This window comes from Callorhinchus milii, unplaced genomic scaffold (genome assembly GCF_018977255.1).
Source record: "Callorhinchus milii isolate IMCB2004 unplaced genomic scaffold, IMCB_Cmil_1.0 Scaffold12, whole genome shotgun sequence".
Taxonomy (NCBI): Eukaryota; Metazoa; Chordata; class Chondrichthyes; order Chimaeriformes; family Callorhinchidae; genus Callorhinchus; species Callorhinchus milii.
In genome coordinates, this window is record NW_024704753.1 from 1763862 (window position 1) to 2205644 (window position 441783).

At 48.1% G+C, this 441783-nt stretch overlaps 7 protein-coding genes across 9 annotated transcripts; 3 read left to right on the forward strand and 4 right to left on the reverse strand.

Moving 5' to 3' along the window:
• Positions 1-9542: 9542 nt before the first annotated feature.
• Positions 9543-52841, reverse strand: zgc:171572 (protein bicaudal D homolog 2). Of its 2 annotated transcripts, XM_042339563.1 has the most exons (8): positions 52545-52841; positions 35331-35543; positions 25945-26097; positions 23449-23898; positions 22040-23062; positions 21520-21671; positions 14759-14969; positions 9543-11653 (listed from the first exon to the last, which is right to left on the reverse strand). In XM_042339563.1, the coding sequence occupies exons 1-8, from the start codon at positions 52833-52835 to the stop codon at positions 11648-11650; spliced, it is 2499 nt and encodes an 832-aa protein (XP_042195497.1). In that variant the 5' UTR covers positions 52836-52841; the 3' UTR covers positions 9543-11647. The 2 variants fall into 2 exon arrangements, with proteins under 2 accessions (XP_042195497.1, XP_042195496.1); XM_042339562.1 differs by having other exon boundaries at positions 9543-14969.
• Positions 52842-67494: 14653 nt separating this feature from the next.
• LOC103185044 (transketolase) lies at positions 67495-87819 on the reverse strand. The gene is made up of 14 exons (XM_007903374.2): positions 87611-87819; positions 78237-78354; positions 77523-77636; positions 77057-77154; positions 75424-75615; positions 74848-74975; positions 74128-74321; positions 73352-73516; positions 72282-72438; positions 71840-71970; positions 70323-70406; positions 69601-69697; positions 68466-68588; positions 67495-67844 (listed from the first exon to the last, which is right to left on the reverse strand). The coding sequence occupies exons 1-14, from the start codon at positions 87715-87717 to the stop codon at positions 67678-67680; spliced, it is 1875 nt and encodes a 624-aa protein (XP_007901565.1). The 5' UTR covers positions 87718-87819; the 3' UTR covers positions 67495-67677.
• A 1327-nt stretch (positions 87820-89146) lies between these two features.
• dcp1a (decapping mRNA 1A) lies at positions 89147-104955 on the reverse strand. Of its 2 annotated transcripts, XM_007903376.2 has the most exons (9): positions 104946-104955; positions 103946-103986; positions 103325-103447; positions 98149-98215; positions 96297-96426; positions 94458-94580; positions 93304-94017; positions 92400-92600; positions 89147-91400 (listed from the first exon to the last, which is right to left on the reverse strand). In XM_007903376.2, exons 3-9 carry the CDS (start codon positions 103419-103421, stop codon positions 91320-91322), a joined length of 1413 nt encoding a protein of 470 aa, XP_007901567.1. In that variant the 5' UTR covers positions 103422-103447; positions 103946-103986; positions 104946-104955; the 3' UTR covers positions 89147-91319. The 2 variants fall into 2 exon arrangements, with proteins under 2 accessions (XP_007901567.1, XP_042195732.1); XM_042339798.1 differs by lacking the exons at positions 103946-103986; positions 104946-104955 and having other exon boundaries at positions 103325-103888.
• Positions 104956-112770: 7815 nt separating this feature from the next.
• LOC103185068 (voltage-dependent L-type calcium channel subunit alpha-1D) lies at positions 112771-246272 on the forward strand. Its single transcript, XM_042339410.1, has 47 exons — positions 112771-113303; positions 116708-117026; positions 119283-119388; positions 163878-164017; positions 168724-168866; positions 170914-171066; positions 172484-172680; positions 173518-173621; positions 180945-181114; positions 186202-186292; positions 186694-186720; positions 187998-188158; positions 191065-191290; positions 191781-191988; positions 192441-192561; positions 193307-193421; positions 193711-193798; positions 194585-194642; positions 194987-195122; positions 195294-195423; positions 196726-196785; positions 199623-199729; positions 200208-200295; positions 200419-200526; positions 200654-200706; positions 201310-201456; positions 202031-202232; positions 203554-203712; positions 204769-204879; positions 207616-207699; positions 217195-217323; positions 217566-217631; positions 218000-218091; positions 218757-218916; positions 219508-219635; positions 219943-220039; positions 220710-220812; positions 221478-221579; positions 225430-225560; positions 239626-239742; positions 240934-241319; positions 242335-242361; positions 242666-242815; positions 243771-243937; positions 244389-244510; positions 244925-245245; positions 245865-246272. Exons 1-47 carry the CDS (start codon positions 113276-113278, stop codon positions 246147-246149), a joined length of 6423 nt encoding a protein of 2140 aa, XP_042195344.1. The 5' UTR covers positions 112771-113275; the 3' UTR covers positions 246150-246272.
• A 3745-nt stretch (positions 246273-250017) lies between these two features.
• Positions 250018-258325, reverse strand: chdh (choline dehydrogenase). Its single transcript, XM_007903403.2, has 7 exons — positions 257578-258325; positions 256133-256284; positions 255175-255322; positions 254336-254470; positions 253668-253810; positions 251802-251904; positions 250018-250819 (listed from the first exon to the last, which is right to left on the reverse strand). The coding sequence occupies exons 1-7, from the start codon at positions 258323-258325 to the stop codon at positions 250401-250403; spliced, it is 1848 nt and encodes a 615-aa protein (XP_007901594.1). The 3' UTR covers positions 250018-250400.
• A 6416-nt stretch (positions 258326-264741) lies between these two features.
• Positions 264742-281333, forward strand: LOC103185070 (interleukin-17 receptor B). The gene is made up of 13 exons (XM_042339682.1): positions 264742-264833; positions 267287-267311; positions 268355-268492; positions 268908-269023; positions 269483-269609; positions 270066-270107; positions 270388-270548; positions 271325-271387; positions 272087-272156; positions 273202-273243; positions 276080-276166; positions 276875-277532; positions 281099-281333. The coding sequence occupies exons 1-13, from the start codon at positions 264753-264755 to the stop codon at positions 281331-281333; spliced, it is 1845 nt and encodes a 614-aa protein (XP_042195616.1). The 5' UTR covers positions 264742-264752.
• Positions 281334-292363: 11030 nt separating this feature from the next.
• LOC103185046 (metabotropic glutamate receptor 7) lies at positions 292364-375895 on the forward strand. The gene is made up of 12 exons (XM_042339587.1): positions 292364-292930; positions 325634-325850; positions 340158-340293; positions 340590-340744; positions 345652-345789; positions 350061-350261; positions 352925-353064; positions 357024-357959; positions 368992-369238; positions 373121-373189; positions 375019-375199; positions 375656-375895. The coding sequence occupies exons 1-11, from the start codon at positions 292430-292432 to the stop codon at positions 375066-375068; spliced, it is 2790 nt and encodes a 929-aa protein (XP_042195521.1). The 5' UTR covers positions 292364-292429; the 3' UTR covers positions 375069-375199; positions 375656-375895.
• The last annotated feature ends 65888 nt before the right edge of the window (positions 375896-441783 follow it).

Below are 441783 nucleotides of genomic sequence, written 5' to 3' on the forward strand. Positions count from 1 at the left end.
ACCTGCAAACTCAGAAAAGGGAGAGGTGGGGGGGGGGGGGGGGTGGGGGGCAGTGGATGTTGCTATTCGGAAAGGTCCCCGAGTCTCCAGGCCATCTGTTCCACCCGAAGGAGATTTACAGACACCGACTCGGTCCTCCGCTGGAGGCTAAACAGCTGTTCTCTGGGAGAAAGAAATCAATGAGAGTTAAAACCAATTTGTCAGAAACGCGATAGCAAAAGGGGAAACGATTTCACAGATTGTGGAGTTTCCTGAAATCGATACGCAAGTATTAAAGCATAAAAACAGGACGAGACGAGACGCTAAACCGAGGCCCCGACTGCTTATTCGGGTGGATGTTGAAGATGGCTCGGTGCCCCTCTTCAAAAAGAGGAGTCTCTCTTTCTCTCTCTCTCTCTCTCTCTCCCGACCGACAATATCCCCCAAATAACATGGGTCGCTCACTTCATGGCTGTTTGTGGGAAACAGCCGTGTGCAAAGTGGCTGCCGCTTTTGCTCGCAAAATACAGTCACTGCACTTTACAATATATTTCTGTGAAGACCCCTCAACGCTGCGCTAAGGCGCTCTATCAAATACAAGGAAGTATGATTATTATTATTAATATTACAGTATATCCCTCTAAGTGCTTTGGATGTCCTCCCGAAGTGAAAGGCGCTTAAAACGTAAGTATTAGGGAGGGTTAAAAGGTAAATCCTAACAATAATCCTGGCATTTGATAGAGCGCCTTATCATGTTGTCGAGGCATTTCAAAGCGCTTCACAGGACTCTCATGTATAGTGGAGTGACTGTGTGTTTTGTGGGAATCGGTTTTGTTTATTCTGAGCATCAATGTATACAATACGTTTGCATTATTAATATTGTCTTAATCACATTTTGGTGGGTTGGAAATTGAACCTTTTTTTTAAAAAAAAAACCCGGTTCACTGGTGCCCCTCCCCTCCTCCGCGCCCCCTCTTCTGATTCTCGAAAAGGTCACTGGAGATGGGAGGCATTAAGTGAATAGATTCTGGAGCAAAATTGCAATTTCAGTTCAATTCACTTATTTTTAGCCCCGAAAACAGTCTTCCTCACGGAACATAAAGACTAGACTTTAGGATTGGCTGAAGGTTTCGGTGCAAAACTCGCCCACAAAATACCCAGTTAATTCACTTTACAGTATGTTCTGCAAAGTACTTTGAGACACCTCAACAATGTGATAAGGAGCTATATCAAATGCAAGGTTCATTTATTATTATTATTATTATTGTTATAAGACTCAAATCAGGATGCAGTTTATAATAAAAAAGGGTTTTAAATTCCCAAACCAATTTATGTTTTTGCGGAGAGGCTCACGGATTTGCCTCAAAGATAGTTATTTTCCAAGTCTGTTATGTCATTTGCTTAATAACCCTCATATGCTCATCATATGATCCAACCGTTCAAAGTCTCCTTTATAGTCAGTCAATTCACCACAGTGCGTTCTGCGTCCAAACCATTTGGTAAGGCAGAAAGAGACGCAATTTTTAAACTTTTTTTTTCCCCCATCTCCCACCCCCTCGACAAATTTCTCTGGCTTTCACGACTCAAGTTGACAAGATAATAATAATAATAATCCTTCCATTTGATACAGCGCCTGATCCCGCCTTCGAGACGTCTCAAAGCGCTTCGCGGGATATACTGTCAAGTGAATTGACTGCGTATTTTGTGGGCAAAACCCAATAATCCAAATTATTTTTATTTATTTTGAAGGAATTATTAAGATGGGTGAGAGTGAGTCTTACCAACTGAGCCAGGCTGACACACACACACAAACACACTGGGCTGGGGAGGGTGTCCACTCTTACCAGCCTATTTCTTCCCCTTCTGCAGTCTGGTCAATGGATTCATCAAAACCATTAAAACATGGCTTTGGGCAACCGCTGATAAGATTTTTCCGGCTCTCTAATCACGGTGGGTGTAAATTAACAGTGAATCGACTTTACAATATATTCTGTCAAGTGTTTAGAGACATCTCAACGACGTGATGGGGCGCTACGTCAAATGCAAGGATTATTATTATTATTATTATTAAGGTACAAAAGCACTTCTCACACCCAGGGTCTCTCTCGCTCTCCCCCTTCCCGTGTCCACCTCTCAATGAAGTCAAGCCCTGACGTGTTGTATTCCAGGTCTGCCCCCCACCCCCTCTCTTGACCTTCATTACTTTATGCAGATTGAAGCTAATTTACCAACAGATTAAACAAAGGCGTCTCCAAAGGGGTGTTCGCAGGGCCGAAGGCACTTTGCTGTGCTCACAGCGGCAATTCCTTGTATTTCTTTCATGTGCTGATTGGGTTTAGTGAAGATTTATGGTGTGTGAAATTTGCGCATTCGCTCGTGCAGCTATAAACAGCTGCCTTGCCCCTCTCCCCCTCCACCCCTCCTCTGTTCCGGGACTCAATGCAACACACAGTGAGCTGAACCGGTCCCAGAAATGTATTATTTTATATCAAACCAAAACATTGTCAACACATAGATTGAGCAATATTTCGGGACAATGTGTTGTAAGATATTATGATACTACAGGCACCACTGAGTGAAATTTAATGTTGTTTTTAACAACAGCTGGGCTTCATTTAAGATGATCATTGGTAGACAACTTAACATTTGTGAAATAAAATATTGATAGCTGTCTTTGCGAACAGAAGTTGTTTTCTCTAATTTCTTCCAGTGACCAAAGAACAGTGCAACGCTAAACACTTCGCTGTTTTTTTTTTTCTGTGTGTGTGTTTTAATCGGTGATACGAATTTAGGAATCGCTCGGTGAAAAAAGGCCAAGGTCCATCTAGTTCACCTTCTACCATCAATAATAATAACTACAATAATAATCAAAATAATAACAGTAAACAATAATAAGAAAGGCCGCATCTTTGGAATAATCGGAACTGAAACAGCGAAAGCAGGAAAGGCACAGAAATCTATAAGAGAAAGATCCTTAAACTGAAACATCGATCGGCATAACTTGACCGTTTCTGTTTTGAGCAGTTAATTACAACATATTTTGTAGGAGAGAGGGCGGATTTGCATCAAGTGACCGGAGCCTCAATTCCTGACTGACCGATGGATGCTTTTAAGAGCACCAGAGACGAGCGTTGGCTTATCTTCAAACCTGGACGTGTCTGATTTAGATTGAACCTGATATTATCTCCCAGCAACTGACTTGCCCGGATACAACAACAACAGAAGCGCCTTTCATGTCGGGAGGACGTCCCAAGGCGCTGGAAGGTTTGGAGTGCAAAGTGTGTTGCGCTTATACAGTGCAAGTTGTCGTCTCGAGGTACAATCTTCCTGTGTAATTACTGACTTTCCTGCGATAAGTAGAGAGAGAGAGAGAGAGATGAGCATCAGTTGGGAGTAAGTGTTTGGATATCTAATCTCTCCAAGATTAGCCGACCCCGCACAGCCTAGACAGAGTTCAAAGTCCCAACCATGTGTGTGTGTGAGTGTGTTGAGCACATAACCGTCCAACTCAAGAGGTGAGAGTGCTTACCAACCGAGCCAGGCCTGCAAACGTACGGTGAAAACCCATGTTACTTTCAAAGAGGTGAAAGCACAAGCAAAAGGAACTCATACTGTGACAACAAGCTCCCTCCCTATTAGCGCAAATCAGACGAACTATTTACAGAAACGCATTTACACAAAAAAAATTGGTGGTTTTTAAATTAAAAACAAATGGATGGCCTGCTCGTTAATCTCTGTTCACAGGCTCCACATGCAAGAGGCACGTAAAATGGATCGTAATTAGCTTTTAACGGTTTAGGCTGCTGCCTGTTGATCGGAGGTAATTTGTCTGGCAACAAGGCCAGGGTACACCACTAATCCTATTAGATGAAATATCCTTTACAAGATAATTAAGATCACCATCTGGCAAGTTCCAAGTTGATATTACAGGGCTCTCCTCTCAACAGCCCTCTTCAACAACATTCCCCCCTCAATACCCACACCCCCACCTCCCCACCCACCACCGCCGAATGCTGGGAGACAATATCAGGTTCAATCCAAATCAGACACGTCCAGGTTTGAAGATAAGCCAACACTCGTCTCTGGTGCTCTTAAAAGCATCCATCAGTCAGTTTGGAAGATGACACCTGCTGATCTTAATTTAGAATTACCGCCGTTGTAATCCTGCTGAAAGTGCCAATCACAAGCCAATCTCACCCGAGACAGGGTGGAAGTCAGCGTCTAACAACGTCAAACTGTATGGAGAGACGCTCATTTATTTCTGAAACAAAAACAGAGAGAGCTGGGAAAACTCAGCAGGTCAGGCAGCATCTATGGAGAAAGGAAAGTGAGTCAACGTTTCGGGTCGTAGGTGCTGCCTTTTGGACGAGATGTTCACAACTACCTGCTAAAGATCCCACGACATTGTTCGGAAAGAGTGTCTCCTGGCATCCTGACCAACAACTATACCCAGGTAAGATCGGGTCACTCACTTCATGGCGGTTTGCGGGACACTGCTGTGTGCAAAATGGCTGCCACGCTTGCTTACAAAATGCAGACGATAGTATTTGTACAGAAAACTCTTAAAACGCTTTGAGATGCCTTAATGCGATAATGCACCGCATCAAACGCGAGGATTATTCAATTTATTGAAAGAATATTTGTGATGCAGTATCAAACACGGCAGACGAAGGAAAAGCCACTCATTACGGGATGAATTCAGACGCGCCCAAGGAATAAAAAATTCAGCAAAAAAAAGTCAGCTCTACCTTTGAAAGCTTCGAGTCTTCCCTAGTTGTTGGATTTCTGTATTTATATGTAGTCAGCGCTCTCTCCATAATTGGTCATTGAAGCTCAAGACTTGGAGTGGAGTATGTGTGTGCAACGCAATGTGACAAATCATCTGGCAGTCTGCCACGAACAAAACCACTACAAGAGTGCATTGGCAGGACAGTGAAGGAAATGTGCTTAACGCTGACTCTCTCGGCTCAGTTTGGAAGTTCTGAGGGGAGCCAAGTGCAGAATTGTGTCATTTGAAGAGTGGCCTGGGTACGTATGCCTTTCTCTGTCTGAGTTCAATGTTCCCGACTGGCATTTAATCCGTGCAATTCATGATGGTTGAAGTCCAAACCAAACTCTGCACTGTGGACCCACTCTTGGTGAAGTTCTGCCACACCACCCTGCGTGTGGGTTGCAACATAAATGCAAGTTGTTGTCGCTGAAGTTCACTCAAACCCTCGAAAACTAATGGACCTAACGAGGTGGGAGCAGAGGATCCTGCAGCTAAGACAACCTGGCCCTAGCTAACCGGGTCCTGGATTGAGTTGGGGTCTGCATTGGTGCTTGAAAGGGAAGAAACTGCTTAGGGCAGACGTAGCTTGAGCACTGAACCCATCAAGTAAGATTTACGGTCAGGACCTGACGTGAAGCGAACGTTTCTGAAGGCTTCCGAGAGTTGACGTGAATCAGACAAGACAAGAAGTGCCCGAACATGTTGGTTGAAGCTTAGGACACTGTGGAGGGTTCAGCTGAGCTGGTGCTGAAAGCCTTTCAAGTATTGTTGCTGAAGCCAACAATTCTATCAGGCTTCACCAGTCGGGTCAAGACAGCTGCTGTATGGAGGGGACGGGGGGGGGTGGGGTGTGGTGTCCGAGTCAGCCACTAATTAGAGCTGCAGATGCTTATCCTTTTTGTAATAAGCCACCTTCACCCTTCACCCCCCACCCTCCCAACTGCTACCTCACCTGCTGTCAAGACATTTAAGGCAGGAAACATCGACAATGTCATTAGGGAGAAAGTCAGTAGCTAATTTTCTGACAATTCTGATTTGAAAGTAGCAGAGAGAAAAGAACACGGATCGACAATAAAAGTGATGAATCGGGGGGGGGGGGGGGGGGAGAGGGGAGGGAAGAACTGGATTTCCGTCCACTCACCTTGGCTCAGGGCCTAAACTAAGGATGGTTTTCCCAGTTTTGCCGTGGGGGAGGGAGAGGCTATATGTGGTCTTTTCCTGGATCAATGATCTGGTTATTCATAAACCACAGCTGCGGTCCTGGCATTACATCTGGGATAGTTGAACCATTTACCCTGTTATTTATACAGATGTGCCTACGCTTGTATTTTCCACTCCACTCCCACTCTTATCCTTACTCTCTTTAACTACCACACACTTTGCGCCTTGAAAGTAGTTAGTGTCTGCTGCTCACCTCAATCGTTCAATGCGCAGGTCAGGTCTCTGGTGTCTGTTCCTCTGTCCACTGTTTGTTTGCGATCAAGATGTGGACGGGTTTGTGTTATCCTGTAACCTAGTTTTGTCTCCCCCGACGTTTCAAAGATTTTGAAAGGAAACCGTACTCGCTCATATATGGTATCCTTGAAACATTTGCAAACGAGATTGGAAATGTTAATGTTGAGGTACCTTTTCCTCGGGGGGGGGGGGGGGGGGGAGAGGAAGGGACACATTGCTTATTTTAACAGGCATGTATATAAAAAGGAGAGAGTATGCAGGATTTTGCAGGAGTATCGCTAGAAAGAAAGTCAATCACATCTCACTTTGGGGCTGAAGCTGGAATTCAAACATAACTCTTCAAAACCTATTTTTTTTAAAAAAAAAGAATCTGCAGACACCATTGAATGATTCTGCATGGATGGTATGGACAGAATGCAGTCAACTCCTGATAACTCAACCCTGTCTTAACTTGTCTCTACCACTTAAGTTGTCATGCTGTCATTATCCCAGCTGCAGTTCTTTATGCATTTATAAATATGCCCAACTTGCCACTCTGGATAACTAGTCACTGAGCCCCTTTCCCTTGGAGTGATGAGCTATCAGGAGTTTACTGCAGATATATATATTATAATAATAATAATAATCCTTGCATTTGATATAGCGCTTTTCACGTCGGGAGGACGTCCCAAAGCGCTTCACAGAACACACTGTAAAGTGAATTGACTGTATATTTGTGGGCGAACGCGGCAGCCAATTGCGCACAGCAATGTCCCACAAACAGTCGTGGATTGAAAATGACCAATTTATTATTGTTTTTGGTTTTGGAGGGATTATTATTATTAGGCTCTGTGTGGAGTAAGGAAATTATATATTTTTATGTATAAAACGTTCTCTTTACCATGATTATTGGCTGCAAGAGTGAATGATTTTTAATGGGCAATGCAACAGATAGATAGGGCCTCTAAAACTGTGAGTAATCAGGAGAATTTGTGATTCGCCAGCATCGTGTGAAAAAGCAGGTTGCTGCCAAATACACTCGCAGTAATTCAGCCAATATCAATCACACTGCGAACCCAACGTGAAAAACATTAGATAGCGGAGAGAGCAAAGACTAAACAAGGCTAGGAATTCTACGAATCAAGAGGGTTATTAACATCTTCTTTTTATTCCAGCGGTTTTAATGTGGCTTTCAACGGGGAGGGTAGAAGGAAAAGGATGAAAATATGTTATGCATCATTTAACAGAACGGTAAATGTACAATAATCTTTTTCCTAGAAATACAGTCGCTCCATTTCACAGTAAACCGTGAAATGTCCTTCAGACACGATGAAGCACGACACCAAGTACAAGGATTATTATTATTATTAATCTAACAAATATACAATATTTTAAATACTTTAACCTCTTGCTGTGGTAATTGTTCGGTGCTTCTCATCCTCGTGAGGCTTATTTTCCAATACATTTCTGACATTCTTTATACGTTACAATGATATTTGACATGGTGCCATTCATATTGGGAGGACGTCACAAAAACACTGCATAGGATTTACTGTGAAGTGCAGTAACTGTGTATTTCCTAGGCAGCTATCACAGGATTTCTAACAGCATCTGTGAATCTGTACATCTGCGTAAGCCATCTGAGGTTACTGGGGGAAAAAAAAACTCAAAACGTTGATTGCATAGGAAAATATACATCACCATTCGTTCCGTGATGCCATGTGGATGGTTTGCTATCTTTTCAGTGAGTCGTCGACAGTTGTGCAGCACCACCTGCTGGAAAGCTTCAAGAGTATATAAAAAAAAATGATCTTTTCCTTTGCTCCCAAAGAAAAACTTAGCCACCTCGCATCTAAAACGTGTTTTTTTTTAATGCTAAAGGAGGCTTTCAACAAGATGATCAAGAAATGCTGCTGTAAGGTCCCTGATTTTTAAAAAGGTTTCAAAGGTTTCTTGTTTTGTTTTGGTCAGATACGCGCGGAAACCCATCACCGTCGCTTAAGAGTTTCCAAACCAAGCTGAGGTTTTCATGCCTCCCACCGACACGTGGGAATTCCAGAGATAGTTTGTTGGAATGGAATGCGCTCTCTCTACCTGGAGGGACACATTCCCGGCTTACCTAATACCGGAAAGTATTAGGCGCAGGTTGGCAAGAGCCAAGGCTTGGGGGAGCCCAGAGTGTGCGTTGGGGTAACTGCTGGAGTCTAACCAACTAAAACCACATAGCTCGCCATTGATGCACTACTGTATATGGCAATGCCACTGTTATCACATCTGCTGATATATTCCAAGCAATGACTGCTGGGGAGTTTTGCTTTCGTCACTCACATAAGTGAAAGAATCTTTCGCCACCTCGCTAGCTCTTTCCCCCAGGCTAAATATAATTGGGGGTACATTGGATTTCACAAATTATTTCAAGCTGCCGCATGCAGAGACTAATCATATACAAAACCTCCACAGCTTCACCCCGAATTCCCTCAGTTCGTGAATAAAACTCCAGGGTAGAAATCTGATATTAAAACATTCAGCATTAACAAGTTACCTACCACCGAAGCCACTACAGAAGTGATCCCATCCACCCTACTGTTCCACTGAGTAGATGTTTGCTTATTTCAGTACTCGGGCTTGATAACCTTCGCTCTCAGTTAAGTTACCAGGATCTATTTTTGTGTCTTCTTAAAAACAACCTTTAAGCATCTTGTGAACACATATAACCTCACTCGCTCGGTTTCTCTTGCACCCAAATAAATGCATAGCACTGGCTGCTCAGAAATATCTTCCGCACAATGGGAAAAATGCAATGAAAGGGGCTAATTTTATTTTAGTTTATGTTAGTGAAACTGTGGTGTTGTTATTTAATTGCTGGGGGGAAAAAAATCCAAAATGATAGGAGAAGCAACGAGAGGAATTTTATCACTGATACAAAGCAACAGGACAGTCTTGGCTGATCGCCATTTAGATCTGGTGCTCCTGCAGAGACTTGGTGTTGCATCTCTCACAGGCTTACGCTTGTGTTCTTTGATTTAAGAATGAATATTTTGTAACTTGTGGTGTGAATCTATATGAATTAATTGCATCGTCCATACTTTAGTCTACAATTCAGTTCAGTTGAGAGCTGTTTATACTTAGAATATTTATGTTAAGACAATGATCAGCCAAGATACATATTAATGCTTTTAAAATTCTGCAATAAATGGAATACTGTGAAGTTTATTGGACATTATTTAATGACTAGCCTTTCAACCATGTCCTGAATAGTTTTAAATCAATGAATTTAAACTGTGAGGAGTGACATTTTCCATTTGGCCTTTGCAAAAAAACAAACAAAATCAATTCACAAAACACACACAACTCACCGTTTTCTCCATAGTCACATTTATTGACATAGCCAATATGATTACCTTTGCACAGATAGTCCTGGGACAATAAACCTTTCTTTAGTTTTCAATTATTTCCACGTTATATGCCAACTCTTTAACCTAAAGTTAACATTTTCTGAAACTTTTTTTTTAAAAAAACACTTTAATCTTCAATTTAATTGAAAAATAATCTGTGTAAAGGTCTCTAGGCTGGCACACATGCATATGACATTAAGTTTAGGCCAACCTGCCACTAAATGATAATGCACATAAAAAATAATACAGTACTGTGAAATTGCTTCAAATAAATACCCACATGAAGTACATAAATTTTTTTAAATGTAACAATTGAGCGTATGATCAATACTGCAATAAAAGGAAAATAGAAAGTCTGCACAGGTAAGAATCACACCACCATTATTTCAGTGAACAGAAAATATCTTTCTCAACAACGCTAGGATTCATCATCAGAATTGCACTTAATTTAAACACGCGTCTCAATTTGAACCAATTTATCCGGACTGGGCCTCGACAAACACCACCCGAGTGATCGGGTGTCTGGATTTGTTGATGCCGTGTTTATTTTCTGTTTGCTGAATTTACACAATGATTACATACATGGCTGGTAAGAAAAATTATTAATGTCTCACGTTTCCACACCTGCCGACAATACCAGTTACTGTGACCATCACCATATGAATGAAGCTAAGATACATTTAATATAGACCTCTGTACTGCAACCACACATGTGTTAATACAGTTTAATTAATTTTTCTGTTAGGAGTCCCAAATCACTAGGTTTGGTTCCTAAAAGTACGATAATTAGCATCCCCTGAATTTTGCATGAATCTGCATCTCAAAAAGCATCGTCGAACTAACAGAATTTCAGACAATTTCTTCGTAAAATTAAGACTATGGTCGATCGAAATTCTGTGCAAGGAGTCGGTTCTCAATTGCACTTATTGCTCTGAACATTTTTTTTTAGAAATTTGAATAAAATTTTTGTTTTGTGTTCAATAAATTAAATTAGAGGCTCGAGCACTCTCTCCGGAAATTATCAAAGGCACTAACTGGCAAAATTAACAAAAAACAAGGCAATGGAAACGGAACACCCCGCAACAGACAATCTTCAGCTTTTTTTTTAATCTGCTATGTGTACCAAGTTTTGGCACAGCGACAAAACAAGAAAATAATGTTCGCAATTCCAATTTGGAATTTATTTGGCGTACTCGTATAAAATTCTGTTAAATCGATGATACTTTAGTCTTTTTTAATAAAAAAAACACAGAAATCCTGGCATCTGTAGGTAATGCTACTTTTCAAGTGCCCCATTACCGGTTACCAGAACAAAGTCAAGTTTTCTTCCTTGTTACAATTGAACTATTCCTAAGAATAATAGACATGAAAACCCCAGAATTTGATCACCCTGGATTTTAGAACATGGCAGTTAAACATCAGTAAATAAAACAAGAGCTTAAATTTGAATGGAGAAAATGCTGAAGCACAACGGAGAGTTTACAACAGAACCCCCAGGTTGTGTAGAAATTCAATTCAAATACAGGTTATTAAAACAAAATACACCCACTACAAACATGCTGGTGCAGGGGAGCAAGCCACCAGAACAAAATAACCAGGGAGAGGAAGGGGTTTATTTCTACATACCACAGCATTTTCTACCCTTCGTAAGAATTTTAAAAAAAAATATCAAAAGTGCACGGGTATAACATCTGATTAAAAACACTGAATAATTGCAACACAAAAAACATAATGATTACCATAACACGCGTCTCCGACTCCTGTAATATTCTACTATAAAGCAACAGGTTATTCAAATCATTGAAGATTTCTTCAATACTTGTGAGTTCTCTTCCTGCAGCAGCAATTAGCAATGCATTTTTGTTCATACTTGCAATGTTATATTGTGATAGAAAAACACAAGGCATTAGACTTTATTATTACTATGGTTCAATAGTGTTTTCTTCACTACCAGTTCAGTTTGTGCCACAAGCTACTCTGCGTTAATAATCTCTAGCAATTTTGTTTTTAAAACGGGGGGAATGCAATAAACTGCACTCTCAGTCGGAAAGTCCATCTCCTGGGACTATTATCGCTGAAAAAGGGAAAAACAAAATAAAATTAGCCCAAAAAAATTTATCGGAAAAACAAACACCTTCTTCACATGATGTAGTTCATGAAGAATGAATGCATAGCATAAAGGGTTTGCCAAGCCAGATTAGTCTGTTAATGAGAACAGTGGGACTGTTAGAGGTCAGAGAAGGCAGCCATTCTGAAGTGCTTCTGAACATATCAAGCATCAGGGAAGGGAAGGTTCAATATGATATAAGCAACAAGTCGAGAGCCATTTGCAGGAAGCTTTGCCTCACAAGTATTGAGTGACCTTACACGGTCATGCAGGGAGAACAGTTTATCAAACTAACTGCTTTTTGGAGCCATTAGCATTACACGGAGACATGCAGGCCATTACATGCAGGCTGGTGTAAGGAATAGCAGATCCAGCCAGAGCCATAGGGCAAGCCTGTGAGCGGAGGTAGGCAATAACATTGGTGTCCCAGCAGCTGTTAAGAGAACACTAGATATACAGAGTGAGCATTCCAAAAGGGTTTGGGAAACTTGTGCGGGATGGATGCCATTATCAAAGAACCAGCTTATACTTTTAAAATACATTTGAACAGTTGCTCGAAGTCACTCTACAAAATGTTTTTCTTTTTTTTTTGCCAGTAATCAAATTTGCTGCTTGTTTTTTTTTTTGACATACACACACACTACCGTTAGAGAGAAACAATTGTTCCTTTAAAAAGCTTCCGGAAACATTGGAAGCAAACATACATATGCTTCAAATAGAGCAACAGTGTTTAAGTTCACATTTTGAAATGCCAGTGTCATTAAAACCACTGGTATTTATTTCTCAGTAATCCACAATGCAATTAAGTACCAGCAGAATAAAGGCCTTTGAAGGGTTGTGCAGCATAAAAGATTAAAACAGGGTTGAACACTAACAGATACTCTTACATACACAGAATTCCAATGACGCTATAGATGGGGAACAATGACAATTAAATTAAAAGGAGCAAGACTCTTAATTCATTTCAAAGTTCTGCTTCGTAAAGAGTTCTTTTGGGGGGGAAAGAGTTCTGCCATTCAACTCTGCTTCAAGTCATTTTGAAGCTCACAGCCAGGAGAATACTACACATCAATTCACTGTGAGAAGCTGAACGACATAAACGAGTCCAGTTTCCTTTTGTGACCGTGAGATCATACCCTGCTAATCTAGGCCAAGAGCCACCCAAAAGAGAGAGGGAAAATCCACAATCACAGCTGTCTGTTATATGTGCAGGTTCATATTTAATACTCGATTACCAAACTCCGAACAGTATGCGCTTTTTACTATAGCTTTCTCCATATCGGTAGTGGACATGCTATATATTAATTTGCATGGTCTTGGTTACGGACCATAATTAATTGCAAACTTTACCCTCTTGTCAACAGAACAAGATTAACTGCATTAAAGATGCAGCAATTCAGAAGCTGCAGTTTGTAATCTAAGTAATGATACAAATCCAATGCATTTCATTGAGAGGCACAGCACAAACTAAACAAAATCCTTATAGGGACATTGCTCCGGGCTTTTTTCTAATAAAAAAAAGTTACACAATTCAACCGAACCGTTTGGCAAAATATTGAATTTTGTATTTCACAAATTGGGGATTTTCCACGTTGCGATAATATTTAGAAAAAAACCTCAGCACTCTCTTTTTTGGGGACGGACAACAAGGCGATTAATGCACAAGTCGATTACCTTGTGCTTTTAAAGTGATTTTTCCTGACTACTTTAAGGCTGCGCAGCGATATGGAAGGAGCATGCTGCTTATAATCTATGAGAAATGGTAGTTAGGTGAAGAAGATCGAGCAGCAGTACAGGAGGATTAACAGTTTTAGAGAAAAATGTTCATTCCGCATTTCATTCCATTTCAGGCAGGTTGTACATTTCCCCTAGGATTCACGTAGGATTCACGATTACACAAAGCAAATGGTTAGTGACAGACAATCCAACACAGGGCTTTACATTAACAAACCACATTTTTTCTTTGCAATCATGACATCCCCTGCATTTTACAAAATTTCTCATCCTGCAAATAGGATATGCATTCGATTTACTATTTGCAGCCAGGATGTTTGCATACTGTTAAATTTCAGTAGTTTTGATTCACAAGTTGCAGAGCATATATTAATTAGCACGAGCACTTCAACTCATCAATTTTTTTTTGCATTCAACATTTGTGTTCTTTTCCTAAGACCTGACCAGTGGGCACTTAATGCAGAGCCCTGCCATCAGAGTTTTTGGAGACATCTTTGAAATGATTAGAATACATGAACAAACAGCATTTAACCATAAACACAGAGAAGCATTGCATTTTCTTGGAATTCTAGTGTGTGCATACTGGAGCCGAAATATCAAATTGAAGCTGAGAGTATCTCTCGGATACCGAATAACCTTCACCCACTTTCAAGTTTTAAGAACAGCGTTAGTAAATGGTAAACTCCGAGAACCGTTACGATAGGAAAGCACAATTACAAATGTTCTCATTAAAACATTTAGAAAACTGCATCTCAACGTGAGCATCATTTTGGTTAAAAAAAAAGTTAATCGTTGAAACGCAGTTGGAATTGGGATGGCGTGAATTTGCATATATCAATACTGTAAACATGTGCAACATTGTTAAAATCTTAACACCCCCCCTTCGTCTACAAAGTGAAGTGCAAACTAAAGCCGGGAGGAAATAAAAGCACATTTGTGCTGTGCAGACTTCAGACAGTGGTACTGTAGCAGGCTGACAAGATGAACGACACCTCAGAGATACCCATGCTACCCATATATATGCATGGGTACGAACAGTTAAAGCCCCCACATCACAAAGTATTTACGTTAACGAATGCAGCTACTTTCATCTCCATACATTATGTACTGGTTAACATACAACCCAATACAGATCAACTCACTGCAATGCTAAAAATAGGGGCGTTAACGCTGCACTGAACACCAAAGTGTTACACCTAGACTTTACTACCAGACTTCTTGTGAGCCTCTAGGTACCACCGGTCAGTCACAGTAGATTTTATACTTTTCACTGCAAAACACCTGGTTATTGACAACGATTCCCTCTTGTCTGACAGCACAAGAGCGCATGTGACTTACACTGGGATTGTTAACTCTGGGTTTTGTCCCCGATTTGGTTCGGCCACGCCTGTTCTGCTCGTGGTCGAACTCCAGGTCCTCGAGCCGCTGTGTCAGTGCCAGTTTCTGCTGAATGGCCATGCGAAGCAGAGAGTTCAACGTCTTCTTCTCATCCTCAGCAGCAGACAGCTGACGCTGCATATCATCCAGCTGTGTCACGTATTCATCACATCTGGAATACAAAATCATTCGGCTGGCTTAATTTCTGAGTGGCAACTGACTTTTTCTCATAATCATTCCAGTTCAGCCAGTTTACTCCACTGATAAATTGGCACTGCATTTTGCCCACAAAAATACAGTCAATTCATTCACAGTATATTCTGGTGAAGCGCTTTGAGACGTCTCAAAGATTACTATTAATATTATTGTAAAATTTTCTGGTTTGGTCTATGTCATTTAAGACCTGTTGGCCAATTAATACATAAACGACTACATTTCGCAGTCAAGAAATCAAGAATTTTTTTTTGCATTATTTAAAACATCTCGATGTAAATTTAAAACCAATACATGCACCTACAAGACAGATACAGTATAGCATTTTAATCCTACAACACAAACCTGCGAGATCAACACTTATGCAGTTCAGATCATTTGCAGACGACTTCTGCTATGATCAGAAATGATTGGTGGAGAAACAGTGCTTTTGTTTTCTATCCACAGTAGCCCTGTTTACTACATAAACTATTGCCAAACAAAAACCAAGCAAAAGCATATGAGCCAAGGATACATACACTGTAAATAGTAACACATTTCCGTTCCAACAATGATCCACATTCTATGTACGTGAAGGCTATGGTTCTAAGCTGGAAGCAATGCTTTCAATGATTATGTTCAGGAACAACAATGTTATCAGTAGTGTAAACAAGCAGAGATGTGGAAATATCCAAACACACTGAAAATAGCCGCACTTAAGGAAGAAGCATCAACATCTACACTGAAAGGGCACATGACAATAAGAGACCGTATGTGCTGAATAAAATGTTGCAGCGTTTAAAGAGGTATGAATCGGTGTCAGGAATAAAACAGTGAAACAGACCCGACTCCAGTTCAGAGGTTCACCTGCTGCTTCCACCAGGGAACTGCACGCTCCACAGCTAAACAATGGGAGAGGAAAGCGAGGTTTACTGACAAGGCTCACAATTCTCTCCCTCTGGAAATCTGCCCTCCTTAAAACGGGAACTCAACAACATGGTCCTTGCGAAGAGGTGTCGGCAAAAAAAAAACGTTAAGCAATTGCACTTTGTCGAAGGGTTTCGTTTTCTGAAGTAGGTTTCAACGTGCAATAATAATAAATAATAATAATAATAATAATCCTTGCATTTGATATAGCGCTTTTCACGTCAGGAGGACGTCCCAAAGCGCTTCACAGAACACACTGTAAAGTGAAGTGACTGTATATTTGTGGGCGAACGCGGCAGCCAATTGCGCACAGCAATGTCCCACAAACAGTCGTGGATTGAAAATGACCAATTTATTATTGTTTTTGGTTTTGGAGGGATTATTATTATTAGGCTCTGTGTGGAGTAAGAAAACTTGCCCAAGGTTTCGCCCTGACCTATTATTTATTGTTTATTATTTACATGAGAAATTATTTACATGAGAAATTTGGATACACACAATGTTTCCAAATTGGAAAACATACAGGATATACTGGCTTATAACTTTAGAGACCACTTAATGCCATCAATAAATATCCACAGTACAACTCCGGGTTAGCGACGCACCCTTAATTTATTTATTTATTTATAACGATTAATTGTCATCGTTTCACGCGATAAAAACACTTGTGGCCGTCTTGATAATGAAATGCTAATGCCGTGAGGAACGACGGACATGTTCCTGCGTTGCGCGATTACCGGTCAGTGGGTTTTCATAACTAAAATGGTTAAGCCCCCACAACCACCCCCCCTCCCCACACAATAAAAAACCCTAACCCTGCCACAAGATCAACGGTTTGGAGAGTCGCTCCACAGCACCGGAATGCAAGCGTCACTTGCACGGTTTAAACGGTAGGTGGCGCTACTGCATAACCCACCGCCGCCGCCAATCGCCACCGCCACCGCCACGGCTGCTGTGGCACCGAACGGCCAATCTGCTCGGTCGCAACGTGCGGCGCAGCGCGCAGGCAGCTGTGTCACACAAGGCAGCTGAGGAAGCCGCACACACACACACACACACACACACACACAAAAAACATTCAATGAAAATACACGCATCCTTCAGCAAGCTCCTGCGCTCTCTCTCTCTCTCTCTCTCTCGCACAGTTACTGCGTAAGCCGCCGCGAATCGTGAAAGAGAGATTTGAACGCCATCCGCTGGCTTGCCCGCTGACCGCTAACGATGTGTCTGATACAAAAAAACACACACTGGCTGGAGAGACTGCATAATGGAATTCAAATCGTAAAAAAGCACCCACGTCAAGCTACTAAAATCTGATATGCAATACAAATTCACATTTGTATAGAAATAATAGCTCGTGTCGGGAAGACGTGATATATTGTATACAAAAGTAGAGTAAAAGTCTAAATGTTATATTCGATATTGTTTTATGCTACATGTTTAAAGTCAAAAGCAACGTTTATAAAAATAATAATCCTTGCATTTGATATAGAGCTTTTCACGTCTTCTCGACGTCCCAAAGCGCTTCACAGAACACACTGTAAAGTGAATTGACTGTATATTTGTGGGCGAACGCGGCAGCCAATTGCGCACAGCAATGTCCCACAAACAGTCGTAGATTGAAAATGACCAATTTATTATTGTTTTTGGTTTTGGAGGGATTATTATTAGGCTCTATGTGGAGTAAGGAAACTTGCCCGAGGTTTCACCCTCTGCCTGGAATTGAACTCAGGTCTCTCACTTGCAAAGCGAGTGCTCTAACCACTGAGCTACAGGAACCTGACTAGAGCTTACTTGGTTTCCCGAAAATATTACATTTTACAGCAGCACAGCTAGGTCCCAATTGCCATTCCGAAATTCTTATATGAATATCAGGTGAAAACTGCGTCAGGCTCATTCGTGTTGGCTGCAAGGCGAAATAGCCCCCTGACATTTGCTGTAGCTTTTGGAAAAGGTCCAGCGGTGCTAAATTCTCTGGGTCAACCCTCAGTCTAGCAATACACGCACTGCATCTTGAAAGACGTTGCATTACTTTTAAATAAAATGCATTCATATCTACAAAATCTTTGGGCTTCACTTGACTGGTAAGAATGCGATGGCTTAACTTTATTCCAGATGAAAGCTTAATACGAACTGACTGCAGGTACCAGTATAACTGGGACTATTGAGCACTGATTTGTTCACCTGTTCATTAATGGCATTAAAGCTAAAATAGTGTACCCTCTCGAGTCTTTCATGTCTTATCTGACAAAGCACTTGCTCTTACAGGATATACTGTCAGGAAACTTGATGCTACGCCTGGCAGACATTTTGCCCAATTCAAGAACACTTGGACTGTTAAACTTGCTGACCCGTCAATATAAATAGGAAAACTACAATTCGCTTTCCGAACACTAGAAGTTTAGACTGAGTACCGAGTTTTCGCTTTAATTCTTCGCTGATGCATCCTCACTGATTTAATTTCTCTGAAAACACCACCCCCTCCCCATGACTCATGAGAAACTGCTGCTGGAATGAAAACAAAAGCACAATGGAAGAAACAGCTATTTGGTTTTCCAGCCACACAAAGCTACCCATTCTGGACTTCAGCTCACTCCCTGCCTGCCAAAACAAAGTGTTGTACAGGCACTGAACTCTAACAGCGCTGAAGAATAGAGTCATAGAATGTTACAGCGCAGAAGGAGCCCATCCAGCCCATCGTGCCTGTGCCGGGATCTTTGAAAGAGCCATCCAACTAGTCCTGCTCTTACCCCACAGCCCTGCAAATGTTTCCTCTTCAACAACCTACCCAATTCCCTTTTGAAAGCTGCTTTTGAATCTGCTTCCAAATAAACTCAGATTATATATTCGTCTCGCTGTTCATCTCCACTGTACAACTTTTCCTCAACAGGTACTTCCTTTGCAGCAACACAAACAATTCAGTTCCTCGGAGAATGTCAATCTCAGTCTGTATAATCCTTATTTCTTCCTTCAGCATTCTTTTCCAGCAATGATTCCAGGTGTATGAAGGTGTTAATTGAGAGTATCAACTGATTTTGACAGGAGGCGGTTACACATATGAGCAACTTTTAGGGGGAAACCAAATCCTAATCTCTATTCCTGATCGAAACTTTAATTTTAGGTTCTGGTTCTCCTCTCATGATCCAAGACAATTAATGTGTTTCTATCTACCTCATCTACTTCCTGCTTCTATAAAAGCACGGGGTCAGTCCTTCACATCAATTCCCCCCCCACGAAAACAAAAAGATGTCATGACAACCCAGCCAGCCTAAATCAGTGAGCGCAAAACATTTTAAATTGCAGAATAAAAACAGAAGGCGTCATAATTGAAGCATTGAAGAGTGAAATCAACACCATAAAAGGAATCGTGAACTGTTTTAAGTTTTAGGCTTCCATCAAAATATCCAAATTCACTCAAAGGCTGAGTAAAATGGCTTAAAATATTCTGTTGGTTTGAAAAAACGCAAATATTGGTTGATGGGCTTGATGAATGATACTTATAATTAATGAGACCGGATGGTGTGTACTTAGTTAGCTCTTTTGAACACATACACTTCCTGTTGGTAATCGCTTGATTGATGAAGACATTTCGTAGCCTTATTAAATCGGTGAAGCTTCAAGGAGGCACTTAGAACAAACATTGTGTGTTTCGGATAGGAATCCTGCTGGTTTCATCTTTGAAGAAAATAATTTTAGGCACTGACACAACTCACATGAATCACACTTCCTGTTGACTGTGGAGGAGCATGATGCACCACTAAAAANTTGAGTTACAATTCCCCTCCCTCCCACCACCATTCTGGTAGGTTCAACTTGAGGCTCAAGACTACACAGGCAAGGAAGGTTGCAGGTTTGATTCCCTTTCTGTGCTTCAGCTGATCTCGGCCATGGTACAGCTTGGAGCACGCCAGTGTCACCCTTTGACTTACCTGAGCTGAGGAGGAGAAAAGAGTGACGGATTCTGTTCCTTATCACTATCCTGCTGGAAAGTGTGCGAAATCTAGGTTTGGTTATCGCAGCCTGCTGACATTCACCTCACTCACCTTCTAGGTTCACACGCAGAGGATATATTCCAATACACGGTCCCGTCATGCCCCCTCAAATGATCGCTACAAATGACGAGATGCCCAGTGGTTTCGTAGGAAAAGTATATTAGCCTTTCTCTCCATTATTTTCCCCCCTCTCTCATTTTGATCTTTAGGTCAAATTTGGAACAAAGAGACAATTGAAGGAACCTACTCTTAGACCTTTGCTATATTCTCATCAAGTCATTTGCTCAGAGATGTGTCAGATGAGCTTGCCAGACTTTCTCTCCCTCAGATTTTCCCTTTTCTCTAGTTTACATTTGGGGCAATACGGCAGGATCAGAGCCCCCCCCCCCCACCCCATAATGCATTGATGTTCCTCAACAGATCTTGTACTCTGTAACTTCTCATTTCAGTAAGTTTTGCCTGCTGGCTGGCCTGATGGTAAGGAAAGTAAGAAGCAAGTGCTAAATGAGGGCAGTGCTCTCTCTACCTTTCGAAGAAAAAAGTAGATCTTGGTAGACAGTAGATAGTTAACTCAATTAAATCACAGGTGCCATTTTATGAACACTGATGCAGATATTTTCTTACTCGGACATAAGTTGAGAAGCTGACTCCTTAACACATTAATCATTTATTGCTATGAAAGATATGGGGGCAAGACTTTCAATCCCACAAACTCGAAAAATGCTCCAGCAAAATTAAATTGTTTAATTTAAGGACTAATTCCTGAAGGGTGACAAGTTTAAGCTAAGCATCAGACTTCATCATCTTATAGATTATATAGGAATTTTAATTGCAATTTGAATAATATATTTGGCATGTTGACTGTGCATGCACACCGGGGGCAAAATGGCTCCAAAGTTCGCTATATATTGGTGCAATCGAACAGCGAGGAGATAACAATAGTCAGCAACATCAAAAACTGCTTTACTTTTTAATTAAAGGCACCATCAAGAGACAAAAAATTATATACTTTAGTTTTTAATTCCATCCTCTCACCATGAATCAATCACCTGAGATTTTCAGGGTGGGGAGAAGAGAGAGAGAAAATTTCACCGTCTACTTCACTGGATTATTTTCCCTCCTCTATGACTAGCCTTCAGCTATGAGGTGAGTGTTGGCAGGCTATTCACAATGCTGGTTATAAATTTGTAATGAAGATACTGTAAAGCTAAGCGTTTCAAAGCTCGGGAGGTAATCAGTCAGGGTTTATCAACAGACTGCAGCGAGTCGTGGCAGAACATGGATTTATAAAGAGAGTTCACAATTTTAAGTCACGTTTTTAAAGGTAAGCCACATGGCCAGAGGGAAAGGGGAAAGTGTATAAAAATTGGAATGGAAGTCGATGCTCCTCCATACACCCAGCTGCCACTTACCCATACCCAGATGTAGGAGAAAGTTGCCTGCCTATTCCCCTTCAGTTGAAGAACACCTCAAGTTGCCTGCCCTCGCACCAGTTGAAGGATATGTAATCATAAGAGACTTAGTGGTAAATGAAATGAAAAGGATCGAGCGAAAATTGAACCCATGCGTTTCACCAAAATTAATTAGATTCTAAGATAACCGTGCCTTTACCTTGTAGCGAACATTGCCCTCAGAGATGAGAAGGTAGCAGCATCTTCTTTCAAAGCCTTGAGCTCATTGCGTAGTTTCATCATGGTCTCGGTCACCATAGCCTTCTCGTTTTCATATTTGCTCTTCAGATTTGCAAGGGCGACCTCTGCAGTCTAAAAGAACAGAGATTTTTCTAAAAAAAGTCTTTCACTGTCAATTAATACCACGTACATTTTGAATCATATTCCAGCAAGATATCATTAGCTGTTCCCAAAGCTAGTTTATTAAGCTACGTATGACTATCACTTGGACAGCTCAAAATTGGCTAAGATTCAATTGTTTTTAACAAATTAAAAGATTTTATTAGATGAATAATATTAATCCTTGCATTTGATTTAGCGCCTTATCACGTCTTCGAGACGTCTCAAAGGGTGTCACAGAATATACTGTAAAGTGTAGTGACGGTGTGTTTTTATGGACAAAACTACTAACACTAAGCTTTACCCATTCTTCTCGAGCACATAGAAGTGTTCCCCCGTACCTGCTTGTTCGCTTTGAGTACAGTCCTTAGTGTTGCTATTTGTTCTCTCTTGGTACTCAGCAGGGACTTGAGTTTCAGAATCTCTTCCATAAACACTTCTTTGTCCTTGTCCGCCACTGGCCCCAGTTCATGGGTTGCAACTCGCTGCCTGGACAGTTCTGTTGATCGATCCACTGCTTTCTGCAAGTGGCTGATCTGGTCACGGATGATGGCAACCAGGTTGTAAATGTTCATGGGCTCCTTGCGTGGATCGCTGGAGACTGGCGACGCCAAGGGTGAAACTGGGGAGGCTGAATGATCACCGTGACCATTCTCAATTTTTCCCATCTCTGCTGGGAAAATTCCCTTAGTCAGCAGAACTGGCGACCTTCTCCCTCTCGCCTCTGGGCTACTGCGAACACCTTTGCCTTCCTTGTAATAGTCCAGGATCACCCTGTTGGGCGTCTCATTGTTGCACATACACACATGGTTGTACAGGTTAGCGAGTTCCTCACTGAAAGTGACCAGCTCATCTTGAGCCACAGTTAGGCTCCCTTGTGTTCCTTCGGCCACTTCGCTTACTTTCTTCAGCTCCTTTTCCAGGCAGACAACCTGATCTCGATCTTGCTTGTTGGCTTTCTCCAATATCCCTAGTTTTTCTGTCAAGATTTGCGACTCGTTTTCGTGCTTGGCCTTCTCTGCCTCATATTTGTCCTCGGATTCGGAATACTTGGTCTTCAGGTTTTTCAGTTCTTCCTTAAGGTCAGTGACTTCAGCGACTGCTACTTTGTACTTGCACTCCAGGATCTCAGGGCCATTGATGTCCACCTCATAGTAATCCCCTTCTTCGTGACTGTCTCGCTCTTTTTCATTGTCGAGTGCGGTCTGACGTTCTTTGCTAGCCTGGAGTTTCTTCATGGCGGTGACATGTTCCGTGAGTCTACCAACCTTTTCATGCTGTTCTGACAAAGCTCCCCGTGTATGTTCCAGCTGCTTTTGAGATTCCTGGAGATTGGTGAGCAGTGAATTCTTATCTCTTTCCATCTGAAATGCATCGTTTGAAAAGAACAGATCTTAAAACTTCTGGTGCTTTGCAGAAAACTAAACTTCAATAAATACAGAGCATTTTGAAGCAGTATTAGAGTATTAAGGCTGCAGAAACTCGACAATAAATCTAAGGAACAATGTGAATAAAAAATGTCAACCTTTAAAAAAAAAGAACTGCTTTGGCCAATTATGCCAACTAAAAATGGAATACATTATAAATATTTCAATCAATATCAAAAATAGCTTCCATTTTTCTTACACCAATAGTTAAGGTAAAGTTAAGCAATCAAGTTTGCTCGTCTTAACTTCTGAATGATGCATTGTGCCGAGAGCACTAACAGATTGTTGGAGAGCAACTGATTTAACATTGTTTGTCACCGTACCTGCATAAGCTGCTGTTTCAGCTTCTGTATTTCAGAAATGTTCAGTTCACTAAGCAGATCGGACACCAAGCTTGGTGCTGGCTTGAACGTATCATTTTTCTTGGGTGTGGACATCTTGTTGTCACCGTTCATTTTGCTGAAGCTATTGTGATCATAACCATTGACCATTTCGTCATTGTTTGGTTCATTGCAGTCGTCACTGAACTTCAACCCGTCCAGCGAGATGTTCAGTTGGCTGTTGTACATGGAGTCGCTGATGTTCATGTAGTGGGACAGCTCCTTGCGCAGGCTGTTCTTCTGCTCACGCTCAGTCTTCAGGGTCTCCAAGGATTCCTCGAGCTGTCGTTCTGCTATCTCTTTCAGCCTGATGGCATCTTCCAATTGGCTGTTGAGGAACTCCGTTTCCTCCTCGAGTCGCTTAATTTCATGCTTGAGCCCTTCAAATTCAACCTACAACAAACCAAAGTTACAAATCAATTCCATAATATTGGAACTGCATTTTCTGTGCATGACAAGCGAGGTATTTTAACCTATTAGATAAAGTTAATGGCAGAAAGCAAGCTCCGGAAAAGCCCCACTAGCATCACAGCAGCATTTTCCTATGCAATAAGGAACAACTTCAGACTTAAAAATAGGTAGTGGAAATAGCTGAAAATCTCTAACAAACTATTACAAATTGTGCACACCGTGAAACGAATGTGATGCTTTCAACTTCAGTCAGTGTTTTGTAGTTATTTCTTTACCTATTAAGGTTGTGTTATTTGGTTTAAGGGAGCAGTTTAAGGACTCCAATGACACTGCTTTACAGGTTGACAAAAAGCACGACTCGTTCACCCTTTGCTGTCTCCCCCTCTATTTGACCTGGCATTATTCTTCAACAAGCTCAAAGTCTAGGTCTCTGTACTCAGAATTGAGGGAGGCTGTAAACATTGAACAGACTGAAAGTTATTATACTGTGCCATTTCTATCCCTGTTTGAATTGTAGCAAATACAAGGATTATTATTATAGTCCTTTCATTTCATGTGGAGGTTAGATTTACAACTCAGACATACAATTTAATGTACATCTGCTGTGCAGGCAGAATGGTTAACAAATAATAAAATACTGCTCTTTTAACCTGCACATTTACGGAATTATTTTGAAGTCGATGTTACAGTCTAGTACAAAGAGATTCTGTACACATAGCCAAGAATTAAGAATATTTTTGTACAAGATGAGAGACAGGATTTTCTGAAATTTAGATCAATTTGGTGGTCATTTCTGTGCCACCTTCAATCAGTGTCACTATATTGCAGAGGAGAAACCATAGTTAACAGCCAGTCTGATGTACGGACACACCTGCATGTTTTCCTGACCTGCAATTTGTTGTTGTTGATCTATTAACTTGCAGTATTTTAACGAGCATTTCCTCTTGAGAGAAGGATAGCTATTTTTATAACAGTATTTGTATATGAGGTTTTAATTTACTTTGTTTAGACTGTAAATTAAATTGTGTAGAACAAAAAATCTGGCAACTCTTCAAAAGGTAATTGTCTACACATTTCAAATCCATCCTCAGCAAAACTGATTTCCACTCAGTGAAAAACAACTTAAAATGACCCTCGATTTAATACTTTAGCAGGGGAAACCTGAACCTCAATAATCCAGATTCAAGTTGCAGTTTATTCGTAATATTTACTTCCAGCTGAAAGGATCAAGTGATTGACTAATGGTTTCAAAAGGGAAAAGGCAAAGAAAATAATCACAAGTCAGGGCGGCCTCAGGCCTTTGATCTCTGTGGGGAACATACATCCTGTTCAAAAACACCAACACCACCAAGGTTTGTAATTGGTATTTTGCGACGCCTGTGATTGCGGAGAACATTTAAAACTGGCATTAAAAATGAAGGTAGAGCAAAGCTGGAAACCTTTCTCTCTTCAATTATTTTTTATTGATATTCTGGTAAATATCAGCTTCGTTGCAACTTCTAACAATACCTAGTTGACACTGAACATTTCCAATGGTCGTATGGCTTCAAATTGACTCCCAGGGCCAAACAAACCGCCCACTCCAATTAAACTTAATGGAGTCGCTATGGATGTGAACAGCTACTCATGTAAACTGAGATGGGTCTCAGAACTGTATCAAAAGCAAAGATATTTTTTGAAAAGGGGAAGTAATGATTTGGAATCATTTTCCTTTTTGAAGGAAAAGCACCTTCTGCACTTGTATGCCCCTTCGAAAACTTGTCTGCCTCCACTTTTCCATTACGCTACCTACAGTGTTAAATATGGGAAGGATGACTTACTATTGATGCCTGTTCGGACTTTGTAGAAGAAAAACAAATTAAAAGAACTACATTAAAAAAATGTGATATTCCATTCCCCCTGTGTACGCATATATATATATACATGTACGCCAATTCCCAATGCCATTCACTCCCGTTTATGCATCACTTTATGCTGAGAGTAGGTAAAATTCTGAATGCATAATACAGGGATAACCTTATTCCTCACCTGGCTTTGTTTAAGGACTGATACTTGTTTCTGGAGGCAGATGTTTTCCTCTTCGAGTTCAGTGTAATCTTGCAGAAGCCGTGTCTCACGGAATTTGTATTCTTTAATATCATCACGAAGACGATTTCTCTGCAGCTCCACAACCTGATTGTTCTGGAACAAAAAAATAAAAACACATTAGTTCGGATGCAATTTCTTATTTGTTGACAACAGTAGCTGTAGGTGTGCATGTGTGTCCGTTTTTATTATGGTCATCATGCACAAGGCGTTTACAATAATGAGAATTCACAAACTAGACAATTCCCTCCAACAGAAGAAATATGCGGAATTACTGCAGCCACAAATAAAAGCTAAAACTGAAAGGTAAATTACCCAATTTATTTCACCATAGACGTATTGCGGGCAGCCACTTAATTTCCAGTCCAAAAAATACCCAGTCAATTTGTGCATCCATTTTACTTTTAACAATGCTGTACACAAGGAACCAACTACAACTGCGGTTCATCAGATTAGAATAAATATATCTGCTTAGGTGAGCAGCGAGAACAGTAATTTGGGAGCAGACTGGTACAATAGTCTACAGTAAGAGCACACCTCCCTGGTGGCTGTATTATTGTATTGTGTTACCGCAGCGAAACAAAAGGGAACAATGAAACAGCAGAGCCGAAACCTTATCTGACAAACTTCCTCCTACATCAGAAGCCGCAGTCAATGAGCGCTTACAATTTTCTAACAGAGCTGCAGTTGCATGCTATTAGCAAGGTGACAGAACACGAGACAAATGTCTTTTCCTGTAGGGTCTGCCTGGCTAGTGATTTATTTCCCCTCAATTGCATTAAAATGGCCGTGTGCCGTCAAGGATTTGCAGCGGTAGTATGTGACTGCAGCTGCGAGCAGCCCGAGTGATCAGAGGCTTAATTTGATTCTACGTCAGACATGTGCAATTTTTTTTCCCAGTATCACTAAAATCATTGACCATTTCTACTCTCGACAGCAGCTGCCTTCAAACAGATAAAGATATTCTGTATTTTACTTTACAAAATCAAGCAAATTTTCCGGAGAAGAAAGATCACGAGGGGGCTCGGTTTTCCCGTTAAAGGTTAAACGAATGATTAAACGGATCACGTGGAACAACACACAGCCCGTTATAACAACAGCCGAGCTGCATCCACCTGGCTATTTTGTAAGAATAATCCGCTAGTGTGTAAAACGTGAGGGTTTTACAGAGAGATGCAGGATACGCAGCTCAACGATGCTTAAGCAGAGTTGTCCAAAAATGAAGAATGCTTCGGCAAGCCTGAACAAGTGAGCACCAAAACATTTCAACCGTGGTTTTCATTGTCGACTCTGTCTAACAAGCCTTGCCGTGGAGTCTGCCAGGAGACGTCAACAGCAAATTGTAATTATATAGCGCCTTTCATGTCGGGAGGACGGGAGATGGGAAACTGGGTTTGGTCGTGATGCCTACATATTGCACAGCGTCTGGCACTGGAATGAACAATGCCAAATTAATGGAGGATTAGAATCCCCGTAACTGGGCCTGAACATGAACTAAACCCTCCTGAAGAGGTAAGTGGGTGGGGTGGCGAAGGGAGGGTGGAAAAAAAAACGATTGTAAAGAAAGGTTTGGAGGTGATGCAGCTCAGTGGAGAGCTGAGCATCGAGAAGCGAGTCCCAGTTCGTATTCAGCTGAGTTGCCAAATGTGACTGCAAGATTTCAGCAGGCGGAGACGAGGTGTGTCCCATATTAATGGAAAGCCAATATCAGCAGTACCACTGGAGACTTACCCATTACAAATAATCACACACGTCAGAAAATACAAGCTTCAAATAAATTAGGTACAATGGGATTTTCTTGCCCTTATTTTAGAGAGGGAATGATGTACAACGGTGAGCTTAGTGGTATTATCTTCATTTCAAACGGCATTTTATTTTTGCTAACGTATTGATATTCCGCTTAGGATTGAAAAGCAAGACTGAATAAATATATCATTAAATTTTCCAACTGGCAGTAATACCACAACCCTGAAAAATTCCAAAATTCAAATAATTCCACACTAATTCTGTGCAGCAGGTTTACTAAGCAATGTGAGAGATTACAAAACGTGGTCCTTTTGGTAATCAATTTATTCAGACAGACAGGGCAAGATTCACAACGTTTTTATGCAGAGGAAATACTTCATTTAAGACTGCATTGCTGCAATTTTCCATATGGGATCAACGAGGCTGCTTCTAAACAAGATCCCGTACTCGGATGTTTTCATGTGAACATTTAGTTCAGGATTACATACATGTTGAAACGTATTCATTTAAGAAGCTGCATCTCAAAGTACAGTACATTGAAACATAAAATTTGAAATACATGGTCACTGCAAGTTTTTTTTGTGTGTGGGGGGAGAAGAAAGAAGATTATTGCTTTTTCAAAATTATTCCAAGCAATTCTCTCTGCGTGCAAACAGATGTAGTTGCAAAACATCAATCAGTGAAATCTGATTTTCTACAATCAACTTATAATTGAGCAAACAAAAGCGATACCAGTTAAGATAATGCAATTAACCAATGAAGTATCTTCAAACATTAACACAAGCTACTTCGTAACTAGTACCAAAGAAAACTGATTCAGCCAAAGTATTGGTTTGATTCATAAATCCAGCCTTTGCATTACAATGTGATGCCTCAGATTTTCATTTAAAGCAGCCTGACATTTAGCAATCAACATGAAAGGTAATGTCTGTGCTTTAATCTCCTTTGAAGTAGGTGTGCCAACTGTTCCACAATTTCTCAGCATTCTGAATTAATGTTCCAGCACTTAGACAAGGTGTGGTGTCCAGTCGATCACACGCAAACACAGTTACTAAATATTTAGACTAATTACATCCACTCTTTCAAGTAACTTCTTTTGATAGATAATCAGCAAAGTCAGCATTTATGGTGACTGTAATGGTAAATTGTGATTAAAGCATGCGTCAACACGCAAGGACTCTTTCTCCCAGGCTACGTTGCACCAGATTCATTTTGGTTTGATCGGTTTTATTAAAGCATTTAGGTTTTATTGCTCTGAACGCCAGAGGAAAACATTCTGAATGAGAACACTAATGGTTCCTTTTCACACTGGGAATGTGGAATAAACTGCACGATTTATGAAGCTAATAAATGTTGAAAGAAGAACTAGCTGCCGAAGTGTGCCCTGTAATTATTTGATTTGCAACACTGTGCCTTCCCTGAAAATTGTATGCCCCGTGCAACATTTTGCCAATAAAGCCCATCAACTGGCAAATATGAACAAAAATTGGTTATTTTCCTTTTTTTTTAAACAGAAAAGGGATATTTTCCTCACTACTCTTGAAAAGTGAAAATGGAAGAAACCAAGTCAGCACATTTTTTTCTTGTAGAAAATGTCAACAATGGATGTTTGTATTGCAACCACATAAACCACAGTCAAACCCTTTTGACTGCTATCAAATTTCTAAATCGAATTAAAAATCATACTGAATAAATTCCACCTGTTTGGTAGGCAATCCGAAATGCAGCATTCACATCGCTTACTCTTCAAACACTGAATTAAATCCGTAGTGGTTTAAAAATACGTCTAACCTCATCTTACTTGCTAATGAAACACTTCGAAATATAGCTAGCTACCTGGGAATATAGTTCTCGTTATACGGTTGATTGCTCTTTGCTCTTCCTAACAGTAGACTGTAATTATTTAATAGCACATTTGCTAACTTTACTGCTCCCCCACCGAAGAAAGACTGAGGAATCCTACACCCTGTGTAACCTCTACCAAGAAAGATAAGACATTCGATCGCCGCCCAAATCTAAAGCAATAGCTTTTCTCCACATCTGATGTACAGAGACAACACTTTAATTCTGTGTAGAAAAAAAAGCTGGTGGCAAGGGAGGAGGCAAGCAGGCCGCAGTTATTTTTGCTCTCCTGCTGGAGAAAGTGTTCCCGGCACCACCTAAATAGTTACGCCCGATTTTATTTCATCAGTTGCTTATGGCAGTGCTCCGTCCGGTGTGAATATGTAGCATTGAACCTGGAATCAATTTGATTGCATGTACACTGCATGTTTTTCTACATCTCCATACAACAGGAGTGGGGGGGGGGGGGGGGAGAAACACAGCTTGCCATCAGAAAAGTGTTCTTTTAAGCTTGCGGCCTTCAAAACTATTTTCTCGTTCCTAAATCTCAGACTTTTACAGACAGATGGTGGCCATTTGCTGTCACAGCTGCAACATATCAAACTTGATACCAAGGCTTTGAACACATTTTCACATACAGAGTAATTGAATCGGGGCTCCAGAATGAGCTGAGATCTCTAGAACAAGGCCTTAATACCAAAGTCTTGAAGTGTAACTGAGTTGTGAAGATTAATGATTGAATTGTATGCAAAATGCTGTCAATCTATTAATAGTGAGCTTGCCAGTAACTGACTTAAGTCGCTGATCAATTGGTGGAATCAATTGTAATTTTATATTAAAAAGAATTGAGAGTTTAAGCATGAAAGCGATTTGGAATCCAGCTAATTAAATGTGGAGAATAGTTTAAAATGAGTCTAACCAAAAACAATTAAAAAATTATCAAGATTTACACATGTTCAGAGAGCACAATGAACATGTACAAAACATTGTGTGTGTCTGCCCTTCCTGAGGTGTTGATCAAAAGCTTTCTGAACAGATTAAGGTAATTCATGGCTGCATTGAATTTCTGGCCAAAAAAACTAACACATTTTTCAAGGTCAGGCCAAATCCTCACACAATCACTTGTTCACTCCATATAAAAGGCACTGCACAATACACATTCTTCTTGAAATGACTTGTTCATTACATATAAAAAGATACTGGACAATACATATTCTTCTTGAAACTGCTCACATGACGCGCCCTTCAATATAAAGTGAAAATGACACTTTTTTTTCCTGCTTGCAACAGAAAATATGACAAATTTGGCAAACCATGAAAAACAGCCAGGCTCCACCCATTTCAAAATCCTCCAAGAATGTTTCTAATCTGGTGATTTCATTGCCAGGTTTTCTTTCTAATTAAAAGAACGAATGTGCAATTGTTTTAGTGATAAAAATGACCGACTTCAGTAATTGGATTCATTTTTCTACTGTGATTTTCTTTTGAACACAGATACTTGCCACATCTGAAACAACTTCAAGATGGTCTTAGTGAATCATATATCCCAATGGATATCGGTCTCCTTCCCCCAACCCCCCCGACGGTTCCATAACATTAGAAACATATCAAGACCTACCCCAGATTTGAGCCCACACAGCACTCTATTTAATCATGGGGGCATTAGAACAGCGATTGATCCATTCTCATCTTGTATCCACACATGGTATATTCCAGCAAGGGTCATTGGGTGATTTATTTTTGTTCCCCAGCTTGGCCTTCCTTAATCTGCGTGGCTCAGTGCCACACATGCAATTCATTTACCCATCAGGGAGTTAGTTATCCACATGAATTTTTAATCTCTTGAGAAGCAGCAACGCCTGTTAATGAATCCACCTCTGAATAGGTCTAATCACAGTCTGTTGGACACTCACCAAAAGAAGGAAAAAATAACTTGAATAATTAAAATGAAACATGTGCTATATCATTTGAGGCTGTGAGAAAATAATGCTGGGGAACAACGATCAACTTATATAGCTGGTCACCTTATCAGGATTTTAATATTTCATCAGATTCCACTCACAAAGTGAAAAAGCTAACGGTGTTATACCAGGGACCGGAATGGCTTGGGGCATCCTCCGAGCAGGAAAGGCCCACAGCAAGCTAAAGCACAACACGCTGCCAAGCTAATTGGCTCTTGCATATGGCAGTGATATCCTGCGAATAATTCCCTCAAAAAATATTAATTCTGGTTGAATGTTTTAAAACTTTACAATGCACTTTAACTTACAAAATACATTCAGTACACTTTACAGTAAAATCCTGTGAAGTGCACCGAGACATATTCTCAACAGCTATCAGTCACCGATTTTATTTGGTGGATTGTTGGCCAGGACACTTCATTTTGAACAGTGACATGGGATTCAATGTCCAATCGAACAGGCAGACGGGATCTCGGTTTAACGACTCACCCGAAGGACAGAACCTCCGACATACAACGCCCCCCACACAGCACTGCATTGGAGCATCAGTTTAGATTGTGTTCTTTCAAGTCCCGACGCGGGGCTTCAACCCACAACCTTCTGAGAGTGCTACATCTAGGTCAGGCTAACACAATGAATATCAAAAAGAACATGGCAAATTATGTGAATCATTACCATTTTCATATATGAATTGTTCAAAATCTGACAAAAAAAACATTCCTGGTTACCCAACTTGATTAATAGGAATTATTTCAAGAAAATCTCAGTACTTAAATCGTATTCACTCATAAGATAAACAATAATAATAATCCTTGCGTTTGATATTATAATAGTGAACCATTAGTTCAGGACTATATCCCTTGGTCCCTTCGTTCCATAGCTATAGATTTCTGCTGAGAAATCTAACCTTGCATCAGTTACCATGGTTCTCAAATTGAAATGGGATTTTCAAGAAACACAGCATTTCTTCCAGTAAAATCTATAGTCAATAAATGGTTTGTGCCCCGAGACATTCCCATCAATTATCTGCCAGACTGTTCAAAACATCCAAATGAAGAACATGAAATAGGATAACCTCCCCACCCTTAGGGAGCTTCAGTAAAACAGGGAGGTGTGCCCATGGCCGACAGCTCAAAGCTAACAAGGATCCCACGAAAAGGCCAACTTTTCACTGAAATAAAAGGTTGCAAGCTTATCAACCTACCGCAATAAACGAGCAACAAAACTATTCCGTTCATATAAACAAGCCGAAGGTAAGAAAATGACACAGTCAACCAGCAATATGTCCGTATAGAAACTGATCCATTTACATTGGAGTAGATGGAAATTGTAAAAAGATAAGACAGCCTAGTCATCCACAGCTGAAACTGAAATTCATGACCTCGTTTCTTGCCAGTACCTTCCCCAATGGCCAGGAAAGTCTCTATTCGGGGTTTTCTGCAAACAATTAACTGATAAAGGAAGCAAAATTCGAGTCAAATGGCAAAATGCCATCTTCTGAAGAAACAACCTGTCCAGACATATCCCTGCAGCATTTCTAACACGCTTTTTGCATTATTGCTTGTTGGGCTGAACAGAAAGCAAGCTGCAGCTGTGCTCATTTGTCCAGACATCTTTTCAAAGGTCTAACCAGAAATACTTCATCAACCTGGATTCACCAGCAATTCTTTAAATGCACGGGGATAGGTCAAATGGAAGGGGCAAAGCTTCGGAGAGCAGAGCTTCTAAACGAAAACCCACAGATTGCACAGATGTAGTTACCCAACCATGTAAACAAAGAACTGACAAGTATTGCCTGGAGTAAAATGAAACACTCAGCTTTTATTAGTCTAAAAAGCTGAGATGCATAAAATGATAATTTTCAGAATATTCAGCAAATATGCCAGAGTTTGGGCTGACAGAACCAGATTCTGTGTAACTTCTAAGACAAAACATAACTGCAAACGGAGCATCACCTCCTCGATGGTTCATTTCTCATGTTACTTCACTATACAGATTGGGGAGGGGGGAAAGTTAGAAATTATAACAACCAAAGTTAGGTAGACAGCAGGTTCAGGCAAACATTACACAAGCTATAATAATTTTCATATTAATCCTTGCACTTGAATGTAGCACATATCACATTGGGAGGATATCTCAAAGAGCTTCACAGGATTTACTATAAAGTGTTTTGACTGTGTATTTTGCAGGTGTACGTGGCAGTCAATTTGCACGTGGCAATACAGCCGAACAGTGAAATGACCAATTTTATCTGGAGGATCGTTGGTCAGGACACGCGGAGAAATTCCCTTCACTAGAAGAGATAGTGAGTTGGAGAATGATTAATGAGATAATATGGGGTACGGTGTGTAAATACTCCAGTACAGATGCAAACAAGAAACTTGAACCCACTAATTTATTGGGTCTTGGTTATCATTTTCTTCTATTAAAATCGACAAATGTTACAGACATTTGGTCTACTTTTGGTTTTGAGGTCTCTGCCTTAAATAAAGACTGTTTCTCCCATGGAGCGATTTAATGCTATCTCAAAAAGGCCCGACTGTATTGACCATTTTATAGTGTTAAAGAACCATTGTTAATGAGTCGCCAGCCTTGCGCAAATGATTGAGAGGCCGCAATGTTGAACGGATTGATGTCCAGACTGAAAAAAATGGAAGAATCAAAGGTCTTGAACAGATGGGAGAGAAAGAGGAGCTGGTAAAAGACACTAAACTAATGTACTTTAATGCATGTAAAGCAACACTCGAAATGTCTTCTGGAAAAGCTTTATCTTTTTTTTAAATGCCAAAGAGCATAGAGGAAACCAGTAATGGCATCAGATTGGCATTATCGTTCAGATTATATTTTAGTGAAATCTATCAGTCAGCTTTCGTGAACTTTGCCTCCATGCTTTATAACATTATAAATTGCTGGTTGAATTACCTTGTTAATCAATACATAAAGGGCACATACATACATACACACAGACAATCATCCCCCAGCTCCACAATACTTTGTGAATACAGTAATTAAACCCAAATTCATATTTTTTTAAAAAAATGGATGATTCACCATCCACCTAGTAACAATCAAAACACACTAAACTAAACACCACTTTGGCGTGTTTTAAGCGTTTGGAAGGAGATGCGTCACTAATGTAGCTTTCTAACCCTAATCCAATCCCAATGAAGAGAGAGGCCAGGAAGCTGATTACTAACTTGCCTCTCAGTGGGAGGCTGGCACTTAGTGCAGCGAGACCAAAAGGGGATACAATTATTCCTGTATTATGGTCCGATTAAATTTGCTGCTCTTTTGTGCTCAAGTGTTTCTGAAATTGGTGGGCCACATAGTGTTAAAATCAGGCGATTTGTTAAGAGCAGATTTAGAACACAACAATATTGTTTTTATTTAGTCGGGTAGAGCAATTGTCATAACTTTGACTGTTTGCGATGCTTCATTATTATTTGCCTCCAACGTTATACAGCTTTCTCAAGCAACGGAAACCATCTGTATTGGATTCTATTACGCATGCAAAAAGAATGTTCTGTTAAATCAGTGGGTGTGTTCCTGTGCTGCTTTTGGACGATTATGGCTACCCTCACTTTTTCCACAGCAAATTCACATACGTCTTTCTCTTTGGGAAACCCAATTCTGACTTTTAATTAACATCAAAAAAAGGAAATAATCAATTGACTTGAAAGCAAACCTCATAGGAAAGTTGCACGCAAACTTACAATATTCATTCAAATAAATAATGCAAAAGAAATGTTTTTAATTAATAGAACTAAGAGTTTATTTTACCTCCTTCAGCTCCTGTGTGATAGAAGAGAGACGTTCATTCTCGGAATGAGCATTCGTGAGCACATTCTTCATCTGTTTCACCTCCGTTTGCAACTCTAGGATCTTCCCCATGTAATACGCTTCCTTCGAAGCCGACTCCTGAATCAGTGACTCTTCACGGCTCTCTCCATCGGCTGCTACCTTCTTGTGGTTGCTGTAAGCCTGGCCGAAGGCCTAAAACAATGACAAAATTCAAGGCAGTGAGTGTCGGGACTGAATGGTCAATGGTAAATCAGGTAATCTTACATACCGTACATTTCATATGGCTAATCATTCCAATGGCTACTAACTGCATCATGAAAAATAATTCAAAATCGGTATTCCTCAAAACTACAGCCTACAATCAAAGTATACTTATCTACAACAACAAATTTCATTTATCTAGCTCCTTTCATGCCTAACCTCTTTACCAGCAAAACATAAGTTTCCTTCATTTCACTAATATTGATGGTGGCAGTTTTATCGAGGCCGTCTCAAATTGCTTATCTATGCAATTCATGGACAGACACTGTAGGGAGCACAGTTTGAGCCTTTCATGTCAGGAGGACATCCCAGAGTAGGGCAAGGAATCACGATTAAGATTATTGAAAGGACATACTTGCAAGTTAATGACCAGCTTGATGCATTCAGCTTCCTCGCACAAAATAACACAAGAATTCCTCTTAAAGCCAAACCATATGATTCACAAACATCTACTTGCAGCATTTTAGAAATTTTAAAAAAATTACCCTACCAGTAAGAAAATAAACTGTACTTAAATTATTGCGATTTATAAATTGATTCCAGTTGGATATTTTGACTAATTGACAGCCATTTCCAACAGAAATTACTGTCAGGATTGACAGTGGCTGAAATCTCATAGTTTTAAAGCTGAAGTAAAGAAATTCAGATTCCTTTCATAGCCAGTAACATTGTAGAAATACCACTGATAAATGATTGAGTGCCCATCTGTGTATCACCCAATCAGGACAGATGTTCAATCCTTATCAGATCACAATCTCCATACAAAGACTATCCGACAATCATGGGGCCAACATCAATCACAAAACTCAGGCTGATTCCAAAGATGGACTCATGGGAAATTAAACCTAATCACGTTTCAGACAAAAGTAGACTGCCATCTGTCCAAATTGGGAAATCTTCCAATCCCACAGGACATATTATACTTGAAAGCCCGATATTTGAACTCTCAAAATTAGTCAGGAGAGGTTTCTAAACATGAATTAGTTTTTTTGATCATTTTACAATGAATTTTGAGAATCTAAAAATGTTACAGGTTATAAAATACTTGGTATATTCCAACAAGTTGATGTTTAGTCTCCAAGATAACGCAGTCATAAGAGTGTGCGGTGCAGCATGAAAGATTTGAGACATTATTTTCTACACGTTCCCTAGTGGGGAAGGGAGAGAAGGGAAGGGATCTCTACTCAAGCATTAACACTGCCTTAAGGCACAGGATGGAAACCTAGTCCCAAGCCTCTACCACTGCTGCCAACCATAAATTCCATTAACCTAGAAACCCCCCCCCCTCCATCCCCCACTACCCCTGGGATAAATGGAATTTCCATACACTGTATACCCAAGCATTCGTGGCTTAGAAAACACATCGATTTTATAATCAAATAAGAAATCTCCTTCATTTTAGCACAAGCTGGAGTCAAATCCTCAAGCGAAGGAAAAATACCAAAAATATTTTCAGATCCTCAGAGAATGTAGTTTTGTTTTAAAAATATACTATAAAGAGACCGCATGAATTATTCTTTTGAAGACATGATAAGGCGCTACATCAGATGCAAGGATTATTATCATTATCAACCAACTGCAAAACCCAATTCTTACTTTTCTAATCGCTTTAGTTTACATTTGCACTAAATAATCTACAATCATGTGACCAACTTGCAACTGACAACACACTTCAACAGAGGTACAGTTCCCAACATTTGTCTGAGACATTTGCTTATGCTGTGCCTTTGGCAGCCGATTGCTGCAAAAATTGCAGAAATGTTTTGCCAAATGTCTGCTCTCAACAGACCTAAGTAACCCATTTGAAACTCACTGACTTCTCCAAGAACTTCACACAATGAGTCACTCGGAAGCGAAGTAGCAGTTGTGTGTCCAAACGTGGCAAATAATCAGAACCAGCAGTAAATGAATTCCAAATTCACACAAAAAGTAATGAATTCCAAATTTCAATCGGTTTGGGTGAGTTTGCATGAGACCAGGGTATTGATTGAAGAACTCGCTCTTCAAAATGGACATCTTTAATGTCAATCTGAATCGTCAGAACGGGCAAAGCAGGACTCCGGCATCTCTACCAATGGTGTGTTGCACTGGAGTATCAGACTACTTTATGAGCTCTGTAGGGGGCACGAACTCACAACCTTCTGCCCCTGAGGCAAACGTGCTGCCAACTGACCTAAATTGACAGCTGCTATCAGTCTGACTACTTCTAACGGCTTCTTGGACTCCAAAAAGGCTTTTTGTGAAAATTCCACTTTTTTTTTTCGCAAACATCACAGTGCCAAGTCTGTACTTATAAATGTTCAGAGATCCATAAAAAAAATTCTCAGCATGCTTACTTTCAAAGGCAATTTGGAGTCTGATGAAAAAAGGCCACTTATAATAAATTCCGAGTGACCATTTTGGTTAACCAAAGGCCACCTCGTCCCGACTTTTACCTACAGTGAATGGTTCACGCAAAACCAAAGCCCTATGGTACTGCTGCAAATAATAAAAGGATTTAACCTAGCCATTCAGTTTGGGTACTGATATGGTTTTCATTATAAGAATAGTATTGAAGTTGAAGGCAACAAAGGCAAACCAGATCTCAACATATCCATTTCATGAAATACATATGAAATCTGATGGAAGAGATTTCTGGAAGTTTTACAAAATTCAATGTTTTTTGGATTACTCAGACACACCTGTGGTTTACATGCACATTTTACAGATTAATTACGGATGTCAATTATGCAACCGAGAATCGGATAACGCATCTGCAAATTGCTCAGTTGACGAGTTCTAATTCGTTAACAAGAAGAAACTCACCTAGGATTAAAGAGAATGTGCCAGTACTTTACAGCACAATTAATTAAAAAGACAGGGAAAGATGGATTGCTAGATTTTAGGAACTCAATACTGCATTTGCAATGAAACTTTATTTCGATGAGCTCTGACAGTCTCAGCAAGCTCCCGGACAAAGACACAACGGGTCACTTTCCACAACACTTGCGTAACACTTACACTTCTTGGCAATCTGATTTAGGAGCTGCATTGATCAGAGCTATGGAGATATCCACAAGACAAACCATTCAAATTTCCTGACTATCAGCATTGTGAATATGAGTAATAATGTAGGAGAGAATTAGAAGCTCTGGCACAAAATTGCCTTCAGAAACACACCCACGTCTAATTATCAATAAGATTTACACCTCAAAGTTTTATTAATCTTGAAGAACACAGAGATCACAAGGATTGAAACTGGAAACAATTACCTAAGATTTATATGTATTAATACTCCCATTTTATTTCATTACACTGTTTGAAATATGCTATTATATACTTTTCATATGCTACTATATACTTGCTGACATTTAACCCGGTTTCTCCCCCCCCCAGCTAACAGGTGATTCTAATCAGGCATTTTTAAACCACCTAATGCAAACCATCAGTTTTACAACCAACACCAGCTTTGCAACCTAAACACCAGTCTAAACATGAAGAAACTATGTAAAGCTCAGAATAACTTTACACACACACACCCTGCTTTCCCTTGGATTTGCTTCAAATTTCAAGCTCCTGCGTAGAGGCAAAAAAATAAGTAAATGTGGCAGATATTAAAGGCCCATTTTCATCTATTGATATAAAATGATACAGATGCTGTTCTATACCTGCACTTCAATGTACAACACCGTGGCATTTTACTCAACTTTGAGAAGTATCAAATTACCTCTCAGTTATTGGCATTTCAGCTTTCTATGTCATTTAAACTTCACCTAGAAACGAGGAGTTCCAAACAAAATGAACATACACATTCATTCAAAGTAGTCACTTAGAGACGGTTATTATCCGAGTCAAGAGGTGAATGGCAGTGTTTTAGGCCACAATGAATGGTCCAACTGTACTATCCAATTAATTTACAATAGCTCCAGTATAAGTAAGCTGCTGGCTGCATGGTTCAAAGTAAAAGAATGCATAAATCATGGATCACAGATTTGGTCAGTTTAATATCTGAGCTTGAAAACATACTATAAAGGTATTCGGTTACAGAACAGTAAGAGCTGCAGTGCCCCACAGTTGCATTTTAAACTAATACAAAGCAAAAATGAGTCTTAGTGAGTAGTGAATGAAAATAAACATTGACTGAAAAGATAGTAGAGCTAGGTTTATGAATGCTAAGGTAAGAGACAGCAAACAAAGTTATTTTCTCTCTCTCAAGACAGCACAGGGCATTAACAGATAAAGTCTCAGACAAAATTTGAATTTCAAATCAGAAGAGGAAGTTATTTAAAGCATTACTAGTTTCAATAGTTTAAAGCAAATCTATTTTACAAACATCTCATCTTATGTCATACAATTCTCCACACAAATGACCAGTGTCCTTCCCGTCTCATTCCAGTCTGTTATTTGTGTAAAAATAATCCACAAGATTTTTGTGGCAGGCTGAGAGAAGGGAAGTGTGGGGCGAACAGAAAGACGGGCACTGTGAGGGGAGCGATAGGACCTGCACTGTCTGCGTGGCTGAGGGAGAGCAGCTAATACTGCGAGGAGAGAGATTGTACTGACATTGTCTCCTCATACAAGGAACTAAAACATTACTGTTCCTGAAAAAGCTCCAGTCCAACATGAAACACTGCCGTCAGGAGAAGAGAGAGAAAATTAAGGGAGAGAGAGAAAGCAGTCCTTTCTCGACTTCAGCTGACACGGATCCCTAATGGTATACAATGCTTTACATTGGAACGCTCGGCAATGTGAGCAGGAACAAGGTTAACAAAGCCAAAGCAGTCCTTTTCTGGACAAAAAAAACTGAACCCAAAGGAACTAAGCGCACAGAATCAAAACAACGAGAGGTCAATGTCATTTCCTGTATCCATGCATCAGCTGCATTGTACAGTCAGGGACAAATTAACCTGGGTTACATCAAATGGAGCTGTTACAAGCGAGCGGACTCAGGTTTAATTCCCGGGCGTGGCGAAATGTTAGGCAGGTTTCCTTACTCCACACGCCTACATGGGAGTAAGCAGGAACCCGCTTATTAGGCGATTACCGGATCATTTCTCCGGGGGTAATAATCCCTTCAAAGAAATATATAATAATAAATTGGTCACTCAATTCACGACGGTTTGTGGGACGCTACTGTGCGTAATTGTTTGCCACGTTTCACCCATATCAATTCAATACAATCAATTCACTTTAGAGTATATTCTGTGAAGCGCTTTAGACACCACCAAGACTTGATAAGGTGCTATATTATTATTAGAACGTGATAATAATCAGTCAAATGTGGAATTTTAGGTATCAATTTACATAAATGTACTGCTGAACTGATGCTGAATTTCAATTTTCTGACCAAATAAAGTATCATAGGCTCAAAAGATTGCAAATAACTTCAACCACCAATAGCAAATTGACAATTTGTGACTACTGGAGTGTTCCTATTTCGGGAGAATTTTCAGCGTTATAATTTATATGACAAGTTCACTGTGATGTAACACCGTGCAGTTCTACCTGCTCTGCGTTCTCCAGTATGTAATGACCCGCTTACAAGTGCCGTTTACTTCATGAGGACAGTACTTGCTTTCAACAGTTAGCATTCTGCTCCGAACAGAATACTTCCTTCCAGTTTAATGAAGAATTGCACAGTTCTGTAAAGTAGTTGTCAGCATTTCAAGTTTGTATCCTTGTGTCTTCAAAGTAATTAGGCTGACGGTGCTGTAGTAGGATCTGCAATGAATGGACCAATACTGGTTCTCACAAGAACATGAGCTATTGTGGAAAACTTCCACTGTAATCCCCAAATTTCTGGCAGAAACTCAAAAACTCTGCAGATTACCAAAGCAACTGAAGATGCAAATAATGACATAAGAAATACCCTTTACAATAAGCACTTGTTTCAAGTTTGAAACAGTTTGAATTATATTCATTTATACTGGGCATTTTCACAGTGGTGGGTGGTGGGGCAGATTCAGTTCATTATACAGTGCTACCTGTATTCGCCCACAAATTCACATTACAGTATATTCTGTGAGGCGTTTTGAGATGCCTTGAAGATGTGATAAAGCGCTGTATCAAATGCAAGATTATTATTATTACCTGCTGGAAGGCGCACGTCTGTAAAAATGTTGAGTAACGATAGATCTGGGTCAGATTCCATTCCTGTGCTCTTGTAAACGCAAGTTATTCTTAATATTTATATAGAGCCACTCATTCAGGGTAGCGTCACAGAGTGCCATACCATCTCATTGTCTCCCAATACTACCTGAACCCACAGATGAACAATCGTCACATTTTATAACACTGAAGAAGGATAATCAGTGTTTGTATTCAACTGTGAGGTGGACTTTCAGGACAGAAAATTGGAGGAGAAAAAATTTGTGCAATTTCCATAGTATCAATTTTCACTGGATTATGAACTTGCATTTTCCTCTACCCTGAAAATTCAAGGCTTTTTGTGCCCAAGGCTTAGCAAAAAAGCTAGTTCTACAGAATCAAACCAGCCAACTCAGTAGCCCATTCAGCAGCTTATAATTTGCTAACTTCCTACTACCCCTCCACCAAGTTAGAAAGTTTCAAACAGAGGTTCTGTCATAGTACCTTCCACATGGATAACAATCAAGCTAGCATATTGTATCAGCAGAAATACATAGGGAAAAATAAACCCACGTTTTTGTTCAAATGTTTAAGGGTAGAGAAAAACTAGTTATGTCTATTACATTTTTAATGCAATTACTTCTGAACATACTCATTTAGCATATGGAAACCGGTTGACATGCTCTGTTTTACACCGTCAAGCTCAAGTTAGTCTTTCAAAACAATACACCTCACATTTTACTGCCTGAATTCTCAGCCCTCGCTGTACAAAACAGAAACAACATAGGAAATGGAGACTCTTTAGAACATCCCATGAGTCACGACCACGTTTCAATTAGACAAAATATGCAGAATCTGTACTGCTCCAAGGTCTCATGACAGTCCTGAAATACTGAAAAATAAATTAACAGTACTATAAAGTCAATCTGCCCCCACTGCCCTACGGGGTAGTTTAAGTCATTTCTCATTACATGCATGAATAGCTATAAAATAAAAGCTCAGCAGCTCTCCCTCTCTAGCGCTGTGCTAGGTACATTTCACTAAACATTAATATTCTTTCAAAGAGAGAAAAATGTTTAGACAATACAATCTGGTCATCCAACTGTGGTCAAATTTGTCGAACTATTAGATCAGTCAACATGGATTTTTGTTTCGAATATACGTAGTTTAATAGTAATAATAATAAGAATAATGAGAATAATCCTTGCATTTGATATAGCACTTATCAAGTCATTGAGATGGCTCAACGACTTGATACGTTATGTATACTGCAATCTGCTTGACAGACAAAGTGTGTTGGGTTTCCACCTACATTTCCAGAGGTAAACCAAATACAGTATATTCAGTCAGAAAGTGAGGTAGATACAGGAACAGATGGGTGCTTTACAGTCAGTTAGGTGGTTTCCAAATTCGAACAAAAATCATTGCACCTCTGCTCTGTGGCAATCCACACAAAATACTGCAAAGGCCCTTTTCAATAATATGGTTATCCTAGTGTGTATTCCACATTTACCAGTCCAAATTCTAGGCCATTGTAGCCACTAATGAATTCACTATCCTCACAAACAGTGATCAGGACAGTAAACAATGATGATTCTTCTGTATGTGGTTTTCCAATTGTAAAGAAATTTAAAACAATCTTCGGAAATTGCCTGTTGATCGTGAAAGTCATATCCCAACACTATGTTATAATATTACCTTCTGTCAACGTCAGCAGCGAAATTGAAACCTATAGTCTATTCAGCATCAGCAAATATTACCTGAATAAAGCTACGTGCCGATGCATAAAAGATCTTTCAGAAATACTGAATTAAAAATGTAGACTATTACAATGCAATCATTTTATAAATTTAATGGAACAGTTACATGTATAAAAGCCCCTCTTCATTAGGACACTAGACCTTTGCTTGCACTTTATTTCTAGATTACATTTTTGTTCAGTAGTACATTTATACTGAAGCACGGGCCTCACTGCAACACAGAAGCCCCAATTCAATATTACGTACAGTCAGAGCAAGACTCTTTTAGAAAATGCCCATCTTAAAGCACTCTCTTGCCCACTTTAGAAACCTCTTTCAAAGATTGCTACAGACAAACACATCATAAAGGATTGTTTTCTGCCTCCAACACTCAGACCCTGGTGTGGCATTGAACAGATGTGGTAAGATACAATCTGAGCTTCACAAAGCCCAGACTGTGCTTTACACAGGGCAATCCAGTGACAAAGGAAATTTATGGATTGAGTCTGATGAGCTCAGTGCCCAGATTTAGCCGAGAGGAAGTTGTGAGATGCACAAGCCTTCCTTCAAAACACAACCAATGGCATATTTCCCAAACCATTACATCACCACCAAGGCCTCTTTATTTTATTGTGACAAAGCACATTAGTGAAACAGTGAATAATCAACGCAAATAATCAGAAAAATAAAATCACTCTCTTTTGCAGAACAATTACAAACTATACGGAGATGTGAAAAAATAAGCTGAGCTGTAACTACCCTCCACATAATTTGCAGGCTTTGAAAGTCGATAGGAAATGTCAAGCCCGCGCTGTCAGTATATCTGCAGTAAACTGTGAGTCCCTGCCGAGACCAGCCCTGCCCTCACATCTCTCTCTAACGATCCTGATCTCAAAGCAGCTTGGCTCGTCCCTAAAGAAGCACAAAGCCATAAAAAGTCTGCCAAAAGGGTTAGAAACCCTGGACCATACTCAGCAGGTTTCCAATAATAATAGTAGTAGTAGTAGTAGTCAAAAGGAATTCTCAAATTATCTACCAATTAACATTTACTTTTACTGACTAATCTAAACTGTATGTTATAAGCCGTTAACACTACAAATTGTAGCTCCTGAGAGCGTTAAACGTGATGAGTCCTTTTACACATACAAAAAGGATTGTTTTTAGAAGAGAAATCAGAAAACACAACAATTCATAAAACCCTCTATTTGTTTGGACACATTCCCGAGTAGCAAATCGTTTCAGTAAAATGGGGATTCATTCTTCTACAGTGGAATCAGTAAAGGATTTGGCTCTCATTCACTCCCTTTTTAAAAAACAGATTAACAGTTAATTGTGGGGAACAAAAAGCTGAAAAGCTTTTCCAAAAAAAAGGACAGACACTTTGGCACAACTGCACGTTTCATATCAGAAAGGCACCAGCTGAAACAACCACCTATCAGACAGTCAGGTCACAATTTCTGCTCACAGAAGGTTTCATCACAGGCACGTAGATGGTAATTATTCATATTCAGGCTTCATCAACCCAGCTGCTACCTCTTTTGCATCTCCTACACAACAGCCAGTGAAAGCTACAAAACCTCATTCATCAATATGCAGATCAGAAAGCTGTCTATGTCAGTACATTATAACATGCAAAACACTAAGCACTGCAGAATCTGGTCGTAGGATTCAATATACTTGCACTCAAAAAAATGTCGTTATCAATAATGTAGAAAATCATTTTCACTGAATTGTACTTTAAAGTAGATTTTCAATACTAGAAATAATAATAATCCTTGCATTTGATATAGTACCTTATCATGTCGTTGAGACATCTCAAAGCGCTTCACAGAATATCCTGTAGAGTGGATTGACTATATTTTGTGGGCAAAACCATTTAGTGTATTAAATTTACTGATTACAACTAAATACAGCTTTTACAACGTTTCCACCCATTGCATCGGTTTCCTCTGAACAATTGGTTATTATCACAAAGGACCAAAACGGAACAATTTAAATAATTCGGAGTGCAAAAAATACAATGCGAGTAAAACGTACATGAGCTGTGTACAATTCAAAATGACGACATCTTGCTGCAACGGAATCCATATTGACATTCACACGCATAGTTGTCAATAAAGTAGCCAAGAATCAATGTTTCACTGTGTTATGCGGAGATATGAAAATATTAGCTGAGCTGTAGGTACCCTCCACATAATTTTGCAGACTTCAAAGGTCAGTAGGAAATGTATAGAGGCAAAATGTATAGAGGCAAAATTCGGAAGCTTTAAAAGGACTATTGTCATATAAACCAGATCTGGGTCTTGCACAACCTAGAAACCAGAGACTTGACATATCCAGAACTGGCTCATTGGTACAGTTACTTTAGTAAATTTTGCTTTTTTAAAAAAAATGTTCCCCCGGCCTATCCCACCGTTGTCCTCAGCCTCTCTGCCTCCACCCTCTGGAACTCCATCCCACATTCCCTTCGCCTCACTCCCTCCCTTGCCTCCTTCAAGCACGCCTCATACCCTTCTCTTCAACCGTGCTTTCGGCCACCCTCCTACTTCCCTGATGCCAACCCTTGCCCCCCCCCACTCTCCTCGCTCGGGTCCTAATCCTGTCTGTTTAGCACCTCGGGACGTCCTCCTGACGTGAAAGGCCTTTTACAAATGTAATTTTGTATTATATAAACCGATCCAAAAAATTAGTATTTTATTTGTCGTGAGAAAAGGATATTAGCATTACAACACGATAGGGAAGATAAAATGCATGATAATTCCCTGTCCTAACAGGAAAGGTATTTAACTGAGATAATAAAATCCCGAGAAATAGCCTCTAATAACCCTTGGTATATAACAGTCTTAGGTTGGGAGCACAATGAAAATTTGTTTCTGATTAAGTCTCAGGCTCATTGTACAGAGATAAGGTCAACAACCACCACTAAAGTCAAGGATTATACTGAGCGAGACACAAGACTGAATGAAGCCAGCTAGACACACCTCAATCACTGAGTCAATATGCCTACTGGAGTAGGTGGGACATCAAGTTTGGATAACAGAAAGGGAAAAATGCCAGGGAGAAAGAAGCATAAAACCCCCAAATGCTAAAACAAATAAAAAGTGAGGGCATTCAGCCACCTGCTCAGAATTCCAACAGTAAACAGGATAATTCGGGATTCCATGGCTTAGATTAATATAACGTGTTAACTCTTTGTTGTAGTTTTAATTGGCAATATGGTTCATGAACATCCAATAAAAGGAAGTGAGCTTCCTTGTCTCATGAAACTTTAGGCACAGAATTGTGTGTATTTACAATGTACCCCACATGCACAATATTCTAGTCTGTTCCGTTTTGAAAAACAAGATACTTGAGAAGCTTTCTATAGCTCTATTCGCACCGCCCTCTCACCACACTAAATTTTAAGTGCATCAGAATTCAAGTGTTCAGCTCTATAAAATACACTAGTGAAAACAAACTACCATAAACCATTTTGAGAGACACGTATAACATAACCAACAATAATCTGCAGTCTCTACACACGCTTACTCAAAATGTAAAGGGAATCTATTGCTTAGACTCTCTTGAAAAATAATTGCATTGTACACAGGCATTATTGTTAGCTAACTTAACAGCTAACTGCCTTCCAGCTGTCACATAATATGAAACATGCTCCGAGGTCTTGACCTAGAATTTTTTAAATCCTTGTGAATAGAGAGGCCTAATTAACCCACACATGGAAGAGAAGCTGTGTGAAGCTCCCAGGCAACTTTCACTCACATTGACCAGATTCTCCATGTAACTGAGCGAACTCACAGTCTTGCTGCAAATGTAATTTTGTTGTCTCACCTGAACAAAAAGAACATCTGTCTCACGAATTATGACGAAAGCATCAGTAAACTGTGTTGATCCTTGGAATGGGCTAAGTTAGTAGTTAAAGCAAATACAGTAGTTTATGCACTTAATTTTAATAATGTATTTCTGTCCCAGACAGAATTCCTGATTTTTTTTAAAAGAAAAGAACACAATCTCTAAATTATAAGTGGCACAGTTTTCCTTTCTCAAACATTTGTTAAATTGCTGACAATAAATTAAACAAAAGCATTTGTGGAATGTTTATTAACATAACAAATCTTAATTATACTGCAAAAACATAAACCTGTGATTTTTTTTTCCATCTCATCTAATTTGTGAAATTTACTGACAACCTACACCACAGATCTATACTTAGTTCAGTCTCAATATTAAATTCCTTTAAAATCCTTCCTGAATCAGACTACCTTAATCCACAGACAGAAGTACTGTACATGAATGAGCTTTAGTGTGGATTATATAGTCTGCCACTGAATCATCTTCCATGAAGGCCGATAATTCTTTTCCAATCAACTCACACAACACACTACCTAAAGCAACGCATAGACAGGCATCAATTTAGCTTCAGCTTCAAAGCTTTAAATAACACACTACGTAGGATGCGTTTGAAGATTGAAAGCTACCAGAAACAAACGATACTTGCTTCAAAATAATCAAGAATTCCTCGATAGTATTTTTGCTGAATTGAAGCACTAGCTAGGTTTGTCCTCTACTTAGCATTCATGTCATACCCTCAGATAACCTCAAATGTGTAACCTCAGGCTCCACTTCAAGCCAACGTAGACAGCTGGATACCCAGCGAAATCTCAAATCATTGTAGGGATCAAGTGCAGGCATTTTCTGGAATATTTTAAATAGCTTGGTTGTTAGTATGTGGTAGAGAAATAAATAGAAGGAATAGATTTTTCTTAAAAAAGGCTATATCTGATTTTATGAATATTCAAGAATTTCACTCCATAGGTAAGAATGTCAGTTTTTTTTAATATGGGTAACAGTTTGTTAAGAAAATGTATGTGGGTCTCTGACAGCTCTGGCAAATACACACAGGAAAGAAAATAGGGAGGGGGGGGAGAAAGAGAAAACAGATAGGTACAGACTGGCAAACCCAAGCCTTGGCTATCATTGGGTTTGCACTGGAGTACAGTACTCCTGTAATTTAACCAGCTAAAGCCCCGATTTGCTCAGTCCCATTCACACTACCTGTTAATCCACTTTAATAAGCTAATTTATGCATTTTAAAGCCAAATGACGGCAGAATTTGCATCAATCCTAAATACCAGCTAAAGTAAGCCTCTTTGCCAAAGCATACGAGTGTCCCAATATATTACTAAAGGTGCAGTAATATGCTTCATTATTCACATGGCTTACTTGAGACCATTGGATCCAGTCTGACAGCAAGCAGCCTGTGATCGCAGGCACACCCGGATAGATGCCTGACAGCCCAGGCACAAAGAAACTCCGCATTGCTGGATCAGCAATTACCTTGGATTAACAGGAGTGTTTATAAGTCTTCCAGAAGTAACGATTATATAATATTTTGCAGGTTGTACACTTTCTTGCGTAACACAATGATATGCAAAAAAAAAAGTGCATCAAGACAACACCGAAATGATCTATCCCTTGGTTGTCCCTCCACGAAGAGGCTTTACGTAGCCTGGAAAACAAAAATATTCAGGAGCCAAATCTTTGATTTATTTATTTTTGATATCTCATTGTGCAAAGCAGTTGCAGCACAATGTTATTTCTGAATAGACCTCGAGCAGCCAGTTCTACCCCACAGCACAATCAACGCAAACAGCACTGCTGATCGCCATTGTTCACGGTCTCGTGCCTTTTTCCCCAGCGAGTTCTCATGGTAACCCAAGACCCAGGAATGTCGCCACATTTCCCACCGAGGCTCAGCTGTAGCTGACTTTCCCTTTAAAGCTTAAAGAGCCACACATTGCGGCTTTAAAGCACCTACAATGGACGAGAACAAAATGCACCCACAGAATTGAATCACTCCACTCTATTTGGACCTGTCCTAATTAAATCATATTCAAAATGTCTCTGATCTTTTCTCTAAATATGAAGAGGAACTTGAATTGTTCATATATATGACACAATATATATATATTGTATATATAATATATATATATTCTGTCAATTAAATTAAATTAACACCCACCTTTTCGTACCTTACAAAATAGAGATCACACAGATTCTACATGACAAAGGAGTTTCACAGAAGGACTCCACTTCTAAACCCTTCTGTCCTTAAACTAATGTTTGGTCCCTTAACTATTAATATGACTTATTTAATGAGAATAATTCTTGCATTGGATATAGTGCTTCATCGCATCATCAAAATGTCTCAAAGGGCTTCACAGGATTTACCATAAAGTATAGTGATAGTATTTCCAGTCAAACTATTTAGTGATTAGTGAGAAATTACTTATTGTGGATATTGCATAACCAAAATATGATGAATGCAGAAGCAATCTTGCATCTGAGCAAATGCAATCTGTTCAAATACTGCAAGTAAAGAGCATTTTTGCTAACACTGGGTTATTTAGAAATGCAAGAAATTTGATTTACAGTAGTTGTCACATCAAAGTATTTCAAAAGATGAAAGGGAAAGTAGTTCACGGGATACGACTGAACATTTAACTCAAACCAAAACTGGTTGTACCAACATAATTACAAGCAGCCCCGCATACTGAACAATCTGCCATTTGTTACTCTCTCCCTATATATTTTGAACTGCTGTAACATTGTACCACTAAATGCTTTCGCCATCAAATATCCACCCATTTACCCGCTACTTTCTCCAGGAGGGAAGAAACCCAACAAACGTTCTTGGCATTCCAACATTTCAAATACAATGGTCGACTGTAATTCCTCAGTCTGACCAGTCACTGTGGGAGGGGACAGGTGGATTCACCATTTGTTAGTTCAAATATTAAGTGACAAATAGCTTGGGGATATTAAGTGATACTGTATAAATTAGTTAACCATGCAATCAAAGCTGTGGTTGAACGTCAGCCCATCTGTGCCAATTCTGATTAAAGTGTAATCAATTTATAGCAAAGCGGTGATAAACTGTGTAGACATTTCAAATATGTAAATATGAGAAAACAGTTTTAAAGTATAAAGTGAACTGTTGCTGAGAGTTCAAAAGGTTTGTGGAAATAGAGGTAACATGCTCAGTGGATTGACTTCTTCTGCAGTGCATTAAAATGCTGTGACACTAAGTATTTGGAAGCCAGCTCAGGCCCATGATCTTCCACACAATGATCTAATCTGAACCATCCTGCTTGGGAAGGATGCCAAATAGGGGCCCGGGACTTTCCAAACGGGGGGAACTCGCAAAAATTCTCAATGTCAGAAGACAAATCATCCAATAACACGTGTCAGTTACAGTGCTGGACAGCTTGGGGCAAGTCCCCTGCTTTCTTGACCCCATACGGAGTGGGAACGTACCCTAAAGAAGCTTTGTATAATGTTTCGGGGCGGGAGAGAAGCGTGGGGAGAGAAGAAATGAGAACACATGTACACATTTGCAGAACATCTCACTCAACAAGCTCACAACCCCCATATTCGAAATGTATAACCCACCCAACTACCCAGATTAGACACTGCTCATGAGAAATTCATTGCAAGTGGGGGACTGTGAATCCAAACCATGACAATGTACGAGGGAAAGCAATCCATGATCGAGAGCTGGGGGTTGGGGGGGTGGGGGGGGGTGGGGGGAGAGTGGTAGCAGGAAAATGTCCAGGACACGCATGAAGGATGGGTTTGAGGGGCTTCAGGTTTGAGGGTGGGGCGATCATTGCTTTCAGAAAGGGGGTGGGTAGTCCAGTAGAATGTGAAAGCACACAATTATTGTAATTTCAAAGGTTTTTTAAGCCCAGGAATAAGAGGAGACAATCAATCTCGGCAGAGATTTTTATGCATAGGCACACAATAGACAGGAAAATTTTACGCACAGCCTGAAAACACAGTGCAGGTGAAGATTTTTTTAAACACACACACACACACACATATACAGGCCGAGTGATGCTAGACAATAAGTAGGGAGATTCTTGTGTATGTACTGAAAGGAAGACAATGATATGTAAAGAATGTTTATGCACAGCTGAGTTAATATAGGTGAAGATCTTACACCCAGAATGAAAGGAATACAATTATCTGTAAAGGAGTCATTAGATAGGAAGAATTCTGTTTCCCAAGGCTCAAAGGAGACAGGAGAGGTATTTTTTTTCACAGCTTAAAGGAGACAAAGGAATATTTTTATGCCAAGGCTGAATGAGACATGAGAGGCATATTTCTGTGCCCAAGTTGAAAGGAGACGTGAGAGAATAATATTTTTTTCACAGCTTAAAGGAGACAGAAGAATATTTTTGTGCCCAGGCTGAAAGGAGACACGGAGAGGAATACTTCTTTATTCATCTTCACGAGATGAATACAGGGAGAGACAGAAGAATGTCGTTATTTATTTATTTGTTTTATTTTGACAGTCAGAGGCCAAAAAGCAGACTCGTGAAGTGATGAAATAATCGCACGGTTTAAAAAAAAAGGGCAGCTTTAAAAGGGGAGACATTGGGAGAGGAATATTTTGGGGTCGAAAGGAGACGTGAGAGAGAGAGACAGAGAGAGAGGGGAATATTTTTGATGGCTTAAAAAAGAAAGGGGGGGCGGATGATGAATGAATGTGTGTATGTGCTTTTTTTTTCGCGGTCAAGACTTGAGAAGGAGACATCAGAGAAGGGAAGAATTCTTTTTACAGCCGAAAGGAGACAGTGGTGGTGGTGGTGGGAGTGGTGGGGGGGGTGACATGTTTGTGCTCAGGCTGTGGGGGCTGGATGTCCAGGGTGGAGGGGGGGGATAGGGTAGGGTATAAGGGGGGGTAGGGTATGGGGGGGTAGGGTATAAGCGGGGTGGGTATAAGGGGGTAGGGTATAAGGGGGGGAGGGTATAAGGGGGTGGGTGGGGAGGGGGGTATAAGGGGGATAGGGTATAAGGGGCGGGTGGGGAGGGGGGTTGGGTATAAGGGGGGGTGGGGAGGAGTAGGGTATGGGGGGGTGGGGAGGGGTAGGGTATGGGGGGTGGGGAGGGGTTGGGTATGGGGGTGTGTGGAGGGGTAGGGTATGGGGGGGGTGGGGAGGGTATAAGGGTGTGGGGGGATGTGGGGGGGGGGGGGGGGTGGGGAGGGTATAAGGGGTGTGGGGATGTGGGGGGGGGTGGGGAGGGTATAAGGGGTGCGGGGGGGGGGGTGGGGGTTGCCCCTCACCTCTCTCAGCTGCTCCAGCTCCTGTTTGACCGTCTCGCACTCGCCCTCCAGCTCCTCGTACTGCAGTTTGAGCGTCTGCTTCTCCTCCAGCACCGCCAGCCCGTACTCGGCCGCCTGGATCTTCTCCCGGGTCGTCTGGCTCAGCTCCCGGCTCAGCCGCTCCAGCTGCCCGCGCAGGCACTCCCCGCCCCCGCCCCCGGCCCCGGCCTCAGCCTCAGCCCCACCGGCACCGGCACCGGCGTCGACGTCCACGGCCACGGCCACCCCGGCCGGCGCCGGCATCGCGTCCATTCGGGTGTCGGGGGCGAACTCGGGAGAGAGAGAGAGGAGTGGAAGGAGTGAGAGGGCAGTGAGTGAGGGAGTGAGTGAGAGAGAGAGAGGGGAAGGTGTGCAGTGTCACCTCAGCAGTCGGTTAGAGCTGCTCGAGGCCGCGCATCGCTCCCCCTCTCTCTCCCCCGCCCTCAGGCACAGGGCGGCGACGGGAGGAACCGACTGCTTCTCCCCCTCTCTCTCTCTCTCTCTCCCCTCTCGTCGTCGTCGTCGTCTTCTCCTCTCTCCTTCTCTCTTCTCCTTCACCGCTTCCTTCCTTCCTTCCCTCTCTCTCTCTCCCTCTCTCCCCCCCTCTCCCTGTCCTTATTTCTCTTCACTTCTTTAATCTTTTTCTTTCGCTCCTTCCTTCTATTCTTTGCTCTGTATTTTTTTTTGGGGGGGGGTTGTTGTTTCTCCTCTCTCTCTCTTATTTACCCTCTGTTACACTCTGTCTCTCTCTCTCTTCTCTCTGTGTCTGTCTGTCAGACGGGCGGCGGTGTCTCCGACCCTCTCACGGCGCCGCCATTGTCCAACCGCCACCCGGCTTGACGTCACCAGCCGCCGCGTGCCGGCAGCGGACCACGCCCACCCGGCCACAGGCCACGCCCACCCGGCCACAGGCCACGCCCACCCGGCCACAGACCACGCCCGCCCGGCCACAGACAACGCCCACTTAGCCACAGACCACGCCCACTCAACCACAGGCCGCGCCCGCCCAGCCACAGGCCACGCCCACTCAGCCACAGGCCACGCCCACCCGGCCACGGGCCACGCCCGCTCAGCCACGGGCCACGCCCACCCGGTCACGGACCACGCCGACCCAGCCACAGGCCGCGCCCGCTCAGCCACAGGCCACGCCCACCCGGCCACGGGCCACGCCCGCTCAGCCACAGGCCGCGCCCACCTGGTCACGGACCACGCCGACCCAGCCACAGGCCGCGCCCGCTCAGCCACAGGCCACGCCCACCCGGTCACGGACCACGCCGACCCAGCCACGGGCCTCGCCCGCTCAGCCACAGGCCGCGCCCACCCGGTCACGGACCACGCCCGCCCCCACCCGTCCACGGACGGCACCCGCCGACCGCCCTCATACAGCCGCCAACGATCCTGAGATTCCCCACACTACTCCCCCTGTCACAGAGCTCTGCCGACAAATTCAACCCCGGCCACGCAGCCCGATGGCGATGGCGATGGCGGTCCTATAGGCGGAAAAGAAATACACGTATCATTCACTGCATCTTATCTCTGGGCCGCCCTGCTTTTGTGCGTTGATTTAATATTCAAACATCTGAGATTCTTCAAAAGGAAAGAAAGTGAACCTTTTGCATAGCATAATTATCCGTGGATGTGCATTCCAGTGAGCTATCACCCGTCTCAGTCCCTCACCTTTGTCAGATGCCTTGGAATAATTAATACTGTGCTCGTGTATTTTTGCATTCAGCTTCAATTGCTTGATGGAAGCAATCATATGGTAAATTTGATGCAAGTGCCAGATTTCTTCCTTATATAGTCAGTTTCTCAGCGGTGTTGTCAGTGAGTGGTTTATATAAAAGTTGTGTCTGCGCTTCGGAAGAGAATGGGGGTGGGGAGGGGAGAGCGCAAGAGAAAGGGTTAGATGGAGTATGTTGGAAACGGTTCAGATCATCGCAGCCTGGAAATTTCGACGTGGAAAAGCACTCAAAGAAAGCTGTGAACGAACAAGGGACGCAAAAATATTTTTTTAATATGTGAAATTTAAAAAAAAAAAACCCGAATTGCTGAATTTAGCCAGAAAATCACAGTTTAATGAGTCAACGCTTTCTTCCAAAAAGTATACATCATCTTAGTCGATCACGATAGGATATGACTCACTTGAAATGCCTGGACTGCAATACAATAAGCAGTTGTAGCTTTCAAATCAAAATTACTGCCATCATTGTTATTCGAGGTTTACTAATCCTAAGCGCTCTGAGACGCCGTCCGGCGTGGAGGGCGCTATATAAATCCAAGTTGTTGTTGTTTACACGTGTCTGTGTGGTGGGGGTGGGGGTGGGGGTGGAGTGAGGTGTTTCAGTATTGCTTTGGTCATAATCCCTTCAACGATTACAAATAAAGAAATAATTTGGCCGCTCATTTCCACGACTGTTTGTGGGACGCAATTGGCTGCCGCGTTTCGCCCACAAAGTATAGTCAATTCACTTTACAGTATATTCTACGAAGCGCATTCAAACAGCTCAACGAGGCGATAAGGCGCTGTATCAGAGAGACAAAAAAGTGTTCTGAAATGTGGCTTTCTGTGGCTGTTGTCAGTTCTCACCGAGTTTCCTAAGCCTTGAATTGATCCAACGTTAGGTCAAGTTTTTTTTTGTTAAACAAGTCAAGTGGGCAAGGTTTTTGGGTGGTCTTTGTGCCAGTCCATGTCATGGAAAACCGCAAGTCCCAGAATACTTTTATGCTCCCTCCCCTCACGCGCACACATTAAGGATTTTCTGACTCCAGCATTTCCATTGGTTGCTATTATTTCGAAAGTTTCCGGACAGAAAACACCGCGTTTCCCTGTTTGTTGCCTTCTTTGAAAAAGCTGTTTCCTTAGCAACAATCAGCCTCCGGGTAGATATTTATTTTGGCTGCTGTGCAGCCCTGATTCCCATCGCATCCCATCCCATCTCTCCCAATGCTCGTCCCTGACTGTTGTCTCTTACTTTCTTCCACAAACTGGCAAGAAAATTCTGAACCAATCGATGAATAAAATACCGGTTACTCCTAAAAACAAATCAATAAAATAATAATAATTTGGTCACTCAATCCACCACTGTTTGTGGGACACCGCTGTGTGCAATTGGCTGCCTCCTTTCGCCCACAAAATACACGGTCGCCGCACTTTGCAGTATATCCCGTGAAGCATTTTGAGACGTCTCAACGACATGATAAGGCGCTCTATCAAATGCAACGATTATTACTCCTAAAGGTGGTTCAAGGGCAGTTGATAAAAATGCATTGAGCCACAGTCGCTGGAGGGAAAATCGTATCAATTACAGGCAAGAAGGGAGTATCGATCCATCCGGTCTGCTCGGTGAATCTCCAACAAAGATCTCGTCCAGATAAGATCGATCTGAAACCTCTTTCGCTGGCAGGAATGTGTCTGTCGTTGGCTTTTTAAACCCCGTTCCTCGGCTAATGTTTACGCCTTACACTCGCCAGGTGTCGGCTTACCCAGCGTTAGCCAGGAAACTGAGTGGAGGAACAGAAGCCTCTTCGCCGAGGGAGAGCTAGAATGCGCAGGGCTTCACTCCAACCAGTTGCTCTTTGCACGACGTTAGTTAAGGGGGAGCGTGAAGGTATTCGTAGCTGCCAGGCCACACAGGTAACTGGAGTCTCACACTGCACCATTACGTTTAAAGGGACAAATATGTTATTAAACAATGTAATGATAAAGCCTGGCTAATCAAACTCAATCGCATTCAAAATCAATCCCCCCCCCCCCCCCGACACACACACACACACACAATTTTTTTTATCAGGCCACAATGTGACTTAGCTTCAACAAGGATCAACTCAGAGTCCTGTGGTTCAGTGTTTCGAGTGCTCACCTCGCAGGCGAGAGGACCCAGGTTCGATTCCCGGGGCAGAGCGAAACCTTAGGCATTTTCTTTACTCCACACGCCTCTGTTTAGCGAGCAGTAAGTAGGAATCCAGTTGTTAGTTGACTGACGGATCACTTTCCGGGGGTAATAATACCTCCCAGAAAAAATATTGGGTTAACCCAATCCACGACTGTTTGTGGGACACTGCTGTGCGCAATTGGCTGCTGCATTTTGCCCAGAAAATATACAGTCAATTGATTTTACAATATATTCTGTGAAGCGCTTTGGGACGTCTCAACGACACGATAAGGCGCTCTATGAAATGCAAGGATTATTATTATTATTAACTTCATTAAGATCAAATCCCATCGATAGTGAAACAACTGTTAGGCGTAAATTTTCAGCCGATGTCATTTCAGTTCAAGCCCCGTTACCATTCGACTCTTTGCTGCGATCACTATTTTTTGTTGTTAAATATCATATCATGAGCAGAATGGTTGTGCAAAACTGTGCGAAAGCACAATGGAACCTGTTGATCTGTTCCCTCCACCCCCACTTTCCCACTTGCATTGACCTCCCCCCTCTCCGCCCCCCCCCCCACCCCCACCACTCTCCCCCCACACTGCGGCATTGGGGATAGAGAGACTCAACATCCCCAGGGTGTGCAGAGTGGAACAAGCGAGCTGTTTGTTCCAGAGCCGCACACTGAAATCATTCAGCCTCACAGTTGTGACGCACGTTTTGCTTTTGACAAATAACAATACTGTAAATCCCACAAAAGATAGACGTCGGAAAAAGCTCCGCAAACTAAAACCGTTCAGGTTAAAAGTGAACGCGTTTAGATGGGCAAACGCGGCAGCTAATCCGTGCCCTAGAAGCAACAATGAGACCAGAAGCCGACAAATCTCCAACAATCCCCCAAATAAAACTGGTCACTCGTTTGGGGCTGTTGGGTGGGACATCGCTCTACGCATTTGCCGACGAATACACAGTCGCCACATTTTTACAGTAAATCCTTTTGAAGCGCTTTGAGACGTTATTTTGACGTGATAAGGCACTATACCAAAATGCAGGGATTATTATTATTATTATGTTCCTAAAAATTTGAACTCGGGGGTAAATTTTGATGAGATTATAAATCAGGAAAACCGGGAAAATACACGTATACACACACGCGCGCGCGTATAGTTAACCGCAGAGGTAAAGCGTGTACATTTTCAATGACAATAACGGACGATCCTGAACGCTCTGAGTTGGCGAGAGTTAGTGAAATCCGGTTGACGGACTGAGTGAGCCCTTTTTCCCTTCCTGTGCCCCGGGTTCGGGATCTTGCTTTTAATGATTCCAGCGAACAATGTGAGCACCCGCTATGGGGGCTGAGCAGCAAAGCTGATGTGTATCCGAAATGTTGCTTGTTAATTTCCAAGGGAAACGACGTCCCAAGGTAATCAATGTGCCTGTGGCCTCGAAATTCCACCTCGCCTTAGCCCGCGAGACTATTTTATCTTGAAGACGTACGTTAAACATGCGCAGAATTGTGGAAAAGTCTTAGAATGTCATTTTCTTTGTGACCAGGAAACAAGAGTTTGTAAATGAAGGAATTTGTGCCCGATCCTGCGATTTCTTAGACCCTCAAGACACATTTTCTGCTTTGCCAGATCAGGTCAGGCTGAGACTGGGTTCAATTTCCAGCCTCTCACGACTCATGAGTGGCGGACGAGTGGAGTGAGTTATCCAGCACAGATAGCAGTGTGTCGGCCCCTAGGATCTGGTCACTCTCACACTGATATTCCGCAGGTTTGTTCAAAAGCGACCAGTTCCCAAATTGGCAGCCGATTTGTAGGAACTTTCCACATTTCTGCACATCTCAAATTGTAGCCCATGAAGACAATACGTACTACGTGCGGTCAGACAGAGAGAAAGGGGAATGGTGATGGGAGTGAGAGACGGTTAGAGGGATGGAGAGAAGGTTAGAGGGATGGAGTGAAGGTTAGAGGGATGGAGTGAAGGCTAGAGGGATGGAGAGAAGGTTAGAGGGATTGAGAGAAGGTTAGAGGGATGGAGAGAAGGTTAGAGGGATGGAGAGAAGGTTAGAGGGATGGAGTGAAGGTGAGAAGGAGGGAGTGAAGTTTAGAGGGATGGAGTGAAGGTTAGAGAGGGATGGAGAGAAGGTTAGAGGGATGAAGAGAAGGTTAGAGGGATGGAGTGAAGGTGAGAAGGAGGGAGTGAAGTTTAGAGGGATGGAGTGAAGGTTAGAGAGGGATGGAGTGAAGGTTAGAGGGATGGAGAGAAGGTTAGAGGGATTGAGAGAAGGTTAGAGGGATGGAGAGAAGGTTAGAGGGATGGAGAGAAGGTTAGAGGGATGGAGTGAAGGTGAGAAGGAGGGAGTGAAGTTTAGAGGGATGGAGTGAAGGTTAGAGAGGGATGGAGTGAAGGTTAGAGGGATGGAGAGAAGGTTAGAGGGATGGAGAGAAGGTTAGAGGGATGGAGTGAAGGTTAGAGGGATGGAGAGAAGGTTAGAGGGATGGAGAGAAGGTTAGAGGGATGGAGAGAAGGTTAGAGGGATGGAGTGAAGGTTAGAGGGATGGAGTGAAGATTAGAGGGATGGAGAGAAGGTTAGAGGGATGGAAAGGTGAATGAGATTTCCGAAATCCGAATGATTCCCTATTGTTTAATAATTTTGGCATTTGATACAGCGCCTCATCGCGTCGTCGAGATGTCTCAAAGCGCTTCAGAGGACGCAGATGGTAAAGTGAATTGACTTGTGTATTTTGTGGGCGAAACGACTGTTTTGCAGAGGCTGTGAGTGTAGCTGCTGAGCTAACCTTTCTGACGTTAGTCACCACAGTAACGGAGAGATGGGGGACTGGGGGACGGGACGGATGGAGGGGTGGAGAAGAGAGAGAGAGAAACAAGCCGTGAGTAAAAGAACCAATTAGCTCTGCAAAAACCCGTCTGCAATCAGCGTATCACAGCCCACGCGCGTGAGTCAGTTAACGTTCCCGTCCTGTGACAGTTTGTTAGCATACGTGTAACCTGCTCGTGTGACCGGTGTCGGCAAACATGCTTAACCGACGTGGCTTTGTCACTGGGCCGGCTTAAGCAAGTGCCGTCAAACAACAAGAACCTGCATTTATTTAACGCCCTTCACGCAGGGTAGAGTCCTGGAGCGCTTGACAGCGGCGGAGTCTGACAGCGAGCCAGGGGGAGAGGGGTGGACGGGGTGGATCAAAAAGGAAGGTATTTAGGTAGGAATCGAAGGCGGGGAGGGAGGGAGGGAGCAAGGCGGAGGGATTGAGGGATTAAAACATCGATGCTCTCACTTCACCTGCGCTGAGTCTCAATGGAAAAGACCAGAAAATACGTCAATAAAATACAAGCCTCCCTCCCCATGGAGTGACTGTAAAGTCAGCAGTCTTCGCTCTCCAGCATTCATCTAAACTCCGACTGCAGATAACACCAGTGGTTTCTTATTGCAGCTTAGCTCTCTCATTACTCCACTCTGATCTCTTATTACTCGGGCTGTGTGCCTTGTAAATCTATTTGGGGATTTTTTTTTCGTCTCTCCCTTGTGTGTGGTTGGTTTTTTTTTTTCGTTTTGCGTTGCCAGCGAATCTCGTTCGACAGCAATAACAATTAATCCTTGCATTTGATACAGCGCCTTATCACGTCGCTAAGAGGTCTCAAGTCGCTCTTGATAATGTTCACACCAGGTCTGTGATTTATAATAATGGTAATAATCCGTACATTTGATATAGGGGCTTTCGCTCCGAGTCTGTGCCTTGATGTGCTTCACCGAATATACCGTAAAGTGCGGCAACTGTGCACTTTTGGTCGATGAACGCAGCAGCGGATTTGTGTAGAGCAATGTCCCACAAACAGCCATGAAATAAATAAATGACCAATTTTCCCAAGGGGGGAGGGTGGGGGGCAGGGGCGAGCAATTGTTGGGTAGGGACACTGGGAAAGAGAAGCTCCCTTCTCTTTCCCAATAGTGGCATCGAATGGGACTTTACCATCGGTGGCCGGGCTTTCAGCCTCTCTGCCTCCACACTCGGGAACTCCATCTTACAGTCCCTTCGCCTCGCTTCCTCCCTCGCATCCTTCAAGGCCGGTCTCAAGACCCTTCTCTTCGACCGTGCCTTTGGTCTCCCTCCCACCTCTCTGCCTTCCCTCACCCCTACACCACCCCTCCCCACTGCTCGGGCCCCGACAGCTGACTGTTCATCGCTTCGGGACGTCCTCCCAACGTGAAAGGCGCTCTACAAATGTAATTTTGTTGTTGTTTTAACGACCATTTTAACAGGCACAGGCAGGACCTTGGTTTAACATCTCATCTGAAACATGGCACCTCTGACAATGCAGCGCCCCCCCCCCCCCCCCCCCCCAGCCCCCCAAGCAATCCTCTCGAAGGGCTTAGTCTAGCCTGTGAGAGTTCAAAATGGATTAAACCCACAACACTATGACTCTACCACTGAGCCAGGCTGACACGCGAAATTTCGTAGCAGAAAAGAAGTCTCCTGGAAACAAGACAGTGGTTTTGCTTTCTGGAGAATCGATAGGGTTGCGTTAGTAACGGACCACTGAAATGTCCTTCCTCTCGGCAGACAGCTCCGCGGCAAAGTATTGACTCTCATTCTATTTCTGTTCAGTAAAATGTCATCCTGTGATATGCCTCACAGTGTATCATTTTGCAGCCACAGACGTCTGCTGGGCACTTAAAGCCGCACAGATTACACAGCCCGGCTGTTTTTTGTCGTCCAGAAAAGAAACGAGTCTGCAGACGACTGCATCGAGAATACTTTACCAACCGAGCCAAGGCCAAGCCCAAAGCTTGGCTACCTTTGGTAGCTCTCTGGTTGCTGGTACTGGAAGGTTGTGAGCTCACCGTCAAAGGTCGACTCTCCAGTGCAGTGCTGCCCCGTTCCTTCGGATGAGACATTAAATATTAATAATAATCCTTGCCTTTGATATAGCGTCTTATCATGTCGTTGAGATATCTCAAACGCTTCGCAGGATATACTGTAAAGTGAATTGACTGTAATATTTTGAGAGCGAAATGCGGCAGCCAATTGCGCACAGCGGTGTCCCGCATACAGTCGTGGATTGAGTGACTAAATTTTTTTTTTTTTTTTGAAGGGTTTACCACCTCCAGAAAACGTTTTGCCAATCGAATAACATCCAACTTATAGCTAGGTAATCAGGGGCGTGGTGTGGAGTAAGAACGCTTACCTAAGGTTTCACCCTGTCTGGGAATCGAAACCGAGTCCTGTCCTCTCGCTTGCGAGGCAAGGGCTCTAACCACTGAGCTACAGGACTCTACAAACCAAGGTTCCTGCCTGTGCCTGTGCAGCTGGATGTGAATGATCTCATGACACTATTGAAAAAGAGAAGGGAGTTTCTCCCCTGATGTGCTGATCGTCAAGATATGTGTCTACAAAATTTGCAGCCGTTGCACTTGACATCAATTATCTGTGAAGCTTCGAGGCATTGTGACATTACCAATGTTGGATCAAAGGTGAAGGTTATTTTTTCGTTACTCACAACGGCTAACAGAACATTCAGACCCTAGTCAGCCTGATTTCAAGTGAACATAGGTAGACGGTGCATTGGACTGACTGGCCTTGTGGAGACATTGACAGAATAAAAACAAGACATCCCTGGGAACGCCCAACAGGTCGATCGCCACCTGAAGGGGTTAATGTTTTCAGGTGTGACCCGAACTCCAGCAGCTCTGAAAGGTTTACACTGAAAGGTTCACTGCCAAACATTGACCGTCCACACCTTGGGACGTGCTCCCGAGGCGAAAGGCACCGTACACGTCATGTTGGTGGCGTCGTTGTTTAGGCTGGAAAGACGTTGCTGTGTGATGAAGGAGGAGAAGGGCAAGGAAGGAAAGTCTTGGGGTTGGGGGGCGGGGGTTGGACATTTGACACCGCTAACCATGACTGCACGCATGAGAAAGCACCAACGGGTTGTTTACAGATTATGAACCTTGTTGGAGTGCAGTACATCAGACAACATATCAGATGGGAACCAGATGTACGGGCAAGCCTCAACATGCTGGGCTTCTGCTGCCTGTCTCATGTCTGAGCTCCGCTGAAAGGCTCCTATCTCAGCTTACCTTGCTCTAGTGTGCAGTCACCTCAACGCCCATTTTAGAAACAAAGGAACCAGAGGAGGCCATTCAGCCCCTCGAGCCTCACCTGCCGTTCCATTAGATCATTTTACAGCCTTTCGCAGATCATCTCAGACACATAAACTGCCTCGTGTATGCACGTGCACGTGTTTGGTGGCGGTGGGCGGTGAGCGAGAGGTTAGAAGCGGAGTGAGCGAGGAGTAATTGATGGGGTGGAGAAGGAAGTGAGGGAAGGAGGGAGGGATAAAGAGTTGAGTGAGAGGGTGAGTGACTGAGTGGTGGAGGGAGGGAGGGAGGGAGGGAGGGGGAAAAAGAAAGTTTGCGCCAATTCCCCTGACATTGTGCCCATGTTTACGCACAGCGACTTGGTTGGTTGCTAACCTTCTCAAGGCTCAGACATTCCGCAGCTCTTTCTGGCAGCTCGTTCGTGATTTAATTTAAGACGGGGCCAGCTGTTTCACAGGCTCGCTGGTGGTTGACTCTTGTGTTGCATGGTAACTGTGGGGGGAAGCGGGTCATTTCCTTTCCTGAAGTTTTTACGAAGGTCGTTAGGATGATCAATGGTCTCATAATTCACGGGCGAGTGAGGCACGACTGGCTGTGATGCGGGACAATTGTGTTCAGCCACAAACGCCGTGTGTGTGTGTGTTCGTGTGAAACAAGAGTCGCGCTGTGTTTTTATTTGGGTGGGGCGGGGGGTGGTGGAGAGGTGGGTAAGGCCTTGCACTTCACAAGAAGCCATGTGGTCTGGTAACAGAGGTTTCATTTTAATTGCTCCCCAAAAGAAACCGGTTCATTGGGTTTCTTTCTCCCCCTCCATCCGACTCGCCCGCCCCGTTGTGCCCTTCGAGGTCTGCACGAGGAGAACTGCTTTCACTCGGAAGGCGCTCTGGCGGGGCTTTGCCACGCGTAAGCCTGCGTTTGCCGACAAATACACAGCCACTACACGTGACTGCAATTCCCTGTGAAACACGTAATGTGAAAGGTGCTCCATCAACTGTAAGGATTAGTATTATTAATAAGAGCTTCGAGATGGTTCAATGCTATAGACAATGTCCCAGAGGCAAGAATTACTCTTCTTCTTGTACGATAATGGACAAAGTCCCATGTAGATGCGCCTGAAATTTTCCATGGTTACACTGCATGACCGAACGGAATTTAGGGATGTCCTTCGGTTAAGGGATTTTAAGAACCGCAAACAACTCCGAGCTTCCAAACTAAGCCCAGGTTTGACCAATTTTACAGAATTCCACACCAGCTTCAATTTTATGACGAAACAGGCTGAAGGCTGAGACCATGGGAAAGTTTGGGGGCTCCGATTTCTAAACTGCAATGAAATTGCAAACGTCCCTTCAGTCTTGGCCCACACAACTTGCTTGATTTATTTGCTTTCCGAAGACGGGAGAGGACTTGGGAGGAAAAGACTCTGTAAATGTGGTTTCTTCCAAGGTTTTCGTGAACCCGAGGAGTAAATATTGTTCTTTTAGCCCCGTGTGCTTTGGTTTGGGAAATGGCCGTACTTGCGTACACCGGATCTTTTTGTGTGTGTGTGTGTGCAGGGGTGGGGGGGTTTAGTATTAGTGCTGACTGGTTGCGATGCAGGACAATTGTCAAACACTCTGTCCGAAGGAAGAAAAAGTCGCCTTAGTGGTGCTTTTATCTCGATCAATACACAACTGATGAGCTGGCCTAGAGGTACACACGGAAGCCTTGATCGCGGCACTAATTGGGGGCCAGTCCTGCGCCCAATAGGAAATGCCGTGGACCAGTTTGGCCGAATTTCTCTGTAAATTTGACGAAACAAAAATTTGTCGTCATCTTTGGGCTGGGCTGCGTTTATAGCCAGCCGTCACACGCGCGTCACTGCGCACGCTTCACGCCTGACAAACAAGCATATGCTCAACCCGCTGCTGGATTCACAGACCCTAAAACAGCAGGACTCTTGCTGTGTGACAGAGAAGGGCTCCGTAATTACCACCGAGGGGCAAGTTAGCCGCAGAATGATTTAATGCCTCTTTGCAAGTCGCACAATGCAGTGCCATCTGGCGATCAAACATAGGGATGTCAATTTCCCAGCAAATGTGCATTTATTGTTTCTGTTAATCTGGGTCCAGTTTTAGTCTTGATTTTTAAATCACTGAATTCCGTTTCGTCACCACGGGCAAGCAGGATGCATCCCTCCAGAGACGAGAGAGCGAGAGCAAGCGAGAGAGAGAGAGAGAGCGTTCCATTCCAACAATCTATCGCTGGAATTTCCATGCGTCAGTCAGGTAGGAAGCACGGAAATCTCAAGCTTGGTTTTTGGAGACTCTTAAGCGACGGTGGTGGGTTTCCGCACGCGTCAGCACCCACCCGGCTGGTCCAAACAATGCCTAATGTTTTCAGTAGCTGAGCGGCGTGACGTTCATTTCTTTCCAACCTTCCACATCTGTTTTAATAATAATAATCTTCGCTCGTGATACAGCGCCTTATACCGGAGCGCTTCACCGAGGTTCTGCGCAGTGGAGTGACTATATTCGTAGGCAAACGCGGCAGCCAGTCTACGCCTCCGCAAACAGCCATGAAGTCTTTTGTTACCACCCAACCCCCCCCCCCCCTTACCCACCCCCCCAACAAAAGATTTCTTAACAACACTTCAACCCAAGAACATTCAAGCCCAAACTAGCAGCTCCCTCTGCCGGCCGCCCTGCTTTACTACACCAGTCCATTCACACATTAATAATAATAATAATCCTCGCATTTGATATAGCGCTTTTCACGTCTTCTCGATGTCCCAAAGCGCTTCACAGAATATGCTGTAAAGTGAATTGACCGTATATTTGTGGGCGAAACGCGGCGGCCGATTGCGCACAGCAGCGTCTGTCCCACAAACAGTCGTGGATTGAAAATGATCAATTTATTATTGTTTTTTTGGGGGAGGATTATTAGGGACTCATTAAGGACTCCCCCAGCTGTTTGCATTGATAACGGTGTTAGCTGGTGACAGTTTGCCAATTTTCCATTTAATCTTGAATTTTGGGCCTTGAATAAATTTACGGTTTATGCGCTCAGGTCCCCTTTTTCAGCCCCACACACAGTTTGGCTCAGTATCTACACTCGGTAACTGCTCCTCGCTGTCCTGAGCACATCCAGATGTCCCAATGCCTCTTCCTACAATCTCCTTAAAACATCTAATAACATTAACATATCAATCAGCCTAATTGCAATTAAGCTTCCGGACACTCTGGTCATTAACACAACTACTCACAGCAACACATTAGGCCAATCAGTAATCCTCTTCATTGTTTGGTGACCTCTTCCTCTCCTTTGGCTTTCCATCAGAGTTCAGTGTCACCTCCACCTGATGTTGGGGTGTCACCTGGCAATTTATTAGAGAGAATGAGAACGGGCCATAACTTTGTGCCTCTCGCGTTTCTTTTACGGAAGATCAAAACAGTTAAAAAATTGTGATGGAAGACACTGACGGTGGCAGAGAAAAAGAAATTCTATTGGAAAACCCATGGACTATTGATTGGACTTAGTGATCGCTTAGAAATTCTCATAGTCCTGGCCAAATCTGACCACCTGGTCCCAAACTAGGGCAGGCAATGATCTTCCCTGCGGCTCCCATCTCCAGAAGCAACTTGATGGTTGTCAAAGAGTTGGGTGTTCTACGGTGAGTGCTGATTGGAAACACACCGTGGTCAAAGCCACCAACTACACTTATTGTCGAGACAGAGTCACCAACACTCGCTCTGGAAAAAGTGACCTTGCGCTAATGAACAAAGTGACCGACCTACTGGAGGTACAATAAAAGGAAACTTGGTGGCACTGTTGGAAGTCATCCTGTTCACGTGGGTTTGTAGAGCATAAAGAGTTTTCTTTGAAACATAATTGTCTCTAAAACCAGAGCACGTATGGTCGTAGCAATAAGGTACATTGTGGGGTGTGATTTCACTCCAATTTCACCCTTGATTTCTCGCTATCTTCTGCCACAAAGTGATCCAGGAGACAACCTCATCATAGACTAGACTATTGGATCAAGGCAGATCTTTTAATCCTACTCCCCACTTTTTCTCAATACCCCTCAATGCTCTTTATTTCGCACGTGTCTATACGTCTCCTTTTAAACAACCCGCACAAGAGTACCAACGCAGGACACTGCTGAGCCTGCAACCTCCTCTCTTCAACGCTGCAATTCTCTTTGGTTGACCTTACATAGTCACTTTACTGTAAAATCCTGTGAAGCGCTTTGAGACATCTCGACATGATAAGGCACTGCATCACACAAAAGGATTATTGAGACGAAGGCGCTGTATGTACAAGTGCGAAGTGTTGAAACAACATGCCTTGTGTGTTGATAAATTTACAAGCCTTTGCGTGTGTAAACACGATGGCTTAGCTGAGACTTTGTAGCTGAGTTTGGTTGAGATAAGGTTGCAGACGGGTTCCGTAATCTGTCTACGCTGCAGCTCGGTTACTATTTCAGTCACCCGAGTTTGTATCAGACATCAACACGCAGGCTGATAAACCACCCGGCTCACCGGCTCAAAAATAAAACCCAGGGTTTAAACAGCGGTGGATCTCAGGGTTGGGAAATATCTGTGGTGCTCTTTGCTCCACCGAACAGGGAATCACTGCAACTTCCGCCCGCACTTCCTTAGCGCCTTTCAATTCATTAGGACGGGCAACGTGAGGCATTTCACGCAGCACGACGGGAGCGGGTGGTGGGGGAGAAGAGAGAAGAAGGGATTACCAAGCAGGGAGGTGAGGAGGAAATAGATGCATCGTGGAAAATCCAGCAAGTTAATTTACAAACCGTTAAACCGTTAGCCCGTTGACGCGGGCTGATGACTCGTCACCCCCTTGTCCGCAAAAATTCTACTCCGCCTCGGCGAAACCTCCGCCGGTTTGAGTCGCGGTAAAAGCCACCCACAGACCACACCACGTTTCGGGGGGATGTTTTGCCACAGAGCGTTTCACCTTTATTGGAATCTCACACGTTAAGAGAGGCGGAAACGACGCGGTTTCCGAAGGCCGGCTGACCCCGGTCCGCGTCACCCGTACAATTCCGTGACGCCGGCCGGGACCGGATCTGAGCCGGAGCTGCCAGCACGGACGCCAGCGCAGCAGGTGCTCGGGCTCACTTCCCGCACCTCACGGCTTTGACGATAGCCTTGGCGTTGATGCCGAACTTCTCCAGCAGCTCGGAGGACTTGCCGCTGCGTGGCACGCCCTGCACCGCCAGCCGCTGCACCAGGATACCGGGCTCCATGGCCACCGCGGCACAGACCGCCTCCCCCAGTCCGCCTGCAGACAAGCACAAGTCAGAGGTCAGAACACCGGACACACCTCGCAACAGCAAGCCGACCGGACCAGGACCGTAGTCCGATGGGAGTACGATTTACAAAGGCTTTTTTAAAAAAAAATCCACAAACTTCCTCTGTTAATTTTAACTGATTTAACTGGAGAACTCTGTGATTGTTGAGTCGCAAATCTCAAGTTGGCCAAGTCTGGGGTGGGGTGGGGTGGGGGAAGAGAGGGGGGAAAATGGGGAACCAGGTTGGCCGCTATTGTGTTAAGAGCCAGAAAGGTCAGGGCGTATGGGTTCCAGTTACGAGCTTTGTTCTGCCATCCGCAATCCTGCCTCTCCATCAGAGACATGGCGGCTCGAGCCGCACTCATAACCTAGACTGAGGCTCCAGTGCAGTGGCAGCTCCATCATAATCCCACGTGCCATCCTTTGAATGAGACGTTAAAACAAGGTCCCGTCTGTCTACCTATTACAGTGGTTCAAGTGCACCCTATCGGAGTTGATGGAACCACATACACAGCCCCCCACACTCACCAACAAACACACCCACACACCCCCAACCTCACACACCCCAACAAACACACCCACACACGCCGAGGACGCTCTCTAAACCTTACCCTCGTGATAGTGATCCTCCACAGTGATGATGCGCTTTGTTGTGGTGTCCTTCGCACACTCGATGATGGTTTTGGCATCGATTGGCTTGATGGTGAAGAGATCAATCACTTTGATGTTCATTCCTGCAACGGTCAGGTTACATTTGCTGGTCACAATCCTCACAGGGACAGTTGTTTTTTTTAAAAAAAAACAATATAAATCAACCGGGCAATTTGGAACTTTAAACCGAGAACTTTAAACATGTGTCGAATGAATCAGAAGATAAATAGAATACAGGATACCAATAAAAGGACTGAAACTCGCTGCTGTCATTTAATTTCAATGCCCTCTTGTGCAGTATTGAGCGCTACGAAATGCCAACCTCCATGAAGGGCGCTGTATAAATGCAAGCTGTTGTTGTACAACAACAAAATTAAATATGTAAAGTGCCTTTCACGTCGGGAGAAACGTCCCGAAGCTCTGAACAGTCGGGGATCAGGACCCGAGAGGTAGGAGGGCGGCTGAAGGCACGGCCGAGGAAAAGGGTCTTGAGTCGTGCCTTGGAGAAGGCAAGGGAGGGAGGGAAGTGAAGGGATTGTGGGATGAAATTACAAAGGGTGGGGGCAGAGAGACTGAAAGCCCGGCCGCAGATGGTAGGGCTGGAGCAGGCCAGAGACTGCTGAGCAGAGGGAACGGACAGGCTGATGGGGGCTGAGGGGGCGTCAGCAGGTCAGAGATGTAGGAGGGGGCAATGGTGTGGATGGCCTTGAAGGTGAGGATTTTGAAGTTTATTATTGTATTAACCTGCCCTTGTATTACTCTAAGGGCAATGTTGCTCACCCTCCTTCACTGCTCTCCGATCAGAATGGGAGGAGAACATGACTTGTTCGGAGCTGCAGTCGGTGCTCGGTTTGGATCTCGTCACGTACTGCAAATCCCTAGACCAGCCCTGTCATATTCAATCTTAACGGGGGTCTGAGAACAGCGATTAACTTGATGTTACCAAAAGCCCCATTTTGTCTGCTTTGTTAAATTAAAAAGAGAAGGGGACGGGGGTTGGGGAGATCGAGAGAGAGAACACAATCACACACACGGTCGACACGGATTAACCCTTCACACACATGCCACGAGTCAATCCGTTAAGACTACACGTACCCTCATTGGCCAGTTGGGTGGCTGCAGTTAACGCTTCGTGCAGGGTCACTCCAGCAGCGACAACGGTAGCGTGGTCCTTCTTACTCTGACGCAAGACCTGTCAGGAACAAAGCGACTTGTTCTTGATGATCTCCCTCAAGCAAGCATCGCTTTTAAATCCCAGCCGTTTGAATCGAACCCCGTTTGCAGAGTGTCGGTACGCATTTTAATGGCAGGTTATTACAAAGACATAAGCAGCAGCAGCTTTTAGGTCAGCGTGCGCAGCCCGCCAGTACTCGTGCAAGAGAGAGAGAAAGACAGACAGGATAGGATGTACGTATATGAATGATGGGAGTGCGAAAAAGACACTGAAATATACGTGTAACACAATGCAACACTGAAAAGCGCTCGGCTTTCTGCTTGGCAGAGGATTGGGGGCCTTGGGCCGCCTGATAGCCCTGAACAAACTGAATGCAGTAGATAAGGCAGCAGTCCGCGGCTGTCTGTCTGCAGGGATTTGGAGTAAAAACACAGACAGACACAGGCTGATGTGCCCTGAGGTAACAGCATTCCTGCCTCTTGTGCCTGCCTTGGTTGCCAGATACAGCACAGGCGTGTGCGTGTGTGATGTGTTTGGTGTGTATGTGTGTGGCGTGCGTGTGTATATACTGCGTGTGTGTGTACATATAGTTTGTGTATGTGTACAACTCAAGCCATGGCTTCTCGCCCCCCACGTTACCCACCTTGGCCTTTCCAATCTGAAACACTTCACTGTTATCGTAGATGACGGCATTTTCCGGCCGGCTGGTGCGGATGAAGCAGACTCCCTACGGACAGAACAGATTCGTGGAACCTTCAGCCAAAGTTACGGATCGGTAGCAAAGATCGTTAGCGAAAGTCTTCAAAAATTGAATAAAATAAAAAAGGAGAAACTGGACAAAGCGACAGTTATTACTGACTGGGTTAAGGGGAAGTGGTATTCATTCAATTGCTGGTTACAGCCGGGGCGGGCAGGGGGGGAAAGAGAGCCACTTCTCCAATTCAGCGCATCATTTCGTTTGGGGAATGATGGTTTCCGGGGAGTGGGGGGGAAAGAGAGAAGGGGGTTGTATTTCTATTTGTAACTTGGGGAGGGGAAGGTGGGGGGTCAATCAGCACTGCCCTCACTGTAATTGCCTTGTACTTCCTCCTAAGCATCCCTGGCACTCTTGAGCTACAGCGGTACTATACGTAAATTAAATTAAATTAAATTAATTTTTAATTATCCGTTTTGCTTTGATTTGCAGTTTCCTGGATTTGCAACAGCCCTGAAACTGGCTGCTCTTTCGTTTCCCCTAATTGATTTTGGCCCCAAACCATCCCCAGTATAAATCTCCTGCTGATCCCGAATCCCCTGCGGGTAACGCCAGGCGTTTTATAGCGCTCCTCTGGAATCAGTACAACATCGAACAGTTCAGTTCCTGCAACTATTAACTGACCTAAATCACGCCTTAGGATGTTTTGACTGCGACATCCAAGCAGAGGTGTTTTTTCCTGCAACTTTGCTGCTCTGTTAAGATAAATTACATCTGCGTTTGCCTGTTGCCTGTCGTAACCACTGATACAAAATTCAAAAAAAAGTCAATTCAAAATATTTTGTGAAACTTTTTGTTTTGGGCCAATTTCCTCCCCTTCCCCCCCCCACACCTCCCTCTGCTTCCCCAGATAGCTGGGCTAGGATGCTATGTAGGATTGGCTGAATGCAAGCTATAAAATCTGTATATCTACAGAACAGGCAGCTGAGGGAAGACGGTAGAAGCAGAAAGTGTTGATTCTTTCAAATCCAAATTAGAGAGATTTCTTTCAGGAAATAATATTTGGGGGATACAGTACATGTGTAGTTCAGGACACAACACGTGAAAGCGATTGCTAGGATGGTGGAAAGTGGACGTGATGGACCCTGGTGTTTTTTTTCATCTAACAATTCCTATATGTTCCTGAGTGCTGCACTGAGCAGCTTTGGGTCCGGTTGTGCACCAGGTTACTGGAATTTATTTACAAGGCTTGCCAGTGTAATGTACCTGGGCTGCACCCAGTGAGAAGCAACTCCTTGAAATGAGGATTAAAAAAAGGCTTACATAACTTCAAACCATGACGACTCACGTTAAAAAGAAACTCTCAAAGCTAACCAAGGATAAAGGACTGCAAAGTGTAGTGACTGGGACAGAAGGGAGAGAGTGTGTGTGTGTGTGTGTGCGCGTTGGAGGCTCATGTCCCAGACCTTTGTGTTCGCCGCTAACTCCACTGCCCGCTCGGCTGACACCCCGTCACTGGGATAGAAGACCGTGGCTGTGGGGATGGCGCGGAACATGGCCAAGTCCTCCAGGCCCATTTGGGAGGGTCCGTCCTCACCTAAAGATGAATTCACAGAGTCAGGAATGCCCGTGCCTTCACGTCCCATGGGACTGACTTGCGCACACCCATAGAGAAAGGCACCAAGTTCAATTTCTATTCTCCACTGAGACAGGTGGTCTCAGTTTAGTGATGTTATAATAATATTAATAATCCTTGCATTTGATTATAGTACCTTACCACGTCATTCAGACGTCTCAAAGCGCTTCACAGATTATACCGTAAAGTGAACTGATGATTGCGCACAGCAGCGTCCCCCACAAACAAACGAATGGCTGCGGTGACAGGAAGGGCCCCGGTTGCTGACTCACCGATGGAGACTCCGCAGTGAGAGCCGCTGAGGTTGACGTTGCTCTCGGAGATGGCTGCCATGCGGATCTGGTCGTACGCTCGCGAGAAAAAGGTGGCGAAGGTGCTGGCGAACGCAACCGTCCTGTCCCGTGTGCAGCAGCCGATGGCAATGCTCACCTGTGAGATAATTATAATATTATTGCAATAATAACCTTGCATTGGATGCAGCAACTTATCACGTCAAAGCGCTTCATAGGATATAATGTAAAGTGGGTTGAGACGTGGACAATGTTGCTAGTTTTAAGCGCTGTAATCAAACATTGAGAAGGAGGGCGCAGATGCCAATAATAATAATAATGTCACATTGGCTCTGCCTCAATCTACCTGCACTTTTATAAGAATAATAATCCTTTCATGTGATAGGGCGCCTTATCAGGTCTTCGAGACATCTCAAAGCGCTTCACAGAATATATCGTAAAGTGGAACGACTACGTATTTTGTATAGACGGAACACGACAGCCAATTACGCACAGAATACCTTGCGCGTTTCCGTGATCAGTTTTAAGTGCTCGTCCCGTAAACACCGTGCAGCACGCAAATCAACTAACTGGGAGCCTTTCTTTCACTTTGCTAATCTCTGCCATTGTTACATGCCGTGCAATGTCAAAACATGTGAATTCTACATTTCACACGGAGCCCAAGGTATGTCGAGGTGTTAATTCAGTTTATGATGCAGCTTTCAGCACAGTTAACGGGTAGAGTATACACACACACGCACACAAAATTCCCCCCTCCCTGTCCTCAAAAGCTGCTCATGGTGACTTTGCTCGAGAGCCACGTATCTCAGACACTTTAATCAGAGAGAATGACCAATGCAAAGATGCTCCCTTCGAAAAGCTTTCTGGATCAATTCGCTAATCCGTAAATTTTTTAAATACCATTGAGCAGCAGAAGAGGGTGAACTTTGCTCTTTCTAAGGAAGTTGAACGAAAGACATCACCAGAACCGCCCTTGACAGATTCTCTCGAGTCTTAAAGGTTAGCAACCCTCCACGTGATCGTTGTGAACTAAAGAATGTGAAAGGATTTACCATGTTCTGCTCCGCGATGTAGCACTCGATGAAGCGCTCAGGGTGCTCTTTCCTGAACAGGTCGGAGAAGGTGGAGTTCTTTGTGTCGCCGTCCAACGCAACCACGCGGGGGTTGTCGTGGCCCAACTTGGCCAGGGCTACCCCATAAGCTTTCCTTGTGGCCATCTAGTGCAGGACAGAGGATTCCAGCTATCAAATACCTGAATATAGCTCACTGGTTTTAAAACTAACAATAATCCTTGCATTTGATACAGAGCCTTATCATGTCGTTGAGACATCTCATAGTGCTTCAGAGAACATACTGTAAAGTGAATTGTCTATCTTTGGGCGAAGCGGCAGTCAATTGCGCACAGCAGTGTTCCGTAAACAGTCGTGGATTGAGTGATCACAACTTTTTTTGTGGGGAGGGGTTATAACCACGGGAAAGTGATCTGTGGTCTGCACGGAAAGTGAGCCAATCGACTTAACAACCAGTTTCCTACTTCCTGCTAGGTAAACAAAGAAGTGTGGAGTAAGGAAACGTGCCAAAGATTTCGCCCCGCCCGGGAATCAAACCAGGGTCCTCTTGCTTGTGAGGTGAGCGCACTAACCACTCCTACAGGACTCCTCATTGGTTTGCAGAATGAATTAGACGGGTCCACAAGTGTGCGCGTGTCTGTGGGGTGGTGGGGGGGGCTTGGTAAATAAAATCTCCTTGGAAATCAAAGTACATGATATTGTTTAACCGATCTGAGGGCAGTGTTAGAGAGCTCAGCAATGATTATCCCATCCTTTACCTTGTCACCCAGTTTATAATTGGGTGGGGAGGAGAGCTTGATATTTTTAATGGAGATGTCTGGTGCATCCTCCACTGGCTGCTCTGGACTCAGTTTCTTGTTGTTCTCGATCCTGCCTTGAATCTCCTTAATAATCTCTTCCATTTTATCTTTAGGTATGGGCTTGCCGTGCCAATTTTCCATATCCTCCACACCTGCACATGTAGGTAAAGCATTAACGGTGGCTTTCCAGGGACGTTTCAGAGACACACGATTCAGTGAGAGAAGGGTTAGGTGTCTCACCTACAGCACGTCCAGGCCAAACAAAGCACATTCAGACGTGTGTGACACATAACGTGTTCCATCAGAAACACTTGCCATGCATAAAGCTTCCAAACCAGACACTGCGCACGCACAGGATTCAGGCTGCACGCATCAAACAAACACAACACACTTGGCTTGACATTTTGTCCAGTCATCACTCCAACACACATTGCCCCGTACTGACCCAGGGGCTGAGTTATTCCTAATGTTTCTGTGGCTCAAAAATACAGATCTCTTCCCGTGAACGTACCCAGACTAAACAGGGAGAACGGCTTTCATGATAAACGCCAGCAAGCTCAGACATCGAGCCGTGAGCCAACAAATGACTTGGGACACAATGACACCATCTCTCGCGTCTATGATACTGACCAGTAATTAATCTCCACTTGTACTGTTGTCACAAGCAGTGACACGTACCTGAAATGCCTTTTCCTTTCAAGGTCTTTGCAATGATCGCAGTTGGTTTATCTTTGACCTGGCTGGCCTGCCACAAAGCTTTGCAGAGCTCCTCCACGCTGTGTCCATCCACCACTTCCGCGTTCCAACTGAAGGATGCAGAGAGTTCAGAAATGGCCACAGTCAACAGACTCCGCACGCCAATACATCAAGAGACAAACAAAGATTCGGTTGACTATTCATGGGACCAAATTTGGGTGCCAAGATTCCATTTCCATCAGAGAATATTGGAGGCCCATCAAACCTGGGTCTGATCTCTCGGAGCTATCCATTTAGTCTCCCTCTCCGACCCTTACACTTTCACATTTTATACAATAATCCAATTCCCTTTTACTACTCATTATATATTCTGCTTTGACTATGGTTTTTGTTGAAGCATTCCACACCCCAGTAGTTAACCTCTCTCTCTGGTTATTTTTTGGAAGGTGATGTTAAATTTATACCTTTCAGCGTGTGTTCCTGAGACACATCCAAGCATTTAAACTACGCTCTCGGTTCGCTCTCCCATTGCCCCAGAGCCGCGAGTTCGAAGCTTACCCGAAGGCCTCACAGCGCTTGCGGTAGATCTCCACGTTGTGCTGCAGTGGGGCTGGGTCGCTCTGCCCAAGACGGTTCACGTCAAAGATGGCCACCAGGTTATCCAGTTTGTAGAAAGAGGCGAATGCCATCGCCTCCCAGACCGAGCCTTCTGACGATTCTCCATCTCCCAACAGGCAGAACACACGGTAACTGGGGGGGGGGAGAAAGACTCAGTCATTCCATCAACATGAACGATCAATTAACCTTTGACAGTCTCAAACACTCCTCTCATACTAAGCGACGGCGAGTTGAGTCAAGGTGCTTAACAATTAGGGAAAGTACAAGCCTTTACATGAACACAAATTTGAGAGTAGTGCGCTGAATTTTAAGCATTTGCCAGAACTAAAAAGGAACTAATTTAACTGATTTAACGAAAATGGCTCCATTGTACATCAACTTTTTGCTCTTATCAACCAACTTCACATTTAAACAGATGGAAAGGTATAACTCACTGTGAAGATGTTGAAACTCTAGCGACGACTAAACCCCAAGCACTTTATAATAAGATTTTACAGTGGATTCTGCCACTGGATTCTCTCATGCACAATATGCAAACACTTGACCGTAAAATACAATACAGTATTGAAGAATCAAACTAAGACAGAGCTATTTTTGTCTTGCAATATTTTGAAAGAAAGCCAATTGTTCTGCACTGGTGAAATTAGTGCTGGAGAGTGCATCAACGGTGTAATTCAGTTTAGAAAATTGCAGTTAAAAGTATTCAAAGTGAACATCAATTCTTCTGTGCCCCACAATAGCAGCAATAATTTAAGGTCATGACTTGCAAAGTTTTTTTTATTTAAAAGCTTCAGATTTGCATAATTGCTGTTAGAATGGAAGCATTTTGCCTCCAGTCAGGGTGACTTAGCAGTTTCTCAATGCTGGGTTGCATTTCCTTATCAGCACTCCTCCAATTAGGATTACATCTCACTTCCTTCTACCTGTCTTGCTTCATCTAACTCTGCGCTCGCTTTCAAGTCTGACTTCTACACCCACTCTTCAAATTTCACAGCTCTCTAAGGGAATACAAGGGAGGTATTTATCCCACGGTTATCAAACTGGTTGGGCAATACACAGAATGATAAAACAACAAATTGTTCCAGGCTTGAGTAAAGTGCTTGCTTTGTGCAGTTTCCAATTCACTGTAAAGGCCTGAACAACCTGATTTTCCCACACCTTGTCTCGCAATCCCAGGACGCTCACTCCATACTGTGATGCCACAAGTGTGATACCTCTTAAGGTCAGAAATCATTGGGTTAAGTCTCTTCACTGCTTCGCAAATCTACTTTGTTTTTTTGTATTTGAAAAAAGAAGCAAAACTAAAGACATCTAGGTTTGTTGAAAGGACATTGTCTGAAGAGGTTTTATTGGGAAAATGGTCCTGTCTCTAACATAGCTTCCAGATTCTCAACAAGAAATCAGTTCAACAACAGGGCTTCAGTGTTCGAGGGAAGGGAATCTTGGAAAATATCGACTTGTGGATTGAATACCATCTGATAACAGGCAAAGATTTGCTGTTCAAAGTGATGAGCAGTTCTCTGACAATCAATGGAAAGCAGGGAGTGGAGGGGTGGGGTGGGTAAGCTGTTACCTGGCTTTATCGAAGTGCTTCCCGGTGTACGCCATGCCAGCAGAGGCTCCCAGACCCTGCCCCAAGGAGCCAGTCGCGACATCGACAAACACTTGTTTCTGCAAAGACAAAACCAAAGAGTCAAGTGCTGATATAATAAACAGACGTTCTGCTATCTGAGAAAAGCAGGACACAAGTGATCGGCTTTTGTTTATTATTTTTATAAGAGAGAGTCAGTGCCAAAGTGTGTGCAAAAGCTCAGCCTCAAGCACCATCAGCACTGAGATTAGGAGGTAGGTTGGGGATATCAACAGCCTAGTGATTTTAGGCAGGTCGATATGGCTGATTTTATACATCTCAGAGGAGGTGTGTGGGGTGCGTGTGAGCTCACGTGGGGAAGTATTCTAAAATGAAAACGTTTCTGAAAGCCAAGGGTATTGTAGCAGACGCTTCCCAAAAGCCACACGAGTTTTGCCGGAAAACTCACGGGAACGGGGTGTCCTTCCAGAATGGAGTTGATCTTCCTCAGGTTCAGTAACTCTTTGGAATCCAGGTACCCGGCTTCAGCCCAGGCAGCATACAGCACTGGCGCTGCATGACCCTGAAACCAAGCAATCATTGCTTACTCGACAAACCGCACCCATTAGTAGTTTAGTTTTAACGTGCGACTTATAACAATAATAACACCACCAAATTACATTTATAGAGCGCCTTTCATGAAATACGTAATACGCCTTTCGAGTAATAATAATATGTAATAGTTAATGGATATGGGGCGCGAGTGTTTCACCGCCCGCAAACATTGTAAAGCAACAGCAGAGAATTCAGGGATCGGCTTTCTTTTGGTATCGATTTGATTTGAACTACGTAAAACGATGGACTTCAAAGTCGTAAGGCTCCCACTGCCTGTGACTGCACCTGCCTGCTAGATCCAGGCCATGCTCTAATGTCACTTCCTTTGCAAGCTCAAAATAGCGAAAACCAATTGCTCCATGTGCTTCATATAAGTAACCTGTGGTACGACATAATGTGTACCTCTAGTCCAGCAACGAGGATTATTTGGTGTTATCCATGGGGAAAAACACTGTACTTAACGCTATAATTGTAGCTGACATGTACACGCAAACATAAGTATTTTTTGAAAAAGAAGCAACCTTTACAATCTCGCAGTGCGGAAGCGCTGACAAGTTTCAGCCCTTACCTTGGACAGTATAAACCTATCGTTGCTGGGGTTGCTGGGGTCCTGAGCTTTGTATTTCATGGTGTGGAAGAACAATGTGGATATAATCTCCGCTGCACTGCAGCACGATGTAGGGTGTCTGTGAAGGCAAACGGACAGAGCACACTCACTCCTCACGCGCTGCATGCTTCAGTTTTCAGTTATTGATGCACAAGTTCATCCTCCCAGCGTTTCCTTACTCGGGACTTTCTCAAATCAGACTATTTCTCCCGCAGGATGTCAGTGCAGAAATGGGAGCAACATAACACGGTGATATCACTAACCGCAGATATTCACCAAAGGTATCGTTTTGACAAGTCAGATATTTAGAGATTTTTTTAAAGCAATAATCAAACACTGAACTCGCTCTCCTCAAAGCCGCACAATTAATTTACAAGCCAAGTGCGGAACTTTCTCAAAGATATTTACTCTGTATCCCTTCCAATTTTTTTTCCCTTTATAAAAAAAATTACTACAGAAATACCGTTGCTCTTCTGCATTAGAACAAAGTGAATTAAGTGTAAATTTGATTCTTTAAACGTTGAGGGGAAATTGGAGAGTTTCAATCCAATAAAATAAAGTTTGCTCTCCATTGAGGAGCGATAGAACGCATGCGATTAGACTAACACAGCAAAACTCTGTATCTGGAAAGGAAACGCTGGGATATTCACACAACAGATCATTCTCTAGTGAGGCACAGGACTTTCAATTGTTAGACAGAGATAGGACAGTACTTGCCTTATATTGAGCGCATATACAATTTAAAACACGTCACTGGATTAATAATGCACAACCACACAGCGTGATTTTCATTTATTTTAGTAAATATTTCCCATGCAAGTTAGAGAACGTTGCACTCTCTTCTCACGTTCAGTCCCACCAGGTACAGCAAGGTAGGAATGGAACTGAAGTACCGACATAACCACACGTGTTAAATATTAATGGAATACATGCTCCAATCCTGAGCAATCCTTTCATGCTATACTTAACCATAACTTCCATCAAATCCTGCATCTTGTTATACTGCCTTAAACCTGCAACAATGAGTGCGTAGGCCATAAGAATAAAATGAATTAAAAATATACACACGAGCAATCATTTCTCTGGTACATACCCCGTTGGACTTGTAAAATTACATTCTCCGGTGATCTTCAAGCAATGGCTTAAATACCGTTATTTTTGCGTGGTAAAAATACTCACAAACCTAAGTTACTTTACAACTGACCCATCAAACCTTCCACATAAAATCGCGAAAAAAAAAATACAGGGGAGTCAAATCCACCTTTCTAAAATAAAAAGCTACAATTGTAAAATAAGAATGCATCTTAAACTCCGTTTTGCCCTATAATCCTCAACTCACGTTCCTGTAATGATGGGTTTCTAAACCCTGATCCTCCGGCAAAGGTGAGACAGACAAACAGGACAGAGGCGTATTGTTGGGAGCATTTTTACTCGTGCAGTGTGGGTGTGAGCTCCCACCAGCTTCTGCTGCAAATCCCACATCCTTGAGACAATCCTCGCAAAGATCAGGTGTATCCCACGTAATAATCCTAACAATAATCCTTGCATTTGACATAGCGCCTTATCGTGCCGTCGAGACGTCTCAAAGCGCCTCACAGGATACACAGTAAGGCGGGCGCTCCACAAAATGTCATGGGGGTAAGTGACCAATTTTATTTGAGGGATTGTTGGTCAAGACACCGGGAGAGAGAAGCTCATTTCTCTTTTTGAATAGTGCCACAGGGAGGTACATTGAAATGCGAGCCCCACTTCCCTCCGTCAGGACTGTCTTGGAGGGTCATCTTAAGCAATACCATTAACAAGATAATGCGTTGGTAGAAATCTAAGCTTTTTACAACACAAGTCCACAAACAGCGTACAGCGCAATAAATCACCGTTTGTGTCCAACATCCGACCCCCCTCCACTGCCATCCTTTCATCATGTACCCGAGATTTCAAAGGAGCTACAACTCCAGCCAACATTTTCCTCCAATCGCAGACGAGTGGTCAGATTTATGGACCTCTTATCTCCTGTGAGCCATTGCAGAAACACTCATTATTATTCTTGTCCTGAAACGAGATTCCACAGTGGTTCGCCTTAACCCTCGCCTCTCCCTGCAGGTTCTGCACACTTTATTACTGAGCTGTAACGATATGCTGCATTACACTGGCTGGCAGACGGGAGCTGGCGAGAGGATCAAGAATACTTGCACGGTTGGGTTTGGCCAAGAACGATTCAGAATTCCCAATGACCAAAAAAATTTGCCCCCACGCACTGAAGCCCGGCCCAAGTCACCGACATGTACGGTATATCGCTGAAGAGACACGATAGATTAAAGGACAGTCAATGAATCTTTAAAATCGTTTGCATCGAAGACAAACTCTTCCAATAAATAGCTGATGGAATTGTTTTGCCTGCTATAGAAACTCCTATTTTAACGTGACTGCTTCAATGAAAGCAGTTACTGAGAGCAATACTGTAGCTGCCTTTTGCCACTGGAATGAGGTGTCACACTGCTTCTTATGTTATAAGATTCATCATCCTGAACATCATGTTTGTTCTTCCACAGCACAGAAATGTCAGCAACTTGACCACAAGAGAAACTCAGCCTTCTGGTACCCGCCCTACCATCGTTAACATCTTTGAGACGTTTCTTAAAAGCCCACCCATCCACTTTCTGGCTTCAACTCTGTTGGTAACCCATTCCTGCTATAGAGAGACCGCTCTCGGTGCATAGGTGAATCTGCCTGATAAAAGCATCAACAGGAAGATTGCGAACGCCAGCGAATGACCACTCTCTTCCAGGATTTCCATCAGACCACTCAATTGCCATTAAAGCACGAAGAAGCTTTGCGCTGTTAATCACCAATAAAAAATACTTTCCGCTGTGTTGCAAAATCTTTGTGTTAAGCAGCAAGACCCAGGTCGATGCTTCGATCCCCTGTGTACTGCAGCCAGCGGCAGCCTGGCTTATACCACACGATGACTATGTTTCTCCAAAGCTCTCATCAAGTTTGAAATTCATTTTGAAACGTGCTTGTCCTGCTTAGAATAAAGGCAGTGAGCCAATTCCCTCCAGGAGCTACAGATCGGAGGAGTGTTTTATGATTTACAAAATTTGGCTGAGGAAATGGCATTGACCCTTGAACAAATAGCTTTTAACGGGGGTAAAACCCAAGCTGGTAGAGTATACAGAGTAGGTTCTCTACACGCAATGGAAACAGGACTACAGCCAGTTCAAATGAGTTCTTCTGCACTTTGGCACTTTAATCAAAACGGCAAGAGAATAAAAAAAAACAGACTTTATTTCATCCTCACTTCTCCCAACTGAACACCATGTTCCAGATGAATTGATTGGCAAGGGCCCTTCCTTAACGTAATGAGACACATTGGCAATCTGCCAGCTCCAGTCGGCTTAATGTTCAAGAAGGACATCCAATCTCCTTTGGCACCTCCCTCAGATAGTTTCGATTGCCCGAAGAATGGTGGATATGAACTTGCTGGTCAGGGGCACGGAGCCAGAGGATGCACATCCAACCGAGGTAAACTTACAAAGTGCAACGGTTCAATCAGATAAAGGGGATTTCCACACCAGTAACTGTTTAGCATCAACCTCCCAGCACTCCCTCCAACCCCCGAGTAACATTCTTTTATTTCCACACTCGAAGGACGCAACTACTCTCTCACAAAGCCGGCGCATGGGGACGCACTTACGTCCCTCTAAAGCCCTATATTAGGAAGCTCACCGCCCCCTCTGCCAATTAAGTCAATTGTTCACTTTATTTATGTCCATGCAGCACATTGTTTTTGATCGCGCCACAAAGTAGTCGGTAAATTGATGCTCTCAGAGGCTTCAGAATTGAAGCTAAGTAGCGTCTACGCTGCAAATATCTAGCATTCTCCCCGTAGAGAAAAGGAGTGACTCTTGTACATCTCTTAGCAGCTGTCTCAGATCTGGGCACAGGTACTGACTGGTTATTTATTACCTGCACTTCTCAAACAGGAGAAACCTGCCTTACAGCTATTCAATTACACAGAAATCTAGACAACGCCCCAGTTTGTGTGTGCACCAGTGCACTGACTATACATATACACTTCCAATCAATGAATGGAGCAGAAGCTCAGTCACAGCTGTCTTCCCGCAAGGCTCTTAGTATTTTCAGTGCTTATCCCTTTGCTTTACACTAGACTGAAGCTGTCCAGTGCAATCAGCGATGCGCCAGGACAATGTTATTTTTAACACGCCTGTTCCTATGCCTTTCTTCCCTTCAGGCACGAAACGAGTACTTTATTTATTTATCCCATCACAGATGCAACCATTTTTGCCTTCGTATTTTACTGGCTGTTGAAGCTGCACGTATCTCTGGACTACTTTAACCTTGGATCAAAAGTGAAGTTGTACAAAAAAAAATCTACACTGGGTTTTAATTTTGGCCAAATCTTCCTTTTACGGTCACAATTCGGATTCACCTGGAATGTTGGTTCCAATGGGAAATTATCTTCTCTCTTTCTCTGTGCTGTTCAAGAATTATGAGAGTTTTCATAAAGCTAACAGGGAGAAACTATTTGTCTTGTTCGAAATGTCAGTAACTGCAGGGCATGAATTTAAGAATATTACCAAAAAAAACAAAGGATGAGGTTTCAATTGTTTTTATACACAAAGAGCTATTGGGACATGGAATACCCTAACAAATAGTTGAAGCAAAATCCACAACAGCTTTAAACAGAGAATAAAAACATTTTCTTGTCAATTTTTTTTTAATTCCCCTTTTTAAAGCGATTATGGATTCTGCAGGGAAAATGCAGGGGAATGTGACTGAATGGATAGCTCTTTCGGAGAGCTGGTACAGGCACAACAGACGGAACTGGCTCCTTTTGTGCTGTGAACCTCTGTGATTCCGTGAGAATGTAATGCTGAATTTCATTTCATTTTCCCCCAAACGTAGAGAAGCTTTGACAGGGAGAGAAATGCCCACAGGCACCAAACCAATCATCCAACAGGAATCAGCTGGATGGACATAATCAGTTGCTCTTAGCACCACATCTATTTATATTCTTCAAATTCTGGACAAAATGGAGCAGGGTGCTTTTATTTTTTTTAAAAAATAAAATCAGTTTTCTAAGGATCAAGATTCATTGCCTGCCAAAGTAAAAACGCTCAAATACGATTCCGCGCCATGTGTTTAGAACCGGCTCTGAGAGACGATCCAATTGTGGTTTGTACTTTTCCACGCGGGAGGTGACATTTTGCTCAGCCGTTGATGTGATTGTCGACGGGCTTCCCATTAAACACAGCTCCAGATGGGACACAATAGCCGGAAAGCATTGCACACGGTTTCAATAACCCATTACTCTGGGTAGGCATTTTGCAACTCAGACCAGGAGTACTGGTTCACTGGTGATCACTGTCAAGGCGTTGTGCTTTCTTTCACGTGAACCATTCAAAGCTTCACATTGATTTATCCGACAGCAGCAACCTCAGTCATGTGGACAAGCAATCAGAGTTGATAAGATCCCTGAACATCGTAGTTGGGTTACCAAGCTCCACTGTATATTGAATCCCATATACTCTATAAGAAATAGATTTGACCATTCACCTTCCTTTAGGATCCTATCATTTGACAATGGCTATAATAATCCTTGCATTTTGATACTGCACCTCATCACGTCTTCGAGAAATCTTAATATACTGTAAAGTGGAATGGCGTCCAAAGTTTCCAGTGTTAAGCTGTCCCAGGCGGCCACAAGTGAGAATTTGCACACTATTTGAACACAAGGGCACCACAGCCGAGCCCAATCTTGCCCATCTCTCACGTTTGTACTCGCATACCTTCTGGCAAACAGTGCTCAACAGTTGACTTGGCTTTTTTCTCTCCCATGCCCTTGGGATGTCAAGATCAATTGCACAGCCCTCACTGGCTGAGTATTAAACTGGGAAAAGCCTTTAGCACCTCAACCTCTGGTCAAACTGTGGATTTTTATTATTATTATTTGAAGAGAAATACAACGACAAACAAGAAAAATTACATTTGGATAGCGCCTTTCACATCCAGAGGACATCCCAAGCCACTGGAAAATCAGGGTTTCGGACCCGAGCTGGGGGTCGGGATCGGGGAGGGTGGGGAAGGAGGGTGACCGAATGCACGGTCGAAGAGGAGGATCTTGAGATGGGTCTTGAAGGAGGCATGGAAGGCAAGGCAAGGCAAGGCAAGGGAGACAACTAAAGGGAACTGCTTTGCATCCAGGCACGCACTGCAGGTAATTTTGCTTAAAGACCGATTGTACCTCGACAGAATTTTACCTCTTTGGTTCAGAATGATCAGAGTCCACTCCATAAAAAACATTCCAGTTGAGCGCAGACTGTTTGCGCAAGTGAACGTTGCACCATTTAGGAAGAGGAACGGCCAAGTGTTGCGAAGCCTTTCGCAAGGAATCAATTGTGACATTCACCACACTTAGCTTTCCATTTTTGCAATGACTCTACTTTCAAATGAAAGAAAAAGGTTCCAACCTGCTATACTCTCACTCGGGAAAAGTCGAAACATACAACGCCGAAAGCCAAAACAACACTTTTCTGACAGTCCAAAGCAATGAAGCTAATATTTAGCATTTACTGAAATTAAAATACTGTTGATTCTTCTCCTCCCCTTTTCCTTCCCGCCACAATTCTTGTTGTCGCTTGAGGTTTCACCACAATGCAGGCAATTATGCAACTCCGTGCTACAATATCCTACCACATAACCAGCTCAATGAATTCTGCAGGATTCGAGTATTGACATTTAGGGCTTTTGTATGTCACCAAGACTGAAAGTGAGATAGTGGAATTAAAAAAATAGTCCCTTTCCTTCTCAAATCTGGCACAATCTCACTCCTAACGACATCCCTCCCTCCCCCAGACTGGAGGGAGGGAAGGGAGAGACAACATCAGACAGTTGCTCTGTAAAAATTATTAGTACTGTACAGTCCGCTGAGTGAGCTTCAGTCGCTCACTACTACAAGTCATTAAGTGATACCGAAGAATGAATGAAATTGAAATTCAACCACGAAGAGCAGTTATCCTGGAAAACAGCTACACGGTCCGAAGTGCAACATATCAAAGTACTCGCTTATTCCCACCAAAGCCGTTTATCAACATTAACAGGGTAGTTTCTCACTGTAAACTGCACTGCACTAACAAGAGTTCCAGGTGAAATACTAAGCCACTTTAGCTTACGAAAATTTTAGTTGAGGGATCACTGTCAATTTTCCTTTCATTCCCATTCCTCTTCCCTCACTGGAGGCATTGCCTTGTACAGAGGTATTGTTTCCCTGGTAATTGGCGACTCTTCGCGAGCGCTGGTTAACTATAGAATACACAGCACCGGAGTAAGTCACAGCACCGTCACGTTCTCGCTCACGTACCATCACTCGCTATCTCTCACCCATCCCCACCCTGATCCCATTCATTCTCAAAGACCTCTGACACTGGGGACATGGCTGCCAGGGCCAATCCCGTCCTCACAACGTTTGCCAGGTTGACTTCAACCTCTCCTCCCAGGTGACACAGCGAAATGCATCCTCATACGTTCAACTACCTTTCTCCATTCCACCCCAACCCTAAGGGCAGCTAACTCAGAGCAGGTCATCATTCCCCGGGACTTTCCTCTCCCGTCCGACCCAGTGATACTCGGCAGGAGGGTGCATTTCCTGAGGAAGCCATAAAGATGATAACTCACGTTACAACGACGGGGAGGGCGAGGAGAACGGGCAGTGTTGCAGTCAGCGCACGCACACGCACACACACACACACACACACGGCACCGAGCTGAATCCCTCTCCCCAGTGCCCTTGGGCTTTGATAGAGGGAGGGGATAATGAATGAGCAATAAGAGATTAGCAGTAACCAGAGCTGACCTCGTTAAGCAAACTCAGCTTCAGAAGAGAAGGGAGGGAGAAGGCAAACCGACCCAACACTAACATCATCCAGGAGCCTGACTCCCCCTCGGGGTGGAGAACGTTCGTGATGAATAATAATTAAAATCATCAAATAATACAATTAATGACACGACTCCCAATAATCATTGCCCAATAAATAAAAAAAACGAATCAACCGAAGGAGTTACCGGTTTAAGGAGCTGCGATTTACCGCAACCCCAAGCATAAAGCAACTGATCGGCAAGAAAACTTAAAATTGTGATTAAAAGTACCGCGACAACGGCCCTGAAAGAGTAAGCGCAACAATCGCGAAAAGAACACAAATCAAAAGTCATCGCTAAACGATGAGTGAAACCGAGTCGCGGACTGTAATTAATGACCAAATAATGTAATTAATGACCAATAATGGAACGGCGGAAAGATGTATCACCATCAATCACGAAACAGAAGATACGGGTGGTTTACGCTTAATCGAATATTGCAAAATCTTCCAACGCGGCGCAAGCGATACCATCGCTCGGCTGAACCGAAGGCGGACAAATAACAGCGGCGCTATCGTCGACAGCGAAAAAGAAAAGTATTATCCCATCGGGTGAGAACCAACTGAAGGGACAAATAGCATCGACGTTACCAATCGGGACAGGGAATATCTTTCTTTATAATCCAGAAGGTGAACTGAAGGGGGGAGTGGGGTGGGGGGAGGGTGTGGGGTGGGGGGGATGTGGGGTGGGGGGGATAAATAAATATTTTTGATTTTAATAATTATTAAATGCAGGTGGCGGTGGTGGGGGGCGATTAATATTCCTTAAATGTATGATTTTTTTGGGGGGAGGGGTTTGGGGGGTAATTATTAATCCCTTAGTGCATGATTTTTTTTTGGGGGGTGTGTGTATGTGAGGGTGTGTGTGTGGGTGTGTGTGTGTGTGTGTGGGTGTGTGTGGGTGTGTGTGGGGGTGTGTGTGTGTGGGGGGTGTGTGTGTGTGGGAGTGTGTGTGTGTGGGAGTGTGTGTGTGGGTGTGTATGTGTGTGGGGGGGTGTGGGTGTGTGTGGGTGTGTGTGTGGGGGTGGGTGTGTGTGTGGGTGTGTGTGGGGGGGGGTGTGTGGGGGGGGGTGTGTGTGTGGGGGTGTGTGTGTGGGTGTGTGTGTGGGGGTGTGTGTGTGTGTGTGTGGGTGTGTGTGTGGGGGTGTGTGTGGGAGTGTGTGTGGGGGGGTGTGTGGGAGTGTGTGTGTGTGTGTGGGTGTGTGTGGGGGTGTGTGTGTGTGTGGGGGTGTGTGTGGGTGTGTGTGTGTGTGGGGGGGGAGAGTCCCGCTCACGGTCGCGGCCGAGCAGCGAGGCCGTGTCTCTGAAGTGGAGGGGGAGGGGGGGAGAGAGCGTCTTTGGCGCAGGAGGCCCGAGGCCCGGGGTGGGGGGGGGGAGAGGGAGAGCCTCGGCCTCACGTACCCGGATCCGGCCGCGCTGGTGGCTCTGATGGAGTGGATCCTCAAACGGTTGGCCACGTCCTTCAGGGCCTGCAGGGTGTTGGCGTCGGGTCTGTGGTAGTCGGCCATGGCTGGTGTCGGTGCTGCTGCTGCTGCTGCGGATGCCGGCGAGTGAGGGCGGGAACGGGAGTGACGAGCCTCACCTCCTCCTCCACCACCACCACCACCACGCGCCGCGCCCGCCTCCTCCTCCTCCTCCTCCCGCCCCCTCCGCCGCTCGCCAGTGGTCACTCCCTCCAGACTGACAGCGGCCTTGCACCAATCACCGCTCCCCTTCCCCGCCCACCGGCCCTCTATTGGTCAGCTGTCAAAGCTGACAGCTCGGCGGGGGCCAATCACTACCTCCGCTCGCTCCGGCACGGCTCCGCCCCCTCCCCCCCATTGGTCTAGTCCCCCCCACGGCCCCGCCCCCGCCAGACTTGACAGACAGGAAGCTTCGAACCAATCACGGCTCTCCTCCCAGCCGAGGCGTGGCGTCGGTCGCGCCGCGGGGCGGATCGACAGCCTCGGCAGCCAATCATCTTTCCGGCTGGTGCCTGGCGGCCCGCCCCCCCCCCCGCCCGCCCCGGGAGACGGACAGCTGTCCTGACCACTCACAAGTCCCGTGTGTCAGGCAGCGCCCCGCCCCCTGCCCGGTGTCTGGTCTCTCCATCACCTGATCCAGGGGTTGGAAGGGAAGAGACCCAACCAACACATGGTGTCCCAATGCCTCCCACTGTCACCCTCTGCCTCTCCACATGTGGCAACAGCAGCCGTCATCAATATATATACACACACACACGTGTATATATATATATACCTTATGTGATAATAATCCTCGCCTTTGCCGTTGCCCCTTATCACGGCGTTGAGAGGCGGCGCTCGTCGCGGAGCACCGCAGCCCACGGCACACGCGGCGACGTCCCGCACATTAAATGTTAACCTACAGACCGACCCACCGAACGGTTAATAATAATAATAATCCTTGCATTTGATATAGCGCTTTTCACGTCAGGAGGACGTCCCAAAGCGCTTCACAGAACACACTGCTGCCGATGCAGCCGAGCAATTCGCATCCGACCGCAAATACGCAGTCACTTCACTTTTACAGTGTGTTCCGTGAAGCGCTTTGGGACGTCCTCCCGACGTGAAAAGCGCTATATCAAATGCGAGGATTGTTATTATTATTATTATTATTAAAGGCTCTCTATTGAGTGCGTTGCAGCTGATTGCCGGCTCGGCACTCGCTTCACGTTGTGGCGCTTTGCCGTATGCAAATCGGCCACTGCACAAATACAGCCACTACGTGGCACAGTAAAATTCTGTGAAGCACTTTAGGGTGTCTCGTCTGCATGATAAGGGGTCAAAGAAATTGCATACAATGTGTGTATCTCTTCCCTCCTGCTTAATAATAGACTTTTTTTTTAATGAACTACCCCCCCACCCACCCAACTGAATGCAATGCATAATAGCAGAATCAGATCCAATATTTAATCACAAAAAAATCAGGAATCGACAGTTTTGTTGCAGGTGTTGAAAAACACCCTTTTTTTTGAATTTTTATTACAAAAATATACTTGCGAAAGTACAAAACAAAACTTGACACATTGAAAATGACTATTAATTCACAGAATAACTATTTTTTTTCTTTTTTTTTAATTAATTAAATTAAAAAAACACAGAACATTGACAATGCGCAACAGGGCCTACATTCCACACACACACACACACACATCAAAGCACGGGCCAATAATAAAGATGTTAAAAGCATTAATATTCCCGATCTCAGCCTGATCGCAAGGGGTAAAGGAGCCAAGGAACATGGGATTGCAGGGTGGGAGATTTTCTTTTTTTTTTTAAAAAAGGAATATACTTTGGACTATGAATAGTATGCAAGTGCTCACTTGCTCACTTACTATGGTAATGTAACTTGGGAGCAAATTGCTTGTCCTTTCTGACTAGCTCATGTGGAGGGGAGGAAGAAGATCAATTCTAAAGGTGGACAGCTTTCCATTAAAAAAAAAGAAATGTTGCTTAAAGAAAGTCTTCTCAAAACCAAATAAAACCAAGTAAAATTGGGCTGAATGGGTCAAGATAATATAGGAGGGCAATTAAAAATAACCTGATATTTAAGACTGATCTGCCAACTCAAAATCAAACACAAAATTCATAAATAATGCATCTTAAAAATGATGCAATGCTAAACAAGAGTCCTTTGGATCCAGTACGATGAATGAAAGTTGACGTTGTGCTAACTTATGTTTATTAATTGAGAAACTGGCACCCATGTGGGTAAATACGTGTTGAGCCTTGCTCATATCAGTTCATAATCAACTGAGTTGCAGTTGTATCATGTGATTCCAAACATTCAATTATGCCAGTAATTGAAAGGACAATTTGGGTACAAAAAAGGCTCTCGACAATAACAAATATTATTAATCTAGTGCTAAATCTTCCTATGTCTACAGCTCCCATGAGGTGAAACTTCTCAGTTGCAGAATCAGAAAATTAAAGTGAGAAGCAACAAAGCAGTAAATAAAATGGAATACGAAACACTGTGTGGTTAGAAGTCTATATTCCGGGGGTTATCATGCTTTGTGGGAAATCTTTTTGGCATTTGGCTACTGCAACTTGCATTTCCACATCCTGAGAGAGAAATTGGTGATACTGGCTTGGGGACTGAATTGATCTATTTGATGAATCAACAAGACAAGAACGCAGGGAAACATGAGCTTTGACACAATTCACTTTACTCTGACGCAAATCTGCACGACCCTAGGATATTCAGAAGTACAAATGAACAATTGAGTGTGGCATATAGTTAAACTTGGCTTCCCTTTTTTTTAAAAAACATAATTGCGCTTCACAATGCAAAAAAAAAACACTGTCTGAAATCAGGGAGAAGTCTCCCTAGTTTGTAAAGGAATACCTGCATGCTTATTATTGATCCTTTTGTATCTAGGAGTGCTTTCCCTTACAAATGTCAGCTGTACGATTAATATTTCCTCATAAAGGCAAAAGGAAATCAGAAATAATTTCTATACAAATATGTATAGTAGAGGTTAACTTAATGCGGGGGAGGAACCACATTAAAAATGCTGATTAAAATGCCTTCCTCTGCACCGAAACAGTAAAACTAAACTCTTAAAACTCCAGAAAAGGACAATTCAGGGTTATTATTTTTTTTTAAATGTTGCTTTGTGGCATTGAAGATTGAATGAAATGAATGAGGATTCTTCCTAACAAGGAACAAACACCAACAATTAGTGTCCAGCAGATTCCTCCCACCTTCCCCCCACCCCCACCACCAATCTTTGCACAAATAAAACCCCGTCCGAACAGGAGAGACGAAAGTGTTCTATTGCTCAACGATTACATTACGCCCGTAAAAGGCAAAATGCATAAAGGTATTAACTGAGAAACTCTGGGATATGCCAAATACATACCCAGTAATGCCTGAGACATTTACGCTGGAAAATACTTTGTAAACGGAGAAACTGCTGGGCCAGTGATGAGTTGCAGCAATCACAGAACGCGAATGCTAAAACACTTTTTTGACAATTAACTTGACAAAGGTGACTAATATCACGATATTGCATTGCTGAGTACAGACTGTTTTCTGAAGTGTTTGTTTGTACTTGTACAGAGGCAGGTTCCCTTGTGCTGCAGTTCAATGTGCTTTTTTCTCCCTCTCACAGCTTGAGGTTACCTATATTCTTGGTGAGGATCTGTAGATACGCCTCATGGATTGTGCTCAGAAATTCAGAGTCGTTCTGTGAAAAATGAAATGACATTTTAAAAAAAAATTCAATCCCTGCAGACAAACTTGCTGAGCCTGATGATTAGATTAGTCAGGCTGAAACAAAGCCTCCCTATTCTTCTCGTTGGTAGTTCAGCCTCCACATGCCTTGTGCATTGTTCTGCTGCGAGAGAAATGGTGCTACAGATGCTTATCTCAGGAAAGATAAACTCAAAATATTTGAGAATCCTGTGATCGCCCCCAAAATTACACTGTAGAGCAGCCCGGCTGGCAAACTACTACTCAGCTCGTTGACAAATATAGCTTTCAGTGTAGGCTAGAGTTAAATATCAGGGACTGATCATGCAACAATGGCTAAAACAGCAATCTTTTCAATCCATAACATGATTCCACATTATCAAACAAGTTGAATTGGATGTACTTTTTTTTAGCAATTGTCATGTACACCCCAGAGATGATTAAAGAAACTGTGAAACAAGACAACGTCTGTGCTCATGACACAAAGAACAATCACAAACACATGGCTTGGCTGTTCCTCTCTCTCACCCTCGCTCCCTCCTTCTCTTATTCAAGCACAGAGCCGATCACAATCCAACCAGGCTGAGATCAACAAAACAAAAGACCACAAATTGAATAAGAACATAAGACTTTGCTAGGCGAAAGAAGACCAAGGTCCGTCTAGTTCGCCTTCCACCACCCTGAAAGTCAGTCGCTTGATACGTTGTGTTCCAATCTATATACTGGATATCCTGAGATTTTATTTTCTAGCAGAAATCAATCTAATTTGTTCTTGAAACAATGAAACCTTACAGCCCGTAATGGTTTGGCGTTGCCTTCACCCATCAAAAGCTCTTTAATCTCAGATTCCCTCTTTCCCCGTTAGATAGGTCAGCTTAATAAATAAAATAATCCTTGCATTTGATATAGGGCCTTATCACGTCTTCGAGACCGTACCTATGTTATGCATTGTAAAACTACCTAGGAAGGTAAATTCTATATGAAGGACCATTACCTTTATTAGATGGGTTAGAGTATCCTGGAGTTGGGTCTTACTGAGGACAGTTGGCAGTGGTGAACATCGAGGGTCTGATGCTAATGTTAAAGGGGAGGCTGAAAGGCACTTGCTCTCAGCTTCTGATGCCCTCCCTGCTGATGGCTTGAAAACGCTGGGAGACAGGAGCATGGACGAGTTAGTGACCGGTGTGAGAATGACCTACAAAAAGGAGACATGGATTTAAAGCGGAAATTGAATGCTTGTAGAATCATAGAATCTTACAGCACAGAAGGAGGCCATACAAATTAGTCCCCCTCATCCGCTCTTTCCCCAATAGCCTTGTAAATTTTTCCCAATGAAATTTATTATAGAATCTGCTTCCACCACCCTTTCGGGCAGTGCATTCCAGATCATAACAACCTGCTGCGTAAACTAATTTCTCCTCACCTCCCCTCTGGTTCTTTTGCTGCTTCAGTGACTAACGAGAGAGTTCTCGTTATACATTCTCTGGGTATGAATGTAAACAACGGAAACCGGGGGAAAAATAGTCTGCACCAAGGGATGCGAAAACAATCATGCTGATAATCAGAATAATACCAGACACGTAAAGATCGAATTTAAACCATCCCTTCATTTCCCCCTCACAAATGAACTCTTGGGTGGGTTGAAATTCCAATCATTACGCTTCTGGCGATTTTGGTGATGAGAAATCCCATTAGCAGCTGATGTCGCTACATACAACACCATTCAGCCCATTGTGGTTTGGGGATACCTTCCTTCAAACACACACACACAAACTGCTGAAACTCTGACCAAACACGAGATTTGCTGTAAGCATAAATCGTGTCTCGTTATCCAACAACAACTTGCCTTTATATAGCTCCCCTCACACAGGGTATCATCCAAGAGCACTTATCCGTACCTGCATTGAAGCATCCGCGGATTTTGTGTTGGATTCTTTGAAGCTCTCTGGAGTGACGAGCAATGGGGTGAAATTGGCCGCGAGGCAGGGCTTGCCGACAGTCTGGTGCTGCTGCTCGTGCTGCTGTGTCAACTTGAGTTTCTGAAGCAGCTCGTGACCCTGGAAGCCAAAACCCCCAGTGGCTCTCGCTCCGGGGCCGCCTTGTGCCGTTAGAATCTGATTGTTTCCCGGAGTCAGGTTCTGAGGCGTACGGCTCAGCTCAGAGGAGAGTGGGCACATCATCAAGGGCGAGACTGCTTTCATGTCGTGTTGCAGGCTCTGACCCAAATCACTGATACCGATGGCGAGTGTGGCTGGATTCGTCAGAGCCTCAGAGTTTAGAGCGGGTTTAAAGAGAGGGCTGGTGCGAATGTTGTGTTTGGCACTGCATTTATCGGACTGCTGGATTGCGGCTGGTGACATCAGCACTTGCGCCTTGGCGTCCTGCAGGGTCAGTTTAGGAAAATCAGCCTTGTGTTTCGGACTCTCTGGTTGCTTTGCCGTGGTTGACCCCTCGTAAGTGAAAGGCAGCAGCAGGTTTTGCCTTCTCCCCGTGGCTTCTTGTTGGGACATCATTAACATCTCCTGGCTGGGGTGCAAGAACGGAGCCTGCTCTTTTGGAACGGAGGTTCCAAATAATTCCTCCACGGTCAAGTGACGAGGGGTTGAGACGTGCTGCAGAGAGGGTTTAAAAAAAACAAAGAATCACCTGTTTGTATAACTAACAACAGCAACAACTTGAATTTACGTTGTGCCCTTCGTAGGTCAGGGGTAGCGCATCGGATTGTTGACTCATGCCGAGCTGGGAAGAAAGGCGGTGACCGTAAGCGTGGCCGAAGAGAAAAGTCTTCAAGTGTAATCTGAAGATGGGTAAAGAGGGGGCAAGCCTGTCTGTGGGATATTGCTGTGTGCAATTGTGCGCAGCTGCGTTTCGCCCACAAACTACGCAGTCAATTTCACTTCACAGTGTATCCTGTGAAGTGCTTTGAGACGTCTCGAAGATGTGATGAGGCGCTGTATCAAATGCAAGGATTATTATTAAAACGGAGCGATTGAGGCAGAGAGACCCAGAGGAACTCATTGCAGTGCATTCAATTATCACTCAGTCAAAGTACCTGATCCTGCTGCTGCGCTGACAAATGTTCAAAGGCTTCGATTGAGGTCGATTTGACGAGGCCGACATTGTTCTGTAAGCTGGGGGAACTCGATAAAATGCTCGAGTCATCCGGGTAATATCCCTGAAAATAATTTTTTTATTTTTGAAACAGTCAAATGCAATTAAAGCGAAGAAAAATCTAACCCTCACTCATTGACTTCTCTGGTTGCTTTGCTGTTAATTAGAAAATATAGGCAAGTCAACAGTCAAACTGAAATCTTTACTTGAACACAACTGTCTCCTCTTCTCTTCCCCCCCCCCCCCCCCCACACACACACACAGTAATTAACAGCTGGAACAACAACAAATTACATTTGTATAGCTCCTTTCACGTCAGGATGTCCCAAGGTGCTGGTCAGTCGGGGATTTTGACTGGATTGCTAAGAAAGATGGTTGTGGCCAGGACCCTGGGGTAATTAAAGATGAGCTGTGATAGGGAGGCAGCAAGGCTAGTATTCTGGAATGACGAGATAAAATAGGCCAGGAGGTTTTCTTCCTCCAAGCCTCTTGTGACCTCAGTGCAGTAGATATCACACAACCACTAGATGGCTACTGAGTTCCTTAAATAGGTGCGCTGCGTTTCTAGGAACATTTATACTCTTATCAAAACCAGGATGACAAGGAATTTTGTTCAGTTCTGATTCAGGCTAAAATTGACTTTCTTCTGCACTGTGAACGGGCCTGACCATCCAGAATAAATTGCATGTGTTTAGTTGTATCCAATTAGCCAAAGGAACCGGAAACCAGTGAGGTCTCCAGTCAAACAAACTGCACAAGCCTGATTTAATCAAACAAAATCTTAATGATAATAAAATAATTATGCATCAACTGTAGATAAATCAGAGCTGTCAGTTACCACCTTGCAGTGTTTCACTTTGACTGGAAAGCCTGGGGGACAACTGTTTTACTTCCTGGCTCAAGAGAGATAGAACGTGAAATGTGGAGCATAAATGTCAATGTCAGGATAGGTGAGGCTTCATGTCCATGTCCCAAATTGAGTTCAGGCAGGGAAGGTGTTCGCTCATAGGTGAGAAGATGGCAAATCACACTGCCATACTGTCGCACTTCTCAGGAGGCAACTCATGTGGTCCATAGCAGCTCAAGAGGATGTTCGCCCACAAAATACACAGTCAATTCACTTTATCACTTTCAGTTTATTCTGTGAAGCACTCTGTGACGTCTCGAAGACTTGATAAGGTGCTGTATCAAATGCAAGGATTATTTTTATTATTGTGCCACCCACTCGATCTCAGTTCAGATCCTGCACCATTTGTGGAGCCTAAAAGACCAGAAACTGCAAACTTATCCCAGTAGAATGTATTTGACCAACACGCTATTTGTTTGGCATTATCTAATGCGGACAGAACATCACTGAGGATGCAAATTTTTGCTTCCAGTTTCATGCTGTCACGCTATCCTTCAATGAATATTTCATAAGTGGATTCCTTTCTGCCTTATGACTGACTGGAAAATTGAGCCTTTGTCACTTGAACTGTCTTGCAAACTAGCTTTTAATTCTGATAGTGAGGTGTTGCAGAGTTATAGATCCAGAAACAACAGTGAAAAGGTGGGAATAAACAGTACAAAGGCAGGGGTAGTGGTTAAGGGTTTTGTTGGGACTGTATCTCACAGCTTCAGGCGAGAGAACTACATTAAACACGAGTTGCTATTCAGTGTTTAATCCTTACAGTTAATACACCAAACGTCTAAAGTGCTTCACAGGTAATTGAAGTCAAGCGCAGCGACTATCATTTGTAGACAAACCCGGCGTTTATATTTAACCTGCTTTAATCCTTACTCGTTCATACTCTTCCTTGGCTTTGCTGAGCATGTCCAGGATGTCGATAGTATTTTCTTCGTCAAAGCCATTGGTCTTGTTGGGAGAGGTTCCCTCAGGTGATTCCTGCTGAGCTTCCAGATGCACTACCCTGAGAAGCCAACAGTGCAGCCATTACAGCAGTTACCAGAAGCAGTAAATACAGTCAAGATTCTTCGATGTCAAAGGCGCTTTGTAAATGCAAGTTGTGATTCTAATTCTCAACCCACGCATGTTAAATGTCAAATGGCCAATGAGGTTTCTCAATCTACTTTAAATCCGATGCCTCGCTATGTTTTGTTCTGAGCTGCGCATGAAAGCTAACCAAAGGCAGATTGCTGACCTTCACCCCACATAGTACCCTGACAGGAGATAAATGAACGACAGCCATCAGCTGTCATAAAAACAGGTGTATCAATGCTGCTGCTGCCGCCACCTCAAAACGTGCTATACCATCACAGTCAAACTCAATGGGCTCCAGTATTCCCACATCCTTGTTACATAAAATCTCACTTTAATCTAATCTGTCCCACTACATTTATGAAACTGATAAAGAGATATTCTTGGGAGTAATGTGGAGAACTCAAACAAATCGGGATTGAATTCTGCAGCGAGGTCTCACTTCACAGATAAATTCTTTACTCAAATACTGGATATAATATTCTGTTTTGGTTCAGAGTTCATTTCATCAAAAGAGTTATTTATAACTTCACCAACTAAACAGCACCAAGCAGCTTTGAGCTGTGTGAATGGGGTCTTTGCCTCTTCAGAACAGCGGGTTGCTCAAGAGGAGAAAGACCGTGAACACCTGGCTATCACCTGGCTATTAGTGGAGTCCTGTAGCTCGGTGGTTAGAGCACTCGCTTTGCAAGCGAGAGACCTGAGTTCAATTCCAGGCATGTCAGGGCGAAACCTTGGCCAAGTTTCCTTACTCCACACAGAGCCTAATAATAATTCCTCCAAAACCAAAAACAATAATAAATTGGTCATTTTCCATCTACGACTGTCTGTGGGACATTGCTGTGCGCAATTGGCTGCTGCGTTCGCCCACAAATATACAGTCAATTCACTTTACAGTGTGTTCTCTGAAGTGCTTTGGGACATCCTCCCGACGTGAAAAGCGCTATATCAAATGCAAGGATTATTATTATTATCAGAAGCCTCCGCTTTATTAGCCGGCCATGCTGAATGCGAGATCCCAGCAGGACCCACGAAGGGGGATAGGAAAGCCACCACAGGTGAGATGACCCTGTTCTTGCCGGACATTGGCAGAGAGGAGCTGTTAACAATCAGCAATTGGGACATTAACTGATTAACCTTACCCACCCCCCACCCCACCCCCCCCAAACCGAGGGGTATTGAGACCAACGATAGCACCTTTAAGTATTGTAACGCTGCCTAACTCAGCAAAGACTAAGAATCCAGCCTGCGACCTGACTGGCAGGGCTGAACGCTGCACCAACTTTGTGGTGTCTCTAACCACTAAATAGGGGTGGGAGGGAAATTACACTGAACTGTAGTTCAATATGCCTCCCTCATCTGCCTCCTTTCGGTGCAGGAATACTAACTATCCACTCTTTACAAAAACAAAGCGGGATAATGAAAGGAGAATTGTGTTACTAGATTAATATTCCTCATTTTATTTGCAGCTTTTAATACTTTTCGGAGTAACTGAAATTATATATCTATATATATATAAAAAATATAAATTAAAACTGTAATTTGCTTTTTGAAATGGGAATTTAAGATTATCATCCTGCCACCCACAATGTTTTTATAGCAAGCTGATTTAATAGCAAGCAATCACAGCAATATCAGCAAATACAGTACTTACTTCGACATAAGTTGTGCGATTCTGTGACAGTCATTCTTGTCATAAAACCAGATGCTGTAAATGGACACTAAGAACAAATGGGAGAAAAATGAGTCAAAAGTATTCCCTCACCTCCCTACTTATCACAAACTCAAACTTCCTTCACCCTTGACAACTCTAAGATCACACCGTTAGCCTGTACCCCACCCCCTCCACACACACACACACACACACACACACACACACACAGCCAACAAATCATTGGCCCACGACAGGTTGATTGGCCACATTTTGTGCTCTAAAATTCTATCATTTTAGTCTCTCAGTTATTCATTAAATGTATGAGTCTCATTCAACCAATGAATAATAGAATGTGAGTTTCCATTTCTCCATTTTGGGAAGAAAGAGACGAAGTGCATTCGAGAGACCTACAAGATTAGGACATTCATTAAATATTTAGTGACGTTTTTGCACCACCCAAGCCACTTTGGTGTGGAGACCGCGCTCCTAATAGCCCCAAACAATTATTTTCTGTGCCACACGTATGTCAATAAAGAGATATGGAATCAACAGATGACAGCTTAATGGACAACTGAGGAAGATATGAATTCATTAGCTCCGGACACAAGGTGACAGGGAAGCACTAACTGTGCTTTCAGTATCGTCAGTCTGTTAGCACATCTGATGATTCACATTCTGCTTCTGGCAACCAGTCCCAAAAAGTCCCCATTAGATTATCAGTGTCATTCAAGAGCCTAAACAAATTTGGAGTCATATTACAGGCTTGAATTTATACTGGACTCTGTTCTGCATTTATTTACTCTGAATCTAGGAAAATACCAAAGACAAAAAAAACTGTTTAATTCATTTCAGCTTTGCAATCAAATCTACTACTTTAACGGTGAGGGGGAGTAATGGGAGAATAAAAAGATGTCAATAATGTGATTCTAATTTCAGATGAGCTGAAAATTCCTATACTGTACTTGAACACATTTAATCTAAAGTACAACTGTGGCCTCTAATATTAAAGCAATTGGGCCTAGTCATTATTTTTCACCCACAAAATATAGTCAATCCACTTTACACTTTGAAGCGCCTTTAGAGAAGTCTCAAAAATACGCTAAATCAAATGCAAGGATTATTATTTTGTTTTCAGAGCATTTTTCCAGTTCGCAAATTTAACCGGTTTCCAGTTATGTCCGGTGGAGTGCGCGGTGAAGGGGAGGTTTTAGAGGTTAAAGGTTCCCACAAAAGCAGAGCAAAGTTTTACCAGCATACAACTAATCGTCTGATGGAACATTTCAGTCTCCCCGGATTGAACAGTTTTGAAAGTTGTTAAGTTCACAGGACACGACAGTACAGAAGGGGAAAGAACTGGGCTCTATTTTCCGCCCGACCCTTCACCACCCACCCCCAGTGCTGCCTTAAGAGACAATCAATGTCAGGACAGTGTCTACCGGTGTGGGCTCCGAATGCCTCACATAACTGCTGTGACTGATCAGCTCAGCTGCCACCAGGTTTCTCAAACTTGGGCAGCATCACGTCACCTCGAGCTCTGCCCCTCCTCGGCCACAGATGCAAGCGTGCTCGCTCCTTTGTTCTTTCCAACTTGATGGAAGACAGGACTGGACTGAACCAATTCCCGTGGTTCTCTGGACTCTGCAAACGCGCTTTGAATGAACACACAGGAGTGACAGGCTGCTGATATCGTTGAAATCACTCGCTGATTCGAGGTGGTTTGTATCTGGGGGACACAAGCACATGAGCGGCTGCACTTGGTGTTCCTACAGGGCGTTTGAACTGGTTGGCAGCTCGAGGTGCGTGCCGAGTTCCCTGCCTGAAATTCTCCAGTCGTCAGGCGAAGTACAGTCTTCACTCAGCTGATGCGGCAAACCCCTGACATCGCACCCTCATCGAAGCCAGCATGAACATCCAAGCGGTTTCAAAGGAGCTATTTTTTAAAAAGAAGCGATCTCACCCCGAACTCAAATACAAAGGGAAAATTATAAGCGAATCGCACCTCGAGCCATATTTCTTTAAAGCCCGGCGAGGTAAGTCTGTGCTTTGTAGTTCTATTTTGGCTCGGGTATATAAGTTTAGCTAAAAGGCAACTGGTGCACTGCGCTGTTTTTTCCATCACTTTCCATTCAATTCAAAAGGCGACTGTGCATATTGGACATTGGTGAATAATTCAGCAAAACATCTCTGCGATTTGGGTGAGTTTTTAGTAGCACGGATAAACAGTGCCTCCAAAATGCATGCTAAGTACTGTGACTTTTGAACAGAACCCCCAAAAGGGTCGGAACAGATTACAACTGACAGGAACTCTGTTAAATTTACATTATTCTGAAAAGGAAAACTTTGGAACAGCAACCAAATCGAGGCCTGTGTTCAAAGTAGATAATAATATAATAATAATAATCCGTGCATTTGATATAGCGTCTTATCACATCTTCGAGACGTCTCAAAGCGCTTCACAGAATATACTGTAAAGTGTAGTGCCCGTGTTTTGGGTGCGAAATGCGGCAGATGTTTTAAAAACTCACGAAAGATGCAAATTAGCATTCCAAAAATAAAACGCGTCAATTTTAAGGCCGGCAAATTTTCTAAAAAGCCTAAAAAAGGGTGAGATTACTGCATTATTTGGAGCCTTCAGGGTAAGAACTTCTGGAATGTGCCATCTGTTTCTAACAAATTGGGGTGAAAAAAAAAGTTTGGTTGCAATATTTATAGTACCACTTAGGAGCAGGAACAAGGCCATTAGCTTGAAAACTGGGACATTATCTTATCAACCCCAACTCGTGTGGTTGAAATGAGCATAAAAGGGAATGGATGTTGCAGTTCTTAACATCAGTTTAAGCCCTAATGGATAACACACCTCTATTGAAAAAAAGTAAATGGAGAGCTCAGTGTGTATGTACTAAATCGATTCGCTTTATAATTGGTAATCCATAAAAACTTGACTCAATTTTTTTAAGCCTACTTTGGAAGCAATACTATCCCACAGCTCATCAGGAGCATGTTATTTTGAACCAGATGAACAATATTGCATCTTTCTGCAGTTCTGCCCATCAGCACGACACAGAATCATAATAGTTCTTGCATTTGATATAGGGCCTTATGTCTTCAAGACGTCTCAAAGCACTTCATAGAATATAATGTAAAGTGAATTAACTGTATACTTTTTGGGTGAAACGTAGCAGCCAATTGTGCGCAGCAATTGTGGATTGAGTGACCAAATTATTATTATTTTCTTGAAGGGATTATGGGGTGTGAGTGAACAGTCAGCCATTAGGGACATTCAAGGGATACTGCTGATAGTTTTACTCGGTGAAGAGAAACCTAAAATAGTGGAATGTGAACAGCGTCTGTTGGGTGTTTGCTCACGAGTTAAATCAGTTGCTGCCATCAGTGTTTACACAGGCAGTGACAGGTGCTAGACATTTAGTGGCGATAAGGAATACACACTACCAGTGATATCCTGTAACCCCACTGTGCCCACTTTAATCAAGATTACCCCTGAGCCGCTGAAACTAAATGTAGACAATCCCTTTTGTATAAATTATACTCCCAATAAACAAAATTGACAATTAGATTCTCTTTCCGTCACATTTGCTTACAAACAGTCACTACAATTGACACCTTGGCACCTATCAAGTGCTTTGAAATGTTGCAATGTTAAGTCGAATGCAAGGGATAACTAGATTACAGCACTGAGACGCAACTTCTCTCTCACTTGCGCGCGCACACACACACACAAAAAAGCAGAGCAGCACCTCTTGATTTGTTTCACGAAGTTATAACACTTATAATAATAATAATACTTGCATTTGACATTTTTATCAACTGCCATTGAACCACATTTAGGAGTAATAATCCTTGCCTTTGATACAGCGCCTTATCACGTCGCGAATATACTGTAAAGTGAATTGACTGTATTTTGTGAGTATTTATATGTATTTTGCACTTATAATAATAATCCTTGCGTTTGATATAGCGCCTTATAAGTGCAGGCTTATATTTGTGATACAAAAAATGAAAGGAGACACTTCAATATTACGTTAGCTAGAGCACAAAGGTACACTCAAAGATCATCCTTCCAATAGAACTCGGCTCAGTTCATAGACAGTTAACCGATCCAGTGTTTTATGCACATTTTGTCAACTCAGCAATTCAATTCAACAGAAAATGGCAATATACACAGTGTTTTGCCTCGGTAGTTTTTTTCTGTGCCAAAATCAACACAAAGTATTAGCAAAACATACAAAATTAAATTGCTGAGTCTGCAGGACAGTGGAACTCACATAAATTGTACCAGTCGGGACCATAACATCTAATATGACTTGCGTGAAGTCTGAGTTACAGGCAAACTTGTGTAATTCGTATAAAATCTGATTTAATCAACAATCTGCACTGCGTACACATAATTCAATGCAGCCGATAAATGTGCATGCGGTGACGCGTCAAGTCTACATTTCCCACGATTCAATGTGTCTATCCATTGCGGTATGTGAACTTACTGGCTGCAGAGATAAAGTAACTCACCCACTTACCAGCTGAATCATAGGAAATTTCGTTTTTATCTGTCACCACATAAGCATTTACCGGTAACCGTTGGAATCGCGGGAAATGAAGTTCTTCTGCGTATGTGGCGATGAGCCTAGACTACATTTCCCTGGATTCAACGCAGCTGGTAAGTGCGGGAGTAATGGAAGATAGGGGAGCGGAGTTATGAGTTAGGAATGGATTTGCTTATAAAATACGACTAGTGCAAAGAAATCTAAGTGGTTTTGATAGGAAACTACATGGGACTTGAGCGCATGTACGACTTAGGTGATTATACAATTTATAAAGACTTATGCGAGTTTTACTGTACTCTTAAACTCTATCCATGTGGCTATCATCCAATAAGAAATACAAGAGTTCGACTGTAAATCACCCCACATTAAACATGCTGAGTCTTGAAGAACTACTGGGGTACCTGTACTTACTGTATTATTTTAAGTGTAGTTTGTACCTATAGGCAAATGCAGCAGCTATTTTGCACCAGCAAGTTCCCACAAACGCTGAGGTGAAAGACCAATTAATCAGGAGGACTGTGAGCTAGGAGAAACTCTTTTGAAATAGTTGTGGGATCTCTTAACATCTGCCTGAAGAGTTTGATATTTCACAGAAACAAAAAGATGCGAGCACTTACGGTTTGAATTTCGGTAGAGAAGAAACGGATCTTGGAGCTGAAACTCTAAGTCTTTGTTGATGGGTTCAACTAAATTTTTCATGCTCAGTCGATTCATGATTGTAAAGCCATGGTGAGGAGAAGCTGTCCTGGGGGAAAGGGAAACCATTCTTTTTGTCATCAGTTACAACAGCAAAGTAGCAACTCTGCACCAAAATCCCCCCCACACGCACCCAACCACCAAAAACTTGGAAGGGTTAAAGTTAAATAAACAAACTTTTGTGGAAGAGAAGAGCCAATAAGCTTCAGCTTGGATTTCTATTTCTTTAGCTCTACCACTCCACTCCTCAGTCTTAAAAGAAATGTAGGAATTCAAATCAACTCTCCTCCCCCTCCCCCATCTTCAATACATCCGTCTGCAAAACATAGTGATTTTAGGCATATGGAAGAGAGGGGCTTGAAGGAGTACGGACATAAGGCAGTGGGGCTGAATATATGGTTTGCTCCGAGAGCCAGTGCAGACTCAAGGGTCTGAATGGCCTCCTTCTGCGAAGTACAATTGCTTTGCAGCTGAAATCCCCTGCTGCGGGCAGACAGACAACACCAGGAACACTATGTTTAAAATCAACAATTCTAACATACCTGGTGTACACAAACAGGGTACCTTCAATATCAGTCTTCTCCTGTAAAGGGAGGAAAAACGTTGAACCGTAAGTCAGAGAAACGCAGTTCCTACCCGTTCTTCTGATCAGACCAACATTAAATACAGTCGATTCACTTTACAGTCTATTCCGGGAAGCGCTTTGAGACGTCTCGAAGGCGCGATAAGGCGCCGTATCAAATGCGAGGATTATTATTGTTGTTAAATCTTCCAACACTGAGGTCATTACCATCAATCAATTATCCATTCCCACCTAAAAAAGAAAGTTACTTTCCCCCCTGTACTACTCCCTGACCTGCCTTGTGGGTTACAATAAAATTAGGGTTCAAGTAGAGATTCAAATAATTTTCCAGGGTGGGGGGGGGAGGGAGACAGAGAGAAGGGGGGAGACAGAGAGGGGGGGAGGGAGGGGGAAGAGAGAGGCGGGAAGAGAGGGAGGGAGGAAGGGGGAGAGAGGGAGGAGGGAAGAGAGGGAGGGGGAAGGGGAAAGAGGAGGGGGAAGAGAGGGGGGAAAGAGGGAGGGGGAAGAGAGGGGGGAAAGAGAGGGGGGAGGGAGGGGAAAGAGAGAGAGAGGGGAAGGGGGGGGGAGGGGGAAGAGAGAGAGGGGGAAGAGGGAGAGAGGGGAGGGGGGGAGAGAGAGAGGGGGAGGGGGGGAGAGAGGGGGAGGGAGAGAGGGGGGAGAGAGAGGAAGGGAGAGGGGGAGGGAGAGAGAGGGGGAGGGGGGGGGGGGGGAGGGAGGGAGATGGAAGATGGGGGGGGAGATCAGAGAGAAGTGGGGGGGGGGGGGAGAGAGAGATAGGGGGAAAGAGTGAAAAAGAGAGAGAAATGTGGTGGGGGAGAGAGGGTTTGGAAGAGTCGGGGGCGGCGGTGGTGTCGAGGCAGGAAGTTGTGGGGTGGTGTGGGGGGTGTTGTCGTGTCGAGGCCTAGGCCGAGGCCTGTGGCGGGAAGCCTGGGGCTCGGGTGGTGTCGGCGCCTCCTCACCCACTCGCCGGCCTGCGGGTTGTAGGTGTAAAGCGCCACCTGGCTGGTCACGTCCACGATGTGGGCGATGAAGGGGTCGCTCTGGCGCAGGGCGGAGAGGCTGATGTCGCGGTCGCGGCCTCGGCTCGGGGGCTCCATGGCGGCGGCGGCGGCGTCTCTCTCTGTGTCTCTGACACACGAACGCTGACGGCTACCGGAAGTGTGTCACGCAGAGCGCGTCCCCGGCCGGACCCACTTCCGGCGGCGCCCGAGAGCAAAGGGGCCGGAGAGCAACTCAGCTGCAACTGATCCTCCTGTCCCCCCTCACCCCCACACCCCCCCCACACACACACCCCCCCACACACCCCCCCCACCCCCCCCACCCACACACACCCCACACCCCCCCCACCCCCCCCACACACCACCCCACACACACCCCCCCGTACACACCGCCACACCCCCATACACCCCCCCCCCACACACACTCACCCCACCCCCCCCACACACCCCCCCCCCCCCATACACACACCCCCCCCCACACACACCCCCCCCCATACCCCCATACACCCCCCCCACACACACACACACCCACACACACCCCCATACACACCATACACACACCCTACACCCCCCCACACACCCCCATACACACACCCCCCCCACACACCCCCACACACCCCCCCCCCCCCCCACACACCCCCCCCCCCACACACACACACCCCCCCCCACATACACACACACACCCCCCACACACACACCCATACACACCCCCCCTCACCCCCCCCCACACACACCCCCACACACACACACTACACCCCCCCCCCCCCCCCCCCACACACACACACCCTCTCTCTCTCTGGGTCTGTGGGGGTGGGGAATGTGATGATAATAATAACAACCTTATAATAATCATTGATAGTATAATAATACTTCGTGGAGCTTTTTCGAAATTACGGAAGGGTCCGTCGATAAGGTGACGAAGGAGAGACTACTTCCACGGGCGGGCGGGCGGGCGGGTCGGTAACCAGAGGACGCAGATTGTTTTCACGCAGCGAGTTGTTGGGATCTGGAATGCATTGCCCGAAAGGCCGGTGGAAGCCGATTCGATAACAACTCTCAAGAGAGAAGCAGATAGATGTTTGTGAAGGACGAATTTGCAGGGCTATGGGGAGAGAGCGGGGGAGTGGGATTAATTTGGACAGCTCTTTCACGACACGACGGGCCGAATGGCCTCCTTCTTGTGCTGTATATTCTATGATTCTACAATGATATCCCCATTCTGTCACTTAGGATAATCCCCCGTCCCATTCTGCCACTAATACTTTCCAATATTGTTGTTGTAACCTTTGATTGGGATCGGCCAGATGGAAAACAATGGTCTTTTCTCGTCCAGCATTCTATAGAAATTTCCGTGGAGATCCGTAGCGTAGTGGATAGAGCACTCGTCTTGCGAACGAGAGGACCCGGGCAAAAACATAGGCAAGTTTCCACTGTTTATTTAGCAGTATGTAGGAACCGGGTTGTAAATCAATTGGTGGTTCGCTTGTCCGGGGGTAATAATCCCTTCCAAAAAAAAGTAATAATGATAGAGGACAGAGGGATTAAGGGATATGGGGATAAGGCGGGCAGATGGAGTTAGGTTAGAAGATCACCCATGATCTTATTGAATGGCGGGGCAGGCTAAGGGGCCGAATGGTCTACTCCTAATTCCTATGTTCCTAATTTGGTCATTCAATACACGACAGTTTGTGGGACACTCCTGTGCGCAATTGACTGCTGTATTTCGCCCACATAATATACAGTCAGTTCACTTGATAGTATATTCCGTGAAGCGCTTTGAGACGTCTCAAAGACATGATAAGGCGCTGTATCAAATGCAAGGCTTATTATTAGTATTTCCAAATGTGCTCCAATTCATGCCCGATGCTGTTTACGTCAATTGTTTGAATTAAACTGGAACAATGTCTCCAGTCCCCCTCTGCTCTTCAATTTATTTTTTTATCCAGTTACAGTGTTTTTAGTAGGATACATTTCCCAATGTAAACTAATGGTGTTCGGTAAAGCAAACAGTGTGACAAGAATTAATGCTTATTCTGCAATCAACGGTAAATAAATCATAATATCTAATTAATATTTAACAAGCACCGGACTCCATGCATCTCAATCCTCCAATGCATAATTTAAGTATGTATAGCAAATATATATATATATTCTATATATATATATTGTGTTGATTCCTTCAAACACAGATTAGATAGTTTTCTTTTAGGAAATAACATTACGGGATACAGTGCATAGGTAGTAGAGGACATATGTGCATGCGACCGCCAGGAAGGTGGAAGGCGAACTGGATGGACGTTGGTCTTTTATTCATCTAGCATTTCTTATGTTTATATATATATATATACATTTATGGATATACATGGCTACCTTTTCCTATTAATATTCCTTGTTTGCTGGTTGCTGTTAAAATGCTGATGTGAGTTGTTCTCTTGCAGTTGTGTATCACAAGAGGGTGAAATAGGTCAGTGAGAGCCACCCCATGTTTAGCTCAAGCACATTATGAGGATTAATAATTCATGGATTATCTCCTAGAAACAATGATTCGCTGCACCGTAGTAATGCAATATGCCTGACTCATGTAACGCACAGGGCTACTTTAGTTTAGGCTTGTAGTTTATACTCCATGTAGTCAGCCTTGTAGGAAGGTAAGGGTGTGTGTGTTATTCTGAAACCATGATAGATTGCAGCGTTTTCCCTGCATGTGGAGCTCTGAAATATGGCTCTTTCTGACACCGGATTAGACAGGTGAGACAATGTGTGTTATGTCTAGTTCAGTCTCGACTCATTCCAGTGTCTCTTCACCCTAAAGTCCCAGTCTTTGTTCTCAGTTGACATTTCCCCCTGACTGATACCGTTGTTTTAATATCTGTTCTTTTTTGCTCCTTAAAATAGCAGTTCTTGTTATTAATCAACTCAATTATCATAGTATTAATGTCTCCTTGTATTTGGGGAAAAATGTGTGGGATCTGGGATTGAGTGTTTACCAATTTTCACTGGCAAACAGAACACCCTCTCCTTGACTTCAATGTTGGTGGAGGCACAGTCAGTGTGATGTATTGTGTTAGCAAAAGACCATATAGGCTGGACCTTTAATATGGTGGCCATGTGTTTTAATCAGGAGAGTGAAATACAAGTGTTATTGCAATGTCTTCCCAAAAATTAAATGTTCTAAGAGTGTGCAGCGCACATTAATGTGGGCTGGGTAGGTGGGTGGGTGGTGAAGTAATTCGGATTTTGCTTTTTGTAAGTCGTAGTCTGATGATTTCTGAATGAATGAAAGAAAGAAAAAAAAGAGGGAGAGAGAAAAAGGCAGAGAGAAAGAAGGAGAGAGAAAGAGGGAGAATGAGACAAATGCCAGCAGTGAATGGAGTACTTGACTTCTCAATCAAATACAAAAGATATAATTAGTTCGCACCCTTACAGTCTCAGGCACAGTACAAAATGCTGTGCACAAAGGCAGACTGAATAGGGTAAAAGTGCCTTAACTTTCGATTGAACGCTCTTCTGCAGAGGTTAAAAGAACAATACTGTATCGCGAGGAAGCGACCCTTTGGTGTTGACTCTATAGTAAGAAACTGCTTTTCCCTTTCATTTTAAAAGCGTTAAATTGGCAAAAATGTCAATGAGATTCTGATTGTTTCCATAAAAAACAACTGATATTAAAATCTTATACCCTTTGGGCATTAAATATAAGATTTGTTTGAAATTCTGATTTAAAAAAAGGTTATATATATGTGCGTGTATATATGTATATGGGTAATCTATAAATATATATGCAATATATTTAATATATATATATATACACACGCGTGTATATATATGTGTTTTTTTATTTGTTTAAATTTTTTTTTGAATATTCAGCAATAATTTAATTTAACAGGTATATTGTGACAAAAATCAAATGTGGGTTAATATGGTAATTGCTTATTTGTGGACGCTTAGTGATTAAGACTGTGCGATTTTAGGCAGAAACAAGGGGGTTTTTTTTGCCTTAAAAACAAAATAGCACCTTATCACATCTCCTGGGCATTTCAAAGCGCTTCACAGAGAGAGTAAGTACACTGTAAAGTGAATTGACTCTATATTCTCTGGACTTCATTCGACTCCCAAGTTTTACCCAGTTGCTACACTGGCATTGTATGTGTGTGCGTGTGTGTGTTTTTTTTTAAAATATTGATCTCCGCACTCACGTTCCTGCGGTTGGATAGCCCTATTATTGCTGCACTTTTGAGCTGGGTACCAGGTACAGGGTATCAATTAAATTCCATCACTTGTAGCTTACCCAAACCCCCACCAGGAGGCGCTTTACGCTCCTTCTCATTTGCTCTTGGAAACATTACAGTGCTGACAGCAGCCATCAATAATCCATTACACTTACATATTCCATCATTCCTCTTAACACATTCCCGCAATTATGATTAAAAAAAAATGTAGCCTGAAAACGTGCCTTCGTGCGTTTAACCGCTCCACCGTCGTGTTGGGACCACCGGGCATCTGATTCACTGTTCATCTGCTAAATCCATTCTTTCATCATAAATTAAGAGTGGATTTTTCGCAACTACTTTGTCGCGTAAAGTCACACGTATTTCTTCCCAAGGTGTCTAATCTTTTTGTAATAGACATTTTTTTGTTTTTATACTGGCTGCCGCATTTCGCCCGCAGGACCCACAGTCGCTATATTTTACAGTCTATTCTGTGAAGTGCTTCGCGGCGGCTCAATGATGTGATGAGGTGCTATACGAAATGCAAGGATTATTATTTATTTCTAATCGTCAGTTACAGAAAATAATCCTGACAAATTGGACACTATCACAAGACACATTTCCTACAGTAGCTATCAGCATTACATAAAATATAATAATCCTTGCATTTGACGTAGCGCCTTATCACCTCTTCGAGACGTCTCAAAGGGCTTCACAGAATATACTGTAAAGTGAATTCACTGTGTATTTTGTGGGCGAAACGCGGCAGCCAATTCGATGTAATGAGGCGCTATATCGAATGCAAAGATTATTTTATTTGTTACCTGTTACAAATGAGATGGTCAAACTAGAAATAAAAATAAATTTATATTCGATAACCAAAAATAAATGTTTGGACGCCGTGCACTCGAGTGCCCAACTTACTCCCATTGTCGGTCTGGCCCAGTTGGTAGCACTCTCACTTCTGGGTGAAAAGGTTGTGGGTTGTCCAAACCCCAAGCTGGACCTTGAGCTTTTAGTCCAGGCTGACACTCCAGTGCAGCTCAATTTTTTGTGGGTCAGCCGGGTGTCCGACACACGCGGAAACCCATCACCGTTGCTTAAGAGTCTCCAAACCAAGCTGAGAATTCCATGCTTCCCACCTACACGTGGAAATGTCGGAGATAGATTGTTGGAAAGGAATGCGTTCTCTCTCTCTCTCTCTCTACCTGGAGGGACACATTCCCGGCTTACCTAATTCCGGAAAGTATTAGGCGCAGGTTGGCAAGAGCCAAGGCTTGGGGGAGCCCAGAGTGTGCGTTGGGGTCGCTGCTGGAGTCTAACCAACTAAAACCACATTAACTTGCATTGAGAGCACAGCTCTGACGTGTTGAATTCTCGAAAGAGCGAAACAATAGGTTATGATATGGGGGAGAAAGGCATTTGCTCTTCCCTGATTCAGGATTACAGTTTATGGTAATGTCTAAGTCTGTGGATACGCCACATGTATTCCTGAACGTTTCTCTGGCATAATAATGTTAATTTCAAGCGGGAGTAATTGATCCGTGGAGCGAACCATCAAATTTTCCCACACAAATTACTTTGATGTGCCTATCTTTACATCTAATAACCCTGAATCCTTTTAGTTGACAGAAATTTGACTTGTTCCTTTCAAAAACCCTTTGTAGTTTCTTGTTTCATCGGAAAAAAAAATCAGCATTTCCTAACTTCCTATGTGGTTGTCTCCCTTTCTATTGAATTTTGTCCTGTACCTTATCGGTTAGAGCGCTCACCTCGCAAGCGAGAGGACCCGGGTTCGATTCCCGGGCAGGTCATGGCGAAATGTTAGCCAAGTTTCCTTACTCCACACGCACGCCTCTGGTTACCCAGCAGTAAGCAGGAACCCGGTTGTTAGTCGATTGGCGGATCGCTTTCCCAAGGGTAATGATCACTCCCAGGTAAATAAATGAATCATAATAATAATTCGGTCACTTAATCTACCACTGTTTGTGGGACACCGCTGTGCACACAATTGACTGATGCGTTTCGCCCACGAAATAGGTAACAAGTCACATCTATGAGGTCTGATGTGTGGGATCTTCTAACGGGATTCACTTAACGTGATCGCTTCACAGTCGGATGCCCTGGTCTGTGCCCTCCTCTCCCATCCCCATTACTCTTGTCATGTTCTCACCCGCCCCCCCCACCCCCCCCACCCCCTTGTCTCGCTCACATGCTCACACTCAACCTCACTCTCATGCACTCCTTCCATCTTTTGCACCACTATTCTCTCTCTCCCGCCCTCTCTCTCGCACTGTTTTGCTCTCGCGCACCAATTATTTATTTTATCTATCGGATATCTCAGACGCTATTTCTCCCGCGTGGACTTTCTCCCTCTTCCTCTCGAGTAACCTCCCCAGTGTACTATTTCTCTCTCTTGCACGCTCATCTTTTGTGCACTATTCTCTCTTATGGACCATGTCTCTCTCTCTCTCTTTTGCACCATTTTCCTCACGTGCTATCTATCTATCTATCTATCTATCTATCTATCTATCTATCTATCTATCTATCTATCTATCTATCTATCTATCTATCTATCTATCTATCTATCTATCTATCTATCTATCTATCTATCTATCTATCTATCTATCTATCTATCTATCTATCTATCTATCTATCTATCTATCTATCTATCTATCTATCTATCTATCTATCTATCTATCTATCTATCTATCTATCTATCTATCTATCTATCTATCTATCTATCTATCTATCTATCTATCTATCTATCTATCTATCTATCTATCTATCTATCTATCTATCTATCTATCTATCTATTATCTATCTATCTATCTATCTATCTATCTATCTATCTATCTATCTATCTATCTATCTATCTATCTATCTATCTTCTATCTATCTATCTATCTATCTATCTATCTATCTATCTATCTATCTATCTATCTATCTATCTATCTATCTATCTATCTATCTATCTATCTATCTATCTATCTATCTATCTATCTATCTATCTATCTATCTATCTATCTCATGCACTCTCCTCATGCACCATCTCTCCCTCTCGCACCATTTATTTATCTATCTATCTATCTCTTTAGTGCACTCTTTCTCACTCTATCTCTCTCGTGCACTCCCTCTATCTCTCACGTGCACTCTTTCTCTCTCTCTCTCATGTGCACTATTTCTCTCTCCATCTCTTTCTTTCTCCATCTCTCCCTCTCGTGCACTCTCTCATTCTCTCTCGTGCACTATTTCTCTCTCCATCTCTTTCTTTCTCCATCTCTCTCCCTCTCGTGCACTCTTTCTCTCTCTCTCTCATTCTCTCTCTCTCTCTCGTGCACTCTTTCTCTCTCTCTCTCTCTCGTGCACTCTCTCCTCTCCTCTCCAGGTGCGCGCTCCATCCATCCATCCCTCCCTCCCTCTCTGTGAGTGAGTGAGAGAGAGAGAGAGAGAGTAAGAGAGAGAAAAAGAGAGAGAGAGTGACTCAGAGCTGAAGCACAGACGGCAGCAGCTGCAACGAGAGGAGAAGAGAAAGAAGAGCCACAGAGAGAGAGAGAGAGAAAGAAAGAAAGAAAGAAAGAGAGGAGAGAAAGAGAGAAGGAGATAGGAGCCAAGAAAACAGCAGCAACACAAACCAGGACCACATACAGGTGCCAACAGAGGGGACTGGGAGAAGCCAAGACCCTGGGCTTGGTGTGATAGCCCCAGAGAGAGAGAGAGAGAGGGAGAGAAAGAGAGAAAAAAAAGAAAGAAAGCCCCTCAAGAGGAACCCAGGGAGCAGGAGGCTTGGATATGACCATGATGTTGGATACAAATTGGATGGAGGACATCTGAGAGGCCAGTCTGTCTGTCGGTGTGGTGTCTGCAGCCAGAGAGACAGACAGAGAGACACAGACAGAGAGAGACACAGACACAGACAGAGAGAGGGAGAGAGAGAGAGAGAGAGACAGAAGGATGGAGATCTGGGGCCAAGTGTCGCCTGTGCCTCTGCCTCTGCTCTGAAGCCAATTTTCCACTGCAAAAAAAAATATTATAATCATAATAGAATAATAATATTCATAATAATAAGCACCGAAAGGGGCCGGAATGTATGAGCTGAAGGAACACGGTGAAGGTAACATTAACTGTACGAGAGAAGGGAGAGAGAGACATCACCAGAGCCTCATTGGGGGGGTGTGGGGGGGGTGGGGGGCAGGTTGGGCGGGTTCACGCCCAATTGGGCTGTTTTTTTTTATTGTGAGTGTGTGTGTGTGGGGGGTGGGGGGTGATGTGGGGGGGGGGGGGGGTTGGGGGGGGTGGGATGTTGGGTGGCATCTTTGGGCTGGTACCTCATTTTATCATATAATAATATATTTATAATATATAAGTGTAGTTGCAATGTGTGGTGTAGTCACAGACTATAATATATGTCTATATCTGTGCTATAGTCCTAATCTAATCTATAAATACTGTTCTCTCTTCTTCTAACGTTACACTATTATTATCGTTATCATTATATTATTACCTGTTTTTTTTTTACATTTTTAAATTGAAGCTGCAAAACGTTTTTTTCCCTCTCGCTCTCCCCTCTTCCTCCATCTCTTCCTTCCTCTCTCTCTTCCTCCCCTTTTCTCTCCTTTCCTCTCTCTCTTCCTCCCCCTCTCTCTCCCTCCCTTCATCTCTTCCTTCCTCTCTCTCTTCCTCCCCTTCACTCTCCTTTCCTCTCTCTCTTTCTCCCCCCTCCCTCCCTCCCTCCATCTCTTCCTCCCCTCTCCCTCCCTCCCTCCCTTCCTCTCTCTCTTCCTCCCTCCTCCCTCCCCTCTCTTCCTCCCCCTCTCCCTTCCTCCCCCTCCTTCCCTCCTCCCTCTCCCTCAGCCCCCTCTCTCCTTCTCCCCTCTCTCATCCTCCTTCTCCCTCACCATTCCTCCCCCTCTACTCTCTTCACCCCCCTCTCTCTTCCTACATCTCTCCTCCTCACTGTACCTTCTCTCTCCATCCATCCCTCTACCTTCCTCCCACTCCCCCTCTCTGTCTCCCTCTGGTCCTCCCCTCCTCTCTCTTCCTCCCTCTCCCATTGAGGACCTTATTTTGCACAGTTTCACCAGCACTAACCTAAATGAGCCACTCTGGCTACAACGCAGAATATTGGGCTACTTTGGGGGGGGCTCGAATCTGGTTGATGTGGGGCTACAAACCTATTTTAATTTCTGGCCAAATTCCTGATGAGTTTGCAAGGTCCAATTTTTTTTTTTTTTTTTTTGCATCCGCTGATGGCAAATGTTATTTAATGTTATTTAAAAAACATTTAATGTTTTGATTAAAAAAAAATCAGCCCTTGAAGCTGAGGTTTCTGTCCTTCCTCATGGGCTGAGGATTAAGGGGGTTGGTGGGAGAACATGTTCAGTTTGCAAAATTATTTATTTTCACCCCCTCTCTCACTTAAAAAGTCTTTGAATTGGTGATTTATTTGGGAGTGTGTGGTTCAGTGATGGTTTGGGATTGCCATTAACCCAGGAGTTTGGGGTTTAATGTTGCTAAACTGTTCACAATTTATCTTAAACTCCCCCTTTTTTTTAATTGAAATTGAATTTTAAAAAAAAATTGCACTCTCTTTCAGCAACTTTCCCTTCTGCTTTGATCACTTCACTTGCCCTGTATTTATTTATTTGCGAGGTATCCAGATGGATTTGTTTTTTGTTTTAATTGTAAACCGATAATTAAAACAAATATATTTTATTTATAAACACAGACTCAGACACACACACACACACACACCACAGTACAGAGTTGTGCAGGTTTTTATTTCCAATGAAATAAGGATTTAATGGGGGGGGGGAACAGCACAGAAGAGGATTTTACACATATATCAGCCACTGTACAAATACAGAGAGCAATTGATTTCATGTTGGTGTAATAATGGTGGTTCCAAATGTAAATTGTGTAAAAGATGCTTATAATCTGAAACTTGTGTGTGTGTGTGTGTGTGTGAGACTGTGTGGGTTTGTGTGTGGCTGTATGTTTGTACGTGGAATTGTGTGTGTGTGTAGAGGGGGTCTGTTTGTGGGTTTGTGTTTGTGTGTGTGGGGGGGGGGGGTGCAGGGGGCTGTGTGTTTGTGTGTGTGTGTGTGTGGGAAGGGAAGAGGGGGTGTATGTGTGTGTACGTGTCTGGTGAGGGGGAGCTGTGTGTTTGTGTTTGTGTGTGATGGGGGGGTACTTATGTTTGCAGTGTATGTGGGGTGGTTGTGAGTTTGTGTGTGTGTGGGTGTGGGTGGGGGGTATGTGGGGTGGCTGTGTGTTTGTGCATTGGGGGTTTGTGGGATGGGATTTGTTCCTGTGGGAGGGATGTGTTTGTATGTAGGTCTGTGTATGTAGCAGAGTGTGTTTTTGTGTGTGTGTGTGGGGGGGGGGGCGCGGAAAGGGTTGTGTATGTGTACTGTATGTTTATGGGGGGGAGGGGTGTATGTGTGTAGTGTATGCACGTGGGGGGATTGGGTTGTGTATGTGTGTGGGGGAGGGAGAGGGGGTCTTGTATGTAAGTGTGTGGTGGGGGGGATGTGTGTGCATGTGTGTGTGCATGTGTATTGCATGTATATGGGGTGAGGGGTGTATATGAATGTGGGCGGGAGGCGTCGTGTGTGTGTGTGTACGTGTATAATATGTTGTGAGTGTTTGCATCCTTTACCATCAGTGCCAGCTGTTGAGGTGTGTGGGGGATATGATACCAACACGACTTTATAAGCTTTGACAGGGTTTGCTGTGCCTTTGCTATCTCTAAATATCCCTCCTCCCCCTCTTTCTTCCACCTCCCACACACACGCGCAACCCACTTTCTCTCATTTTTACTTTCATCCCCTGATCTCGAAGACAAACTCTCCCAATTCATTGATATATTGACATTTTTAACCTTTTTTTTTTCCAAAGGTCGGTCACTCAATCCACCCACGACTGTTTGTGGGACGTTGCCGTGCGCGATTGGCTGCGGCGTTTCGCTCACATAATACAAAATCGGTTCACTTTGCGATACATCTTGTGATGCGCTTTGAGACGGCTCAATTAATTGATAAAGACGCTATACGAAATGCAAAGATTTTGTAAAAAAAAATGATCTCATCATTACGTTTTCCTTTCTTTTTTTAAAAACAAATCCACTGATGATGATGATGATAATAATAATAATCGTTGCACATGATATAGCGCCTTATCGTGTGGTCAAGACGTCTCAAAGTGCTTCACAGGATATAATTTGTGGGCAAAACTCGGGCGGCAGCCAATTGCGCACAGGATTTGGTCACTCGATTGAGTGTCCAAATTATTATTATTATGGGATTTTTTTTTAAAAAGGGATTGTTACCCCCGGAAAGCGATTTGCCAATCGACTATCAACCGGGTTCCTACTTACTGCTGGGTAAACAGAGGCGTGTGTGTGGGGAAAGGAAAGGAAACTTGCCTAAGGTTTCACCCTATATATATATATTGTATAGCATATGTATTTGAATGTACAGTATGTGTGTGTGTGTATATATCTGTGTGATATCGCAGGGGCAAATTATGCCAGCGACAGACTGCCAATACCCAGCGTCGGACCTGATCTGGACCCGCACAGCGAACAGCCGAAGCAAACGGCGCTGTCCTGGCAGAGTGCGATCGACGCAGCCCGACAGGCCAAAGCCGCGGCGGCAGTGATGAACTCCTCCGAGCCGGCGCTCAACAGCACGGCAGCAACCCAAAGAAAACGCCAGCAATACGCCAAAAGCAAGAAGCAGGGCAGCACTGTCAACAACCGTCCGCCCCGCGCCCTCTTCTGCTTGTCTCTTAACAACCCCATCAGAAGAGCCTGCATAAGCATAGTAGAATGGAAGTATCCTTTTACGCTCTTCGGACACTCGCTACGGTCCGGAATGCGCTGCTTGAACGAACGAGAAAGGTCGACGGGCGGCAGATTCGGTCGGAGTTTTCCGCAGGGAGTTGGACAGGTACTTGAAAAGGAAACATTTGGGGTAAGAGCGAGGGATCGGGACGGATCGGGTGGCTCTTTCAACAACAACAACAACAAGATTCCATTTATAGAGCGCCTTTCACGTCGGGAGGGCGTCCCGAGGCGCTGTACAGTTGGGTCAGGACCCGAGCCTTGGGGGGAAATGGTCAGGGTGAGGGGAGGGAAGGGAGGGAGCGAGGAGGGCGTAGAGAGGCGAGAGGGGAGCTGAAGGCACGGTCAAAGAGAAAGGTCTTGAGACCGGCCTCGAAGGAGGAAAGGGAGGAGGCGGCGAAGGCACCGGGGGATAGAGTTTCAAAGAGTCGGCACAGACAGGAGGGGCTTCCTTTCTTGGCTGTAAGATTCTATGATCCTCTCTCCTGTGTTCCGACGGTTTTTGTGTTCTCCTGACGCGTATTCTTTTTTTTTTAACGCAGGAGTCTTTTTTTGGGGGGGGGGAGGGGAGAGAGAGAGAGAGAGAGAGAGAGAGAGAGAGAGATCCGAGAGTTTGTTTTCTACCAGAGAATTAAAAAAAAGAATTAGAAAAAGAATTTGAAAAAAATGGCTAATTCCGCGTTCCACTTTTTTTGGGTACATTCCTGGCAAGGTCACCGCAAGCATTGTTGCTTGTTTTAAGCTCAGTGCAGTATTTCGATGCTACAGCCACAGGCAATAAAAATCACAGCAGCGATCCACACACATCCATATATATATATATATATATATATACACACACACGCACACACAACACACACCCACCAGCACCACACGCGCACACACACACACACACACACTCTCACACGTGTGAACGCACGCAAAACCTTCAGTGGAACTAAACGTGTCACTTGGAATTAAGCTTGCACGCAGCTCCTCAGCAATACGTCCCTCGCAATCTAATGTTCTCCTTTAAAACCAGGAGCCTGACTCTCTCAAAGATGCGCTCCTCCTCCCCTACCCCACGCTCTTTCTCTCCCTCCCTCGCCCCCCCCCACACACTCCCTCCCTCCCTCCCCAACGCGCTCTCCCTCCCTCCCCCCCACTCCCGCTCCCTCCCCCCCACCCCCCCCTCGCTCTTCTTTCTCTCCAACTTGGAGCAACATTGAGCAAAAACGAGGATGAAATTGTGCAGAGCTGGCTTTTCTGTCCCTGCCCCCACCCCCACACACATGCACACGGGGTACTGTGTTTTAACGTGCAGTATTTCAGGTGTATCAGGTGTGATTTGCACATGTAAACCCGAAGACCTTCCTCTTCGACTGTGCTTACCGTCACTGTTCAGCGCTCTCGGCCGCTGCCTTCCTGTGAAGGGCGCTGTATAAATGCAAGTTACTGTCGTTGCTGGTTTGCTGAACAATTCATCCTCACCAGGTGTTGAAGGTGCTGCAATCCCCCCCCTCCGCCCACACCCACGCGACAGCTTCGCTTCCACAAAGGATCTCAGACTATCTCCCCCCCCCCCCCTCTCCCCCACCCAACAAAAAAGCATCACGTACCGACTACATGCCTAAAATTTGCTCGCTTGTGCCACTTAACAAGCTCTGTTTCCTGAGACAGAACCTTGTAATTATCTTGCGCCTCTCACCTACTTGCAAGACCAGCTATTTTCATGTGTTGGAATTTACCAAAACATTACATGACAATTCCTTTTAGATTTATCCACTGTACAGCGCCTTTCAGGTCGGGAAGACGTGTCAAAGTGCTCGACAGAATAGTAAAATAACGCATTTTATTAGCGCAAACCTCCTCCTCTCCACTTCCCACCTCCCCCCCACCCAACTGCACTGAGTTTAAAACAAGCAACAATTGATAATCTTTTGCAATCATGTCCCATCGTTCTTCTTAGACTGTAACCTTTAAACAATACAAATCTTGACATGAAAACGCTTGTCAGTCTGGTTTATGTTCACCAGTGGGCAATTGGATACGTCAGGCTCAACAGATATGCAGAGCTCAGTAGACTACGAACCCGCGTTGTGTCCTATGAAGGATTTTTTAATTGAAAAACACAAGCGCTTATTGATTTGCAGCAAAAAAAAGGCTGTAAAGGCGTAATTCCTCCCTTTCGCCGTTTGATAGATGTGCACATGTATTTATTGGTTAGTGTTTTATTATAACAATATTTTCCTTAACCAGACCGCCCAGGCCATTTGATATCTTTATATTGATTTCTATTTTTGCCAACTGTGTGGCCTTAGCTGTTTACATCCCCTTCCCAGAAGATGACTCCAATTCAACTAATCATGACCTGGTAAGTGTTAATGGTTGAGCTGCTAAAATAATTGCTGTCTGTCTTGTTTTGCGTGTCTTAGCACAGAAATGTAACCTCGGAAGCAATATTTTGTAAAAGCCACAGCATGAATGTCTGCCTTATATTGAAAGATGCAAGTGCTGCGAAAGAAGTTGTGTGATGGAATCGCTCCGTCATATGTAAGGGAGCTATTTGTCAACATGTATGTCAAAATACTCGCTCAGTTATTCCATCAAATGGACCCAAGTTCCATCTTGCCTCGTTGATGATCTGTGGATTTGGTGTTGGTTTTGCTGAGGAGATTTACATCTTCTGTCACTGTAACACAGTTTTTTTTTTCCTCCCCTCAATTTATAAGTGAAGCGAAAAGTTCATATCCTGCACAATGGACACATGCTTTTTCTTTGGGCGTTTGGCTGGATCTGTGCGTTTTGTGCAAATGAATTTCTCGTCGGTGATAAAATGAGTCGTCGCCTCTGGTAGCGCTTTTGCATTGGGAGCAGTTAATGCTGTAGTGTTTCATGAGCGTCCCAGAGATAAGTGCAGCGAAACAGTTATTTATGTGGCAAATTTTCATTGCAGTTTGTTTGTATGGCTGAGGCAGAGGGTGAGTTAGCCCTGGTTTAATACTTCCTCAGGTATCATTAATATAATGAGAGCTGTCCCTCTTTAAAACTGGTCGTCACGTGCACGGTGCTGGAATGCAAGTGTTGAGTAATAAGCGTGCTGGGTGCTTTCATGAGCTTATTGACTGAGCGGCTCCTGGTTATGGCGTTAGATTGAAAAAAATTATGAACTAAACGTGGTGCGTTTTGAACATCGAGTTTGATTTTTTTTTTAAACGAGGCGGAGTTTGCGTTTATTGGAATTCTCTTTGAATAGAGCTTTGGTTTGATGTTTGCTTTTATATATCTGACTGTGTAATTCAAAGAGCATATTCTCTACTCAACGTTTCACATGGGTCTGATCACTGGGTGTGCGTTTCTACGGTGTGAATCAGAAGTCCTTAATCGTAGAGTTTTTAATTATTAATTATGTTTTTCTTTAAGAGGACATTAGAAGAGGGTGTGCAGCTATTACAGGCGATGTCTTTCATCGTGTTTGTGAAGGTTTACGTCGCCGAGTTGATATGTGTAAACGTCCACATGGCATGTGTGAAGGGTGCTATATAAATGCAAGTTGTTGTTGTATCTCATACAGACCTATGAGTAGGGCTTTTGATTCTCTCTGTACAAAGAATGCATCTTTGTAGACCTGTTCACTTTCTAATGCACAGCAAATAACCACAAATTACATTTGGATTGCGCCTTTCACGTCAGGAGGACGTTCCAAGGCGCTGGACAGTCAGGGATCCATCCACACCCCAATTTCATGTTTATACCTCCTGTTTTAATCGCCACGTCTGTCAGTCTATCAGCCTGGCTGAGTTGGTAGTGCTCTTTCTCTATAGTTGTACGTCTTCAGCGATTTGTTGCCTAGGGCAGAATGGTAGTTGAGGTAGAGACAATTTCTATCTTCCATCACAGAGAACAATATGACAAAATGCAAGTACTGTAGCAAATTGGGCAATGGATTGGCAGTTTCAATGCTCACATTCTTGTCAGCTGGCTTATCTGCTTCCCTGCGATATGAATAATAATAATAATCCTTGCATTTGATATAGCCCCTTATCACGTCATTGAGACATCTCAAAGCACTTCAGGGAATATATTGCAAAGTGAATCGGCTGTATGATTTGTGGGCGAAACCTAGCAGCCAGTTGCGCACAGCAGTGTCCCACAAACAGTCGGGGATTGAGTGGGAAAATTATTATTATTTTCAGGGGGAGGGATTATTACCCCCGGAAAGTGATCCGCCAATTAACTCACAACTGCTTACTGCTAGGTAAACAGAAGCGTGTGGGCAAGGAAACTTGCATATGGTGTTGCCCTGGCCGGGAATCGAACCCGGGTCCTCTCGCTTGTGAATCGAGAGCTGTAACCCCTGCCACTATTTCTCAGTCATGGAGGGTTAACGTGTAACCGAGTGGAAATCCAAGATAACATATGGATGTCACGACTGGTGGATGTCAAGGTTGCTTGTGAGATGGAGTGTTTACAGGGTCATTTGTCCATTGAGACGTGTAATACAATTACGGGGCTTTGACGGTCCATCGCTGTGGTTGGAAAGCAAAAGGGTTGAAAAAGAATCGCTGTGTCATGGGACGTACTCAGCAGAAATTACAACGCTGTGCCTGATCAGTCCGTAAATTTACTGTTGGTCAGGGAATCATCCATCCCACTGGTGTTTTATTAGAAAGGGAGAATGTGCTTTAATGTGCACTGGTGTGTGTCAGCCTGGCTCAGTTGGTAGCACTCTTGTCTCTTGAGTCAGAAGGTTGTGGGTTCAAGTACCACGTCAGGATTTGGAACCCATGTGGTCTCTCCTATAATAATATAATAATAATAATTCTTTCATTTGATATAGCGCCTTATCACGTCTTTGAGATGTCTCAAAGCGCTTCACAGAATGTAGTGTAAAGTGGATTTACTGTGTATTTTGTGGGCAACACATGGCAGCCAGTTGCGTCCAAACAGTCGTGGATTGAGTGACCAAATGTCACTGCCACTTTCTTGTTGGAGGTCCAGTCATTCGAATGAGACGTTAAACCGAGCTCCGGTCTCCATTTCTTCCAATACGTTAAAGATCCCATGGGATTTTCTCTCCCTTCTCCATCTTACTGCCAATCATGACTTGAGTATTAGGCAGGACAAGGCGAGTATTAGTAAGGAGCAACTCCCTACTCTCTCTCTCTTCGAATACTGTCATGGGAATCACTGTTTATGCTGGTCAACAAAACCCCATATGAAAAATTAGTCTAATTTTGTGACTTCATGGCTGTTTGTGGGACACAAATTGCCGCTCGCAAATTGGCAGCTGCGTTCACCCACAATATGCACGGTAAAGCTCTTTGAGATGTTCCTCCTGACGTGAAAGGTACTACATCAAATGCAAGGATCACTATGCGCTATCGCTTTGTGACACACTATTTACTCTGTTTCGTTCTACGTCTTTAAGTGCAACAGGAGACACCGATGCGTGTGATAATGGCTAGAGTCAACGGGGATATTTTAGAATAGCTTTTACACTGAGTACAAAGGGTGTCTCGTTTTATATTGGTTTGGTCAAGATCAAATAGCAACAATAAAACTATAGGAAAGTCAACTTGACTAAACGCTGTAGCTTTGAACATTCTTGGCCGTTCCATCAAGGGACCCAATCTATTGGTCTGCTATTCATTCCCATTAACCCACAATTCCCCAGAAGAGCACGGTTAAATCCTGGATGTCAGCTGCATTACACTGATTGCACAAGTTAATGAAAGAGGTCACGGCGGGTGCGATCATGGCTCCGGGTTAAAGGTACAGGACTCGGGGAGAGTATTTGTTTGGAGCCTCGCTTTAAATTTATGTTGGTAGAAAGTGCTACGTTAAATTGTGTATCGATTTACCTATGTTTGAGATTTTAATTGTGAAAATAGCTGCATTAATCATCCGGCCAAAGTCACTGGATGTGAAAGCTGTTATGGATCCGTCTACGTGAAATCTAATTATGTATTATTTGACGCAACGCATGAAGCCAGAAGCCTTCGAAATTAAATGGTGGGACGAGAGGCACTGGCGACAACACGATAATTCCAAACAGAACGGCAGAGACATGATTACAACAGGACCGTGCAGGTGGACCCAACTTGGAGAGTTTCAGGGCCCTCAGGAAGGATCATGACCTTTGCATCGGACGCAGCACCTGTTCACGTCACAAACGATTCAAAAGAGTTTTCTGTGAAGTGTAGCGACCGTGTGTTTGTAGGTTTGATTCCCACACGGGGCGAAAGCTTAGGCAAGTTTCCTTGCTCCACACACGCGCCTCAGTAAGTAGGAACCCGGTTGTTAGTCAATTGGCGGATTGCTTTCTGGGGGAAATAATCCCTTCCCCGAAAACAAATTCGATCAATCAATCCACAACTATTTGTGGGACACTGCCGTGCGTAATTGGCTGCTGCGTTTCACCGATAAATCATGGTCAATCCACTTTACAATATATTCCGTGAAGCGCTTTGAGACGTCTCAATAACGTGATAAGTCACTGCATCCAATGCAAGGGTTATTATCTTTCCTGAATGCCCTGAAACTCTCCAAGTTGGGTCCACCTGCACGGTCCTGATGTAATCATGTCTCTGCCGTTCTGTTTGGAATTACCGTGTTGTCGCCAGTGCCTCTCGTCCCACCATTTAATTTCGAAGGTTTCTGGCTTCACGGGTTGCGTCAAATAATATATAATTAGATTTCACGTAGACTGATCCATACCAGCTTTCACATCCACAGTGTTTTGGCCGGATGATTAATGCAGCTATTTTCACAATTAATATCTCAAACGTAGGGATTTCTTGGGAGCGCCAGGGAGTTGAGCCAGCACTATAGTCAGATGCGGCAGCCAATTGCGCACAGCGGTGTCCCAGAAATAGTCGTGGATCGAGTGATCAAATTATTATTATTTTATTGATTTTTTGGTGCGATTATTATCCCCGGAAAGCGTTCCACCAATCGACTAACAACTGGGTTCCTATTTACTGCTCGGTAAGCAGAGGCTTGCGGAGTGAGGAAACTTGCCTAATGTTGGGCCCTGCCCGGGAATCGAACCCCAGTCCTCTCGCTTGCGAGGCGAGTGCTGTAACCACTATGTTACTGGGATTCCAGATCTTGCCTAACCAACCTGTAGAACTTCTAAAAATGTGGCATCTCAAGTTGATTGTGGAAATAATGATCCTTGGTTTGATACCCATAACTGTCGAAACATCTCAAGCATTTTACATTCAAGTGTGTGTCTGCAGGCAAATGCAGTGGAAAGTGTGCGCACAGCAGCCATTAAGTAAATGGCCAATTTATCTGGAAGATTTGTTGGCTAGGACATCGGGACAGAGAAAGTCCCTTCCACTTTTCAAATAGCTTAACAGAATCATTACCATCCATCTGGACAGACAGATGGAACCCCGGTTTAACGTCGCGTCTCTAGCGGTGTGGCGCTCCCCCCAATATCACGCTGGAGTGCGTTCTCAGAGTACTGACATTATTATTATTCAACCTGCAGCCTTCTGTATAAGAGACTAGAGTACGAACAAGGTGGTTGGGCCTTCAGCCGTTCTGCCTCAACCTTTTGGATCTCCATTCCACAGTCCCTTCGCCTCACCTCCTCTTTTTGCCTCCTTTGAGGCCCCTCTCAAGACCCTCCTCTTCGACTGTGCCTTCCCAGTCACCCTCCTACCCCTACCCTTCCGTGCCCTCCACCCCTCCTGATCCCAACTCGGATGCAAATTCCTTGACTGTCCAGCGCCTTGGGATGTCCTCCCAAGAGCCAAGGCTTGGGGGACCCCAGAGTGGAGTTTAACCAGCTAGAACCGCATAACTCGCCATTGAGCGTGCTGTCTGGGCAAGCTTTCCCGCTGCTTGTCCAGCGAGGACCACCCAATGCAAGCCCAAGGTGCGAGGAACAAGATTCTTTGGGAGCACATTCCCCAAGTCACCCTTGTACAACCAGGGATGCTCTGCTAGAAGCCTAGCAGTGCCTCCTCGAAATCTGTTTATCTAAATTCTAAATGGATGATTTTGATTTGCATAGATGTCTCGAAGGCAAAAAATAAAATAAAATAAAATCTAGTCGTTTGATTGAACCCTTTGAAGTTGTGTGACAGAAAGAGAGAGAGAGAGATAAAGGGGGAGATTCTTCGGGCTGGGTTTGAGCAGTCAAAGAGGGTAAGCAATCAGTCAAAGTCACTGCTTCCCCACTGATAGAGTATAACATTAAGTGGCTCGATTCCAGACCTAAGTAATTGTCCAACCTCCTCGTATTCCTACTGCCTTCCTCCTCCCCTGCACACCCACCCACCCACCCACCCACCTACCAATCTCGCAGGAGGAACAAAGTACTGACTAAGTGGGGTTATACTCTCCAATTTTCTCTTTCCTCCTTTTCTAATCATTCCCCCGCCCCACACAACTCCCCTCCCCAGCTCCCCACTTCAACTGACTCCATGAACTGGGGGGGGGTGAGGGGCGGGGGCAGAGGGGTCATCCCTCGCTCCACTCTCTCTCGCTCACTCTGCTATTGGCACCAAGTTGTAGTGGTCTAACCCTCATCAGTGCCCTTGAAGAGTTTTTGGAATGTTTCTGTCTCAGCAGAAGTTAATAATAATAATAATTATCATAATAATATTTACATTTGGTATAGCACCTTCCAGGTCGGGAAGACATCCCAAAGCATACACACAGGGTACGCTGCAAAGTGCAGTGACTGTGTATTCTGCAGGCAGATGCGGCAGCCAATTTTGCACACAGCAATGTCCCGCCAACAGCCTTGAAGTGAATGATCAATGTTACTTGGGGGGATTGTTAGCCGGGACACGGTGACACGGTGACACGGTGAGAGAAACTCCCTTCTCGTTTTGAATAGTCCTCGTGGGATCTTTAACGTCCACCTGAACAGGGAGACAGGACCGTTGGTTAAGGTCTCACCTGAAGGACGGCCCCTCCAACAATGTAACGTTTCCCCCTCAGCACTGTCCTGGAGATGGCATTGAATCGGGAATATTTGCTGTAATGCGCTCTTGAACTGAATAGGGAGAGGGACACTCAATTAACATGGGTAACTGCGATCATTAACATTGCGTACCTTAGTGATCCTGTTATGTTGACTTTGTGCTATTTTGGCTCTCTCTCACTGTCAACCTGTTCCAGATGTTAATTGCCCTCTGTCTACAGAAATCCTTTCCTTAGTGTAGAACAACGAAGGTTGAGGAGTGACCCTACAAAGGCCTTTAAAATTGTGAGGGATTTTTGAAAGCGTCAGTCGAGAGAAATTATTTCCACTCATTGGTGACTTTCGAGGGCATTAATTTAAGATAGTTAGTTAGCAAACAAGCAAATGTGTTTAGGAGAATTTTATTTCACACACAGATTGGTTATGATGTGGAATGCCCTGCTGGGGGGTGAGCCAGAATACACATTAGCTTTCTAAAGGGAACTAGATAACAACAACAACAACAACAAGTTGGGGTTGGAATCTGTGAAGTGCTTTGAGGCATCTTAACAACTTGATAAGGCGCTGTATCAAATGCAAGCATTATTATTGTTATTAATAATTGGAAAAAGCCACACCAAACTTGCTTTAGTGTAATTATTGATTCAGTGGTATTTGGGTGAGGATTAGATCAGATGGACCAAAGTGCCTTCTTCATCCGAACCGATCTTGTGAGATACAATTTGCTCATCTTGGTCCAAACAAATCCGAGCTGTTTAGACGTTTGAAAATCTACAGAGAAACTATTTCCTCTGGTGGGTGGGGGAATCCAGAACAAGAGGGCATAGTCTTCAAATTAAATCAGGAGACATTTTTTCACACAAACTCTCTCCCCCAAAAGGCTGTGGATGCTGAATCATTCAAATGTTCAAGACTGAGGTGGATAGATGTTAGTTAGGTCAGGGTGTCAAGGGACATGGGGCAAGGGCAGGTAATTGGAGTTGAGATACAGATCAGCCATAATCTTAAAGAATGATGGAACAGGCTTAATGGGCTGAATGACCTCCTCCTGTCCCTGTGTTCCTAAACACTTCGGTGACAGGATCTAACTTTAAAAATGTCAGTGTGTCACCGGTAATTAAAATGTACATCACAACTCGAAATCGGCAGCTTAGCAACACTGAGAGCAAACATTTACCTCGTAGCAAAAGAACCATTAAGATTAAGTTAACGTGCGACAGGAGAATTGTAATTCTATTCGCTTTGCAGAATCTACTTTAATTGCTCTAAGACGCTGGTGTTTGGGGGGCCCTCGGGCTGTCGGGGGCCAGTTTTGTTTTACTGCGCTGTGTAAAATCAAGGTACATTATTAATTATCTGAAGTTAGTGACTCGTCTTTGCAGGTTCCTTTCTGCTGTCTTAGGATAAAACAGACAATATGCAACATAAGCTCATTTATATGTTGCGTTGAAACCCTTTAAAGGCAATTGAAATTGGGTAACACACTGCTGTTTCCAAAACGTACTTTAAATTGCGCTTACACTACAGTACAATCTAATCCTTGCATTTGATATAGGGCCCTTATCACGTCGTTGAGACGTATCAAAGCGCTTCATAGAATAGATTGTAAAGTGGAGTGACTGTGCATTTTGCGGGCGAAACGCGGCAGCCAATTTGCACCCAGCAGTGTCCCACAAACAGTTGTGGATTAACTGACCACATTTTGTGATGGGGGTGGGAGGGATTATTACCCCTGGAAAGCGATCCACCAATCGACCTACTTCTAGGTAAACAGAGGCGTGTGGAGTAAGGAAACTTGCCCAATGTTATGCCCAGCTTGGGAATCGAACCTAGGTTCTCTCGCTTGTGAGGCGAGTGTTCTAGCTGCTGAACTACAGGGACTCCACAATGTCCTGGCCTCAACCACGTGCTGGAGCCGTCGATAAACCCTCTATGTTAAGAGATAAGCATCTGTCCTAAACTTCCAAGTCCTGGCCTCCAGTCTTGCCGTTCTTGCTGTGTCTTTGTTTACTTTCTCTATCTCGTTAAGCGTCTTATGGAACTCGATCAGGTCTCCTCCGAAACATCCCTCTTTGACACCAAAGAGCCCTTTAAGCTTATCTGGGTGTTAACTGTAGCTCATCCCTCTCGCACAGGGGATCAGCCACGATGCTCTTCTCTGTGCAGCTACTAGGATCTGGGTTTCTCCTTATATGACGGTGATCAGAAAACTGTACCTCATGCTCAACATGACCACACAGGGGGCGTGGATGACTTCTGGGGACTTGAGCTGGACTGATTTAATGATAATAATAATCATAATCCTTGCATTTGATTTAGAGCCTTATCACGTCATTGAACCGTCTGACAGGATATATTGTAATGTGGATTGACCGTGCATTTTGTGGGCGAAACGCAGCAGCCAATTGCGCACGGCAGTGTCCCACAAACAGCCGTGGATTGAGTGACCACATTCTTCTTATTTTTTTATGGATTATTACCCCAAGTTAGTGATCCGCCAAACAACTAACCACCGGGTTGCTACTTAGTGCTGGGTACACAGGGGGGTGTGGAGTAAGGAAATTGCCTAAGGTTTCACCCTGTGCGGGAATCAAACCCGTGTCCTATTGCTTGCAAGGTGAGTGCTCTGCCCACTACGTTATAGGACTTCACAATTTGACAGTGTAGCCTAGCATCCTGTTTGCCTTATTTATTGCTGTCTCATACTATTTAAACAGTGGTCACTGAGTCAACAGGCAAAGGGCTTCTTTCGACTTTCCTCCCCCCCGGCGAGTTCCGCTCCTTCCGCAGACCTCGCGTGCAATCTGTTTTCACTTCCTACACCAAAGTTGCATTGCTGTGCAAGTACGAGTTACTAATATAATAATCATAATAATAATCCTCGCATTTGATACAGCGCCTTATCAGGCCGTTGAGACGTCTCAAAGCGCTTCACATAATATACTGTAAAGTGGTTTGACTGTGTATTTCTTTGGGTGAAATGTGGCAGCCAATTGCACACAGAAGTGTCCCACAAACAGTCGTGGGGTGAGTGACCAAATTATTTTTTTTTGAGGGATTAGTAGGTTGGGAGAAAGGAGGGCACAGGGAAACCGACTTGAGGAGAGGAAAGAATTGTAAGGAGAATAAATGATAAGCACTGGGTGCAAAAAAAGAAAAATGACCAAATTGGCTCCTTTTTAAACAGTTTTTTAAAAAAAAGCAATAAAAAAAGGAGTCGACTGATAGAGGTTGAAGATGATTAATTGTTTTTCACTCTTAAAAAATTGATAGTTCAGGAAAGAAACTGGGCTTTAATGGCGTCTATTGGCAATGTCTCAGAGCGTTCCCCAGTAAATGGTGTTATATAAATGCGGCAGCCATTTTTGCACACAGCGAAGTCGTTCTTCCCCTCTTTTCAACCCCCCCAAAAAGCCAACTGTGAAGTGAATGACCAATTGACCTGGAGGATTGTCGGCTAGGACATTGGGCGAAATCATGGGGTACGACCCAACGAGTCGGAACATTTCAATTTCGGTCACAAAATACACACGACACACTACACTTCACAGCATATTCTGTGAAACTCTTTGAGACATTTCAACGGTGGGATAAGGCGCTCTATCAAACGCGAGGTTTATTATCATTACCGTTATTACCATCCGAAAGCAAAAACAAAATGGCCCTTTGGGTATAAAAGGTTGAAACCTTGCCTGTTCGAGTATCAGGTGTAGAAACTGAATTCATTTGACATTTGCGCTGCTCCTGAGAGCGAGGCTCTCTCTCTCTGAGCTGCCTGTTTGTATTCGGCTTTGGGTTTGGTATCGAGTAAAAATACTGTCAGCAGCAGGAGGAGGCAAGGGAGGGAGCGAGGCGGAGGGACTGTGGGATGGCGTTCCAAAGGGTGGGGGCAGAGAGGCTGAACGCCGATGGTGGGTGGGCCGGGCGGGGGATGCGGAGCAGGATGGAGTCTGCTGAGCAGAGGGAGCGGACAGGCCAATATGGAGTTAGTGGGTCACAAGGCAGTGGTGGGCGAGGACGAGGAGTTTGAGCTCTATCCTCCAGGGGTGTGTTGGGGAGTCAGTGGAGCCGGGCGAGGGTGGGGGTGAGACGGTCACGGAGCTTGGTGTGTGGGAGAGGACTCGAGCTGTAGATAACCAGCCCCAACGAGAGACCGAAAGCCAGAAATAACCTTCAAGCCGGTACCTTCTCTGTGAGAGAGCGAGCGAGCGAGAGAGAGAGCGAGCGTTCCCTAGCCAGCCAAGTGACAGAAATGTGGCTGGATGCGGTGGAGATGACCTGAGGAGTGAGCCTGAATAATGGATGAGCCCCCAGTCAGGCCCACATTGATTTTCATTTGCTGCGCTTTCTTGTGAGGTGGAGGAGGATTTAATACGCTTGTCCTTTGGGAAAATTTGAAACAATCATTTCCTCGGAACGTTGTGACGTTATTCATCACTGAGAACGTGACAGATGTGTGTACTTTAATGGTTTGAAATCGATACTCGTGAAGCTCGTTTGAAATACAGTGCATCTCCTTTGGACCCCTTCATAGTGTTGGTATAGGCTGTCTCGGGGCGAGAGTGGGGGGAGCTTTCAGCTAATTTATTTTAAGTGTTTCTGACTTAGACACCGATTGTAGGCATTTGGTCGTCCTTATATAAACCCCACCATAATAATAATAATAATAACAATCCTCGCATTTGATACAGCGCCTTATCAGATCTTCGAGACGTCTCAAAGCCCTTCACAGAACATACTGTAAAGTGAATTCCCGTATATAACTTGTGGGCGAAACACGGCAGCCAATTGCACACAGCAGCGTCCCCACAAACGGTCTTGGGTGGATCGAGTGACCGAATTATTGAAGTTTTATTATTGCCTGCAACTTTCTTTCTGTTAACTTCAACACTTTTGAGTTGATGAGAGTGCCTGCTTGAGCTGTTGTTTGAGTGACCGTTTTTCTAGGCCAGTGAAAGCAGACAATTTTGCGCACTGCAATGTCCCACAAATAGCTTTTTGAAGTGAGTGACCGATTTATACAGAAATATACAGGAATACACTTTACGGTATATTCTGCGAAGCACTTTGAGACGTCTCGAAGACCTGACCGATTTTATTTGGAGGATTCTCGACTTGGACACCGAGAGACTGAGAGAAACTCCCTTTTCTTTTAAACTAGGCGGACGTTAAAGCTCCCGCGGCACTATTATTCGAAGAGAGAAAGGATTTTCTCACGATATCCTGTCCAACAGTTTCCCCCCCAGTTCCCCCCTCCCCCCCCCCACTCCCCCAGATAAAATTAGTCAACAACAAAAACAACTTGCATTTATATACACACAGGGTAGCGTCTCAGAACGCTTGACAGCGGTGGAGTCTGATGCCAAGCCAGGGGGTGGGGAGGTGACTGGAAGCACAGTCGAAGAAGAAGGTCTTCAGATGGGACCAGAAGACGGGGAAACAGGGGGCGAAGCGGAGGGATTGATGGGGAGTGTTCCAGTTTCGAGGCATAGTGGCTGAACGCGAGGCATTATCTTCAGCCTGTATTTGGGACATTGCCGTGTGTAAATTGACAGCTGCGTTTGCCCACAAATGCACTGTCACTACACTTCACAGTAAGATCCTGCGAAGCACGTTTTGAATGAGACGTCCTCCCCACGTGAAAGGCGCTGCATCAAATGCAAGGATTATTATAGCTACAAGATACAAGACACAAGGCAGCTAAACAAGGCCCAGGTTGATAAAAAGCAAAGGACGTGCAGCTGATTCAGTTGGGCCAATGCGTTTTTGTTTAAAAATAAAATAAAATTGAAGAAAAAAACACATCAAGCAGGATTATGAACCGAGAACTCGAGTGGAAATAGCCGAAGGGTGTATTCAGAGATGAGGAACACAAACTGGAAAAGCATTGCAGTGACAACTCAGCGTGTGTACGCCAATATATTTATGTAATAATAGGATGAGACAAGGAGTGGTGCTGTTAGGGGGTGGGGACGGAGATGTGGACAGCGTCGCTGGTTTTAAGCACTGTAATCAAGCAGTGAGAGGGTGGGTACAGATGCCAATGTCACATTGACTCGGCCTCAGTCTAACTAGACTTTGGTGTGTGAAATTCCATTAACTTCCTGGATGTCAGGGGGAGCGTGGAACTCACATAGTCCAGGCTTGACGCTCCAGTGCGGTGCTGGGGGGGGGGGGGAGCGTTGCATGGTTGAAGATGCCATCCTTCGGATGCGACGTAAACCGAGGTCCCGTCTGCCTGTTCGGGTGGATGTTAAAGACCCCGTGGCGCTATAGGAAAAGATAAGGACTGTCTGTGGGGGGGACGTGGGGGCCTTGAATGCACAACCTTCTGACTAAAGAGGCAAGAGCGCTGCCGACTGAGCCAGGCTGCCACACACACGTGAAGCGGTTAGTTAGTGTAAAGGTGGAGAAATGGGAGTAGAAAATATGAAGAGCCGTCAGGAACTCATAAAACGACGGAGCGGACTCGATAAGATGATTCTCCGCCCACTGTTCCTATTATCCTTCCGGTGACGAAGCCTGGGAGCACCCTGCACGGAGCCAGTGTCCGAGACTGGGGTTGTTCTGGCGGTCGCTGGGACCTTTTCTCAAGCTTCTGGCTTTCAGGCATTTCCGAGCGGAAAAAATTCCATCCCAAATCGAGACGACTCATAAAACCGGGATGGAAAGAACCCACTGCCTGAAAGGGTGGTGGAAGCAGATTCACTCGTAGCTCTCGAAGGGGAATTGGATAGGTACTTGGGGTTAGAGTGGGAGAGTGGGACTAGTTGGTAGCCCTTCCACTGGCACGATGGGCCCCCTTCTGCGCTGTAAGGTTCTATGGTTCTAAGGTGAGCGGCGAAACGTGAGCAAACCTCTGCTGGAAACTGTGTTGCAACGTCAGCAATTGAGAAGAAATGCGCGAGTCGGACACTGAGGGTGAAAGGCGACGAGGGAGATGGGGACATCTCTGCTAACACATCCCACAGGGCCCAGGCAGGGCCAGACTCAGACTCTTAGACTCTTGCAGCTGAAGTCTCCAAACTGGCTCTGATGTGCTCCCAGCAGTGCTTCTCACGTGGGCGTCGGAGAAAATAGCAAATCCTCGTGTTCCCAACACACCAAGAGCCCATCTTGCGTGACAGTGGAGGGAGGGAAGTGTGTCCAGTTTATGGTATTTCTTGCTCGTCAGCCCGGCTCAGTGGGTAGCGCTCTCGTCTCTCGAGTCAGGTGTTTGCTAATCCCCACCCTCTGGAACTCCATCCACGAGATCAAATGGGCTGAAGCGTCTTCTTCGTCCGAAACTCTCTTGTGAAAGTCTGTCCTTTACTTCCACGTATTAAATGGAGTTTTGTTTTTTTAATGGATTGCTGGTTTAAAAATAGCAGGCAGTGCGAAAGATTTAACAAGATCTTTATGCCGGGCTAATCTTTGAGCTGCCTTGGTTGACTGTTCCATTGAGAGAGTAGTTTTTCCAACCCCCCCCACACTCCCCCCTCCCCATCCTCTTTAGCGTGTTAGTGTCTGCGATGCTGATTTAAATGGTGTCGCATGCAGATTGTATTTTAATCAGGTTCTCGGAAATACAACAGTAGCAGCATCATCATCATAATAATAATAATCCTCGCATTTGATACAGCGCCTTATCACGTCTTCGAGACGTCTCAAAGCGCTTCACAGGATACACTGTGAAGTGAATTGACTGTGTATTTCATGGGCGAAATACAGCAGTGTCCCACAAACAGTCGTGGATTGAGTGACTGTTTTCTTGTGGTGGTGCTTTATATATAGTGTATATACTGTATTTTTTTAACAGGGCTATATTTAAAATAAAGATTAAAAATAGTGCAGGACGTCACAATGAGATCCAACGCATCCGGGTTGGTATTTTTTGATGATCTGCGTAAATAAGCATAAGAGAGTGCGCATTCCATCCCATTCCAACAATTATCTCTGGGATTCCCACGTGTAGGTGGGACGCATGGAATTCTCAGCTTGGTTTGGATGCTGTTAAGCACGGCGATGGGTTTCCGCGTGTGTCAGACCCCCGGCTGACCCCGAAAAGTACTAGCGTACAGATTACAGCCCCTGTGTCCTCCCTCGTTCACGTCTCAGTTGCTTTGTGAAGCAACAATAAACAGAGTGATCTCAACAAGGCCTTTATTTGGGGGTTTTGGATGCCAGGCTTGTGTAGCCAGATGTCTGTCTTGCCGTGTCAAGGTCCATTAGACCTAGAGTAATAAGGAGATGAGCCGGTCTCCTATTTTGTGCCTCTTATTTACTCTCGCAGCGTGTGCCTGCTAGATATTCTTTCCTTTTTTTTTGTGGGTCATTTTTCTCTGCAGTTGCTTTCCTCTGACAGCATTGGGTTTAATCGACCGTGTTGCAGTGAATGTACTGGCCCACCAGCCCTTAACAAAAACTAGAACAAGACGACGGGAGATATTAAGACGGAGAAAGGGTTTATTGCCTTGCAGTTTTGTGGACACAGCAGGACCGGTCTCCGCTCAGGACACCTCAGCGATAGCAGGGATGGTGAAAGGGTCACGGTTAACACAGCTTAACAACTCCCGTCTGCATGTTCAGGTGGACATTAAAGATCCCGCGGCGCTATCCGAAAAGAGAAGAGAGTTTCCCTCTCCCGATGTCATGGCCAACAATCCCCCAAGTAAAATCAGTCCCTGAATCCATGGCTTTTGTTCGTGGGACACCGCTGTGCGCCACTGGCTGCTGCGTTTCGCCCACAAAATATACAGTCATTTCACTTTACGGCACAAGATATTCTGCGAAGCGCTTTGAGACGTCTCAATGAAGTGATACGGCGCTCTATCAAATGCAAGGATTATTATTATAATTATCAACCAAAAATGCAGTCCAAAGCAGTCAATACTTATCACTGACCTGCAGATTGTGGGGGTGGGACAGCGCAGGAGGGGGTGGGTGAGGGGTGGGCGGGGGGGCAAGGAGGGTGAAGGAGGGTTCGAGTTTGCGCTATGATAAAGAGCCAAAACGAACATGAATGGTACACCCTCCGATATTCACCAACGAGCTCCCACTGCACTGCACCTCACTGCAGAGATTTTCAAAAGCAAACTCTCTGGAAAGATAATTGTAGTGAACGTTCGCCAGCTTATCACTGGGAGGCAATCAGCTAACTAGGCTGCCTGCTTTGTATAGTTAAAAAAAAATCTGTCTGTTTGCATAATAATGATGACAATAATAAATTTGATGCATTGTTACTGCATAAATACATAAATATTCAACGTCATAATATAATCCTCGCTCCTTTGGGGATGAAATGCCACCTGGGCTTCTCGATGTGTTCTAGATTTTCTCTAGACTTGGTCCAGAATCGTTCTATTTTATGCAGCATTTCAGCGGCCGATTTGGCAAATTCTTGGATTCAGTGGCAGCTCCGTGGTTTCTTGAAATAAAACTTTGGAGGAAATCGACTTCAAGGATATACCCGGGTCTTGACAGTAATTACCATGAGAGGTTCTAGATGTGATGATATTGATCCAGTGTCAAAAAGCAACAATTATTATGACCTTTTTGTGAAGTATTTGGGCTAGTGTTCCTGCTGCCGTGCCATAACATCCCTGAAAATCTAGAAATGGCGGTCATTAGGATATTTACTTATGCTCTGTCTATTCCTCTTATGTAACCTAAAGGATGTCATCCCACTGCAATGTTACATTAGCACAGTTGTTAGATAGAGGCAGCCTTTAGCACTTGCTTGCCAACAGGGTGCTGCTCACTGGATGCCACTGCGAGGGCACAGACTTTTGAGACGCAGACGGTCAGCGAGAGGATTCGAGTGAGCTTTCTTACCACCGAAACCCAGGCTGGCGCTGGGGACGGGTTAACAGGCAGGGTGGCCGTGCAGTAATAATAACCCTTTGATACAGCACCTTATCCCGTCATTGAGACGTCTCAAAGCGCTTCACAGGATAGAATGCAAAACGAATGGACTGCGCGTGTTTTGCGGGCAGCCAATTCCGCACAGCAGCGTCCCACAAACAGCCGCGGTTTGGACGACCAATTTGTTTTTCGGAGGCAATATTATCCATGGAAAGGTGATCCGCCAATCGATTTAATAACTGGGCTCCTACTTTCTGCTCGTATGGCACGTGGAGTGAAGAAACCTGCCTAAGGTTTCGCCCTGCCCGGGAATTGAACCCGGATCCTCTTGCTTGCGGGGCGAACGCTCTAACCACTGAGCTACGTTTTCAGCCGACCAGCGATGGCAATAGCAACTCCGAGAACAAAGTGAATCGTGTCTCTCAGGCCAAGACGAGTTGGAATGGCTTTTGTAACATCAATCGTACGAATCGTACGTATCATGTGATTTCTGTATCTTCCGTTCGCTGATGTCACAAGATATTACAAGAGTGATAACCTTCGTTCACTGATGTTATTTGACAATGTTGCACAGCTTGAGGGTAGAATGTCCATTTAAGCGCAAGAAATTGATTTTTTTTTAATAAAAATAAATTCTCGTGCGCTGTGAAATAAGCCAGGGCAGCAACTGCGTCGGAGGCTCGAGAGGAACAGAAGGAATTGCTAGGCGAAAGAATAATAATAATAATAATAATCCTTTCACTTGATACGGCGACTTATCACGTCTTCGAGACCTCTCAAAGCGCTTCACAGAATATACTGTGAAGTGAATTGACTGTGTGTCTTGTGGACGAAACGCGGCAGCCAATTGTGGACAGCAGCGTTCCCCACAAACAGTGACTATATTATTATTATTATTTTGAGACCAGGCTCCATCCAGTTTGAATTCCACCATCCTGGCAATCGCTTGACATGTCGTGTCCCAAACTATATATTGTATCCCGGGATATTATTTTCTAACAGAAACAAAGCTACTCGGATAAGGCACTGACTGACTGTGCTGCGTATTGGTTCCTAATCAGTTATCAGAAAGGATCAAATACTCAATTAAACGCCATTGCTGACCGGAAAAGATTCCCAGTTGGCAGTGAGCACATTTTTGTAAAAATCGCGGGTTCATCGTCCGGTGGAACTCGAGCACGGAGGGAGAGAGACAGAGAGAGAGAGAGAAAAAAATCTCAAATCAAACATATTGGAATTCATTGATTAGTTAACAGAACTGATTGGTTTAAGAGTTGGAACTGATGCTGAGCTTTCCGAGGTTTTGTTGCCCACAAAATATACGGGCAATTCAATTTACAATATATCCTGGGAAGCGCTTTGAGACGTCTTTTGAGATGTGATATGGCGCTATATCAAATGCGAGGATTATTCTTATTATCATTGGGGGGAAACAAAAACAGCGCTGCATTCTGCACAGGAGCATCGGAAAGTAGGAGCCAGGAGGAGGCCATTCAGCCCACCCAGCCAGGTTATCCCGAATCCCGCCAGTTTTTGTGAAGATTTGCCAGAAAAGATGCCGAGTGCAGCAGATCGGGACCAGAATCCACCAGGAATTCTAACAGGATTACTAATTAAGCAAGAAATATCGCAAATTAGACCCTCGTTGATGGAAAGTCATTTGGCTCTGAGGATGTGGCGGAGCTAAATTTAACTATTGATTTCTGACTGAGGCGAGCCAAATCTTCACAAAATACACCGACGCACAGTTTCTGAGGGATGGCTGCAACCATGTCTGCCAGATAAATGCCATCTCATTTATTAAATCCCTCTCCGCTACTGGAGCAGAGCTCCCGTCTCACACACAGCGCACCTCGGCTCTGATGTCACTTTGAAAGCCACACTCGTCCTGTAGCTCAGTGGTTAGAGCGCTCGCCTCACCAGCGAGAGGACCTGGGTTTGATTCCTCGGCAGGGCGACACCTCAGGCAACTTTCCTTACTCCACACACCTATGTTTTCCTAGCAGTAAGCAGGAACTGGTTGTTAATCAATGGACGGATCGCTTTTCTGGGGGTGATAACCCCTTCAAAATAAATAATAATTTGGTCACTCAATCCGCGACTGTTTGCGGGGACACTGCTGTGCGCAATTTGCTGCAGCGTTTCGCCCACAAAATGTACAGTCAACTGAATTTACAGCATATTCTGTGAAGCTCTTCGAGACGTCGCGAAGACGTGATAAGGCGCTGGATCAAATGCCAGGTTTATTATTATAAAACGATTCCCCTCCGAACACAGCAGTGGACATAAGGAACAGCGACTGAAATACAGTACCTCGAGATGCCTAAAGATCAGCTCGTCGAGGCAATAGAAGCCAATTAGGCTCCTTCCCTCACCTCGATCAAGCTCCGTCTCAAGACAATCTGCCTTTCAGTCAGAAGGCTGTGGGTTCAACCTTCTCTCCCCCCCCCCACCCCCCGCCCCCCGCCCCACACACATGCACAGTTGTTGCAATAACTATCGGACTTTCTGCTAAGTTGACCCCCAAATGATTGTGTTGCTGTGAGGGTGTTATCCAGCTGCATTTGATCCACTCAAAGGAAGCTCCCGTCTCCCCAGCCCCTTCCTGACTCCCACAGAACCGTGTCAACAATAACAACAACTCGCATTTCTACGGCGCCCTTCGCGTGGGGTAGCGTCTCGGAGAGCTTATCGGTGGCGCAGTTTGACCCTGAGCCGGGGAGCATCACTTGGTGCAGTTGCGTTAAGGTTTCCACATGTCTCTTTCCTGACGTGTGTCCCCCCCCCCCCCCCACCCCCCGGTTTTGTGTGTGTGATGTTTCTACCTGTGTTTTACCACCAGTGGGTGGGTCATGTCTACAGGAGGAAACCGGTTCCCCCAGTTCAATGCGAATTGGAGTCGATACATGAGACCGGGCCAACGACTGCTGCTTTTGTCTGGTGTAAGATGACCTCGCGTGAGGTCTCCCCTGGGGAGATCGCTGCCCTCGGTGGCCTCTAACGTTCGACTGACGAACGAGATTCTTCCCACTCGGCTTCTGTTTAAACCCTGCGGGCCAAAGCCCGAACAGTGAGGGTGGTCCTGGCCGGACAAGCGGTGGCAGCGAGGCCAGCCAGACGCTGCTGTATAATAATCCTTGCGTCTGATACGGCGCCTTATCTCGTCTTCGTGACGTCTCGAAATGCTTCACAGAATAAATAGACTGTAAAGTGAATTGATTGTGTAGTTTGCGGGCGAAACGCGGCAGCCAATCGAGCACAGCAGCGCCTAAAGTAGGCGTAGCGTAGCGTAGCGCAGCTCAATCATTTTCTTTCGCACGTTGGACGTTTACTCCAGGAAGCGAACTTTCAACTTTTTTTTTTTACGCCTTGCAACACGACAATGTGCTTTTTGTTTTCCCCCCTCAAGGCCCTCCCTGTAATTTAAGCCGATACGTTTGGTGAACCACCGCTTTGTGTTGTTTGTCTGTCCTGTTTTTTGGGGGGACAGTGTGTTCTAAAGAGCTGCGTCAGAAAGCTGTGCGTGTGTGTGTGCGTGTGTGTGTGCGCGCGCGGGCGTGTATCACCACACAACTGTTCAAAATAACTGCAATGACATGGTCTGCGGAGTTTAGCTTCGAACCTGCTATTTAGCTTAGAATCGGATAAACACCAGCAAACCCAACAATATTATCGCGGCAGCTTCGCAAAGGCCGACTCCGTCTTTGACAGTATTGAACTTATTTCATTGTTATTAATTATTTCATCATTATCAGTCGTGTTAAGTCGCTATATCAAGTACAAGGATTCTTATCATTATTATTATTATTAAAGGTTAAACCGCTTGGGCGGACTTAGATAGCACGTTGCATTTATACAGCGCCCTTCACATGGCGTAGCTTCTCGGAGCGCTTAACAGTGGCGGAGACTGACACCGGGGGAGAGGGGGCAAGTGACCGTAAGAGGAAGAAAAGAAACAGAACGTTAAAATAGCCGCCCTACTCAAAAAGGAGAAGGGAATTTCTCTCTCCCGGTGTCCCCTGGCTGACAATCCTCAACCAGATAAAAGAAAATGGTCATCCACTTCATGGCGGCTTGTGGCACACTGCCTTCCTTACAAGATACACAGTCACTACGCTTTACAGTCAATCCTTTCAGACGTCCTCCTGTCATTAAAGGAGCTGTATCAGCTGCAAGGAATATTATTATTGTTGTTATTATTATGTATGGAGTAACCAAATAATTTGGTCACTTAATCCACGACTGTTTGTGGGGACGCTGCCGTGCGCAATTGGCTGCCGCGTTTCGCCCAAAAATACACAGTCAATTCGCGTCGCGGTATATTCTGCGAAGCGCTTTGAGCCGTCTCAACGACGTGATAAGGCGCTGTATCAAATGCAAGGATTATTATTATTATTATAATATTATGAGGGACATTTTAAACTGCGCGGAAAGTTTACTGTGTGCAGTGGAATCTCCACTGCGTTTAATTTGTTCAGGGTATCGGTCACAGACTTTATTCTCTTTTTTTCAAAAAAAATATATCTGGTCAGGCCACGAGTTTAAATTGCCCGAGTGATGAGGTACTGTGTTCAGGGTGCAGCATTAACCACGCTACTGAGGATTAGAGCATCTCAATCCGAGTTGAAAGGAATAGGAGATTTATTCTCACCGCAGGGAGGCTGGCTGCTTGGATCACTAAATCCCTCTGTCACTGCGACTCAGTCCTGAGATGAGTCAGCTGTGTACATCTCCCTCTGTTCAGGGCTAAATGGAAGGAACGACACTCTCTCATTACCGGGACAGTCGTGCTCCCGACTGAATGCATTTTACTGTCTGACTTTCAACGCACGTGTGAGATAGGATACGAGGCACAACCAGCACCACCGCCACCAGCAACTTGTGTTCACATAGCGCCCTTCGCCCAGGATAGCGTCCCGGAGCACTTGGCAGTGCCGGAGTCTGACCCCGAGCCAGGGGGAGACGGAGAGGGGAGGTGACCATAAGCACAGTCAAAAAGGAAGGTCTTTAGGTGGGATTTGAAGTGGTGGGGGGGGGGAGGGATTGAGAGAGAGCGTTCCAGAGTTTAAACCAGGAGAGGTTTTAAAAAAAACAGTTTCTACATTAATATTATGGCACATTCGGGGGATAATAATATAATGATAATCCTCTCTTTTGATGCAGCGCATTATCACGTCTTCGAGACGTCTCAAAGCACTTCACAGAATATACTGTAAAGTGAAGTGACTGAGTATTTTGTGGGCGAAGCGCGGCAGCCGATTGCGCACAGCCGCGTCCCCACAAACGGTCGTGCATTGGATGAATGGAAGTGCCGGCATAACTGCAACAACAACAGTTTACGTTAATATAGCACCCTTTACAGAATGCACAGCCTACATCAAAGGATATGGGGCAACGGTGGGTAAACAGAGTTGAGGTACAACAACAACAAGATTTCATTTATAGAGCGCCTTTCACGCCGGGAGGACGTCCCAAGGCGCTGGACAGTTGGGTCAGGTCCATGATCTAATAGAATGGCGGAACAGGCTGGATGGGCTGAATGGCCTATTCCTGCTCCTATGAGGATGCATCTTAATTACCAGGGGCTTTCAGGCACAGGTTGGCAAGGGAACAAGCCTTGGGGGACCCCAGAGTGTGCGTTGGGGATAACTGCTGGAGTTTGTCCAACTCGGACCACCTTTCCCGTAAGGGCGTTGGGTTTGCACGGTTAACAGGAGCTTAAATATCAATTAAAAGCAGCCGGGTTCAATGGTCAGCTGCACTGATAATTGATACAAGGACAGTCGGACTGGGAGCTGGTGTCGAGTGTAAGTGCTCTCTCTGTCTCTGCACGTCTCGGTATTGCTTTCATTGGAACACGTCTCCCACTGAATTGCTGACTCAGTTCTCTCTAACCCGCTGACGGTATGGGTTTACAGTGTGGGAATGCTTGTCAGTGTTTTCCCTTGGTCAGCCGGGTGTCTGACACACACGGAAGCCCATCACTGTTGCTTAAGAGCATCCAAACCCAACTGAGATTTCCACGCATCCCATCTGCACACGGAAATTATATTATCTTTGTATTTGATACAGCGCCTTATCAGATCATCGAGACGTCTCGAAGCGCTTCACAGAATGCACTGTGAATGAGATTGACTGGTATTTCGTGGGTGGCAGCCAATCGTGCACAGCAGCGTCCCACAAACAGTCGTGGATTGAGCGATCGCTTTTTTGATGGGGGGATTATTACCCCCGGAAAGTGATCCACCATCGAACAACAACCAGGTTCCTGGTTACTGCTGGGAAAACAGAGGAGTGTGGAGTAAGGAAACTTGACAATACAGGACTCCACAATACACTCCAAAAATGCCTCCAATAGCGCACCGGTAGTGCATCCGATTAGGATCTTCCACGCCATCTTGATGTCCCGCGAATCGTCCCGCAGGCTGAGAGGAGGCGGAATTTGGCGTCGCGGTGCTCCCACTCTGCTCCCGCTAAAGGGAACCAACACCACCTGCTGCCCTGCGCTTGCTCTCACCGTGACCAGCCATCGCTGTGCGTCTCTCTCTCTCTCTCTCTCTCTCTCCTCCGCGGGGCCAGCCTGACGCACGTGACTGTCACAAAGCCGTCGCTGCTGCCGGCAGGCTTTTCCCTAATTAATTAACAGCTGCTGTTAGGATGGCCTGGGTGGGAAGCACTTGAAGGTCATTCCGGCTTCTTGTTTTTTTCTTGCGCTGCCTGGCTCGGTTGCAGACTCTGCGTCCCCTGCGGAACACAAGTTACACAGGAGAGTTACTTTAGAGCGATACCAAAACGGGCCATTCGGCCCAACCGTTCTGCATTGGCGTATATGCTCCACGCAAGCCCCCCCCCCCCCACCCACCCATCCCACCTCTCCTATCCCCCTTAGCCTGGATCCTTCTCGCCTCTGAGTCAGAAGATTGCGGGTTCAAGCCCCCACGTCGAGACTTGGAATCGCTTAGTCTAAGCTGACGCTCCAATGCAGCGCTGGGGGGGTCTTGCATTGCCGGAGGTGCCGTCCCTCTGGAAGAGTTAAACCATCTGCCGGTTCAGGCGGATTTTAAAGATCCTGCGGCGCTATTCGAAAAGAGAAGGGAGTTTCTCTCTCTCCCGGAGTCCCGGCCAACGATCCCCTCCAATAAAATTGGTCACTCGCTCCACGGCTGTTTGTGGGAGACCGCTCCAAGATTCAGTTGCCGCTTCCCGTGTCCGTGCTGTGCTCGTCACCTCTCCCCTCCCTCTGGCTGGGGTGGGAGGGTCAGACTCCGCCACTGTCAAGCGCTCTGGAACGCTACCCCCAAAGGGAGTTACTGTCTCCTCTACTCACCCCCCACTCTTTCTTTCCCGAATAATATCGATCATTCTCTTCGTGGCTGTTTGTGGGGGACGTCGCTGTGTGCAAATGGAGCCCCGCGTTCGCCCGTGAAACACACGGTCACCACACGTTACGGCAAAATCGTGTGAAGCGCTTTGATTGATTGGTTTACTGACGGAATATCCGCGGGATCCTTAATGTCCGCACAGACAGACGCAGATGGGGAGCTCGGCTCTTAGCGTCCCATCCGAAAGGCGCTATCTGTAACGAGAAAGAAAAATGCTCAAAGGAAGAAAAATGTTTTCAAGGAATTTAACAAGTTTCCACCTTGAAGGTTCCTGATGTTTTCTCTCTCAGGAACGGACGGAACGATTCTGCGATACGAGCGACAATTTGTAACGTTGACGTGTGCCAGATACTGCATGTGATGCTGAAACGGTTTGCCAATGAGGTCAATCTGGGAGATTTTACTTCCAATGTTACTCTCGCTGCACACATCTTAGGCTCTTCAAGCTTCGCTGGTGGGCTGTCACCTCGCTCACTCACTCCCGTCGGCATCACGGGCTGACAATGTAAAGCCAGCCGCCGGCGGGGAAAGTCTACATGAAATGCTCGAAATTGAAGGCTCTTTTCGATCAATTGATCGATCGATCAACCAATCGATCAATCGATCAACCAACCAATCAACCGACCAAAAATCAATGAATCAATGAATCAATGAATCAATGAATCAATGAATCAATGAATCAACCAACCAGTCAGTCAGTCAGTCAGTCAGTCAGTCAGTCAGTCAGTCAGTCAGTCCCTCCCTCCCTCCCTCCCTCCCTCCCTCCCTCCCTCAATCAATCAATCAATCAATCAATCAATCAATCAATCAATCAATCAATCAATCAATCAACCAACCAACCAACCAACCAACCAACCAATCAATCAATCAATCAATCAATCAATGCAGCGATGGTGTAACAGTTGGAAGGGTCTTCCAGACCATTACAATCCTCGGGTTTTTCATGTAGGGCGGGAACGCCTCAAACTGCTTCACAGCGTTCAGTCAAAGTGAAGTTAGTCGACTGCATTTTGCGGGTAAACACGTCTAAAGGTTGGTGTTAGTGGTGGGGGGGGAGGGTGCGGGAAGCGAAGCAAACTGTTTGCGCTCTGTAAATGGCCCGCGTTCACTACCGGGACTCGTGACACCCCGTCTGTCGCTGTGAGCGTGACTGTAACAGACTCCGCACTCTGCACTCTGCTGCCGGTGTGATATTCACAGTTACTAAGCTGCTCCAGAGTGCTGCTGTCTCCTCATCTCTCACTTTAATGAGCGTCAATAAAGGTGCTGCTGGAAATGCATAAAAAACATGGTTATCAGTCACGCACATGGTTAATCTCAAGGGGCGTAATGACTTGTAGCAGAGCCCACTCCCCCCCCCCCCCCCCACTTTGTTTGCTGGGCTCTACGGAGATGGAGGTTAAGGTTGAGATAACAGCCTGTGCCTCTCGTGATTCCCAAAGGCTTCGCCTTCATATATACCTTATCACCACGTCTTCTAGACGTCTCAAAGTGCCTCATAAACGTAAATAATTAATATTAATAAAATATCAATAAAAAATAAATAATAATTTGGTCGTTTGGACCGTTTGTGTGGGGACGCTGCTGTGCACAATTGGCTGCTGCGTTTCGCCCACAAACTATACAGTCAATTCACTTTACAGTGTATCCTGTGAAGCGCTTTGAGACGTCTCGAAGACACTTCAGTGCAGTGCTGGTGTGTAGTCATCAGGCACTGTCCTTTGGATGAGACGTTAGACCAAGGTCCCGGCTGCCTGATCGGGTGCGTGGACGTTAAAGATACCGCGGTACTATTCGAAACGAGAAGGGGGTTACTCCCCCTGATACCAGGGGCAACAAGGCCACCTCACCTCCCCCCCCCACACCCCCCACCTCCCCCTCCAGATAAATATTCTGACGCACAGCGAGACTGAGCCAGGCTGACACACGCACACACGCACACACGCGCGTGACTTCCCTGTTGAGCTGTTTCTTAAAAAAAACGAGTCCCAGCTAACCTGCCCGCACGCGCGCCTCGCTTGCTGGTAAACAACAACCACAGCAACTTGCACTTACATAGCGCCCGTCGGGCGGGGCAGCATCTCGGAGTGCTTAACGGTGGCGGAGGAAGGGAAGGGAAGGGAAGGTAAGAACAGTCGAAGAGGAAGGTCTTCAAACCATTCCCCTCGAGCTGCTAATTAGCCACCGCGTAAAGCGACAGATACGTTGACGGCCGCCACATCGGGTTCTGCAATCGCGGCGCTGTGAGGCGCTGGCTTCCGCTCAGGGCTACTCGTTCAGTTGCGTGGCTGATGTGCCTTTACGTAGGTTTTGCAGGCAGTGTGTTGGATGCTCAGTGACTGGCGCGCAACGATTGTATCAGCATCATTGCCGTCCCCTGATAGTTCGGTCCAATCTGTTCCATTATTGCTTTTAGTGCTATTTTTTTTACACACACAAACCCAGTCCTGGTAACGGTGACCAGCCAGCACGAAAACACCTCAGCAGCCGTGCAGCCAGCCAGCAGCGAAACCATCGACAACACAAACCTGCAGAGAACCTTAACGCTGCAGAATCCCACACGACCTGATCGTGCGCTTTATTTATATATCAATCCATGGGCTGTGGGTGGGACACTGCTGCCCGCAAATGGCAGCTGCGTTTCGCCCACGGGAATACGCAGTCGATCCATTTTACAGTACATCCTGTGCCGTTGCGGGAGCCCAATTGCGCACGGAGGTGTCCCACGAACGGTCGTGGATCGAGTGACCAAATGGGCCGGTTCTTCAACCGAATTGAGCTTGAACGAGCGGGGAATAGACTTAGAAGCCATCGAGTCATTCCTCCCACCCACCCACCCACCCATCCACCCATCAAACCCCACCTCTGCTGAAAGTGTTGTAAAAAGGGCAGGCCGTGCGATGTTTAACAAGCGACTGTGAAGGCCTATTTGCCAGTCCCGCAATCTTCCTTTGCACAGCTCAGAAGTCACTGTTCTCGCTGGCATTAATGGGGAAAATCAGATTTGCCGTTTGCTCTTATTTTTACGACCCAGCCAAATAACATTAGCAACACACGTGACGCGCTCGAACCTTTTAGCGGTGACGTAAAGAGAATGAAATATTTAGGAAGTGAAAACACTGCCCTCCGATCTCATCTTTCAGTTTAAAAAAAAAAACCCTTACGCCGTATAAATATATTATTCAGCCACGCACATCCTGGATCCTGGAGGCTTGAAATTCCACCTGGTCTTAGCCTGCGAGACTCCTCGTTGTCTCGAAATTTAAGACAGTGACTATGTATTTTGTGGCCCACATAACGCACAGCATTTCTATTCACAGTATATCCTGCGAAATGCTTTGAGGCGTCTCGACGACGTGATAAGGCGCTATATCAAATGCCAGGAATTGTCATTATTATTACTGTAGCTGTACCACATTCCCTCATGTACGTGCTCGCTACACTTTACAGTAAAATCCTGTGCGACGCTTTGAGTGCTTGGAGACTCTTTAATAATAATTACAATCCTGGCATTTGATACGGCGCCTTATCAAGTCGTCGAGATGCCTCGTAGCGCTTCACAGGATGTACTGCAAAGTGCTTCGAATGTGTATTCTGTGAGCGAAACTCAGCAGCCAGTACGCACGCAGCAATGTCCCACACACAGCCACGAAACCAGCGGCCAATTTTGTGTCATTTATTATTTATTTATTTCTATTTATTATCTAAAAACGCAGGTTGTTGTGGTGGGGATAAGGCAACCTGATGAGGCGCTATATCAGTCATAATAATAACAACAATAATCCTCGCATTTGGTACAGCGCCTTTCACATTGGGGAGACGTGCCAAAGGGCTTCGCAGGATTCAGTGTAACGCTGGAGCGACTGTGTCTTTGTAGGCGAACGCAGCAGCCAATTTTGCACGCAGCAACTTTTCCTCAAACAGCCAAGAAGTGAGTGACCAGTTCTATTTGGGGGTGGGGAAGGGGAATTGATGGTCAGGAGAGAGATTCTTCCTATTATTGCACTTCGCCCACAAAGTACACAGTCAGTACCTTTCACAGTATATTCTGCGAAGCGCCTTGAGACGGCTCGATGAGGTGACGAGACGCTCTTATCAAAAGCAAGGATTATTATTAGTATTCTTCTTATTATTATTATTACACGCACCAGAATAGGCGCAGGCGGGAGGAAGGTTTGACGCACCATCCTAGGTAAAAAAAAAAAACGCTCCAAAGGTTTGTTTAAAGGGAAGGATCGGATCGCGAGCGAGCAAGGAAGGAAGCAAGTGTCACCTCGGAAAGCAAATAACGCTGGATGTTTTGTGTGCTTTGTGCTGCAGCTTTGGCTTAGCTTCTCCTGACGCCGAGACGAATAGTGTTTTATTCTCCCACTGCTGTCAGCTCTCGCTTTGATCAGCCCTTCCCTTTGATCTGTGCTCTGTGCTCTGTGTGTGTGTGTGTGTGTGTGTGTATTTAAAAAAAATGGTAATATAAACACTTTAATTATTCATTTCTTTTGGTTCGAACGAGACATTTATGACACAAACTTGCTCCTACACTGGCCGTAATCATTTAACGACATCCAGCAAAATAACAGACTCCATTTTATTAACTTCACAGCAAAGTTAACCCGTGGCAAGTATTTATTCCGAGGAAGCCTTTTGAGCCGTAAATTGACGTAAAGATTGTCCTATTATTTCGGAGTCAGATAAATAACATCCTTGAGAAAACCCTTTGCCCTCTTAATTCCCCTTTTATACCCAGTTTTTTAAAAAAAAATAGATTGGCTTGCCACTAATCTTAAATAATGGATTACGCTGTAGCAGTTGCCACAGCAACCAAGATCCATTAATAGAGTAATATTCTGTGAAAATGTTCTGAGTTGGCCGGATTATTTGGATTTTTATTTGCTCAGTGAAGCAGAAACCCCCTTTCCCCCCCCCCCCCCACTCCCAAATCTCATCCAGGGTTGTGCTGTTCAAATATGCTCGTTCAGGGCTCGAGGGAAGAGGAGATAATAATAATACAACAACAATAAATGACCCTTGTTTCGCGCCCTTCATGACGGAAAGCCGTCCCGGGGCGCTGGACAATCAGGGGTTTTGATAACCTTAATAATAATAACATATGATAATAATAATCCTCGCATTTGATACGGCGCCTCATCACATTGTCGGGACGTCTCAAAGCACTTCACAGGATATACTGTAAAGTGGATTGACTGCGTATTTTGTGGGCGAAACGCGGCAGCCAATTGCGCACAGCAGCGTCCCCACAAGCGGTCGTGGATTGAGTGGCCAGATTATTTGAAGGCACTATTTCCCCCGGAAAGCGATCCGCCAATCGACTAGCAACCAGGTTCCCGATTCCTTCTAGGTAATAATAATAATAATAATCCTTGCATTTGATATAGCGCCTTATCTCTCTCTCTCTCTCTCTCTCTCGCTCTCTCTCTCCCTGGAGGGACAGATCCTGCTTCCCTGATTCCGGAAAGTATTAGGCACAGATTGGCGAGAGCCAAGGCTTGGGGACCCCAGAGTGTGCGTTGGGGTCGCTGCTGGAGTCTAAACAGTTGAAACCACGTAGCTCGCCATTGATATTGCTGTCTGGCAAACTTTCCCGCTGCTTGTCCAGCGAGGACCACCCTACACGTCAGTTAGGGCTTTGGCTTGCAGGGTTTAACAGGAGCTGAGTGAGATAACTCCATGCCCCCAATGACTGGTCTGCCCTTCCAGGTCCTGGTGGTGAGCCAGGCTGGGCTGTGCCGTCATCAGCAGTGAGTGCCCTGGAATACTGCGGACACATCTGGCTCAGCAACCAGACGACCGAGACCGTCACAGAGGGCTGTCTGGATTCCGACATTGCACCGTCAGGCAGGTCAGCTCGGAGACAGCTCCGCTCCAAGGAGACCCCGATTAAAAGGGGTGAAGGGAGGTGCAGTACGTGAAGAAAAATGTTAAGAATATAGAGTCAATCCAGACCTCCTGATGGAAAGTCCACCCAGAGTATTTGCTAACTGCGTGCTCAGCAGTGCAAGGCTGCTGCTTGTTTCAGGGTGATGTCTGTGCCGCAGAGCTTTGTATGTAATAATAATAATAATAATAATAATAATAATAATAATCCTTGCATTCGATACAGCGCCTTATCACGTCTTCGAGACGTCCCAAAGATCCTCACAGAACACACTGTAAAGGGAATTGACTGTGTATCTTGTGGGCGAAACATTTCCTGCACACAATATAACTGTAGGGTCTTCATAATCCTTAATATGGATTGATATCTGAAACTCCCTGCCAAGCAGTGAAGGAGCCACTGTCCTCTGCCAGAGCCAGACTGGTGCTTATCATCAAACTCCGAGATTAAAGATGGTATCACAGCGGGGAGATGAAGCGTGCATTCAACACGGCGATTGTTTCTGCGTCTGACTTATCTTTTTTGAATACGTCGACCGAAAACTGCAGCTTTGTTCGAGGAGTAGGCTCCAGGCAGTGGTTTAGACGAGCCAAATCATTTCGCGTCCTCGCGACGTCTCGAAGCGCTTCACAGAATAGACTGTCGGGTGAATTGACTGCATATTTTGTGGGCGGAACATGGCAGCCACTCGCGGATCGAGTGACCAAATTATTACTATTTTTTTTAAGGGATTATGGCCTCCGGAAACCGATCCGCCAATCGACTAACAACCGGGTTCCTGCTTACTGCTGTGTAAGCAGAGGCGCGCATGTGGAATAAGGAAACTGGCCTAAGGTTTCGCCCTGACCTACCCGGGAATCGAATCCTGGTCCTCTCGCTCGCGGGGCGAGTGCTCTAACCGATACTCTAGCACGATTTCCCGCTGCTTGTCCAGCGAGGACCTGTTAGGGGCTTTGGCTTGCAGGGTTAACGGGAGCTGAGTGGGAATGCAACTCAAACCGCAGCCTCTAAACTGTCACCGACACACACGAGGCAGCTCGGCAGCTCGGCACTCAATACATAATTCACGCTGACTTGGAAGAGAAGAGAAGATTACAGTTTACGTGGAAGCCCTGTAATATTATTTACCACTTCCACTGCAATTCATTAGAATGGGGAATGATCTCGGCAGCAGCACCTATAATTTACATTATTTATGAGCCATAATTGTTACAACGGGCCACGGAGGGGGAGGGAGTGGGAGTGGGGATGGGGGGAGGACTGGGTATGTGGGATGCACACTGAGCTTGTTCTCCAAAATTATGCCCGAACGGCCTTTAGATCGCGAATTGTTATGCAGTTTCCCTTCCTCCCTCCTCTTCCTCCTCCCCCGCCATCTCCCCGTTGAACAAGGAGCAATGCTACCCCGCGTGGGGAGCGCTGTGTAAGTGCAAGTTGTCGTTGTTGTGCTTAAGAAGCCCTTTTCAGCCGCATTGACGGCCCGCGGCTGCCTAAAGCAACGTAGGTAAACTGGAGGCCAGGTGAAGCTGCTGTCCTCGAAATAAACATTTCAGACACAATTCTTTTTTGGAGGCGGGGGGAGTGGGGGGGAAGGCAGTTTTGTGGGGACATCGCTGACCACCTTTTGCCCACAAAATACATGCACCGTCTCTTGACTTTCCAGTAGTGGTCCTGCGGAAAGCTTTCAGACGTCTCCCTGACGTGACGGAGGCTCGGGGAAGAGGGAGGGAAGAGTGGGAGGAAGCACTGTATTGTTGGAAGTGCTGGTGTTTGGATAAGATGTTAAATCCGAGGGCTCATCTGCCGTACAATAAAGACCCCCTGGCACTATTTCATCGTCCTCCCGGGAGCTCTCTGAGTGTAAATTGATGTTTACCCAGAATCGGTCACTACATTTGACTATAATTACTGTAAAGGGCTTTGAGGCAGTTCTCACTGGGCTAAGATGTCATAAAAGAGCAGGTTCATTCTCTTTCTTGTTTACTCACTGTTCCCAGCCAGGGTTACAATTACACTGAGCATAAGGCCACAAATTGACGTACAATATTTTGACATGAGCAGAGAGAGAGAGACACACACGCAAACACGTACACACAGGCAGGCGGAGAGGGAGACACACACACACACACACACAGACACACAGACACACACAGGCAGGCAGAGAGGGAGACACACACACACACACACACACACACGGACACACACAGGCAGTCAGAGAGAGAGACACACACACACACAGACACACACAGGCAGTCAGAGAGGGAGACACACACACACACACGGACACACACAGGCAGTCAGAGAGGGAGACACACACACGTACACACAAGCAGTCAGAGAGAGAGAGACACACGTACACATAGACAGTCACAGAGAGAGACGTGCACACACACACACACGTACACACAGACAGTCAGAGAGAGAGACACGCACACACACACACATGTACACACAGGCAGTCAGAGAGGGAGACACACACACAGGCAGTCAGAGAGAGAGACACACACACACACACACACACATGTACACACAGACAGTCAGAGAGAGAGAGAGACACACACACACAGACAATCAGAGAGAGAGACAGACACACACATAAGCAGTCAGAGAGAGAGAGAGACACACGTACACATAGACAGTCACAGAGAGAGACGCGCACACACACACACGTACACACAGACAGTCACAGAGAGAGACGCGCACACACACACACACGTACACACAGACAGTCACAGAGAGAGACACGCACACCGTGTGTTTATTCACTTTGTGCCCGTTTCGTGGGCCGTCGCTGTGCGCAAATTGGCTGCCGTGTTTCGTCTACAGAGAGAACACATTTAGTTAACTTACAGTGTGTCCTGTGAAGCACTTTGAGACGTTCTGCATCAATTGATCTACAAGGATTATTATTCAATTGTTAATTTTGAACAGGACAATGTTGCCTTCACAACAAGAGAAATCGGAGTGGGTTGAGCAGTGGGACGTTCCCCCCTCCCTCCCCCCCTTTACCCCCCTTCCCCTCCACCCCCAGGGAGGAGTAGGGTCACTTGCAGTGACCCCGGTTGGCTTGTAGATATGATCTCTTGTAAAGGGGTGCGTGGGCCAATCTCAATCCCGTTCAGTTACCGTGACCTACGCTCACCTGAGTCAGTGTCTGTGGTTGTGTCTCATGCTCTGGGTCAGGGGAGGAATTACATGGAGATCGATACCAATTTGATTGCACACGCAGAAAGAATATTCCGGGTGACGTGCGCTCGCAAGCGTCTAACCTTCTTCCCCGGGGTCAGTCGCCCCCACTCCACCCTGCTCAGCACATGGGGGCTTCGACCCACAACCTTCCGACTCGGAGGCGAGAGCCCTACCGACCGAGCCAGGCCGACACACAAACCTGACGTACCGACGCCACGCAATACGTGTCACGACCGTACCGGTTCGCACAGTTTACATTAGTTTACAGGGGTGTAAGCATTCAGTACCTTTAAGTCAAACCGAATACAATGAGCTCCTGGTAACTCGACCCTGGCTTAACTTGTCGCTATCACTTACACACACGTATAGGAACAGGAGGAGGCCTTTCAGCCCCGAGAGCATGTTCCGCCGTTCTGTAAGATCACAGCTGATCTGCAGCTCAACTCCAATTACGTGCCTTCGCCCCGTCTCCCTTGATACCCCGACCGAACAGCAATCTATCCACCTCAGCCTTGAAAATTTGAATGGATCCAAGCGTAATCCACAGCCGTTCGGTCCAGTGAGAGACAGATTTACACTGATTAATATTAATATCCAGGACACATGTGTTCATGTAACTCGACACTGTTGATAACTCGTCACCGATACACCCTTTTCTCTTGGAGCGACGAGTTATAACGACGACAAGAATAATCCTTGCATTTGATATATCACGTCTTCGAGACGTCTCAAAGGGCTGCTTCACAGAATATGCCGTAAAGTGAAGTGACTGTAGATTCTGCAGGCGAGTTATCCAGAGCTTACTGTAATCCGTGCCGTAAACTTCTGGTAATCTGTTTACTGGTGAATCAGACGGCTGTGAAACGGTTGGCGTTTTCCAGTTTCCTATCATTTTGCGTGTGTTTTTTTTTTAATCGCGTAAAACAAAATCCTAGCGCTGGACGTTTCTTTTGTTGGGTTTGAGTAATCCTCACCCCGCGCTGAACGTAATACTCAGAGACAGGTTGCGGTTGAGTTAATTGGGCCGACACTTAGCCTTTTAACTGATGTCCGTCACTGTGCCACTTACAGAGAGCGAGAGAGAGAGAGAGAGAGAGAGCGATGGTCACGATTCCAATTTGCGATGGTTTTTAGGAAACGTATCAGGGATCAAATCGCTGTCTGCCCGAAAAAGCTCTTCCATTCTCGTCATATTCTCGTCCCCACGTTTTGGGCGGGATTCGAGTTCGGGGCTCTGGCCATTTAACGACCACGACGACGACAACAACTTGCGCTTACATACAGCCGCCTTCGCGCGGGGTTTGCGTCCCGTAGCGCTGTAAATGACGTGCGATCAAACTGATGGGTTGTGAAAGATTCTCTCTGCTTAGCTCCGGTTCGTCCCGTAAGCTAATGGGCTAATGGGCTAAAGGGGTAGAGGAGGGGGTTCCGAACTGGATGAGCGGCGGGAAACTCGCGAGGCAACGGCAAGCGAATAATAATAATAATAATAATCATAATAATCATAATCCACGCATTTTGATAAAAGCGCCTTATCAAGTCGGTGAGACGTCTCAAAGCGCTTCACAAGACATACTGTAACGTGTAGCGGCTGTGTGTTTTCTGGCAGCCAGTGAGGGACAGATGTCGTGGCGTTTTATGATGAAAGGGAACGCACCTATTCCTGAATATTTAATTAATCTCCACAATAATCAATACGCTATTTAATAAAGATACAACTCCAGTTTGAAAAAAAAAGGCCTTATTATTTGGCTGGGAGGCAGAGCATTTATTATTCACAGTCAATTCCCCTGTTCATCAAGTACTCTCAACCTTCTCGTTAATGCTATACAATGAGAGAAGATAATAAGGTGAATTTTTTTTGAAGATGACTAGAAACGGGCTTGGGTTAATATAAGATAATATATAATCTAAGTTAATACAAGGTGATATAAGACTGCCACGCTGCTGCCCGTTGGATTTAATTTCAGGAGTGTGACAAACAAAATCACTGCATCTCACTGGCCTTCTCAGGTCTTCGAGATGTCTCGAACGCGCTTCGCAGGATATACTGTAAAGTGCGGTGACTGTGTATTTTGTGAGCGACACGTGGCAGCCAGTTCCGCACAGCAACATTACTACAAACAGTCGTGGAACGAGTGACTAATTTTATTTGGGGGGTTTGTTGGCCAGGACACCGGGAGAGGGAGAATAGCGCTACGGGATGGTTAACATCCACCTGAACAGGCAGACGGGGAGCTCAGTTTCACGTCTCATCTGAAGGACGCGGGATTCGAAGACAAATTGGTCTCACAGGCTAAGAGTAGATGGAATTCCTAGCCTCGGGCGATGTGAAATGTCTACCTGTGTTGGCACTGGACCAAAAGGGAGGATTGTTGGGCCGGGACAAACTCCCTTTTCAGGCAGTGTCATGGGATCTTTAACGTCCGCCTTGTTTAACGTCTCATCCGAGATGACAGCACCTCCAGCAAAGCAGCGCTCCCCCAGGGCCTCGGCCAGATTGGCAGTCTGGACCCTGACCCCAAGTCCCAATGCGGGGGCGTAAACCCACCGCATTCTTACCAATTCAGAGGCAAAGAGTGCAACCAACAGAGCCAAGCTAACACCTTCCCTGCTGCTACACCACGGAGCCCCCTCGTTTGATACCGTTCAAGGATTAATTGGGCAGGAATGCGTTCTCATTGCAGTGTTGTTAAATGGGGTGTGTCGTCAGGCTCATTAAACCCCCCCACCCCCCACCCCTGACACACGCCTCTCCCCTCTCATCTTCCCCCCCCTCCCCACCTCCAACCCCCTCACCTCCCACTTCAACGAAACACAGAATTTTCATGTTATGTCACGACGGGGACAGGTCGAGATAAATCCCCATTACCTGAGCGACTGAAGCCCGTCAGTTACACGTGAGCGCTATTGGATAGAAAACAGCACTTGGCCCCGAGCCAAGAAATGGCCTGAGGCCTCGCTGCATATTACACCAAGTTCTTGTTGCTGTGTTTGTGTGGGTGTGCGTGTATGTATCTGTGTGTGTGTGTACCTATGTGTGTGTGTTTGGTGTGTATATATTCTATATATGTGTATAATCTCTATATATGTGTGTGTTGGGGGGTAGGGGGAAGATATTTGGTGAAATAATTCTCAGAATGTGGCCACACATCCCAGTCACCCCTGAACCTAACCTATATACAGTGGTTTGACGGTGTATAAGTCCAACAAAATATACAGTGAACTCACTTATTGAGTGTGCAGTATATCCTGTGAAGCGCTTTCAGACGTCTAGAAGACGTGATAAGGCGCTACATCGGATGCAAGGATTACCATTATTTATTTTGAAAGGCGAATCCTGTCCGAGAGGGTCTGGTTGGAGCCCTGTGTGTGTGTGTGTGTGTGTGGGTGGGTGGGTGGGTGGGAGGGGCGAGAGTGGGGGTGGTGTTAATGTGCTTAACAACCTGCTTCTGAGCCCCCGCAGGAGTAAGACCCTGCCCTTTTGGGAGTGACGGTGGATGGGGGGGGAGGAGGGAGGAAGAGAGCGGGAGAGATATGCGATGGGACAGCAGCGACTTAGCCTGACTGCGCAGCTCGATTTTTCCGAGCCGGGGATTTTCACGGAGGGAGCAGAAGAAGAAAAAAAAAACATTCGAAAGTTGCCCGGCAGAAACGTCAGCCTTTCGCTTGAGCAACAACGAAGATACAATCTCCGCTCGCTGGCTGCTAAGTGCTTCAGTAAAACACCGGGAAATCGCTGCCCACAGCACTAAACTGAAACAGTTCCGCAAATCGGACCCTATTGACAACCAAGCGAGCAGGAAAAACATTTTTTTCTTGTGGGGCTAAATGCCTCCTCTTAGCCCCGCGGTTCCCTTTCTTCTTCATCACCCGCTTGAGGTCCAAGGTCCTCCGCACCCCGGGCAGCCCTTTTAAGTTAATGATAGACGTACCAGCCCTACGGGGGGACCTGTTTCAGGGGTTGGACGCTTTCAAGATTTGTTGCTGTCTCACTGTCCGTCTTGACCCGTGTATTTGCCTGCTTCAAGCTCGGCTCCGATGGGAGATTCGGACTTCTCCCGTTCCGTCGGTGCCTCGAATGGTTCGGGTAAAGAAGCTCCTGATAAAGAGGCGTCTGATCTCATCTCTCCCGCTCTCTTCCTCCCTCCTCCCCCCCCCCTTCCTGTCGTGGCATCCAGGCCTCAGATTTTTTTAAATGATAATAATAATAATAATCCTTGTGTTTGATATAGCGCCTTATCACGGCGTTGTACACGCGCACTCACGCACACACACCACGCACGCACGCACGCGTGCACACACACACACGCAGGGTACATACACGCAAAAGAGCTTCGCGGAGTATGTTGTAAAGTGGAGCGACTGTGTATTTAATCCCTTTCGTCTCCCTCCGACGCTCGTCAAACTCACGGGAGGGGGGAGATTTGAGCCTCGATCCCGGGATTTCGCCCTCGTTCAAGGTATCGTCGCTCTGTGCCGCCATTCTCTAGGCATGTAAAGTGGTTACGTTCCCCTGCAAGATGCACAGTCACTACACTTTTACAATGAATCCTGTGAAAGCGCTTTGAATTGAAGGGTAATTTCAGGACCGACACCAGGACGTTTTTTTCCTTTACTCCGAGGGTAATTATAATAATATTACGCACTTTTTCTCTCTCTCACTCTCTCTCTCTCTCTCTATTTCTCTTTTTCTATTTTAAAAAAACACAGTAATTCCTGCCAAACGAAGCTCTGAGTGTAACGATCTCTTGCTGTTGCTGATTGGTAACGGGCTGCGGAGCAGACCTATTGATCATTAATCTCCTCTCTTTAAAACCATTGACAAGGTTCCTGGAGGTGCTTAGCGCACAGTGTATATTCCCCGTTGACACAGCAAGCGCAGCATTGACATGCTTCACCGAACTTATTGTCGGGGGTAGTGACTGTGTGTTTGTCAAATCCCAGCACTCCGAGGTGCTATCCTATGTGCTCTGTAGCGTAGCTCACTGGTTAGATCACTCCGCCTCGCAACTGAGAGGACCCGGTTGTTAGTCGATTGGCGAATCGTTTCTTCGGGCATAATAATTGCTTAAAAGATAATAATCACAATAATTTGGTCACTCAGTCCACGCCTGTGTGCGGGGACGCTGCTGTGCGCAATTGGCTGCCGCGTTTCGCCCACAAAATACGCCGTCAATTCACTTGACAGTCTGTCCCGTGAAGCGCTTTGAGACGTCTCGAAGACGTGATGAGGCGCTGTATCAAACGCAAGGATTATTACTATTATCCTATGCGAAGGGAGCGGTATAAATGCAAAATGTTGTCGCTGTTGTTAAGGACAAATCACAAATGTGATAGTCACTTTGCTGACAATGTCCACGTAATGAACGGCCGATTTAATCTAAAAGATTTCGAGCCAGGAGAGAGGGAGAGACGCCTTCCCTTTTCTGATAGTGCCGCGGTATCTTTAACACTCACCTGAACAGCCGGACTTCATCTTATACATCTGGAAATACAGTCACTGCACTTTCAACAGCACTTTGAGACGTTTCAACGTTATAGCCAACGCAAGGGTTCCTTATGACTGTTATTACCAGTAATAAAGTAGGGAAGGGGGAAATTAATAATAATATAATAATTCTCGCATTTGACACAGCACCTTATCATGTCAAAGAGGGGCCTCAAAGCAGTTCGCGGGGTTTTACTGTGAAGTGCAGTTTGCAGCGTCACTCTGAAGTGGAGTGGCTGTGTATTTTGTAGGTGGACGTGGCAGCCAATTTGCGCACAGCAACGTACCACAAACAGCCACAAAGTGATTGACCGCGTTAGTTAGTAACACAGGAACAGAAGGAGACCATTCAGCCCCTCCAGCTTGTTCCGCCATTCTATAAGATTATGGCTGATCTGTATCTCAACCCCAATTACCCGCCCTTGCTCCATATCCCTTATTTACCATTTATTGTGGGGCGGTGGGGGGTGGGGGGGGAGAATCGTCGGCCAGGGACACCGGTTCACACTGCTCAGTAATTGGTGTCACATATGTGAAGTTAAATTATTAGTCGATTGGCAGATTGTCACTCAACCCACGGCTGTTTGTGGGGACGCTGCCGTGCGCAATTGGCTGCCGCGTTTCGCCCACAAAATACACAGTCACTACGCTCCACAGTGTATTCCGTGAAGCCCTTTGAGACGTCTCGACAACGTGATAAGGCGCTGTATCAAGTGCAAGGATTACCAATAGGAGTAGTATTATTCCTCTTGGCATCCATCGCAAACCCAGGACCATTTTTACATCTACAATATATATATATATATATATCTCCCTTTGTAATTGATAGTTCATGTAGCGAACATATGGCCAACTGATTTTTTTTACCCACGTCAGCCAGTTGCGCGGGTGAAAAATGTAGGCATTCAGTATATTTTTTGCTGCTGAAGCTGAATTGTAAGCAGGTTCAGGATGAGCTTGTCTGGCATAGCATTTTGTGTTCCTGAACGCCAAGTGGTCCAAAACCTTGCGCTTTACAGATGAAAACGGCTAAAGTGTAGCCCTCCCACCCTCTCGCCCCCCTCTCCCACCGTAACTTCGAGCACCGATGAAAGAGGTTGAGACACATTTTTTTTTCCCTAAACGATCCAACGCCACTGTTTTCATCCGGGTGGCAATAAAAGGAGCCATAAAGTTGATGTACAAGTGCACTTAGGAGCTATCATATTCGGTGTTAAAGAGGCAGAAATCACTGCGGAAAAGACTGAGTGGAGATGTGACCTAGAAATCCTGTCCTGCGCTCGTTTCCCACGTCAGGTGCTGGTTTGTCGCTGCAACTGATTGCTGACGGCTTTGTGTTTGTTCGCCGCTCAACGACTCTCCAACCGTGTGTTAACCAAAGTGTTCGGCCAAGCCCGGCTCAGTCGGTAGCACTCTCAACAACCACCACCACCACCGCCACCACAACAAATTACCAAATGCACTGGGCCTTTCGCGTCAGAAGGACGTCCCAAGGCGCTGGACAGTTAAGAGTCTGCACCCGAGCTGGGGGTTGGAATCAAGGGGGGGTGGAGGGTAGAGGGGGGCGGTGGGGGAGAGTGTGGCCCAAGGCACGGTCAGAGAGGAAGGTTTGTGTGCGCAGACTGACTTGTCGTGTTTCCCTGAGAAGCGCTTTGATACGCTTCGACGATGTGAGAAGGCGCTGTCTCAAACGTGAGGATCGCACGGAGGTGGACGACGCACATTTTGGCTGTAAACCAGCGTTCGTTTTGGCAAATTAATGTTTCGGAGTGAACTATTTTCACTATGATCGAACGCCCACCTCTCCACGCGCGCACACGCGCACACACTACACACGCGCACACGCAAAAACAGACACGCTACAGACTCACTACCCACAACACACACACAAACAAACACAGAAGCAAGCAACACACACACTCAGACGCACACAAACACACTACACACACAAATGCACTCACACACACTACACACACTACACTACACACGCACACACACACACACAGGCCGCTACATTAACACACGCGTGAAAGGAATCCGTATAAGCGCAAAAGGCTTCCACCCGAGAGTTGGGTTTCAGCTCTACAGTGAAACCTAATGGTGAAACGCTTGACTTGATGGTATTTTTACATGGCCCGTTGTTGGTGGCTGAGTGGGGGTGGGGGGGTGGGTGGGGTGGAGGCGTTTAATGGGTGGATGGCGTGTGTGGGGGGGGGGGGGTTGTCAGTCACCTGTCCCTGTCACAGGAGAGGCAGTAAGGGGGAACGTACTCCTCTGCACCGAATCCGCCAGTTAATCTCCGAACGAGCAAAGGACACGCAGACTTTCAGGCGACTTTCCTCTTCGGAGGGTTCTCTGTTCTCTGGCTGTGGGTCTGGATGTGACGCCGACACAGATTATTCCCCAGCGCGTGGCCAACAAAGGCAGAGAAATCTTGGACGCTCTCCACTCGCTCTCTCACCAATTAATATATCAAACTCATTCCTTTTTTTTTAAAAGGTGACCAAGTAGCCCAGTGTATTACTTCTCTGACGCACTGCACCAGGATATGGGAATGCGTCTTGTTTCTCTCCCCCTCCTCCCCCCTCCCCACCACCCAAGACAGTACTTGATTGTATCTGGGTCATCAGGAGAGCAAAAGAGGAGTGGGGGCGGGAGGTGTAATTCAGTTTACACCTGCCTTTACTTGTGCCGTTCCTACATACTGACATTGCATTCAATTACCAAACCCCCTCCCACACCCCCCCCCCCCCCCCACCACCGTGTCGTCACAACATGCAATGGCAAGGATAGTGGGGGATGGTGAGGGGGCTATAAGGGATAGCGTTGACTCTGTATTTAAGGCACAGCCTGGCTCGGGTAGGTTTCGCTCTGGCTGCGCGTGGGGTTGGGTACAACCTCCCCCTCACGTTGGGACTTTGCACTTGTATTGTATTGGCTGCCGTCCCATCGCAGTGATGCTGTGGGGGGTGGGGATGGAGGGATGGATGGAGGGAGGGAGGGAGGCATTGGCGAAGGCGTGGAACTCTCTCCCCCCTTCCCCCCTCTCTCCCCACTTTGAAGACCTTCCTCTTCGACCTGCGGCGGCGCTCACAGTCACCTTCCTCCCCCAACCCACCCCCCCACACCCCTCTGCCCCCCCCCCCCACTCGGCTCAGGAGCGGGCTCCGCCGCAGTTAAACTCTCCGAGAGGCGTGAAGGGCGGGGTTTAAACGCAAGTTGTTGCTGTTGTCTTCGTCATTGTCGTTGCTGGCGGAGGTATAAAACTCCCGCGGCGCTATTCAAGAAGAGAAGGAGAGTTTCTCTCTCTCTCTCTCTCTCTCGCTCTCTCCCGGTTGCTTTTGAAGCGCACGGGAGCTGGCCGGGCAGAGCAGTTGCGGACTGCGACAACCAGCCTCTGCCCGCCCCTTCCCTCCCCCCCCCCCACCCACTCCCCCCACCACCCCGCGTTGGTTGGCATTTCACAGACCCAAATACTGTACTGTGTTACAACACGGCTCCAGTCATGTGCCTGAGAGAGTGACTGACGTAGCTTTAAAAATAGAGTTCTCTGTTGAACCGAGTGCGGAGAGAGAGAGAGAGAGAGAGAGGGAAGGAGAGAGAGAGACACACAGAGAGAGAGAGAGAAATATCCTACCTCTGGCAGAAATATGCCATTATATAATCTTCCTCATTATGTCAAGTGCCAAGAAGATTGGCAGAGTAGTTGCTTGGCACAGAGTACTGCTTCCCTGAGGGAAGGGAGGGAGCGAGGGAGGGAGGGAGGGAGGGAGGGAGTGGGGGAGGAGGGTGGAGAAGGAAAGGAAGTTAGAGAAGATCTCGTGACGCCTCTCGAAATGGCAGGTGCTTGACCTGAAAACCAAACGATCTTCCTCGCTCCTCAACTAAATACGTTGCTTTCCATGTTTACCGTGATCTCCGGGCTGCAAACCTTTCCCGATGACACCTATTCGCCCGTCGCGATCGCGGCCACGATTTCTGAGCAAGAACAATCACGAGAGCAATACAAATTGCGGTCGCTCGGTCCCACCGCATCGGCTGCCGCGTTTCGGCCACAGAAACACGCGGTCAATTCACTTTACGCCACCGCGCTTTGAGGCGTCTCGAAGACGCGATAAGGCGCTATGTCAAACGCAAGGGTTGTTATTGTTTGAACCGGAGCGCGGGTGGCAGATTGACAGCGAGTTCCTCTTTAAAGACAAAGCGCGCACACACACACACACACGCACTCTCGCCCGCTCACACACACGCACGCACGCGCACGCACACACGCACAAGTGGCCCATGTTGCAAACCATCCCTCCTTTAGCTCAGAGTGACGAGTCCTCAGCTCCTGGCACAGCAACTCGCCCGTCACAGTGATGGGTGAAACAAAAAGAAAAACAACATTAAAACATGTTGACAAGGAGATGCGAGCAGCCGTGGCCGTTCGCTTCAACTCTTTGGCTCTCGCTGGTGTCAGGCGTACCGGTGGGGGGGGCGGTGGGGGGGTGGGGGGGAGAATGGCACTTTTGTTCTCTTGCCTGGGAACGGTAGCCACACGTCAGGGCTCGATACCCAAACAATGCTTACCCCCTTCTCTCCCCCTCCCCGCCCAACCCATCCGCTGGGATAAACAGGGCATCTAGTGCGTCGTCCACCCTGCCCACCATCGATTCGCACCCCCGCCCCCCCCCATATCGGGCAGGGCACATATCAACCCGTTTTACCTGGGGCATTGCTAGTCAGCAGACCAGGTCCGCGCACCAGGTCAGCACTGTATTGAGACCTGCAGCTCAGTGGATAGATTACTTGCATCGCAAGCGAGAGACCAGGGCGAGATGTTCGGCAAGTTTCCTTGCTCCACACGCTTCGGTTTACATAGCAGTAAGTGGGAACCCAGTTGTTGGTTGATCGGCGGAAGTCAATTCGCTTTGCAGTATATTCTGCGAAGCGTTTTGAGACGTCGCGAAGACGTGATAAGGCGCCGTATCAAATACAAGGATTTATTATTACCAGCCTAGACTGCCGCGACGTGGGGCTCGGACCCACAATCTTCTTCACTCAGAAGCGAGAGTGCTGCTGACTGACTGAGCCCGGCTGACTCACAACCCGGACGTATCATAGTACCAATCCTTGCATTTGATGTGGAGCCTTTATCACACGGTTGAGATGTCTCAAAGCGCTTCGCAGAATATACTGTAGAGATGAATTGACCGTGTGTTTCGCGGGCGAAACACTGCAGCCAATTGCGCACCGCAGCATTCCGCAAACGCCGGTGGATTGAGCCTTCTTTCAGCAATTCCACCCCCCCCTGAAAGGCGCCATATAAGTGCAAATGCAATTTGCTGTTGTGCCACCTCACCTTAAATTTTAAGTCATAAAAATCGCTCTCGTGGGCTGAGAGGCGCTGGAACGCGGATGGTGGCGGGATGGATATCCGTGCACATTTTAGATCGAAATCGCCTTTCACACAGTTAAACATCTGAGAGAGTGTTACAGGGCGGAATGGGAGTCCGAGCGAGGTGGGAGATACATTGACAGCTTCAGAAAGGGCTGACTCCGGCAGCGCATCCGCAATAAAAAATTTTTTGCAGCACTCGTCAGCTGAAATACTGTGGCAATTTCAACAAACGCTGCAAATTCTGCAAGCCTCTGATTCTGCAGCGCCTTCTAAAGTGTTTAACTCGTTGCTAACGTTGGGAAAGCAGCGTACACGCGGGAAGCGGTTTACACATGGAGTACGTTCAGGACGTGATTGCGGAGTCCTGTAGCGTAGTGGCGAGTTTCCTTACTCCGCACACGCACACACACACGCACACGCGCCTCTGTTTTCCCAGCAGCGGATTACACAGTCAATCCGCGTCACAGTATATCCTGTGATGAGATGCTTCGAAGACGTGACAAGGCGCTGCAATCAAATGCAAGGATTATTAATAGCATTATTCTGCGAAGCGCTTTGAGACGTCTCAACGAGGTGATGAGGTGCCGCGTCAAGCGCAAGGACTATTATTATGACACGCGGGAAGCAATGCACCCGTGGAAGATGATGTGCGCCCGGGGTGCGTGTGGGTGCGTGTGCTCCACGCTCCATTGCTTCGAGACATGTTAACGTGTTATGTTTCCTTTTGTCTTTCAGGAAAAAGTAGAATATGCCTTCCTTATAATTTTTACAATTGAGACATTTTTGAAGATTATCGCGTACGGATTGATGTTACACCCCAATGCATATGTAAGGAACGGATGGAATTTGATGGATTTTGTCATTGTAGTGGTAGGGTAAGTCGCTCTTTCGATGTGTGTCAGTGTAACCAAGAAACACGATCTTAACGATGTACGCAGGTCAGACTTGCGCAAGTTTTACTGCCGTTTGAATTTGCTACGCTGCCGCCTCATCGCATCGAAACGGCTCAAAAGATCTTCGCAAAGAGCTTCCCGTGAAGCGCGCCGACCGACATGAAGGGAGCGACCGATTTTATTTGGGGGTGGGGGGAGAGTTGGTCAGGACCCCTTTTGACTCCAGAGGCGAGAGCACTAGCACTGAGCCAGGCTCTCTCACACACACGCACACACACAAGGGGGGAAAAGACAGAAAGGATTGCTCTTTAAGACACGATGGGCCGAATGGCCTCTTTCCGTGCTGCGAACGTACGTGGCTTCATAACATTTCGACTCCTGGAAAGAGATTTCGCATTCCAGCCAGTGTAAACAGGGCACAAGAGACGGTGGCAAGCAGCAGAGATGCTCATTAGAGGGAGCTTAGCAAGGCAAGATATGGGAATCTCACAACGGAGAATAATAAAGAGAAAGATATATTTATGTATGCACTGTAGAGTATAAGACAGGCAAGACCCTGGATACACTAATCAAGCAATAAAACAGCAGGAATAGCTTTGGGGAATGGATCTGAAGAGATTGGCAAGGAGCAGAATTGGATAAAAAGATCAGGGACTCAACACACAGTCACTACACTTTACAGTGAATGCACTGAAGCGCTTCGAGACGTCCTCCCAATGTGTGAAAAATGCCGTATCAGATTCAAGTATCATCATCATCATTATTATTATTGTAATAAAAGCCATTGGGTTGGAAGCATTGCATAAAAATTTACTGTTGACCCATTTGGACGTTTGAGTCATAAAAGTAACTGATCCCACATGTTAATAGGGTTGTCCCAGACTTCAGCTCTCTGGGAACTTTTACCCTGCGTGTGGTGTGACAGTGATGCAGATGTGAAATTGATTTGTCATTTTACAACAGTGAATTTTCAGTGAGGAAAACAGACACCAACAGTCCTCGGGTGTCATAGAAACATAGAAACAGGAGGAGGTCATTCAACCCGTGACGTGGTCGTGAACCGAACCAAATACTGTATCCCCGAGATATTATTTTCTAACAGAAATCTACCTAATTTGTGCTCGAAATAATCAACATTTTCTGTTTCCACCATCTCCCTGGAGAGCCTGTTCCATACGTTTACCGCTCGTTCACTGCGGATTCGTTCTATTCTGCCATTCCGTAAGATCACGGCTGATCTGTGAAGCGCTTTGGGACGTCTAGAAGACGTGTAAAGCGCGATATCAAATGCAAGGATTATTATTATATATTATTATTATCTGTACCTCAAGTTCAGTTGTCTCGTGCCCCTTAATACCCTGACCCCACAAATATGAATCCGCTTCAGTCTTGAAAATGTGAATGGATCCAGAATCCACAGCCTTTCGGGGGAAGAGAGCCCCAGAGAGTTTCACTGTTCAAAGCGAGAAGTGGATTCGTCCGATAAATCCAATTGATTTTTCTTAAAAATCAAGAACCTGTAGTTTATGGGGCAGAAATTCTCCCATTGGATCCGGGAAATATTTTCACAGAGAGGGAGAGAGAGAGAGAGAGAGAGTGTGTGTGAGAGAGAGGGGTAAATTCAGAGCAAATTCTCAGAAACAACGAGTAGTAAACGTATGGCATAGGCTCTCCGGGGAGATGGTGGAAGCAGAACATGTTGATTAGGTAGATTTCTGTTGGAAAATAATATCTCGGGGATACAGTATTTGGTTTGGGTCACGACACGTCAAGCGACTGGCAGGATGGCAGAAGGCAAACGAGATGGACCTTGATCTGCTTTTGCCGAGCAAATTCTTATGTTCTTACGAGAAAAGAGAGGGGGAGAGAGAGAGATAAAGCGAGTGAGTGCAAGAGAGAGGGAGAGAGAATCAGAGAGGGCCCAAGCGTACTAATGAACATTGTGCTTAGATGATAGCAACGAAATCTGCAGCGTGCAAACCTGTCAGTGTTAAGAGTCAGGTGCAACGAGATAGAGAGAGAGAGAGAGAGAGAGAGAGAGAAAACGAGAGAGAGAGAGAGAGAGAGAAAAAACGAGTGCCTGCATCAATATTCATATGGTTCAGTGTGTATATAGGTCAGGTTGTAAATTTGGTGTGCTTCCTGCATGCATTTGCTTGCTCATGACTCACTGTTAAGAGGAGTTATTTCCATTTCATCCGAACTGATACCACCGCCGGTGCCGTGTTATTCAAAGGAGACTGTTCACAAAACAACCGCCTTAATGATCCACTGCGAAAATGACACTTCAACAACCACGGCGACAACAACTTGCATTTATACCGAGCCTCTCGCGCGGGGGGGGGGGGGGGGGGGGCTAGCGACCCGGTGCACTCGACGGTGGCGGAGTCCGACCCGAAGCCAGGGGGAGAGAGGGAGGTCGAGGGAGGGAGGGAGGGCGGTCGAGGGAGGGAGGGAGTGGGGGCGAGGTGGAGAGGGCGAGGGAGCACAGCTGGATGCCTTCAATCGGAACGCCTTGTTTAATGGTTGATCAGTCAGCCCTGCGTTTTGGTGTGTGGTTAAGCTTGTGGGCGGACTGCGGCTGTGCCGGGCTCTGCCCGTTTCGCGGCTCTGTTAACTGGAACGGAGAGGGCCACTCGGTGGCACGTTTGATATGTACCTCATTGCACCTACACCAAGATATCCATGTCGCACCTCCTCTTCGATCTCTCTCGCTCTCCTCCTCTCTCCTACCCTCTCCTTCCTCAACTCTCCTCCCCTCCCTCTGTCTCTCTCTCTCTCTCTCTCTCTCTCCCCCTCCCTCTCCCCTCTCCTCCTGCGATATATAATAATAATAATAATAATAATAATACTCATCATCATCCTCGTATTTGATACAGTGCCTTTCAATTTGGGAAGACGTCTCAAAGCTCTACAGTTACAGGATTTCACTGTGAAGTGTAGTGACTGTGTATTTTGTAGGCAGATGGTTTACAAGGACATAGGGGGAGGTGGGTGGGGGGGTGGTAGTGGGGGGCGGGGGGGGGGGGGGCGTGCTGAAATCCCTGTAGAGGAGAGGAGGGGCGGAGGGAAGCGACTGAGCTGTTTCCCGGGCAGGACACAGTTAATGACTGAGCCCCAGCGCTCTGTGTCTCATTCACCTTCACTGTGCCGGTCTGCGGATTGATTGATTGGCTTTCATTAACTTTACTTCTCGCCCCCCCCCCCCCACTCCATTCCCCCTCTCCCCCCCACCATCGTTACATTTACTCTGCTCTGCCAGCCCGAGACTCACACCGTTCAGCATTAGTTGATTGAAGCTGCAGATGCGCAGTGTGAGCTGACGTGAGCTGCCCAGGAAATCTATGTCCCGCGATAATAGCTAATTACAGCCGGCACGTGCCGAGCCAGCGTATCCACCAGGGAGGGAAGAGAGGCAGAATAAAATTGCACATGAGGAATACTTGCCATCTCTCTGTCTACGCACAGTCTCTCTGTGTATGCAGTCTCTCCGTCTGTACACAGTCTCACTGTGTACACGCAGTCTCTCTGTGTAACGCACAGTCTCTTACGTACATGCAGTATCCGCATGCAAAAACAAACTCTACGTACATATAGAGTCTCTACATTTATACGCAGTCTCTATGTGTATATGCAGTCATTACGTGTTTGAGCAGTCTTCATGTTTGTACAAGTCTCTGCGGTTACATAACATAAGAAATGCTAAGACGAAAAAAGACCAAGGTCCCCATCTTGTTCGCCTTCCACCTTCCTGGTGGTCGCTCCCTATGTGCTATATCCCACAATGTTATATCCCTAAAAGAAAACTATCTAATCTGTGTTTGAAGGAATCAACATTTTCTGCTTCAACCGTCTCCCTCGGGGGCGCCTGTTCCACAAGTTCACTATTTGGTCACTGAAATTCGTTCTGAATTTAAACCCTTCAATCGCAAGTCGTGTCCTCTGGTTTTTCCATGTATACCCGGGCTGAGAGTCTTATGGCAGTCATGGGTCATGAGGGTCTAATGATAAATGTACGGTTGTTGCTGTTACTTCAATGAAACAATTGCTATGTTTAGGTGTGAAGGTGATTTAATCTTTCCCCACTACAGAATCTCATCCTTTTTTGCAAACAAACCCTCCCCCAGTGAAAGAGTGAAGGTGGACCCTGGAAGTAACCATAATAATAATCCTCGCATTTGATAGAGCGCCTTAGCACTTCATTGAGACAACAACGGGAACAAAGTACATTTTACACCGCGCCTTTCATGTCGGGAGGACGTCCCGAGGTGCTGGACAGTCAGGGATGTGGACCTGAGCAGGCGGTTGGGATCCAAGCGCTTCACAAAATATATCGTAAAGTGGAGTGACTGTGCATGTTGCGGTAGAAACTCGGCAGCCTATTGCGCAAAGCAGAGTCCCGCAAACAGTGGTGGACTGAGAGACTCAATATATTCTTTAGGAGGGATTTTTACCGCTCGAGAGTGATCCCCCAATCGACTAAAAACCGGGATCCTACTCACTGCAGAGGGGTAACCAGAGCCGCGCGCGTGCGCGTGCGTGTGCGTGGAGTGGGGAACCTTGGCCAAGGCTCCGTCCCGCCCGGGAATCGAATCCGGGCGAGCGCTCTAAACCTGTGAGCGGCAGGACTCCGCAGTGGAAGGTTGTGCTAATCCCACCGCTGTGGGTTTTGTGGTTTATGTTTTCAGCTTGTTTAGTGTTGTCTTGGAACAAGTAACCAAAGTGTCAGACGGAGAAGGACACGCGGCTGGTAAATCAGGCGGCTTCGACGTCAAGGCCCTCCGCGCTTTCCGTGTCCTGCGACCTCTCCGGCTGGTGTCCGGCGTGCCCAGTAAGTGCCCGCGACCATTCGTGCCGCAGCCCAACGCTGCCTTCATCTCACAACCAGACACGCCTTCAACCATTCCGCCCTCTCCCCCCCCCCCCCCCCCCAACCACCCCCTCGCCCTCTGGAACTCCATCCCCCAAATCCCTCCGCCTCGCTCCCTCCCTCGCCTCCTTCAAGGCTCGTCTCAAGACCTCTTTCTTCGATCGTGCTCTCGGCCGCCCACCTCCCATCCCCCCATTCCCTGCCCTCCACCCCTCCTGATTTCATCTGCCAGCTTGGGTGCAAACCCTTGACTGTCCAGTGCCTTAAGATGTTCTTCTGATGCGAAGGTGCTGTGTAAATGTAATTTTGTTGTTGTTGTTGCCTTACCTGACCCCAACTTTGTGGCTGTTTTTGTGGGGGATGTTTTGGCTGCAAAAAATACACAACAATAATAATCCTTACATTCGATAATAATAATATTAATTATTATTATTATTATTATTATTACGTTCGGTACAGCGTCTTTCACATCAGGTGGACGGTCGCTCGCATCACCTCAAAGCGCTTCGCAGGATGTACTGTAAAGCCCAGTGACTGTGTATTTTGTGGGCGAAAGGCGAGAGCCGATTTGCACACAGCAACGTCGCCACAAAGCCGTGAAGCGAATGACCAGTTTTATTTGGGGGATTGTCGGCCAGGACACCAGGAGGGAGCGGGCCGGAGGAGACCTTTAACGCCATGAGACCTTTAGCGTCCACCTGAACAGGCACGGACCGGAGCTCGGTTTAACGTCTCCTCTGAACGACGTCACCTCTGACAATTCAGCTCTCCCCCCTCCACCGCCCCCCACCCCCCATCACTGCATTGGAGTCTCAACTTAGACTATATTTGAGTTCCAAATCCCGACGTGGGGTTTGAGCTCACAGGCTTCCGACTCAAGGCAAGAATTTGTCTATCGACAGGACGAATTCCTCCCAGTTCTAGATTTACTGCGTTATTAAACCATGGTCTTAATTCGGAAGCCGGTATCCTGCAAGACGCTGCAGACAATGAAATTGACTTCAAAGTTAAGACCGAACGCGACGATTTGCCAATTTCTAGACGTTCTGAAATGCTACATAAATAGAGTTAAAAGGAAGTCTAGAACTGGATGGAATTCTTTACCCGCCCCAACGTCTCTTAAAACTTTTTAACGAGTTTCAATCAAATTAAAATGACAGTTGTTGCGCTTTACTGATGCTTCGGAGGGGAAGTTTGTATCTTTGAAATGAGTCCAGAATCCGATGCGCTTCAGGGGCGAAACCTACTGATAAAACGTGAAGATTTATGTTGCTCGCTCGCTTCCCAGCACTTGGATGGAACGTGTGATAACTCCTCACGCCCCCTCCCACCAACCCCCGCAAAAAAGATAAACCCTTCAAATTGACACCACGAGCGGCCAGTGAGATTTTGAGAGAACTTAATGTGCTTGTTTGTGTATTTTTCTTCCTGATGGGCTTGTGATAATCGAGCTTTGAAGAGGGGGGGACAACAGTTATTTTAGTTTTCTAACCGGACGAACAAAAAAAACAGCTCGTCGCGTTGCACAGACTGAATTTCTCTTTGACAGTCATAATAACTCTTGTGCTTGCGTTCGGTGTCTCATCGTCGAAATGTCTCGCAGGATTTCACTCAGTTTCCTGTAGGAGCCAAATGTGCCAGGCCATTTACTCAAAGCAACAACAACAACAACAACAACAACAACAGCAGCAAAATGTGGATTATTTTGCAGCGAAACTGGTCGTTCGCTCCTCTGCTGCATGTGGCGACATTTCCGTGAGCCCTCCGAGACACTCCCGAGCCCCGGTGAAGGGCACCATGTAAACGCAAGTTGTTGTCGACATCGTGCGTAGCAAATTGGCCGCCACATTTGGCAGTGAATCCATTTGACAAGTAACTGCGCGAAGTGCTCTGAGACGTTTTTGCCGATGAGACAAAGCGTGGTATGAAATTTGTAACACCTTATACGCTTCAGCACAGCTTTATTGACGGTATATCTAACGCCCCTGTTTTTCCGTGTCTCACAAAGGTTTACAAGTCGTCTTGAACTCCATCATCAAAGCCATGGTTCCTCTTCTCCATATTGCCCTATTGGTACTGTTTGTTATTGTCATCTATGCCATCATAGGACTGGAGCTGTTTATAGGAAAAATGCACAAAACCTGTTTCATCGGCAACACAGGTAAGAGCGAACGAACGAACGAACTCATCACTCGCTCACTCACTCACTCACTCACTCACTCACTCACTCACTCACTCACTCACTCACTCACTCACGCACAAACAATTTCCTCTCACCATAAATTAGTGATTCACCTGATGTTTTGGGGACATTGCTGTGTGCAAATTGGGCTGTGGGTGCCTGTAAAATATACAGTCACTACAACTTTATGGAAATATATCCGTGATACAAATGCTGTGTCGAATGCAATGTCCTAAATCCACTTCAACCTGCCACTGGTGGGATTATTTGTTATGCAGAGCACATTTCTCTTTCTCTCTCTCGCTCTCTCTCCCTCTTTCTCTCCCTCTATATCTCTCGCAAGACAATTTGGCGATGATGAGATTTATTCCACTTACAGAGAGTGAAATATATGTATGGCGTCCTCTCAGTTCTTTGTTCTGTCTTGAAATGTGACAGATTTGTGGGGGAGCATTCCCAAACAGGTCAAACTAACAACTTTTTGGAACCTGAACGTCTCTCCAACTTCGGGGAAAAAATGCCTTGAAACAGACCAAAGACAACAGAAGCGCCAGATTTTTCTATCAGCCTCACAGCGCCGACGAAGATTTAACATTGCAAAGATGCCTTTCAGTAATTAACCCCCTCCCACAGAAAAAATGTTTGCCAATTGAAATTGGATTTAAATCAATTGAACGTAATTTAATTCAATTAAAAAAGGTAACGTAAATTTACACAGCGAGTATCTGGATTACGTTGTCTGAAAGGCCGGGGGAAGTCGATTCGATAACAACTTTTAAGGGAGAACTAGATAATTATTTGGGAATGACAAGTTTGCGGGGCTATGGGGAGAGAGCGGGGGAGTGGGATTGACTTGGAAGCTCTTTTCAAAGATAGGCCGAATGGCCTCCTCCTGCACTGTATAATTCTACGATTCTATGAATTCTAAGCCGGTTGCAGTTTTCCGATCGCATTGTAATATTAATAATAATAATAATAATCATAACTATAACCCTTGCATTTGATATTGCACCTTATCACGTCGTCGAGACGTCTCAAAGAGCTTCACAGATTATACACGCATTAAAGTGTAGTGCCTGTGTCTTTCGGCCGTGAAAGGCGGCAGCCAATTGCGCACAGCGGCGTCCCACAAACAGCCAAGGATTGAGCGACCGGGTTTTTTGTTGCGCGGGGGGTGAGGGGGGGGGGGAGTGCTCGGTTTCGGTTTTAAGAAGCTGGGAAACACAGGGAAAGGAGGAGGCCATTCAGCCCACTGAGCCTGTGCCCCCAGTTTATCAGATTTGTCAGATCTGTTTAATCCCAACTGCCCTGCCCATCCACATGTGGTATGGAGCGGGAGCTCCGCTCTGCATTCATTTGTTACACTAATTGCCCTCCTGTGGCCTTCCGTTCCCAGGTATTTTAGCAGAAGAGGATCCAGCGCCATGCGCTTTCTCAGGGAATGGTCGTCCATGTTCCATCAACGGCACAGATTGCAGGGGGAACTGGCCAGGGCCGAACGGAGGCATCACCAACTTTGACAACTTTGCCTTTGCAATGTTAACCGTCTTTCAGTGCATCACCATGGAAGGGTGGACGGACGTCCTGTACTGGGTGAGTGGCCGGTCGGGCTGGGCGGCGGGCGTCTGAGGGTAACTCAACTCGAACCTGCGCTCGGGAGTGTATCTCACGTCTCGTCGTTGTCTATCTTAAGCACGCAAGAGGTACGCACGACGCTGCTTGTGGTCTGTCTCTCTCCCAGTGCTGAAAGCCTCACTCGTTAAAGATTTCCTTCCGCTTCCAACCCCCTCCCGATCCCCTCTCCCCGCACCCCACATACGCACACGCGCGCACGCACACATACACACGCCTCTGTTCCCTTCTCTCTCCTGTGCACACAATTTTACTCTGATTTAGAAGGTTGTGGGTTCAAGGCCCCCCCCCCATGTCAGGGACTTAGGAACGGACACTCGATGTGGGGGTGGGGGGGGCGGTGGGGAGGGTGTGTGTGCTGCATTGTCGAAGACTCCGTCCTTTAGATGGGATGTTAAACCAAGCTCCCTCTCTGTGCCTGGTCAGGCAGACGTTGAAAGATCCCGTGGCCCTGTTTGGAAGGAGAAGGGAGTCTCTCTCCCTCTCCCGGGGTCCCGGCCGTCCATCTCGCCCCCGGATAAAGTCGGTCGTCCAGTTCGCGGCTGCCTGTGGGACACGGTTGTTGCGTTCACGTGCAAAGCACCCAGTCACTGCTCTTACTTTACAGTAAAATCCCGCAAAGTGAAGTGGAGCTTTCTGAGGCGTCCTCCCACTTTACCAGCCGCTTCGACAAACGCAAGGATTATTATAATAATTAGCGATACTATTGTTATAATTACCAATATTATTACTAATGTAACTAGAATTCAGCGCACCTCCAGTCTGCCTCTTGCACATAACCTCCTGTCACCCCTACAGATGCAGGATGCCATGGGATATGAATTGCCGTGGGTCTATTTTGTCAGTCTCGTCATCTTTGGATCTTTTTTCGTTCTTAATCTTGTGCTCGGTGTTCTGAGCGGGTAAGCAGATGCTTCCTATTGTCTGGACAGCAAAGTCCTGCCTCCAGTTGCAAAGAAGCAAAAAATAAATAACGACCAGCCAACCCCCCACCCCCCCAAAAAAACAAACCGCCTCACGAGAGCCGAGACGGAGGTGAGAGGGAAGAGTGGAGCTTGTGTCGATGCCCCATTCATACTTGCAGTTTGCCGCTGCAGTCGGCTGAGATGTGGCCGGCAAAACACAGGCGGTGAGTGTACCGGGAGCTCCCAGCCCAAAATACCAGCCCGGCTTCCGTGTTCCACGTCCCGTGTTGAGCCCTGCACAGCCTGGACGCTGATCGGGAGCGCAGACTTCGGCACAAGTGGGAGCGGGGCATCTGAATGCCTCTCCCCTGTCTCCTTACCCACCCCCACCTTTTCTCACTGCTGCCCGGGATTGTTTTATGGGGGGGGAGGGCAGCAGGGGGGAGGGCAGGGGGGGTGTCCCTTGCGGGCGACAAGGTGAAGGGGGCATCTGCTTCAGAGGTTCTGCAATTATATATGGGTTCCCTTGGATTTGGTATCTCAGGGCTCAGGCAACTGGCTCCAGGACTTTGTGGCTTTTTACGGCATAAATAACCATAACGGGTACTTTTTCACTCTTTCAGGTCAATGATGCTATTGGATTTGAAGTGCCGTGGCTGTATTTTGTTAGTCTAATCATCATAGGCTCCTTCTTTGTACTTAACCTAGTTCTGGGTGTGCTCAGTGGGTAAGCAGTTGAATTGAATTCGGTGTTTTTGTTTCCTTTCGCTTGAGGTGTTCTCTTCTTACAAGACCCAAAGCGAGCTGGGCTGGGCTGGGGTGGGGTGGGAGGTTGGTGTGTGGAGGTTCGGGGGCTGAGCGGGAGCGGAGGCGAGGGAGGTGGGGGTGCTGCTCTTTTGTCTTGTGCATGTGCACCCCGAAGATTGCACCTCACTGCTGTTTTCCCGCAGGTTTTGCTTGCCAGACTGGGGCTTGCATGCATGCGTATGTGTGGGGGGGGGGGGGTGATTCGTTGACCGCTTTTGTTTTGAGATAACAAGTCGCTCACCGACACGGTGAGAGATGTGCTGCACGTGGCTTTTCACCTGGACTGGGAGTTGTTGTGTGCGTGTGCGTGTGAGTGCGCGTGTATTTTGTGGTTTGCTGTTGACGTTGTTGCGATGGGAGAGTGTCGGATCACAAACCGGCCTCTTTTCCAGGAGTTTGCTGTCAACTCCAGGATGGTGGGTGTTACACCCTTGTTCTGTGGTCCTTTGTTGCTCTCTCTCTCTCTCCCCCGTGCTTAATACTATTCCGCAACTCTCTCCTGAGTTGGGGTAGGTTTGCTGGTCGGAGCAGTTTTCCCTGTGGATTCAGTGGGGTGGGGTGCGAGCGGGACCTTGTCTTGCGTATGAAATTCCATTATCTTCCTGGGTGTCAGGGGAAACATGGGACTCGCATAGTCCAGGCTGACGCCCCAATGCAGCGCTGGGAGTGTGCTTCACTGTCGGAGGTGCCGTCCTTCGGGCGAGATGTTAAGTCGAGCTCCCCGTCTGCGTTAAACATCCCACGGCGCCACTCGAAAAGAGAAGAGGAGTTTCTCTCTCCCATTGTCCTGGCCGATAATCCCTCAGATAAATTGGTCCTTCGCTTCAGTGGCTGTTGTGCACAAATTGGCTGGCGTGTTAGCCTCCAGAACGCACAGTCGCTGCAAGCGAAACCCACCGTGTACCAAATGCAAGGATTATTATGATTATTTCATCTTCTCTACGAAGTGGGTCCTCCGGACTTGGACGCGCACATGTGTCCTGATAGCTTCAGGGCTAGACAAGCTAGAACCCAGTGTGCGCGTGTGGTTCTCACTGCAGAATTTGCTCTGGCACGGACGGACTTTGCGGGGGTGGGGGGGGGAAGAAAATGAACCTCAACTTTATACATCCTCTTCCACTTGGCATTGGATTGATCAGAGGCCTAACACCAATGTTTTTGAAGACAAAATAGTTCAGCGGGCTCAGGGTAGGTGGAAATTTGGGGACTCACATTGTGTGTTGTGGTGGGGGGGCGGAGGGTTGAGGGGGTGGGGGGGGGGGAAGAAAACAGATGATGACGGAGAGGAGTAGGGAAATGCGGTCGCCTTTTATTCACTCTGCCAACTCACTGCGGGATCCCAGAAGGTAGGAAAGTGTGGGTTGTGTGTGTGTGTGTGATGCGCGCTATTGCAAACCACGCAGCTGACAGTGCTACTGTGGATCTGGTGAGCTCAGGCATCGCGCTGACAGCTTACATCACACGTGTGGAGGTGTGAACAGTGATTTATTGCTTAATAGCCCATGGGTCTCAATGATGGAAGTACTTTGGAATATCTTTACGTCCGATCCAATCTCCCCCAAACAAACACTCTCTTGTCAAGATGACTCCGCTATCCTGTGCTATCCACTTCCTCCTCAATGATAGTTCTCTCTCTTTCTCTCTTTCTCTCCTGATCCATCCCTCTCCTCGGCTGCCCTCTCCCCGCCGTCCTTACGCTTTCCAAGACGCTAAACTGCGTGAAGGGGGCTGGACGAGCACAAGTTGTTGTTGTTCTTTCTCTGCTCCTTGACTGACTGTCGTTGTCTGTCGAGCGGTGGGTACTTTGGACTATTTGTTTCAAGGAAGGAAAACGACCACTGCCTGAATCCACGCCATTTCTAAGGGCGAAATCACCATCGCCTGACAAATTGCACGGTGGTTGGATTTGGTGATGGCAGCCCAGCTCAGTCGGTAGCACTTTCACCTCTGAGTCAGGTTGCAGGTCACTTCGCTCCCCCCTCCCCCCCACCTCCTCACGCCTCAAAGCTTCGAACTCCAATGCATTGATGGGCTCCACTGCATCGGTGGAGGTGCTGCCTGTTCTGATGGTTCTTAATGATCCCAAGGCACGATTCAAATAGAGAAGGGAGTTTCTCTCCCTGGATAAAAATTGGTCGTTCACTTCACGGCTGCTTGCGCCATGTTGCTGTGCGCAAATTGACTGTTGTGTTCACCCACAAGATACACAGTCACTACACTTCACAGTGCATCCCGTGAAGAGCTTTGAGACGTTCCTCTCGACTTGAAAGGCGCCGCAGCCATCAAATGTAATTTTTTTTTATTGCTTAAAGTTAATTGCAAATTATAACCTATTAATTAAATTCAATTCAATTCAATTACGGTGTGAATAAGGTAGCCTTGTATCACAAGTGGAGCAGCGGTTCACCTTAACGAAATAAATTCAAATGTATTTGCTCTTTTAGACGATAATGGCCACAGCGTTACGCTTTGTATGAGAACGTGCTTTATTCTCTGATCTTTTGCTTGTGATCAATTTGAAGTGTATTGTGAGTTATTGGAGTCCTGTAGCTCAGTGGTTTGAGCGACTTGGGTCCAATTCCCGGCAGAGCAAAACCTTAGGCAAGTTTCTTTACTCCACACGCCTCTGTTTACCTATCAGCAAGTAGGAACCTGGTTGTTAGTCGATTGGCGGATCGCTTATCCGGGGGTTATCATTCCTTCAAAAAAATAATAATAATAATCATTTGGTCATTTAATCCACGACTGTTTGTGGGACGCTGCCGTGTGCAATTGGCTGCCATGTTTCGCCCACAAAATACGCAGTCAATTCAATTTACAGTGTATCCTGTGAAGCGCTTTGAGACGTCTCAAAGACGTGATAAGGCGCTGTATCAAATGCGAGGATTATTATTATTATTATTATTGGCAGCCTCATCCTATTCCTCTGGGACTCCCTTCTCCCTCCCTCGATCCTCCGCTCTACCTCTTCCCCTCCCTCGCTATCCACCTTTTTTTCTTCCAGCTCATTGCCTGTAGCTCGCAAGCATATTGGGGGCAGCGCGGAAGTCCGCAAATCAATTCGTGACCCCGGCGACTTCGTTAGAAATACCAATTAAGCCAACTAATTAATCAGGGCTTTAATTAGCCACCCTATGTGAATGACCTAATTTCAACCAGGTTTTATCCGAGATGAAAGCCGGCCACTTTGTTTTGCGTCTGTCCCGTTTGATTTTCTTACCCTGGAAAGACAATAAATACACAGCGAGGGTAGAGTGCATCAGGTTGGAGGGCTCTGGGTTAACAGCAAAGGGATGTCTTTGATCCCCTTTCGAGACATCTCCCCGACGTGAAAGACCGCGTGTCGCAGTTGTAAGGTTTATTATTGTTGTTTATTGGTTGTGGTTGTTGTTGTTGTTGTTATTGCGGTGGACGATGAAGTCACCGGAATGATACCAGGGCTTAAAGCGTTAAATTACGAGGACAGGTTTCATAAACGCGGTCTGTATTCCCTGGAGTTTAGAAGGGTGAGGGGTGATCTGAGTGAGGTTTTTAAAATAATAAAGGGATTTGATAGATCATGGCTGATCCAGAGAAACTATTTCCTCTGGTGGGGGAATCCAGGCCAAGGGGGGCATCATATTAAAATTTAGGGGTGGAATCAGGAGGTAGTTTTTTGCCCAAAGGGTAGTGGAAATCTGGAACTCTCTCCCCCAAAAGGCCAGGCTTTGTGTGCCGGATCCATTCACGTCTTCAAGGCTGAGGTGGTCCGCTACTTGTTCGGGTATTAAGGGATATGGAGCAAGGGCGGGCGATTGGACTTGAGGCACGGATCAGCCATGCTTTTATAGAATGGCAGAACAGGCTGGAGGGGCTGAATGGCCTCCTCCTGCTTCTACCTTTCTTTGTTTCTGCGAAGGGAATGCAGAATATTTGGACAGACAGACAGACAGAGAGAGAGAGAGAGAGAGAGAGATAGAGGAAGGATTGCACTGAGATTCTTTGAGTTGTGGAGTCTGACAGTCTGTGTGAGAGCATCCAGAAGCTGATGAATACGCTAAACGGCTTCAGGGCGCTTCATCGTGGCTGACATTTTGTGGCACAGTGACATCTGCTGCGAAACGTTATTTTCATTTTCCTCTCTTAACGTACTCCTGTTTTTTTTCATTTATCCTATTTCCCATCTCTCTCTCTCTCTCGCTCTCTCTCTCTCTCTCTCTCTCACTCTCAGAATAACACACAGTCGATTCACTTCGCAGTACATTCTATGAAGGGCTTTTTAAGACGTCTTAACCACGTGATAAGGCGCTCTATCAAATGCAAGGATTATTATTATTATTATTATTATATATTTTTTTAAAATTGCAAGTAAAACGTCGTGAGGGCATCCGATTGCATTAAGCGCATCGATGTACGTTGATACGGGCCGCAAAGCTGGGCCTTAACACTGAGATATTAGCCCGGATTCCGTTATGATTATTTACCATTCTCATTTTTGCGGCTGTTGGTGACGGCGATAAAATTCCTCGCGACGAGACCCGCAGCCCGTGGAACTGAACCGGGATTCTGTTCCAAACTCGTGCCTGCTGCGGTGGGGTCGATTCAAACGCCCTCGGGTTTGGGGCGGTTGGCGGGGGGGGAGGGAGAGTGGGTGGGGGGAAGAGAGAGAGAAAGAGAGAGAGAGAGAGAGGGAGAGAAGGGGGAAGGGGGAAGGAGAAACGGGGGGGAAGGGGCGAGGGGGGGTGGGGGGTGGCAGGGCTCAGTGTGATGGACTGAACTCTGGGATGTGCAATCTGTCTGTTCCGATCAAGGTCGGGGAGTGTACCCCATCTCCGGCACTGTGTTCAGCTCAGCAGGGGAACGAATTGAGGGCTTCACGTCCGCAGCTCACCAACTGAGCAACCGACCCGAGGGGTGAAGGGTGATCCGCAACCGATCTCCGCAGAGCTCTGCGATCAGATCCGAGGATCGTTCATTTGATTCCCATCAAGCCCCTTGCTAGTAACCCCTCGAGGCATCTGGCTCCCAGAAATTCCGATATTTTTTCCTTGCTGCGATGATTTTAGAAGGACGAGACAGAAGGATTCGCGTCGCTCGCTCGTTGCGTGGCTTTCAGCGGTCCGGGGGGGTGGGGGTGGGGGGGGGGGTCCTCGCAAAATCGGGCCGCGAGGGACACACGGCCACTACACTTCACAGGAGAAAAAAATCGTGTAAATGTTTCGAGTGCAGCGACAACAAGGACAAAGCAAGGCATTTATACGGCGCCTTTCACATCGGGAGGACAGCTCAATGCGCTGCTCAAACATGTTTCTGCTGTGAAAGGTCCTGGATCCACTGCAAGGGGATGATTATTATTTTGATCACTGCAGTAAACTTCTGCTAACTCAACCCTATCTTATCTAGTCTCTAACACTTAAGTCATCATGCTGTCAATACCTTGCTCGCATTTATTTATCTATTTACACGCCCGCCTGACTCACCTAACTCCTAATAACTCGGCGCTGAGGCTGAGAAGCGTTTTGAGACGTCTGGGGCGATGTGATAAGGCGCTGTATCAAATACCAGAATTATTAGTAGTAGTATTTTTATAATATGATTATTACTTGGTTGCCAAGGCGTTAGGATCTGGAGGAAACATCCAGACAGCAGGGATTTACACATCAGAGCAGAGCGCAAGTCGATTCTCGGTGTAATTGTATTTTGTTAGACAGCCAAGCCTAAGCCTTACGAGAATATTAGAGTTCACTGGACGTTGTAGGTCTCGAAGTTCAGAACGTTTTACAAGGACGTGGCTTAAGCCAGGGTTTGTGACTGTTGGCATCGGGATAGTGTTCACAGCGGACGCGCGCGCGTGTGAGTGTGGGCGGGTGTGAGTGTGTGAGACTGTGTCTGTGTGAGTGCGTGTGTTTGTGTGAGGGTATTTGTGTGTTTGTGTGAGCGCGTTTGCATGAGACTGTGCGCGCTTACGTGTGTATATGAGCGCGTGTGTTATGCGAGTGTGGATTGATTTGCCTTCGTGCTTGCTGTTGAGGGAGGAATGAAGGAAGGAGAGGATCTTGAGGAGGGTTCAGTTGCATCCTGCCTGAGCGAGAGAGAGAGAGCGCCCTGACTTTGAGATGAGATGAACTGACCCTGTGATTACAATAACTCTGAGATTACATGTTGTGGTTGTTGGTGAGCAGGGCTCTGACTTCATCAACCGTTTAAAGGTTACAGTCGATGACCAAACGTTCTTACGGCCTGAAATTCCACTGAATATCTTTAGCCTGTAAACAGATTTAGTTTTGATTTTGCCTTGAAATCCAAACCGGCGTAGGATTGTGCGGGAAATATATTCCCCTTTTGAGAGACCTCACATTAATGTAAAATCCATCGCAAACAATTACCAATAATTACGGTTGAGGCTGTGCTTGTTTTTTTTTCTTACATTCTTTCTCTCTCTCTCTCTCTCTCTCTCTCTTTTTGCCGCCACCTCCCTCTCTGATTGAAACTCTCCTCCTCTCTCCCCTCTCTCTTGCTGTACGAATCGCCCAGTGAATTTTCTAAAGAGAGAGAGAAAGCCAAAGCCAGGGGAGACTTTCAGAAGCTACGGGAGAAACAGCAGCTTGAGGAGGACCTGAAGGGATACCTGGACTGGATCACACAGGCCGAGGACATTGACCCTGAGAACGAAGAAGATGGAGGCAACGAGGAGAAGAGAAATCGTGAGTCGCTTTTACATTTACCGATGCACGGCCGAAGCGGGGGGGGGGGGGGGACTGTTAACGTGATCGACGCTAACTTTGTTTGCTCTGGTGTGGGGTTTTTTATGGTGGTGGGGAGGGGGGTTGGTTTATTGGTCAGCCTCCACGTGTCTTGACAAGTGTCGCCGCGCTTAAGAGTCTCCAAACCCAACTGAGAATTCCATGCGTCCCACCTGCACGTGTTTTGCTGTGCTACAGAGTGAAAATAGCGTCCGTACCGTTCAGCTAGCGCAGGGGCAGCAAGAGGGTGGGGCGACCTCTTTGGTCGGCCAACAAAATAAATGTTACTCGCTTGAATATTTTCTCGATTTACAGCGTAACTCTACCCTACAGCAAAACTCACACAGGTTGGGACCGTAACAATTAACACGACTCGTGCAAAGCCTGAGTTGCGGCAAACCTGCGCGTGCGGCTGCAAAATTATTCGGGGAGGGCAAGTTTGCAGGGCTATGGGGAGAGAGCGGGTGGTGGGGGGGGGGGGGAGTGGGGTTGATTTGGAAGCTCTTTTCAAAGAGCCGGCACAGACACGATGGGCCGAATGGCCTCCTTCTGCGCTGTATGATTCTATGATGACTTGTGTAAAGTTATGTGCAAGTCGGGTTTTATAATGGACTCACACGTGCAATGTTTTGATGTTTCTACGATTAGTTTTTGGCCAACCTTTTTTGCTTGACCAATAAACTGGTCGTTTAAACTCGCCCCTGGGGTCACGCGAAGGATATCTCTCGTCACAGTGATTTCCTGCTCTCACAATTCCCGTCTATTCCTGTTCCTCTCCGCGTCGAGTTCCTGCAGGACATGCGACACACTTCAGTTACTGGAGAGAATCTCTCCACCTCCCCTCCTCTCCCCTCCCCTTCCCTCCCCTCGGGTTCCTGATTAAAACGAATCCCGTTAAGGAATACCGCAGATGAGATCGCAAGATCGTTTCTGGTAAAAGAAGTCCCTTCAGCCCACGTGCGATTTGAAACGTCAATAAAAATGCAAATCGTTTGCTGTTGTTTTAATTTAGCCCTTAATTTACTCGAACAGTGCATTCGAGCACAAGTGAAAGAGCTACCGTGTAGTCCCACTGCCCCGCGCTGCCCCTTTTCATTTTCGTTCCTTTCAAGTACCCGCACCCCCAAAACCACACCGTCAATTCACTTCACCGTATATTCCGTGAAGCGCTTCGAGACGTCTCGAAGACGTGATTCGGTGCTGTGTCAAACGCGAGGGTTATTTATTGATATTTGTAATCCAATTCCCTTCTGAAAGTGATTGGTGAATCGGCCTCCGCCACCCTCTCAGGCGGTGCTCTCCAGACCCTACCAACTCGCCATTTATTAAGCGTTGGCCAAGCAATCTTTACCGATCAAAGATAAACCTGATCTGATCATCCCCTGTCTTGCCTCTCGCGAGTGCCACCCACCCTCCTGTCCGCCTCCCTTACCGGCTGCCACCCCAAAGGCAGAAACGTGACAACTCTCAAGACGCAAACCAGGCAAATAATCCCTCTTGACTCTGCCGCTCACGTTTGTCACGCTGCATCTGCTTTGGTGTCTGACACGTCTTTAGGTGACTGAGAATGGCACTCGGGTGTCGCCGAGGCTGTTTATTTTCCGTTAAGGCTACAAAAAAAAAGTGTCAAGAGACCCAATGCTCCACCATTAAAACACAGACCAGTCTCCCTTCCACAGGGTGACCAAAAAGTCGCGATCCCACCACAATATCTGATAAGTCTTAATCAAAGTGATGATTTATTTTGTAGATAACAGGGTAGTCATTATGACTATTTGGTCACCCTGTGTAAGAACTTAAGAATTTACTGGGCTGAAGAAGACCAAGTTCCATCCAGTTTGCCTTCCGCCATCCTGAGAGTCACTTGGCATGTCGTGTCCCAAACTATATGTGTGTATTCCAACCCTCAAATGAGCACGTTTGAAAACTGTCGGCCAGGACACGGGGAGAAAGTCCTTTCGAACGCTACCGGGGGAATAGACAGAGCCTTGGGTTTAATGTCTAGCCTCCGACAATACGACACCACACTGGAGCTTCAGCCTAGGCTGCGAGCTCCAAACACCCAACCTCCCCCCCTACCCCACCCTCCCACAACAACCCCCAGCCCGGCCCACCCCCATCCGCCAACACCCACAACCTTCCCGTCACACGCAAATCGAGGGGAGCAAAAGGCCCGTCTCTCGACTGGACTCGATCCCGTTCAGTGGAGATAAAAATCACGGCACACATCCAATTCCTTCAACCTGCTTTGCCTGATCCGTGCAGTGTCTGCAGCTCATTTAATTAAACGCTTAAAACAGTCGGGCTATAAACTTAACGAGCGAGGGGCAGATAAAGAAGGCCCTTCCGCCCACGTTTGATCTCGCCCTCTAGGAATGTTATCTGCCCACGACGGATTACTTACCCGCCTCCCGCCCCCGTTGTAAGCTCAGTGCCATCCTTTTATTTTAAACGGAATCCTGCTAACCACTGATCTGGACACAACCTATGCACAGTTATGCACTGAAGTTGTTCAGCGGCCAGTGAAGCCCTCCAAACATTGGGCAGGTTTCCTTACTCCACGCACACGCCTCTGTTTACCTGGCAGTAATTAAGTGGGAACCCGCTCGTTAGTCGATTGGCGGATCGCTTTTCCGGGGGTAATAATCCCATCAAAATAAATGTTTTTAAAAAAACAATGATAATAATTTGCTCACTCAATCCACGGCTGTTCGCGGGACGCTGCTGTGCGCAGTCGGCAGCTGCGTTTCGCCCACAAAATGCACGGTCAATGAATTTTTGCGGTATATCCTGTGAAGCGCTTTGAGACGTCTCAACCGCTTGGTGGGACGCTGTATTGAAATACGAGGATTATTATTCTGTACTAGCGGTTGGACCTTCAGCCTCTCTTGCCCCCTTTGGACCTCTATCCCACAGTCCCTTCGTCTCGCCCTCCCCACCTCCCGACCCCAGCTCGGGTGCAAAAACCCTTGACACCTTGGGACGTCCTCCCGACGTGAAAGGCCGGATGCAAATGATAATTGTTGTTATCGTATTATTATTATTTCAATGCTGCCTTGAGTTTTTCTCTGGTGCTGTCGCTTCTGTTTAAGAGGGTTGCGTGTGGTGCGTGTGCGTGCGTGCGTGTGTGTGTGTACGCGAAGCCTCATTTTGTTTTGTCCATTGCTGTTCCTTCCCGATCTTTGCTATGTTGCTGCTGCCCTCTGATGTTTGAATGCATGGAATTGCATGCGTTGGTAACATCCCAGGGCTGACGCTGGCTGAATTAATGGAGGAGAAGAAAAAGGGAACGTTTAGCTGGTTTAGTAGCTCTTCCAGGAGACATGGTAAAAGCTTTTTTTGTTTGTTTGCTCTTGTCTTGGGTTTGTGCGTGCGTGCGTGCGCGTGTGTGTGTGCGCGCGTGCCGCTCTCTCGCGCCTTTCGCTCCGTGTCGCAGCGGACATCCCACGTCACTGCGTGCAAAGGGTTTCTCTGTAGACTGTCGGGCTGCCCTTATAGCACGGTTGTGGTGGTGCTTTTTTTGGGGTGGGTGGGGTCCATTCATAAGTGGGTGGGGGGGGGGGCTCCGCCGTAAAAAACCTCCATTGCCGTCACTCCGGGAAGCCGGGAGTGTACTGCGTGTCGTGTTTGCACAGCGGGGTATAAGCGGGACCTGTGGTAAACGGCCGGGTTATAACGGGGACCCGACTATACTGTGTTTTTTGCTGCAGTGCTTTTTATTTGTTTGCAATTGTGTGTGCGTGTGTGCGCGCGCGTGTGTGTGCGTGCGTGTGTGCGTGCGTGTGTGCGTGCGTGCATATGCGTGTGTGTGTGTGCGCGCGTGTGTGTGTGTGTGTGCGCGGGCCTCGTTTCATCACCATTATTCTCTGATACCCTGAAATCCGAGCTCCTAAAAGTAAGTGTTGACTTGTAGGAACATGCAGTGTTTGTGTGTGTGTGTGTGTGTGTTTGTGTGTGTTTACGCCCAAGAAACTGATTGTACACGAGGGGAGAAATTTTATGGTGGCTCTGGATTTTTTCACTCAGCGTTTCGGGACACACAGAACGCGTCACGTTGTTGGAATTCAGCCTCAACTTCGAAGACGGCCCTGACTTGAAAGCCACCGTATCAATTCAAGCTGTTGTTGTTAGTCAGACGGGTGTCTTGTCTGACACACGCGTGTTTCTGTTCTCCCAGCCAGCAGCGTCAAGCGCTTTGAGACGTCCTCCCGACGCGAACGGCTGTGTACAGACGCAAATTGCATTGCATTGTGTGACAGAGGAAAAAAAGGGGCTTAGGAGGCGTTTATACAGGAGTGTGTTGGGGCTCCAGTGGACAGTGAGGTAGAGTTGAGCAGCAGAAGTTGGATTCGCTTCCACAACTCCCGTTCTGACCAACGCTGCTCCTGTCAGCTATGTCGCTGTAGGGAGAGAGCGAGGGATTCCATTTTCATCTGAGCCAAAGAAAGTGTGGGAAGTAACACCTCCCGCCAGGAGCAGTAAGAGGCCATTCAGACCACTGAGCCTGTTGCACCACCTGTTGCACCGGATTTCGAGCTGGTTTTAGGGGCGATTGCCCTGTCCAGAGGTATCCATCCTGCGTCATTCCTGACGCGACTTAAGGAAGCGTCACTTAGTCTCCCGTCGGGATGTGCGAGACGGCAAAAAAATCTCCGTCAGCCGGACGGGCGGGCGGGCGGGCGGGCGGGTAGGCAGAGACTGCAGTCTCCATTAGACGGTACTAATTGAGGAGGCGACGGCCAAAAGTACACTCGATACTTGGTTTGAGAAATTCCGTTGTTTCAGAGGGGGAAGGAGGGGAGTGAGGGGGAGTGAGGGGGAGTGGTGGGGGGGGGTGGGGGGGGGTAAGGATTTTGTGCAACATTCTGTTTGTTCTCCCAACAAAATGCACAGCGGATCCCCTTGTACAGTAAACAGATCCCCGCGAAACTCTTTGAGATGTCTTTTCCCGACGTGAAAGGCGCTGTATTGAAATGTAAGTATTAATGACACGTTTGATCCCTTCCCCTTCCCCCCCCTCACCCCCCACCCCCCACCTGCCCCGACAGCGAGCATGCCGACAAGCGAAACCGAATCCGTTAACACAGAAAACGTGGCGGGGGGAGAGGCTGAGAACGCGATCTGCTGCGGGAAGCTGTGGTGAGTCAAGATCAGTCGCCGCGCTGTGCAGTACATCCCGCGAAGCGCTTCGGAGCCGCCACTTTTCCCCGCGCGGACAGTTTGTACAGTCGACGGGTCCCGAGCGGATCGAGTTCATTCGAGATCCTCGTTCTCACCTTTATATCCCTCGTTTCCAGTCATCTTTCCCCCCACCCCCCAACCCCCCCACCCCCAGCCCCCCAGGATTATTATTATTAAGCGCTTTAGGATGTCCACCAGACATGAAAGGCGCTGTAATAACGTAAACTTGTATCGTGTCGTACTACGTCTGTAAGCGCTTAACGGTTTGATGGAGGAAAAGGGGAATATTGGGAATAGGATTTAAGTTTGTGGCGGTTTTACAAAGTAACTTCTTGTCCTGTTTTCTCTGCGTCACACAGTCACCGTATTTCCAAGTCAAAGTTCAGGTCAGTGCACATTTTCCTTTTCCTCCCTTTATTTTTCTTTTAACCTTTGATTTCCACGCCCGCCAATTGAACAATGACCGAGTCGCCGTATCTAAAGTGTTTGTGTGTATTGTGTGTTTGTGTTGCGTGTTGTGTGTTGTGTGTGTCGCCTCTCAGGATGATCTGAGTTCTCGCTTTGTTTCACTGCCTCGTCCCTATACATCCTCTTGGGCTCTGGCCTGCTCCACGTCCCCCGCCTGGTTCTCCCCGCCATTGGCGGTCGGGCCTTCAGCCTCTCTGCCCCCACCCTTTGGAACTCCATCCCACAGTCCCTCCGCCTCGCACCCTCTCTCGCCTCCTTCAAGGCACCTCTCAAGAAACCTCCTCTTCGACCGTGCCTTCGGTCACCTTCCTACGCCCCCCACCCTCCCCGCCCTCCACCCCCTCCTGATCCCAACCCCCAGCTCGGGTCCAAATCCCTGACTGTCCAGCGCCTCGGGACGTCCTCCCGACACGAAAGGCGTCACGTAAAATGTCATTTGTAGTTGTTGCTGTTGCTAAAAAGGGATTCAGGCCATTATTCGCCCAAAAGAAACAAATCCAGGGCAACATTTGTCAGGAGCAAATTTATCCCCTGGTCTTGGGTTTGCTTTTAGAGGTTCCTTTTCTCTCTCTCTCGTTCGCGCTCTCCTGTTTGCTCGGGAATTTTAGGTCAATATTGACAGTGTTATTTTTACTGCAGTTGCCAGTCGTCCGGGCAATCTGATATGATACACGAGGAGCCAATGTGCACACTGCACAGACAGGCATGTGTTTGCTTCGGCACAATCAGGTCCTAGAAACCAAGCTGGAGATAGCAAAAGGCGGAGAGGAGACAGGCAAAGCTGGGAGGGTGGGGGGGGGGGGGTGTCAGGGATAGGCATCTGGTGACTGATTATCTTAGAGGTGCATCGCCTCTCGTTCGATGCAGAAAATGTTGTATTTTGCTTGGAAATAATCCCTTTGCGTTTAAGAGCATCCAAACCGGACTGAGAGTTCGGTGCTCCCCCGCCTGCCCGCTCTCAGCAAAACTCGGATCTTTTCAAAGCCTTTTAATAATAATAATAATAATAATAATTATTTTAATTATTTTATCCGAGCTCCAGTCCGCGCGGGCACATAGAGCGACCGGAAACAGGAGGCAGCAGGGCCTCGAGAGCCTGCGGTCCCGGCTTGAAAGGCGCGAGAGGTATCGAAACGCGACGATAGTAACCGTTACTTACGGCGTGTGTCTCTCTCGTTACCGTTTGCCGACGCAGTCGTCGCTGGCGTCGATGGAACAGGTGCTGTCGGAGGCGATGCCGAGCTGCCGTGAAGTCTGTGAGTTTCTACTGGCTCGTCATCATCCTGGTCTTTCTGAACACACTGACAATTTCGTCCGAACACTACAACCAGCCCATGTGGCTGACATATATTCAAGGTGAGGCTTCGTGTCCCAAGCCTAACCCTAGCCCCGTAGCTCAGCGGTTAGAGCACTCGCCTCGCAAGCAAGAGGACCCGCGTTCGATTCCCGGCCGGGGCGAAAGCTTTGGGCAAGTTTCCCTGCTCCTCACGCACGCCTCGGTTTACCCAGCAGTAATTAGGATCCCGGTGGTTAGTCGATTGGCGGATCGCTTTTCCGGGGATAATTCCTTGCGAAAAGAAACAATGAATAAAAATCATGATAATTTGGTCACTCGACCCACGGCTGTTCGTGGGGGTCGCGCTGTGCGCAATCGGCTGCCGCATTTCGCCCGCAAAGTACAGTGTAACCCGTGAAGCCCTTTGAGATGTCTCGAAGACGTGATTAGACGCTGCATCACATGCGAGGATTATTATTATTAATATTATTATTATTATTATCTGCTCTGGCCGGTTGGTTTGACGAGTTCAATTAAATACAAGGGATCGAGAGGAGAGAGAGAGAGAAAGTAAAAGGCAATGAGCATCATTGTTGTGAGACTGGGAACACCCTGGGGCCTGGATTCCCAATCAGTGCGCAGCTGTGAGGTAGGCGACCATTTCATTTGGTGGCTGTTAATTACAGACCATCACTTGCCAATGTCAGCCTGGCTCAGTCGCACCACGCCGGCTGGGAGATAGACTTGCCGAGGGTCAGCAGACTAACACGTTGGTCAGGAAGTGCCCACCCCCGTCCGCCTGCCTGTCTCGTTTGCGGTTCGGCCGGACTTCCAAAAGGTTCCCGCAGTGCTGTTCGTAAATGGAAAGGAGTTCCTCTCTTCCCCGGTGTCCTGGTTCTTATCTGACAATCCCCGCAATTTAAAACCAGTCACTTGCTTCATGGCTGTTTGTGGGACGCGATAAGGCGCTATCTCAAACGGTGAGGATTATTACTGTTATTATTATGAATCGTTCCCCACACGGAGCGGTTCGAAAAAATAATTGGTCCCCGGTGAAAAAAAATCGCATCGTGTTAAATATGAAGGTAAAATAATAATAATAATAATAATGTGCGTTTGACGCAGCGCCTTTCGCGTCAAAGAAGGACGTCTCAAAGCGCTTCACAGTCCGCGCTGTAAAGTGACGTGACCCGTGTGTATTTCGTGGCGGGAGCGAGAGCGCATTCCATCCCATTCCGACAACCCCGCTCTGGAATTTCCACGTGTAGGTGGGACGCACGGAAGTCTCAGCTGAGCTTGGATAGTCTTAAGCAACGGTGAAGGGTTCCCAACCAAAACCAAATCGTGACAAGCGCGCTCAGGGCGCTAAAGCGAAGCTAGCGAGATCTTTTCTTAGCGTCGAATCGTTACCGACCTCTTAGCCCGAGAGCAGTCCGCACTGTCCCGAGGATTTTGTCACTTAATAATTAAAGACGAAACACCGACTCCTTCAGCGGGAGTTTAATAAATATGCACGGTCTCCAGCTGCTGCCCACGAACCCCTAAATAAATAATCCCTGCCTCGCACGCCCGGGTTGTAACCTACCTACGATCAGTGCAGACCTAAATCATCATGGGCAACGCCAACGACAGGTTGCTCCGGAGACGCTGCCCCACGTGAAGGACGCTATGTAAATGCAAGTTGTTGTTGTCGTCGCCGTCGGGGAAGCCAAGATGCCCGAAATTATACGCGTGAGCCCGTTTAATAAGAATGATAACAACCGATCCTTGCATTTGATACAGCGTCTTACCACGCTGTTGAGACGTCTCAAAGCGCTTCACAGGATAGATTGTGACTGTGTATTTTGTGGGCGAAACGGGGCAGCCCATCGCATACAGCAGCGTCCGCACAAACAGTCGTGGATTGCGTGACCACATTTTCCGGGGGGGAAGGGATTATTACCCCAGGAAAGCGATCCGCCAATACCGTTGGGTAAACAGAGGCGCGGGCGCGTGTGGAGTAAGGAAACTTGCCTAAGGTTTTTCCCTGCCCGGGAATCGAACCCAGGTCCTCTCGCTTGCTGACCACTCCGCTTCTATGTTGCAGGCTTCTGTGGCTTGCGGAATATTTTCTTGGCAGCCCAACGGGTTCAGAGGGACAGTTATCACTCCGGCAGGAGACGTAGATTAGAACAATCTGCTGGACTCGGGTTAGGCAGAGAAGCTCAGTGTTTAAAAATAGTTTGGGCTAATGCACTTCCATCATTGCGGAGTAATTGACTCCATGAAATTTTTAAACGCCAGAGCGCATGACGAGGCTCTGAAACTTTCATTCGTGAACGTCAGATGCTGGCGTTTAAACTTTTATAAAGCCCGCGACTAAAATTAGGAGCTGCGCTGCTTTCTTCCTCTCCCCCCACCCCCCACTCCCCGCCACCTGACCATCCGACAGAGAAACAGAGCCAGCGCTGAATGTGCGGTCAATTTCACAACGCTTTCCCAGGCTCGTATCCGCCTGTCTGGCCGACGATGATGGGGAGATTTATTTCGATATTAGAATCACGCAGTCTGAGCTGAGGCTCCAGTGCTGCGCTGGGGGGGGGATGTTAAAGATTCCACGGCACTGCTCGAAAAGAGAAGGGAGTTTCTCTCTCTCTCTCTCTCTCCAGGTGTCCACCGCCCCCCCCCCCCCCCCCCCACACCCCCAAATAAAATGCACTCGCTCCATGGCTGTTTGTGGGACATTGCTGCGCTGTGAGCTCAGCGATCCTGCTAACAATAACAATAATAATAATAATACTTGCATTTAATACGGCGCCTCATCACATCTTCGAGACGTCTCTAAGCGCTTCACGGGATGTACTGTAAAGCGGAGTGACTATATGTTTTGCGGGTGAGCATAGAGCGACCGGGGATGGCTGGACAAGGAGACCGCGTGCGCGATCGGGTCTGGCGTTTTGCCAGTGGCGACCGAAACATGGCCGTCCTCTTTCCGCCCGCGTTACAGATACCGCGAACAAAGTCCTCCTGGCCCTTTTCACGTGCGAGATGCTGGTGAAAATGTACAGCCTGGGTCTGCAGGCCTACTTCGTCTCCCTCTTCAACCGCTTCGACTGCTTCGTGGTGTGCGGAGGGATCATCGAGACTATCCTGGTGGAGTTTGAGATCATGTCTCCTCTGGGAATCTCTGTCTTCAGATGCGTCCGGCTTCTACGAATATTCAAAGTGACCAGGTGAGCCATATTTGACCGACTTTTGGTGGGATTTGAGTGGGCGTAGGGGTGGGGGGGGGGTGGGGGAACGCTGATCTCAAATTAGAGCGGGGATGGTTACAAGTGAGGTCAGATAACATTCTCTGCGGAGAGAGGGATGGACCCGAATGACCTTCTTCTGTGCCATAAATTTCTGTGACACTCAGAAATTTGGTTGATCAGTCGGGATGGTTAATGGGGTGGTGGTGGGCGGGGGGGTGGGGGTGGGGGTGGGGAGAGGAATTCTTGTGACATATCGGGTGTTAAAGGGTAGACCAAAAGGGTTCTTGCTTTCCTATGTTGCTGTGTAGGAAGCTGGATTAATAATAATAATAATAATCCTTGCATTTGATACAACGCCTTATCACGTCGTCGAGACGTCTCAAAGCGCTTCACAAGACACCCTGTAAAGTGTAGTGACTGTGTGATTTTTGAGGGCCGAAACATGGTGTTGCGCTTGTGTTTTGTCAAGACACTGGACGTCCCTGAGCAACCTGGTGGCCTCGCTGTTGAACTCCATGAGGTCCATTGCCTCCCTGCTCCTCCTGCTCTTCCTCTTCATCATCATCTTCTCGCTGCTGGGAATGCAGCTCTTCGGCGGCAAGTTTAACTTTGACGAAACACAGACCAAGCGAAGCACCTTCGACAACTTCCCACAGTCGCTCCTCACCGTGTTCCAGGTAACGGCGCTCGGTCGAACGGGTAAAAGCCACTGTCGAAATCTACGCAAGGTCAGCCGGGGGGGTCCTCGCCTAACCTCCAACAACAACAACAAATCACACTTACACGGCGCCTTTCGCCTGGGAAGGACGGGAAGCACGTCCCGAGGCGCTGGACAGTTAAGGATTTTGCACCTGAGTTGGGGGCCGGGATCAGGAGGGATGGAAGGTGGGTTGGAAGGTGCCCGAATATCGACCCTAAGAACATAGACGAAAGAAGACTGAAGGTGTGGTCCAAGAGGGAGGGTCTTGAGATGGGCCAGTCAACGTGAGGTGGGGGCGAGGTGGAGGGACTGTGGGCTGGAGTTCCCAAGGGTGGAAGGCAGAAAAGGCTGAAAGGCCCGATTACCGATGGTGGGGTGGGCAGGGCAGGCTGTTGAGGAATGTAGCCCTTTCCTGTTCTCTTCCAACAGATCCTAACCGGTGAAGACTGGAACGAGGTGATGTACGATGGCATCATGGCTTATGGCGGCCCGGCCTCCTCAGGGATGATCGTTTGCATCTATTTCATCATCCTCTTCATCTGCGGTAACTGTATCCTTTCCCCCAGGCAGGGCCGGGCTCGTGTTGCCCTCAGAGAGGGGCAGCGTTCCCAACTTCCCCGGGGGGGGGGGGTGGTGACTGTAGGCGCGGCCGAAGAGGAAGGTTTTCAAGCGCCAATTGAAAATGGGGAGAGAAAGAGAGAGAGAGGACAGGGCGAAGGGGATTGAGGGAGAGAGTTCCACCGGTTCGGGGCGCCGTGGCTGAAAGCACTCACTAACAACAACTTGTGTTTATACAGAACCCTTTAGGGTAACGGCTTGGAGCGTTTTACAATGGTGGGGTTCAGTTGGCGAGCAAGGGGATAACGGGGGGAGCGACCCTAGGCGCGGTCGAAGACACAGTCCCGCCCTCCAGGGAAAGTTTTCTGTAAACGTTGTTAATCTGGGGGTAATAAAAACTCATCCGAGAAAGTTTACCGTGCGAGGAACAATTCTCATCCCTGATAAACTCACTTGAACATCACAGCACCCCGATGCCTTGGGAGGTGGTGACTGCATTTTTTTTTGGGGGGTGGGGTGGGAGGGTGCCTGAGGTTTCGTCCCTCCCGGGAATCGAACCCAGACCCTCCGGCTTGCGAGGCGATCGCACTAACCATTACGCCACAGGGACTTGCACCGTTTGGCCGCGAAGGGCAGGAAAGAGGAGTTGCCCATTCGTGGAGTCGGTGAAGAATTTTGGAGATATCCCTTGTTTTGTTTTGTTTTTTATTTCTCCTTAAGCATCTTTTGCCGTCCAGACATCCTGCTCAACGTCTTCTTGGCCATCGCCGTGGACAACCTGGCTGACGCGGAGAGTCTGAACACGGCTCAGAAAGAAGAGGAGGAAGAGAAGGAGAGGAAAAAGAGCGCGAGGTAATCGCACCTCGTCTTGACGTGCAACTCGAGTCCTGTGCACCCGGACGGCCTCTCGTTTCCGAGCAAAGTAACCCAGGAACCGGCGCTACTTGCGGGTGTGCGTTTGGTGTAAGCTCGGAATAAGGCCTTCTGTTTAAAACAAAACGTCCCTCTCAAACGGTGGGGAGTTTATTTTCCGGGGGGGGGGGGGGGGGGGGCAAACTAAAGTGTCTTTCACGCCCTCTCAACCCCGTTCACCCTAAAACCCCTCTAAATCCGGCTCTCTGAACCTCGTTCCGTTCATTAGAAGCGGGACCCCCGAGAAAAAAGATGGGAAATACGAAGCTGACGGAATAGGAGAGAACGACGACAGGAAAAATCTCACCGACGCAAAGGTAAATATAATAATAGTATAATAATACAACAATCATAATAAGCTTTGCATTTCATACAGCCACGTAGCATGCAGTCAGAAAGCGCTTCACAGGAATCACTGTGTACTGTAGTGACTGCCGCGGCGCAAGTCGTCACTGATCGCGCGGTGACTGTCTTGTGGGCCGATTTGCGCACCGCGACATCGCGCGAACAGCCGTGAACTGAGTGGACAATGTTATCCGGTTCGGAGTGGGTGGTGGGGGGTGGGGGTTGGGGGGTTGGTGAGGGGGAGGCAAAGGGAATTTCTCCTGAGGCCCCGGCCGATAAGACACAAATAAAAGTTGCTAACGCCGGGCGAATTCACTGCCATCTTCACCTCCACCTGCAAAAAAAATAAAAGACTTTTAATTCCGGAGAGTGTTAGGCGCAGGTTGGCACGAGCTGAGGCTCGGAGGGAGTTTAAGAACGTAAGAATTTTCCAGACGAAAGGTCCATCTGGTTCGCCTTCCACCATCCCGGCGGTTGCCTTTGACCTGTCGTGACCCAAACTATACTGTACCCCCAGATATTATTTTCTGGCAGAAACCTATCGAACACGTCCTTGAAACAATGCGAACGATATTTTCTGCTTCCACCGTCTCCCGGGGGAAGCCCGTTCCACAAGCGTGCGACTCGCTCGCTCGCTCGCTCGCTCGGCGTAACCGTCTTAAGAAAGAGCAGAGCTCGAGTGGGCCATTGGAGCTGCCGGCGGCGGCTTCCCGGAGGGAGGAGAGGGAAAGTAACGAGTCGTAACTGTTGTGTTGTAGGTGTTGATTGACGACGCAGACGACGACAAGGATCCTTACCCGGCCAGCGATATCCCAGGTACACAAACCAACCGTTTGCGTTCAGGTTCGGGTTAAAAACCTCCACTGTCCTCAGAACTTCCTCTTCGATTGAGCCTTGGGTCACCCTCAAATGTAATTTGTTGCTGTCATTGTCGTCGTCGTCGTCGTGTGCAAAGCGAATTACAGGTTCCCCTCGTTACGTAATGAATTAGATAATTCATTCTTGGCGCACACGGACTGAAATCTCTCTCCCTGGCGATGCGCAGAGACTCGCGGCCATTTCCTGCGCGAAACCAGCCGGTTTCGTTGCCGCTCGTAACCCGCTCCCCGCGGCTCTGTGGCGATTGATTTTACTTTTGGCCGATTTTTTTNACCGGTTAGAAGACGAGGAGGAGGAGGAGGAGCCCGAGGTGCCGGCTGGGCCCCGCCCGCAGAGACTGGCTGACCTGAACCTGAAGGAGAAGATCATCCCCATTCCTGAGGGCAGCGCCTTCTTTATCTTCAGCAGCACCAACCCGTACGTCCCCACCCACGCGCACGCTGGCGTGCTTGCACGCTCACGCACGGGCGCGCACACGCTCGCACGTACACCCACACAAGCTCCGCCACCCTCTCCGCGAAGCACGTGGAGATGTCGTCAGTCCAGGTGAGAGCCGCTCTTGACGATTTGCCTTCGCTGTTGCTTCAGGATCCGAGTCGGGTGCCATCGACTCATCAACCACCACATCTTCACCAACCTGATCCTCGCCTTCATCATGCTCAGCAGCGTCTCGTTGGCGGCAGAGGATCCCATCCGCAACTTTTCATTCCGCAATCACGTGAGTCGGGGTGGGCGGACGATGGCGCGAGTGTGAGTGTGTGCGCGAGTGTGAGTGTGTGCGCAAGTCAGCGTGTGCCAAGCGAGTGTGTGTGCCAAGCGAGTGTGTACGCGATCGAGTATGTGTGCGAGCAAGTGTGCGTGCGAGTCAGCGTGTGCACAAGCGAGTGTGTGCGCGAGTGAGTGTGTGCGTGCGTGCTAGCTTGTGAGGTGCAAACGTGTGCGCGAATGAGCGTGTGCGCGAGTGAGCGCGTGCGGGAGACTTTGATCGCAGGCGTCCGCGGCCATCAACTGTGCGCGGGGACGCTGCTGTGCCCCATTGGCTGCCGCTTTTCGCCCACAAAATACACACTCACTCCACTTTACGGTACATCCCGTGAAGCGCTTTGAGACGTCTCGAAGACGTGATGAGGCGCTGTATCAAATGCCAGGATTATTATTATTATTATTATTATTATCAACGGAGTGACTGGGACACAATATCGGCCGATCTCGCTCATTTGGGGGCTTCGATCTTGCTCAGCTCGGATCTGGAGCACGTCATCCAAACCCCTTACCGGCCTCCCTCCTCCACTACTCTGTGCTGGTCAGTGATTTGGGATGACGAGAGCTAACCTTTCGACGCTCCGGGAACTCCAGCGCCGGGAAAGGACGCAGGGGAGCGAAACCAGCCTGGCCCGTGCGCAGGAAGACACCAGCGCAGACCGCGATGACCTGAATGGCCTCGCTTCTTCTATGTGGAGCGTGGAGCCCCCCCCCTTTAGCCTAGTGGTTGGCACGCTCGCCTCGCAAGTCAAGAGCAGGTGTGCTTTCCGGGGGTCATAATCCCTTTCACAAAATAAATAATAATTTGGTCACTTCAATCCGCGACTGTTTGCTGGGGACGCTGCTGTGCGCAATTGGCTGCCGCGTTTCGCCCACATTAATAGCGCTCCGCCAGTCACTACACTTTACAGGATATCACGCGAAGCGTTTTGAGACGTCTCGACGACGCGATGAGGCGAACGCAAAGGATTATTATTAGTATTATTATTATCACTATTATGGCCGTAACGCTTCACAGAGCCTCAGCTGTCGAATGGTAGTCCGGAGGTGGTGGACGTAGACTTGAGTCCAGTCGCTTGGTCCTTATTTCTTTCCCGTGGCGATGTCCTCTGCTCCGAGGGGAACGGACGGACTGATTGTATCTCGGAATCGTGTGCGCTGTCTAATCTCATGCGTGCGTGTGCGTGTGCGTGCGTGTGTGTGTGTGCGGGACTTGCTGGAGCCCGATGTGTTGAGTATTTATGTTCTGCCTTCACAGGTTCTAGGTTACTTTGACTATGCTTTTACTGCCATCTTTACTGTTGAAATCCTTTTGAAGGTAATGAATCGTCCGCCTCTTCGGCCTCTTGTGAGAAGTCGATGCGAAAGTCGAGTAACGCCTGTTAACCCTTTGCTTACCTTGCAGATCCTAGGCTTTGCAGATTATGTCTTCACTAGTATGTTTGCCTTTGAGATCGTGTTGAAGGTAACAAAGGATAGAAACTCAGAGTGTTGCCGTTTGGAAAACGGATGGATTTTCTCACCTTTGTAGTATAGCAGCAGCAACCTTCCCCCCACCCACTCACCCACTCACCCCCACCCCCTCCCCTTCACGCACACACATACACGCTCACACGCACAGACACACTCGCACTCACACGCTCACACACACATCCTCGCGCACACTCACGTAATTAGCGATTCACACACACACACACACACACACACACACAGACAGACAGACACACACACACGCACTCACGCAAGCACACACAAGGCATACGCACACAGACACACCCGCACACAGACATCCTCACACGTGCGCCCACGCACACAGTTCAGCCTGCGTGCTTCCATAAGGCCATCTGCAGGTTGGAAGCTAAGTCAACTCTGCATGTCAATCTCCTAACTCTGCGTGTTTGAGAGAGAGAGAGAAAGAAAGAAAGAAAGAAAGAGAGAGAGAGAGAGAGAGAGCGCAGGATATTTTCCATTTAGTTACATGACTCCAGGCCTAGGAACGCTCATGCAAATTGGGAACAAACAAAAGAAACAACATCCCCTCCTCTCCTCTTCTCCCCCCCGTCTCCGTTTCCCCCCCCCACCTCCCCCCCCGAAGGAAGCAGAACGTAAGGAAATCTTCAGGAAAGCCATTCCCCCCGGGGTTTTCAGATATCCAAACATTCAGACATGGGCAGCAGTGGCAGGGTCAAAACCTCTAGTGATCGCTGGTAAAGTAAAACTGAATCCAGTTCGTGTTCCCGGCTAATAAGGGGACTGATCGAAAGCTCTTTCACATTGATAGGAAGTGCCCACATCTGATCTCCACTCTCGGGTCACTCCCCCTCACGAATGGCCAAACGCCAAAGCTCATTTCTCTTCCTGCATTTCAACAGTGACTTCCTTTCGCTCTGCCTCGTGTGGTTTTGTTCAGCATGGTGTGATGTTCTCCACATCGACTCAGTTGGCAGAGCAGGGCAGAGATAGCGAGGAGACATCCCACCTGGGTCTCTGGATGATTTACTCTCACTGATGGAACTTCCTACAGCGTCCAGAACTCGGCAAATTCTGAAACGCAGCCTTAACTTTGGGGCCGTTTTTTCCTGTAAATTCTTTCGAGAAACTGCAGAACATCAGTTTAACCCCAGTGGGTTAAGGGTGAAATTCGAACAATTTCTGAACGCTCTAAAGTGCTCCATAAGTAAAGTAAATCCAGGGGGAGGTGGAATTTCTTCCCCCTATTAACGCCTAGCTCTTTCAGATCTAATGCATGCAGTTTGCGGTGAATCTTCCAGTCGTATAATTAACACGGTGTGAATTTTAAGCTCGCATGTACAGGATTATTTGTTGACCACGTCTAGATTAGAAGGATTATTTCCCCCCACAGCGCAGTTGGACGCACAGTACAGACGCCTATCAAGGGGCATCTGATGCTCTAGCCATCAGCTGGATAAGTATCTGTTTGAGACGATATTGGAGGGAATATGAATAAGAATAGGGAACAGGAAAATACCAGCAGATAAGAACATAAGAATTTGCTGGCGGAAGAAGACCAAGGTCCATCCAGTTTGCCTTCCACCATCCAGGCAATCGCTTGACATGTCGGGTCCCAAACCGTAATCCCCCAGATAATATTTTCTAGCAGAAATCTATCTGATTTGAAAGAGATGGAGTGGTGGGCGGGTGGGGTTGGAAGGAGGCAGGATGTTGTCAGTGGAGGAAAGGAAGTCTGTCCACCAAAAGGTTCCCTGGCGATCACTTCTGCACTAATACCAGAGCGACGGGTTCAGGTTTGACCACCCATCTCCTACCTTAGCCCAGGAGTAAAAACCCCAAGCCTCTCATTTGGTAGAAAATAATTCAGTCACCGACCTATATTTTCTTGAGTTGCACACACAAAGGGTTGGAGGCTCGACGTGTTTTCTCAGCGGGAGAATATTTTGTATATTTCGGAGGCGTTTCTAGTGAGGGGGTTGGATTGATGGAGCCGGGGTCATTCAGCAACGTATTTCATCTACGCTCGGAAGAGTTTGATCCTTGCAAATTTTTCCTTTTCAGGTACCTATCCAATTCCCTTTTGAAAGTTGTCATTGAATCTGTTTCCACCGACCCTTTCAGGCAGCGTGTTCCAGACCGTAACAACTCTCTGCGTGTAAAAAAAAAGAAGTCTCCTCATCTCCCCCTCTGGTTCTTTTGCCAGTTATCCTCATCGAAAAAGAAACTTTAATCGTATAAAGTTGACATCGCGCTCAGCAACGAGAGATAAATGGAGGAAACATGTCTGAAAACTATTCCGTGCAGACATGTACATCGTGTACACCGGTAACACTCCCCAGATGCGACTAAATCTGAACAAATTGCACAGTTTCAGCTCGTGAAAGTGCCGTTGCATTGAGTTCCCAAACAAACTCATTGATGTAAAGGGAATTGGATAGGGACTTGACAAGGAAAAATGTCCAGGGCTATGAAATGAGAGCGGGGAAGTGTGACTAGTTGGTAACTCGTTCAAAGAGCCAGCACAGGCACGATGGGTCGAATGGCCTCCTTCTGTGCTGCAGGAGTCTACGCTAATTGATAAAGGATGGCCAGGCTATGCCTCGAGGGAGGGTGGATCCTTTGTAGGACTCTGGACGAGAATCCCGACTTGTAACCCACTCGCTCCCTGCCTTGTTTCTCCAGATGACCTCCTATGGAGCTTTTCTGCACAAAGGTTCCTTCTGTAGAAACTACTTCAACTTGCTGGACCTGTTGGTGGTCGGAGTGTCTCTCGTCTCATTCGGAATTCAGTAAGTACCTAACTCTGTGAGATGGAGTCCTGTAGCTCAGTGGTTAGAGCGCTCGCCTCTCGAGTGAGAGGACCTGGGTTCGATTCCTGGGCAGGGCGCAACGTTGGGCAAGTTTCCTTACTGCACACGCCTCTGCTTACGTAGCAGTCAGTAGGAACCCGGGTGTTAGTTGCTTGGCGGGTCGCTTTTCTGGGGGTAATAATTCCTTCAAAAGAAATAAAAAGAATTTGGTCACTTCAATCCACGACTGTTTGCGGGACGCGGCTGTGCGTAATCGGCTGCCGCGTTTCGTCCGCAAAATACACAGTCAATCCAGTTCACACTGTGCAGCGCTTTGAGACGTCGCCACGACATTATAAGGCCCTGTATCAAACGCGAGGACTATCCTTATTCTTATTATAACACAAGTCCCCTCCTGGGAAACGTAACCGAACGGTGCGGGTTAAAACGCGTACGATTAAATGTGTTTTCCGCACAGGTCGAGCGCGATATCTGTGGTGAAGATACTTCGAGTCCTCAGGGTGCTAAGGCCACTGCGAGCTATCAACCGGGCAAAAGGACTCAAGGTTTAATTTGATCTTCCTTCTCGTATCGAACTTGCGACCACGTTGAAATCGCCCGACGAAAGAAATTGCAATTTTTTTTCTGTTCACATTGTTTTCTCTTCTTTGTTTTCTCTCGCCCTACAGCATGTTGTTCAATGTGTGTTTGTTGCTATTAGAACCATTGGTAACATCATGATTGTTACAACTCTCCTGCAATTCATGTTTGCTTGTATTGGGGTTCAGCTCTTTAAGGTAAATCGGAAAACGCTTTTAAGAACTATTCGCCAAAAAAAAAAACAAAAAAAACACGCAAAATTCAGCCTAAAGCTGATTGCCGTTCCGGAACGAGTTAAAATCCGGCCTTCTCGTTGTCCTTCAGGGTAAATTCTTCCGGTGCACGGACGAAGCCAAGCAAACGCCCGAAGATTGCAAGTAAGAGACGCACAGATCGGATGTGCTCGTGAGCCAAACCCGTAGAGCGTCCGGGCCGACACTCCAGCGCAGTGCTGGGGTTGGGGGGCGCGGAGTGGTTGGTGGGTGGTGAGCGCTGCGCTGTCGAAGCTGCCATCCTTCGGGTGAGACGTTAACCCCAGGCCCCGGGTGCCACCATCGTGTTAATTACAGTGCCTTCCGTTCCCACTGGAGTTCAGTGGCGTCGCGTAGCGAATGAATTTATATCTGTCATAGGAACAGGAGGAGGCCATTCAGCCCCTCGAGCCTGTTCCGCCATTCTATGAGATCACGGCTGATCTGTACTTCAACTCCAATTTCCCGTATCCCTCGATCCCCTGACCTGACAAAGATATATTGACCTCAGTCTTGAAAATTTCAATGGATCGAGGATCCACAGCCTTTTGGGGGGGGGTGGGGGGGAGTCAGAGAGAGGGGGGAGAGAGAGAGCTTCCGGATTGCGCTGCAAAACGGCCGAGCTCAGAGCCTTCACCTGCCCGAGAAAGGAAAAAAAGGTGACAGGAGATCCAGGTGCTTTTTTGTTTCCACTGGAATAATTTTCTGACTCTTTCTGCTTTTATACAGGGGAACGTACATTGTTTATAAAGACGGTGACGTCGAGCACCCCACGATCCGGGAGCGCGTCTGGCACAACAGCGACTTCAACTTCGACAACGTCCTGAACGCCATGATGGCGCTGTTCACCGTCTCCACGTTTGAAGGCTGGCCAGCGTAAGCCCCGCGCGCCTTCGCTCTCTTGCCGACACGCAACACGAACAACGGCTCGCGCTTACGCCGTAGTCCCGGAGTGATTCACAGTGGTTGGAGCCCGACCCCGAGCAGGGGGCGGTGGTGGTGGGGGGGGGAGAGAGGGAGCGAGGGTGGAGGTGACCGTAAGCACGATCAAAAAGGTAAAGGTCTTAAGGCAGGATTTGAAGGTGGGGAGGGAGAGAAGGAGGGGATGAGGGAGAGAAGGAGGGAGTGAGGGAGGGAGGGAGGGGAGCGAGGGAGGGAGGGGGCAATGGGGAGGGATTGAGGGAGAGATTATTGACATCAAGAATCAACGTTACATGCTTCTGCGGGGTTTTTTTTCTCACCGGAGGGGGGGGAGGGAGAAGGGTTGCTTGGACATCTGGTGAAGGGCGCTGTAGAAGCGTAACTTGTGGTCGTATAGCTGACGTGTAAACCTTCCTAACGCTATCGGAGTCCTGTAGTGCGGCGGTTAGTTCCCCTCACCAACGTTTTTCTTCACCCGGAGTGTTAATAACAGTTTCCCCCCCCACCCCCCCCTTGTTTTGTCTCTCAGGCTGTTGTACAAAGCCATCGACTCGAACGGAGAGAACATCGGGCCCGTCTACAACAACCGGGTTGAGATCTCCATCTTCTTCATCATCTACATCATCATCATCGCGTTCTTCATGATGAACATCTTTGTGGGTTTTGTCATCGTCACCTTCCAGGAGCAGGGGGAGCAGGAGTATAAGAACTGCGAACTGGACAAGAACCAGGTCAGGAGCCGCCCAGCTAATCAGGTCCCCTATGGCGCTTTGAGACGCCTCGTAGATGTGATAAGGCTCCTATATCAAATGCAACGGTCATTATTGTTATTGTTATTTGCTCAACACAGTGGTGCAGCGAAATGGAGTCCCAATATACTGCTCTACCATTTTGTACCCTTAGACTTCCTTCACTCTCCCTCCCTATTATCTTCTCACCGCCTCCCCCCCCCCCCCCACCCACCCCAATCACAACACATTCCCAATTTTGGTTCAACGGCAATGGGAGTGCATCAGCAGAAGGTTCCCCTGGAGGACCACAAAAAAATTACATTTGTGTAGCGACTTTCAGGTCAGGAGGACGTCCCCAAAGTGCTGGGACATCCTACTGACCCCCAACCCTCCCCACCCCCACCCCCCCCCCCCCGCCCCACCTTTCTCTCTCCACCCCTAGAAGAGTGTATACGGTTTGGAGAAAATTGAGAGTCAAAAGCAAAAATACAATAATTCTCGAACGACCACACTGTAAGAAATACGTCATTATGGAATTTCCCAAAACCAATGGAAGTTCCATCCTTTGATTACATCCGATAATTGATTCTTTTCAGCAGGTTCGATGCTAATGGAAGTTTCGATAATTGGGCATTTTTTTTTTTTTAGTCTTTTTTTTAAAGAAATCTGTTAGGAAAGATCACAAATTTCTCAGCATCTCTGGAGGTGCGAACTGCCTAATTTCTCAAGCAGACGCAGGAATTGATGAGAGGAATCCATGTGCAGAGTTTGATGAACTATCTGCTAATGCGTTGTTTGAATTATTGAAATGATAATATATTTTTGGGCCCACAGATATGATAGAGCTCCCCATTATAGCGAGAAACCAGAACTTAATTAGAGAACGAGATTTGTCATGACAGATTTTTTTCCTTGCTCCGTTATCCTGATATCATTTCATCCTGTGTTTGCCTACCTTCACGCCTCCACTGACAGTGCCAAATGACAGAGTCTGTTCCCTGCCTTTGGCAAGTCATTAAACTATATCTCCATCTGATCCCACCCCCCCCACCCCCACCCCATCCCAACCTCATGTGTCAGCACTATTTTCTCCCAGTGTCCTGGCCAACAATTCCCCAAATATAGTCGGTCACTCACTCACTTACTCCCTGGCTGTTTGGGGGACATTGCTGTGCGCAAATTAGTTCTTCTTTTGACGACGAAACGTCATCGACCTGAAACGTTAACTCACTTTCCTCTCTCCGTAGATGCTGCCTGACCTGCTGAGTGTTCCCAGCGACTTGTGTTTTTATTGTTGTTGTTGTTGTTGTTGTCTCTGCAGCGTCAGTGCGTCGAGTATGCCCTGAAGGCCCGTCCCTTTCGCAGGTACATCCCCAAGAACCCTTACCAGTACAAGTTTTGGTACGTGGTGAGCTCAACCGGGTTTGAATACATCATGTTCATCCTCATCATGCTCAACACTCTGTGCTTGGCCATACAGGTAAGAGCAATGAGACAATACACACACAAAACACACACAGTCACTTCGCCTTTACAGTCTATTCCGTGAAGCGCTTTGAGACGTCGCGACGATGTGATAAGGCGCTGTATCAAACGCAAGTGTTATAACATACACGGGTTTGGATTGTGGACACAATCAGATGGTTCTCCTATTAGTATTTCAGGTTTTTACTCAAATTGGGATCGGAATGGGTCTTGGGTTTTGATCCCAATAGATCCAATTGTTCCTTTAGTCCTTTTTTTTTGGTATTTGGCGGAATATAAAACAAATTGACTTTGTTTTCTTGGCACTACAGACAGCGGGTTTTATCTAAGGGGAAGTCAGAAAAGACAGCAGCTGATTTGTAAATATCTTTTTAAATTGGGTTACAGTGTATAGGTTGGGACATGACATGTGCAAGCGACTGCCAGGAAGATGGAAGGTCAACTGGCTGGACCTTGGTGGTCTTTGGCCTAGCAATTCTTATGTTCACTTTCTATCAAAGTCCAGACAGAGCAGTCCGGCTCTATTTATCGGCTTTCAGCTGGTAGTTTCAACACAAGGCCGACTGGAGGGGCTGTTGAGTAACAAGACAGATTGTAGTTACAGCTCTGGCTGATGTTCACTTTGACTTAAATACACTTACACAGCCAACTTGAGCACAAGCCTTGCATTAAAGTGTAACATCAAATCTTATTGATATCTGTCCATCGAGTCAGACATGAAACACACACACACACACGAACAGACATACAAACACACGCGTGGAACCAGACACAGACCCACCCCTCCTACACACACACACACACACACATAAACAACAACTTGCATTTATATAGCGCCCCTCGCGTAGGGTAGAGTCCCAGAGCACTTAAACGCACATTTACACAACACACACAAACACACACACACACAACATACGCACAGACCTTTGCGCCACCTTTATAACCCCAAGAAGCGTTTTAAGACTTTATCCAACGGAGGCAAAACTAGCAATGTACGAAGCACAGATCCCTGTCTTTCTGAAGGTTATAATTGAACCTTCGTGTCCTTCAGCATTACGAACAATCAAAGCTTTTCAACTATGTGATGGATATCCTCAACATGGTCTTTACCGGCGTGTTCACCGTCGAAATGGTTTTGAAACTCATAGCTTTCAAACCCAGGGTGAGTTTTATGGCTTTTACTTTTCCTGTTGAAGTCTCTCCAGTTAGTGGGTGTATCCTCAGTCGCAAATGCAGAGAAGAGTAGCGAGAGAGGAGAGACAGATTAATAGGACGATAGCTAGACAGATAGATATATTATTGGCAGAATTGCGCACTTCATTTTTACAACAACTAATATGTTAGTGGCCAACGTCAAGAGATTTTGCTTCACTGCACGTTAGAGTGTAAATAAGTGGTGATACTGTGACATCAGTTGACTTGTTCACATCATTGAGCACTGACTAATGGTGATATCTAACACTTGGGGTATTAACCAACAGGTTAGTTTTGCCCCTAAGAGTATTCGGCGACCTGTTTTGTCCCATGATTTGCCTGGAGACACAATCCTTGGTTGTCCCTACAGGTTCCCGTACCCTTAGACAAAACACACTTTCGAAGTAAAACTTGTGGGTTCAATTTGTGGTACTTCCTTCAAGTTCTACTCCCTTCGCCCTCCTCCACCGCCCCCACACCACGCACAGCCTTCTTTACATGATCATAAATATATCTGAAGGTATCTCTCGCTCCCACAACAACCCCCCACCACCCCCCACACCTCTTAATGTTCCGGGGTTTACTGTCAGCTGTGGATTTTTAAAAAAAGAAAAACATTTTCCCACGTGCAAGTTCTCGAATTACCGCGTAAAAGCTCGGCTCTTTTGTTTTCCAGTCTTTACTAAGTTTCTGTTTTGTTTTTCGACTAACCCGCTGTATATCAGATATGTGTGGAAAAAAAGGAGCGAGTGCTAGTAAGTGACAGCTATCTGACCGAGTGCAGTGGATAGATAGACTTCTTTGGATTGCCTTAGAGACTAACTTTGCATGGGTTTTCATTTTTTTACTGCACTGATTTGATCGTGACTTGTCCACTTTGCTCTTGCATCCTCTCCTTTTTCCCCTCGGACCTTCCCCTCTTGCCTAAATTAACCCCTCCGGTCGGTTGCGGAATTTCTCTCCTCCTAATCTTAACGGGTGACTTACTTCTTGTGTGTGCGCGTGTCTTTGTGTGTGTGTGTGTGTGGGAGGGGGAGGGGGGTGGGTGGGGATGGGGGCGGGGAAACAAAAGTGGAAGCACCAGGTCATCTGAGGTGGGGAAATGCTCCCTTTGCGTGAACGTTTTTTTTATTCTAACATAAGTTCGCCCCCTTTCCCCCCCAACCCCAACCCCGCAAAATAAAAGCCAGGCAAAAAATAAACTATATCTGTGTTTAAAAATATTCTCAAGCACATCCATTGATTCGAGATGTTGAGCCGCGTTTCCCATCTACGGCTCTGTTCGGGTGGAGGTTGAAGGTTCCTTGTCGCTACTCGAAAGGTGGGCGGTGGGGGGGGGGGGTGGAGGTGAATCTCTCCCTCCCGGTGTCCCGAGCTGACAATTTCCCTCCTCCCCCGTCCCCCACCCCCACCCTGAAAATAAAATCAGTCGTACATTTCACGGCTGTTTATGGGGACATCCGCTGGGTGAAATTAGACTGCTGCGTTCGCCTACAAACACAGTCACTCCACCACTGTAAATACTGTGCGAGGGCTTTGAGACTTCCTCCCAATGATTATTATTATTATTATTATTTATCCACGAACATATTTCTCCCATAAGATCAGAAGTGATCACGCCTCAGATCACCTGCGAGTAATAAGAAACAATCTTTGGTTTGTTTCTTGTTTGATTTTGTGGCCTTAACACAGTTTGAAGGGGAAGGTTTTGGGGGCGTTGTGGTGTTGTTTGGGAGGGGGGTGGGGGCGGTGTGAAGGGACGGGTGTAGGTGCCAGAGAGGAAGTTACCTCTCACTTTTTTTACCCACCGGTTCACATTATCACAACGATGCGAGCGTTGCCGTTAATTAAAGAGTCAAGAATTAAGTGTTTTCTGAAACGCTTTGAGCCCATCCCTGGGTGGGACCAGAAAATAGCTCACACGAAACCCTTCACAACAAGCCGCACAGCAACAACAACAACACAACACAACAAAACCACACGCGTAGAGCGCCCTTCACATCGGGAGGACGTCCCAAGGCGCTGGACGGGTAGTGTTTCGGACCCGAGCTGGGTGGGGGAGTGGGGGGGGGGGGGTGTCAGGATCCGGGATGGTGGAGGGCCGGGGGAGCGGGTGACCGAGGGGATGGGGTGGCGAAATGCAAGCGAAAGGGAGCAACGTTTCAAAGCGGCACTTTAATGTGTTCTTACGCATCACTTCTTCCCACTTTCCAAACTGTTTTGCTTGCCTCAAACTTTGACTGACTTGTCAACCCAAGACAATTAAGTTTCAAATCCTATCTCGACTTTGCCCTTTTGGTTCTTTTTTTTTCTCATTTTATTTCAGCCTCTTGTTGGGTTTGCCACGGGTGCAAAAAAAAAAACACACACACACCCGGCCCCTTTTTGAGAGAGACAGCAACTCTTTGCAGCATGCCATGCCTCACGGTTCATCGTGTAGGAATTTCCTCTTGAAGGATACTCGCCATTCTCCTCCTCCATCTTTGAGTTAAAGATGAGAACGATGGCTAAATTGTTGCTTCTTCTCAAAACGTCTCTCTCTCTCTCTCTCTCTCTACTCTCTCTCTCTATCTCTACTCTCTGCTCTCTCGTTAACATTTCTCCTGCGTTAACTTTCTCCACCGTTCTCAATTGCAGATACTTTGGTTGCCTTGACGTGTTGCTTTATAATATAATGCATTTGCACCCTGCCCACTCTGTGTAGGGGTATTTTAGTGACCCGTGGAACGTGTTTGACTTCCTCATCGTTATTGGCAGCATAATTGACGTCGTTCTCAGTGAAATCGATGTGAGTACTTACCTTCCCCCCCTCCCTCCCCCCACCCCCCAACCCCTCCCCACCCTCTCCTTGAAAAAAACATCCCCCACGCACCTGCTGCTTTTCCCGTATCTGGTTCACAAATGTTACCGCTGGACAAGTCACACAAGCTTTTACTCCTGTTTGCAGGGAACAAAGGGAAGAGTGTTCTCTAGACATGATCTGCACTGTCTCTCAATCAATCCTCTTTTTTTTTTCTAGAATGCGTGGGCGGCAAAACGTTAGCATTCCTGTGAAAGCTCTCCGCTGTCCCCCGATTACCAATCGCTGGTTCACCCAGCGACCACACACACTGGGGCTCCTCCAAAACCTTTGGGGCTCCATCCTTTTCAAACGCCAAAACACGACCCAATCGGGACCCCAGTCTGTCGCGTGTGACGTGTGCGCGCCCGCGCGCGCGCGCGCGTGTGTGTGTGTGGGGGGGGCGGCGGTGGGGGTGGGGACTGGGGTCGATTCCAATCCGGTCTCACTAAAAATAGCGATTTTTTTTTTTCCCCCCCAGGCCAAGTCTTTAAAATTAATGTTTCCCATTTTAAAGACACATCAGAACCATCGCTATTTTTAACTTAGGGCTCGACCCCCACTCCCCCACCCTCTCCCTTCGCCACCCCCACACCCGCCGCCCCAATTAGGCTCGAGAGAGTGTTCTCCTTGTGGGTCTGTTTAGATCACAGCTAAAAAAAAACACAATCGAGAACACGATTCAAACCCGTTACTGTCAAAACTTCATCGTCGAAGATATTTTTTGGGGGGGTGGGGGGCGGCGGGTGAGAGTGAGCGTGGGGGGTGTGATTAGGCTCTATGCTTTTCGATAACGTTGTCCAAAGGCACGAGATCTTTCAGGGGACGAAATAAATAAAGTTCAAAGAAATATTGGATCCCAGCGAGCCACATGGAAAGGGAAATCTGTCTCCCAAGTCCCAAACATTTGGGTACCATTGTGTGTGTGTGTTTGGGGGGTGGGAGGGGGGGGTTGTGGGGTGAGGAAGGCGGTAAACGGATGATAAAACAGCCTTGCTTTCACAGGGATGCTAAGTATTGCCAGGTTGAAACAGGCTGTACGTGTATTTATGTTGTAACTCTGTACTTTCTTGTTTCTTCTTTTGTTTTCCTTTCTGTCTTTTTTCTCATTCCCTTTTTCCGCTCCTATTGAATGCTTGCATTCCCAGCACTATTTCGCGGATGCATGGAACACTTTTGATGCCTTAATTGTTGTTGGTAGCGTCGTTGATATTGCTATCACAGAAGTTAATGTAAGTAAAAAGGCTGCTTGGTAACCCAACCTCCAAGTAGATCCTGTTCCCATTTCAGTTTTAACATAGAAATTCCAAGTCTGGCAATGTCTTACATGTTAAAATGTTGTTGCTTTAGCAGCGAGTTTTGGACGTTTGACACACGGTGCGTGCGATATGGTTTTAAAACAAAAAAAGCACTGGATGTTTTCACGCTTTGACTTATTATCTACCGGTCCTGACCCGATATTGAAAGGTTTCCCTTTTTTTTTCAACGATTTCTTTTATTTCATTTTTAATAATTAATATCAAAAGAATAGCCTGGCTCCCTCTTCCCCCCCACCTTTACCTTCCTCTTCGACCGTGCCTCGGTCACCTACACCCCCCCCTCCTGGCTCAGCATCGCGCTCCATCGCAGCCAAGCGCTCTGGAATGCTACCCCGCGTGAGGGGGCGCTGTGTAAATGCAAGTTGTTGTTGTTGTCCACCCCCCCCCCCCCGTGCCCCACCCATCCAGCCTTAAATAACGATAAAAATGTGGTAACTTTAATGAACAAGCTACAGGCTTTCAATCGAATCCCTTCAGCCGCAGCCCCCCACCTCCCCACCCCCCAAAAAAAGCGCAGAGCCCGCTCCATTGTACCCTCGTGACATTCCCAGTTTACCCATCGGCTATCCTGATATGGATTCCCAGCTCAGGGTCAGCCTGGCTCAGTCAGTAGCACTCTCGCCTTTGGGTCAGAAGGCTATGGGTTCAAGCCCCCCACGCTGGTTGGGCGGGAGTGGGGGTGGGGGGAGCGTTAAAGATCCAAAGCCACGGTTTGAAAGGCGAAGCAAGCGGCTTTCTCTCTCTCTCTGTGTGTTTTGAAGCAAAGTCTGGAAACATTTTTTTTTCTTTGTAAACGTTCGAAAACCCGCTGCTAAAAAAAATAATCCTGAAATGAATTAAGTCACATCGCTATCTCTGTGTCGCTTGTCCACTTCCGTGGTAATGACGTCAAGGTACAAACTATAGGGTGGTTCAGAATTATCATCAGTCAGTGATGTATTCATACTCCACCCCACCACCCGACATCCACCCCCATCCAACAGCCCCCCCCAGAGAAACAAACTACAAGAAGCAAAGATCAGCAACTGGACAGATACAATCACCAGTGATATATCTGTTCGTCTAATTACATGTGTGTAACATGTAACGCCATCCGCTCACGCTTGTTACTGAGACGCAACCCCCCCCCCCCACCCCACCCGCCTCCTTTGTCAATGATAATTGTGAGCCACCCCTTAGTTTCATTGAGAGAGAAAACTTGAAAAATAACACACATTTTAAGGATTTTTTTTTTGTGTGTGTGTGTCCCCGTCGAGTCCTTATCTCCGACACGTAATGACCTAAACCAGTTCCTGCTTTCGATGTGACTCAAAGCAGCCGCTATTCTGTCTACAGCAGTTTCATATCCCACCCGCCTGCCCGCAATGTACGTGTTTGTGTGTGTGTGTGTGTGTGTGTGTGTGTGTGAGGGAGTGGGGGGGGGGGGCGGTGGGGTTTGGAAGGGGGTTTGAAAGAAAAAAACTGTTAACTTTTAGGACAAATAATAAATAATAATAATATTCGTAAGGCTAGGATCAATTTTTAAAACGTTCGCATGTCTGATGACTGAAATTGGGTTGGGGAGAGAGGTGGTGGGGTTGAGGGGGTGGGGGGGGGGCTCTCTTCACCGTCTTGGTGATGGCTACAAAGGGAACGATATGGTCGACACTACATACACGAGGCAGAGAGGTACCATTTCACGAAAGTTTCACGAAACCTCCTTTAGAAAACGTGCTATTGATGAAAAGTATCCCCGTTTATATCGTTGAGTTTAAACACTTTCGAGGGGTTTCTAACCATTTTTTCCTCCCTCCATCTTCATTTTATTTTTTTTTCTCCAGAAACTTGTCGAGGCAAGTATTTATTTACAGTTGGATCATGGCCAAAACCCTCTGTTTTGGCTCCAATTATTTTGCTGCACCATTTTCGTTCGAGTTTTATTGGCACAATCTCACATTTTGAAGGACTTGCGTTTTGGTCATCCAAATTTTCGGTCTCAAATGACAGAAATCTGACTTGTAGGGTTGCAATAAGGTTCCCCCCCCATTCCCCCCGTTCACTAGCTGGTTGGCAACAACAACAAATTACATTTACATGGCGCCTTTCACATTGGGAGGATGTCCCAAGGCGCTGGACAGTCAGGGGTTTGGACCCGACCTGGGGGTTGGGATGAGGAGGGGTGGAGGGCAGGGAGGGTGGGGGTAGGAGGGTGACCGAAGGCACAGTCGAAGAGGTTTAATATTGGTAGCCGTGTGTATATAAAAAAAACAAGCCATTTAAAAGTTGTGAAATTCCTTTACAGAGTTTAATGGGATTTTCCTTTTTTTTTTAAACTCCAAAAACTATCACGTAAAATATATCCGTAAAATAGAAAATCACGCGTATTAATTGTGCCACAGAAAATTTTGCAAAGCTTAATTTACGGGACTAAGACGAATCAGAAGATTCATGAGGCGAGGATCCATTTTAAAAATGTTCGAGCGTCTGATGATTGAGATCAGGGAATCCTCCCACTCAGCTCCTGTCAACCCTGAAAGCCAAAGCCCTGACGGGAAGGGTGGTCCTAACTGGATACCCAACAGGAAAGCTTGCCAAGCAGTGCTATCACTTGCACTTTATTCAGTTTCATTTAGTTAAACTCCAGCATTCCCCCCCCCCACCCCCCACCCCACACACACTCCGGGGTCTCGAAACCTTGGCTCTCGTCAACCAGGACTTGACACTCTCCGGAATTGAGTCATCAGGGAGTGTCCCACTGAGGGACCAGAGACAGTGTGCGTTCCATTTCCAGACACGGGAATTTCCACGTGTGGATTGGGATGATTGGAACTCGCAGTCCTGCTTGGAAACTCCCAAACCGACTCCACACAAACAAATCTCGTCTCTTTGCTGAAAATGAAATCAATCTTCGGTTGCCCTTAATTTTCCTAATCCCTTCCGTCACCTCGGAACTGTTCAGACTCCAACGGATAGGGGTGGAAATTTGGATGACCAATAACTTCACCGTTTTTTTTTTTTTTTTTTTTTGGTGGGGGGCACTTTCTGCATGATCACCCGTATATGTTGAGTGAAATCACACGGTCGAACCTGTAAGAACGAGGCACAGTTTTTTTTTGTTGTTGTTGTTGTCAACGTGACTCATTTCTCCTCACTCCGTATTCCTCTTCTCGCCTCTTCTGCACTCGCTCACGGGCTGCGGAGTCAGAGATTTCTCGTGTCGCGTCGCATTTTAACAGCGAGCCACTTAAACCTGCGATTTTTAGCAATTAGATAACGTTAATATATTTTTGTTGATTCTCCCCCCACACCCCCCCCCCCCCACCCCACCAGTCTCCCTCCCCCCCCCCCCACTCTATTTGTTACGCTAAAATAACCTGCTCCTGGCTCTCGAGTTTCTCTCTCCCTGTTTCCTGGCCGACAATCCCCCCCTCCGCCCCAAGTAAAACTCGACTGCCCTGCCGCAGTTGCCTACAAAATACACAGTCACTACACAAAGATTTACAATGAACCCACAGCACGGAAACAGGCCAGTCGGCCCAAACAGTCCGTGCCGGTGTTTGTACTCCACCTGCATCGCCACACTTTACGGTTGATTCTTGTGAGGCTGTGTATCAGACGCACAGACTATCCTCATTCAAACCGAAGCCCCCCGACTCGAGTGACTTCACCCACGCTGCTGAGGTGCTTTGCGGAAGTTTTTAACAAGGTCTCCATCCTTGTCGGCAGCGCGATGCCAATTCTCCCCCTCCCCCACCACCCCATCCTCGCCTGAGGTTCTTCACCTGATTGCAGAGGTCCTCAATTTGACGGGGAGCGAAAATGACGGCGTCTGTCTGCCAGTCGATTGCGATTGCCTCAGATAATGCCAATAGTTCAGTCAGAGTACTGTGTGGTTTTTTTTTTCAGCCAAACACACGTTAAACCAAATCTCTTACCAGCCTGTGGGTGTGCGGTATTCACTACTTCCTGCCTCGTTTCATATTTACTTTCCTTATTTTTTTTTGCTGCTCGTTCTTCATTCAGAAATGCTCTGTAGACGGCGCTCACTCGCCCTAACGTTTCAAGTTATTCCTCACCTTTCGAAACCCTTCCTTCTCGCAAGGAATAGTTGAGTGCGAAGCCATTTTCCTTTCTCATTGATCAACACAGCACAAGGAAATCACAGCTTCCGGTATTTCTGACCAGAATTCCGCCAGGAGAGATTCCCGTTAATCTGCGGGAACCCCCGGGAAGCGCGCAGTGTTTGGAGACTGGCGTTGGCGTGATGTACTCCGGCGACTTATTTAAGGAAGGGGTTAAGAAATACCGCAAATTAGATCCCCTCACCCTTAAAAATGGTCGTTTGAGCATCGGATTAGGTTGGAGGAATTTCAATGGACATAAGCGTAGAGTAGATAACAGGTTTGATGTAAGAGGAAATAATGGGCCCTATTTTTAGACGTTTGGACGTAGAGAGAGAGAGAGATTGTTCTTTTACAGTTAAGTTCCCCTTTAGTTCTCCTCTCACCCCCCCTTTACGTCAAGTCGCTTGCCGCCATAACCATCATCTAAGTCTTTCATTGTTCACGAGATATTAAAAAATCATAAAAAAAACTCAAACCACTGACCAAACCTGCTGGTGTTTGCCCAAAAAATTGTCACTGCTCAGGAAACAGGAGGACACAATAAATCACGCGAGTTAATATTTAAAATACCTTTAAGCACAGTTGCATCGCCTGATCAATTTCCTAACCCACGAAATAGCAGATTTGGAAGCCCACCCACACCCACCCACCCACACCCACACCCACCCACCCACACCCACACGCACACACACACACACGCACACACACACGCACAGGAGAGATGTTTTGTTTTACTTGTTCCGCGCGATAATTGTCTCTGCGTTTCTATCAATGCTGCATCGAAGAGCAGCAATGAGGCGAAAGGCAATTACTCTATCGAACAGGCCCCGAATTTGACACTTACGACCCGTTTTAATCGCTCAAAACGCAGCGGAAGCTGCTTTAAAACATCTTTAAGCACAGGGACAGGAGCAGGCCATTCCAGCCCCTCGAACCTGTGAGATTTGATTTGTACCTCAATTCCAAACACATTGAAAAAAAAAGATCTTTTACACATAAAACAGCCCTGTGTTGCTGTTTTACATTCGCCCGCAAACACACAGTCACTCCACTTGGCAGTAAGTCCCATGAAGTGCTTTGCGATGTCGTCCTGACGGGAAAGGCGCTGAACCCAAAGGCAAAGATTACTGTTAGTAATTCTTCTCTCTGTCCTGCTCTGTGCTGTCCTGTTACTCCCAAATGGCTGATAGATTAATGAGTTAATAATTATTTAATGAAGAAACTCCCTCTGCCCTTTCCTTGTCCCACGTTGTGTTAGCGATGGCCTCTTATTGATTGCAACACAGTGCTTTATTGTCCTCACTTGTGTATGTGCATCCTCATCCCTCACTCCATTCCCCACCCCTTCACCGCACCTCCCTCCTACTCCTCCCCCTCCTCTACCCCCACCCCCCGCCCTCCCTACCCCCCCTCCCCCCCTCCCTACCCCCCTCCCCCTCTCCCTACCCCCCTCCCCCTCCACCACATCGGCTAGTTGCATGCATTTGTTACCGCACAGGTTTGGCATGGGTTTGTGATGAAGTCACCACTCACAGTGAAACCCCTTCTCGTCTTTCCACCTCTTTCCACTTCCATCTCCACCCATCGTGTTCACCATCAGTCCTGATTTTCCCTCCCCCCCCTCCCTCCTCTTCTCCCCCACCCCCCCAATCCCCTCAAACCTCCCCACCCCAACCCGCCCACCCCTCAATGCCTTCCCGCACCTCCCTTTTTGTGAGTTATATTTCTTTCATGTGATCATTTGCTGTGACAGAATGCGGGGTTTTGTGGGAGATGGTACCAAAATGGCAGCCATTTTGTCTGCCAAACAGCACTAATCTTTTCTCCATAATGTTCAACCCAACTAACCAACCAATCCAATGGCTTTAGTTGGCTTTGGGGCACCCGATTCACATCACGGTCAGTAAAACCGACATCTTACTGTACTGTCGTTTACCAATTTAATTGTGTTTTGTCAAAAGAAGAGAGTGTGTTATTTGTTCACCCCCTCCCCCCCCATAGATGCTTTTAGCTAATTAAGATCATGGTTATAATAATAACACAGAGAGCATTGAGTTGCATGTGTTGTCTTGTAAGCCTACGTGCCATTCATACCAAGTACAGAGACGTACAGAGAGAACAGGGGTTGAGATCGTTTGAGTGAGTGAGTGAGTGAGTGAGTGAGTGAGTTAAAAAGGGGGCGTTGAGGGTCTCCATGTTTTTAACATCCAGGACAGGGTTCAGGATTGAAATCCGGTCCTGATGACTGACCGAAAACGTCCCGCGTGCGGCGCGCGCGTGTGTGTGAGTCAGTGTGCGTGTGCATGCGTGTGTGTTGTGTTGTGGGTATGTGAGTGAGTGCGTGTGCGCGTGCGTGTGAGTGAGTAAGCGTGTCTGCGTGCGAATCGGGGGCAGAAAGGGAATAGCTGGGGAGGGGATGTGGGGGGCGGGGGGGGGGGGGCAGGTAATCGAGCTGCATTAAAGAAGACGGTAAAGACAAGTTGCAAGTGGTGTCACCGACAAACGAAAGGTTTTCCTCCTGGACAGAACGGCCGTCTGTAGACTTTCTCTGCGGGCGAGTTTAATGACTGATAAGTGGCATGATCCTTGCTCATGTGTCCCCTCGGGTTTCTCCGCGCGCGGTGAATTGTATCGTGATTGTATCGCGTATTTCCCCCTCTCCCCCCAACCCCCCCCCCCCCACCAAACCCCAACCCCCTTAAATAACGTTGAAAAATACAATTATAAGTGCTAATAGGAGGAGCGCATAGTTTCTTGGTGCGGCGACGTTGAAGGGAGCTTCTCTTCCTGTTAACCTGTGTGGCGGTTATCGCGGCCTCCAATAGCGGTTGCAAAATCTGTAACGGAGGGATACACCGACTTGTCATTTCAGCGGGGCAGCCCAACTGGTGGCCCGCGGGCCACATCCGGCCCACCACTTCCCCCACCCCCAATCCCCGGCCCACCCAGGCCTTCCATAGCCCGTAAATGTCACGTTACCTTTCTGGGGAAAGGAAACACAAAGATCTCAAGTAGGGCAATCTGGCCCTCGGCAGCCAAAAGGTTGGACCCCACCCCCCCCCCACCCCCCTCCTGTGCTGGGGCGTCAAGTGTTCTTTTGGCTTTAAAAAACTCGCGGGCCAAATGTTAAATGTCAAAACAAAAAAGGCGTTTCTTCTTTAGAGCTCAAAATTATTTGAAGATGAATCTGTCGCCTTGGTTAGATATTAATATAAATATTCATTTTTGAAGCCCTTTGTGAAGCCAACAGAGACTCCCCCGACAGGGGATCCTGCGGTAAGCTGAGAAAAAGTGTTCCCCCCGATTTACCCCCTCCTTCGCCTTCCTCCACCCCCCCCCCCCTTTTTTTTGCATGGATGTGCTCTTTCGGCATCGCCTCCTTGTGAACTTTCCTCGTATCGATTTCAATCCGGATTCCACTCCCGTCTTCTCTTTCTGCCGCTCAGCCGCCGACTTAGCGCTGAAATCAATCACCGGCCGCGTGCGAAGTAGATTGTGATTGGTAAGATTCGATTGCTCCCGTGCCATCACGTTAAATTTTCAAACTTACGCCCATCACCCAACTTGACTCCAACCAACTCTACCAAACTCCAATCCCATCCGATTCCACCCCACGCACTCCCCACCCCCCCCCAAAAAAAAAAGGATTTAAAACAACTTCCCCCTCCCACCACCCCTTCCCTCCCCAGCCCCCCACCCCCACCCCTCCCCACCACCTCCGCATCCGTCAGGACACCCGATTATTCTGAAAATTTAGCTTTTTGCACTGTTACTATGACAATCTTTCAGATCACATCATACTTGTGCAAGTCCTTGTAACTCAAGTATGGGATTAATGCCACACCTTGAGCTCCTTCCTCCAGTAATTTACACTTCTGGTTGCGTCTTTACCTGGTTTTATCTCAGAGTGTTTTTGGTGCTCCCTCCCCCTTCACCCCATCCTCCCCCCAGTTCTGCCCCCCCACCCTCCCACCCACAACGAGCCAGCCAACTGACCCTGTTTGTCCAATTGTTGCGTTCAGAGCTCGGAGGACAGCTCCCGGATATCCATCACTTTCTTCCGCCTTTTCCGGGTGATGAGGCTGGTCAAGCTCCTGAGCCGCGGGGAAGGGATACGCACCTTGTTGTGGACCTTTATCAAATCCTTCCAGGTGAGTGTCCAGCGTAAACTGTCGCCTTGGCGCGCGCGGTATTCGAGAGAGAGGGGGTAGGGCTTCATTTGTAATGTTTCCATGCCACTAAATATGATCGGAGCGCGGCTGGTGGAAACATTCCTCTGTTAATCTAGTGCAGGGCGGTCCAACTGGCGGCCCCCGGGCCACAACCGGCCCGCAGGCCAATTTCGCCCGCCTGACCCTGTGTAATTCTCACAAACTTTCATCTTTCTTCTCAGGCTCTTCCATATGTGGCTCTGCTAATAGCCATGCTCTTTTTCATCTACGCTGTGATCGGCATGCAGGTAACCTCCATCACATGTCTAACGTAAGGTGACTGGGCTCTTACAATACTACGGCGTACCGATTTGCACCTACGCTGCGCCTTTCACGCCGGGCAGGACGATCCAAGGCCCTTAGCAAAGCTGGGCGGGCGCCTGAGCTGGGGGCTCGGAGCCTGAGGGGGGTTTGAGGAGGGGAGAGATGACCCAGAGCGCGTTCGAAATAGAAGGATGTGTGGGGCTAATGTGGGGCTGGGGAGAGAAGCCGACACTTTCACTTTTCCTTTTCGGGTCTGGATTGAAGTGTTTTATGTATTTCCTGCCTTTCCCTCTCCCCCTTTCCCCCCAACTCCCCCCCCCCACCCCCGCAACGGCTCCATTTCCCCCACCAGGTTTTCGGCAAAGTGGCAATGCAAGACCACACTCAAGTAAACAGGAATAACAACTTTCAGACCTTCCCTCAGGCTGTACTGCTTCTCTTCAGGTAACAGAGATGTGCTCTCGGGCTTTTATGCATCGTAGAATCATAGAATCCTACAGCACACAAGGAGGCCATTCGGCCCATCGTGTCTGTGCCGGCTTTTTGAAGAGAGCTTCCCAACTAGTCCCACGCCCCTCGCTCTTACTCCATAGCCCTGCACATTGCTCCTCTTCACGTACCTTTTAAGAAAGTCTTTAAATAGAGTTCTGCACCACGATTTTAATTTGGGAGGGGTACCCCAGAGCGTGGGCTGAGCTAAACTGCTGGAGTTTGACCAGCTTCAAACCCCGCAGCAGCCCGCGCTTTGGGAGCGCTGTCTGGCACGCTTTCCCGCTGCTCGTCCGGGTAAGACTACCGGACCGGTCGGGGCTTTGGCTGGCGGGGTTAAGGGGAGCTTACGATAAAAACAGGCTGAGACTAGGCGGGAAACCCACCCAACACGTGGGAGGCTTCGACAACAACACCAACAACAACCTTGCGTTGATATAGCACTCCCCCCGCCTCCCCCGCCCCGCCCCGCGCAGTGTAGTGTCCCAGGTGGCTCACCCCGATGGCCCACGTACAATACAATGCGACGTCCAGTGACGTTCATCTCAGGAACGACGTCTCGCGCTAATGCAAATGGAAATCCTTCGCTGAACCGTCGCTCTCGGCTCTCTGCCGGACAGGTGCGCAACCGGAGAAGCTTGGCAAGACATCATGCTGGCCTGCCTGCCCGGCAAGCGTTGCGATCCGGAATCGGATTACGGCCCAGGGGAGGAATTCACCTGCGGCAGTAACTTCGCCATCATCTACTTCATCACCTTTTACATGCTGTGCGCCTTCCTGGTACGTGCTTCAGGAGCTTTTTGCTGTGACGGGGGGGTTTTCGCCCACTAAATACACAGTCACTACACTTTACAGTATGTCCCGTGAAGCGCTTTGGGACGTCTTATTATTATTTTGCCGTTGCTGGTAATGAAAAATTGCCCGTTGTTGCAAAGCAGATTTTTTTTTACATACACGCACACGCAACACACGACACACGTGCACAAACATATATATATGTGACGCGCGCACGTGCGGAAACACACGCCGAGGTGCCGTCCCTCGTAGGTGGACATTAAAGATCCCGCGGCTGTATTCGAAAAGAGAAGGGAGTTTCTCTCTCTCTCTCTTTCTCCCCCGGTGTCCTGGCCAACAATCCCCCCCAAATAAAATTGGTCGCTCGCTCCACGGCTGTTTGTGGGACGCCCTCCGCTGTGCGCCAACTGGTTGCCCCCAAAATGCACAGTCACTGCGCCTCACAGTAGACCGTCGCGAAGCGCTTTTGAGACGTCTCGATGACACGATGTGAGGCCCTGCGCCAAGTCAGTCAAGGATAAAATAACGGTCACAACTGCAAATCCTCTTTGTGCGTTTTCCTCGTCAACGTTTCAGATCATCAACTTATTCGTGGCCGTCATTATGGACAACTTTGATTACTTGACCCGCGACTGGTCCATCCTGGGCCCCCATCACCTTGACGAATTCAAGAGGATTTGGTCTGAGTACGATCCGGAGGCAAAGTAAGGGGTTGAGGGCGGAGGGGTGGGTGGGGGGGGGAGGGGGTGTGGTGGGGAGGTGGGGGTTGTGGGGTGGGGGCAGGTAAACAGGACTGAATGGGCCGACACAGACACAATGGGGGTGGAATGGCCTTCTTCTGGGCTGCAAGTTTCTGTAATTCTATGCCTTTTGAAGCGCTCCGAGACGCTACCTCGCATGAAAAGGGGGGCGCTGTATAAATAAATCCAAGTTGTTCTCGGCGCTGTCCTACGGTGGTCTACCTGCCGCCTATTTTGTCGATTCACGCTTTGAGAACTCGCTCTTTGACAGGGGACGAATAAAGCACCTGGATGTGGTCACCTTGCTCCGACGCATTCAGCCTCCCCTCGGGTTCGGCAAGCTCTGTCCTCATCGAGTCGCCTGCAAGGTGAGACTGCGTCCGCAGGCCTTGAGCGTTTCCCTGACCCTGAGACCTCTCGAAGTCGGTCCAAAAGCAGCAGGCGAACCTTTGTGGTTCGGTTTCGTTCGAAGCCGCAGCCAGTGGTGCAGCCGGCAGGGTAGTGTCAAGCGCTGTGGGACCCTGCCCTGGGTGAGGGGGCAAGGATATAATTACGTGTTGTTGTCGTTGTAGCGGAATTAACCGCTCTATCGAGCCTGGGAGGTACGGTCAACAGTTGCGTTAACGCTCTTGCTGCGCGAAGAAGCTAAGCTGATCCTCTAGCGGATGTGTTGCCCCTGGGATTCTCGGATCGATCCCAGTTCTTCTTCGGTTCTTCTTCTCTTTTGCTTCCTTTTTGTCTGCCGCCCCACCTTAAAAACTTTTCAAGGCGAGTTCGGCCCCGCAGGCTGAGCTCCCGAGCCTGGGAAATGATTCCTTCCAACAAAAACAATTGCAAAACTAATAATTAATTGGTCACTCTGTCTGTCTGTGGGGGAACGCTGCCGTGCGCAATTTCGCCCACAAAATGCGCAGTCAATTCACTTTACAGTGTATTTTGTGAAGCGCTTTGAGACGTCTCGAAGACGTGATAAGGCGCTGTATCAAACGCGAGGGTTATTATATCGTCATCACGTGCCGTTTCGCTTTAAAATCTCAGAGATTGGTCGCCATGAATATGCCTCTGAACAGCGATGGTACGGTCATGTTCAATGCAACCCTGTTTGCCTTGGTCAGAACGGCACTGAAAATCAAGACCGATGGTAAGCCTTTAAGATACTATTATATGTTACATTATTTTAATTTAATAAATCGCAATAATTTGTAATCATAATTATGCTCATTTACCGTTATTTGCACTGCGTTAACACGTTGTAATAATTTACAGCAATAGGTTATCAGATAATACATTACGATAACTCTTTAAATGTTGATAAATGTAAGAATACTGTGTAATAATGTATAGTGTGTACAGTCACTGCACTTTACAGTGAATCCTGTGAAGCGCTTTGAGACGTCTCGAAGACCTGATAAGGCGCTGTATCAAATGCAAGGATTATTATTAATATTTATATTATGCTATAATCATATCATATTTTATTATTTTGTCACATAAATCATATGATAATGTAGATAAACAATAATAATCCTTATGATACATTATAATAACAACCCTCGCATTTGATACAGCGCCTGATCACGTCTTCAAGACGTCTCAAAGCGCTTCACAGGATATGCTGTAAAGTGCAGTGACTGTATGTTTTGTGGGCCAACGAGATGACATTGACTGAGTGTTGGCTGAGAGAGAAAGGGTTGCCTTCTGGGTGAGGGGAGGTCGTCGAGATTTATTTGAAAGTTGTTCGACTTGCAGAACGCAAGTTATATTCTGTTTCTCTCTCTCTCTCTCTCTCTCTCTCTCTCCGCACAGGGAATCTGGATCAGGCGAATGAGGAATTGCGAGCGGTTATCAAAAAGATTTGGAAACGAACGAGTATGAAACTGCTGGACCAGGTGGTCCCTCCAGCTGGCGGTCAGTAAAGTGAATTCCGGCCTCTCCCCCACCCTTTCCCCCCTCTCCTCAACCCCGTAACCCAACAACCCCCAAGTCCCCCCCGCCCCACGTTCTCAATCGAGCCTCTACTCACAGATTGGAATAACAAGCTTGTTCTCCCCAACACCCCCCCCCTCATCCCCATCCCCACCCCAACAAGCTCTGCACCTGCAAGTGAATTTTTAGAGCCCTCCCCTCCGTAACGCCTCACTTTCCCCCCCTCCCCCACCCCCCTCCTCTCCCCCCTCCCTGCCTCCCCCAGTGTCACTTTCGTTTCGAACGCGTTGTCCGAACACACGTGCGCCCGTGTCGGTATCCGTGGCGCTGGTGCGGTGTCATGGCTGGCTTGTTTCCCTCGCGGCGCGAGTTTCTAGCCGGACGGTAACGTGGTGAGTTGCGATTTGAGCGCGGGGTCAGCTCAGCGGGTTCCCAAACACCCAGCACGAGGGTGAGTCGCTGTCTGGCTCTCTGTCTGGCTCTCTGTCTGTCTGTCTCTCTGTCCGTCCGTCCGTCTGTCTGGCTCTCTGTCTCCTGGGGAACACTCGGGAGAGGAGAGATCACCAAAGAGTTTCCGCGACCTCCGCCGCTTGACGTACCCGCGAGAGCTTACGTGTTTCAGGGCGACTTTTTTAACCGAGCGGACGTTTGGGGCTCAGAGTTTGGAGGAGTTTGTTAGTGTGCTTTTTGTTTTTTGCTTCTACTTTGTTTCTGGCGGCTTCGCATGGCGTGGGATTGGAGTTAGAAACCGCATGTGTCCAATAACGTATTCAACTTTTCTGCCTGAGCTTCTCTGCAGCTACCTCCGTCCTCCATCCACACAACCCCCCCACCCCCCCCCCCCACCCCACCACCTTCTTTTTCTCTCTCTTTTTCTCTTCTCTTGTTTCAAATCTGTACGAATATTCTGAAGCAGTTCTGTTTTAGGACGGTGGCATGGAACTCGTGTTGCCTCTGATCAACTCTTTCCCCCAAAAGATTTCTTTGCAATAGAGAATCGTGCTTCAGAACTATTCCACACAGCTCTACTTTGCCTGCCTGCATGTCTAGGGAAGCAGACTGTCACAAGCTTGGGAGGCGGGGGCGGTGGGTTTAGGGGCAGGGAGGAAGAGAAGGGGGCTTCCTAGTCTTTGCACAGCTTCACACACTTTATTTTATTTTAAGACGCAAGAAATCGCCACTACTTTCTTGAGCACAATAGTCAGCACATTCATTAATCCCCTACTCCACCCGCCCCTGTTTGCCTGGCAGTAACCGGTTGTTAGTCGATCGGCTGATCGCTTTCCAGGGGATAACAATCCTTCCCCCCCCCCTCCCCACCCCCACCAAAAAACAATTGGTCACTCAACCCACGACTGTTTGTGGGACATTGCTGTGCGCAATTGGCTGCCGCGTTCGCCCACAAATATACAGTCAATTCACTTTTACAGTGTGTTCTGTGAAGCGCTTTGGGACGTCCTCCCGACGTGAAAAGCGCTATATCAAATGCAAGGATTATTAGTATTATTATTATTCACGCAGCAGAACAAAAAGCTTTCACACTCCTTTTCACAGCACTTGTACAGTCCCTGTTTGATCCCCGGGGCTAAGGGCTAACATTTTCGAGGATGCAAATATTTCCCGTCTTTCGGGGTCTGAACTAACAGTTTGCGGGATGAGGGGGTGAGGGGGGGGGGGTGTGGGTTCTGTCTTTGTTTCGTTTTGTTTTGGCGCGAGGCGGGTACAAACTGATGGCACGGAAAGTGTTTCGACCTGACTGTCGCTCTCCTGCCCTCTAAGAGCTGGGTTTATTTGAGCAAAATGCTAAATAAATGGCGTAGTTGAACTTTGCAAGTTTGGCGAGAGCAGGTGGGTGCCCGGGAGATTGCCGCTAACAGCCCAAATAACGTTGGCTGGGAAATAAATTTCCTTCCTTTTCTCCAATATAAAAAAAAGAGAGGTGTTAACGACGACGCGATGAGCTGCTGTATCAAACACAGGGATTATTCTTGTTATTATTAATAATATTAATTCGGTCTTGGATAGTGCGTTCTATTAGATGTAGCTGGTCACGTCCCTCAACAGGAAAAGAGGGAGTGGGAGGAGGGTTGGGGTGGGGGTTTAAAGAAAATAATCTGAACCCATCTCCATGCGATGGATCAGCCAAAAAGTTATTCGTTTCAGTTTGATCGTTAAGCAACTCAGCCGACTGTTAATTCCCACACACCGACCGGTTTGCCACCTGATGGAATGACCATCAGAGCTGTTTGTCTTCTGCCTCTTCGCTGAGTGGCAGAGATGAACGCAGGTGGGAGATTCTGATACGGAAGCTTCCCCTCTCTCCCCTTCCCCCCTGCCCCCACACCCCAAAACTAGCACCGACAGAGAGAGCCACTGACTAACCAGGCGAGATCTCCCACACCCGCTTCTTGTGTGCCATCTCTTTGTGCCTTCCCTCGAGCCAAATGAGTTTGCATTTTGAGTTCACGTTAGCTTTTAAAAGGTGAATAACGCACATTCCCGGGCTGTGGGTTTTAACCACCTTCGGTGTATTCGCCCTCAAAGTCTGCAGTCGCTACACTTTACGGTATGTTCTGTGAAGCGCTTTGAGACGTCTCAACGACGTGTGATAAGACTCTTTGTCAATTGCGAGGGTTATCATTACAGTGTTATTATTCAGCATTTCAGTAACACACTGCGGCTGCTCTTTCACTTGTAATAAATCTGTTTCATCGCTCGGCTTCCCGCTAACGCACTGCATTTTGCCGTTAGCAAAACTTCCTTGGCGCAGGATTCACGGGGAACGGGTGGAGAAGATGCTGGGACCTTGTCTTCTGCCCCTAGCCTAGCTCAGCCTTAACGAGAGGGTGACCAAAGGCACGGTCGAAGGAAAGAGTCTTGAGACGTGCATGGAAGGAGGCAAGGGAGGGAGCGAGGCGATGGGACTGCGGGATGGAGTTCCAAAGAGTGGGGGCAGAGAGGCTGAGGGCCCGACCGCCGATGTGGGGTGGGCCGGGAGGGGGACCTGGAGCAGGCCGGAGTCTGCTGAGCGGACTTGACCACGATGTGGGTCATTGATAAACCGGCACATTAACGGTACGATCGACCAAACCACAAGGGATAGAACATAGGAGCGTAAGAATTATCAGAAGACCATCCAGTTCACCTCCCACCATCCTGGCGGCCACATATGCACACGTCATGTCTCAAAACTATACACAGTACGCCGAGATATTATTTCCTGAAATAAATCTAATCTAATTTGCTTTCGAAAAATAAGAACATAGTTTTGGGCCCCAAAATGCACAGTCAGTTCACTTTACAGTATGTTCTGCGAAGCACTTTGAGACGTCTCGAAGACGTGATATATCAAATGCAAGGATTATTATTATTATGTTACAGCAGTGATGTGCGTCATTCACCTCTTTGGTTTTCTGATTATAATTATTATTATTTTGGCTGATAGTTTAAACACGAGAGGGAGGGATTTCGGGAGGAAGGGAAAGAGGGATTGGATCCATAGCATTCTCAAGGCTCTTAAACCATTCGGTTTCTTCTGACCCGATCTCTGTCTCTTTTTTTTCCGAGCCGGAAAACGACAGTGATTTCCGCTTTAATCTTGCACTGTTAGAAGCTGACATGAGCCACACAAGTCCTTTGCTTTTTTTTTATATATATATATATAAGATTTCAGAGCGCAGGGGCAACCAAAGCAGTTTATCTATATATATATATATATATATATATTATATTTTATATTATATTATATTGAGGCTCAAAGCTCCATTACGCTCGCGAAAGAAAGGTGTTGTGCTGAAAAAAGGAAGTCCATGTCTCTGGTCTATTCATATAGATGATGAGGTTACAGTGGGAAAGTTCTATGCCACATTCCTGATACAGGACTACTTTAGGAAATTCAAGAGACGCAAGGAACAAGGTTTAATAGGAAAACCGCCCTCCAAGAACACCACAGTGGCTTTACAGGTGAGACCGACCGACTGATCGACCGACCGACCCATCTCCATCTCCCTCTCTCTCGTGGCGTTCGGAGTCAATGTGAGTTTTCCCTTTTCTTTTGTCTCTGACGTGCTTTTTCCAATCGATCGCGGCGACGGGCGACTGCGAAACGACGACATGCTGATCCGAATATCCGACTTCAAAGTTTAACTGCACCGTTTACAACCCCCACTTCCTTCCTCCCTCCCTCCCTCCCTCCCTCCTTCCCTCCCTCCCTCTCCTCGCCATCCCAACCCTCTCCGGCTTTACGAGCTACGTGACCCCATTTGCGGAGGATTGGATTACTGAGAGGTCACGCGTTTCCCCCCCCACCAGCCCCCAGCCCCCCCACCCCCCCCCACCCACTCCACCTCACTCCTCTCTGGTTCGGGGGTCTCGTGCAAACATTCATGGCTGCCCTACTCATGTGCATACATAACTGATCCATGCCCAGCTCAACACTCTGCATCGCTGGCTTTCGTGCAAACCGCGGACTGATTCTGGGGGGTGTTTTTTTTTGTGTGTGTGCGTTATTCCTGCGTTGGAAAACTGGGAAAAGCCGGGAGCTGATTGTGAGGGAAGGTGCTTTAACCGATCTGTGCATGTTCCCACTGTTGATCTCTCCAGCCAGCTCCCAGCTTTCAGAGGTGCCTGAAACGCCACCGTATCTTAGCCTGTGGGTCACTTACTTTGTGGTAAAACGTAAGGCAGCGCAGAATGGAGGAAAGATTCTTCAATTCAGCTTTAATTCGGATCTTTTTTTTCCCTTCCTTTCTTCGTTCGTTTCGTGGTTTGTTTGTTTCTTTTCTCTTTCTCTCTTTCTCTCTAACTCTTTCCTTCAAACGTCAGACTTTCCATACGCAAAAAAAAAATCCCTTCCTAAAAAAAATAGGACCGAACGTAACATTTCACCGGGGGTGTGTTTGTGTTGGCGAGGTCTTAAATTGGAAGACAAAACAGGTTCCCCACACTGGCCAGACGTGGCAGGTTGAATTTCAGGCCCTCTGGTCTCTGGCTTCCATTTACAATCTCTTGCTTGTAAACTCGCACAGTCACTTGGTATGGCAAACCAAAGGACTTGCTCAGCAAACCGGAGTGACTGGTCACAGGCAGTCAGGAGAGCAGTGGTGTGAATATCTGATCATTCATCAAGCGACGGATGGCATTGACATTTCCTGCAGTTAGCAACCACCCATCAACTTCCGATCTTCCATCGACTCAATCGCCTTTTATTGACCATCTAATAACCAGGAAAAGGTTGGCATCCGACTTAACAATCGGGGCTGTTTACCCTCTGCACCTGCAAACTGCGATCGATCCATCCATCCGTTGACTAGGAGTTCCGCGAGAAGTATTAACGTAGCAATAGAAAAGAGAGAGAGAGCAAGAGAGAGAGAACGAGAGAAAGAGAGAGAGAGAGAGCGAGAACGAGAGAGAAGGGTGCATTGGGTTGAACCGCTGAAGAAATTCAGTTTTGCCTCCAGAAATGAGCTGCGTTTAATTTTTGTACATTAAGAGACGGAAATATGACGGTAAAATAGGTTGTTTGGTCGTGGCTTGTGGCGTTGACGGGCCTTTTTGCTCTAAGAAAGTCTGCCTGGTGACCTGGTCTCGGAGAAGGTCCTGTTTGCATCATATCTGGCAAGAAACCATGTCCCTTCTGTATCCGCAAAGCGAGAGAGTTTACCAGGGAAAGACATACCCAGGACCCCGCGCGGAGGTCAACAGAAACTGTTGACTTATAGCTGGAATTCTCCCTCTTTCCCTATTCTTAGTAAGTCAGGGAATAAAACCCTTAAGTTAGAAATATTTTGTGATCGTTTATCGAACGGGTCAATTTGCACGATCCACGGTCCATGGGAAACCCGAAATATGTTGCCGTAGGTTTGGTTGTTGGTTGGCGTCAAGTGGTTCCCAAGCGCCAATTCTTAGCACAGAACAGATCGCCTTCAAGATCCTCTCACTCGTCCACAAATCCCTTCACGCCTTGGCACCTCCCTGTCCTTTCCGACCTCCTTTCCCCCCACCACTCCACTACCCTCCGCCTCCGCTCGGCTGGCTCCGACCTCCTGCTTGTCCCCGGTTCCCTCCGCTCGCCCATCGTCCCCGCGCTTTCAGCCACAACACCCTGAGGCTTTGATACTCTCTCCCGCCTTTCAATCCCTCCGCCTTTCATCCTCGCTCCCCTCTTTCAGATCCCCTCTTCTTCTACGACTGTGCTTACGGTCACCTCCACCGCCCCCCCCCCCCACCCCACCCCCGGCTCGGCGACAGGCTCCGCCACTGTTAAGCGCTCCGAGACTCTACCCCGTGTGAAGGGCGCTGCGTAAATGCAAGTTGTCGCAGTTGCTGCAGTTCACGTGTCAGTGTTACCCGTTGCACAGCCTCAGTCCACATGCATCAGTCTCGCCCACACGCAAATGACGAAGCATTTTGTCAGCCGCGTTTTCTCGAGAGAGAGAGAGAGAGAGAGAGTGAGAGTGAGTTGCCGGCGGAGCGATCAAGATTAAAAAGATGAGGGCTCGCTGGATTCAAGCGAGATGCCCAGATGGAAAAAAAAACCCAGCAGCTGAATGATAAACGACAAGCAGAAGGGGAGCAGAGAAAAACCTAGACGCGGAAAGACTGCCGTGTCCGCACGTTGACGGCTCTGTCTCTCTCCTGAGTCCTGTGCCGTGTTGACTCTTAACGTCAACTGTTAACACCTCGCAATTATCCTGCGGTCTCGGGCTGTCGGCTTTGCTGTCCGACAGGAAATACTGTCGGGGGAATTTATTCTGTCTTATTTGCGCACAGGTGATAGCCTGACTCAGCGATGGCTCTCTCTCCCTCTCTCCCTCTTTATCTCTCGTCTCCGAGTCAGACGTTTGTGGGTTCAAGCCCCCACGTCGTCGCGCAGTCTAAGCTGACGCTCCATTGCTGCGCTGGGGGGGTGGGGGGGTGGGGGGTTGAATTGTCGTCACTCGTTTGCAATCCCGCGAAGCGCCTCGAGACGTGCCGCCCGCGCGATAGAAGCGCTGCCTCCCGACCAGAGGATCGCTGCCGTTTAACGGTGTCGCTCTCCTGCCGTTGGAGCAGCTTCACGTGGGCTGCAGCCGCCGCTATCCGTCAGTGGGAGGCGCTGTTGGCCGCGGGACGTCCTCCTGACGCGAAAGGCCCTATTGACGCTCTTCGCCCCTTATCTCGGCCACGGAACCGTCTGGAACCAGTTGGAGCGGTGGGTGTGGTTCGATACTCACTGCGGTCAGTGTAATTGGAAGGGAACGTATATATATATATATATAGATATATATATATAGCGAATGGGCTGGTGGGATCGGTTTTCTGAGCCGTTGAATACAGTTGTGTTTTTTTTGGTTGGGGAGGGGGGTTGGCGGGGGGCTGGGGGTGGGGACGCAGTGAGGGGCATTGAGGGAGGGGGCAGGTGGGTGACATTAAAAACAATGACCGACTTCCAGGTCATCAGGTCGCTGCTGAAGTCACTTCTACACGATACGCTGTGAATCGTGCTTGATATTTGATTGTACTGATGGTCACCTCCCTCCCTCCCTCCCTCCCTCCCCCCCTCTTTCTCGGGGTCAGACTCCGGCGCTGTCAAGCCCTCTGGGACACTACCCCGCGCGAAGGGCTCTATATAAAACACAAGTTGTTGTGGTTGTGAATGCTGAGTGCTTGACTAGCGGTCGCATCCCGTCATCACTCTGCTTGAGATCTTATGAACACCCCCTCTCTCCTCTCCTCTCCTCTCCGCTCCCCTCTAATTACGGTGTTATAAATAAGGCTCTATCGTTAGCTGTTAGCGTAGAACCCCCTGTGCTTAAGGACTAAGCCGAGTTGACATTTCAGGCGTCGTGTGCTCACAGGGGAGTGGCTGAGCGCAGAGTTTCTGCCCTACGGCTATTCACTGAGTCACAAACCCGTGGGTTCAAGTCCCACGTTGGGACTTGGACCTCATATGGTCTAAGCCGACATTGTTGAGGAGGCGCTGGATTGTCGGAGGTGCCGTCTTCCAGGTGAGACGTTAAACCGAGGTCCCCGTCTGGCTGTTCGGGTGGACGTTAAATATCCCATTGCTCTATTCGAAAAGAGAACCGAATATTCTCTCTCTCTCTCTCTCTCTCTCTCCCAGTGTCCTGGCTAACAAACCCCCCCCCCCCCACCCAATAAAATCAGTCGCTCACTCCACGGCTGTTTGCGGGGACGCTGCTGTGCGCAATCTGGCTGCCGCGTTTGGCCCGCAAAATACACAGTCACCACACTTTCCAGTATATTCTGTAAAACGCTTCGAGACGCCTCGACGGCGTGATAAGGCGCCACACCAAATGCAAGGTTTATTATTACTATTATTGTTATTATTGTTATAACAATAGAAGGGTATTTGCTGCTGAATTCGAGCAAGCATCCAGAAGGTTTTATCGACCCAAAATTACATCCCCGAAAACATTAAAGTGTTTAAACATCAATCAAAAATAGCTGTGGGGCCTGAGCTGGTAATTTAAGAGGTTTAAATGAGATCAGCGGTCGGCTGGGAATAATACGCAGCTGATTATATGATCCCTGCCTTTCTCTTCTCATGGTGCGGATGCAAATTCTGCTGCTAATCTGCTTCGCTTCTGAAAGAGTTTTATATATATATATATCTGAATGCGCACATAAAAGTACAATTTTTCTTGGCTCAGCAAAAATATGAAACAGAGAGAGTGTTTAATCCTCGTCTGATCCGGTGCCCTGATAGGGGACGCTTTCCTCTGTAGCTTTGCGGGAATTTTCCCGCGGGGCTGATTCAGTGTGTGAAGTTTGCAGATTAGCACAGACTTCGTTAAGAGAATAAGATAAAAAGTTTGTCTCCTGGACAGTTTGCCAACAATTTTTCCACATTTCAATATAAATCTCCCAAAGTCTACTTTCATTTCGGAGACTTCCCCCCCCCCCCCTCCCCTCCCTCAGCTCCTTCTCCTCCAAATAATTATTATTATTTTTTGGGGCGCGGGTGTTGGACTCTGAGCTCGCAGTGTAGGCTGACGCCCCTGTGGGGGAGCGGAGCTATTTGAGAAGAGAAGGGAGTTTCTTTCCCTGGTGTCCTTCGTTGGGCGGCTGTTTGCAGAACTTTGCTGTGTACAAATTGGCTGCGGCATTCGCATACAGACACGCAGTCACTACAGTTCACAGTGAATCCTGTGAAGCACTTTTGACTTGTCTTTCCGAGGTGATGTGAAAGGCGCTGTAACAAATGTAGTTTTTTTGTATACATGCCTTTGGGGGGGGGACGGTGGGGGAGGAGTTGGAGGCGCCAATTACCTTTTTAATTACATTTCCAGAATCGACACTGACGTCTTGTGAGGCAGGAAGTATGGTGCTTAGAAGGTTGTGTTTGTGCGTGATTCAGAACTCAGGGATGTAATCTTTTGTATCCTATTGTGAAGTACAAAGGGCGAGAGAAGGGGATTATCTCTGATGCATCGCAGCAAAAGGTCACGATCATCTAGACCAGGGTGATCCAACCTTTCTGGTTGCCGAGGGCCGGATGTCCTATTTGAGAAACATCCATGGGCCTGCAATAATTTTGCATTTCCCTTCCAGAAACAGAGCATAACACTTCCAGGTTATGGAGGGAACGGGTGGGCCAGATGGAATGAAGGGTGGGGGCGGGGAGGGGGTGTGGCGGGTGTGGTCTGCGGGCCACTAGCTGGACTACTCTGATCTAGAAAGCAAGAGCGGTTGCAGAATTGGATGCCAACCCAATGGGCCTCAGAGAAACTAGGTTGGGGGAGAGATAAAACAGCTAGGTTTCTGCTTCTGATTGGTGTATGGGGATGTGCTGAGTTGGGGCGGGGGACGGGGTGGGGGGGTAAGCAAGGTGGGGGCGGGAGGGCAAGTGTGGGGTTCTCGAATGAGGATAGATTGAGACTTGCCATTTGATAGCTTGCCATCGATAGCATCAACCATGTCAACCGAAAGGCCGGCCCATTTTCCAGAGATGGGTTTCAAATCTTCATTCATCTCGCACAGTGTCGTCCCAGTGTTGCCCACATCGCTTTCACGTCCATTTGCCTGTTGCCAGCCCTCGCCACCAGATCCCAGGCTCGAATTCCAGTCTCGAGAGGAATCGGTTACCTCGCCAGATCGAATCCAAGCGTGCGTCCTGACAACAAGACAATTTGACTCCCTCTCCCCCCACCACCCCCCACCCCCAACCCACCACCCCTCCAACCTTAGCCATTCGGAAAAAGAAATTGGTGCATTTTTGTTTTGTTGGAAACATCGTCCAGTTGACTTAAAACAACGGCAGCGCCATTGACATCGGTGTGTAAATATTCCAATGGAAGTTGACGACGATTTTCAGGGGTGAAGCGAAATGCGCACTTCGATGCGCAGGATTGACCCTAAATGTTTTCGACGCTTCCAATCGCAGTCCCGTTTAATCCAACCAACCGCGGTTTCCAAAAGCCGCGAGCCGGCTTGCTTCGTAGGAACGAGATGATTGGCAGAGCGGCAACGAAACGAGACCGCAGTTTTGGACAAAGGCTCACGGCGGGGCCGGGGTGGGGGGGGGGGGGGGGCGGAAGCAAAAAAAAAACCCAAAGCATGACTCGCACACGTCCAGCATGCGATGGCATGCGATTTAGAAAGACTTAAAAAAAAAAACAAGCGGACTTTGTTCGCCCAAGAGATCGCATTGTTTTTTTTTTTGCAAGTAGAGTACGTTTCACCCGACACGAGAGAACATTTAGTTTCGCTGGAATTCAGATGCGTTGTTAAAACTATACACGATTGTGGAACGTGAGTTTTTTTTTTTAACAAGAAACATCTTCCGTCCCGACAACGATAAGGATGTCGCCGCACATTCCTATGATTGGAGCCTACGAAACAAAAATCCTCTCCCAGAAAAAGTTTGATTTATGAGTAAAAGTAATGTGCCTCATGCAACGGGATAGCCCTTCAGAATAAATTGAAAACATCACAATGATTTGGTCACTCAACCCACGGCTGTTTGTGGGGACGCGGATGCCCGCAATCGGCTGCCGCGTTTCGCCCACAAAATACACAGTCACTCCACTTTACGATATATCCTGTGAAGCGCTTTGAGACGTCTCGACGACTTGATAAGGCGCTATATCAAGTGCAAGGCTTATTATTATTATTATTATCAAAGGGAACAATAACTCACTTAACTCCCGACTGCTAGTAAAATTCTCTTAAATTTCGCCTCCCATCCCCCCCCCCAAAAAAAAAAAAGTTTAGGGTTATTATTGAAAGCGAACACAGTTGGGCTGTCCAGGTGATTTGTGTTTTGTCTACGATTTAAAAATTTTAAGGTGTGGTCACAAGAAAATGGAAGCGCCACTGACATCGATCTCGGATTTTATCCCATCGTGGCCCATTTCCAAAGGAAGTTGATGGGTGAAAGCCACAGGCAAAGCTTCGTGGTGATCGATTGAACTGAACGCGTTCAAAACTAATAACCCTCGGAAAAGCGACAGAGAGAAAAATATGAATCGACGGGCTGCTGGCAGCCATTCGTTTCCCTCTCTCCTTCCTCGCCCGCCCGGATCTCGTCCGATCAACAGCCAAGTTTTAACAACGTGAAAAGAACAGATTTTGCTGGTCCAAAATCGCCTGTAGACATTTTGGTGACAAGTGACTCAACGGTTGTGGTGGTCCGAAGCTCTAACGAAAGCACTGTTGCTGCCGATGGTGGTGGTGGGCTTAGACTATGTGTATTTTCGCCCGCTGTCAACAAGAACACACACCCGTACGCACGAGAGAGAGGACATTTTCGATGGGAGCCCATCGAGGTACCAACGTTTGGTGATGAGTGACTGAACAGTGCCATAAAAAAAATCCTTCAGTAAGAGGCCGGCCGACTTGGAATATTATTATTTTTCTCCGTTCGAATTTTTGTTCCGGTACAGTTATAGAAAATAAGATTTTCATCCCCTCGCTCTTTCTATCTCTCTCGCTCGCTCGCTCGCTCGCACATTCTCCGGGAGAAACTGAAGATTTCCCAATGAGTTGACTTGACCGGGTTTCGAAGCTGTTTGGAATGACGTGAAAATTCATCATCCTGTTTTTTGGGGGTTAATTGCACCGGATTATTTTTTTGGGGTGGGGGTAGGGGTTGGGGGAAGAAGCAGGATTCGACGGTAGGAATCAACGATAGAGCTTTAACTCTACAATTGGTCCAGACGGATGGGTTTGGTGGCACTCGATTCGAGCAACGCACACAAAAGCAGAAAGCTAAAAAAAAAGCAAAATAACACAACCTCGTTTATTGTCCTTTAAATATTCGCTGATTCACAAAGAGGGTGGAGTTGGGGGGAGGGTGGTGGGTGGGTGTGTGGGGGGTGAGGGCCGAGTCTGATTGTAAGACCCACACGTCAAACGAGTGTCGGTGCGGTTCGAAAAATTATCGACGTCGCACAGGAATTAACGTGGACAGCGACAAAGAGGGGAAGACTGGAGACTGAATCGCATTGCATGGTAGAGTAGATTGGGATTTGGCAGAGAGCTTTAGAATGATCTTATTGTCGTAGAGTCTCGCCCCAAATCGCTTGAAATATGCATGGTACTGAGTGCAAGAGAGAGCCGAAAGAAATCGCACACCAGGATCCGATTTTGAGTGACTGAGACCCCCATTTATATATTTTCTTTTTGCTTGGCATGGCTTCAAGTCACCATTCCTGCATTGCCGATTTCCCCCACTGCCTCACTCGCTCTCGCGCACGGATGCGCCCATCCCTTTGACCTCAATTCACAGCCTCTTCGAAACAACGGAGAAGATTTCCCCCCCCACTCCCCCCCCGCAAAAAAAAATGACAATTATTTGACTTTTTTTTAAATATGGGGGGAAAAAAAATGGGAACGTCACACATCAGAGTTGACGGTTGTCTTGTCGTTAGAGCGCGGGTAGGATTGGCATCTGAACTAAACTCCTCCCGGTTCCAACCATCCACTAGGTCCAGTTATTCCGAAACTCCGTTGTCAGTATCCTCACCTGCGCCAAACTCCGCACCCCCATCGCCCCAATCCTCGCCGGGCGCCGCTGGCTCCCTGCCTCTGACTAAACCATCACACGTAATCCCTTCCTGCCCTGGCACCTCTCGCATCGCACTTCTCTGCCCACCCCCTCCGCTCATCTAACACAAACCTGCTACGTGCACCCCCCCCCACCCACCACCCACCACCCCCCCCCACTCCCTCTGTCCCTGTCCTCATGTGGGGGCTGAGCCTTCAGTCGTGATTCCCCCCCTGGAACTCTCTTCCTCCACCCCTCACAGACTCCTTTTACGTTATTCCTTTTCAAATACGTATCCGATCCTATTTACGTCAACGCCACTAGTTTTCACTTCAATAGCCTCTTGCGACAAAGCTTTCCACGTTCTGCTCACCCGCTATACAATATATATAGATATATAGGTGTACCTTTGTCAGCCGTGTGTTTGAACCAGTTGCCTGGCTTAAGAGTCTCACAAACTACTGAGTTTGGTAAAGCTCTAAGCGAGTTTCTCCCACCCCCCCACCCCCAGAAGAGCCTCTCCCCTTTAATCTTCCCCGCACACTGGGCCAAAATTATTCCCTTTCAAACTCCTGACCATAGCTTTCTATTCAGTATGCAAATCCTACTAATTGCAGTGTTTGATATATCTTATATATTTTTTTGGTGGGTGGGGTGAGTGGAATCCAGCATTTTTGCGATTAAAGAGCGCCAGGGAAGATTACCGCAATCGGAGCCTGTCGGCATTCTATAAATCAACCCCAAAAGCAGTGCGATCGGGAATAAAAGGATCCCAAGTCCTGGCTGGAACAGCTTCAGGCTCTCGTTTCTCTGAATCGTATTCCGATCGCTCAAACGCAATAACATTTCCAATCTGACAAACTGCGGGGCAGGAATTCTTCCCGCTCAGCTCCTGTTAACCCCTGCACACCAATGCCCCGATTGATAGGGTGGTCTGCGCACGAACAAGCGTGAGAAAGCTCCCCAGTCAGCGCTCTCGATGGCAAGTGCTCCCCAAACTCCCTTGAGTTTAGTAAGGTCAAGGGGTGACCTGACTTCAAAATATTTTGCCCACAAAATACACAGTCACTGCGCTTTACTGTGTATTCTGTGAGGCACTTTGAGACGACTCGATAAGGCGCTATATCAAGTGCAAGGATTATTATCTTTTATTATTATTATTATTGAGGTGTTTAAAATAGTAAAGGGATTCGATAGGGTAGCTCCAGAGAAACTAGAAAGATGTGTGTCAGGTCAGGGTATCAAGGGATATGGAGCAAAGGCGGGTAAATGGATTTGAGGTACAGATCAGCCATGACCTAACCGAATGGCGGAACAGGCTCAAGGGGCTGAATGGCCTCCTCCTGTTCCTATAAACCTTGTCTCTTTTGCCAACGTGTGCTTAATACGTCCCAGCGTTGTGCGGGCAGAATTTATCCCCGCTTTATCCCTGTAAAGAAAAATCCAAAACCGTGAGCCTTTTTTTTGTTATGATTACGAGCGGAAAAAGAGAGGAGAGGAAGGGGAAAGGGAGAGAGACAGAGAGTTGGGGGGGGGGGGGGGGGGGGGGCGGGGGAGAGAGGGAGGAGATAGAGAGAGAGAGAGAGAGACAGACAGACAGAGAGAGAGAGAGAGAGAGGTTGGGGCTGCTTTGACACGTTTCCATGTCACTGGGTTGGCTCAGGCTCAGTTGGGCAGGTGCTTGGAGATGGAAATGATGCACACACTGAGTGAGTTAGTGAGTGAATGAGCGAGCGAGCGAGCGAGTGAGTACCAGGGCTTTGACAAACTGCTCCCAGGGTTTCTCTTGTCCGGAGGTGGCCAGCGGCGGCAGCTAAAGGGCCGGACTGCCGCACGAGGGGAAATGGGAGCATCTGAGGAGAGGCGCTGCGTGAAAGTGCGGCTGGACTGCTTTCTCTCATACGCTCACTGTTACAGCGTAGGTCCTCTCTGTTTGATTCAAGTCAGCGCAAGGCACGGTACTTTAACAGACCTCGGTTTGTTTTCGCTGGAGGTTTTCTTAAAAGCATGTGATTTGGGAAGCCTGGATGTTAGCAATTGCCTGTGGCTTATGTGCATGGATCCTATTGATATCCCTTGAAGCTCGTTTTCTCTCTCTCTCTCTCTCTCTCTTTCTCTCTCTTTCTCTTTCTCAGTCTCTCTCTCTCCCTCTCTGTCGCTCGGTGCGTGAAAAAGATCCAGCCAAACAGCCACCAAAAAAAGGATGATTTTTTTTTTTTTTTTTTGCAACCAGTCTACGAGAGTCTACGTTCATCGGAGTTTTAGGCAATCGATGGGTTCGAATCCCTTTTGCTGACTGAGTTAAAGTCCTGGTGATGCGAATCTGTTCAAGTATTAGAAGGTCTCGTTTTTTTTAAAGAGCATTTGCACTGACTGCTGCGGGATCCTGATGGTGAAATGGGGGGTGTTTGTTTGTGGTAAGGGGTTGGTGTGTGTGTGGGGTGGGGGAGTGTGTGTGTGCGTGTGTGTGTGTGCGCGCGTGTGCAATGAGATTGCCAGTGCCAGAGATAATGAGTGTTTCCCACAAAATACACAGTCAAATACACTTTATAGTGTATCCTGTGAAGCGCTTTGAGACGTCGCGACGACGTGATAAGGTGCTGTATCTCAAATGCAAGGATTATTATCATTACTATTATTATTCGTAATGCTTTTGTGGATCTTGTGTGAAACAAGAGGCTGGAAAGTTTTAACTGCTCGAGCGCTGAGGTTTGCTCCGTAGCCCGCGAGTCACCGATGCGTCCGTTTGTAATTAATTAAACGGAGGAGTGCGACTGAACATTTCTGTCGGAGGAAAACAAAGTAAAACGTGGAACCTCTGCGAAGGATGATAAGAGTGCACAGGGACCACCACGACTATTCTTGTTGCTTATCTTTACTATTAAGGTGTCAATACTTGTCCTGAAAGGGTTAAATCTCGAACTTTCTTTAGAACAGATTATATTTTGTAAACGACGTCTCTAGTTTATTAAAAAGGGTTTGAGCCACTGTACTTTAAGATGGTTTATTTTAGAATGTGCATGTCTTACAACTCCCAATAAAATATTCAGGTCCACTTTTTTGGTATCGCATTGATCACTGATTCTCGACTGGTACTGTGATGGGAGCCCTTTATTTCACAGCCCTCTTCCCCCCACCCCACCCCACCCCCCCCACCCACCCACGCTGTGTGTTCAGCTGCTTCGAAATGGTGGAGGGGGTGTGGGGGAGGAAATAAATATGTAGTTTAGCAAATACCAACTCGGGGTGGGTGTGGGGAGAGATGTGGCTTCTTGGTAATGATGTATTAATTTCAGCCAACAATCATTTTTATGGGTTTTTTTTTGCTGGTCAATCTGTCCCTCGCTGGAAAAATGTTACGGTTTCTGAATCGGAAACCCTGACCATACAACACACACACACAACGATTAAAAAGCCTTTCAATCATTCAGCTCATCGGTTGGCAAACTCGCCCTGTGATCGCGGACTGTACTTATACTGAGAGATGTCATTGTTTGGGGCGTTTCCAGGGCCTCTGGTGTTTTGGATCATTATTATTTTCGGATGATGTTAAGGGATGTGGTCAGATTGACTGACTTAAAGTTCACAGGGTTTAACAGGCGAATGAGTTCCCAGGCTCTTAAATCAATTTGACGTCGTGAAAGGTGTCTCTTTCAAGTCAAAAACTGCACAGAACTCGCTTCCTCTGAGCTGTGTTTCAGTCCAGCGCAGGAAGATGTGAGGATTATTATTGTTGCACTTATGGCTGTGATTGTGTGGCTCAACGACTTCGTGGTCCGATCGTTTGGGTTGGAAACCATTCGCGCTACACGAGTAAAGACTGCGAAGCTCAACACAATTATTGGCGTTCGGGCCGCATGTCAGCCTGGCTCAGTGGTAGAACTCTCTCTCTCTCTCTCTTTCGCCTCTGAGTCAGAAGCTTGTGGGTTCAAGCCCTCACATCGGGACTTGGAATCACACAGTCTAAGCTGACGTTCCAATGCAGCGCTGGGGGTGGGGGGGCGCGGGTGTTGCATTGTCGGAGGTACCGTCCTTCGGATGAGACGTTAAACCGAGGTCCCGTCTGCCTGTTTGGGTGGATGGTAAAGATCCCGCAGCGCTATTGGAAAGGAGAACTGAGTGTCCCTCGCTCTCCTGGTTTCCAAGCCACACCGTCAGGGCTTTAAACGGTTGGCAACGAACCTAACCACCACCTCTTTCGTAAGAGTCACCCGACGAACTGGCCTGGCTGGCGAGCGAGGGTAAAAGGTAGCGGAGGCTGAGCTTTACAGAACGGACGTGTGTTGACTGAGTGCTTTGACGGGTTCCCCCCCGAGCTGCTGACTGGTGGCGGCACACGGAAATATAATGATCAGCGGTCGATTGACGAGCAAATTGTTAAAAAAAAAAGAAAAAGCCTCTCGCATAACACTTGCCCGAAGCTCGTTCTGTCTCTTTCTCTCTCTCTCTCTCTCTCTCTCTCTCTCTCTTCCCCTCCGATCAGTGGAAATTTCCAAGGTAAGCGATGCTTAGTATAGCGAATGGAACAGGCGTTGCAAATCATATGATTCAAAAGATTTTTGCTGCTTGAGGACAGGACGCACTTTCTCTCGCTCTCTCTCTCCCTCCCTCTCTGTCTCTGTCTCTGTCTCTCTCTCTCTCTCTCTCTCTCCCTCTCGCAGGTTGGTGAAAGCTTGGGGGGAAACTAGAGTGTTCAAGGGGGATGGTCTTGGGGGGGAGGCGGTTGGGAGGGGGAGAGGGTTTACGCCATGTCACAATATGAGTGCAATCACAGTACGCACGCACACTCCCAACAGTAAGCACTCTAAAGATGTACAAACTGTAACAGCAAGTTCACGGTGACAGTGAACAGAGTATGTCAGCAAAACATCTGCTTCGTAGGAGTGTAAACCCACTGTACAGTGTGCACGGAGTCACACTCCGAAGAAGAGAAGCCCTTTGAGACGTCTTGAAGACGCGATAAGGCGCTGTGTCAAATGCAAGGGAGTCAGACCCCCTGGGAAGATTGCCCCTGTTATCCACCTGGTTTGTTTGCAGGCCGGACTGAGAACTCTGCACGACATCGGACCGGAAATCCGCAGAGCCATTTCGTGCGATCTACAAGACGAGGACACCATGGAGAGAACGCAGGAAGAAGAGGAGGACATATACAGGGTAGGGGACTCTTCGCTGCCGCCTTAGGAGCTCCGTCTAGCAACTTGTCCAGGTGTCATCCTTGCACGAGCGAGTGTGGGTTGCTCCTAAAGTTCGGGCTGAACGGAACAAGTCCAGGGGTAATAATCCCTTCAAAAATAACCAAATAATAATATTTTGGTCACTCAATCCATGACTGGTGGTGGGACGCTGCTGCGTGCAGTTGTCAGCCCGGTCAAACACACAGTCACTCCACTTTACCGTGTGTTTTGTGAGGCGCTTTGAGACGTCTCGACCGTGTGATAAGGCGACCCGATCAAATTCCGTGAAGAGAGTCGGAATTGAGGGCAGCCGGCATTGCTTCGCACAGAAGGCTGTGGAGACGTAGAACTCTCTGCCCCAGAAAACTGTGGAGGAGGAACCAATAGAGGCGTTTAAACACAGAACAGAGATTTGGGTCAACCTGTATTAAAAAGGGTGTGGAGAATGGATTCAGCATCCACAGCCTTTTGGGGGAGAGAGAGTTCCAGATGTCCACTCTTCACTTTGTGTGAAAAACTACCTCTAATTTTAAGATAATGCCCCCCTCCCCTTGTTCTGGATTCCCCTCCACCCACCAGAGCAAATGATTTCTCTGGCGTTATACCGTATCGAATCCCTTTTGTTATTTTAAACACCTCATTCAGATCACCGCCCTCGACTCTCTAAACTCAAAGGGAATACAAGGCAAGTTTACGCCACCTGTCCTCATAATGTAACCCTTTAAAGCCCCCGTCTAAAACCTTTGGGCATCGATGCTTCTTCCACAAGATAAATGTATTTTTATTTTATTTGTAATAAACCCTTCGATTTCCTTTGTTAACTGTTGACTTCCGGTTTTCCGGGGGTACCACAACCCCTTCAAAAATAAAATAAATCAATAAATAAATCAATAAATCCAAATAATAATTTGGTCACTCAATCCACGACGGTTTGCGGGACGCTGCTGTGCGCAATTGGCTGCCGCGTTCGCCCAAAAATATACAGTCAATTCACTTTACAGTGTGTTCTGTGAAGCGCTTTGGGACGTCTCGAAGACGTGATAAGGGCTATATCAAATGCAAGAATTATTATTATTATTATTATTTAAACCCTGATATCGGGGGTGGAACTGGGGCGCACTTTCAATCTGTTCCAAAAAAAAAAACACGAGTGGCTCTGGTGTTTTCACAGAGAAGCGGTGGTCTTTTTGGCAACCACGTAACCCAGGCACCAGAGGAGAGACGGAACTCCAGCCAGCAGACCTTGGCCACGCAGAGGCCCCTGAAGGTGAAAAGGTCCTTAACCCCCCCCACAGCCGACGACTCCGACACCTCCCCCCTGTCCTCCAAACACGGCAACTCCGTGTCCCACAACCAGCTTAACCATCACCTCTTGAGCAAGGCTTCTCCCAATTCCACCAACGCCAACCTCAACAATGCCAACGTCTCCAAGGTAGCTAACGGGAAGCGGCTTGGCTCTGGGAACAGCGACCCCCCAATGGCAAACAGTCACCACGGCTCCGGCACCTCGCTCCGCAAGGACACCCCCAAAAAGCCCAGGAAACCGAGCGTCAAAAGGTAACGAGCCTCAGTCGTCTGTTTGTATTCAATCACGGACCACTTCCTACCCCGGCACCTCCTCTCCCTCTCCCACCTGCTCGCACCCCACTCTCTGTCGATCGCCCCCTTCGCTCGACTGGTTCGGACCTTCTGCGTGTCTTTCAACCCCCTCCACTTCACCATCAACGGGCCGTGCTTTCAGCCACTACACTCAGAACCTCTGGAGCTCTCTGCCCCAATCCCTCCCCCTCGCCTCGGCCCACTCTTCCTGTCTTCGGATCGCACTTGAAGACTTTCCTCTTCGATCGTCCTTCGGTCACCTCCCCTTTCTCCCCGGCTCAATATCGGGGATGGGGTGGGGGGAGGGGGGGGAATTCGTTGGGAAGGAAAGACAACAGTTACTCATAAGAAAGGGGTCATTGGCAGAGCATTCGAGGGAGTAAAGCAAAAACAGAAAGAGGAACTCAGGAGCTAGAATTCATTTAAGGTTATTCTCTCATCTTAACACATTACAAAATAAATCCCAGCATCTGACCATTTTACGTGCTCTTAATCACCAGGTCGTTTTTTTTTTTTATCTGCGCAATTAGAAACTCTGCGGTCACCCCCAGTAATTAGCTGTGTTTCGCTGAAGGTCAGACCGTGCTCAGGCTCTCGTGTTTTGCTGGAGTCCTGTAGCTCAGTGGTTAGAGAGGCGAGAGAACCGGGGTTCGATCCCCAGGCAGGGCCGAACCTTAAGCGAGCAAGTTACTTTGCGAGAGAATATCGGTGGCCAACTATGCAACAAAAATAAGTCGGTCGAGGTTTCTTTCATGGGGGCTGTACTGGAGAGGGCTATATATATATATATATATATAGACATACTCAGTCCTCAGATATAGATGTCTATATATATAATATATATAGACATCGATAGACATAGATGGCCAATTTACATTCCAAGCAGAGTTTGCCCAGAGCACAGCCAGTAAAGTCTCTGTGTGCTTTTACTAAGATGCCGTTTCTCTTTTCTTATAACTCTTTCCTGGAACAGGACCCGCTACTATGAGACTTACATCAGGTATGTCCTTTACACTCTCTATGATCTCGCCCTCCCTTCCCCTCCCCTCCCCTCCCCTCCCTCCCTCCCCCCCCGCCACCCCGGAGTTTCTCCGACTCGCTCCTCAAGTCGTACATCTTTTCCCAAATCCTTTCCTGAAATCCCAACACGATTTGCGGTCGCCAAAACCCATCTGCCGCCATCGCCCAAAATAACACACCCAGTCGCCCCGCCTTTGCAGTGAACCCCGTGGGGTGCTTCGAGGATTCTCCCCGACGTGAGAGGCGCTGGGCCGAGCATCGAGGTTTGTTGTTGTTAATCACAGGTCAGAGGCCGGCGACGGCTGCTTGCCCACCATTTACCGAGACGTCCCAGAGCCAGACGACTATTACGAGGATGAGCGCTATTCGGGGGATCAGGAATATTACAGCGGGGAGGAATATTACGAAGAGGACATTATGCTTCCGCCAGAAAAGTAAGTCAGCCGCCAGCGTTTGGAAATTCGGTTGGGATCCTCTCACTCTGGCCTGCTCCACGCCCCCCGACCCACCCGCCCCACCACTGGCGGGAGAGCCTTCGGCCACTCTGCCCCCAACCTCTGGAATTCCATCCCCCAATCACTCCACCTCGCCGCCTCAAGACCCTCCTCTTTGACCATGCCATCGGCCACCCCCCTTCCCCTCCCCTCCCTTCCCTCTCCCCTCCCTTCCCTCTCCCTTCCCTCTCCCTTCTCCCTCCCTGAAAGGCGCTATACAAATGTAATCTTGTTATTGTTTTTAGGTATAGTGCAAAATGCCTTTTTTGGGAGTATAAATATACATGTGCAAATCATATAATGGATATAATGTGCAAATCGAGGCTTCATGGACAACAGCCACAAGGCCATATTAAAGGGCAATCTGTTTGGTGAATGACCACAAGTCTAAACATACCTGTTGTTTTGCATTGAATATCAATGGGGTGATTTATAAGAGTCTCACCATTTGAATATTTCCAATCTTTGTTCCAATTAGCAACGAAACACAAATTTTATTTACCCAACGCCTTTTGTGTCAGACGGACAATGCAAAGCATTTCACACAGCTGATGCTCGGGGCGGGGGGGGGGGGGGTGGGGGGGTGGGGCGGGGGGGATGGTAGAGGGAGATGACCCCAAAAAGGTGTTGAGTTTTGAGGTGGGCTTTGAAGGTAGGGAGAGAGGGGAAGGGGGCAGGTGTTTCACCCACAAAATACACAGTCACCGCACTCCACAAGTTGGCTGCCCACAAAAATACAGTCAATTCACCTTGCAGTATATCCTGTGAAGCGCTTTGAGACGTCTCGAAGGTGCTATGTCAAGTGCAAGGATTATTATTATTACATTCTCTTTTGTTCCTCCGCCTCTCCTCTCCTGCCCCCCACCCACCCACCCCCCACCACCACACCACTCAGGCAGTCGAATAGCAGCCATCAAACTCAGGGGCAAAGCAACGAACTGGATTTCGAACGGCCGAAGGGTTACCATCACCCCTACGAAGACTATGGCGATGACGAGCCCCAGGTTTATACTGAAGTGCGTCGCTCGCCCAGGAGACGACTCCTCCCACCAACACCGCTCCGTGAGTACCCAACCCAATCCAACCCAACCCAACCCAACCCAACCCACCCAACCCAACCCAATCCAACCCAACCCAACCCACCAACCCAACCCCACCCCCAACCCACCCCAACCCAACCCACAGACCCACGGAGACTAAAGGCACAGAAGAAAGCCATCGTGTCTATCACAGCTCAGTAAAACAACCCTTTCAGTCCCTGCCCTCTTAAGACCCGTCTGAAGACCTTCCTCTTCGACCGTGCCTTCGGTCATCCTCCCCCCACCCCCACCTCCCCACTTGCTCTCCACTTCTCTTGACCCCAACCCCCAACTCGGGTGCAAACCCTTCACTGTCTAGCGCCTTCGGACGTCCTCCCGACATGATAGGACGCTGTGTGAATGGACGTTGTCGTGAGCCAGCTGATGTGATCCCACTCTCTGCTGCTTTGTTTTGTCTTGTTCTCTTTTCACAGCAAATCGGAGACCCTCCTTCAATTTTGAATGTCTACGCAGGCAAAGCAGTCAGGACGATGTCTTGTTGTCTGCCGCGTTCCAGCAACGCACCGCTTTACCTCTCCATCTAATGCAGCACCAGGTCAGCTCATTATTATTATTATTATTATTATTAGTTTCCCATCACTGACCTCATAGGAACATAGGAACAGGCGTAGGCCATTCAGCCCGTCAAGCCTGTCCCTCCGTTCTGTTAGATCACGGCTGATCTGTACCTCTGCCTTTGCTCCGTGTCCCTTGACTACCCTGACCCGACCACAAGCTTATCGACCGACTTCGGTCTTGAAGACGTGAATAATGGATCCAGCGTCCACAGGGAGGGGCTGGAGGGGGGGGTGGTGGTTCCAGATTTCCGCTACCCTTTGTGATAAGTCCCCCCAGAAATTTGTAGCGAGCGGTTTGCCTTGGGGCGTATCTGGTGGACGTATCTCGCTGAGCGTCTGCCTGCTGATCCTCTCTGGTGATGTGTTCTCCCCCCATCCCTCTCCCCCCCCAGGTGATGGCAGTGGCCGGGCTGGACTCCTACCGGGGGAGGAGACACTCGCCCACGAGGTCCACCCGCTCCTGGGCCACCCCCCCGGCCACGCCCCCCAACAGGGAGCGCTCCCCGTACTACACGCCTCTGATCCGGGTGGAGCGGGCTGAATCCCGGGAGCACATGAACGGTAGCCTCCCACTGATGACCAGGAGCTCCTGGTACACCGACGACCTGGACCTCCCCTACAGGATCTACACACCCGCCAACCTGACCGTCCCCAACAACTTCCTCAAGCACTACCACGAGAAGAGAGGCAGCGCCGACAGTCTGGTGGAGGCGGTGAGGACCCTCAGCCCCCAGTCGTGTGCCCCTCTGCGAGCCGTCCGTCTGTCCGTCCGTCCGTTATTTTTCCTTCGTTTGTCGACCCATTATCAATAACTTGCCGATCGATTATTAAACCTTACGCTCTCAGTAAGCCGTTAGTCGATTGGCGGATCGCCTTTCCCTGGGGTGGGGGGGGCAATAGTTCCCCTTCCCCCCAAAAAACGATCGATCCCTCAAATCCACGACTGTTCTGCGGGGACACTGGCCGCCAAATACCCAGTCACTCCGCTGCCCAGTCTGTTCCGCCAAGCGCTTTTGAGACGTCTCGACGACGTGATAAGGTGCTGCGTCCAACGCGAGGATTCTGATAGTCATCAGCGTCACAAACGGAATCGGATGGCTGCTTAAGAAGGAAAAAAAAATACGCTGGGCTACAGGGTAAGAGCCCGAGGGAGGGAGGGAGCGAGGGAGCGAGGGAGTGGGGACTAGTTGGGTGGTCCTTCCAAAGAACCAACACAGGCACGATGGGCAAAATGGCCTCCTCCTGTGCTGTAGGATTCCGTGACTCTCTCGGTGGTTGTTGTTGTCTGGTGAGCGCTGAACCCGTGGCTCCCTTTTAATTTTCCCTCCGCAGGTGCTGATATCAGAGGGGCTCGGACAGTACGCCAAAGACCCCAAGTTCGTCTCCGTCACCAAACACGAGCTGGCCGACGCCTGCGACATGACCATCGACGAGATGGAGAGCGCAGCCAGCAGCCTGCTGAACGGCACCGGGCGAGAGGACCCGCCCGCCCCGGGGGCCAAGAAGAGGCCCGACAGCGACCCTCAGGACCCGGGACCCGGCTACAGCGACGAGGAGCCCGACCCCAGATACGAGGAGGACTTGGCCGACGAGATGATCTGCATCACCGCTTTATAGCGCCCGTCGCGTGGCTCGTGGCTGCGCTTGTACGGAGAGGAAGAGAGAGAGAGAGAGGGGTGGTGGGGAAGGGTTGGTGGGGTGGGGGTCGAAAAAGAAATCTATAGTGTATAAATGGAAGGGGAAGATTCCTCCCCTCCACCACTCCATTCTCCCACCCCTCCCTCCTTCCCTCCCTCCGCACCTCGTTTACCACTCCCCACCCCTCCCCACCCACCCCCCATAGCGGAGGGGTTGTTGAGGGTTGGGCACAAGCCAACGAACGAGACGCGTTGCCGGGCCAATCGGCCATCCGGTAGTGGCTGGCGTTCGGCTTGACGTTGATGGGGAAATGAGTGCCGTTTGGGTGGTGGGTGGGTGGTGGTGTGGGGGGGCGTGGGGGGCAATGTGCAAGGAAGGGTGTGGGGTGGCTTGCACGCACGCCCTTATTCCCGACTGCGGACCACCGGCTAAAAGTCTGTGGCAAAGTCTTGCCGAAGGCTGGAAAGTGGGGAGGGAGGGTGTGAGGGAGGGGGGTATCGAATCCCCTTTTCTCCCAAGAACTCCCCCCCCCCCCCCCCCTCCCACCCCCCACGCAAGACCCTCACATTGTTTTGAAGGCAACAGGAAAGCCGCACAGAGGAGAGACACGTTGTTATGACCGGGTGGGGGGGGGGGGGGAGGCGTTTAAGGGGGAAAACCCCGAAAAACTACGTCAGCTTAATGAACACTCGCTGAAGTAGAGCGCCCCCCCCACCCCCAACCCCCCCACCCACACATACACACACACACACACAGGTGTCGGCATATCATTTATATATAGATATACAGGTATAAGAAATACAGTTGAAAATTCTGCAAATTCAACATATCTTTTTTTTAAAATAAACATCATTCTCCCCCCCCCCCCACCACCCCCCACCCCAAGTCCTCTCCCCCTCCCCGGTTCCTTGCGAAAAAGAATGATCCACCTTTTTTTTTTAGAAAACCAACAAAAAATTTCTCTCTCTCTCGCACGTTAATTGTTTTTGTTTGGGGACGGATGGGGGTGGGGGTGAGGGAGAGGGGTTTGGGTGGCAGTGGGGAAGGGTCCGGGGGGGGGGGGTGAAGGGGGGGGTGTTGGGGCCAGGCAGGTGGAGAGGTGGGGGGGAAACTGTCTTTCGCTTGTTTTTTTTTCTTAAAGAAAATACGAGTTTGTGTAAAGGATTTTTTTTGATTTAAAAATCGTTTATTGTTGATTTTATTGGATTATCATGAAATCGTGTGGTGAGAGAGGGAGAGAGGGAGGGAGAGGGAGGGAGAGGGAGAGAGAGAGAGAGGGTGGAAGGACGCCAAGAATAGAGGTGACTTTGATGCTCTCGAGACCGACTGACTGGGAGAAAGATTTGCCTAATGGACAAAAAAACAAGCAATGGAAAAATAAATGGGTTCGCGGCTAACTTTCATCCGGGTTCATCGGAAGCCTCTTCAAACCACCGCAAACCAACCGACGAGAGAGGGGGGGAAAAAAATAGTTTTATTTAAATACTGCAAAGTATAGACAATTGTACATGGCTGTAACATACGAATCATGATTTGTAAAGAGATGTTCTATATTTTGTAATTCTGTAAAACCAGATCAGCAGCAATATTAATGGTTTCCAACGAAAAAAGAAATTACGGTCAAATTTATTCAACATGTAAAGTGTTTTTAATAGGAATAACAACACGTCCATAGGGTTTTAAACGTGTTTATAGAACTGTCGGTTTTTTTTCTGTACATTAAGAGTTTTATTGCTCAAGACAAAGTTTGAACGGGGGTGGGGGGGGTGGGGTGGGGGAAGGGGGCAGGGAGTGGGGGGGCGGGAGGGGGAAAAGTTGGCAAAGGAATTTTTAAAGTTTAAAAAAAATATATATATATATTATATATAAGCCTCGAACTTTACACAGGATATGCAAAGATGATTTACTTGCACTCTTTAAAAAAAACCTCGGAATGATAAATATTTAGCGAACGGTTTTACTTGTCGATAACGTTTTCTGTATTTTCTAACGACTTACAGTAAACGAACTTTACACAGTGTGAGCCATTTACTGAGAGAGAGAGAGAAAAAAAAAATCAACGGCTGGTTTGCTCACTGTCAGCCTTACAGGACAACGAAGCGTGTGCAAGTGCTTCCCTTCCTCCCCACCCTCCCGCCCCTTTCCCCCCCATCTTCCCCTCCCCTCCTCCACCCTCTTTCCTCCCTCCCTCCCTCTCTCCGTCCGCTCCCTCCCCAGTGGAATTCCCTATTTGCCAAATGGCTCGCGGTGAATTGATTTAAGAACCCGCAACGATAATCCTCGCATCCCTCGACCCGGCATCCTCCACGACGGGAGGACGTCTCGGAGCTCTCCGTGGGGTTTACCGTAGTGACTGTGTATTTTGACGGGCCCTTTGAGAGCCAGCTTTAAGCCGCGAGGGGCCGAATGACCTTCTTCAGCGCTGTCGCTGCCTGCGGCTTCTATTCCCCAAACAGGTAAGAACATCAACCTTCTGACCCTCGGAAGTCCGAGAGCGCGAGCGACTGAGCCAGACTTGACGCTCGATTCGTGTTGAAAGTACTTTATTTGAACAGATAACAATCCAACTTTTTTTTTTCTGCGGTTTGTACAAATGCAACAGTAAATGTGAAACGACAGGAATATTGGGATGTCCTCCCGACGCGAAAGGCGCTGTGTAAATGCAAATTGTTGTTGTTGTTGTTGTTGTAGCAGGGGCAAGCCCCCTTGCTGCGTGCTCGCCTGGGTCCAATGTTGTAAAGAAGTACCATAAAATGGCCAAATTCTGTGCGGTCGGTGTGTGACACGCAGGGAGCTCTATTGACGCCACTTCCTGCGTGTGGCGCGATACACAGGAAGCACAGCTCGCGTTAGCGGCGACCTGGGAAGTTGGTAATTCCCCCCCCGTTAGGCCGGGATTTGGGGGTTTACGGGTAAGCGAAAGGTCGGGGATGACAATCGAGTGGCGCCAGACTGAGACCCCGTCCCTTTCCCTCTCCCCTCCTCTCTCCATCCCGGAATTGAGCACAATGAGGACCGACCGGAGAGAGGGAGGGAAGGAAGGTGGGGGGTGGGGGGGTGGGGAGGGGGGGGGGGTGGGGAGGGGGGGCAAAAGGGAAAGGGGGACGGGTTCGTTCGTGTTACGAAACATTCGTTTTTTCCCGTCTTATAGTAATAATAATCCTTCCATTTGACATAGCGCCTTATCACGTTTTCGAGACGTCTCAAAGCGAGAATTGACTGTGTATTTTGTGGGCGAAACGCGGACGCCAACTGCGCACAGCGGCGTCCCCCACAAACAGCCGTGGGTTGAGTGACCGAATTATCACTAGTATTTTCTTGGAGGAATTATTACCTCCGGAAAGCGATCCACCAATCGACTAACAACCGGGTCCCTACTCACCGCTGAGTAAACAGAGGCGTGTGTGGGGTAAGGAAACTTGCCCAACATCGCGCCCTGTCCTGCCTGGGAATCGAACCCAGGTCCTCTCGCTTGAGAGACGAGCGCTCTAACCACTGAGCTACAGGATTCCTGTTCAATAAACTAAGCATTGGCATCGGTTTGCCAAATATTCGCCGATCGGATTTTACATTTTTTTTTTTCTCTTTTTTTTTTTTTACGCGCACGAAACAAGATTAAAACATTGTCAACGGCAAAATAAATCATCCTCTTAAAATACGCCTTTAAAACCAGCCCGAAGGGAAGCACGACTCGTTTCAAAAGTTAAAAGAAAGCAATCAACTGTAACCGGTAACCGGTAACCGGCGACGAGACGCATTGTGAATTATCGAGCGTCTCGTCTTCATCTTCATCCGGAGACCTTTTTTTTTTTTTTGATCGTGACTTACGGCACCTCCCCCACCCCACCCCCTCCCTCACCCCCTGGCTCACCGCCACTGTCAAGCACTCCAGGACGCTACCCTACCCAACCCTACCCAACCCGCCTGAAGGACGCTGTGTAAAAGTCGTGTCGCTGTCATCTACAGCCTAAAAGAAAAGTGACGTTGAACCCATTTCAAAACCTTCCTCCCTTCCTGACTGCGGAATGATGATCGAGTGCAAAGCCGGGTCCAAATTTTTCCCCCTCCATCTCAGAACTCTGGCTGACACTTCTCTTCCCACCCCACCCCCCCCCCCTTCTTCCCCACCCTTCTACCCCCTTTCCCCTCCGCCCCCAACATGCTGGACGTCCTTACAACGAGACTCCTTCTTGTGCGGTGCGGGTCGGTGGCCTGTCTCCGGGTCTGGTTTTACCGCTGGGTGTCCAGGCTTTGGGGTTTGTAGACGGGGATCCCCTGGGCGCAGAGGGAGGGGAGCCCCTTGATGATGTCGGCGGCCTTTTCGGCGATCATTATGGTGGGGGCGTTGAGGTTGCCGCTGGGCAAGCTGGGCATGATGGAGGCGTCCACCACGCGCAGGTTCTCCAGCCCGAAAACCCGGGTCTCGGGGTCCACCACAGCCAAGGGGTCATTGGACTGCCCCATCTTGCACGTGCAGGAGGGGTGGTAGGCGCTGTCCGCTTTCTCCTTCACAAAGCGGTCGATCTCCTCGTCCGTCTGCACGCTCTTCCCAGGGGTCACCTCGGGACCTCGGAACTGGTCGAAGGCTTTCTGCAGGAAGATCTCCCTGGTGAGCTTGACGGACTCCCTCAACTCCCAAACGTCAATCTCTGCGGCCGCGAGACGATTTTTAAAAATGTATTATTAACGGTAGTAATAACATAATAACAATAATAATCCCCGTCTTTGATACGGCGCCTTATCACGTTGTCTCAAAGCGCTTCGCGCAACATACTGTAAAGTGGAGTGACTGTGTGTTTTGTGAGCGAAACGCGGCAGCCAACTGCGCACAGCGGAGTCTCGCAAACTGTCGTGGATTGAGTGACCACATTTTGGTGGGGTGGGGGGGGGGGAGGATTATTACGCCAATAGACTAACAACCGGGTTCCTACTTACCACTAAGTAAACGAGACTGTGTGTGGAGTAAGGAAACTTGCCTAAAGGTTCGCCCGGACGCCTGGGGAATCGAACCCGGGTCCTCTCGCTTGCGAACCGAGCGCGCTAACCACTACAAGTTTTGTTTAGTTTGCCAGACCCCGTGGGACCAGACTAGCGTGGAGGGGGGGTGGGCGGGGGGAATGGGGGAGAGGGGGGAGGAAAGGGAAAAACGAGGCAAAAAATTTAATCCAGCTGAGCTCAGTACAGCCACCGCATTGTCCTCAAAGTGCTTCACAGGTAATTGCCGGCACGTGTTAAGCGACTGTGTTTGTAGGTGAACGAGGCAGCCAGGGTGCACCCAGCAACGTTCACGGTCACTGTGGTTGGCAAACAAAGGCTTTGTCGGAGCCCATTTTAAGAAAAATCAATGACCCCGATAAGCTGAAAGCGCTGTGAGATGAGCGGCTGCAAGAACAAGGTACGATTGTTAACGGTTGTGATGATAGTTTCTCTGGACCAGGGGTGAGAAGATGATGTTTGTCAGTTCAGGGTATCAAGGGATAAGGGGCATAGGCGGGTAATTGGAGTCGCGGTACAGATCAGACGGGATCTAATAGAATGGCGGAACGGGAACATGTTCCTAAGAGCCAGTGGTGCGGCCTTGGGAAGATTAGACCCAAAGTTACTTGCGGCTGGATACAGATTGGAGCTGACCTGTGGCGAGGTAGTTTGGTTCGAGGATTGGATGGTCCTTGGGATCTGCACTCTTCAGCTTCATCCACCCCACACTGGTGGGTCTCATTGAGCCAACGTGGACCTGAGGGTGAGGAGGTTCAAGCATCACCGTTTAGTTCACAGTCAACTTTTGCCAATAAAACCAACAAACTCCCTTCACCGACACCAAAACCGTTCACCGACGTGATAGTAATAATAATATTGCATTTGACATAGCGCCTTATCAGGTCGTTGAGACGTCTCAAAGCGCTTCACAAGGTACACTGTAAAGTGGATTGACTGGCTGCGTATTTTTGCGGGCGGAAATGAAAAGACCTGCATTTCAACCAAGAGACCAAAAAAAATGTTTTCCTTCGGGTTGGAAACATACAATCGATCAACTGGGGACAAAGTACGTGACTGGAGAGAGAGAGAGAGAAAAAGAAATCGAGACTCGAATGATGTGACAAGTCACGCTGTTTCGACTGACTGCTTAGCCACAGATTGGAACGGGTGCTACATTCTCTCGTCAAGAGTCGAAATCTGCATCGTAACTTCCTCTTGCGCTGTTCACAGTGGCAAATGTGCCACACGTGGCTGGTCTGAACACCACAAGGGAACCTGGTGGAACCTGGAAACCTAAACCATATCTGACAGCTAGTGTCAAGAGGAAACACTAATTCCTCCACTTGTGGACTCATTGATGCTTTTCCTGCTTCAGAGAAGAGCCGCCTGGCCTCTGTTGTTGTGGGCCACCCCTCGGGCTGCTGAAACCCTCACCCACACATTCGTCGCATCAAGGCTCGACGATGGAAGCTCCCTCCTCATCGGCCTTCCCAACTCTTCCCTTCACAAGCTGCAGGTCATCCAAAACTGCAGCTCGTGTGCTCTCACGCACCAGGCTCCGTGACCCCATCACTCCCACCCTCGCCCGACCCCATCACTCCCACCCTCGCCCGACTCCACTGGCTCCCCATCCCTCAGAGGATTGGGTTCAAGATCCTCGTCCTCACTTTCAAGGCCATCCATGGCCTTGCCCCCTCCTACCTCTCTGACCTGCTGACTCCCTACCAACCTGCCCGCTCCCTCCGTTGAGCTCCGGCTGCTCCATGTCTCCCGCCCGACCCTCCCTTCCATTGGTGGCCGGGCTTTTAGCCTCTCTGGCCCACACTCTGGAACTCCATCCCACGGTCCCTTCGCCTCGTTTCCTCCCTCGCCTCCTTCAAGGCCGGTCTCAAGCCCCTCCTTTTCGATCGTGCCTTCAGTCGCCCTCCCCCCTCTCTGCCTTCCCTCACCCCTACCCCACCCCTCCCCCATGCTCGGGTCCTGACCCCCTGACTGTCCAGCTCCTTGGGAAGTCCTCCCGACGTGAAAGGCCCTCTGTAAATGTAATTTGGTTGTTGTTGTTGTAGCTGAGAAAACTAATGCAATGTAACAACTCTTGCATTGAACAGAGCACCTTTATATCGTCGAGACGTCTCAAAGGGAACGGCTGGGACTGTGTATTTTGTAGGTGAAACGAGGCAGTCTGTTTGTGCGCAGCCCACAGCGACGTCCCACAGGCCGCCGTGAAGCGAAGGACCGATTTACCCGGGGGATTGTCGGCCAGGACACCGGGAGAGAGAAATTCCCTTCTCTTAAGTCGATTGGCGGATCGCTTTCCGGGGATAATGATCCCTCAAAAAGAAAAAATTGGGGGTCACTCAATCCACCGTTGTTTGTGGGACATTGCTGTGTGCAACCGGCCGCAGTGTTTTGCCCACAAAAATCCACTTTACAGTATATTCTGTGAAGCACTTTAAGACGTCTCAACGATGCGACAAGGCACTACATCAAATGCAAGGCTTATTATTACAAGGAAGTCACCTGATAAGCTTCTGCATTTGGTGCCACCCTCCCATGGTCTATGACCTGCGAGGGTAAGAAGTGGAACTGGATATCAGGATGGGTTACTCCAGGGCGACTTCTGATGAATCCTCCGGTCTCCAAGTGAGCAGTCGCTCCCTCTCCTGAAAAGACCAAAGGCGGAAAAAAAATCAATCAATCAACCAACCAACCAATCAATCAATCAAGTCATTTCAACACAACGTCAGGAATGGCCCGGGAATTCCTTCCATGTTTGTTTCAAGACCTTCCTTTTCGACTGTGCCTTCGGTCATCTTCCCCCCTCCACTCCCTCCGCCCCTCTCTGATCCCAACCCGAAGCTGTCCAGCGCCTTGGGACGTCCTCCCGACGTGAAAGGCGTTGTGTAAATGCAGTTTGTTGTTGGTGGTGGTGGTGTTCCCGTCCCCTCTCCCCTCTGCTCACAGCCCAGTGCTGGGGAGTCAGCCTCAACTGTGAGCCTGAACCATTGGGACCAACTCGCCCCTGAGCAGTAGAGGCGAGAGACTGAGTGACTGGTTATTTAGCAGAGCATGCTGACGGCAATCTGTTAACGACCGGTTAAAGCTGTGACATTTCCCTCTGACTGTTTCCACCGCCCCCCCCCACCCCCACCCCACTCTCCCCATCCCTCCCCCACCAGGAGTCGTACCTGTGAATTTCAGAAACCACTCCAGACCGATCTTGACCATGTTGAGAGGTTGCTGGGACTGATATAAAGTGATGGGTTGGGTGCTGCCCTGTTGTACGTAGAGCTCTAAGTGATCCTGAAGGTTCTGACCCACCCCTAGAGAACAGAGAATAATTATAATAATCCTTGCATTTGAAATAGCGCCTCATCGCACCGTTGAGATGTTCTCAAAGCGCTTCGCAGGATATGCTATAAAGTGAATTGCCTGCGTATGTTGTGGGGTGAAACGCGGCAGCCAATTGCGCACAGCAGTGTCCCCGCAAACAGTCGTGGATTGAGTGGCCAAATTATTATTATTATTCATTCTTTTTTTTGAAGGGATTATTACCCCCGGAAAGCGATTTGCCAATCGATTAGCAACTGAGTTCCTACTTACTGCTGGGTAAACAGTAAGCTGCTAGGTAACCTCTGTAAGGAAACTGCCTGAGATTTCCCTCGGCCTGGGAATTGAACCCAGGTCCTCTCGCTTGCGAAGTGAGTGCCCTAACCACTGAGCTACGGGACTCCGAACACTCGTACGTAGCGCAAAATCACAGCCAGGTCCAACTGCGGTCTCACACCTTCTAAAAGGGCCAATTACCCCTCCCTCCCTTCCCCCGCCCACCCACCACCCAGCCCTGAATGCTGTCCTCAGATGGGATGAGCAAACTCAGCGTGGATCGATCCCAAGACCTTATGGCCCTGTGCTGGTGGTGTTGGGTTGAGGGTGGGGACTTTATCGACGAAGCAATCTCACAATGTCAGCCCGGCGCCCACGCGCACACGTGCTTTCCTGCCGCGGGGAGCGTGTGTTCCATTACCGGGGAGGTGGGAGACCACAGGTATCCCGTGCTGCTTGAGGTCGTCTGCGTTCCCGACCCCCGATAACATCAGAAGCTGTGGGCTGTTGATGGCTCCTCCGCTCAGGATCACCTCCTTGTGAGCGTAGACCTGGCGGCCAATAAGACCCCACACCCACCCCACCCAGTTCAGCTCCGTGTGTACAAAGTCCACTCACACCACCACCCAGAACTCAGTCCCATCTCAGGGCCCAATAAGGGTTGGGGGAGGGGAGGGGGAGAAGGGGGCACATATACACATGGACACACTGACCCCTTCCAGTGAGTTGTCATTCGCTGGATTGCGATCAGTAACCTCAGTCCTACCAAACTGTTCCTGAGACAATGACCAAGTTTGGATTGGGGTCGAGGTTGGGAGGATATTTTTCGTCCAGGATCAAGGGAGAAACTGAGCCCTGCCCACTCCACTATCGGCAGTCGGACCTTCAGCCTATCTGCCCCTCCCCACCCCCAACCCTCTGGACTCCATCCCTGAACCCCTCCACTTTTCCCGATTCTCAACTGGGAAGCTTTATCAGCCGGGAGGGACCTCGTGTCTCATCCGAAGGACATCTCAACAGCCCCAGGGCATTGCACTAGAACAACAGCCTGTCTGACACATGTGGGAACCCGTCAGCGTTGCTTAAGAGTCTCCAAACCAAGCTGAGATTTCCATGTACCCAACCCACACAAAGAAATCCCAGAGATAAGATTGTTGTAATGGAATGCGCTCTCTCTCTCTCACCCTGGAGGGACACATGCTGAAAGTCAGGTTGGTAAGAGCCAAGGCTTGGGGGGAGCCCAGAGGGTGCAATTGGGGCTTGGGGGGTGGTGGAGGAGGGTGTGGGGTAACTGCTGGAGTCTAACCAGCTAAAGTGCCACAGCCTGCGATTGAGGGTGTTGTCTGGCAAGCGTTGGGGGAAATGCGTCGTGTACCTACCTTTTTCTTCTCGCCACCCTGGGTGTACTCGATGCCCACGGCTTTGGTGCCCTCAAACAGGATGCGGGTCACGAACGCCTGCACCTCCGTTGACAGATTGGGGCGTGTCAACGCTGGGCGCAAGTACGCACTCGCTGCGCTCCATCTTTTACCTGAAAAATGCCGAGAGTTTTTTCATTAGTAACGCCGGGTGGGGGGGTGGTGCGCGGGGCTTGAGGGGAACGGAGGAAACCGTTTAAAAGTTCCCCTTCCCCCAGATAAAATTAGTCACGACACTTCACCCTAAAATCCTGCGATGCACTTTGAGACGTCCTCCCGACATGAAAGGCTTGACGCCCAAACGTGAGGAATTAGTGTTAAGAATTGTTCGACGGAGAAAGAACAAGGTCCACCTCGTTCGCATTCTACCGTCCTGGTAAGTCGCACGATGGAGATGTTTGATAGTATTATTAATAAAACATTTGTAGCGAATGGGCTCAAAAGCGCTTTTTACTGGCGGAGTATCGAGTTGTTGAGTATTGAGCGGATACTGTCAAGTCAGACCTTCAGCGCTGATTGATTTAGGCGCGGGGGGGGGGGGGGGGGGGGTTAGGTGGGAACACAGTGATAATGAGGATGTGGGTGGATATTTGGAATGGAGATACAGATCAGGCGTTATCCTGAAAATCTGACATTTGTCCGCGGTGCTGGTTGGAAACCAAACAAAGCACTCAATTTGCATATATTCAAAAGGGAACATTCAAATGCGATGGTTACACAAGTACACTGACGCAAGGGTTTTGTGCTTCAGCGTCTGTGGATGGGCTACCAGATGAGAATGAAACAAAAACAAGAAATTACATTTACGCAGCGTCGGGAAGAACCTCCCAAGGCCCTAGACAGTCAGGGATTTGGGCCCGAGCTGGGGGGTTGGGATCAGGAGGGGTGGACGGCGGGTGGGGCAGGGATAGGAGGGTGCGGTCGAAGAGGAAGGTCTTGAGACGGGCCTTGATGGAGGCAAGCGAGGGGATGAGGCGAAAGGAGCTGGGGAACCAGTGGAGTCGGGCGAGAGTGGGGGTTGATAGGGTCACAGAGCCTGGTGAGGGAAAGGACACGAGCTGCAAAGTTCTGGATGATCTGCAGTTTGTGGAGGGAAGAGTTGGGAAGGCTGACAAGCAGGGAGTTGGCGTAGTCGAGCCTGGATGTGATGAACGCGTGGACGAGGACTTCGACGGCCCGAGGGGAGAGGCAGGAGCGGAGTTCTGGTGGGGGGAGTGGCGGGGGTGATGTTGCAGAGATGGGTGGAGGCAGAGCGGGTCATAGGGTAGAAAGGACAGTTGCGGGTGACAGGAGACACCAAGGATCCGTACTGGCTCAGTGAGGCGCGTAACCATTTTTGGAGCCTATTTTCCACAGCCCAACACAACCCAACCCATCCCAGGCCCGGCCTAACCCAGCCCGAGTACCTCGGTGAATGGTCATGTCCATCCAACCGACCCCCTCCTGCTGGAAGCCATTCATGTCCTCGGTGAAGGGATACCCGGCTTGCTGTGCTGCGTCCAGGAAGGTCTGGTGAAGGATGTGCTGCGTCTTGGCTCGGGACACGTGCAGGGGTCCATCCCCCCCCCGGTAGGGGTTCGCCCCCAGCTCGTGGTTCTGAGCCTTCCTGAAGTAGGGTAGGCAGTGCTCGTAGTCCCAGCCGCTGGCGCCCTGGGCCGCCCAGCGGTTGTAGTCCTCGGCATGTCCCCGGATGTACACCATGGCGTTGAGGGACGAGGAGCCCCCCCACACCCTCCCCCGAGGCCAGTACAAGACCCGGTCTCCCATGTGCCGCTGGGGGGTGGTGTGGTAATACCAGTTGTACTTGTCGTCGCACAGGTTGTAGATCAGGGCGGCCGGCATGTGGATCTTCCACAGGAGGCGTTTGCTGCCCAGCACCGTGTCCTTGGGCCCGGCTTCCAACAACAGCACCGTGGCCCCCGTCCCCTCCGTCAGGCGGTTAGCCAGCACGCAGCCGGCCGAGCCCCCCCCCACGATCACGTAGTCGTACCCGGCGGGGGCCGCGGCGCTCAGGTCGCGACGCTGCCGGAGGGTCAAGGTGGCCCCCAGCACCCGCCCCGACAGCCCGGCTCCGACCGGGGAGGTCGGTCGGCACGCGGTCCTGGTCGCCAGGGCGCCCGCCGTTAAAAAAACGGCCCGGGAGGCGAGGAGCATGGCGCGGGACTCTGAGCTCGCGTTCCTCGGGGCGACGGCACGGAGAGAGCGGGAGGGGGGAGGGTGGGGGCTGGGGGGTGAAGGGGGAAACAGAGAAGGAGGGGATTGACAGTGTCCTCAGTCTTCACCGGCCAACGCTGCTGCTCCTCACCACCTGGAGACACGGGGACATTAATGGTCAGTGAACACGTAATACATTCGATAAATCCCTCCCCCCCAACATTCCTCTCTTTGAACACCGACCCCCAGTTCCCTTGGGATAGACGAATGAAGGAATGAATCAATCAATCAACCAACCAATCAATCAATTAATCAATGATTTGCTGGACTTTTCTAACCCCCTCCCCCCCACCCACTGCCTGTCTGGTTCTGCAGTTATCTCCCAACCAACGGCCGACCAGAGCAAATGAACCCACCCCCATTTACCCCCCGTCACAAAGGTGCCTCTATCTCCCCCTTTCTTCTTACCTTCCCGGCTCCAGCCTTGTGCGCACAGGAACACGGGACTAACGTCCACAGAATACACAGTCAAGTCACTTTACAGCACATCCCGTGAAGCGCTTTGAGACGTGATAATAACAGTAATAATCCTCGCATTTGATATAGCGCTTTTCACGTCTTCTCGACGTCCCAAAGCGCTTCACAGAATACACTGTAAAGTGAATTGACTGTATGTTTGTGGGCGAACGCGGCAGCCAATTGCGCACAGCAATGTCCCACAAACAGTCGTAGATTGAAAATGACCAATTTATTATTGTTTTTGGTTTTGGAGGAATTATTATTAGGCTCTGTGTGGAGTAAGGAAACTTGCCCAAGGTTTCGCCCTCTGCCTGGAACTGAACTCAGGTCTCTCGCTCGCAAAGCGAGTGCTCTAACCGCTGAGTTACAGGACTCCACGAGGCGCTCGATCGAACGCAAGGATTACTATTATTATGGGAACAGGAGGAGGCCATTCAGCCCCTCGAGCCTGTTCCGCCATTCCCTTAGATCACGGCTGATGAGTACCTCAACTCCGTTTGCCCCCCTTTGCCCCGTGTCCCTCGATACCCTGACCCAACAAACACCTACCGATCTCAGTCTCGAAAATTTCAATTGATCCAGCAACGACACGCAGCCTTTCGGGAGAGAGAAAGAGAGAGAGAAAGAGAGAGAGAAAGAGAGAGAAAAAGTTCCAGATTGCCACCAGCCTCTCGTGTGGACGGATAGGATGGGCTGGTGAGCGGAAAACACGGCGGTGGGGGGTGGGGGGAGGTCAGTCAGGGAAAGGTCTGCGAGCGAGCAGAGCGTGGAGGCGAGCGAGTTCAATGTTGGTGGCAGCTTGAGATTTTACGCTGATGAGGCAAAGATAACCGCACGTTGGCTATTCATTACCCAAACCCCCCCCGGCAGGTTTGTGCACCAGCTCCAGCCCAGCCCAGCGCTGTGTTTTCGGGGCTTCAGGCGTGTTACTCCGGCTCTCGATGGGCACCGCGCTAATTTGCCTCCAGCGCCCGTGATATTCCGCGGAGACGACGGCCGCGCTTTTTTGTCGAGGAGATCGAGCAATGATCAGCCGCTCGGTTTCTCTTTGGCTGATTGAAATGGAACGAGACGAAATGAAATGCGTGTGGGGGGTGGGGGGGATTGGGCGGGGGGGGGGGGAAGGCAGGGGTGTGGGGGGGGGGGCAACAAGCAGGTTGAGACTGACACCACTTATCCTAACAATAATACTATCAAATGCGAGGATTATTATTATTATTCATGATAATTGTTATTAATTAATACCCGGGACGGTCGGGAGTGGTTTTTGTGGGCGAACGAGGCAGCCGGTTTGATTGCATTTGCGCTGGAACATGATGATTACCGGAAAGAGGGGGTGTAGGGGTTGGAGGGGGGGGGGGATAGACTGAAGACGAGGGGTGGGGGTGAGTGGGGGGTCGGGGGGGAGAGAACAAGGAATGAGGGGCTTTGCATCCATCCAGTGCCCGATTCTAATTTTAATTTTATTTTGTCTCCTCGGGCTAAGGTGGACCGCGGAGGGCGGGCGGGCGGGCGGGCGGGGGGTGGGGGTGGGGGGGAGGAAGAAGGGGAGACGGAGCGCGAAGGGGGAAGGGAACCGCTTCTTCGGGGACCGAAACTCTGCGCTACGCAGAAACCCACTTCTGCTTTCAAAAGGTTTCGACAGAAGAAATTGCAGCTCAAAGTGCGCTCGGCTTAATGTTCAGCGCAAACCACTGTAATAACGTCTGGACTCTGTGCCCTCATTACCGCGAAAGCCCCACCAATTCCCCGCACCTGCCGCAAACTTTCCACCCCCCCCACCCCCCACCACCGACACCCACCCCTCTCCCCTCTCCCTCTCTCCCTCTCTCCCGTTGGCGGATCGCTTTTCCGGGGAGTAATATTCCCTTCCGAAATCATAATAATTTGGTCACTCGACCCATGACTGCTTGTGGGACGGACGCTGCCGCGGGCAATTTGCAGTCGAGGGTGTTTATTTAAACCTCCCCCCCGCCCCCGCCCCCACCCCCTCACCACGCCCCGAGCACCCCGCTAAGTAAACGGGGGGTCGGCGAGGGCGCGGCGGGGGTGGGGGAGAGGTGTGTGTGTGTGCGTGAGTGTGTGGGTGGGTGGGTGGGGTGGGGGGGGGGGGGCAGGTACGTGCACCAGGACGCCAACCCATCGCTGTACATAAACGCTGTTGTCGTCGTCGTCCGAATAGATCGCTCTCGAAAGAGCCGGCGAACGTCTACAACAACAACAACAACAAGATTCCATTTATTGAGCGCCTTTCACGTCGGGAGGACGTCCCGAGGCGCTGGGCAGTCGGGTCGGGACCCGAGCATTGGGGGGAGACGGTCAGGGCGAGGGGGAGGGAAGCGAGGGAGCGAGGGGGGGGGGGAGAGAGTCGAGAGGGGGAGCTGAAGGCACGGTCGGAGAGAACGGTCGTGAAAGGCTGGGAGAGGGCGAGAGGGCGCGAGGGCGCGAGGCGATGGGATTTTGGGGGGTGGGGGGCGCGAGATCTCCGGGCGGTGACGGTGGGGCAGTTTTTTGGGTGGGGGTGGGGGTGGCGTAGGTGTTGTTTTGGAGGTGGAGTGGGGTGGGGCGATGCATTCCGCGAGCAAATCATTCACAGAGTCCTCCGAAGCAATGAACGAACGACGTAAATCCTCGCAGCGAACCCAGAAAACGCGGCTCAAAGGCTCCGCCGAGTGAAACCCGGAGCTCTCTCTCTCTCTCTCTCTCTCTCTCTCTCTTTCTTTCTTTCTTTCTTTCTCGGGACGTCCTCCTGACGTGAAAGGCGCTTCATAAATGGAATCCTGTTGTTGTTGTTGTTGTTGTTGTTGTCGTTTCTTTCTTTTCTCTCTCTCTCTCTCTCTCGCTCGCTCGCCCCCCCCCCCCAAAAAAAAACACACGGGACGCAAAAGTCTACCGTTCACTTACTTAGACGACGATTGTTATTGAAAATAATAATTAATAACCGCCATATCACTAATTAATAATCGCCGTCGTCGTCACTAAACAGTAGACTTTGGTGCTCCGCGAGTTTTTTTTTTGTGTGTGGCCTTCATAACAATAATAATAACAATAATAATAACAATAATAATAACAATAATAATAACAATAATAATAACAATAATAATAACAATAATAATAACAATAATAATAACAATAATAATAATAATAATAATAATAACAATAATAATAACAATAATAATAACAATAATAATAACAATAATATTAATAACAAATTAATAACATTGGCAGATTTTCCGTGGGCGTGGGAGGGGAGGGGGAGGGGGAGGGGGGGGAGGAGCCCCCCCGGGGCAAAAAAAAACCCCACCCGCGCGCGCGTTACTTTTTTTTTAAAAACAAAAAGCGGTGTTCGCAAACACAAACGCACCCGCTTTCAGGTGCAATATTTATTAATAATAATAAAAATAAAAATAATAATAATAATAACAACAACAACAACAACAACAAATTAATAACATTAGCGGATCTTAAGCGCTTTGGGACGTCCTCCCGGCGTGAAAAGCGCTATACCTAAATGCAAAGGATTATTATTATTATTATTATTATTATTATTATTATTATTTTTGTCGGCGGGGGAGGGGGAGGGGGAGGGGGTGTCCCCTAAAAAAAAAACCACTCGCGCCTTTAGTTTTTTTTAAGCGCAACGTGAGGTTCTGCCCCATATCTGAAGCCCAACTTCCTGGTTGCGACTCCCTAATGAGAGAGTTACTTTCCCTTTCGCGGCGCTCCCCCCCCTCTCCCCCTCTCCCCCTCTCCCCACTCCCCCTCTCCCCACTCCCCCCCTCCCTCCGGCTGTTCATTTTAACACCTCTTTCTTCTCTCTCTTTCTCTCTCTCTCTCTCTCTCTCGTTTATCTCCACAATGCTTCGCGGCGGCGACGGCGGCGGTTTCACTCCTTTCTGAATCATCCGCTTTCTTTCTCTCTCTCTCTCTCTCTCTTTCATTGATGTCTCTCTCTCTCTCTCTCTCTTTCAGTCTCTCTCTCTCTCTCTCTCTTTTTCTCTTTCTCTTTTTGTTCGGGGCTACAATCGCACGCCCTTCCCCCTCTCCCCTCCCCCCTCCCCCACCCCCTCCCCCTTCCCCCCTCCCCCCCTCTCCGCTCTTTATTTTATTTTTTTGCTGACTCGCCGGTCTTACCTTTTTCTTGCGATCGGGCAAAGCGTGAAATCCAATCGCTCTCTCTCTCTCTCTCTCTCTCTCTCTCGCGCGCGCGTGTCTGCGCCGTGTCCGTGTCCGTGCGTGTGCGGGTCTGCGCGTTGCGTGTTGCGTGTGCGTGCGGCGGCGGCGGTGCGTGTGTGTGTGTGTGTGTGCAACGTTCAGTGTGTTCCTTTAATGGCCAAACTTGACCGCCTCTCTTCGGGAGACAGTGGGACTTGTGGGAGTTGGAGTCAAAGCCGAAGGCTCTGGTGGATTCCCCACTCAGTGACACTTCGCCCTCTTCTGCTCATAAACCCCCACCTCACCTCCAACCCCCACCCCCCCCCAACGCTCCGACTTTTCTTTTGCGGGGGGTGGACACACACACACACACACACACACACACACGGGTTTGCATCGACAACAACAACTTGCATTTACACCCCCACCCCACCCCCCACTTCGTGCGGTCAGGGGTCGACTCTCCGCGTTACGTGTTAATTCCGCACCTCCGCGACGACCCGCGCGTCTCCCCTCACCTGTCCCAGTTTCCCGGAGGGAGGGGTACACGAGCGCGAGAATGTTTTCGTGCATTGCATTGCATTGCGGGGGGTGGGGGGGGGGGGGGCGTTGATGTGCCTTATCCAATTAACCGGGCGTCTCGCTGCGCGCGGTCTTTGCCCCCCCCCCCCCCCCCCCGGGGTGGATTGCGTGCAGAGTAAATACCGCCATAAGCCAAGGAAATCAACCGTGTATAACGTTTAGGCATTTCAGTAATGTAGTGGGGGGGGGGGGGGGGTGGGGGGTGGCCCCTGAAGGAGGGGGAGACAACAGCTCAGGTGCCTCAGGTTTGGTATCACTATTTCATGTGAGACATGAAGCATCGCTGAGTCAACCTGACTCAGCCGCTCGTGCGCTCGCCTCTGAGTCAGAAGGTTGTGGGTTGAAGCCCCCCCAACCCCCCCCCCCCCCCAAGTCGAGCTCACTGTCTTGGCTAACGCTCCAATGCATTGTGTGTGTGTGTGTGTGTGGGAGGGGGAGTGAGTGGGGGACGTTAAAGCTCGCTCCCTGTCTGCGTCTGTTCAGGTGGGCGATAATAACGATAATCCCCGCGTTTGGTGCGGCGCCTGATCACGTCTTCGTGGACGTCTCACAGCGCTTCGCGGGATACACCGCAAAGCGAATCGACCGTTGTATTCCGTGGGCGAAGCGCGGCAGCCGACTGCGCGCGGCAGCGTCCCCGCAAACCGCCGTGGGTTGAAGTGACCAAATTTCAATCCACGACTGTTTGTGGGACATTGCTGTGCGCAATCGGCCGCCGCGTTCGCCCACAAATATACAGTCAATTCACTTTACAGTGTGTTCTGTGAAGCGCTTTGGGACGTCCTCCCGACGTGAAAAGCGCTATATCAAATGCAAGGATTATTATTATTATTATTACTATCATTGTTTTTTTCTTGAGGGATTATTGTCTGGCCGGCGTGTGGAGCGAGGAAACTTGCCCAAGGTTTCTCGCTGTCGGGAATCAAACCCAGGTCTTCTCGTTGCAGTCACTGAGCTACAGGATTCCTGTTACTCAGTTTGCCTAATGGGAGGTACTTGGAATAACCATTGCTCATTCATATGCCTACACACACCCACACCCACGCGCGTGATGCCGCTCAAGATAGAGCAATAGCGTTACATTTGCTGAACACTGCTCGACTGAAGAGCACACACAGCGCACACCTCCTCACTCACTCACTCACTCACTCACTCACTCACTCCTACAGCCATGGAGCCTCGAGCCGTTGCTCTCTTCTCCCTGGCGTTGGTCGGATTTCTGGAGCAACGTTTGTGTTTGGGAAACGAGCGGGTAGGGGAACGAAACAGTGCAACGTATTGAGTGTGTGTGTGTGTGCGTGTGTGTGTTTGACACGATCACAACGAGATTGATTGCTGGAGCTTCACTTCGAGCGCTGTGTATGGTAGCTCCTAAAACTTAGATGTGGAGTCCTGCAGCTCAGCGGTTAGAGCACTCGCTTTGCGAGTGAAAGACCTGAGTTCAATTCCAGGCAAAACCTTGGGCAAGTTTCCTTACTCCACACAGAGCCTAATAATAATTCCTCCAAATCCAAAAACAATAATAAATTGGTCATTTTCAATCCACGACTGTTTGTGGGACATTGCTGTGCGCAATTGGCTGCCGCGTTCGCCCACAAATATACAGTCGATTCACTTTACAGTGTGTTCTGTGAAGCGCTTTGGGACGTCCTCCCGACGTGAAAAGCGCTATATCAAATGCAAGGATTATTATTATTATTATTATGTTTCCCTCGCGCTCTTCCTCCCCTGGATCTCCTGTAACTTGTTGGTTAGAGAACGCCACTCGCAAGCGAGAGGAACTGTGGCAGGGTAAAATGTTGGCCAAGTTTCCTTACTCCGCGCTGTTTACCTCGCAGTAAGTAAGAACCTAGTTGTTAGGTTGTTAGTCGATTGGCTGATCACTTTTCCGGGGGGCAATAATTCCTTAAAAAAAAAATGTGGTCACTCGATCCACGATTATTTGTGGGGACGCCGCAGTGCGCAATTGGCTGCCTCGTTTCGTCCACAAAATATATAGTCAATTCACTTTACAGCGTATCGTGTGAAGCACTTTGAGACGTCTGGATGACGTGATAAGGCGCTGTATCAAATGCAAGGATTATTATTATTATTATTATTATTATTATTATTATTATTATTATTATTATTATTATTATTATTATCTCCTCTAACCCCATTCCACTTGTATTTCTCACAAGTGTACGTTTCACCCACAAATATACAGTCAATTCACTTTACAGTATATTCTGTGAAGCGCTTTGAGACTCTCAAAGACTTGAAAAGCGCTGTATTAAATGCAAGGATTATTATTATTATTATTATTATTATTATTATAGTACTTCTGTATAAAATGTCTCCCCTTAAAGTCTTTGCGAGTGAGAGACCTGAGTTCAATTCCAGGCAGAGGGCCAAACCTTGGGCAAGTTTCCTTACTCCACACAGAGCCTAATAATAATCCCTCCAAAAAAAACAAAAGAATAATAAATTGGTCATTTTCAATCCACGACTGTTTGTGGGACATTGCTGTGCGCAATTGGCCGCCGCGTTCGCCCACAAATATACAGTCAATTCACTTTACAGTGTGTCCTGTGAAGCGCTTTGGGACGTCCTCCCGACGTGAAAAGCGCTATATCAAATGCAAGGATTATTATTATTATTATTATTCCTTAATCCCGTCCCACTTTGCCTTGTGATTTTGGTGACCTTTAAGGTAGATCCCACTTTTAAATCCCGCCTAAAGACCGTCCTTTTTGATCGTGCTTACGGACACCACCTCCCCTCCCTCTTCCTCCCCCCCCCCACCAGCTCAGGGTCAGACTCCGCCACCGCGAAGCACTCGGGGACGCCAGCCCGGGTGAAGGACGCTGTAGAAACTCGAGCTCTTTTGAGACGTCTCCAAGGGAACACACAACCAGTTTGCAGCTATGACAGTCTGTTCAGAACAAAGCACTGAGGTTGGAAGCTTCCCAATCGGCGTTAATGTAAGCAGCAGTTGGTAGTGCCTGTCATCGTGGAAAAACTCATCCGTCAAGTTACACCCAGTTATAAGGACTCGCGTTCATTGAGTGAGGATTGAACCCAGCGTTCGCTACGAGGGGGAGCGAGCCTTATCATGGGTGTACATCTCGGAGCGTAACAAGTGTCTTACTTGAAAGATTGAAAATGCAAGGATTATTATTTCCCTGTTATGTCTGATTATTTCAACACCAGCTCGTGTTGATTTTTTGCCTTTCAGGTGGGGTAGGTTCTCAGAACTCTGGCTTTCTGCCCCACAAAACCCTTTGTGAAGAGAATGTCTCCCTCTTTGACCTTAACCTAATTTTCCCCTCTGTTCCCCTACCACCTCCATGAAGCTCCGTGAGACAGACTTCCATCCCACACAAAAGGCACTGCTTAAGTGCAAATTGTTTTGATACACTGCCCTCAGCATTGCTGCTGTTGTTGTATTATTTCCGTCCAGATCAAATCAATCAGATCGACGAACAAACGAACACTCACGAATATCCTTAACCTTGAGGCACAAAAACTCCCACTTGCCATTTTCCGGTTGAGTATTTATTAGGAGTTAAGTGCTGTGGGACTTTACCCTGCGCTGTATAAATGTTCTTGTTGTTGTTGAATTAACTGTGAATAAAAAACCCAGTCGGACTTGCTGTTTGACCCACACTCTCGCCTTCGGCGTCAGATCAAATAACCTTTCCGCTTTCTGTTTTCTCGCAGCAGGAAATCAAGTGCAAAGCACAGTCCGGTAAGTACTTGATTGTCGATGTATTTTCTTTTTTCGTCTGTCTGTCTACAAATTACGCTGTCGCTACATTTTACAGCGTATGAGACATTGAACCGATGTCCCTGCGATGCCTGGTTCAGGCGGACGTCGATAATAATCCTTGCATTTGATACGGCCCCTAATCGCATCCTCAGCACGACTCAAAGCGCTTCGCAGGGTATACGGCAAAGGGAATTGACCGCATATCTTGTGGGCCAAACGAGGCAGCCAATTTGCATCTAACCTCTTTGTCTTTCCCTTTCCGTTTCACTTTGGAGTTTCTCTGAAATTCGTTGACGAGCGGATTTGAGGAATGCCGGAGTCCTTTGATCATGCTCGTCTCCCGGCTTAGGTTTTCATTGCTCCCATTTGGTTGATGAATGCGATTCGAGGTTCCCTGTCCACCCGAATGAATAAACATCTGCTATGATTTATTCCGGCGGGTCAGGGCAGGTGTAAGGAAAACCTGGCAGAGTTCTCTCGCAAGGATTTTGAGTGCTCTCGACGCAGAGCTTCGAAATCGACCCAACCTTTTATCCGGAGGACACACACGGCATTTATTCAGATCAACGCGTGTTTGCTTTGTGATTGATGTTCTTATTGAGTGTTAGTCTGGATTGTGCTCACACCTCCAAGTCAACGCTCGCCACACACACTGCAGTGTTGGGGGGGGGGGGGGGGGGGGGCGGAAGGGGGTTTTGGGGGTGGAGGGAGGGAAACTTGCTGCTTTGATGGAGGTGCTATCCTACAGGTGACATGTGAAACTTCCCCCCCCGCATCGCTGGCCTGCTCAGATGGATGTTAAAGATTCATCTGAAGATTAAAGGTTTGGGAGTTTCCCCCAAATAAAATGAGTCTCTTGCTGTTCCTGAGCCGTGTTTACCCACGAAAATAGTCTGTGAAGCGCTTCGAGACGTCTCGATGATGTGGTATGGCGCTGCATTAAATGCCAGGATCATTATTAATATTATTATTATTTAGGGAAACGCTTTTGAACTTTTTTGCTTTCTTTCTTTCTCTCTCAGCGAGTGAACCTCCCTCGGAATGGGAACGGCCACACAGCAGAACCCCATCTGACCTCTCCAGCCTCAAGGTTGAGCTCATCTCTGCCGGAGACCATCAGCATCCCCTGTTAAACATCAGCTGGAACCTAAGTCCCGACGGTAGGTTGTCCATTCAGAATAGACAGTCGCGTTGCTTTCTCTCTACGTAAATAGATTATAAATAGGTGTGGAGCACTGTAGCTCAGTGGTTAGAGCACTCACCTCACAAGCGAGAGGACCTGGGTTCGATTCCCAGGCAGGTCAGGGCAAAACCTTAGGCAAATTTCCTTACTCCACACACACACACACGTACGCCTCTGTTTACCCAGCAGTAAGTAGGAACCTGGATGTTAGTCGATTGATGGATCGCTCTTCCGGGGGTAATAATCCCTTCAAAAAACACTGCCGTGTTGCTGGGACGCTGCTGTACGCAATTGGCTGCCACGTTTCGCCCACAAAATGCACAGTCAATTGGCACTTACAGTGTATTGTGTGAAGCGCTTTGAGACATTTGACTCTTCCTTCCTCCGGACAGGAAGCATCCAGGAGCTGATCGCCACAATGATTTGCATACAGAGCCCATGGGAATATGTCTGTTTTCGGTGCAACTACAGCAAGCGGTTCAAGAGCGAAGTAGTCCAGGGGAAACCAGTGAGTTACAGACATATTTCCCCGTGCAACCGTTTGCACGGACCCTTGCATAGCCGGGGCAAGCTCGCGACACGGGGGATGTAACAGAGAATTTGACGCAGAGAGGGTAGGGAGGTCGTGGAACTCCCTGTCTGAAGCAATGAGTGAATCAGACAGGGGAGGTGCATTCGAGAGGAAGTCAGACTTCCACGGACTTCCACGAGGTGATGGGTGAGGGGGGGAAAGTTGTCGGAGATGGCAGTGGGTGCGGGTGTGGGGTGGGGGAGTTGGGGTGGGAGGGAGATGGCGGGTGAAGGGGGGAAGGAGTCAGGGAGCAAGCTGGACGGAGGGAGATGAGGGGAGCGTGAGGTTAGTTTATAAATGGGACCACACGGGATGTGTTGCGAGCGCGACGAGTACTCTCGCTAAGCGACGACGTCTTGCCCTAAAATATTGTCTTCGTTCCCTCCCCCCCCCAAGTGGTTATTCTATTACGCTGAACATCCAGCCAGCCCGGAGACCTCGTACCTCTTCACAGCTTTCAACATCCCACCCCCCAATATCGGGGAGGATTTGCCAGAACAAGCCTTGCAACTGAAAACACCAGGTAATGGTGGTGGGGGGCGGTGGGTGGTTGGGTGGGGTGGTGGGGGGGGGTGGGGGGCGGTGGGTGGTTGGATTTCCTGTTCCTAGAGGGCACAACAACAACAGCTTGCATTCATATAGCGCCCTTCACGCAGGGAAGAGTCTCCAGAGCGCTTGATTTTTTAATGCGGGGGTAGATTTAGCCTCTAACACAGATATTGATCTTGATCTCTCGTTGGCTGATTGAACCCGGGACATGTTAAAAATCCCAGTTGGACCTAGACACGTTGCTCTTAACTGTGTGGATTGGAAATTTACAGGACAGAAGAAGGCCATTCGGCTCCTTAAAGAGCGATCCTTTCAGTCCCGTTTACCTTGTGCTTTCCCCCTGGTCCCAGACACATTAGGTCACGATTTTATAAAAGATTAGAGACTGAACGAGAACTTCACGCCGGCTTTCCTTTCCTTTTTTGTTCAGGTTGCGAGAACAATTTGATGAAGAATTTAAAATATTGCCAAGGTAAGCAGATTAATAATAATAATAATAATAATAATAATAATAATAATAATAATAATCCTTGCATCTCCTCCCTCACCCTTTGGAACTTCATCCCACAGTTCCTTCGCCTCGCTCCATCCCTTCAAGGCACATCACAAGACCTTCCTCTTCGACCGTGCCTTCGGTCAACCTCCTGCCCCCTCTCCTCCCTGACTTCCACCCTCCCTTACCCAAGTCCCTTTCCGCCCCACACCCCACCCCCGAATATAACCATTAATTTATTGACTTTTTTGCCCCAAAGATGATGTGGATGTTTTGTGGAAGCCAAACATTTCGTTGTGCTTGATTAACAATAATGTGATGGAGATCAACTTTACGACTCATGAACAATCGTCCAGGTATGCTGTGTATCTGGTCAATAATGCATCCAAGCAAGATATAGACACCACTACTATTCCTTGGGTAAGTAAGTTGTATGTCAAATGCAACTATTATTGTGACACAATAACATTTACTCAAAGACTACAGCAAAGCGGAGCTCGGTCAGTAATTAGAATCGTGCACCACACTTAACAATCCTAATTCTTACATTCGGTGACTCAATCCACGACTGTCTGTGGGACGCTGCTGTGCGCAATTGGCTGCTGCCACAAAACACACAGTCACTCCACATTACAGTATCTCCTGTGAAGCGCTTTGAGACGTCTCGAAGACGTGATAAGGCCCTCGCTGTATCAAATGCAAGGGTTATTATTATTATTCCAGCGCCTCGGGACGTCCTCCCGACCTGAAAGGCGCGATACAAATGTAATCTTGTTGTTCTTGTTATTATTACTGTTTGATGCGGCGCCTTTCACGTCAGGAAGACGTCTCAAAGTGCTTCACAAGAGGCACTGAAAAGTGAAGTGACCGTGTGCTCGAGCCATTCAAGAAAGATAAAATTTGGTCAATCACTCCATGGTTTTGTCGGACGTTGCTGTGCGCACATTGGCAGGTGGTGGGTTCACCCACATAAATACACAGTCGCTGTGTTGAACAGTATATCTGGGGGTTAAGGGCATAGTGGCTGGAGGGGGTGGGGGGTGCTTAGAAGTCCAGTGCGTTAGTTGACGTGCGTAATGCGCTCCGAGACGCTACTCACGTGAAGCGCGCAATGTAAATGCAAATTGTTGTTTGTTTGTTTGTTGGTTTGTTTGTGGTTCAAGCCCAAATACCTACTGCGCTTCTTGTCCACTTAGTCCAACAATTCAAGAGTCACTGTGAGGTTTGAGGGAAGCTACCCAGAGACACTTTACGTCGAGGTAAGTTGATTTCCCCTCGTTCTCCTACCGTTGGCTGCGTTTGAATTTTCTTTTCGCCTCCCTTCAATGTCCAACTTGTCAGACAGTGCCCTCAACGCCCAAGCTTTGTGCGGTTTTAGCTGGTTAGCCTCCAGCAGTTACCCCCAACGCACACTCCGGGCTCCCCCCCCCCCACCCCAGCCTCCCCCAAAAGGCTTGGCTCTCGCCAACCTGCGCCTCATACTGTCCGGAATTAGGATTAAGCAAGAGAGAGAGAGAGAGATCTTTCGAAAATAATAATAGTAATTTGGTCACTCAATCCACGACTGTGTGTGGGGACGCTGGCTGGGCGCAATCGGCTGCCGCGTTTCGCCCGCAAAATGCACAGTCACTTCACTTTCCAGTATATCCTGCGAAGCGCTTTGAGACGTCTCGAAGACGTGATGAGGCGCTGCATCAAATGCGAGGATTATCATTATCATTATTATTATTATTACTATCTCTGGAATTTCCACGTGCAGGTGGGACGCACGGAACTCTCAGTTTGGTTTGGAGGAGACTCTTCAGCAACGGGTGACGGGTTTCCGCGTGTGTCAGACACCCACCCGACTGACCCCTTCTCCCCCCCCCCCACCCTCCCCGCCCCGCCCCCCAAAATATATGTTCAACTGCAGCCCAAAAAAAGACCTCCCCAATCTGAATAATCCGTCTTGCTTTCAGATCGATCCGCGCTTCCCGTCGTGCCTCAACGACTGCACTCAACACCGCAAATTTCTCAACTGCTTCATCAGTAAGTTTATTTTGTTGGGGGGTGGCGGGGAAATTCCCTGAAACGACAGCCGTCGTCTCGAGCCCCTGAATTCTCCCCGGCTTTAGCCGGCGAGGCTGTTTTGTCCACGAAACGCGCAATCCATCCGCTTTTCAGGTTGTATCCTTTGCATTTGATACAGCGCCTCATCATGTCGTGGAGAATATACCCCTATTGTCGCTTCACAGAATATACTGTAAAGTGTGGTGACTGTATATTTTGTGGACTGCAGTAGTATTGTTAGTAGTAAATGCCATGTCCTCTATGTCTTTATCGTCACCGTCTTATAACCGCACTGCAATCCCAGCCGACACTCCGCTGTTTGTCTGTCTGTTGCCATCGACTGCCGTTCACACAACCAGAGAAATATACAGCGCAGAAGAGGGCCATTAGGTTTTGTGCACAGTCTCCTTTCAGTTCCATTTATCTACCTTTCCCTGCTCTCCCTCCCTCTCTCTCGCTCTCCCACCCCCCCCCCCGACTCTCCCTCTCTCTCTCTCTCGCTACCCCCCCCTCCCCCACTCTCCCTCCCTCTCTCTCTCTTTCCGCCTTCACCTCCCTCTTCCAATTTTCCAAGTATAACCTGTCCCACTGCCAAAAACAACATTCGCAAAGTCAACAATAGTTTGGGAGTGAAAGCAACAGCCGCAAAACCTGAAACACAAAGGCATCGGAACATATGAACAGGAAGAGGCCATTCAGCCCCTCAAACCTGTGAAAAGCGCTATATCAAATGCAAGGATTATTATTATTATTATTATTACCGTCATACTATAAGATCGCAGCTGATCTGTACTTCAACTCCAATTAGCCGCCCTTTCCCCGAATGCCTATACACCCTGACGTAACGTTTCGCCCACAAATATACAGTCAATTCACTTCGCAGTATATTCGAGACGTCGAGAAGACGTGAAATGCGCTATATCAAATGCGAGGATTATTATTATTATTATTATTAACAAAAATCTATCCATCTCAGTCTTGCAAATGTCTTGAAAGCACTAAATACAACCTGTTTTCCTTGCAGCAAGAGCCAGTCAAGAATTTGTTCCGTTTCCATTGATCTCTGGTAAGAAAGCCCTTTGGGCCCATTAGATCTCATCATTCCTAACATCCTTCCTGACTATCCTGGTAACCCACTGATTACCCTTTGGATAAAAAAAAACTTCCAGGTGTCAGTTCTGAATCTTCCTTTCAACTCTGAACCTGTGCCGTCTTTTTTCCGCTGCTTGAGGCATCTGAAAGTATTGTTCTTCTGTGTTTAATAATAATGAATAAAATAATAATCCTTGCATTTGATATAACGCCTACACACGTCTTCGAGACGTCTCAAAGGGCTTCACAGATGTACTGTGTAGTGAATTGCCTGTGCATTTTGTTAGCGAAACGAGGCAGCTAGAAAATAATATCTGGGGCGGGACATGTCAAACGACTGCAGCCCAGGATGGTGACAGGTGAATTAGATAGACCTTGGTCTTCTTTCGCCAGCAAATTCTAATGTTCTTACGTTCCTTTGCTTGATGTTCTCCTCTGCAATGCCAACTCTGTCAAACCTGTCAGAGCAGTTCAATTTAACTAGCGTCGCTTTAACGAGAGCAAGACTTATCACGAAACTGAATCAACGAATGGAAAGGAGCTCATTGATTGAAAGTTCTGATTAGCTATTAAGTAGGTCAGAAATGGCCTGTGCATTATCTAATATTTCCTGCGAGACACAGTTACTGCAACAGAGTGGTTGGTTGGCTTGGCTTCTTCAAAGAATCCGGCAGCTGCTTTGAATATCTCTCAGACAAGCACCTGGGTAAAAGCACAGAGGCACTGCGTGGAAAATTGATACTCAAGTAATATGATATTATCGCAAATAAATCCTTCCATTTCGCACAGCGACTTATCAGGTCGTCGAGATGTCTGGATGAGACATGAAACCAAGGCCATGTCTGCCTTCAAAGCGCCTGACCTACTGCCAACAACGTGAAGTGCTTCGAGACGTCTTGACGACGCAATAAGGCACGTCACAGTCGCAGTGACCCCGTCCCGTATTGGCGGCAGCCCAATTTGCGCCCGGCAAAATTGTCCCACAAACAACTGACCAGTTTTATTTGGGGATCTGTCGGCCAAGGCGGTAGGAACTCCTTTTTCTTCTCGAGTAGCGCAGCGGGATCTTTCACTTGCCTCCGAACGGACGCAGATAAAGGATCTGGGTTTAGTTTGACGTCTCATCTGAAAGATAACACCCTCGACAATGCAGCACACACACACACACACACACACACACACACCCCCCGCAGAGCTGCCTCGGAGAGCCGACCGAGACTGTGAGCTCAGGGGCTGGAACCTGTGATCTGCTTTCTGGCCCACTGGGGAGAATGCTGACGGCTGGGCCGGGGTGGAAGTGGGAACGAAGGCTCTCAGGAAGAATTGAGACGTTTTCCTAATCCGGTCATGTGTTTTTGAATGGAGTCCTGTAGCTCAGTGGTTAGAGCACTCGCTTTGCAAGTGAGAGACCTGAGTTCAATTCCAGGCAGAGGGCGAAACCTCGGGAAAGTTTCCTTACTCCACACAGAGCCTAATAATAATCCCTCCAAAACAAAAACAATAATAAATTGGTCATTTTCAATCCACGACTGTTTGTGGGACATTGCTGTGCGCAATTGGCTGCCGCGTTCGCCCACAAATATACAGTCAATTCACTTTACAGTGTGTTCTGTGAAGCGCTTTGGGACGTCCTCCCGACGTGAAAAGCGCTATATCAAAAGCGAGGATTATTATTATTATTATTATTAATGCTCTCAGACGACAGGTTTGATCGTTCTTTACTCAGCATCCGGCAACCTGCCATCCTTCAGATGCGGCATTAAACCGGGGTGCCGTCTGCCTGATCAGGGTTAAGATCCCACGGCGCTATTCGAACAGATAAAAGAAGTTTCTCTCTCTCTCTCTCCACCCCCCCACCCACCCACCCCCCCAGTGTCCTGGTCAAAAATCCCCCAAGGATTTCTGCAGCTCAGTGGTTAGAGCACTCGCCCCACGAGCACGAGAGACCCGGGTTCGATTGCCGGACAGGGGCGAAACCTTGCGCACGTTTCCTTACTCCACACACACGCCTGATGATAATCCCTCAACAGCAAACAATAATAAAATTGGGTCACTTCGATCCACGACTGTGCGCGGGGGGACTCGGCCGCGCGCGATCGGCTGCCGCGTTCCGCCCACGAATATACAGTCAAACCACTTCACAGTGAAGCGCTTTCGAGACGAAATTGAAGACGTGAAAAAGGGCTCTATCAAATGCAGGGATTATTAAATAAAACTGGTGTCATTTTATTGAGGCCAAGTCGGCCTACAAATATAGTCACCCCATCTCGCAGTATATCCCGCGAAGCGCTTTGAGACGCCTTGACGATGTGCTGAGGCGGTGTACCAAATGCAAGGATTATTATAATTCAGATGAGCCTCCTCTGTTTTGGCCCGGGGACTCTTAAGCGCTTCCTGGACGGTACCCTGTGCGTGAAGGGCACCATGGTAAATGCAAGTTGTTGTCATTTGTGCCCCTAAATACATTTGGTCAGGTGGAACGACCGAGCAGGTTGCAAATAGCGGATAATATTATGAAAATAATTATCCAAGCACAATAATAATAACAATTACAATGACATAACACGATTGAGAACTATTGTTAGAATTATTATTATGATGTATCGTGTTGTTGCTGGTCTCAGAGTTTGTGCGCGTGTGTGCGTGCGTGCGTGTGTGCGTGTGTGAATGCGTGTGTCTATGTGCATGCGTGTGTGTGTGCACACGTGTGCGAGTGCGTGCTGTGTGTCCGACAGACCCCCGTTTGCAGCGCGGCCAGAGAAATGGGCATTTATCCATTAACGGGATCTTCTCCTCTTTCCTTTGTTCAGAGACGAGGCAACTGACTTGGATGTTTGTGGCCCTGTCGTTGGTGGTTCTGGGTTTGATGTTGGGTGCCCCACTGTTCATTAAACGTGGTAAGCGAAAGGCGACGTACCTTCCGTAGGGCGCGGAGGGATTTACAGAGCGATTTGGAGCCACTTTATTGGGGCAGAAAAGTCCCACCCGTGGCTGGCGCTCACAGGTGTAGTGACTGTTTTTGTGTGTGTGTGCGTGGGTCCGTGAGAGTGCGTGTAGGCAAGTGATCCAGCCATGTTCCCTGGCCAACAAAGTGGAGGGACTCCAGGCTGTAGCTTGTTCAAGGGGGGGGGGGGGGGGGGGGCAGAATGGTTGTGTGTGTGCAGAAGTCTACCTTAAGTGCTGTTAGGTCACACCTCTCAGGAAGGGGGTGAGGAGGAGAAGGAGGAGGAGAAGTATGGAAATCCTGGAGCTTAGTGAGAGGACCTGAGGTTTGATTCCTGGGCAGAGTGAATACACGGAATACACAGTCACTGCACTTGACGGTAACCTCTGTGAAGCCCTTTGAGACGTCTCGAAGACGCGATGAGGCGCCGTATCAAATGCAAAGACGATGATGATTATTGTTGTCATTATTAGTATTTTTTATTATCATTATATTGTAATATTATTAATAATAATATAACAAATTATTATTGTATTATTATTATATTATATGATTATTATATTACTATTATATTATTATTAATATAATAAATTATTAAAGTACAATTACGACCTCCTCCCTCCCCCCCCTCCCCACCCACTAAACAATTTTCCGTTCAAAGCCAACGCCAGGATGTGGGCATTGCCTCTGGTTGCCGAGTGGATGCCCCCCGTGTCGGTGCTGCTGATCTACTCCCTGGACGATGATCCGCGGCAGAAGCCGGTGGTGCTGAGCTTCGCCGAGTTCCTGCAGAGCGTGTGCGGAGCCGAGGTGATGGTGGACATGTGGCAGACGCGGAAGGTGGCGCAGATGGGGCCCCTGGCCTGGCTGGCGTCCTGCAAGGAGACTGCGGACAAGGTGGTAGTCCTGTGCTCGGGGGGCACCGGGGCCCGGTGGAAGGCCTCTTGCCGCGAGCCAGACTCCGTCCTGACTCCCCCCGGCCCGGGGGCGGGAGCGGAGCGAGAGGAACTGTTCACCGCCGCCGTCAACTTGCTGTGCCACGAGCTGCAAGACCCCCGCGCAGCCCGCAAGGTCGTGGTGGTCTACCTGGCCGACTTGGGCTCAGCAGAGGATGTCCCGGGGGTCTTCAGCCCCTGCGCCAAGTATTGCCTGGACAAGGACATCGAGGCCTTTTACAGAGACCTCTACGACCTGCCCCCGCGCAGGGACGGGGAGAGCAGCGCCCTGTTACAGCACAAGCAGCTCCTGTACCGGCAGACGATGAGTCGAGCGCTATCCCAGTTCACAGCATGTCCCACCCCAACCCCACCCCTGTCAAGGTGAGACTTTACGAACCGACACGGTTTTTCCCCTGCAAAATGTTTTGAGGACTTTTACGCACACGCACATACACACACACGCTTACGCACAGGTAAACCCGCTTGCCGGTGACCTGCCTGCGGCGGGAGGTGAAAGACATCGACTCACGTTACCGCTCTCTTTTGCTCACCCAGACGGTGAGGGGCTGACGCTTGAGGTGACGCCTTATGATCCGGAGCCCCCTCAAGCTCGCGGATGGCCGACTAATACCTGTCGCCCAGTTACAGAATCGCAGACTGGCGGGGTTTGCAGGTCTAGACTGGCTCCGCTGCAAAGCTTCCGATTCGCGTTTAGGGGGGGGAAACAGTTGAGCTCCGGGGCTGCGCAGGAGTTACCAGAGAATCATGACCAACGGAGTGAGGTAACTCACAAGCCTGTGCGTCTCTCTCTCTCGAGTTTCATGTACAGTCGAGGGGGAAGGGAGGAGGAAAGGTTTCGCCCAAGAAACGGGGAGTGAGGTTTTGGACGTCTCATCCGAAAGACGGCACCTCCTCCGACAGTCCAAGACCCCCACCCCACCCCACCATTGGAACGTCAGCTTAGACTATATGATTCCAAATCCAGACATAGGGTCTTGAACCTGCAACCTTCCGACTCAAGGGTGGGACAAAGAGAGAGAGGGAGGGAGAGAGGTTCATTTTACATCTTGAGCTGGCCGACATTTATTGCGATGACGCAGATTTTCACGCGAGTCATTGCTTTTGGGGATGGAAGCTCCCACATTTACGCTCTCGTGTGTCATGGCTGGGTGTGTCATTCCGTGCGCGTGCGTGTGTGTGCGCGTGTGTGAGTATGAGTGTGTGTGTGCGCGAGGGCGTGCGTGCGTGCGTGCGTGCGTGCGACTGACATATTGCGAGATACACAGAGTACGTCGGCAAGACTGTAAAGGACTGAAGCTTTGCGACCATGAGTTTTTCCGTGCTGTAATTAATCACACTTTCTGAATAGTCCGTTTCCTTCTGAAGCGGGTGGTGTGGAGATGGCTGCGTCACCTTCGCAATGGCTTGTTCACGCTATTAATATTTGTGTTTGTAACTTAAACTGACTGGTTTCATCTCCGCACTCGTGTCTCCTATTCTTGTGTGGGGTTTTTTTTTTTAATGATGCAAAAGGCGTGTAAAAATGTACCCCGGCTACTGGAGTTGCAGCGCAGTGTGTTGTCTTGACCAGCTATTAAATTCTGTTTTCAATGTTCTTTGATCTAATAATAATAATAATAATAATAATGATTCCCTGATTGAAATCGACTGCAAAAAGACGTGAGTTACGAGGACTTCACTAAGGTTGGAAATGAGACCTGATTACAGAGGTGTAGCACCTTTTGCTGCGTTGTTGCTCACTCCCCCCCCCACCCCACCCCACCCCCACCACGCCCACCACAATCAATGAGGGCCACCATTTTCATGGCAGATAATGTTCAGTAACATGGACGAATGGATGGAGTGAGGAGGTCACATCTGCCGTAACATGGATGGATGGAGCCAGGAGGCCAAATGCATCACTGACAGATTGTTTCAGCTCCTCTGTTGTCTCACAGCACTGTTTTGTAACTGGTGGTGGGGAGGCGGTGGGCTATGGGGGTTAACATGACTTTGTGGAGACTCCTTGTACTCTAACCCCATTATTACCCCGCTCTTTCCTTCCTGCCCCCCACCCCCCCCCCCCACTCTCTCTCCCCCTCCATGCTGATGTGTGTGCCTTTGCTCACTCCCACCTTCTCTCCTCCCCTCTTCCACCGGAGCTGCTGTCTAACCCCATTTTACCCGGAGATAAGTCTCTTGTACAGACCTGGTGAGATGCAGCACTTATCTGATTGTGAGCGAACCTGCACAGTTGTCAGCAATCAGATGTTTCCTCTCGAAAAGATTCGCAGCTTTGATAGGAAGGTGTTTTTGATGGGGGTGGGTGTGGAGGAGAGAGGAGGGGGGGTGGGGGAAGTGAAGGGCGCAGGAAGCACTGTATCTGTACATCAGTTGCGTGTAAATTTATGGAGCGATACGGAATGAAAATCAGAGCGAGAGATCGAGAAAGAGCGAGCGAGCGAATACTGCTGATTGTGCCACAGAACGATAAGGCGATGAATGAAAACTTTTTTAAGATCACTGACCAGTTTCCCGGGGCTTAGCGGCAGAAAGGCTGGGAACGGAACCTGAGCCACCAACGCGTTGCTGAGATAAAGGATTCTGCTTCACAGAACGCGCTGTAAAGTGCAGTGACTGCGCATTTTGTGGGCGAAACGCGGCGGCCAACTGCGCACGGCGGAAGGTTCTTTTTTCAAACTCGGCTGCAGATTTGAAAAAAATTCAATGGGAATTTTCGAAGAGGAAGTCACCTTTTCAACTCCGTTCTTTGATTTGTCCTCCAAAACGCACAGTCACTACACTTCGCAGCAAAATCCCGTGAAGCTCTTTGACTTGACGCTGGGTTAAGGCGCCGCAACGTATCAAATGCAAGGATTTTCATTATTATTATTGTTATGGTTGACATTATAGTGTTCAGCAGTGTGCCACGAGGGGGCACCGTTTACCACAACTGTGGGGGGTGGTGGGGGTGGGGGGGGGGACATTTCACTTGTGTGTTGAATGTCGGAATAATAGGTATTTTTTTTGGGGTGGGGTGGGGGGGAATAATCCTGGGTTAAAATTCGCGCCGTTTCTTAACCCATTCTGGACTGAATTGGGAGGATCGTTGTATTACCGCTACTGTCGTTTATTGCGGTGGTTTGTGAGCACGAACCGCCCCCCCCCCCCCCCACCACCCCACCCCACCACCCGCCATCCATCCCATCCTGGTGTCTGTCCTGAAATCAAGTCACCCCCCCACCTTTGCCGCCTCTTAACCTGCGTCCTCTTCTACTGTCTCGGTGCGCCCGAAAGTATTGGTCTGGGTTTAACTGTTTCAATCGCATTTAAAATGTTATTTAAAGGGACGAGCTTGTAGGGCTATGGCGAGAGTGCGGGGGGGATGTGGGGTTGATTTGGTAAGCTCTTTTGAAAGAGCCGCCACAGACGCCGATGGGCCGAATGGCCTCCTTCTGCGCTGTATAATTCTATGACGCTATGATTCTAAGGTCCCGTTCTGAATCGTCTTCTCACAAGGCAGACGTGAAGGGCCTGTCTGATCGTTGCTCCTACTGACTCCCTCTCACACTCTGCGTCCCTCCAGCAGGAGAGAGAGCGAGAGCGAGAGAGCGAGAGCGCATTCCATCCCGACAATCCGTCCCTGGGATCTCCACGTGTCGGTGGGACGGGGCGGAGGTGGGGGTGGGGTGGGGGAGTGCGTTATATAAAGTTGTTGTTGCTCAGGCTGTCTGTCTGGTAAACACACGCAGCTCCCGGTACCCACTGTTGTTCTGCCGAACAGAGGAATCAGGTCTCCTGGCTGCGTAGGGTAACGACACTGACAGCAACACGTGCGTCGCAGCAGAGCGAGTATTCAGCTGCACGATAGGGGTGTCGAGATAAATTGCGTGCCGACAAAACACGGGCCAGCAGGAGCCCCAGATAAATCGTTCTCCCCTTTTCAGACCTAATTGCCAGCGCCGCCTTTGCTGTCGGTCTTTAGACACGTCCCGTTTGTCCGATGTTATTGCTTGCGAGTCGATGCGAGCGGAAGAACTGCGAGCGATTCGTGGAAGAAATGCGAGCGATTCGTGGAAGAAATGCGAGCGATTCATGCGGAAAGGAGGGGGCCAGCCAGGCAGGAAGCCGGAGCTGGTCGAGCGGAGGCGAGGCAACGGGGTAGTGGGTTTGGAGGAGTAAAAGGAGGTCGGAGAGAGAGAGAGAGAGAGAGAGAGAGAGAGCGAAGGTTAGGGAGGGGAAGTGCCTGCCCAGGGCGTGAAGGGATTTGAAGACGGGGAACGCGAGGACGTTGAAATCGTTATGATTTGCGCCATCGCACGTCAGACTGCCCCACGAGTACGGTCGCTGGAGGAGTTAACACCAGGAAAGCACGACGCGCAAGCAATGACATCGGAGGACGGAAGCCTCTCTCGTCGCGGTGGCTTAACCGGACGCCCGAATGGTCTCGCCCAGGAGCGCGAAATCTTTTTCCCTTTATTTTCCGAAACGAATCCTCTTTGGGGGGGGGGGGCTTTTCAGTTAAATACGCGCTGCGACCCGGAACACGCTGCGTTCCTTTCTTGCCTCGCAAAGGCACCATGGCAACGCACTATTTCCCCTGTTGCTGCCTGGCGAAGTATTTAAACCCGTCACGAATCTGTCGCATTCCTATCCCAACCCTGTGCGGAGCAGAGCCGGCTGGTGTTATAGATACAGAGAGCTTCAGAGAGGGGGTGGGGTGGGGCGGGGGGGGGGGGGGGATTGAACGTGGGGGTTGAGGAGGATTAATGGGGGTGCGGAGGTAGGAGAGGTTTGGAAGAGGGTTAATAATAATAATACTATAATAGTAATAATCATCCTTGCCTTTGATACAGCGCCATATCACATCGCTGAGGCGTCGCAAAGGGCTTCACGGGACACACTGTGAAGTGGATTGACTTTAAATTAAATTAAATTAAATTAAATTAAAGTGCGCCGTATTTTGCGGACGAAACGCGGCAGCCAGTTTACGCACAGCAGCGTCCAGCAAACAGCTTGTGGAGCGGGGGACCCGATTTTCATTTGGGTGGTGGGGGGGGGGTGTGGGGGGAGATTGTCGTCCAGGACACCGGGAGGGAGAGAGAGAAACTCCCACCTGAACAGAGAGAGAGGGGACCTGGGTTTAACGTCTCACCTGAAGGACCGGGATGGGGTTGAGTAGGGGCCGGGGAGAGGGGCGGGAGAGGGAGAAAGAGAAATAGCGGTAGTGGATAGCCAGCGAGCCTTTCCCATTGAGCCAAATAAATAGACTTAAGACTCGCGTGCTGAGCGGAGAGGGGAAAGCTTCAGCAGGAATGAACAGAACGTGCTGAGCGCAGAGGAGAGGGGCTCGAGTTGCCGGTAACAGCTGCACAGTCTGAGCTTAATGGCCCAGCGCAACCTGGGTTTAATGGCGGAAAAGAAATCATTTACTTAATTCGACTTCATGTAAACAGCTCCTCTGAGCAGGCGAGGGAGGATTATATGTATGTTTGCGTGTGTAAAGAGCAACAAGGCTATAGCCAAAGCCATAATCCAGCCCTGCTTGGAGACACCTGGCCTTTCCCTTCTCTCCCCGGCTTTGACGTCTGTTGGTTCTTGGCGCTGAGAAGCCGTTAGAGAAACAGAGGCCGTTTGTAGTTGGGTTTGTTTTTTACGGATCTGCGATAAGGACAGAGGGTCAATATACAAGATGTTTCTTCCTGATGTTCAGCTGCTCAGGGAGAGAGGGGATTCACCGGGCAGGAGGCTGGGCTGACACTTGTACTGGAGCAGATAATGCTTCGGCTGCAGTGGGAGTAACGAGCGCAGGTTTTGGGCACTTCATCAACAGCTGAAGGAGGTTGGTTTGTGGCAGTCTGGGGAGGGCTGGACCTGGCAACAAGGCAGCAACTGGTACAAGCAAACGGCTGTCGCTTGTACTTTGCGGAGATTGTGGGGTGGGGGGAAGCCACTGCTAATAGGAGCCGGATGACTGACATCTCACAAGCGGCCAGGAGATAAATACCGGAATCATCTGCGGAGTTTGGTAAACTCTTGGACGACAAGGTTTGCTTTAAATGGATCACACACACACACTCTCTATCTCTCCATCTGGAAGGACCGCATTCCTGCTTATCTAACACATCAGGAGTCCTGTAGCTCAGTGGTTAGAGCGTTTGGGTTCGATTCCCGGGCAGGGCCAAACCTTAGGCAAATTTCCTCACTCCACACACACACACACGCCTCTGTTTACCAAGCGGTAAGTAGGAACCCGGTTGTTAGTTGATTAGCGGATCGCCTTCCGGGGGTAATAATCCCTTAAAAATAATAATAATAATTTGGTCGCTCAATCCACGGCTGTTTGTGGGGACGCTGCTGTGCGCAATCGGCTGCCGCGTTTCGCCCACAGAATATACAGTCCATCCACTTTACAGTATGTTCGGTGAAGCGCTTTGAAACGTCTCAAAGACGTGATAAGGCACTGTATCAAACGCAAGGATTATTATAACCGTTACCAAGAAAATATTAGGCGCAGGTTGGCTTGGAGGGCGGGGGGGGAGCCCAGAGTGTGCGTCGGGTGACTGTTGGAAGTTAACCAACTAAACCTATGCGAACAGACTCGTTTCAAACAGCTCAGTGTACACGGTGTGAAAATCCTCCCCGCTCACTTGCCTACACGTTGCATCTGTTTGCCTTTCACGAAAAAAATCAATTGGAACCATCGCAATTTGACTGTCGAAATGCCCTGAAATACACTTTGTGATTGACTTTACGCCAAAGCGGTTTTCTTTAACCTGCTTCAAGCTGACAGCTTCCCTTGTATCATTTGTTTGCCTCAACGTGATTAAAACGCCTTTCAGTACAGGAGGAGAGTAATTGGTGGTGACTTAAGCATGAAACCAAACCCAAGGAAAAGAAAAGTGACCTCTTTATCAACTAATAATAATAATAATGCTACCAATAATAATCCTTGCATTTGATACAGCGCCTTATGACCTCTTCTGGATGCCTCAAAGCGCTTCATGGACTACACTGTAAAGTGAATTGACTGTATGTTTTGTGGGCTAAAAGCAACAGCCGTTTACACATAGCAGCGTCCCGCAAACAGTCACGAATGGCGTGACCAATTTTATTTGGGGGATTGTCCGCCAGGACACCGGGAGGGAGAGAGAGAAACTCCTTTCTCTTTTCAAATAGCGCCGCGGGATCTTTAACGTCCACCCGAACAGGCAGACGGGGACCTCGGTTTAACATCTCCTCCGAAGGATGGCACCTCCAACAGTGCAACACCACCAGCATATCATTGGGGCGTAAGCTTAGACTATCTGATCCCAAGTCTCGACGTAGGGTCTTGAACCCACGACCTTCTGATTCAGAGGCGAGAGAGACAGAGAGAGAGAGAGAGAGAGAACACCACCACTGAGTCAGGCTGATAATTCTTTGGATAAGATGTTAAACCGAGGTCATGTCTCCCTGTTTGGATGCATATTAACGAATGCCAAACAAAAGGAGATGAGAGTTTCTGTGTGTGTGTATGTGTGTGTGTGTGTGTGCGTGCGTGCATGTGTGCATATGTCTGTGTGTGTGTGTGCGTGCGTGCGTGTGTGTCGGCCAAGCAAACCTCCAGAAAAATTGAACGTCCGTCACACGACCTGAGAACAAATTGGCTCCTGTGTTGGCCGACGCTTGGCAAGCAATTACCTAAGCAAATGCTTCAAGACTTTCCGACTTTGTGCACTCCCTATCAAACGCGAGAATTATTACCTAATTATTATATTATCATCCGGTCATGTTTCAGACACGAGTTGGTGCTTTAATAGTCATTGTTCATCCCTTTACCCCGCGGCGGTTTTGACAACCGCATCCACCAGCTCAGCTAAAGTCTTTCCTGACCAGCACAATGCCGGCCTGCCATCTACCCTCCACACCCACCTTGGGCTCCCCCACCTGCACCCCTCCACCCACCCTCTCCCCCCCTGCCCCCCCCCCCGCCGCCGCCGCCACACACACACACACACACTCCCAAATCCTTCCAGTTCTCTCTCGTTCAAGAGAAGGTCTAGCACTCTTCCTCTATCTCTCCGCATTGCCCCCTCCTTCCCCGTCTTCAAGACCTTCGTATCTCACCGTTTGCGGAAATGTTAATTATTCATAGACTGAAGCCATTACATAAATACACCTCCTTTATTAGTCCGCAGCTCTGTTCAATCAATTAGCTAAATGAGCTCTACCTACTTTCCTCGTTCCTATTCACCTCATTACCATACTGTTATAGAAAGCCCTCCGTAGCGCTGAGCAGGGGAAGGAAGCTAGCGACAGCGTTCCTCACACTGACACGATCTCCCGTGTTAGAGGCTTGGGTTTGGGGATACGGTAAGTATTAGGCGCTGGCTGGCAGGAGCCAAGGCTTGGGGACCCCAGAGTGTGCGTTGGGGGTAATTGCTGGAGTCTAACCAGCTAGTTTCCCATTGAGAGCGCTGTCTGACAAGCTTTTCTGGCTGTTTGTCCAGCTAGGACCACCCTAGCCGTGAGGGCAGAGTTAACCAGGAGCTGAGTGAGATGACTCCCTCCCCCTGTGACTGATCTGCCCTTCCAGGGCATGTCGTTGAGCCAGGCTTGGGCTGTGCTGTCGTCCGTCTTAACCTGAAAGCTGTGTTTCTTTTAAGAACCGAGGAAAAGTGTTTTTCCGAAATTAGGTCAGGATTAAAGGATTTTCCACAACAATGAGCGGTCATAAAGTTTAAGATCAGAATTCCCTGCCCGCACCCAATCAATCGATCGATCGAACGATCGATCAATCAGCAAATGAATTGATCAATGAATGAATGAATGAATGAATGAATGAATGAATGAATGAATCAATCAATCAATCAATGAATCAATCAATCAATCAATCAATCAATCATTGCTGGGGATTCTTGTGACAAACCACTTGTATTAAAACTGTACGTATTTTACGTGTTTGATACAGTATCCATGACAACAAGACTCGTGTTTGCAAGAAGAACGACAAATGGTAATTGCTGTGAGAACGAACAAGAGATTTACTCACGTTTCGCCTTGAAACCCGCTGCGAGGATCATTTATCTAAACGTTACAATTCCTCACCGCATTCTGCCTGTTTTGGATTTCGCCAGTGTGGGGGTCTGGCAAGGATCATCACAGACACACGCACACGCACACACACACAGCCTCAATTCCCCCCCGTCCACCCCAAAATTTCTTGGCAAAGCAACGGCTAATCTTTACGGGTTGAAAGCAGAGGGATGTCAGAGCCAGGAGACAGCCATAAGACAATAACGATTGCCCTGCTCTGCGCTGAGAGCTGTTGTCTCGATGCCACCACTTGATCTTGGCTCTCGTGTTTCCCCTGTATCAGTTATCCCCCACCCACCCATGAGAGGAAGAGAGAGAGAGAGAGAGTTCTACCAGTCTTGTGTCTGAAAAACTAAAGTCCGTCTGTGGAGGTGACACATACAATACAATACAACATTACATTTGTATAGCATAGGGTACCACGGAAACAACAACAACTTGTATTTATATGCAAGGGGTCAGACTCCGCCACTGTCGAGCGGTAGTTTAGTTGTGTTGCTCAGTTCCATCCACTCGGGGGCATCCTGGTATCATCACTGAGCTCCTCGAGTGAAGAAACAGGTTCACGAACGGCGAGATGATTAATAATGAAGCAGCACATCACTGCTTTCTCCACGCGATTAGCAACGGGACAGATACCAAATAGTGTGGCTCAGAGGTGACGAACTGGGTGTCTGAGGGGAGGATTGGGATGGGGGTGGGGTGGGGTGGGGCGGGGGGGGGGGGGGGTTTGGGGGAGAGAAGAGAGTGGAAATTGCACCCAACTCTAGATTTACTCTATTTTCCGCAGCAGCTCAGATAACTCAGAATTTAGCAAATTGTTCGAAACTTTAGGCAAGTTTCCTTACTCCACACACACACACACACACACACACACACCTCTGTTTATTTGCCATTAAGTGAGGGATTCTCTCCTCAACAGATAAAATCAGTCGGTCAGCTCACGACTGCTTGCGGAGACGCTGTTGTGCAAATACTGGCTACCGTGTTTGCCTACGAAACACACAGTCACTGCATTTCAGATCCTGCAAAGTGCGTTGAGAAATGATTTAAAAGGCGCCGCATCAAACGCGAGGACTATTTCGTCGTTTATTTTCAAACAACTTTTTGTTCAATAGAAAAGAATGCAATCCTTTCCACCCAAAGCAGATAAGAGGTGGTCACGAATGCCGAATAAAAATAGAATGGAAATGGCTGATGTGCAGTGGGGCTAAAAGCGTTAAAACAGCAGTGCAGTCACAATGAAAATCAATCTGGATAGTTTTTTTTTGCTGCATTGACTGGCTGAGAGGAGACTGACCCTGTTTGTCTTGTGTGATAGTGTTTGGAGCTTTTTGTGTGCAGAGCCAAAGTGCTTTCAATATCCGAACGGTTACACATCAAAACACAGCCAGAAGAGAAAAATAGACTAATAGACATTGATAATTGTTGGTAAGTGGCCCATGGATAAACAGATAAAGCGTTCCAGTACAGCGTGAACACCTAACACTTTATTTATTAAAATCACTGCCACGCTTGGATTTTTTTTTGGGGGGGGGGATCCTTTTGATGTTGGCCGAGCGAACGAGCATCAAATCGTGGGGGTTTCAGATGGGAGAGCGAACTGCGCTTTGGAGAGAGATGGGACTTGCAGCAAGACAGCAAGTCAAGTGTGAAGGCATCGGCAGATTGTTGGTGGGTGGTGCTCTGAGTTAATCCCATTGTAACCAGGGGGTTGGAAACATGTTTGTAACTAGGAGCTGGAAACATTTTGGTGACACGAAAAGGAATAGAGTCAACCCCTCTGTGCTGGACTCTCTGTAGCCTGGTTTCACAGCGGTCTCTTAGGATAGTGGTGAGAGCGCTCGCCTCACAAGCAAGAGGACCCGGGTTCGTTCCCGAGCGGGGCAAAACCTTAGACAAGTCTCCTTTCTCCGCACGCCTCTGTTTACCTAGCAGTAAGTACAAACCTGGAGGTTAATTGATTGGCGGATCGCTGTCTGAGGGGAACAATCCCTCCCCCCACCCCACACAAAAAAATTGGTCACTGAATCCACGACTGTTTGTGGGACGCTGCCGTGCGCGTTTGGCTACTGCGTTTCGCCCACAAGAATACACAGTCAATCCACTTTACGATGCATTCTGTGAAGCGCTTTGAGGCGTCTCAACGACTTGAATAAGGTCTACATCAAATGCACGAATGATATCACAGGGCGCAGCTGATGGAATGTTTATGAATACATAAATAAATGCGACCGGAACGATGACAACATGATGAATTAAGTGGTAGTGACAAGTTAAGCCAGAGTCGAGTTATCAGGAGTTTCCTGAATTCTCATTAAAATTACACCCTTGCCTTCAGCTGCCTGCGTTTGCTTCAAAGACACGCCCCAAAGTCCAAATCATCACCAGCTAATTGTCTCTTTAATTGTGCTGACAGTAATTGTTTTAAAAAATATATATAATTTGTTAATTATCCCTTGAGAGCTATCACTCAGTCATCAGGGCAGAGCGTTGGCATTATCTGAGTCAGGTTGGTATGGTTGACTGACTGATTGCAAATTATAACACATACAAACAGACCCTATCATCTCAGTAAAGGGCGTTCAAAGCCTATTCTTGATTGAATCAGTCGTTTTTGAAACGTAACGAATGCACAAAGTCATAGGTCGTAACTTTACGTCCGATGCATTTAAATCATGTCAACGATTGATTGGGTAACTGCCAGGTTGACATTGTCAATCTGTCCGTTGGATTGGATTTGAGGCTCCACAGATCTATTTATCAAGGCCTAGCGCTCAATAGGCATCAGAAATAAAAGGTTGGCTATTAATTTATTGATATGTAGCGTGGCTCCAAGCAATATTACAAAAAATTAGTTATACCTAGACTCACCACTAGATGTCTGTAGCCCACCATGAACTGGATGTTTCTACTATTTAGTCCATTATCTTTGCACAACCCCCCCCTTCCCCATCACCAGGACAGTCTATCTTCAATTAAATCTTATTTAAGATGAAATCAGAGGGGAGAAAGGAACGGGGAAATAGGAAAAAAAACAGAACCTGGCTGTAATTTTTCTCTGCTCTCCAATTCCAATTAATTGCAGAGTTGAATATGTGTGTGTGCTGTGTGTGTGTGTGTGTGTGTGTATATATGCCGTGTTTGTATGTGTGTGTGTGCTGTGTGTGTGCGTGTATGTGCTGTGTTTGTGTGGGGATAACTCCCATTCCAAGGCATGGGTTACATTTCCCTAAACCCATTTAAGACACTGTGATGTAATGGGTTAATCTCCTATTATCTCTCTTGCAAAGTTCTGGACGACACTGCACTTGGGTTAACAACATTGGTACTTTATTCAGGGTCCAATACCCTGAGCTAACTTCGGCCAAAGCCCTGACATGTAGGATGGTCCGAGGCCATTGAGCAGCGGGAAAGCTTACCAGACAGCGACATCAATGGCCAAGCTATGTGGTTTTAACTGGTTAGACCCCAGCGGTTGCCCCCAACGCACTCTCTGGGCTCCCCCAAGCCTTGGTTCTCACCAACCTGCACCGAATACTCAGTTTGGTTTGGAGGCTCTTAAGCACGGTGGTGGGTTTCGGTGTGCGTCAGACACCCGGCTGGGCAAAAGAAATACTTTGACCGGTTCGGGTCTTGAGCAGTTTAAAAGGTGCGGTTTGCAAGCGAATTAATGCGAGGACAAAATGGTGCTTTTGTTAACCTACGGAACAGGTCTGAATGATTTCGGTTTATATATAGGGACGTGATGGTGTGTGTGTGTGGTGGGGGAGAAACGAATCGTTAAGAGAGAGGTCAGAAAGAGAGGGTGAGTGGGGAAAATGCAACACACAATCGGGTGCAAAAACATCACTCGATTTAACTCGCAAATTTCACACGGCGCCTTTCACTGGGAATTAAACTAAATGCCCTAATGCGGGAGTTTTGCCACATAAAAATTGATTCGGAATGATTGTGGATGTTCGGTAGGGAAATAGTGTGGAGAAAACACACAACAAACATAAACAGATTGGCCCCAATCATTCAACACAGACACACACACAAAAAGTCTCTTTCCTCTTATCCCATCAGAGTGGTTGTAGCCTTCTGATGAGTTTTCTATCTATTTTTTTCTTCTTCCCTTTAAATCCGAGGAGATTTAAAGCTGCCAGAAAGAGTAGGATTAGATTTTTTTTTTAAAAAAGGCTCCTGTTAAACTCTCCTCTGCTCTGAGAGAATGGTTGGGGGTGGGAAGGAAAAGGGGATTCACCCCCTCCCCACAAACCCCCCACTTATAATGTAAACTTGCTGTGTTAGTGGGTTCCTAGAGAATGCAATCAGACACTAATCACTTGTCAGACACAAGTAACAGGAGGGAACTGGGCTGTGGAAGGGACATCAAATCCATCCATCAGCTCTCCCTCTCTCTTCCCTCCTTGCCCACCCCCCTCTCTCTCTCTCTCTCCCCCCTTCTCCCCCCCCCCACCCCTTCTTTCCATCCATTCCTCCCTCCCTCCATCTCTCTCTCTCTCCTCCACATCTCTCTTCTCTGCCTAATGCAGATCTCTCCTCAAAGCTTTTCAATCGAACCACGTTCAATCTGACTCAGATCTGGGGGGGGGGGGAGAAGAAGAGGAGGAGAAGGATGGAGGAGGAGGAGGAGGATGGAGGTTAGAGGCAGAGCCAGAGAGAGATGGTGTTTTCATGTCTTGTGAGGACCATATAAAGAATATATTTAAAGCCAATATATATATATGTATGTGTGTGTGTGTGGGAGAGGAGGTCAGGCAAATTCATTTATAATAGAAGAAATATATCTTCCCACCTCTTATTTTTTTCTCTCTTTCTCTCCCTCTCTCTTCCCCTCTTCCCACAAGAGCAGAATTCCTAACCTCAGCTGTGAAACGTTGGATTGTTAACTGCAATGATTGGGTGGAGTTCAATAGGGAGGCGTCGACGTTTGAGCATCTTTATGTATGTGTATGTGTGTGTGTTTGGTACAATTTTTTTGCTCTCTCTCTCTCCTCTCCATCACTGTTTGAGTGTGTGAGTCTCTTTTCAGTGGCAGGATTGACAGAGCTATAGAGAGAGCCAGAGAGAGAAGGAGAGCTGGAGAGAGAAAAGGAGAGCTGGAGAGAGAAAAGGAGAGCTGGAGAGATAGAAGGAGAGCTAGAGAGAGAAAAGGAGAGCTAGAGAGAGAAAAGGAGAGCTGGAGAGAGAGAGGAGAGCTAGAGAGAGAGAGGAGAGCTAGAGAGAGAGGAGAGCTAGAGAGAGAGAGGAGAGCTAGAGAGAGAGGAGAGCTAGAGAGAGAGGAGAGCTAGAGAGAGAAAAGGAGAGCTAGAGAGAGAGGAGAAGGAGAGCTGGAGAGAGAGAGGAGAAGGAGAGCTGGAGAGAGAGAAGGAGAGAGAGGAGAAGGAGAGCTGGAGAGAGAGAAGGAGAGCTAGAGAGAGAGGAGAGAGGAGAGAGATAGGAGAGCTATATAGATAGATAGAGAGAGACTGTGCATTGACTAAGCTGCCTTGGACCAGACAGACAGACAGACAGACTGTCTGCAGAGGAGAGAGGGACAGACAGACAGACAGACAGAGAGGGGGTGGTGGGGGAGACACAGGGACCTGTGATCATCACCCCCGGGTGAGGTGCTCCTCAAGCGGACAAGAGGTCCACTCTGGAGCCGATGGACTACAGAACGGTGGAAGGGAAGAAAAAGATGTGATGGGGAATCCACTGATGGATCACCTGTGTGAGAGGGACAGGTCAACTTTCGGTGGGATTTCTGCAGCCCCCAAGAACCCTGAGGATTTTTTTTCTCTCTCTTTAATTGTTTTTGGGTGAAAAACACTGAAAAATTATATTTTACGATATAGATTTTTTTTTCTCTGGGGGGTGTCTCTGTCTGTCTGTGTGTGTCTGTGTGTCTGTGTGTGCGTTAAACAAATTATAATTGTTATTCCCAGGACAAGAGGAGAGGAAGGAGGTTGTTTTAAAGCCTGTTGCCAGATTATTGATGATGATGTTAAATAATGGTAGGTTTTTGCCTCTTGTTCCTCTGATGCCCTAAATAAAAGAGAGATAGAAAGAGGGAAAAAAGAGAGAGAAAGAGAAAAGGAGAGATAGAAAGAGAAAAAGAGAGATAGAAAGAGAGTAAGAGGTGCCTTTTTATTAATACATATATATATATAGAGAGAGAGAAACTTCAGTTGGAATAAGATTGGCTGAGGATGATCTGTCCAGGTAGGGCAACCCATGCCTTATGGAGGAGATTGGTTTGGTGGGGAACATTGCTGTGTGGATTGAGTTCGTCTCAAGAACCTTACACGCCTCACTCCATCCGGATAGAGGGAGACCTGACCTTGGGTGGCCTTTTCCCAGTCCATGCCCGAGGCCCGAAGGGAGTTCCTTGCGGGGACCTCAAGAAGGAGAAGGGGATCCACAGGTTGGAAGCGATGCTCTACGCTCTGGACCAGATCAACAGCGACCCCGAACTTCTGCCCAACGTGACTCTGGGAGCTCGCATCCTTGACACTTGCTCCAAGGATATCTACGCTTTGGAGCAGTCCCTGACCTTTGTCCAGACCCACATTGACAAGGACACCACTGACGTGAGGTGCACCAACGGGGAGCCACCCATCTTTGTCAAGCAGGAGAGGATCATTGGCGTGGTGGGAGCCTCTTCCAGCTCCGTGTCCATCATGGTGGCCAAGATCCTCAGGCTCTTCAAGGTAAGAGTCAGTCATTTTCCATCTTTGAAGCGCTTCTGAGACATTTCGAACACATGATGAGGCGCTACATCGAATGCAAGGGTCAGTATCAGTTACCCACCACTTGTAGTTGCCCATCACTAATGGGTAACCAATGACTAATAGTCACCCATAAGTAGTGGGTGCCCATCATCAGGAATTACATAGCTCTAGTGGGTACCCTTGACTAGTGGGTACCCCAGCACGAGTTACACATCACTGGTGGGTGCCCATGACCCAGTACTGGGTAGCCAACATTGCCCGAGCAATTGGCTTGAGCTCTGCTTGGACGCTGGCAGAGTTGATGGACAGTCAAACAGGTGGATGGTGCCGGGCACTGACTGGGGAACATGGCTGAGTGAGTTAGTGTGTGTGTGTGTGAGTGTATGTCTTAGTGATTGAATGAATGACTGAATGAATGACCTGATGTTTCTTGCAGTGACTTCCACCTCTCTGCGACTCCAAACCATTCCCTCCTGGACCACAGCCATTAACCCCTGACTGCACCGTTCACCTTGGAGGTACTCTGTATGGGTCTGGGTGTGAATTTCCTTCCCCACATGCACTCACACACCTCTAGCCCAGGGTTAGATTGCGACGTTTCGGATGATTTGGAAATCATTCCCCCTCGTCCATCTGAGCTAAAAAGGCAATGAATGAGAATTGGAGAAGGGGATGGGAAGGAGGAAATAGAGAGAGAGAAAGAGAGAGAAAATGCCAACACAGGACAGAGAAGATGGGAGAACTCCCAAAGGCAGATGGTATTTGATGGACTGCATTTTTTTTTAATATAATGTACTTTTATTTTTTTTGGGTGGTGGTGGGGTGGGTGGTGGTGGGGGGGAGAGAGAGAGAGGGGGGTTGGGGGTATTTTTATACCTTGCTATTCCTGATGCAAACATTATTAATCGAGAGAGAGGGAGAGAAAGCGGGAGAGGAAGGATGCTCTCTGTACGTGCTCATTGGGTTACAGACAGAAACACAGGCAGCAGACGGTTATTATCATCAGCTAAGTCGCCTTTCGGGGCAGATTTGCAAAGGACTGGAAATGTATTTAATCCCTCTACAAGAAGAAAGATTCCTCTGCGATACTGAGGCAGGGAATGAGACCGTTATTTTTTTGGGGGGAGGGGGGGGCGAGGCGAGAATATCAGGTGCAAAGGGGTAAAATTCCCACTGAAACAGACGAGGGAGATGGGATTGCAGTTGCAATGAAATCATACTCACTGATCAGGCACAATGTGGTGTGTGTTGGGCTGTGAGCAAAATGAATCACCGGCTGGCCGCTTGCTGTCTTTGGAAAATGTCACCGGCTCCCAACGTTGTAGTGAAAATAACAGTAATAATAATAATTCATAACGATAATCCTTGCGTTTGACCCAGCGCCTCATCGCGTCTTCGAGACGCCTCCAAGCGCTTCGCGGAATAGACTGCAAAGCGAATTGACTCTTGTGTTTTCGTGGGCGAGACACGGCAGCCGGTTGGTTCGGTGCACTGTGGAGGAAAAGCTTCCATCTCTGGACCCGTTGTTTCCGCCCCCTTTTTAATTCATCAACCAGTGATTATTTTGTGTTGCTGTTGTTATTATTATTGTTGTTGTGACTCATCAAAAATAATAGTAGTGGCTGGAAGGTGTGTGGGGGGGGGGGGGAGTGAGAGAGAGAGAGAGAGAGAGAGAGAGAAGGGGGGACATGGCAGCTGGGTTACGCACTCTATTTGTGTGTTTATGTAAGTGAGAAAAAGACACAGAGAGGGGTTAAGTAACATACAAGGCTACAGATCATGTGTAAAATTATTAATGTGCAGATTCACAAGTTGTGTCAAGGCCAGACTGTTGAATTGGTGTCATACTCACCCGCCCCACACCATTCCTCTCTCTCTCTCTCTCTCTAAGGTGTTGTGTTCACGCTGTGAAGGATAAACGAGTGAAAAGTGCAGAGATCACCTATGAGAGAGAGAAAGAGGGGGTGGGGGGGGGGGGGGTCACGTCATTTGTTATAAATCCTAAATTCACCCTTTTGTGGGGGGGGAGAGAGGGAGAGAGATTGAGGGAGCGATAATAATCTTTGTTGGCGGGGGGTGGGTGTGTGATGGATAATCACTACAACTTGCGTTTAGATCTGCAGTGGGTTGGGGAGTGAGCAAGTTGGAGAGGTCGGGAGGTGCCAAGGCATGAAGGGATTTGTAGATGAATGAGAGGAACTTGAAATCGATCCGTTCTGTGATGTGGAGCCCGGCGAGGACTGGTGTGATGGGGGTGTGGAGTTTAAAGGATGGTGATGGTCGCTTGGTGGGGGTAATGGATGGTGATGTCTTTTGGTCGGGGAGTAATGGATGGTGGTGAAGGGTAGTTGATTGGGGGAACAAATCCACACGCGCAGGTCCCTAACGCTGGTGGCAGAAAGTGAGTAAAATGAAAAGGACCATATTTTACCGCAATCATCAGGGTTCGATAATAGCTAGCGGCAACTTCTGCTCATCTCCAGATGGTGAATATAATTCTGGTTCCTGCACAGTTATTATTAAATACAGGGCTGGGCAGCAGCGGCACATATGGAGATATCTGTCGGCGAGGATTTCACATCTATATCATAGTGTGTGAGCGAGTGTTTTAACTTTAACTTGGCACCTGGTTACCCTATATATATATATATGTGTGTGTGAGACAGGGACAGCACAACACAGGTTAAACTGTATCACTCGGGTTCTGAATCCTGCCTACAGATATTGCTTCAATATCTATCATATATTATACATAAATATTTATAAAAAATCTAGTGATTTTTGCCTTTTTGCCGCAGTTCTCAATCTAAATGCATTGCCCACAGGGACGTTGCTGAGATGTGGGATTGTCAGGCAGTGCTTTTGGGGGGAATTCAGTGTAAATAGTGGGTGGGTGTGGGGGGCGGAGGGGGCGAAATGAGCATGGATCCCAGCGCTCAGGGGGTTAAACCCATCTGTACATACAGTAGATATGTCATCCCACCATCCACTCATTGCCTGTTGCTTCTGCTGAATCCCCATCACAATTAGCCCAGTGATCTGGATGGTGATGTTGCTCTCATGTCCAGTCTCTCTCTCTCACCCCCACCCCCCCCCCCACACACACACACACACAATACACACCTTCATCCCTGGAGAATGTAATTCACCAGCAAAGCTTATTCATGTAAAGTTTTTTTTTTTCTCTCTCCTCTGCCTGGCCACCGGCAGATGGAAATCAATTGAATGCTCGTTCTTTTTTTATTTATTCATTTTTCTCGATTTCTTCCTCATCACATTCGTTGATCCGACTGACACGATTTTCTCTTGTTCTGTCTTATTTTTCTCTCTCCGGCTCTCTCTCTCTCTCTCTCTCTTTCTCTGACTGTCTCCGTACTTGCCTTTTTTTTTGTCTTAAACCTCTGCTGCTGTTTGATCTGCCGTCTCCACTGGGATGGTTTGCGAAAGAGGAACGGGCAAGAGATTTTAAGCACATCTGCTGCTGTTTCTTTTAACCTCTCTCCCCCTTCCCACCCCCACTCCCCCTTCACACCTGGCTGAGTTTTCGCTGGAACAAAAAAAACACACTCCAGCAATCCGAAAGAGGTCCTATTGATTTGACTGAGTTACTTATTTATTTGTTTGCTTCAACATTTCTCGAAGCATCAACTTGAATCTCCCTGGGATTTGGTGCAGTGTTGCCCGGTATATTGCTTCTGATGAGGATTTGATCCTATCCTCTTTCTGTCTTGAAGTGTCAGCAGATGAAACCAAATGCCTAAGCAACACACAAATAGTAATAATCCTTGCATTTGATATAATGCCCTATCCCTTGTCGTGGAATCCTGCAGCTCAGCGGTTAGAGCATTCGCCTCGCAAGCGAGAGACTTGGGTTCGATTCCCGGCCAGGGCAAAATGTTGGGCGAGTTTCCTTACTCCCCACCCCTGATAATAATCCCTCAAGAAAAGATAACTAAATAAAAGCAAATAATAATAATTTGGTCACTTCAGTCCGCGACCGTTGTGGGGACGCTGCTGTGCGCAATCGGCTGCCGGGTTTCGCCCACGACTCTTTCAGTCGATTCACTTCATAGTGTATCTTGTCAAGACGTGAAGAGCGCTACCTCAAGCGCAAGGATGATTATCGCGTCGTTGAGGCATCTCAAAGGGCTTCACAGAATATATTGTAACTTGTGGGTGAAACAGCTTGCATTTATACAGCGCCCTGCACCCAGGATAGCCTCTCGGAACGCTGCATGGTGGTGGGGGTTAGACGCCGAGCAAGTGAGAGGGGTGACCGTAGGCGTAATGAAAGAGGTAGATAGTAAGGTGGGGTTTGAAAAGGGGAGCAAGGCGGAGGGAGTTCCAGAGGGTCAGGGGGGTAGTGGATGAATTCCCGAGGTGGACGGAAGGGTGGAGGGGTCACACGCGCGTAGCAGGCCTGTGTTAACGTCTCAAAGTGCGTCAGGGGATGTACTGCACAGTGTAGTGACTGTGCATTTTGTATTCTTTTTGTATAGAGAGAGAGGGTGTGCATGCCATTCCAACGACTTTACCTCTGCACTGTTTGTGTGTGGGTGGGATGCATGGAATGGGATTCTCGGTTTGGTTTGGAGACTCTTGAGCAACGGTGACGGGTTTCCGCGTGAGTCAGACGCCCCCCCCCCGCCCCCCCCCCGGGCAAAAGAAAAAGCGTATTTTGTAGGCGTACCTCCTGTGCGTCCGCGTGTGTGCGGAAATAGCACAGGTTTAGGCCTCGGGTTTGTTAACATAACGTAATTCCTGCTTTTCCTCTCTCCTCTTGGCTCCAGCTCACCCCACCCGCCCACCCCCATTTCACTCCTCCTCCCACATCATAACTGCCAAAGAGTGACTCGCATCGAGTCAAATCTCTGGGGGTCTAATTTGTGAGACTCTCAAAGCCAACGATGTGTCACAGTGCACACTTTAGAATTCCCCTCCTGGATTGGGAATCAGCGATGAAATGCTTGAGACAGGCAAGGTCTGCAGAACTCCAACGCACTGCTGATGGCAAGCGAATAACTGTGATGCTTTGTAACGTACCAGGTGTCAGTTTTTCCACCGGTGACAATTAACACAATGAAATACTGATGATATATATATATTTAGTGGTTACACTTGATGCAACGCCCCTTCAAACCAACAACAGCAACCACTTGGACTTGCACAGCATCCTTCACGCTGCTTCATCGCGAAGATGTCTCAAAGCGCTTTGCAGGATTCACTGTTAAAGTGAAGTCGCTGTATTTTATTTGAGCAGATGAACGGCATCTTAAAGCAATCCCAGGGCTTGGTAATGATCACAAATGCAATGTTTAAACTTTGCTCTGAGACCTATTAGACGCAGTGAATCATACAGAAAGGACACTCAGTCCTAATGCAATGTTGAATTTGAAAGATTGGGCTTCTCATTACTTTTTAAAATGTTAGCAACTGTGCCAGTACGACGAGATGTTATCTTGTGCGAAAGGTTGCTTTATAATTGGATTGGGGGGAGGTGGAGGGGTTGCTTTTCCCCCGGGGGAACTGATCTCTCCAAAAATAATAATAATTTGGGCACTCAATGCACGACTGTTTGTGGGGACGCTGCTGTGCGCAATTGGCTGCCGCGTTTCGCCCACGAAGTATACAACCGATTCGCTTCACAGTACATTCTGTGAAGCGCTTTGAAGATGCGATAAGGCGCTGTAACAAATGCAAGGATTATTATTATTAAATGCAAGTTGCTGTTGTCGTCGTTGACGTTCCTTTTAAAAAGTTTGGGCCAGAGAATAGCAGCAGCAAAGCCCTTTTATCGGTTAATTTGCAGTTAAACCGTGTCTTCCTTTATCTATTGTTTGAACATAATGGAAGCGTTTTATTTTTCTTAGCAAGAATAAATGATCCTTCACAATGTATTCTGATGATTTAGATGCAAGAGTACTTCTCAGTGTTGCCCAGGGGAGACTTCAATCATTGGCAAAGTCAAGATTCCTCTCGCACGTAAAACACTCTGTACAACCGGCTGACATTTATATCTTGTTAGATAACATCGATTACAAAAAAAAACGCACGCCGACATCTGTTAAAATAGGTGCTTAATGACCGTTTGTATAGCTTCACTCATAAAAAGAATGAATAGGGCCTTTTTTTTTTAATCATGGGGAAAAAAAAATCATTCGCCCGGTGCACTTAACCTACTTTTGTTTTCCCTCGTCTGCTATTTTTAAAAAGCTTCTTTTTTTCTTTCTTTCTTCTCGTTTGTTTTTTGGTTGACATCCTTTTCGGGTTGAGATGGAGAACGAATCTGGGAAGTTAGATCCAAACCGGCGGAGGGGGAGCGGGAGGTCTTTTAAGAGAGCAAAGTCCTACGTTGAGGAATCCATTCCAGGACGAAGTTATTGGCGTTGAAGTAGACCGTAGTTTGGGGCTGAACTTGGGTGTCTTGTCTGACTGCCCCTTCACCGGTGTGCGTTGCGTGTGTGTGAGTGCGACTTGAACTCAATAGCCAACTTTACTATTGACCTTTCTCGTCTGTTTGAGACGAGCTTCTCAGAAATGTGTCGTTCTACACGTCTGTCTTCTTCGCTGCGTTGTTTTTGTCACTTACTCCTGGCGTTCGGTGAACGGAAAGCGACTGATCAGGTTTCTGACTTCACTGGGAAGAAAAAGACAGAGACTCTCACTTCTCCCTCCCCCGTGGGAACACACGTCACCGGATACATGTCTCGTGCACTTTCCCTCTGTGTCTCTCCCCCGTGTCGGGAAGTGCCCTTGTTGGAAACCAATTATACAGTCGTTGGTTTCCGGGTGATAAAGGCGAATGATGCCTTTTTCCGCAGAGTATTGAGGTGAAACGTGCGAGTGTGTACACCGAGTCAAACTGAAATTCCACCTAGTCCTAGGCTGCAACACCCTGTTGTCTCTTAAAGGTTGAGGATAGCATGGCTAGCGTAGTGACAGTGTATTTTGTAGGCGAACAGGGCAGCGAATTTGAGTGCAGCAACGTCACACGAACAGCCGTGAATCGATTGACCAATTTTGTTGGGGTGAGGGACCGATTGTGGGCCAGGACCCTGGGAGAAACTCCTTTTTTTTTTATATGGCGTTGCATTGCCCAGCAATTGGTAACACTTGCTTGCCGCCGTATCGGAGATCAACCGAGGGTAAGGAATTAATAGTGGCAGCCTCGTTTTTTTTTTTTTTCAGAGACGAACGTTGAGGTGGCGGACTCGGGGAAAGCTACGAGTCTGATGTCAGATCATTTGACTGTCGGTTTTCGTTTGAGTGAACGAAGCTGTTTCTTCCTAGTGCCTGAAATGACATTTTATTGGTGAGGACGCGAGGAGTGTGGGCGAACTTGACAGCGGAACAAAATGCCAAGAGGCAGAGGGAGAGAGGGGGAGCAAGGGGCGGGGGAGCTTGCCTTTCACAGTAATGTACGTAAACGTTTCTTCAGCAGAAAAGCACCGCCGAAACCTTATAGGGCCGTCACTGAAATTGACCCCTGGCTAAGGGCTTCCGGTCACGGTGAGATAAGGCTCCGATCAACATTAATAAGAATCATCGAGTCCACACCTCGCTCGGAATGAATGTAAGATGAGCTTTTCAACTTGCCGTGATCAAGGATGTCTCCCTCCCATGTCTGTGCCTTTCCCACGTGTTTGGTTGGCTGCAGCCCTCGATGACTCGCTGCCCCGTGTGAAGGGCGCTATGTAAATGCAAGTTGTTGCTGTTGTTGAGATTGCTAAACGCACCCTGTCGCGTCAGCACAGAGATTAGTCCTGTAGCTCAGTGGTTAGAGCACTCGCCTCGCAAGCCAGAGGACCCGGGTTCGATTCCCGGGCAATGTTGGGTAAATTTCCTTGCTCCGCACGGCTCTGCTTACTCAGCGGTTGTTAGTTGACTGACGAATCGCTTTTCCGGGGATAATAATCCTTTCAAATCAAAACTGCTCACTCAATCCACGACTGTTGGTGGGGACGCTGCCGTGTGCAGTTATCTGCCGCGTTTCGCCCACAAAAAATACAGGCAATTCACTTTGCCGCATACTCTGTGAAGCGCTTTGAGACGTCTTGAAGACGCGATAAGGCTCTGTATCAAATGCGAGGATTATTATTAACGGAGGAGAATTCTTCCCGCCTGAGGAAAGGTGCTCCCACGGCGGGGAGGGCTGGGTTGGTGGGGGGTGAAAGGGCGAGAAACACACGAAAAGCGTCCGTTAATCCCAATGATCACAGGGTCCGTCGTCTGTGGGTTTGACTCAAAGCCTCGAGGAGATGCACACTCACCCGTCCAGTGCTTCTGACAGTACCAAGCTCCCTTTTAAAATTAAATGCTCTCTTGTGAGAAATCATCGCAACACAACACCGCCGTGTTGTGCTTTAACTGGAATACTCTGACAGCGAGGTCTTTTTTTTTTTAATGATCGAGCTGTTATTCCGTTTGTGCGTTGTTCAGACGTTAAGGCCGGGGAATTGCTGCTCTCTCTGTCCAATTTCGGGCTACTCGGTGAATCGGTAAATTGTTTTCAGACCACTGTCCTGTTCTTTCATTGTGTTTTCTGTACCACAATTGGAGGCCTGTAGCTCAGCGGTTAGAGCACTCGCCTCGCAAGCGAGAAGACCCAGGTTCGATTCCCGGGGCGGAGCGAAACCTTAGACAAGTTTCCTTACTCCACACGCCTGTTTACCCAGCAGTACGTAGGAACCCAGTGGTTAGTTGTTTGGAGGATCACTTTCCGGGGTGGGGGGGGGGTAATAAACACTTCAAAAAATAAATATTTTAAGCGCTCCGAGACTCCGTCCGGCGTGAAGGACGCTATGTAAATGCAAGTTGTTATATTTCTGTGCTGTGTGTCTGTCTGTGTGTGTTTGTCTGTGTCTGTGTGTGTGGTGGGGAATAGGTGGTGTGTCTGGAGGAAGGGGTCTTTGGGCAGCTAAGGAGATTAATTTGAATTAATTAGTTTCAAATGCTTTAGTGAACCCCTAACGTCACAGACAGCTCTGGAATTAGGCACGGAACTGAAACTTGGTCAGACTCCGCGTTAGGTGCCAAGCAAAGGCTAATTGCTCAGCGTAGAGCCATCGCAAAGTCAGACACTCCACGTGACTGTTCCGAAGTATTCCAAGCTTCATCTCGTTGGCTCCCGATGCCATCTGAGCCCTGATGAGATTGCCAGCTTGCAAACGCTCCTGGGAATCTCTTCCTCTATCTAAAACACAAATGGTTCACTATCACTCTCTGCTTTAATTAATGCTGCTTGACGTGTGCTGCCTTTGGAGAGAGAGCTCCTGGTGAGACCAACACATTTTTTTTTCTTGAAGTGATTGAACTCCACAGTGCCTCCCAGTCTCAGACCGTGCTTCACTTTTAATTGACTGTCCAAATCCCTGACTGTCCAGCGGCCTTGGACGTCCTCCCGCCGTGAAAGGTGCTGTGTAAATGTAATTTGTTGTTGTTTTCGAGGACGCTGCCATGCTCAAATTGGTCACCGCACCTTGCTGTAAATCCTTGCGAAGCGCTTTGAGACGTCTGTTCTTTCCCTTCTACCTCGGCTGCGATTGCAATCATTCCGACTGCCAGCGAGAGGGGTTTCTTCGTTCAGCCGGGTGTCTGACGTACAAGGATGCCATCAATGTGCTTGAGAATATTCACGCCAGACTGTGAGTGCCACGTGCCACCTGGGCATGGAAATTCCTGTGTTTCAATGCAATGTGCACTCTCTCTCTCTCTCTCTCTCTCTCACTCTCTCCTCCTGGAGCGATGCATCAATCCTGCTTTCCTAATTCTGGAAAGTATTAGGCGCAGGTTGGCAAGAACCAAGGCTTTGGAGGGAGGAGGTGGGGGAGAGCCCAGAATGTGCGTTGGGGGTAACTGCCGGAATTCAATCGGCTGAAACTGCGTAGCTTGCCATTTACATCAAAAATTACACAGCAATTTACATTTATACAGTGTCTTTCATTGCGGTTTTAGCTCATTGAAAACCACCATAAAGCCCAATAGTTTCCAGGAATATCGATGGGTGGATCTGATGATCAGAGGCTGCGTAATTACAGCTGATTCCATCTAATAGCTTTAGTGCTCCAGGCAATCCCATTCGAGTACTCAACACCTGCTGGTCACCGTGACTCAGGGAGCAATACAGCAGCAACAACTTGGATTTATTCAGCACCCTTCACGCAGGATGGCGTCTCAGAGTGCTGCGCGTGGGGAGAGATTTAATAATCCTTGCGTGCGATAAAGCGCCTTATCACGTCTCCGAGACGTCTCAAATTCCTTCGCAGAATATACCGTAGTTATTATTATTATTATTAAAGTCATTTGACCGTGTTTTGTGGGCGAAACGCAGCAGCCAATTGCGCACAGCAGCGTCCCTACAGACAGCCGTGGATTGAGTGACCGATTTATTCTTATTTTTAAAAAGATTGGGGGAGGAGGATGCTGAGAGAGAGAGAGAGAGAGAGAGAGGGGTGACTATAAGTGCGGGCGGAGAGGTAGGTCTTGCGGTGGGAATTAAGGAGAGATAACAAAAGTGGGGGAGAGGGAGCGAGGCAGAGAGTCAGTAAAGCTCATAACAATACAGTCTGTGCCCATAAGTCTGCTGAGCAATCCGAAATCCATCAAGCTGCCTTTTGAAGTTGTTCTGATTTTGAGCAATTGAGATGCATTGAAAAACATCCGCTGCTCTGCAAATGGGAGACTTCATCCAAACCTCTCTTGTGATGTCTTGAGGGAGAGGCCAAACATCAATCCCACTATCCCCCTCTCTCTGTCTCTCTCTCTCTGCTCTGCCAGCAAGTCCATTAACGGCACTTTCGAACTCCCCGGCTGATTGCTGGATCCTTTTAGGACTAGAACTGCAGAGTGCGCTCTCGCCCATCAGTGGGGAATAAATATTCTAGAAGGCTCTCTTCACTTTGCCCTGGTCCGCTTGGAAGTGCAGACTCGTGTTCGAAGCCAATTCATCTCCGCTTTGGTCCGTGCGTCCTGTGTTTATGCGTGAAGGGCACTATATAAATGCAAGTTGTTGTTGTTGTTGTAAATAGGTTCCAGTGCCCCCTGACCTTTCACACCCTGCGGAGGTGGGTGGCGGAGGTGGGGGATGGGGGTGGAGGTGGGGGAGATTGTCAGCCAAGGAACTGGGAGAGAGAATCTCCCTTCTCTTTCCGAGTAGCGCCATTGTCTCTTTATCGTCCATCTGAATTAGTTCAGACGAGGCCTCGGTTTTAGGTCTCAACTGAAGGACCTCACCTCTAACAGTGAAGTTCTTCCCCCTTCCCTCCCTCCCTCCCTCCCTCCTCCCAGGACTACTATGCAACGTCTGATTATACTGGACGAATTCCAAGTCCCAAGACGTGGGGCCTGAACCCACAACCTTCTGCCTCCAAGGCGAGAGGGGGGCAACTGAGCCAGGCTGACTTCCGGAGGTTCTTTCTACACCGTTTCTCTCGTGTGGTCTCTTCGGAAGTGCGAGCAGCCACTGAATTGGGGATCCAGTGTCCCACGTCAGCCATCGAGACAGATTCGCCCCGTGCTGGCTACATTGCCTGTGGCGTTACTTCCTCTTTCATATGCCTTGTTCGTTTCAACTACCCATTAACATACCCTTTTTTTTAAAAAAAAATCAATAGCACCTTTAGGAAATACAACAGTTTGGAAACTCTTGGAAATTGATACAATTACGCGTAATTGATGAGTTTCCTTAGTTCAATTAGGTAGTGTGATCTCTGTGATACATCGTACAGTACTGGCAGGAGCTTGGGTTGATATTGCTGGTAATCGCTTCAAGGATTTAATTTGTATTTCAATCATTTCCTCTGTGTTTTTTTTGGGGGGGTGTGTGTGAATGGTGGAGGTGTGGAGGTGGGTGAACATTGGGGATTGGGCAGTGGAGGGCAATCGAGTGGAGTGGAGGGCACCAATTTCATACCAGACAGACCCCGGGAAGTACTTTTTTCCCTCTCTCCCTCTACCTAGAGGGTAATTAATGAGTGGAACAGATTGTCAGGTAGAGTTTTCGAGCCCTGGACTCTGGGACTAGCCGTAAAGAAACACAGCGCGATGCTGCGATGGGAAGATAATAATGATAATAACGCCACCTCCGACAACCCACCCTCCCACCCCGCCCCCCCCCCCCCCCCCCCCAGCACTGAGGGCTCGAGCCCACAACAACTTGCACTTACGTCGCCAGCCCCCGGCACACGGGAGAGCATCTCAGTGCGAGACAGTGCACCACAAGGTGGTAGATGGTAGGGGGAGAGCTCGGAGAGGAGGAGGTCTGTTTAACTTGGTGTAAGTGCAGGGACTGCAAAAGCTAAATGAGAAATCACTGATCGTATATCTCTGCCGGCGCATAATCGGCTCCAAAGGACTTTGCGTCTCAGCAGCAGCAATACCGAGGCTCGGTCCCTCACAGTTATTTGCCCGCTGATAATGTATTTCCATTCGAATGTTTTGAGAGATTTCACGGATTAATATCAGGGTATTGAATACGCCAAATCGCTTTTGGACAATATTTTCTTGTCGCAAGACAGGAGCCTATTTGAACAAATCTCCTCCTCAGGGACCTCTCGTTGAATCGCGGTTGAGGTAGGGTTGTTTTTATTGAGCAGGCCTGTTGGTTCGGTTGCTGTAAGAAGCAATCTCTTGCGTTATTGAATCCTCACTCCGAAGATCTTGCTGCAAGATTCGCTGAAGCGGGCGACGCTAATTGTGGTTTTTCAAATCCTTTTCCTTTTGTATTAATAATAATAATAATAATCCGTCCATTTGAGGCAGCGCCTTTCACGTCAGGAGGACATCTCGAAGCCCTTCGCAGGATTTCCTATATTCAGCGCTTTTGAGATGCTATCTTGTGTGAATGACGCTGTATAAATGCATGTTCTTGCATTAACAGTTAATAACAATAATCTTACATTTGATATAGCGGCTTTCAAGTCACGAAGACGTCTCAAAGCGCTTCATAGGATTTAATAGGAAGTGGAGTGACTGTATATTTCCTCGGCGAATGTGGCAGCCAGTTTATTCACAGCAATGTTCTGCAAACAGCCGTAAAGTGAATGATGGATTTTACCAGCGAGGGGAAGGGGGATTGTTGCCAGGAAACCGGAAGAGAGAAACTCCCTTCTCTAACTGTCAGAACGGATTCTCTGTCTGGAGACCTGGTACTTTTGCTCGGCAGAGATTGCTGTGGCCGTCTTGATTTCCAATATTTTTTTGATCCCCTCACAGGAGCCATTAACATTACAGCCCATCGTTAAGACGGTAAAACTTTAGTTTATCAAAGAGAACAGAAGTATCAGGTTCAATATCAGATTCATTCAGTGATCAAGTCTGACTGTTGTAACTCAATGAATCTCCCTGTTAACTTGTGAGTCAAGAACAGAAGAATTTCCTGGTGAAAGAAGACCAAGGTCCATCTAGTTTGCTTTCCGCCGTCCTTCAGTAGCTTGACAGACTGTGTCCCAAACTATTTGATAGGGTGTGAGTGTGTGAGAAAAAGTGTGTGTAAAAGTAAGTGTATGTGTGTAAAAGTAAGTGTGTGGGATATATCAACGTAAATGTGTCATTTCAACATGAAACCACATTCTGTGAAGCGCTTTGAGACGTCTCGAAGATGCGATACGGCGCTATTTCAAATGCACGGATTATTATTATTATTATTTTCTTCTACGTTATCAGTAGAACCGAATTGTGATGCCGGTTGCTTTGAACTTGCTGTGTGTCTGATGTTATAGCATCAGTTAATTCCGTTACGTTTGCGTGACTGGCCAACTGGAAATCAGTCTGTGACTCAATACTGCGAGACAATAATAATAATATTCCTTGCATTTGATACAGTGCCTGATCACGTATTTTAGACGTCTCAAAGCGCTTCACAGGATATACTGTAAAGTGAATTGACTGTGTATTTTGTGGGCGAAACATGGCAGCCAATTGCGCACAGCAGCGTCCCACTGGATTGAGTGGCCATATTTTCTTTGGGTGAGGGAAAGAATGGGCTAAAAGCCCACCCATCTGGTGATGGTGGGGCAGATAGGGTGGTGGGGTCACAGGACTATATAGTCATTGACCGATTTAGCCCGCGTTAGGGCTTGGGCTCGGGAATAGCAGGTGTAAAACTAGTGGCGTTTATCACGTGGAAGGCATTGCAAGCCGTCGCTAATTTATTTCCCTGAATGTGTTGTGAAGCTCTGTGCTTCTGAATTAAGTATTGACATTTTGCTGCATTATATTTGGTGCCAAGAGAGAGATTCAACATAAAAGTGTCCGTAAACCTCCAAATAGCACTCAGTCAGGAACTTACTATGAGAAAGGTACTCTGATCGTTTTTTGTCTTGGAATATCCATTAGGTAATTGACGCTAAAGTGTGTCCTGGCATAATTTCATTAAGTTTTTTTTTTCTTTGCCCGAGCCGGGTGTGTGACACAGGCAGAAACCCATCACCGTTGCTTAAGAGTCTCCAAACTAAACTGAGAATTCTGTGCATCCCACCTACACCTGGAAATCCCAAAGAGAGACTGTTGGAATGAATGCTCTCTCTCTCTCTCTCTCTCTCTCTCTCTCTCTCTCTCACTGGACGGACGCAACCTGCTTACCTAATTCCAGAAAGTATGAGGCGCAGGTTGGCAAGAGCCAAGGTTTGGGGGGAGCCCAGAGTGTGCGTTGGGGGTAACTGCTGGAGTCTAAGCAGCTAAAACCACATTGCTCGCCATTGATATTGCTGTCTGGCTAAGCTTTCCCGCTGCTTGTCCAGCTAGGACCACCCTCCTGTTAGGGCTTTAGCTTGCAGGAGCTGGGTGGGATGATTCCCTGCCCCCAGTTATGGGTGTGCCCATCATGAAGTTGTACCAGGGCTGAGTTAAGAGCCCAGAAAAGTAGGACGTTTAAAAAAAGCTGGCCCAAAACTCAATGGCCGAATGGTCTTCTGAGCTGTAGATGTTATGAGGAAGGTAAGGTCAGAGAGGAAAGGGAGGTGGGGAGATAGATACCTGGTTCTAGGTTAGAGTTGGATGGAATGCCTTGAGTTTTGGTGTTGACTACAACAGTGGAACTAAAGGAAGGGAATTAACCGAGAGTGCTGCCAACTGAGCCAGGCCGACTCGCTGAGCCAGGCCGACTCGCTGAGCCAGGCCGACTCGCTGAGCCAGGCCGACTCGCTGAGCCAGGCCGACTCGCTGAGCCAGGCCGACTCGCTGAGCCAGGCTGCACTTCCTACAGTTAAAAGTTTCCTAAAAGATCTTCCTAAAGCGCTCTGGGACACTATCGCCCGTGAAGGGCTCTGTATAAATGCAAGTTGACGTTGTTGTTAGTGTGTCTTTCACACCCCAGAAGCTGTGACATTTTCTCCCGCTGCCTCGTTCTCTCTGAACATACTGTTCAGGGTTTAATCTCTCAATCCCCTTTAGCATCTTCTACACCTCTACCCTCCCTGGTGAGGCTGCTCCTTTCAAGGTTGAAGAGCCCCAGTTTAACCAGTCGTTGCTTTGCAGCTCATTCCTCTTAACACCAGGGAACAAACCGCCTCTTGGCTTGAGGACAGGGGAGGGAAGGCTGAAGAGAGAAGATAGTCAGACTCTGCAGTAAGCAAACATGTCCTCCTTCCAAACACACAGTCACTGCACTTTACAGCAAATCCCGTGAAACGCTTCGAGACGTCTTGACCAGGGGACGCTGCTGTGCGCAGTTTGGCTGCCGCGTTTCGCCCGCAAAACGCACCAGTCAATCCGCTGGACAGTACGCTCCGAGAGGGAAAAAAGCGACTGAGTAACAAGGAACAGTGCAGTCACCGTTCAGAGGAAAGGAAAGGCCAGACGCGGAGCGGGCTGGAGGTGTGGCAGAGCGAGGAGCGCGATGCTCTTGCAGCGCACAGTGTAAATCCCAGAGTTTTACGGGTCCTGACTCGCTGCTGGGTCGGGTTTGCGCAGATCGGGACAGGCCCTGGCCGGCCGACCAGAAGAGCTGTAATTCAGAGCTACGCTGGGAACGCGGGAGGAATTCGCTGGAGCTTTCTTGAGGCTCGCGCTCGCCGCTGAACCGTTGCGAAGTCTCTTGAGGGATCAAGTGCGGCGGATAATTGTGAACTGATAATTGCACGACACGCAGAGCCCCCAAACATCCTCCGGGCGGAGACGTTAAACCTCACTCCCCGCCTGTGCCCGTTCAGGGGCACGTCAAAGATCCCACTGCACTATTCAAAAAAAGAGGGGAGTTTCTCTCGCTCTCTCTCTCACTCTCTCCCTCCTGGTGTCTTGGCCGACAATCACCCCCCCACCCCCAATAAAATCGCTCGCTCGATCCACGGCTGCTTGTGGGGACACTGCCGTGGGCAATTGGCTGCCACGTTTCGCCCTCAAAATATACAGTCGATTTACTTTGCAGGATATGCTGTGAAGTGTGTTGAGGCGTCTCGAAGCCGTGATGAGGCGCTGGATCAAATGCAAGGATTATTAATATTATTAATGTATTATTTTCCTCTCCTGCGCTCCTGAAACCCTGATCGGAAGATTTGCTTTGACATCCCTCACAAGCTCCCACTCGTGCTGTTTTCCTCTCTGTGTCGGCTCTCTTAAAAATGCCATCGGTGGCAACGGTTACTGTGGAAACAGTGTCGCTCCCCTCCCTCCCCTCGCCCCACTCCCCCCTCCCCACCCACCCATCCACCCACACCCCCCCATTCGTTGCTGTTGCTGCAGTACAAGCTCTTGCCGAGGATTATGTAATGTGGCTTTGACAAGAGTTGAGAGCCTTGTTCAATTATGGATGAGTAGTCCTTCATTTTATTCCTCTCCCGCCCCCCACCCCCCCCCTCACCCCCCACCATCAACCCATCTTCCCTTCCCTCCTCCCCTCTTCGCGTTCTCTCTCTCTCTCTCTCTCTCCATCTCCATCCCCCTCCCATCTAACCATCTAACCATCCCCGAGCTTGAGCTCCAGGTAGACAGCGACGTTTGATCGAAGCTCGTTGCTGGCAGCCAGCGAGTGGAATTGGGGAGAGAGAGGAAATGATATGCGTGTTGTGTGTGTGTGTGTGCGTGTGCGCGCGCACGCGTGTTAATTTGTGTATCTTGTGTGTTTTTACCGTACGTGTTTATCCAATCACCACAACATTAAGGGATGGTGTCAGCTTGGGAGATCAGGCCCGAAGGTTACCGTGGAAACAAGACCAACGGGGGTTGTTGTTTTTTTTAGCATCATGTTCAGTGCCGGTCTGATTCACAAAGATCAGCGTTGGGATGAAAAACAAAATACCTTTCGCCCACAACATGCACAGCGACTCCTCTTTACAGTGTGCCCTGTGAGGCGCTTTGAGACGTCTCGATGACGTGATGGGGCGCTGGGTCGAACGCAAGGATTATTATTCTTATAACAAGAAGGTTCTTCGGCTCAGTTTGCCCCATCCTGCCGGCACAATCCGCCCGACTTGTCCTCTCATCACAGCGTCAAGCTTTTTTTTTAAAGACAAAAATGAATCCCAGTGTCCCTGGACTCGCCCACAAAGTTTACAGCGTGTCCTGTGAAGCGCTTTGAGACGTCTCGAAGACGTGATAAGGCGCTGTATCAAATGCAAGGATTATTATTATTATAACCGCCCTTCCTGGCAACACAACAGCTCTGTTCCAGTTATTAATTACCCTCGGGGTAAAGAAATACTTCCTGGTGGCTGTCCTGAAATCGCCTGTTTGCCAACTCAGACCTCAACGTTGGCTTCTCTTTGTTTTTGCTTCACCGCGAGCAACAAAATGAATTGGTCTGACACAGAGCGTAGGACCAGTCTTGCTTTGAGCTCCAAACTCAGAGGAGGAGGAGGGAGGAAGGGAGGGAGTGAATGAGGCGGAAGGAGAGCAGGTGGTTGGGTGGGAGGGGGGGATGGAATGAATGAAGGGAAAGAGAGAGAGAAAATCAATTCTCATTACTGAAGGCTTAAGATGAAGGCACTGCGATGTCTCTGGAGAAGAGATGTTGAAATTTCCCAGCGACCAGATTAAACCTTGGGACGGACAGACAGACTGACTGGTTTAGGTACAATAGATGGGTGCAGCGCCCACTCACTGTTAGCACACGAGGGGTTCAGTCCCACTCAACAGGGCACCGACCGGTTACAATGGCTTGAAAGTGCGGTCGAAGAGGAGGGTCTCGAGATGTGCCTTGAAGGAGGCAATATCCAGCAGTGTTTAGGCACCGACACTCAGCCGGAGCTCTGGGGCCTTGTCTCCGGTGGAGTTGCCTCAACCCCAGGCAACTCTGTGGCCGGTGGACCTTCCCGGTGACTCTTCACCAAACTCCCACGGCTTCAGATTTATTTTCGGACAGCGGTAGAGAGGAGAGCAGGAGGGCAAGGCTTTTCCGGGTTGCAGAGGGCAATTTTAGGAATCACAGTGGGAGGTACGGGGGGGGAGAGGGGTGGGGGGGGGAGAGAGAAAATCACTGAGTTATTTGCGCTTTTGGAATTATTTTATCTTCTGCGTTGAGCCCTTGCGGAGGTTTTAATAATAATAATAATAATAATCCTTTCATTTGATTTAGCACCTCATTGCTTTGTTGAGACGTCTCAAAGGGCTTCACAGAATATACTGTAAAGGGGAATGGTATTTTATGGGCGAAACACAATGTGCAAAAAATAACGGTTTCCTCACATTGTGCGTGGGTTCAAGCCCCTTCTGTTCGTGCACTTTTTCTACTCAAAAAAGCTTTTATTCAGTTGCGAGAGAGAGAGAGAGACACACACACACACACACAGAGAAAGGTTTGGGTGAACTATTATATCGAATGCAAGGATTATTATTATTTGAGATGAGATAGACTAAAGGGGGCTTTCCTTCATTTGAAACCAACCTTGTGATACAATACTAATTACATTTATACAGCGCCTTTCACGTCGGGACATCCCAAGCTCGTGATCCCGCAGTCTCGATATCTCGGAAGGTTTGGAGAGGATAATTAGGAATGTTACTCGCTGAAGTTACCGGGCAGTGAAACGTCCTGGGAACGCCTATCAATTTGAAGTCGGAGAAAACACCGGATTAGGGGACTAATGGATGAAAAGCCTAATTGGGTTCAAGTTATCTGAGCAGTCAGCTGTTCACTGTAATTATCTGATCAGCTGGAACTGCCGTTATCGCTTCATGTTATCAGGACTTGCTTTTAAACAACACTTTGTAAAACGCTTCAGAGGGAAGGAACCACAGCCTAACTACTGCTCCTCACGCCTCAAAAGTATTCTGCTTTGCTCGCTCCAGCTGCGATAGCAAAGAAAAAAATTAACAGGGTGAGGAGGGCTACCCCTTCCCTCAAACAGCCACTCCACAACCACCTCCTCACCTATCTCTCCTTCTCTCCCTCTTATCCCCCGTTCCCCAATTGCTTATCAAATTCCAGAGAGGATTATAAGGAACAGGATGGCAGGGGAACATTTTGGGTGGGTGGGTGGGAGGGATGGATGGAGGGGGGGAAATGTCCCCAGAGTGCGTGTTGACGGGGGGGGGGGGGAGGGATAACTGCTGGTGTTTAACCAGCTTGCCATCGACATGCAAGGGATGAGCCTGATTTAATGGGCAGGTGGATCGGAGATCCAGTCACTTTGGTCTGCATCCCTTAATCTGCTATAGTCTCCAGCGCTGTGTTTTAATGCACTCCCTACAGTAAACTCAAAAGGCAAGGAAAGCCTTTTGTCATCTCCTCACCATCACCCCCATCTCCTTCCCCCCCCCCCCCCCCCCCCCCGGCAACATGGAACATAGCAACAAATTACATTTACATAATAATAATCCTTGCGTTCGAAATAGCGCCGTATCACGTCGTTGAGACATCTTAATTGCACAGCAATTGATTGGAAAACAGCAACTGTTTTTTATTAAAGGAAGTGTGGGGAGCGGTTGGGGGGGGGGGGGAAGTTATTCCCAGGAGGGTGGGCTTGTCTGCGTTCACCTCCTTGGCAAACAGCGTCTCTTTTTGCGTTAAATCCCCCTCCCAACAGCTTCCGAAAGGAAAGATGAATTATTCATATCATCGAGCATATTAGCCAGTTTAATAAGACTTTCCCAAACCTTGGCCACTGTTTGGGCAATTAGCATACTGCGGTGTCTACTTTCCTGTAAAACGTATTAGTTTTCCTTTCTAATTAAAATATTAAGAGGATAATCGGACCCACTGTTATCTCCTGGAACCACGTGGAAGAGAAGGGGAGAGGGCGAACAGAGCTGTAGACGCAGTGAAGGAGCAGCTTAATTCAAATTAAACAGCAACCAATCGAGCCGTGCCACTCGATAGCTGCATTGGCAAGCCGACCGCGCCCACAGTCACTACACTTGAGAGTGAATCGAACGCGGGGATGATTACGGTTGTAATTTGGTAAATAACGCAAATCGAAAGGCTCAGGGCATTAAACTGCGCAACGTGGACAGATTCGCGCCGAAGAAATTAACTGAAGGGATTGGTAACGTCGAGTAAAATCAGTTCAAGTAACAGTAAAAGCTAACTGACGTGATCGTGAGGTGCGGCAGTGGCCGTTGATGTGTTGTTATTAATTAAATAAGGTTTGGATCGTTCGAGCAACAACAACGAGCATTTATGCAGCGCCTTTCAATTAAGAACATAAGCAATGCTGGACAAAAAAAAAAGCCCAAGGTCCATCTCGTTCGCTTTCCGCTTTCATGGTGGTCCCCATGCACATATGTCCCGAACTCCCTATGCACTGTATCCCAGGGGCGAGGCAGGGAGTTCCAGAGGTTTGGGACGCAGAGGCTGAAGGCACGAGCGATGATGGTGGAGTAGAAAGCTTGACCGACGTGCAGAAGGCCCAAGTTGGCCGGGTGAAGGATTGAGGGGGGGGTAGAGGAGTGGAACGTTAAGCAGGTCAGAGAGGTAGGGAGGTGCCAAATGGGGCATCAAGTGATTTGTTGATGAGTGTAAAGATCTTGAACTCATGGTCTACGATACAGACCGTCCACAGCTCCGACACCCTAACCTGGACCATTGCTGCATTTAATAATAATAATAATAATTCTTGCATTTGATATAGCGCCTCATCATGTGGTTGATTTGACGATTGCTTTGAGGCGTTTCCCTGTAGATTTTGTTTCACCCGACGTGAAAGCGATCCCCCTGGGCTACCTACGTTAAGTTACTTTAAATTCCCATCTAATAAAGACCTGTGATGGCTTGAGGTCTGATGTTTTTTTGAGGCTGGTGCATTTCCTTAATTGTCATTCCTGCTGCGCAGGCAGCTTTCCGTATCAGGCCCCACGGATTGGAAATTGCTAGTTTGGTCTATTTACATCCTCTCAGAGGCTCCATGTATCCTCCTCTCTGTCTACTGCTTCACACATCTATAATGTTCCACTTTGTGTATTGCTACCTCCGTGCAATTCTGTGTGTGTGTGTGTGTCTCTGTCTCACTGTAACTATGCCTTTCTCTGTGTAATTGTGTGTGTGTCTATCTGTCTGTCTCTCTCCCTCCCTCTCTGTCTCTCACTACAATTCGGTCTTTCCGTGTGTAACTGCGTGTGTGTGTGTGTGTAAATCTCTCTCTCGCTCGCTCTCTATCTCACTCTCACTGTCTGTCTTCCTCTATTGTCATTGCATGTATCCGTGTGTGTGCGCATCTCTCTCTTTCTCTCTCTCTGTGCAATTACTTGTGTGATTCCCTCGATGCAATTCTGTGTGTAATTGTGTTTGTGTAATTGTGTTTAATTGTAATTGTGTAATTGTGTGTTTAATATTGTAATTGTTTGCGTACATGCATGTGTGTGTGTGTGTGTGCGTGTGCGTGCACATTTCTCGCTCTGTGATTTTGTGTGTGTGTATGTGTGTGTGTGTGGGTGTGTGTGTGTGTGAGAGGGACCACATCTCTTAACACTGCATTGCTCCCCCCCCGGCGCTGCATTGGAGCATCAGCTTAGACTGTGTGAGTTCAAAGTCTCGATGTAGGGCCTTGAACTCACAACCTTCTGCCTCAGAGGTGAGAGTGCCGGGCTGGTGTGCGCGGTGTGTGTGTGTGTGTGTGCGTGTAACAAAATAAATCCCCTCTGTATAAAACGGTTCCTCTTTGATTAAAAAAATCTCTTTCCTTGAAAAGCCAATTTGCCAATTTGCTTTCCCTGCCGGAGTCTGCGGGAGAATGAAATAGTTGGAGTGAAATGAGCCAATTGATTGTCGGACACGAAAGATATCATTTGGGCTGCAGTCCTTTATTGTTTTAAAAATTTATTGTGTGGCCATAATGTGTTCCTCATTTGGACAGAGGATTGCGACCGGGAGTTGGTGTGTGACACGTTTCAATGGCCGTTGTGTGTGTGTGTGTGACTGTGACTCTCACTGCAACTCTCTGTCTGCGTATGTGTGTGTGTGTGTGTGTGTCTGTCTCTGTTATTACTTGTGTGATGGGGAGGTTGGTGGGGGGGGGGGGGGGCGGGGGGGGTCGGAGTTTGGAGACTTACAATTAGGCTGGACTGACATGTCCCTGTTTATGTCGTCAGCCCACACGCCAAGCCTCGTGTCTTGCCAAAATGGCAGCGGGCGGTTTGGGAGTCTGGGCAGAGAAACGACAAGGGGAAACCTGGCCAAGGGAGAGAGATTCCGCTTGATTCTGCCCCCTCCCCAAGGCCACGTTCCCGGCCCAGACTGGGGCACAATCCAGTGCGGTGCTGCGGGGTTCGGGTGAGGGATGTGGGCGGCAAACACCGCATAGTTAAAACCCTCACAGACTGCCGAAGTCCTGTAGCTCAGTGGTTAGAGCAGTCGCCTCGCAAGGACCTGGGTTCGATTCCCGGGCAGGACAGGGTGAAACATTGGGTAAGTTTCCTTACTCCACACACGCACGCGCACGCGCACGCACACGCACGCACGTCTCTGTTTACCCAGCAGTAAGTAGGAACTGGTTGTTAGTCGATTGGAAGGATTCGCTTTTCCGGGGGTAACGATCTCTGCAAAAAAAGAAAATAATAAATCAGTCGCTGGGGGGCGGGCGGGTGGGCGGGCGGGCGGGCGGGCGGTGGTGGGAGTGAAGCTGCATCAAATGCAGCGAGTTGCGGATTCCGTGCCCAGAATGATGCCCCCAAAACGAGCCCCCGGATTAGGGAGAGGAAAAAATCGAAGGGACAGATGTCGCGATCTGGCTAAGGTTTAACAGCGAGCAGATGAGGCTCCGCAGTCTCTCACTGAAACATCGAGGGGCTCACTCAGCTCAGTCCCGCTCAGGGGAGCGTTTGGGAACGCCAGTGGGTAACAGCAGCAGATGTGCGTTTGCAGTCTTTCAGGAACAAACAGGTGTTCCTCTCTCTCTCTGAGCCAAGTCTCCGGCGACGGGGGGGGGGAGACACTTCTACTCGTGCGCTGTTTTTTGGAGGCGAGAGGCACGAGAGGCATTGTTAGGATTAATCACAATAATCCTAATCATAATGATCCACGTTCCTCGCGTTCATCACGTCTTCGAGACGTCTCAAAGCGCTTCGCGGGATATACTGACAAGTGTAGCGACTGTGTATCTTGTGGGCGGAACGCGGCAGCCGGTTGCGCACGGCAGAAGTCCCACCACACAAACAGGCGTGGATAGAGTGGCCAAATTTTCGTTTGGGGGGGGGGAGGAATTATAATAATAATCATAATCCTTGATTTTGATACGCACCCCCCCCCCGCCCCCCCCACCCCCCCCTCCCTCCCCACCCCATCGCGAGACGTCTCCAAGCGCGTCGCGGGAATTATTGTCAAGCGTAGTGCCTGTGCAATTTGTAGGTCAAAGAGGCAGTTAACTTGAGTGCGGGAATGGCCCCCACCCAAGTGCTGTCCATTGGTCTAAACCCCCCCCCCCCCACCTCCTTTTTTTTGCGCTACCCATTTTAGAGCGGGAGTTCAAGGGAAGGTTAGTCTCCTGGCTTCTGAGAGCTTGAGTCTTTCTTGCTCTCGGGGTGAGAAGGGAATTGACCCATCAGCTTGGATTCTGCTCCAATTCGTCGTGAATGCCTCAAACAAATCCGACGCACCTCCCTCTGGGCTGAAAATCCACCTCGTCATAACCCGCGAAGACATCCTGCGACACATCGCTCGTCAGCCAGGCTCAGTTGGTAGCACTCTCGCCTCTGAGTGAGAAGGTTGGGGGCTGCAACCCTCATGTCAGGACTCGGCATTCATATAGTCTATGCTGACGCCCCAACACAGTGCTGGGGGAGGGATTTATTGTCAAGCGTAGTGACTGTGCATTTTGTAGGTCAAAGAGGCAGTTAACTTGAGCGCGGGAATGGCCCCCACCCAAGTGCCGTCCTTCAGATGAGACGTTAAATCGATCTCCCTATCAGTCCAGGTGGACAATAAAGATCCCACGGCGCTATTCACTGCCCTCACTTTACGGTAACCCCCCCCCCCCCCACCACCCCGTGAAGCACTTCGAGACGGCTCCCCCCGCCACCCCCCGATAATGTGAAAGCCACCGAACCAAATGTAATGTAAGGAAATGCAAGGATTATTATAATCCTGCGTTAAAAATGTAAGATTGATAGGAATTGTGCAAATCCATTAATTTTGGAAGCCGGGGAAATGTTTATTTGCAGCCGTTAATTGCTCTGATGAAAAGAAAAACATAAAGGATTAGGTTGTGTTTAACTGAGTTCCGTCTACAGAGATTTGAGGTCTGGGGAGAGGAGGGGGCTGGGGTGGGGGGGGGGGGGTGGGGGGGGGGCGCGGATGTGCTAGTAATTGTGAAAGCCAGACTCTTGTCTTGAGACATTGTAATTGAATGTTCCCAGGGAGAAAGCGTTCACTAAATCCCGAGGCAGCAGCTCCCAATGTCTCCGGTGATTTCTCACCAGCAGGTGTTCCTGCTTCCTGTCGCTCCTGTCAAGGCTCGCTCCTTCTGTTTCATTCCTTCTCCTGTGATAGCGGACGCTCTGGGCTTCCCCCCCCCCCACCACGCCCGCCACCCAAACATTGGCTCTTGCCAACCGGCGCCTAATACTCTCCGGGTTTAGGTAAACGGACGGCCGGAACCATGGCTTCTGGTTTGCATAGGGTGCATCTTAGACGCTTCGGGTCGCAGGTTGGTTGCCCTTAACCTGGCGCACGTCCAAAATAATGGGCAGCCACGTTTGTTTCGGGCGGCTATGCTTCTTACCTCTGGCGGGTCTCGAAAACCTTCCAACCTTTGAGATTGTCGGTCGGTTATACCAAACCTGCATCCAGCTCACACCCGGGCCAGCGAACCCACAACAACAACAAGAACAACAAGATTCCATTTATAGAGCGCCTTTCCCGTCGGGAGGACGTCCTAAGGCGCTGGACAGTTGGATCAGGACCCGAGCATTGGGGGGAAAACGGTCAGGGTGAGGGGAGGGAAGGGAGGGAACGAGGAGGGGGGAGATGGTCAGGGTGAGGGGAGGGAAGGGAGGGAGCGAGGAGGGGGTAGAGAGGCGAGAGGGGAGCTGAAGGCACGGTCAAAGAGAAAGGTCTTGAGACCGGCCTTGAAGGAGGAAAGGGAGGAAGCGGCGAAGGCACTGGGGGATGGAGTTCCAGAGCCTCGGGGCTGAGAGGCTGAAGGCCCGGCCACCGTTGGTAGGGCGGTTGGGGCGGGGGATGTGGAGCTGACCGGAGCCAGAGGAACGGAGGAACCCAGCGTAATCCTCATCCGCATTCTTACCGCAGCTCGTTTTTTTTTAATTGTAATCGCAATTAAGAATTCTACCTTGCCGTTTTTGGTAGTTTCAGTCGTTCGTGTCCCATTGCCTAATATTTACCGTGGGTGCGTAAGCTCATCATGGCTGCTCAGTCCCTCTGGAAGCACAGACACAGCGTTAATGCATTTTGTGCACTAAATGCATCGATCTGATAATTGGATGTAACTTGTTTCTACCCCGGGATTAGCTCGCAAACCAGACTGAGGGTTACAGTGACGCTGTTGTGCAATTCATGAGCCTCACGTTCAGAGTCGAGCCCCCCCACCCCCTCCCCAAAAAAAGACAAATATATCGAGCCCCCCAAAAAAGAACTTTTTTGACTTAGGGGTGGGGGGGATGAGAAGAGAGAGAGAGAGGGAGAGAGAAAATATTTAAGGTTGGATGGTCCAGCAAACAGTGGATGATGCATAATAATAATAATAATAATAATCCCTACATTTGAGATAGTGCCCTATCGACTCGTTAAGACGTCTCAAAACACTTCACAGAATAGTCTGTGAGCGGAATTGACTGTGTATTTTGTGGGCGAAACGCGGCAGCCAATTGTGCACCGCAGCGTCCCACAAACAGTCGAGGGTTGAGTGACCCAATTATTATTATTATTATTATTATTATTTTTTGAAGGTATTAACACCCCTGGAAAGCGATCCGCCAATCGTCGAGCAACCGGGTTTCTGCTTACTGCTAGGTAAACAGAGGCGCGCGGAGTAAGGAAACTTGCCTGAGGTTTCTCCCCATCCCGGGTATCAAACTCGAGTCGCTCTCTCTGCAGCCGGGAGGAGTTGCGATCGGGTGAATGTTTTACGTTGACGAATTCAGCCTTTGTAAAACGACAACACGCGTGCGTGGGTCCGTTATTAATGGGCTGGACTTTTAATGGCGAGCGTTACTCTTGAGGCCGGATGGGCAAACCGCAGAGAGAGAGAGAAAGAGAGAGAGAGAGAGAAAGAGAGAGACCGTTCTGATTGTGGTGGTGACGCTGGAAGACAGTCATCGTTAACATTCTCTCCAAAGTGCGTCGGCGAGGAAATGGGTCTCGTTAAAATCGTGCGCCTTCGACTCTGGCGAATAACGATAGAAAGGCGGAACCCATCTTTCTGCTTTTGTGGCTTCTGTTATAATAATAATAGTAATAGTAATAATAATAAAAATGATGATAATCCTCGTTTGATACGGCAACTTGTCACGTTCTCGAGAGGGCTCAAAGCGCTTCGCAAGTGATGTGACTGTGTGTTTTTGGTGGGCGAAACGCGGCAGCCAATTTTGCGCTGCGCACAGCGATGTCACCCCAAACGGCCATGGAGCGAGGGACCAATTTTATCTCGGGTGCGGGGGAGACGGGGTGATCGTCAACAAGGGACTACTGTGTGTGGGAGGGTGGTGTGGGGCGGTGAAGGGGTTGGGGGGGGGGTGGGAAAGAAACCCTTGTAACCCTTTGCCTATCTCCGTTTGGATCAATAATCGCTGCCTGGAAGTCGTCAGCCATCGGTAAGGTTTCACGACCACTGATGTAAAGAAAAGAGGTCATTTAATTTTACTGAAATTATGAGCGTCGGTCAGCCTGGCTCAGCTGGTAATGCGTTGCCTCTGGGTCAGAAGGCTGTGCGTTCAAGCCTCACCTTAGGGCCTTTGAGCTCAGTGTCTAGGCTGACACCCCAGTGCAGGAGGTGCGTGTGTGTGTGTGTGTGTATGGGGAGGGGTGGGGGCTGCGATAGAGCCTTTGATAAATTGGCCTCTGACTGCGTTAAGTGCCCGACAACATGGGTGATGTATGACGGAGCCTGTCAGCAGGCGAGACTGGCAGGTAGGGTTGGTAATTACTCCATAACCACCGCTCCTCTTGTCACTCGGAGCTCAGCCATCACCTTTTCCGTGGGCTTGTTATTGCGATACATAAACAGCAAACAGCTCTCCTCAGACACACAATGTACCGGAGGTTTTGACAAGAAGCACTTGGGCAGGATTGAATAATGGTTTATGGTCGCAAAGGCTGCCGAGCAGTTATAGTTATAATAATAATAATAATAATAATAATAATAATAATAATAATAATAATAAAGCTCGCACTAGCTGGAGGATTGTTGGCTAGGACAATGATCCCACGGCTACTGAAGAATTCTGCGCAATCTCCGTTCTTCTGAGACAAAACCTCCGAATGGACGAATTCCGGCCTCGAAAAGAGGGGAGTAAAGAGGCAGGGTGGTGGGGGAGGGAAGGATTGACGGTGAGGGGAGTGGGGGTGTGGGGGGGGGGGTCGCGCGCGCTCGAAGTGACCGCACATGCATTTTACCACCAATTTGCCACTGGTTTGCGTCAAAAATAAGTGAGCAAGTGAAGGAGATGGTGATCAAAGGAAATGCGTAGAAATTTGACAGTAATGAAATCCCCGAAGGGACGGTGATTAATGTGAGAGAAATGCCAGTTTCACGCTGGGGAAACAGGTAATTCGAGGTTTAATGGATGAAGTGTTGAGTTTCCAACTTGTCTTCTTTTTTTTAAAAAAAAATCCCAAATAAAAACAAGTTCTAATCCCAATGAAATTTCTAACTCTCGTTCGGTAATTAATCTAATGTGACAGAAGTAGAGGACTCGATTGGGCTGGTTGTCCAAACGGGAGTTTCAGTGGGGACTGCGTTAAAGTCATTTAAGTGGAAGAAAAAAAATAACACACACGCCAGAGAGACAAACCAAACTCCGATGGCCTGATAGATAACGGCAACTCAATCACACAGAGATGTTGGCGGTTACGAGCTTGAGACGTCCTCCCACAAAATACACAGTCAATTCACTTATCCTGCGAAGCCCTTGGAGACGTCTCGAAGACGTGATAAGGCGCGACATCAAATGGAAGGAAGGATTACTGTGAATGTTCAGTTTCATTTCTGGTCCACGGTGCCAGGTGTTACCGATTGAGTCAGGGCTGAGGCACGTGGGGAAACCTGTGTGTGATTGACGAGGATTTGAACAGGTTTGTGCAGGTAGGAGGTGAGGTGAGTTGGACTTGGGCGGCTCAGTGTACAATAATAATAACAATCCTCGCATTTGATAATACAGCGCCTCATCACGTCGTTGAGACGTCTCAAAGCGCTTCACAGGATACGCTGTCTAGTGGAGTGACTGTGTGCTTCGTGGGCGAAATACGGCAGCCAATTGCGCACAGCAGCGTCCCTATACAAACCAGTCGTGGATTGAGCGATCACGTGATTATTACTCTCTTTTTGGGGAGGGATTATTACCCCTTGGAAAGCAATCCGCCCGTCGACTAACAACCGGGTCGAAACCATTTGTTTTTTTTAAATCTGAGACTGGAGGTAAATTCTGCGCCCGGTTTGAAGCGAGAATGAAACCCGCGTAACTTTTATGAGGGGACATTTTTGCACTTTCTTCGTTATTTGGTTCCTGACCCAATAGTGGCTGTAGATGTCTCCGATAATTACCCGCTGAGTGCAACTAATTAGACGCGCTCATAACATGTTAACGTGTCGGTGCTACGAGTGGCGTTCACTTAGAGCCAAACAAAAGCGGGGAGATAACGGGCACCGAAGGAATTAGTTGTGAGTGATAAGGTGGAGATTTTTTGTTTAATATATAAATTTGCTGCCATCAAAAGTGATTTATTGTATTATTGGTTGGCGTCTTATCATAAGTTTTATTCTTCCTGTGTAATTAATATTGGAGGGCTGCGTTCCTTTCCCCTTTCTCTCTCTCTCTCTCTCTCTCTCTCCTCTGAATTTCCAGTTTCAACGTTACCCAGAATAAGGCGATTGAAGTTATTTTCTCTCTGTGGCACCATTGCGTCTCTCCGTGTCTCTCCGTCGTCTCTCAGTATCCGTGCGTTCACTCCTTGTCGCAAACTGGGAAACGTGACAGTTTTCAATTTTGCGGTTTGGACCCAAACGGAGACCTTAATTGGCTTTCTGCGTCGAGTCAAAGACGTTCTGACCCAGACTGGGAGGCAGTGTGACATTTCCATTACTCTCACCAGCTCGCCTCCCGGACTGTCACCATGGCAATCTTGTCCAATTAGTGTTAGTTAACGACAACTCTTGCCATCGGTGTCCATGGCACTCCCGGCCTCCAGACCTGTTCCTACCTGAGTCGTTGGATGTCGGCGCAAGCGAGGGCACGAGGAGCCAAGTCTGGGTTGATGCAAACAAGTTTGTGGAGTCCTGTAGCTCAGTGGTTAGAGCACTCTCCTCGCAAGCGAGGGACCTGGGTTCCATACCCGGTCAGGGCAAAGCTCTGCGTACCTCGCAGCGAGTAGGAACCCGGTTGCTAATCCATTGGCGGATCGCTTTTCCGGTAGGAATAATCCCTTCGAAAAAATAAATAATAATAATTTGGTCACTCAGTCCGCGAGTGTTTGTGGGGAACGCTGCTGTGCACAATTATCTGCCTCGTTTCGCCCGCAAAATACACAGCCAATTCACTTCACAGTATATTCAGTGAAGCGCTTTGAGAGGTCTCGAAAACGTGACGAGGCTCCGTATCGAATGCCAGGATAATTATTATTATTATTATTAAATTGAAAGTGAGGCAATGAACGTCATGGAAATGGCAGCGCCTTGGGACGTCCTCCCGACGTGAAAGGCGCTCAATAAATGGAATCTTGTTGTTGTTGTTGTTTTTTGTTGGCAGTCAGATTGACTCGCATGAAGAATGAAGGCAATTTATGGGGGTAAGCGGGAAGTGCGGGGGAAATGGGATTCAAAGCGGGAAGCTCGGCAGACACTGGCGCGGTGGGCTGACTTCCTGCGTTTGCGAGCGCCGTCGGTTCACTTGCGCGCTCGCGCACGTCGATTACTCCGCAGGATTGCATCAGAGGGGAGAGCTCAGAAGAAATATGGTTTGCTCAGTAGTTAATGCGTGTGGACCCAGGATATGAACTGTGCAGTCGCTGAAAGATCCATAACTCGTTACAGTCCGCAGATTGGTTCTGAGCACGCTCATTAAGCATTCTGATCACCCGGCTTGTTGTACATATTTGCCCGCTGGACAACAGTTGCGATATGTCCCTTTAATTTTATTTCTTGACCATAAATTGGCGCGTTACTTCAGGCTCGGCATCCCGGCTAATTCTACGCCAATCTATACCGTGCTCTTCTATTTATAATTTATTTGTTTGTGTGCGTGCGCGAGTGTGTTTGTATGTATGTGAGGGGTTGGGGGGGGGAGAATAGTAATAAAAATAATGCCGTTCCCTTCTGTTTTAGTACAGCGCCTTTCACGTTGGAAGGGTGACTCAAAGCGCTTCACAGGGATTTGCTGTAACGTGTAGTGACTGTGCGTTTTTGCGGGTGAACGCTGCAGCAAACTCAAAAGTTCCCGTAAACGGCCACGGACCGATTTTATTTGCGTGAGGGGATGGGGGAGTGCGGGGGGGAGGGGGGGGGGGGGGGAGATTGTTGACCAGTACACCGGGAGAGAGAGGGAGAAATTCCCTTCTCTTTTGAATAGCGCCGCGTTATCTTTAACACCGACCTGAACAGGCAGACGGGACCTTGGTTTAACGTCTCATCCGAAGGACAGTATGCAGTGGAGGGATGGGGGTGGGGGGGGGTGGGGGGGGGAACGGAGCTAAGGTCCCAGTGAGGACAGAGCCGACGCGATCTCCTCCTTAAGGATTTCTTTCTATCATTTCCCGACGCTGTGAAAATGAATGTTCTTTCTCCTCACGGTTGACACCATCACACCTGCTCCCAGCAAACTGCAGCTCACGGCGCTCCGCTACTGAACCGATGTGAAAACCTGTCACTCAGAGAGGCCTTTGCAGACAACGCGCAGTTTCCCCTATCCCTGAGAGCGGTCTGTGGGGGTCAGAGCGGGTGAGACGTATGCACAGATATTTTATAGTCCCAGAAACAAACGATTCCTTCCCCTTTTTCCGGCCGACGGTAAAACAATACAGTGGAAATAGCGGCTGTGAAAAAGCAATTCGTCTCTGGCGTTTGGACATTTATTGTCCAAAGTGATTCAGGAACAAAACGTTTTCGACTGAATTTTGATCATCCTCGCAATTTTGATGCAACGTCTTATACACATCCCGACGCGCTCCACCGGATATACTGTAAAGTGTAGTGACTGGGTATTTTGTAGGCCTGAAGAAGGCACAGTCACTACACTTGACCCCTAGCTCGGCGGCGCATCCTTGACTGTCCAGCTCTTTGGGACGTCCTCCCGATGCGAAAGGCGCTGCACAAATATAATTGGCGGTTGTGCTTTACAGTCAATCCCGCAGAGCGCTACTTTTGAACCCCAGGCTCTTTATTATTATTATTATAATTATTATCATTAGAATTATTAATCATTTTATGTCTTGACCGAAAAAGCGCCGCGTGCAAATCAGTTGCCCAGCCTTCAGCTCCCCTCTCGACTCTCTACCCCCCCTCCTCGCTCCCTCCTCCCCTCCCTTCCCTCCCCTCCCCTCACCCTGACCATTTAAAAGAAAGGGTTTAAATTACACCTGTCAAGCGCTTTCCACGAACAAATCGCGTTGCATTGCATGGGTCACATCACGCACCGTTTCATTGCACTGCAACCCTTTCCTGCTTATTTACTGGCCCGACTCAAGGCCGCACCGAGAGACAGCGGAACGAGAGGACACAGGGTCCGATTCCAGGGCGATTTCAGGGCAAACACTGGGAGGTTTAACTTTACCCACGGGGTGATTAATGAGCGGAACGGAGACGCGGCAGGAAGGGTGGTTGAGGTCAGGGACGGTGGCACTCGTTTGAGGAAAAAAAAGCAACTCGGCGTTTACAACAATAAGATTAATTATAATACAATAACCCTCGCATTTGACCCGGCGCCTCATCGCGTCTTCCAGACGTCTCAAAGCGCTTCACGGGCTACGCTGTAAAGTGAATCCACTGTACATTTTGCGGGCGAAACGCGGCAGCCGATTGCGCACGGCAGCGACCCCCACAAACAGCCATGGGTTGAGTGACCAAATTATTATTTTTGGGGGCTGAAGGGATCAATCCCCCCCCCACGCCCCCCCCACCAGCAACAACTACTTGCATTTCTCTCTCTCTCCAGATCCCACAAATCAGCTACGCCTCCACGGCCCCAGAATTGAGCGACAACGCCAGCTACTCCTTCTTCTCTCGGGTGGTGCCCCCGGACTCCTACCAGACCCAAGCGATGGTGGACATTGTCAAGGCCCTGGGGTGGAATTACGTCTCGACCCTCGCTTCCGAGGGCAGCTACGGGGAGAGCGGAGTCGAGGCCTTCGTACAGATGTCCAGGGAAGCCGGTGAGTGAAGCCGCGTGTCGCGAAAGCGACCAGAGGCGGTTTATCTCGCGTGCAGCAGGGAGTTTGAGGAACAGGATCCCGAGGGAGACGGTTGGAGCAGGAGATGTTGATAGGACATAGGGAGTAGGTGGGGGCGACCGGCAGGAAGGTGAACTAGACGGACCTTGGTCTTTTATTCGCCCAACCTTTCTTATGTCCTTATCTCTGGACATCTCCACGGCATCAACAAGCCGAGCCGTCAGTCGGTTTCATTCTCAGATTGAACTACGGATCCCCTTTGCCCGAGTAACAGAACGTTTAATCAGACTTTTTAGTTGGCCAAGCGTCAGCTCAGGATCCAGCAGAAAGTGGTAACGTCAAAGAAACTGTTGAGACACGCGAGAGAGGGGGAATTGGCGGAGAGCAGCTGGGGTGCTTTCTCCATTCATTTGGGAGTGGAATTTGCAAGTAGTCCTTAACGTGTTCCTTCTATCAATTAAGACGAGGACCGCCTTAAAAGAATACCGCAAAAAATTGACCTAATATTGCTTGTGTGTCTGTGTGTGTGTTTGTAGGGGTGTGTGTGTGTGTGTGTGTGTCGGTAGACGTGTGCGTGTGTGTGTGTGGGAGTTGGGGGTGTGTGTGTGTGGGGGGTGGGGGTGTGTGTGTGTGGGGGGTGGGGGACAGTGAAGTAAGGGCAATGCAATGCATATTCTTTGTGGCTAAATGTTTTTCAGCCCAACTACACAATGTGCGTTTTAGAAATTCGGTGCTTTAGACGCTTCGTATCACAAAATCTGTGAACCCAAATTCCCAGTGAAGGTGTGAGAGTATCGGGAGAGGGTGTATTTCACGTTTTCACCTTGAAAAAAGAAATGTTTTCCAAAAATAGCAGATCGCCGCGTGGGTTCATGCAAATGGTAATTTGCCTAAACTCCTCCGTTAAATGCTGGTATAATTAACTGCAAATAATGACTCTTATTTAATTTATTCAATTTATTTTGACTTATTTAAGTTCTGGTCGTGCAGAAAACTGTGTTTGGATTAATTATCCCAAACATTTCAAGACGATAGCATTGGGAGCATTTTGTTGTGTGGAACAAACAAGTCCATCTTTGAAAGAATTGATCTTTATATAATGTGATGTATATATATATATATATTAAATAATATACAAATGCATAAATATACCGTCAATTAATTTTGCAGTACATTCTGTGAAGTGCTTTGAGACGTCTCAAAGACATGGTATGGCGCTGTATCAAATGCAAGGATTATTATTATTATTAAATATATATATATATATCATAGAATTGCAGAATATTGCAGCACAGAAAGGAGGCCATTCGGCCCTTCGTGCCGGTGCCAGCTCTTTGGAAGAGCTGTCCAATCAGCCCCACTCCCCCGTTCTTTCCCCGGTATACATACAGTGTACACGTGTCTGTGTGTCTGCATATGTCTTTGTGTATGTGTGCGTGTTTTGTGCCTGTGTCTACATGTGTTTGTAGCTCCGTATGCAGGTCTGTATCTATAGCCTCACATATTTGGGGGGGTGTACGCCTGTGTGGTGTGTATGTGTAGTTCTGCAGCTTAGTGGTTAGGGCACTCACAATAATTTTGCTCCGTCCATGACTGTTTGCGGGGACCCCGCGGTGCGCAATTGGCTGCCGCGTTTCGCCCGCAAACCGTACGGTCACTCCACTCTACGGTACATTCTGCGAAGCGCTTTGAGGCGTCTCGAAGACGGGATAAGGCGCTGGATCAAAATGCAAGGATCATTATTACTATTATTATTATTGTGTGTGTGTGTGTGTGTGTTCACACCACATTACTTTTAAACCCAATTGAAGTTGAAACACCGAGGTTCCACTTTCCCGTCGCGAGATCTCAAATTAAGGCTCTGAAGCGAAACAAACCGAGTCCAATTAACACACCGCTGGTAATTGCTTCCAACCTCGACTCAAAAACCCACATTACGTGACACCCCCTTTGGGGAACAGTTCTGTATTTACAGTGTTTATAACAGGTTGTCCTGATTAAGTAGTTGCTTAAATAAGACCCGTCTGAAAGAAAGTTTCGATGTCTTTCGGAACTGGAACATTTCGGAAACGTGGATAAGTTCCGAGACTGGGGACTGTTAACACCCCCCCCCCCCCCCCCCGCGTACCCCTTTTAAGCGAGAGAAAGCAGGAGAGAGGGAGGGAGGGAGGGAGGGAGGGAGGGATGGGACAGGCTTGTCATTGACTGTTTCCAAGCGCATTTGTCACACGTGTGATAATTAGCACATCGCGTGTCTCGTTATTCCTTCTCCGCGCCCCCACCCCCCGCCCTTCTACCACCCACCCCCTCGTCCTCCTCCCTCCCCGTTTCAACAGAAAAAGACGGCATCTGGGTGGGTAACCGCAGCAACGGGTGGACCGAACACGAGGATTAGGAGTCCTAAAAGCTGCAGGGAATTAATTCGGGGAGTTTGCTTGAGAAGCTTTCCCCTCTCCTCTCCTCTCCTCTCCTCTCCTCTCCTCTCCTCTCCTCTCCTCTCCTCTCCTCTCCTCTCCTCTCCTCTTCCCCTCACCCCTGCACCCCCTCGGTCTCCTCTCCATCCCCTCACCCCCTCACCCCCTTGGGTCTCACAAAACACGCCTTGTTCCCTTCTCAACCAAATATCGAAGCATCCGAAACCTGAGGCCTTTAGCGGTGGGCGAGAAGAAATCTTTTGGCGGCTCGGGGTGATGTAATGAAGTCCCTCCACAGCCTCTTACACAAGAAAAATCAATAGTCATTGTTTGCTGCAGTGAATATCCTCAGTCTCGGAGCCTGAGAGCAACGGTGTGGTGTGGTGTGGTGTGGGTTCAAGTCCGACAACAACTTGCATTTATATAGCGCCCCTCAGGCAGGGTAAGCGTCCCAGGGTTTGACCCCCAACGTTTTGGGGTTTGAGCTCTCAGTCTCCAGCCGAGGGTGGTGGGAGGGAGGGGATCTGGGGGTGGGGGGGGGGGGCGGCAGAGAACACTCTTTGTCGAAGCTCGCTGTCCTTTGCAAGAGATAATAATAATAATACTAATAATAATAATCCTTGCCTTTGATATCCAACAGCAAATTACATTTATTTGTTTAGCGCCTTTCACGTTGGGAGGACGCCCCCAAGGCGCAGGACAGTTAGGGACTTGGACCAGATTGGATTTAGTGCCCTTCACCAAAGTTAAGACGTCCCCACAGAGCTCCACAGAATAGGTCGTAAAGTGCAGTGACTGTGTACTTTGCGGGTGAAACGCGGCAGACAGCCGCGTCCCCGCAAACAGTCGTGGTGGATTGAGTGACCGCATTTCTTTTTTTTAAACCGAGCTCCTCGTCTGTGCCTGTTCGGGCGGAACGTTAAAGGATCTCTCAGCGTCCTGGCCGATGACACCCTCCCCTCTCGCCCGCCCCGCCCCCTCCGCCCCCCCACCCCACCCCACCCCAGCCCGCCCAACCCCAGAAAAAATCCTTCAATTCGCTTCACGGCTGTTTGCGGGCCAATGCTGCTTGCAAATTGAATGTCCTACAAAATACACAGTCGCTCCAATTCACAGTAAAAAAAAATCAAATAAGCGATGCGCTTTGAGGCAGCTCGACATGGTGAGGCAATGTACCAAAAACGCCAGGATTATTACAATTATTTATCAAAGTGTGAGACGTGAAGAGGGAGCAAGCAGTGCCCCATTTCCTGAGGGAGAATTGAAGCTAACTCGTGAGTCGGTGTCGTAGACGGAGCCTTTAAACTTTATTGACATCATTGATTTTAATGGAAAGAACGTACACGACTCACTCAGCTGTCTACGAGCGAGAGAGAGAGAGAGCAAGAGAGAAAGAGAGAGCGCAAAAATTCTTGTCGAACTGATAAGAGAAAAGACAAATTAATTAATCTATTATTTGTGAAGGATCCAGCAATAAAAAGCACCTTAATGCTCGGTTATTCTCCTGTGAGAGAGAGTGTTAATTTGAATGCTATTTGTACACTCTACAAGCTGTGTTAACGGACAATGTAAATGACTTCTCCTTTCCGAGACAGGTCAAGATGTTTATTCAGAGAGTCCAGTCCTTTGGATAATTGCATCTCTCTCTCTCATTCTCTCAGTCTCTCTCTCTCTCTCTCTCGCTTTCTCGCTCCCAGAAATGTTCTTTTTCGGGGAGCGACTGGGTATTTTGTGGGCGAAACCCGGCAGCCAATCGCGCGCAGCAGCGTCCCCCACAAACAGCTGCGGGTTGAAGTGACCAATTTATTAGGGTTTTTCTTTTCCTTTTCTCGGGGGTTTATTATCAGTCTTGCGTGCGGAGTAAGGAAACTTGCCCAAGGTTTCGCCCTGGGCGGGAATCGAACCCAGGTCCTCTCGCTTACGAGGCGAGGGCTCTAACCACTGAGCTGCAGGACTCCACGAGGAATTGAGGCACATTAAGTGCGGAAGTTATCATTATTATCATTATCATTTTTATTATTATTCGCGCTCTGACTAATGGAGTAAAACTCGTGTAAATGGAGGCAGAGTGATGCCAAGTCCTACGAACTTAGAGGAAATAACAAACCGCTGGTGGTCGGTGAAAGACTAGATGTAACCTTGGGGTATCGCTGGCTGTAAATTAATGAAAGCAATTTGAGTGGTGGGATTACTGAGACACCCGAGGCTCATGTGCTGTTGTGCGTCAGCTAAGGTTAGCCTCAGTTCCTTTCACTGTTGCGCTCAGTAATTCTTTCTCACTCAAACCTTTCTCACCCTCTGCTGACTCCCACCTCCCCCTCACATTCACATATACACCTGCTCACTGTTGTGTGTGGTGGGGGTGGTGGGGGGTGGTGGTGTGGGGGGGGGGGGTTCTATGAATTATCCTCTAAGATGGCAGCATTTTATTTGATTGTGTTTTATTTGAATTGTGTTTTTTTTTCTCTCTCCCCACCACCGTCGCCCCCCTCCCGCCCCACACGCGTGGACCTTTCCCATCCAAGCCCGATCTTGTGATAATAATAATCCTGGCGTTTGATGCAGCGCCTCATCACGTCTTCGAGCCGTCCCAAAGCGCTTCACGGGACGCGCCGTAAAGTGAATCAACTGTATAGTTTGCGGGCGAAACGCGGCAGCCCATGTGAGAAAACAGCAGCGTCCCCGCAAACAGCCGCGGATTGAGTGACCAAATGATTGTCATTTTTTTTCAGAAGGGATTATTACTCCCGGACGGAGTAAGGAAACTTGCCTAAGGTTTCGTCCTGCCCGGGAATTGAACCCGGGTCCTCTCGCTTGCGAGGCGAGCGGTCTGTATGGGCAGGAAAGGAAAGAAATATTGACCAGAGGAGGTGCTGGCTGACCTGTGACTGATAGCAGCTAAATACTGAGTGTTTGATGGTTGTGTCTCTAACGATGTCACAGCCAAACATGCGAAGTGCCGACATTGTTAAAAGAACTTGGTCCTTGTACGTTGTGTTTATTCTTATGATTATTGATCCGAGGCTTTGACTCGTGTATAAGCACTTAGTAGTCATCTCTCGTCAACAGAGCTTGACAGGGGCAGAGAGGCGTGAAAAGTAATTTAGGCGCAAGAGGGAGATTATTATTAAATAATAATAATCCTCGCGTTGGATACACTGCCTCCAGCATCGAACGGCTCAAACTATTTCACACAGTTAACGTCGAGTGCAGTCGGTGACTGCGTATCTCGTAGGCGAAAGCGGCTGCCGCTTCGCTCACAGCGACACCTCGCAAACAGCCGTAAAATTAATGATGGATTATTATCTGGAGGATTGTCGGCCAGGACACCGAGAGCGAGAGAGAGAGAGAGAGAGAGAGAGGGGGAGAGAGGGGGAGAGAGAGATAGAGACACACCCTTTCTGTCTCCTCTTGTCCTCCAACAACACAGTGCTCCCCTCCCTCATTCCCGATCTGGCCGTTAATTACCCTCTGTGGGTACAGAAAAAAACATTCTGGTGCCCGTCCTGCGATTGCCCTCTTCACAACCTCCAAACCCTTGTCCCTCTTGTCCCGCTGCGTCGGTGCGTCCCAGAGTGTTGTTCTGGGTCTTATTTTTCCAATCCCGTTTAAACGTTGATACATTATTAAGAAGATCGCTTGCTCCCGCTTAGTTTTTTTTTGTGCGCGACTGGAGAATTATTCCAGTCTTAAAACGAAAGCTGAGTGATGGAGCCTTAATCACCTCTCTCTCTCTCTCTCTCTCGCTCTCGCTCTGTCTCTCTGCTAAGTGTCTTGCGCTCGTCACACACACACACGCTCGCGGATTCATCGCGTTTGGCTATTTCTTTTTTGTGCCGTTTTCAAGTGTCAGCTCGGATCAGTGGGTGGCACTCTCGCCTCTGGGGCAGGCGGTTGAGGGTTGCAGGCGTGCGACTGGATGTAAGCTCGCAGTCCAGGCTGACGACTTTCCCAATGCCCTCTTTGCCGGTCTCCCCGGCTCCACCAAGCGCGGGATCCAGCCGATCCCAAGCTCCGCCGCCCGCGCTGTGCCCCGTGCCCCCGTCACGCCAGTCCTCGCCGGGCTTCACCGGCTCCCTGGCACCTAACGGATCGGTTCAAGATCCTCTCACTCGTTTTCAAATCCCTTCATACCCTGGTGGCACCTCCCTACCTCTCCGACCTGCTTACCCCCCCCCCCCACCCAACCCCCAACCCCCAACCCCCCCCCCCGCCTCAGCTCGACTGGCTCCGACCTCCTGCATGTCCCTTGTGCCCTCCGCTCCTCCATCAGCGGTGTGTTGCTTTGCTGGAGACGCCACCTGGCTGGTCAGATGAACCTTAGCGACCAGCAGGAGGAGTCTCGCAGCTCAGGTGGTGAACGAGCTCGCCTCGCAAGCGAGAGGACCGGGGTTCGATTCCCGGCCAGGCCCAAACTTTAGGCAGGTTTTCTTACTCCACACGCCTCTGTTTATCTAATAATAATAATAATAATAATCCTTGCGTTTGAGTTAGCTCTTCCAAAGAGCCAGCACAGGCACGCTGGGCCTAATGGCCTCCTTGTGTGCTGTAATATTCTATGGTTCTATGATACGGCGCCTTATCACGTCTTCGAGACGTCTCAAAGCGCTTCACAGAATATACCGTAGAGTGAATTGACTGTACGTTTTGTGGGCGAAACGCGGCCGCCAATTACGCACAGTGGCGTCCCCACACAGCTAGCAGTAAGTAGGAACCCTAATCGATTGGCAGATTGCTTTTTGGGGGTAATTATTATGATTATTTTTACTATTATTATACGTTCCGCAAAGGCTGGTTGTGCTGCTCCCCATTTGTCTCTGACAACGAGACCAGGTGAGCAGGGAGCGAGCTGCCAGCACTGAGCTCCACCACCCCCATAGGAACTGGCAAGACTGTGACGTCAACGTGCAGATGATTTATTCAGCCTTTCGAATAACGCAGGAGCATTAAAGCAAACAGATGGGAATCTCTGAGTCTCGAGTTGAGCTGCTTACGTTGGACTTGAGTCTGACCGACCTCAAATCTAGCGGAGAGGAAATGAACGAGGCTTTCGCCGTCGAAGCCCTGTCTTTCCTTTCAGCCACTGCGCCCCGAAGCTGTGGAACTCTCTCCCTCGATTTCCCCCGCCTTGCCTTCCTCCCTCGCCTTCAACCATCTTCAGATCACACCCGAAGACCTTCCTCTTCAACTGTGCCTACCGTCACCTTCCCCTCTTCCCCCGGCTTGGCATCGACCTCCGCCATTGTTACGCGCTCCGAAGCGCTACCTCGCAAAATGCAAGATTATTACCCCCTGGAAAAGCGATCCGCCAATCGACTAACAACCGGGTTCCTACTTACTGCTGGGTAACCAGAGGCGGGGGTGTGTGTGTGTGTGGAGTAAGGACACATGCCTAAGGTTTCCCCCTCCCCCGGGGGATTGTAAGGAGAATACCCGAGGTGTATCTGTACGTGTGTTTGGTGCTGCTCCTTGCTTTCAGCCTGGCTGGCATCGAACCGCCCCAAGCCCGTCAGTGGACGCTGGCCAGTGTGTGCCTGGCAGCATCTCGGGTGCTGACGTCCGTCTGTGTCTCTCTCCCTCCAATCCCTTCGCACTTGCTCTTCGACCTACGGCGCCTACGGTCACCTCCCTCTCTCCCTCCCTCTTGGTTCGGGATCGGGTTCCGCCGCTGTTAAGCGTTCCGAGACGCCGTCCGTGTAAACGCGGGTCATTATTGCGTCCGCTCTCCGTGTCCTGACAGCAAACGTGGAGAAAGATCAGCCGCGAGGAAAAGGGCATCGATTACCCTAGACATTGAGGGACGGCCTTTAATAACACGCCTGCCTTGTCTCCTTTGCCTGATAATGTCTCTTCTCGCCTCCACCGCCCCCCCGTCCACTCCACGCTCCATTCAAATTGATGGCAGTAATTTCAAGGCAGCCCAGAGGCAAATTGGCCACCATCTACTGCACTGGATTGATGGTGTGGTCTTGTTAGCAAATATGGCGGATCATAGACTAGAACCACACTTGAGACTCTCTCTCTCTCTCTCCTTTTCCTTCTTTCTCTGTTTCTATCTCTCTTCCTCTCGTCCTTTCTCTCTCTCTTCCCTTCTCTCCCTCTCCGTGTCTGTCTTGTTCGCTCTCCTTTCCTCTCCGTCTCGCTCTCTCTTCCTTTCTCTTTCCTTTTCTCTCTCTTCTCTCTCTCTTTCAAGAAAGAGAGGCAGAGGCACAATGAGTTGAATGGCCTCCTTCTGTGCTATAAACGTCTTATGTTCTATGGTTTTCTCTCCGGTGGTAACAGTCGATCTCTGTGATGTGACTTTGACAAATGTCAGGAAAAATTGGCTTAGTGCTTGAGACAGCTTCTGTGTCAACGTATAAGAAACCGGGCAAATGATTCTCCACGTAGCGGTTTTTGCTTCTCTTCTTTCTCTGTCTCTCTCTCTCTCCTTCTTTCCATCTCTCCCTCTCTTCCTTTTCACTCCTTCTATTCCCCTCTCCTTTTCCCAATTGGCTGCCACGTTTCGCCCGCAAAATGTCCAGTCAATTCACTTTACAGTGTATCCTGTGAAGCGCTTTGAGGCGTCTCGAAGACGTGATAAGGCGCTGTATCAAATGCAAGAATTATTATTATTATTTCACCCTCCCTCCCTCCCCCTTTAATGTGAGTGATGTAGACAGCGATGTGCTGGCAATGATGAAGGATTGGGGACCCACCTGGGTGGGGTTGGGGTTGAGCTGTGCTGTGAGATGTGTTAATAACTATCCCAGCTGAGGGGGGAACAGTTCCATCGATTTCCCTCCGCACCACATTGAATTGGCTTCACATCACCTGCAACGATGCCTCACAGCAACAAAGGAATGGGACGTAGCATTAGACTCAAAGGATTCACCGGTGGGGTGGGGGGGGGGGGCGGCGTGGATCAGGGACAAGCTACGCAGAAAGGGAACAGGCGAACATTAGACCCACACTGACGGATCTGTGGCTTGGGTCACACTGCAGTCTGTGCCTAGAATATGCCCCGGGGGTCAGGGGGCGGAGGATAGAGGGTGGGTGTCTTGCCCACTGAATATACAGTCAACTCGCTTTGCGGTCAGTTCTGCGAAGCGCTTTAAAACGTCTCGAAGACGTGATAAGGCGCCAAATGCAAGGATTATTATTATTACATTCAGCCTCTCTGCCCTCAACCTTTGGAACTCCCATCCCACAATCCCTCCGCCTCACCCCCTCCCTCGCCTCCTTCAGAGAAAAGAATAATCCTCGGAATATCCTTGATAACAGCGCCTTTCGCATCAGGAAGACGTCTCAAAGCGCCTCACAGGGTTTGGACTGTAACGTGTAATATACCGAATACCTCAGGGGAACATGGCAGACATGTGTACCGGGCGACACCCGACAATTTATTTAGCGTTCCGTTTCTTTTTAGGCCACTCTTCAGTGACGGGGAGTGTAACATCAAAGCTCACCCCCAACCTGGTCCACAACGCAACACGAGATTTATCAGATATTTTTCTCGGATACATTAATCTCCGAGGTTCGCTTTGACGCCTGTAACCATTCCGATCTATTATGTTCACACTGGAACCAGTTGTCCTGATACCTGGCTGGCTTCATTGCCGGCAGCTTAACGGTTGCGGAGAGGAGGAACGAGCGAGAGATCTCACAGCGCTCCGGCCATGATCAATTAATTCATTGATTCATCAATGAGTCCATTAGTTAATGAATTAGTTAATTAATTACTCAGTCAATTAATTTGTCCAACCCTCAATAAATCAGGAGCCGGGCCAGGATCGTGGGCACTGCTGCAACACCCAGTTGTATGGAAGTGGTGGTGCGTGCGTGGTTGTGTATGTGCGTGAGTGTGTCTGTGAGTGTATGTGTGTGTGTGTGTGTGTCTTGTCTGTTGTCTGTGACTGCGTGGTGCATGTGTCTGTGAGTGTATGTCCATGAGTGTGTGGTATGTGTTTCCGTGTGTGTGTGTGTGTGTGTGTGTGCATGTGTCTTTGTGTGTGTGTGTGTCTGTGTGTGTGTGTGTGTATGCGTGTGTGTGTGTGAATCTGGTGTGCACGTGAATATGGTGTGTGTGTATAAAAATAATCACATCTCTGGCTTCTGTAGCCAGCTGAGAGCTCAGCAAACGCAGGCAGGGAAATAGATTTTTATTTTAAATAATTAAGATGAAATCTTGACTGATGTGGAGCTTGGTGTCTCCCTCTCTCTCTCTCTCTCTCTCTCTCGCGCTCACGTTTTACCACATGCGGAAAGAGGCCCAGAGACAAGGCAAGCTATGAGAGCAGAAGAAGTTGAGGGCAGAGGCCATACGATAACAACAACAACAACAACAACATCAACAGGCGTTTATACAGCCCCTTTCACTCAAGGTTACGTCTCGAATGCACGGATTGCACAAGATCACAAGAGACATTCTGGTCAAGATGAGCCTTTGACCCATTTGATCTCGTCTTTTTTTATTGAGAGATGATTTGGGTGGGCGGGCGGGTGGGGGTAATTGGGGGTTCAGCTGGGTGTCTGACACGCGCGGAAACCCATCACCGTGCTTAAAAGAGTATCCGAACCAAACTGAGAGACTCTACCCTTGCGCGAAGAGCGCGATATAAACGTTGTCATTGAAGGTCCCGTGCGCGTGTCCCACCTTACGCGTGGAAACTCCCGAGGCAGGAACTCGATAGAGGAGTTTAAGACGCCGGTTTAGAATACCTTTTGGGATCACGCGATCGTTTCGGATGAAGAAGGCTGTTCGGCCCGACCCCATCTCATCCTTTCGGAACACCCGCCCTACAGCGACCCCATCGCAGCATCGAACAGCTTTGTAAATCAGTCCCCGGTGTCCCAGCTTCACCCATGACGTGCAGTTGGATTCGGGTCTAAGCCAGACCGAGCGCTTTCCTCCCCGGGACAGATTGGGTGGAAGTTGGAGCGTGTGAGAAGCTCGGGTTTTGGGTAGATCGGTGAGAAAAAAAGCATGCAGTTTCCCAGTTTATAGTCTCCGCTTTGAAGTGCATCTGTGTACTTCATCACTGACAGCAAGCGAGAGACGGTAAGCACTGATAACACATGTGAATAGGAGCTGTCTGGGAGATGATCCGTTTTAAGCTGCATGTAGGTCAGAGACGGCGCAAGGGTTAAGCTGCCTCTTGATGGTGAGTTTCCAAAGACTGCGGAGATCACAGCTGGCAATCAGAAGGTGGCGCGCGCGAGTGTGTGTGTGCGCGCGCGTGTGCGTGTGTGTGTGCAAGTGTTTGTGTATGAGATCTTCTCCCCTCCGTTCCCCTGCCCCCCCCTCTGCTCAGCACCGCTTTCCGCTGTGCTCTGATTCTAAGGGGAACATCTTCTTGGTTTTTTTTCTTTCTCTGAGCCAAGCATTTTCTTTTAAGTTAATGTGCGTCGACTGCAGGAGTGAAAATGGGACACAGCCCGAGCTTCGGCGCAGATTAATGATGCCTGAAATAAACACGTCCCAATACGGACACCGAAACCACATGCGCTGCGCACTCTCCCAGCACTCCAGACAGATCTCCACGTCACCACCGAGTCGAGGGCGGGTGTTTACAGAGGCCTGCGATACACGATAAATATCCTGGCGTTTGATCCAGCGCCTTTCACGCGGGACGCACGTCTCAAAGCGCTTCACGGAATTGCACGAGAAAAATGTGGTGTTTTGCCAAACAAGAAAGTTAGAATCCTTGCGATTGACACAACGCCTCATCACGTCTTGGAGACGTCTCGAAGCGCTTCGCAGAATATACCGTAAAGCGTAGTGACTGTATATTTTGCGGGGGAAATGTGACAGCCGACTGCGCACAGCAGTGTCCCACAAAGAGTGACCAAATTGTCGTTATTTTTTTTGGAAGGGCTTATCCACCAATCGACTAACAACCGGGTTCCTACTTAACTGTTGGGTAAACAGAGGCGAGTGTGCGGAGGAAGGGAAGTTGCCTGAGGTTTTGCCCTATCGTGATTCGAACCCAGTGCCTCTCGCTCGCGGGGCGAGCTCTCAAACGTGAGGGGCAATCAGCTTTTTTTCAGGCCCGACCACAATCCCCCCACCCCTCTCCTGATTGCTCAACATCTGTCCTGTTATTAGGACACCCCCCACCCCCCCAACCTTGCGTCCCACATCACAGACACCACCCCCCACCCCCCACCCCCCACCCCCCAAGCCCATAGCGGCTGCAAGTCAGAAGTTCTGAGAAATGTTGAGCTGCGCGGATAGCAGTCAAGCGAGAGACATTGACCAGGGAGGGGGGAGGTGGGGGGGGACGTCGGGTGGTTGATGGCGAGGTGGAGGGTAGAGGAAAAAGCTGCTGTGGTTTCATTTTCATCTCTGATATTTCCCATCATGTCAGCACATTCCTCCAGGCTCAGGAGATTGGATGTCAGATTTCTTAGGTTATGGGCAGAACGAAAGTCGAGTATTTTTTTGGGAGCAAACTCGGCCAAATCTCAGCGGAGGAGATTGTGAGTTCAGCTCAGTCTCTCCAGTCGAGAACCTGGTGCATTGTTCGACGCGGATACAGAGAATTATGGCAGTGCAACCCTCGATACAGCATCTTAACGTGTCGAGAGGATGGATGTCCCAAAGCGCCCGAAACAGCGTCTGAATTTCTAGGTGAACCGAGAATTGTAGTTGGCCTTTGAGGGAGTGGGGGTGGGGGAGGGGAGGTGGGGAGCCGTGAGCAAATTGGCCGCCTACAAAATACACAGTCGCTGCCACGAGTCCGTGTGGGAGGGGTGGTGGGAGCCCAATGAAGGACGTGGGGAAGGAAGGGAGAGATGACTGAAAGGGCGATTAGAGGAGCATCTTGAGATGGGCCTTGAACAGTGGAGGAGAGTGAGGGAGGGAGGGAGTTGGAGGGACTCCAGGATGGAGTTCCATCGGGAGCGGGATGTGTAGGTGGGTGAATGGCTGAACGCCCGGCCTCCCACGGTGAACTCCCAATTCCCTGCGGAGCGCTTTGGAGAGAGACGTTGCGGGCTGAAGGGAAGGCAATAAGGAAAGGTCAGAGACTGACAAGTGTCCCTCTCAGACGGTGATCGTCTGTCAGGAGGACTCAGCCTCTGGGTGACAAGCCGTTTGATTAGTTCTACTCACGTAAGGGGCATTAGCGGGTGCAGCAGCATCTTAACAAAGAAGCGAGGACATGTGCGATCGATGCCACACATTGATCCTGCCCATCAGCCTCTGTTTAGCAGCCGCCTTAATTACCAGCTTCGAGGGTAATGACTGAGATTAGTGGGACATGAGAAGGTCACGGTTGGGCAGGGAGCAGGGCTCGCCATCACATTTTGGAGCAGAAACAGAAGTGGCTGGGAACGCTCAGCGGGTCAGGCAGCATCTATGGAGAGAGGAAACGCGAGTCAACGCAATTTGGGTCGCTCTCTGAAGCTAATCTCGCGCCGTCTGCGTGAGAGCAATTCCCCGTTCGACTTCCCGTCCTGAGCCGTTTAATCGTAATGATAATGATGATGAGAATAATCGTCATTCTGGGGTTTGACGATAGCGCCTTATCACGTCGGGAAGGACGTCTCAAAGCGCTTCACAGGATTTACAGCGAAATGGAACGTATTTGTACACAGCCAAGCACTCCGGGACGCTGTGTAAATGCAAGCTGTTGTTGTTGTTGTTGCTGTTGTTGTTGTGGGCAGACGCGGCAGGAAACTAATTGATCAAATGAAATTCTAATTCTGACCAAGTGACGTGTTGTTATTTCGTAAAAGAGACAAAAGCTTTCGGTGACGTGATTTGATGGGATGTGGACTTTACTCACGGTTACGTTTCTCCCCCCACCCTCCCCGCCCCCGCCCCCACCCCCTCTCCGCCCCTCCTGCCCGGCCTCCCCCCCCCCCCGCCCCCCCCGCCCGCCCCCGACAGGTGGGATCTGCATTGCTCAGGTTCTGAAGATCCCGACCGACCCGAAAAGGGTCGATTACGATCGGATCATCAAACGCCTCCTCGACACGTCCAACGTCCGCGGCGTGGTGATCTTCGCCAACGAAGATGACATCAGGTAAGAGAATCCGCTCACTCGGGTCCCCTCTGCGCCCCGTCTTGGCCTCGTCACCCCTCCTACCCCCAACCCTCCCGGCCCTCCACCCCCTCCCGATCCCAACCCACGCACCGTCCGCCCCCCACCCCACCCCCACCAAGTCCAAATCCCTGACTGTCCAGCGCCTTGGGACCTCCTCCCAACACGAAAGGCGCCGTGTAAAATGTCATGCATTACTGTTGTTGTGTAGAGACCGAGGCTCCTCTGGCTGAGGGTCTGTGTGTTTGCTCTCTTCCCCCTCAACCATCCCCCCCCAGACAGGTGCTGGCAGCATCCAGCAGAGCCAACAAGGCGGGGCACTTTGTGTGGGTGGCCTCCGACAGCTGGGGCTCTAAGAGCTCTCCGGTGAAACAGCAGAGCGACGTGGCAGAGGGCGCCGTGACCATCCTGCCCAAGAGGGCCTCGGTGGAAGGTAAGAGCTCGGCTCAGCTTATAATAATAAGAATAATAATCCTAATAATCCTTGTATTTGATACGGCGCCTCATCACGTCTTCTCGACGTCTCAAAGCGCTTCACAGAATATACTGTTAAGTGAATTGACTGTATATTTGTGGGCCAAACTCGGCAGCCAATTGCGCACAGCAGCGTTCCCCCCACAAACAGTCGGGGGATTAAGTGACCAATTTATTATTATTATTTTTTTTTGAAGGGATTATCACCCCCGCCATCCCCTCTCCCGGAAAAGCCACCCGCCAGTCGGCTAACAACCGGGTTCCTACTTACTGCTCGGTAAACAGAGGCCTTCTCCATCGATGCCTTCACTTCAGAACCTGACGAGATTTCAAGGAAGTCACATCTGAGCCCTTAGTTGTCACGGGCAGAGAGATGGCGAAGGCGTACATGTTTTGGAACAAAGCGACAGTTTTCCTCCCTCTCCCCCTCTCTCTCTCTGTCAGGCTGATTGACTCACTTTTTGATGAGCTATTGCCGGTAACTTGCTCCACTTGGTTTGACAATTGATGCGGTTTGCCCGCCTGCCTTCTGTGTAAAAGCTTCTGTCCCAGTGCCCGCGACTGATTCAGATATCCCAGATCTGAGACGCCATCAAAATTCTTGGCAATGGAACAGACACTTTGGCAACAGAGCACTACGGCCATTCTAGTGGTTGTGGAGTCCCGTAGCTCAGTGGTGAGATCACTTGCTTCCACAGACGAGAGACTTGGGTTCGATTCCCGGCAGAGCGAAACCTTGGCCAAATTTCCTTGCTCCACCCCCCCCCCACCCCGATAACAAACCTTCAAGGAAAAATATAATGATAAGTTGGTCACTCAGTCCACGACTGTCTGTGGGGCGCTGCTGTGCGCAATCGGCTGCCGCGTTTCGCCCACAAATACGCAGTCAATTCACTTTACAGTGTACCCTGTGAAGCGCTTTGAGACGTCTCAAAGACGTGTTAAGGCGCTGTATCAAATGCGAGGATTATTATTATTTTTTCCTATAGTGTCCCGCGTTGTAGTTCACAATAATTAAAGCAGATGTTCCTACACGATATCCCTCAGCGGCGCTAACGTTCCGTAAGGTCTCAATATCATTTCCTGTATTCGAACGCGCGCAACAACGTCAGTTCCTGCATTCGAATGCTCACAATGAGGTCATTTCCTGAACTCAAAGGCTCGCAGTGAGGTCCTCTGCAGCTGTAGCGCCGCGAGAGCCTTCTCGAAGCATCGGGAGGAGGTTGCACCTCAGCGCGATGCTAGCAATTCCCCTGTCAAGAGGTTTGCATAGGAACCCGGCTCATTATCGCCGAAAAGAGAAGGTGGAACGGAACCAGGAGCCTGTCACTGTCACGGTCACAAGGGGAGCATCACACGCTGAAAGGCACAGCGATAAAAATAACCACAAGTGCGTAGCACACCAGAAGCGTAACGAGCAGAGAGGCCGGCTGTGAGGAGTTTGCCCTCGAAAGTGCTGCCAGCCGGGAGCGGGTGGAAATCTTAACTGCTTCGCGTGGTACCAAACGTGATTTTTGAAACGCTCGCCTCTCCCCGGGAGCGTAGCATCTCCGACCGCGGCCCGGCAACGGACTGCGTTCAGCAGCTCTTCGTCGCACGCTGCTTTGTATTCAGGATCTGTCGGGCCAATCTCCCGAGACGCCAGGGGAGATGTTTCACACATTGAAATGAGCTCCTTTTCTGTGAATGAGACCAAATATTTGCATGTCTCCTTATCAGCGAATGCTCGTCGCGCTCGCTCGAGTGCTGTCTTGTGATTTCCCCCTTGTCAGGTTCTGGCCTGTGGATTGACCACTGCTTAACCTTGACAGCGCAGGTGATTACCTGACTGACAGAAACACTTGTCGCCGGCTGAGGTTTGTCAAAACAGCTCTGTCTTTGTCTAGCGTCGCTCAAGGGATTGCACGAGACGTGTGGAACACAAGGAAATCCGATTCTTTAATCTTCCGTGCGCTTCTTCCCGTGACCTTATGTTTGAACAAAACCCCATTGGCTTCCTCAAGAAGAGAGAGCCCTGTTTCTTCAGTGATTGGTATCGTCGCCCTCACCCGCCGCTGCTCGAAACGCACTCGGCTCGTCCTGAAATTCCGCCCGATCTTTGCCCGTGTTTCAACGCTCACTGCTCATTCCCTGCATTTTTTTTTTACGCTCGCTGTGAAAGCGTTTCCTGCGTATCAGTGCTCAACGTGATGCCGTTTCCTGTATTTCGGTGCCCACTTCCAACGCCTGAAGCGCCAACCCGCTTTCCTCTCTCCATAGATGCCGCCTGACCCGCTGAGTGTTACCCTTACCCCGGGACAGTGCTACGCGCAATTGGCTGATGTATTTCGCCCACAAAGTACACAGTCAAGTGAATACACGCACACTTGACTGTATATTCTGTGAAGCGCTTTGAGACGACTCAACGACATGATTAGGGGCTACATCAAGTGCGAGGATTATTATTATTGTCATTATCATATCAAATGCAAAGATGGCCATTACCGAGCAGCTCCTTGACAGAGAATTGAGTCTGAGACGTCTCAAGCAGGCGAGTGGCGCTGAGGGAGTTAACATGTTAATGCAGGAAGGCATGTTGGCAGAGTGTGTGCTTCCTGGCAGTGAGAGTGACATTCTGCAGGATGCAGTTAATCTACTGGGGAAGGTGTGGACGAAATTGGGCACTGCTTGAGATTTTATGTCCTCTTCCATCACCTCCCTCCCTCCCTCCCTCCCTCCCCCACCAGGTTACTGCATTAGAAGTGGGGGGGGAGAAAGGCTCCATTGCGTTCAGCAATTGTAACAGAAAGCAACTCGACATTCGAGGGCTGTTAACGCACCTTCTGGAGAGCGACTGATCCGTGAAGTCTCACACAGCCTCTCAGTGTGGTTCAGCGCGCACTCAACTCCAGCCTGGAAGGAGCTGAGGTAACACAGGAATGAAAGTTCCCGCACAAGGGCAGCTGCTCCCCCTCAATCTGCCCTCTCACGTAGTCGCGCCTTAAGGAACGAACGAACAAACCAACAAACAAACAAACAAACTCCGCCAGTGTCCCTGGAAGGCCTTCTGCTCACCACGGTACCTTGTTTGGGCAGCGAGACTCTCTGCCATTTGTTCGTTGCCTTCTGTTTTGAAGCCCTTGAGAAAGATTTCGTGCCAATAGTTTAGTGAGATTTCAGACTCATCTGACAACTTACAGTAACAGCTCGGTTGTACATTTGGCATCTTGAGGACATCGCGTCAGGATTCACTGTACAGTGGAGTCAACTGCATCGCCACAAACATTTTATCGTGTGTACGCGCGGGTGGGGTTGGGTGTGGGGCGGGTGGTGGTGGTGGGGGTGGTGGGGGCTGGAATGTCGGCCAGGACACGGGGAGGGAGGGGAGAAGGTAATGAGACAAACAAGTGGGGAGCAAGTGAGAGAAGCACTTTGGGACATTCTCCTTATAAGTGTAAATTTGTGGAGTCCTGTAACCCAGTGGTTAGTGCGCTCGCCTCGCAAGCGAGAGGACCCGGGTTCGATTCCCAGCCAGAGCGAAACCTTAGGCAAGTGTCCTTACTCCACACGCCTCTGCTGACCAAGGAACCCGGTTGTTAGTGGATTGGCGGATCGCTTTCTGGGGGTAATAATCCTTTGAAACAAATACCAATAATAGTAATTTAGTCACTCCGCCCACGACTGTTTGTGGGGACGCCGCTGTGCGCAATCGGCTGCCGCGTTTCGTCCACAAAGTACACAGTCAATCGACTTCACAGTATGTTCTGTGAAGCGCTTTGAGACGCGATAAGGTTTTATATCAAACGAAAAGGATTATTGTTATTATTAAACAGTTGGGGTTCAGGGTGAGAGCGGCTTGACTTGGGCAATGGATCTCTGAACTCTGAACCCACAGCCGGACTTAATGGACCGTCCAAAGAGTGGCCGGACTATAGTGACGCATACTTGGTGACTGAAATCGAATAAGTCATCCAAAGATTGACAGATGGAATGAAACGCTGAGATCTGTGCTGTGACCCAGATGCTTACATGCCTGGTTGGGCTGTGTAGTACGTTGCTGAAACCGATACACTGATTTGTTTACATGGATGAATGACTTAATGTGTCACTCGCCTGATTATGACCTGAATGTTGTTGACAGCCTCGAGGTGGATGTCAGACACTTGGGTGGAGGTGGGGTGGGGGGGGGTGGGGCGAGGGAAGGAGGGAGGGATTAACGTGAACTGTCTCAGGCAAACAGAACATTGTCCCCATCTTCGACCGTGCTTTCAGTCATCTTTCGCCTCTCACACACCCTGTTCGGCTTGGATGCCCAGTCAGCAGCTTTGAAACGTCCTCTCGTCATCGCTGTTTGTATATTAATGTCAATCGTATTGCGTAAAACAACGTGGCTCAGTGGTAAGTGCACTCGCCTCGCGAGCGAGAGGATCTGGGTTCGATTCCTGGGCAAGGCAAAACCTTAGGCAAGTTTCCTTACTCCACACACCTCTGTTTACTCAGCAGTAAGTAGGAACCCAGTTGTTAGTCGACTGGTGAATCGCTTTCTGGGGGTAATAATCCCTGCGAATAAAAATAATAATTTGTTCGCTCGATCCCCGACTGTTTGTGGGGACGCTGCTGTGAGCAATCAGCTGCTGCGTTTCGCCCACAAAATACACAGTCAATTCACTTTAGAGTGATAAGGCGCTACATCAAATGCAAGGATTATTATTAATATGATTATTAAAGTGGCGCACCAGAGAGGAAATAAGACTGTAAAGGCTCGCTCTGTCCAGTGATGGTATAGAACCGCAGTGAAGACGTTATTTGAACTGAATGGAACCTAAATGCTTGGAGACGGCGAGATGCTCTGTGTAACGCTCGGGTGTGTTGTGCTTCCCACCGCAGGTTTTGACGAGTACTTCACCGGACGGACCCTGGAGAACAACCGCAGGAACGTCTGGTTTGCCGAGTTCTGGGAGGAGAATTTCGACTGCCAGGTCACCCGGACGGGATCCAAGAAAGACACGGCGAAAAAATGCACCGGTCAGTGTCTGCTTCTTGTCCTGTTCTCTCTTCAGGAACAACCTTTGGAACTCCATCCCATAGTCCCTTGGCTTCGCTCCCTCCCTCGCCTCCTTCAAGGCCTATCTCAAGACCCTTCCTCGTCTGTCACCCTCTTTACCCGCCTACCCTCCCTGTCCTCCACACCCCCCTCCTGATCCTAATCCCCAGCTCGGGCGCAAATCTTTCACCGTCCAGCGCCTTGGGATGTCCTCCCGACGTGAAAGGTGCTGTCTAAATGTCATTCGCGGTTGTTATCGCGCACCCACCCACCGCACTCTGCCTTCACCACCGAACCCACAGTCACTACACTTCACGGGAGCAGGTCAAGGCGAGCGCAGGAGTCTGGGAGCCGGGTGAGGAGATTAGTGGGGCGGGTGGAGGAGGTGGTGGGGTGCAGTCTGATCCAGCACAGAGCTAAAGGTGTCGGAAATTTATCACAGGTTTTGCTTCTTTCTGAATTTTGTCTCAGAAACGGCAGCTGCAAAAAAGACAATTGGTGCTGATCGATGGCTCAATTATGGTTGCAAACAATGTAAAATAACCTAAATGTCATTTAGGATACATGACTCGACACTAAGCAATTAGGTAAGGCATTTGTCAGGAACTCTCTGGCTTTGTACATATCAGTTGTTGAAGGTAAAAAGAGCCGGGAAAGTACTTAACAAGCGAAGGGTTGTACAAGCAACTCGAAGCACGAGGACTGTCGTGTTAATTAAATAATAACAATCACGGCTATGATACAGTGCCTCGCCACGCTGACAAGACTGTCTCAGGATCTTACTGTGAAGCGCAGTCATTGTGCGACTGCAAACGAACGGGGAGTGGTGGACAATTTGTCCCACAAACAGCCATGAAGTCAGTGACCTATTTTATTATCTGGGAAGGGGAGGGGTTGTCGGCCAGGACACCAGGAAAGAGAAACTCCCTTTCCCAGCCCCGTGCGATCCTTAACGTCCACCTAAACGACCATGGACGGGGATCTCAGTTTAGTTACTTATCCGAAGGGCAGCGCCTCTGACAATGCAAAGCTCCCACCCCACAGCTCTGCCCTGAGGTGGGTATCAGCCTCGACTGTGCGAGCTCAAAGTCCCAACGTGGGTGGGGGGGCTTGAACCCACAATCTTCTGACCCCCCCAAGTGGTGAGAGTGCCACCCACCGAGCCCGGCTGATACCTTGATGAATTAGCCGCATGTTCTCAAAGGCGTTGCCCAATGAATAAGGCCCCAAATTCCACCCGGTTTCAGGCAGCGAGATATAAGACGGCGCCAAATTGTGTGAAATTCTTAAATTCAGCCTTAATTGGGAGGCTCGTTGCTTCTTACGAACTTCGAGGGCGGGGGGGCGTTGGGGTGGGGGGGGGGGGGGGAAGGAGGGAGGAAGGGGAACAACAATCCGAATTGAAAGTGAAATCAAGATTCGTCAAGTGATAAGACCCTGTACCAAATACAAGGATTATTATTATTATGAATCAAAACACCGGCATTCCCGGTTTTTGGGAATCTCCTCGCTCTCCCACTCCCGGGCAGTGCCCTCCATCTCCCCCCCCCCCCCCACCCCCCCAGGCTGGAGGCAGAGCATCGAACATCCCGTGTATATTTTATGAAACGTAAATTGAAAACAGACGTTTCACAATTAGAAATCAATGGCTTTCCTGGGCTGAGCGATGGAGCCATTTACAGTCCTTTTTTTCCCCTTTACTGAGCGCTGCCGCACACCGCACGCGAATCCCACTCGCAGGATGCGCGTTGGCCATCCGCAGATCACGACCTGCGGACTCCTGTCGTGCATCGGTCAGCGCGCTCGCCTCGCAAGCGAGAGGAACCGGGGCCCGAGAGCGCCTCGAGACCATTCCAGACACAAACAGACGTTGCGACAAACGCGGGTGTTAAGTAGTATTAAGTAGCACGTGTCGAGCAGATATTAATAATAATCACTGCATCGGATGCAGCGGCTTATCACGTCGTCACACGGGATGACACACGGCAAAGTGACAATATTTTGTGCGTGTGAAACACGGCAGCCGAGGAGTGGGTGAGGGAGTGAGTGGGTGAGGGAGTGGGTGGGTGAGGGAGTGGGTGGGTGAGGGAGTGAGTGGGTAAGAGAGTGAGTGGGTGAGGGAGTCGGTGGGTGAGCGAGTGAGTGAGTGACCAGTTTTATTTGGGGGAAGGTTGGCCATGACTCCCGACATCCCAAACACGTGGCTTCTGACACCGATAAAGGCGGGAAGTGATGCGCTCCTGTGCCGGGAACACAGTCGCAGAGGCCGTCTTCAATAACCGCTCAGGCGACTGGGCCAAAGTGGCCTCGATATAAAGGTGGCCTCTGTGTCAGGGTTCCAGGGTGGTCGTTGGCAGGAGGTGGTTGCTGAATGGAGGTGGGGGCCTTGAACAGGATCGACAGTCTCGGGGCGTTAGGAAGTCAGGGCAACTAACTCTACCTGTATATTTCGGGCCAACCCAATTTTGCATGCGGAGCAGTACTGTGAGAACCTGGCACTTTGCTGGCAACGGAGTCATTTATGCTCATTAAGGACAGTTTTGTCATATTAAGCCTGCTGCTGCCAGGCTAACGAGACATAATGAAGCAGTACTAATGCCAACTGTTGTATCATGTTCTATTTATTTTTGCGTAATGGCCTGCGTTTGCAGTCTAAAGCAAATAGCCTTTTATCATTATTGTTTGTGAGTGCTCTCCATCACTCACTCTCCTCCGTCTTTGATGCCCTGCGCCAAGCCAAGCCAGTCGTTCCATGTCTTGCCTCCCGCTCAGAGAGAAAGAGAGAGAGACCGCGCACTGACGGTCACGAGAATGTTTCCCGGGGGCGGATTGAGGCTTCGTCCTGGGAAGGAGGGGGAGGGTGTGTGTGGGGAGTGGGTTTCAATGGGGGTGCCTTCATTCAGATTATTAGCTGCCACCTTTTATGGGAGGGGGGGGGGGTGGGGGGGCGGGAGAGGGCTCTAGTAATGGATTCAATGGGGGGATTTAATAGGGTTACACTGAACTGAATCTTTACTCTGTCCATTGGATTCCGATTAGATAAAAGCTAATTTCCCCTCCCCCCCCCCCCCCGGGATGATCCCAAAAAGCAACTGCAACTCTCATAATAATAATAATAATAATAATAATCCTCGCATGTGATACAGCGCCTTATCACGTCTTTGAGACGTCTCAAAGCGCTTCACGGGATACACTGTAAAGTGGAAGTGACTGTACATTTTGTGGGCGAAACGCGGCAGCCAATTCGGCACAGACACAGCGTCCCCACAAACAGTCGTGGATCGAGTGACCAAAGTATCTTTCCAGCACCTTGGGACTTCCTTCCGACGTGAAAGGCGCGATAGAAATGTAGTTTTGTTGTTGTTGTTGTTGTTGTTGTTGTTACCCACCATGACTAATTAGCTTCCTGGTGACTTACGGGAAATCAATCAAAAACAAATGAAAATGTAACAGCACATTACTTCAGACGGACACATGTTTTTTTTTTACCCGCTTTAAATTAAGCGAATTAGTTACGTGACGTATGAATTACTCACTCACGGGTGGGTGTGCGGGGAGGGTGGTGGGGGAGACTGCCATTTGCCAGTAATTGTTTAATTAATTCTATCTCGCACTAAAGAAAATGATATTAAAATGACTTAGGACACAGACCTCATAAACCAGCTTTAAGTAATTATTAATCCCTTAACGTCAAAGTAGAAGATTGCTCGTTGCAGAGAAACATTACTGAAGATAAAAGCTAATTTACCCAAATGCAATCAATTTGACTCCCGGTTACTTTATTACTTCGAAAACTCAATGAAATATTTACCGCAGTTTTTTTTTTTAAAAAGCTCTCGCTTAACGATTGCGAAAAGCTGCTGTTAATCAATTAATGCACTGGGCAGGGGAAGGAAAAGATGTCTTCCTCGCGTCGGTTTAAACTGCCCCCAACACTCCCCACCCCAGAAAACGAAGTTGAGCTTGAAAGTGCCCCGTGTTACACTAGTTAACCCCTTGCGTTGATGTCATTGGCGGACTGCAAGGGTTAACTTAACCACTTCTGAACTGTGCGTGTGTCTTTGTGTGTCTTCGCAGCACCAAACTGGTTAAACTCAACATATCCTCTCTGCCTGCTGTCAACAGTCAGTTCACTTTACAGTATGTCCTTTGAAGCGCTTTGAGATGTCTCGAAGACGCGAGAAGGCGTAACATCAAACGCATGGATTATTATTATTATTAATATTATTATATTGCTATCCTTGTCCCGCAGGTAAAGAGAGGATTGGTTCAAGCACCCAATACCAGCAGGAGGGGAAGGTGCAGTTTGTAATTGATGCTGTCTATGCCATGGCTCACGCACTACACAACATGCACCGAGACTTCTGTCCAGGCTACATTGGCATCTGTCCTGCCATGGACCCTGTCAATGGCGAGGATTTCCTGAGATACATCCGCAGCGTCCAATTCAATGGTGAGTGAGAGACTGACCGTGGCTACACCCTGTCCATTTCAATGGGAGTGACTTAGATATTTTTTTGGGGGGGTCAGCCGGGTGTCTGACACACGTGGAAACCCATCACCGTCGCTTAGGAGTCTCCAAACCCAACTGAGAATTCCATGTCTCCCACCTACACATGGAAATCCCAGAGATAGACTGTTGGAATGGAATGCGCTCTCTCTCTCTCCCCCCCCCCCAAGAGACACTTCCTGCTTACCTAATTCTGGAAAGTATTAGGTGCAGGTTGGCAAACCCCAAGGCTTGGGGGGGGGTCCCTAGAGTGTGCGTTGGGGTAACTGCTGGAGTCTAAGTAGCTAATACCACAGAGCTCGCTATTGAGAGCGCTGTCTGGCAAACTTTCCCGCTGCTTGTCCAGCTAAGACCACCCTACACGTTAGGGCTTTGGCTTGTAGGGTTAACAGGAGCTGAGTGGGAGGATTCCCCCAGTGTGGTGAGCAAGAGACTGACCTTAGCTATACATTGTCCATTTGAATAGCGAGTGAGACACTGACTGACCTTAATGAACAAAGAGGCGAGTTCCTTGGTATTATCAAAAGCGACTTAGGTAAACGCTTGAAAACGAGACGTATAAAAGGGTAGCGAAGGGGTGTTGGGGCAAACAAATAGCTCTTCAGAGAGAGGAGGAGGAGGACTGCGTAGTCAATAGCTGCCTCCTGTGCTGAGCAACTATTGTAAGGTTCCCTTAGCACGAGCACCCGAACTGACCGGCAGAGTGGAGCCTGTGAAACTAATCTGAGTCCCTGCGGGAGGTTATTGTACTCTCTGCCTCCTGTGCCACAGGACAGTGGGTAATGTTCGAAACCAACTCAGAAAGTTACAGACTTGCCTCACGCCATCCAACGAGAGCGCACGAATCTCACGCCTGGTAAACGGCAGCGATACACACGCACACAAAACACGAACCGCTTAGCTCCTAACGTTAGTGAAAGCTCCTCATTGCCGAGGCTCGGTGTTTAGGTTTGACGTGTCGCTGGGGATTGTACGGGAGTAGGTAGCTCGGGATATGAATCCGCCCGGCTGTGAGCCTTGCCTTGGAATCCAGTCGCAATCCGGCTGAGAGAGGAGAAAACGTTAAAGTAGATTTTTCTTCTCGTCGCGAGCGGATAATACACAACACATCTTCGAAACGTGACTGAGATGAACGAAGCACTTTGGTTGCAATCTGTTGGTGCGATTTGGGGAATTTGTGTTATTTTTGTGACTCCCCCCCCCCCCCCCTCCCCCCCGACCACACACAATAATAATCCTTGTATTTGGTAAAGGACCCTTCACATCAGAAGGACATCTCGAAGTGCTGTGCTTCACGGGGTTTTACTGTAAAGTGAAGTGACTGCGTGTTCTAAACAACCTTCACGTCAGTGAAGAGAGAGAAAGTGAACCACGGAGAGATATGTTATAAGGGAGAGGGAGTCAGAGACGGAAAGAGAATGAAACACAGAGATTTAGAGCCAGACCGAGAGAGAGAAACAGAGAGAGTGAAACACAGAGACCTATAATAATAATAACCCTTGCATTTGATGTAGCGCTTTTTACGTCTTCGAGACGTCTCAAAGCGCTTCACAGAATAGATTGTTAAGTGAATTGACCGTATATTTGTGGGCGAAACGCGGCAGCCAATTGCACGCAGCAGCGTTCCACAAACTGTCGTGGATTGAAGTGACCGATTTATTATTTTTTTGAGGTATTATTATCAGGCGTGTGTGTGGAGTAAGGAAACTTGCCCAAGACTTCGCCCTACCAGGAATCGAACCCAGGTCTCTCACTTGCAAAGCGAGTGCTCTAACCACTGAGCTACAGGACTCCACATAGAGCAAGACAGACAGACAGAGACAACAACAACATAATTACAATTGTAAAGCGCCTTTCACGTCGGGAGGACATCCCAAGGCGCTGAGACAGAGACAGAGAGACGCAGCACGATAGAGACAGACAGACAGACAGAAAAAATCATTTTATGACTCTGTTCACTGTGAAGCTTCTCTGTAGAAATCTCCGGCTGAGACTTGGGGGTGGACAACGATCCTTCATTAAGAAGCAGTTCATCTTTATTATCGGTCAGCGCTATCGCCTCCGCTAATTAATCCCATAGAATGAGGGAAAAGGTTATGCAATGAGCTTAATGTATTGAAAACGAAATTCTCTCCATCTCTCGGTGTGGCTGCTTCTGTACGTCTGTCTCATTCTCTCTCACGTCTTTCTCGCTTTCAGTCTCCAGTTTCTTTCATTCTCTGCTTTTGTCTTTCGCTAATTCTCCGTCTCATTCTCCCTTCCCTCTGTCGGCCTCTGTCTCTTGCTCTGTCTTGCTTGTTCTGCCTCTTGTAATGAGTCTCAATCTACAACACTGGTGTGTTAACTAACTCCTTTATTCAGTGCTTCCAAACAATCAGATACTCCAATGGTAAACACACAAATCCTCCTTGGTGGGGAGGGGAAAAGTGTGGGCGGCGGTGGGGGGGGTGGTAATCGGGATCTTCTTGGAGCTGAACTGGCTCCAAAGTGTTAACAGTGTCCGAATCGAACCAGCCCTCTGTGACGGTTTCTCTCTCTCTCTCTCTCTCTCTGCTCTGTTTAACCCTTTCGACCACACCAATGTTCTGCTCCTGTCTTGCCCTCAGGCAGTGCTGGGACCCCAGTGAAGTTCAATGAGAAGGGCGATGCCCCCGGCCGCTATGACATCTTCCAGTACCAGCTCCGAGGGAACAACACCTGGGATTACAGGGTCATCGGCCAGTGGACAGACCATCTCCAGCTCAACGTAAGTCACCTCACTGCCCGCAGCTCAGCACGGGGTTACTACCTGATCTTAAGTCACGTCCCTTTTTCTGCTATCCCTTCTCATTCACTCCCCTCTTTCCCGCGCTCTCTCTCTTCCTCTCTCCCCATCTATCCCTCTCTCTCCCTCTCTCTTTCCCTCCAACCCTACCTCCCTCTTTCCCTCTCTCTCCGAACTGAAAGCCCATTCCCAGAGCCAGGGCCTCTCAGAACGAGCCTTTGGCCCCCGAGGGTTGGGGCAGGCGAGACCCAGGTTCCTCCCGAGCCGTTCTGTGGAGTAGCCCTGGCTGGTGTAACCAGTTAAAGGGAAAATATTAACACAAGAGCTTGTCAAATCCAGCTATAAATTCAGTGTCTGTGTGTGTGCGTGTGTGTGTAAAAAAAACCCTGTCTGCAACAGAGAGGCACTTAATGTGGTTCCTCGGTGGCAGAATGTATTCATCCATTCTTATGCATCCAATACTAATGGGCTGTAACGTGCGGAGCCTGTTAACGATGGGATCACTCGCTGCCTTTAGCTGACTGCAAACTCTGTCACAATGTTTATCATCATTTGATCATTTTCTCGAAAGGATTCCACTACCTTGGAGCCAGGGGTTTGGTGTCGGGGGAGCGTAGGAACGGGAGGAGGCCATTCAGCCCCTCCAGCCTGTTCTCCCATTCTATTAATCATGGCCGATCTGTACCCCAACTTTGTTTACCCGCCTTTGCCCCATATCCTTTGATGTCCTTAACTAACGAAACTCTATCGACCTGGGTCTTGAAAATTTCAAATCATCCAACATCCAAAGCCTTTTGGGGGAGAGAGTTCTGGGGGGGGGGGGGCGATAGGGGTTCGGGAGAGGGGGGGGGGGAATAACCCCAATCATTCTGCTTTTCCCCGAAGTCAAGGATCCATTATTAATAATAATCCATGCATTTGATTTGGCACCTTATCACAACCATTGAGACGTCTCAAAGCGCTTCACAGAATATACTGTAAGGTGTAGTGAAGTGACCCTGTATTTTGTGTGGAGGGGTTGGGTGGGGGGCGGGGGGGACCTGACAGCCAATTGCGCATGGCAGCGTCCCACAGTCGTAGATTTTGAGTGACAGCATTTTCTTTGAAGGGATTATTACCCCCCGAAAAGCCATCCGTCAATCGACTAACCAGGTTCTTACTTACCTCTGGGTATCCGGAGGAGTGTGTGCGTGTGGAGTAAGGGCACCTGCTTAAGATTGCGCCCTGCCCCACCCGGGAATCGAACCTCCCACCCCCACCCCCCCTCTCTCTCTCTCTCTCTCTCTCTCCCTCGATAGTAGTTGGAAGCGCAGAAGAAGAATGATGAACTGCGCGCTTTTAAACTGGAATTAATTTCTTAATGCGCTGCAGTTGGATGTTGTGATAGCCTCGTCGGCTTTTGTCTGAGCGTGCTAATTTGCTTCTGCTTCGCTGCGTGGGGTCTCGTTAATCACAGAGACGGGAGCTCGGTATGCGTGTAAGGCAATCGGCGGCGGGGGGCGGGGTAGGGGGTGGTTAGGGGGTTATGAGGGGTGAGAGGGGGGTGGGGGTGTCAGTGTGAGGGGGAGGCGTGAGAGCTGAGACCCTGACCTGTTGTCACAGTGATTGAAATCTCTCGGTATTACCGGCTTCACTCGCCATTTATCATCGTCTTCCGTCGGCCGCACCTCACCGCAGACACGCTGACGGCTGCCGTAAACGCTCTCGCTCTGCGAGGGCAGAACCCCGGGGGGCAGGAGGCACAGTCGGAGGTGGCGCCGCGATCTTAATTTGTTGGATCCCTTCAGTTGCTTCCGTCCTGGTGTCATTTCCAGTGTTATTCATAGCTGTTACAGTGATCTGCAACCTGTCTCTCTCTCGCTTGCTCTCTCTCACACACAAACACACACACACACACACACACACACCAAGCACAGCTTCCCCACCCCTCCCCACACACACACATATTCACTGACACTGACTCTCACTCACATTCACTCAAACTGACACACACACACACACACACACGCACGGCACTCATTCTCACTCACTCGCATGCTCTCACTGACACACACTCGCACGCACTCACACTCACATACACACAGCTACACTGACACTCTCTGACTCTCACTGACACACTGTCACACACACACACACACACACAGTCACACACACACACACACACAGTCACACACACATTTACACTGGCTCGCTCGCTCTCTCTCTCTCACAGTGTGTTGAGATGTGAGCCGAGAGTGACAGAGATGCGGTTGGTGAAAGGCCAGTGTAGAGCGGTCGGTGCACGTAAAGATCTCAGCTCAGTCCAACGATGGAGCCCAATTCACAAGGAGAATAAATTTCAGCCTGAGTTAATGGGGCTTGAGATAGAGGCATGAATGTGTGATGAATATGTAAAGGCGAGACGGAGAATCTTACACTGACAGTCTGTAAGAAATTACAGCCCACATTTGAGAAAAACTCTTCCCTTGAAAATTGCCTCTCACTGAAGCGATCAGTTTTGTCTCCTGTGCCGTAAAGTTCCCTCTCGGCTACTTAACCTGCACCTATAGCTCCGTCTCAGTCTGTAGCGCTCTCGCCTCTGAGGTTGTGGGTTTGAGCCCCCTACGGCGGGGACTTTGAGCTCACAGTCTGGGCTGAAGGTTCAGTGCGGTACTGGGGGAGAAGTGGGGGGAGTGCCCAGATGTTAAAGCTCTCGCGGCGCTATTCAAAAAGAGAAGGGATGAATAGTAATAATAATAATTGATGAGTTCCGATACAGAGCCTCATCACGTCGTCGCGACGTCTCCACGCGCTGCGTGGGATTTACTGTAAAAGTGTAGTGACTGTGCGCTTTTGTAGGCCAAGGGAGAGGGAAGGGGGAGGCCTTAGCATCAGGAGACTCCAAACAAAGTGCTGGTACTTGTAAAGACACAGTAAACACACAGCAAACAATAATAATCCTCGCATTTGATACGGCGCCTCATCACGTCTTCGAGACGTCTCAAAGCGCTTCCCGGGATACGCTGTAAAGTGAAGTGACTGTGTATTTCGTGGGCGAAACGCGGCAGCCGATTGCGCGCGGCAGCGTCCCCCACAGACACTCGTGGATTGAGCAAATTCACAGTAAATACACAGCTTTTGGAGATGTTTCGATCTCATGAGTCGCTTGTAGGAAAGCCCAGGATTATCCTAACAATCAGTGACAGGCCGCGGGGGTGGGGGGAAGGGTGGGGGGAGAGGCACAACGTGTTTGTTGGGGGTGCGGGGGGGACGGGGAAGCGGGAGAGGAAGCAGAGAGTCACAGCGTGTCCATCCGTTAGAATTCGCTAGGTTAATGAGCGTGTGCTAACGACGCTAATAAATCTCCTCCACGCTGCGGGAATACACAATCACTCCGGATACTTAGCCCGGCGAGCAGACAGGAGGGAGGGGGAAGGGTGTGTGTGATGGGGTGGGGGGGCACGTGTGTGTGATGGGGTGGGGGGGCAGGTATGTGTGATGGGGTGTGTGTGTGGCAGGTGTGTGTGTGGGGGTCACTTGAACTGTAGATGATTCTGCCTTAATAGGAGTAATAGGCACATAGACACACACACATAGACAGACACACACACATAGACACACACACATAGACAGACACACACACATAGACAGACACACACACATAGACACACACACATAGACAGACACACACACATAGACAGACACACACACATAGACAGACACACACACATAGACAGACACACAGACAGACACACACACATAGACAGACACACACACATAGACAGACAGACACACACACAGACAGACACACACACATAGACACAGACACACACAGGCAAGACACACGCCAGCGCTGACCGGCCGTCTCCGCGGCCTGGCTCTCGCTGCTCGGTTGCCCAACCCTTCACGAGGCCGTTGTTTCCCTCTCTCCCTCCCTCACACCCCTCACCCCCCACACACAGATGGAGGATCTGCAGTGGGCCGGGGGGAGCCGGGCGGTGCCAACCTCGGTGTGCAGCCTGCCCTGCCGGCCGGGCGAGCGCAAGAAGCTGGCGAAGGGCGCGCCGTGCTGCTGGCAGTGCAAGCCGTGCGGCGGCTACCAGTACCAGCGCGACGAGTTCACCTGCTCGCTGTGCAGCTACGACACGCGGCCGAACGCCACCGGCACGGGCTGCAGCCGCATCCCGGTGGTCAAGCTGGAGTGGCACTCGGCCTGGGCCGTGGGGCCGGTGCTGCTGGCCGTGCTGGGCATCGCGGCCACGGGGATGGTGGCGGCCGTCTTCGTGCGTCACAACGACACTCCCATCGTGCGGGCCACCGGGCGCGAGCTGAGCTACGTGCTGCTGGCCGGCATCTTCCTCTGCTACGTCATCACGTTCCTGATGATCGCCGAGCCCGACGTGGGCGTCTGCTCGTGCCGCCGCCTCTTCCTGGGCCTGGGCCTGTGCGTCAGCTACGCGGCCCTGCTGACCAAGACCAACCGCATCTACCGCATCTTCGAGCAGGGCCAGCGCTCGGTCACGCCGCCCCGCCTGATCAGCCCGGCCTCGCAGCTGGCCGTCGCCTCCAGCCTGATCTCGGTCCAGCTGCTCGGCGTGCTCGTGTGGTTCGGCCTCGACCCGCCCCACGTCGTGGTGGACTACGACGAGCGCAAGACGGCTGACCCCCGGCAGGCCCGGGGGGTCCTGCGCTGCGACATCACCGACCTGCAGATCATCCTGTCGCTGGGCTACAGCATCCTGCTCATGGTCACCTGCACGGTCTACGCCATCAAGACCCGCGGCGTGCCCGAGAACTTCAACGAGGCCAAGCCCATCGGCTTCACCATGTACACCACCTGCATCGTCTGGCTGGCCTTCATCCCCATCTTCTTCGGCACGGCCAAGTCGGCGGAGAAGGTAAACACACAAAAAGGGTTGGGGGGTGGGGGTAGGGGGGGGACAAACACACACTCCTTACTCCCTCTCTCTCCCCCCCCCTCCCCCCCACCTCTCTCCCCCCTCCTCTCTCCCCCCCTCCCCCGCCCCTCCCCCTCCCTCCCTCTCTCTCCCTCCTTCTCCTCCCCCTGTCCCCCTCCCATACCCTTCTATTCCCTTCTCCCTCCTGCCTATGTCTAGTCTAACCTCCACAAGGCGCTATGTCAAATGCAAGGATTATTAACATTAATGTTATGTTATTACAGTTTAAATCACCGCATAACGGTAGTTTCTAAGGGGTTTTCAGGGATGGGCAGCCAGACCAGGAGCATTGCCACGTTACATCTGAATGGACGTTACGTTTCTTAGTGTGTCTGAACTTTCTAAAACAGTGACATATTGCGGGAGGTTTGATATTTTGTTCAACCGGGTAGGTTTGTCAAGTCGTATCCTGAATAGCCTTATTAACAGTCCCAGTGGTATCGACGATGATGGGAACTATATGTTTGTTTTGTACAATCACATACGTCTGCGTTCAATTTGTAGATCGATATATTTGCTGATTATTACAGTTGTTGTTATGATCTGAGCTATAGGGGAACTGAGCGCTGACTGAGACTCCATTGCAATCAAACGTTGTCTGTCGCCTGAGTCCCTTCAACAACACAATCTAGACTTTGGCTGATTCCTTTCCAACGGAGCGCGAAACCTTATTATTTCCAACTCAAGGGAACCTGATGCACCTTTTTTTTTCCTTCCAGCCAGTCAGGCCACTTATCAGGGTGTGAGCTTCTCTGTACCTGCGGTGAAGCCGGCTACGTGCGTGAGAATAGGATCGAAATGACAGTCCTAATAGGAGGCTTGTGGTGCAGTCAATGATTTCTAGCAGGTTTGATGATATTTGTGGAGTCCTGTAGCACAGTGGTTAGAGCACTTGCCTCACAAGCGAGAGAATCTGGATTCGATTCCCAGGCAGGGTGAAGCCTTGGACAAGTTTCTTTTCTCTTGACACCTCCGTTTACCCAGCAGTAAGTAGGAACCTGGTTGTTAGTCGATTGGCAGATTGCTTTTTGGGGGTAATAATTCCTTAAATTAATCCATGACTGTTTATGGGACGGTACTGGGCGCAATTGGCTGACACGTTTCGCCCACGAAACATACAATCAATTCACTTTTACGGTATGTTCTGTGAAACGCTTTGAGACATCTTGAAGACGTGATAAGTCGCTATGTCAAATGCAAGGATTATTATTATGATTATTATTATTATTATCTGATGATAATGATAATAATAATATCAATTCTTACTGAACAGCCTCATAAATGTCTGATTGAGAACAATGTAAAAGCTGCTGAGCGAAAGGGATGTTGGAAAGGATCTTATGGATGGCAGGACAACTACTAATTAACAACATGATAAAAACAACATGACAACTACTAATTAACAACTACAAAACGCAAATGCAGGTTGAGCAAGTTTGATTATAAATTGATTGAAAGTATTTGACAGTGTTCTTCAAAGCTGGGTTAGCAAATGCGCAGAGATATACGAACTTAACCCCAGTCCTTTTGAACCCCATAAATAATGCAATGAAGAAATGGAAAACTGAAGCAATTTTGCGATACGAAGGAGGTATTATTCTGACAAACAAAATGAAAATCAAGGAAGGAATTTTCCAAAGGAGACTCCTTTCGCTGCTCATCTTTCGGAGCTCCTCTCAGCTCGGAACTAAACGACAGTGCATATGGCTATGAACTGAAACACACAACACTCAAACAAAGAAACTGACCATCCACCCTATAATGGATGACCTATAACTATAACGTTTCACCCACAAAATACACAGTCAAACCTTGCATTTGATATAGCGCCTTACGACATCTTCGAGATGTCATAAGACGCTATATCGAATGCAAGGATTATTATTATTAAAGTGTTCAAAAAGCTGACAACAATCAGCTCGGCCAAGACATACCAATAAAAGGACTAAATCCAAATGAAGTGTATAAATAACTTGGAATAGATGAAAGTGATGGAATGGATCATAAAAGTATGAAATTGAAAGCCGTTTCTGAATATATAAGGAGAGTCGGCTTGGTATTGAAAACAAAGTTAAATGCCATAAATAAAATATTTGCTGTTAATACGATTGCAATATCAGTAAGAACCTACAGCTTTTGGGGGGGGGGGGTCAGCCGGGTGTCTGACACACGCGGAAACCCATCACCGTTGCTTAAGAGCATCCAAACCACGTTGAGAATTCCCCACCTCCCACTACACATGGAAATCCCAGAGATAGATTGTTGGAATGGAATGTGTCTCTCTCTCTCTTCCTCTCTCCCTGGAGGGCCGCATCCTGCTCACCTAATTCCAGATAGCATTAGGCACAGGTTGGCAAGAGCGAAGGCCTGGGGGGGGGAGCCCAGAGTGTGCGTTGGGGGTAACTGCTGGAGTCTAAACAGCTAAAGCCGCATAGCTTGCCATTGATATTGCTGTCCGGTAAGCTTTCCCGCCGCTTGTCCAGCTAGGACCACCCTACCCGTGAGGGCTTCAGCTTACAGGGTTAACAGGAGCTGAGTGGATGATCGAAGATCTGAAAAATATTGCTGGAAATGTGCGAAAACTGTTGACCGTTCACGGCCTTATATTGATGTAAAAGCTGATTGCCAATCTATTTATACGCCAAGAAAAGGAGGAGAAAGAGGCCTGATTGAAATTGAAGCATTTTATGAATCAGCAATTGTAGGTTTGGTTGAATATATCAGAACAAGTCCCAACGGAGGGCATCGAAATGATAGAAAAACATGAAAATCAGAACAAAGTAATGTCCCACCATTAAAGAAAGCAATCTAGATCAAACAAGAATATGACAGCCATCAAAAGGAAATAGCAGCTAAACCAATGCAAATGGCACATGGAATGAAAATTGTCCTTAAACGATATCTTGTAGAAAAAAAATGAATGGGAGAAGAAAATGTATGGTCAATTTTCAAGAGAAATGAAAGAACAAGGACGTAGATTGGAACCAAAGCTACGAGTGATTAACTCAGGGGGATCTGAGAACCGAAACAGAAGCTCTCAGAATATCAGCACAAGAGAAATCTACTACTGTAATAGTCCTATGTGGTCCTTGCATTTGACGTAGCGCCTTATCGTGTCTTCGAGACGTCTCAAAAGCGCTCCACAGAATATACTGTAACTTGGTTTGACCGTGTGCTTTGTGGGTGAAACGCGGCAGCCAATTGCCGCAGCAGCGTCCCACAAACAGTCGTGGATGCAGTGACCAAATTATTATTTGTTTTATTTTGAAGGGATTATTGCCCCCGGGAAAGCCATCCGCCAATCGACTACCAACCAGGTTCTACTTACGACCGGGTACGCCCTCCCTGGGAATCGAACCCAGGTTCTTTTGCTTGCGAGGCGAGTGCTCTAACCACTAAGCTACAGGACTCCACTTAAAGATCTTAAAGCGAAAGATTGATCCAAAATGCTGAAGATATCATCAAGTACCGGAAACTAAGGACCACATATTGTCATCATGTCCAGCCTTTGCACAATCAGAGTATCTCATTCGACATAATAGCATTGCTTAATATACTCACTGGACAATTTGTAAACACTCGGATATTGATGGAAAGACCAACCAAACGTGACATCAAAACATAACATCACAATTATTTTGGGATTCGCAAGTACACAGAAGTAATCTGTAACAAACTAGGCATCACCATAAAAATAAATAGATTGTAGATGTAGTACTGTTGATGCGAGGATCCCAAGTGATTACAGCGTAAGAACTAAGGAACGTGAGAAGTACAGGAAATATATCGAATTACAAATTGATTGCAGATGCATGTGATTATATAAAACAAACATAGTTCCTACAAGCATCGGTGCAACTGGGACTGTTAATAAGACTATTCAGAAGCAGCTTGACAAAATACCCGATGAACAAAACATCAAACTCCTGCAAAAAAGCTGCGATTTTAGGAATCTCAAATATATTAAGAAAAGTATCATCTTATTCGTGTATAACGTGGCAGTGTTATTTGTCTGGGTGACCCATCACTGAGAAACACTTAGAAACTACCCCTACGGAGTGATTTCGAACTGTAACAGCAACATAATAATAATAATCCTCGCTTTCGAAACAGGGCCTTTCACCCCAAAAGAACCCCTTAAAGCATTTCCAAGGATTCTTACTGTATAAAGTGAAGCGACTGCAGCTTTGTAGGTAAAAGTGGCAGCGATTTGTGGGATCTTTAACGTCCGCCTGAACCAGGCACAGACAAGACCTCGGTTAAGCGTGAGCCTTCTCCTGTTGTCGCTGGCTATCAGTTGCACCCCCCGCCCCCAAATAGAATCGGTCGTTCACTTCTTGGCTGTTTGCGGGGCATGTGGCTGTGTGCAAACTGGCCGCCAAACCACTTTACCGTATATCCTGCGATACCCTTTAGGCTGTTCTCCCGACGTGAGAGGGATTTGAGCGCAGAGTGCTTTTGGGCAAGGTAATAAAATGAAGGAAAGGTGGTTATTAAGATCACGCTGTAAATTTTCTAATCGCGTCTCCAGCGGGTGAGCTAGCGACGCTGTTTGATGAGAGAGAGAGAGAGAAAATTGTTGCTCGTGTAATGTCTAACCAGCTGTTTTCACAACTGGAATCGTTTCTAATTGTAACCCGTTAGATGCAACAATAATTGGTTGGCTGAAGGCATTTAGTCAATTAGATGGAAGCCTTGACTGAGCCAAGGTGGATCGCACGGAATTAAGTTCTAATGAAAGGCAGCTGTAAAGTGCAATCGGCATTATCACCGCTGGTAACCAACCCAGCGCCCACGCATTCCGTCCACTTCCCCTACCCCCCCCCCACCCCTACCCCCTCCCCCACACCACCCCTCCCACTCACCCTCGGACTGGGAGTTAGTGCAGAATCGACTTAGTCAAGCGTCAATTCCTCTTTAATCTTCCTACACTTGTTCCAGAGGAGAGAGAGAGAGCCAGTTTGATTGAAAGCCTAATCCATTGGGCGGTGGTGGGGTGGGGGCCACAGGTTATTGGGCACTGTTTGCCAGGCTCCCCTGCCACCCCCCACCCCCCCCGCCCGCCCCCATCCAGATCTCTGATGATGACAAGACCCTTCCGCCCTCCTCTGTGGAGATTCTCCAAACGTTTACACTATTTGTGCGCAATTTGCACAGCCAATACACTTTACACTTTACAGTGTATTCTGTGAAGCGCTTTGAGATGTCTCAGCGACCTGATAGGGCGCTGTATCAAATGCAAGGATTATTATTATTATTATTATTATTATTATTCTCTTTAGCCCCGAGATTATTTCTCTGTAATAATAATAATAATAATCCTTGCATTTGATGCCGCGCCTTATCACGTCTTCGAGACGTCTCAAAGCGCTTCACGGAATAGATTGTAAAGTGAATCGATTGCGCATTTGCGGGCGAAACGCGGCAGCAGCGCCCTGTGTCCTGTCGGGTTTTAAATAGAGTCGTGGAGCTGTTTGCAGAAAGAGGTCAAAGCACAGAGGAGTTTTGTTAATGAGTGGGATTCGAATAATTACAATAGAAAGGCCATCCTTTAGGTATTTTAGAGGTGTGTCCCGGGGCAGCTGGTGAGAAAAGCTGCCAAAATGAAAGTGATAATAATAATAATAATCCTTGCATTTGATATAGCGCTTTTCACGTCGGGAGGACGTCCCAAAGCGCTTCACAGAACACACTGTAAAGTGAATTGACTATATATTTGTGGGCGAACGCAGCAGCCAATTGCGCACAGTAATGTCCCACAAAGTGTCGTAGATTGAAAATGACCAATTTATTATTGTTTGATTTTGGAGGGATTATTATTATAGTTTGACATTTTCTCTCTCTCTCTATGTTTCTTACTCTTTTTCATCCCTCCCTCCCTCCCTCCCTCCCTCCCTCCTTCCCTCCTCCCTTGCTTTCTCTCTCCTCTCGCTGTCTTTCACATTCTCTCACTCTTACTCACCCCTCCCTTTCTTTCATCTCTCCTTGCTTTCAATCTTCCTCTCCCCTTGCTCTCTCTCTCTCTCTTACTCTTCCTCTTACTTTTACTCTGCCCCCTCCCTCTCTCTTTCTCCTCTCTTCCCTTACTCCTCTCTCTCCCTCTCCCCCTTAAACGGGTAAAACCCGTTCTCTTTTCGAAAGGTGTCATGGCACAAACAGGTGGGAAACCTCGGCTTAACGTCTCATCCAAAGGACGGCACCTCTGACCATGCGACACAGACACACGCGCAGTCACAGACAGACACACATGCACAGACACACACGCGCGCGCACACACACGCGCACACGCGAGCACTGCATCGGAGCATCAGTCTGCCCCAGCAACGCTGTCGTGCATCCGCCTGCATTTTAATTACAATCCCAAGAAATGGAGAAACTTGTTGATGTTTAATCACATTTTCCTTTTGATTGGTGGAGTAGTAAAGACATGAGCGGATCGCAGAGTTTTAATGCAAAAAGCTATCTGTCAGAATAAAATGATATTAGCCACACCTCGGATCGAAATTCCATCAGGGCACGGTTTAATTGTCTTTGAATTGCATTCACGCCGACTAATTTCCCTGTTTCGAAGCCCTTTTGCTAACCTTGAGAATAAACAGTGTTTATGCCGTCAAAGTCAGGCCGTGGCAAGCAGCTCGGGCGTAATAATGAGTAAGAATTGCGGTTGAGTCAGCGCCTTATCACGTCGGGAGGACATCTCAAAGCGCTTCAGGAAGGACACGATTGCAGACGTAAAACCTAGTGACTGTGCATTGCAAGGGCAGACCTGGCAGGACATCAGGAGAGAGAAACTCCCTTCTCTTTCTCGAGTAGTGCAGCGGGAACTTTCACGTCCACCTGCACAAGGTCCCGGTTTGACATCTCACGCAAAGGGGGTGGGGGAGTGAGTGTGTGTGTGCGTGCGTGCGTGCGTGCGGAGCTGGGGGAGTGCTGCGTTTTAGTGCTGGAGTTGGCCTGTGTTCCTGCCGCGTTGTGGTTAGGGCGCTCGACTCACAAGCGAGAGGACCCAAGTTGACTGCGACCATCGCTGTGCCCTCCCTCGTTCCCCCCTCGCGCGCTGCAAGGACACAGCAGCGACTTTCACGTCGCTCTTTAAAAAGAATTGTGGAGCTCGTTTTGCTGCTGTAAGTGTCACTTTCCGACACGCCGTAGAGAGCAATCGAAATTGGCTCTCAACGGCATGCAATATTAATCCCGTGGGAGTGGGGGGTGGGGGGGTTGGTGGGGTAACAAATTACCAGCCAATACCTGCGGAATTCATCGCTATATCCCCTTTTTTTTGTTTGATACAGTATGTAAAGCAAGTCGCAGGCCGTCAACGTGACAGTCAGTAAACAGCAGGCCGTAACCGCTTGGCTGTGTATCAATCAAACACTGTGCTATGTGTCAGTGGGAGTGATCGATCGGCCTCTGTCTCTCTGGCTAATGGCTTGAATCAAGCCTGGGAGCCGGGGGGGGGGGGGAGAAAGGACCGCTGTACACTCTGGGAAGTGCGTACAGTAGCTTTGCGCCAACCCTAAGCCCAGCGATAAATAAATCAACAACACGGCCTCAAACGCCAAGCGTTTGACGAGCGGATTGAAATAACACCGCAAGGCGTGTTTGCAAAGTGTTTTGTCCCGGCTGGCGGTCAGGTGCAACGCTGGTGGGGGTGGAGGGGGTCGAAAAGAGAAGGGAGTTTTTCTCTCTCTCGCCCCCAGATAAGAATGGTCCCTCTCTCCGTGGCTGTTTGTGGGGTCATTACTGTGTACGAATTGGTTGTAGCGTTTGTCTACAAAACACAGAGCGGTTGCACTTTACAGGGACTCCCCGTGAGGTGCTTTGAGCCGTCCTTCCCACGTGAAAGGCAACGCGGGTATCGTATCAAACCGCGAGGATTATTTTATTATTATCATTTAATTGCTTCCAATTACTTCTCAGAAGCGTTTTCGACATCTCGACCCAACTGAAATTGGCTCGTGAGTTATATAAGGAAAATAACCTTTTTTTTTATTTAGAAAGGAAGGGAAGATCCAGGTAATATGGGTCTAGTTCTGCCGCCAAATTATACATTCACAGGAAGCAATTTTTCCACCCATTATTCGAGAGTAATTGACATGTTGTGAATTACGACTCTTAAGAAGCCAATTTCCTGAGGGTCTCTCAGTTCTGCTGCTTCCAATCCCTTAACGTTATTCTGTTAACAAAGGGGGAATTTGTTCCACACTCCAGATAAGTAGGGTAATACCGTCAGAAACTGTGCGTACAGCGAGGAACCTGGCTAATGAATCCTTTAGGGTTTAGCTTGGCTGAAACGGAATTGCCTCTGAGAGTTACCTGTGTTCTCCTTTGCTGTGTTAGCACTTCTGTCGTCGGCCCTTGGATCTGAACTCACGAGGCCTAAGCTGACGCTGCACTGCCGCGCTGGGGTATTGTGGGCGCATCGTCGGAGGTGCTGACTTTTACCTGAGACGTTTAACCCGAGGTCTCCAGACGTGTCTGTTCAAGTGGGTGGGCGGCACCAATCGAAAATGGGTAGGGGGTTTCTCTCGCCGGGTGTCCTGGCCGACAATCCGGCCCCGGATAAAATGGATCGCTCCCGTGGTGGCTGTTTACCAGACGTTGCTGTGCGCCATCGGCTGCCGCCCGAGTTCGCCTACAATCGCACAGTCACTACACTATTGCAGTAAAATCCTGCAGCCAATCGGTTAATCTGGTGCACCTTTGACAAGTCGTAAAGCAATCGGGTGTAAAAGGCCGCAGCGTTAGAACGGAGTCCTGTAGAGTAGCGGTTCGTGCACTCGCCTCGCAAGCGAGAGGACCCGGGTTCAATTCCCATCCGGGGCGAAACCTCAGGAAAGCTTCCTTACTCAACACACCTCTGTTTATCGAGTATTAAGAAGGAACACGGTTGTTAGTCGATTGGGGGATCACTTTCCAGGGGTAAGAATCCCTCCAAAATAAAAAAAAATCTGGTCACTGAATCCACAACTGTTTGGGGGACACTGCTTTGCGCAATTGGCTGATGTGATGAGGCGCTACATCAAATGCAAATGTTCTTTTATTATTATTAACACTGGACCCCGAAGAGAGAGAGAGAGAGAGAGAGAGAGAGAGAGAGAGCGCTGCGAACATCTGAGTGACATTTGCACCTATTTGACCTTCATCGTATGAGAGCGCGAGAGGGAGTGAGAAGGAGAAATTAATCATCGGGTCCTCTTCGAATTCCACCCGTGTCCAACCCAACCAGTTGAGTCGCGAGGACTTCCTCTCTTTATCGCAGGCACTTAAAGACCTCGTAAACGCATTGAGCAGCTTCAATCCAGTCTCCATCCAGCTCCCAAAGGACCCATGACTGCAATGCAAAAGTTCCCCTTAAATCTGACACTAATTGGTTTTTTCCCGACAGTCGTTTTTTTCCCGTAAATGTGGGGCGTGGAATCGGTGTGAGCTGCTGTGATACTGAGCTTTCCTCTCCCAGGAAGGGGGTGGGGGGGGGGGGTGTCTGTCAAAACAGCGCGGGCGTTGTGTCTCACGAGGTTTACTGAGACCTCAGTGAAAACATGCTAAATATTGCAGCCCTGTTATCTCTTTATTTTGTTCACTTGCTCACACACACAGACACACATACATCCACATACGTACGCGTGCACAGACACACGTACGCACCCACACGTACACAGACCAGACACATACATACACACACAGACGCACGTACACAGACACACACACACACACACACTACACACACACAGACACACGCACACATTAAGATTGAAGAAAGAACCAAAGACACATGGGAGTATTCTGGTGAACAGACAGCAGCTCAGTTCTGTTCAGAGTGTGTTCCTGCCTCTGTACGGTTGGCGGTGCAGGGTTATATAAATAGTGGCGTAGGATGGAGACGGACCTTTGGGCCAATGGTTGCGGGATCCCAGCTCGACTCGAATCGAGGGCAGCTGTGGAGCTGTGGCATTGTTCACATTGTTTGACAGTAGTCGTGTGTGCACGCGTGTGCGTGTGTTGAGTAGGAACCTGTGTGTATGTATGTGGGCGTGTGTGGGTATGAGTGTGTCTGTGTGTGTGTGTATGTATATACTACTAATAATAATCCTCGCATTTGATATCGCGCCTTACCACGTCTTCGAGACGTCTCAAAGCCCTTCACAGGATACACTGTAAAGTGTAGTGACTGCATATTTTTGTGGGCGAAACGTACCCATACATGTGTACAGGGTGGAAGATGTATGTGCGTGAGTTGGTGTGGAGGGGTGTGTGGGTGTGTATGTGCGTGCGTGTGTGTGTGTGTGGGTATGAAGGGGGTGTGTGGGGCGGGACGAGTGTGGGGAGGTGATCAGGTACCTTAGAGTAAAGTGGGTTAAAAAGGGGGTGACCGGCTGGATTTCGGGCAGGAGAATAAGGATCGTGAATTCCGCCGGATCGGCAGGAGACCCCCTCAGTCTGACGGCGATGTGACAGGGCATTAAATTGGTCACACAATAAAACCACGGTTGGTTACGCAATAAACCTTTCAAACAAACAAACAAACCACACGCGGAGAGGGACTCCCGAGATCGGGGTTAGTGAATTCCCCTCATGCGTGCAGGAGGAATTTCCCTGCATGGATGGCCGCAACGGGGCTACGACATTTAAGAATCCGCTTTAAGCTCTGGTGGGACTAATGCGATCACAGGCATCAATCATCTGTGGCAAAGAGCGAGAAGCTCGCTGACAAAGAGGGCGGCGGGGCTCATATTTGCGCGTGTACATTATTTATACCAATAATTTACGTTGCATTTGATACAGCGCCTTATCACGTCGTTGAGACATCGCAAAGCGCTTCACAGAATATACTGTAAAAGTGGAGTGACTGTATGTTTTGCGGGCAAAAATGGGGGAGGGGAACGGTTTGCGTTCGGTAGAGACAGTCAGTCAGTGTGACTCTCGTTGTTCACTCTCTCTCTCTCTCTCTCTCTCTCTCTATCTCTCCCAGTTGTACGTACAGACCACTACCTTAACCATATCCATGAACTTAAGTGCTTCGGTGGCTCTGGGCATGCTCTACATGCCCAAGGTTTACATCATCATCTTCCACCCGGAGCAGAACGTCCAGAAGAGGAAACGCAGCTTCAAGGCGGTGGTGACAGCCGCCACTATGTCCTCACGCCTCTCCCACAAGTCCGCCGATCGACCCAACGGCGAGGCCAAGACAGAGCTGTGCGAGAACGTAGACCCCAACAGTAAGTAGGCCACGTATGTATGAGTTCATTGCTTTCTGCTCAGGTGCTCTGTAAGGGGCTGAGCTTAATAGAACCTTCTCAGCCCAAGGGCGGTGATGGGTGGATAATAATCCTTCCAATAAATAAATCGGTGGCAGGTTTTTAACCGAGAGGCTAAAGGAAAGCAGGTTTGCTGAGGGATTGAATGATTGGCGGTACTGTCTGCAGGTTGTGATCTTAATTCCCTAATTAGATCCTGCCTTTAATTATTCCCGAAAAGGAAAACACGTTATAGTTAATCCTGGTTTCCACACTGATTGCTAACGTGGAATTTCTTGCTACGGGAAGCAAATTCTTCAATTGAAGCAAGTGACCCACAACCCCCCCCACCCCCCCCCCCCCCACCCCCACCCACTCAACCTTTCCCTATGAAATGGCCATTAAGGTGTCAGCGTAAAGTTGACTGAGGGACATTTAAGAGAAAATTAAGACAAACGCACGCACGCAGAGGAAGGAGATTGGAGAGGACGGGCAGGGGGATGGGAGGGGAGGGCGTGAAGCAAGGAAATAATCGGGATTAGGACATCGGCTGGACTGACATGGGTTAATAATAATCCTTGCATTCGATTGAGCACCTTATCACATCGTCGAGATGTCTCAAAGCGCTTCACGGGATAAAGTGAGATCGACTGTGTATTTTGTGGGCGAAACGTTCTGGTCTGAATGGTCTCTTACTGTGCTGTGTGCTTGTGATACAGAGACGTGCACGTGTCAGTTTCCCACGAGCAGAGGTCGTTGAGTGAATTAATTTCACCTTCTGTTCAATGAGATTTGCTGCCTGCTTCCCCCCCCCCCCCGCACACCCACTCCCCCTGTGGCTGATCAATCAATAGGAACAATTATGACTTACATCATAGATCAGTCTCATTTGTCTCCAATTACCAAACAATTACTCCACGCCGGCGCAGGTATTATTCCCGTCTCACTTATTCCTCTGTGTAATATCGTCCACACTTTAATCTTCCTGTGCAGGGGTAGGTGACCGTAAACGCAGTCGAAAAGGAAGGTCTTCAGGCGGGACTTGAAAGAGGGGAGAGATGGGGCAAGGCGGAGGGATTGAGGGCAAGTGTAATGTGAATCATATTAATATTTTTTGACCCACAAAACACACAGTCACTCCACTTCACGGTATATTCTGCGGAGCGCTTTGAGACGTCTCAACAATGTGGTAAGGCGCTATGTCAAATGCGAGGATTATTATTATTATTTTATGATAATCTCATATTTGAGTACAGTGCCTTCCACGTCTCAAGATTCAATGTAATCGCTCACCCATATGTTTCTCAACACGTTCCATAACACGGTTGTGCTGACACGTAGAATCTGTTAAGAAACATTGCATTTTCCAGCCCAAAAGTACGTTTAGCCAAGAGTAGAGGGAGGAACCAACGCACGCACGCACGCACGCACGCGCACACAAATAAAACATTCAGTTCGATCGCAGACTGGCAGCCGAACAGCAAACCTAACGGCAACGTTGCCAACTTGAGGACAATCTGGTGCCTTGAACCACCAAACCGGGAGCGGTCTTCTCGTTCAGATATAAGGGCTGACGCTTTCCTTTGTTTGCGGCTCAGGGCTGTGAGACGGCATTGGGAGCGAAGGGCACTATTATAAGTGCAGGTGGTTGTTGTTGTTGTTGTTGTTGTTGTTCTCTTCCTGCAGAGTGGAGTTGAGACTCGCTCACATGATATAAAACAGCCTTCGCTCCACGCCTCAGCTACCAGAGACAATTTGTTTTAAATCCATTTACCCAAATAGCCGGCGGCTCTCTGGGTTGAGGGTGTCTGGAGAGTCAATCAGGTTAGCTGAGCGCGCAAAGGGGGAGGGAAGAGGAGGAGGAGGAGGAGGAGGGGGGAGGGGGGGGAGGGTTGAGGAGGGGGTATTAATTATTCATTCCGCTTCCTTTACAAGCGTTTTTTTTTTCAATGCAGCTCGATTCATAAATCTTCGAGCAAGTTACGAACTCTGGTTGGCTCCCCCTTGGCCTCGCCTCACCCCGAAAGCTCCCCGAAACCAAAAGGGAAATGTATTTGTAGACCTGATCGTGGCGCAAGCTGTTTAACTTGTTTACCTTCTGAAACGCACCCGCGTTTCATCTGATGGATGCCGCACCGGGTTTAAAATGATGAATGAAAGCGAAAACAACGGAGTATAAATTGAGCTCTTTGCTGTAAGCAAGGCTGGTTCCTTGTTGTACACTCACAAATCCGAACCATATTTCACTGGAGATATACATTTGCAAACACAGGTTCTCTCTCCCTCTCTTCCTCTCTCTCTCTCTCTCTCTCTCTCACACACACATACTCTCTCCCCCTTCCACTTTCTCGCTAACGCGCGCACAAAAAAAAAAATGCTCCTCTCATTTATTCAGATGCCAAGGTGATCCTCGGAGGGTTGGGGAAGTATTATATAATTTAGTTTGATGAATAATTGAGGTTTTCTGGCAGAGTACATTGCAAGTGCAACAAATCAGGGCATGGTTTCCTTCAAGCTAGTCGGCCTTCCATGAATAATAATATTAATAGTAATAATAATCCTCGCAGTTGATTTAACGCCTTATCCCGTCATCGAGATGTCTCAGAGCGGCCCCTGTCCGGTCTGAGCCCAAATATCGGACTGGGCTGTCTTCGAGTCTCAGATCCGTGGAATATTCCTAAATCCTGCTTCGATTCCGTGCAGGAGATGGTTTTTTTCCAAAGCAACATTGGAAAATCCGCTTCCAAAATCCAGGCCGAATTCAAGGATTCGTCCGAAATCGGAAGACGTGGGTTAAGACTAGGAGGAAGTTCAGGGTCCAAGGCTCCTTCTCTCCTTGACAAGCTGCTCGATGGGTTGTATTTAGTGTCTTGTCGTGTGGAGTCCTGTAGCTCAGCGGTTAGAGCACTCGCCTCGCAAGCGAAAGAAGACCGAGGTCCTTCTAGTTCGCCTTCCACCACCCTGGCCATCAGTTGCTTGCCGTGTCCTGCCCCGAACTACATACTGTACCCCAGGCATTACTTCCGAGCAGAAAGCTTATCTGGTTTGTTCTTGAAACAAACGACATCTCCCGCGTCCGATGTCTGTCTCACAAGGGAGCCCGTTCCATAAGTTTTACCGCTCGCTCGCTGAAGAAGTGCTATCTGCAGGTTCTCCTGTTGCTGTGTCCCTGTCCCCTAACCATCGCTTTGCAGAGCTAGGCCTGGATCGCTGAGCTCAGGCTTGACGTTACACAGCTCGCTACAGTGCAATTAACTGGCCTCACATTGTTCATTTCACGTCAATTTCACAATTAACAGAGAAGCCATTGTGCGGCGAATTGCCTGACAATCCTTAACCCGTTCCTCGCCTCCCAGCCAGGCACGTCCCATCCTGGTTAGGATCCTCCGGATTTGCTCCCATCCGGCCACGAGAGGTAGTAATTCCTCGGGCTTGATTGATTCGCGCCCTTATCTCCTCGTCGAGGCGTCTCGAAGCGCTTCACCAGACTTGTATTCTGCGGGCAAACGGGGCAGCCGATCTGCGTACAGCGACACCGCGAGGCCCGGCAAACAGCCGTGGCGCCGGTGGGCAATTTTTACTTTGGTGGGGGGGGATTGTCGGCCAGGACACCAGGAGGGAGCAACTCCCTTCTCTTTGCCAGTTTGCGCCGCAGAATCTTTAACGTCCGCTTGATCAAGCGCAGGCGGGACCTTGGATGACATCTCTGACAATGCAGCATTGTTGGTGGGGGGAGGGGGAGGTGAGGGGCGGAGGGGTACGCAGGGGATGTGGGGGAGTTGAGGAGGAGAGGGGTGTCCATTTGCACACCACGTGTCTATGACCTGTACCTGTGTGGTAACCTGCTCTTCTCTTTCACTGTAGCCCACGGTCACTGCGACACTCTCAAACCAGCCAGAGATACTCAGAACAAAGCCCTCATTCCTGAACAAGGTGAGAGAGACTCTTGAGGGTCTTGAGACAGGCCTCCCAAGGTGGTTGGGGGTGGGGGGGGGGTGGCGAGGCAAAGGAGCTCCGGGAAGGATTTCCAGAGGGTGGTGGGGTGGCAGGGAGGCTGAAGGCTCGAGCGCCAATGGTGGAGCGGGTGGCTTGGGGGCACATGGAGCAGGCCAGTGCCCGCTGAGCGGGGGGAGCAGGCAAGTTGGTAATGGTTTAGTAGGTCTCACAGGTAGGGAGGAGCCAGACCACGGAGGGCTTGAGAAGTCAAAATGGCAGCTTGGCTTTGACGTCTCGCAACGCAGCCGGACGCTCTTCCAAACCGTTAGCCCGTGAGCTGAATGTCCTCGATGTGCGTGTGTGCTTGTGTGTGTGTGTGTGTGCGTGTGTGTGTGCGTGTGTGTGTGGGTGGGAGGGGGGGGTTCATGTTGGGGGAAGCGGGAAGATAGAAATGAAGACGAAACTGACTCAATCCAAACGAATGAGTCATTTAAATCACATTTTTTTTCTTCCCCCACCCCCCTCCCAAAAAAAAGCGTGTTATTAATGTCACCACAGCGGTAGCCCCCGGCTCAACAGCAACCTTCAGGATGTAGGTAACAGGCAGTGATGGTGGGAGGAAATAAATGAGCTGCAGGAATCTGAGTTCTCTGTGGTTTGTCAGCTCCCAGACAGCTGATTGCTGCGCAGGTGGATTAACTCATCCTGTGCTGACACCCACACTCCTCAGTCAGTGTCTCTCCCCCTGGACTTACCTGCCATTATTACCCGGGGGTGGTGGTGGTGGGGGGGTAATAATAGTAAAATAATCCTTGCGTTTGATTGCAGAGCCTTTTCGCACCGTTGAGACGTCTCAAAGCGCTTCACAGGATACACTGTGAAGTGGATTGACGTGGCTTTTTTGGCTTCTGACCCACCCCCTCCCTCCCGAACTGACAACCCCTTCCCCCACCCCACACCACCACCGTTTTACAACAACAACTTGTGCTTGCAGAGCGGCCTTCAAGCCGGGGCAAGAGTCTCGGGAGAGCTTTACGTGGTGATCTCCTCTCCCACTCCCCACTCCCCTTTCTCCCGTTCGTTCGCTCCGCTCTCCTTCCCTGCCTCGTTCCCTCTCCCACCTCCACACCCGGGATTGTGTGCAGCTAATGTGAAGTGGTATAAATGTGTGTGTTCAGCAGTTGGATGAACTTGCGAAGATCAAAGGCTCTTCAGATCAGTGAGGAGCGAGGAGATAGATCATCACTCTCATGATTTATTCAAACGCTTTTTTGAGTTAAACATTACAGTCTCTGCTGTTTCCCTTAGAATCCCAAATTCCCTTTTATGGAATTCACTTTGTACCAGGGAAAGAAAGAGAGAGAACGAGAAAGAGGGAGAGAGGCAAGGACCGAGGGAGAGAGAAAAAAAGACTAAGAGAAAGAGAGCGAGACAGACACACAAGGGCGGAAAGAGCAAGAGCGAGAGAGACAAACAGAGGGCGTTCAGTGATTGATGACGGATGCCTTGATGTGCTTGAGTTTTCAGTGATTAGCATGGAGCGGTGTAATTAGGTAGCGATCTTTGGGGTGAAAAAAAAGTGTCTTGTGATGTGCTAACGTCTTGTTTGACCCCGTATTCTGGGTCCCAGTGGTTGGGTCAAAGCTGCCAACAGGATCCTCGGGATGGGTGGGGGGATGGAGCAGTGGGTGTGAGTGAATGAGTGTGAGGGAGTGAATCTGAGTGGGAGTGTGCACTAGTCCAGCTCTGATTTGACTCTATATTTTCTGGGCGAAATATTCCAGCCCCCCACCCCCCTCGCTGACTGACGTGTGTCCGTGTTGCAGGCCCCCCAGCAAAAAAGAAGTACGTGAGCTACAACGACCTGGTCATCTAAACTGTCGGCTCCGGGAACGGACAGCGTATATCTGCACATCTCCTCATTCATCTGGTTTCAGGCCTCAATGTGTCCTCCTGCTCACGCGTGGAGACAGACAGACAGACAGAGGGAGGCAAAGAGGGGGTGAGGTAAGGCGGTGGTGGTGGTTTGGGGGTGGGGGTGGTCTTTGAGCCAGGTTACACCTCTAAGAGACTCGAAACACTTGCGACCCCCCTCCCCCAAGTGTCTTAATTTTTTTGCCCCCACCCCCCCACACTCCCTGCTGGACAAAAAGCTCCTCTCGGGCAAAATGGTACCTTGACGCGACTGGCGATATTGATGGCCGCTGTGATGCTGTGAGGTCGACTCGGTTTGGCTGTGGCTTTAGGGGTCGTAACTGATGCCCGACGCGATTCTCCTCACCCTCCCGGGACGGCAAGGGACTAAACCGTGACGTGCAATCGCGAGCTCACGGAAAGAGAGAGCGCGAGAAAAGGAGGAGAAGAAGGAGGAGGTGACGCGATTGTTTTTATTTCTTCCCCCCCCCGACCCCGACCCCGACCCCCTCTCCCCTCTCCCCTCCCCCTTTCCCCCCCGACGAGAAGTTTTCAGGACGGAAACGAGAAAGGAAACAAAACGAAAGTAATCGAGAACCCAGAAGAGGAAAATGAAAAATCCCGTTGCTATAGTTTGTGACGTTTTGAGTAGTTGCATCTCTGTCGCTCTGTTTTTACCTGTGCTTCCTGAATGCGATGACACTTATTTAAGTCTTAAGTCTTGGAGATTTCCTGTTTAGTCAGAGGTTTATGTCTTGTTCTGCTCTCTCCCTCGCCCCCACCACTCCCCCCCCCCCCCCCCCCCCTCCTCCCCACCCCCCTCTCCCACCCGTTTCCCCTCTATGGACCAGTGTGCTAAAAGGACTATGGAGAAAAAAAAAAGCATGTTCATTTTTCTACAGTTTGTTTATTTGTTAAAAGAGAAAAAAAAACGTTCAAAAGTATTGACATTAATCTCGCTGCTAATTGTGCCAATTCTCGTGAAATGATATTCTTTTCGGCCGCACACCCACCCAACAGATTTATTTTTTTCCCGCCGTCCGTTAATTGGGAAAGAACGATGTGTTGTTATTGTCGAAGAATGTATCGGAACAAAGAAATAAAACCCGTTTGGATTACATTTTTTTTTCCCATTCATTGTAAAGAGAAGGGGGCTTTTTTTTTTCTCTCTCTCTCTCTCTCTCTCTCTCTCTCTCTCTCTTTGGAGTTATTGCCGGGGTTTGGGTCTTGGAGGAGCAGAGAGGGGCAGCGACGACGGTTTGCGTTTACACAGGACCCTTCGCGCAGGATAGAGTCTCGGAGCGCTGCACAGTAATAATAATAGTAATATTGATAGCAATAACCTCACAAAAGTCGTACCAGTTGGGACTGTACATTTAATATGACTTACGCAAAGTATGAATTATGTCAAACGTAGAAATAATAGGAAATTCATTGGGACTCGGGCAGATAATCGCTTATATGATTTACACAGATCAGACGTAGGTTTACTGTGATAATCTTTGCGTTTGACACAGGGGCTTATGGCCTCGTTGCGACATCTCAAAGCGCTTCGCAGAATATACCGTGCGGTGGAGCGACTGAGTACTTTGGGGGCGAAACGAGGCAACCCATTGCGCACAGCAGTGTCCCGCAAACAGTCGTGGATGGAGTGATCAGTTTTGTTTTTGTGGATCGAGTCACCGCATTTTTTTTCACACAGTGGCGGGGCTTGGGATCTGTACGAGGGAGAAGGGGCGGCCGGGGCGGGGGTGGGGGAGAGGGGTTGACCGTAGGTACGGTCGAAGAGGAAGGTCTTCAGGTGGGATTTAAAGGTGAATAAAGAGAGGGGTCGAGGCAAGGCAAACACAGCGGCCCATTTGCTCTCGACAGCGTGAAGCCGAGGAGAGGCGGGAGATTGATGTAAGTATTTGTTTTTCTATGTAAAAAAATAATGAGCCGATGTACGGGAAAATGGGGGGGAAGGAGTTTGAATTGAAATCGCCAAAGATTAGCTCGAAAGAATCGAGTCGGAAACTGGACTTGACTGATCTCCCTGACGGTTTGTTAACCGAAGCCCTGGCGATGGCTATAGTGATTAGCTTTAGTGTTTGATGCGAAGTGAGATCGACGCGTTCTGACTTCCCGTCACCAGCGTTGAGGCAGAGACCGGCTCAGCTGCGCTCATACAATTAGGAAATCCTCACATATTCCACATTTACGTGGTGAATCTCTGGAACATCCTCTCCATCCCTCTGCCTGGTCCCCTCCTTCCCTATCTTCAGGTCATGCCTCAAGACCTTCCTCTTCGACCGCGCCTACGGTCACCTCCCGCCCCACTCCACCCGTATCAGCGCCGTGCTCCGCCACTGTCAAGCGCTCTGGGACGCCACCCTGCGTGAGGGGGCGTCGGGTAAATGCAAGCGGTTTCGTTCGCAGTCGTCTTGTTGCTGTGAATGTTTTTTTTCTCCCCCATCCTCTTCTGTTGTTTCTTTTCCAAGTTTTTCCCGGTCGTCTGGAGGGTTCCCGAGGCTTCGCTTCCGAACAGAGCCAGTGGTTCCCGGGTCTCAGAACAAAGCCTCTTGGAGATGGGACAGGTTTATTCCCCCCACCCCCACCACCACCCCAACCCCCCACGCGTGAGGACCATCTGTACTGTGCCTCGCATCTTTTGAACAAGTGGACGTCTTGCAACCCGGGAACAGCAAGGATCACACGTGAAATCCGGGAGGTAGAGAAACAAAAAATACAACTTTCCCTCTGTGTAATAATAATAATAATAATACTACAGGAAATCTCACACAAGTCATATTAGTTTGAGATGTCTCAACGATGTGAAAAGGCGCTGTATCAAACGCAAGGATTGTTTTATTATGACTCACGCAAAGTACGAGTTATGTCAAACTTGCGTAAGTTGTATGATACGCGACTTGCGCAGAGTTAGGGATTATTAATCGAAAAGTGGCCCGCCGATCGAGATAACAACCAGGTTCCTCCTTACTGCGAGGCAAACAGAAGTGTACGGGTTCAGGTTACGGTTGCACCCGAGCCTGTCGGGAATGGAACCCGGGTCCTCTCGCTCGCTACGCTACAGGGACTCCGTAGATACCAAGTAAATAAGCTCGTGGAACGCCGGTTGCTGTTCCCAGCGCTGGCGATCAGCTTTGGCAATTCGGGCTGTTTGTCTCTCAGTGAAAATGCCGGGTCCTCGCTCAACGTTTCTGCAGGGCTTGGCGAGCAGAGAAATGGAAGTGTCACGCTGATAAATGGGACGTCTTCTCCCGATGAAGAAGTTGAGACACTTTCTCTGAAGGCAGAGCCCTTGCGAGTTCTTCCAATAAATGTGGGTAGAGGAGGAAGTAGGTGGGGGGGGGGGGGGGTGGGGGGGGGCAGAGGTGGAAGGCAACGTTAAATTTATTACCTGAACTCTCACCTCCCTCAGGTGCTGAGCTCTGTCGTTCCTCACCTTGATGAGCCCAGATATTCTCCGAGAAAATGTTCGAGGGAGAGAAAGAGAATGATTGCGAAAGCGAATGGAAAGGGATTGCATTGCCTGAGGTGACTGAGTTGTGAAATCAGCTGTCACTTAGTGCACTGAGCCCTGACTCCACAGGCGGCTCCAGAGATGCTTCATCAGGAAGTTTGGGACTAGTTTATGAGATGGCGTCACTTTGTGGAGTCCTGGAGCTCAGCGGTTGGAGCACTCGCCTCGCAAGCGAGTTCGATTCCCGGGCGGGGCGAAACGTTGGGCGAGTTTCCTTACTCCGCACACACACGCACACGCCTCTGTTTACCCAGCAGCGAGTACGAACCCGGTTGTTAGTCGATTGGCAGATAACTTTTCCGGGGGGGGGGTAATAATCCCTTCGGAAAAATAATAATATTAAATCGGTCACTCAATCCACGGCTGTCTGTGGGGACGCTGCTGTGTGCAATTGGCTGCCGCGTTTCGCCCACAAAATATACGGTCAGTGCACTTGACTGTATACTCTGCGAAGCGCTTTGAGATGTCCCGAAGACGTGAAAAGGCGCTGTCTCAAATGCAAGGTGTGGTGTAAAGTGTAGTGACCTTATGCTGCGCTTACAACAGCAGCGTTTATGTAGCTCCCTTCAACACAGGGCTGTGTCCGGGAGGGCTTAAACAGTGGCAGAGCCTGAAGCCGAGCGGGAGGGAGCGATGAGGTGCTCCGAACAAAGAAAAACAGTCACTACGCTCGATGGCGGTTTACTGAGAAGCTCTTTGAGGCACTTCCCAACGCTATAAAAATTCAATCTCTTTCCATCTCAGTTCCAGGGAACCATGAAATGACATAACGTAACATAACAAAGGCAGTGAATGATATTTGAACACATTTCAGACCCTGTAATTTAATTCCCTCTCATCTAATAGATTGCTGAATTTCTGCTATCTTTTTCTTTGCTCTCAACCGTTGGATTTAACCGTGGCTTCCCTTAAGCAGAATTATCTCTTCCGCGGGGGGGAAATGACTTTGACTGAGTCCCGGGCTGAGAACGACACCGCCTTTTAATGGCTTGTGAGGAGCTGGATATTAATTGAACCAGGTTGGGAAGTGACCTTTGGATGGAGACAGATGAAGCAATGATATATTGTCACTTTCTCTATGAAGTGACTCAGTAGTATATAAGCCATGAACAACCCACTCCTTCCTGACACATGCAGAAAGTCCCAATGTCACTTCATTTTGTTTCACCCAATCTCCTCCGTCGTGCGATGCATAAGAGACTTTAATAATAATAAACCTTGCATTTGATACAGCGCCTTATCGCGTTGTTGAGATGTCTCGAAGCGCTTCACAGGATGTTACTGTAAAGTATATTTTGTGGGCGAAACGCACCAGCCAATTGCTCACAGTAGTGTCCCGCAAACACTCATGGATTGACTGACCGCATATTTATTTATTTTTGAAGGGATTCTTACCTCCCTCCCTCCCCCCCCCCAGAAATCGATCCACTTTAAAACAATATAAGAAAAGAAATTTAAAAAAAAAAGTAAACTTTGCTTGAACTCTAATCAGGTCTAACCCAAGACTTTACATCATTCAGGAGAATGTCCGTAATTAAATCTAGAATTAATATGAAATATTTTTGGGGCCGCAAAAAAAATGACAATTGAAAATGAATCTGTGGCTTTTTTGGGGGGACTTGCACGTGTCTCCTGTCCTGCCGTTTAACATTTCTGCAATCATCCTGACGTTTAGAGAACTGCCCTTAAACACAGTGAGGAACGACCCTGAACGACCACATAAAAACATAATAACCTAATAACATGGGCTGAAACCTTTGGCTTCTTGTTTTACATTAAAGCCATTGCCAGGAAGAGACTGTAAAGTGAATTAACTATATTTTGTGGGAGAAATCATAATAATAATCAGTGATTAATGCCCCTTATCTTGAACAGGTGCAGCTTTAATTCCGTTGCACCGTCGGCGGCTGCTCTTTTTAGCCTGAGAACCCCTCGGGTGTGGTTAACAGTTCAGTTTGGGTGTAACATCTCCTCCGAAGGACAGCACCTCCGATAATGAACCCCCCTCTCCTCTCCCCCACCGCCGCCCCAGAGACGGTCAGACTAAGACCGTGAGCTCAGATTCCCCACTTGGGGGCTTGTTACCTACAACCTTCTAATCCAGAGTCGACGGTGCTTTGCCATTTAAGCCCAAACTGATAGCTAAACGAATTAAAAACCATTTGATGGTATCGACAGGTTGTGCCGTCTCGAAAATTAATACGCCATTCAGAAATCCACGGCAAATCATTACATTCCGCTCGCCGAAGGAATGTCAATGGGGAAATGTAATGGGAGATAATTTCAGCTATTCTTCCCCGTAATTTATTAACGCAGCCCAGTTTGCTGAGCAGGTGCCTGCAGCCTTGTAGCGATGTGTTAAATCAACAGAATCTTTGCAAAATGTCCAGAGTAAAACATGTTTATTGCGGTTTGACTTATGTACTCAGTTTGACATTTACTCTCACGACTGCACTCGCAGGCGTTGAGAATATCCAGTCATTACAACACTGAGGGAGAGCGAAAATGAATGTCAGGCTGGACCGAACGAGATTGGAATATCAAAAACTCGCCAGCCCATTGATCCCCTTGTCTGCTCTTCAATAACAGCACTAAATTAATCATAATAATAATTATAGTAATAATCCTTGCATTTGATACTGCGCCTCGTCACGTCTGCTCCACGTCTCAAAGCGCATGACCGGATAGACTGTAAAGTGAATTGACTGTGTATTTGTGGGCGAAACGCGGCAGCCAATTGCGCACAGCAATGTCCCCGCAAACAGCCGTGGGCTGAAGTGACCAAATTATAGTTTTTTTTTGGAGGGATTATTACTTCTGGAAAAGCCATCCGCCAATCGACGGAATCGAACCCAGGTCCTCTCGCTTGCTAACCATTGAGCTATAGGACTCCAGGGCTAACGTAGTCAGTCTAAGTAAAAACGACTGCAGGATTTTTACCGTCAAGTGCAGTGACTGTATCTTGTGCAGCCAATTCTGCAGCCAACAGCGAGCTCTGCACACAAAGTGAACGCTCAGTGTTATCTGGGGGATCGTTGGTCCAGGACACCGGGAGAGAGAGAAACTTCCTTCTCTTTTCAAACAGCGCCTCGGGATCTTTAACATCCACCCGAACAGGGCACAGGTGGGGAGCTCGGTCTGACGTCTTATCGAACAATGCAGAACTCCAACCCCCCACCACCACCCCCACACCCCCAGCACTGTGCTGGACCATACGAGCTTAAATTGGGGGCTTGAACCCACGGCCTTCTGATTCAGAGATGACTGAGCTACCGACTGAGCTGGGCTGACGCACAATTGCACAGAGTGGAGTCCTGTAGCTCAGTGGTTAGAGCACTCGCTTTGCGAGCGAGAGACCTGAGTTCAATTCCAGGCAGAGGGCGAAACCTTGGGCAAGTTTCCTTACTCCACACAGAGCCTAATAATAATCCCTCCAAAACCAAAAACAATAATAAATTGGTCATTTTCAATCTACAACTGTTTGTGGACATTGCTGTGCGCAATTGGCTGCCGCGTTCGCCACAAATATACAGTCAATTCACTTTACAGTATATTCTGTGAAGCGCTTTGGGACGTCCTCCCGACGTGAAAAGCGCTATATCAAATGCAAGGATTATTATTATTATTATTATTATTATTATTATAATTGCGGAGAGAGTTAGAGAGCGAGAGAGAGTGAGAGAGAGAGAGAGAGAGAGAGAGCGATAGGGGAACAAACACCAACCGTAAATCACCCGTCTTGCCAACTCCCACCTCGCCCATCAGCCAGTGAAAACAGCTTCCTCCTCTTGGGAGCCGGGGCTTTCCTGGCTATTCGTCCTCGCCCGTCTTCATTCGAACGCTGAACGCAACACGTTTAAAACGACGGCAACAACAACAACAGCAGCAGCAGCGAATTACTTTTGCGATGAATGCGCCTGGAGGGTCTCGGCGGCCTGAGGGGAGAGGCAGTGTCGGAGCCGGGCGATGTGGCGGAAGGCAGAACGGGTCACGGCACGGATTAGGCAATGACGCAATGCAAGTGACGACGTCTCTTAAACTAGTCAGTAACTTCCTTCTCTCCCCCTCTCTCTCTCCCTCTCTCTCTCTCTCTCTCTCGCTCTTTCTCGCTCTCCCCACGCCCGCTACATTACGAAGATCTTTGACACGTCCTCCCGACGCAAAAAGGCGCTACATCCCAATGTGTACTGTGTTGTATTGTACGGTTGATTGGGTGAAGCCCATAATCTTGTTTCCATTGATATTGGAGTGAAACGCTCTCCTTAGCACTGAATCTCATCGATTTCGTGTCTGCTCTGATGTGTGCCTTTTCTCCCTGTTGACCGATTGTCAGTATTGGCTCCGCCAGTTACTCATGCACCTTAATCATGTCCTCGACATTAATTGAGCAGATAAAGAGCTGGTCCTCTGGTATAAAAGAGGAACCTGTTCGAGAGAACAAGGGCTGTTGCCCCATTGCTGCGTGTGGACCTTTGAACAAACCTGGTCACCATTGAGAGGTTGAATTTGGGAGCTTTGTAGGAAGAATAGGAGACGGACTGGGTAAGGTTAAACCAAGGAGTTACTCCCAAGTCTCCAACTCTGCTTGAAGCAACGCTAAGATTAGATGCAATTTGCACTTATACAAGCTGCTTTCGCCTCAGGAAGAGGTCTCGACACTGCAAAGAGGAGCGTAGGCTTTGAAGACAACACGTTATTAGAGCTGTTGGCCTTTCGTGGCTTCGGAACAAAATGTACATTTTGTTGTATCTGGCTGAGCGCATTAGGGAGGAATGGAGTGGGAGCCGAGGGAGGGAGGGAGGGAGGGAGGGAGGGAAAGGCCTTTCTTGAGGTGTCTTGAGATGAGCTTTGAAGGGAGGGAGCGAGGCAGTGAGTTTGAGGGACTCTGGGATAGGCTTGGGGGTGGGGTCCGGTGGATAGAATGGCGAAAAGCCGCCCTACCCATGTTTGGTTGGATAGGATGATTGGGTCAAGCCTGGAGTTAAGCGCTTTGGGATGCCGATCATGATGATCGTTGCATTTCGTGCGGCGCCTTATCACGTCTTCGAGACGTCTCAAAGCGCTTCACGGGTTATACGGTGAAGTGAATTGGTCGCACAGTGGGCGAAACACGGCAGCCATTGCGCACGGCAGCTACCCTGCAAGAGAGGTGCCGCATAAATGCAAGTTGTTGTAGGACGTGCGCGCGTGTGAGCGCGTGTGCGCGTGCGTGAGTGCGTGAGTGCGTGTGGGGGGTGGGGAGGGGAGTGAAGTGAAGGCAAGCCAATGTACAAATGGAAAGATTGAAATGTTATCCTGTTTCGACGTGGAACCCAGCCCATTTGAACTGGACTGAAATCAATTGCTCTCCCTGTTCTTTGCTCGTCTTTAATCGGTTCAGCGTGGCCGCAGACACGAAAAGGCTGGTGTGGCTCCAACGGAGGTGGTTAGGAACTGAAGGAGAAATGAGGAAGATTTGCACTCCGCTCAATCTGTTCACCGGGTTTACAGATCTTCAAGCATAAGAAATGACCCTAGAGCAAACCTCCGAGTAGCGAGGAAAGCAGAGAGTCTGTTATTCCCTCCTGACTCGTGGATTAAACTGGGAAGGAAGGGCTTTCTCAGTAGTGAGAGAGAGAGAGAGAAACCACTCATCTTTTCATCTCATTTCAGAGAGAGAGAGCGAGAGAGAGAGAGAGAGAGAGAGAAAAAAAACATGTGAGATGGTGACCGGAATCACAAGTGGGTCGAGAGACAGAAAAAGACGAGAGATAAAATTATTTTACCAAGAGAGAGAGAGAGAGAGAGAGAGAAAAAATGTCCGCTTTGTTCTGATGCCACGAAAGGACAATAGTTCTAACGCAACGTGCCGTGTCCAAAGGTTCCGCACTGCGGTTGGGGTGAAAGCCTCGGGCTTCAGAGAACGCGGGATCTCATCCATTCTTCGTGCACGGCCATCAGTGACCAATCTCGCCACCTTTCGCACCGCGGGGACGTGAAAGATTTCACACCCGAAAAAAAAAAAAACATTCACAGGGTCCAACTGTAAATTGCTGCCGATCGAAGGGCTTTTGGAGTTTGCTGCCGTTGCTCAGTTGTCGTTGGCGTGTTCCCGGGCCGGCTGGGTGATTAATACCTGCTGTTCTTTCATAGCTGCAGCCTCTCCTCAACGAACAGCCAGACAGGTTCCCCGCTGCTCTTCTCTGTGTCACCGTTGCACCCGTTAATTGATCTGCGATGCTGGTTAGAACAGAACGTACTGTCCTCTCATCAAAGTCCCTCGAAAGGGTGGTTGCCGACCAGGAAGAGAGGGACAGGCTTGGCTCGGTGACAGGGTCATGTTGCGATGATGTTTCACTGGGCTGAATGGCCTTCTTCCATCCAAACCTTTTGCGGTCTTGAATTTTTGGTGCTGGGCTCGGGCCAGGAGATGGGCGACCGAGATCACGTTCCGCGCCTTTTCGGGTGGACGTTTAAAGATCCCACTGATCAAATAGAAAAGGGAGTTTCACTCTCTCTCTCTCTCTCTCTCTCTCTCTCTCTCTGACCGCATTTATTATTATTTTTTTTTGCTGTTGTTTGAGAAAGCTCTGAGGGAGGTTGACTGCGCGGTCAAGAGGTTGGGAGTGAGGGGACAAGGCAGAGGGATTTTAGGCAGGAGGAGGTTTTGTAGATACTCTTAAACAATGGTGATGGGTGCACACGTGCGTCAGACATTCGGTTGACCAAATAAAAATTGGCGGCGTGTTCCAGAGAGCAGGGGGTAGGAGTGGGGTTGGGTGGGGGGGGCAGTGGATGAAAGTTGCGGGGTGGATGACATAGTTCTTTTTCTTCCTCTCATTCTCTGTCTCTCTCGGAGAGCTTCGGTAAACCATACATCGCTGCTAGACGTTGGCGCAGATGGAAGGCTGAGACTCGTGTCCTCAGGAAATTGCAGCTAAAAGCTCTGGGGCACCAATCTGTAAGTGATCTCAGTGCTTCAGAGTATTTTTTTTTCTATGTCGTCTTGTGCTCATTACAAAGACTGTATTCCTTCTTTCCAACCTCACCACCACCCCCCACCCAGTGCACACACACGCAAACCCACCCATATACCACTCGCTGGCTAAGGGGGGGTACTCTCGGTCAGTGCCCAAGCACTCTGGGATGCTTCCCTAAATAAATAAATGCATATAAATAAACATAAATGCAAGTTGCTGTTGTTGTCATTGTTCAACACTAAGCGTTGCACCAGAGGATCCCGTTTTAACTCCCGAGTCCTGAAATTCCACCAAGCCTTCGCCTGCGTAAACCGTTTTGGTTGATGTCGAAGAGACGTTTGAAAGAAACGGGTACGTAACCGGCTTCAGGGGAGGAAGAGAGAACGAGAGAAAGGATGGCAAAAGAGGAAAGAAAGTGGCGGGGGTGAAAGGAGTGGGGGAGCGTGGGGGAGTGATTGGGGAAACATTTGGGAATAATTTTTAAATAAACGAGTGTGATACATTAGACTCCAGCAATTACCCCCAACCCACACTTTGGGCTCCCCCCCCACCAAACCTTGGCTCTTGCCAACCTACGCCTCATACTTTCCGGAATTAGGTGAACAGGAAGTGTCCCTCCAGGGAGAGAGAAAGAGAGAGAGCGCTTTCCATTCCAACAATCAATCTCTGGGATTTCCACGTGGAGGTGGGACGCAGGGAATTCTCTGCTTGGTTTGGAGACGCTCAAGCGACGGTGATGGGTTTCTGTGCGCGTCAGACACCCGGTTGACCAAAAAGAAAAAGAAATCGAGGTTGGAGCGGAACAGGGAGCGCTCGTGAATCCCGAAACCTCAACGATCGTGGTTCTTGATTCAATCCATCAATATCAAAGTGAATAATGAATGGGCCAGAGAGCGAAGTGCCACTAAATTAAGCATTTAGCTGCTTAATAATTCTGCTGAGCCTTTTAGCAAATGTTCTGTATTGCTTATTTATGAGTTAATATTTTGCGAGATTATTTCCTCTCTGATAATTATCTGACAGGGTGGGGGGTGCGGGGTGTGGGTGGGGTGGGGGGAGAGGGACGAGATGGATGATGCAGAGTATAAAATAATTCTTGAATTGTTTACTTAACGCTTAAAGGTTACCTTCCTTTCCTCTCTCTGTCGTTCGTCAGCGGAGAACATTTTCTTGAATCAACCTTATATGCAGCAAACTCCTTAATAACTCAACCCTGGCTGCATACGGATACCTCACGGCTCCTGATAACTCATCACTGAAACCGTATTTTTTTTTGGAGTGTCGAGTTATCAGGGATTTACTTCGATTATTTTTAATTTCAAATAATTTAATTCCACTTTTCTTCCGATGAGAACAGCAACTTCCTTAAACGTTTCCGATGAGTTTAATCATTGAGTCCTAGTATGATATTTCGCCCACAGAATATGATTCAATACAGCATATTCCGTGAAGCATTTTGAAATGACTCAATGACGTGATAAGCCACTTATTCAAATGCAAGTAGTATTATTATTATTATTATTCTTAAGCCTCTCTCAAGAGCCATAATAGCCTTCATATATTAACAAGCAAGTGTGATGTCAATGCACTGGGGTATAGCTTGTGATTGATTTGATAACTATTTATTTGACTTGGCTAATGCAACATACAACTACGTTAAGTCTTCCGAGATATCTTCCTGATGTAAAAGGCACTATATATATATAGCATTTTTGTTTGTTTGTTCTGTTTGTGTGTTTGATTGTGTTCTTTTAACTACTCATTCCCCTCATTAGCTCCCGACATTGAACTGCATTTGCCATTGACTTGCCCAATTTCTTCCAAAAAATATCCCAAATCCAGTTACCTGGATTGGGACAATTGACACGAATAAAATAATTTCCGCCATGGAAACGTGCAGTACAGAATCAGCAGAAAACGTGTACAGCCGGTTGACAAAAGGTTTATTCAGTGTGTTAATATCACAGCGCTAATAGCACTTATCTCTTTATTTTCTTAGCGGGGATAATATTGACCTATATGATAATAACGTTAATAATCCTTGCATTTGATACAGCGCCTTATCTCGTTGTTGGGACGTCTCAAAGCGCTTTACAGAATATAGTGCAAAGTGAATTGAGTGTATATTTTGTGGGTAAAATACAGCAAGACAAATGCGCAAAGCAGTGTCCCATGCTATTATTATTATTATTATGATTATGATCTTGCTTCCCCTGAGCTAAGCCTCTCTCAAGAGCAATAATATCCTTTATATATTAACAAGCAAGTGTGGTGTCAATGCACTCGGGTATAGCTTGTGATTGAGTGACCAAATCATTATTATTACTTTCGGAAGAGATTATTACCTCCGGGAAGCGATCCTCCAGTCGACTAACCACCAGGTTCCTCCTTACTGCTGGGTAAACAGAGGCGTGCGGAGTAAGGAAACTTGCCTAAGGTTTCGCCCTGCCCCGGGAATCGAACCCGGATCCTTTCGCTTGCGAGGCGAGCGCACTAACCGCTGAGCTCCAAACTCCACTCCGTATTTCCCTCCACCGCTAAAAGCGATTCCTCAACAGCTTCGAACTGACTCTGAGCGCCGGTAAGAAGTTCCGTTTTTCATGGGACGGGAGGGAGTGGTGGGTGGGGGGTGGAAAAGCGAGAGAGAAAAAAAAAAACCTCAGCCAAATAAAAGGAATCATATTTCAGAGTCAAACTAAGATTGGAGCCAGCCTTGCAGTTTTTCCACCGAAATGCCTCATCCGATGACTTGAGCATTTGGCTATTGATTTCCTGCAAGTGCTGTATTGTCTTTCGCTCTCTGAAGAGCAGAATGTCGATGCTTTGCCTTCCCGTGTGCTTCAAATGAACATTTGCTCTGTTTGAATGCGCAAATACACACACACACACACACAACAGAAATGATTTCTCTCTCTCTCTCCCCCTCCCTTTTGGCCCTTTGCTGTAATTTCTTTTTTGGGACTAAGATGAAGAAGGCTCTTTGGTTTGTTTGATCTGACGCTTCCAGAATCCCAGTCCTGCCATCTGTTTTCCTCTCTCTCTCTCACTCTCTCTCTCTCTCTGTCTCTTTCTCTATTGCAGCTTCAAGCTCTTTCTTAGATTTATTTACTCTGCTCTAAACTCGACTGTTCTCTGCTGATGTTTGTTCTACGAAGGCTCGACCCTCGTACCTCTGGGGTTTGCTTGTCTAAGGCAGTGCTCCTGTGGGGGTGGGGTGTCAGGTTTGATCGCGCCCTTTCCCTGCTTCTCAAGTCACATTGATTCATCTAACGGTCCTTGTATTTGATGCGGTGCCTTTTCACTTCGATGCAACGTCTCGAGGGGTTTCGCAGGATTCACTGGAAGGCGAAGTGACTGTGTATTTGTCGGCGAGCGCGGCAGGCAATTTGCACCCACTTAAGGTCCTGCGACCAATCATGAAACGAGTGACCGATTTTATTTGGGGTATTGTTGGGCCGGACACAGGGAGGGAGAGAGAGGGAGACTCTCTTCTCTTTTCGAATAGTGAGCAGAATCTTTAACGTCTGAACAGGCGGAAGGGACCTCGGTTTAACGTCTCATCTGTGTGTGTGTTTGCGTGTGGTTGGGGGTGTGCAAAATATCATGAGAATGACTTTACGTTGGGGCCTATGTATTTTTAATGAGCGCAAAACATGAGAAAAAGCATTTAAACTGATCGGTTTTGCTAATGGTTCGGGGATAACTCTTCATCAATAATGGAAAAATTCAAATTCATTTTTATTGTGCGGGAATAGGCCAGGGAGAGAAAACTGCTCACCTTTCAAAGTGATTTAAATAAGCGCATTAAAAGCACAGGAGGGAAACCATAAAACCGTAGAATTATACAGCACGGAAGGAGGCCATTCGGACCAATGTATCCGTGCCGGTCCTTTGAAAAGATCTATCCAATTCAACCCCACTCCCCCGCTCTCTCCCCATAGCCCCGCAAACGTGTCCTCCCCAAGTAATTATCTGCTTCTCTCTCAAAACTTGTTACCGACTCGGCTTCCACCAGCCTTTCAGAGCGAATCTGAGCAACTCGCTGTGTGGAAAAATTTCTCCTTCTGTTTCTTTTAACAACTATTTTAAATCGGTGTCCTCGGGTTACCGACCCGCCCGCCCGCCCGCCCGCCAGTGGGATTTTGTGGGCGAACATGTATGTCGTTGTTAAGACGTGGGTGGATTGGGGGAGTGATTGGGGGGAAGGTAGAACTCCCAATTTTTTTTTAATGGGAGAGAGGAGAAAAGGGGAGAGAGAAAGAGAGAGAGAGAGCGAGAGAGAGAGAGAGAGAGAGAAAAGGAAAGAAGGAATAGTTGCATCTCCGTGGGTTCGATTCCCGGGCAGGGCGTAATGTTGGGCAACATTTCCCCTCGCTTTTCCGGGGGTAATAATCCCTTCAAAATAAATGTTTTCAAAAATAAGCAGAAGAATTTGGTCACTCAATCCACGACTGTTTGCGGGGACGCGGCTGTGCGCAATCGGCTGCCGCGTTTCGCTCACGAAATACGCAGTCACTACGCTTTACAGTAGGTTCCGCGAAGCGCTTTGAGACGTCTCGAAGACGCGATAAGGCGCTGTATCAAATGCAAGGTTTATCACCATCGTCCTCGTTTTATTACGGTCCAATTAGTAAGTGTCCACAGCACTGCACTGGAGTTTCAAGCTGTGAGTTCAACGAAAGTGGGGATTCGAAACCACAACCCTCCTGACTCCGAGACGAGAGTGTGAGCCACCGAGTCAGGCTGGAGGGAGAAAGGAGTGATTTAAAAGCCAAATTCGCTCCTTCCATCTTCAGGCTAAAGTGAAGGAAGTCCACATCACTGCGTTCATCTACTGACTAATTATGGAAATGAATGAACGTTCATTAACATTCATGACTTCTAAATATTTATGAGTTCCAGTCCTCAGTAGCCGTTAATTAATCGGTCAGATTCCTTAAAATTAAGCTTGGTTTTGATTATTCCATGTAAATTTCCTCCATCTGTGATTATTGCATCATAATAATAATAATAATAATCATGTAAATATACATTATTTTCAGGATACATCACCCAACGCCTTGTAGGTTTGTTAACTAGTGTTGCGCGCCGTGTGGGCGTGTGGAGGGCAGCGAATTAGCGCGCGAAGGAGTGCCGGTTTACTACGCTCGGACACGTTCGCGAAGCGTACGGACTGACCGTGTGTTCTTGCGAATTGGCTTCAGGTTGAACAAAGATTTACTCGGGCAACTCGCAAACGGGTAAAGATGAACTATCTTTGATTGTAGGTCGTGTGGCCGGCAAGTATTTGCTGGCGGACACTTCTGTGTACAGCTTTTATGTATATATATTTATATTCAAATAAGAATGCATTAGATTTTGTTGAACTCACAACGTAGGGGCTTGAAATCACAGTCCGCTGACTTGGAGGTGAGGTCAGAGAGCATATAATGTATGAGAACGAGAGAGAGAGAGCAAGAGAGGGGGGTGGGGGGTGAGTAGTTCAAGATTATTAACACACAGAACATCTGTCACCTGTGAAACGGTTTGGCCTCAAGGAGAGAAGTAATAATAATAATCCTCGCGTTTGACACCGCGCCTCATCGCGTCTCCGAGACGTCTCAAAGCGCTTCACGGGATACACTGCAAAGTGAATCGACAGTGTATTTTGTGGGCGAGTTGTTTGGGTTTTTTTTTAATTGAAAGCAAAACATTCTTTTCTTCCTTTTTTTTTAAAAAAAATGAAATGATTGAAAAGGAACGTCCGAAAATTTTCCCCGAAGGCAACAATCCGTTACCCAATAAAGTCTTAATAAATTGCAATTGATTTGAAGCGCAGATCTCTACCGTACTTGGGTTTGTCTTCTCTTCGCCCCCCCCCCCCCACCCACCCCTCCCGCTCCCCCCTCGCAACTCGGGCTGACCAGCCTGTGGGGTAAAGTGCTTTGAGACGTCCTCCCGGTGTGCACTGCGCTCTATACAGTGTTCTGCGTATGTCAAACTAGTGTAGAATATAAACCGTTGAACGGCACTTGGGCAGATGTGTGATTAGGCGATGATACAATGTGTGGGGGGGGGTGGAGTGTGGGGATGTGGGTGTGTATGTGTGGGGGTGTGTACGTGTGTGTCTGTGTGTGTGTGTGGGGGTGGTGGAGTGTGAGGATGTGTGTGTGTATGTGTGTGGGGGGGGTGTATGTGTGTGTCCATGTGTGTGTGGAGTGTGGGTGGGGGTGGGGGGTGGGGGTGTATGTGTGTCTCCGTGTGCGTTTGGAGTGTGGGGGTGTCGGTGTGTGAGGGGGCTGCGTGGGGGTGTGGAGTGTGGGGGTGTGTGTGGGGATGGGGGGGGCGGTGTGGGGGTGTGTATGTGTGCGTCGTGTGTTTGTGGAGTGTGTGGGTGTGTGTATGGGGTTGTGTGTGTGTGTGTGCGTGTGTGTGCGTGAGGGGGCTGTGTGCGTGGGTGTGTGTGCTTGTGGGGAGGGGGTGGGGGGGGGGGGGGGGGTGCGTGAAGTGTGCACGCTTGGATTTCTTTGCTTCTCGTTTCAATTTCTTGCAAGATTTCATTAGCCACGGGAGTGTTTGTAAGGGAAGGTAATTAACGCACAACATAAGGTTGCGGCAAGCTGCAAGGCTCCAACACAGACGCCAATTACGACATGTTACAGTGTGCGTTCACCGCTGCTCAGCCAAGATTCAGGCCGTTCTTTTTATAATCGGAACCGAGGAGAAATTAGAGAGACCGAAGCCGGATTTATTTCTCTCGCATCTGCCTATCTGCCGATTTTTCAAGCGAAAGGTTTGTCAGTCCCATCGGCGGATCGCTTTCCGGAGGTAATAAACCGCCCACAAAACACACAGTCGCTACACCTTGCGGTACTTCCCGGTGAAGCGCTTGGAGACGTCTCAAGGGAGCGGTAAGGCGCTATATCAAACGCAAGGATTATTATTATTATGATTATTATTGTTAAAATCCCTTTATAAAAGCAAATAATAACCATTTGGTCATCCAATGCTTGTGGGACGCTGCTGTGGGGAAATCGGCTGCTGTGTTTCGCCTGCAAAAATATCCAGTCACTCCGCCTGACAGTATATCGGACTGCGTTAGCGTCTGCTGCTGAACGAACCCAGTGCATCAGACGTCACGACCTCCGTAAGATAAGGCTGCTTTCGGAGGTGCTCAGGGGCAGAACTCGTGCGGAATCTTCATTTCATTTCTGTTCGGTTGCGATATTCTGTTCGGGCGGACGTTAAACATCGCGTCCTCTTTTTTTTTTCGCAGCGTCCTGGCCGAAAAAAATCCGCCCGATTAAAAATCGGGTCATTCTCTCCGTCGGCTGTTTGTGGGGCCTTGGCTGTGCGAAACCCGGGCTACGCCTGCGAGTGTACAGTCACTACACAGCTGTAAACCCTGTGAAGTGCTTTGGGGAATCCTCACGTGAAAGGCGCTGTCCCGAAATGCGAGGGTTATTATTGATAGCCCTCGCCTGGCTACGCCGCTCGGATACAGACCCAGAGCTCGCCAACCCCGGGACTCTGGTATTGTATTGATTTTTCTCTTTGAACAGCTCGGGCTGTGGTTCGCAGAGTTAATGGGAGTGGGGAGATTTCCTCACCCCCAGTGACGGGTCTCTCCCGCTAAATCCTATTGATGAGCTGTACTGGTTGGTCTGTCTGTGATCAGCGGTGCCCTGGAGTACTGTGGACCTGCCCGGCGCAGCAAACCGGACCACTGCAGAGATATATTTAGACGCAATTTATGTTCGTACAGCGCCTTTCACGTCAGGAGGATGTCTCAAAGCACCTCACAATGTTTGGCCGGGCACACGAGCCGGCGGTGGGGGCCGAGCGGGTGGGGGTGGGGGTGGGGGGGCGGAAGATGACAAATTGTTGTCAAAGAAATATGTGGTGTGTGTGTGTGTGTGTGTGTTTGTAAGCATGTGTTTGTGTGTGTGTGTTTATAGCGTATGTGTTTATAAGCGATGTGTGTGTGTTTCTAAGCGTGGGCGTGTATGTTTATAGCGCGCGCGTGTGTGTGTATGTTTGAAAGCGATGTGTTGTGTGTGTGTTTCTAAGCGTGGGTGTGTTTGTTTATAACGTGTGTGCGCGTTTATAAGCGATGTGTGTGTGTGTGTTTCAAAGCAATATGTGTGTGTGTGTGTGTTTAGAAGCGATGTGTGGGTGTGCGTTTCTAAGTGATGTGTGTGTGTATTTGTGTGTATGGTTAAAGCGTGTGTGCGTGTGTGTTTCCAAGTGATGTGTGTGTGTTTCTAAGGGTGTATGTGTGTGTATGTTTATAGTGTGTGTGTGTGTGTGTTTCTAAGTGATGTGTGTGTGTGTTTCGAAGCGCGTGTGTGTGTGTGTGTGTTTCGAAGCGATGTGTGTGTGTTTCTAAGCGATGTGTGTGTGTGTTTCGAAGCGCGTGTGTGTGTGTGTTTCTAAGCGATGTGTGTGTGTTTCGAAGCGCGTGTGTGTGTGTGTGTGTTTCGAAGCGCGCGTGTGTGTGTGTGTGTGTGTGTGTTTCGAAGCGATGTGTGTGTGTTTCGAAGCGTGTGTGTAGACATCCTGTCGGAATGCAGTTAGCAGGTGCGAAAAATAAATGAAAGTATTTCAGTTCAAAGGCAAATCTATTAGATTGAATTACTTCGAGTCGGCCTCCCTTCCCTTGACACACGAACATGAAACCAATTTGTATTTAATTTTCGCGTGTCACGCAGTCAACAACAGTCTGTTGTGGGGTGTTTTGTTGGCCAATAACGATTCCAATCTTGCATTTTGCACAGCGCCTCTCACGTCAGGAGGAACGGCTCAAAGCATTGGATGGGCACCTCATCCGGGGAGGGGGGGGGGTGGTGGGGTGGGAGCCTGGGGGTGGGGGTGGAAGGGGTGGGCTAAGCACAGACAAAGGGGTTCGTTTTCAGATGGGCCGTGAATGAGGGGCGAGCGGGCGAGAGAGAGGGAGGGAGGGAGGGAGAGAGGGAGGGAGGGAGGGAGGGAGGGAGCAAGTCGGAGGGACTCTGGGATGCCAATGAGGCAAGTTGGTGTTTGTTGAGTGAAGGGAGTGGCAGCGTCAGTGTGGTTGAAGGAGGTCAATGAGACGAGACCCTGGAGGGCTTTGAACTTGGCTTCAATATTGTAGGCATTTCCATACATCCCTATAACCAGCCTTTACATTCTTATATCGCCCACAAAATACCACAGTCAACTCACTTTACAGTGTATTCCTGTGGAGCGCTTTGAGACGTCTCGAAGGCGTGATCAGGCGCTGTATCAAATGCGAGGATTATTATTATTATTATTATTAATATGGGATGAGCGAGGGGCAGAGGGGGTAAGAGGGCGGCTGAAGGCGCGGTCGAAAAGGAGGGTCTTGAGTCGTTGCCTTCCCTTTCAACAAAACGTCGGCAACAAGAAAAAGTCCCGGACATAACAAATATTAGGAGAGAAAATAAATGCTTGGGAGGGAGTTTGCCATTAATAACGTACGTTAGGTTAAGAAGCACAGACTGATTAATGAGGTACTTCTTCACAGTTCTTTCCAGCGCTGCTGTTGCTAAAGGCTTGAGTGACAGGATTCCCAATTAAAACATCAAGGAAGACAAAAGGAAGCCCTGGAAATTGGCAGTCGGTCCAAGCGAGGCGTGACGGTGGGGGCTGATTAATGGTGATTTTTATTTTTCTGGGGGATATCCTCTCACAATCTATCTATCTCCGGGATTTCCGTGTGCAGGTGGGAGGCTTGGATTTCCCGGCTTGGTTTGGGGACTCTTAAGCAACGGGGTGTGTCGGGCACCGGGCTGGGGTGTGACACATATGTTTGTGTGCTTGTGCGTGTTCAGACACACACGTGTGGACACACACATACATACAAACAACCCCCAGCACACACACACACACACTCACTCACTCACTCCTCCCCAACCCTCCATACACACACCAGTACATTCATCCAAACACAACCTCGTAACCCCAACGCACACACAAACACTCACCCAAACTTCCCTCCCCTACACACACATGCGCACACATGCACACACCCACACGCGCGTACGCGCACACACACGCACACACACGCATCCCACACACACACAAACACAGAATAAGCAATAAACACCACTCGAAGAGCACGAAGATGACCCGATGCGATAAAGAGCTTAGTCGAAGCTCTCTTCCCTTGCCCTGGTGTGTGCTGGAGACTGGTTGAGTGCTTTGGCTCCAGCTCTGAGAGGGGGAGAGGGGGGAGGGCAGGGCGGAGGGTGGGGTGTGGGGTGGGGGAGATGAGCGGGGAGTGTGGGCGATGGGTTCAGTAACTGCTGTTTGATGAGTTCACTTTCACTGCTGATTAATAGCCTCTCTGATGTCAAACAAGTGTGAGCGAGACATGGATCGTGGGCAGAGGGAGGGAGGGAGGGAGGGAGGGAGGAAATCGTGCTGGATATAGAACCGATGTCAGTGAGGATTAAATAATTTAACATCTCGGCTTCCCTGACATTTACAGGGAGGAGGAGGGGGCCGGGGGAGGAGGGGAAAGGGAGAGGAGGGGGTGAATGTTTCTGAACGCGATCGACCACAGCAGTCCCTGCGTTGGACAGCGATGTCCTGAAGTGGGTGCTGAGGCTCGGCTCGGGGGCCGGAGGAAACTCGCTGACTGATAAACCGCTCTGAGCCGAGCAGCTCACAGATTTAACCTGACAGGAAAATACAGAGAGAGGAGAGACTGAGGGGGGGGTGGAGGGGGTGTGGGGGGGTGGGGGGTGGGGGGGGTGGTGAAGTTCTCGGAGTGATAATAATCTTGATTTTTTCTTTCTCTCCCAATCTGTAGTTTAACTCTCTCTCTCTTTCTCTCTCACTCTCTCGGAAGTTTGAGCTCACGTAGTCCAAGCTGTTTTTCACCCGCAAAACACACAGTCACTACGCTTTGCCGCATATTCTGTGAAGCGCTGTGAGACGTAGCGAAGACGTGATCGGGCGCTGTATCAACTGAAAGGATTATTATTATTATTTATTATAAGCTGACGTTCCAATGCAGGCCTGGGGTAGTGCGGGAGGGGGGTGGGGGGGCAGTGGGGTGGGGGTGGGGGGGTGGTGGTGTTGCATTGTCAGAGGTGCCGTCCTTCGGATGAGACGTTAATCGGAGACGAGAGCGCTATAGCTGGAGAGCGAGCGAGCCGGGCTGAGGCGTATGTAAATGCTTGCGATATCCACCTGATAAAACCAGCAACAGACGACGTCTGGGTCTTTGATGCTCTGTTTTTGCTGAGAAGCAGATCATTGTCTAAACTATTGTATTGATTCTCGTTCCAATCGCTATGTCCAGGTGGTATCTCCCGCCGGCAGACTCCAGCCATTTCTACGTTACAATCTCTGCAATGAAATGTGATTAAAAACCTGTGATTTTCCCCCCCCCCCCCCCCCCCCCTCTCTCCCTCTCTCTCCTAACCCGGCACAGATTTATTTACGCTCGTGTAGACGGGATCTCACGTCCTGATTTGATGGGGAACATGGTGTATATTTCCGTAGGAGACGTGAAGTGTGATATTTCCATATTTAATGGCTATTTATTATTTCATTATCGCAATTGGGGAAAGGTTTGCGCCTCCAACAACCCCCAATTTTATCAGCTCGATGCTGTGATGGGGGCAGGGAGTGGGGTGTGTGTGTGGGGAGGTGGGGGTGGGGGGAACAGGTTCAGATCAGATGAGCCAAAAAGTCTTCTTTTTCTCCCCCCGCACTCACACTGCATCAAGCCTGGCTCAGGGGTAGAGCTCTCTCTCTCTCTCTCTCTCTCTCTCTATTGCCTCTGAGTCAGAAGGTTGTGGGTTCAAGCCCTCACGTCGGGACTTGGAATCGCGTAGTCTAAGCTGACGTTCCAACGCAGCACTGGGGGTGTACCGGAGGGGGGAGCTGGGGGGCGGGGGGTGGGGGGGGAGTGTTGAATTGTCAGAGGTGCCACCCTTCAGATGAGACATTAAACCGAAATCTCTCCCTCTCCCGGTGTCCCGGCCGACATTACCCCCTCACCCACCCCCCCCACCCCACCCCACACCCCCACAAGCAAAAAAAAAAAATCGGTTGCCCCTTTTCCCCCGCAAAAATACACAGCGGCTCCACTTTGCAGCAGCAGTGTATCCTGTGAACTGCTTCGAGATGTCTCGACGACGTCAGAAGCGGCCGGAGCAATTATTATTACTATTATTGTTGTTATTGATGTTTCGCGAGTCAGACATTGTTCGGCTAAGCCGCTGCTGAAGGTCAGATCTCAGTGGTGGGTGGCCAGACAGAATGTGGTTGTGAACATGCCTTTCATTGCCAGGATTTCATTGGTACAATGCAATAAAATTCACCTTTACACAGTCGAAGCACTCGGTATTGTTGGCCGGGAGGCTGCGCTGGGCGTGGGAGGCGAGGGGTGGGTGGGGAAGGGGAGAGAATATCCCACAGTGAGGGAAGAGAACAAGTCGGTGAGATCCAGGAAGCAGCACCAATCCTTGGATTTTGACACAGGGCCTTATCACGTCATCGGGATGTCTCGCAGCGCTTCGCTGTTTGCGGCGTAAAGCGGAGTGACTGTGTGTTTTGTGGGCAGCCAGTTGCACGCAGCAGCCTCCCACACACGGTCATGGATTGAGCGACCGAATTATCGTTAGACTCTGTGATTCTGAGTCCCGGCGTGGGGGCTTGAACCCACAACTTTTGGACTCAGAGAGGAGAGAGAGAGAGAGAGAGAGGGAGGGAGAGAGAGAGGGAGAGAGAGCGCTATCACTGAGCCAGAGTGTCACACGTGGCTGAAAGAGGCCCTCCCCACAGCACTCGATTGCCTAAAGGTCGGGGAAAGCGGTTGATTTCCGCTTGTGTATGACTGCACAAGATTGTGAGTTGATGTTACAGCTCGAGGCAGTCTCTATCAAGACTTTCGTTGGAGCCGACGTAGGAAAACCGCCACGGAAGCTAAGACACATATATATATATATAAAGAAAAATCCAATAAAGAGACCTTGTTGTCAAACCTTTGACAAGCAAATTCTTTTCCCCCCAGGTACGTACCAGAGATAGATTTGAGCGATCGCCACCTCCGACACTCAACAGCCTTTCCAGGTATTTTCCCTTGCGGAAAAGAATGCTTTTTATAAAGGGCTTTGCTGTTTGATCATTTCGGGCCTCGATCGAAAGCTAAATTAAAGGATAATAATAATAATAATAATCCGTGCATTCGACGTAGCGCCTTATCACGTCGTTGAGACGTCGCGAAGTGCTTCGCGGAATATACTGCAAGCGACTATAGCGACTATAGCGAAGCGACTGTGTATTTTGTGAGTGAAATGCGGCAGCCGATTGCACGCAAACAGTCCCACAAACAGCCGCGGATTGAGTGACCGGATTTCTTTGAGGGATCATTACCCCCCGGAAAGCGATCCTCCAATCGACCAACAACTGGGTTCCTAACTGCTGGGTAAACAGGTGTGTGTGTGTGTGTGGAGTGAGGAAACTTGTGTAAGGTTTCGCTCCGCCCGGGGATCGAACCCGGGTCCTCTCGCCCGCGAGTTGAGCCGGTAGACCTCTACACTACGGGAATCCACAAGAATATTATTATTATTATTATTATTATTAATACTCGAGTTTCTGTCAACCTGCCATTTTGGTCAAAAAGTATTTTTGTTCAAAAAAAACCCAAGAAATTAGGGTTTTCAAGTCTTTTTTTTTTCATTGCGGAAGGACATCCGATTTTATGTTCTCTTTCCAAAAAAGAAAAGCGGTCTTTTTTTTTTTTTTTGCCTTTCGGGGTCAGTTCGTGCTCGAGGTATGAATCTATTAGATGGGAAAGAAACACTAACTAAATAAATAAACCCGGCCCCTCTCACCGTCTCGGGCACCGAGCAAATGCACTTAAAAGAAAATCCGTGGCAAATTAAGTTTTAAAACCCAAAATATGTGTCGTTTCCGAGCGCCAGTAATAGATTCGACAGCTCACAGCGAAGGGAAGGATTTCAGAATAATGGGGGAGGAGGTGGAATGCAAGAGCAGCGAGTGGGATGGGACAATGATACTGGAGGGTTTAGCTCACATCACACAGTCAAGGAAAGTCTGTTATTCTTAGCACATCAGTTAATCTCTCTCTCTGTCTCTCTCTCTCTCTCGCTATCTCACTCTCTTTTTCTCTCTCGCCCTCTTTCTCATTCTCTCTCGCTCCCTTTTTCTGGCTCGCGCTCGCTCCTCTTTCGCCCTCTCTTATGCTTTTTCTCCCTCTCTTGCTCCTCTCACTCACTCACTCACTCACTCACTCTCTCTTGCTCGCTATCTCGCTTGCTCGCTCTCAGTCTTTGCTCTCTCTTTTCTCTCTCTCTCTCGCTCTCGCTCTCTGTCTTTATCGCTCTCTTTCTCGCTCTCTCTCTCTGGAACTAGAACCTGAAGTCCCAAGGCATATTTTAAAAAAGTTTGGATGCGAGGCGGGTGGTGGGGGTGGGGGTGGGGTGGTGTGGGGGGTGCGGGGTGGAAGTGGGGTGTCAACCGGGTGTCTGACACATACGGAAACCCATCACCGTTGCTTAAGAGTATCCCAAACCACGCTGAGAATTCCCCGCATCCCACCAACCCATGGAAATCCCAGAGATGGATTGTTGGAATGGAATGAGCTCTCTCTCTCTCTCTCTCTCTCTCTCTCTCGCTCTCTCTCTCTTTCTCTCTCTCCCTGAAGGGGCGCATCCATCCTGCTTACCTAATCCCGGTAACTATCAGGCGCAGGTTGGCAAGAGCCAAGGCTTGGGGGCGAGCCCCGCGTGTGCGTTGGGATAACTTGGGAGTCTAACCGGCTAAAGCCAGCTTGCCGCTGCAAAAGGTACCTTTTTAGCTGCACTTTCGATCATCTTCCCCCCCACCCCCCGCCCTATCCACCCCCTCCCCCTCAGCCCACACCCCCACCACCACCACCGCCACCCCACTCGGCAACTTTCGGACCGTGTAAAGCGGACGGTGCAAATATCAGGCGCCCCGGTGAGCCTCCGGTGACCGGGATATATCTGGGCTTCAGCGGTTCTTAATCATTCATTCCTCTCACACCCCAAACCCATAAGAAATTCTACAGCGATTGCTTGGCTCTGATTTCACAGCCGTGCGTGTTTAAGTTGCATTATCAATCAATCAAGCTGCCGCAGCTCAACAGATTATTTCATTATCTTTGATTACAGGATTGAGAGCTTTACAGCTTTGCCTTTTGCATTAATTGGATTGACGGCAGAGTTGCGTTCACCGAAACCGAAGCAGGAATTAAAGCAAAAGGGAAAATCGTCTCATTTTTACGCCTTCCCGCCTCCCAACCGCCACCCCCGCCCTCCCCCACCCCGCCCCCCCACCCCCCCCCCCCACTCCCCACTTTTTTTCGGGCTCGTGCTGCTGGCGATCGCTCCCCCGAGCTGACGTTCCAGGATGTACCGTAAAGTGTAGTGACTGCGTATTTTGCGGGCGAAAGGCAGATGCGCAGAGCGGTGTCCTACAAACAGCCATGGAGCGAAGGGGCCAACTTTATTTTGGGGAAGGGCGGGAGGTGGTGGGGGGGTGGTGATGGTGGTGGTGGGGTGGGGATTGGTGACCAGGACACCGGGAGAGAGAGAGAGAGAGAGAGAGAAACTCTGCTCTCTTTTCGAACAGTGCCACGGGATGTTTAACGTCCACTTGAACAGGCAGAGGGGGAACGATTTCGCCCACAGTGTTCAGAACCCTGCTGTCTTCCCATTGCGACACCAAGCTGTTACTTTGCCAATGTCCGGAGTTTTAGCATCAATCACTCTTCCTGGCGAGTCTGAGTTTTGCCGACCTGGAGGTTTTTGAGGGTAAATAATCACCGCTAATATGTACAGTATGTACCAAAGCCCTTTACAAAGCCCATTAATTGGACTAAGCCTGGGTCATTGATTATAAGTGAGGGTAAATCTCTGGCAAGGCCGCTCACAGTCTGCTATCCCTCCCTGATCCATCTCACTCAGTCCGTCAGAATCGCCTGATGGGACACCCTAATGTCAAGCAAGATGTGGGGGTGTTAATGAAATGACGAACAATTTCTAGGCCCCTGCGAGTCAGACCGGAGCGGTGGAAATTCTATGGTAACATAAACTTCCTTCCAAATAACCAAGCTACACGGAGAGTAGCTCAGCTCTCGCTCCGTCTCTCATTCTAGGATTAGCTGCTGGGATTAGTGCTTCAGCCTGGCTCAGTCAGGGGCGCTCTCTGCTCATTAAGTCGTGGGTTTAAGTCGTGTGTGGGGGCCTTGAGCTGATATAGCAATAGGCTGATGCTCCATTGTCGTGCGGGTGACGTGTGTGCGTGTGTGTGTGTGCGCGTGTGCGTGTGTGGGTGCGTGTGGGGAGGTGGGGGGTGTATAAAATACACAGTGACTGCACTCGCACTGTGCTCTTTAACTCAATTTGAGGCGTTTTCCTGGCTTGGAAGGCGCTGCACAATTATTATCGTTGCTGTTATCGCACGCTCGGGTAGAGTGAGCCCAACAACTTGCGGTTACACAGCGCCCTTCAAGCGGGGCAGTGTCTCGGAGCGCTTACCAGTGACCGAGCCAGACGCCGAGCTGGGGAGAGAAAGAGAGAGAGAGAGAGAGAGAGAGAGAGAGGGAGGAGGAGGTGACCGTAAGCACGGTCGAAGAGGAAGGTCGTGATCTAAGAGAGGGGAAGGAGAGAGGCAAGGCGGAGGGATTGAGGAGGGGTGGAGGGAGGAGAGCTCCAAAGCTTCGGGGTGTAGCAAAGCCCATCCGAAACCAAGAGGCAGAATTCATCGCTGATACTACAAATCCTCGGAACACGTTCCTGCATCCTTGCCTTTTCCGTTCGAGTTACCGGACGTTCTGTACCGTGATATAGGTAACGCGCAGCAAGAAAAGGAAGTTCAACCCAGTTAGCACAGATAACAGGGAAGCGATCGACTGCAATGTACGAAATGGTCTCCCAGCGGATAAACTCGAGACCACTTGAACTATTGAGCCCATTTCATTCTTCAGCTCTTTATCTTTCTAATCCCATTTCACCGCCTTTTCTCCATATCTTTTAATACCCTTGACTTCTCTAGTCCCTGTCTATCTGCCTCTTAAGAGCCTCAATGGATACGGCACCTCTGGATTTCTAATCGCCCAGGAAGAAATATTTACTCCACGTGTGGCTACATCTCCAAACCCATTGAAGTGGGTCACCAAAGCGGATTAGCAGTCCAGGGACTATCTCTGATCGGAATCGACCAATGAGGATTTTTTATACACACATATATATATATATATATATTTATTATACGTGTAAGTGTGTGTTTACAGCCTTCTCTCCTTATCTTCTCCAGTAGTTGGGAAGGGTTCAGGTTCAATAAGGAGTTTGCCATCGGTCGAAAACGTCGGAAAAAATATCAAGTGATTGAAACTTCCAGCGTTTCATTCGCTTCTGTTCTCTCTCACTCTACTCTCGCTCTCTCTCTCTCACACGCGTACTATCTCACGTGGGACATCGTTGTGCGCAAAGTTGCTGTACACAGTCACTGCGCTTTCCAATGAAGCGCTTTCCCGAAATGAAAGGCACCGCACGTCTCACTTTGCATTCAGATTGCGAGGATTCTTCGTATTAGTGTTGTTCTTCTGTTTGTCAGACCATCCGCCTGAGCTTAACTTAAGGCTTAATTGACGCTACTCGGAAGGTTAGCGTTCCAAGAGAGAGAGAAAGGATTCCTGAGGCGTTGTGTAATGGAATTTATCACGGTTGCTTAAAGTGCTCTGCGGACCTTCTAATAGAGAGCGAGAGAGAGAGAGAGAGAGAGAGAGAGAGAGAGAGAGAAAGAAAGAAGTAAACACGGAGAACTTGATTTTCTCCCCCATTTGTAACAGTGACAGCAGTGCTGCTGCCTGGGGATATTTTCGGTGAAATGTTTCATTGCAATTAATTGCACTACGCTTCCCAGCTCATTTTTGTCGTCGTACGGAGGCCGAGGTGATCGCATTCAACTCAGGGGAAACTCGCTTGAGATGTTTGGTGCTGAACACTCCTGGCGGGTTATGAGATATTTAGCCGCTTTGACTCCAGCTGTTAACCTTCCCCCATCCCCGCGTCCATCCCCACCCCCACTCCCCACCCCACCCCGGTCTCGCCAACCGGCGTCCAAGACTCTCTGGAATTAGGTAAGCAAGATGCATCCTGCTGGAAAGAGAGAGAGAGAGAGAGAGAGTGCGCATTCCATTCCGGACACCAGGAGATTTTCCTGTGTCCGGGTGTGTCCTTATCACATCACTGAGATGCCTCAAAGGTTTTAGCAGGAGGTGTAGTGACTGTGCGAGCTACGACATGACACCAACGATTCCCACTGAATCCCACTCTAATCTTGGCCTTTCCTGGTTTTATTTTCTCTCTCTCTCTCTTTCTTTCTCTCTCCCCCTCCCTCCCTCCCTCCCTCCCTCCTCTGTTTGCTTCTGTCTTTCCCACAAGCTTCTCCAAAGGATTTGTGTTACATAAAACACCTCTCGTTCCCATGGCAGCCAAACCATATTTCTTTCTCTAATCTTCCCTCGGATGATATTTCTCGACCTTCCACGTGACTCCACAGCAGCGATTTCAGTTGATAAACTCTTTCTTTAGGCACGTTTCCCACCCCCCCCCTCACCACCCGTCTTCCAAACTGCCCCAATTCCTTCAGGTCTTTTTCATTCTCTCTTCTGTGTTTGCGTTTCCGTTTCACGCACCCACCTACGGTGACTGATCTTTACCTATTTGAGGCTCCGGAAATGATTGCTTTTGGCTCTATGGGCTGAGCGTCCCACACCTGTTCTCCTATTTAGATAATAATCTTAATAATCCGTGCATTTGGTGGAGCTCCTTATCATGTCGGAAAGACGTCTCAAAGTGTCTCATCCGAAGCATGGGACGATATAATAGGTAAAACCTAATAAACAACGATAATAAAAATAGTACCATATAGCAATAATAATAATAATAAAGTCATGTAAATCACAATATAACAAACCAGGTAATAACAATTATATAATCATTACTATAATTAAGATGAATTAATTCTTGCATGTGACGCAGCGACTAAATCATGCTGTCGAAACGTCTCAAAGCGCTTCGCAGGATTTTACTGCAAAGTGTAATGATTTTGTCGGCAAACAAGTTATTTGGGCGAATGACGGGCTTATTACTAAGTATTTTGAATTCTTTATCTTGGGATCCCTTTTGTCATTAAAAGTGGATAAACAGCGAGTCACTTAGCAACGTGCTGAAGCAATGGCCAGGTCGTACAGACCCCAGGCAGTGAGTGAGTGTCAGCAATTCAACTGATTGGGAAAAGCAATGAGTTGCGGTCTCCAATCTCCACCTGATTAACTATCAATTCAAAGCTGACAATAATTCATCGGTAAAAAGAAATGCTCGTAGAATTACAGAGGCTTTGCCTTCAATTAGACACCACGTGACCCTGGCTTGTCAATGGTCAACAGTTACAACTTGGCCTTTGTTTAACTCTCCAGGGTTTATTTTATTCAACTTAATGGAAAATGTGACCTATAACAGTGCCTCAAACCAATTAACAATCTTCGGCTAATGCAACAAGTTCACGTGTGGTGACATTTTTGTTTATCTCACGCAATTACTGTGAGGAAAGGCCGCTCTTTGTCTATTTCTCTACGGGCGATAACCTTTTCCCCCGGTTTGAATTAAAAGTCACCTTTGCCTGCCCACGCACAGTCACTACACTCTGTGACCGATTCCCTGTGAAGCAACAAGCTGCCGTGTTTGCCCACAAGTGCACTCCGTTTCACAGGAAATCCTGTGAAGAGCTTTGAGACGTCCTTCCGATGTAATAAGGCGCTCTACCAAGTGGATATAACAATAACATTATCACTATTATTTATGATTCCGGCTCGGGAAGAGTGGTGTGTGTGTGTGTGTGTTTTTTTTCACACAGTTGTTAAAGTTCCTCAGAACTACAGTGTTTGTTTTGGAGTTCCCTGTCTTGAGATTGAGAAGATGGCTGTGACTAACTGGAATCGCAAGCCAGATAATCGGATCTATTGATTTTCTTTCTTGGATCTCGGCAATCATACTGACACTCTCCACCCCGTATAAAACCCCTTGTCCTGTCTCCTCTGATAGCGTCAAAGATAATGGGAGATATTGCTTCCCCGCAAGTGGCCACTGAAGCCAAGACGGTAACATAATTTAAGGGGAAATTGGATAAGTGCTTGGGACGGGATTCATATTAAAGGATATGGAGAGAGAGAGAGGGAGAGAGGGCAGCTGAGTTCTTGGCTTTGGTGGAGATTCGAGCGACCAGCAGAGACTTGATGAGCCAAACAACCTCCTTATTCGTTGCCATCCGACGAGCGCACAGTATAATATTACACCTGCACAGCGCTTTTCACGTCAGGAGGACGTCCCAAGGCGCTGAAACCCGAGATCACAGAATAGAATCGTGGAATATTACAGCCTGAAAGAGGCCATTGGGCCCATCGTGCCTTGGCCAGCTCTTTAAAAGAGCTGCTCGATCATTCCCACTCTCTTTCTTTCCCCCAATAGCCCTGCAATTTGTGCCTTTTCAAGCACCTATCCGATTCCCTTTTGAAAGTCGTTATCGAATCCGTTCCCCACCCGCCCTTCCGGGCAGTGCTTTCCAGATAGCAACAACGCTCTCTGTAACGCACAAAAAAAATTCTCCTCGTCTTCCCCCCTCCGGCTCTGTTGTCAATTATCTTGAATCCATGTCCCCTGGTTACCGAGCCGCTTGGTGAGGCCGTTAAGAAAACCTCGTCACAATGAATCGTATCGTATTTTCACCTCCTGGCGCAGTTAAGTTACAATTAACCTCGTGCGATCAGTTGCTTGTTAGCCTAACGGGTCGACTAGCAAAGAAACAAGCTTCGTGTCACAAGTTAATACGTTGGTTTAATTCTCCCGCTTTACAATAGACCGTGCGAAGCGCTTTGAGACGTCTCAACAGACGTGATAAGGCGCTGGGTCACATGCGAGGACTATGATTATGATTATTATTATTATTATTATTTTGGTGCGTCCGGTTTCCGAAGAGAAGATACTTGTGGAGACCCAGAGCTCGAACCTGGCTTCCCCTCTCACCCCCGTGAGTTTGCGTGGCTGCGTCGCGTTAATAATAAATGCCGGCGCCCCGCGATTAATCACGGCAAAATTGTCACACTTAGAAGATTGCTGTCTGCGCGCGGAATGTAAAGAATAAATTATTTTTTGTTTTAAAAGCCGGGAGGGAAGATTTCCGCGGTGTGTTGCATCAATAACGGTGACAAGCTTTCAATGTAAAGTATTTTGAGTATTGTTCAGTGCGAGCTGTGCAATGCTCTAATTAATCAGTAAGTCACTGCATGGCTATTCACATAGATCATTGATATATCCTCGTTGTTCTCCCCCCCCCCCCCCCACCACCACCCGCCGCCTCCCCCCCCCCCCGACACGAACCAGATCGAAACTGCTTTTCTTCTGAGTCAGTCAAACGTGACGGGCTGTGTCTCGTCGGTGGAAAGTGAACTGGGTATCATTCGCAAGTGAAATTGGATGAGCACCAGATAAATCAAAAGAAAAATTCGAGGGAATTGGCAGTTCATGTTTTTTTTCTCTCCCTCTCTCTCTCTCTCTCTCTCTCTCTCTCTCCCTCCCTCTCTCTCTCTTTCCCTTCTCCGGGGGCTGCGGAAGAACTCGGTCACCTTGTCACGCCGTTCCTCTGCCGTTAACGAGCGTGGGCGTTCAACAGGCGACGCCGCAAATTCTGTCTCAGGGCGCGATTACAATAACGGTGATGATAAGGATCCTTGCACTTGGTACGACGCCTCATTAGGCCGTCGAGACGTCTCCAAGAACGCACTGCAAAGCGATGGCTGAATGCACGCGCTGCTCGGAGAGCCTTCGCCGGCCTCCGCGGGCCGAATGGCCTCGTTCCCCGCTGTAAATTGTGATCATTCAACGAATGGGAGGCCTGCTGATAAACACTGGCCGGGGCTGACGCGAGCCCCCCCGAGCAGGCCTGAGGACACACGGAGCTTCCCCGGGGACACGAACCGAGCAGAGAGCGGTGGATGTTTTCACTGAGGGAAATGGAAACACTTGGCGGGAAATTTACGGCCAGCTCCGGGCTCACTTCTCTGTGATTTAGGGCTCACTCAGCACTGCTTCCCTCTATGTATCTCCGCCGTTGGCCTTGGCTGCCAACACGTCCCTGGTACTCGCTGGGTTACTGGTTATATTCTGTGATGTGTACACTCTGTGCTCGAGGAGATATATGTGACTGGACTTTGGCTGAGCTTGGAGTAAGGTTTATGTATTGGCTTGTTTCGACAAACTTTTTCATTCTGATTTTTCTCGTTCTTTCTTTTTTTTCTTTCTTTCTTCACTCTCTCTCTCTCTCTCTCTCTCTTTCTAATCTAACAAGGCTGCCTTGATTAACTCCGAAGAAAGTGGAGTCCTGAAGTACAGTGGTTAGAGCGCTCGCCTCGCAAGCGAGAGGACCCGAGTTCGATTCCCGGACAGATCAGGGCGAAACCTTGGGCAAGCTTCCTTATTCCACACGCCCGCCTCTGTTTACCAAGCAGTAAGCAGGAACCCATTTGTTGGCCGATGGACGGATTACTTTCCGAGGGTAATAATCCCTTCAAAAAAAAAAGAATAAATAATAATAATTTGGTCACTCGGTCCATGACTGTTTGTGGGGACACTGCTGTGTGCAATTGGTTGCCTCATTTCACCCGCAAAATATACAGTTAAATCTCTTTACGGTGTGTCCTGTGAAGTGCTTTGAGACCTCTCAACGACGTGATAAGGCGTTATATCACATCCAAGGATTATTATTATTATTATTAAAGAGCTGGTTTGCCTGGCGAGCAACAGGTTGGATGGGGATCAGCTGAAGCACATAGAGTGGGATGATTGAATGCTCGTTCAACATGACAATTTCTGAACTGCTGAGACCTTGGAAATGTCAATGCCGGGGAAGGCAATTGGTCAGCCATGAATAATGTAGGAAGTACGATTAGATGGAAGTTCTGGGGTTTTTTTTTGCTTGATTTATCTTCGGAGGAGAGGAGAAACTGTACCGAAATTCGTCTCTTCGGCCGGGGAAATTAAGTAGGTCTGATCAGGGTGTGTGGTTGAGTGGGATTGAGTTGGTATTGGCAATAATAATAATTAATACCAATGATCCTTCCATTTGATACACTCCCTGAGTATAACTGAGGGCCCCAAACGTTCGGTAGAGCCTAGCGAACCTGTGTTTTGGAGCCAAATGCAGTCTGGCCTTTAGACATTACGGCTGTAGCGTCGGCCGAGACCATGAGCTCAAAGGCCCCGATGTAGGGCTTGAACCCCCGAACCCTTCCAAGCCAGAGGTGTGATGCTACCGCCCGAGCCGGGGGGCTCACCCCTTTTGCCGGGTGAAAGAATTCTGCGTCTGTGGTGCTTTAAATCCGAGGTCCCGTTTGTGCCTGTTCAGGTGGTCGTTAAAGATGGTGTGAGTGTGTGTGTGTGTGTGTATGAGTGCGTGTGCGCGCGTGTGTGTGTGTGTGTGAGTGTGTGTGAGAGGTGAGAGGACCTTGTGGACCCCCTGTACAAAACACACAGTCACCTCGCTTTCTCGAAATGCCTCGCGAAGCGCTTTGAGGGTGTTTCGATACGACAAGAGGTTTATTTTATTTTAAAAAAAATAAAACGCTTTTTCCTTTCTTTTTTTCGAAGCGGATATCGAACCGCCTGAAGCTGTAGCCGAGCCCGACTGGTGCTCGCGCCCCCGACCCGAGGCCCCGCGATAGTTCATCTCTTTGTTGCCGCGAGGGCCGGGCTGTCAGAGGGTTTGAGAAATGTAAGGTGCTATCAGGAATGACACGCAGCTCCTTCTTGCTCTCAGCTCGCAGCTTCCCGTTGAAACAGATGGGTTATCTTGTCAGCCTCGCGCTCAATCCCAGGTCAGAGACAGCGGAGTCGGAGCGAGAATCCGTGAGGGTTTGTAAAACGAATCGACTGTCTGTACAGAGTCCCCGTCGCTCACTGGTAACTTTTTCCGTCTTAACTGACGTGACGATGCTCTCTGTCTATTGAGTTAAAGCCTCATTGTGCGTGCGTGTGCGCGCATACGTGCCTTGGGAAGTCCTTCCCACGTGAAAGGCGTGCTATATAATTTTATTGGTGTGTGTGTGTGCGTGGGGGGAGCGGAGGAGGGGTGTATGTGTGTGTGTGAGGGGCTGAACAAGTGCTGATAATGTGGCATTCACACAAACGTAGATAAATATCTGTTAGGTCAGGGTATCAAGCGATATGGAGCAAAGGGCGGACTTCAGGTACTGATCAGCCGTGATCTTATAAAATGGCGGAACAGGCTCGAGGGGCTGAATGGCCTCTTTCTGTTTCCATGTCCGCGTATCTCCGAGAGACAGGGTGACCGGGCCCTTCCCGACATCCCAAAACAGCCTCGTTCCCCCCGACACGAGTACCCTTTCATCCTGACGCCCCGTCGCCCCGGCTTACTGACAAGCCGAGCGAGTCATTTCGATCTCTCACAAAGGTTTTTCTGGGTGAAAAGCCACAGAAGCTGTCAGGGAGCGGAGCACAGTGCAGCGAGAGCTGCCGTCCGCGCTGATTTACTGGCGGTGACGAGATGGCCATTTCCCCGGGCTGATTATTCATTTATTTATCTGACCCATTAATAATGGCTTAGATGCCGACGTGCTCCTGCCAGCTCGATCTGGCCTCGCGAGTCACACGTGCAAATGGTGTGTGTGATGTGGCTGGGGACTCCTGCGCTGTGTGTGCGTGTGCGCGTGCGTGTGGTGTGTGTGTGTGTGTGTGTGTGTGTTTCCGTGTGTGTGTGTTTGTGTGACTGTGTGTGGTGTTTGTGTGTGTGGTGTGTGTGTGGTCTGTGTGTGCGGTGTGTGTGTGTGCGTTTGTGTCTGTGTGTGTGGTGTTTCTGTGTGTGGCGTGTGAGTCTGTGTGTGTGTTTGTGCGTGTGGTGTGTGTGTGGTGTGTGTGTCGTGTGTGTGTGTGTGTTTTGTGTGTGTGGTGTGTGTGTGTGATGGCAACAGACATACATAACACGTGATAAACCCAGTCCAGTGCATCACAGAGCTCCATCTCCGTTAGACGTCTGCACTGGCGCAGCAACAACAACAACAACAACTTGCACTTACACCGCGCCCCCTCCTACGCAGGGTCGAGTCCCAGAGCGCTTGACAGTGACGGAGCACGACACCGAGGGAGGTGACCGTAGGAAGGTCTACAGGCGCGAACCTGAAGATGGGGAAGGAAACGGGTGCAGGGCGTGACGCCTACAAATACGCAGTCACTACGCTTCACGGTAAAAGCTGACGACCACTTTTAGAAGCGTCGGGATTCGGCTCTGTTTCCCCCCATCCCATCTTCTCCCAAGAAGAGTTTCTCGGGCTGTCCCGGCCGACAATTCCCCTCCCTCCACCCCCACCCCACCCACCCCCACCACCTTCGGATAAAACCCACCGAGAGAGAGAGAAAGAGAGAGAGAGAGAGAGAGAGCCCTGATCCGTCCGAGACCTCAGGTTTCGCGAAGAGGATCACGTGCCTTTATTATTCCGTCCGTGCTTATTCTCATTACGGTAGACTCGGCCCACGTGGCTGCGAACTGCGGGGGCGGGAAGACACTTTAGCAGCTGTCCGCACGTAAGCAGAGCGCGGAGATATCCCAGCCAAGACCAGCGCCTGCGAGTTCCACAGCTGCAGCGCGGGGTAAATAGCAATTCACCAGCTGGTTTTACCCACCCGCAGAGCGCTTCCAACGCACCAGCCTGGTTTCCTAGGTCATTGGGTGCCACGGCAGCTGGATGAACGTTGAGTCACTCAACTGCTTGATCTCTGCTTTTACTCCTACTCCTCCGTCTACAGTTCGGTCGCACGACTGGTGGAAGGCAAACTGGGCGGACCGGGGATTCCTTTCGGCTCGCGTTCTCACGTTCGCCGTCTCACATCTCGCTCGGACTTCTCGAGCGGCTTCTCGGGTAGGACTGAAGTGGAGTTCGGGTCAGCTACAGGGTTGTGGGGGAAGGGTTAGGCCAATGGGTTTGGAAGGATTGCTCTTAAAGATGATGACGTCGAACCACCGTCGCTTCTGGGCCTGTTTGGGTGGATGTTAAAGATCCCGTGGCACGTTTGGGAAAGAGAAGGGGGTTTCTCCTGGCGTCTTGGCTGTCAATTCCAACCCCCACATCCACCCCTCCCCTCCCACCCCCCCCCCCCCATCGCATAAAATCACTCATTGCTATTTGCGCGATGTTGTCATTCACCCAGAAAGCGCACCGTCACTACACTTTACAGTACAAAGCCTGCGAAGCACTTTGAAATGTCCACTCAAAGTGAAGTATTAGTAATACTATTATTATTATAATTTGAAAAATCGTGAGCAGGGCGCCAGCAATTTGCAAAGATTTATTTTCTGGGAGATGAACAGACAATTTGGGTCGCGAAGAGGGTTCTTCTCTCCAGCCTTTCCCGGAGGGGTGAGCAATGCTTCTCATGAGCTTATTTGTTGCGTGTCAGGACACGGTCATTCACGTCCAATTCTGGACTGGAACGGAAGGCTAACTACGACAGCTGACACGCCTGTAATGATTTAAGGAGTCAGCGTGAGTGGCGCACGTAGAAAATTCTCATCAAAACACATTACGTGGTCGTTAATGACCACATAATTCTCTCGCACCTCAGTGGAGAAAGACCTCCGTGCGAGCTTTGAGATGAGGTCCCCAGCACGTTCCACGTTCGCTGGGGGTGGGGGGGCTGGGGGGTTGGGGGCTGAGGGTGAGGGCTGGGGGGGGTGGGGGCTGGGGGTGGGAGAAAGTTAAGATCATTCATGTCGTGTTAATTCATATTAATGTAGAAATGTGGTTACTCAATCCACGACTGTTTGTGGGGACGCTGCTGTGCATAAAATGGCCGCCGCGTTTGGCCCAGAAAATACGCAGTCAATTCACGTTACAGTGTGTCCCGCGAAGCGCTTTGAGACGTCTCGGCGACATAATGAGGCGCTGTGTCAAATGCGAGGATTATTATTGTATTTATTACCACCTCTATCTGGAATAAAACGGGATGGATTGCAAATAGGATTCCGAGGAATCGTTTAAACACAAATTGGATTATTCATTGGGGAGGTTCGTTTACCCGAGAAAAAAGGCTGTGCGTCCTTGAAATGTGTTTGTAATAGCCGACATATTCTCATGAATAATTTCCCTCGTATCGCGGATCCTTGGAGCAAAATAAACATCGAGGCTTTTTACCAGGAAGATTCACGCCTCCGAGCCCTGGGCTGAGGAGACTTTGCTCATCCCGTCCCCTCGTTCAAGACCTGTCTCGAAACGTGCCTCGTTGAACGACGCTTTCAGTCACGTTCCCCCCACACACCCCCCCACAGACTGTATGCTCAGCCAACAGCAGTTGAGCCCTTCTTTGAGACGTCTTCCCACTGTTCGCCTACAAGGCTCTCCACGGCCTGGCTCCTTCCTACCTCTGTGACCTGCTAACCCCACTCCAACCTCTCCGCTCCCTCCCCTCAGGAGGCTCCGGCCCGCTCCACGTCCCCTCCTGACGTGAAAGGCTCTGTGTAAATGTCATCTGTTGTTGTTGTTGAGGAATATTCTCTGGCTTGGTCTATCAATCCTCTCAAAATAGAACTGGATAAAAGCTTCAAAAGAGAGCAGAGAGGGGACGAGAAGAGTTTAGATCGGGCAGGTCACGTGAAGACCAACCCCAGAGCGGACTGCATGGGTCAAACGACTTCTTTCTACTCTCCCAATCGTTCGACCCAGAACCATTTTCTTTAAGAACAAAGTGCTAAGTTGCCTCGCTGCACCGGGTTGGGTGGGGGGGGGGGTGGCGGGTTAACGTTTTATCGTTAACTCGATCTGGTTTATAACGTGCGGTGGGAGTAACTTTGCTCTTCCCTTGTAGCAATGTCTCCCATGGTTCCACCCCACCCACCCACCCCAACCAACCAGGCAGATAGATGTGTGATCCACGTCAATGCTTCAGCAATGGGACATATTTCCAAAGGCAAAAATAAATCCTCTCTCTCTTTCTCTCTCTCTCTCTCTCTCTCTCTCTCCCTCTCTTTCTCTCCCCATAGCGCGGTTGACAAATTGTGCTTGTGTGAGCGGCACTTGTCTGAAGTGAGCGGGTACTTAACGCTCCATGTAATCAATCCCTCACTGTCTCACCGGCTCCGGCTTTCCACCTCACCACCCACCTCCACTTTCCCCCCCCACCCTCCCCCCACACTGCAATCGTCCGTCGTATCCTCCTCGAGCAGGGGTTCCCCGATTTCAAGCCTTAAACCCGGAAGAACAAGAGGAACGTTATGTAGAAAAAAGAGATCTCATTGCTCCCGCCCCCCCCCCCCCCCCCCCCCCCACTCCCTGTAACGCTTTAGAACGATAATTAACACCAGTTGTGAAGCCACTCAAATTTCCTCTTGAAAGTGATGGAGGATTCGGAAACCCGAGTGTCCAAGGGGGACTTCCCCCCCAAATTTAACGTAATCGTTGTATTTGATATAGCGTCTTATTGCTTCTGTGTGTGTTGTGGGTGAAACACAGAAGCCAATTGCGCACAGCAGTGCCCCACAAACAGCCGTGGGCTGAGCGAGCAAATGTTTTTGGAAGGGATTATTATCCCCGTAAAGCTCACCGCCAATCGACTAACAAGCGGGTTCCTACTCACTGCTGGGTAAACCCAGGCGTGTGGAGTAAGGAAACTTGCCCAACATTTTGCCCGGCCCCGGGAACCGAACCCAGGTCCTCTCGCTTGCTGAGATCACGTGGGCCAAAGGGTTTTCTTCACCCGAACCGGGCTTAATAATATAACCCTCGCACTTGACGCAGAGTTTCATCGAAAACGTTCTCAAAGAACCGGTCAAGGGAATTGAACAGTGGTGAATCCAGCACCACCCCCCACCCCCACCACCCCCCCACCCACCCTCACTGCCACCCCCACAAACTCACATACAAACACCACGCGCGCACACACACACACGCACACGCAAATTACAGTATGTTCCGCAGAACGTCGGCCTAATGTAAGCGCCCTGGGAGGCGGGCGGGGAGAGAGACGCTACAATCCGATCAGGGACTTGGCCGAACCCGGCAGATCATCACACCATTTGCTCCGCGCTCTCAGCAGCAGGTGCGGGAGCAGATGGCTGGCTCAGCGCAGCTCACGGTGTTATTGGGATACCTGACCCGCCGAGTCAGGTAATCGTGAGTTTTAATTAAAGTTTGTTCACATTTGCATGTTTAATTGGAATGTCCCACTTCTACTTTCCGCCGTGTTTGGATAGCGTTCAGGAAAATCTCAGGCAGCCGGGACCGCGTCTAAGCCATTATGTGTGTAACAATTATATACAGTATATTAAAAAATAGTGGCTTAGTTACTATGGTAACTTGTCCTCTCTCCCCCCCCCCCCCCACCACCGCCCCCCACAACGCCCCCACTGCCCACACCCCTCTCTGACGAGCTGTGGAAAACCAATATTGTAATGAAAATATTCTCTGCGTTTGAGACAGCGCCTTATCACTGCGCTTCACAGGAATTTACTGAGATCAGGTTGGGCCAAGGGGCCTTCTTCATCCAAACCCATCTTGTGAACCCGAGCCTAATACTCTCCGGAATTAGGCAAGCAGGGTGCGTCCCTCCGCAGTGGGGGGGGGGGGGGGGGGAAAGAAAGAGAGAAAGAGAGAGAGTGAGAGAGAGCGCATGCATTCGATTTCCAGACACGGGGATATTTCCACGTGTATGTGGGTTGCACGGAATTCTCAACTTGGTTTGGAGGTTCTTAAGCGACGGTGATGGGTTTCTGCACGTGTCCGACCCCCGGCTGGGCAAAAAAAAATCAAGCTTTGAGGCTGAGCACGGCGCTGGATTGCTGTGATGCCTCGCCAGATACCCGTGGAATCCAATATTGATGATCAAATCCCATGGATTCAGTAAACAAACATTCACAGAGTGCTTTCCTTTGTTTGCAAACACAGGTACTAATCTCTCTCTCTCTCTGTCTCTCTCTCTCCCGGTGTCCCGGCTAAAAATCCCTCAAGTTCACAGCTGTTTGTGGGACAATCCTGTGTGCAACTGGCTGCCGCGTTTCACCCCCCCCCCAAGAAACACACGGTCACCTCCACTTTACAGTGCGTCCTGCGAAGCGCTTTGAGGAATTGCTTGGGAAGCGATGAACGAGGCGCGATTGACAGGAGAGTGCGGACGTAATTGTCTTTTAAACACAACGCTGGAAAAGTCGAAGCACTACTTCCCCGGTGGCTGACGAACACGATAGACCACCAGCGCTGGGGAGAATTCAGCCTCACCCCCAATCCAACTGTTGTGGCTGATCAGTTCAAACAAACTGCAATCAGGCAGATCAAAGCCCGGGCTATCACACAGCCCAGACGTGTGCTTATCTGTGAATCTTAAGAAGTGTAATATTTCTGTGCGTACGTTATCTATCCTAACCGATTACTTAACGGCGTCCCTGGCAGTCGAGCCGAACCCTCCCCAAACAAACCTGGTACAAGCGCCAGTTGATGGTTGCTGCTCCCGAGTCTAACGTCGCAGTCGAACACTCTCTTTCATTCGCTCAACTTCGGGGCAGTGACGTTCCTGGTTTGGAATTTGAGCACCAATTTGAGTCCGAGCGGACAGCGTGTTATCTTGCGCCTCCCCCCCCCACCTCTTTGATACGGCGCCTTATCACGTCTTCGAGACGTCTCAAAGCGCTTCGCAGGATAGACTGTAAAGTGGAGTGACTGTTGTATTTTGTGGGCGAAACTCGGCAGCCAATTGCACACAGCAGCGTCCCCGCAAACAGCCGCGGATTGGGTGATCAACTTATTATTATTTATTGATTTATCTTTGCATCACGAGGGGTAGAGCGAGAGACAGACCGACAGATAAAGACGTAGCGGGAGCGGAGGTGCGATAAATAAACAGCAAAGCTTTGTTGGAGAGTCTTAACACGCCTTGGGAATGACAGCATTTGAAGGCAGGACTGTGACAAATTGTCAAGTCCTCGCCGTGGCTGTGGATTGATTTCTCCTCCATCTTATCTTCACAGCGAAGCTTAGGAGAGATTGTAGGGAATCTCCTCCTCCGAGAGACTTTAGCTCTTTATCGATGTTCTCTGACGAGCCGTCCAACAATTAAGAAGCTGTTTAGATGTGCTTTTTTTTTAAAAAAAAAGGACGTTTTGTGATTTTTTTTTTCGGTCCCATCGACTTTTTCCAGCGTTTTTAATCTTCAGATTTGTAGTTGGAATAATCTCTGGGAATATCCACAGCTCTGTTTCCGGTTGATCTAAAGCGAATATTCCAACTTGTCGCCTTGACTGGTTGATAAAGGCAATTGTTCCCACGTTCTCGTATCTCTCTACTTGTGTATGTGTCTGTGTGTGTGCGCGTATCTGCCTGTGTGTGCGTGTATCTGCCTGTGTGTGCGTGTATCTGCCTGTGTGTGCGCGTATCTGCCTGTGTGTGCGTGCATCTGCCTGTGTGTGCGCGTATCTGCCTGCGTGTGCGCGTATCTGCCTGTGTGTGCGCGTATCTGCCTGTGTGTGCGCGTATCTGCCTGTGTGTGCGCGTATCTGCCTGTGTGTGCGTGTATCTGCCTGTGTGTGTGCGCGTGTGCGCGTGTGTGCGTGTAGTAAACTCCTGATGGCTCAACCATGGCTTAACTCATCACTACCGATTAAGTCATCGCGCTGTCAAAATCCCGGCCACATTTATTCACGTATTTATACATAGGTCTAACACCCCCGCCCCCAGCTCCTGATAACTCGTCACTGAGCCCTTTAGCCTTGGAGCGATTAGTTATCAGGAGTTTAATGGTATATACATATATAGAGACAGACCACTGAATTACTTTCTTACATAATTAATAAACAAACAAACAAACAAACAAACAAACAAATGCCACACTCTGACTGGGAACGAAAAGCCAGGGGTTTGCCATTAATAATTCACCGTCGTCTTACGACGAGCCCAGAAGTGGTTCTGTGAAACTGGCGGAATAAAGGCTCCTCTCTGGCTTTAATGGCCTGTTACAGGATGTGTGTGGGTGTGAAACAGCAATCACATTTCACTTTATAACCGAGAGCATTACCTGCGAAATACAGCGCTTCCATTCTGCGGGGAGGTGGTTTGGCTGCTCAGAGCACGAGAGGATTTCTCTACCCCCTCCTTCCCTCCCTCTCCCCCTCCCTCCCTCCCTCTTTCACACTCCCTCGCTCCTCCCGCCCCCTCTAAGAGTTAACCCAATAAATTAAAAGCAACGTGTGAGTAAGCAAAGGCGATGAATAATGAGAAATCAGCCTCGTTAGGGACCTGAGTGACTATAAAACAGCGGTTTTGATCCCAATCGCAGGGCCAGAGTGAGCTTGACGTCTTTCCTCACCCGGTTCTATCCCGGCTCTTGACATGGTCCAGTTCGTGCTGACCAACAGCCGCGATCGAACGTCTTCAAATTCAGACTTAAAATCTGAAGCGCGCTCAAAACGTGGATTTATACTAATAATAATAATAATAGTAAGAATAATATTCCTTGCATTTGTTACAGAGCCTCGTTGCGTCGTTGAGACGTCTCCCCAAGCGCTTCACAGAATATACCGCAAAGTGGAGCGACGGTGTATTTTGTGGACGAAACGCGGCAGCCAATTGCGCACGGCAGTGTCCCCACACAAACAGGCGCGGATTGAACGACCAAGTTATTATTTGTTTTGAAGGGATTATTACTCCCGGGAGAGAGCGATCTGCCAATCGATTAACAACCGACTTACCGCCCCGGTAAACAGCGGCGTGTGGAGTAAGGAAACTTGCTGGAGGTGTCGCCCCGCCCGGGGATCGAACCCGGTTCCTCTCGCTTGCGAGGCGATCGGGCGAACGAGTAGATCTGGCGAGGCGGCTGACGGTCATTTGGAGGACGTCCTGCGTGGACTGAAGGGCACCAGTGACGTTAAAAAGAAAACACGGCGTGAAATGCACAATCTCGGGGAATTCTATCAGTCAGTAAAGTGTGTGTCGATCGCAGCAGAAACCCCCGACAGTGCTAATGCTTTGGTAGACACTTGATACACCCCATAAATCTGTCTCAGTTTTACACATAGCATTAAAAATCCACCTCCACTTCCCCTGTTGGAAGTTGCCGCTCTGAATTGCTCATGAATTTCCATCGCTCGCCGGGCTCAGGATCTAAAGCACTGAGAGCCGCCTTGCTCATTAACCAGGGACATTAAAGGATTGTTAAAAGATTAACAGGCGGGTCTAGTGCCGAGGCCTTCGCCTACGCAGCAGGTGGAGGAGGTGTTAAACCGAAGGCCCCCCCACCCTCTGTTTCTTGCTCAGGTGGACGTTAAAAATCCACGTTACATCGAGGTCGTTCAATCCACGGCTGTTTGCGCGGAGGCCGCCGTGCGCAGTTGGCTTGCTGCGTTTCGCTCACCAAACAACCAGAAAAAACAGTCGTAGCTCAATGCCAGCACGTGCTTTCTGATGTAGCAGCACCCGTGTGTGTGTGCGTGTGCGTGTGTATGTGCGTGTGTGTTCGTAACCCTCTTACTGACTGTGCAAATCAGTCTCGCCCCTTTGTGGGACGTCTCCTCCCCGCCCTCGGCGAAACTTATTCCGAACCGCAGCCTTCACACTCCGGGCTCGGGAGCTGACGGCTAATATTTCCCCGCGAGAGAAGTTGGCTGAATTTCAAGCCAAACCGTGTCGTTCTGACGAAGCAAATGTGTCCCGCGGATGGACGGTTACGTTTCGTTAAATTGCTGTGGTTCAGCCCGGCTCAGACCCCAGCACTCTCACCCCCGTCCCCCCACCCCCCACCCCGAGTCAGAAGGTTGTGGGTTCAAGTCCCCACGTCGGCACATTGAGCTCGCTTACTCTTTGCTGATGTTCCACTTAATCCTCGACTGTTTGTGGGACGCTGCTGTGCATACACTGGCTGCCGTGTTTTCCCCACAAAACGCGCAGTCACTGCACTTCGCAGTAAATCCCGTGAAGCGCTTTGAAACGTCTTGACGGCCTGACCAGGGGCTGTATCAAACGCAAGGATTATTATTGTTCCAGTTCCATTTGAATTTCAGTTTTCTCGGTCTCTCCCTGTGTCTTTTTTTTGCCCACGGAAGACACAGTCGATCCACTCCGCAACACATTCCCTGAAGCGCTTTGAGACGTCTCGACGATGCATATCAAAACGCAAGGATTATCATTATGATTTTTCTTTCTTTCTCTGTCTGCGTGTTTGTCTCTATCTCTGTCCCTCTCTCTCTGCGTGTGTCTCTCTCTCTCTCTCTCTCTCTCCGCGCGCGCGAGCCCTGCAGCAGAAAACAAATGGGCTGATGCTGTGGGAGCTGGTCATGAGCAGAGCTGTCCGGGTGATGTACAGACAGCAGAGATGGGACCTCTGCGGTCAGTGGAGCCGTGCGACAGGCAAACAGACCTCTTGTCAGGATGTTGTAAGCACCGTCGCACTGGCTCACCTCCCCGCACCACATCACTGCCTTCAGGTCCTCGCTTGGTTTGCTCGTGGCAACTGCTTCCAAACCGAGGGGAATACAATTTCCATTCGCGCAAAGGGAGGACGTCTCAACCAGTTTGACGCCTCTGTCTGGGGAAACAACAACAACAACAACAACAAGACATGATAATAATAATTAACAGCAACTCTGGCATTTGATCCGGCGCCTTATCAGGTCTTCGAGACGTCTCAAAGCGCTTCACGGGTTACGCCGTTAAGTGAATTGGCTGCGTATTTAGTGGGCGAAACGCGGCAGCCCAACGCTCACGGCAGCGTCCCCACAAACAGCCGTGGACTGAGCGACCAAATTATTATTGTTTTTTTATTTTATTTATTCATTTATTCATGTATTTATTTATTTATTTGAATATTTTAATTTGATTTCATTTAAAGGTGACTGAAAGAATTACGTACAGTAATGCCGCCATGTTATTTCTCGCACAAATGCAAGGATTATCGTTATTATTACATTATTCTGAACACGAGTTGTCGTCGCTGTTGTTGTTGTCCAAGTGGAGCCAAGTCATAAATGCTTGGAAACAAATGCGAGTTTCTCTCCCGCGGAATCTGTCATGAAGCTTCGTAAGATAAGGCAAGATAACTCGATGCTGCCTGAATTTGTCACGACCACTTAAGTCATCGTGCTGTCAGTATCCCGACTGCATTTACGTGCGTATTTATACACGCGCCTAACTCGCCGCTCCTGATAACTCGTCACTGAGGACTTTTCCCCGTGGAGTGACGAGTTATCAGAGGTTTACTGTATTCCCCTTCTGCTTTATAACAGGTAACAGTGCTCAGGCTGGCAGTGATGTGAAGGAATGCGGTGATGGATTCATTGTGATACTGGTTATGCGATGCCGAGGCTGGGATCGTCCAGGGGAATAGGACACATAGTCTGACAGACAGCTCTGTTGAGTGCTTTGCACTCATTAATTTCAGGTCAATATTCCTGATCTATGGATTTTCTCAGTCAGGTCCTAACGCAATAAACAAAACAGCGGCTGATTGGGTTTTGAAATGCCTGAGAGTACAAGGCTTGATTTCTTATATCTGAATCGAAACGCTTATATCATCCAGAGATGATTTCTGTCTTTGTGATGAATTACAGACGTGGGCGCATTAAATTGAAAGGTGTCTCGCCAGCGATGACGGTTAATATTATTATTATTATTATTATTATAGAGAGATGGAGGCGACTGGAGGCACAGTCGAAGAGGATGGTTTTCAGGTGCCATCGAAGGACGGGCAAAGAGGGGGCAAGAGCAGAGATTTCCGGCAGAGTATTTGCCCACAAACACGCACACTCACCGCACTTTACAGTATATCCTGCAAAGTGTTTGGGGGAACGTCCTCCCGAGGTGAAAGGCGCTGTATCGAACGTGAGGAATATTATTAGTGAGTGGGGGGGGGGGGGAACCTTGGAGCAGACAAGAAACAACAACAACTTGCATTTATTATAGAGGCCTTTACAGAGAGGAGTCTTGGCTGACAAGTACAGCACTGGGGGAGTGGTGGGTGGGGGGGGGTGGGGGGCGATGGTGGTGGCGTGGAGGGAGGGAGGGAGGGAGGGAGAGGAGGTGGACAGGAAAGGTGAGAAGCCAAGAAACGAGGAAAGGAAGAAAATAACAAGCAAATAAATGTAATTAAGGCTACTAATCCTTGCACTTGATGTATTGCCTGTAATACAGTGGCGACACATCTCGGAAAGCTTCACAGATGATTGGTGTCTGTGACTTACCGATAAGGTGGCCGCCTATTTTGCACTCAGAAAGGAGCCACAAAGAGTGACCAATTTGGGGGGGGGGGGCTTGGACACCGGGAGAGAGAGAGACTGCCTTTTCTTTTCCCAACGGGAGCGGTGAGATCTTTGATGTCAACCTGAAGAGCGAGCGCGCAGGCGGGAAGCTCGGTTTGTGAAGGTTTCGCCACGCCTTCGGCATGAAAGATTTTATCGTTTTTATTTGTTTTATTATTAGGAAGTTACTAAAATATATAACGGCGGATGCATTCCATTCCATTCCGTCCCATTCCAACTATCTATCTCTGGAATTTCCATGTGTGTGTGTGTGTGTGTGTGTGTGTGTGGGATGCACTGAATTCTCAGTTGGGTTTGGAGACTCTTAAGCACGGTGATGGGTTTCCGCCTGTGTCAGACCCCACCCCCACCCCCCCAACCCCGGCTGACCCCCAAAAATATATAATTTGTGACCATCTTGATGGCCTCCTTCAATGGGAAGCGACCGGCCAATTTCATCTGGGGAGATATTAATAATAATAATAATAAATAATAATAAATAATAAGGAATCATTGCATTGGATATTGCGCCTTATCGTGGCGGTTCAGGGGATTTGCTATCGGAACGGGGGGACTGCGTGCATCGTAGGCGAACACGGCAGCCAGATTTGCGCACAGCGAGGCCAAGCGTAAAGAATAAATAAAGGCACAGACGGGCTTTGAACACAGACTGCAGACGCAAGCACTCTGCTCACGAAAAAGGTTCCATCTCATGACGGGCCGTCAATTCCCACCATTATCCTGAGAGTTTACTGGGAGAACTCGGGATGGATGAGTCTCGAGAGAAATTCATCCGACAGGTTCTCTGGGGAGCTCAGGAACCGGGCCTGTCCTCCAGAGTTGTACTTCTTTGCACATCGACGGGCTCTTAATAAAAAAAAATGCTTTGGCTTTGATTCCGGTGGATCGGTTTATTCTGGGGGATTGTTGCCCAGGACGGGATTGATCCGAAGGTCGGCGTCTCCGACAACACAACATCCCCGCCCCCCCCCACAGTGGGATTTGAACCCCTCACCTTCCGACTCGGAGACGAGAACCATTGCGCCAGGCTGACACGCAGCAGTGTTGGACGTGCTGTCGTTCTGGACGCTGACAGTTGTGAACACTCTCGAAAATAATCACCGTGTCACCGCGATGCGTTTCCGAGACTGATATTTCTGGCGCTTAAATCTGACGTACAACCCCCACCGCCCACCCCCCCAACCCTCCCGCACCCCACCCCTCAGTGACAGTAAACCTCAACCTCTGATACCGTTCAAAGTGGACGTACAGCCTACAAGTCTCGCTGCGTGAGCTGTTTGTCAGGAACGCTGTTTGCTCGCTTGCTTGTTTGTGGTTGTTTTTATTTCCCCCCCACCCCCCCCCCCACCACCCTCTGTGAAGTTCCGTCAGTGACACGTAGCGACAGGGGGAGCCTTACGCTGCGCTTGGAGCTCCTTGTCCCAGCCTCGGCTCCTCTGGGATCTGGAGACAGTCGGGAACCCGCCCTCGCTCTCAGTCTTCGGTCAAACGTTCATCGAAGCTCTCGCTTCTCCAATCGGTTAGCGGAGGATCCGAGGCCCGTTGTCGCGCCGTCATGGCTGTTGGCCCATCAACACAAACGACGACAACAGCAACAACGTATACCTAGCGCCCCTCACGCGGGCTAGCGCTCGTTCCCCCCCCTCCCAACCCCCCCACCCCCACCCCCTACGAACCCCGTCTCCCTCACTCATCCATTTAACTCTTTATCTCCACGTTTAAAGGTCTCTCTTTCTCTCTCTCGCTCTCCCCAGCAATCTGGCGTGCGAGCGCAACCGGGGAAACTTTCTTCGACGACAGTCGTACAATTCAGACAAAGACGTCTCCTCCGCTGACTTGCCCAGCGTTCGCAGCAGTATAATTATATAGACCGAGTTCTGCGCGATCAGGTGTAACCACCAACTGATCCAGAAAACGAGCGGTCATACTAAATCCATCGCCTGAAAGTCGCTAAGGATTTACGCTGCGGATTTAACAGTGACGATTTTCCACAAGATGTTATAGTTTGAGTCGCGGGTGATATAAGTTTATCGCACTTTATTCTTTAATGCTGAATTAAAAAGGTTATTATTTGATTATTACGGCACAGGCTGCGTAAACTTCCATTACAATGATCACGAGATCGGTTCAGCAGAAGAAGGACCTTCAGACCATCTGATCTTGTGCGTCTCAAATGTCCTCCATCACCGCTTTGGGCTGTTTCTTAATTGAGTCCCAGTATCCTGACCTCAGTCACCCTTCCTGACTACCCTGTTCCAGTGGTTAATTACCCTCTGGGCAAAAACCTCCTGCAATTGCCCTTTACGACTCCAAACCCGTGTCCTCTGGTGCTGCTGCTCGAGAGCAAAACTTGTTTCTCTTTGAGAGGGCCTGGCTGTCCGAGGTCCAAAATTCCACCTGGTCTTCACCCCTGGAACGTCATCGTGCCCAAAATTTGGCAACCACGTTTGCTTGATGAAATCCACAGTCACTACACTTTACGGTACATTTTGTGAAGCTCTTTGAGACATCCTCCTAATGTGAAAGTCGCTGTATCAAATGCAAGGATTATTATTATTATTATTATAGTCCTTGGGTTATTGACTGACGAGCGTAGAAAATGAGCTGTTAATTTTATCCGCAATCCGATGGCTGGTTGTTGGCAAGATTAGTGCAGTCGAGCGGGTTTCTAGCCATTCAACCAGGAGACAAACTGACCGTAGGTTCGTAGAGGGTGAACACAGCGTAGGCTGAGCCCTAGGGGAGTCTTCGTGATTGGGGCGGGGGGTGGAGGACAGTATGGGGGGGTGGGGGAGGGAGAGGTGACCGTAGGCACCATCGAAGAGGAAGATCTTGAGGCTCGACCTGAAGATGGTTCAGAGGAGTCCTCTGTTCGAAATGACTAAGGGTTTGATTTACTCATGATCTGTCTGTCTGTCTGTCTGTTTGGGTGAGTGAGTGAGTGAGTGAGTGAGTGAGTGAGTGAGTGAGTGAGTGAGTGAGTGAGTGAGTGAGTGAGTGAGTGGTTGGCGCCAGCTGAACCGAATTGGGTCGGAACATGAGGGGGTGCAGGGGAGATTGATGAGGATGGTACCCAGTGGCTGGTGGATGGATTAATTATGAGACATGACTGGATCAGTCCTCAACCTTCCGACTTGAAGACGGATTCAGAGAAGGTCAGCGCTGTGGGCGTGTGGTAGAGTTTCCCTAATTTACACTGAGGCCTTTGGGGGCCTGGCGACAAAAAAATTCCTTGAGTCCAAACCCAGGGCCTGGGCGGTTGGCTCATTAAACAATACACGCTCAGAGTTTCTTGGACTCGGGTCGTTAAGGGTTCAGTGTTGATTTGAACGTGCTCCCATTAAAAACTTTGTGAAGAGCAACGATGATGGATGGATTCGTTGACCAGGACACATCCACCCGAACAGGCGGTCGGGGAGATCGGTTTAACGTCTCGTTCGAAGGACGGCACCTCCGACAATGCAACCCCCCCCCAGCCCCCCCACCACCAATGGAGCCTCAGCTTAGACTTGTGATTCCAAGTCCTGACTTGGCGGCTTGAACCCACGACTGTCTGACTCAGAGCCAAGGACAATTCTCTCTCAACGCCACGCGAGCTACAGCACTCCGCCAGATCTAGATTTAGTCTATCATCCTGTCTGACGATCGCCCCCCCCTCCTCTCCCCTCCTACTCCCTCCCCTCCTCCCCCATCTGGATCAGCCATCCAACAGACTCCGAAAATTAATCTGCGGCCCTTAATGGTGCATCTGCAACATGAATAATTGAAAGCAAATAAATAGTGCACAAGTAAATCACAAGCAATTTACATCAGTACAAAGTCCTGTGAACTGGAACAAGATAGAGGAAACCCGGCGCCTGCAATCAGTTAGAAAGGATCTATTGATTGGAATATCGATTTGAATATTGATTGTATTATCGATCTATTAATGATCGGATTATAAATCAGGTTATCGATCGTTCGCTAAAGAAGAGTTCAACATGACGCTGCTCTCAACAAAGCTGTTTGTCAGATGCTCAGCCATTAACTGGAAGCAATTTGCCTGATAAGTCCAAAGAAGCTAAGGATATGATTATTAGATATCATTAAATACGAAGATAATTGGTATTGTGTAAGGGTATCATTTGAAGCGTTCTTTAACACGTTCCTTAAATTAATACCGGGGTTAATTTAGACCTGTGTTTAGTGTGAGCATTTCCCAGTCGTCAATGCTCTGACTTTCCCGAGCGTCTGTGTGTTTCCCTTTTAAGAGTGCCAATTATCTCCGCATCTGCAGCCTCCTGGGATGATGCCTCTCACACCAAGTTGATTACTGGGACACTCAGCTCTAATTGTAAGGTTTGATCTATGTTTCCGAGTCTGATGGCTGCGTGCATTCAATATAGTTTAAAAGTCTCTCAAACGTCAGCAAGGAAAGATAGACTTTCTCGGACAGCAAGCCATCAATCAGGACATCGATAGTTAGTTAGTTAGTTAGTTAGTTAGTTAGTTAGTTAGTTAGTTAATAACTTTCTTCCCTTCCATCTTCCTTCCTTTAGACTTGTGGAGGCCGTTTGCGGGACGTCCTTCCGAAGGGATAAGCCGCTACACCAAACGCAAGGATTATTATTTTATTTTAGTTTTTTTAAGCACGATGCTTCACGTGGGGGTCGAAGAAGTTAAACCCGGAAAAAATACGCTGGGGCTGCGCTGAGAGTGTAGGACAAGAGGACACGGGTTTAGAGGTGACAAGTTTCAGGACAGACACCAGGAGGTTTTTCTTTACCCAGAGGCGCGATTGACGACTGGAAGCGGGCTGCGGCAGGGTGAGTGGTTGAGACCAGCACAACTGGGACTCATTTAAAAAAACAGCTCAATGTTGCGATGGGGGGAGGATGTTTGGGTGAGGGGCTTGGAGGGATGAGGTCAGATGGGCCGAGGGGGAAGGTGGCAACGTTTAAACTCTGTGTTTATTTTTGAATTTGGAATTTGGTCGGAATGCCTCAAACCCAAACTACAGGATATTGCGTTTCCGTCGCAAAGAAAAACCTCTGATTTTAAACCCGCGTTATGTAATCGCATTGCAGCCATTAGCCGGGTTGTAAAATATAAGTGGCTGAAATATTATCCCCACGAGAGAGCTGGTTCATGGTTATCTGCAGTGGATCCCAGCGTCGTGAACCAGGACTCGGCGACTGATGATTCAGGCTGGCGCTGTGGTAGCACTCTTGCCTCTGTGTCAGACGCTTGTGGGTTCAAGCCCCCACGTCAGGCCTTGAAATGTATATAATCTAAGCTGACGCTCCAATGCAGCACTGGGGGGAGGGTGGCGGGGTGGGGTGAGGTGGTTAAGTTGTCAGAGGTGCCGTCCTCGGGATGAGACGTTAAACCGAGGTCCTGTCCAGGTGGACGTCAAAGATCCCACGTTGGGAAAGAGAAGGGAGTTCCTCCGTAGGTCCTGGCCATCAATCTTTAGCCTCTCTCCCACCCCCAGCCCTTCCCAACCCCCTTCCCCACCCCACCCCAGCCCCCACCCACCCCCACCACCCACCGCAGCAGATAAATCACTCCTTCACCACGCAGCTGTTTGGGTGCAAGTCGTGCGACTGCTTTTACCTACAAAATGTCGCTCGAAGGCGACGGGCTTCGAGACGTGTCTTGATGGTGAGACCTTGTTACGGTAACTTTCCAGCTCTTGACCCTTTTAAAGTCACTGCGGCAGCTGAGCTCTGCTTTGGTCTCTCATCCATGAGGGGGGGTAGTGGCGTAATAACAGAGGGGAGAGTTTCACGAGGACGCTCACGTGAATCGGATCTCGTATTAGTGCTTCTTCGGAGTTGGAAGAGAAGGGGAAGAAGAGCGAGAGAGAGAGAGAGAAAAGGGAAGAGAGAGAAAAATCAATAACTGTGTGATAAAATCTGCTGTACTTCTGAGATGTACACTCGAGAGGAGGAGAGCGAAATCCACAATAGCAGCTTAAACCTTTAGCGCTGGTCTCTCCACGGAAAATGGAGCCAGTCCGCCATTTAAACTTGCCTTGATCTCGGCAACCGAGATCAGGCCCTCAGGCAACGAGTAGTTTTAATCCTGGCATCGGCCAAAGTCATCTTAAATTGCCAACGGGGTTCCACTCTGTGATCCTCACAGGGTCTCAACTGAAGGACGGAGTCTCAGTCAGTTCAGCGCCGCCGTGCGGAGTAGCGCCTCGGCTGTGCGTTCAAGCCACGACCAGGTTAAGCCCATGTCTCAGTGGGGTAGCTGTCTCGCCTCTGAGCCAGAAGGTTGTGGGTTCAAGCCCCCACGTCAGGGGCTTTGAGCTCGGAAACTGGGTTGATTCTCAACCGAATGTGGCTGTGTGTGTGTGTGTGTGTGTGTGTGTGTGGTGGGGGGGAGTGGGGGGAACCAAAAAAAAACACCCTAATTTTGCCTGTACATACATTAGACACAGTTTGGGGGTTATTTTCATTCCTGAGACTAATCGGTTCGTAAAATCCGCATTTTTTTCCGCTCGCCAAAGAAAAATGTGTTTCCTCAAATAGTTTCCCCGGCTCTGATTGCCGCTGACTGGCTTAACGGTGTGGGGTGGGGTGGGGGGGGGGGGGGGTGATGGACGTTTATTCTGAGGCGATTATAGGCTGAAACGTCTCCTTTTATGTTGCTAATCTGTTGATGTCTTTATCCCTCTCTTCAGTCAGGATCACTCGCTCCCATTTACTCCTACGCTCAGATCGCGGTTACGCAATATTTCATAAACAATATTTTCCTTTCCGTTTAGCATTTGAAGCGAATCTGTTATTTCTTTGCTCTCTCTCTCTCTCTCTCTCTCTCTCTCTCTGCGCCCTCTCTCTTTTTTCCTCTCTCCCCTTTCGCTCCCTCTCTCTTTTCCCCTCTCCCTCTCTCGCGCAGGATTTCGCAGCAAAGTGTAGTGACTGTGTATTCTGGGGGCAGCCGACGTGCGCACAGCAACGTCCCCGCATCTGCAGCCAAGTGAAGCGAGAGAGAGATTTTTGGGAGGAGAGAAGGGAAGGGGGGCGGTCATCGAATGAGATCTCACACTGCAAATCATCAGGAGAAATCCGTGAGGAATCGGATTGACTGTATATTTCGTGGATGAAAATCCAATGTCCACATTATTAGTATTTTATTTCTTTTGAAGGGATTATCGTTCCCCTAGGAAAGCGATTACGCCAATCGACTAGCAAAGGGATTCCTACTGACTGCGAGGTAAACAGACGCACGTGGAATAAGGGAACTTGCCTAAGGTTTCCCCCTGCCCGGGATTCGAACCCGGGTTCCTCTCGCTTGCGAGGCGAGCTCGCTAACCGCTGCGCTACAGGACTCCAGGAATTTACACGTCTTGCAGGAAGGCGCAACGATACGGCAAAAGACACGCCGAGTTAACGGTGCAGCCACCAACTACATCGACGGCCCGTAACTAGAGCAAGCGTGTTAACAGCACCGAAGCATCCCTTGCGCCGACCGAGGCATTATTAATTCAGGAGAGAGACTTGAAATGAGTGTAGATTTAGATGCGCAATTGATTGGAATCCGCCACTTCAGTGCCGGCTGCAACACCAAACCTGCATCTATTATTTAGCTGCCTTTAAAATACAATGCGACGGATTGCGCTAGCAGGGGAAATGTATTAAGCAACAATTTGTGACACCTTCTATGACTTAAGGCCGTGTAAGCTAAATGGAATGTGAAGGAGTTCGGGGAAGAAGAGGAGAATTCATTTCAAGCTTCATATCGAGACCTCGTTCTGACCAAACCCTCGCCTCGCTTTGCCATTGGATCCCTAAACGCCGACGGTCTCCTTTAAGCCGATTATTTTGCCGAGCGCAGATGAGGGACTTCAGTTCCAAGGAGAGACGAGAGCGGCCGGAATTGTTCTCCTGAGTGGCAGAGAAGGTTAAGGCGAGATTTAATAGAGGTGTTCAAAATTAGGAGGGGTTTCGAGAGAGCAAATCAGGAGAGACTGTTTCTGCTGGCAGATGGGTCGGTCACCAGTTGACGCAGATTCAAGATAATTGGCGAAAGAATCAGAGGAGAGGGAGTTTTTTTTTTAATGCACAGAATTATTACGGTCTGGAATGCACTGCCTAAAAGGGCAGATTCGATAATAACTTTCAAAGGGGAATTGATTTTCACTTGAAAAGAAACATTTTTTTTTTGCAAGGGGAGAGAACGGGGGCAGGGGTACTAATGGGGAAGCTCTTTCACAGGCACTATGGGCCGAATGGCCTCTTTCTCTGCTGTAGGATTCTATCGCTCGCTCGCTCGCTCGCTCACTCACTCACTCAACTCCCTCAACTCGCTCGCTCACTCTCTCGCTCTCTCGCTCGCTCACTCCCTCCCTCCCTCCCTCACTCGCTCGCTCGCTCCCTCCCTCGCTCGCTCTGCTAAGTTTCCCCGTGCCTCACCGGCGCTCTGCAGACGTCCCCGGCTTGTGGCGTGTGTGGTTCCTTTGAGCTCCGCGACCAGAGCTTTTCGACCGAGATATTGCAAATTGGACACAGCTTTGCACGAAGCAGAACCTTCTTCGTGTTAAAGCACATCAAGAGGGCGTGTGGAACGAGCTGCCTCTAGCCTTGTGACTGGCTGCCAGCCCCCAGCTCCCACTGAAGCCTGTCCTTCCCTTTGATAACGATTCGCTTTGAGATTCATTCGCAGATGGGATTTTTTTTTTTGGACTGGTGGGGGTGTGGGGGGGAACTTTCACACAGAATCCGTCTCGGATCGAAAGGATTAGGATCCGAGATTTTCCCCCATTCAGTGTTCGCCACTCGGCGCTCGCTCTCCCTGACCCCCCCCCACCCCACGTACGCACACATACACACGCGCGCATACACACACACACACATACTTACATACATACATACTCACACATATACATACACACACACAGACACGCACACCTACAAACATACACACACACACACACACACACAATCCACGATTGCTGCCGCATTTCGCCCACAAAATCCAAACCACTTTGCAGTATCTCCTCCAATGCTCTTTGAGATGCCTCGACGACGTGATAAGGCGCCATATCAAACGCAAGGATTATTATCATCTTCTGATTTGTCGAGCTTTTATGCTATATTTCCATTGAAATGGGGAATTACATTTCATGAAGACATTTCGCTTTCTGGTGTAAAGCTAATCTTTGAACCTGTGTCTGTTTAGCAGGAGCTATCATGTTGACACCTCAGGATGGTAATCCCACTCCCTGGTTCCCCCGCTTTCGTCTGAAGATTACATCTAAAATGCCGTTCAGATTCATTTTGCTGTTTGCAAACACGGTCTATGAATGTCACAGTGTGAGGCTGCAGCTCACGTCAAAGCTCCTCTGTGTGTGCTGTAAGCGAGGGCGACTGAGGGGAACGAGTCTTAATAGTCAGGCGACAAGCACGCTAACACACTAACTCACACACGTGCACACACTGACGCATACACACGCGCACATTGACACATACACACGCCCACTGACACATGCACACACTGACACACACACACGCACACGCATTGACACCTGCACCACACTGACACGCACACGCACACCCACGTTGACACACACACACGCCCACTGACACGTGCGCACACTGACACGCACGCACCCGCACACGGACACATTGGCCCGCACGCTCAGACACGAATCTGACATATTCCTATACCTTCTCCCACAAAATACAGTCGATTCGCTTTACAGCAGGTTCTGCGAAGCGCGTTGAGACGTCTCAACGAGGTGATAAGTAAACCTGGTCTCTGAATGGGTTTCCTACTTAAGAGTTCAGATCAGAGCTGAATTCACCGCTGCTCAGAGCTGGAAGCTGAGCCGGCTTGAAGTCGGATTTCACTTTGAAGCATCAACAGCTTCAGCTCACCAGCAAAAGGCTTCGACTTCCATCAGCGCAAACTGGATGTGACCCTGGGCACCTAAAGGTGACCGTTTTCCCGTCTTTACAGTTCAAACCCGCCTTTTATAGCAGTCATTATTTGTTAAGCTGAGTCTGAGAGGGATCTCTGCGCCGCTCTCTTATCAGCTCCCCGGAGGATTGGGTTTAAAGGTAAGGAAATGATAAGAAAAAAACAAGCCCTCGCGTTTGATACGCACGGCTGTGCATCTCATCGCATCAGCGAAACATCTCCTGGAAAGTGAGTGATTGTGCACTGCAGAGGTCAACGCAACAGCGAAGTTGCGCACGGCAACATCCCACAAACAGTCACGGAGCGAGCGAGAGATTTTATTTGGGGGTTTTGTCAGCCGGGGAAGGTTTCAGTGTTATTTGTGAGAATCGCTGTGAGATAGCATGTGGCTGGAGTGATTAATGCCTCCTCAGTAACATTGGTGCAGCTCATGATTTTGTTTCACTGCCGAAGCGAGCAGGGTGTCGGGTGATAGATTCCGCATCTCGTGTGGAGCTTCTGTAGGTATTTATCACTCCCCCCTTTTTATTTTGTCGTTCCGGGGGGCGCAGTTAATCTTCCGAGCTGCTGCGAAGTAACCTTTAATTCTCGGGGAAGCGAGAGAGAGAGAGAGAGAGAGAGAGAGAGAGAGATTGCGAAAATACCCACCAGTTTTAAGATTACAAAACGCTGTGAGGTCAGTGGGTCGCTGCAGTTTTCGTGCTGTTGAATCAAGACGGACAAACTTGTGGTGGGGGGGGTGTGGGGTGGGCTTTTGGACTCCTCGAGTGGCAATCGGTTTGGCGGTGGTGGGGGAGGAGGGGCAGGGCAGGGGCGTGGGGGGGGTTGGTTAGAGCAAGAGAACAAGGCGCCGGTTTATAAACAGAGAGCTTCATACAATCGCTCTTTGAGAGAGCGATCCAATTCGCCCCACAAATAGACAAATATACTTTTTGGAGTTGCAAACACGAACACTAAACGCAACGGGCGGAATGACCTCTTTAAGTCTTGAGAAAAGACCTCTCAGAGGGGGGGAAACCTATGAAAAGTTAAGCGGTGTCGAAATCGTAACAAAAAAAAAACCAAAGCAATAACTTCTAGTGCACTCAGAGACAGCAGCACAAGAGGACGTAGGTTTAGAGGTTGCTAAAGGGGGCAATTTCAGGTCAGACGCCAGGAGGTTTTCCTTTACCCAGAGGGTGGTTAACGACTGGAATAGGGCTGTGCCAGGGAGAGTGGTTGAGGCTGGGACTCAGGTAAAAATCGTCTCGATGCTGTGATGGGAGGGACGGTAGGGTAGGTTTGGTAGGATGTTCTGGAGGAATGAGATCGGATGTCCTGAGGGGCTTCTTCATACAAACCTATAAGTTGTCAGATGGTTGCATCCAAAAATACAGAGGAAATATGCTTCTGTTACATGGAAATAGCTTAACGTCATGGTGGCGGGTGGAAGGAATAAGTTTTTATGGTTCCTTCGCAGAAGGCGATGTCTGAGCGACGAAGAGCCTGTGATCATTTAGTTTAAGCAGTGGGGGTCTCTGTATATCTACCCCCTGCCCTTGCCCCCTTTGGCAGTAATTGTTTATGAGCAATTAGAAGCTTCCTGCTAGGAGATGGATTGGCTGCGGTCTCACTCAACCAAGCTAACGGGTTTGTTAATGACGATCCTCACAGAGACAAGCGAACAGCGGGAGGCCGGAGAGCAGTCAATGCGCTTCACAAAGCATTCGTTTAAGATGAGGGTAGACACACCACAGTGCGATGCATTGGTGCATTAATTAATTGCCGCATTGTTGCACTGTTTTTTAATTGGTGTTCTAACGCATTGGGCCATTGGCACTTTGACCCAAAGCATGGTCAGTGAGATAGGAACGTTGGAAGAGAACAGGAGCAGGCCATTCAGCCCATCGAGCCTGTTCCGCCATTCTGTTAGATCATGGCTGGCCTGTACCTCAACTCCAATTACCCGCCTTTGCTTTATATCCGTTGATACTCCAACGCACACTCTGGGCTCCACCCAAGCCTTGGCTCTTGCCAACCTGCGCCTAATACTTTCTGGAATTAGGTAAGCAGGACATGTCCCTCCCGGGAGAGAGAGAGAGAGAGAGAGAGAGCGCATTCCATCCCAACAATCTATCGCTGGAATTTCCATGTGTAGGTGCGATGCAGGGAATTATCAGTTGGGTTTGGATGGTCTTAAGCGACGGTGAAGGGTTTCTGTGTGTCTCAGACACCCGGCTGACCAAAACATAACAACCTAACAAACATCTTTTCACCCCAGTCTTGATAATTGAGACCTCCGTCTTGAGACGGAAGTTGAATAAAGGGAGGGAGGGAATGAGTCGGAGGGACTCTGGGATTGGAGTTCCAGAGATCGGAGAAAGGGGGGGGGGGGAATTGGCTGAAATAATCCTTGCATTTGATACAGCGCCTTATCACGTCTTCGAGACGTCTCAAAGGTCTTCACAGAATATACTGTAAAGTGAATTGACTGTATATTTGTGGGCGAAACGCGGCGGCAAACCAGCAGCGTCCCCACAAACAGCCGTGGATTGAAATGACCAATTTTATGATTGTTTTCTTTTCTTGACGGATTATTATCAGGCAGGAGTGTGGAGTAAGGAAACTTGGCCAAGGTTTCGCCCTGTCGGGAATTGAACCCAGGTCTCTCGTTTGCGAGGCGAGTGCTCTAACCACTGGTAGAGCACTCTAACCTCGCGGCTACAGGACTTTCTTCTTTCTCTCACTATCTCTCTCTCTCTCTCTGTGCGATTTGAAAGGATTTGACGTCTTCCAGACTTGAAAGGAGCTGGATCAAGCGCTAGGATGATTGTTGTTGTCATTTTTTGTTATTAAATGCCCAGATGTTTACTTCATTTCAACCCAAACCTCGGGCCTTTGAGTCTGACTCCACTTTCTGATCTTCCCTCGGCCCTTTCAGGCGTACAAGCCAACAGCTGTTCCAGGCATTAAATCTTTCAGATCAAATAATTATCAGCCTGTCAAGGTCGAGATGTGCACTGTTATCTGCTGTTGACAGAGGCCGGCTGAAACCATAACCCAAACACTACAATGATTTGCTTGTTATTGGCTCGCGGGTGTTATCAGCAGCGACGTCAGCCGAAACCAGGAGCCTACAATAACCTGGCGACGTTTTTCTTTCCGAGCCGGGACTCTGTGAACGTCTCCCTACGTTTCCCCGACTGAGCTCACAGCACAAGGACGGTGCCACACAGCCTCACGCTCTCGCGCTGACATCTCGGGCGGCCCGTCAGGCCTCCTCAGCACGAGTTGGGAACGTTTTGATGGAGCTCCGCTGAAGCCGAGAGATTCCCGGTTCGCCGCGTGCTCCGCTGCACAGGACCGCGAACCCACCCAGCCGCTCCCTTCGTTCAGCAAGCACCGGACGTGCAGCCAGGCCCCTCGCTCTCTGGAACTCCATCCCAACGTCCATCCCCCCCCTCTCCCTCCCTCACCCCTTCAAGGTCCACTCGATCGCCATGTTTTGCCCATAAAATATACAGTCAATTCGCTTTACGGTACCTTCCGTGAAGCGCTTTGGAGACGTCTCGAAGACGTGATAAGGTGCTGTCTCAAATGCAAGGATTATTATTATTAATATTAATATAATAATAGCTATTCGAAAACCCGAAGCGAGTTTCTCTCTGTGTCCTGGCCAACGAGAATAACATCAGTCACTCGCTTCCAGTCGTCAGCATGTGCAAAACAGAGTAATATTTATTGTTAAATGACACGTCCGTGGATGGAGATGAAGTTTTAAACGATTTTAAAATAAATCAGGTCGGCCCGTTTATATACATATATATCTATATCTATATATCTATAAAATATTAATTTATAAAATATAGTCGTGTGGCTTTTTCTGCGGAGAATGGAAACTGAGTGAACGGAACAGCACGTCACTGGGATATTCTACGTCTCGGCACCAAATGTGTCCCCGTTACACTGAAGACAGGTTCAGCCTCTGCTTAATTATTCCACAGCCTCAGGGCTCATCATCATTAAGCGGATGCAGTTTTCAGGCAGTCGCACAATGCTTCCCACAGTGTGTTCAGTCTCGGGCAGCTTAATAACGGCTTCAAGAGATACATCTTTATCCTGTCACGAAGGGCATCGAATGCAAAGATTATTATTAATAAGAAATAATCCTTCCGTTTGATACAGCAGCTTTCACGTCAGGTGGATTCAGCGCCTCAGGACGTTGTCCCGATGAGAAAGGCCCTGTGCAAATGCCATTTTTGTATTGTGTTTCTCAAAGCGCTTCACGAAGTGCAGTGACCCTGCGTTTTGCAGGCGATCGCGGCAGTCAATAAGTAGACGGCGATGTCCACACACACACGGCCGTGACCAATTTTATCCGGGGATTGTCACCCAGGACGGCGAGGTGGGGGGTGGGGGAGAGACTCCATTCACTTTTCGAGCAGCGCGACAGGATTTTTTTTAACATCCATTTGAACAGGCGCCGATGGGACCTCAGTTTAACGTCTCTCATCTGAAGGACGGCACCTCCGACAATGCAAGTACCCCCATCCCCCAGCAGCGCACTGGAGCGCCAGCCTGGACTGTAGGAGTTCAAACACCCAGTGTTGTTCTTGTCATTATTATCGTTAGGTTATTGCAGTTTAAATCACTCCTAAGAGGTAGAAGTCTACTTTCGACAGCAGACGGACATTTTGGTCACCGGGTATCTTGTCAAACCATTTCTGAACGGGTTTAGTAACAGTCCCGTTTGCACTAATGTTTATAGGAATTATGCTCGTCTTGTAATAATAATAATAATAATCCTTGTATTTGATATAGCGCCTTATCGCGTCTTCAAGACGTCTCAAAGCGCTTCACAGGACTCTACTGTAAAGTGGAGTGACTGTGTATTTTGTGGGCGAAACCGGGTCAGACTCTCCGCCTGAGCTGCAAATCTCTAGGATTCTGCGCAGCCCCAAATCTCGGAACGTGCAGAATCCGATAAAATTCGCAGATGATTTTCTTTTGGATGATGAACGTGCTTAAAAGAAACGACACGCTGTGACACGGGGCGGCCAATTGCGCGCAGCAGGGTCCCACAAACAGCCGGGGGTTGACTGATCCCCAGAAAAGCGAGTAAGGAAACTTGCCCAACGTTTCTTCCCTGTCCTGCCCGGGAATCGAACCCAGGTCTCTCGCTCGCGAGGCGAGCGCTCTGACCACTGAGCTACAGGGCTCCATAGTTGTACTACCACATGGGTCAACGTACTTTCAATAATAATAATGAAAATAATAAATATAATTAATAATCTCAATTATAATCTTAATTCTAATTCGTAAGTATAATATCAATGAATAATAATTGCTAATAATAAATTACTATCCAATAATGAAATCTCCATTTGAAGGACCTTGACGTTTTGATCCTTGCCGCTGTACGGATTGGGTCGATATTATTTTTTTAACCGTTATCACTACCGTGGGAGGGTGGGCGAGGAAACCATTAACCAAACAGTATAAAAACCGCCAACAAAACTTAAGCACGAGGTACAGGGCCTGTCTGTGTTGCGTCAGTCTGTTAACGTGTCTCTGGAAGACCAAATAAAAAGTCCGTCTGAAACCCTCTGTTGCTCCGTCGATACTGTAGCCTCAGGGATTGCCATTAGTTCTGATTATCCGTTCAACTCGCATCAGGTTCCTATTTGCCAAATCAAGATACAACTAATTGATCTCGACTCAATGTTGCGTCGTCTAAACCGTTGATGCTTGATAAAAAAATACTAAAAAACCAGCCTCGAACCAGAGATAATGGATCTCTCTCTGTCTCTAATAAGGCTAATAATAAATAATCCTCGCATTTGATACTGCGCCTTGTCACGTGTTCGAGACGTCTCAAAGCGCTTCGCAGAATAGACCGTAAGGTGGAGTGACTGTATGTTTTGTGGGTGAAACGCGGCAGCCAATTGCGCACAGCGGGGTCCCCGCAGACAGCCGCGAATTGAGCGACCAAATTATTATTATTTATTGATTTTGTTGAAAGGATTATTGCCCCCCGGAAAAGCGATTTGCCAAACGACTATAACAACCTTTCTCTCTCTCTCTCTCTCTCTCACTCTCTGTGATTGCTTTGTTTCATTTCTGATTAGCCAAATCCCTGACTGTTGCTGTCAGAGTGAGTTTGAGTCGATGTCGCTGTGGGTCACTCTGACTCACGGTGAGAGGAGTCTTGTCCCAGGTTCCTTCTCGTTCTTCGCTCCCACGCGTCTCCCGCCCGCTTCTGCTGCTCCACCCGCTGCTCCGTGCGCATCCGGACACGTCTGTCCATCCGGATGCAACAACAACTGGTCACCCTTCAAGCGGGAGAGCTTCCGGGTCAATCTGGTCCATCTCATGCCCCGAGGCAAGGTGGTGTCACGGGGGCTGAGACTGGGTGGAATTTCAGGTGCCGCCGGGGGCCATAGTTTGGGTTCGGCCCCTGTACGAAGGGTTCCACCCTCACTCTGAAGCCCTTACAGCCCCCGTGGGCTTTGCCGTCGGCCGCGTACAGCTCACCACCAGGAGCTATTCGTCTTGTTCAGCTCGTCAATAGGCTCTGAGCTTCATTCTCTTTCAGCGCGCGTGGCAGTGTGTTTTGCTATTCAATAATAGGGGTAATCTTTTCATTTAAGTGCACGATTCTGCCATTCACCAGCACAATGGGCACTTAACTGCATTTGCCTTCGTCGTTTGTGGATCGGTACCTGTCAGGCCTGCTGAGTTAAGTGGACCTCTTATCTCCGAATGATCAGATTGTAATCAGCCCATAGCCTCCGCTCTCCTCTGAGCTGCTCTAATCTACAGGGAAACCGCGCGTGCCCTGGCCTTGTGTAGCCTCTTGCCGCCCATACAGCCCCTGAGCCTTAACACATCAGACATTAAAGAACACATGGCGCTGTTCGAAAAGAGGAGGCAGTTTCTCTCGCTTGGTGTCCTGGCAAACAATCCCCCAAATAAAATTGGTTGTTTGCTTCATGGCTGTTTTGTGGGACGGTTTGGGGACCTGAGGCGAGTTGGGGTGGAGGTGGGGGGGAGGGGGATGTGGTGGGATTGTCGGCCAGGGAACCGTTTCTCTTTCGAGACAGCGCCCAAGGATCTTTACGGCTACCACAGGTTTAAGTTAAAGTCTCATTCGAAGGACGGCACCTCTGACAACGCACTATGCGATGATACGAGTTTCAAGTCAACTCTACTCCTTTGTGCGGGGCAGAGTCTCGGAGCTCTCTGCCATAATTACTGAGTCACAAAGCTTCCTTGGTTGGATAATAAAAATAATCCTTGCATTTTGCAATTTGATAACGGTGTTAACACTGACGCTACTCTTCACTATTGGCATATCTTTAACCTTTCTACACTCCCACATTATCAAAGTCCCCGAGTGCCATCTCCATCCCATTGCTAATTCTGAAGTTAATTAAACGCGATACAATAGCACAGGAAAGGGTAAAAAAAAGGTTTCTTTCCCCCTAAAACAAACAGCCCAACACATGATACGCTCAAATGTCAGTGTAACTTAAGAGACGTCACCAAATCTCATCGTTTTTCGCTTTAAAAGCAAATCCGTGTTAATTAAACGTCCGTCACACATGTGGCATTTAGCTCACCGAGGAGCCTCTCTGGGTTTTCGGAGATTCACCATTAAATGTATTTGTTTCTGAGAGAAGAGACGGCACAATTAATCCGCTCAGTCTCTGCACTGAACCCAATGTGCAGATTTATGATAGGAATAAAAATTAATAATCCTGTCCTCTTTACAACCCTACCAACCAGGCCGTTCTGTCCTCTCAGCGACCACCGGCCCGTTTCGTCTCCTAAACCCCCCTCCCCGCCACTCCCACCCCACGCTCTATCCACCCTACCATCACCGGCTGAGCTTTCATCCAGTCCGCCCCCACCACCCCATCACTCCCCGTCCTATGGCACTCCATCCTACAGAATCCCTCTGACTCGCTCCCTCACTCTCTCTCTCTCTCCCCCCCCTCGTTCAAAGCCCATCAATTCCTGATAGAAATGTAATTTGTCGTTGCTGTTGCCTCCTCTTATCAATCAATTTGCACCCCACCCGAGGGGGTTAGACATTAGAACCCCACTCTTTCTCCACCCCCCACCCACCCACCCACCCACCCCTCTCCCCCAACACCCGCCCCACCCCGCAGCGAACAGGGAGTGTGTTTATTGCGCACAGAATGCAGGTGCTTTTTCGGATGCGTTTGACGAACGTGAGTTGTGAAAGCTCGTGTAATTACTGCGTGTTCCCGACCCACTGACAGCAAATGCTCAGCGGAGGATTCAACAGATCAGCCGACTAAAATGCAATGGTTTAGCCTCATAATTGGGTGCGCTATTTATATCTCGCGGCATCTCAGAATCCCCCCCCCACCTCCCTTTTCCCTCCCCCTCCACCCTCCCCCACCCACCCACCAACCCACCCCCATCACAACAAAATATTCAGTTAAGAGCTTCGGAAAGTGTTATTATCTTTCCTGGATAAACCATCGTCTTATGATTCAGACAGCGTTATTAATATTGTAGGAAACTGTTACAGTGCTTTTCTGGGGATGGATTTTAAATAGTTTTTTTATATCATTAGGAAGGATTATGTCGCTTTGTCTAAGTCATAGGATGTGTGTGAGCGACATCAGGATGTGTGCGAGGCACAGCACATCTCGCCCCCGCCTCTCCGCCTTGCTTTCAGCCGCTGCGCCCCGAAATCTCTAGAACCCCTTGCCTCAACGCTCTGCCTCCCCCCACCCCCCTCCCCCCTCCCCGTCCCCCACCCTTCGCCCGTTTTCAGATCGCACCTGAAGACTTTCCTCCTCGACCGTGCTTGCGGTCACCTTCCCCTTTCCTCCCCGGCTCGGGGGTCAAACCCAGTCGCGGTGAGGGCTGGAAACGTAGAAACGTCGGAACAGGAGGAGGCCGTTCAGCCCTTCGAGCCTGTTTCGCCATTCCGTAAGATCACGCTTGATCTGTGCCTCAGGTCCAATTACCCGCCCTTGCCCTGTGTGTCCCTCAATCCCCCGACCTGACAAATATCTACCCGCAGAGAAGTCGCTCTGTACGGAAAGGCAAGCTGTTGTTGTCGTCGCCGTCGTTGCAGACTCGAACTCCGCTCCCCGCTCCCTTCGAGAGTCGTTCGTCCACTCCTCCGATCAGATCCCAGGCGTTAACTTTCCATTAAACCGATCGAACATGACAGTGACGGAACAGCCCGCTCATTGCTGACGAGATTGATGCAGTGGGTCACACAACAGCTTAATAGAAAGTCTGGCAACCGACACTGTAAAAGGAATCAGATTCAATAGCAGTTTTGTTCAGCCTTAAAACGTTCTTGAATGTTTACAGCTTGCACGCCGTGATAAATGTTCCAATAATAGTCATAACCTTCTCGTTCTCCTCGAGTCTCCATAGAGTATCCCACTAATAATTCAACGGCACAAAACTCCAGCCACTTGAAGGCGGCGGTCGTGTTTTGACTCCGAATTATTATTGCTCTTTTGGAAGGGTTGGGGGGTTGGGGAGTGGAGTGGGGTGGGTAGGGGAGTGGGGGGAGAAGTGGGGAGGTGGGGGTAAGGGTCGATGGAACGATTTACTCTGACGTGATGCGGTCAGTTCGTTCGGCGTCCCCGCTCACGTTCCAAGTCGGTTGCGTGAAGCCCGGCTGGCGTTTTGGAGGGGCTCGAAGCGCGTTCGGTTTCATTGGCTTTTCGAACCGGAGGCGAGGTGGTGGGGGAGGAGAGGTGGGAGGTGGGGGGGGAAAGGGGAAAGGGGAAAGATAATAAAATATGGAATAAAGTAGTCAGAAATCCTCTGGCGAGTTGCCCCAAGTTCTGCTCGCGATGGCAACAGGGTGCTGGAGATACGGGAGGTCACCGGAGATGCGGGCGAAGAGGCAGCTTTTTACGGTGAGGAGATAAAGGTCCATTAGGATACAATAGACCTTG

Coding starts and splice junctions, on each gene's coding strand:
- dcp1a (XM_042339798.1), bottom strand. CDS start 103,484: ATGACAAAAAGAATGGTTTCCCTTTCCCCCAGGACAGCTTCTCCTCAC. Junction 96,427..98,148: donor ATCGCACAACTTATGTCGAA/GTAAGTACTGTA, acceptor TTGGCTTCTCAG/GGTAGTGCATCTGGAAGCTC. Junction 92,601..93,303: donor CCGCGGATGCTTCAATGCAG/GTACGGATAAGT, acceptor TCCTTTTTGTAG/GTCATTCTCACACCGGTCAC.
- zgc:171572 (XM_042339562.1), bottom strand. CDS start 52,835: ATGGACGCGATGCCGGCGCCGGCCGGGGTGGCCGTGGCCGTGGACGTC. Junction 23,063..23,448: donor TGAAACAGCAGCTTATGCAG/GTACGGTGACAA, acceptor GATGCATTTCAG/ATGGAAAGAGATAAGAATTC. Junction 14,970..21,519: donor AGGGCAATGTTCGCTACAAG/GTAAAGGCACGG, acceptor TTTGTATTCCAG/ATGTGATGAATACGTGACAC.
- chdh (XM_007903403.2), bottom strand. CDS start 258,325: ATGCTCCTCGCCTCCCGGGCCGTTTTTTTAACGGCGGGCGCCCTGGCG. Junction 253,811..254,335: donor GTGGTTTCTGAAATTCACAG/GTACGACTCCTG, acceptor TGGTCTTTTCAG/GAGAGGGAGCGACTGCTCAC. Junction 251,905..253,667: donor CAAATGCAGAAGCTTATCAG/GTGACTTCCTTG, acceptor CCTCACCCTCAG/GTCCACGTTGGCTCAATGAG.
- LOC103185044 (XM_007903374.2), bottom strand. CDS start 87,717: ATGGCCGACTACCACAGACCCGACGCCAACACCCTGCAGGCCCTGAAG. Junction 78,355..87,610: donor ACCAGCGCGGCCGGATCCGG/GTACGTGAGGCC, acceptor TTGCCTTCACAG/ACACCCTACATCGTGCTGCA. Junction 71,971..72,281: donor TCACTGCGGAGTCTCCATCG/GTGAGTCAGCAA, acceptor ATTCATCTTTAG/GTGAGGACGGACCCTCCCAA.
- LOC103185068 (XM_042339410.1), top strand. CDS start 113,276: ATGTATGAGCTGAAGGAACACGGTGAAG. Junction 172,681..173,517: donor GGACGGACGTCCTGTACTGG/GTGAGTGGCCGG, acceptor TCACCCCTACAG/ATGCAGGATGCCATGGGATA. Junction 186,293..186,693: donor ATCTGCTGCGGGAAGCTGTG/GTGAGTCAAGAT, acceptor TGCGTCACACAG/TCACCGTATTTCCAAGTCAA.
- LOC103185070 (XM_042339682.1), top strand. CDS start 264,753: ATGGAGCCTCGAGCCGTTGCTCTCTTCTCCCTGGCGTTGGTCGGATTT. Junction 264,834..267,286: donor TGTGTTTGGGAAACGAGCGG/GTAGGGGAACGA, acceptor TTCTCGCAGCAG/GAAATCAAGTGCAAAGCACA. Junction 270,108..270,387: donor GAATTTAAAATATTGCCAAG/GTAAGCAGATTA, acceptor TTTGCCCCAAAG/ATGATGTGGATGTTTTGTGG.
- LOC103185046 (XM_042339587.1), top strand. CDS start 292,430: ATGATCTGTCCAGGTAGGGCAACCCATGCCTTATGGAGGAGATTGGTT. Junction 325,851..340,157: donor ACAGATGTCCAGGGAAGCCG/GTGAGTGAAGCC, acceptor CGCCCCCGACAG/GTGGGATCTGCATTGCTCAG. Junction 357,960..368,991: donor CGGCCAAGTCGGCGGAGAAG/GTAAACACACAA, acceptor TATCTCTCCCAG/TTGTACGTACAGACCACTAC.